This window comes from Hyla sarda, chromosome 8 (genome assembly GCF_029499605.1).
Source record: "Hyla sarda isolate aHylSar1 chromosome 8, aHylSar1.hap1, whole genome shotgun sequence".
NCBI lineage: Eukaryota > Metazoa > Chordata > Amphibia > Anura > Hylidae > Hyla > Hyla sarda.
Window position 1 is genome coordinate 96,471,108 of NC_079196.1, and position 576,716 is coordinate 97,047,823.

Genomic DNA, 576,716 nt, shown 5'->3' on the forward strand with positions numbered 1-576,716 from the left:
CTCCCTAGGGCGCGCGCGCGCCGGGTCTCTGCGATTTAAAGGGCCACTGCGCCGCTGATTGGCGCAGTGGTCCCAATTAGTGTGTTCACCTGTGCACTTCCCTATATCACCTCACTTCCCCTGCACTCCCTTGCCGGATCTTGTTGCCTTAGTGCCAGTGAAAGCGTTCCTTGTGTGTTCCTTGCCTGTGTTTCCAGACCTTCTGCCGTTGCCCCTGACTACGATCCTTGCTGCCTGCCCCGACCTTCTGCTACGTCCGACCTTGCTTTTGCCTACTCCCTTGTACCGCGCCCTTCAGCAGCCAGAGAGGTGAGCCGTTGCTAGTGGATACGACCTGGTCACTACCGCCGCAGCAAGACCATCCCGCTTTGCGGCGGGCTCTGGTGAAAACCAGTAGTGGCTTAGAACCGGTCCACTAGCACGGTCCACGCCAATCCCTCTCTGGCACAGAGGATCCACTACCTGCCAGCCGGCATCGTGACAGTAGATCCGGCCATGGATCCCGCTGAAGTTCCTCTGCCAGTTGTCGCTGACCTCACCACGGTGGTCGCCCAGCAGTCACAACAGATAGCGCAACAAGGCCAACAGCTGTCTCAACTGACCGTTATGCTACAACAGTTACTACCACAGCTTCAGCAGTCATCTCCTCCGCCAGCTCCTGCACCTCCTCCGCAGCGAGTGGCAGCTCCTGGGATACGCTTATCCTTGCCGGATAAATTTGATGGGGACTCTAAGTTTTGCCGTGGCTTTCTTTCCCAATGTTCCCTGCATCTGGAGATGATGTCGGACCTGTTTCCCACTGAAAGGTCTAAGGTGGCTTTCGTAGTCAGCCTTCTGTCCGGAAAAGCCCTGTCATGGGCCACACCGCTCTGGGACCGCAATGACCCCGTCACTGCCTCTGTACACTCCTTCTTCTCGGAAATCCGAAGTGTCTTTGAGGAACCTGCCCGAGCCTCTTCTGCTGAGACTGCCCTGTTGAACCTGGTCCAGGGTAATTCTTCCGTTGGCGAGTATGCCGTACAATTCCGTACTCTTGCTTCAGAATTGTCCTGGAATAATGAGGCCCTCTGCGCGACCTTCAAAAAAGGCCTATCCAGCAACATTAAAGATGTTCTGGCCGCACGAGAAATTCCTGCTAATCTACATGAACTTATTCACCTAGCCACTCGCATTGACATGCGTTTTTCCGAAAGGCGTCAGGAACTCCGCCAAGATATGGTCTCTGCTTCTCCACGTCTTACTGTGCCTGTGCGGATGTCTGCCTCTGCCTTCTCCTTCTCTACAGTGGCCTTCTTGGACTCAGGATCTGCAGGAAATTTTATTTTGGCCTCTCTCGTCAACAGGTTCAACATCCCGGTGACCAGTCTCGCCAGACCCCTCTACATCAATTGTGTAAATAATGAAAGATTGGACTGTACCATACGTTTCCGCACGGAGCCCCTTCTTATGAGCATCGGATCTCATCATGAGAGGATTGAACTTTTGGTCCTCCCCAATTGCACCTCGGAAATTCTCCTTGGACTTCCCTGGCTTCAACTTCATTCCCCTACCCTGGATTGGTCCACTGGGGAGATCAAGAGTTGGGGGTCCTCTTGTTCCAAGAACTGTCTAAAACCGGTTCCCAGTAACCCTTGCCGTAACTCTGTGGTTCCTCCAGTAACCGGTCTCCCTAAGGCCTATATGGACTTCGCGGATGTTTTCTGCAAAAAACAAGCTGAGACTCTACCTCCTCACAGGCCTTATGATTGCCCTATCGACCTCCTCCCGGGCACTACTCCACCCCGGGGCAGAATTTATCCTCTCTCTGCCCCAGAGACTCTTGCCATGTCCGAATACGTCCAGGAGAATCTAAAAAAGGGCTTTATCCGTAAATCCTCCTCTCCTGCCGGAGCCGGATTTTTCTTTGTGTCCAAAAAAGATGGCTCCCTACGTCCTTGCATTGACTACCGCGGTCTTAATAAAATCACGGTTAAGAACCGCTACCCCTTACCCCTCATCTCTGAACTCTTTGATCGCCTCCAAGGTGCCCACATCTTCACTAAATTGGACTTAAGAGGCGCCTATAACCTCATCCGCATCAGAGAGGGGGACGAGTGGAAAACGGCATTTAACACCAGAGATGGACACTTTGAGTATCTGGTCATGCCCTTTGGACTGTGCAACGCCCCTGCCGTCTTCCAAGACTTTGTCAATGAAATTTTTCGTGATTTGTTATACTCCTGTGTTGTTGTATATCTGGACGATATCCTAATTTTTTCTGCCAATCTAGAAGAACACCGCCAGCATGTCCGTATGGTTCTTCAGAGACTTCGTGACAACCAACTCTATGCCAAAATTGAGAAATGTCTGTTTGAATGCCAATCTCTTCCTTTTCTAGGATATTTGGTCTCTGGCCAGGGACTACAGATGGATCCAGACAAACTTTCTGCCGTCTTAGATTGGCCACGCCCCTCCGGACTCCGTGCTATCCAACGCTTTTTGGGGTTCGCCAATTATTACAGGCAATTTATTCCACATTTTTCTACCATTGTGGCTCCTATCGTGGCTTTAACCAAAAAAAATGCTGATCCCAAGTCCTGGCCTCCTCAAGCAGAAGACGCCTTTAAACGACTCAAGTCTGCCTTTTCTTCGGCTCCCGTCCTCTCCAGACCTGACCCTTCCAAACCCTTCCTATTGGAGGTTGATGCCTCCTCAGTGGGAGCTGGAGCTGTTCTTCTACAAAAAAATTCTTCCGGGCATGCTGTCACTTGTGGTTTTTTCTCTAGGACCTTTTCTCCAGCGGAGAGGAACTACTCCATCGGGGATCGAGAGCTTCTAGCCATCAAATTAGCACTTGAGGAATGGAGGCATCTGCTGGAGGGATCAAGTTCTCCTGTTATTATCTACACCGACCACAAGAACCTCTCCTACCTCCAGTCTGCCCAACGGCTGAATCCTCGCCAGGCCCGGTGGTCTCTGTTCTTTGCCCGATTTAATTTTGAGATTCACTTTCGTCCTGCCGATAAGAACATTAGGGCCGATGCTCTCTCTCGTTCCTCGGATGCCTCAGAAGTTGAACTCTCTCCGCAACACATCATTCCACCTGACTGCCTGATCTCCACTTCTCCTGCCTCCATCAGGCAGACTCCTCCAGGAAAGACCTTTGTTTCTCCTCGCCAACGCCTCGGAATCCTCAAATGGGGTCACTCCTCCCATCTCGCAGGTCATGCGGGTATCAAGAAATCTGTGCAACTCATCTCCCGCTTCTATTGGTGGCCGACTCTGGAGACGGATGTTGTGGACTTTGTGCGAGCCTGCACTATCTGTGCCCGGGATAAGACTCCTCGCCAGAAGCCCGCTGGTTTTCTTCATCCTCTGCCTGTCCCCGAACAGCCTTGGTCTCTGATTGGTATGGATTTTATTACTGATTTACCCCCTTCCCGTGGCAACACTGTTATTTGGGTGGTCGTTGATCGATTCTCCAAAATGGCACATTTCATCCCTCTTCCTGGTCTTCCTTCTGCGCCTCAGTTGGCTAAACAATTTTTTGTACACATTTTTCGTCTTCACGGGTTGCCTACGCAGATTGTCTCGGATAGAGGCGTCCAATTCGTGTCTAAATTCTGGAGGGCTCTCTGTAAACAACTCAAGATTAAATTAAATTTTTCTTCTGCATATCATCCCCAGTCCAATGGACAAGTAGAAAGGATTAACCAGATCTTGGGTGATTATTTGCGACATTTTGTTTCCTCCCGCCAGGATGACTGGGCAGATCTCCTCCCATGGGCCGAATTCTCGTATAACTTCAGGGTCTCTGAGTCTTCCTCCAAATCCCCATTTTTCGTGGTGTACGGCCGTCACCCTCTTCCCCCCCTCCCTACTCCCTTGCCCTCTGGTCTGCCCGCTGTGGATGAAATTTCTCGTGACCTTTCCATCATATGGAGAGAGACCCAAAATTCTCTCTTACAGGCTTCATCACGCATGAAGAAGTTCGCGGATAAGAAAAGAAGAGCTCCCCCCGTTTTTTCCCCTGGAGACAAGGTATGGCTCTCCGCTAAATATGTCCGCTTCCGTGTCCCTAGCTACAAGTTGGGACCACGCTATCTTGGTCCTTTCAAAATTTTGTGTCAAATTAATCCTGTCTCTTATAAACTTCTTCTTCCTCCCTCTCTTCGTATCCCTAATGCCTTTCACGTCTCTCTTCTCAAACCACTCATCCTCAACCGTTTTTCTCCCAAATCTGTTCCTCCCACTCCTGTTTCTGGCTCCTCGGACATCTTCTCGGTCAAAGAAATTTTAGCTGCCAAAAAGGTCAGAGGGAAAAATTTTTTTTTAGTGGACTGGGAGGGTTGTGGTCCTGAAGAGAGATCCTGGGAACCTGAGGACAACATCCTAGACAAAAGTCTGCTCCTCAGGTTCTCAGGCTCCAAGAAGAGGGGGAGACCCAAGGGGGGGGGTACTGTTACGCCGAGCGCTCCGGGTCCCCGCTCCTCCCCGGAGCGCTCGCTTCACTCTCCCCGCGGCAGCGCTCCGGTCACGTCCTCTGACCCGGGGCGCTGCGATTCCGCTGCCAGCCGGGATGCGATTCGCGATGCGGGTAGCGCCCGCTCGCGATGCGCACCCCGGCTCCCCTACCTGACTCGCTCTCCGTCTGTTCTGTCCCGGCGCGCGCGGCCCCGCTCCCTAGGGCGCGCGCGCGCCGGGTCTCTGCGATTTAAAGGGCCACTGCGCCGCTGATTGGCGCAGTGGTCCCAATTAGTGTGTTCACCTGTGCACTTCCCTATATCACCTCACTTCCCCTGCACTCCCTTGCCGGATCTTGTTGCCTTAGTGCCAGTGAAAGCGTTCCTTGTGTGTTCCTTGCCTGTGTTTCCAGACCTTCTGCCGTTGCCCCTGACTACGATCCTTGCTGCCTGCCCCGACCTTCTGCTACGTCCGACCTTGCTTTTGCCTACTCCCTTGTACCGCGCCCTTCAGCAGCCAGAGAGGTGAGCCGTTGCTAGTGGATACGACCTGGTCACTACCGCCGCAGCAAGACCATCCCGCTTTGCGGCGGGCTCTGGTGAAAACCAGTAGTGGCTTAGAACCGGTCCACTAGCACGGTCCACGCCAATCCCTCTCTGGCACAGAGGATCCACTACCTGCCAGCCGGCATCGTGACAGATAGAATGAACAGAAAAGGTGGTGGAGTCTGTCTGTATGTAAGAAGTGGTATGAAAGTCAGTGTGAACGATGCCATAGTGTGTGATGATTCTGAGGATGTGGAATCATTGTGGGTAGAATTACAAAAGGAGGGAAATACTGAAAAAATAATATTTGGTGTAATCTACAGACCCCCTAATATCACTGAAGAGATAGGTCGGCTGCATAAACAAATAGAGAGGGCCGCCCGGGCAGGTACAGTGGTAATAATGGGAGATTTTAACTATCCAGATATAGATTGGGGCCGGGGGCTGGCTAAAACTACAAAGGGGAGAAAATTCCTAAATTTATTGCAGGATAATTTTATGGGCCAGTTTGTGGAGGACCCAACAAGAAGTGATGCCTTGTTGGATCTGATCATTTCCAACAACGCAGAGCTGGTTGGTAATGTAACTGTGCGGGAAAACCTTGGTAATAGCGACCACAATATAGTTACTTTTGACTTAAAATGTAGAAAACAAAGACAGACGGGGAAGGCAAAAACATATAACTTTAAAAAGGCAAATTTCCCTGGGCTGAGGGCTGCACTACAGGACATAGACTGGGGGGGAGGTGTTCTCAAATACTGATACAGAAGGTAAATGGGACATCTTTAAATCAACTCTAAATAACTATACAGCTAAATATATACCAAAGGGGAACAAATATAAACGATTAAAACTAAATCCTACATGGCTGACACATGATGTTAAAAGAGCAATAAACAACAAAAAAATAGCCTTCAAAAAATACAAATCTGATGGGTCAGCGATAACATTTAAACAGTACAAAGAGCTTAATAAAATCTGTAAAAATGTAATAAAAACAGCAAAAATTCAAAACGAGAGACAGGTGGCCGAAGAAAGCAAAACTAATCCTAAATATTTTTTTAGATATATAAATGCAAAAAAACCAAGGACAGAGCATGTAGGACCCCTTAATAATGATAATGGGGAGGTTGTCACAGGCGATCAAGAGAAGGCGGAGCTACTGAATGGGTTCTTTAGTTCTGTATATACTAGGGAAGAAGGAGCTGACATTGGCCAGGTCAGTGCTGGCAACACATCATGTAATGTACTGTACTGGCTTAATGTAGAGATGGTACAAGGTAAGTTAAGTGATATAAATGTAAGCAAATCTCCAGGGCCGGATGGATTGCACCCAAGAGTTCTTAGAGAGGTAAGTTCAGTAATATCTGTACCCCTGTTCATGATATTTAGAGATTCTCTGGTGTCTGGTATTGTGCCAAGGGACTGGCGCAAGGCTAATATGGTGTCAATCTTCAAAAAGGGCTCTAGGTCTTCCCCAGGAAACTATAGACCGGTAAGTTTAACGTGCATTGTGGGTAAATTGTTTGAAGGACTTATGAGGGATTACATACAGGAATACATAGGGGATAATTGTATTATAAGTGATAGCCACGTGGGTTTACTAAGGATAGAAGTTGTCAAACCAATCTAATTTGCTTTTATGAAGAGGTGAGTAGAAGCCTTGACAGAGTAATGGCTGTGGATATAGTGTTTCTGGATTTTGCTAAAGCGTTTGATACTGTCCCTCATAGACGTCTGACAGGTAAGTTAAGGTCTTTGGGTTTGGAAATTTTAGTTTGTAACTGGATTGAACACTGGCTCATGGATCGTACCCAGAGAGTGGTGGTCAATGATTCGTAGTCTGATTGGTCCCCGGTTATTAGTGGTGTACCCCAAGGTTCAGTACTGGGACCGCTGTTGTTTAATTTATTTATCAATGATATAGAGGATGGTATTAACAGCTCTGTTTCTATCTTTGCAGATGACACCAAGCTTTGTAGCACAGTACAGTCTACAGAGGATGTGCATAAGTTACAAGATGACTTGGATAGACTAAGTGTCTGGGCATCCACTTGGCAAATGAGGTTCAATGTGGATAAATGTAAAGTTATGCATCTGGGTACTAATAACCTGCATGCATCGTATGTCTTAGGGGGGATTAAACTGTCAGAGTCACTGGTAGAGAAGGATCTGGGTGTACTTGTAGATCACAGACTACAGAATAGCATGCAATGTCAGGCTGCTGCTTCCAAAGCCGGCAGGATATTGTCATGTATAAAAAGAGGCATGGACTCAAGGGACAGGGACATAATACTCCCCCTTTATAAAGCATTGGTACGGCCTCACCTGGAATATGCTGTTCAGTTTTGGGCACCTGTCCATAAAAGGGACACTGCGGAGTTGGAAAGGGTGCAGAGACGCGCGACTAAACTAATATGGGGCATGGAACATCTTAGCTATGAGGAGCGATTAAAGGAGTTACAATTGTTTAGTCTTGAGAAGAGACGTTTAAGGGGGGATATGATAAACGTATATAAGTATATAAATGGCCCATACAAAAAATATGGAGAAAAACTGTTCCAGGTTAAACCCCCCCAAAGGACGAGGGGGCACTCCCTCCGTCTGGAGAAGAAAAGGTTTAGTCTAAAGGGGCGACACGCCTTCTTTACCGTGAGGACTGTAAATTTATGGAACGGACTACCTCAGGAACTGGTCACAGCAGGAACAATTAACAGCTTTAAAACAGGGTTAAATACATTCCTGGAACAAAATAACATTAATGCTTATGCAGAATTATAAAACTACATCCCTTTCCCTTATCCCCATACACCCTTCCCTTCAATTCCCTGGTTGGACTTGATGGACGTATGTCTTTTTTCAACCATACTAACTATGTAACTATGTAACCTGTGGGGTGGTAAGGCTCACTATACCCCTTGTTACATTCCATGAGGGGTGTAGTTTCCAAAATGGGGGGACATGTGGGTATTTATTTTTTTGCGTTTATGTCAGAACCGCTGTAAAATCAGTCACCCCTGTGCAAATCACAAATTTAGGCCTCAAAATGTACATGGTGCGCTCTCACTCCTGAGCCTTGTTGTGCGCCTGCAGAGCATTTAATGCCCATATAATGGGTATTTCCATACTCAGGAGAAATTGCGTTACAAATTTTGGGGGTCTTTTTTTACCTTTTACCGCTTGTGAAAATAAAAAGTATGGGGCAACACCAGCATGTTAGTGTAATTTTTTTTTGTTTTTTACACTAAAAGGCTGGTGTAGCCCCCAACTTTTCCTTTTCATAAGGGGTAAAAGGAGAAAAAGTCCCCCAAAATTTGTAGTGCAATTTCTCCCGAGTACGGAAATACCCCATATGTGGCCCTAAACTGTTTTCTTGAAATACGACAGGGCTCCGAAGTGAGAGAGCGCCATGCGCATTTGAGGACTAAATTAGGGATTACATAGAGGTGGACATAGGGGTATTCTACGCCAGTGATTCCCAAACAGGGTGCCTCCAGCTGTTGCTAAACTCCCAGCATGCCTGGACAGTCAGTGGCTGTCCAGAAATGCTGGGAGTTGTTGTTTTGCAACAGCTGGAGCCTCCGTTTTGGAAACACTGCCATACAATATGTTTTCCATTTTTATTGTGGGGGGGGACGGGACGGGACAGTGTAAGGGGGTGTATATGTAGTGTTTTACCCTTTATGATGTGTAGTGTAGTGTTTTTAGGGTACACTCGCACTGGCAGAGGTTTACAGTGAGTTTCCCGCTAGGAATTTGCAATGCAGCGAACTCACAACTGTTTCAAAACTACAACTCCCAGCATACACTGACAGACCGTGCTTGCTGGGAATTGTTGTACTTTTGCAACAGCTGTCGGCACACTGGAAGGTTCTGTCAGTAAGGTTCTGTTACCTAACTCAGTATTTTCCAACCAGTGTGCCTCCAGCTGATGCAAAACTACAACTCCCAGCATGTACTGAGCGCCGAAGGGCATGCTGGGAGATGTAGTTATGCAACAGCTGGATGTACGCAACTCCTAGCATGCCGAGACAGCTGTTTGGGCTTGCTGGCATTTGCAGTTTTGCAACATCTGCACAGTGATCTCCAAACTGTGGCCCTCCAGATGTTGCAAAACTACAAATCCCAGCATGCCCAGACAGCAAACAGCTGTGTGTGCATGCTAGGAGTTGTAGTTTTGGAAGATCTGGAGGGCTACAGTTTTGAGACCACTGTATAGTGGTCTCAAATTGTAGCCCTCCAGCTGTTGCAAAACTACAAATCCCAGCATGCCCAAACAGCTTTCTGGGCATGCTGAGAGTTGTAGTTTTGCAACATCTGGAGGGCTACAGTTTAGAGACTACTATATAGTGGTCTCAAACTGTAGCCCTCCAGATGTTGCTAGGCAACTCAAAGAAAGTTAACCCTCCCGCCCCCGATCTGCTATTGGTCGTCGCTTCTAGACGACCAATCGCAGGCATAGGAGGAGTGGCAGCCCTGCCACCTCACTCCTATCAATTCAGGGGTATTGTGGGTGTCTTGGACAACCCCGATCCCCTTTATTGTCCGGGTCACCATAGACCTGTATGACCCGAATCGCGCAAATCGCCGGTGTGAATTCACCGGCGATTTGCGAAGATCGCCGACATGGGGGGGTCTGATGACCCCCCTGGGCATTTGCGCGGGGTGCCTGCTGATCAATATCAGCAGTCACCCCGGTCCGATCCTGCCCGGCGACGCGTGCGCGTACGTCATGGGTCCTTAAGTACCAGGGTGTCATGACGTACGCGTACGTCAAGGGTCCTTAAAGGGGTACTCCGGTGGAAAACATTTTTTTTTTAATCAACTGGTGCCAGAAAGTTAAACAGATTTTTAATGACATCTATTAAAAAATCTTTACCCTTCCTGTACTTTTTAGCAGCTTTATGCTACAGAGGAAATTATTTTCTTTTTGAATATTTTTTTTTGTCTTGTCCACAGTGCTCTCTGCTGACACCTGATGCCCATATCAGGAACTGTCCAGAGCAGGAGAAAATTCCCATTGCAAACCTATGCTGCTCTGGACAGTTCCTGACATGGACAGAGGTGTCAGCAGAGAGCACTGTGGACAAGACAAAAAAGAAATTCAAAAAGAATTTCCTCTGTAGCATACAACTGCTACATGTTTTCCACTGGAGTACCCCTTTAAAGGGGTACTCCGGTGCTTAGACATCTTATCCCCTATCCAAAGGATAGGGGATAAGATGCCTGATCGAGGGAGTCCCGCTGCTGGGGACCCCCGGGATCTTGCACGCGGCACCCCGTTTGTAATCAGTTCCCGGAGCGTGTTCGCTCCGGGACTGATTACCGGCGACTACAGGGCGGGCGGCGTGTGACGTCACACCCCCGCCCCCGTGTGATGTCACGCTCCGCCCCTCAATGCAAGCCTATGGGAGGGGGCGTGACAGCTATCACGCCCCCTCCTGTAGGCTTGCATTGAGGGGCAGAGCGTGACATCACACGGGGGCGTGACGTCACACGCCGCCCGCCCTGTAGTCGCCGGTAATCAGTCCCGGAGCGAACACGCTCCGGGAACTGATTACAAACGGGGTGCCGTATTTTTTGGGGGAAATTACCTCTGCAGTTTATGAGCCAGAGCCAAAAGTGTATTCAAATGAAATGGGAAATATAAAAAAAGGACTTAGGATATGTTCACACAGCAGAATATCTGCAGGGATTTCCTATGGAAATCTGTATGGAAATTTTGCAGGTGTTTACAGCCCGATGAACTTCAATGGGATTCTGCAGTTCCATTCACACTGCAGAATTTCCTCATCAGTCTTTCTGCTGCAGAAATTCCGCATTGCTCAAAAAGAAAGGTCCTGTCCTAAATTTATCCAGAATTTGGATTTGGAAGCTCATTGAAGTGAATGAGGCTTTTCGAATTTTGTGTGGAATTTATGCAGAATTCATGCAGATTCCGCACAAAATTTAACAAAAGCGATGAATAAAAAGCACCTTTTTCCATGCACATCGAATTCATGCAGAATTTCTGTCACCCGCCCCCCGCATTCTGTCACAACTCCTAGCATGTCCTTACTGTAAGGGCATGCTGGCAGTGGTAGCCGTGCAGCAGGGGCAGGTGACAAGTTTGTCAACCACCCCCTCCCGCAGGACTACTCCTCCCAGCATGTCCTTATTGGGCATCCTGGGAGTTGTAGTCCTGCGGCGCAGGTGGGTGACAAGGAAGCCTGGGAAGCGGGCAGCTTGTGCTCCGCTCCCTGGCTTCCCAGCGGGGGAAATGAAATTAAGGCACTGTAACTTCATATTTCCCTCTGCCAGCTGAGATTGGCCAGGAGATCTGGACCAATCACAGGTCTGCCCAGAAAATATGAAATTACAGTGCTGTAATTTCATATTCCTGGTGGCCACCTCCGCTCCCTGACCAAGCTGTTGGGACTACAACTCCCAGTATGTCCTAACTGTAAGGGCATGCTGGGTTTTGTAGTTCTGCAACAGCTAGTGGGTGAGTGATAGATGCGGGCGGGTGGCCGGGGAGCGGAGCTGCGCAAAAAGTCACACAAAAATGCGCAGTTGCATTTACCACCCACCCGCTAGCTGTTACAGGACTACAACTCCCAGCATGCCCATGCAGTGAGAACATGCTAAGAGTTGTAGTCCAAACAGCTTACGGGCGGGTGGTAGATGGGATGGGTGGTAGAGCGGGTGCTGGGGAGCGGAGGTGCGCAAAAAGTCACATCTGCGACTTTTTGTGCGACTTTTTTAAAACTGCAGTCAAAAGAAAGTTTGAAAGCCAGGTGACCTGCAACTTTTTGAAAGGGGTTTGTGACTTTTTTTTTTTGCTTACTTGCGACTTTTGCAGTTGATGAATTCACGACCACTGCAAAGTGAAAACTGAAAATTGCTTAGGTAGGGCTGGCTGTTATATTTTGCTTACCCACAAAAGTCTTACAAAAAGTTGCTTACGCGCATGTGTGACTTATGCAAGCAAAAAAAAAACTCCCTTTATAAATCTCCTTCAATATGTCTGGAATTGCACATCTTTATGCAGAAATTCCAAGGTGTAAACATAGCTTTATACTACTTCCTGTTGGATCCACTTCTGACTTTGTGGCAGTGGCAGTTTTTCAAAAAACGCTAGAAAAAAAACTTACATTGTAATGGGCCTGCATGTACAGTGGGTGTACATACTGTATGTGGGTAATAAATATTGCAGATTGGTAAATTTCAGTTTAACAATTAAAGTGTTACTGTCACCTAGAATAGGCTTGACAAGCTGTACACATAGGAGGAGAATTATCAAAATCTGTTTTGATGACTTGCTCTTGCAGATAGGTGCGGTTGCAGTATAGAGGAAAGGAAACAGTACTTTTCAAATCAAAGTTCAATGTTTTATTCACACTTGGCACACAGCAAACAGTCTTTAAATGCAGAACAAAAGGAAAACGTAACAAAAGTCAACCTGTTATTTCCTTAGATGTTTGTTCACACCTGAGTCCTTGCAATGCGACATCAAGCAAGTCTTTTCCAAGCCTCCAGGCAGGCTGTTCACCAGCTTCCAACCTTAGAGCAAATGCAGGGACGAACTCCATATGCAGCTCTCTGTGAGCTGCCACTAGCAAATCCCCCCTCAGCTGGTGAAACAGGTTGCCTTTAACCCCTTAACGCACCAGGATGTACAGTTACGTCCTATACATAACCGCGAGCATCGGAGCGATGCTCGGGTCATGCACGGCAGGTCCCGGCTGCTGATAGCAGCCACGGACCCGCCGGTAATGGTGGACATCCGCGATCGCGCAGATGTCCGCCTTTAATCCCTCAAATGCCGTGATCAATACAGATCACAGCATCTGCAGCATCCCGGTCACTAAAATGGATTATCGGATCGCCCGCAGCGCTGCCGCGGCGATCCGATCATCCAGAACGGCAGACGGAGGTCCCCTCACCTGCCTCCTCTGCCTTCCAAGGGTCTTCTGCTCTGGTCTGCGATCGGGCAGACCAGAGCAGAAGATGACCGATAAAAGTGATCAGTGCTATACCCTATGCATAGCACTGAACAGTATTAGCAATCGAGTGATTGCTATAAATAGTCCCCACCAGGGACTATTAAAGTGTAAAAATAAAAGTAAAAATGTGAAAAAAAAACTCCACCAATAAAAACGTAAATTGTCCCATTTCCCCTATTTCACCCCCTAAAAGTGTCAAAATAAATATTTTATATACATATTTGGTATCCCCGCATGCAGAAATATCCGAACTATTAAAATAAAATGTTAATGATACCGTACAGTGTACGGCGTGAACGTAAAAAAAAAAAAAGCCAAAATATCTGCTTTTTTATAACATATTATTCCAAAAAAAATTATAAAAATTTTTATATAAGCAAATATGATATCAATAAACAGTACAGATCACGGCAAAAAAATTAGCCCTCATACCGCTGCTTATACGGAAGAATGAAAGAGTTATAGGTTTTCTAAACGTACTAATTTGGTTAAAAAGTCTGCAGTTTTTTTTTAAGCGCAACAGTAACAAAAGGGTATTAATTGTATTGACCCAAAGAATAAAGAACAAAGAAGATTTGATGGTAAAGTGAGTGATGGCATTACAACGGACAACTGGTCATGCAAAAAACAAGCCCTTATACTAGTCTGTGGATGAAAATATTTTTTTTGGGAAAAACGCCAAGAAAAATTCTGCCGCATGACGTTTTTTTCGGCCAAAAAACGCTGTGGCCAGATGTTAGCTGTAAATCAATGATAAATTGCAAAATTCTTATTCCACTTGGTGTTTTTCACTTTTTATCGTTTTTTTAATCCTTTTAGCGTTTTTTCACTCTTTTTTGGCGTTCTTCAGCTCCTTGGCGGTTTTTCCAAAATCGCACCATGTTGAGCCACTGGCGATTTTTTTAGTCAAAATTGTGGCGTTTCTCTCCCATAGAAGTCTATGGGAGTGAAAAAACGCCAAGAAAAACGAAATGTGGGTTTTAACTTTGGCGTTTTTGCAGGCGATTTTTATTCTTTTTTGGACTTTAGCGATCCAAAAAAGTGATGGAGATATCTTTTTTAATAAAATTTTGTACCATTAAAAAAAAAAAAACATACAGTAGTGAAGGAAAAAATAGTATCTAACGAAATTTTTCTTTTTTATAACAACATTTTTATTAAATTTTAAAACAGGGATCAATTTATGTGGGCAGGTGGGGACCTAAAAATGTAGCCGGAAATAATAAAAATGTAGTGTGTGTGCTTTTCACTTTTTTCTTTATTTTTTACATTTTTTTTTAGGTAGTACTACTACTCCCAGCATGGATCACACTGTTCCATGATGGGAGCAGTAGTACCTGTACTAATAGACAGATCGCCTGTTGTGATCCTCCTGTATAATGTATAGATGCGGCCAACCGCTCTTCTATGGTCCCCTGCACTGCCGTATATATACACCTATTCATATTTCCCGCAGAGAGCTGTGATTGGCCAGATGGTTCCAGCCAATCACAGCTCTCTGTGGGAAATCGGAATGTGTGTATATATGTCAGTGCAGAGGACCATAGAAGAGCGGCCGCATGTATACATTATAGAGGAGGATCACAGCGGGTGTCAGGAGTGACATCCACTGTGATCTTTCCTTAACTGCAAGCACTACTACTCCCAACATGGAGCAGAGCGTGCTCAATGCTGGGAGCTGTAGTACCTGCATTAATAGACAGATCGCAGCTGGTGTCAGAAGTTACACTTGCTGCGATCTGTCTATTAATGCAGATACTACAGCTCCCAGCATGGAGCAGAGTGTTCTCCATGTTGGAAGTAGTAGTACCTGCAGGTAAGAACAGATCACAGCGGGTATCACTACGTACACCCGATGCGATCGTCCTTTCTTTTGCAGAGATGCAGAGCGGCTGTATACAGCGCTTGCATCTCTGCACTATACTCCGGCCAGTGATGTGAATAGAACATCACTCATTCATATTTCCCTCAGAGCGGTGATTGGCTGCAACCATCCGGCCAATGACCACTCTGGGCGGGAAATATGAATGAGTGATGTTCTATTCACATCACTGGCTGGAGTACAGAGCAGAGATGTGAGCGCTGTATAGAGCCGCATCTCTGCTATATTATGGACTATCGTATCGGGTGTCATGACTGACACCCGGGGCGATATGTCTATTAGTACAGGTACTACTTCTTCCATGCCGGGAGTAGTAGTACTACCTAAAAAATTTACAAAATTGAGAAAAAAAATGAAACAAACACACTTTATTAAATAATAACTACAATTTTGTTATAAAATATATACATTTCGTTTAATAAAAATGTTCCCATCACTACTGCATCCTTTTTTTTTTTTTTTTGGTACCTTTTGGTACCCAACAAATTTTGGGTAAAAAATACCAAGGTGCAATTTCCACACAAATGCCGTTTTTTCATGCGTTGTTTTCAACCCAAAAAACACAGGATAAATAATAGTAGAAACTTAGCTTAAGCGGTTAAGGCCAGCAAAAGGCGGCCGGCTTCTTACATGACAATGGGCTCAGCCTATCATCGGCCGAGGTGGGACATCGCTGCGGCCGGTGATAGGCTGAAGGCTCTGTGACGTTCCCATCCCCAAGAAGCAGCAAGAACAGCAGAGGACAGTGATGCCGGTTCCTCACGGGGGAACGGAGGACGAAGGTAAGTTAAAGTTTGTTTTTTAATATTTGCAGCCCGGGCACAGGAATACAAAGTACAGCGCAGCGGCTGATAATTATATGGCAGGGGGAGAGAAGCAGCGCTCGCGGGTGACATACGATTATTCCCCCGATTTAGGGTGCAGCGCTGGGTTGATAAACTGACGGGGGGGGTCGTTAGGGGGCAGAGCTGCGCCCATCACATGATGATGATGGGGGGGGGGGTAAATACCGTTAAATACTGTGGAACCGCCATAATGTACAAAAATACTGTGATACACATTTTTGGTCATACCGCCCAGCCCTACTGCTGAACAGCCTGGAATCTTGCTTGACGCTGCATGACGTGAACCCAGATGTGAACGAACACCTAAGGATTACAGGTGGACTTTTGTTACGTTTTCCTTTGTTTTACGTTTAAAGACTGTGTGCTATGTGTGAATAAAACACTGAACTTTGATTTGGAAAACGCTGTCTCCTTGCCTCTATACTGCAACCGCACCTATTTGCAAGAACGAGTCATCACATTTGGTGGAGGATGCGGGCAACGCTGTGAGGACAGCGGTTGAATTGTAGTACGCTGTTGCCAAGAGCCACTGGAGCTGTTGCTAGGGGCAACGAACCTACCAACAAGTGACCGTCAGTCCGGCGGGTGTGTTTATCCAGTGTCTGCACTGATCCAGAGTCTGCAGTGTTGCCAAAATGGAGGCGGCTATAAAAGCACTCATGGAGGTCAACTTGCAACAGCTGGAGTCCACCAAGCAACAGCGAGAGACCAACAAGCTCCAGCAGGAGACCAACCAGCTGCTGTTACAGCACATAATGGCGCTTCAAGCTGCAACGACAACCCGGACCAACCCTGATGCCAGGAAGGCTGTGTGGATGGCGATGCCAAAGATGACCGCCGCGGATGACGTCGAGACCTACCTGGCGGTCTTTGAAAGAGTGGCCGTGAAGGAGGGGTTAATCCGGGACCAGTGGGCTGAGGTCATCGCTCCATTCCTGATGTCCAGGTCCCAGCAGGCCTATTTTGACTTACCTGGTCATCAGGTAAAAATACGGTTGAAACCGTGCCAGGTATCTGAGTCGTGGCAACAAGCCATTTCGGAAGAAGTGCAACAAATGTAAAAGTTGGATGTCATCGAAGAATGGAAAAGTGAGTGGGCTAGTCCAATAGTCTTAATACCCAAACCGGATGGTACGTTACGGTTCTGTAACGATTTCCGGAAACTGAATGAAGTTTCCAAGTTCGATGCGTATCCCATGCCCCGAGTTGATGTGCTTATTAAGAAGCTAGGACAGGCTCGGTATTTTTCTGTTTTGGACCTCACCAAAGGGTACTGGCAGGGGCCCTTGACGGAGGCTGCCAAAGAGAAAACAGCCTTTGTTACACCAGAAGGTTTGTTCCAGTACAAGGTTTTACCCTTTGGTTTACATGGTGCTCCCACTATGTTTCAAAGGCTAATGGATATTGTACTTCAGCCACATCGTCAGTATGCTTCAACCTATCTAGACGATATCATCATTTACAGTACAGACTGGGAAAGTCACCTACCAAAAGTGCAGGCCGTTGTAGACTCCCTTAGGAAAGCTGAGTTAACTGCTAACCCCAAAAAATGTGCAATTGGGTTAGAAGAGACCAAATATCTGGGGTATGTCATTGGGCGTGGAGTTGTCAATCCCCAGGTAATCAAAGTAGAGGCCATTCGGAATTGACCACGACCTGTCACTACTCGGCAAGGGAAGTCGTTCCTGGGGATGGTGGGTTACTATATGAGGTTTATCCCCCACTTAGCTACAGTAGCTGCACCCTTAACAGACCTCTTGAAGGGACGAAAGTCGGTAATGGTGGATTGGAATGAACAGGTGGAGCAGGCTTTCTCCACTTTGAAGTCGGCCCTATGCGGGTCTCAGGTTTTGGTAACACTCGACTTCAAAAAAGAGTTTGTAGTACAGTCAGATGCCTCTGAGGTAGGTCTCAGTGCTGTACTTTCACACAAAATCAACGGGGAGGAGCATCCCATTGTCTTTCTCAGCCGTAAACGTACCCCAGCCGAGACCAGGTATAGTATAGAGGAGAGAGAGTGCCTGGCCATTAAGTGGGCACTCGAGTCTCTCCGCTATTATTTGTTGTGGAGAAAGTTTTGTCTCGTAACGGGTCATTCCCCTCTCAAGTGGATGTGCCAGGCTAAGGACAAAAATGCCATGGTCACCTGGTGGTTTTTGTCCTTACAAAACTTTATGTTCAGGGTTGAACACAGGACTGGTCGGTTGCTAGGCAATGCCGATGCCCTGTCACGGGTCCACTGTTGTACACGTGTTCACCCCCTCAGGCTTGAACAAAGGGGGGGGGTTATGTGAGAAGGTGTAAGGTATGGTGGTTGATGGGTGATGTGTGTTACCAAGGTTCCTGGCTTTGGTGAGGTAAGGGCCGGTAATTTTCCAGTGTCGGTGCTGCGGTGCAGACTGATACTGTGGCCATAGTATGGCTGGAAGGCCAATCCGGAATGACTCTTACTGGGAATGACCAAGTGCAGGGGTCATTCCCACAATCCAGGCCGGCTTTTGTTGGCCTTAAAGCTAGGCTGCCTCACCAGCTGAAGTGGATTTTTGCTAGTTGCAGCACACAGTGCCAGAGAAAGCTGTATATGGAGTTCTTCCCTGTGGTTGCTCCAAGAGTGGAAGCTGCTGGACAGTCTAGCTGGAGGCCTGGAAAAGACTTGCTTGATGCCGCATGGCGTGAACCCAGGTGTGAACAAACACCTAAGGATTACATGTGGACTTTTGTTACATTTCCTTTGTTCTACGTTTAAAGACTGTGTGCCGTGTGTGAATAAAACACTGAACTTTGATTTGGAAAACGCTGTCTCCTTTCCTCTATACTGCAACCGCACCTATTTGCAAGAGCGATCATCACACCCCTTAAAATTAAATGCCAGACATAATACTGGAAAAGGTAAATTCTCCTTTACTTGTCACCTGTTCAACCCAGGAAGAAGTAATGTGCTATCTAACTTCTAAAAAAATTTAAATAGACAAATCATCAGGTCCAAATGGCATTCACCCCAACATTCTAAAGGAATTAAAGTCGTACTCTGCTGCTCAGCGTTTGGAACAAACTGTTCCGAGCGCTGGAGCCGGCGCCGGGAGCTCGTGACGTCATAGCCCGCGCCCCCTCATGATGTCACACCCCGCCCCCTCAATGCAAGTCTATGGGAGGGAGCGTGACGGCATGAGGGTGCGGGGCTATGACGTCACAAGCTCCTGGCTCCAGCATTCGGAACAGTTTGTTCCAAACGTTGAGTGGCGGAGTACCCCTTTAAGTAATGTAATAGACAGACTTCTATATCTAATATTTATAGGGAATCTGTCATCAATGTCACCCGGACTGACCTTTTTTTAATGGCAGATAGTGAGGATGACACTGATAATAACGAAACTTACCTCCCGTTTGTCTGTTATCTTCCTTACTCCAGAGGCAGGCTTGGTGCACGGCAGGAGCACGCGTATGTCACCGCTGCTGCTTCTCCGGTGGGTCCTGCTGCAAGAAGGCTTGGGGAGCAGCAGCGGTGATGTCAGTGTGCTCCTGTCATGCATCAAGCCTGCCGCCAAATTATTAAAGAAGATAACAGATGAAAGTGTCATAATGAAAGACAAACTCATTATAATATATTGTGTAATATTATAATACCTGACATGTGCATTATGTTATACTCTGTGTCTATCTTGCTGTTGGTGGGTCCAGAATTAGAATCATGGTGACCAATCTTTGCACTGCATTCTGGGTCATGGAAACTTATGCTCTGTGCTACGCTGTGATACTTTAGCAGGACAGATGAAGTATCCGTTATTTGTCTGTGATGTTGTCAGCATATAGTCAGTAGTCCTTGTTTAGTACAATAAAAATTGCTTCTTTTTGGGAGAGAAAATAATACATATGTTACAATTTTATTAGGATGTGCTATTTTCACAAAATTTTCTGCATTATTAATGATCATGTATAAATTAAGATTTATTGCTCTCTGTTGTCAGCTATTAGTTTGTATAGAGCCTTTTACTTTGGTGGTATGTGGTTGTCATCACTATGGTGTTCTAATATGTATGTTTCTTTTACAGATGTCAGGCCCTACTAGCAGAGCCTCTCTGTAAAAAATACATGGCTCTAAGCATAGGCGTGTCATATGGAGCAGCAAACTGCTTTCTGCATTCATTGACATTTGCATATTGTTTATTGTCCAGCACAAAATAATGGGACTGCTTAATGGGGTTATTATCCTTGTCTTTGCAGGCTGCAGGTCCTGGTCTCTGAGCAGCACAAGACCTCTTTAAAATGCATAAGAAACTCAACCTTGGGCTCCATTGTTTGATAGCTCAGGAGAAATAGAGCCCTGATTGAAAGATGACACTTAGAATTTTTCTACAATGTCATGTAATGGGCATGGCCCTCTTCTTGGTGCACGGGCCTGTTATCTGAGCCGCAGTGTGACGTATAGGGACCGAAATCAGGAAGAAGATTTGGTCTGGAAGATAGGAGACCAATATTGGCGGCATCAGGGGAGTGGTGGGAGGTAAAGTTTATTATTTTAATGGTGGCAGTCTGGACATATAGGTTAAAAAAAAAAATTGGCAGGAGTACCCCTTTAAGATCTTTGCAGTGCGCATATAAAACCTGTGTTCTTGAACAACACTAATTATTATCACTGAACAAAAACACAACACACATATTTCTTTAGGAGCATATGTTTTTACATGCGGTTTTCTAAAAGTTTTTTGTTGGGTTTAACCACCCAGCAAAACACTACATGTAATGGTGTACTATGAATTATATTGTATGTAGGCGGGGTATCTATATAGGTGTGGCTCCAACATAAGTGAGTGGCGCACGGGGGCCCCATGATTGTCTATTTCCGGGGACTCAATGAGTTGTCAGTCCGCCTTGGTTAGCAACAGCTGTGGATCAAGTTGGAGCCCACTGACCTGGATTATCATAATTGTGTTGTTTATGAAGTGTCATAATGCAACATCAGTTCAGAATATATACTAGATGGTCACTAGTTTATCATTTTAGCAAAGGATGGTATTTGGCCAGTGACTTGTTTAGCAGGGATACCAGTTCATTCATTTGTTGGCCATGGCGAGACTTTCCTGTTTGGCTAAGCAGGAAATGCTAATCAGTGGAAACTTGGCACTGTTAGGATTGCATTCACATCATGATTTGTCCCTCCATGCCATGGATACGATTTTTGAAGCTCAAAATTGGCTGCAATCAAATCTGTGCACGGATCATTACAAACTGCATTCAATCCTAAGACCCGAGCCTAATGACTACATTTGGGTCATTTTCCAAGCGTATCCGTCTTTTGGATTGGATTGTAAAATGCAGGAGACTTTTTTTTATCAAAAAGTTGAATATGCTTAGAAAATGACCCGAACGTATTCACTAGCCGACCATGCCTGGGTCATAGGATTGAATGGGGTATGTGCCAATTTGTGCACGGATATGATTGCAGACGATTTTGAGCTTCAGAAATCATATCCATGCCATTGAGACACAAATTGTGATGTGTAGAACAGCATCGCTGATACAAAAAAAATATTTATGTTGCCTTACCATTAAAAAGTGCCCTTTACCCCTTGGGGATGGAGCCCATTATAACCCTAAGGACCAGAGCATTTTTTGCAATTCTGACCACTGTCACTTTAAGCATTAATAACTCTGGGATGCTTTTACTTTTCATTCTGATTCCGAGAATGTTTTTTCGTGACATATTCTACTTTATGTTAGTGGTAAATTTTCGTCGATACATCATTTCTTGGTGAAAAATTACAAAATTTTATGAAAAAAGGGAAAATTTAGCATTTTTCTAACTTTGAAGCTCTCTGCTTGTAAGGAAAATAGAGATTCTAAATAAGTTATATATTGATTCACATATATAATATGTCTACTTTATCTTTGTATCATAAAGTTGACATGTTTTTACTTTTGTAAGACATCAGAGGGCTTCAAAGTTCAGCAATTTTCAAAATTTTCACAACATTTTCAAAATCGGAATTTTTCAGGGACCAGTTCAGTTTTGAAGTGGATTTGAGGCGCCATCATATTAGAATTACCATTCAGAAAGTTTGTTAACCCTTTAGGTGTTTCAAAGGAATAGCAGCAAATTGAAGGAGAAAATTCAAAATCTTCATTTTTTACACTCGCATGTTCTTGTAGACCCAGTTTTTGAATTTTTACAAGGGGTAATTTGGAGAAAAGCCCCCCAGAATTTGTAACCCAATTTCTCTCAACTAAGGAAATACGTCATATGTGTATATAAAGTGCTCGGTGAGCGCAGTAGAGGGCTCATAAGGGAAGGAGCGACAATGGGATTTTGGGGCATGTCACATTTAGAAAGCCCCTATGGTGCCACAACAGCAAAAAAAAAAACACATGGCATACAATTTTGAAAACTAAACCCCTCAAGGCACGTAACAAGGGGTCCAGTGAGCCTTAACACCCCACAGGTGTTTGCCGACTTTTCGCTAAAGTCGGATGTGTAAATGAAAAAATTATTATTTTCACTAAAGTGCAGTTTTCCCCCCAAATTTACCATTTTTTACAAAGGGTAATGGGAGAAAATGCCCCCCCCCAAAAAAATTTGTAACCTTATCTCTTCTGAGTATGGTAATACCCCATGTTAGGACTTAAAATGCTCTGCGGCGAACTACAATGCTCAGAAGAGAAGGAGTCACATTTGGCATTTGGAAAGCAAATTTTGCTGAAATGGTTTTTGGGGGGCATGTCGCATTTAGGAAGCCCATATGGTGCCAGAACAGCAAAAAAAAAAACACATGGCCTACTATTTTGGAAACTACACCCCTCAAGGAACATAACAAGGGGTACTTTTTGTTAAAATTGGATGTGTAAATGAAAAAAAAAATTTTTCACTAAAATGCTTGTTTTTCCCCAAATGTAACATTTTTACAAGGGGTAATAGGAGAAAATGCCCAACAAAATTTGTAACCCCTTTATTCTGAGTATGGAAATACCCCATGTATGGAGGTCAAGTGCTCTGCTGGCGCACTACAATGTTCATAAGAGAAGGACCTCCATTGGGCTTTTGGAGGCAGAATTTGTTTGGAATGGAAGTCAGGGGCCATGTGCGTTTACAAAGCCCCCGTGGTGCCAGAACAGTGAACCCCCCACGTGTGACCCCATTTTGGAAACTACACCCCTCACAGAATTTAATAAGTGGTGCAGTAAGTATTTACACCCCACTGGCGTTTGACAGATCTTTGGAACAGTGGGCTGTACAAATGAAAAATAACATTTTTCATTTTCACGGACCACTGTTCCAAAAATCTGTCAGACACCAGTGGGGTGTAAAAATTCTGCACCCCTTATGACATTCTGTGAGGGATGTAGTTTCCAAAATGGGGTCATATGTGGGGGGGTTCATTGTTCTGGCACTATGGGGGCTTTGTAAACACACGTGGCCTTCAATTCCTGACAAATTTTCTCTCCAAAATCCCAATGGCGCTCCCTCTCTTCTGAGCATTATAGTGCACCAGCAGAGCACGTTACATCCACACATGGGCTATTTTCTTACTCAGAAGAAATAGAGTTACAAATTTTGGGGGTGCTTTTCCCCCATTTTCCCTTGTGAAAATGAAAACTTTAGCGTAACACCATCATTTTAGTGAAACATTTTTTTTTCTTCATTCTCCCAGCCAACTTTAACGAAAATTTGTCAAACACCTGTGGGCTGTTAAGGCTCACTATACCCCTTTGTTACATTCCGTGAGGGGTGTAGTTTCCAAAATGGGGTCACATGTGGGTAGTTATTTTTTTGCGTTTATGTCAGAACCGCTGTAAAATCAGCCACCCCTGTGCAAATCACCAATTTAGGCCTCAACTGTACATAGTGCGGTCTCACTCCTGAGCCTTGTTGTGCATCCGCAGAGCATTTGACGTCCACATATGGGGTATTTCCGTACTCCGTAATTGTGTTACAAATTTTGGGGGTCTTTTTTTCCTTTTACCTCCTGTGAAAATAAAAAGTATGGGGCAACACCAGCATGTTAATGTAAATTTTTTTTTTTTTTTACACTAACAGGCTGGTGTAGACCCCAACTTTTCCTTTTCATATACGACAGGGCTCCGAAGTGAGAGAGTGCCATGCGTATTTGAGGAATAAATTAGGGATTGCATAGGGGTGGACATAGGGGTATTCTACGCCAGTGATTCCCAAACAGGGTGCCTCCAGCTGGTGCTGAACTCCCAGCATGCCTGGACAGTCAGTGGCTGTCCGGAAATGCTGGGAGTTGTTGTTTTGCAACAGCTGGAAGCTCCATTTTGGAAACACTGCCATATGATACGTTTTCATTTTTATTGGGGGGGGGGGGGTACAGTGTAAGGGGGTGTATAAGTAGTGTTTCACCCTTTATTATGTGTTAGTGTAGTGTGGTGTAGTGTTTTGAGGGTACATTCGCACTGGTGGCAGTTTACGCTGAGTTTCCCGCAAGGAGTTTGCGCTGTACATTCACATGGGGGGGGGGCAAACCTCCAGCTGTTTCAAAACTACAACTCCCAGCATGTACTGACAGACCATGCTTGCTGGGACTTGTACTTTTGCAACAGCTGGAGGCACACTGGTTGGAAAACCTTCAGTTAGGTTCTGTTACCTAACTCAGTATTTTCCAACCAGTGTGCCTCCAGCTGTTGCAAAACTACAACTCCCAGCTTGTACTGATTGCCAAAGGGCATGCTGGGAGATGTAGTTATGCAACAGCTGGAGGTACGCAACTACAACTCCCAGCATGCCGAGACAGCTGTTTAGGCATGCTCGGATTTTCAGTTTTGCAACATCTGGAGGGCTACAGTTTAGAGACCACTGCACAGTGATCTCCAAACTGTAGCCCTCCAGCTGTTGCAAAACTACAAATCCCAGCATGCCCACACAGCAAACAACTATATAGTGGTCTCCAACTGGAGCCCTCCAGATGTTGCTAGGCAACTCACTGGCTTCCGTAGGATCCAGGGAGCCACATCGCCGTCCTCTTCTGCCGCGATCCCTGCCGCTGATCTTCGCCTCCGCCGATGGGTAAGTGGATCTTCGGCGCCGGTCCCCTCCGGTTTCCCCGTTCTGCCCCGCCTATTGTGGGTGGGCAGAACGGGGAAACCGGAAGTTAAACCCCCCCCCCCCCCCCCCGCCCCTGATCTGCTATTGCTCGTCGCTTCTAGATGACCAATAGCAGGGATAGGAGGGGTGGCACCCCTGCCACCTCACTCCTATCCCTTCGGGGGGATCATGTGTCTTGGACAACCCCGATCCCCCTTATTTTCCAGGTCACCATAGACCCGGAATAGCCGCAAATCGCTGATGTGAATTCACCAGCGATTTGCGGCGATCGCCAACATGGGGGGGGGGTCTCAGGACCCCACTTGGCATTGGCACGGAATGCCTGCTGAATGATTTCAGCAGTCATCCCGGTCCGATCACCGCCCGGCGAACAGCGATGATCGTAAATGCGGAGGGCGTACAGGTACGCCCTCCGTCCTTAAGTGTCAGGACGCGAGGGCCTATCCATACACCCTCAGTCCCCAAGGAGTTAAAGTAACACTCAAGGTTATTTTTCTTCCTATATAAGGCACACTCACCATCACTAGTCTTACAGTGCTTTCAGTGCTTTTTTGTGAAATGCTATGATATAGATTCCATTTTTGTGTGTAATAAATTATTGACAAATCAATAGATTTTTATTTTTATCATCCTGCCTGAAACCAAAACCATCTCATTTTTTTCCAAAGCTGCCAATCACAACTCTCATTTTACCACAACTCAATAAATGGGCACTGTCACATCTAAAACCTTTTTATATGTTGTTACTAATTAAAACTAAAGACCTTTCGTAATATGGTTGTTAAAAAATGTTTGACTATTTAATAAAGAAAATGGCTCCTGAAAATCCAACCACTAAGGGTCCCCATACCTACTGGGACACTAACCAGTCCTGCATCAGCATCAGGCTTGTCCATGAGTCATGGAAAACAGATGACTAATGGACAAGGCTGCATGAGCAGATACACCAATAACCTCCCACCACCACAAGGGAGGGACAAGCCCCCTTCCCCTGAGAGGATATCTAACACTAAAAGAGAGATTTTTATAATAAATTTAGGTGATAGAGGCATAAAATTTAGATGTACATGGTCAGGATTAGGTAATAAGTAACATATTTTTTTTGTGGGATCTGACAAGTACACTTTACGATATTAAAGGGGTATTCCGGTGCTTAGACATCTTATCCCCTATCCAAAGGATAGGGGATAAGATGCCTGATAGCGGGAGTCCCGCAGCTGGGGACACCCGGGATCATGCATGGGGCACGCCCCCTCCCGTAGACTTGCATTGAGGGGCGGAGCGTGACATCACATGGGGGCGGAGGCGTGACATCACAAGCCGCCGGCCCTGCGGTCGCCGGTAATCAGACCCGGAGCGAACACGCTCCGGGGACTGATTACAAACGGGGTGCCCCGTGCATGATCACGGGCGTCCCCAGCTGCGGGACTCCCGCGATCAGGCATCTTATCCCCTATCCTTTGGATAGGGGATAAGATGTGTAAGCACCGGAGTACCCCTTTAAAGCTAAGCTGTGATTCATTGCTATGGACAAAACCAGACATTGTTGATTTCAGGTAGATTAATAAATCTGAGCCTATGTGTTAGAGAATGAAAAAGTATACAAGTAGTGTCCTCACTTTTTCACATGACTGTGCCTATATCCAAATGACACTGTAGGTTTTATTCTGGTATCAACTGATTCTATGGTAATAGTACTATTTGCTGTTCTGGTATAGGACTGTGTTGTTCACTAACATTGCATTAGTCTTCATGTTACCTGCTAGCAAGTGTAATTTGTGCAAAAGTAGAAAATTACACAAAAAAATCATCAAGCTCAATGTTACTTGTATTTTCACCATCATTAATTCATTGAATATTCGGACACATTATCAGTTCAGCATGCAATATTCAATACCATAGGAAAAAAAACATTCTAAATCATAGAAACATCATTAAATGGTTATTTGTAAATTTATAATTATTTTTTTCCAGGAATGGATTTCGTGCTCCCTTTCAGTCACCAGGCTATTACTTCAGTCAAGTACTGGGCACAATCTATGTCACACATCAATGGACCAGGGGATGAAAGATGCAGGGTCATCTTTTTCAATCTACAAAAAAATAAAGGAATAAAAGGAACTAGTAATGTTGACACCAGAAAGGACAATCCATTTAAACATAATTTTTTATTAAAAAATTTGAAGTAATAGTAAAGATTGGTAATGATCCGATTATCCATCATGGCAGCCAGAGGTGCAAAATAATCATCAAAATGGAGTAATTTTAAACATACTAATATTGTTAACCTCTTAAGGACCCAGCCATTTTACACCTTAGGACCCAGCCATTTTTTGCACATCTGACCACTGTCACTTTAAACATTAATAACTCTGGAATGCTTTTACTTATCATTCTGATTCTGAGATTGTTTTTTCGTGACATATTCTACTTTAACTTAATGGTAACATTTTGTCGATACTTGCATCCTTTCTTGGTGAAAAATCCCCAAATTTGATGAAAAATTTGAACATTTAGCATTTTTCTAACTTTGAAGCTCTCTGCTTGTAAGGAAAATGGATATTCCAAATAATTTTTTTTAAATTCACATATACAATATGTCCACCTTATGTTTGCATCTTAAAATTGACATGTTTTTACTTTTGGAAGACACCAGAGGGCTTCAAAGTTCAGCAGCAATTTTCCAATTTTTCACAAAATTTTCAAACTCACAATTTTTCAGGGACCAGTTCAGGTTTGAAGTTGATTTGAAGGGTCTTCATCTTAGAAATACCCCACAAATGAACCCATTATAAAAACTGCACCCCCCAAAGTATTTAAAATGACATTCAGTAAGTGTTTTAACCCTTTAGGTGTTTCACAGGAATAGCAGCAAAGTGAAGGAGAAAATTCACAATCTTAATTTTTTACACTCGCATGTTCTTGTAGACCCAATTTTTTTATTTTTACAAGGGGTAAAAGGCGAAAATTTTACTTTTACTATTTTACTTATATTTGTAGCACAATTTCACTCGAGTAAGCACATAACCCATATGTCTATGTAAAGTGTTCGGCGGGCGCAGTATAGGGCTCAGAAGCGAAGGAGCGACAAGGGGATTTTGGAGAGTACGTTTTTCTGAAATGGTTTTTGGGGGGCATGTTGCATTTAGAAAGCCTGAACAGCAAAAAAAAAAAAAAAAAACACATGGCATACCATTTTGGAAACCAGACCCCTTGAGGAACGTAACAAGGAATAAAGTGAGCCTTTATACCCCACAGGTGTTTCACGACTTTTGCATATGTAAAAAAAAAAAATTCACTAAAATGTGTGTTTCCCCCCAAAGTTCACATTTTTGCAAGGGTTAATAGCAGAAAATACCCCCCAAAATTTGTAACCCCATCTCTTCTGAGTATGGAGGTACCCCATAAGTTGACCTGAAGTGCACTACGGGCAAACTACAATGCTCAGAAGAGAAGGAGTCATATTTGGCTTTTTGAGAGCAAATTTTGCTCGGGGGCATGTCGCATTTAGGAAGCCCCTATGGTGCCAGGACAGCAAAAAATACCCACATGGCATACCATTTTGGAAACTAGACCCCTTGAGGAACGTAACAAGGGGTACAGTGAGCATTTTACATCTGTCAGATATTTGGAACAGTCGGCTGTAAGAAATTTTTAATTTGCACAGCCCACTGTTCCAAAGATCTGTCAGACACCAGTGGGGGGTAAATTCTCACTGCACCCCTCATTACATTCCGTGAGGGGTGTAGTTTCCGAAATGGGGTCACATGTGGGATTTTTTTTTTTTTTGCATTTGTCGCTGTAACAATCAGCCACCCCTGTGCAAATCACCTCAAATGTACATGGTGCACTCTCCCTTCTGGGCCTTGTTGAACACCCCCAGAGCACTTTGCGCCCACATCTGGGGTATTTCCGTAGTTGGGAGAAATTGCATTACAAATTTTGGGGGGCTTTTTTCCCTTTTACCTCTTGTCAAAATGAAAAGTAAAGGGCAACACCAGCATGTTAGTGTAAAAAAATGCATGCTTGGAGTTGTAGTTTTGCAACATCTGGAGGACTACAGTTTGCAGACCACCAATACAGTGGTTCCCAATCTGTGCCCTTCCAGATGTTGCAAAACTACAACTCCCAGTATGCCAAAACTGTCCAGGAATGCTGGTAGTTGTAGTTCTGCAACATCTGAAGGGCCAGATGTTACAGAACTACAACTCCCAGCATGCCTGGACAGTAAGGGTATGCTGAGGCTGTGTAGTTTTGCAACATCTGGAAGGGCACACTGGTCTCCAAACAGTGGACCTCCAGATGTTGCAAAACTGCAACTCCAAGCATGCCCAGACGCCAAGGGATGTCTGGGCATGCTGGGAGTTGTAGTGTAAGGGGACCAGATGGAGCAGTCCAGATCACTTTACGGCGATTTGGACTGCTGCAAAGGTCCCGCGCCGCCGCCGAAGATCCACTCACCTGTCGTCACCACCGCCGTCGCCGGGATCCAGGTCTTCAGGGACGAGGTAAGTACCGGGGCCAGGCCCCAGCACTCCCCCCTCCCCCACTGCGTCCTATGGTCTTCCTCCCGTTCTCTCCGGACTTCCAGGGCCGGGCAGGGCGGGAGGAAGTAACTGCCCCCCCCTGCGATTGGTCGGTTAGCTAACCGAGGAATCGCAGGGGATAGGTCCTGGGTCCTTAAAACCCAGGGTGCGGGGACGTCCCCATACGTCCTGGGTCCTTAAGGGGTTAAAGTTTGTGATTTTTTTTTTTTTAAACCAGTACAATAATAGATAAGTATCTAACCATGGGTATCATTTTAATCGCATTCACAGAATAAAGAAAGCATGTCATTTTAACTTTAAAGTGTACAGTGTAAAAACTGTTTGCAAAATTGTGGTGTTCTTTTTAATTTCCCCACACAAATAATATTTTTTTGTTGCGCCATACATTTTATGGTAAAATGAGTGATGTCATTACAGAGGACAATTGGTCGCGCACAAAATAAGCCCCTTATATTGGTCTGTGGATGAAAACATAAAAGAGTTATGATTTTTAGAAGGCGAGGAGGAAAAAATTAAAATGGGCTGTGTCCTTATGGGGTTAAACAACTTCCCTCCCTTTTCTAGTCTATGATTCCTATCATGTTTGTAAATCACTTAACAAAAAGAAATCCTTACCCCAGAAAAAACAGCTCAAAGATCTTGACAACTATGCCTCACTTTGCTGTTCACTACCAACATGGAACATGAGAAGGATGAGTAGGGATTAACTACTGCTATGTGCAGAAGATTGTGTGAAAGAGAGAGAAACTCAACTGTGTGACTGTGTAACTATGAGCCTGTCTGACTCCCACAGAGGATCCACACTGTGCCTAAAGGGAATTCAAGTCTACCCTCTCATCGTCAGCATTTCAGTGCTTAATGTAACCCTTTTTTTGCTGTGTTGTTGCTGCTATCTTAATTTATGCTCACATAGTGCCTTGCAAAGCCATTGCATCAGTAACCCCATCCCCTTCACCTTATGCCATCTGTAGTACAGTACTGTAAATCATCCCTCAGCATATACATAGTAAAAAAGACAAGAGTCCATTGAGTTCAACCTAAAACCCTACTATGTTGATCCAGAGGAAGGCAAAAAAAAAAAACATGAGACTGATGCCAATTGCCCATGACAGACGAAAAATTCCTTCCTGACCCCAATATGGTGATCAGAATAAATCCCTGGATCAACATTCTATTCACATAAATCTAGTATCCATAACTTGTAATATTATAAATTTCTAGAAAAACATCCAGGCCTTCCTTGAACTTGTTTATTGAGTCAGACATCACATCATGCGGCAGAGAGTTCCATTGTCTCACTGCTCTTACAGTAAAGAATCTCTGTCTGTGATGATGGTGAAACCTTCTTTCCTCTAGATGTAGAGGATGCCCCCTTGTCATGGTTACCGGCCTAGGTATAAAAAAAGATCACTAGAAGGATTTTTATACTGTCCATTCATATATTTATACATTGTGATCAGATCGCCCCTAAGACGTCTTTTCTCTAAACTAAACACCCCCAAGCTTGATGATCTGTTTTGGTACTGTAATCCTCCCATACCATTAATTATCTTTGTCACCCTCCTCTGCACCCTCTCCAGTTTGGCCATGTCCTTTCTATATACAGGTGCCTAAAACTATACACAACACTCCATATTGGGTCTGACTAGTGATTTTTACAGTGGAAAAACGATGTCCTTGTCGTGAGCCTCTATACCTCGCTTGATACATCTTATGACTTTGTTAGCCTTGGCAGCCGCTACCAGGCACTAATTGCTAAAGTCGAGTTTACTGTCCACCAGTACCAAGTCTTTACAGTAGAAGTTTGACCTGGTGTCTTATTATTTAGCACATAATTGTACATAACCTTACATTTCTCCACATTAAACTTAATTTGCCATGTCTGTGCCCAAGCCTCCAGCTTCCCCAGATCCCTCTGTAATATTATATTATGCTCTGTGGTGATCACCCTAACCAGTTTGGTGTCATCTGCAAATATAGAAATTATTCTTTGTAATCCCTCTACAAGGTCATTAATAAACATATTAAAAAGAAGTGGACCCAGTACTGACCCCTGTGGTACCCCACTAGTAACTGTCACTCACTCTCTGCTTCCTATCACTGAGCCTGTTGCTAACCCATTTACATATCTCTTCCCCCAGTCCCAGCATCCTCATTTTATGTACTAACCTTTTGTGTGGCACAGTATCAAATGCCTTAGAAAAGTGCAGATATATACCATCCACAGCTTCACCCCGGTCCAATCTATAACTGACCTTCTCAAAGAAGCTGGTCAGATTAGTCTGACAGGACCGATCCCGCATAAACCCATGTTGGTGCTCTGTTCGAAGGTTATTTTCATTAAGATATTCCAGAATAGCATCTCTCAGAAAACCCTCAAAAATCTTACACACTACAGATGTTACACTTACAGGCCTATAGATCCCAGGATCCCTTTTTGACCCCTTCTTGAATATTGGTACCACATTTGCTAAGCGCCAGTCCTGTGGAACAATCTCTGTCATTATAGAATCTTTAAATATAAGGAATAAGGGTCTGTCTAGCACTGTATTTAATTCTTGCAAAACCCTGGGAATGGATGCCATCTGGGCTCGGTGATTTGTGTGTTTTTATATTACTAAGGCAGTGCCTCACCTTTTCTTCTCTCTCTGTCTCAGGAACTGTCCCGAGCAGGATAGGTTTGCTATGGGAATTTGCTCCTGCTCTTGACAGTTCCTGAGACAGACAGAGGTGTCAGCAGAGAGCACTGTGGTCAGACAGAAAGGAAATTTTAAAAGAAAAGAACTTCATGTGGAGTATACAGCAGCTGATAAGTACTGAAAGTGTTAAGGCTTTTAAATAGAATTAATTTACAAATCTTGCACCAGTTGATTTTAAAAAAAGATTGCTTTTCACCGGAGTACCCCTTTTAGGGGCCAACATTTTCCACTTTAAATTTCTTATTATTTATGTAGGTGAATAATATTTTGGGGTTCTTTTTACTTTCTATGGCAATTCTTCTCTCTGCTGCAATTTTTGCTACTTTTATTTCTTTTTTACAGATTTTATTTCTCTCCTTATAATTCTTTAATGTTTCCCCACTAACTTCTTGTTTTAGTAGTCTCAATGCTTTGCTATTATCGTTTATCGCATCCTTAACTGTTTTGATTAGCCAAATTGGTTTTCTCCTATTTCTAGCCCTTTTATTCCCGTAGGGTATATGTCGTTTACAATATCTATTTAGTATGTTTTTAAAGGTATCCCATTTAGTTTGTGTACTTTTATTACTAAGGGCAAGGTCCCAATCTATGTCACTAAGGTCCACTCTCAGTTGTTGTAAAGGATAACTCCGGCATGTACAACTTATCCCCTATCCTAAGGATAGGGTTAAGTGTTAGATCGCGGGGGGTTCGACGTCTGGGGCCCCCAGCTATCTCCCGAATGGACCCCCGTCTCCCTGCATGAAATGAGCGTTTTTGACCACAGCACGAAGCTGCGGCCGACACACCCCCTCCATGCAGTTCAATGGCAAAGCTGGAGATTGCAGAAAGCAGTGCTCCGGCTCTCCCATAGAACTGCATGGAGGGGGCGTGTCGGGCGCCGCTTCCTGCGGTGGTCAAAAATGCCCGTTCCATGCAGGGAGCCAGGGTTTCGTTCGGGAGATCGTGGGGGGCCCCAGTGGTCGCCCCCCCCCCTCCCCGCAATCTAACACTTATCCCCTATCCTTAGAATAGGGGATAAGTTGTACATCACGGAGGTATCCTTTAATGTTTTTGTAGCCCCACTAGTAGACATCCCCTTATAGGATAAAGGAAAACTTATTATGTTATGGTCACTATTACCAAGATGACCCCCTACCTCTACCTCGGATACTTTGTCTGGCCTATTGGTTAGCATAAGATCCAGAAGCTCCCCATCTCTTGTTGGGTCCTGCATTAGTTGGGAAAGGTAATTGTCCTTTATTATTGCCGAAAATTTGTTACCCTTGCTGGACCCGCAGGTTTCACCTTCCCAGTTGATGTCAGGATAGTTAAAGTCCCCCCATAATAATGACCTCCCCCTTCTTTGCTGCCCGATCTATTTGTCCTATAAGTAGGTTTTCTGCTGTTTCTGTTATACTTGGTGTCTTATAACAAACCCCTATCAATAATTTCTTGTTCTTACCCTCTCCCCTTATTTCCACCCACAGAGACTCCATGATCATTTTCCTCACCAATGTCCTCAGGCAGAATGGGCCCTAGACAGGATTTTACATATAAGCAAACCCCTCCACCTTTCTTACTTGCACAGTCATTCCTGAACAGAATGTTTCCCAATACATTAACCGCCCAGTCGTAGCTTGCATTCAGCCATGTCTCACTTATCCCCACTATGTCATAGTCTTCCTCCAACATTAATAGTTCCAGTTCTGCCTTATTATTAAGGCTTCTGGCATTGGTATACATCCACTTCATGTTATCCTTCCTATTATCTTTCCTCTGATCACTTATGACTGTTCTAACCCTCCTCCCACTGCATCCCCACTGTTATTACCTATCCCCAGATCTCTATCTTCACTATGTTTCCCTCCCCCCAAGTCCCTAGTTTAAACACTCCTCCACCCTTCTGGCTATCTTCTCCCCGAGCACAGCTGCACACTCCTCATTGAGGTGCAACCCGTCCCTACAGTAGAGCCTGTAGCCGACAGCGAAGTCGGCCCAGTTCTCAATGACTCCAAACCCCTCTTTTCTACACCAGCTTTTGAGCCACTTGTTTACTTCCCTAATCTCCCACTGCCTCTCTGGTAGAAAATACTACCTTGGAAGTCCCTGAAATCATTTTTAAGGACACTTCGCCTACCTCTTACTTTGTCATTGGTGCCAATGTGTACCATGACTGCTGGGTCTTCTCCAGCCCCACCCAGCAACCTGTCAACCCGATCCGCGATGTGTCGAACTCGAGCACCAGGAAGACAACACACTGTTCGACGATCCCGGGTTTTGTGACAGATCGCCCTGTCTGTCCGCCTAATAAGCATAATGCAAGTCTTTTCAGTCCAGAGCACTTTCACCAGCACTATGTCATGCATAATAGTAAGGAGTAGGTGCTGTCCTGTGATTGGCAAGACAAGTAACATAGCAACATAGTTCATAAGGCTGAAAAAAGACCAGAGTCCATCAAGTTCAACATATAACCTTAATGAGTACCTACTGAGTTGATCCAGAGGAAGGCAAAAATAAATCCTCATACTCAAGGAAAAAATTCCTTCCTGACTCCAAATATGGCAATCAGAATAAATCCCTGGATCAACGTTCTGTCCCTATAGATCTAGAATCCATAACCTGTAATGTTATTACTCTCCAAAAATGCATCCAGACCCCTTTTAAATTCTTTTACCAGGTTAACCATGGCCACCTCCTCCGGGAGAGAATTCCACTCTCACTGCTCTTACAGTAAAGAACCCCCATCTGTGCTGGTGTAGAAACCTTCTTTCCTCTAGACGTAGAGGATGCCCCCTTGTTATAGATACAGTCCTGGGTACAAATAGATCATGGGAGAGATCTCTGTAAGGTCCCCTGATATATTTATACATAGTTATTAGGTCCCCCTAAGCTTTCCTTTTTCTAAACTAAATAACCCTAATTCTGATCACCTTTATGGGTACTGTAGTCCTCCCATTCCCCTTATTACCCTGGTTGCCCGTCTTTGAACCCTTTCCAGCTCCACTATATCTTTCTTGTACACTGATGCCCAGTACTGTACACAGTATTCCATGTGTGGTCTGACTAGTGATTTCTACAGCAGTAGAATTATTTCCTTGTCGTGGGCATCTATGCCCCTATTGATGCACCCCATGATTTTATTTGCCTTGGCAGCAGCTGCCTGACACTGGTCACTACAGCTAAATTTACTATTAACTAAGACTCCCACGTCCTTTTCCACGTCAGTCGTCCCGAGTGTTCTCCCATTTAATACATAATCCCAGCCTGGATTTTCTTCCCCCTGTGCATTACCTTACATTTATCAGTGTTGAACCTCATCTGCCACTTCCCAGCCCAAACCTCCAACCTATCCAGATCAATTTGTAACAGTGCACTGTCCTCTAAAGTGTTAACCACTTTACAGAGTTTAGTATCATTTGCAAAGATTGCTACTTTACTATTCAACCCCTCTACAAGGTCATTAATAAATATATTAAATAAAACAGGACCCAAGACTGACCCCTGTGGTACCCGAATGGTTGTGCTGTGTCAGTACAGCTGGCAAACAACTGAAATCTGGTCCCACCAACGTAAATGGAGAGAATAAGCAATAGCTGTACAGTATGGAGGGGCTCTCAGAAAAGGATTGCTAAAATGAGCTTTTCAGCATTTTGAAGGGTTAATCTAACAAAACCATGCAGTTAAAAAAACAACTTTTATATTGTAACAACTTTTAATAAAACAGCTGGAAAGTTTTTAAAATAAAATAGAAAAACATTTTCCCCCATAAATCTGCTTCATTAGTGGCTCCAGCCTGTCTTGCAGTAATGACATTTCATACATCATTCATGTGATGCTGCAGCCAATCAGTGGCCTTAGCGGTGATATTTGGATATACAGTGCAAGACTGCTGATGCCAGTGATTGGCTATAGCGTCAAATAAATTATGTACATGATGTTATTGATGCAGGACAGGCAGGAATCCCCAGAGTGACACTTTTAGTGGAGCAGAGGGGGATTTTATGAGTGAGTAATGGAAACAGACCAGGAGAATTTTCATTTTTGCACTTTAGTTTTTTTTCCGCCTTGCCTTTTAATAGCCATCTTTTTTATTTCTCATCTACACACCATTATACTTTATAATGACTTATTTTTTTTATTTTACCTTAAAAATGAATGCAATTTTGCAAATTATAAGGTGCTTCTTTTACAGTTATCTTGATTCTTCAGGTCGGTACAATTACAAAAATATTCAATTGATACAGTTCCTGTCATGTTCTACTACTTTTTAAACTTTTAGAACTAGACCTTTTCTAGAACTTTTTTTATTTGACATTTTTTGACCACTATATATTTTTCCATATACAGGCTATTTGTGGGCTAATTTTTTGCGCTATTTTTTTTAAATGATTTTTTATTCGAAAAACTGGAAAAGGGGAGTGATTTGGAATTTTATTATAGAAGGGGTTAATTTAAATAGAGGTTACCATTATTGGGTTCTTATTTATTTTTTGTTAAAAAGTGAGCTAACCAGTAAAGGTAGCTATACACATTATATGAACATCAGCCTAACCCCCCCCCCCCCCCCCCCAATTGTAATGGGACCAGCTGACCGTTTAAATTGTATGAAGGTGTCCTGACGTTCACCTAACAGCAGCTGTCGAGGTAAAGAAGGATCAGGTATGTTGGAGGTCATGATGTCTATTTCTTTTTATTTATTTTTTTACAGTAAATCGTCCACTAGGGGCTTCATTTAAGTAAAAATAAAATATTGAGTACTCACCATCTCAGTTAATTTGTCTTCACATGCAATACGTATCTTCTCTGGGGTTGCAGGACTGTTCAGTATAAAAGTATTAGACAAGCCTCTTTCCTTTCGAGCAGATAACAGAGCATCCTTTATAGCAAAATATACAACCGATCCCAGGAAGACGGCTGGCTCACCAATACCCTAGGGTAATACAAGTAAAGTATTCATAAAACAACCTCAAACTGTTGAATTTCCTTAGCAATAGTCATATTCTTAACTTTATACAGTTTTATGTTTTTTTTTATTTTTTATTATTGGTTATCGAACCATGTGTTAGTCTATGGGTTAAAGGGGTACTCCGCCCCTAGACATCTTATCTCCTATCCAAAGGATAGGGGATAAGATGTCAGATTGCCGCCGTCCTGCTGCTGGGGAGCCCTGCGATTCCCACTGCGGCACTGCGCTATCATTACAGCACAGAGCGAGTTCGTTCTGCACGTAATGACGGGCAATACAGGGGCCGGAGCATTGTTACGTCACGGCTCCGACCCTCGTGACAGATGGCCATCCCCTTTCAATACAAGTCTATGGGAGGGTACATGGCGGTTGTCACGCCCCTTCCCATAGACTTGCATTAAGGGAACGGGCCGTGATGTCACGAGGGGCGGAGCCATGACATCACACTGCTCCGTCCCCCGTATCGCCCGTCATTACGCACAGAGCAAACTCGCTCTGTGTTGTAATGATAGCAGGGGGCCGCAGCGGGGATCCCAGGGCTCCCCAGCAGCGGGACCGTGGTGATCTGACATCTTATCCCCTATCGTTTGGATAGGGGATAAGATGTCTAGGGGCGGAGTACCCCTTTAATATGCCATTCAAGTATATTGAATTCTAAATTAAAATGTAAATAAAAACAGTAACATGTATTGTACACTGCTCAAAAAAATAAAGGGAACCCTTAAACAACACAATGTAACTCCAAGTCAATCACACTTCTGTGAAATCACACTGTCCACTCAGGAAGCAACACTGATTGACAATCAAGTTCACATGCTGTTGTGCAAATGGAACAGACAACAGGTGGAAACTATAGGCAATTAGCAAGACACCCCCAATAAAGGAGTGGTTCTGCAGGTGGTGACCGCAGACCACTTCTCAGTTCCTATGCTTCCTGGCTGATGTTTTTTTCACTTTTGAATGCTGGCGGTGCTTTCACTCTAGTCGTAGCATGAGACGGAGTCTAAAACCCACACACATGGCCTCCAGCAGGCCACAAATGTGCATGTGTCCACTCAAATGGTCAGAAACAGACTCCATGAGGGTAGTATGAGGGCTGGACGTCCACAGGTGGGGGTTGTACTTACCGCCCCAAACAACAAACCCCAGGGGGTAACAGGGTAATAATCAATCAACAGCTTTAGAGGAAACCCCCAAAGGGGTACCCTAAACTAGAAACCCCCCAAAAATAAATTTAAAATGTAACTTTTATTAAATGTTGTTAAAATGAACTGATAAAGTGATAATGATGTGACAAAAGAGTATATATGGACCACACAGATTAAAATTACAGGGTCTAACAAGCACATATGTTGATGACTGATGAGAGAAATCTCTAGATAGTATATGCCACAATTGCTGGTATGGCCACTACTGAGATATTAGAAAGATTTGTGTGCTAGTGCTAGTAGAATCCCTGCGATTAAAATATTATACACAAGCCAGCATCCTGATGGTGTTTCGCTGCATAAGCAGCGTCATCAGAGGACTGGCGGCAAGTAAGACCCGGAAGTATAGCCCGTCCCTTTATAACTTAACCCTACGTCATCACTAATAGCCCTTTCCCCGTGCACGAAAGATCCTGCCAATAGCAAAGCCATTCCTAATCACATGTATAGGAATCACCACTGACACCTATTGCGTTGTTAAAGACAGACACCGTATGCCTCCAAAGATCGGCAAGAATGTCTGTCATGTGATGTAAACACTGTAGGCGTCATTGTGACGCGTTGCGCATGATCCCTGCTTTAAGGAACAGCCAGTGTTTACTGCGCATGACTGTCCGTGCACGCATGGCAGCGGACTTACATGTCAGGATGAAAAGAATACTGTCACTGCGCGTGCGTGAATTAACGCGCATGACAGGGAACTTAGTGTTTGACACGTACTGTGAATCGTAAGTACACTGGTGCCTACTAATATTTACATGTGCTACGGCCCTGGAGGAGAGCTCCCGGTGTCATAGCTGCATGAACTGGTGTGTATCGAACAGTGTGTGGAAAACAGTGTTCTATAATTAGCAGATTGCAGATTGCTTTTGAAGAATAATAGCAATCAGGAGTGGCCTGAATTTATATAAAACTACGGCAAATTGATGTATTAAAGGGATATGGTGCTAATGTTCACAGTCAATTTAAACCTTTAAGACAATAATTCCCACATCGGGTTACAGTGCATATACCACTAGGGTCATAGATAACTGTTTTGTTACTACCGCCTTGTATATTGTCATTGATATATTGTACTGAGTTTTGTCTCTTGGCGGAATAGTAAGTGCATGGTGATATTCATTAGGCTATCTAACACAGTTATAACGACCCGTATGACAAGTGTTCCATATTGATATAGAGGGTAACGGAAAAAAAGGGGGAGGGAAGAAAATAGGAGGGAGGGGAATTAATTTTGGGGTGGGTTGGGATGCGGTACCGGGAGTGTGGTACAATAATAGTGCAAAAAATATGGCGTTTTTTCACTCAAGAAAGGCGAAATAGGAGAAGCCTTCATTACGACCATTAGGGCTTCTTCTATTGAGGCGGTAAATCCACCCGGCTTCCTCACGTAACAGGAGTCCATCAATATTGCCCTTACGGGGTCCGATTTTCATCTGGTATACCCCCCAGAAAGATATTGTGTCAAATCTATTGTGATGGTATTGTCTCATATGTCTGGCCAGGGGAGTATCCTGATTTGTTCTAATTGTGCTTAAATGTTTGCTGATCCTACGGCAAAGTTATTGTATGGTTTTGCCGATATAAAGCTTGGGGCAAGGACATTGGGCAATGTAGATCACATTCTGGCTTCTACAGTTTACAAAGTCCAAGATCTTATATGTGCGTCCATCCACAGGATTAATACATTTTTTTGCTGTTTTCATGTATTTGCAGAATGAACAATGTCCACAGGAGAAGGAGCCCTGTGGGCGTGTCGGCAACCAAGTGGATACCCTCCTCTCGGGCATTTGGAGGTGACTGTGCACCAGTGGATCCCGGAGATTGGAACCCCTATGGTAGGTGTTATATGGTTTCACACCCAGTCTGTCTTTGAGATCTGTTTCGGAGGTCAAGATGTGCCAGTGCCATTGTAATATTTGCATCACCTGACTGGCATAGGCATCAAAGGTTCCTATGCACCTAATGATGTTATCAGTTTGCCCGTGAGGAGATGATGATGTATTAGATGACAAAAGGTCAGTGCAGTTGCTATTGTTTGCTCTAGAGATGGCAGTTCGTAGGTGTTTTTTGGGGTAGCCTCTCTGCACAAATTTTGTCATGAGTTGGTTACATTCTTTCCTATAGTTGTGGTTCTCTGAACAGTTCCTCCGAGCTCGGAGGTATTGGCCGATAGGTATGCTTTTTTTAAGGGAGCTAGCGTGACAGCTCTCCCAGTGGAGGAAACTGTTAGTCGCAGTTGGTTTACGATAGATGTTAGTTTGTATCCGATTGTGGTTATCAATATATATGGTCAAGTCCCGAAAATTGATAGATTTTCCTATTTCCGAGGTAAATTTCTTGCCAATCTGATTGGCGTTGAGTTTGACCACAAAATCCTGATACAGTGATAAATCCCCATCCCAAAAAATCAAAATGTCATCGATGTATCGTACCCAAAATAAAATGTGCTCCGTGTACAAAAAAATCATCATCACCAAAAACAAAATTGTGCTCCCACCACCCCAAAAACAGATTTGCATAAGACGGTGCACATGTGGTCCCCATGGCGGTGCCTCTAATTTGTCGATAGAGGTCACCCCCAAAGAGAAAAAAATTGTGAGTATAAAGTGTAAAAGTTTAATGACAAAAGAATTGTGGCAAGTGAAAATAGTACTTTTAGTGTTTAAAAAAAAAACTCATAATAGCCTTAATCCCTAGATCGTGCTCTATATTAGTGTATAGACTTTCTACATCCAAACTCATAAGTGAAGTAGTGTTAGTTACCGTGAGGTCAGTGATTTTCAGAACAGTTTCTTTAGTGTCCTTTAAAAAAGAAGGTAGGGACGATACAAAAGAAGTCAAGATGTGATCTATATACACACTGGCACCTTGTGTGAGATTGTTGTTGCCCGAAACAATTGGGCTTCCCTTCAAAGGACTGGTGCCTTTGTGCATTTTAGGAAGGATGTAAAAGGTAGAAATGGTGGGGTGTGGATTAAAGATGAATTTTTTCTCTTCCTCAGAAATCAGACCGTCCTGTTTAGCCTCATTCAGGCTAGCAATTGCAACTCAACAAGGAATTCCTTCGTTGGATCAGAAGACAAACGTAAGTATGTGCGTCTATCTTCTAGTAGTTTAAGAGCGGTTTCCACATATTGCACTCTGTCGAGAAGAACAATGTTACCGCCTTTATCAGATGGTTTAATAACCAGATTTTCGTTAGATTGTAGAGATTGTAAGGCTAATTGCAGACTCAGTCACGTCCTCATTTTCGCGTCCTCAAGTGGGGTGTACAGAGGATAATGGTTGGTTACATCATCCTTGGTTGTGAAGGCTGCAAACAGGTTGGGGCCGGTACAGATGTCGGAAAGTGGCCCAATTGGCCAGTGATGGAATTGACCATGTTGCCTTGATGGGAGAGATTGGGATTGTTTTGCATATGCTGACTACCCATGCCTAAAAAAGTCTGTTGTTGACCTGCTTGAGTACCTGCTCCATTCATGTTGGACCTCACTGGAAAGGAAAGGGCCATTGGTGCCATGATTGGCCCCAGGTTCTGTCCCCTAGTAGGGAGAGATATACTGGGGCCTGTAGTCTGGCCATGCATATTGGCACCCCAACCAGAGGAGGGTCCAGAGCCATAGTTGTAGCCCCATGGGTTTGATTTTATAGAACTATAGCGTGGATTACCTGATTTCTTGTATGGGGGTCTCTTAGGGCCCTTGTTCTGGTCTTCGTGTTTTCTTTTGTCCCTGTGGATGATTGGTTGCTGGAATCAGAATAATATTCTGTCCCTGATGTGTCGGACTCTACAGTCTGGTGGGCAGTTGGTTTTGTGGACCGATTCCTGTATTGTGTATTCCGCTCCTTGTATGAATAGATTTTGCCTGTCGCAAAGTCAGTGTAATCCCTGACGTATTTTTTATGTTTCCTCTCCTTGAGTTCTCCTTTATAGCTATCCAAATCCTTCTGGGGTCTACCTTCTAGAGTGGTGAACTCGGGGTGACCACTGAAGGATTGAATTTGATTAAGTTCCGAATTGTCCAGAGATTTTGGTGAGGAAACCCTTTTCGCATTCAAGGAGGTAATTAATCAGCCTAAGTGAATTCTCGGTTTGGAGGTTTTGCCAGCCACGAATGAAACCTTCGTCCTCTCTGTGAGAGTTAGGGACAGTATGGGATCTAAGACCCCTATATACCAATTGTTGTTGTGAATAGGTTTCAAGGCTGGAGACCGAATGTATGATTTGTATGTTTTATTCAATGTTCTGAATGCTTGCTGAATATCCACTTGCAGATTGGATACAGAAAATACGTGGGAAGCCTCTGTTGTTAAAATATCCGCATTAAGTGGTTGCGAAAGAAATCCGGTCATAGTGGAAAAGGGGGGTGGGGGGGAGAGGATATGAATCCTAATAAGTTGGAAACAACAAACCCCAGGGGGTAACAGGGTAATACTCAATTAATCAACAACTTTAGGGGAAACCCCCAAAGGGGTACCCTAAACTAGAAACCCCCCAAAAATAAATTTAAGGAATGGCTTTGCTATTGGCAGGATCTGCGTGCAGGGGGAAAGGGCTATTAGTGATGACGCAGGGTTAGGCTATAAAGGGATGGGCTATACTTCCGGGCCTCACTTGCCGCCAGTCCTCTGATGACGCTGCTTATGCAGCGAAACGCCGTCAGGACGCTGGCTTGTGTATAATATTTAATTGCAGGGATTCTACTAGCACTAGCACACAAATCTTTCTAATATCTCAGTAGTGGCCATACCAGCAATTGTGGCATATACTATCTAGAGATTGCTCTCATCAGTCATCAACATATGTGCTTGTTAGACCCTGTAATTTTAATCTGTGTGGTACATATCGTGCTTACCGCCCAACACCGTGCAGGATGTTTGGCATTTGCCAGAGAACACCAGGATTGGTAAATTCGCCACTGGCACCCTGTGCTCTTCACAGATGAAAGCAGGTTCACACTGAGCACATGTGACAGACGTGAGAGAGTCTGGGGATGCTGTGGAGAACATTCTGCTGCCTGCAACATCCTCCAGCATGACCGGTTTGGCATTGGATCAGTAATGGTGTCGGGTGGCATTTCTTTGGGGGGCTGCACAGCCCTCCATGTGCTCGCCAGAGGTAGCCTGACTGCCATTAGGTACCGAGATGAGATCCTCAGACCACTTGTGAGACCATATGCTGGTGCGGTTGGCCCTCGGCTCCTCCTAATGCAAGACAATGCTAGACCTTATGGGGCTGGAGTGTTTCTGCAGTTACTGCAAGAGGAAGGCATTGATGCTATGGACTGGCCCACCCGTACCCCAGACCTGAATCCGATTGAGCACATCTGGGACATCATGTCTCGCTCCATCCACAAACGCCACATTGCACCACAGACTGTCCAGGAGTTGGCGGATGCTTTAGTCCAGGTCTGGGAGGACGTCCCTCAGGAGACCATCCGCCACCTCATTAGGAGCATGCCCAGGCATTGTAGGGAGGTCTTACGGGCACGTGGAGGCCACACACAAGTAAGGACATTACATCAAAGTTGGATCAGCCTGTAGTGTGGTTTTTCACTTTGAGTGTGACTCCATATCCAGACCTCCATGGGTTGATAAATTTGATTTCCATTGATAATTTTTGTGTGATTCTGTTGTCAGCACATTCAACTATATAAAAACGAAAGTATTTCATACAATTCGTTCATTCATTCAGATTTAGGATGTGTTATCTTCGTGTTCCCTTTATTTTTTTTAAACAGTGTATATGTTAAGGTTTATATGAAATCAAAGGCATGGTATGTTGAAAAAAAAACATTTCATATACTATATCTATCTATCTATCGTGCATTCTGAATGTTTTTTGACCCTTTCATTTACAGTATTTAATATGTTATTAGGTTGCAACCTTATGCTAAAATAAAATAAAGTTATTTTTCTCCAGCATTCTGCACTCAATACCCTATAAGGAGAATATGAAAATAGAATTTAACACATTTTTGTGAATTTATTACAAGTAGAAAAAGTTAAATGATACTTGAATTTTAGCTCAGAGGGCCTCCCATTTCTCTTGATCATTTTGGTAAGATGATTGAGAGAAATGGGAGGTAACAGAGATGCCCAAAAACCCAGGGGTCTAAAGATCCAGTGCGTAGGAGAAACTTCCAATAGGTCAACCAACACTGCAGTACTCCACCAATCTGGGCTTTATGGCAGAATAAGCAGAAAAAAACACTCCTCAGTAAAAGACACATGAAATCCCTATAGTAAAGCATGGTAATGGCAGGATAATGCTATGGAGCTGTTATGTTGAAGGGACGCTCCTGTGCCCCAGCGTTCTAAACATTTTGTTTAGAAAGCTTGGAGCGAGCGTCCGTGATCATGACATCACAGCCATGCCCCCATGACATCACACCCGCCCCCCTACATTCATGTCTATGGGAAGGGACGTGACGGCTCCCATAGACATGAATGGAGGGGGCTAGGTGTGACATCACAAGGAACGTGGCCATGACGTCACGACCACTGCTGCCGTAACCCTGCGTTTGTTTAGAATGCCGGGTGCTGCAGGGGGCCCCAGCAGCAGAACCCCCACAATCAGACATCTTATCCCCTATCCTTTGAACAGGGTATAAGATGTCTAGCAGCGGAGTACCCGTTTAAGTTTACTGGGACAGAGAGACTGGTCAGGGTTTACAGAAAGCTGAAAGTACTGAAATATTCTTAATGATCCAGATCCAGAATGTTCTAGATTCATTTTTTTTATATAATAAAACTGTATTTTACAAAACGTTACTTTTTATTAGTGCCAGAAAAGGGCTTTGATTTGCAATCGTCTGATCACTCATTAGTGAAGTGCATTATTCTGTCAACAGAAAGTAAAAAAAATAACATTTCTGGCCATACCGGAGGCACAGGAAAATAGGTGTAAATACATGGCTACCTAGGGGCCTTCATTAAGCCCCCTGCTGCCACAGAAACCCAACCACCTCCCAGTGATTCTGTCGCCTAGGTGCCAATAGGGTGACAGATGCCCAGAAACCATTTAGATGCCATAATCACAATTTGGCCATAGCATCTAAGGGGTTAAACTACAAGGACTAGAAGTTTCTCTGCTCCTGGTAATTACAGCAGGAGCCCTACTGTCAAGCAACAGGTGAGCTCCTGCAATATTCAGCATAATCAATAAGTGCCAGGCTATTTCTGAACTGCCAACAAAAATCGTAATGTAGTAATTATGGAGTTTATAGGTGAGGTATTACTGTTGTTTGAATGTCTCATACCTTGGATGAATAAATAGCATAAGGGTTTTGTGAAGAAGGAAGTAGTGATACATTGAACTCTGTTGGAATATCATAAACAGATGGGATCTTGTATTCTCCTGGCCCCTTTGTTAGCAATTCACCCTCTGGAGAATATTTTAGCTCTTCTGTGGTATAAAGCCCAATACCTTGGACAAAAGCACCTTCAATCTGAGAACAAATACAGAGGAAAAAAAACATTTTAACTGGAATGCATAATGCTAGCTCCTGTCTATGTTAAGTTGTTCACAAAGCATACTTATATATGCTACATATGTTATTTAAAAGGTTACTCCGCTGCTCAGCATTTGGAACAAACTATTCTGAACGCTGGAGCCGGCACTGGGAGCTCGTAACGTCATAGCCCCCCCCCCCCCCCCATGAAAGCCATAACGCCCCCCTCCAATAGACTTGCATTGAGGGGGTGGGGCTATGACGTCACAAGCTCATGGTATCGGCTCCAGCATTCAGAACAGTTTGTTCCAAACGCTGAGCAGTGGAGTACCCCTTTAAAAGGAATCTGTCAGCTGCAATTCATGTTTCAAACTGCTGAGACTGACAGTTGTTAGGACAAAAAGATGTATGGTACTTTTCATACATCTGTCTGTGCTTCCATAATGTGGAAAAATGCTATTATTATATTATTATTCTCTGGTGCCACGTGACAAAGAGGCATTCCCAAGCCCTTGAAGTACTGAATGCTTGAACACCTTCTTGCTTTCCCTACTATCCCTGTCCCAGCTTGACTTGACATCAAGAAGCCAAGACCTGTTTTCAAATCTTCTTCCTGTGCTGTTCATACAAACTGGCCACAGGTCTAAGATTTGGAAACAGGGCTCAACTTCCAGCTCTCAATCAAGCAGGGACAGGTATGGGAGAGGGGCTTCTTTGACACTTGGTATCAGATAATAAAAGCATATTTCTGTGTTTTAAAAGCACAGACACATATATGACATATATATCTCACAATAAATGTTCAATATGCGAACTTAGCAATTCTTAAAAAAAGATTACCACAATCTAGTTTTAAGCTGAACATAAGAAAACAGTAATCATTTATAAAATGCAGTGTTAACTTACCGTAAAATGTGAGTTTCGCCCCACACTATATATATATATATATATATATATATATATAAAACTAGTTCTACCTAGGCTCCACATATTTGCAGCTCACTGGAGCACACCACAATGCAAAAGACAAAAAGTAGTACATACTCTGTTCAAAATTTAGTAGAGAGTACTTGAAACATACAGTACCTGTCCCACATCCACAGCTGGGTTAATGCTACAACCAGTATCCATGATGATGTCTGCCCTGATGTTCTGTCCATATAGAAAAAATTTGAGTTGAGAAAAAATAAATATATAGATTAATTCTCATCAGATGACAAACCATTTAAAGGTCCATTATGAAATTCTGAAGGTAAAGATGGTTTAGCAATACTATCCTTAAAGGGATTTCTGTTCTCACAATCATACACTTATTTCCTCCTTATGCCTCTTCAGGACAGGGCTCTGACTCTTCATGTATCCTGATTTATTTCTAAGGGAGTGCCGGAGATAGCCAAGTACAACACTCTGGCGCTCTCATACAAATGAATGGATGACAAAGCTTCTGCAGCTCCAGGATGTGCGGAAAGTTTTCTTTATTTTTGCAGTGGCAAGCAGGTGAGTCCCTCAACATATACCATTATCACTTTCCATCACAGATAGATTCCCATGGTAAAAACATATACAGTGCTGTGTGGTATATTATTTTTCATACAGGTTCCTGTTGTGTAGAATAGCATAGAGGTCCACACTATTCCATCTTGCATTTACATGGAAACCCTGACAGAAACTACCGGCACAAAAGCCAATATGGAACTTTTTTGACCTCCTTTAGGTCATTGTGGTCAAATGGATTCAAACATAATGTTAAAACAGCCCAATAAATTTACTACTGAAAAAAGTCTTAATCCCTTACTTTATAATCTCCAGTTAGACAGTCAACTTCCACCTCTGAACAGGCAGCCCCATAAACACAGTATTGGAATGGATGGCCTTCTCCTTTCTCCCAGTCCATGTAGGTGTCGTAACCTCTGAATATAACAAGAATATTACATCACACAACCCAACAAATGTTTCTGATTATGTGTGTAAAAGGATTACTTTATTTATTTCTATGTAAAGAAATACAGGATTGCTAGTTTTTATTGCTGATACCAGATGTCTTCTGGAGATAAAATCTCTAACCTAATATATTAATGTTTCACAGGGAATCCACCATTTGTTTCATGAAGCCCAAACCAGCATGAAACAGGCATAGGCTTCCTCAATATAGTGCAATATGACTTACTCTGAAACACTGCAGCTTTTCAGAGAAAAACTACTTTTGAAGATGAGCCAAGAACGGTCTATTAAGTCAAGGAGGTCAGCGCTCTGCTAGCTTTTTCCTGCCAACAGGGCTTGACTGACTGGTCTCTTCTTATACAGTCATTGGGAGAGACCTGTCAATCAGGCCTAGCAGAACAGAACTGTGCTTGATTGACAGGCCTTTCCCTGTACACACAAAAGGAGAGACCTGTCAGTTAAAGGGGTACTCCGGGGGTTAATTTTTTTGATTATATGGCATCTTCTTTGTAAGTTTAGTTTTTTTGCAATATACATGTGTTATATGTTTGGCAGCATGTGTGTGTTTTTCTTACCCGTTTGTTGGGCAGGAAGTTCTGTAGTTCAGAGGGTTTTCTTTTACTGTTGTCCACAGTTCTGAGTCTGTTGTGGACAAGATGTCACAGCTTTTTTTTTTCTTCTCTCTCTGTCTGCAAGAGAAAAATAAGCCACGCCCCCTTGTCTCAACCAGCTGAGTACACAGCTCCTCCCCTCCCCCTGCTCTGTATTCTAAGGACGCAGGTCTGCACAGGAGAAGGACCTCACAGAGAAGATAAGTGTTATCTGAAGGGGAGGATGAGAAGGTGCACAGGCTGGGGATGTATGGACTGCAGGGGAATAAATCTCATACTGGGAATGATCTCTATATGTGAAGGGGGAGGGGGGACTCCTGAATGACACATGCTGAGAGTTGTAGTCCCTGTTGTGTGTGTGTGTATGCTAGTGTTTACAAACCAGTGTGCCTCCAGCTGTTGCAAAACTACAACTCCCAGCATACCCTGACAGACTTTGGGCATGCTGGGAGTTGTAGATTTGCAACAGCTGGAGGCACACTGGTTGGGAAACACTGTTCTAGCCTATTCAGCATACACATCATGTTACACCAGTGTTTCCCAACCAGTGTGCCTCCAGCTGTTTCAAAACTACAACTCCTAGCATGCCCAAAGGCTGTCAGGGCATGCTGGGAGTCGTAGTTTTGCAACACCTGGAGGCACCCACACTGGTGTATGCCCTACAGAGGTGTGGTGAACTACAACCTCCAGGAGACTACAGAGGCAGCATGCTGGTGTTATACCACAGACTGAAGACTCCTGAATGACACATGCTGGGAGTTGTAGTCCCTTTTGTGTGTGTGTGTATGACAGTGTATCCCAACCAGGGCTGATTTATATTAGTGTGCTGTGTATAAGGGGGCTGACCCGGGAAAATAGTAGGGTGGGTAAAGGGCGGAACAAACAAACAAAAAAAAAGGAGCCGCCCCAAACCAGCAAGGCATGTGGCATGCTGGGATTTGTAGTTTTCAGCACAGCAAGAAACAGGAAATAGAAGCAAAGATAAGAAAACAAAGTGGGGGATAAAAAGACAACAAAGAACGGAAATAGAGTAGGCTAAACAACAAGAATAGAAATGAAACAAATAGGGTAAGTCAAAAACGGAAAAACACATTGACCACCGGAGTACCCCTTTAAGCCCAGCAGGGTGGGGAGGAGCTGGCCAAATCCAGTCTCCTTGATCTTGCTGGCTCACTGTTCCTCGCTCATCTTCAAAACTATGATTTCTCTGAAATGCAGTGTTTCAGGACAAATTATAGTGCATTGCAGTGAGGGAGCCTGTGCCTGTTATATGCTGTTGTGGTGTAGGCACATATATAAAACTGTATTATGTTTTACTACTTTTAAAAAATTTTACCTTAAAAAAAATTTAACTCAGCACATTCTTACCACTTAGACTTTTGTTTTGAGGCAAATTTTATGCACCATGATTTGTATCAGTACCATTCTGGGGTCGATGGGACTTTCTCAAGGTTTTTAATTACATTTTTGGGGGGATGTTATACAGTCATGGCCCTGAAATTTTTCAAGACAATGTATTTCTCACATTTCTCACTGTATTTCTCACAGAAAATGATTGCAGTAACATATGTTTTGCTATACACATGTTTGTTCCCTTTGTGTGTATTGGAACTAAACCAAAAAAGGGAGGAAAAAAAGCAAATTGGACATAATGTCACACCAAACTCCAAAAATGGGCTGGACAAAATTAATGGCCCCCTTTCAAATTTGTGGAAAAATAATATTGTTTCAAGCATGTGATGCTCCTTTAAATTCACCTGGGGCAAGTAACAGGTGTGGGTAATATAAAAATCACACCTGAAATCAGATAAAAAGGAGAGAAGTTCACTTAGTCTTTGCATTGTGTGTCTGTGTGTGCCACACTAAGCATGGACAACAGAAAGAGGAGAAGAGAACCGTCTGAGGACTTGAGAACCAAAATTGCAGAAAAATATCAACAATCTCAAGTTTACAAGTCCATCTGCAGAGATCTAGATTTGCCTTTGTCCACAGTGCACAACATTTTCAAGAAGTTTGCAACCCATGGCACTGTAGCTAATCTCTCTGGGTGTGGACGGAAGAGAAAAATTGATGAAAGTGTCAACACAGGAAAGTCCGGATGGTGGATAAGCAGCCCCAAAAAAGTTCCAAAGATATTCAAGATGTCCTGCAGGCTCAGGGAGCATCAGTGTCAGCGCGAACTATCCGTCGACATTTAAATGAAATTTAACGCTATGGCAGGAGACCCAGGAGGACCCCACTGCTGACAAAGAGACATAAAAAAGAAAGACTACAATTTGCCAAAATGAACTTCAGTAAGCCAAGATCCTTCTGGGAAAACGTCTTGTGGACAGATGAGACCAAGATAGAGCTTTTTGGTAAAGCACATCATTCTACTGTTTACCGAAAACAGAATGAGCCCTACATAGAAAAGAACACAGTACCTACAGTGAAATATGGTGGAGGTTCAATTATGTTTTGGGGTTGTTTTGCTGCCTCTGGCGCTGGATGCCTTGAATGTGTGCAAAGCGTCATGAAATCTGAGGATTACCAATGGATTTTGTGTTGCACTGTCCAGTGTCAGAAAGCTGGGTTTGCGTCCAAGATCTTGGGTCTTCCAGCAAGACAATGACCCAAACATACGTCAAAAAGTACCCAGAAATGGATGGCAACAAAGCACTGGAGAGTTCTGAAGTGGCAGCAATGAGTCCAGATCTAAATCCCATTGAACACCTGTGGAGATCTTAAAATTGCTGTTGGGAAAAGGCACCCTTCCAATAAGAGGGACCTGGAGCAGTTTGCAAAGGAAGAGTGGTCCAACATTCCGGCTGAGAGGTGTAAGAAGCTTATTGATGGTTATAGGAAGTGACTGATTTCAGTTATTTTTTTTCCAAAGGGTGTGCAACCAAATATTAAGTTAAGGGTGCCAATAATTTTGTCCAGACCATTTTTGGAGTTTGGTGTGACATTATGTCCAATTAGCTTTTTTTCCTCCCTTTTTTGGTTTAGTTCCAATACAGACAAAGGGAACAAACATGTATATAACAAAACATGTGTTACTGCAATCCTTTTCTGTGAGAAATATTTAATTTTATAGAAAAATTTCAGGGGTGCCAACATTTACGGCCATGACTGTATGACCAAAAATAAGAAATTTGTGCATTTGCTATATTTTTAGTTTACACTATTTACCATGTGGATTCAAAATATTTTAACAGTTCAGATCTTTCTGCATGGGGCAATATTGAATATGTTTCTTTTTTAAAAATTTTTATTTAGATTTGTCTATTTGGGGTGATTTAAAGTTTTTGGCACTTTTTGTATATGTCCTCTTACCTTCCCAGGTAGGGTGTTCGTGGTTGGAGCCCTTCAGAAGGGCTTTGGCTTCCACAGTAACAGATCGGCACTCTGCACTTGTGTCACGAGGGTGCCGATTGGACCTCTGACAGGTGCGGCACATTTCAAATCACCCTCTACATGCCATGACTGATATAATCGTGGTATGTAGATGGTTAAAATACTGGGATCGGACTGAAATCTGAAATCACGGTAGTTGCAGGGAGGTGTCGGCTGTACAAAACAGTCAGTAGTCGCTGTATATTGAGCGGGCTAAGTTCCTGTGCCTGCGGTATTTTCAGTTAGTTCTAAAGCTCTGCTAAAAGGTGTATTAGTGGTCATTAGTGGTCATTAAGGACTGATTACATTGCATGTAGTGAAGACTAACACTTTACAGCAGTGGCATAACAGTTTTTTTTTTTTGTTGGTTTTTTTTGCGTATCAGCACCAGAAAAAAAAAACAGGGCTTGTTACATCAGCATGAAAGTAGCAAGAGCAGTTATGGAAATGTCCGACCTGAAAAATCCAGTGGCTGAAAGGCTTATTCTTTGATAAAAAGCTTCTTGTACCTATAAAAGAAAAACCATTACTGCACAGAAAAATACAGCTGAAAGAAATCTATAAGTACAGTACTAAAAACCCAGAACATGGTACCGACACTAAATTGATTATACAGATAAAGAAGCAATGTGGAGTCGACAACTACTTGTTTACCGTGGAAGACTGTTAGTTAGATACAGATATACAGGCAGAAAAAAGGTTGCTAATCGGGGGTGCTCTGCTCTTAGTCTGAAGGTAAATATCCTAAGATCCTGGTTATGCAACATACAATAGAGAATAAGAATGAGCGGCCACTCACCTATTGTGATGCATAAAATCTTCAATGCTTTATTATCTTCATGTTAAAATTGTAGCCATGATGGCGTGGTGGGGAGAGGAAGGACGGGAGAGGACGGCTGTAGCTACTTCGCGCACACCTGGCACTTCATTAGGCTCACGAAGCGCCATCATGGCTACGATTTTAACATGAAGATAAAGCATTGAAGATTTTATGCATCACAATCGGTGAGTGGCCGCTCATTCCTATTCTTTATTGTATGTTGCATAAACAAGATTGATTATACCTGCAAATAGAAATAATCTATGGTATTCACCTTTCTTTTTCTTTATTGATGCTTCATAGCAGGTATTGACAGATACAGTAATAATGGCAACATTACTCCCACAACTGACAATACCTGCTTTGAAGCATCAATAGGGGAAAAGATGGATGTTAAAGGTAAGTTCACACATAACAGATATGCTGGACATTTTCTAAATGGATTTTATGTATAGAAAATCTGCAGCATTTACAGTTAACAGCAGAGTGGGTGAGAATTCGAAAAGCTCTTTCACACACTGCATAAGAAATCTGCAGCTAACAGGTACAATTTTGAGCAGATCCATCCAGATTTACTGTGCAGAAAATCTCTAGCATATCTGCTATATGTGGACATAGCAGATTTAGCAGATTATAAATTACTTAAAGCATACCTGCAGATCCCACAAAAGAAAAACTTAATATATTACTCAGTACATAATCCTTACCATGTGCATCTATTTTTTATGCTTCTAACACCTACATTTATTATAAAATACCTCTTTTCATTAGCTCAAAGTGATAGAAATCCTCTCAGGGGATGGGGGGGTGTCCCCCTTGTGGTGGTGGGAGGTTACTGGTGTGTGCTCATGTAGCCTGGTCTATCAGTCATCTCTTGTCCATGACTCATGGACACGCCTGATGCTGCTGCAGGACTGGTTAGTGTCCCAGTATATAAGGGGACCCCTAGTGGTTGGTTTTTCATAAGCTTTTAAATATTAAAAAAAAAAATTTAAACAACCATATTACAAAAGGTCTTTAATTTTCATCAGTAACAACATATAAAAGGTTTTGGATCTGGCAGTGGCCATTTAATTTTAGAGTTAGCAGTGTACTAAAATCATGAAAATTCATCTTACCCAGCTCTCCCAAGTGCCCTCTGGATTATTGCTGACAATAGGGTCAAGACGTTTCCGAAGTTTTTCACAAGCATTCTAGGCAGGAAGACAATAAAACTATTCAAACCTGTCTAAAGCACTATATTTTTTTTTTTGTAGAAGTAGTGAGTGGCAAAATTGTTACTTTTATCACAGTTGTAAAACTATCATTGCAGATAAAGACACTTCTTGTAACAGAACTTGAGATATGACATACCTTCACTGCCATCCCATTTACATCTGTTCCAACTGTGGCAGCTGTGGCAATGGTATTGGGCACTGAGCCAGTGCTTGTTTCACAAATGTGAATGTAGGACATTGGTATACCCAACTCTCGGCTGGCAATCTGTAGTTTAAATTAAGAGAACTTATGAGACTATTGTACACTTCATATCATTTTAAGCTTTATGGTTTGATACCAGACTATTTTTAATGGTTATACATTCAGAAGGTTATGCCAGGTACTTTTTCAAGAATATAATATGGCTGCCTTTCCTTCCATAAAAATAATGCAGTAATATATTATAGTAGCAATGCGTCAAGGTAGACTATCAATAATTCAATTTACCTGAATAATTTTGGTATGAATGCCTTGTCCCATTTCAGTACCACCATGCGACACTAGCACTGAGCCATCACAATAGATGTGAACCAGTGCAGCGGCCTAAATTGATTAACATGAAAAGAATCTTATGTTGGGATTGTAACCTTATACATCACCTTCACAAAACTAAAATCTCACTGTCATTTCAACAAACATTGCATAAATCTAGTACAAGCAAGTATAAGAAACTCTGTATTTATCTTATTACAGAAAAATGCTGTTTTCTCTACTGATCCGGCTGCTTTCCTGCTCCCCATTTTCTTGTGAACTAACCAGTTATTCTAAAAAAAAATAAAAAAAAAAATAAAAGCTAAAATCTGTCTAGAGAGACTCACTGAGGGATCAAGTTATATGCTTCATATAGAAGTTTAGGGAGGAGATATTAGCTGCAGAGTTAGGGGCAGAAAAAGATGTGCAAATAGGCTGCAGGAGCAAATAGTAAGTTTGTATCTCTACTTGTCTATAATGCACTCCATGTTTCTTCTGAACATGTGCTATAGAGTTATAGGGAGCAGGATCCTCTTTTCTGTGTTTGAAGTGTGTGGAAGATATCATAGTAAATAGTCTCCACCAACCGTCTCAAAGACAACTGAAAACTAGAAACGGAGAAAACTGGAGAAAATTTTTATTTACAAGTTATTTAAAGGGGCACTACAGTGAAAAACTTTATTTATTTTTTTTTAAATCAACTGGTGCCAGAAAGTTAAACAGATTTTTAAATCACTTCTATTAAAAAATCTTAATCCTTCCAGTACTTTTAAGAGGCTGTATAATAAAGAGAAATCCAAAAAGAAATGCATTTCCTGTGATGTCCTGACCACAGTGCTCTCTGCTGACCTCTGCTGTCCATTTTAGGAACTGTCCAGAGAAGCATATGTTTGCTAATAAGATTTTCTCCTGTTCCTAAAATGGACAGCTGAGGTCAGCAGAGAGCACTGTGGTCAGGACGTCACAGGAAATGCATTTCCTTTTTGGATTTCTCTTTAGTATACAGCCCCTAAAAAGTACTGGAAGGATTAAGATTTTTTAATAGAAGTGATTTACAAATCTGTTTAACTTTCTGGCACCAATTGATTTAAAAAAATAATAATTCCACGGTAGTACCCCTTTAATGGCCAGAAATAATGATAATCCTCATGTACACCGCTTCTTTAAAAGTTTGTAGAAATTTTAGTGACATTTAATAATTAAAGATGTTGTCCAGTGAAAATGATGAATGAATGGAGTGTGTGCTCATGGACATCACCTTTAACATAAAATAGTAACTATATGGATAATACTCACTTGATTCTGAAAAGCCACAATAAAGGTGACAGGGTATTTAAGGGGGATAAGTGCTATGCCCCTTTTCCTCCATTGGTTCCCTTTATTGAACTCTTGTACCGCTTTCATCCTGGCATTGTATGCAGAGCTTTCCATGCAATCTTCCCAGCATCTCCTCAGATTAGTTGTATCAAACTCCTGCTTGTAAGGGGTCATAATGATGTTTCTATACATGTTGATCTCTCGGACCTAAGGCATAAAGTGACAAATATATATAAATTTGACTGAATATGAGTAACTTTTCTTAACGACACCTATTCTCACAAAAGTGTACAATTTAGGGGAGTATTTTCGTTCATAATTGGCAAAAAATGCAACCCGTATTTTTTGGTGGCTGCAATTTTTGCAGATTATAGCTGAAATTCTGTGCATAACTTAAAATATTGAGAATGATTATTGTACATAATAATTTAAAAATAAACCACCATATACAAAACCAGTCCTCAAAGGGCAGTGAATAAGAGTGGGGGATAGAAGATAGATGAGGTACGGTAGATAGAAAGGATATTAATAATTTATTATATTATAAAATAAAATGTAGATAGATATGAATTAATTATAAATAGATATACATTATAACAATTTTAATAGTATAAAATAAAATTAAGTGTAAGACCTGAAGCAGAGATAAGTAAAATAAATAGACATTTATTAATACAAAATATGATGAAATAGCATAAAGTAACAAATCTGGGCAGGGCCCTTGCGTCAGATGTGAACTCAAAATTTTTAATAATGAATCAACCACCTATGTAAAAGCACAATTTAGCCTAAAAATTAGCAAACAAATATGCAGAGAAACAATTTGTGAAGAAAAAATAGTTGCTAAGTCCACAGTCCAATAGTTCTTATTAACTGGTAGGTCCGTGCATAAGTTCAATGAATGGTGTAGCCATATGTTCGAGTTGTCTGGTGACGGAGGTGTATATGGAGGAATTTAGTTATCGTTTTGTGCTATTCAATCTCTGGATGATCAATTATTCAGGATAAAATCAGCTTAAGAAAACTGATGGCAGTGGTGAGAGGTCATGTGACGCTTCTTGTGTGAATGAGGAAACAAGGCCTTCTGTTGTCAGCAGAGATTTCCTTGGCACTCTCACAGCTCTAAACCCTTTTAGAGACAACAGAATCCCCATAGGAAACCTATCCTGCTCTGGACAGTTACTGACATAGAGGTGTCAGCAGAGAGCACTGTGGTCTGAGAGAAAGGAAATTCAAAAAGAAAGGAACTTTCTGGCTGGACTTGATGGACGTATGTCTTTTTTCAACCATACTAACTATGTAACTATGTAACTTCCTGTGGAGCATATAGCAGCTGATAAGTACTGGAAGGATTAAGATTTTTTAATAGAAGTAATTTACAAATCTGTTTAACTTTCTGTCATCAGTTGATTTAATATTTTTTTTCCCAGTGGAGTACCCCTTTAACCCCTTAACGACGCAGGACATAAATGTACGACCTGGTGCAGTGATATACATTTATGTCCTGTACATGACCACAGCATCTTAGGCAGTGCGGTCCCTAAAATTAATTATCCGATCATCCAGCATTTTGGCCAAAGGTCCCCTCACCTGTCTCCGGCTGTCTCCAGGGGTCTTCTGCTCTGGTCTGAGATCGAGCAGAGCAGAAGGTGACTGATAACACTGACCAGTGCTATGCCCTATGCATAGCACTGAACAGTATTAGCAATAAAGTGAATGCTATAAATAGTCCCCTATGGGGACTATTAAAGTGTAAAAATAAAAGTTAAAAAAAGTATTAAAAATCTAAGTTAAAAAATTTGAAAAATCCCCTCCCCCAATCCCCAATAAAAATGTAAATTGTCCATTTATCACATTTTACCCCCAAAAAGTGTAAAAAAAAATTATAATTAATAAACATATTGGTATTGCCGCATGCGTAAATATCGGAACTATTAAAATATAATGTTAATGATCCCGTCCGGTGAACGGCGTGAAGTCAAAAATAGCTGCTTTTTTGTAACATTTTATTCCCCAATTTTTTTTTATAAAAAATGTATTAAAAGATTTATATATATGCAATTGTGGTATCAATAAAAAGTACATATCACTGCGCAAAAAATAAGTCCTCATACCGCCACTTACACTGAAAAATGAAAAAGTTATAGGTCAGCAAAATAGACGGATTATAAACGTAGTAATTTGGTTAAAAATTCTGCGATTTTTTTAAAGCGGTACAATAATAGAAAAGTATGTAGTCATGGGTATCATTTTTAATCGTATTGACCCACAGAATAAAGAAAACATGTCATTTTTACCATAAAATGTACAGCGTGAAAATGAATCCTTCCAAAATTTGCAACATCACAATTTTCTTTTCAATTTCCCTACACAAATAGTATTTTTTGGGTTGCGCCATACATTTTATGGTAAAATCAATGTCATTACAAAGGAAAACAGGTTGCGCAAAAAACAAGCCCTCATACTCACCTGTGGATGAAAATATAAAACAGATTTATAAAAAAATATAAATAAGATTTTTAGAAGGCGAAGAGGAAAAAAATTAAACGTTAAAATAAAATTTGCTGAGTCCTTATGTCATGTCTGTACTGGTCTGTGTTCACACACACAGCTATTGCAATGTGTGTGAACAGTTTTATCTTCCCTGGTGAGGGAAGAGTTAAAGCTTCCTGGTTGTTTTCAGCCCAGGCCTCTGTTAGCCAATAGATTATAAAATCCCATCCCTTCCCCAATATCGCGCCACACCCCTACCCCTTAATTCCCTGGTTGAACTTGATGGACATATGTCTTTTTTCGACCGTACTAACTATGTAACTATGTAACTATGCTAGGGTGTGTCTATTTATTGTCAGCCCAGGCTAGTCTCTGGTTGCTGGTGATTACAGATATCCTGACATTCTGCTAGCTTGCTACTGCCATGCTGCTATGGAGGCTGGGTGAAACTCTGTTTGTTTGTGCTTTTATCTACTATATATGTTTTAGCATGCACCTCTGTATTTTCAGATTTTAGTCATGTTTTGGCATGCTCTTAGTAGATTTTAAGCTGTGTTTCATTAGTCGGTTTTAGTATTTTATTATCCTTTCTGTTATGTGTCTGTTTACACTGTTTATTTTCTTGTATACGTTTATGTGAAGTTCTATGTTTTATATTTCTGTTTTCCTACTGGGCCAGCATCCTGACCACACTTTGGTGTGTGGGCCACTGGTCAGTAGTCTATTTGCATTTATTATTAACAGCTATTCCTATAGTGGAGTGGAGTGTCCAGTTTGTGTGTGCATGCTTAGGTTTGTTTGCTGTTAGCTGTGTGCCTCCAGCCTTTCCCGACCTCTTGTCAGTTTTGTAGTTTGTTGTTTTGACTTTTTGACTGTCCCTCACTTATTTAGCAAGGGACTGTCACCATGGTTATGGACCTATCGATTAGGGCAGGTACGTAAGTAGGTAGGGATAGGGGAGCGGGCGAGATTAGTGTCCACTCCTTCCCTGCCCATACGTGACACCTTAAGGCCAAAATGGGCTGAGTCCTTAAGGGGTTAACTTTCGTTCTCTTGAAGTTCCGGAACTGACAGTGCTGCTCGCCAATCACTGGCAAAGGTGGGGCATTGGGGCAGCCAGTGATTGATTAAATGGCGCAGTGGCGTCTACAGCTTTGGCTGGCTTAAGGAAGCAGACTGTTAGAGGTGACCGGCCAGAGACAGGAAGCCCTGATACTCAAGCTACAAGGAAGCAAAGGAAGTTAAATTAAAGTGTTTGTAATTTTATTAGGCAGGTTAGGGACAATCGAAAAATAATACCTTTTACTGGACATCCCCTTTCATGGGTACCAGGGTAGTGACTGACACAAGGAGGAAGAATATAGAATGGGGAAGGGAATATCTTGAGGAGGTGGAATGGTAGCAGTTGCTCCTGGGCCCAGGTGCCTGAAGACCCCTCTGCCACATAAGAACAAATTTTGCATTGGGGCCCAGAAGTCTTAAAGTGGTACTCTGCCCCGAGACATCTTATCCCCTATCCAAAGGATCGGGGATAAGATGTCTGATCGCGGGGGTCCCGCCGCTGGGGACCACCGCAATCTCTCCGGCAGCACCCACTTGTCATCAGCTGCAGGGAGCGAAGAACGCTCCATGTCTGATGAATCATGATACAAGGACTGGAGTATCTTGACGTCACGGCTCCGTCCCCTTGTGATTTCACACCCCGCCCCCTCAATGCAAGCCTGTGGGAGGGAGCCTGATGGCTGCCACGCCCCCTCCCATAGACTTGCATTGAGGGGGCGAGGCTGTGATGTCATGATACTTCGGCCCCTCTATCACGAGTCATCAGACATGGAGCGATCTTTGCTCCGTTAAACTGATGACAAGTGGGTGCTGCTGGAGAGATTGCAGGGGTCCCAAGCGGCATCTTATGTCCTATTCTTTGGATAGGGGATAAGATGTCTAGGGGCAGAGTACCCCTTTAAGTAATGCATGTGAGCATGGTAAATGTCAGATGATATGAGTTTTTCATGACAATAGTTGCTGCACAAAACAAAATGAAACTCCATGGATAATGTTATTGATTTCCTTCTCTAATGTTACCTATCAAGTAGACTACATTATCTCCAAGGACATACAGAAAGAACGATTATTGATCTCTCTTTTCAGTATCCAACCATAAAGTGTTCCTGTTATTTCAGAAAACCTTTTCACTTCAGATAACAAAAATGAAAAATAATGAGATATAAAATGTTCTGTTACGATTAACACAACAGGAAGATCTGGAGAAATGGGTTAGATATGACTAAACAGCAGGGTGCGGAACAATAATGAAGTATTTGGCAGATTCACTAATGTATGGAAGCTGCCTGTAGACATTTGATAGCTGTGGTTTGGCCGACAGCGATCAACTTCCACTCCCATTACAGTATTGACTTAGTAAAATGTATTTTTAATGGTGCAGAGAGATAAGTGGCTGTCAGATACCTCTAATGCTGCATATCATTGAGTAAAACAAAGCACTGGGCAGATGAATACCCAGCATTTGGAATTGTTGATTCCCCTTATTGCTCATCAGATATTGAGCTTTAAAGAAATTGGTGGTTTTGGCCAAAAATGTAACATACTGAATATTACTAGTTAAAATGTTTATGTTAACCAGAGGGTGTCATTTGCTGGGAGTCATACTGTATTAAATAGAGGAAAGAAAAAAGATGGAGGCGCTCCTTGTGGAGTAAAATCACTACAATGTAGGGGGAGGGTAGGGGGAAAAATCACCGCTCACCCGACATAGTTGTGTAGCCCATACACAACAATGGTGATCGCATAGAAATTGATCCGGGTCTGCAACCTTCCTAATATGAGACAATGGTGAACAGGGCGGGCTTCTAGTTCAGGAATTAATTGGCGCTGACCGGGAGAAGGACATCAGACAGGTAGGATACCTTGACAGAGGATTTTATTGTGGATAATGCTTTAGCATTATCTACAATAAAATCCTCAGTCAAGGTATCCTACCTGTCTGATGTCCTTCTCCCGGTCAGCGCCGATTAATTCCTGAACTAGTAGCCCACCCTGTTCACTAAAGAGAAAAAATAGGAACATGAATTAAATATCTAAAAGCATTACATACCGTATGAGGAGGCAAGTTACACTTAGCTGCTACTTCATCCATCCACACTTCTGTGATCAGTGAACTCTGAGGAAACCCAAAACCCCGAAATGATATGTTGGAGGGAAGATTTGTTTTGCAAACTCTTCCCCGACATCTTAGATTAGGGATGTGGTAAGCGGCATCTGTTTGCAGCACTGAAATCTCCATAATCTATCACAAGGAATAGGTTTTATTATTAAAACAACAACGTTATGGACAGATTATACTAATACATTTGTTATAACAAAGTCAAAGTTGTTGACTTTGTTATAAAAGGCAAAGTTAAAAACCTCAAGCTGAGAATGCTTTTTCTATAAATATGAAATATGCTCAGCTAAAAAAAAGAGCAAAATTGCCACAAGTACATCGTCTCTCAGCCTGACAGGAACAGTCTGTGTTCCCTTCTGCAAGGATAGATGGAAATGGACACTATCAGACAACAGCATTTCATAATACTACCATAATGTGTGCGGGATGGAGCTTCATCTCAATGTCATTAAGTGTTAGTCATCTCTCTTCCGACATTTGTCATACAAAACATAAAGTTTAGTTTATGTCTAGTCAGATACTATGTAGTTTGAACAGATTTATTATGTCATTTTTAAAGCATTTACAGATGCTTTATGTGAATAATTTTGTGCCTGATCATGAAGGCGCCCAAGTGCATATAAATATCCCCTGCTCCTGCATAGGTGCAGTGAAAGGAGTGACCTGTCAAGCAACTATAATGGAGGGAATATCCTGTCAAGCTAGTTGGCCTCCAGAGTCACTTTTTGCTCTGGCCACTCAGGTTGGGAGTCTACCCTGAAACTTTCGTATAGGGATCTGCTACTTATCCCCAGGTTGCATCTTCAGAGTAGCTGCTGTCTGGGGGGGGGGGGGGGGTGTCTGACAGGTAGGGGGAACACAAGTTAGCCAAAAGTTAGATAGGGTAACTCAATAAATAAAATGGCCAATCCAAAATCCAGCATCCAAACCAGGGAAAGGCAGGTCAAAGAGCACAATTTACAGAGACAGGCAATCCAAGGTCAATATCAGTAAGGCAAGATAGGGTTAATTCAGAGAATAGTAAGACAAAAGCCAGATCATAATTCAGATTTAGCAATTCCCAAGTACACCAGGTAGTACACAGCACTAAATAACAGGCGAGGAGGCAGCACTAACTGGTATGGACATGGAAAATGAAGCCTTTATGTTCTTTTGTGAGCATAATTTCCCATTAAGTAGACTTTTCCTGGCTTAGTGGCAGTCTCCAGCATTTAAAGGGCTAATTTGAAACAAAGAAGTTGCTTCTATAGTTAGCATGGCCCAAAGACAGTTTTTAAGTATTTCTTTCATGATCAGTGGCAGGTAATGGGAGGGAAGTAGGAGAATAGGCAACTAGGTTGGATATAGTGTATTTTAAAGTCAGGTCTTAGCTGGAGAGCTCTCTTCCATCTCTTCCATGCTGGGAGTTGTAGTATCTGCATTAATAGACAGATCGCAGCGAGTGTAATTTCTGACACCTGTTGCGATCTGTCTATTAATGCAAGTACTACAGCTCCCAGCATGGAGCAGAGTATACTCCATGTTGGGAGTATTAGTACTTGTAGTTAAGGAAAGATCACTGCGGGTATCACTCCTGACACCCACTGTGATCCTTCTGTATAAAGTATAGATGCAACGGCCGCTCTCCTATGGTCCCCTGCACTGACGTATATATACACATGTTCCTATTTACCACAGAGTTGTGATTGGCTGGAACCAACTGGCCAATCACAGCTCTCTGTGGGAAATATGAATATGTGTGTATATATACGACAGTGCAGGGGACCATAGAAGAGCGTCCGCCGCATCTATACATTATACAAGAGGATCGCAACGAACCCTGGCGATCTGTCAATAAGTACAGGTAACTACTACTCCCATCATGGAACAGTGTGTTCCATGCTGGGAGTAGTAGTACGACCTAAAAAAAAATACAAAAAAAGTGAAAAACACACACACACACAATACATTTTTATTATTGTCGGCTACATTTTTAGTGCTTTACCCGCCCACATAAATTGATCCCTGTTTATAAATTAATAAACATTTCGTAATAAAAAAAGATAGATTTCGTTAGATACAATTTTTTCCATCACTACTGTATCTTTTTTATAATTTTTTTTTATGGTACCCTACGAAATTTTAATAAAAAGGTATCTCCATAATTTTTTTGGATCGCTTAAGTCCAAAAAAGAATAAAAACCGCCTGCAAAAAACGCAAAATTTTATACCAATATGCCGTTTTTCTTGGCGTTTTTGCTCTCCCATAGACTTCTATGGGATGAAAATGCCACGATTTCAGGGCAAAAAATGCCAAACTAGGTTTTGTCGGGCGATTTGAAAATCCAGCCTTTGAGCCCGAAATTGCTGAAAAACGCCAAAAGGATAAAAAATAAATGCCAAACTGAAAAACGCCAAGTGAAGTTTACTATTGACTTGCAGCTAGAATCTGGCTGCAGCGTTTTTTCACTGAAAAAACGTCGTGCGGGAAAATTGGCATTTTTAATGGCGTTTTTGCAAAAAAAAACTCAGTGGAGTTCCAGCCTAAAGGTGAAAAAGGGCTGCGTCCTTAACCCCTTAAGGACCGGAGGTTTTTCCGTTTTTGCATTTTCGTTTTTTGCTCCTTGCCTTTAAAAAATCATAACTCTTTCAAATTTACACCTAAAAATCCATATGATGGCTTATTTTTTGCGCCACCAATTCTACTTTGTAATGACGTCAGTCATTTTGCCCAAAAATCTATGGTGAAGCGGGAAAAAAAATCATTGTGCGACAAAATTTAAAAAAAAACGCTGTTTTGTAACTTTTGGGGGCTTCCGTTTCTACGTAGTACATTTTTCGGTAAAAATGACACCTGATATGTATTCTGTAGGTCCATACGATTAAAATGATACCCTACTTATATAGGTTTGATTTTGTCGGACTTCTGGAAAAAATCATAACTACATGCAGGAAAATTAATACGTTTAAAATTGTCATCTTCTGACCCCTATAACTTTTTTATTTTTCCGTGTATGGGGCGGTATGAGGGCTCATTTTTTGCGCTGTGATCTGAAGTTTTTAACGGTACCATTTTTGCATTGATAGGACTTATTGATCGCTTTTTATTCATTTTTTCATGATATAAAAAGTGACCAAAAATGCACTATTTTGGACTTTGGAATTTTTTTGCGCGCACGCCATTGACCGTGCGGTTTAATTAACGATATATTTTTATAATTCGGACATTTCCGCACGCGGCGATACCATTTATGTTTATTTTTATTTTTATTTACACTGTGTTTTTTCTTTTATGGGAAAAGGGGGGTGATTCAAACTTTTAATAGGGAAGGGGTTAAATGATGTTTATTCACTTTTTTTTTGCACTTTTTTTTTGCAGTGTTATAGGTCCCATAGGGACCTATAACACTGCACACACTGATCTTTTACATTGATCACTGGTTTCTCATAAGAAACCAGTGATCGATGATTCTGCCGCATGACTGCTCATGCCTGGATCTCAGGCACTGAGCAGTCATTCGGCGATCGGACAGCGAGGAGGCAGGTAGGGGCCCTCCCGCTGTCCTGTCAGCTGTTCGGGATGCCGCGATTTCACCGCGGCTATCCCGAACAGCCCACTGAGCTAGCCGGCATGCTTTTGGTTTCACTTTAGACGCGGCGTTCAACTTTGAACGCCGCGTCTAAAGGGTTAATAGCGCGCGGCACAGCGATCAATGCCGCGCGCTATTAGCCACGGGTCCCGGCCGTTGTTAGAGGCCGGGCCCGAACCGCTATGACGCGGGGCCACGCCGTGGCCCCGCGTTATAGATCGGGAGTGGACACATGACGTTCCAGTACGTCATGTGTCCTTAAGGGGTTAAAGGGGTACTCCGGTGAAAACGTTTTTTCTTTTAAATCAACTGGTGGCAGAAAGTTAAACATATTTGTAAATTACTTCTATTAAAAAAATCTTAATCCTTCCTGTACTTATTAGCTGCTGAATACTACAGAGGAAATTCTTTTCTTTTTGGAATGCTCTCTGATGACATCACGAGCACAGTGCTCTCTGCTGACGTTATTATAATAATAATAATAATAATAATAAGTCCCCTCAATACTCTTCCTTCTCCTTTTTTATTTATTGTCCTTATTTTTTACTGTTATTTTCCTGTTGATATGATTTTTATATAACTGGTTCCCTTTGTTATGGAAATTAAAAAAATTGTGAAAATAAACAATTATTTAAAAAATAATAATAAGTCCTTATTTATTATTTGTTGTCCTTAGTGGGATTTGAACCCAAGTCCCTATCAGTGCAAGGCAGCAGTGCTAACCACTAAGCCACCATGCTGCCCTTAGCATACATCTGCTATGCATGGTTGCAAAAATGGACAGAGATGTCAGCAGAGAGCACTGTGCTCGTGATGTCATCAGTGTTCCAAAAAGAAAGGAATTTCCTGTGTAGTATTCAGCAGCTAATAAGTACTGGAAGGATTAAGATTTTTTTTATAGAAGTAATTTACAAATATGTTTAACTTTTTGCCACCAGTTGATTTGAAAGAAAAAAGGTTTTCACCGGAGTACCCCTTTTTTTCTAAATCAACTGGTACCAGAAAGTTAAACAGATTTGTAAATTACTTCTATAAAAAATCTTAATCCTTCCAGTACTTATTAGCTGCTGAATACTACAGAGGAAATTCTTTTCTTTTTGAAACACAGAGCTCTCTGTTGACATCACGAGCACATTGCTCTCTGCTGACACCTCTGTCCATTTTAAGAACTGTCCAGAGTAAAACATATGCTGCTCTGGACAGTTCCTAAAATGGACAGATGTCAGCAGAGAGTACTCTGTTCGAAAAAGAAAATAATTTCCTCTGTAGTATTCAGCAGCTAATAAGTACTGGAAGGATTAGGATATTTTAATAGAAGTAATTTACAAATCTGTTTAAATTTCTGGCACCAGTTGATTTAAAAAAAAAAAAAAAAAAAAGGTTTTCCACCGGAGTACCCCTTTAAACATTAATGGCTGTGTGTTAACTTATTTTGAGTAGGCCACAACATATACAGGCTGTGCACTCACTACTTGTAGTGAATGTAGCAGAGTGGTATTTCTTCTGCGCTGTTACATGAAAATATAAAATAAAATATTTACAAACGTGTGAGGGGTGTTCTCACTGTAGTTAGATACTGTATATACTATATACATGCTAGTCTGCTAAACGGAGGCCATGTACCATTGAATTGATATTTGTATGTATGCTTTTACTTTTTCTATAAATAAATGTTGTCATTAAACATTATTAATTGTGCTGATTTTAAAGTGATTAATATAGGGTGGGGTCAACTCCTAATGCATGATAGTCACTGCCAAAATATCTGGTACAATAAGTTTTACAGTTGTACAGAGGTTTTCAGTGTTTCAGGGTGTTCTGCAAATGCATTGGGTCCTATTAATTTGGCCTGTGCCTCCTGTTCCTCATGTTTGGCAGCCATCTTGGGACTCTAGCAATGGAACACATGGTTGGAGGCCATCTTTGCGCCTGTTATTGTGCACTTTCATCCACAAAACTCCATCAATTGAGTCAGCAAAATGACCACAACAAATGGCGTAGTCGGCAAGATTACACTACAACTCTAACTTAATAGCTGGTAAATCATTTTTTTTTTTTTTTTTTAACAAACTTCTGTACTCATGCCAACTGGCCCTTTAACCAGTAACACCAGCACAGCAGTTAATGGAAAAAGCTATAGAAACACAGGCAGGGGACATTATTACAATAGGTTTGTTAAACCAAATGTTTTAGACTGGAATAGACAGGCTAAAGGGTAGCCGGAAACATGCTTATGCGTACATCTGGTGATGGTTCCGGCAGCAGGATATCTGTTTAAAATTTGCACCAAGACTATCACGATTTGGAGACATCTTTGTCTGAAATTCCATGCAAGTTTATGGGACTTCCAGCAAATCTGTCTCCAGATTGGGATAGTCTTTGCAGGGCTGTAGCTCCCATAAGACGATTGAGGCAGTTGCCTCAGGTGCGCTGCTGCAAGGGGGCGCATTGGCCAGAGATGTCTGGCACACATTACACTGGGCAGTGATTCTAAATCAGGTTGCCCCGGCAGGCGTGCCGGGTCACTCCGGTGGTTAAAAATGACACACCATTTTCTACCGCACCAGGGGACACCAACCCTAGCATTGCCATGTACACCCCTCTGTTACCCCTGTACACCCCTCTGTCACCCATGTACATGCCTGTGTCACTCCTGTACACCTATACACTTCTGTAGACCTCTACAATCTTCTGTTCTCGCCTCGGGCACAAAAGGAGCTAGCTACAGCTCTGGTCTTAGGGCAAGTCTTGAACTCTGAAGTTGCTGCAAATTTACTGCTGGGACCACCATTGGATGTGTGCTTTAGGTTGTTGGACACAATAATGGACACAATGAAAATGCCACCATAAAGAATAATAAATTGCTCAGACTCCAGAGCTTTACAATCATGTGAGAACATTAAAATGATTATTATAAGACTTACAAACACAGATTCTATCACAGAATGTCCCCCATTGCTGTATAAATTGATATCCGCAGCTACAATTCTACCATCCTTCATGTAACCTACCTAGAAATACACAAAGCATATACTTAAGTTAGTCATGTCTATATTTTAGTGAATTACCAGGAATGGACCACTCTTATACAATGATACTCATTATGCCCTGTCTTAAGTTACTTTTACAATTTTTACTTCAATGGAGGAAGAAGATTGAAGGAAACATTAACAATTCACATACTTTTTAGTTGCACCGTTACAAAAAATGCATCTTGATGTTAGAATGTACCAGTTATACAGATATTACAGTTAACCACTGAATAACAGTGGGAAATGTAAGAAACTGTCCAAAAAAGTATATTGTATCATTATTAAGTACTGGAGTTCTACATTTCTTTAGGATGTTATACAAGAATGCTGTTCCCTAGTCATCTCTGGGGAGCCGGATACATGTATTTTCCACAGAACTCAATTCTATATACTGTTATTACACTGTTATTACTGTTTTATACAATTTTTGTTTTTACTTCTTTAGAACTTACTTTGTATTTTCCAAGATAGGGGTGTCTGCCACCCTTTATTAGCATGTCTTCATCTCGCTCTAAAACACAGCGAATTGGATGTTTTGTTCTAAATAATGACAATAAAAAATGGATTTACAAACACCATATAATGTGTTCTGTTTGTTAATATACATTATCTCATTGAGTCCACCCCTTACATTTTTGTAAATATTTTATTCCTTCTTTTTATGTGACAACACTGAAGAAACGACAGTCTAATACAATGTAAAGTAGTGAATACACAGCCTGTGTAACAGTGTTTAATGTTGTGTCCCCCTCAAAATTACTCAACATACAGCTATTAAAGGGGTATTCCATGAAAAAAAACTGTCTCCAGAAAGTTAAACAGATTTGCATATTACTTCTATTAAAAAATCTTAATCCTATTAGTACTTATCAGCTGCTGAAGTTGAGTTGTTCTTTTCTGTCTGACAACAGTGCTCTCTGCTAACACCTCTGTCTATCTCAGGAACTGTCCAGAGCAGTAGAGGTTTGCTATGGGGATTTGCTGCTACTCTGGACAGTTCCTGAGACAGACAGAGGTGTCAGCAGAGAGCACTGTTGTCAGACAGAAAAGAACAACTCAACTTCAGCAGCTGATAAGTACTGGTAGGATAAAGATTTTTTTAATAGAAGTAATTTACAAATCTGGTTATTTTTCTGGAGCCAGTTGATATATTAAAAAAAAAAAGTTTTTTCATGGAATATCCCTTTAATGTCTAAACCTTGGCAAAAAAGTGAGTACATTCCTTAGTGGAAATGTTCAAATTGGGCCCAAACTGCCAAAATTTTGTGTGGCCACCATTTTTTCCAGCACTGCCTTAAGCCCCCTGGCATGGAGTTCACCAGAGCGTCACAGGTTGTCACTGGAGTCCTCTTCTACTCCTCCATGATGACACAGAGCTGTGGATGGTAGAGACCTTGCACTCCTCACTTTCCATTTGAGGATGCCCCCTCAGATGCTCAAAAGGGTTTAGGTCTGGAGACATGCTTGACCAGTCCATCACCTTCACTCTTAGATTCTTTAGCAAGGCAGTGGTGGTCTTGGAGTGTTTGGGGTCATTCTAATGTTGGAATACTACCCGATGGCCCAGTCTTGTATCATGCTCTGCTTCAGTTTGTCACAGTACATGTTGGCATTCATGGTTCCCTCAATGAACTCCCTAGTGCCAGCAGCCCCAGACGATGACACTGCCACCACCATGCCTGATGGTAGGCAAGACACACTTGTCTTTGTACTCCTCACCTGGTTGCCACGACACACGCTTGACACCATCTAAACCAAATAAGTTTCATCGGACCAAAGGACATGGTTCCAGTACTCCATCTCCTTAAACTGCTTGTCTTCACTAAACTGCGGACTTTTTGTGCTTCATATTTAGAAGAGTATTTTTTCTAGGATGACAGTCATGCAGACCAATTCATTGCAGTGTGCAGCATATGGTCTTTGCACTGACAGGCTGACCCCCCACCCCTTCAACCTCTGAAGCAACGCTAGCAGCACTCATACGTCTGTTTTCAAAAGACAACCTCTGGATATGGCGCTGACCGCATGCACTTAACTTCTTTGGTTGACCATGGCTAGGCCTGTTCTTAGTGGAACCTGTCCTGGGAAACCAATGTATGGTCTTGCCCACTGCACTGTGGCTCAGTTTCAGTTTCTTGACAATCTCTTTATGTAGAGCAACAATTAGTTGTTTCAGATCCTCAGAAAGGTCTTTGCCATAAGGCGCCAAGTTGAATTTCAAGTAACCAGTATTAGAGAGTGTGAGAGCGACAATACCAAATTTAAGACACCTGCTCTCTATTCAGACCTGAGATCTTGTAACACTAACGAGTCACATGATTCGTTAGGGGAGGGAAAATGGCTAATTGGACCCAATTTGTACATTTTCACTTAAGTGTGGGCTTCTTTTTGTTGTCATGGATTAGACTAACCCAATATTTTAGCACAATACCCTTTTAAAATGTAGCTTTTATTAATATCATATTAAAATATACCAACACACCAATGTGCAATAGACAAGGGCTAGTATGCCACAAAAAGAAATGTATGGTGTCTACATATAGCTGTAAGTATATGTAATTTTGTGTTTGGCACTATATATTTTAACCTAATGAGATGTTCTAATGCATGTAAATACCACCGTAGGACAAAGTCATATTACACAAGCTCAATGTTAATAAACAAAGATATATCACAAAAATAACCACACAGAAAATTCTCAGTAGTACACTGAGAATACATATACATATACACCATATTGGGCAAAAAAAAAACTAAAGATACACTCACGGTTATTGGAGAGATGACATGCACCAACAGGGCGTCAGAATCGGCAGTATAGCACAATGATAACTACTGGTGGAGGAACAATAGGAGTAAGATATCCCATACCACAGTCCCTACTCACTTATTCCTATATTCACCCTGCCTGACAGTGGAGGATGAGCCCCCACTTCAATTGCCAGCTGTCCACTATATGGCCCTAGATCACCCTATTGAACATATGCCTTAATGATGATGCATCGCCATTTACAAATCTAATAGAAAAAGTGCAAACAATGTGCTCAAATTACATTCAAACGTGCAATAAAAACACAACTCCTCAACATGTTTCCCCCCCCCATTGAAGGTGATAATAGGGTTCCTCAGGAGGTAGTTAAAGATAGAATATTGTCTATTGCACATTGGTGAATGGGTATATTTTAATTTGATATTAATAAAAGCTACATTTTAAAAGAGTATTGTGGTAAAATATTTGGTTAGTTGTATTAACTCCGTACCCACACTGTTCAATATAATTTAGTTGGTAAATTTATTGATTTCGAATGTAATGGCTGGCTTTCTTACCGACCCTGTAGACACGAATAAGTGGCTTGCGATGCAAGGGATGTTTTTTTCTGAATCCCAACTAACTCTGACAGACTCCACCTCAAGTTTAAAATCCTTATTCTTGGGTCTCTATCGTGGTGGGAAATTCAATCCTTGGAGACGTATATAAAAAATAATATCGTCCCCAAAGGACTAAAAATTACTGTTGTGCCCGCCCAGAGATCCAGATCTGAACAACTGATGACAAGGTGAGAGAAGGAGTCTGTCAGTAGTTCTATTAGATTTATGACTATCCTCTTGGAAGAGGAGAAAACAGTCTTTGAACATTCCGCAACTAAACTCAAAGAAACCATTGAGCAGGCATTAAAGTTTAAATCTGACCCTGACTTCGCTAGTCAAACTTCAATAGAATGTTTCCAGACATCACTTAAAGACAGAAAACACAAACAGTACATAAAAGACGTGACAGATTTCATGAACGACAAGCCTTGTCTATTTTGGAATCAGACAAAAGTCTGATATTCAAAAATGCAGATAAAGGTGGTAATCTGGTCGTGATAAACCATTCCTGATATGTGCAAATGTATTTTGCCTTACTTGAGGATACATATGCCTATGGCCTCTTAAAGACTGACCTCACTGACCAATTTTTGAGCGAACTCGAGTCTCTTCTTATACCTGCTCTTAAGAACTCCATAATCTCCAAAGATTAATAAAATTTTCTATTATCTAAGCACCCCACAATTCCCACATTTTACTCCCTCCCCAAAATCCATGAGGGGCTGAGTCCCTTTAAAGGGCTAACTATAGTGTCAGGAGTGGGGCCCTCCCATCGTATATACATGACACCACTGATTTATTAAATAAACTAGAAGGTATTGTACTGGAGCCTGGCCCTTATAGTAGCATACCTCACAGTTTTGGTATACAAGGAGTAAGACACTTTCTTAGAGGGAGAGGTAATCAATGTAGGCCCCACAATGATTTCATCTTGGAGATGCTGAGATTCATTCCGACACACAACTGTTTTCTGTTTAACACCAAGTTCTTCCACCAGCTCAGGGGCACAGCCATGGGGAGCCCTTGCACCCCCACCTATGCCAACTTGCTCCTGGGCTAGTGGGAGGATATGATGGTGTTTCAGGATGAAGACTCTTGGTAGTGCCCCCAAATTATTTTCTGGGGGCGCTATATTGATGACATTCTGGTTCTCTGGTCAGGAAGTGAACAGTCATTTAGAGAATTTGTATCTGGTCTACATGGCAATCCGATTGGGCTAAGATTCACCTTTGAGATGAGAAAGCATGAACTTTCGTTCCTAGATGTTTCTATCTCAAAGAGACAACGGCTGGAATTTCAGAAGACAAGCCTCGGAACTAAGGGATTGGTTCATTGATAGGGGCTACATCATCAAGCCACTGAGTTTGGCTTACCAACATGCTATTTCCCAAGATAGAGTGTCTTTATTAACACCTAGATCCAGACCATTCGTCTAATAGGTACATTTGATGACCAAAACAATAAGCTTATGTCTATCTTGCATAAACATTGGGGGGATTTGCAAGCAGATCCAGATATCTCTGGTGTAATCACCAAACATGCCTCAGTGACATATAGGAGGGGTTCCATCTACCGCCTCCCCGCTCGAGTCCAAAAGGAATGACCGCATCAGTTTGGATCTGCTCGTCTACCGGGTGAGTGCTCCGTTCTTTCTGTTGTTATATATTCCATGGGACTGTATTTTCTATACGGGAGCACCACCTGTTATATCCATAGTTTTGATGTCTCCTCCCTTAAACCTCAGAGTGTCAGATCCATATAGCGTCATATCCATATATTTCATGCATATCTACAGTGCTGGCTTCTTTCCTTTACCTTGTTTGATCATCAGTCCATAGCATCAAAGCCTTCCTGTTGCAGGAACTGCTGACACACTCCTGCCACATGAGGTCTAGCATTGTCTTGCATTAGGAGGAACCCAGGGCCAACCGCACCAGCATATTGTCTCACAAGGGGTCTGAAGATCTCATCTGGGTACTTAATGGCAGTCAGGCAACCTCTGGCAAGCACATGGAGGGCTGTGCGGCCCCCCCCAAAGAAATGCCATCCCACACCATTACAGACCCACCGCCAAACCGTTCATGCTGGAGGATGTTGCAGGCAGCAGAACGCTTTCCACGGCGTCTCCAGACTCTGTCACATGTGCTCAGTGTGAATCTGCTTTCATATGTGAAGAGCACAGGGTGCCAGTGGCAAATTTGCCAATCTTGGTGTTCTCTGGCAAATGCCAAACCTCCTGCATGGTGTTAGGCTATAAGTACAACCCCCCACCTATGGACGTCGGGCCTTACCACCCTCATGGAGTCTGTTTCTGACTGTTTGAGTTGATACGTGCACATTTTTGGCCAGCTGGAGATCATTTTGCAGGGCTCTGGCAGTGCTCCTCCTGCTCTTCCTTGCACAAAGGCGGAGGTAGCAGTCCTGCTGCTGGGTTGATGCCCTCCTACAGCCTCCTTCACGTCTCCTGATGTTCTGGCCTGTCTCCTGATAGCACCTCCATGCGCTGGACACTACGCTGACAGACACAGCAAACCTTCTTGCTACAGCTCACATTGATGTGCCATCCTGGATGAGCTGCACTACCTTAGCCACTTGTGTGGGTTGTAGACTCCGTCTCATGCTACCACTCGAGTGAAAGCACCACCAGCATTCAAAAGTGACCAAAACATCAGCCAGGAAGCATAGGAACTGAGAAGTGGTCTGCGGTCACCACCTTCAGACCATTCCTTTATTGGGGGTGTCTTGCTAATAGCCTATTATCTCCACCTGTTGTCTGTTCCATTTGCACAACAGCATGTGAAATTGATTGTCAATCAGTGTTGCTTCTTGAGTGGACAGTGTGATTTCACAGAAGTGTGATTGACTCTGAGTTACATTGTGTTGTTTAAGTGTTCCCTTTATTATTTTGAGCAGTGTAGTATATATACTCTCTGTGCATGATCATATTATTATCGTAAAAGAACTATTGCTGCAATTTGCATTAGTCCTCTATATGTAGCTAGTGGCATACTAGTAGTGTGAGTCTGTGGATGAAGGGTTGGTTGGTCATGTGGACTCTTTGTTTATAAACAGAGCCCACGTGGGCATCTCCCGATACCAGCGCAGCTCTGATTCATACATGGCACATGACGTATGGGCTGGAAAAGGGGCAGTGTGCCATAACACTGTATCTGATTTGGTGCGCAGGTAAGTGCCTCTCATATGAGCCTCTGATTAACTACTGGGAGAGCGCATATGTCACTTCCAGTTTGTGCGTTCCACCTTGGAGCACAGTGGAGCACACACGTCATTTCCGGCGCGTCACAACAGATGCCGGAAGTGAACTCTGCGTCCCTACATGGAAACATGTGGGATCTAGGTCACCAATATGAAGCCTCCTTTACACCTGCTGGGGATGATATACAGGTATGTACCAATCAGGACCTTAATGTGGAACCCCACCCCTTTCTTTACCAGGACTATATAAAATGCATTGGGTGCGTTCAGAACTAGGGATGCACGGCATCTTTGTGCACCTCACCAGCAGGGAGGCATATCCTACATTAGACATGATGTGATCCATCTTCCCCTGCTTTATATATATTCTATCTTTAACTACCTCCTGAGGAACCCTCTTATCATATTCAATGGGGGGAAACGAGTTGAGGAGTTGTGTTTTTATTGCACATGCTTGTATATAATCTGAGCACATTGTTTGCACTTTTTCATTTTCTAATAGATTTATAAATGGTGATGCATCATCATTAGGGCCATATAGTGGACAGCCGGCGATCGAAGTGGGGGCTCATCCTCCACTGTCAGGCAGGGTGAATATAGGAATAAGTGAGTAGGGACTGTGGTATGTGATATCTTACTCCTATTGCTCCTCCACCAGTAGTTATCATTGTGCTATACTGCCGATTCTGACACCTTGTTGGTGCATGTCATCTCTCCAATAACCGTGAGTGTATCTTTAGTTTCCCTTTGCTCTATATGGTGTATATGTATATTTATTCTCTGTGTACTACTGAGAATTTTCTGTGTGGTTAATTTTGTGATATGTCTTTGTTCATTAACATTAACCTTGTGTAATGTGATTTTGTCCTAGTTTGGTATATACTCCATACATGGGAACATCTCATTAGGTTAAAATATATAGTGCCCCACACAAAATTACATATACTTACCCCTATATGCAGATATCATACATTTCTTTTTGTGGCATACTAGCCCTTGTCTATTGCACATTGGTGTATTGGTATATTTTAATATCATATTAAATCGTACTAACTCCGTACCAACACTGTTCAATATCATTTAGTTGGTAAATTTATTGATGTCAAGGATTAGACATTCAAGCCTTCTCTAGTGGCATGGAGGCTATCAGTGAACTGTCACTGTTTTAATCATCTGGGTGCAGAATCCTCTTTGTTACTACACCCAGCGCTAAAGCTGTCAATTAGGTGTATATGTTTCCCGGACTTTTACGACAACCCGGTGGTTTTACCTAATCAAATGTCTATATATAATGGAGTCAGTTCATGTTTTAAACTATGCATGTCTTGAAAAAGAGCTCAGTCCGAGCTCAAAACGTGTTGATTGTTGCTGCACACTGTTTGTATGGATGACAAAAAAATAAAGAATTTAACTTATTAAGCGCTAGGACTGTAAAATATTTTTTAGATCCCCATACCATTGCTGTCTGCCGAAATCCGAAAGAAATTAAGATTCCAGGGCTGCTGACCCGCTCATAAGTTACATGCTGTATTAGATGTTATGCTCTGAGCACAACCAACTTTGGTGAACATAACTGAACTTCACCCTGCACTAGAATTAAAGTATCCTTTGATAATGCACTAGGATCGCACCCCTACACTGTTTAATGTTTTTTAGTTGAATGTCTAATCCTTGACTTTACATTGTAGCAGAATGTCATTTCATCAGTGTTGTCACATGAAAATATATAATAAAATATTTACAAAAATGTGAGGGGTGGACTCACTTATTGGGACATACTGTACACAAAGCATGACTTGTCTTACCCGGCTTTATTTACAGCAAAAAGTTAACTGGTCTGACAGTAATGATTTCCCTCTAGGGCCTGGGTTCTCAACCTGGGGTACGCGTACCCCTAGGGGTATGCCAGGGGCTGTCAGGGGGTACACGAAAGCGCTGTCAAATACCGGCCATGCATTGGCCAGTATTTGTCAGCGCATAGCCGAGGCAGCTCACTGTACAGTAGCGCGGCCCGAGCTGCGGCCGCGGCTACTGTAAGTGAGCTGCGTGGTTGCTGGGGAGATGTGTGGCCTCCCCTGACATTGCACGGAGTTGCCGCACAGCGCAGAGGGACATCACACGTCAGTGCGGCCCCGCTGAACATCCCGTGAAGGAGCAGGCAACGGGACCGCAGGACGCCAGGTAAACAACTGTATGGGACGGAGTGGGGACTGTATGGCACGGAGGGGGACTGAATGGGATGGAGGGGGGACTGTATGGGACGGAGGGAGGACTGTATGGCACGGAGGGGGGACTGTATGAGAGGGATAATGGCGGAGGGGGGATGGGGAGTAATAAAGCACAAGGCATTAAAATTTAATGCCTTGTGCTTTATTACTCCCCCCCTCCACCATAATCCCTCTCCCCCTACATCTGAATCCCCTTGTGCTATTATTCCCCCTCCCTCCTATACCCTTTTGCCATATTGGATAATAATGGCACAAGAGGATTAATATGGAGGAGGAGGGGTTGATTATCCCTCCCTCCATCTTAATCCCCTTGTGCCAATATTCCCCCCTCCCTCTGATCCCCTTTTGCCATTTTTCCCCCCTCCAACTTAATCCCCTTGTGCTATTATTATCCGAAATGGCAAAAGGAGATCAGAGGGAGGGGGGAATTATCAACCCCCCCCCCCCTCCATATTAATCCCCTTGTGTCATTATTCCCCTCCTCCATATTAATCCCCTTGTGTCATTATTCCCCCTCCTCCATATTAATCCCCTTGTGTCATTATTCCCCCTCCTCCATATTAATCCCCTTGTGTCATTATTCCCCCTCCTCCATATTAATCCCCTTGTGTCATTATTCCCCCTCCTCCATATTAATCCCCTTGTGTCATTATTCCCCCTCCTCCATATTAATCCCCTTGTGTCATTATTCCCCCTCCTCCATATTAAACCCCTTGTGTCATTATTCCCCCTCCTCCATATTAATCTCCTTGTGTCATTATTCCCCCTCCTCCATATTAATCCCCTTTTGCCATTTTTCTCCCCTCCATCTTAATCCCCTTGTGCCATTATTATCAGAGAAGGGGGAATGGTGCAGGGGGATTAAGATGGAGGGGGGAATAATGGGACAAGGGGATAAAGATGGAGGTGGGAAAATGGCGCAAGAGGATCAGAGGGAGGGAGGAATAATGGCACAAGAGATTAAGATGGAGGTGGGGGGTTGGTTATCTCCCCCCCCCCTCCATTTTAATCCCCTTGTGCTATTATTCCCCCTCCATTTTAATCCCCTTTTGCCATTATTATCTCCCCCCCTCCATCTTAATCCCCTTGTGCTATTATTCCCCCTCCATTTTAATCCCCTTTTGCCATTATTCCCCCCTCCATCTTAATCCCCTTTTGCCATATTGGATAATAATGGCACAAGGGGATTAAAATGGAGGGGGAATAATGGCAAAAGGGGATCAGAGGGAGGTGGGAATAGTGGGACAGGGGGATTAAGACAGAGGGGGAATAATGGCAAAAGGGGATTCATATGGAGGGAGGATGCATTAGTATAAAGGTAAGAACACGCCTTTTGTCCGCGGGTACCCCTCGCGCGCAAGTTCCGCGTAAGGAGGTAACCTCGGACATACTTTCAGGCCTTGGGGGTACAGTCGCTGAAAAGGTTGAGAACCACTGCTCTAGGGTTCCCTCTCACATAACATTTTTTGCAATGCTATTTTTTCAACCCAAAAGCTTAAAGGGGTAGTCCAGTGGTGAAAAACGTATCCCTTATCCTTAAGGATAGGGGATAAGTTTGAGATTGCGGGGGGTCCGACCGCTGGGGCCCCTTGCGATATCTCTGTAAGGGATTGATATACAAGTGTACACTTTGCATAAACTGAAACCCTGACACACCTGCAGTGTGTGTCAGGGGAAAAAAATATAATGTATTGTGCTGTTGTTAAAAACACTATACAGTGCCCCTCCTAACATATTTCGTCACCTTAGTGACGTTTTCAGAGTTTATGGGGTAATGCTCCTATTATTAACAATACTATAAAAGTTACATTATACATTTATATACACCCCCACTTTGGGTCCATATTTTGAGCCGTAACAATTATACATAGCACAATGTAGTTCCATCTCTGAAGAGTTAAAAGTGACACTTACTTTTGAGCCGCCACAGCGGTAATTGCTGCGATATTGGCTGTCTTGACAATTTTGCCACCAAATGCCCCTCCAATTCTTTTCACGTGACAATTGATGCGGTTGCAGGGTATGCCAAGAGTTGATGCTACGAGACCCTTTTTTATAAGAAAAAAAAAAGGCAGGTATTAAAACCAGACAAAATATTGTATGACTATAAAAGTATAGTCATATAATTCTGAAAGTGTTAGCAATGTCTATTTTACAAATGGAAAAAGAGAAATACCTTTCCCAAGCAAATCATATATTATGGCATGTATATTTATTGTTTGTAGATTTATCAAATATAATAAAATGTCACTTTCCTAAATTTTGGGACAACGAATAGGACCTGTAGGACAATTTTTTATGCACCAATAATTTAGTCATGAATACTGAGCTGATCGCTGTATAAACACCCAGATTTACTGCTGCAAATGCTCCAGAATTTTGGCACAATATTGGCACTTTTTGAGCAAAGACTGTCTTACATGACTTCTTCCACATTTACTATAAGTTTTACAGATTTTTTTAAATATTTTTCCACCTGGTCCAACAAAAGGGCGTAGTGTCAATAAATGAGCATGGCTTGAGATTGACTGACAGCCTTCTCAGCCAATCATTGATAAAGGCAGGGCACTGTTGCAGCCAGGATTAATAGAGTGGGCAGTTCCTGCTAAGATGAGCTTGTCTTGGAATAAGGAATCATAATGACAAGTGGGGGGAACGAATGACATTATATCGAAAGCTACAGGGGAATAAGGTAGACATGTAGAATAAGGTAGATATGTCTTTTTATAATTATCCCATAACATTTTTTCTATGCCTGGATAACCCCTTTATGATGTTTATCACTAGTCACCAACATAACACAGATATGATATTCATGCAGTAATGTGAGTAATGGGTGTGACATCCTCTATTGACTTACCTGCATGTATGTTGGATCCTGTGTTGCTGCATAGATATCTATTTCCTGGCCTTCTTTGCTGGGGATGACACGGATGCTTTGGGTCTCCATGTAAAAATGTTCCTGTCCTCCAATGTGGAATTCTCCTATTTCATAAAGCATAACACCATGGATTACATAGATACGATTATGGTACTTTGTTCACAGTCCAATGTTTTACCATCTTAAGAACAGTCCCTACAATAAGTGTGATATATTTATACATGGCTTTAAATACTGTTTGTTCTGCCTTCATTATATTGTCTGTTACTGATGTATCTGTAGAAACTGTTGGTTCACAGAAGGGGTAAAAACATTTAAAACACAACGTTTAATTGTGCTATTTAAAACAACAGAATCCCCACTGACATACAAACAACGAAATAGGTCAAGGGGGCCCAGAGGCCACAACTAGCAATGATAGTCAGACAATTCAATGGCCTGAATAATGACACAGTGGGGTGACAGGGATAAGTATGGAGACCAGGTAGGATGGGGCTAAAGCTCTAATATACCCTGACAGGGGAGATGTCGTGCCCACTTACCCTGCTTGCTCAGGGAGCTGTCGGGGGCACTCGTCCTTGAAAGGATGACCCCTGCCCCAGTCTATCCCTTGGTCAGCCCCTATACTAGAACAGTTGCATGGCCCGCCCAACGCGTTTCCCCAAGTTAATGGGTTCATCAGGGGCTCCAGGGCAAACAAGAAATCAGGTCAGTAATGCGTTACCCAATGTAAACAATAATACATTAAGTGCAACGAGAAATGTAGAAATTGTTATTTGCACAAAATTTAGAAATGGAGTTCATTTAAAAGACCTGGCCAAGAGGTATAGCATACAAGTTTAACACCCTTTTTGTTGTTTGAAAAAAAAAAAAAAATAAGCTAATATATCGGACAGTTAGTTCTGTTTCTAAGGGTAAATAGGAACAGACACATTTACTGGTGTTGCATGAAACCTTTCTAAAAACAAACACCATATATATCCCTGATAAATTGGCTCTATATATTGCAAAGTTGTGAAACAGCTACTATCCCTGCCTCCCTCTATTAACATGCAAGTGTAGAACGGCCTAACAGGGCCTCTGACAACTTCATCATGAGCTAGAGAAGATCATTGTCATTGCATTTTCCCATTGTTCGTTGAATAGATACACTAAGGCATAATGAATAATACTGATTTTTTTTCTGTAAGGGCCACTGTTAAGGGGTAGGATGTATTTATTATTTAGCTAGTAAATAACCAGATCAAGTTAAAATAAAAAATTGGAAAGCATAAGGATGGCAAGGGCCAAACTGTGATAACTGAGCAGATGTTATTGATGCTTGTGGGGAGCTCATCCAGCCCATGTGGTCCAATCTCACAAAAAGCTACTGTAGCAGCAAAAATTGGTAATTTTTTTTTAATCGAACACATGTAGAAGAAGGAAAGTCGGCACTGCCGCACTCACGATTCTACCGGAGTAACTGGAACACTGCACCTACAAGTCCAGATGCCACAAGTCCGGTGCTCAGTCGCCATTAGCATAAGCATAGGAAACTTGAAAGAAGAGATCGCAGACGGCACTCACGGAATCAGCAAGAAGTTTTATTCGGGATCGCTGGTCCACGCAACAACAACGACAGGTAAGTCGACCGGTTTCGCGCTACACAGAGCGCTTACACGTGACCTAGTGAGGTCACGTGTAAGCGCTCTGTGTAGCGCGAAACCGGTCGACTTACCTGTCGTTGTTGTTGCGTGGACCAGCGATCCCGAATAAAACTTCTTGCTGATTCCGTGAGTGCCGTCTGCGATCTCTTCTTTCAAATTTTTTTTTAATGCTGGCTGTAATAGAGAGTGTGTATTTTAGTTTTATGTATGGGGCTGCACAGCCACAGACCAGTCATGTGGATCATGTGGACCTCTGGAAGCATGTGCCTTGCTTACATTCAGTAGGGATGTGATTAGGTTGCACTATGGGAAGAAGGCAAGCAACTGTAATGTTCTGGGCAATAATCTACCTGGAAACCTTGTGTCCTAGCATTCATATTATTGTTACATTGACATGTACCACCTACCTAAACATTGTTGCAGACCAACTACATGTCTTCATAGTGACAGTATTGCCTATTGGCAAAGAACTCTCTCAGACAGAAAATACATTTTGCTAAACTGCAAAAATGTTTCAGGAATGGGCCGAGAATAAGGACAAAAAGTCCAAGCTGATGACTTGGCCTCCAAAGTTGTCAGATCTGCTGCAAAGTTCTTGGTGGCAACAAGCACTAGACTAGAGTTTCAGCTGGTGTGGTGGCCTACAGGGTATTAGAAGGGCGGTTTTTAAAAGGGTACTCCGGTGGAATTTTTTTTTTTTTTTTTTATCAACTGGTGCCAGAAACTTAAACAGATTTGTAAATTACTTCTATTAAAACATCTTATTCCTTCCAGTACTTATTAGCTGCTGAATACTAGAGAGGAAATGCTTTTCTTTTTGGAACACAGAGCTCTGTGCTGACATCATGACCACAGTGCTGTCTGCTGACATCTCTGTCCATTTTAAGAACTGTCCATAGTAGGAGAAAATCCCCATAGAAAACATATGCTGCTCTGGACAGTTCCTAAAATGGACAGAGATGTCAGCAGAGAGCACTGTGGTCATGATGTCAGCAGAGAGCACTGTGTTCCAAAAAGAATAGAATTTCCTCTGCAGTATTCAGCAGCTAATAAGCACTGGAAGGATTAAGATTTTTTAATAGAAGTAATTTACAAGTCTGTTTAAAGGGGTATTCCAGGAATTTTTATTATTTGACTGTGCTACAGGGGCTGTAATGTTAGTGTAGTTCATAATATAGTGTCTGTACCTGTGTGTGACGGTTTTCTCACAATTCTTCTGTGATTTTCACTCCAATATTTATTTTTTACCAGCATACAAAATGACTGTTGTCTCAGATTTTTCCCATGTTGCAATGCGCCCGAGACCTGACTCACTAGTCAGCTGACGACAGGGAGCCTGTGTGCTTCAATGGGTGGAGGGATCAATCTGCAACTAATGCAACAGCTGGAGGCACCCTGATTGAAAACCACACTGATTTGAATGGAGCTCATTTATGTTTCAACGGGTGTGGTGGCTGATGTGTGGGAGGGAGGAAGATGGAATTGTGGGATTTGTAGTCAAAAAAGAAAAGTCAAACAGGAAATACTAGTTTACAAACAGCTAGCCACAGTGTTATGGTAATCTCACAACATATGCATTTAGCCCCATGACAAGCGCAGATCCTTCTTAAGCATGTCCATTACTGTCTGCCAGGTACATACTAAAATCACCTTATGCTGCATAACCCCTTTAACTTTGTGGCACCAGTTGATTTAAAAAAAAAAGTTTTCCACCGGAGTACCCCTTTAGTTTTTTTCGACAGGCCAAGTTGTAGAAGTAGTATGCAGTTCGTAAATCCTTGAATCTAGGTGGACACATGCATCCATATCACAGATTTCACAGTCCAGAGACGATAATTACAGTCATTTCTATTGAAATTACATTCTGGATTCATTCTGGAGAGTTCATTTTTTCCAGTAATAAAATCTAGACTGTCTAAGTATATTTACTGTACTCATAGACTGTTAGTTATTATGGGCAGTGCCCTCACTGCTCCTGTTTGAAATTTAGTGTGTCATATTGTTATGTCTGATACTTGTCTTTTTTTATGTCCCTTCAAAATTGTAAAGAGCTGTGGAATCTGTTGGCACTTAATAAATAAATATCATTATTATAATAATCAATATTATTATATGTTTAGTGTAATGTATAATGTATTGTATTCCTGAAGGCTGGCAGGCATCATCATGACTAAAGATGCAAAGATGTGATAAACTCCTACCTTCGAGTATATGGTCTGCTGCTATGAAAGCCTTGTCAACATCCCCATGGTTCAGTTTCTTATCCGGTTCAAAAAATGAATTGTGTTTTATTGCATCCTTTAATAAAGGGATAGGCACAAAAATGACAAATTCTGCACACACAATATAAGACATCAATGCAATTAACATTGTTGACATTTTTGCTGTCCAATAAGCAAAGAAAAACCACAACACTAAGATAAGTTGAAGACCCATACATATAGAATGTGGTAGTGAAACCTTACTTTTTAATAAAAGTCTATTACTTACGTGAAATGTAAATGGGCTTTAGTTGCTATTTATTAGCGCTACCTCTAGTACGTTACATGGACGATTCTACAGTGAACTTTTCTGCAGTTATTGTACACTCTTCCTCTAATCTGATCTAGTCCTTAAAGGTTAACTCTCATTGAAACTAATTTTTGCTATTGCACTCCTTATGGTAAATAAAAAATATTTCTCATATACTTTGTTTAAAAAAAATGAAGTTTTCTATGTTTTATTTGTGCTTAAAGGGGTATTCCGGGCAAGAACATTTCATCCCCTATCGAAAGGATAGGGGATAAGATGTCTGATCGTGGGGGGGGTGCGGCTACTGAGACCCCCCACGATCTCCCTGCAGCACCCACATTGTATGCGGGGACTGCGTCACTAGTTTCAGAAACCTCAGGCCATCACCCCCCCTCCCATAGACATGAAGGAGGTTTCCAAAACTGGAGTTTCAGCTACAGGGAGATCGCTGGGGGCCTCAGCAGCGGGCCCCCCGTGATCAGACACCTTATCCCCTATACTTTGGATAGGGGATCAAATATTTTTGCCCGGAATACCTATTTAAAAAAGCTCAAGAGCACATTTTCCCCCATCTTATATACAGACTTTGGACCGAAGTCCAAACACAGGAAGTGCAGTCTGGAGTGCAGAGTGGGGTGTGTCCAGCCTCATCCAATCATAGCTCCTCTCACACTTCACTGCCATATGCTGTAAATTGGACACCCCCCCCCCCCCCCCCCTCAGCACTCCTGGCTGCACTTCCCGTGTTTTTGGCGCTTTGGTCCAAAGTCTGTGTATGAGATGGGGGAAAATGTGCTCTTAAGCTTTTTTAAGCACAAATAAAACATAGAAAACTTCCTTTTTATTTTTTAAACAAAGTATATTAGAAATATTTTTTTTTTACCATAAGGAGTGCAATAGCAAAAATTAGTTTTAATGAGATTGCCCATTTAAGACTTTTACATCAGGATAATGAATGTAGCACTCACCTATAGACAAGCATACTATTATCATGTGTATGATAACATATATTATATATGAGGCCTCCAGTTTTACTGAGCGTTATCATGAAACTTGGTGTCTATGCATAAATATATCTCCTTTATGGACAAAGTATTTGTCCTTTTAAAAACAAATTCAAGGAAATTCAAGGAAAAGGTTAAACAAATTGAAAACTGGTGTGAAAAGGGTAGACAAAATGTACTCTAGAAAAAGGCAAACAGCCACAAATTATCCCTGCTTATCACTAGGTCACACCATAAGTCACGCTGGATCATTCATACTTTTTTCTACCTACTCTATTATCAGCCTCCTACTCTATTATACCCTGATGAAGAAGGTGATTGCTGTTAACCTTTGAAACGCGTCGCGAATTAAAGAACTATGAACATACCCGCTGGATCCTGTGGTTTATGAAACCAAGGAGCATCTATCTAAAGCTGTCCTGGAGGGGGGTCTGGTCTGAGGCATCTATTGCCACTTTCCAGTTTTTCCCCCCATGTGAAGTGAGTGCATTGTTTACATTGAACGTTTAAAAAAAAAAAAAAAGTTTTTTTCTTGTGATATCCACTGGTTTTCTCTGAGCGCTGTTTTTTTCTGTTTTCCTGTTGTTTATTTATTATCAGCCTCCATCCACTGAGAATAATTTAACAAAGTTTGCCAAATTTTATGACTGTTACTCAGTAAACCAGCAACATTTTGTCTAGGTATACTTGACTGGTTAGCCAACTTAAATAAAAATATAAAGTACAAAGCGGAGAGCACCCCTGTGTGTACAAGTCACTGGCAACTCGATCAGTGCACAATTTCAGAAATACAGAGTGATGTGCAAAGCGAGGCACAACTCTCACACAGCAGGATGGTATAGGTGGGGTCTCACAAACCATAGCAGCTGTTACCTTAAACTGATATGGTTTAGCATGGACCATAATATGAATCTTCTCCAAACAACCGCATACCAGGACTAGTCTTGGTATGTGACCAAATATCCCTAGAAGGTTGTTTGGAGAAGATTTGTAGCCAAATTAAATAATAGACTTACTGAAATCTAAGAGTAGGCGAATGTGTTCTTACAGCCAAAAGTATTTAATTTGTGAATTAAGAAATCTGAAGGATTAGATTATTCAATGGGTTATCACATGAAGACCACCACTTTCCTAATTACACCAATTATCACCGGCAGGATTTATGCAGTCATATTCTCCTGCAGAACTGGAAAATATAGTGCTTCACACCAAATAATAGACAGCCATCTCTTACCTCGATAGTGAGGATCACTGGTTCTATATTTTCATAGACAACTTTCACCTTTTTGGAAGCTTGTTTTGCGCACTCTGGTTTGTCAGCCACAACAGCACAGATAATTTGCCCAACACATAGCACCTTCACAAACCAAAACAAATGCGAAATGTAACTTTTCAGCGGACACTAGGTTACTATAAAAAGAAAGATACATGTTCACTTCTGGTACTTTTTAATGACTTTAATAATGAAGTTACATTCCACACAAAATGGATTATCATAGTTTTTGCAGGTTCTCGTTCTGCTCCCATGGTCCTACCCCTTGGCTTGCCATTTTTCCAGTTTATTCCTTGCTTCTTTGCTTTTCTTGACCTGTTGCATCATCCGACAATGCAGGAGTAGGTAACAAAGTAGCATTGTATTTGATATTGTTCAACTTTGACACTATGTTACTTCCATAAGCACTGTAAATGGTGTTCAAATGCAAACATTCACTTTAGGAAACTCAAAATATCATATGTAAGAGCCATTGGATACAGGTTCACACACCAATAACTTTGTCAGTTCTTTCAAAATAGTGAGGTATAAGGTATTGAGCGATATACACCTTTGTTTTTAAAGTTTCATTAAAGTCTATGGTTGGACTGTCAACATAACAGAGAAATGCACAGATCTCTGAGCTAAAAACAGTCTAATCTAATATATAACTTAATATATAGCAGCTGTATTGGGTGTGACACAATTTTCCAGAAACAGATATTACTTATGTTAATCTTCTTGTTAAAGACTTGCATTGAAGGGGGCGGGGCATGATGTCATGAGGGGTCATGAGGGGGCAGGGCTATGACGTTGCAAGCTCCTGGCGCCGTCTCCAGCGTTCGTAACAGTTTTCTCCAAATGCTGAGCAGCGGAGTACCCCTTTAAAGAGTAGATCGGAAAGGGAGGGGTAGAAACTTGGGAGGCCAGCTAACACAGGCTGGAGATGGAGAGGACAGCAGATACAAGGCAGTCTGCAGGGAATAATAATATACGCTGTGCACAAGTACAGAGAGAAAATAGAGTTCACATGGCAAGCTACAGCAACTGTAGAAACAAAGGTAAGCAAATTTTATTTTTATAAAAACCTATGTTTTCTATATCATAATAAGTACAAAGACAGAAAAAATGCCTTTCAAAGCCTTTCTTATGATATATTGGGCTTCATTTACTAAGCTGAAACCGACCAGTTTTTGTCTGGTTATTTTGTCTGAGTCATGTCTACGCCAGTGTGCGCCAGTGTGCTACAGTGTGCATCTGAAAAATCCAACAAACCCGAAAAATGGGCATGGTCTGTCCCAAAAGGGCGCGTGAGCGGCCAAAAAGGGGCGTGGTTTCACAACGCGACCGATTTACTATGGAATTCACAGAAAATCCTGTGGGTAAATGGCTGGAAATATCGACCTAGAAAAAGCTGGTCAGAAAATGTTCCCGACTTTTCCCAATAGTAAATAGAGAGGAATCCTGCATGTCTAAAACAACTTTTCCCACTAGTAAAAACCCGACACTCTTAGTAAATGAGGCCCATTATGTTGAAAGTCATGTATTATCATTGTATTGTTCAAATATGTCACTCATGCTATTTCATTTAATTCTTTTTTTTCACCTTAAATAATAATATATACAATTACAAAAACATATTAAAACCTTCCACTAATTTTTACAATATTTTAACCAGTTCCCAATTCCCATTTTTTACTTTTACTTATGTCTCTGAAACATACACTTTGTAACACTATGACTGTGTTAACCTGGCTAAGCAATCTTTTTATCTTTAATAAACTGAGAAATGTAATCGATTGATAACCACCCAGTGACGTTCTATGTGCCATATTCAACAAACTTCTCTGTTCTATGTATTGTTTTTCACAGAAAACCAACAAGTTCCTAGGTCTCTAGTTATACAAACCAACAATCTATGTTTTATAAAGAAAAACTCCAAAGAGTTATGGATTCGGATAGCAATAAGCTTTACCAGAAAAAAGATATGCATCAAAATTTGAAAAACCCAAACTCCTTTGTTGGTATTATTGTCAAACAAATGCAGTTATTATATAATAGTCCATTTTATTGTCCCGGGACACCTCTTCTTTTTTTTCCTTAAATATTTGGGACATAAGCTGTGTATCGTCCTTGATCCCAACCACATTATTATGGAAGTTAACCAAGAAGGGATATTTAGAATTGTGCCATAATGGTGTTTCTCTTAATACCCCATGTTTATTTTCTTAGCGTTTAGCCAGGGTTTGGATAGTGTCCGGCCAGCTGTCCACATTCAATTAGTCTAAAAATATCCTGAAATTATGTAGAATTGCAAAATCGCTTAATATAATAAAAAACCTATAATTTAGTCCACTCTCCAGTTATCAAGATATACCAACTGAAAGAACAAATTCGTAATCCAGCAATTTTTTTTTTAATAATTTACAGAATATGTAAAAATAGGATGATTTTTTTTTTTTTTTTTAATCAAGGTCAGCCTATGCACTAGAGGTATTGGAAAGCTTTTCCAATACCTACCTTCATTGCAGGGGTCCCAGCGGTCTGGCACTTGGATAGGGGATATAATATTCTAAGCTGGATAACCCTTTTAAAGGGGTACTTCGGTGCAAAACATGCACATTCATCTATCAAAAGTATAGGGGATAAGATGTTAGATTGCAGGGGTCCCACCACCAGGGACCCCCACTATCTCCGGTCTAGCCACAGCGGCATCCGGAACATGGAACGGTGGAGCTCCCGTGTTCGTGATGTCACGCCACACCCCTCCATTCATGTCTAAGGGAGGGGGTGTGACGGCTAGTACGTAGCCATCATGCCTCCTCCCATAGATGTAAATTAAGGGGGCGTGGCAGCTATAGTTGCCAGTCATCTGGCATGGAGCGGAGTCCCCTATCCTTTTGATAGGGGATAATATGTTTTGCGCCGGACTACCCCTTTAAGGTCTTGTATTTACAAATGCAAGTATTTACTAGTCTCATAGTGAAGTCTTACCACTTGGCTGCTAAAAATTTAATCTAGGACATAATAAACATAGGAATGGAATCATTTCTGATTCATGTGATCGTGATTTACACTCTATGACATACCTTGTTGTCAGCCATTAACTGGTCTGGCCAGTCATAATAAGAAAAATGATTTGTTCCAGGAACATCTTTGGCAGTAATAACATCATGTACTCCTGGCATGCTCAGTGCTTCTGTCACATCTAAAGATCTATGATAGACACATAGAAATATGGATGAGTCAAAACACATGGCTGTTCCCTTCTTTGACACTTGCTGACTTAATGTAAACTGTAGATTATAAGATTTGAATTAAAAACAAACAACTTTCTAGATTAAATTAAACATCCTTTTTGTATCCACATTTTTAACATATGCAAGTATTTATAGGAGTTGTTTCACTAAAAACATGCAGCAAGCAGCCTGGCAGAGACAAGAGTCGGGAAATGGAGGTGGGACCTCAGCACAGTGTATAGAGCTGAATATTCTGCTCCCTTTCCCTTCGAACTAAGCTAGACTGTAAAGCAATGTTTCCCAACAAGGGTGCCTTCAGCTGTTGCAAAACTACAACACGCAGCATGCCTGGACAGCCAAAGGCATGCTGGGAGTTGTAGTTCTGCAACAGCTGGAGGCACCCTGGTTGGGAAACACTGCTGTAGAGTCATGATGCCTTCAGTGCATAGTGCTGAAGTTTGTACTAAATATTTCAGCTTCCTTTTGCAGCTGCTGGGCAGAGCTGACACACTGTAAAGTTCAGTGAACGGAGCTGGGTGGTCTCACACACTGAACTACTCTGGACTGTTCATCAAGGTCATCAATATCAAGGTAGAAAACTAAAAAAATAATAAAAATAAAGGCAGGGTGTGGTTTAGCATGATGGGGGGAGTGAACTGGGAGGATTAAAAAAGGTATCATGATCATGACAGCTACTCTTTAATATCCAATCGGTGGAGAAGTGATCACTTTGACCACCACTAATTGTCTAAACAAAGTGAAAATGGTGTCAAGTTAAGCAGAGTGCCCTTGAGGCCATGTTGGCCTACATTGATTGAACTGTTGGAGATATTTTGTCATAGAATCTAAGAGGAGAACACCTCTGTAATATGACATGCCAAGAAGCATGCAACAAACAACAACACATTTCTGTATTGTATTATGCCAAGAAGCATGGTAAGAGGTTTTATTGAAATATTGTGCAGTATTAGAATTAGCTGTCATGCACATGGCAGAGCTGTTTACACACAGCCTGCACATAGAAATTCATTCAACAAAGCCTTATGCATTCTATGTTGTGCTATCATATGGTGCCATCTAAATGCAGGTATTATCTCCTAAAGGAAATGCCTATTCAAATAATTTTATCTCCAAGATATGACACTGAACAGACCACAATCCATATAAATACAAGGAGGGACAGAAAAAACCTCTGTATGTATTTGTCTGAAAATTGCAGGTAAACAGAGGTTCTGTGTACAGTATGGTCCCTCAGACTGGGGAAACAATTTCATAGAACTATTGGTAAAGGCTAACACGTCTGAAAGAACTGTTTCTTATAAGGAATACATGGATCGGTACCCTTAGAAAACCTGTGTCAGGCAGACAGTAGGGAAGATGTTAACTGGTGAGAGGTTGAATCTGACTGGTTAGCATTGGTAAACTACTCTACTTTTTCTGTGCTTAGCTTTGAGACATCTTATTCAAAACTATAGAAGCTAAACTAGTAGATTTGTATAAGAGGTATAGTGTTCTTATGGATAATAATGAACCAGCAGTTCACAATCCTAGCAACCTACAAGACTAAATACAATCTGAGTAGAGGGTACTGGAGCATTGTGATCAAAAGCTGTCTGCTCTTAGCTTGATGTGGTGATCACATGTGGCAGTTTTATACTTTATCTGTATTGTAATTTTAGTCGCCACAATTCCTTGGCAACAGAGTATTTATAGCAACTACATATGAAGCACAGATAAAGCGATTTTCATGTGCGATCTCTAGATGCGGTAACTACATCATGTACATCTACCCTGATGTCTTCAATGACTTAATTCTTCCTTCTTTCCATCTCTTATGATAGTTCCTGGGGGAAAGAACTTTGTTCTTCAGCAGTAACTTAATGACAGTTCTAGCTCATCTGTGTTCATTCTGTCATATGTATTATTTAGGCACATATTGCGAACATGTTCTGTGCATTGGGATAACCTCCAGTGTATATACTTATTTGTATTTCTTGTATATAATGCAGCAGATTTTGGATGTATAGCTCTGACTTATAGCTTTCATGTGATGAGAACAAAGCCATAGTTGCTCCTTCTAGATTTTCTGCATGTCTGTTGACTTAGCTCACTGGAATGGGCTTTTTAGTCATTCAATTTACCATAGTATGGGGAAAAAGTATATTACATGTTTACTATATCTTTATCACTGAAAGTAAACTATCTACTGTGTATAAAGATATGTGGCTACATCTAGCTTGCTATATAACTTCTCCTCTTAGTTAGGGTCAACATTTTGTCTTCAAAACCAACTATCTACACTATAATATAGCAAAAATAATCGAAGAACGGCATTACATTATCTAGACCATACTCACAGGATTTTTGCATGAGCCCTTGAGCTAGTAAGAAAAGCCAAAAACAACTCTCCCTCCAAGACTGACATGTCATCACAGTATATTGCTTCACCAGACACTTGCATCATGGCTGTATGGTGCATGATAGGACGTCCAACAGCATCCTGAATGGGTTGATGAGCTGTAATGTCCTGGGAATTACATAAGCAAATTATTTCTGGTCAGTTTATTGATATAAAATAAAACCATTCACATCATGATCAACATAAATATCCAAATTTGCAGCCATCAAGTTTATGATATTAGCAAATATCTTAAAGAGAACCTGTGGTCAGTCCAAAGAAATGTTATGGGTTATATCAACTGTAGCCTATATGTAGCTTTAGAGTCCAACAGTGTTTATACTTTCTTTCTACACTCCCTCGTTCCTGAGGCTGCTTTCACACTATAAAATGTATGCATTTTAAAGATCTGTTCAATTATAAAAAAAACTGAAAATCGGCCATTAAACGGACGATAAAAAATCCCATATAGCCGTTAAAAAATCCCATTATAGTCTATGGGATTTTTACATTATCCGTTTTAACCCGTTCTAGCCCGTTATTAATAACGGATGTTATTAATAACGTCCGTTATTAATAATGGGCTATAACAGGTTAAAACGGATAATGTAAAAATCCCATTGACTATAATGGGATTTTCTAACGGCCGTATGGGATTTTGTAATGGCCGTTTAATGACCGATTTTCAGGTTTTTTATAACGGAACATTGAACGGATCTTTAAAATGGATGCATTTTATAGTGTGAAAGCAGCCTGAGATGTAGAGTGTTAACTATTTAGTTGACTATATGTTCTTTATAGTGAACAGTCAGATGATTGGGAATAGAGTTGAGCAAACTTACAGTACATTGGCTCGTAATGAACCTCATGGCTCGGCCATAGATTTCTTTAGTTTGCATAAATTAGTTCCGCTTTCCAAGTGCTTCAGTGGCCTGGAAAAGGTAGATACAGTCCTAGGAGACCTAAGACTGTCATCCTGGACTTTTCCAGGCCCCTGGAACACTTGGAAAGCGGAACAAATTTATGCAAACTAAAGAAATTAACGACCAAACCGTGAGGTTTATTCCGAGCCAATGTACTGTAAGTTCGCCCAACTCTAGTTGGGAAGGTTGTAGCAAAATGGAGTGTGAATGCTAGGCTAAGGGGTCTTATGAGGAAGCTCTGGAGGTGTTTATTATTGTCAGGGGTGTGATTACAATCCTCCTAATTGCACCCCCATAGCCTAGAATTCACACTATTTTGCAATTAAGTTCCCACCCATCTGACTATTTGGTGAAAACTACACTTTTGACTGACTGTAGGTCCTCTTTAAACCAGATTTCCCTATTAAACAAGAGTTATTGCCTTTAGCTGTTTACAGGAATTGGACACTGCTGATGGTGAACTGTCTATAAACATAGAGGCCCAGATTTATGAAACCGTAGAGTGATTTTCCCACAGTAGCCTATCACAGCTCAGGCAACGAGCTGTGGTAAAGTGAAAGCTAAGATGTGATTGGTTGCCATGGGAAAACCACATTTTTTTCTCTCACACAGTTTGATAAATCTGGGCCAATGTGTTACCCTCCACACAAAACTTTGTCAATATTTTTTTTTTTTTTATCTCCGTCTGTAGACGTGATTCTATCTGCAGTACAGATTGCTGTAAATTAAAAGACAAAACTCTTCCTAAATGTAAATTTCCAATACATCAACAAATAAAAGTAAAATAATCTACATAACAACCGTTTCATACTCCGCTCTTTTTAGGACTAACACAGTTGTAATATATATATACAATATAGTTAACTGTTCTTTTGTGCTAGGCTACTGGAGATTACATTCTGCATACTATCCCACCACAAGTTTTATGGAAAAAATACACACTTTTTTTTTAAAACTTACCTGATATTTCTGCATACTTTTTAGTGTTACCGGTATATTTTGGACTACATTACTTTTAACACTGTTCCTTTGAGATATATGTGAAGGGTAGATGTGCCCATTCAAACTATACTAAAAGAAAATGTTAAAGAGAAAATATTAAAATGTGGAAAACAATAACTTACTTAATTACAAAAGTTCTTCCACTTTAAACGCACCTTTTACTAGGCAAGTTATCTCTGTAAGCAGCTAACTACAAATAGATTTGTATAGCTTTTAGGCTAGAATTCCATACAGGTTTTTTTTTTTTTTTTTTTAAACTGCCACTCCAGTTTTGGAGCAAAAGCCAGAAGGGTTTCCAAAAGGATTGGCAAATATAGAGGAAGGACTTATACTTCTCTACTTCTCCTTCCTACTGGATACATGGACCTACTGGATACATGTTAAATGTTTTGATTGGTCATGGACCTGGCTTCATCGACTTACAGTAAGTCCATATTATGTTACAAGTTAGGCAGAGCTGTGAGCTGGGGAGTGAAGCAATCAGCCACCCACGTCTCTAAGCTCCAGACCCTAACAGATCAAAACCTTTGACATTTCAAAGTTTGTTTGTTTTTTAAATGAGTGATGCTTTAATGGGGCAATGTGAGCTGTATAAATCAATATGCAGTTAATGGCTCCTAGTGTCAGATGTGGCTTTAAACAAACATGCTGACATTAAAACAAAAAACAAACAAACAGTACTTACCTCCTGTCACTCCCCTGGTGTCTCTGGTATCTTGCGCCTGGTACCTCCACTGTGATCTCTTCCTGCTTTTTGTGGTCGACACATCATACTGCTGCCCAGCTTATTTCCGGCCGCAGTGATGTACTACCTTGGCCAGTGGTAGGCAATGGGATGTATTAAGCCGTGGCACCAGTCTTCTTCATGGTGCCGGGGTCCAATATATCACATTGTAGCTCAGCGGGACATCGGTGCAGCCAGCGATCAGCAGGATACCGAAGTCATCGGGGGAGTGGCAGAAGGTGAGTACAGTTTTTTCTTTTATTGCCGATAGCTGGGAAGAATTTTTAATAAAAGTTTAAAGCCACATAACCCCTTTACCTCTTATTACTGAAATCAGGTAAGGTTGGAGGCCTGATTTAGAAAATGGAGCTATAGCCACTGTAAATTCCTTTTAGTGAATGAAGTAGTACTGTGAAATATACTACATCTACTTATTCCGATATTATGGCATCTCCAAGGCCTTTGATGTACTGGGTTATGGGAATATTCACTAAGCAGTGTATTTAGGTTCTAACTGTGGAATTTTGTTAAGTGATTATTAAAATTAGTTTTCCTTCAACTTTATTTAGTTGTACATTTTTTTTAGTAATGCTGTTAATACAATATCCCACCTCTGATTTCAGGACTTGTAACACTTCTAGGTAGAATTTAAAAAGAAAACTGACGGTCAAGGTTCTTCTGTATTCCACCTTCCCACCAGGATCAGAGGGTGTAAGGGAAATCTCATCCAAAACGAATCTACATGCTTCACCCAATGTCTCCTCATTCCATTTCCTGGTTAGATAAAAGGGCTAAATTAGAATCTATGGCACAATTATCTTATGCACATGGCAGTACAGCACATGACAATGTTGCCACAAACCTTCCAATGACTGCTTCCCTTGCCTTATTTGCTTGAACTGTGCTTGTGCCAACACCACTAAAGTAGATATTCATGTCTTCAATGATATCTGAATGCTCTCGAAATAGGACTCTCATTCCTGCCACCAGTATAGCCACAGAATTAACCTTTCTCTGTGCCTGTCTAAAGGCAGACACAACCTCCCACTGTGGACAAGTGAAAATTACTTTTATTAGTCTGCATAATGTTAATAACTAAGCAGCTTCTTTGCAGACATTAAAGGGGTATTCCCATCTGGGACATTTATGCCTCAATAGGGTCAGGCAATTAAAAATGTAAAATATCTGACTCTTCTTTCCACTGCCAAAAGAGTTGGAGAGTTGACTGGCCCCCATACACTTTAGGCAGTCAGCCAAACCCACTGAAGTAAGCAGGTTCACCCAAATTTTGTCTAAGGTTTATGGGTACCTTTACATATGCCATCAGGTAACAATGCACCCCCCCCCCCCCAATGCACATTAGATGGTCATCTGAACCCGCCAAAATTGTCAGGTTCAGAGGACCCATATCCAATGTGTATGCTGAGCTGAGCTATGTTACTGTGCAATAAATACCATGTTTGGAATAAGTCCAAGGATGCCTCAAGTCTATTTGTTCCCTGAAAAAAAAAAAAAAAGGAAAATGGTGCCCCCTTTCCTAAATTGAATGCATTGACAGGAAAATTTATATCTTCCAAAAATTCTCCAAAGTCAGAGATCTTTTTTCAAATAACCTAACAATACCAGTATTAGTTTAACCAGCCCTAGATAGCAAAAGAGGGGTAGATTAAGGGTATCCTGGGCCTCTGGCCAGTAAAAGTCATTGACCTCTTATCAACTATTACAACCATAATATACTTTGATCATGGTTGCATATGAGAGACCTTCAGACATGCATTGATTAATGGTATTTTTTCCAGGGTCTGATCTTAAAAAAGGGCTATAAATGACTGTGGGGCAGTAGGCCTTCAGATATGGCCCATCCCTGGTGGTAGCTGTTTGAAAAATACAAAATGTACAGCACCTTTTGAGTAAAAGGTATAAACACAGACACAAGAACTTCTTCTGACAGGAGACAGGATGAGGATTTGAAGAAGTCATCATTGCAAATGATCTGTCGAGTTTTTCCTGGAAAATACAAATGTTATATGGTCACATGCTGCTCCATAGGATGCCATGTTATTGATGGATGAGCTGTCTGGTTGAGACAGCAAAACAAGGGATTGGAGCCTCCTTGTTATGCAGAACAGGGCATCACTAAAATAAGGCACGACCAGTAAGTTATTTATCATTCACTTTACTTCGGGTTTAATAAAAATTGTTAGGAAGTGGCCAACCGCTTTAACTGGCACTACATTTTTTTAAATAAACAACAAAAATAGAGAAACACAGCCACACATCCACCATTTGTATTTTGATCTACTTGCTTCTCAGCATAATTTCACAAATTAACAGGTTGTTAGTAAAAATTTTGATCAAAAAGTACAAGCCCACTCGCCACATTAAGGCCACCTAGTCAGAGTGGGTCCCTAACCTAACACTGGCATAGCACCGGGCGACGACCACTGCCTCCGAGACACCAAGCCCAAAGGGGGAATGACCCAGTGGCCAGGCAGCCCCACTTCTGCCCAACCAAGCCCCCGGCTCTGGGCCACACCACCCCACAGACAAAGCATCACAGACACAATGGCTGCCAGAGCACAACACCAGTGTGAAACCTACCAGGTACTCCCTACCAAAGGGCTGGGAGAATGTTAGGAGGAAACCCTTATGCAGTCTCCTAATTAAAATTACTTTTTTTTTATTGTATTAGTTTTCTTAATCCAAAAAAAAATATATATATATACATTACAATAGATAACATTTCCCCAAACCAACCCCATCATTATATAACCCTATTGAGAGAGAGTGTCAAAAAAAAAAAAAGTTAATCACAAAGCTCTTAGCTGACTAACATAACTAGATATTTCCATAACATTTCTCCAGTTTTGGGTTCCCTCTTGCCAGGGTATATTCTTATTTTTTTATGTACCCCCCCATATGCAGCCATTCCACAACCAAAGGGGTTCTATCTGTTGTAGCAACACCCCTGAGGAAGTGACGGAACGCATGGGGTCCTGGCTGTCCTGTCCTGCACATGTATCTAGATGCTCCTCTGTCCGTGGTTTGCCATTTATATTGTTTAACACTTTGTCAATTATTTTACATGCACATTGGTACTTATTATCTTGGTTTATAATGTACCTGTATTGTTCTTTAATGTGCAAACTTGAAGTAGCAGGCTGATCTTTGTTACCTTTGCAGGACAGGGTGGGTAGAGGGTTCATGGCCCCTTCCCATGTTGTGGTTTGCTCATTTTTTGAGCCTTTTAAATGATTTTAGATGTCCTTGTTGTCTAATCTTATTCTATATTTGTGTTCTGTATACAATAAAGATTTTTGCATATTTAACATTATTCATTTTGGTGTGCACTTTATGCAGTGATCTCTTTTTCTCGTTGCGCTGTAACATGTTTTTATTCATATAAAGAGAATACAGACCTGTTTAAGCTCTCTTGATCCTTTTGTCATATTTCTATAAACTTATATAACTCATACTTACATATAAGTAATCATTATATCAGTTACCTTTCGATAGGACATTAAGTGTGACATTTCCACAGGCTAGTATGGGGTTCAGATCAGAGTTAGGGTTCCTGCTGATTATGTGTCCACCTAATGACTGCAAAAAAAGCTGTGTAAATTTACTGACTGAGATAAAGTTAGATCTTGTTATTGTTAAGTAGTAGTTTAATATGTTAAAAAAAAGGTGTAATCTTGAAAAAAGAGTTAGTCAACTGCACCATTTTCCAATAGCTTTTAGGGGGCTCTGACAAACGCTGCACTATATTCAGTACTGTCGCTTTATTTATAATTCATATGTATGGTAATGGATATTTTACTAACCCATTTATTATGCAGTTTTAATGGTTAATATTTTAATTGGTTAATATTTAATTACATTCACTATATTGCAATAATTTAATATTCATAGCTTGATAATTTAGGAATACAAAATTACATACAGCCACATTTCTGATCTGTTGTCCTGCCAGGGTTTTTAGCTGTTGTAAAAGAACACGAAAAATCTTAGTCTTCTCCTCTGAGAATTGGGACACCGCTTCCACCAAAGTATCCTTCAATATGGACAGAGTACATGCAGCACCTATAGATATCCCTGAATGGGTTAAAAATATAAGGTTTGTCGTTTATCTCTGTTCTAGCAGACTTATAGAGAATTTATAATCAGAGAATGAGCTATTACTTCAAGGGGTACTCTGGTATCAGAAAATTATATTTAATAAAACTCACTTATAATATAGTGCTATTACCTCCTCTGACCAGCTCCCTGACAGGAAGTTTTGTAGTCCTTTCATATTCAGTGTGGAGTTGTCTCTAGGTCCTCAACTCCTCCTTCCTGAGATAATGCATCATCCCCTGCTTTCTCAGGAGCTCTGGCTGGACCTTGTCTCTAAGCTCTAGCCCCCTTCCGCGGGTGATGTCACCACCTCTGACAAGTCTCCCCAGCATATATTACCTCCTCTGACCAGCTCCTTCAGTTTACATCACCTCTACCTCTTCCCAGCCCACAAAGCTCTGCCATATATACATACTGTTCGTTTTCACCTGTAGGTGGAAATTCTGAAACTCGAAAATTTACCTTTGAATAGGTATATTTCTGATCAATAGGATAATAGAAGAAATTTCGGCAACTTATCTGTCTTATATCAATTCCCCCTTAGGGTACACATGCTACCCAACTGTCTTGATTTGGTTCGGACAGTCCTGATTTTGACCCGCTCCTGCAGTACCATTTTTAATATCAACTGTCACGATTTTGCTGAGGCAGTCACAGGAAATCTAAATGTCCAGGACAAAACTGGACAGTGTAGTCTGCCCCATGCTCCTCCAGGCCAGCAGCCACCACAAAAATACTACAGGAGGACGAGACACTCACTGTGACTGTGAGGAGTGAGCCCCAAGAAGATAACGGCAACTGCAAGCACAGGGGGGACCAAGGCTAGTAGGAGCAAGTTACAGGGAGGCTCCTACCTACAGGGGGTCAATTATCTAGGATGTTTGCCTAGAGAGGACAACTATCTTGGGGGGTTCTCCCTACCTGGGACGACTATCTCCAGAGGGTCTTCCTACAGGGGGAACTATCTAGGTGGGTCTACTTACTCAGGGCATCTACCTAATGGGGGAAACATGAGGAAACCTGTCTACCTAATTTTCCCTATCTTACTTATCTACCTACTCTACTGTGTGGGACACCAAGGGGGGCATTATTACTATTTGGGGAATGATAGGTCTTGGAAAAATTCTGAGCTGAAAAGGTTTTTTTCTCTCAGGTGCTGTTGAGACGAGTCATAGCTAAAAGAAATCATCATGACGGTTTGAGCTAATTGAAGAAAAAAAGAAAGTGAACAACTCTGATCAGAAAAGTTGTCACCTGTGAGTCTCCAGGTGTAACTGCACTGTAATAATTTAAAGGGGTACTCTGGTGGAAAACTTTTCTTTTTTTTTTTTTTAATCAACTGGTGCCAGAAAGTTAAACAGATTTGTAAATTACTTCTATTAAAAAAGTTTAATCCTTTCAGTACTTATTAGCTGCTGAATACTACAGAGGAAATTCTTTTCTTTTTTTTAACACAGTGCTCTCTGAATCACGAGCACAGTGTTCTCTTCTGACATCTCTGTCCATTTTAGGAACTGTCCAGAGCAGCATATGTTTGCTATGGGGATTTTCTCCTCCTCTGGACAGTTCTTAAACTGGACAGAGATGTCAGCAGAGAGCACTGTGGTCATGTCAGCAGAGAGCTCGGTGTGAACATACCCAACTGTGTGCTCACAAGCAGTGAATCTTCTGAAAATCTGTTGCAAAAAGTTTTTAGTGTTTCTGCCTCAAAACAACCATGTGTAAAATCAGTTGTCGATTTGCTGCGGAAATAAGAAGGTATACTCAGAATCAAGATGAATTGCCCTATCAAGCCATGGACTTATTTACACCCCTGTTTTCATGCTGATAGGCCACTTGAAATTATATAAATTGGGTGATATATTTTGGCTAGCCTTCCACAAGGTTCTCACAGTAAGTTCTTAAAGTAATTTTGGCAGGTTTATAGGCAAACTTGCTCGCACTTACTTTCAATAGAATTCAGATCAGGCTTTGCGTAGGCCACTCCATTACTAGTGTTGCTCGCGAATATTCGCAATTCGAATTTTATTCGCGAATATCGCATATTCGCGAATTCGCGAATATTCGCGAATATAGCGCTATATATTCGTAATTACGAATATTGTTTTTTTTTATTTTTTTTTATATATATTTTTTTTTCACAGTACACATCACAGTGATCATCCCTCTGCTTCCAGCTTATGTGGTGTAAGAAGGCTCTAATACTACTGTGTGAGACTGGTGTGCAAATTTTCGCATATGCGAAAATCTGCATATGCTAATTTTCGCATATGCGAATTTTCGCATATGTTAATTTTGTATAAACAAATTTTCGCATATGTAAATCTTCGCAAGACTATTACGAATATGCGAATATGACGAATATTCGTCCATATATTCGCGAATTCGAATATGGCCTATGCCGCTCAACACTATCCATTACCACTTTGTTGTCCTAAAGCTACTTTTCCAGAACTTATCACTTCATAGCGGAGATGGTGTCCCTTGGCTTGCAAGCCTCCCATTTTCTCCTCCAAACATAACCATGGTCAATATAGTCAAACAGTTCTATGTTTATTTATTAGTACCAGAGGATATTTCTCAAAGAAATAGAACCTTTGTCCCCCTGTGCAGCTGCAGATTGGAACCTGGCATTTTTATGATGGTTTTGGAGCTTTATTGCTTTATTGAGTGGTCTTTCAGGTTATGTTGATATAAGACAAGTTATACTATTGATATAGACAATATTTTTACCTGTTTCCCCAAGCATTTTAACCTGTTTCACAAGATCATTTGTTGTTGTTCTTGGACTTATTAGTATTTTTCACATCAAAGTCTGGTCATCTCTAGGAAACAGAACACTTCTTCTTCCTCAATGGTAGAATCACTTAGTGGTCTCATGCTATTTATACTGTATGTATGAAAAAGATTATCAAAACAAGAGAAAATCCAGCCAAGCCAGGAGATGCTTCATGAATTCACCCACACTGGTGGTGTACATGCATTGCTGGAGTTAGGAACACCCTTAGTCATGACATCATTAAAGGAGATGTCCGGTGCTCACTTTTCTTATTTTATCCGTTCCGGGCTGAAAAAGAAAAGAAAACAAATTTTCTCTTACCTGCCTAGGCTCCCCCGGTGCTTCAGTACAGGTGTTCGGTCCCCGGGCTGTATTCTTCTTACTTCCTGTTAGCCCGGTACGTCACATGGAGCTTCAACCTATCACCGGCCGCAGCGATGTCCCGCCTCGGCTAGTGATAGGCTGAAGCTCCGTGTGACGTGCCGGGCTAACAGGAAGTAAGAAGAATACAGCCCGGGGACCGAACGCCTGTACCGGAGCACCGGGGGAGCCTAGGCAGGCAAGAGAAAACTTATTTTGTTTTTTTTTTTGCAGCCCAGAACGGATACAATAAGAAAAGTGAGCACCAGACATCTCCTTTAAGATCAGTAATTTCTTGACCATGACAAAAGGGCGTTCCTAACACCAAAAATGTGTTGACGTCACCAGTGTAAGTGAATTTGTGTTCTTACATGTAGAAAATAAAACACTCTATAAAGCATTTCCTGGCTTGCTGGATTATCTCTCATGGTCTTGATCCGTGCCGGAAGGTATGTGGCCCAGCTGATTGCACGCTTTCTGTGTATAAGTGTATGAGCAAAATTACGTAATCATGGAAATTAAATGTATGGCACTAAACTCCCTAAAATATTATTTGATTGGCAAGAAGTTTGGGTTAGAGACAAACCATGGTTGCAGCTGAACAAGGAGAGAAGATTAGATGGCTGTGGTTGTGCATAAGCCAGGGAAATTACGGGGTAATGCTGCTGCACTATGAAGAGTGCGTTCTCAGTGGCTGAAAGTGCCTAGCCTCCCGGTCTGTAAAAGCTGTGTGTGTGTGTAAATGTGTGGATGGTACAGTAATGGAGGGGATGTATGTTTTGAACAAGCTGTTAGGCTAATTAGACTATTAAAATCTAGGAAAGGGGACTTACTTATTAATGCTAGTCTACTGAGCCTCTTTCTTTAGTTTAAAAAGGGTGGCCTAGAATTTTATGAAATGGCAAATCGGTTTGAAGTGGGCCCTGACATTTCCTTTCACTCCATTACAGAGCTTCAGGGCTGGTGCAAGACTTTTTGCCCCCCTAGGCGAAAGCTATTTTGCCCCCCGTTGACCCCGCCCATTGGCTTCTCCTGACACACTGCAACAAACCTCCTTCTCCTGTAATTACTCTACTACTGGGGTGACACACTGTAACAAACCTCTGTCTCATGTTATCACCTACTAATGGGATGATACACTGTAACAAACCCCCTCCTCACGTGACAGTTGTTCAGATGCTGGCTGGTCACTAACTTTCTTGCAGCAGGCAGAGCAGCGCCCCCATCAAGAGGGCATTCTAGGCTGCTGCCTAGTTTGCCTATAAGCAGAACCGGCCCTGTAGAGCTTAAGTCCAGGTAAAACTCAGATCTTGTTGCTGGATTGTAAACAGAAGTCTGTGTAATGCCGACTGTTTGAGAAATAAAATCTAGTAGTCACAGAAAGCTACTGCAGTACAAACAGCTAAACTAAAGAGGCATGCTTTGCTTTACGACTGTTTGGAGTGGGAAAGCCTGTTTGGCTAGAGCCCAGACAAATATATAAATATATATATATATATATATATATATATATATATATATATATACCAAACGTACAAATCCAACAGCACACCCAAGGTTGTCCAGTGCAAAATAGCAGAGCTTTATTAGCCCATGTTCACAGTGCAACGTTTCGACGGTATCACACCGTCAAGCATGCTTGATAAAGACCATGTGATACCGTCGAAACGTTGCACTGTGAACATGGGCCAATAAAGCTCTGCTATTTTGCACTGGACAACCTTGGGTGTGCTGTTGGATTTGTACCTTTGGAATCTGTGTACGTGTTCTGGGACTGGGACTGTGTGTATTGCCACTTGCATCCCTCTGCTTGAGGATACTTCTGCGGTTGTGCTGCCTACCCTGTGGTTTATATATATATATATATATATATATATATCTATGAACCATGCACTCAATGTATATGTACATACCATCCTTAGCGTGTTTCACAATATTTAGATCTGGAATCCTTTCAATTGAAATTATAACTGGGTGAAAAACTCCTTTGAACTTTATCTCGGGCCCTGAGGGAAACAATAAAAGCTTTTGCAATTGGGCACAGGTAAGTTGGCACAAATACACATAGAAACTCACACACACATGCAAAAACCCAACACAAAACAAAATAACAGCAATGCATATAGGTTCTATGTTTACTGTTTCTGTTAATGAATTAAAGGGGTACTCCGGTGGAAAACTTTTTTTCTAATCAGTTGGTGCAAGAAAGTTAAAGGGGTAGTCCAGTGGTGAAAAACTTATCCCCTATCCTAAGGATAGGGGATAAGTTTGAGATCGCGGGGGGTCCGACCGCTGGGGCCCCCTGTGATCTCTCTGTACGGGGCCCCGGCTCTCCACCGAGATAGCGGGTGTCGACCCCCGCACGAGGCGGCGGCCGACACGCCCCCTCAATACATCTCTATGGCAGAGCCGGAGATTGCCGAAGGCAGCGCTTCGGCTCTGCCATAGAGTTGTATTGAGGGGGCGTGTCGGCCGCCGCCTCGTGCGGAGGTCGACACGCCCCCTTCCAGCGGGCTGTCGGGGCTCCGTACAGGAGATCGCAGGGGGCCCCAGCGGTCGGACCCCCCGCGATCTGCAACTTATCCCCTATCCTTAGGATAGGGGATAAGTTGCTCACCACTGAATCACCACTGGACTACTCCTTTAAACAGATTTGTAAATTACTTCTATATAAAAATCTTAATCCTTCCAGTACTTATCAGCTGCTGAATACTACAGAGGAAGTCGTATAGTTCTTTTCTGTCTAACCACAGTGCTCTTTGCTGACACCTATGTCTGTGTCAGGAAGTGTCCATAGCAGGAGAGGTTTGCTATGGGGATTTATTCCTGCTCTGGACAGTTCCTGACATAGACAGAGGTGTCAGCAGAGAGCACTGTTGTCAGACAGAAAAGAACAACTCAACTTCAGCAGCTGATAAGTACTGGTAGGATTAAGATTTTTTAACATAAGTCATTTACAAATCTGTTTAACTTTCTGGCATCAGTTAATTAAAAAAAAAATTGTTTTCCACCGAAGCACCCATTTAAAGGGGTTATCCAGGAAAAAACTTTTTTATATATGTATATACAGTATGGGGGAGATTTATCAAAACCTGTCCAGAGGAAAAGTTGCCTAGTTTCCCATAGCAACCAATCAGATCCCTTCTTTCATTCTTAACAAGACCTCTGCAAAATGAAAGAAGTGATCTGATTGGTTGCTATGGGCAACTGGGCAACTTTTCCTCCGGACAGGTTTTGATTGTGGCACATTAGTATATGTGAGGGGAGAAACTTTTCAAGATGGTGGTGACCATGGCGGCCATTTTGAAGTTGGCCATTTTGAATCCAACTTTTGTTTTTTCAATAGGAAAAGGGTCATGTGACACATCAAACATATTGGTAATTTCACAAGAAAAACAATGATGTGCTTGGTTTAAACGTAACTTTATTCTTTCATGAGCTATGTACAAGTTTCTGACCACTTATAAAATGTGTTTAATGTGCTGCCCATTGTGTTGGATTGTCAATCCAACCCTCTTCTCCCACTCTTCACACACTGATAGCAACACCGCAGGAGAAATGCTAGCACAGGCTTCCAGTATCCGTATACACTGCTATATACTACTATATACACCGCAGGAGAAATGCTAGCACAGGCTTCCAGTATCCGTAGTTTCAGGTGCTGCACATCTCGTATCTTCACAGCATAGACAATTGCCTTCAGATGACCCCAAAGATAAAAGTCTAAGGGGGTCAGATCAGGAGACCTTGGGGGCCATTCAACTGGCCCAAGACGACCAATCCACTTTCCAGGAAACTGTTCATCTAGGAATGCTCGGACCTGACACCCATAATGTGGTGGTGCACCATCTGGAAAAACTCAGGGAACGTGCCAGGTCCGAGCATTCCTAGATGAACAGTTTCCTGGAAAGTGGATTGGTCATCATGGGCCAGTTGAATGGCCCCCAAGGTCTCCTGATCTGACCCCCTTTAGACTTTTATCTTTGTGGTCATCTGAAGGCAATTGTCTATGCTGTGAAGATACGAGATGTGCAGCACTTGAAACTACAGATACTGGAAGCCTGTGCTAGCATTTCTCCTGCGGTGTTGCTATCAGTGTGTGGAGAGTGGGAGAAGAGGGTTGGATTGACAATCCAACACAATGGGCAGCACTTTGAACACATTTTATAAGTGGTCAGAAACTTGTACATAACTCATGAAAGAATAAAGTTACATTTAAACCAAGCACATCCTTGTTTTTCTTGTGAAATTCCCAATAAGTTTGATGTGTCACATGACCCTCTTCCTATTGAAAAAACAAATGTTAGATACAAAGTGGCCAACTTCAAAATGGCCCCATGGTCACCACCCATGAAAAGTTTCTCCCCTCACATATACTAGTGTGCCACAAACAGGGAGTTAATATCACCAACCATTCCCATTTTATTAAGGTGTTTCCATATAAATGGCCCACCCTGTATATCAACTGGCTCCAGAAAGTTAAACAGATTTGAAATTACTTCTATTAAAAAACCTTAATCCTTTCAATATGTATGAGCTGCTGAAGTTGAGTTGTTCTTTACTGTCTAAGTGCTCTCTGATGACACCTGTCTCGGGAACTGTCCAGAGTAGAAGCAAATCCCCATAGCAAAACTCTTCTACTCTGTACAGTTCCTGAGACAAGCAGAGATGTCAGCAGAGAGCACTGTTGCCAGACAGACAAGAACAACTCAACTTCAGCAGCTGATAATTATTGGAAGGATTAAGATTTTTTAATAGAACTAATTTACAAATCTGTTAAACTTTCTGGAGCCAGTTGATATATATATATATATATATATATATATATATATATATATATATATATATATATATTGTGGCAGTGTGGCAAGGAAAGGGTGTATTTCCCTTGCTATCTCTGCAGAATTCTCCACCTGTGGCATGATTAATGAGGTATCAGGAAGGGAAAGTGTGTTTAAAAGGAAAAGAAACAGAATAGTTGGGGCTCTCCCTGGGTAACAGCATGTCGCTGTAGGGGGAGACACACGGACCCTGTTGAGGGAACACACAGCGAACTGTGAGCGGTCCAAGAAGTGAAGAAGTGGTGTGAACTGTGAGTAACAGGTTGCAGGGGCACATGTTTTATGCTGGCTGAGGGTAGCTCACCAGATAGTAGTCAGGGCATGCTGATATGTGTAGTCAGTGACCAGACGGTCTAGGACTTTGGTTTGTTCCTGAGTTATGTTTTGTTTTACCTGCAACCTGTCTAAATAAAGCTGGCAAGGTGCCAGGCGTGCATGAATAACCGTTGTCTGCGGGTTTATTGAGTGGAAACTTGTCCCGTGGCAGTGTCCAGGATGATCCCGGAGCTAATCCCCAAGGAGGAATCCTTACAATTGGTGTTGGATGCGGGCAAACACGTTGCTAGGAGCAACCAGTGGTAGAGTTGCAGTGAAGTTGTTGCCAAGAGAAAATAATCGTACATGTTGCAAGTGGGAACTCTTTTTCTCAGAGAGCAGACAGTGGGACGAGCCCAGCTGTGGCGTACAAGAGCAGGACTGAGCCTGTGGTGAAGTTGTTGCTAAGGGCAACAGATCGCATCAAGCGAGTGGGCGCTCTTTCTCAAGTAAGGAGACAGGTGGACGGGCCACCTGCAGAGTGCAGATTACATTTGAGACTGTGTATAAAGGCGTTGCTAGGGGCAACGGAAAATTTTGTTGGCAAGCGGTTGACATTTCGGCAGAGGACTGTGCTGTGTTTGCAAGGTTTGAAGTGTTGCAAGATGGATGTCCTGATAAGTGCTTTGTTGCAGACGGCTGCAGCGCAAGAGGAAGCAACCTTTGCAGAGTTTGAAAAGATTGCTACGCATGAGGCATGGCCCAAGACAGACTGGGGAAACTTGGTGTTTGGATTCATTGGAGGAGATGCCCAAAAAGTTCATTGTGAACTGGATCCAAAGATCTTACGGGACTATGAGAAAGTCAAGACAGAGATCCTGACTAAAGTGGGAGTAAGCCAAGCTGCAAGACTACAGTGTGCACTGCAGCCTAACAGTGATGCTGAGTTTAAAGTTGCAGAGCTACTTAAAGAGCAAGGGGAGCGATGTTCTGCAGCAGAGAAGCTGGTGAGAGGTGTCCAGCGCCAGCCCTTAACCAAGTGGACGGCAAGAGATTCTGGTAAGACTGTTCCAGGGGTTATGGGGGCCATGTTTAGAGACTATGAGACTGTGCATAAGAATGATGGGACTGTGCATAAAAATGGTGGTGTTTCCCTAGTTGACTGTGTGAACAGTGTTCAAGGTGGTACCAACCTATGTCCAGTTGCAAAATCATGTGAGGGTGGGGAACCTCTCATGAAGACTGATGAGACTGTTCACACTGTGCAGATCGGATTGAAAAAATCTGGTGAACAGAAAATGTTAAATGCAGGACTGGGAGAAAATGTAACAAAACACACTTTGCCTGAGTTAGGTCCTAGTGCTATGAACTGTCCTGTAAATTTTGAACATGTGCAATCTGATAATGTTTTTGTTGAAAAACTTATGTTGTGTTCAGATGTAAAGAGAACTGCTGCCACCTCTGACAGGACAAAAGAAAACCTGTGTGAGCTGGCAATAGAAGGTAAAAAGATGACAGTTTTGTTAGACCCTAGATGTGTAATAAGTCTGGTAAAGTCCAGCAGGAGAAAGCCAGACCCCGCTATAATGTCTATGCAGGCTGGTATTTGGGGTTATAAAACGGTTAATGTCTGTATTTCTACTCCCTATGGTACTATAGGTCACAAGGTTGCAATAGAGCCCTCCTTGGAGTATGATGTAGGACCGGGGACGGATTTTCAATTTTTTTCAGCAATTATGGGAAGACTGTCAGGTGACTAGAGCAGGTACACCTGATAGGCCCACAACACTTGACTTGCACCACACACTAGTGGAGAGTTACTCAGCAGAGGCTGAGGACGGGGAGTGTCAGCAGTTACTAGATGTAGGTCAGATAGGGGTCTGCCAGACTGCTGGGGGAGCTGAAGACCAGACTGGGAGTCAAGTCCAAGAGGATCCAGCGACTCAAGTGACAAGTGTGCCTCTGACTGAAACAGAATCTTCAGTGAAACCAGAAACGGATCAGGTACAGGAACATGGGTTCCATCCGCCAGCTGAAGATGAGCGCAAGGTGGGGCTAGAGTTGTGCTGTCACCTGGAAGAAGTGAATGAGACTGGAAAAGAGGAAGCTATGCTGAACATTGTGAATAAAGATGAGCCAAAAGGGGAGTTGAAATTGCGCGGTCATCTGGAAGAGGTGACTGGAAAAGAAGCTACAGAGATGTCTGTGGATAATGCAGAAGTACTGAAGAGAGTACATGTGGAGGTGGGTGCTGCGCTTACTGTCACAGACAGTCCTGAGTGAAGGAGATGTGACGTCTGGACCAGAGATGGATCATGACCAGGAAGGTCGAACCACTGGACCAGATGTTGTTGCAGACCCAGGAGTCCTAGACCTTTCTGCTGGGCAGCAGAGAGACAGTGTTGAAGTGAAAGAGAAGTCTGCCAGTGAGCAGAGAGACAGTCCAGAGAGACTGTCCAGGAACTACCCTGAAGCCCAAGTGGCCAAGACCCTTGAAAAGGGGGAGACTACTCCTAAAGTTGGAGAAGAGTCTGAACAAGTTGGCTTGAAGGAAGAGACAGGCCAAGGACAGGTGACTGTCAGAGGACAAGAGAATGTCTCAAGGTCCAGCAGTGAGAGTAAGGAGACCACTGTAAGTAAGAGATCTCGGAAAAAACGCGCTGGTCTAGGTAAAAAAAAAAAAAGGGAGCAGATCCAGTACCTTGAAGAAACCTTACAGATGGTTTCTGCTAAATTGTCTCAAAAGGAAGAAGTGGTTCATCACCTGACAGAGGAGAAAGAAAAAATGCTTGGAGACTTGAATAAAGAGCAGGAAGCAACGCTTAAGCTGCAGAAAGATATGGAGCTCCACAAAAGTGAGTTTGCGGCTCTGCAGGAGGAACTGTCCCGCTCCCAGGGTCTTATGACCAGCAAGGAGAGAGAATTGGAGATTCTGGCCAAGCAGATCTCATTCAAGGATGAAGAAGTGAATGTCCTGTGTGGGGCATATCTGGCTCTACAAAGTGATCACAAGGCTAGGTTGGTAGTCATGGAAGAGCTGGAGAAGGAGAAAGTGGTAATGGCTCATAAGGTGCAGAGCCTGGAGGCGCAGAACAAAACGCATATTAAGTCTCGCGCAGCTGCCTTGGATTCACTGGGTACTCAGCTCTCTGAACAAGAGGCTCAGCTAAAAGTCTATGAGCAGAAAGTGTCCAAGATGGCGCAACTGAATAAAGACAATGTGCAGATGAGAGAACAACTGCTGTCCCTGGAGGATACTGTCAAAAACTTGACAGAATTGCTGGAAAGTGAGAAGAAGAACTCTGCTAAGCTCAAGAGTGAGCAGCAGAAATGTTTAAAGCTGGAAGGGGACATGAAGGTCCTAAAAGAAAGCAGTGACCAAGCTATAGTAGAAATGGCTAACGAGAGGTTAAAAGTGTCTCAGATGGAAACTGAGGCCAAAACCACAGCCGTCCGTGTAAAAGAAGAAAAACTGCTTGTGGGGGCAAAAGCTACTGGAGACAGGGATGCTTTCTCTAAAAAAGGCGGAGTCTGAACAATGGACGCAAGAAACAGTAGAGTCTGAAGACCATGAGAAGAAGCCATATGAAAGGTCCTCTGAAGCTGAGGTGAAACCATATGGGAAGTCCTCTGAAGCTGCAGAGATTCGTTAATTTCTAACGATAATTTGTTTTCCCTTAGTCCTAACAGTAGCACAGATGGGGTATTCCACCCCCCGCGAACTGGTAGGACAGATGGAAGTTTTATTGAACCTAATTAAACAATCAGTAAAGACACACCCACAACCCCCTGTATAAGTAAGAGGGTCATCCTCTGCCTCATTGTGTAGTAACAAGAAGAACTAAAGGTAAATAATAGAAGAAAATAACTTAACTAGGGAGGGAAAGTTGTGCTACTGTTAGGACTAAGGGAAAACAAATTATCGTTAGAAATTAACGATTCCCTTACGTCCTAACCAGTAGCACAGATGGGGAAATGGCAAGCAGAAACCCTATGAGGGAGGGCTCTCATGCCTGACGGCAGATAATACTGTCCGTCCAAATGAGGAAAAATCGGCCAATCTACTGTCAAGTCTGTAGTGGGTGATAAATGTGGAGAGTGAACTCCAGGAAGCAGCTTTGCATATATGTTCCAAGGGAACAAGACTCCTTTCCGCAAAGGAGGTAGATACAGACCTGGTGGAATGAGCTTTTACAAACTCAGGAGGCTCCTTACCTTGGGATACCATGGCAATACGAATGGCGTCCTTTACCCATCTACTGATGGAGGGCTTTGAAGCTTTAAGACCTCTCTTGGGTCCTGAAAAGAGAATTAGCAGATTTTCATCCTTCCGAAACTCCAAAGATCTTCTTATATAGATCTGGAGACATCTCGAGATATCTAGGCAATGAAGAGAAATATCTTCATTGGAGGATGGAGGAGGAGAAAATACTGGCAGGGATATAACTTGATTTATATTTTGGAATGATGGAACCTTAGGTATAAAGGATGGCATGAATCTGAGTAACACTCGATCCGGCAAAAATTTAGTATATGGTTCAAGTGCCGAGAGCGCTTGAAGTTCCCCAATCCTTTTGGCTGAAGTGATTGCCAGTAAAAAAGTTATTTTAATGGTAACAAACTTCATGTCCACCTCCTCCAAGGGCTCAAAGGGGGGAGATGCTAACCCCTTGAGCACCGTCGATAAGTCCCATGCTGGGACAGGTTGTATAATTGTAGGTTTTAACCTTGAGGATCCCCTCAAGAATATTTTGACTAGTGGGTCTTGAGACAATGGTTTATTGAGAAAGGCAGAGATGGCTGATACCTGAACTCTGAGTGTGGAAGGAGATAGATTCTTGTCTAATCCCTCCTGGAGAAAGTTGAGGATTGTGGCAACAGCTGGATTCTGTCCAGGTAGTTGTTTCTTGGAGCACCAAGACTGAAAAGTTGTCCAAATTCTTTTATAGGCTCTGTTAGTGGACTCCGCTCTGGAATGCGAGAGGGTATTCAAGACCGCACTAGAAAGCCCTTCTAGATGTGGAAGGGACTGGTCAACCTCCAGGCTGTCAGATTGAACATTTGAAGGTTTGAGCAGCTGTGAGTGTCCCCCGACACTAGTGCTTGCTCTGGGGGAAGCCTCCAGAATTGTCCCCGACTCATTTGCAAGAGTTGGGTAAACCAAGCTCTCTTGGGCCAAAATGGAATGATGGCTATGACAGAGGCTTGGTCCTGCCTGATTTTCATCAATACCCTTGGGATCAAGGAAATTGGAGGGAAGATGTAGGCCAGCCTGAACCTCCATGGGATTGAGAGAGCATCGATTGCTACTGGGTTGTCTTCCCTGTACAGGGAACAAAATCTCACCACTTTGGTGTTGAACCTTGTTGCCATAAGATCTATTTCTGGCATACCCCACCTGAGTATTATTTGTTTGAACATCTCTGGATGGAGAGACCATTCTCCAGTTGAAAGTCCTCTGCTCAGGCGGTCGGCGATCACATTGAGAGATCCCCGAATGTGAACTGCCGACAGGTGGGTTAGGTTCCTCTCTGCCCAATCCAAGATCAGACCCACCTCTCTGAGGAGGCTTTGTGATCGAGTGCCTCCCTGCTTGTTGATGTACAATACAGCCGTCATGCTGTCTGATTGGATCTTTACTGCTTTCCCTTGAAGAAGAGAAGCAAAGTGGAGGAGTGCTAATCTGATGGCTCGAATCTCGAGGAGATTGGAGGTTAACCCTCTCTCCTGAGGAGACCAAGATCCCCGCACTAACAGATCCAAGAGATGCGCTCCCCAACCTACAAGGGACGCGTCGGTAGTAAGTATGATCCAAGGGGGTTGGATCATTGCCGTCCTCGAGGTGAGACCACCATCTGAGAGAGGACCTGACTCGATAAGACAGGGAGTGGCACTTGTTTAGGCCCGAGGGCCTGAGATTCCAAGTGGCGAGCACCTCTGATTGAAGAGGGCGTAGATGCCAAAGAGCCCAAGGAACCGCATCCACGGTAGCGGACATAAGTCCCAACATCCGCATGAGAGTGCGAATGGAAACTCTCCGGGGTACAGAGAGAAAAAGGGCCAATTCCTGCACCCGAGATTTCCTCTCGGGAGAGAGGTAGAGTGTCATGGAGATTGAGTCGACTATGAAGCCGAGAAACCTCACTGAGGTAGTAGGGAGGAAATTGGATTTGGCCCAATTGACTATCCACCCTAACTGGTGAAGGAAGGATACTGCTAGTTGCAGATGTTGGGAAAGGATCGCAGAAGAAGGAGCTCTGAGGAGCCAATCGTCTAGGTAGGGAACGATGCTGAGCCCCTGGAGCCTTAGAGCAGCGACTACCGCTACCACCACTTTGGTAAATGTGTGTGGGGCCGAAGAAATTCCAAACGGGAGGGCTACAAACTGGAGGTGTTTTAGAACTCCCCCTACCTGAACTGCGATCCTAGATACTTTCTGGATACCGGATGAATAGGAATATGAAGGTAAGCATCCTTTAGATCCAGAGTAGCCAGGTAATCCCCTGGCGAGATGAGGTTGACCACAGATTGAATAGTTTCCATACGAAAGCGTTTGTGCTTCACATACTGATTGAGATATCTCAGATCTATAATCATCCGCCAGTCTCCTGTTACCTTGGGAACTAGGAAGACTGGAGAATAAATTCCTGACCCCCGTTCTGAAAGAGGAACTTCCTCTAAGGCATTCTTCTGGATGTATTCCAGAATGTAGGTTTCTAGCGCCCCCTGTTTGATTGGTGAAAAAACTCTTGTCTCCACATAATTGGATGGGGGAATTGATTCGAGGTCTAATCTCAGATTAATCTCAGGACCCAAGGATCCTGAATGTGGAGGGACCAGGCGCTTGAAAAGTGGTGAAGATGACCACCAACTGGAATCTGGGGGGCAGGATGGGAAACTGGAAAGGTCACCTCGGCAAGGAACCCACAGCTTCGTAGAAGCCCGCAGTCAGAGCTTTCTGTTGTCTTTGGAGCCACGGGAGCGTTTTCCGCCCCGGCGTTGATTACCCCATTCTCTCTGAGGCTTAGGCTGGGGGGCTGATCCGCTCCCAGAACGCCGGCCTCGACCACGAAAGGAGGAATAAGGAAGGGACTTGCCTTTCTTGTCAGAAAGTCCCTCCATAATGCGGTCCAGCTCAGCTCCGAAAAGAATGCCGGGTTCGTAAGGCATAGCACATAAGGTGTTCTTGGAAGAGTTGTCAACCTTCCAAGGTTTTAACCATAGAGGACGTCGTCCAGCGGAGGCCAGGGCCATAGACTTGGAGGCCAATTTAAGATGCTGGGTGGAAGCATCGCACAAAAAATCAACGGCCAGATTGGACGTCTTGAAGGATGAAAGAATTTCATCTCTAGGAACCCCCTGGTCCAAATCCGACTGGATGTTGGAAAGACGGGTCTTCAAAAAGTTTGCTACCTCAGAGCAAGCTATCGCCACTGATGCAGACGCAGAAGCAGTGGAGTAGGAGCGCCTCATGGCACAGTCAGCCTTCCGATCCATTGGATCCTGCAAGGAAGACCCATCCTCGGCAGGGACCACTGTCCTCTTGGACAGTTTGGCAACTGCCATGTCAACCTTAGGGACAGGGCCCCAGGAAGAAAGCTGAGATTCCTGTATAGGAAACATGGTCTTAAATCTTTTAGTTAAGACCGGACCCTTTTCTGGTTTTTTCCATTCCGTTCTAAGCACGGACAGAAGGGTATCATCCGCTTTAAAGACCCTAGGTCCCTTAGAGGCGGAGGTAGAGGCTTCCCCGGGATCAACATCCTGGTCCCCCGACCGGATGGATCTCAGAAGACGCTGGGTCTTTTCCAGCGGAAAAATAAGATGCAGTGACCTCCTCATCCGAAGAGGAGGACTTGGATTCTTCTCTCTCCTGATCCACAGACATCTCCATTCTGGGAAGAAGGTCTGGCGCGTTTCTGAGAGACAACGTGTTTCAGCTCCTCAATAGAGGCTTGCATAGCCGACATGTTAGAGGAGACCCACACATACATATCCTGGACTGTAGGTTCAGTCTGATGGGAAGGTAGAGACTTAGCCCTACAAGGAGGGCACCTGGAAAATTCATAATTATCCTCCAGGGGAGTATTGCAGTCATGGCAAGAGAGGTGCTTGCGCTTGGCGGATCTTTTTGCCAAGCCTTCACGATCCCCTGAGCCCTCGGTCGACATATCTAGGTAAATATGAGAGGAGTGATTAGATAATGTAGCGGCAAGAAAAAATTGCGGCTAGCTAAAATATAATAAAAATACCCAAGTTCTCAGCAAGAGACCAGGTAAGAGAGATAGGGAAACAGTAGTATCCGCAAGGATGCACTACTAAGACTCAAAAAGACAGGACTGTGGAAGTACCAACAGCTCTGCGCTCTAGGAGGCTGAATGGCAGCCTAGGGGGAGTTTAAATATCCTCCTGGCTGGCGCCAAAACAAGACTCCGCCCACAAGGCGGAGTTGCAGAAAGAGAAATCCTGTCTTACAAAAAAACAGGAGGAAAAGGAACCCTATTAGTTAGAGGGTTATAGAAGAGGCTCCTCGCTCGGTTTCGCCGCATTATTGGCAAAAACGGCGCAAAAAACCGAGCCGGGAGCGAAAGAGAGAAACAGGAAGTGACGTCAGACGCCGCTGACGCACTTCCGGCCGGGGCCGCGATTGGAGTCGCGGCTCCGAGGATAGGAGCAGATGGGCTCGCAAACTAAGCCCAGAACTGCAAGTAAGAGAAACCCCCCCCCTCCAACAGGAGTAAGGGGGTCACCATCTGTCCCACTGTCCGGGAGGACAGAAAAAAACACAATGAGGCAGAGGATGACCCTCTTACTTATACAGGGGGTTGTGGGTGTGTCTTTACTGATTGTTTAATTAGGTTCAATAAAACTTCCATCTGTCCTACCAGTTCGCGGGGGGTGGAATACCCCATCTGTGCTACTGGTTAGGACGTAAGGGAAATTGACATTGCATGGTGAAAATTCTGAGGCAGAGAAGTTCTCTGAGGTAGAAGTTAAACCAGAGATAACTGCAGAAGCTGCAAGTAAAGTCAGTGACACATCTGAAGGTGCAGGTGAAAAACTGGCTAAAGGAGCCAAGAGTTCTCAGCCTAAAAATGAGCCTGTGAAGGTCGGTGTCCCTAAAGAAAGGGCTAATAAGAAAGCAGAGTCCTTAAAAAGAGGTCACTGTGATAGAAGACTGGGTCGTGGTGGAAACCCTGAGAGGCACTGGATTAGTTCCAGAAAACACTGGAAGAAAGTCCGCAGAAGTAGAATTTGGAGAAGAGTCCGTCTCAAGGAGAAGATGGACAGGTGCATTAAAGGGAAGCCTCCTGAAATTGTGGAGGATGACTTAGAAGACCTGCAAATGGGTGATACAGGCTCGGTTGGCCACCAGCAAAGTTTGTGCAATGGTCATACCAGTGACAGAAGAAGACAATGGCCTAGAGCATCTGCCTTGTCCGCACCTAGTGTCCAGAGCACTGCACAGACTAAGATGAAGAACCTGGTGTTGGAAAGGTGTGACATGAAGGGAGCTTTTTACAAGGAATTTGTCAAAGATTACCAAAAGTCTTGTGCTTGGTGGCTGATGAAAGTGCGAATGAAAGAAGGGTGCACCATTGAAGTGGTGCAGATAAAATCTACTGATGAAGGAAGCCAAGTGCCTCAAAACCTGTTGGACGTAGTTGTTCAAGGAAAAGGAAAGGCAGTTGGACTCTGCCTTTTGAATACAAGTGCTCCTTCCCGGTGGTCTGAGCAGAGGGGGGGGGGGATATGTGGCAGTGTGACAAGGAAAGGGTGTATTTCCCTTGCTATCTCTGCAGAATTCTCCACCTGTGGCATGATTAATGAGGTATCAGGAAGGGAAAGTGTGTTTAAAAGGAAAAGAAACAGAATAGTTGGGGCTCTCCCTGGGTAACAGCATGTCGCTGTAGGGGGAGACACACGGACCCTGTTGAGGGAACACACAGCGAACTGTGAGCGGTCCAAGAAGTGAAGAAGTGGTGTGAACTGTGAGTAACAGGTTGCAGGGGCACATGTTTTATGCTGGCTGAGGGTAGCTCACCAGATAGTAGTCAGGGCATGCTGATATGTGTAGTCAGTGACCAGACGGTCTAGGACTTTGGTTTGTTCCTGAGTTATGTTTTGTTTTACCTGCAACCTGTCTAAATAAAGCTGGCAAGGTGCCAGGCTTGCATAAATAACCGTTGTCTGCGGGTTTATTGAGTGGAAACTTGTCCCGTGGCAGTGTCCAGGATGATCCCGGAGCTAATCCCCAAGGAGGAATCCTTACAATATATATATATATATATATATATATATATATATATATATATATATATATATATATATAATATATAAAGTTTTTTTCTTGGAATACTCCTTTCAGTCATAGCCTAAAAACAACCAATGTTCATATTTTCTAATGTGATATTTTTACAAATGTTATTTTCATTTTTATGTAACACAGTTGAAAAGTCCTGCAAAACTAAACATATACTTAAACTCCGATTATGCACTAGTGACAGGATATCTGTTTAAATCTCCTCACAACTTTGTAGCCCAAGATATGCCAGAAACTACATCGATCAGGATCCAGATTTGCCTGAAGTCCTATGCACTTCTATGGGATCGCCGTAGTCGCGGGCAAGTCTTGGGCTACGAAGATTTGAACAGACATCTTGCTGCCGGAACATGATTGGATTTTATGTGATCATATGCTGTGAATGCAATAATCTGAAATACAGTGAAGCATACCCAACCCGTAAGAGTCAGGGACACAAAGACTAGCATTTTACATGTTTTTTGTGGCATGTTTTCATCTGCACATTTCTCATTACAAGTAATGGGATTCTTTTATCATGATATTTCTATTGAAGAATGTGTAAAAAAATAAAAATAAAAAATAAAAAAAAAATCTATAAAACTGAAAAAATGCAAATACATATTTCCAATGGTCTTTTAGGTGTATTTTTTTTTACCTTTAATGGTCTATGGGAAAAAACACCACACACGTGATAAAAAAAATAACATAATTACAGTATGCTGTGTTTTTGAAAAACTGTCGCTGACCAAAAAAACACCACCACTCACTAAGAAAAAAATTACGCCTCAAACAAAAAAGCTTCGTAGTGATATTATTATATATTTCTCTTTTCACTCCCAGCTAACATTTAGGGTTTCGGCATAAAAAATGCCATATTTTAAACTGCCCTAATAACACCCTCATCAGTGACATGCGCAACAGCATTTTTAGGCTAAGTTTCACTTGTTTTATTTTTATTTTTAGCAAAAACACAAAGAAAAACTCCAAATCTGCCCCATGAAATTTTGTCAGTGAAAAAGATGTTAGCTGCAAGTCAATAGGAAAATGCAAAATGCCTTTTCCACTTTTCGTTTTTCAGTTTAGCGTTTTTTTAAATCCTTTTGGAGTTTTTAAGCTCCTTGGCAGTTTTTCAAAAACGCAGCATGTTGAGCCTATGGTGTTTTTTTTCACTGAAATCGTGGCATTTTTCTCCCATAGGAGTCTATGGAAAAAAAAAAGGCCTAGAAAAACCCCATGAGGCGGTTTTTATTCTTTTTTGGACTTTAGCGATCCATAAAAGGAATGGATATACCTTTTTTAATAAAATTTCGTAGGGTACCATTAAAAAATGTATTTTTTTTTTTAAAGATACAGTAGGGATGGAAAAAATTGTATTTAACAAAATTTATAATTTTTTAGAACAAATTTTTTATTAATTTTTAACCAGCGACCAATTTATGTGGGCGGGCAGGGACCTAAAAATGTAGCTGGCAATATAAAAAATTTAGATAGGGGCCATTATAATATATTTTTTATAATTAATTTTGTTAAACTTTTTATTTGTTATGTATTTTAATAATGTGTTTAATAAAGTGTGTGTACTTTACTTTTTTCACAGTTTTTTCTTTTTTTTTCTTTTACTGTTCCATGCTTTGAGTAGTAGTACCTATACTAATAGACAGATTTCCCTGGGTGTCACTTCTGACACCCGTTGCGATTCTCCTGTATAAGCTATAGAAGCGGATGGCATGGCTGCTTCTCCACTCCCCTGCACTGTATTCTGATTCATCCTGCTGAGAGTTGTGATGGTTCCATCCAATCACAACTCTCAGTGGCATATACGAATCTGTGATATGAAGAGAACTTCACATCACAGAAGGCAAGGGACAAATAAAGTGTGGCTGGCCGCTTCTATAGCTTGTCAGAAGTGTCATCTGCTGCGATCTGTCAATTAACCAATTAAGGACGCAGGGCGGGACCCATACACCCCCGTTCCTGAGTCCTGACCAGGATGCCTGCTGAAATCATTCAGCAGGCATCCCGGCATGTTGCCAAGGGGGGTCCTGAGACCACCCCATATCAGCGATCACCGTAGATCGCCAGTAAATACAAACCGGTGATCTGCGCGATTCCGGGTCATATGTAATATACACCACCAATCAATCTCCATACTGTACTGGGAGGTGGCAGTGTTTCCACCCCCCAGGAAAGCTGTGATTGGGCGGTCGTAATGGCTGCACCAATCACTGCAGTATGGGGAGGGGGGAGCAGGGTGAAGGAGCATGTTGCTCTGTTCTTCCCACCACGCATCTGTGAGCTGGTGAGCAGGACAGAGCCCTGTGCTGCCATCTTCCCCCCTCAGAGAAAAAGTGCTTTTCAGCGCTGTTTCTGTGCCATTGCTTCAGGGAGTACCACACTTCCATGGAGCACAATTTTTTTTATCCTTTTACCTAATTTTAATTCCCCAGAATTATACTCCAATGTACCAGTCCAAAGTACATTGTCTTCCAAAATTTAAAACCAAACAACCCCCCCCCCCCCCAAAAAAAAAAAAAAAAATGGTTCATGGGACACAGAGTCAACAGCATTGGGGGTTTGCAAGTAGCGCTCTCTCCCCACCTGAGCGGGGTGCGCATTTGAGGTAACAGAATAGGGCCGGCCACACACATCGCATTCTCAGAATGATGATTCAGAGTATAGGGTTTGGGGCGGGCATATTTTTACTTTTGGCTATACTCTGTCATCATTCTGAGAAGATAATTGGCATATCAGTACTAAAATTGCAATTTTCAGTTCCCCCCAAATTACACTTCATTAATTCCCGGAAAATAAATTTAGGGAACATCCGTCTGTTCCAAATCTCCACTTCACCCCTATACACCTTCCCTAAGGGGTGTAGTGTTTGTAATAGGTTCACATGTGGGTGTTCCTATCTTGTATTTTCCTCTGAATGTATGTAACTGTTAGGTCTGTAACAAACATCGGCCTCAAATCCGAAGAGTTCTTGCTCATGAGCTCTGTCGTATTTCCAGGCGACAATTCGGAGTCGCATGTTAGTTGTTCCCAGAAAGATGAAGCGGAGTATAGGTTGAAAATTGCTATTTTTAAAAGCTACCCTTCATCCATTCCTGGAAAATAAATTTAGGAAACACCCGTGCGTTCAAAATGTCCTCTTTACCCATTCCTCAGGGTGGGTACTTTCTGTAATGGAGCCACATGTGGGTGTTACATTTTTGTATTTTCCTCTGAATGTATGTAACCGTCAGCTACTGATAGGCCCTAGGCCACAAATACCTCTATGACTTCTGAGCCTTGTTGTGCGCCCGCCCAGAACATTACCCCATATGTGGATGTGTTTCCATAGTCAGGAGAAAAAAGCCCTCCAAAATTCGTAACTCAATTTCTTCCATTAGGCCTTGTGAATTTACGGCCCACTGTGAGGTGTAAGTACCCTTGTTTCCTTCCTTGAGGGGTGTAGTTTCAAAATTGTGGTCACTTGCCGTTTTTTTTTTTTTTTTAAGATTTTTTGCCAGAACCTCAACCATTGCAGTGCAAATCACCATTTAGACCTCAAATCTCATCAGTGCTGTCTCACTCCTAAGCCCTGTTTTGCACCCGCACAGTGTTTTACCGGCATATATGGAGTATTTCCTTATTCTGGAGAAAATGGGCTACAAATTTTGTTGAGCTTTTTTTTCTCTTACTACTTGTGAAACTAAAACATTTTTGGTTAATACCAGCATTTCAGTGTTAAAATTTTATTTTTTTAAATTTTATGGCTAAGTTTCTACTTGTTTTTTTTTGGGGGGGAAACACCAAGAAAAACGTCAATTCTGCCGCATGGCGTTTTTTCAGCCAAAAAACGCTGCGGCCAGATGTTAGCTGTAAATTAATGAGAAATCGCAAAATTATTTTTCCACTTGCCGTTTTTCAGTTTATTTTTAATCCTTTTGGCGTTTTATCACTCTTTTTTGGCGTTTTTCAGCTCCTTGGTGGTTTTGCAAAATCGCAGCATGTTGAGCCACTGGCGTTTTTTTCCTGAGATCGTGGCGTTTTTCTCCCATAGAAGTCTACGGGAGTAGAAAAACGCCAAGAAAAACGCCATGTGGGTTTTAACTTTGGCATTTTTTCCAGGCGGTTTTTATTCTCTTTTGGACTTTAGCGATCCAAAAAAATTATGGAGATACCTTTTTTAATAACATTTCGTAGGGTACTTTTAACCCCTTAAGGACCGGGGGTTTTTGCATTTTCGTTTTTTGCTCCTTGCATTTAAAAAATCATAACTCTTTCAATTTTGCACCTAAAAATCCATATGATTGCTTATTTTTTGCGCCACCAATTCTACTTTGTAATGACGTCAGTGATTTTACCCAAAAATCTAGGGTGAAACGGAATAAAAAATCATTGTGAGACAAAATTGAAAAGAAACCAAAATGCTGTTTTGTAACTTTTGGGGGCTTCCGTTTGTACGTAGTACATTTTTCGGTACCTGATATTTATTTTGTAGGTCCATACGGTTAAAATGATACCCTACTTATATAGGTTTGATTTTGTCGCGTGGCCCCGCGTTATAGATTGGGAGCGGACACATGACGTTCCAGTACGTCATGTGTCCTTAAGGGGTTAAAAAAAATTATAAAAAAGATACAGTAGTTATGGAAAAAATTGCATTTATGAAATTTATCTTTTTTATAACAAAATTTTTATAAATTTTTTAAACAGGGATCACTTTATGTGGGCGGGCATGGCACAAAAAATATAGCCGACAATAATAAACATGTAGTGTGTGTTTTTCACTTTTTATTCTTCATTTTTTAGGTGGTACTACTTCTCCCAGCATGGATCACACACTGCTCCATGATGGGAGTAGTAGTACCTGTACTAATTGACAGATCACCCGGGTCTGTTGCGATCCTCCTGTATAATTTATAGATACGGCTAGATGCTCTTCTATTGTCCCCTGCACTGCCATATATATACACCTATTCATATTTCCCGCAGAGAGCTGTGATTGGCCAGATGGTTCCAGCCAATCACAACTCTCTGTGGGAAATATTAATAGGTGTATGTATATATATATATATATATATATGTCAGTGCAGGGGACCATAGAAGAGTGGCCGGCCTATTCTATACATTATACAGGAGGATCACAGTGGGTGTCAGAAGTGACATCCACTGAGATCTTTCCTCAACTGTAGGTACTACAGCGCCCAACATGGAACAGAGTGTGATCCATGATGGGAGTAGTAGTACTTGCAGTTAAGCAAAGATCACAGTGGGTGTCACTCCTGACACCCGCTGTGATCGTCCTATCTATAGCAGAGATGTGGAGCTGCTCTATACAGCACTCACATCTCTGCACTATACTCCGGAGAGTGATGTGAATAGAACATCACTCATTCATATTTCCCGCTGAGAGCGGTGATTGGCTGTAACCATCCAACCAATCCCCACTCTGGGCGGAAAATATGAACGAGTGATGTGAATTTCTATTCACATCACTGGCCGGAGTACAGAGCAAAGATGCGAGCGCTGTATAGAGCTGCTCAGCCTCTCTGCTATATTATGGACGATCGCATCGGGCGATATGTCTATTAGTACAGGTACTACTACTCCCACCATGGAAACACACACTTAATTAAAAAATTTAATTTTGTAAGAAAAAAATATAAATTTCGTTACGTAAATCACTACTGCATCCTTTTTTTTTTTTTTTTTGGTACCCAACAAATTTTGGGTACAAAAAAAAAAAAACGCCAAAGGGGCCAAAAATGCAATTTCCACACAAACGAAAAAATGCCAGAAAAAACGCCAGATGCAGGAAATTGTTTTTTTCAGACCAAAAATTGCAGGACAAAAACTTAGCCTTATCACTGTTAAAAAAAAAAACAAAAAACCTGTGAAGTGTAAGTACTCACTATAACCCTTGTTACATTCCTTGAGTGGTTTAGTTTCCAAAATGGTGTCACATGTGGGGGTTTCTGCTGTTCTGACACAATGGGGGCTTTGTAAACGCACATGGCCCCCGACTTCAATTCCAACAAACTTTTCACTCCAAAAGCCCAATGGCGCTCCTTCTATTCTGAGCATTGCAGTGCACCCACAGAGCACTTTACATACACATATGGGGTATTTTCTTTCTCAGGCAAAATTGCACTACAAATTTTGGGGGACTTTTCCCCTATCACCCCAAGTGAAATTTAAACATTTGGGTTAACACTATCAACATAGTGTGAAAAATCACATTTTTCATTTTTACGGCCCACTGTTCAAAAAACCTGTGAGGTGTAAGAACTCACTGCAACCCATGTCACATTCCTTGGAGGGTGTAGTTTCCAAAATGGTGTCACATGTGGGGGGTTTGTAAATGTACATGGCCCCCGACTTCAATTCCAGCAAAATTCTCTCTCCAAAAGTCCAATGGCACTCCTTCAGTTCTGAGACCTGTAGCGCTCCAGCAGAGCACTTTAAATCCACATTTGGGGCATTTTCTTAATGGGGAGTAATTAGGCTTCAAATTTTGTGGTCCATTTCTTCCTATTACATCATGTGAAAATGAAAAGTTTGGAGCAACACCATAATTTTAGTGTTAAAAATCTAATTTTTCACTTTTCTGGCACAATGTTCAAAAAACCTGTGAGCTATAAGTACTCATTGTAACCCTTGTTATGTTCCTTGAGAGGTGTAGTTTCCAAAATGGTGTTACATGTGGGGGGTTTCTGCTGTTCTGGCACCATGGGAGGTTTGTAAATGCACATGGCCCCCGACTTCAATTCCAGCAAAATTCTCTCTCTAAAAGTCCAATGGTGCTCCTTCTGTTCTGAGACCTGTAGTGCGCGCCAGCAGAGCACTTTACATCCACATATGGGGCATTTTTTTAATCGGAAGAAATTGAACTTCAAATTTTGGGGTCCATTTTCTCCTATTACACCATGTGAAAATGAAAAATTTGGAATAACACCATCATGTTAGTGTTAAAAATCAAATTTTTCATTTTCTCATCCAAGTTCTACGCAAACCCGTCAAACACCTGTGAGGTGTGCCGTGTGTGTGTTTTTTTTTTTTTTTTTTTTTTTTTGCTATTCCGACCCTATGGGGGCTTCCTAAATGCAACATGGCCCCCAAAAACCATGACAGCAAAATTTGCTCTCCAAAATCCCACAGTTGCTCTTTCCCTCTTGAGCCATGTTGTGAGCCCGCAGAGCACTTTATGTCAACATATGAGGTATTTCCATACTCAAGAGAAATTGGGCTACAAATTTTGGGGGGCTTTTTCTCCTTATACCACTTTTAAAAATGAAAAAACATGGGCCTACAAGAACATGTTAATGTAAAAAATGCAGATTTAGATTTTTCTCCTCCACTTTGCTGCTATTCTTGTGAAACACCTAAAGGCTGAACAAACTTTCTGAATGTCATTTTGATTACTTTGAGGGGTGCAATTTCTATAATGGGGTCATTTATTTGGTATTTCTCACAGAAAGGCCCCTCAAATCCACTTTTCATGAAATTTGGGGATTTTTCACCAAGAAAGGATGCAAGTAACAATGAAAATTTACCACTATGTTAAAGGATAAAAAAGTCCTCATATTCACAGGGGCAGAGCTTAGTGACTACACCTCACTAGGATGTGGAGTTACAATGAATATGTCAATTGAGCCGATAAAGGCTGCCCCCTGCGAATTCGCGCCCCACTGCGCGATTCACTGAATTCAGCAGTGGATCTTCTGGGGGACATATCTCAGGACCTACTGGACATATTTAAGTAAGTGACCTCTCATTTGGATTCCTGTTCACTATAAGCCAGTGTATAAGGTTTAGTGGTAAACGGACTGACAGTTTTCCTTTGAGAGGTTAAAATATCTTTAATATTTACAGCATGTATTTTATATGTCTATTGTTTTAGTACTCACCTATAGTGGTATTTCCTACCAAAAGAGGGGCCTCTGGATATCTAACTTTTAAATCTAAAAGTTCTTCCAGATGAAATACTGTAATCCATTTCACTTTCTCCCCTTGAAAGACCAATGACCGGGAGCTCTGCTTTTGCGTCATCAGCTGGGTAGAAAAAAAAAAGATGCATATTTTACTTTGAAAGGGACATTTGATTTATATCTATCTGTTTTATATATTTATTTATTTATCTAGCACCAATGTAATGTCCCAGTACAGGATGTACAATAACTTTAGGCCCTGTCAGGTTGAGTCCCTCAGTGTCCTGGGGGCTCTCCTGGAGTCTTTCCCCTATAATGAAGTTGGTATTACTATGTCTAGCCAGTACAAGGTTATGTACTATATGTATAGTCAGTATGAAGTTATGTATTTTGTGTCTAAGGTGTTAAGGACCTTTGGAGGACTAATGTAATTTTCTAAAGGACCTTTGAGATGTTATAACATGTTACCCAGAGAGCACCAGTTCAACACATGACCTGCAGCTTGACCTTTGGGCTTCTAGTACAGCCCCCTTTATAAGGAAGGGATTTGCTGCAATCTCCCTCTTTTGCTCTTCTACCATCACTGTTACTGAGGACAGCAAAGCACAGACACCTCAGATCCAGCATCCAGTACACCTGGAGGCCACCATATGTACAGCCTGCATATGTCAATAAGTCCAGCCATCTATGTCTACTGTCTCTACCTACAAGCCTAAAGTCAAGTCAACTATAGTCAGCGTGACTGCATTAAAGTCTGATCCAAAAGTATTGCAACCACCAGCAAGCTGCAGGGCCCTTTCCGTGCTACTGGCTGACTCTCTGGGATTGTGGCCTAGCTGTAAAGACTGTAACTGTCTGACCTCAGTAAAGCCTCCGTTAAACCATAACCTGATCGTGGACTCTCATTTCACTGCCTAGCCATTGGGATAGCGGAGATATCGTTTGGGTGGTTCCCGATACTCAAAAGCCACTATGGCGTCACAAACATTAGGGGTTAATAACATCTTGCCCCTGGGGTTAATACCACCTGCCCCATCCACCTACACCGCTACACCCCGTGGTCCCGCCACACCAAAATATTCTGCAATATTGTACAGAGATAGCGGTTACTCCCTCTATCTCAGTGTTTTCCAAACAACGTGTCTTTAGCTGTTGGAAAACTACAATTTTGGCTGTCCTGGCATGCTGGGTGTTGCAGTTTTACAACAGCTGGGGACACACTGGAAAACTCTGCTCTACCTATTGGGGCTCATGATGTTAATGACACATTAACCTATTTGTAGTTTTTTCAGGAGTGAGGAAGGAAACTAATGCTCCAGGAAGCATACAAACACGTTGTTGATGTTGCTCTTGTTAAGATTTGGACACAGCGCTGCAAGGCCACAGCACTCCTCTTTACATTTTGCCATTTCATTACTAGTCAGTCAGCAAATATACGGAAGGTAAATATGCTAAATTACGGCCACGTAAACATGACATGGAATGTACTAGTTTTCATTTTAGTGGAGCCAGTCAGTGATCACACTGCATTTTTGTATCTGATTTCCTGTTTCTGTTAGGGTGGGTTCACACTACGTTTTTCAACTACGGTTCCCGCATACGTTTTCTATCAAAAATTGTATGGGAAAAAACGGATGGAACAGTATGGGAAAAAGTAAACCGTATGCGTTTTTTAAACAGTATACTGTTTTTAAAAGTGCATACACTTCCATCAGTTTTTATAGAAAAAAAAAAACCATACGTTTTTGAAAATTTTGTCCATTTTTATTGGGAGGGGTCTTGGGTGGGGACTTCAACCACGGTTTTGACTCCGGTTTAAAAACCATACTGCAACTGCATATGTTTTTTTTTTAACATGGACGTCAATGGGAAACGCACATGTATACGGTTCCATACGGGAAAAACGTATACGTTTTTACTTTGCACATGCGCATTTGCATCCTAAAGTCCCCACCCAAGACCCCTCCAATTAAAAATGGACAACATTTTCAAAAACATACGTTTTTTTTTTTAAACGGACGGAACAGTATGCACTTTTAAAAACAGTATACTGTTTAAAAACGCATACGGTTTACTTTTTCCCACACTGCTCCATCCGTTTTTTTCCCATACGATTTTTGATAGAAAACGTATGCGGGAACCGTAGTTGAAAAACGTAGTGTGAACCCGGCCTTACGATACTTTTAATTTTGCTGTATGCAGTCATGTAGTCAACTAAGCTATTGCGTATGCCGAAAAAAGTATACATTACATTTGCATTCAGCAGCATCTGTTTTTAGCATACATTAACATTATACATTTTTTCCTATAAAACGTATACATTGAATGGACAGCAATAACGTGGTGTTCACATTGGGGAATTTCCGCTCACATTGGGGAATTCCGCAAGGGAAGACTCCATCTGGCGGCCGCCGCGGAAGACCCATTCACACTGATGCTAATGTTTACAGGGCGTAATTCTATTCGTGGAATTCTGCTGGAATTAGGCAGGTGAACTGCCTAAGTAGTACAAAGCCATTTATTTATTTGAATAGCCACATCCAATTCTATACAGCAGTCACAGTACAAGAAAGCATATCTGGCCACATCTTCCCCTGGTAAAACTTGTTTTTCCTTGCAGAGACTACTAACTAGTGCAGATAGTCATATAGGCTTTTATTTTACTACAGCAATTTGAAAAATTAAACATGAGCTGTGATTGGTTGTTTTTGGCCAATCGGAAACATTTTGAAAACACCCTCGTACTTCCTCTGGGAGCGGCTGTTTGGTCAAGGGCCTTGAAAATTAAATCAGAGACTCAGAACCTGTGTAAAGGAAAAATTGCCCATAGCAACCAAATAGATTGGCTCTTTCATTTTTAAAAAGGCCTCTGAAAAATAAAAGAAGCGTTGTGATTGGTTACTATGGGCAACTGATCAACTTTTCCTCTGTACAAGATTCGATAAACCTTCCAGGAATAGAATGGTACCACTTCATACTGTATGGACTTTTTTTTTTAGTACTGTGTCCCAGTTTTAAGATTCTTATTTGGTCGGACTTAAAGTTATAGGACAGCTACACCAATAATTGTCACTAGGAACAGATTTTTTTCCCCAATTAAATTGTAAAGAAAAAATGAGATATGTGTAACGTACAATGAGTTCAGGAGGAAATATGAGTTCCTGTGATGTGTCCAATGGCAAAAACTCTTCTTTGGTGAAAAGTGATGTAGTTATCTGAGAAAAAAAAATGTTACAGAGCTGAGCAGATTAATACATAGTTTTGGGGGAAAAATTCTGGTATTACTTATCATGTAATTTTTTCTTTTAAATCTCTGCTTATTCTGGGCTAAGTAGTCAAGTGAGCGGTCTTACTCTGAATGACAGCTATCAGTGTATAAGTGTGCATATAGAGAGCTGTTAATCACTTATCCTTTTGTTCTATGACAGATTGCACGTCAGGTGACCTTTCAATATATTTAATATAGTAAGTAATTACTATAGTTACATATGTACAGTACAATTGTATAATTACTTCTAATTGTGCAGTAATGTAAGATGCTAGAGTGAGCATAACTATAGAAAATACAGAATGTAATGTGCATATAGCATCTGTATAACCTGAGCTTATTAGATATGGAGGTATATTATCTACAGATCTTAGCACACTTATAATCTTGCAGCACATCACAGCTGTGGAAGCAATGATTTTGTTCATTATATCATATACTATTGTAGACTGTAACAGAAGATCACAGTTGGATCTGTAATATAATGATGTACTATTATCTACATTTGCCAATGTTTTAATAAGACAGTAAGTGTGTTGCTATTGGGGCACTTACATTATTCTCTAGGTCATGCTCAGGTTGACCACTTTTTTGTTCAGCATTACAACAGTTTAGTTCCTGGATAGAAAACAAGACAAATAAACCAAGATGTGTTTCAATAATAATTATTTGCCCACATTTAATCAATCCTTTTAAAGGGTACCTCTTATCAAAAAAACTTTTGATATATTATAGATTAATGTATGCAGAATAACTTTACAATTGCATGTTATTAAAAAATATGCTTCTTTCTATTTAATTTCCACTTTGAAGAAATGACCACTAGGGGTCTCCCTACCAGTCCTGGCAGCAAGCATTTCAGACTCATGCTGGAGTCCTAAACACTACGAGCTGCCAGTCTGCTTTGTTCACAAAGGAGAACACTCAGAGCTGCCAGCCTGCTTTGTTCACAGCCTGTTTGGCTGTGAACAAAGCAGGCTGGCAGCTCTGAGTGTTTAGGACTCCAGCATGAGTCAGAAATGCTTGCTGACGGGACTGATTGGGAAAAATACAATAGAAAGAAGCATATTTTTCATTAACATGCTATTGGAAAGTTATTCAACATTCATTAATCTAAAACATATCAAAAGTTTATTTGATGAGAGGTACCCTTTAAGCCTTATATTACCAAATATGCAACAGGGTCTGAGGCACCACCAATTCACGGAAGAGACATACACCTTTCTCAAGCTGTCTAGGGCCTTTCTGCTTGAGGAATGATTGTATGCCAAAACATCTCTGTTTATATATTTATATGCTCCATAATAAAGCTTCCATTACTTCAATTGGCCGTGCTTTTTCCTTTTTTAATTAATGGGTGGGTTTAGGTCAAATTCACGTAAGTAAGCATGCCACTACCATCTCTGGTGTACGTATTATGCTTGTGGATACACTTTAATCATCATACAAGCATATTTAGTTTACATTTACAACCTTGTCAAAATGTCAGTTTTTTACAATAAATAACATATTTTCCAGATGTTTTAGATATTTAGGAGCTATATAGGTTTAAAAAAATAAAAGTTGTAAAAGGGCCCCAAATGCATTAAAACAACAAATGAGCAGACATCATGTGACTGCCACAGCAAATCAGCCACCTCAGTGGTCAAGTGCCATACTCCTGGAATCACCTGTCAAAGTCAGGCATATGACACTTGACTGCTAAGGCTGCTGATTGGCTACGGTGGTCACGTGACATCAGTTCCTAAATTGAATAATGGTTATTTAAGCAGACCATGCACTTGTTGAAAACTCTTTAAAGTAGTGATCTATAAATAGAAAAACAGAGCTAATTTCTTTCAAAAATGGTACCACACTTGTACTCAGGTTGTGTGCAGTATTACAACTTGGCTCCATTCACTTCAATAGAACTAAGCTGCAATACTACACATAACCTGCGGACAGGTGTGTTGCTGTTTTTTTAAGAAATCTGCTCTGCTTTTCTAATCCGCAATAACTCCTTTATTATTTACTACTACGTATGTGTGTTTAAGGAAACATAGTTCACCTTACAAAACGTCTTGCATCCATCAAGTATTGCTCTGTAACCTGTACATCGGCATAGATTTCCTAGTAAAATAACAAGATTGTCTGTTAAATATGGAATAAAATATGGAAGCTGCACCCTAACTGTTTGCTGTGAATAACAAATCTAGTTATCTGGTTCAGGAGTTATACAGTTGCCAGAATAAAAAAGTAAAACCTTTGGAATTTCCTGGCTTTCTGGATAAAAAATAAATGAGAGAGGATGTGTGGTCAACCCTCCAAAAATTAGATGCTACTATCATTAAAGGGGTACTCCGCCCCTGGCATCTTATCCCCTATCCAAAGGATAGGGGATAAGATGTCAGATCGCCGGGATCACTGCTGCAGCACCCCACTATCATTACTGTGCAGAGCGAGTTCGCTCTGTGCGTAATGACGGGCGATACAGGGGCCGGAGCAGCGTGACGTCATGGCTCCGCCCCTCATGAAATCACGGCCCGTCCGCTTAATGCAAGTCTATGGCAGGGGGCGTGGTGACCGCCACACCCCCTTCCCATAGACTTGTATTGACGGGGCGGGCCGTGACATCACGAGGGGCGGAGCCGTGACGTAACGATGCTCCGCCCCCTGTATTGCCCGTCATTACGTGCAGAGCGATCTCGCTCTGCGCAGTAATGATAGCGGGGTGCTGCAGCAGCCATCCCCGGGGTCCCCAGCAGCGGGACCCTGGCGATCTGACATCTTATCCCCTATCCTTTGGATAGGGGATAAGATGTCTAGGGGCAGAGTATCCCTTTAAATAGCTTAGGGAGCCCTGATTACATATATTTTTATTTACAGTCTCATGATACACCATCCTGTTCCTGAGATATGTATGTTTATAGTTTGTCTGACAATTCAGAGGATCAGCCAGATGGTGAACTTAATTAAAATAATGGGAGTTACATGTGACCATGTGATACATGGTCCTCATTGTAAAACATTCACAACTCCTGACAGTATAATTCCGCCCATCACCTGATATTCCCTACCATTAATAACTAGTGATGAGCAGCAGGGGCCATATTCAAATTCACGATATTTCACGAATATATTGAAGATTATTCGTTCTATGTTTGTGAAATCCGCATATTCGCTATGTTCATTCAGTTTTTTCCATGTGAAAATTTGCATAAAAATTTGCATGTGGAAAAAAAAACAAAAAAAAACGAACATTCGTCATTACGAATATGTAGCACTATATTCTAAATATTCATGAAATCGCAAATGGCTGATATTCGCGCTAAAATTTGCATTACGAATATTCATGCTCAACACTATTTATGACACGAAGTCCACACCCATCTGAATGATTCCTGGAACATTCACACCCCATGACAGTATAATTCCGCCCATCACCTGATATTCCCTACCATTAATAACTAGTAATTAGCAGTAAGGGCCATATTCAAATTTGTGATATTTCGGGAATATATTGACCATTATTCGTCCTATGTTCGTAAAATTTGCATATTCGCTATGTTCATTCACTTTTTCCATGCAAAAATTTGCATGGGAAATTTGCATAAAAATGTGCATTAAAAAAATCGCATGTGAAAAAAAAATTAAAAAAATTGCATGGAAAATTTGCATAAAATTAGCATAAAAATTTGTATGTGAAAAAAACAAAAAAACAAAATATTCGTCATTACAAATACATAGCGCTATATTCTAAATATTCGCAAAATCGCGAATTGCCGATATTCGCAATAAAAATTTGTGCTCAACACTATTACTGACACTAAGTTCATGCCCATCTCACTGATTCCAGGAACCAATTATAAACCCACATATCTTGAGAACGAGAGAGTTCATTAAAAAAAAATGTCAAAAGAGCCATAGTCAGGACAACCTATACTATTTAATAGTAAAATCTAATTTGTTTAAAAATGAGGCCTGATTACTATTAGTCACACTATGTTTTCAGGCTGTCTTTTGGCATCCCCAAAACGGGACTTTTTTTTTTTTTCAGCTGTAAAATTAAATGCCGAGGTTTTTTTTCAGCCATTTATGTGCCAGAATACAACCAAGTTGAGGCACGTATAGTGGCATATAATTTGAGACATTGTGGGCTGTAAATGTCCCAAAATACATAACAAATAAAAAAAAGATAATTTGGGCCATAGCTGCAATTTTACAGCAAAGAGCTCCCGAAAAGCAAATAAAATCAGTAAAGTTAAGATTTTTGCTTAAAAAAAATCCATGTATTTAAACTGTGTAAATATGGCCCAAAAATGTTACATAGCCTCACGGATACAGAAAATCACAATGTATCTTAATTAATAAAACACAAAGGATTGTACAGTGCAGGGAGAAAAGTGAGTTTAACATGTAGATCCTCATTTAGCTGAAATCACCTTCATCAAATGTTCTCTATAGCTGAAAATAAGAACTATTGGTATATGTCCTCATCATCTCCCACTTGAACTACTATGACATCCTCCTCTGTGGCCTTTTATCTAACACTCTTGCCCCTCTCTAACCCACCCTTAACTCTGCTGCCTGACCAATCCACCTCTCATCTCGCTTCTCCTTTACCTCTCCCCAATCCCTTCGCTGTCCAACAAATTCAGTTTAAACTGTTCACTAGGGATGAACGAATCGAATCTGAATAATCCAAATTCGTTACGAATTTCATGAAAAATTGGATCCGTAACGAATATGAATATCGCCGCGATTTGATGGAACGAATCGCTTCATTAAACTCTATTAAGTGCGGTCCAGGCTCCAGGGCATCTAAAATGGCGGCTCCACAAGTGAGGACATGGGGTAAGGAACTCTGGGAAGGTGGGATCACCCTGAATCACATGCAGCATGCAGTCTATCAGCAGCCAGCCACCTGTGATGTCACAGCTCTATATAATCGGTGGCCATCGCTGCAGCCAGCCATTTCTGCGTTTTATTGCAGAGAAAGAGAGAGCAGTGTGTGTGTGTGTGTGTGTTGCACAGAAAAACTGCTTTACAGCAGAGATTCACCACAAGCCCAAATCACTGCAGAAAAGCACTGACAGGGAAGGGAGAGAGAGAGAAAGTACACTTTTGGGTGTACTACACAGCAACTCTGTACTGTTGCACTGGGGTGTACAACAACTCTAAAGCTAACAGGGGCCAGTTAGGGTGAGTAGTGCACTTAAAGCCATAGTCACCTGCTTTTAGTGCCTAATACAGGTCGCGTAGCAGAGTGTATTGTCCTCTTATAAATGTAACCTGTGCGTACATAGGTGGTGTAGGATTTCTTTTCCTGCCAAAATAATATTGGCCTAGGTACTGTGAAAGGCCAGCCAAAGCTACACACTTGTTTTTGTAGCCTAATACAGTTTGTAGCGGAGCATATTGTCCTCCTCTCATAAATGAACTGTACGTACACCTACGTGGTGTATTTTTTTTTTTTCTGTTGAACTAATTTTGGCCTAGTACGGTGAAAGGCCAGCCAAAGCTACACACTTGTTTTTGTAGCCTAATAAATTTTTAAGCGTAGTGGAGTGTATTGTCCTCCCCTCATAAGTGTAAACTGTGCGTACACCTACGTGGTGTACGATTTTGTCATAATAGTCCTCCTCTCAAAAGAGTAACATATATACGCACTCAGCTGGTGTATACGTATGTCAGGCAGAGAAGTGCCAGGATGTGCACAGAGGAGTGGCAGAGGCCTAAATTAATCAGGTGCAGGCAGAGGTCGAGGCAGACTAGGGACGAGTGGCAGCAGGAGTCGCAGCGAGTATCAGCTAGCGGTCGTGTCTTAACCAGCAACCTATCTGCCATTATTGATTGGTTAACTCGGTCATCCACTTCATCACAAGTGACATCCGACACCCCCAGTCAACAATCGGTGGGTTCCTCAGACTCAACCCTTAGTTGGCATGGCCCGGGATCAGTCCCTGTCCTCCCATTGCATCTTTCCTATGCTGTTCCCTCCCCCAGAGAAGTATCTTATGCTGTGGGTTCAGCTCCACTATTTAGTGAGGACGATCTACTAGAGGACAGTCAGCAGCTACTGCCCAGCCAAGAAGTGGAGGAGACATCCACCGCTTCCTCCGCTAGGCGGGCAAGTAGTGATGAGGAGAGTGGCGTGGGAAGTGGTGTTGCGAGCATTCAGGCTCCTGCAGATGACACTGTTGAGGAACCTGAGGAGGACATCAGTGACATGCAGATACAACTCGAAGATGATGAAGCCGATTGCACTTGGGGGCCTGGTGCAGAAGGGAGAAGAGGGTTGCAGGTTGCTCGTGAGGCAGCAGCTGAGCCAGCAAGGTGGTAGCATGGTTGGGAGTCAGCATGGTGGCAGAAGTGGGAAGTCTGGAGCCAAATGTGCCCGGGGTAGACCACCTGCATTGCGGCAGCCTACCTTCCCGGAAGGTAGTGGAACAGGGGTTCCTAGAGTCGGTGGCAGTGCAGTAGAAGTCAGTCAGTGCAGACTGTTTGGGGGGAAAATCGGCTACTCGGCAGTGTGGCAGTTTTTCATCAAGCATCCGGAGAAGGTTAACATGGCCACATGTAAGATGTGTCGGCAGAAGGTGAAGCATGGCCAGGGTCCCAATGTTGGCACCACAGCCCTGCGTCAACGTATGCAGCGTCACCATAAAGCAGCCTGGAAGAACCGTGGCTCCGATACGGTGGTCCATCCAGCTGCATCACCCAGAGGCATGCCGCTCCCTGTTTCAGCGAGCCAAGGCTCCACCACCTCAGCTGAAGGGAGCTGTCTGTCAAACCCATCTTTTGTCGGTCCAAATACTCCTGCTCCTCCTACTTCAAGTCAGTCACTCAGTCAGCAATCCATCAGCGAAGCCATGTCCAAGAAACAGAAGTATGCGCCCACTCATCCAACGGCGCAGAAGCTGAATGTGCTCCTGTCCAAGTTGCTGGTGCTGCAGTCCCTCCCTTTTCAAGTGGTGTACTCTGCACCTTTCAGAGAACTGTTGGCTTGCGCCGAGCCGAGGTGGAGAGTCCCAAGCCGTCATTTCTTTGCAAAAAAGGCAGTACCAGCCCTGCGCAATTATGTGGAACAGATGGTGGGCCAGTCCTTGAGCCTGTCGGTGTGTACCAAAGTGCATGGCATCGCCGACATGTGGAGCTGTAACTATGGTCAGGGACAATACATGTCCTTTACAGCCCACTGTGTGAATGTGGCTCTGCACAGCCACAACAGCAACTTGGACAGGTAACACCGCTTCCGGATCCACGGTCCGAGGCAGTTGGTCCTGCGACAGTGTGCGACTCCGCCTCCTCATCCTCCACCGTGTCCTTAGCCTTCACTGCACGGACAATTCTCAGTTTCCCTCCAGGATACCATGTGTGCAGAGCACGGCGGTGTCACACTGTTCTTCACATGGTTTGCCTTGGCGAACGGAGTCACACAGGGGAGGAACTGCTAAAAGTGATTCATCAAGAAATCGAATCATAGCTTACTCCACGAAAAATGGAAATGGGAACCATGATGACCGAAAACAGGAAGAACGTCTTGTCTGCGCTGCGTCAAGGAAGCCTGAGCCATGCGCCCTGCATGGCACACATGTTCAATCTCTTTGTCAAGAGGTTCCTAAAGTGTTCCCCCCCATCTTCAAGACATCCTAACAATGGGAAGGAAACTTTGCATGCACTTCAGCCACATGTACACCGCAACGCACACAATCCTTGAGCTGCAGCGTCAGAATGGCATCCCACAACATAATCTGATATGCAACGTTTCCACCCTGCATATGTTGGACCGACTATACGAACAGAGAAAAGCTCCCCTGTGTAACTTCAATGTCAACCAGTGGCAGCTCATACGTGACACCTGCCGTTTGCTCAGGCCCTTCACACCCACATGAGCCCCGTGGAGGCTGAACTGGAGGAGGAGGGTGACAGTGGAGCACAGGCAAGGTTTTGTGAAATGAGTGGTTTTTATAGTAAGGAGCAGGAGCAGCCTGTAGAGCTACAGGGTGATGAGGAAGACGAGACAGAGGACCCAGACCGTGGCAGTATGCAGTGGAGATGGAGGCAGGTAGTCCCTCCGAGTCACTTGCACAAATGGCACGATGCATACTCACATGCTTGTGTAGTGACTGCCGAATTGTCACCATTTGGCAACAAGATGACTTCTGGCTCTCCACCTTGGATCTTTGCTACCAGCACAAAATGGGGGCCTTTTTTACACAAACTGACTTACTACAGAAACATCCTACGAAGTCAGTTAGCCGATGCCTATATGCGCCATCGTCCATCCTCTCGCAGGTATGACTCGAAGGGGCCCCTGTGCTCACCTTCCACTGCTATGGCTGCTGGGGAGGGGTGGGGTGGCAGGAGCAGTACCAGCTCCATCAGAAGCAGCCTGAGTCTACAGTAGCTGATGAGTGGCTTTCTTCACCCGCATAGTGAAGCAACTCATCAGCAGCAGGTAGACCTGGAACAGGACCTGAACCAGGAGGTGGTGACATACCATCTTGACTTGATCCTGCCAACACACTTTACAGATCCGCTGTACTTCTGGGCAGACAAACTTGATTTGTGGCCGCAACTAGCAGAGTTTGCCCTGCAATAGCGGTCCTGCCTGGCCAGTAGTTTGCCATCAGAGCGGGTGTTTAGTGTGTCGGAGGCCATAGTAACCCCAAGAAGAACTCGTCTGTCCACCAAAAATGTGGAGAGACTGACCTTTGTCAAGATGAATCAGGCTTGGATCAGCCAGGATTTCCACCCACCAATGCCTGATGCATCAGAGTAGATTAACCATGGTGCCACACCAACACTTCTCAAATCTGGATACAGCTAAAAATATTTAAGGTGCTGCTCCCCAGTTACAGAGATTTCTCTGCATCAGACCACAAGTAAGTATTGAGGATATGCATTAGCTAAAACTTAACTTTTCTTAGGATAAAATATAAGGACCCAATTTTTTTTTTTTAAATCTAACAAAAGGAAAGGTGTGCAAAAAACACCATGTGCCACCTACACCACCAAGTATTAATGTACTGCAAAGACCTCTAAAAGGTCAAAGGGAACAACATATGCTCCACTGTAACAGGTGGGGGTAAAAACTTCCTCTGTAAGGCCCTACTCTCACACTATTAATTTCCTTCTTGGCAAGTGTTACTCACCCTAAAAAGGGTGGCCCCACACAGGAACCTCTCCCTATTTCCACCTAAAAACACTGCCATTCCCAGGGAATTAATAGGGCGAGTGTAGGGCCTTACAGGGTAAGTTTTTACCCCGACCTGCATATGTTGATCCCTTCCACCTTTTGGAGGCAAGTGCTACTCGTCCTAAAAAGGGCGGCCCCACACAGGAACCTCTCCCTATTTCCAACTAAAAACCCTGGGAAATGGCAGTGTTTTTAAGTAAAAATAGGGAGAGGTTCCTGTGTGGGGCCGCCCTTTTATGGGCGAGTAACACTTGCCAAGAAGGGAATTAATAGTGCAAGAGTAGGGCCTTACAAGAGAAGTTTTTACCCCCACCTGTTACAATGGACCATACGTTGTTCCCTTCCACCTTTTAGAGGTCTTTGCATCACATTAATACTTGGTGGTGTAGGTTGCATATTGTGTTTTTTTGTACACCTTTCCTTTTGTTAGATTTAAAAAAAAAACATTTGGATCCATATATTTTATCCCAAGAATAATATTAAAAGTTACGTTTTACATAATGCCTATCCTCAATACTTACTTGTGCACACCAACACTTTGACAATTTAGACCGTTTTCTTCTGCAAGAGTATGGCCTTACAGAGGAAGTTTTTATCCCCACCTGTTACAATGGACCATACGTTGTTCCCTTCCACCTTTTAGAGGTCTTTGCATCACATTAATACTTGGTGGTGTAGGTTGCACATTGTGTTTTTTGTACACCTTTGCTTTTGTTAGATTTAAAAAAAAACAAAAAACATTTGGGTCCATATATTTTATCCCAAGAATAATATTAAAAGTTAAGTTTTACGTAATGCCTATCCTCAATACTTACTTGTGCACACCAACACTTCAGACCGTTTTCTTCTGCCTACCTGCCTCAGCTACTATTCTGATCCTGCCACCCGCCTGATGCCACACATCTTAGGCCAAGTGATCCTTCTTTCACCCACCTTCCTCACCTGGTACTAGTATTGCCACCCACTGCCCAACTCTGTCACCGGTCACTTTCCAGACTCCTGATGCTGATGATGCCACCTCCATGCTGTATCATTCTACCACCATATGTTCTTTTCATGCTGATGCCACCTCCAGGCTGTGTCATTTTGCCACCATATGTTCGGCAATGGGAAAAACCCGCTTCAGAAGTTGAATCCTCCTTCTTCAGATTAGCATGTGCATAAGGTGTTATATACAGTCTTATATAATGACAAAAATGGCGCCATTAGTGAGTGAGTGGGATTCTAGGGTCACTCACAGACACTCCCATCCATAGCATAAAACGTTCAATATCAGTAAAAACATATAGTGATCTATGAATTCATTCACATTTTATAAACTTCAATCAACAAGTATAAATCATAAATTAGCCAGTTAAGGACCCAGGGCACCCTGGTACTTAAGGACCCATGGCGTATCTGTACGCCCGTGGGAATTTCAGTCCCAGCCATGCGCCAGGTAGGGACCGGACCGGTGTGACTGCAAATGCCCAGAGGGGTCATCAGACGTAGGGTTTGCGGGGGGCCAGGTCGGCGATCGCCGAAATCGCTGGTGAATTCATACCGGCGATTTGCGGCGATTCCAGGTCATACGGGTCTCCGGTGACCCGGAAAATAAGAGGGATCTGGGTTGTCCAAGACACCCATGATCATCCTGAAGGGATAGGAGTGAGGTGTCAGGGGTGCCACCCCTCCTATCCTTTCTATTGGTCGATAAGTAGCGATGACCAATAGCAGATCGGGGGGCGGGGGAGTGACTTTTGGTACCCCCGTTGTGCCCACCCACAATAGGCTGGGCAGAACGGGGAAACCGAAGTCCACTTACCCATTAGCGGAGGCGGAGACAACGATCGGCGGCGGTGATAGGCGGCAGCAGAGGACGGCGATGTGACTCCCTGGATACTACGGAAGCCAGTGAGTTGCCTAGCAACATCTGGAGGGCTACAGTTTGGAGACCACTATACAGTGGTCTCTAAATTGTAGCCCTCCAGATGTTGCAAAACTACAACTCCCAGCATGCCCAGACAGCTGTTTGCTGTTTGGACATGCTGGGATTTGTAGTTTTGCAACATCTGGAGGGCCACAGTTTGGAGATCACTGTGCAGTGGTCTGTAAAATGTAGCCCTCCAGATGTTGCAAAACTGCTAATTTCAGCATGCCCAAACAGCAAACAGCTGTCTCGGCATGCTGGGAGTTGTAGTTGCGTACCTCCAGCCGTTGTATAACTACATCTTCCAGCATGCCCTTCGGCTATCAGTACATGCTGGGAGTTGTAGTTTTGCAACAGCTGGAGGCATACTGAGTTGGAAAATACTGAGTTAGGTAACAGAACCTAACTGAAGGTTTTCCAACCAGTGTGCCTCCAGCTGTTGCAAAAGTACAACTCCCAGCATGCACTCTCTGTCAGGTTCCCCCCCCCCCCATGTGAATGTACAGGGTACATTCACACGGGCGGGTTTACAGTAAGTTTCCTGTTTGAAGTTTGAGCTGCAGCACATTTTTCGCCGCAGCGCAAACTCCTAGCGGGAAACTCATCGTAAACCCGCCAGTGCGAATGTACCCTAAAAACACTACACTAACACTTAATAAAGGCTAAAACACTAAATATACACCTCCTTACACTGTCCCCCCAATAAAAATGAAAACCATATCATACTGCAGTGTTTCCAAAACGGAGCCTCCAACTGTTGCAAAATAACAACTCCCAGCATTTCCGTACAGACACTGACTGTCCAGGCATGCTGGGAGTTTAGCCACAGCTGGAGGCACCCTGTTTGGGAATCACTGGCGTAGAATACCCCTATGTCCACCCCTATGCAATCCCTAATTTAGTCCTCAAATGCGCATGGCGCTCTGTCACTTCAGAGCCCTGTCATATTTCAAGGAAACAGTTTAGGGCCACATTTGTGGTATTTGCATACTCGGGGAGAAATTGCACTACATATTTTGGGGGTCTTTTTCTCTTTTTACCCCTTTGAAAAGGAAAGGTTGGGGGCTAGCGTAAAAAAATAAAACATTTTACACTAACATGCTGTTGATGCCCCATACTTTTTATTTTCACAAGCGGTAAAAGGAAAAAAAGGAAAAGAGTACGTAAATACCCCATATGTGGGCGTAAATGGCTCTGCGGGCGCACAGCAAGGCTCAGGAGTGAGAGCGCACTAAATTAGTGATTTACACAGGGGTGGCTGATTTTACAGCGGTTCTGACATAAACGCTAAAAAATAAATACCCACATGTGACCCCATTTTGGAAACTACACTTCTCACAGAATGTAACAAGGGGTATAGCGAGCCTTAACACACCACAGGTGTTTGACGAATTTTCATTAAAGTTTGAAGGGAAAATTAAAAAAAAAAAATTTTCACTAAAATGCTAGTGTTACCCTACATTTTTCATTTTCACAAGGGAAAATAGGAAAAAAGCCCTCCAAAATTTGTAACCCCATTTCGTCTGAGTAAGAACATACCCCATATGTGGATGTAAAGTGTTCTGCAGGCGCACTACAATGCTCAGAAGAGAAGGAGCGCCATTGGGCTTTTGAAGAGAACATTTGTCCGGAATTAAAGGCTACGTGTGTTTACAAAGCCCCCATAATGCCAGAACAATGGACCCCCCCCCCCACATGTGACCCCATTTTAGAAACTAAACCCCTCATTTATGGGGTATTTCTAATAAGAAGGCCCTCCAAATCCACTTAAAAACTGAACTGGTCCCTGAAAAATTTCGATTTTGAAAGTTTTGTGAAAAGTTGGAAAATTGCTGCTATACTTTGAAGCCCTCTGATGTCTTCCAAAAGTAAAACATGTCAACTTCATGATGCAAACATAAAGTAGACATATTGTATATGTTAATCAATATATAATTTATTTGGAATATTGATTTTCCTTATAAGCAGAGAGCTTCAAAGTAAAAAAAAATGCACAATTTTGGAATTTTTGATGATGCAAGTATCGACAAAATTTTATCACTTACATAAAGTAGAATCAGAATGAAAAGTCAGAATGAAAAGTAAAAGCATCCCAGAGTTATTAATGCTTAAAGTGTCAGATGTGCAAAAAATGGCCAGGTCCTACAGTGAAAATTGGCTGGGGTTAAAATAGAATAAAATCAGGAGAAGAACTCTGGATCCGGTAACAGAGCGTTCGTGGAACACAGCGCGACCCGGCAGTACAAGTCAGAGAGAGGCTGACATGATGTAAACAGAGAGTAATCTGTTGGTGATGTGGAGCGCTGCTGCTTGCGTGTACAGAACATCGCTAAGGTGAGCTGGGATGCGTTGCTATGTCGGGGGTCACGTGCTCGTGTCCAGATCAATAGCAAGCGGGAGGGCGTGTCTTGGTTCATATCAATGAATGGATGGCTGGTATCGTACTGCCTACTGTGTGTGTAGCAGGGGTAGATGACATTTGGGACATTATTCGGAACACGGTTTACTGAAGGGCTATGGGGAAAAGAATAGATGTGTGAAAGTATATTGGATATATAGGTATTGAAAATGGAGGGACAGGATAAAGGGAACACATACGGCTGCAGGACTTATATTGTGCCAATGTATAAAGGCATATGAAAGATGGTGGTCATAATACAGCAGGAATACAATGATATCACGGAGGTGTTATAAAGGAATAAAATAAATAATCAAATAATGTGGTTATATAGGGGCATACAGAGGAATACAGTATTATGGTTATAGTGGGAGCATACATTAAACGCATAAAATTATGGTGAAAAAATGCAATAAGGTCATAATGGGGCGAGGAACATTAACAACCAAAATTACTTATTGCAGAAATTGACATGACTGCTGGTATGATTTGTTACATGAACTGATGCATTGTATAAATAAATATATATAGAGGAAGTGATTGGCCTGACATGTAAGTGGCAAATAATATGTATTGCATTATACATTATGATTGGCCTAACATGTAAGTGGCAAATAATATGTGTTGCATTATACATTTTCAAAGTATTCCTTCAAGCCAGTGGGAACTAATGTTTTGAGTTTGTGAATACAGAAATTCTCACATCTTTGTAGTGTCCCAAAACGTTGATTCCTGGTTTTTGGAATATGCTCAATGGGTGTTACTTTGAAATCAGAGAATTTGCATTCATGGCTGATCGCAGCATGGCGAGAAACACTGCAAGTTGAATCCTAGACCCACCCCCACTTAAAACAGGACTCAAAACTAAATTTACTTATTACCCCACACACCACCCAGGGAGCTTCCCAGAAACGTTTTCAGAAAGGGTTTCCCAAGATTTTGAAACTTTGTGTACACAGAAAAGTACACACATTCAAAACCGACCAACATTGCAGAAAAAAGCCATTCAAGATCTAGCTAATGACACACAAATTGTCATTAAGTCTGCCGATAAAGGGGGGGTGGGGGGATTGGATCGTGATCCTGGACCGAGTCGACTATATTACGGAAGCATTGAGGCTACTCTCCGATACTAAATTCTATAAAACCCTATCCTACAACCCCACTAAAAAATACCAAACAGAGCTCCTTACTCCGCTGGAAAAGAGCCACTCAGAATGAGTCCTAACAAAACAAAAATTCAAATACATATCTGTGACAGAACTCGACACACCTCTATTCTACTATCTACCCAAAATAATATATAAAAATCACCAATAAACCTCCAGGGAGACCCATCAGATCTGGAATTAATTCAATCACCTGCAATCTATCCCAGTACATCGACATTCTTCTGCAAAAATACGTAACCAACTTACCCTCATATACCAAAGACACACCAGATTTCATCAATTCCATTCTCCACATACCCTGGGGGATAATTACTGTTTCTCAACCATGGATGTAAGCTCATTGTACACAATCATTGACCACGATCTCAGCATAAAAGCAATATCACACTGTTACGTTATGCGCTCCGGCCGCACACGCTTGCCGTGAGCGCATGGTCCCCTTACCTGCTGTAGCCCCAGTCCGTCACTCTCCAAGTGTTTCTCCTGCCTCCGCCTCTACTTCTCAGCTCCAACGCACGTGTCCCCGTCCCCTAGGGCACGCGCGCCGGAGCTTTAAGATTTAGGGCCAGTACACTCATGTGTAATCCACCTGTGGCTCATTTCTCCACCCTCCTCAGTTTCCTGCCGGATCTTTGTTGCCTTGAGCCTGAGAGAAAGCATTCCTGTTATTGCCTTGCCATGTATCTGATCTCTTGCTTTGTGACTCGACCTTGCTCCTCTGCCGCCTGCCTACTGACCTCCTGCTACGTTTAGACTACGCTACTGTGCTGCCTGCCTTGACCTTCTGCTATCTAGAGTATGAGCTGCCTTATCCCTCCTGTGCCTCGCATCTCCTCAGCCGCCTGTGTGGTCGAGCCGTACCAGGGGTAGCGACCTGGGTGTCGCATGCAGCAGCAAGTCCATCCCGCTTTGCGGAGGGCTCCGGTGAAAACCAGCGGCACCATAGACTCCGCTCCCTGGTACGGTCCGAGTCATCTGCCATACAGGTCCAGCGGATCCACATCCACCGGGGTTCCTGTCTTTAGAAACGTTAGTGTTATACACACTTTCTAGAAGAAGATCCCCTGATGCCACCCGCTCAGTGCAATTTCATACTTGAAGCAATACATTTTATACTTAAACACAACTACTTCAAATTCAATGGCCAGATGTACATCCAGCAACGCGGAACCGCCTTTATGGGCCTTTATGAACACCTGTACATCTACTCCAACCCACTGTTCCACCATTGTGTAACGTATAGGAGGTATACAGATGATATATTAATCATATGGAATGGGAATGAAGTGTTTTGTGGACACTATCAACCATAACACCTGCTACCGCTGATACTAATGCAGAATTTCTAGATCTAGTAGTATTCCATAACTCCAACCATGAAATTAATACCAGAACATTCTTTAAAACCGTCGACAGCAACAGCTACCAGGACTTCAAAAGCCCCCACTATAACAAATGGTTAATTAACGTTCTATTTGGTCAGTTCAAAAGGATACGTAGAAATTGTACACAACAGGAAGATTTCCAGAACCAGAGCCAAATTCTAAAAAACAGATTTCTGGCTAAGGGATACCCAAAACCACTCATCCAAAGTAGCTTTCAGAAAGCCAACAATCTGGACCAAAAAAGCTGTTTACTACCCAAACCGGTTACAACTGACCATGTGAAAGAACCTCCATGAAACTTCATTACTACATACACCTCTGACAATAAAGCTATCAGAGCCATTTTCCAAAAACACTGGGAAAGCCTCCATTTGGTATCCTTCATACTAAACCTCTAATCACTTTCAGAAAGGGTCAATCTTAAAAAAATAATTTAGCCCCCAGCAGTCTTAACCCTCTAACAACCACCAATACAAAAACCTTTCTCCCCCACCAGTGATCGGAAGTTTCAAATGCAGCAGTACACAATGTAACTGCTGCTTATCCATCTCCCATGGCTGCAAAGAATTTAAGTGCAATATATCGCGGGGAAACATTCCAAATTAAATCCTTCCTTAATTGTGGCACAGACTTTGTGATATATTTACTAGAATGCACCTGCGGACTTCACTATATAGACTGCACCATTCAACACCTCCGGTGCAGGTTAAATAAACATAGAGCAAATGTGCTCAAAAGATTCAACTTGCACAGTGTTTCTCACCATGCCGTTATCAGCCACGAATGCAAATTCTCCGATTTCAAAGTGACACCCATTGAGCATATTCCAAAAAACCACAAATCAATGTTTTGGGACATTACAAAGACGTGAGAATTTCTGGATTCGCAAACTCAAAACATTACTTCCCACTGGCTTGAATGAATACATTGAAAATGTATAATGCAACACATATTATTTGCCACTTACATGTCAGACCAATCATAATGTATAATGCAACACATATTATTTGCCACTTACATGTCAGACCAATCATAATGTATAATGCGACACATATTATTTGCCACTTACATGTCAGACCAATCATAATGTATAATGCAATACATATTATTTGCCACTTACATGTCAGGCCAATCACTTCCTCTATATATATTTCTTTATATAATGCATCAGTTCATGTAACAAATCATACCAGCAGTCATGTCAATTTCTGCAATATGTAATTTTGGTTGTTAATTTTCCTCTCCACATTATTTTATTATTTTATTCCTTTATAACACACCGTAATATCATTGTATTCCTGCTGTATTATGACCACAATCTTTCCTATGCCTTTATACATTGGTACAGCATACGTCCTGCAGCCGTATGTGTTTCCTTTATCTTGTCCCTCCAATCTCAATACCTTTATATCCAATATACTTCCACACTCCACACCTCTATTCTTTTCCCCATAGCCCTTCAGTAAGCTGTGTTCCCCATAATATCCCACATGTCACCTTCCCCTGCTACACACACAGTAGGCAGTACGATAACAGCCGTCCATTCATTGATACAAACTAAGACACGCCCTCCTGCTTGCTGTTGGTCTGGACGCGAGCACCTGACCCTGGACATAGCAACGCGTCCTAGCTCACCCTAGCAATGTTCTGTACACGCAAGCAGCAGCGCTCCACATCACCAACAGATTACTCTCTGTTTATGTTTACATCATTTCAGACTCTATCTGACTTGTACTGCCGGGTCGCACCGTGTCCCGCAAACGTTCTGTTACAGGATCCAGAGTTCCTCTCCTGATTTTATTCTATTTTAATGTATAATTTATACTTACTGATTGAAGTTTATAAAATGTGAATGATTTTATAGATCACTATGGCCCAGATTTATCAAACTTTGGGAGAGAAAAAAATAGAGTGATTTTCCCATAGCAACCAATCACAGCTCAGCTTTCACTTTACCAAAGCTTGTTAGCTGAGCTGTGATTAGCTGCTATGGGAAAATTCCTCTATTTTTTCTCTCACACAGTTTGATAAATATGGGCCTATATGCTGTTACTGTTATTGAATGTTTTATGCTATGGATGGGAGTGTCCGTGAGTGACCCTAGAATCCCACTCACTCACTATTGGTGCCATTTTTGTCTGTATATAAGACTGTATGCAACACCTTATGCACATGCCAATCTGAAGAAGGGGGATTCAACTTCCGAAACGCGTTATTCCCATTTTATTGTTTTATTTAAGTATCAGTAAAAATTGATGCTTCACCAATACAGCTGAACTCTGCGTTCTGTATGTGACCACCAGGGATTCAGTGCCATCCAGTGCTTTTTTCCTAATTTCTTCATTCCTCTGACGGGTTCCTGCTTAGGATACCAGCACTCGCACTGAAGGGCTGCAGATCCACGCCTCTACAGTACCCCTTACAATAGGGGTGATATGCATGCACCCAATGGGGTTAGAAGGTGAGAGACAAACCTACACTGCTTTCTAAGTTACCCGTATCCACAGAGTTACATGAGGCACCATCCTCCTGCCTTTTTTCTTTTTCTACTTTACCTCCAGGCTGTGTCATTCTGCCACCATATGTTCTCCTTTTGCTGATGCCACCTCCAGGATATGTCATTCAGCCACTATATGGCCTCCTCATGCCTCCGCCACCTCCAGGCTGTGTCATTCTGCCACTATATGGTCTCCTATTGCTGCAGCCAACTCCAGGTTGTGTCATTCTGCCACATTATGGTCTCTTCATGCTTCTGCCACCTCCAGGCTGTGTCATTGTGCCCCCATGTGGTCTCATCATGCTGCTGGCACATTAAATAAAACTTTTTATGTTAATCTATTTAAAATCTTCAATTTAAATTTAAAAAAATATCTTTTATCTTTTCAATTGTTAGGCCTTATGGTCTCCTCAGGCTGCCGCCACCTCCAGGCTGTGCCATTCTGCCACAATATGGTCTCCTCTTGCTGCCACAAACTCCAGGCTGTGTCCTTCTGCCACATTATGGTCTCCTCATGCTGCTACCACCTCCAGGCTATGTCATTGTGCCGCCATGTGGTCTCCTCATGCTGCTGGCACATTGAATAAAACTTTTTATGTTAATCTATTTAAAATCTTCAATTTAAATTAAAAAAAAGTCTCTAATCTTTTGAATTGTGAGGCCCTATGGTCTCGTCAGGCTGCTGCCACCTCCAGGCTGGGTCATTCTGCCACTCTATTTTCTCCTCATGCTGCTGACACCTCCAGGCTGTGTCATTCTGCCACATTATGGTCTCCTCATGCTGCTGCCACCTCCAGGCTGTGTTATTATGCCGCTATGCCTCATGCTGTTGGCACATTAAATTCAACTTTTAAAATGTTAATCTATTTAAAATCTTCAATACATTTTTTTAAAGATATCTTTATTTTTTTCAATTGTGAGGCCCTATGGTCTTGTCAGGCTGCTGCCACCTCTAGGCTCTGTCATTGTGCCGCCATGTGGTCTCCTAGTTATATTGGGTTTTGTGGTCATACAGTATTAGTTCAAAGTAAACGCTTCGGGCACCTGGGACATTAAACTTGTGAATCTAATCAAAATCTTCAATTAAAATTTTTTAAAAATCTCTTCAACCTTTTCAATTGTGAGTCCCTATGGTCGTCATCATATATTACCTCTAGAATTACCCCAAGAATTCAATGAAACAGGTTGGAGCGATAACAATGAACCATAACTGATTAAATGAAACATTCACAGTTTCACAGTTGGGGGGGGGGGGCACTGAGAGGCAGAGTCTGAGGCAGGGTCTGGAACAGGTGGTAGCTCACCTTGCAGCGGACCGCCAGCTCGATTTTAAGATAAAAGTACAAGCTTTTTCACTGAAGCAACTTATAGCAGTATGCGCTCACTTATCCAATGGCACAGAAGCTGAATGTGCTTCTGTCCAAGTTGCTGGGGCTACAGTCCCTCCCTTTTGAAGTGGACACTCAGTTATGAGCATGGAGGTGGGCTGAGAGACAGGGGCTGGGATAGGCGGTAGCTGGCCTCGCGGCGGACCACCACTTCAATTTTAAGATACAAGTATGAGCTTTTTCACTGCATCAACTTATACACTGCATCAATAATACACTATTGGAGCTGGAATTACCACGGCTGCTGGCACCAGACTTGCCCTCCAATAGGTCCTCAGTAGAGATAAGTGAATCAAATAGGACAAATCAAATTTTTAAAAAATTCACACCTCTCTAGTTGTCATTATATATTACCTCTGGAAGTACCAGAAGAATCCAAAGGAACAGGTTGGAGAGATAACAAAGAACAATAACTGATTAAATTAAATATTTGCAGTTTCAATGTCAGGGTGGCGGGGTGGTGCTGAGAGGTGGGGGCTGGAACAGGTGCTTGCTTGCCTCGTGGCAGACAGCTTGCTCGATCCTCACCAGAATAGATCGTCAAAGAAGGATTTGAAAAAATTACAAAAAAAATGTGATTTAATTAAAATTAAATTAAGAAATCTTGTTAATCACTTCAAGGTCTCCCGACCCTGCTGCCACATCCAGACGCTCTGCGTCAGTGATTCTATTAGCAACACCTGTAATCTGCATGTCATACTGATAAACAGTATTATTTCACTGACCCAGCACACTCTCTATGCGTGTTACGGCAAGGCAAAGTCAACACCCCTATTGAGGCTCTCTGTAGCCTGGAAATAGACGTTTTTAATAGCGATTTGGAGCTCTGGTCCTAGCTCTGCCCATGCCCCAAGGACCTAATTTACATAAAAAGAAAAACTTTGATAACTGCGCAACGGCTGGGCCATTCAGGACATTGTAAGTATCATTTTGATCAGTATCACCCGCACTACAAGCCTGTATGACAGGTAAGTGCGGGTGATACTGATAACAGATTTCCTTTAACAGTGCTTTCCAAAGGCAGTTTTGTAAGCCAGGTCTGACCTAGCTTAGGTTTGCAACTTTTTGGATGGGTTTGCAACATTTTGTGCCACATGCAAAGTTAAAAATTTAAATGCCTTAAGAAAGTGAGTCCCCCCACAGTGTCCAAACCCTAAGGCAGCAAATCTGCCCTAAATCATGATGCTCCCTCAAACATACTGCACAGTTAAGATGAGATTTTGGTCAAGATGTGCAGTTTTTTTTCTCCTACCACATTTGTGCTAAAAAGTTCCACATTTGTTTCATCTCTCCATAGAACATTTTCTCAGTCAGAATCATTGTGATACATCTAGTTGGTCACTGACAAAAGTGAGATGGCACGCATTGTTTTTTTTGTTCCATCTTCCAATGAAGAGTCATCGGTCACTCTTTTGCTGTCATCCTTGGTTTCCTTCTGGGAGAGATAGTAACAAGTACCTATTGTAGGAAGAATAACTACAGTCCCAATTTATTGTTCCATTAGCAGAAAATTTGCATGAATACTTTTGTAACCTTTTTAGCTTCATGCATTTTATATCATCTTCTGAGTTCTTCTGTATTCACCAAGGCATGATTAACTTACCAATAGCCACGCTTCCATTTCTATTCTCATTTTCTTATTTGAAATACCTTTTGCCAATCAGTTGCTAACACAGAGGTTCACTTACTTTTTCTCCTTGCACTCTAGATGTTTACTCCGTGTGCTTAATAAATGAAGTGAACAGTACAGATATTTGTGCGTTGTTAGATTAGTTGGACTGTGATTGTCTATAATTGTGATTTCTTTCATAATGATCAGACCCCATTTTATAAATAATGAAAAAAAAACACATACTTTTATAGGGGTCCCTTATTATTTCTTTTTATGGTCAGTTATGTTTACAGAACATACCTCCAAGAGCTTCATATATCTGTTCCATTGTTGGTTCTGGATGATTTCTTAGCAAAGAATACATGGACATCACCATTCCAGGACTGCAGAAACCACACTGAGAACCATGAGCTTTTGCTATTCTTTCCTGTGTTTTCAAATATATATGTTATAGACAAAAACATGTTTACCACAGCCTACTGGAAACTGTACATAAGCTCCTCTTAATGGATAAACTCCTCTTAGGGGATATGTTTCAGAACGCTGGGGTCCGACAGCTGGGACCCCCGCAATCTCCCGTACGGGGCCCTGGCTCTCCAGCCAAATAGCATGTGTCCATCACCGCACAAAGCGGCGGCCGACATGCATCTCTATGGCAGAGCAAAAGATTGCCAACTGCAGTACTCCGGCTCTCCCATAGAGTTGTATTGAGGGGACGTGTCAGTTGCCCCTTTGTGCGGCGGTTTAACACGCCCACTTCCTGCGGACTCCTGGGGCCCCGTACGGGAGATTGCGGGGCGTAGCAGAGGTCGGACCCCTGCGTTCTGACACTTATCCCCTAGGGATACATTTTAATTTACCACAATACTCCTTTAACATAATACTGGAGCTCTACTCTACTCTTTTTCATTGGCTGAACAGAGAGTCACTAAGGAGAGGATATGGGGATAGCAGTTATGTATATGTTTCCCCCAGAAACTCAGCTCTTTGGGTGGTCATACTCATTTCTATACACTTTGAACACTAGGTGGCACCATACTATGTAAGATGTAACTATTTACCAGTTCATTTTTATCAGCATGTAAATAGAAGACCGTGTTAGTTATTATGTTAGTTATTATCTATACAATTATTATGTTTATTGATGGTACAACCTTTTTAAAGCTTTCTTAAATATATGTTACTATGCATTATTGGGGGAGATTTATCAAAACCTGTGCAGAAGAATAGTGATGCAGTTGCCCATGGTAACCAATCAGATTGTATAAAACAACACACATATAGCTAAAATTTCACCTTTATTAGATGTCATTAAAACCCAAAAGTGTCAAAATAATCAACAATTACTATAATTAAAAGACAATATATCAAGAATAACCCTAAGTATAATAAATCTCTTGATACACTTCTAACCCTCCCTTCCTAACACGTTTCCCTGTGTATCAAATACAATGATACGGTTCATCAGGGGATTACAGGTAGGGTAAAAGACAAGTAAGGGAAATACACATTAATAAATACAGATAATTTTCAGACAGATGTTAATACATATAAAGCAGCATGAATAATGTTAGTGCAGTTAGTGCTTCAGTTCTAATAGATCAAACATGTAGATTAAGCAAATAGCTTGAAGTCTCTCATTTGCAGATATTAAATATAGACCTAAACAGGAAAAAAAGAGAGAGACAACAAAAATAGGACATGCCACACACAAACAAAAAGACAAATGTAAGTAACAATAATCAAACCATAGGTATTAAATATATTAAATTAAACATACAGAAACAAGCACATGGAGTGAAAAATGGACATACACTCACATTTAGGCCAAATAGTGTCCAGAAAGATCTTAGAGTTTACCTTCAGTAATTAGTGGTTTGGTAAGAAGAGATGATGGAGAGAGGAATAGATATACCAGATGATGACCCATAAATTGAGCACAGTGATCAGCACAAGACGTATTTCATAGTCCATAAATCCAAAAATGGAAATAGAGACTAGACAGAAAAAAATAGATAATATAATTATACATGACCACCGACACATTATGCTAAGCCCCCTCCTCTTCATTTAGTTTATCATACCTCTATAGAAGGTCTCCAGATATCATTTATACCCCCCATGCATCTACCATCTCAAGATAAATCAATCACCTTCCAAATTCGATTCTATGAAAGACAAATATCTATATATATATATATATATATATATATATATATATACATACACACACAGGTATTCAAAATCCTGGAGTTATTCCTAAAAACACTATATTACAGAAGGTAAAAAGATAATATATACCTCATATTCCAGGATATTACTGGTTCTGTTGCTGATAGACAAATCTACTCATTAGGAGGAGACTATAAATATATCCCCTGCAATCAACAATAAGATGTCAACTCTCTCATGTTACCAGTCTCCTATATATTAATGATCCATATAAAAAAATACCTTTGTCTTTCCTCTGAAGCTATAAATTCAGATATAACTGTACGTATACGCAGCTCACTAGTACAAAGATATTCACAATAGCTGCTTTCGTTTTCATTCCAGGGCAAAATTCTAAACAGAGAAAAATATATAAATGGAGATGACACAACCATCTCTCCCATTGTAAGCACGCAAACAATAGCACATGCCAGCTCACATATGTGGATGAAACTCTTACCCCCATGTCTGTGTCCATAAAGATATCCAGAAATGCAGCTGCCGATCCACGCGGTAGATTGCTAATAACCCATCTCACTCTCCCTTAAGGCCCCGTTCAAACTGAGTAATTCGAGAGGAATTTACTCAGTAATTCCTCTTGAGTTCTCCGCTTCAAACTAATTCACATCTCCTCTGCCCATTGACTTTAATGTTTTTTCCGCTATCCTGTTCACACTGCGGAAATTCTGCTAGCGGAATTCCGTCGCTGAATTCCGTTCCACTTGAAGAATGAGCATGTTCATTCTTCAAGCGGAATCCGCTAGCAGAAATCAATAGAAGTCAATGGTGAAAGAAAATTCCACCCAACATCGTTTTTGAGCAGAATTCGCACGGAAATGGCTGAAAAAGCCTTCACTTCTTTCTCCCCCCATTTCCATGCGCAATTCCGCGCAAATTACGCACGAAAATAAAATAATTTTTTCCGCCCATAAATTTTTCGGCGAGAATTACTCTTGATTTACTCAGTGTGAACATACCCTAAGTATCCCTCACATCACTTCGAATTGCTCTCAGCTGGGAACGTCAAATGCGTCACTTCCGGCTGCAGTGCGATGACGTGTCCCATATAATGTGAGTGTGAAAACATCACATGATCTCGTATTGCCGCTTTATCTCCTAGGGCAGGAAGCGGTGGTAACCAACCTGGCAGATGCAGAATACTGACTGCATCCGCCCTTCCTATACCTCACTCTAACAAACCAAGCACATATTTGGTCACCATAGAGACCCGTCTCAGTGATAAAGAGAAAACATGAGGAGAGAAAGAAAAATAGAAATAAAGAAATGTAGGAAATACCGGGGAATTCACAGATCAGGATAAATACACGCATATATACAAACAAATAAATAACTAATCAAGGGTAATATAGAAAACAGATACTGTATTTATTGGGGTATACCACGCACCGGCCCATAACACGCACCCTAATTTTACCAAGGATATTTGGGTAAAAAAAGTTTTTTACCCAAATATCCATGGTAAAATGAGGGTGCGTGTGTGCGCGTGTATACCCCGATACACCCCCAGGAAAGGCAGGGGGAGAGAGGCCGTCGCTGCCCGCTTCTCTCCCCCTGCCTTTCCTGGGGTCTAGAGCCCTGCTGCCCTTCTCACCCCCTGGCTATCGGCGCCGCTGCCCATTCTGTCCCCCTGACTATCGGTGCCGGCGCCGATAGCCAGGGGGAGAGAAGGGGCAGCGGCACCCATTGCCGGCGCCGCTACCCCCGTTGCCTCCCCCCATCCCCGGTGGCATAATTACCTGGGTCGGGTCCGCGCTGCTGCAGGCCTCCGGCGCGCGTCCCCTGCGTCGTTGCTATGCGCGGCGCATGACCCGACCCAGGTAATTATGCCACCGGGGATGGGGGGAGGCAATGGGGCAGCGGCGCCGGCAATGGGTGCCGCTGCCCTTTCTCTCACCCTGGCTGTCGGCGCCGCTTCTCTCCCCCTGGCTATCGGCGCCGGAAATGGGGCGCTGGTACCGATAGTCAGGGGGACAGAACAGGCAGCGGCGCCGATAGCCAGGGGGAGAGAAGGGCCGGCAGCAGGGCTCTAGACCCCAGGAAAGGCAGGGGGAGAGAAGCGGGCAGTAACGGCCTCTCTCCCCCTGCCTTTCCTGGGGGTGTATCGGCGTATAACACGCACATAGACTTTAGGCTAAAAATTTTAGCCTAAAAAGTGCGTGTTATACGCCGATAAATACGGTACTTATGAAAATATGTGTCAATGGGACATCATATATGTAAAATGACCTATAACACTTGCTCATCCGATCCGATAATAATGGGGTTTTCTCGCATTCATAATAATATTAGGGTCAATGAAAAATATCACATCAGACATCGTGGTTTTAATTACCACGATGAGTGATGTTTTTTTTTTATTGAAAAAAAGGACTCAAGTAGGCAAAAAAACAGCAGATGATTGATGGTACAATAGAGGAAAAGCGCTAAAAAATGCTCAAAAACATGGGGGCTGACTCGGGGGGGAGAAAATACTAATAAGGGAATAAGGGCTGATTTAAATAAAGCAACCATAAGTGAGGCATTCATTTAGACCTAATGGTGCTACCGAACGCATCCTAAAGATCCATTCTGTTTCTTTCTCTAGAATGCAGCTATCCCAATCACCCCCCTAGGGGATTTATGAATCACCTCTATTCCACAAAATAGAATACATTTACTGTCTCCTCTATGTCTTTCCCAAATGTGTTGACACCGGTGTGTCCCTCTGATTCTGTATGTCACAGATATGCTCTCTAACTTGTTTCTTAAGGGCCATCTTTGTTTTCCCCACATATTGGAGGGTACAGATGCATGTGGCCAACTTTAAAACACCCTCTGTCTCACAATTTACAAAATCAGGGATCTTCTATTTCCTACCCGTGACAGTACTTGAGAAGGTCTTAGTTTGTTGAATGTTCGGACAGGCCCTACATCTGCCGCAATGAAACATCCCTATGGGTTTTCTATCTAGCCAGGTGCCCTCTCGTTTTGGGCCTTGAAAATGACCACAAATATAGAGAGATTACATTATCTCTACTAAGAGATCGTGAATCTTACAGAGTGATTTTAAAAGATCCTTTTATGGAATTTAAGGATAAATTAGAACGACTGTTAATTTGGGGTCTTGACCACAAAATTATTTCTCACCAAGAATATAAATTTATGTATCCTGTCCATCCCCAGATTCCCACCTTTTATGCACTCCCCAAAGTGCATAAAGGGGTATCCCCTTTAAAAGGGGCACTGCATCGTATCGGGAGTTGATTCGATTAAAAAAAATCTGGCCATATATTTAGATCAGGTGCTTAGGGAATATGTCTCCTCCTTATCGTCCTATATACGGAATACCAGTGATCTTCTGCAGAATGGTATTCAACTTGATAGTGGTATGCTCCTGGCATCAATAGATGTTGAGGCATTATATAGCTCTATTAGACATGAGGATAACTCAGGGCCGTTTCATATATTCTCCAGATGAGGGGAATACAGTTCCGGACACACAAAGTCATCCAACTACGTTTTCTATTGACCCACAATTATTTTATTTTTGACTACAGGACTACCACCAGGTCAGGGGGACTGCAATGGGGAGCCCAGTGGATCCCACAAATGCAAATTTAACCCTGGGCTAGTGGGAGAGGGCCATTGATTTTTGGGGAGGAGGAAAGTAGTTGGAACTCCCATATTATTTTTTGGGGCAGATACATAGATGTCGTGTTCGTTTTGTGGTCCAGAACTGAGTTCCTATTCAAAGAGTTTGTGGATGGCCTTAAACCAGAACACATTGGGCCTAAGATTCACATTCGAGATTAATAATAATGAATTACCGTTGTTGGATGTCCTCATCAGGAGGGTAGATTTGGGGTTCCTTGAAACTACAACCTTCAGAAAACCCACTGCAACCAATACCCTACTTAAATGGGATAGTTTTCATCCCCTACCCATTAGAAGGGGAATACCGACGGGACAATTTTTTCGTATTCGTCGAAATTGCTATTCCATGGAGGGTTTAAACAAACAAGCAAAAGATCAACGCAATAAGTTTTCGGAAAGGGGTTACCCGATGGAGACCCTTACAACTTCATATAAAAGAGCCCTGAGTTCAGAGAGAAAGACCCTTCCAACCCCTAAAAAGATTATTAAACAAGAAGAGAGTGTCAGCGTGATAGGCACTTTTGATAATCAGACAGAGAGGGTTAGGAATATACTGAGGAGACATTAGCCCATACTACTTGGAGATAAGGATCTTGTAGATCTAATACCTCCGTACTCAGCAATAATGTTCAGGAGGGGTAGGTCGATTAAAGATAGGCTGGTACATAGTCATTTTCAAGGGCCAAGACGAGAGGGCACCTGGCTAGATAGAAAACCCATAGGGATATTTCATTGCGGCAGATGTAGGGCCTGTCCCAACATACAACAAACTAAGACCTTCTCAAGTACTGTCAAGGGTAGGAAATAAAAGTTCTGTGATTTTGTAAATTGTGAGACAGAGGGTGTGGTATATTTGGCCACATGCAGCTGTACCTTCCAATATGTGGGGAAAACAATGAGGGCCCTTAAGAAACAAGTTAGAGAGCATATCTGTGACAAAGAATCGGAGGGACATTCCGGTGTCAACACATTTAGGAAAGATCCAAATCACAGAAACAAAAGTCCTTGTTGGCACTGCCACAGGAATCAATATGGATCTTGTGCACTTCGACACGGCTAATGACGGACCCCCGCTTGCTCCTGGTGCTCTTCCAGACAACAAGAGACCCAACATTTAGGAAAGACATGGAGGAGACAATAAATGTATTCTATTTTGTGCAATAGAGGTGATTCGTAAATCCCCTAGGGGAGGGGTGATTAGGATAGTTGCATTCTACAGAAAGAAACAGAATGGATCTTTAGGATGCGTTCGGTAGCACCATTAGACCTAAATGAATGCATCACTTATGGTTGCTTTATTTGAATCAGCCCTTATTCCTTATTAGTATTTTCTCCCCAGGGTCGACCCCCATGTTTTTGAGCATTTTGTTGCGCTTTCCTCTATTGTACCATCAATCATCTGCTGTTTTTGCCTACTTGAGTCCTTTTATATTTATTATAAATGTGGAAAAATCCCACTATTATCGGCTCAGATGTGCAAGCGTTATAGGTAATTTTACTTGTATGATGTCCCATTGACACATATTTTCATAATTATCTGTTTTCTATATTACCCTTGATTAGTTATTTATTTGTTTGTATATATGCGTGTATTTCTCCTGATCTGTGAATTCCCCGGTATTTCCTACATTTCTTTATTTAAATTTTTCCTTCTCTCCCCATGTTTTCTCTTTATCACTGAGACGGGTCTCTATGGTGACCAAATAGTGCTTGGTTGGTTACCGGAAGTGAGGTATAGGAAGGGCGGATGCAGTGAGTATTCTGCATCTGCCAGGTTGGTATCCACCGCTTCCTGCCCTAGGAATACGGCAATACGAGATCATGTGATGTTTCAACACTCACATGATATGGGACACGTGTTACGCCGAGCGCTCCGGGTTCCTGCTCCTCCCCGGAGCGCTCGCGGCGTTCCTCTCTCTGCAGCGCCCCGGTCAGACCCGCTGACCGGGAGCGCTGCACTGACTCTGCCGGCGGGGATGCGATTCGCATAGCGGGACGCGCCCACTCGCGAATCGCATCCCAAGTCACTCACCTGTCCCGGCCCCCGGCTGTCACGTCCTGGCGCGCGCGGCTCCGCTCCTTAGGGCGCGCGCGCGCCAGCTCTCTAAAGTTTAAAGGGCCTGTGCAACAGTGATTGGTGCCTGGCCCAATCAGTCTGATTAGCTTTCACCTGCTCCCCTGGACTTCCTTGCCGGATTTTGTTGCCCTTGTGCCAATGAAAGCCTTTCCTCGTGTGTTCCTAGCTTGTGTTCCAGACCTCCTGCCGTTGCCCCTGACTACGATCCTTGCTGCCTGCCCTGACCTTCTGCTACATCCGACCTTGCTCTTGCCTTATCCCTTGTACCACGCCTATCTCAGCAGTCAGAGAGGTTGAGCCGTTGCCGGTGGATACGACCTGGTTGCTACCGCCGCTGCAAGACCATCCCGCTTTGCGGCGGACTCTGGTGAAAACCAGTAGCAACTTAGAACCGGTCCACCGACACGGTCCACGCCAATTCCTCTCTGACACAGAGGATCCACCTCCAGCCTGCCGAATCCTAACAACACGTGATCGCACTGCAGCCGGAAGTGACGCATTTGGCGTCCCCAGCTGAGTGCAATTAGAAGTAATGTGAGGGATACTTAAGGTAGAGTGAGATGGGCTATTAGCCATCGACAACGTGGATCGGCAGCTGCATTTCTGGATATCTTTATGGATGCAGACATGGGGTAAGAATTTCATCCACATATGGGAGCTGGCATGTGCTATTGTGTGCGTGCTTACAATGGGAGAGATGGTTGTGTCATCTCCATTTATATATTTTGCTCTGTTTAGAATTTTGCCCTCCAGGATGTTGAATACCTGTGTATATATATGGATATTTGTCTTTCCTAGAATCAAATTTGGAAGGTTATTAATTTATTTTGAGATGGTAGATGCATTCCTGCTGTGGGGTATACATGATATCTGGAGACCTTCTATAAAGGTATGATAAACAAAATGAAGAGGAGGGGGCTTAGCATAATGTGTCGGTGGTCATGTATATTATCTATTTTTTCTGTCTAGTCTCTATTTCCATTTTTGCACCACTGTCATCATCTGGTATATCTATTCCTATCTCCATCATCTCTTACCAAACCACTAATTACTGAAGGTAAACTCTAAGATCTTTCTGAACACTATTTGGCCTAAATGTGAGTGTATGTCGATTTTTTCACTCCATGTACTTGTGCATGCTTCTGTATGTTTAATGTAATATATTTAATACCTATGCTTTGGTTATTGTTACTTACATTTGTCTTTTTGTTTGTGTGTGGCATGTCCTATTTTTGTTGTCTCTCTCCTTTTCCCTGTTTAGGTCTATATTTAATATCTGCAAATGAGAGACTTCAAGCAATTTGCTTAATCTACGTTTTTGATCTATGTGAAGCACTAATTGCACTCACATTATTCATGCTGCTTTATGTGTATTAATATATGTCTGAAAATCTGTAAGTATTAATGTGTATTTCCCTAACTTGTGTGTTTCCCTACCTGTAATCCCCTGATGAACCGTGTCATTGGGAAACGCGTTGGAAAGTGAGGGTTAGAAGTGTATCAGATTTATTATACTCAGGGTTATTTCTGGTATATTGTATTTTAATTATAGTAATTGTTGATTATATCGACACTTTTGGGTTTTAATGGCTAATAAATGTGAAATTTTTGCTATATGAGTTATTTTCTATGGTCAAGCTAGCTAATGTGACACGATGGTGTTGATTTTGTCAGTGATTATACAACCAATCAGATTCTTTCATTTTTTAAAGAGACCTGTGAAAATGAAATAAGCAATCTGCTTGGTTGCCATGAGCAACTTCACCACTCTTCCTCTACATAGGTTTTGATAAATCTCCCCCTTTGAATCTAAGCAAATATTGATAAAAAAGTAGACAGGTTAAAGTGTTGAATGTCTCACCTGTACTGGGTGTAATCTGTTGGTCGTGCTTCCAATCCCTTCAGCTGTGGTGACTGCTGCACCATATAGAGCACAGATGGGCAATAAACAGGCATTGGCTGAATAATGTCTAGAAGCGGTTAAAGATGTAAACAACTGAATAAGATCACATTTTATGTTATATTTGCATGACATAAGAATGTCTTTTGCACACAGTTTTTTTTAAAAGGACAACTGCAATGTAAGACACTTATCCCCTATCCACAGGATAGGGAATAAGTGTTTGATTGCGGGGGGTCTGACCGCTGGCACCCCCCGCGATCTCCTGAACGGGGCCCCAGCATTAGCGCTCAGTGAGAACGCCTAATACGCATAGCGTCGACCTAGAGAGGTCGACGGTACGCCCCCTCCCCACACAGTTCTATGGCTACATAGAGCTAGATGGAGGAGGCGTGTAGGCCTCAATATCACGCTGCAGCCGGCACGCCTCATGCATGGGAGAGCCACGGGAGAGCCGCAGGAGAACTGTGGCAGATCCGTGGCCCCGTGCAGGAGGTCCCAGAGTTCAGACCCCCGCGATCAAACACTTATCCCCTATCTGCAGATGGCCTTTAATACTACTTACCAGATAATACAGTATTGCTCTATTACCATATGATCCTGATTTACTTTCTTTAGCTGCAATGATTCTTATATGAGAAACTGTCATGTGCAAAGCAGTATTTTTCTTAATATTACCACTAGGTGTCTCCACCTTACTATATCAAGAGGAGATATGCTATATCTGTAGCTCATGAGCACTAATGTAGTTCGTACTATGGTCAACAGGATACATGATTTTCTTGGAAACAGGGTGGATTCGAGATACCATCACAGTACAGGAACCACAGCCTCCTTCTCCACATCCATATTTGGTACCTGTCAAGTTCACTGGAAAATAATTGTCAAGGAATAAACTCCATTTGGTTTTGCACAGAAAGAAATTATTGCTACTTTTTGCCAAAAGGATGTCCACATTTCATATATCACCGTACTAACTTATATCACTGTACTAACTTTGTTAGGTAGTGTTAGGGAGTCACATGTGGCTCTAGGGCCCTTAGTATAGAAATTCCAGCTTTTGGCAACTGCAGATACTTTTGAACATAAGTTACATTTAACAGCATTTTTGTTCTTTATTCCAGTTATTCGTGAGTTCCCTTTTTTTTCATATGGGGAGTATGATACCTAAGGGGCCGGTACACAGACATATTGTATTAGAATAAGCTGTATTAGAAAGTGGATCCAGTCTATGTATTATAGTGGACAGTCTAATCCAGGTTTTCAGTGTCTGCTTTTGACCCATAAACATTAAAGGGGATCTTCAGTACAATAAATGTTTCCCCTATCCACATGATAGGGGATAAGTCCACTGATCTCCTGCTGGTGCCCCAGTGTTCCAAACAATTATGTTTAAATTTCTGGATCTCCTAGCGTTCAGAGGGCCCGCGATCAACATGCTCCTCAATTTATCCTGTAGATAGGGGATGTCATGTACTGGAGTACCCCTTTGAGTATATTTGCAAGGAATATCCCATTTAATTATATTGTGTGTTCTACTGAGAAAGGGAGCCAGGGGGTCCCGAAATGCATGTAGCATCTGGATTGCTGTCGAAGAGCCAGTTTAGATACATTCAAAAGCTGATCACCAATATCTACATTATTTAATCCTAATAGTCACCAATAAATGGAACATTTAAGGAGGACATGAGCATGGTATATGGCATGATATGCTATCACTGTAAAATATATGTTTATACAGTGTCAATTAGCTATCATTGACCAAAAAACTATTCACAAAAATAGCTAGAAATATCACTTTATTATAAACCACATTAAAACCCTAATACACAATTGACCAAAAAAAAAAAAAGTTATAAAATCTACTGGTGATGATATCCTACTAAGTTAATACCGTTATCCTAATGTAAACACCCACAAAATCCCAACGTGTTTCCCCGTGTATCTGGTATCATATACCTGTTCATCAAGGGATCACAGAATAATAAACAGGAAGGGGAAATTCATATTAACATATGTGGTGTCCGAGTACCGCATTCTATACGGTACTTGTTAATTTATGGGTCCCCATAGCCAGAGTCCCTAGGACTTAGGGATCCCTCTTAGCCAGTCTACCCTTAGTCGCCTCTATTCTAGTGTATAAATCTATAATTTATCCATAGGTTAATGTAAATAGGATAGTATATGTAAATAAATGGTTAATTACTTGTTTCCATGGCGTCGCAAGGCCTTCGGATCATGTGATGCGTTCCAAGCTTCACTCTGGATGCGTTCCAGGCCTCACTTTGGTATTTCTAGCCTTGTTTTGGTTTTATTATGTGTATAGGACCTGTATAGGAAGTCAGATGATCACCCAGAAGCCTGTGTGACGGTGAGTGATAGCTGACCTTGGACCTATCAAATTAGGCTCCGCCACCTGTCCATATAAGGGACGCGGCAGCCATTTTAGTCCTCTTGTTCCTGGGTTGCTGAGCTAGCAACACCTCTCTTTGTTACTGGGTTGCCAAGCGAGCAACATCGCTCCATAGAACCTGTGCTGCTAAAAAACGTGAGTTAGGCCCAAGCCTCGCAGCAACAGCCGATCCTTAGCAAATATAGAGTGTATCAATCCCCAAACACTCTTCGGGACCACCGGACCTAATCTACCCCTAAATCTGTACGGATCCATGCACCAATTACCTTGATTCTATTAACCTGCAAAAGACGCAAGGTCCGCAGCAACTGTCAGTCACTGAAGTCTATAGAAGTGTATTGCAGAGACTGTAACTGTATTCTGAATGTACTGCAAGTTCAAGAGTAAAGTTTACGTCAGTTCAAGTTTAACTTCGTTGTGGACCTTCAGTCATTACCTGCATACGCCTATCGTTTCTGGGAAGGGCGGCGATAGGCCAAAGCTATACCTCAGTAATACCAGCCCTCACCCTGGCGTCATGAGTGACAAGGTTAATATTAACCCCTCATATACCGATACCATACCACCACCATACACCCCCCCCCCCCCAAGGGCTACCACACATACAATAAGGCATACATGTAATGAATATACAATTTCAGCAGGGGGTATATATATAGATTAGTCATAGGACTGATGTACACTTAGCACTTCACATAAATCACATTATAATGCTGGGCAGATTGCTTGTAGTTCCTTGATCCTATTAACAGATAAAGATCAGACAACACATACATCGCAGAGAGAGACAAATGTCAATAACAAGAATATGACAATGCAACACATTTAAGCAGAAGAGAATATTTGTGACAGAGAAATATAAACATAGCACAATAAAAAGCAACAATACATACAAATGCACTAATATTTCCTCTGGAGCCTACAGCAGCTTAGTACTGGAAGGATTAACAAATATGTTTAACTTTCTGGCACCAGTTGATATAAAAAAAAAAATTTTCACTGGAGTACCCCTTTAAGGATGTGAGTATTTCTACTCCAAAAGTTGTATAAAACTCTTCTATGTACAGCTTCTATATTGGACATATCACCCCATGACATCATTGATGTTATTGTGCAATATGTGCCGTAAGTCTGTTTTAAGAAACTATTTTTTAGTTGGACTAAGTCAACAAGTGTTTTGGGCATGTTTTATGATAAATCACTACAATTTTATGCATAGTATTTCGTTTTTATGACTCATTAGGTGTCTTGAGTGCCAATATTCTTTGTCCTGCAATTTATACTTTTGCAAATTTTTGACATGCAGAAAGAAAGGGTTGTTTGGGCAAAAGATTTTTTTTTTTTTTAAAGTGTCAGGGTGCTTTAACAATAAAAATAAAGAAAATTCCCTTGCTGATCACATACTCTTGCCATTCCAACTGTACTTGAGTCCCAGTTTCCTGGTCCCCATATTAAAACAAAGGAAATGCCCACTCAACCAATCACTGGCTGCAGCCAATCAGTGGCTGAGGTGGGTATCAGTGATTGGCTGAGTGGGCCTTTCCTGCAAGTTGAGACTTCACTTGGAAGCAATGAGCAGCAGGGACTTGGGCACTGTCGGAATGGCAGCTGCAGTGGATAGGAAAGGTGAGTATCTATTAATTTAATTTTAGGCACCCTGACCATCTTTTTAAAAAAGGCCCCTTTTCCTAGACAACCTCTTTAATGTGTAACCTTGCTGGTTTACAGACATATTGTTACAGCGAGCGCTCCGATCCCCGCCACCGGATCGGAGCGCCCGCTGCCTACCTCCGCTGCCCCCGGTCCCTGGCGTCTCCCGGTCAGAGTTGTCCTTTTGTCCTGGGGACGCGGCTCGTGTGGCGGCTGGCCACCGCTCACGCACCGCGTCCCCCTCCTTCTCACCTGCGCTCCGGCACGCTGCGGCCCCGTCCTAGTCATTCCGGCTCGCGCGGCCCCGCTCCCCAGGGCGCGCGCGCCGTCTATGGTAAATTTAAAGGGCCAGCGCACCAATAATTGATGCGCTGGTTCCTGATTTCCCCACTGTGTCCCTGCCTATTTAAGAGCTCCCTCCCTTCCTGCCCTTGCCGGATCTTTGTGCCTAGTGCCATTTTGAAAGCGTTCCCTACAGTTGTGTTTTGCCTTGCCCGTTGCCGTACCCGTTGCTATTGTCCTCTCGCCTGTGAACCTTGCCGCCTGCCCTGACCTTTGCTACGTCCGACCACGCTTCTCCTTTGTACTACGCCTGTCTCAGCAGTCAGTGAGGTTGAACCGCTACCGGAGGACACGACCTGGTTGCTAGCGCCGCAGCAAGACAATCCCGCTTTGCGGCGGGCTCTGGTGAAAACCAGTAGCGACTTAGAACCGATCCTCCAGTGCGGTCCACGCCAATCCCTCACTGACACAGAGGATCCACCACCAGCCTGCCGAATCCTGACACACATACGGCATTATATATGTCAGCACATACCTTTGCTGTCCAGTAAAGAAGGAGGTCTTCTGCATTACTAGAAAACATGTTTTATGCATGTTTGTGATCTATAATTTCCTATCACATTATTAAGTATATACTCTTTTGGCCTATAATGCCATTAAATACTGTATATCGTTACTGGAATTGAACACTTGGGTCTGAATAGTAAATCTGAAAGCAGTCACTGCACTATATAACTAAGGCATGGCACCTCTATAGGTAAGAGATTTAAAGGGGTTATCCAGGAATAGAAAAACAGAGCTACTTTCTATCAAATAACGCTCGCCGTCTGTCTCCCGGTTAGGTGTGTTTCTGCAGCTCTGTTCTATTAAAGCGAAGGGAGCCAAGTTGTAAAATCACACTCAACCTGGAGATAGACATGAAACTGTTTTTGATAGAATTTACCTGTGTTTTTCTGTTCCTAGATGACCCCTTTAAAACAGCTCTAACACCAAAGCCTGGCACATGAGCCATATATCTGGCAAATAATATTCAGCTAAAAAACTGGTCATTCGCACTTGTTCTTTTCTGTCTAAGTGCTCTCTAATGACACCTGCCTCGGGAACTGTCCAAAGTAGAAGCAAATCCCCATAGCAAACCTCTCCTACTCTGTGCAGTTCCCGAGACAAGCAGAGATGTCAGCACTGTTGCCAGACAGAAAAGAACTCAACTTCAGCAGCTGATAATTATTGGAAAGATTAAGATTTTTTAATAGAAGTAATTTACAAATCTGTTTAACTTTCTGGAGCCAGTTGATATAAAAAAAAAAAAAAAAAATTTTTTTTCCTGGAATACCCTTAAAACAACGGACATCACACTCAAACCTGATGAGCTATATTGTAGTTGTGTTGAATTTATTACTATTCAAGTGTTTCACTACAACTGCTATTACTATAATGAAGTTAAAATGTCAGTGAATTTGCTTTACTAAAACATAAAACTACAGTAAAACAGAAAGGGATTGAATCGTAATTACTGTACATGAACTGTGTGACTGCTGCATACCTTCTGACCGGGGGAAGTCAGCTGCATACTATATAGTAAAATTAAATAACATGTAATGACATTATGAAGTCATGTGCTTTCTTGGGTCTTTGGAAGCTTTTTGAATAACAATGTGAAAAGTTAAAAATAAATGCAGATTTGCTTCAAACTGTATGATAAGGGAAATTGTTTTTTCAAGTCACCCGCATCCATTTAATAATACTGAACACTTATACTGTAGTACGGTAGATGAAAATAAATTTGTAAACTGTGGGAGAATTCAAGTCTGCACTGCAGGTTGGCAGAAAGTCAACATTTTTGCACAAACGCCCAGTGTATTAGTAGCTCTGCCCGAATCTACTACATATTACCCAGGTTAAATGGTTCAACTATAGAACGGGGTGTGAAACGCCAGTCTTAGTAGATTCCCACTTGTGTGCTCCTAAAACATAGTGCAATTTGTTCCAATTAAAGGGTCTATTCACAAGGCCGAATTTCCGTATGTGGAATTCCGCACAGATTCCGCCTCAAATTAAAGCCCAATAGACTTCTATGGGATTCCGCACTCCCATTCACACTTCTGAATTTCCGCACAAAATCCGCATAAGCCAGAAACTACCCAGATGAATGCGGAAGCGGAATTGGTGCGGAAATTCTGCCCTAAGGCTGCGTTCACACTGCAGAATTTCTGGGCAGAATTTCTGCCGGAGATCGAGCCGGTGGCGCTAGGACCACGCGTACTGCATTGCTGCCCCCATAGACTGCAATGCACTTCTGGGTGGATCTTTTCGGAGATCTGCTCAGAAATGCATTGCCATCTATGGGAACGGCAATGTAGTCCACACGGTCCTAGTACCGCCGGCTCGATCTCCGGCAGAAATTCTGCCCAGAAATTCCACAGTGTGAACCCAGCCTAAGGGTCTATTCACAAAGCAGAATTTCCGCTTGCAGAATTCCACCTCAAATTAAAGCCCATAGACTTCTATGGGATTCCACACTACCATTCACACTTCTGAATTTCTGCTTGACTTTGCATGGAATCCATGGAGCTTTCGTCAGGTGTCAGTTCTGCTTGCAGTATTTTTTCCCGCTAAAGTCCTGTTATTTAGACGGACACAGTGATGGAGCTCCTCAGAACCGAGCACCACGCTGATGTGAACAAGGCCTTACATTATTTGCACATAATGTTTGATGTGTTTAAGACACTTTGGCACTTTACAAAGTTGGTATTGCTTGAATTAAAAAGAAACATGATTTACATTTTTGCTGCAAAAGTAAGCCAAAAATGGTCTAAACTTAGACTAGACAGTCTAAAGGCAAATTTTCAAACAACTTGAGCCATGGTAATAAATCTTTCACGTTATTAGACTGTCTTGTCTAAATTTATACTTTTTTATTTATCTGCCCAATTATGTCATGTATCTTGCATTTTAATATTTTCATGCAATTTTCAATGACTACATTGCAGACATGCAAAAGGATACATTTTCTTCTGAGGTACGGCAGCAGCATCTGTGCTGGATCTGCCTTCTCCTCAATTATCTATAGTGCAAAATAAAAGAAGAAGTTAAACGAATAAATAGAAGTCACACGAAAATCACCCATAGCCACCGATAATATTTTGTAACTTAAAGGTTCACAGACACAATACATGCAACATATAAGGGGAAACCAAAGTGTGCAAAACCAAGTATCCACGCCATATCCATAGATAGTAGACTGCATCATACTTTTAATGTAGCCACCTATTCAAATGTTACCATTTTATATGAAAATTTTCTTGTGAAGCTTATTTTTTTTATCATTTCCATGATAGTAAAACTACTGTTAAAATCCATCTTTTTCAGCAGTTCTTGGGTAAGGGTGAGCCTATATTTGCATTGCTTTCAATATTGTGTGGTTACGAAGTAGTTAGTTTAATAATGCCCTTTTCTCTTCTCTATGACTTTATTTGCCAGTAGGGTGTATGGATGTATGTAGGGTCCATGGAAATATATAATGATTATACAATAGTGCATGTAAAATAAATCTTTTGCGGAATATATGATGTTCTGAAATCGAGACACACAATGTAATATTTAGCATATATTGAGGTAATAAAGGTTTAGGCATGAACTTCTATAAGCAGTGAGACCCAGTCATCACCGTGACACAAAGATGGTTGTTAGGTCACATGGGATAATTACCATGGTGGTTGGCACAGAATCTCATATTGGACGCAACAACAATTTTCTTCTGACATAAGGTGCAATGGTTGATGGCTAGTGGAAGAGGATGTGTATTTGCCTTCTGTAGGGCAATATTTTAGCATCATGTGTATATTTCATCAGCACGTAAAATGATTCAATGTTTTTTCCTATGCTGTAAGGTCACAGATAGATGGTGTGCATTACTCCTGTACTGTGACATCACTGTTTAATTCTTATATATACAGTTATGTGTAGATGATCCTGTGACATCGCTCTACACATTATTTTTACCAATGTGACATCACTATGTGCATTATTTTAATTGTGTAACATTGGAGCTTAATGTACTGTGACATCATTGCAAGCATTATGTCAGTTTATGATTATCAGCTGGCACTGCCAACACCATTCTGAGAGTCACAGTGCCCAAGGCTGACACTCTGGGCTTGTCAGGTTTGCATGTATTATTGGGCCAGCATGCAATCACAATTAGGGACTTTTTCACTTGCTGTAATTTTTTTATGATCTATGCCATAATATGTAATTGTGGTCGGTATTACATCAGCAAAACAATCAGGCCACTATTTAAACGATTTGGGGAACATATGCACTCATCAATCATTCATGACTCATCAACCACATGCATGAGGCCCACGTGGTTAACAAGGGTTATATCTTTGAGCCGGGAACCTTTGATACGAGAGACAGACTTTATTCTGAGGACTAAAACCCTAGCCCTATTTATAGAAATCAATTGATACCTATTAATGTTCAGAAATTTGCTAAGGCATAGCACTGATTAGTGATATCAGCAATCTACTTGTATAGTCTGCAGGAATGGTCTGATCAGCTTGATTGCTCCCTTGATTGGTCCCTTGGTGCTAATAGCATTAGGGACCTGCAGTCTATGGAGTGAGGCAGCCAGTGCATACAGGTACATCCTGCATCCTCTAGGGGTTAACATTTCACTGACTTTTAGAGGAGCACTGCAGTCTTAGACAATTATACCCTATCCTGCGGATAGCGCATAAGTGTCTGATCGCTAAGGCCGCTGGGACCCCCCACAATCTCCTGTACGGGGATATGGCATAACTGCAGCTCTGTGTCAACAGACACGCCTCCCCATACTGCTCTATGGGGATAGCAGAGGATGGCTTCATCTTCGCCCCTCCCATAGAGATACATGGAGGGGGCATGTCGGCCACCACGTCGTGCTGTGGCTGACAAGCCTCCTGCACGGGAGAGCTGCATCTCCGTACGTGGGGGTCCCAGTGTTCGGACCCCCCGCGATCAGACACTTATGCCCTATTCTGCGTTTAGGGGATAAGTGTCTATGGATGCAGATCTCCTTAAGGGTAGGGTCACAAGTAACGGATCCACAGCGTATTTTACGCTGCAGATCCGCCAGTGACCTGACCCATAGTGTCCCTCCCCCCCCAACACCCAGCCCCCTGGCCTGCTAGCAATCTGCCGCTCCGAGCAGCCACACAGGGGTCACAGAGTGTACTCAGACATCACAGAGCAGCTGCGAGGTCTGAGTACAGAGACTCGCAGGCCCCGGTGTGGGTGCTCGGAGCAGCGGATTGCCGCTGCAAGCAGGCCAGGTGCTGGGTGAGGCAGGGCGGTGGGAGAGAGGGTCAGTGGTGGCAACAGCTGGAGGCACACTATGGGTCGGGTCACACTGTGGATCCGTTACATATGACCCTACCCTTAAGGTATATTCCGGCAGCCCCTGCATTTTTAAAGTTAACGCAGAAAGGTAATCGTTATCCATGTGTCCCGAAAAGATCTTTCGGAACACAGGGATGTCCTGGTTTTCCCCGCCTGGTGAATTATGGCCACGTGCCCACAGAGGGGGCTCGGCGTGCCACCTGTGGCATGCGTGACATAGGTTCTCCATCACTGCCCTACACTGTACTTCCAGTCAACTTTATTTCATAACATTACTGAATTGGCTGTAGGTTATACATTTTTAATTGATACATGGTTATAACTATAGTTGTAGCAGCTGATATGGGGCCAGAGGATAAGGGGGCGCTCTCTGGTCCTAGAACATTGTGGAGGGATAAATGTGTTGCAGTTCGGCTGTTGGCCATACCTTTATGAGGCTTTTTATCTCACCAGGATTTTTTTTTTCCACCTGGTGCAACGTCTAAAGCAGGGGTCAAGTCCTGGAAAAAAAAGTGTGGGAACTCACCCAAGATTTCTAATACAACCCCCCCTTGCGTTGTCACGTTAGTCCGTCACGCCCCCTCCCATAGACTTGCATTAAGGGGACGGGCCATGACATCACAAGGAACAAAGCTGTAAAGTCATGATACTCCGGCCCCTGTATCACGTCATTACGCACAGAGCAAATTTGGTCTGTGCAGTGATGACAGCGGGGTGCCACAGCCAAGATCGCAGGGACCCCCTCGATCAGACATCTTATCCCCAATCCTTTGGATAGAGGATAAGATGTCTAGGGGAGGAGTACCCCTTTAAGTACCAGGACACCAAGATGTATATTTACATCCAATGAGGGAGATTTATTAAAACCTGTGCAGAGGATAAGTTGACCAGTTGCCCATAGCAACCAATCAGATCACTGCTTTATTTTTATTTTTTTAAAAGGCCTCTGAAAATGAAAGCAGCGATCTGATTGGTTGCTATGGGCAACTGCTCCACTTTTCCTCTGCACAGGTCTTTATATATATCACCCCAATTTTCTCAAGGGGTTATCATTCTGATAATACACTGTAACAAAAACCTTCTTATGTCCCTATCATCGTGATAACACACTGTAACAAACCTCCTCATGTAATCTTCTTAGAACTGGGGTGATACACTGTAACAAACCTCCTCATGTAATCTACTTACTACTGGGGTGATACACTGTGACAAACCTCCTCCTCATGTAATCTCCTTACTACTGGGGTGACACACTGTAACAAACCCCCTCCTCATGTAATCTCCTTACTACTGGGGTGACACACTGTAACAAACCTTCTCCTCATGTAATCTCCTTACTACTGGGGTGATACAATGTAACAAACCTCCTCATGTAATCTCCTTACTACTGGGGTGACATACTGTAACAAACCTCCTCCTCTTGTAATCTCCTTACTACTGGGGTGACACACTGCAACAAACCTCCTCCTCATGTAATCTCCTTACTACTGGGGTGATACACTGTAACAAACCTCCTCCTCATGTAATCTCCTTACTGCTGGGGTGATACACTGTAACAAACCTCCTCCTCATGTAATCTCCTTACTACTTGGGTGACACACTGTAACAAACCTCCTCCTCATGTAATCTCCTTACTACTGGGGTGACACACTGTAACAAACCTCCTCCTCATGTAATCTCCTTACTACTAGGGTGACACACTGTAACAAACCTTCTCCTCATGTAAACTCCTTACTACTTGGGTGACACACTGTAACAAACCTTCTCCTCATGTAATCACCTTACTACTGGGGTGACACACTGTAACAAACCTCCTCCTCATGTAATCTCCTTACTACTGGGGTGATACACTGTAACAAACCTCCTCCTCATGTAATCTCCTTACTACTGGGGTGACACACTTTAACAAACCTTCTCCTCATGTAATCTCCTTACTACTGGGGTGATACACTGTAACAAACCTCCTCCTCATGTAATCTCCTTACTACTAGGGTGACACACTGTAACAAACCTTCTCCTCATGTAAACTCCTTACTACTAGGGTGACACACTATAACAAACCTCCTCCTCATGTAATCTCCTTACTACTTGGGTGACACACTGTAACAAACCTCCTCCTCATGTAATCTCCTTACTACTTGGGTGACACACTGTAACAAACCTTCTCCTCATGTAATCACCTTACTACTGGGGTGACACACTGTAACAATCCTGCTCCCCATGTAATCTCCTTACTACTGGGGTGACACACTGTACCAAACTCCCTCCTCATGTAATATCCTTACTACTGGGGTGACACACTGTAACAAACCTCCTCATGTAATCTCCTTACTACTGGGGTGACACACTGTAACAAACCTCCTCCTCATGTAATCTCCTTACTACTGGGGTGACACACTGTAACAAACCTTCTCCTCATGTAATTACCTTACTGGGGTCACATGTCTCCTCCAGCTCAGCCCCGCCTCCTCCACAGCATCACACAGGTCCTTCAGTCACGATCTCTCCTTTTCCTCCACAGCTAAGCTCCGCCCCCAACATGTGATGATGACATCATCACAGGTCCTACTTTTCCAGCATCCAGCAGTCCGGGCCAGGGGAGAAGACAGAGGGAGGGTAAGAACAGAGAGGTCGGTCCTGCAGGACTAGTGTAACAGGGACAGCGTTCCTCCTGTGGAACAAGCAAAGGAACGCCGTTCCTGTAGGACTCGAGCCCTGGTCTAAAGCCAGTTTTGTAAGCCATGTCTGGGCTGGTGTATGTTTATAGTGTAATTGAGGGCTATGCGCAAATCTGTAACTTTTTGAGAAAAGTCGCAGTTCATAAATCTTTTACCACTGCAAAGTGAAAAAGCAAAAGTGAGCACCAAAGCCATTTTAGTAAAAATCACTTCGGCAACATATGGCACTTTTTGCTCAAGTGCGACAAATCTGCAACAAATTTTCACAAAATGCAGTGTAAAAAGCTTGATTAATGTCCCCCATGTTTTTTTTTTTAATCTGGTTGGGTGAAAATTAAAAAAAATAGTGGGTTGGGTGTTAATTGGCACACATTGGAGATGTATCAAAACCTGTGCAGAGGAAGAGTGGTGCAGTTGCCCATAGCAACCAGATCACCTTTTTAAAGAGTTTCGCTCTGCTTGGTTGCTATGAGCAACTGCTCCACTCTTCCTCTACACAGGTTTGCTAAATTTTCCTCATAGTGTTGCAATGTGAACCAGGGGTGGACTGACAACTTATGGGGTCCCCGGGCAATAGAGGATCATGGGGGCCCCATGCATGTTGGCGACAGGAAGCTTAGCATCATCAACCAATGAGGAGGCTGATGCTGGCTGATGTCCTGCAGTAACCCTTTAGACACCGCAATCAAAGTCAATTGTGGCATCTAAAATAGTAAAAACCTCATGGCTAGCTCTGTGGGTTGATCGGGGCCCCCCGCAATAAAATTGCAGGGTGAAAGCTGAGCTGGGAGGAAGGTGGGAGGGCCCTTACCTACCTCCATCTGTCTCATCAGCGCTCCAATAGTGCAGGCAGCCTGTAATAATGCAGCGCCTACAACAGTGATCAATGCTGTTCTACCGCACAGCATTGTTCAGTGTTTGCAATCTGAAGGTCACATGGTCTCGTAATGGTCTCTTATGGAATAAAAAATAGTGAATAAAATGAAAAAAGAAAAAGTAATTAAATATGAATAAGCCCCTTATCTAATAAACTATTGAATCTCCCCCTTTTCAAAAATGAAATTATATAAAAAGAAAACAAACATATGTAGTATCACTGCGTGTGTAAATGTCTGAACTATAAAAATATGTTAATTAACCCCTTAACGACGCAGGACGTATATTTACGTCCTGCGCCGGCTCCCGCGATATGAAGCGGGATCGCGCCGCGATCCTGCATTATATCGCTTCGGTCCCGGCGCTCATCAACAGCCGGGACCCGCGGCTAATACCACACATCGCCGATCGCGGCGATGTGCGGTATTAACCCTTTAGAAGCGGCGGTCAAAGCTGACCACCGCTTCTAAAGTGAAACTGAAAGTATCCCGGCTGCTCAGTCGGGCTGTTCGGGACCGCCGCGGTGAAATCGCGGCGTCCCGAACAGCTGATCGGACACCGGGAGGGCCCTTACCTGCCTCCTCGTTGTCCGATCGACGAATGACTGCTCCGTGCCTGAGATCCAGGCAGGAGCAGTCAAGCGCCGATAATGCTGATCACAGGCGTGTTAATACACGCCTGTGATCAGGATGAGAGATCAGTGTGTGCAGTGTTATAGGTCCCTATGGGACCTATAACACTGCAAAAAAAATGTAAAAAAAAAGTGTTAATAAAGGTCATTTAACCCCTTCCCTAATAAAAGTTTGAATCACCCCCCTTTTCCCATAAAAAAAATAAAACAGTGTAAAAAAATAAATAAATAAACATATGTGGTATCGCCGCGTGCGTAAATGTCCGAAATATAAAAATATGTCATTAGTTAAACCGCACGGTCAATGGCGTACGCGCAAAAAAATTCCAAAGTTCAAAAAAGCGTATTTTGGTCACTTTTTATACCATTAAAAAATGAATAAAAAGTGATCAAAAAGTCCGATCAAGACAAAAATCATACCGATAAAAACTTCAGATCACGGCGCAAAAAATGAACCCTCATACCGCCCTGTACGTGGAAAAATAAAAAAGTTATAGGGGTCAGAAAATGACATTTTTAAACGTTTAAATTTTCCTGCATGTAGTTAGGATTTTTTCCAGAAGTGCGACAAAATCAAACCTATATAAGTAGGGTATCATTTTAACCGTATGGACCTACAGAATAATGATAAGATGTAATTTTTACCGAAATATGCACTGCGTAGAAACAGAAGCCCCCAAAAGTTACAAAATGGCGTTTTTTTTTCCGATTTTGTCGCACAATGATTTTTTTTTCCGTTTCGCCGTGCATTTTTGGGTAAAATGACTAATGTCACTGCAAAGTAGAATTGGCGACGCAAAAAATAAGCCATAATATGGATTTTTAGGTGGAAAATTGAAAGGGTTATGATTTTTAAAAGGTAAGGAGGAAAAAACGAAAGTGGAAAAACCCTGAGTCCTTAAGGGGTTAAAATGCATAGTCAATGGCGTAAACATTAAAAAAAATATATACTGAGAAAAAGAGCTTAGAATCAGCAAGTCCAGAATTGCTGTTTTTTGTCACTTCATATATCACATAAAAAATTAACAGAAAATAATCAAAAAGTCCAATGAAAACAAAAATGATAAAAATTACACATCACAGCACAAAAGATGAGCCTCACACATAGAGAAAATTTTAAGCACTTATTTTCATACAAGAAGTTCTTCTTAAAAGTAGTAAAATAAAATAAAACCTATAGTATTTTGGGTGTCATTGGAATCGTATTGACCATAAGAATAAAGATAATGGGGGAGATTTATCAAAACCTGTGCAGAGGAAAACTTGCCCAGTTGCCCATAGCAACCAATCAGATCGCTTCTTTCATTTTTATGAAGGCCTGTGGAAAATGAAAGAAGCGATCTGATTGGTTGCTATGGGCAACTGGGCAAGTTTTCCTCTGCACAGGTTTTGATAAATCTCCCCCAATGTGTCATTTATGCTGAAAAGTGCACTGTGTAGCAACGGAAGCACCCAAAATTAGCAAAATGGAATTTTTTTTCCAATTTTGCTCCACAAATATTTTTATTTTTTAGTTTGACAGTAGATTATGTGGTGAAATGAGTGATGTCACTAAAAACTTGTGGCGTATTTATGAGTTTCTCAACCAGGGTGCCTCCAGTTGTTGCAAAACTATAACTCCCAGCATGCCCAGACAGCCAAACTCTGTCAGGAAATGCTGGGTGTTGTAGATTTGAGACACACATACACATAGCTACAACCCTGCCCCCTCTCCTCTCCTCACATGCCTCCAGTGGTTGCAAAACTACAACTCCCAGTCCCAGCATGCCCAGACAGCCAAAATCTGTCTGGGCACGTTGGGAGTTGTAGTTTTGCAACAGTTGAAGACACACTGGTTGATCAACACAAATACAGTGGTCCCTCAAGTTACAATATTAATTGGTTCCAGGATGACCATTGTATGTTGAAACCATTGTATGTTGAGACCAGAACTATATGGACTCTGGTAATTGGTTCTGAAGCCCCAAAATGTCATCCAAAAATAGGAAAAAGTGAGGATTAAAGAAGAATAAGTAGATAACTAATATAGATAAAGCAAATCCTTATATATAAAAGAAAGAAAGATCTGCTGGGAGCTGTAATCACTGTCTATGTCAGATTTTTCCAACCAGGGTGCCTCCAGCTATTGCAAAACTACAACTCCCAGCATGCCCGGACAGCCGTTGGCTGTCCGGGCATGCTGGGAGTTGTAGTTTTGCAACAGCTGGAGGCACCCTGATTGAAAAACAATGGTTTATAGAGGACAGGAGCTTCTTCAGGGTCACACAGTGTCCCAAATGGAGCCGCCCTTACTTGGTTTCCAAAGGAGCAGCCAACCCTGGCACAGGTAAGGAGTAGTACAGAACTTGTAGTTCCTCCCTGTACTGTAGGGGGCGCTACCAGACAGCCAGTCAGTGCATGCACTTCAGTAATAGAGGGGATTTACCAGTAAAAGGCCAATTCTGATTGGTCAGTTCCTCCAGTAGTGACACGTTTCACAGATCTGGACTTTTATTGTATGTTGAGTCTGGTTTCAAGTTACAATGGTCCAGAAAAGACCATTGTATGTTGAAACTATTGTATGTTGAGCCCATTGTAAGTTGAGGGATCACTGTACACAGTGGCGTAGTAAGGGGGGGGGCGAGGGGGGCGGCCCGCCCCGGGGGCCGCTCACAAGGGGGGTGCCAGGGGCGGACTGATCCGCCGCCCCACCACGACTACTGAGGATCCTGGACACTCGTCCCAGATCCCCAGCAGTAAGCGCTACATTGTCCTGTATGCGCGATACACGCACATACAGGAGAAGGCGTACCCTCTGTGTCAGCCGCATCTGCAGCTACACAGAGGAGACGTGACCTCCGCCCCCACGCAGCACACAGTACAGGCGCCGATGACGTCACTCATCAGCGCCTGTACTGTGGAGGGGAGAAGATGCGGGCCCTGCAGCTGAGGAGATCGCTGCGTGGGATATCAGGTGAGCATCCTTTTTTTATTTATTTTTTCTCAACTCTGCCTGTACCTATGGGGAAGGGGGGGGGGGGGTTACTCTACATATACCTATAGGGGAGGAGGGGGGGAGGTTACTCTACATATATCTATGGGGAAGGGGTGGGGTTACTCTACATATATCTATGGGGAAGGGGTGGGGTTACTCTACATATACCTATGGGGAAGGGAGGGTTACTCTACATATACCTATGGGGGAGGGGGTGGGGTTACTCTACATATACATATAGGGGAGGAGGGGGGGGGTTAGTCTACATATACCTATAGGGGAGGGGGGGGGGTTACTCTACGTATACCTATGGGGGAGGCGGGTTACTCTACATATACCTATAGGGGAGGAGGGGGGGAGGTTACTCTACATATATCTATGGGGAAGGGGTGGGGTTACTCTACATATACCTATGGGGAAGGGGGGGTTACTCTACATATACCTATGGGGGAGGGGGTGGGGTTACTCTACATATACCTATAGGGGAGGAGGGGGGGGGGTTACTCTACATATACCTATAGGGGAGGGGGGGGGGGGTTACTCTACGTATACCTATGGGGGGGGAGGGGGTTTACTCTACATATACCTATGGGGGGGGGGGGGGTTATTCTACATATCTACCTATAGGGGAGGGGGGGTTACTCTACATATACCTATGGGGAAGGGGAGGGGGGGGGGGTTACTCTACATATATACCTATGGGGAGGGGGGGTTACTCTACATATATACCTATGGGGAGGGGGGGTTACTCTACATATACCTATAGGGGAGGGGGGGTTACTCTCTACATATACCTATGGGGAAGGGGGGGTTACGCTCTACATATACCTATGGGGAAGGGGAGGGGGGGTTACTCTACATATACCTATGGGGAAGGGGAGGGGGGGTTACTCTACATATACCTATGGGGAAGGGGAGGGGGGTTACTCTACATATACCTATGGGGAAGGGGAGGGGGGTTACTCTACATATACCTATGGGGAAGGGGAGGGGGGATTACTCTACATAAACCTATGGGGAAGGGGAGGGGGGTTACTCTACATATACCTATGGGGAAGGGGAGGGTGGGGTTACTCTACATATACCTATGGGAAAGGGGAGGGTGGGGTTACTCTACATATACCTATGGGGAAGGGGAGGGGGGGTTACTCTACATATACCTATGGGGAAGGGGGGGGGGTTACTCTACATATACCTATGGGGGAGGGGGTTACTCTACATATACCTATGGGGGAGGGGGTTACTCTACATATACCTATAGGGGGGGAAGGGGGTTACTCTACATATCTACCTATAGGGGAGGGGGGTTACTCTACATATACCTATGGGGAAGGGGAGGGGGGGTTACTCTACATATACCTATGGGGGGGGGGGGTTATTCTACATATCTACCTATAGGGGAGGGGGGGTTACTCTACATATACCTATGGGGAAGGGGAGGGGGGGGGGGTTACTCTACATATATACCTATGGGGAGGGGGGGTTACTCTACATATATACCTATGGGGAGGGGGGGTTACTCTACATATACCTATAGGGGAGGGGGGGTTACTCTCTACATATACCTATGGGGAAGGGGGGGTTTATTTTGTGTGGGATTTGGGTGGAATAGGAGCGTGGCAGAAGATTGACGAGCTGCAGAGCCTAGTAGGGGCCCTTGCCTTATTTTGGTCTGTGGGCCCTGAGTGTTGTCAGTCCGCTCCTGGGAGGGGGTGTAATTAAGGTAGGGGGTTAAATAAAGGGGGTGGGAGAGGGTGTGTAATTAAGGGGGGGTGCCAAAGGGGGGGGTGCCAAACAAAGGGTCCGCCCCGGGTGTCAAATGCTCTAGGTACGTCCCTGACTGTACAATCTCCTCTTCACATGCAGGGCTGTGTGTGAGAAGGCACTTACAGACAGATAACAGTCTTCAGTGCCGGTGATCTCAACTGACCTCGGAGACGGAAGGAAGGTAGGGAGGGGTCAGGGCACAGCAGAGCAGACGTCCCTAGCGTACGGGCGTATACTAAGGAATGTATTTTTTTCTTAAAGGGCCAAGATTCACAGAAGGAGCAGCAAAGCTCTATCTGTGTCGTAAGAGACACTGATACAGAAACTCTGCAGCTCCTTATAATATCTACAGGCCTGACCTAAAAGAAAAAAAAAAAGTGCTGGCAGTGTGGGCAAACCTCAGTGCCCGAGTGCCCGACCTGTCAGTCCGCCCTGATGTAAACACTATAGCCTATGTGCCAAAAATATGGCACATAACCAACCAACCCCCCCACCCCCCCAAAAAAAAAGTCAAATACAGTTTAATCTATTGCCCCCCAGTATCTTAGTGGTGCTACCTTTACTTTTTGCTGCTTATGCTGCTGCTTCCTGCATCTCATAGCTCTGTAATATTGTCATTTTGTTGTTTTAAATATTCGCAATATTTATTTTTACAATTCCTTTTCGCTCTGTATGAGGGTGCAAACTGTGAAAGGATATATAGCAAAAGGGAAAGGGGGTTGTAACAAAGGGCAATTGTAACGTGAATATTTGTGAAACATTCAGACCAGCTAGATCTATGGCTTAATCAATTACAGCCTTCTCAGCACAGAGTTCAACGTAAATCATTTGTGACATTTATGAAAAGCGTCTAGTGGGTGATCTACATCCTAAATTCAATTTGACTCGCATTCCATGCTAAAATACTCAGATGACTTCTATATAACAATCGCAGACTTAATTGCCCACATTTTTTTGGTCACTTGACCTAAAAGGGGTTGTCCCGTGATCAAAATTATTTTACAGATGTCTGGAAGGTGGTATCAAAATAAAAAATAAAGTATAATCATCTACTCCAATCCCCCGTGCTAAATCTCATGGTCTTCTTGGCTAGTTCCTGATTCCCAATGATGTGCCTTTCCCACAAGAACTGCTCTCCTTAGCCAATCACTGACTGAGGTGGGATCCCACAGTGACCAGTGATTGGCTGAATAGGGCAATTCCTGCAGGAAGATATGATATTTCATCTGGAATCACCAAGTAGCTAAGGGGACTAGGAGCATTGGTGCAAAAGCTGTATGAGATTGGGGAAGGTTAGTATACCTTCTTTTTATGTTTGCACCACCCTCTGATCCACAAACAACACCTTTAAGTGTGCTCAAGCCTTATTATTTAAAGATAAAGGGGGTGGAATTTTTCAAAACCTGTGTATAGAAATAGTAGTACAGTGTCCGATTTTTTGTATGCTTCTATATATGAATAAAGCAATCAGATTGGTTGCTTTTGACAACTGCACCACTCTTAGCAAAACCTCTACTCAAGTTTTGATAAATCTACCCCATGGTCTAGGAAAGGGCCCATTACAGTCATTTTATGAGGTTGCCCTTATCTGGGCATGTTCTCCACCTGAGTCATGTAAAAATTCGACATGGACTGGATATTTAGCACCTGGGTGTGTGCATGTACAGTATGTCAGATGCCCCCCTTAACTTGTAACAATAACTTATGCACAAACAAACATTTTATATATATATATTTTTTGTGGGTGGCCTTCTGAAAGGTTGCAATGGCTGCATTGTTCCTAGATGCCACAATCTCACTTGTTTAACATATCTGCAACTTCTTATCTCCAGACAGAGTGAACGACAGTGAAGAACTTTTGGATGATGCTCTATATAGTATCTGAATGATCTGTTGGTAACTTGTATTGATCCCTGGGATCGATACCCCCCCAATACCACATTGCAATAAAACAGTGCATCAGTAACCCCCTTCTTGCCCCACATGCCATTTATAGTAGTACTGTGTAAATCATCAGCCCAGCACAGATCAAGCAGTGTAAAGTGCACGTTCACCAGCCTTTATCATAGCACAGCACAGAAGTGTAGGTGATGTGATTGGCTAGAAAAGTAAGGAAGGAAGTAACTGTGTGTTTGTGTGTGTGTGTAATACTGACAAATAGCCCGGCTCTGGTACCATCCTATGAAATAGAGAGAGAAATAGTTGTACAACAAAGAGGGGCCTCTCAGAGGCTCAATATTAACCCGGGGTTTTTCTGTTTTTGCCTTTTCGTTTTTTGCTCCTTGCCTTGAAAAATCATAACTCTTTGAATTTTGCACCAAAAAATCCATATGATGGCTTATTATTTGCGCCACCAATTCTACTTTGTAATGACTTCAGTCATTTTGCCCAAAAATCAATGGTGAAAGGAAAAAAAAATCAAAAAATCATTGTAAGACAAAATTGAAAAAAAAAAACGCCATTTTGTAACTTTTGGGGGCTTCCGTTTCTACACAGTACATTTTTCAGTAAAAATTGCAACTTCCCTTTATTCTGTAAGTCCATCTGATTAAAATGATACCCTTTTTATATATATTTGACTTTGTCGTACTTCTGGAAAAAATCATAACTACATGTTGGATAATGTATAAGTTTAGCATTGTCATCTTCTGACCCCTATAACTCTTTATTTTTCCGCGTATGGGGCGGTATGAGGGCTCATTTTGATCAGAAGTTTTTAGCGGTACCATTTTTGTATTGATAGGGCGTATTGATCATTTTTTCATGATATAAAAAGTGACCAAAATGCACTATTTTGGACTGTGGAATTTTTTGCACGTACATCATTGACCGTGCGGTTTAATTAACGATATATTTTTATAATTCTGACATTTCCACACGTGGCGATACCACATTCTTTTTTTTTTTATTTACACTGGTTTTTTTTTTTTTAAATGGGAAAAGGGGGTGATTCAAACTTTTATTAGGGAAGGGGTTAAATGATCTTTATTCACTTTTTTTTTTTTGCAATATTATAGCTCCCATAGGGGGCTATAACACTGCACACACTGATCTTTTACATTAATCAATGGTTTCTCATAGGAAACCATTGATCAATGATTCTGCTGCTTGACTGCTCATGCCTGGATCTCAGGCACTGAGCAGTCATTCAGCGATCGGACACCAGGAGGGAAGGTAAGGGACCCTCCTGCTGTCTCACAGCTGTTCGGGATGTCACGATTTAGCCGCGGACATCCTGAACAGCCCCCTGAGCTAACCGGCAATGATTAATTTTCACTTTAGACGTGTCTAAAGGGTCAATAGCGCGCGGCACTGCAATCAGTGCCTCGAGCTATTAGCCACGGGTCCCGGTCCTGTTGTTAGAGTCCGGGCCCGACCCGCTGTGACATGGGGCAACGCCGTGGCCCCTGGTTATAGAACGTGAGTGGACTCATGACGTTCCGGTACATCATGGGTCCTTAAGGGGTTAACAGGGAGAACACTAAAATCACCTTGTTACCCATTCCCAAGTGTTAATCTACTAAAACCAATAAATCCATGGATGAACTTTTTTTTTTCTTTTTTAATCATATATATTATTTAAAAAATCTGTCATTGGGGTCACCCCTTCTAACTTGTTGGACAGGCTTCTAGTGCTTGAGGAAGCAGAAGCTGTGACGTCATCACCGAAAAAGGAGGTTAACGGGTGAATGGGGACATGGATTTGCCTGTGGTAAGTACCATTTTCTTTAGTGCCACCCGTACTACAAGCCTGTACCAAGAGGTTAGTTCAGGTGACATTGATGACTAATTTCCTTTAAAAGGTGCACATACAGGGGGTGATTTATCAAAACCTGTCCAGAGGAAAAGTAGCTAAGTTGCCCATAGCAACCAATCAGATCAATTTTTTCATTTTTCAAAGGCCTTTTCAAAAATGAAAGAAGCGATCTGATTGGTTGCCATATGCAACTCAGCAACTTTTCCTCTGAAAGGGGTTTTGATCAATCTCCCCCACCCTGTTAATATGAAATGTGTATTCATTATACTAACAAATGAAGTAGTGGTATAAAATGATTAAGGTTACTTGGCTGACAATTCCCATTCCTGGTAGGCTGCTCACAGGTTGCAGGCTGATTTACCCAGCATGTTTTTAGTGTGTTCGTTCAGTCAGGGATAGGCAGCCTAGATTATTATATCCTCTTCTTTTCCAACCTTCTAATCTCTATACATTTCTTCCTCCTATCCCCATGCTGTTAGTACCAAAATGTTACATAGAAGTCGCTGAATGGGAATTTGTTATATGTATTATTGTAACCACTGTGTACAAGTGTTTAATTCAAGCTGTTTCCCGGCTCCGAGTTTAATAAAACCCTGAAGAAGAAGGTTGAAGCCAGATGAGAATTTACTGCATTTATGCATATTTTATTACATCCAAATGATAAAATACCAACAAGAATTGATAATAAGTATGATCATGACACTTACGCAAAATATAATGTTTCTTATGTTATTATTAGGATAAATTTTGATTTAGCAAAAGCATTTGATAAATTTTCTCAACAAAGGCTCCTGCGCTAGTTACACTAAACAATTATTGTACCACATTGCAGGAGAACTAAGCTGCCGGTTCTCTGAACAGCCAATCAAATGTAATGTTACTAAAATGTATGAACCTTGGCTGCCTACAAATAAAAAAAATGGAACTTGTAGTAATACCAGAGCAAGCAAAGGATGAGTATTAGATAACAACAGAATAAGTTTCAATCAATGCTAAGAAACAACTTAATATTGGGTTTTGGGCACTTCACTATAGACTAGATATAGAAGAGCAGATTAAGGTTACTACTGTGTATGTGCAGCTAGATGAGGGAAAATGGATAGGAGGTCTCATAACATTAAAACATGCAAAAACATTTGTGACTAGCTTAGCTTGGAAAACCAATGTCTTAAAGGTGATCTTATTGACGTGCATAAATCTAGGATTAATTTAAATATTGTCAATATGAACTGCACACTAGACTACACAATGTTGATATAGCATCAAAGCATTCGTCTTTATCAATATAGGTAATTGAGTGCATAACATAAAATGAATGCCAATGCACCAACTAAGTGGGTTTTTATAGCCACTTACCTTTCTCCCATTTACAAAAAAGATAAGCTGATCCGATGTGGCACCTACAACCATGGTTTCAGAGACCAAGCTGAGTTACAGTCCGAGCAGATGTTTGACATTGGTACATGGTAAAAGTTCTACTTTTATTGAAAGTAATGAAAGGAGGAGTACAGAGGAGGAGGAGCCCATGAGTAGAAACACTTCCTATTGAGTTTTGGAGAAACAAATACCCTTGTATCCTTCCTACAGCTGAAAATCTGAGTATTTAGCTTTTAATTGTTAGAGTGTTGGAGCTCAGGTTTTACAGATTTGCACAGACACAGATAAGTCATAACATTAAAGAGTTATGAGAATTACAATGAATAGCTCTTTTACAATGGCAACTGTGAAGGGAAGATATATAAGCCATCAAGCTAACTGTTAAAGCAGTAAAAATAGCAGCCATAAGGACTTAGAGTGACTTAGATATGGGCCAAATAGTCATCAGAGGTGGCTCTAGCATAAGGCCATATAGGCCACCGCCTAAGGCCTCGCGCTAGTTGGGGGATTTGCTCAGGGCCCCGACTGGCGCAAGTTACTCCCCACTCTCCGGCCGACCACCGGGATTGAAGTTTAATAAATTGGTTCCGGTTCCTTCCTGCCTGCAGGCGGCGGGCCCCAGCGCTGCACCTGACCAGCCCCTGCTGCCCCTCTGCCACTTTAAGAGAATGGGCTGTTGGGGCTGGTCGCTTGCCACAGAAACGGCTGCTGGTTAGTTCCCTGACCGCCCATCCCCGCCTGCTCACCACAGAGACAGCAGACGGACACTGCCTCACAGCCTCTGCGGCTCTACTCCCCACCCGTAAGAGGAGCTCCAGTGTCCTCCTGTAACAGCACCGATCTCACACCGGCATCATTGTAAAAAGCAGCAGGTCAGGAGGAGGTCAGACCATCCTGAAGTGACTGTGGCGGGGCCTGGCAGCATGCATGATGAAATGCCAGTCTGTGCTGTGCCCTCTGACCTTTCTGGCCTATACTATATACAAAGTAGTATATGCAGTATGGGCCAGCCAGAGGGCACAGCACAGACATTGGTATACAGTGACATACTTCTAAGCTGCGTGATGTACCATATATATATATATATATATATATATATATATATATATATACGCATATATATAGCAGCCAGGGCAGTGGGTACCTCACACAGCTGATGTCTATAGCTCCGCAGTATTATGTCACTGTATACTAAAGTATGTGCTGTGCCCTCTGCCCTGCCTGGCCCATACTACATATGTAATATATGTAATATGGGGTAGCCAGTTCAGAGGACACAGCACAGACATTGGTATACAGTGACATACTTCTAAGCTGCGTGATGTACCATATATATATATATATATATATATATATATATATATATACGCATATATATAGCAGCCAGGGCAGTGGGTACCTCACACAGCTGATGTCTATAGCTCCGCAGTATTATGTCACTGTATACTAAAGTATGTGCTGTGCCCTCTGCCCTGCCTGGCCCATACTACATATGTAATATATGTAATATGGGGTAGCCAGTTCAGAGGACACAGCACAGACATTAGTATACAGTGGCATAATAATACTGTGGGGCTATATACATACTACCCTGGCTGCTATATATATGCATATGTATATTACAGCCAGGGCAGGGCAGCACAGCTGATGTAAATAGCCCCGCAGTATTATGTCACTGTATACCAATGTCTGTGCTGTGTCCTCTGAACTGGCTAGCCCATATTACACGATGTGGGCATGCTAAGAGTGAGCTAAATTAAAAGTGTAATAAAAAAATAAATAAAGGTGCTAGACACATAAAAATTAGATGTACATGGTGGATTAGGTACTGAGTGATACATTAAGAAAAAACATTTTTTGTTGGATCTGATGGGTACGCTTTAAGGGTGGAATACCCTTTTAAGAATGTTTCAAACAACTGATACTCTCTAATGGCAGTTACACTACACTGCAGTTGTTCAGGTATCCTTTTAGGAAAGTGACAAAGAGTTGAAAGCGTTAACTTGAGATGTGGGGAAATTGGATGCCATCTGTGGGATGTGCTGTAAAATGAAGTCCAGTCTATGGAGGCGTTGCCTCACAATTTCCAGGACCCAGAGGATCCTCTGCTAATGTCTTAAAATTTATGACAGGACCCCTTCATAAAATTTGTAGAGTCTTTGTCTTAAAATACCAGAGCTATTTTAGAGGCAAAAGAGAAACCTAGACAGTATTAGGCTAAGTTTCTACTTGTTTTTTTTTTTTTTGGGGGGGGGGGGGGGGGGGGGGGGGGGGACGCCAAGAAAAACGCCAATTCTGATGCATGGCGTTTTCTTCGGCCAAAAACGCTGCAGTCAGATGTTAGCTGTAAATCAATGAGAAATCGCAAAATTCTACACTTGGTGTTTTTCACTTTGGCGTTTTTTTTTTTTTTATCCTTTTGACGTTTTTTCACTCTTTTTTGGCGTTTTTCAGCTCCTTGGCTGTTTTCCAAAATGGCAGCATGTTGAGCCGCTGGCGATTTTTTAGTCAAAAGCCTATGGGAGTGAAAAAATGCCAAGAAAAACGATATGTGGGTTTTAACTTTGGCGTTTTTGCAGGCGGTTTTTATTCTTTTTTTGGACTTTAGCGATCCAAAAAAGTGATGGAGATACCTTTTTTAAATAACATTTTGTAGAGTACCATTAAAAAAATAAAATAAAAAAGATACAGTAGTGAAGGAAAAAATTGTATCTATTGAAATTTATCTTTTTTATAACAAAATTTGTATTAATTTTTAAACAGGGATCAATTTATGTGGGCGGGCAGGGACGTAAAAATGTAGCCGACAATAATAAAAATGTAGTGTGTGTGTTTTTCACTTTTTTTCTTTATTTTTTAAATTTTTTTAGGTAGTACTACTACTCTCAGCATAGAACACACTGTTCCATGATGGGAGTAGTAGTACATGTACTAATAGACAGATCGCCCATTGCGATCCTCCTGTATAATGTATAGATCCTATGGCCCCTGCACTGCTGTATATATACACCTATTCATATTTCCCGCAGAGAGCTGTGATTGGCCAGATGGTTCCAGCCAATCACAGCTCTCTGTGGGAAATAGGAATATGTGTATATATACGTCAGTGCAGGGGACCATAGAACAGCGTCCGCCCACATCTATACATTATAAAGGAGGATCACAGCGGGTATCAGTAGTGACATCCACTGTGATCTTTCTTTAACTGCAAGAGCGTGCTCAATGCTGGGAGCTGTAGTACCTGCATTAATAGACAGATCACAGCGAGTGTCAGAAGTTACTTTCGCTGAGATCTGTCTATTAATGCAGATACTACAGCTCCCAGCATGCAGCAGAGTGTGCTCCATGTTGGGAGTAGTAGTACCTGCAGGTAAGAACAGATGACAGCGGGTATCACTACTGACATTGATCGTCCTGTCTATTGCAGAGATGGAGCGGCTTTCTCCTGCGCTCGCATCACTGCTCTGTACTCCGGCCGGCCACTCACTCATATTTCCCTTAGAGAGTGGTGATTGGCTGCAACCATCCGGACAATCACCACTCTGGGCGGAAAATATGAATGAGTGATGTTCTATTCACATCACTGGCCGGAGTACAGAGCAGAGATGCGAGCGCTGTATAGAGCCATTCGCATCTCTGCTATATTATGGACGATCGCATCGGGTGTCACGACTGACACCCGGGGCGATATGTCTATTAGTACAATTACTACTACTCCCATCATGGAACAGTCTGTTCCATGCTGGGAGTAGTAGCACTACCTAAAAATGTAAAAAATGGAGAGAAAAAGTGACACACACACACACTTTATTAAAATCAAAATTTAGTTATAAAAAATATAAATTTCGTTAAATACATATTTTTTCCATCACTACTGCATCCTTTTTTTTTTTTTTGGTACCCAACTATTTTGGGTACGAAAAAAAAATGCCAAGGTGCAATTTCCAAACAAATGAAAAAACGCCATAAAGAACGCCAGACGCAGGAAATTGCACTGGGGTTTTTTCAGGCATTTTTTTCAACCCAAAAAACGCAGGACAAAAAAACTATTAGAAACTTAGCCTTAGGGAAGTGATCTAAAGAGGAACTTCCCTACTTTTAATTGTATCCCCTATCCACAAGATACCCGGGACCCCCACGATCTTCTGTATGGCACCCTGGCTCTCCTTGTGCATGGAGGGGGGGGGGGGTCGACACACCCCCTCCATGCATCTCAATAGGAGAACAGCACATGTGTATCTCTGGCTCACTCATGTAGGGGGCACGCCGACTCCTGCTCCATGCACAAGGGGAGCCGGGGAGCTGTAAAGGAGATTGGGGGGGGGGGGGGTCCCAGCGGTTGGACCCCTTGTATTCAGACACCTTCCCCCTGGATACTGGATAAGATTTAGAGTAGCCAAGTACACAATGAAAATTGTGGTTGAGTAGGACTAAGAAAATAACTTTACAAAGAATTGTGGTGGTGAAGGTGGACAGTCCTCTAGACAACATAAATTCCTTTATATTTTCTGCCAGTGCAGAAGAGAAAACATAATATATTGCAAGTAATAATATTATTCGTGTCTGATTCTTTATTAAGAAATTGTAAAAACCATATTAAATTGAGAAAAACTCTTTACTATTACTTAAAGTGAAACTTTTCTTGTTTATCTAGTAACATCAACAGACCAGGGGGCAAATGTTCCAGCCTTATCTCTTGGGATCTAAAAAACAAGAGTACAAAATGAATACCATGCGCTATAGTATATGATATTAACTCAAATAATATGTACATGTCATAAGTAACACTGGATCAGAGGAATAGCTTTGCACAAGAACACAAAATAGATTTTTTTTTTTTTTTAGATCAGGGAAGCTTACACAGGCCTATTGATTTAACAATGCATTTGTGGTTATTTGTACCAGTCTGTAGATATGCAATAGATGAACGTTCAGCTGTAGTTCTGCATTTGTTACATCATTATGATATATACAATACATTTGGAATGTCTTTAGATACTTTCACTTAGCTGCTTTTTGCTAAAATATAAAAAATAAATAGATTTCCTCTTATTAATCTGCACTCAGTATACCTTTATGAGAATGGGAAAAATGAAAAATAAAGAATTTAAAGGGGTATTCTGGTGGAATTTTTTTTTGTTTGACTATGCTACAGGGGCTGTAAAGTTAGTGTAGTTCATAATATAGTGTCTGTACCCGTGTGTCATGGGAGTTCAGATAATTCTTCTGTGATTTGTACCAATGTTTAATTTTAACAGCATACAAAATGAGTACTGTCTCAGGTTCTCCCAGGTTACAGTGCAGCCCGAGACATGACATCACTAGTCAGGTGATCAGAGGGAGCCTGTCCTTGGTTCAATGGGTGGAGCGACCGCTGGGTGGGAGGAAGATCATTCTGCAAGAATTGTAGTTTTGCAACAGCTGGAGGCACCCTGGACAGAAAGCACTCCTCTATTACATTGAAGAGATCACAGGTGTGTTTCAGTGAGTGGGGTGGTTGATGTGTGGAAGGGAGAAAAGTGACCTCACACTTACAAACAAGAAATCATGGGATTTGGAGTTTGAGGGAACAAACTCCAACAGGAAATACCCAGTTCACAAAAAGATAGCCTCAGCGTTATAGTAATCTCACAACATAGCTGTTAGGATTCGGCTAGCTGGATGTGGATCCTCTGTGTCAGCGAAAGGATTGGCGTGGACCGGTTCTAGGGTTGCTACTGGTTTTCACCAGAGCCCGCCGCAAAGCGGGATGGTCTTGCTGCGGCGGTAGCAACCAGGTCGTATCCACCGGCAACGGCTCAACCTCGCTGACTGCTGAGAAGGCGTGGGACAGAAGGACTAGGCAGAGGCAAGGTCAGACGTAGCAGAAGGTCGGGGCAGGCGGCAAGGTCAAAGAGGATAGCAGAAGATCTGGAACACAGGCTTTGGACAACACTAAACGCTTTCACTGGCACAAGGCAACAAGATCCGGCAAGGAAGTGCAGGGGAAGTGAGGTAATATAGACAGGGAGCAGGTGGAAGCTAATTAGGCTGATTGGGCCAGGCACCAATCATTGGTGGACTGGCCCTTTAAATCTTAGAGAGCTGGCGCACGCGCGCCCTAAGGAGCGGAGCCGCGCGCGCCAGGACGTGACAGCCGGGGACCGGGACAGATGAGAGACTTGGGATGCGATTCGCGAGCGGTCGCGTCCCGCTATGCGAATCGCATCCCCGCCGGCAATTTCAGTGCAGCGCTCCCGGTCAGCGGGTCTGACCGGGGCGCTGCAGAGAGAGGAACGCCGCGAGCGCTCTGGGGAGGAGCAGGGACCCGGAGCGCTCGGCGTAACAATAGCCATTTAGCTCCAACACAAATGCAGATCCTTCCTAAGCATGTCCATTACTGTCTGCCAGGTACATACTAAAATCACCTTATAGTGGATAACCCCCTTTAAAAAATGTCTGCCAATTTTATTTGACATCTGCTGGTAATAACTGACAGAGATCATGCCTATGCCCACGATTTTGCTGTCTAGATGCCACTGTCAATAAGGAACACTGCATCTGAACAGTTTTCAGATTCATTGGTGGAGCGTCATTGGGTCCGTTTCCGACTTTGTGCTGTATATTTATATATTTATTTAAATACATTTATTTTTGTTATTTTGTATATATCTGTATGTCCATATTGGTGTAGTTATTTAAGTCACAATGGGGGGATATTCAAAGAATAGCACAACTTTTTTTGCTTTAGCTGTGCCAGATTTGCATAAAATGTGGCACACTATTAATGCCATATATTCAGATATTTAGCACCTGATTTACCTCCCTCTTAGCCCATTTTTTCAAAAGGGGTGTGGCTAGGGCATGGTTAGGCTTTTTGTGCTATTAACACCCTATTTTCCCAGGTTTAGCACCACTTTCTGGTGCACAAAGTGTCGCAGCTAATACCAGTATGGTGTAAAATAATTTCCCATTTGCCCCAAATTTTCAATTGCCCAAACACTCTTCTGAAAATGAGGAGCATTTAACACTCTTTGAGGCACAAAATAAAGAGCCCTAATATCACAAGTCTTTGAATATTCCCCCAGTGTGTGTGTTTAAAAAAAAAAATCATTATGTCATCTTAACCAAGCCCACTTATTGCGTCACAGGATGGTTGGTGCATGTTTTGTCTTGTTTTAAGTGTCTAGTGTATATTCACACTGAAGAAGAGACTTGCATCTCAAAACATGTCTGCTATTGCATAGTACTGCGCATGCGCAGAATAAATCAACTTTGGGGGAGTAGCCGACTCCGGGCGGGGAGGCCGGCGCAGCCCGCAGTGACTCATGGGAGCGATGAGTCACCGGGCGAAGATGGCGGCGGATCAAGAAGAAATACAGGTCGAGCGTCATCAAAAGACCCAGCTTCCGGCCGGAGAGAAAAGCGAGGAGAAGAGCGGGAAGAAGACCATATGGAAAACGTTAGTATATTAGAATGTTATATAACTTTGCCTCATGCTCCAATTCCCCCATAAAAGGTTAGCTCCGGAGTACTCCTTTAAGGACTCAGCGTTATTCCGTTTTTGCATTTTCATTTTTTCCTCATCACCTTCTAAAAATCATAACGCTTTCAATTTTGCACCTAAAAATCCATATGATGGCTTATTTTTTGCGCCACCAATTCTACTTTGCAGTGACATAAGTAATTTTACAAAAAAATCCACAGCGAAACGGAAAAAAAAATTATTGTGCGACAAAATTGAAGAAAAAAATTAATTTTGTAAATTTTGGGGGCTTCCGTTTCTACGCAGTGCATTTTTCGGTAAAAATAACACCTTATCTTTATTCTGTAGGTCCATACGGTTTAAATGATACCCTACTTATATAGGTTGGATATTGTCGTTCTTCGGAAAAAAATCATAACTACATGCAGGAAAATGTATATGTTAAAAATTCTCATCTTCTAACCCCTATAACTTTTTTATTTTTCCGCGTACGGGCCGGTATGAGGACTCATTTTTTGCGCCGTGTTCTGAAGTTTTTATCATTACCATTTATATATTGATCTGACTTTTTGATCGCTTTTTATTCATTTTTTTATGAAATAAAAAGTGACCAAAAATACACAATTTTGGACTTTGGAATTTTTTGGCGTGCACGCCATTGACCATTCGCCATTTTTCTAGTTTGGACATTTTTTTCATGGGAAAAGGAGGGTGATTCAAACTTTTATTAGGGAAGGGGTTAAATGACCTTTGTTAATTTTTTTTCCACTTTTTTTTTGCAGTGCTATAGCTCCCATAGGGACCTATAACACTGCACACACTGATCTCCTATGCTGATCCCTGCAAAGCCATAGCTTTGCATGGATCAGTCAGATAGGGGCTCGATTGCTCAAGCCTGTAGCTCAGGCTTGGAGCAATCATTCGCCGATCGGATGCCGTGGAGACAGGTAAGGAGACCTCCGCCTGTGCCCCAGCTGATCGGAACATCACGATTTTATCGCGATGTCCCGATCAGCCCGACTGAGCTGCCAGGAAGCGTTTACTTTAGTTTTCAGATGCGGCGGTCAACTTTGATCGCCGCGCCTGAAGGGTTAACAGCGCGCGGCACAACGATCGATGCCGCACGCTGTTAGCCCAGGGTCCTGGCTATGATTAGCAGCCGGGACCGACCCTGTGTGATGCGGGGTCACGGTGTGACCCCGTTTTTCACACCGGGCTCAGGGCGTACAGGTACGCCCTGAGTCCTTAAGAGGTTAAGGTAGAGAAGTGACTGCAAGGTAGCTGTTGCATGTTAACAGAGCTGCCCTGTCCTCTTCTGTTATAGAATGAACAACTGTCTTACCCTTCTCATACAAGCTGAGTAGAGCAGCCTGCTGAACTATGAACAGAACTGGTGGCTACCAAGCAAATTGAAGCCCCCTGCAGTAAAGAAGAGACACTACCTGAGGCAGGATACACCTTATAGATAGTGTCTTGGACTCAGTGACTTTGGAGGGAGCACAAGGCACTGCCCAGTGATTCAGGTAGGCACAGCCATAACATCAGTTATATGGTGAACAACTACAACATGCCTATTGCTTTGCACTTCGTTTGCATTACGCCACATATATTGGGTGGCACAATTTTTTTTGCATGGTGAACTTCTTGCCCAAATCTTAAGCTTCAACACTGCAGAATCATACCATTTTTGTTAGGTGGTCTTCACAGGCCATTCGGATTTTCTCAGGAGTCACAGGGCTGTTAAGTGTGAAAATCTTAGGTAAGCCACGTTCTTCCCGAGCAGAGTCCACTGCGTCTTTTATGGCAAAGTATACAGAGCTCCCCAAAAACAAGGCAGTTTCCCCCAAACCCTAAGAAAGAAGCATATGGATAGTATTATTTTGGCCCGTAAGAACAAAATGTAGTTATGTGCTAAATAATAAGACATTATGTCGAACTTCTGCCAAAAAAGACTTGGAGGTACTGGTGGAAAGTAAACTCAACTTTAGCAATCAGTGCCAGGCAGCGGCTGCCAAGGCTAACAAAGTCATAAGTTGTATCAAGAGAGGTATAGAGGCTCACGACAAGGACATAGTTTTGCCACTGTATAAATCACTAGTCAGACCACATATGGAGTATTGTGTCACATTCTGGGAACCTGCATATAAAAAGGACATGGCCATACTGGAGATGGTGCAGAGGAGGGGGACAAATATAACTGATGGTATGGGAGGATTACAGGACCAAGACAGGCTATCAAGCTTGGGTTTATTTAGTTTAGAGAAAAGATCTGATCACAATGTACAAATATATGAATGGACAGTACAGAGATCTTTCTAGTGATCTTTTTATACCTTGGCCGGTAACCATGATAAGGGGGCATCCTCTACATCTAGAGGAAAGAAGGTATCATCATTACAGAAAGAGATTCTTTACTGTAAAAGCAGCGAGACTATGGAACTCTGCCACATGATGTTGTGAAGTCTGTGTGGTAACAGGGTGTGATGGGGGCGGATGTTGTTACCCTAGGGGCAGATGGCATTAACCCCTTGTATTCGTGATGCCAGGGCATGGTTTATCTACTAGCCGATTGTATACCGCTAGATCCTGGGCTAGGCACGGACAATTAAATGCAGGCCACGTTGACTGGACAGTTTCCGACAGGGACTGACTTGACTTGACTGACAAAGCTATGACTGTAGCTTACTTGCAATTGACTGTGGCTGCATACTTGACTTGAGGACTCTAATGACTCTGGACACACACTAGGACTCTACTTCACTGCACTGGACCTCAGCAACAAGAGCAGAGCTCAAAGAGGGTGAGCTAACTCCTCCCAGGGCTTATATGGGGGAGACTGGCAGGGAGCCCATAGGTCACCCCTGGGATCACCTGGTCACTGGTACCTCCTGGGTAACAATCACATGGTACATTTCTTAAAGCAACAACACATTATATATTATAGGTAAAAACGTGTATAGGTAGCTGCAACCAAACAATAGGGACCGTAGCATATGCTGCCAGACTAGTACTAATGTGAGAAAAAAGTTGTGTATCCCATATAACCTGCGAGCATATAAATAGTGGGGGTACACTTTCCTCAAACCTGGGCTTTATTTGAACTAGTGTAATGGGTAATTGTTATAAAATGTAAAATATGAAATAAAATATTGTATGTCCAGTAAATTGAATTAAAACTATTTATTTATACAACAATGATGCTTCCTGTGGTGTCCTTTGTAGGGTCCTTACATCGGACTCACCACAATAGGAATAGTATAGTGAAATTTATAGATTATTCATACAATAAAATCAGCATAAAATATACAATGGTGGGTTGTATAGTACCGGTATCCCAACTGGCTAATTGTATGTAGTGCTATAGGTGCATGCACAGAGTTCGTGCTGTGCTGGTAGAATATAATGTCTCACAATTTAAGCAACGATGTCTCTGTACGGATCGTATCTTATAAAGATACTGCGTGCAGCAACGTGCTAGGTAGAGCAATGCCTGTAGAATTAGTGCGCTCTGCGGCGCTAGAGACTCCTTGTGCGTGTCCCACTCTACCCTGGCGACGCAGGTATAGAGATTCGTGAGTGGGATAGTGGATAGTCTCTTAATTGTAATCTTCTGGATGTATGTGACTGCTACTATGCTATTCCTATTGTGGTGAGTCCAATGTAAGGGCCCTACAAAGGACACCACAGGGAGAATAATTATTGTTGTATAAATAAATTGTTTTAATTCAGTTTACTGGACATATAAAATGTAAAATAATATGAAATAAAATATTGTAACAATTACCCATTACACTAGTTCAAATTAAGCCCAGGCTTGAGGAAAGTGTACGCCCACTATTTCTACATTATATATTATAATACATAGCAATACATATATACAGGGGGGAAACAAGTACAAGGGGCCCAGGGGACACTGAAGGGAGGCTGCTGGACAGGGCAGCAAGGGTACAGGGTAACACCTTCCGTACTGGACAACCACATCTGACTCAATAAAACAAGTTCATGGGGGGGCGTGGATGTTTTTCTAGAGAGCAATAACATTACTGGTTATGGATAGTAGATTGATGGGGATAGAACGTTGATCCAATGATTTATTCTAATCACCATATTGGGGCTGGGAAGGAATATTTCCTCGGTCATGGGGCAATATGCATCAGCCTCATGTTTTTTTTTTTTGCCTCCCTCTAGATTAACACAGGAGGGTTTAGGTTAAACTCGATCAACTTTTTCAACCTTACAAACTATGTTACTATGTTACTACTTACTTATCTTCTAGATCAGTGTTTCCCAACCTTTTTCGGGTCGGGGCACAACTCGGAAATTTGGGCACCGCTACCGAGGTTGGCGAGTAAAAAAAAAAAAAAGGGAAAAACGGTAAAAAACGCAATGCACTATATCTATTTATCAGTGGCTATGTAGTTTAAAGTGCTGCTTTATACAGCAACTCACAAATGATGTCTTCTCTAATTTGCATCGTTTTCTTCCACACGCAATTCTTCACCGTTAAACCTGCAAAAAAAAACTATTAGGCTCCGCACTTTTTTTTTTACATGGGTGACAGAGGGGTGTAGAAGAGTGTACATGGGTGACAGAGTGGTGTAGAGGAGTGGACATGGGTAACAGAGGGGTGTACAGAGGGGTGTAGAGGAGTGTACAGAGGGGTGTAGAGGTGTGTACATGGTGACAGAGGGGTATAGAGGAGTGTACATGGGTGACAGATGGGTGTAGAGGTGTGTACATGGGTGACAGAGGGGTGTAGAGTAGTGTACATGGGTGACAGAGGGGTGTAAAGGAGTGTACATGGGTGACAGAGGGGTGTAGAGGAGTGGACAGAGGGGTGTAGAGGAGTGGACATGGGTGACAGATGGATGTACATGGGTGACAGATGGGTATAGTTTAGTGTACATGGGTGACAGATGGGTGTAGAGGAGTGTACATGGGTGACAGGGGTGTAGAAGAGTGTACATGGGTGACAAAGGGGTGTAGAGGAGTGTACATGGGTGACAAAGGGGTGTAGAGGAGTGTACATGGGTGATAGATGGGTGTATATGGGTGACATAGGGGTGTAGAGGAGTGTACAGAGGGGTGTAGGGAGGTGTACAAGGGTGACAGATGGGTGTAGAAGAGTGTACATGGGTGACAGGGATGTAGAGAAGTGTACATGGGTGACAGAGGGGTGTAGAGGATGTACATGGGTGACAGATGGGTGACAGAGGGGTGTAGAGTAGTTTACATGGGTGACAGAGGGGTGTAGAGGAGTGTACATGGGTGACAGACTGGTGTAGAGGGGTGTACATGGGTGACAGGGGTGTAGAGGAGTGTACATGAGTGACAGAGGGGTGTAGAGGAGTGTACATGAGTGACAGAGGGGTATAGAGGAGTGTACATGGGTGACAGAGGGGTGTAGAGGAGTGTACATGGGCGAAAGAGGGGTGTAGAGGAGTGTACATGGGTGACAGATGGGTGTACCTGGGTGACAGAGGGGTATAGAGCAGTGTACATGGGTCACAGAGGGGTGTAGAGGAGTGTACATGGGTTACAGAGGGGTATAGAGGAGTGTACATGGGTGACAGATGGGTGTACATGTGTGACAACAGAGGGAGGTGGACAAGGCGGACATGGATGACAGGGGGGGTGGACATGAGTGACAGGGGGGAAGAGGGTGGACCTGGGTGACGATGGGGGGGGGGGGGTTGGACAGGGTTGAGAAGGGGTAACAGAGGGGTGGAATGGGTACAGTACCTTAAGCAAGCCGGCCCGCACAGCTTGCAGTTCCACGGCAGGCACGGGAGTATGGCGCAGATGCAGCTTGTTCCGCCCCAGGGCACCATTTTTGGCTCACATCGCCGCAAGGGAGAGGGGGACGCAGGGGGAAGCTGTGTGCGCATGAAGACTTCCCTTCCCCCCTGCGCCATCAGGCCGGGGCGGGACATTTAAAAAAAAAAAAAAAAAATACAAAATGCGGCAAAATCCCACGGCACTGCGGTTGGGAATCACTGTTCTAGATGATAAATTTGCATAAATGTGTATCAATATGTACAGGCATAATGTATGAAAAAGTTTTCCATGGGCATAATTACCAAGGTAGCTGGCACAGCAGCTGCTACAGGCCCCAACAACCAAGGGCCATTTCCACTAAGACATAAGGTGAAGGAAGACTCATGATGTTAGTAAAACTTACAATGTTTTAGAAAGTTTTCAATCAATCTGTTCATTACACTTGTATATGACATCACTATTTATAATTTGTATGTTGTGATGTAAAAGTGGTACTCAAGATGTTATGCACATTAAATGCAATAACAGGCACCATTTAAAAAAAATTACATTTTGTCAGACATGTCAGAACTTAAAGAACTGCCTTAACCCCTTTACGTTTTCGTTTTTTCCTCCTCGCCTTCAAAAAATCATAACTCTTTTATATTTTCATCCACAGACTAGTATGAGGGCTTGTTTTTTGCGCGACCAGTTGTCCGTTGTAATGCCATAACTCACTTTACCATAAAATGTATGGCGCAACAAAAAAAAAAAAATACTATTTATGTGGGTAAATTAAAAAGAAAACCGCAATTTTGCTAATTTTGGAAGGTTTTGTTTTCACGCCGTACAATTTACGGTAAAAGTGACATGTGTTTTTTATTCTCTGGGTCAATACGATTAAAATGATACCCATGATAACATACTTTTCTATTACTGTTGCGCTTAAAAAAAATCACAAACTTTTTAACCAAATTAGTACGTTTAAAATACCCCTATTTTGAAGACCTATAACTTTTTAATTTTTCCGTATAATCGGCGGTATGAGGGCTCATTTTTTGCACCGTGATCTGTTCTTTTTATTAATACCATATTTGCTTATACAAAACCTTTATTACATTTTTTATCAATTTTTTGGGGGATAAAATGTTATAAAAAAGCAGCTATTTTGGACTTTTTTTTTTTTACGTTCACGCCGTTCACCGTACGGGATCATTTACATTTTATTTTAATAGTTTGGATATTTACGCATGCGGCAATACCAAATATGTATATAAATTTTTTTTTTTACACTTTTTGGGGGTAAAATAGGGAAAATGGGACAATTTACGTTTTTATTGGGGGAGGGGGTTTTTCACATTTTTTCTACTTTATTTTTTTACTTTTATTTTTCCACTCTTATAGTCCCCATAGGGGACTATTTATAGCAATCATTCGATTGCTAATCCTGTTCAGTGCTATGTATAGGACACAGCACTGATCAGTGTTATCGGTCATCTTCTGCTCTGGTCTGCGGGAAGGCAAATCAGAGCAGAAGACTCCCGGAAGACAGCGGAGGCAGGTGAGGGGACCTCCGTCTGCCGTGCAGGATGATCGTATCGCCGCGGCAGCGCTGCGGGCGATCCGATCATCCTGTTAAGTGACCGCGATGCTGCAGATGCCGTGATCTGTATTGATCACGGCATCTGAGGGGTTAATAGCGGACATCCGCGATCCACAGCCGGGACCTGCCGCGCATGATGCCAGCATCGCTCCGATGCCCGCGGTTATGCTCAGGATGTAAATGTACGTCCTGGTGCGTTAAGTACCACATCACCAGGACGTACATTTACGTCCTGCATCGTTAAGGGGTTAAAGGGATACTCCACTGGAAAAAAAATATTTTAAATAAACCGGTGCCAGAAAGTTAAACAGATTTGTAAATTATTCAAAGTAAATGGGGCTCAAAGGTCAAAGATATCTGGTTTAGAATAATTTGTATTTATTAATATAGAATATAAAATGAATTAAATAGGGAATGCACAGGGCCCTTGTACTCCCCTAATTAATTTAATACACAGTAAAATATATATATTAATCCCAATATAAAAATAGCAACTAAAAACTAAAATTCAATACAAACTAAAAATAACTGTAAAAATTATTCTGCTATTTGAGCCTGTGTGATCAATATAGCGATCGGCTAATCCTGTAGAGCAGCACAGTACAAATGTTCATTCCTGTTCACAGATACAATGTAGCAGCTGCAGATAACAATAAGTCAATTAGTATTGTATCTCTCCAGCCAGTGGCAACTAAATTCCACCGATATAATGATACAATATAGCGCTTTGTGGATAGTCGCTTGAGATCGATCTTTAAGTGTCTCTGTATATACCGCAAATTATCACATCAACCAGTTGGCAATAAAATCCAAAAAATGCTCACCGCTCCCGGGATACCATGGATCTCCCTTCGGTGTAGTCCTGTGGACCGGCTGTATGGTGTATTTCGCCCGGTGACTGGCCTCAGTCAGGGATCGTGCTGCTGGAGTCTCGGCCGACTCCTAAGGACGCAGCACTTGGTGGTGGGCACCGTTTGGGGGGACTGCAGCGCTGTCAAGCGGAGTCCCTTGATCGAACCAACTGGGAAAAAAGGCGGTCAGCAAACATCGAATCCTTGTTGTAGATAGCCCGGTTAGCTTTAAACTTGTAATTAAAGTAGCGGCTGGATGCGGTATACAGAGTGAGTGACCCGGCGGCGTTCCTCGTGCACAGGTCGCGCGCTCGGGAGATAGCACACTGTAATAAATGTCTTGGATCTGTCGGATGATCGCTAGTGCTGTTAGGCAGATGTTATATATTAGCAGGCTCAATATCGCATATTTAGAATCGCTGGACGCGTTTCAAAACCATCCTCGTTTTTTTCTTCAGCAGCGGAACGTGTGAACTTTTAGATGTTTTAGGGAGCATTTAGTAGAGCTGTAAAAAGATAGAGATCCCATTGACTTCACCCTCATACATCTAATCCTGTCAGGTGACCGCTCCACCAAGAATTGGGATTTTTTTAATAAAAGTAATTTACAAATCTGTCTATTTTTCTGGCACCAGTTGATTTAAAAGAAAATGTTTTCCAGCGGAGTAACCCTTTAAATACACTCAAGCTTCTTCTATAAATTGGACAAGAGAAATCTCAAACTTTACTACTTGCTTTCCATAATGATTATGCTATTCCATTGAGCAAACCTTTTAAATGCAGTTTAAAATCTGTGTGTCATCCCTATGTCTTATGTTTCTAAATGGGAAGCAGATCTGGGAGAACCATAAGGAGCAGTGTGTACAGATTTTGGTATCCACACACTGGATACATTTTATAACATTTTGTTAAATTAGTTGCCACCATAATCACTAGAGATGAGCGAATCGAAGCTGCCGAATTCATCATAAAAAAATTCGATTGGCAACGAGTGCGAATATCGTGGCGATTCTATCGCGCAAATTGCTTCATTAAACTCCATTTAGTGCGGTCCAGGCTCCAGGGCATCTAAAATGGCGGATCCACATGTGAGGACATGGGGCAAGGAACTCTGGGAAGGTGGTAACAACGGTAGTCGTGATGACCCTGAATCACATGCAAGATGCAGGGTATAAGCAGCCAGTCACCCCTGTGATGTCACAGCCCTATATAATCGGCAGCCATATTGCGGGCAGTCACTTTATTCATTACACTGCAGAGAGATAGGACGGACAGCCTGTGTGTGTTACACAGAAAAGCTTTTTCCAGCAGCGTTTCACCTCCTAGTCACATCCAGCGTTCTGGTGGACAGAGAGCAGTGCTTTTTTCCACTGAAAATAATTTTTACTGAAGCCAGTAACCTCCCAGTCACTTTCTACAGCATTGTATTACAGAGAAGGGCAGAGAGCTGTGTGCTGCCTCATACATTTCAGCAAGCTGCCTCAACTTCATAAACCTTAGCAGAGGAGGCAGGAATAATTTTTCTGCGCAATTCTGTGTCTTTGTTCCACAACAAATCAGTCCATTCCTAATAGTCTTTGACAGAGTGCAATTTTGGGTTTAGTACAGCGCTTTTGTGTGCTGCAGCACTTGTGTACTGCTGCTGTCGTGCAAAAATACATTTTTTAAGCGTACTGTAGCGCATTTTTTTGCCCTCATAAGTGCATACCACATACATACATTTAAGTATTGTACTTTGTTGTACCTGTTAATCTGTCAAGGGCCTAGATACTGTGAAAGGACAGCTGTGAAAGGATAGCCAAAAGTACACACCTGCTGCTGCTCTAGACAAATACTGCTTTAAGCGTATTGTACTCCCCTCATATATGCACTAAGCAGAGATCGCAGCAGACTAGGGGCGAGTGGCAGCAGGAGTCGCAGAGAGATGCCTGAGCTTCCGGTATCAGCTAGCGGTCGTGTCTCTACCAGCAACCCATCTGCCGTCATCGATTGGTTAACATGGTCATCCACTTCATCACAAGTGACCCCTGAGGGTTCCTCAGACACAACCCTCATTTGGCATGGATCGGGAGCAGTCCCTGTCCTCCCATTGCCTCTGTCCTATGCTATTCCCTCCCCTACAGAAGTATCTTATGCTGTGGGTTCAGCTCCACTGTTCACTGAGGATGATCTACTAGTGGACAGTCAGCAGCTACTGCCCAGCCAAGAAGGGAAGGAGACATCCGCTGCTTCCTCCGCTAGGCGGACAAGTATTGATGAGGAGAGTGACGTGGGAGGTGGTGTTGCCAGCGTTCAGGGTCCTTTAGCAGACACTGTTGAGGAACCTGAGGAGGACATCAGTGACGTGCAGACACTTGATGATGATGAAGCCGATCGCAATTGGGAGACGGGTGCAGAAGGGGCTTCATAATCAGGAGTAGAGGTTTGCAGGTTGCCAGTGAGGCAGCAGCTGAGCCAGCAAGGTGGTAGCATGGTTGGCAGTCAGCATGGTAACAGAAGTGGAAATTCTGGAGCCAAACGTGCCCGGGGGAGACCACCTGCTTTGTGGCAGCCTACCTTCCCGGGAGGTAGTGGAACAGGAGTTCCTGGAAACGACGGCAGTAGCAGTCAATTAGTGCGGACTGTTGGTGGGAAGATCAGCTACTTGGCGGTGTGGCAGTTTTTCATCAAGCATCCGGAGGAGGTTAACATAGCCAGATGCAAGATGTGTCGGCAGAAGGTGAAGTGTGGCCAGGGTCCCAATGTTGGCACCACGGCCCGGCGTCAACACATGCTTCGCCATCATAAAGCAGCCTGGGAGAACCGTGGCGCCGATGTAGTGGTCCAGCTTGCTGCATCATTCATTGGCACACCACTCCCTCTTTAAGCCAGCCAAGGCTCCACCACCTCAGCTGAAGGGAGCTGTGTGTCATACCCTCCTTCTGTTGCTCCAGATGCTCCTGTTCCTCCTAATTTTAGTCAGTCATTCTGTCAACAATCCATTGACGAAGCCATGTCCAAGAGACAACAGTATGCGCCCACTCATCCAACGGTGCAGAAGCTGAATGTACTCCTGTCTAAGTTGCTGGTGCTGCAGTCCCTTCCTTTTCAAGTGGTAGACTCTGCACCTTTCAGAGAACTGATGGCTTGTGCCGAGCGGATGTGGAGAGTGCAAAGCCGTCATTTCTTTGCAAAGAAAGCAGTACCAGCCCTGCACAATTTTGTGGAAGATAATGTGGGCCAGTCCTTGAGCCTGTCGGTGTGTACCAAAGTGCACGGCAGTGCTAACATCTGGAGCTGTAACTATGGTCAGGGACAGTACAAGTCCTTTACGACTCACTGGGTGAACGTGGTTTCTGCACAGCCACAACACCAACTTGGACAGGTCACGCCACTTACTCCTCCATGCTCTCAGGCTGCTGGTCCTGTGAAAGTGTGCGATTCTGCCTCCTCATCCTCCACCGTGTCCTCAGCCTCCACTGCCCAGACAAGTATCAGTATACCCTTCAGCATACCATGTGTGCAGGGCACGGCGGTGTCTTGCTGTTCTTCACATGGTTTGCCTTGGTGAACGGAGTCACACAGGGGAGGGACTGCTAAGTCATTTGTAAAAAAAAATCAGAGCATGGCTTACTCCACGAAAACTGGAAATGGGAACCATGGTGACTGACAACGGGAGGAACATCTTGTCTGCGCTGTGACTTGGAAGGCTAAGCCATGCGCCCTGCATGGCACACGTGCTCAATCTGGTTGTCAAGCGGTGCCTGAAGTGTTCCCTTCATTTTCAAGACATCCTAACAATGGGAAGGAAACTTTGAATGCACTTCAGCCACTCGTACACCACAAAGCACACCCTCCTTGAGCTGCAGCATCAGAACGGTATCCTCCAACATAGTCTGATTTGCAACGTTGCCACACATTGGAATTCCACCCTCCATATGCTGGACCGACTAAACGAACAGAGAAAAGCCATCACCGATTTCTTGATGATCCAAGCGGATAGGGGTACTCCCCTGTGTAACTTCAATGTCAACCAGTGGCAGCTCATACGTGACACCTGCCGTTTGCCCAGGCCCTTTGAGGAAGCCACATTATTAGTAAGTCCCCAGGATTACGGGATGAACTACGTCATTCCATTGTTTAGTTTCTTACAACACGTGTTGAAAATTATGACTGGTCAGGCCAATGGAGACATGGCGCCTACATCTCACGGCCACATGAGCCCTTTGGGGGCTGAACTGGAGGAGGAGGGGGAGGGGCACAGTGGAGCACAGTTTAGGTTTTGCCAAATGGGTGGTTTTTCTAGTAATCTGACAGGAGAGGAGGAGCAGGAGCAGACAGAGGAGCTAGAGGGTTATGAGGAAGGCGAGACAGAGGACCCAGACACACCGTGGCAGTATGCAGTTGAGATGGAGACAGGGAGTCCCTCAGAGTCACTTGCACAAATGATCTGATGCATGCTCATTTGCTTGCTTAGTGACAGCTGAATTGTCACCATTCGGCAGCGGGATGACTTCTGGCTCTCCACCTTATTGGACCCTCGCTACCAGCACAAAATGGGGGCCTTTTTCACACCCACTGAGAGGGAGGACAAACTGACCTATCGGCGCCATTGTCAATCCTCTCGCAGGTCTGACTCGGGGGGCCCACTGCCATGGCTGCTGGGGAGGGGCCGGAGCATTACCAGCTCCATCAGCAGCAGCCTAAGTCTACAGTCGCTGATGTGTACCTTTCTTCACCCGCATACTGTCACCGGGTCATTTTCAGGACTCCTGATGCTGCTGCCACCTCCAGGTTGTCTCATTCAGCCACTATATGGTCTCCTCATTCATCAGCCAACTCCAGGCTGTGCCATTCAGCCACTATATGGTCTCCTCATGCTTTAGCCACCTCCAGGCTGTGCCATTCAGCCACTTTATGGTCTCCTTATGCTTCAGCCAACTCCAGGCTTTGCCATTCAGACACTATATGGTCTCCTCATGCTGCTACAAACTGAAGGCTGTGCCATTCAGCCACTATATTTTCTACTCATGCTGCCGCTAACTCCAGGCAGTGCCATTCAGCCACTATATGGTACCACCTCCAGGCTCGGTCATTGTGCTGCCATGTGACTCCTTGTTAGATTTGGCCCTTTGTAACCACACACCGGGGCCCGGGACATTAAAACTTGGGAGTGTAATCTTAAATTTCAATTTCAAAATCTTCCATTTCAATTTTAAAATTCATCTTTTAATCTTAGAGATTGTGAAGCCCTATTGTCTACTCATGCTGCCGCCAGCTCCAGGCTGTGTCATTGTGCCACCACATGGTCTCCTTATGCTTTTGGCACCTTAAATTAAACTTTAACATTTTTAATATATCTAAAATCTTCTATTTAAAATATCCCTAATCTTCTCTATTGTGAGGCCCTATGGTCTTTTCAGGCCACCTCCAGACTGGGTCATTCTGCCAGATTATGGTCTCCTCATGCTGCTGCCACCTCTAGGCTCTGTCATTTTACCATCATGTGACTCCTTTTTAGATTGGGTTTTGTGGTCATACTGTATTAGTTCAAAGTAAAGACTGGGACATTAAACTTGGGAATCTAATATAAATCTTACATTTAAATTTAAAGAAATTGATGTACTCTTTTCAAGACTGATGCTCTATGGTTGTCTACGTCATATTACCTGTGGAATTATCACAAGAATCCAATGAAACAGCTTGGAGCGATAACAATGAACTATAACTGATTAAAAGAAACATTTGCACTTTCATAGTCAGGGGAGCGCTGAGAGGCAGGGGCTGGAGCTGGAGGACCGCCAGCTCGACGCTCACCAGAATGGGTACTCAAAATTTTTTAATAAATTCAAATTTCATTAAATTAAATTAATATTACAGAAAAATCTCATTATTCTCTTCAATTTTGACACCATATGGTCTCCCTGATGCCACATCAATGCTCTGCAGCAGTGATTCTAATAGCACTGCCTGTAATCTGCATGTCATACTGAATAACAGCATTATTTCACTAACACAGCACACTCCCTATGACAAGGCAAAGTGCTCTACTCTCTTATTAAGGTTCTCTTGTAGGACAGAAATAGCCATTGTCGATCGACCGAGTCCAAATTTTCAAAAGTTCGCTCATCTCTAATAATGACCCATGTAGTCTCAGGCCACTCTTTCAATGGTTCTGAGGTGCCAGGACACAAAAGATCTATTCCACATATTGTGGAATCGCCAAATTTCATATGGTTACAGATCAAATTTACAAAAATCCATGGAAGGCCCTCTGTAACAGAATAGAACATTGCTGACCCTACAACCCTGTCATGTCATTTGAAGTACATGTATGTCAATGAAGGGAATGGGCTCAGTCAGGAGCCAAGTCTGCTGTATACATTGTGGGTGCTCACTGTGTTATGCAGCTGGAACCCACCATCTGTGGCTGGGTCTATAGATAACTATAATCCTGAAAATGTACCTCCATAGATGTTTTGGTCAACAGTGACCTCAAAATCTAGGTGGTACCCCCACCATCTGGCAGCTACCATCTGTGGCTAGAAAGATTAATAACCCTAATACTGGAAATTAACCCCCTTAGATTCTGAGGTCACTATTGACCAACACATCTAGGTGGTTAGAGGGGGTGTCCTTCTCTGACACTTGATCACCACTCTGTGACATGATTGTGGTGTTCAGAGCAGAGAAGATTGTTAAGTAAAGTCCCTTGATGTGCCATCTTAGGACAACTAGCTGAAGAAACATTTTAAAAATACTGGAAGAATAGTATTTCAGAGCATTGTAAAAACAATTGATTGCACAATGAATAGAAATTGTCTAATTCCCCCCACACATCCTTAGAGTTACACAATAGAATTCTGGCTATCAAAAGTTGTCACTAGAGGAAGATAAGTACATAGTTATGTATGCAGGTTCTTATTACTTCAATAGACTTTGTATGCAGTAAATTCCCCCAGTGGCAGCTGCCCACAGACAGGCTTTAGAAGAGATCGCAGTTAGAGGGGAGTTTATGTTTTTTTCTTAAGGATAATCATTGTAGCTCACCTTAGATGAGTATATGGTATATGGATTCTTGGATGATGCCAAAAGAGAGACATTAAGCTCAATGGGAACATCACACACTGCAGGTATCTTATACTTGTCAGGTCCCAATGTATACATGTCACCTTGTGGAGAATAATAGAGTTCTTCTAATGTGAACAGACCAAGTCCCTGAGTAAAGGCGCCTTCAATCTAATAGAAAATATATAGGGAAAATATTGAAAAATATATAATAAAATAATTTTTATTTTGTAGTTTTATACAGTGAAATATTTACAGTTTTATTTTGTAGCTTATATATCCTTTAAATGTAGGGTCTCACATATGAGATATACTTGTTTAGAAGCAATATGTGAAGGACAATGCTTCTAATTTTGTATATGGGAATTGTTTCCTTTAGGAAGATATTGTTTTGAAACAGTAAAGTTCACACACCTGACCAATGTCTATGCCTGGGTTTATGCTTTCTCCAATATCCAGAACAATATCAGTGCGGAGATTCTGATTTATAAAATACAAATGAATGAAAAAAAAAGTTAGAGTAAGAGACAAAAAACAAGCAAACAAAATAAACCAACAGCACTGCTGTGCAAAACTGCTGAGGGGACATTTGTTCGTTTGTGTTAGGGATTTTTGAGAATGTTATGCTATTCTATTGATCTATAGATAATTTAAGCTATTCTGTTGATCAATTCTAGTGATCTATGATAACGTAATGAAATGGAAATCCCTCTTTAAGGCTGTCCATACAAGTTAGATAAGAGCAACCAATTTTTGTGGCATGAGTGTATGGTGCAATGTCTACTCATCCCTGATGGTAGATGTCAGGGGAAGGTATCCTGCATGTTGGATTACAACTGCACTATCCTGTAGCCAGCACATAAAATCCGGAGTATATTGATATCTCAATTATAAGTTCCATAGAAAGGCAGGTAGGGGAGTACATCAGGTAATATCACGTACAGTTACCAGCTTGAAGATGGGTCCCTTCATGCCAACACGTTTCGGGTCAAGGACCCTTAGTCATGGCATACATGTTCATCTGCCAAGTAACATTGGGAGGGACTTCCGAGAAGTTCAGAAAAAAACTTTATCACCTGTGTGCAAGTTAAAAGCCAAAGCAAACACAAAAAGTTGTAGAAACCCAAATGCAAAAACACAAAAAATTAGATAATATGTTCTGAGCTTAATAATGCAGGATAATATCAGTTCTGTTATTCATTCCGAGTGGTTGAATACTATTAAATAAAAAGTTGCACATGGTTTCTCTTTTGCAGAGGTGACGGATCAACTCTCCACCCCTAGTGTTTTGTGTGACTCTTTCTATGACGGAAATAATTATTAAACTGGAAGTGTTTCCTGACTGTTTAGTGGCAAAGTGTCTAGAAACATTTGAGATGTTATTTGTAATAGGACCAGTTGCATGTCTGACATGCTCCTGTATTTTTTTCAGTGATCGTTTGGTGCTTCCAATGTAATTTAAATTACAGTGTGTACAGGACATTTTGTAAATCACAAATTTACTGTTACAGTTGATAAAATTATTAATGGGATATTTTTTGTTGTCAACAAAAAATATCCCATTAATAATTTTATCAACTGTAACAGTAAATTTGTGATTTACAAAATGTCCTGTACACACTGTAATTTAAATTACATTGGAAGCACCAAACGATCACTGAAAAAAAGAATAGAGGAGCATGTCAGACATGCAACTGGTCCTATTACAAATAACATCTCAAATGTTTCTAGACACTTTGCCACTAAACATTCAGGAAACACTTCCAGTTTAATAATTATTTCCGTCATAGAAAGAGTCACACAAAACACTAGGGGTGGAGAGTTGATCCGTCACCTCTGCAAAAGAGAAACCATGTGCAACTTTTTACTTAATAGTATCCAACCACTCGGAATGAAGAACAAAACTGATATTATCCTGCATTATTAAGCTCAGAACATATTTTCTAATTTTTTGTGTTTTTGCATTTGGGTTTCTACAACTTTTTGTGTTTGCTTTTGCTTTTAACTTGCACACAGGTGATAGTTTTTCTGAACTTCTCGGAAGTTTCCCCCCCCCCCCCTCCCTCTGTTGGGGGGGGGGACCTTCCAGGTCAGTATAAAAATGTTAAATGGCAGATGACCATGTATGCCATGACTAAGGGTCCTTGACCCGAAACGTGTTGCATGAAGGGACCCATCTCCAAGCTGGTAACTGTACATGATATTGCCTGATGTACTCCCCTACCTGCCTTTCTATGGAACTTTTAATGAGATATCAATAAACTCCAGATTTTATGTGCTGGCTATATTGGTCTATTGTGCTGATTGTCTTGAGGATTGCCGTGCACTGGAGGCTCAGGTGAGCTGATCAACTCCTTTTCTACTAGATTTGTAAATTACTTCTATTAAAAAATCTTAATCCTTCCAGTACTTTTCAGCTGCTGTTATGATCCACAGGAAGTTCTTTTCTTTTTGAATTTCCTTTCTATCTGACCACAGTACTCTCTGCTGACACTTCTGGTCATTTTAGAAATTGTCCAGAGTAGGAGCAAATCCTTATAGAAAACCTATCCTGCTCTGGACAGTTCCTAAAATGGACAGAGGTGTCAGCAGAGAGCACTGTGGTCAGACAGAAAGGAAATTCAAAAAGAAAAGAACTTCCTGTGGATCATAACAGCAGCTGATAAGTAGTGGAAGGATAAAGATTTTTTAATAGAAGTCATTTACAAATCTGTTTAACTTTCTGGCACCAGTTGATTAAAAACATATGTTTTCCAGTGGAGTACCCCTTTAAAGGGGTTGGCAGAGAAGCAGGAAAGGTATTAACTCTTTTGTCACCACTTTCACCATGTATACATCATTTAAGCTTGATTCTTGCATTCTTTTGCAGAACTTCCATAGACATTACACTGTTTTTATGAGGCATGAACATTCTCTGAGCTTAAGACAATCTCAAAATTGATCCCATTTCCAGCTTTGCCCAAATGGAAGTTCTGCTGGTATTGGCTTGTAATGAGATCCATCTGTGTTTATTGAGGTTTCACTTATCCTGACCTCAACAATAATGCTGTATGATATACTACTAGTCTTGGTGTCAAGGGTATAAACACTTAAAGAGACTCCTTGTAGTAACGGGGAAAAAGCCTTAATAATGTAAATGTCAATACCCTTTCTGAAGGGATTTCCTTTAGCATCCCTCTTAGTTATGTTTTGTGTATACAAATATGTAATGGTTATATAAGAACGTACAAATCTATATTAGAAGCAATTATGAAAGCCTTTGTATACAAAATGGGAACTATGTCACTTATTTTATAATACATGTGGGAATGAGATACTTCCCCTTCCTTGAGACCAACCTTTATCATTAATTTTTACAAAGAACGCCTTTGTCTGCACATATGAGCAGATTCAATTACTGAATTTGGTTAACTAATTAAGTAGTGTGCAGCAGATACATCATGTGAGGTTCAGGAAATCTTTACATGAAGAAACACAAAGTACCCTTTACCTTATGCCCTCCTGTTAGACAGTCCAGCTCAATCTCAGAACACGCGGCCCCAAAGATGAAATATGGGGCAACATGACCTTCTCCCTTCTCCCAATCCATTTCTGTGTCATATCCCCTAAATTAAATGAACAGTTTAATAACAAATCTAAAGGGAGTCCTTAGCAAATCCAATTTTATAGTTTTAAGCTTGAGCCAGGGTTAAAGCTACAATACATCAAGTCACTCATATACATCTCATATCGGAATTACTTAGGACCAATCTTTATGTAGCAAAAAAGCAGTCCTATGAGTCTGTGGAAATGATTTACCTATACTGTACAGGGCTTAATAAATGTACACACCCACAAGACTAAATCATATTGTACTGTATATTAATGGGAATGGGAATTTGAAGAACTAAACTTTCCAAAGTCACATAGGAAAGGGTAGAATATTTACCTGTAGTGTCCAACAGCTGAAAGGCTCAGTCTCTCACTAAAAGCCCCCAAAACCTAGAAAACATATCACATCATTACACTTTACAGTGGACATATGTTCTTTGTACACTATAAGTACCGTATTTTTCGCCGTATAAGACGCACTTTTTCTTCCCCAAAACTGTTGGTGCGTCTTATATGGCGAATACACACCTATCGGGTTGGTCCCTGCGGCCATCAATGGCCGGGACCCGCGGCTAATACAGGACATCACTGATCGCGGTGATGCCCTGTATTAACCCTTCAGACGCGGCGATCAAAGCTGACTGCCGCGTCTGAAGTGAAAGTAACCTGGCTGCTCAGTCGGGCTGTTCGGGACCACCGCGGTGAAATCGTGGCATCCCAAACAGCTTACAGGACACCGGGAGGGACCTTATCTGACTCCTCGGGGTCTGCTCCGTGCCGGGATCCCCTGCATGGCGGCTCTCTCCTTCGACGTCATCACGTCGTCGCACACGCCGTCCCGTCATCCAATAGGAGCGACGTGCATAGCGACGTGATGACGTCGATGTGATGACGGCGACGGAGAGTGTGGATCCCGGGGAAGAAGACGTCCAGAGCGTCGGGGACACCCCGGGACGCGGCGACCGCGATGGAGCGACATCCAGGGCAGCGGTGACGGGTCCGGCGGGGACACATGAGTATTACCTCCTATACCAGTGGTCTTCAACCTGCGGACCTCCAGATGTTGGCTGTCCGGGCATGCTGGGAGTTGGTTTTGCAACATCTGGAGGTCCGCAGGTTGAAGACCACTGGTATAGATTCTGCACCCAACAGTGATCTTCAACCTGCGGACCTCCAGATGTTGCAAAACTACAACTCCCAGCATGGCTGGCTGTCCGGGCATAGCGTTGGCTGTCCGGGCATGCTGGGAGTTGTAGTTTTGCAACATCTGGAGGTCCGCAGGTTGAAGATCACTGTTGGGTGCAGAATCTTTTTTTCTAGATTTTGCACCTTTAAAATTGGGTGCGTCTTATATGCACCGTCCTATAGGACGAAAAATACGGTATGCAATTCAGTAGGTTAAAGTTTACTGACAGTCAGGAAGCAGTGCAAGTTAGCACTTGAAAACAGCCTATTTTAATCTTTATCTTGCTTTACATATTAAAGGGGTTATCCAGGATTGGAAAAACATGGCTGCTTTCTTCCAAAAACAGCCCCATACCTGTCCTTAGGTTGGGTGCGGTATTACAACTCTGTCCCATTCATTTTAATGATACTGAATTGCAATACCACATCCAAACTGAGGACTAGAGTGACGCTGTTGCTGATAAAAGCAGCTTCATGTTCCTAATCCTGGATAACCCCTTCGATTTACTTTTATTTCCACATTACTATTGGCTGGGAAAGGTCTGAAGTTGTATCATGTAGTCTAGTGGGTGTATGGCTGAAGTGTATTATCAGTCTGTAAAGTTAGAAAGTCTTCCAGGGCCATAGAGATTGTCAGGACAGGATGGGTGAGTAGAAGACTAGCCATGAATGTGATACAGATATAGCCAGCACATAAAGACATTAATGATATTCTGCATCCTCTGTTTCTGTAAAGGCGTTATGGAAATGTAGGCTGTATAAGGAAACCATATCAGAGGGGAATAGAAATCAAGATGGCAGACAACCCATGCTTACCACATCAACCTCTACTTTACCTCTACTCTACTTTGATATGTAATCATAGCCTATGGTACCCGATAAGAGAAAAATGTTAACATTTTATACATTGTTACAATGTATAAAGATTAGTGTGAATTTATAATGATGACATTAAATAAACTATGAGTATTGTTGTTTAATAAATATAAATAGATAAATAAACTATGAGTATTGTTGTTTAATAAATATAAATACCGTATTTTTCGTCCTATAGGACGCACCGGCGTATAAGACGTACCCAATTTTTAGGGGCAAAATCTTAAAAAATTTAGATTTTGAACCCAATAGTGGTCTTCAACCTGCGGACCTCCAGATGTTGCAAAACTACAACTCCCAGCATGCCCGGACAGCCGTTGGCTGTCCGGGCATGCTGGGAGTTGTAGTTTTGCAACATCTGGAGGTCCGCAGACTGAAGACCACTGCATAGGAGGTAATACTCACGTGTCCCCGCCGCTCCGGACCAATCACCTCTGCCCTGGATGTCGCTCCATCACTGTCGCCGTGTCCCCGTCGCTCTGGAACGTCTCTGCTGCCGGCCGGGTATCCTCGCTCTCCGTCGCCGCCATCACGTCATTACGCACGCCGACGCACGTACGCGACGACGTGATGACGAGGAAGGAGAGCGCCGGCCATACAGGGGATCCCTGAACGGAGAAGACATTGATGAGGCAGGTAAGGTCCCCCCCGGTTTCCTGTAAGCACTAACCCGGTTATTCAGTCGGGCTGTTCGGGACCGCCGCGGTGAAATTGCTGAACAGCCGGGTTAGTGTCACTTTCCCTTCAGACGCGGCGGTCAGCTTTGATCGCCGCATCTGAAGGGTTAATACAGGGCATCACCGCGATCGGTGATGTCCTGTGTTAGCCGCGGGTCCCGGCCGTTGATGGCCGCAGGGACCGCCGCGATAGGGGTGTATTCGCCGTATAAGACGCACCGACTTTTTCCCCCCAGTTTTGGGGAAGAAAAAGTGCGTCTTATACGGCGAAAAATACGGTAGATAAATAAACTATGAGTATTGTTGTTTAATAAATATAAATAGATAAATAAACTATGAGTATTGTTGTTTAATAAATATAAATAGATAAATAAACTATGAGTATTGTTGTTTAATAAATATAAATAGATAAATAAACTATGAGTATTGTTGTTCAATAAATATAAATAAACTCACCCAGTCCTCCCATTTACCACTTGGATTTTTTTTAGCAAAAGGTTTCAGTCTTCCCCAGAGCGTCTCACAGGCATACTTGAAGAAGAAAAAAAGAAAATGTTAAATTATTAAGCTTTTTTCACAGTCTTTATTACTTTATAACATCATTATTTAAGGGGCTCAGTATTTACAAAATAAGCTTTGAACCAATTATTCCCCATTCCCTGCCGTTATTCTGCTACCACTTTGCAGAATGATGTCTCATCCTTATTGGTGCATCTCATATGACCACACAGGACATCATGTCAGGATGGACAACACAACAATTTAACATGTTGGTGACGACAAAACATCTCACTCTTGTACTAAAATAACAGCAGCAGCCAAGTTTTCATCCTCAGAGAAAGGTTTATTTGCAATATATGGGTTTGCATGTGATAGCCACAAAGTAAACTTTGTAGTATGAGCGAATATCATCCAATTTGAATTACATATCGGATTATAGCAAAATCATATTGAAGAAGATTTTGGCTTTCCAGTCGCATATGTGAAAAAGGAAATAAAGGCATAGGTATGGTGCATGAGATAGAATAGAAAGAGACCGGAACTGATTTCTGTGGTCTATAAGCTATAGAAAGTCTTTCATAGGCTCTGGCAAACTTGAGCAAGTTGCCAAACACTCAGAGTAATAGCCAAGCAGTCCACTAACTGCGACCTCTCAAGGTGCTCGATCCTCCAGAGCAGAAAATGCAAAGTTCATACAAAAAAGAAGAATAAGAGGAGGCACTCACGATTTCAAAGTGCAGTAGTTTTCTTTTATTCATGGTGCATGCTTGGAGCAATACAGCATCCGCAGGACGCCAAGGTGGAAGCACAGGGGCAATGACAATTGTTTCACACCCCTTCTGGGGCGTGAAACAATTGTCACTGCACCTGTGCTTCCACCTTGGCGTCCTGCGGATGCTGTATTGCTCCAAGTATGCACCGTGAATAAAAGAAAACTACTGCACTTTGAAATCATGAGTGCCTCCTCTTATTCTTCTTTTTTGTATAGGTATGGTGCATATTGCATAATGTATATTACTTGTTGCATTTGTGACAGGGACCAAGTCCTGGGAAGATTGAAATGTCTGCTATAATCACGATACTTAAAGGACCTGTGATATGCCCCTCCTTTTCCAGAGATATTAGGTTTTTCTGCTTGTCTGATGACTGAATGTTCTGAGGATGCTGAGGGGTGTGATACGGTGGGCTTGGCACATCCATACAGTCCCAGCTGCAGCCATTAGAATCCATATGACAGATCCCACAGTTCTCATCATTTGCGACCCATATGACCTGCTGGGAAGCCCTATTCAGCGGGGATTCCCAGTGTGTGCCTATTAGAGGTGGCAGTATAGATTTACAATGTCTGCATGCAGAAAATATCCACTTAATAGGGTTACTTGACAGGAAGTGGGTAGCAATTGAAAATAACTGGGAGTTGACATTTGGATTTGTACAGAAGTGTGTCCAGAGTTGGGTATTTATTATGCACTATTCAGCACATGAGAGCCTTTCATGTAGTGTTCCCCCCATCATGCCTATACTTATATGCAGGATCTCGGAGAGGACATCTCACAATATCCTGCCAGTGCCTCCTACATGCCCCTTAAAGGGAACCTCTCACCAAGTTTTACTCCGTATAATGAGTAGCAACACATATTAGAGGTTAACATCATGTGCTCTACCATGCATGGATGTGTGCTGGTACATCTAAAAATGTAGAGAAAACAACTTTTATAAAATGTCACATAAAGTAAGTAAATGAGGCTCAAGCAGTCAGTTGGGCATGCGGCTGCTGAAATAGTCACGTTTCCCCGGGCTGTAATCCTATTCAGGCTCTAACACCTATCTAGGTATGATTGAGCAGCTCAGTCAGGGCCTGATGTAATTGCTCACAGCTAGGTTGTCAGTCATGTCTGGATAGGCATGTTTGGAGCCTGAATAGGTGCGATAACAGCTAGGGATGCCGTTACTATGTCAGCAAACTGCATGCCTGGTGACTACTTGAGCCTCATTTACATTCTGCATGTGACAATTATAACAGTTGTTTTCTCCACATTTCCAGTTTACAGACATGCCAGCAGACATCATAATCGGGGACAGGGGGATTCCCTACCTTTATCTGGGGGCATCTATCTAATGGGAGGAGGATTCCCTAACTACCTTCTGGGGGCTTCTAACTCGTAGGGGGGATTCCATACCTATCCACCTGCTGGGGGCTTCTACCTAATAGAGAAAGGGAAATTACCTAGCTACCTACTGGGCGTTTCTACCTCTTAGGGGTGAAATCACCTACCTACTCGGGGCTTCTACCTAATGGGAGCTACCCACCACTACCCCACAACACACTTGTACTATACAGAGCACCACGGGAGGCATTATTTGGGGCACTGAAGGTAGGGAAAGGAGGGGAACATGCTGAAAAATTGCAAAGCCTAATAAGGTGTTGTCTGGCAGATTCTGTGGAGTCGAGTCATGGCTGGAAGAAGACTTCATGGTAGTCTTTACGATCTGCAGGGCCTTTGTAGGTCTAAGATCACCACTATATGGGCACTGTACGGTGGATAGTGGTCTGTGGTCTGCTCTGTACGGGGGATATTAATCTGTGCATAGTGGTTTTAAATCAGTATCAGTATGGTAGTATTATCCAGTCATTATGTGGAAGTAATGATAGTGGTCAAGGTGTGGTGGAAATATATGTCCCATGTATGGTAAGGTTATTATTGATATTTGTCTCAGTATATTGTTATTGGTGATACTGTTATCTGTCATGCTGTTAGTTTGATCAATTGCTTTAATCACAATTTAATATGTGGATGTGTGGCCATGTCTTTCATCCTCTCTATACTTTGTGGTACATAAATACTGAGCAATATTAGTTACCTTAACAGCCAGGCCATAAATATCTGTGCCTATGGAACCACCAGAAGGAATAGAATTTGGGACAGATACTGTGCTGGTCCCAGAGATGTAAATGTATGACATTGGTATCTTGAGTTCTCTGCTTGCAATCTGGTATAGATAAAAGGTAAACATAGATTTGTCTTAGAAGAGACATCGCAATCATAATTGAAATGCTTCACTACAAAGGATAAAAATATATACTCAGTAAGACCTGCTCACATAATGCTTAACAATAGGGCTTGGGCATCAAGTATATCAGTAAGTGTATTTAAAGTTGGCTTAATCTAAACTCCAGCGAGAAATATCTTTCATGTGCTCTTGGTTTACTAAGTGGTTCCACATCATTAAGAGCATGTGGAGTCTCAAACGCATCATGTGGTTTCCCAATGTGGACATGCTAAAAGAGGCTGGATCAATTCTAAAGCTACTTTATATAGTAGTTTCTTAAATAGTATACATTTCTTCAATTTACTCTATTACAGGAAAATAATAAATCACTATTATATTATCTACACTGAAAGATATCAGTCCCCAGATTAGCAAGTTTTCTTGTAGTAAAGTGTATCTAAACATCAGAAGTGACCAAGAATAACTATGTACATATTGGGGGAAGGAGAACGGGGTGATTTATACATTTTGTAGGTTTTGGCAAACAAAAAAATTGTCGTAAATTGACCAATAGCTTATTTGCACAAAAAGGTCACCTCATTTTAAGAAACGAAATCTGCTATCTGTAAGACAAAAATTAGACACATTTTTGTCTTGGAAAGGTTGATAAATTTGGATTAATGTGTAAAACATTAGACATTTTGTAGCTTTATGTACCACAGGTGAACTTTTATATTGCTAACTATACCTGTATAATCTTTGTGTGGAGGCCTTGGCCCATTTCCACTCCACCATGACTGACTAGGACTTTTCCATCTCTGTAGATGTGAACCAGTGCTGAAGCCTAGGGATATTGGAGGTTGGGAAACAGGTTTTATGAATAAATCAGTTGTATATGAAATAAACAAACAATAAAATGCAGATGATATGATTGCAAAGGGACGTAATATATTACATTTCCTTAGATTTTCAACCTTTTCACGTCATGTTCTTGTTCAATTTCTGGCTCTAATGCGCTTGCAAATCTATTGCAAGCATGCCACAATAGACAGGATGTCAGGAAATGACTTCTCTTTAAAAATCTTAACCTGGGATGTCACGATACCATGAGTATGAGTACTGATACTTTAACTCTAGTACTCGCCGATATCAAGTATGAGTACTAGAGATGAGCGAATTTACAGTAAATTTGATTCGTCACAAACTTCTCGGCTCGGCAGTAGATTACTTATCCTGCGTAAATTAGTTCAGCTTTCAGGTGCTCTGGTGGTCTGGAAAAGGTGGATACAGTCCTAGGAAAGAGTCTCCTAGGACTGTATCCACCTTTTCCAGCCCACCGGAGCACCGGAAAACTGAACTCATTTATGCAGGATAAGCCATCAACTGCCGAGCCGAGAAGTTTGTGACTAATCGAATTTACTGTATATTCGCTCATCTCTAACGAGTACTTTTATTTTAAAGGGAATCTAACACCAGGGTGACCCTGTCTCTGGCGCTGCTTGCCGTGTTAATATGTGGGTTCCTTGTTATGTGCAATGGAGGCGGCTGCTGTAATATGAGCCAAAATTTCTCTCTTCTCCATTGGGCAGAACAAAAAATTTGCATTATGGGCGAAACCGATGATCACATGGTGAGCAGCGGTAGAAACCGGGTCACTTGCACTATCTACCTATAAATTCAAGTTAGTGCAGGTGACTCTGCTGTAAGATTGCCTTTTATATTAGGTAGTATCCTCTTGCAGACACTAGCAGCAGCCCCCTGTACACATTAGTAGCACGTAACTCCCCCTTGTAGAACGTAGCTCCCCCTTGTAGACAGCAGCCCCCCCCTTGTAGACAGCAGGCCCCCCCTTGTAGACAGCAGGCCCCCCCTTGTAGACAGCAGCCCCTCCCTTGTAGACAGCAGGACCCCCTTGTAGACAGTGCCCCCCTTGTAGACAGCAGCCCCCCTGCAGATGTTAGTAGCAGCCCTCCTGTAGACCGCAGCCCCCCTTGTAAACAGCAGGGCCCCCCCTTTAGACATTAGTAGCAGGCCCCCTGTAGACCGCAGCCCCCACCCTTGTAAACAGCTCACCTGCGGCTGTCCTTTGACGGGTGCTGCTGTCAAGTTCTCCCGTCCTCATAATAGCGTTCTATGGAGGAGCATGTGACATACATGTCACTCTGCTTCCTCTGTAGCGTTACGCTGGGCGCAGTGGAGGAGGTGGAGTGACGTGTGTGTCACATTCTCCTCCATGGAATGCCATTATGTGGACGGTAGGACGGAGAGCCGGGACCTCAACCGGAGACCAGCGCTCACTGACAAGGTACTTTATCTGAATACCTTAACACTAAATACCTTAACATTGCAATCTGTGACCCCGAATCCTACCTTACCGCTGCATAAATTACGAGACGGCCAAGTCTCCTGCAGCAGGCTCTCTGCCATAGGAGCCAGGATGGATACATGCATCAGTGCAAGGTCACTACAGACTTACTTGATATCCGATACAAACTATTACAGGCCTGATACATTTATTACAACCAGCACTGTTATCCTATACATTCGAAAAGGGAAAGCATATATTATCTAAAACACTCACCTGGATACTTGCATCAGTTATCTAATACTGTCGAAATAGCATAATCTCTGAACAAATCTTCATTTGCTATACAATGACCCCCCGACCTACGATGGCCCCGACATACGATAATTTCAACATACGATGGCCTCTCAGAGGCCATCGCGTGTTGAAGGTAGCATCAACATACGATTCTTTTGTATGTTGGGGCCATCGCATAAACGGCTATACGGCAGCGCAGACTACTTCAGCTGCTGCCGGATAGCCGTTTAAGGTGCCCCGTGTGGTCCGGTGATGATCACTCACCTGTCCCCGACGTTCCGTCGCTCTTCCTCTTCGGGATCCCCTGCATCGCCGTCGCTCTCTGTCGTCGTCATCACGTCGCCGCGCACGCCATCCCGTCCAATAGGAGCGGCGTGCGCAGCGACGTGATGACAGCGATGAAGAGCGATGATCCCAGGCAGCAGAGAAGGTCCGGAGCGGCGGGGACACCCCAGGGATGCGGCAACAGCGATGGAGGGTGACACCCAGGGCAGTGGTGACGGTCCAGAGCAGCAGGGACAGGTGAGTATAATTTCCTATTCTTTTCATTGCACGGATCCCTCAACATACGATGGTTTCAACAAATGATGGTTCATTTGGAATGAACTATGGTATGTTGAGGGACCACTGTATACCCATCCAGGCTGTACTTACCGCTAACTTGTGGTTATTTTTTTATCTAGATATAATTTTGCTATATTGTTTTATTATTGATTGACATATCTATTGTTTCATTTATTATATCATCTGTGGTTCTGTTGACCTACAAGGGCCCTGTGAGTCACAGACCACTACTATATTTATTGCGTATCATTTTTACCTAAATAAAAACTTTCCATCCAATATTCATTGACCCTGAGCCCCAATTTCTTTACCATTGCATTTATTGTTCGACACCGTGGGTGTAGGTGTTATTTGGGTAGCTTGGGTCACAGGTTGCTAGTTTGATAAGAGCCTCTCCAATCCTTTTTCTCTACCCAGATTTGTAAATTACTTATATTAAAAAATCCTAATCCTTCCAGTACTTATTAGCTGCTGAATACTACAGAGGAAATTTTTTTCTTTTTGGAACACCGTGCTCTCTGCTGACATCATGAGCACAGTGCTCTCTGCTGACACCTCTGTCCATTTTAAGAACTGACCCGATTAGGAGAAAATCTCCATCGCAAACATGAGCTGCTCTGGACAGTTCCTAAAATGAACAGAGATGTCAGCAGAGAGCACTGTGCTCATGATATCAGCAGAGAGCGCTGTATTCCAAAAAGAAAATAAGTTCCTCTGTAGTATTCAGCAGCTAATAAGTACTAGAAGGATTAAGATTTTTTTAATAGAAGTAATTTACAAATCTGTTTAACTTTCTGGCACCAGTTGATTTAAAAAAAAAAAAAAAAATACAGTTTTCCACCGGAGTACCCCTTTAAGCTGAGCGTATTGTCCAGCTCTAATAAGTGTAAACTGTAGGTACACCTACGTGGTATAAGTTTTTTTTTTTCCCTGAAAAACTAATTTGGGCCTAGTAACTGTGAAAGGTCAGTCAACTTGTGAATCTATTCAAAATCTTACATTTAAAAAAATTAGATGTAATCTTTTCAAGACTGAGGCCCTATGGTCGTTGATGTCATTTATTACCTGTGGCATTACCACAAGAATCCAATGAAACAGGTTGGAGCGATAACAATGAACCATTACTCATTAAATGAGACATTCGCACTTTCACAGTCGGGGGGGGGGGGGGGCTGAGAGGCCGGGGCTGGAACAGGAGGTAGCTTGCCTCACGGAGGACCGCCAGCTTGATTTTAAAGTGAGATGAAAAGAAGATAGCGGAGCACTCACCAGGTCAGTAGAAAGCTTCTTTATTGATCAAATGCAATCGATCAGTCGGGATACATGCAGGGGAGGATGGAACAAGATGTGGGGGTACAAGGAGCGGCGATGGACCGTTTACGCGCCGAGGCACTTCGTCAGGCCGGTGCTTGATACAGGAAGGAGAAGGGCGTGTTATATACCAGGTGATTTAAAGCGCATCTGTCATGGATATTATACCCCCCAGACTAATACCATGATAGTATAGATGATGACACTTATAATGCAGCTATACTTTTGGCTGCTCTTTATCACACTTCATCAGCAGGAAAATAGCTTTATTGTGCGGTCAGCAACAGTCAGATAGGCGTGGCTGAGGATCGTAATGCCCCATCTCCGCCACGCCTATCCCCTGTAAGTGAGCGCTGGGACCGCTGTGTGATTGACACACAGGTCCCCACCCCCGATGTTCATGATTTGCGGTCTGGCGTGACTCCACTGAGCCTATACATATTATGTGCACCTTTTATGATATATGATATACAGTGCCCGTACTCCTCTTATTTCTTCTCCTGGTGCCGGAGACGCACTGCTTCTGCTTTCACTAGAGGCAGAGAGAAAGTGCTCACTCCCATTGTCTGCCACCAGCTCAGTGCGCCTGTGCAGTGCTAGAGACAGGGGACGAGCTCTCTGCCTCTAGTGAAAGCAGAAGCAGCGCGTCTCCGGCACCAGGAGAAGAGGAGTACGGGCACTGTATATCATAAAGGTGCACATAATATGTATAGGCTCAGTGGAGTCATGCCGGACCGTACATCATGGACATCGATGGTGGGGACCTGTGTGTCAATCACACAGCGGTCCCAGTGCTCACTTACAGGAGATAGGCGTTGCGGAGGTGGGGCATTACGATCTCCAGCCACGCCTATCCGTCTGTTGCTGACCGCACAATAAAACTATTTTCCTGCTGATAAAGTGTGATAAAGAGCAGCCAAAGGTATAGCTGCATTACAAGTGTCATCATCTATACTATCATGTTATTAGTCTGGGGGGGTATAATATCAATGACAGTTGCGCTTTAAGAGCTTTTTCACTGCAGCCACTTCTAGCTTTATGCGCCCACTTATCCAAGGGCACAGAAGTGGAATGTGCTCCTGTCCAAGTTGCTGGTACTGCAGTCCCTTTTCGAGTGGACACTCAGAGCTTGGGGTTGTGTTGAGAGGCAGGGGCTGGGACAGGCAGTAGCTGGCCTTGCGGAGAACCGCCAGCTCGATTTTAAGATTCAACTAGGAGCTTTGCCATAATTTACACTGCATCAATTATACACTATTGGAGCTTGAATTACCACGTCTGCTGTCACCAAACTTGCCTTCCAATGGGTCCTTAAAAAAGGATTTAAAGTTTGCTCATTCCAATTACCAGGCTCTGTCATTGTGCCGCCATGTAAAAAAAAATCTATGTAATCTTTTCAAGACTGAGACCCTATGGTCGTCATCATATATTATCTCTGGAATTACCACAAGAATCCACTGAATTCACAGTTCCACACAGAGTAAGACAGTCGGGGGGGGGGGTGCTGAGAGGCAGGGGCTGGAACAGGCGGTATCTCACCTCGCGGAGGACCACCAGCTCGATGCTCACCAGAATGGGTCCTCAAAAGAGGATTTAAAGAAGATATCCCATGGAGCAAAAAAAAAATATACCTAGCCATTCCATAGTATATTCACCTACCACCTCTCTGACATGTTTGTGATTTTTTTCCAGCCCCCATTCACCGGCTATTCAGCTCATAAATTCCAGTTACTTCCTGGTTATGGTGGCTATCCCTGTGATCTCAAAGACTACATTTCCCTGCATGCACTGCTCACATTTCCTGCTCTCAGCTGCCTGAGCAGAGAGCTTGTTACCTCCCCTAACTTATGTTAGCCACTCCCACAGCTCTGCTAGCTCACTCCCACATAACACTGAGCTCCAATCATAGCCCTATACAGCAGGGTGGCCACGAGGAAACAAAATGTAATCTCAGTGCTCAGAGAGAGGGACCCTGGAGTTGAAGCTGCAGTTTTACACAGTAAAATCACTCCCTCCCCCTCCTGCTTCACAGTGGCACAATCACCTCCCCCTTCTCTGCCCTGCACTCCTCTCTCCCCAGTGCTCAGTGTGACAGCTCTACTCTTCCTCCCCTCCATTCTCAGTGTGACAGCTCTACGCTGGCAGCTCCCTCCCCTCCCCCCTCTCCTCCGTTATCAGTGTAAAAACATTAGCAAGGAGAGGGGAGAGAATCAGCCTGTTTGCTGGGGCTGCTATGATCTGTATCAGCCGGCATATAGGCAGTGCTGCTCAGCCAATCACTGCAGAACAGAGGGAGGACAGTGGGAATATTCATCAGATGGGAGGGGCTAAGGCCGAGCACAGGGAGCTCTCTGCAGCACAGGGGTTTTCTGGGTAATTGTCACGTCACGGCCCCCGGGATGCTGCTGATAACAGCCTGAATAGGGGGTCGAAAGTCATGAAAACCTGGAACAGCTGAATTTCCTGTCAGACAGAAGAATGCAGAAAAAGCTGGTTTCTAAGCAGCATTGGTAATGGAAGTGATTTACAAACCTGTATAACTTTACCTTCTGCACTAAAAGCTGAACAATTTTTTACTGTGAGACTTGTCCTTAAAAAAAATTAAAATAAATATAAATAAAATAAAAATTACATTAAAAAAAATCTCTTTAATCTCTTCAATTGTAATGCCATATGGTCTCCCTACTACCACATTCAGATGCTGTGTGGCATTGATTCTAATACCGATGCCTGTAATCTGCATGTCATACTGAATAACAGTATTATTTCATTAACACAACATACTCCGTATGCGTGTTACGACAAGGCAAAGTGTTCTACAACCTATTGAGGCTCTCTGTGGCCCAGAAATCACTACTAATGGCCATGCCTTTAATTCACCTGATCCTGCAGAATATAATTTAAGCAGTCATCCAAATCGCTCACTTTATAATCTGATAATAAGTCACGGAATCTCTGCGTACTGCTACGAGTGGGTGGACTACATATGGGCATAACTCCCTAATGTGGGAAGTACTTAACTGCTGTGGGAGACATACTTTAAGTGAAACTAATCTACCTAATGGGGGACCTTCGTGCCCCTACAGTAAAAGTTTGCAAGTATTATTACCATTTAGGAACTGTGATGGGAGTTTGTATAGAAGTGCAGAGGGTGTTGGAGCGATAAGTCTATGATCTTGTAGAATTTGCGGCACAAAGATCTGTTTGTGGAGGGGAAAGTCATCATGGTGGTTTGGCCCAGATAAAGAAAAGAGAATGACTCCAGATAGAAAAGACTGTGAATCATTGGATGAAACTGCACTGTCTTTTTACTACTGGTGTTCATCTGGGACCTTCACCTGACATTGAACCTAGCTAAGTGGACCTTTTCTAAAAGTAGATGAGTACCCCTGCCCTAGACTGAAGGTGCCAGACATGGTGCCACAGGACTCTACTTACCATCAGTGGAAACATAGTATATGGACAATGATTACATATTTTCAGTTACAGTCATGGTGGCATACTCTGCCTCTGCTTACAAAAAGCTGTACCGTGGTCCCTCAAGTTACAATATTAATCAGTTCCAGGATGGCCATTGTATGTTGAAACCATAACTCTATGGAAACCTGGTAATTGGTTCTGAAGCCACCAAAATCTCATCCCAAAATAGGAAAAAGTGAGGATTAAAGTGATATGTTACTCAGTACCTATTTTGTATGTATCTAGGACCTATATATCCCTAACAAATAGCATTTATATGTTTACTTGCTTTTTGTTCTTGCCTTATGGAGGGGACATGTCCATCTATCTCGCTCACTGTGGATGACTCCTCTGCTCTGAGTCTGGGAGCAGCCTGGCAGTCAGAAAATGTATGCAAATTACTGCACAGTAGTTTTTATGCAATCTGTTCCTAGTAAAGCTGGATGCTAATTAACATAGCTGTCACTGTGTATGTCATTCAGCTTTCACAGACTCCTGAATGTCTGATCAGACTTCTGGAGGTGATGGGATTCAGCGGCGCTGGTCAGGAGTAGACACGTCAGGTAGATAGACGAATGATTTTTATTTAAACAATGCAACGCGTTTCACCGCAGGGTTGGGTTTATATACAAGTGGGAATTAACCCTTCCCTGGGTTGCATCACTTTTTACATTAGTTTTAAAGATACAGGTTCAACAAAAACTGTACATAATATACTTGAACGTATGTAATAAAAAGTATAAAACATGAACAGAAAAATTCATAAAATAAGAAATGTATACACTCTAAGTGTATCATTTCCTGTACAAATATGTATAAATACACAGAAAATATATAAAATAAATCATAATCTATGGACCACAGCAGACATGTGTATGCACACACACACATGTATGCGTGATCACCTAAATACCTACAAGTATACCAACACAACATATACATAAAAGTATATTTTCTTATGTTGTGTTGGTATACTTGTAGGCATTTAGGTCACCACGCATACATGTGTGTGTGCATACACATTTTTATTGTTGTGTGTGGTACACATGTCTGCTGTGGTCCATAGATTATGATTTATATTTCAAGTATTGACTGTGTATTTATACATATTTGTACAGGAAATGATACACTTAGAGTGTATACATTTTCTTATTTTAGGAATTTTTATGTTCATGTTTTATACTTTTTATTACATACGTTCAAGTATATTATGTACAGTTTTTATGGAACCTGTATCTTTAAAACTAATGTAAAAAGTGATGCAACCCAGGGAAGGGTTAATTCCCACTTGTATATAAACCCAACTCCTCCTCTGCTTGTTATGCCTGATGAACCACACCTGCGGTGAAACGCGTTGCATTTTTTAAATAAAAATCATTCTTCTATCTACCTGACATGTCTACTCCTGACCAACGCCGCTCAATCCCATCACCTCCAGAAGTCTTGTTGCTGCCATTGTCTTGCTTGGATGGGAAGGCTGCAGGCCGGATCTTGTTCCTCACCCACGCTGACCATTGTTGTGTGTGAGTCCACACAACCGCATCTGGAAAGGGCATTCCCTATTTTATCCTCTGGACCCTGTACCTGCGGTATTACGCTATGGAGCGCTCTTCCTTGTCTTTCTAGTTGATCAGCTTCTTTGTAATTCAGGAGTCAAAGGAAGCTTTGGCTGTTCAAGCATGCTGGGAGTTGTAGTTTTGCATTGCAACAGCTGGAGCTGCAGTTTTAATAAAGCAATGTGTTAGAGCAGTTTTGCCTTTAGCTGTTGCAAAACTACAACTCCCAGCATGCCCACACATCCTTTGTAGTTTTGCAAGAGCTGGAGGCACACAGCTGGAGATTTTTTTTCAATAAATGTATATTTAAATATAATCTTATCAGTAGTACTAGAAAATATAAAAAGTTTTGCATAATGACAGTGCCTATAAACAAAAATAAGAAGATAACTAATACAGATAATGCAAGTCCTTACATATAAAGGAGCTGCTGGAAGCTGTATATCACTGTCTATGTAGAGGACAAGAGCTGCTTCAGGGTCCCGTACAGTACACGCAATGTCCTAAAAAAGTAACATGGAGCCGTCCTTTACCTGGGGTCCAAAGGAGCATCTAATCCTGGTACAGGTAAAGAGTAGAACAGAACATGTAGTACCACCCTATACTTTAGGGAGGTGCTACCAGACAGCCAGTCAGTGCATGCACTTCAGTAATACCAGTAAAATGCCCGTTCTGATTGATCGGTTCTTCACAGATCCGGACTGTCCGTAGCATTGTATGTTGAGTCTGGTTTCAAGTTACAATGGTCCAGAAAAGACCATTGTATGTTGAAACTATTGTGTGTTGAGGCCATTGTAAGTTGAGGGATCACTGTACTTCATTTACCCTCTAAAACTGACTGAGAGAGACTATATCTACTGATGATTTTATAATATTAACATGTAGGAGTACTAATCCACAACCAGTAAAGTTAAAGGGGTATTCCAGGATTTTTTTTATTTGACTATGCTACAGAGGCTGCAAAGTTAGTGTAGTTCATAATATATAGTGTCTGTACCTGTGTGTGACGGTTTTCTCACAATTCTTCTGTGATTTTCACCCCAATATTTATTTTTAACAGCATACAAAATGACTGCTGTCTCAGATTTTTCCCAGGTTGCAATGCGGCCGAGACCTGACTCACTAGTCAGCTGATGACAGGGAGCCTGTCTACTTCAATGGGTGGAGCGATCGCTTTGTGGGAGAGAGATCAATTTGCAACTAATGCAACAGCTGTAGGCACCCTGATTGAAAACCACAGGCCGTTTGAATGGATGCAGCTAATTTATGTTTTAATGGGTGGGGTGGCTGATGTGTGGGAGGGAAGAAAATGGAATTATGGGATTTGTAGGTAAAGAAGAAGACTCAAACAGGAAATACAGCTCACAAAAAGCTAGCCACAGTGTTATGGTAATCTCACAACATAGCCATTTAGCCCCAAGACAAGCGCAGATCCTTCCTAAGCATGTCCATTACTGTCTGGCAGGTATGTACTAAAATCACCTTATGGTGGATAACCCCTTTAAATTAAAGTGAAACTAACAGGATTTTCACCCGCACAAAACCCAATATACTAGGTTATAGTGCAGGTGAACAGCATAAAAAATTGGGGTCACTTCATTAAATTATTGAAGTATTGGCAGACTTATAGGTCTTTAGTCTTCTAGTTGTATTGCTCAGCTTTGTGCAATGAAGGTGGGGAACCAGCTCCCCGCCCTTCCCTGCCTCCTCCATGTCCCCGCTCTGGTTCGCCATGGTAATTTAATATTCAATGGTATTCACTTTCACATCACAAGCAAGTGAGAACCTGCACATTTATAATGCATTCATGTGCATTTATAAAGCCCCCAAAAGCAAAAATAAACCCACATGTGACACCATTTTAGAAACTACACCCCTCAATGAACGTAACAAGGGGTACAGTGGGAAATAACACCTCACAGGTTTTTTGAAAAGTGGGCCATAAATTGGAAAATTAGATTTTTTTACACTAAAATGCTGGGGTTACCCAATTTTTAACATTTTCACAAGGGGTAATATGAGGAATTGGGTTACAAATTTTGGAGGGCTTTTTCCCCTGACTATAAAAATACATCCACATATGGGGTAACATGCTGGGCGGGCGCACAACAAGGCTCAGAAGTCATAGAGGTCATTTTGTATTTGTGGCCTATGGCATATCAGTAGCTGACGGTTACATACATTCCGAGGAAAATACAAAAAGGAAGCACCCACATGTGACACCATTACAGAAAGTACCTACCCCGAGGAATGGGTATAGGGGTAAAGAGGACATTTTGAAAGCACAGGTGTTTCCTAAATTTATTTTCCAGGAATAGATGAAGGGTAGCTTTTGAAAATTGCAATTTTCAACCTATGCTCTGCTTCATTTTTCTGGGAACAACTAACATGTGACTCCGAATTGTCGCCTGGAAATACGACAGAGCTCAGCGAGAACTCTTCGCATTTGAGGCGGATGTTTGTTACGGACCTAACGGAATTATTTTCCCAGAATGATGACCCAGAGTACAGCCAAAAGTAAAAATGATGCCCGCCCCAAACCCTATACTCTGAATCATGATTCTGGAAAGGGGATGTGTGGGGCCGTCCCTATTCTGTTACCTCAAATGCGCAACCCGCTCAGGGAGGGAGAAAGTGTTGCGCATTTGAGGCAACTGCAAACCTCCAATGCTGTTGACTCTGTGTTCCATGACCCATTTTTTGAGGGGACAAAGATATTATGAGGGGCATTGGGAAAGAGGTTTTGGGTTTGATTTTTTGGGGGTAGGGTATTTTGGTATAAAATTGTAAAGACAATGTACCCTGGACTGGTACATTGGAGCCGAATTCTGGAGAATTAAAATCAGGGAAAAGGATAAAAAATGTAGTACTCCATGGAAGTGTGATACTCCCTGAAGCAGTTTTTAACGTAGAGGCCCAGATGATCGGGGCAAGTGTCACACTGAGTGGTGGTGTCCTTCCGAATCCCCCTCTTGTGACACACTATGCATTTTTTCTGAGATCATCCCTTCTTTCCAGTGTGGGGGACCTCACCTGGAAAGTGTTGGCTGGGGACGATCCGGGGCACTGAAGTTCCAGAGGTGCTCTGACCCGCTCTTTGGCGGTCACCAAAGATGAGGGCCCTTAGAACTACCTCTTGAAACTCCAGGTATGTCCCTGTGTTGCCAGCGTACTTGTACAGTATAAAAGAGTTGTACATGGCAACCTATACCATGTAGGCCACAACCTTTTTATACCATACACGTGTTTTCCGCATGGCATTATATGGTTTGAGGACTTGATCAGAAAGATCAATTCCCCCCATATACCGATTGTAGTCCAAAATACAATCGGGCTTGAGGACCGGTCCCGCGGTACCTCGCACAGGGACAGGGGTGCTGCCATTCCCATGAATAGTGGTGAGCATAAGGACATCTCTCTTGTTCTTATACCGGACCAACAACAGGTTCTCATGGGAAAAGGCACGGGACTCACCCCGGGGGATAGGAGCATGTAGGGGATGGGGCGGAAGGCCTCTTTGATTCTTCCGGACTGTCCCACAAGCGACCGTGGATCTGGCGGCGAGGGATGTGAAGAGAGGGATACTAGTATAAAAGTTATCCACGTAAAGATGGTAACCTTTATCTAGCAATGGTTGCAAAAGGCCCCAAACGATTTTCCTGCTAACACCCAGAGTGGGGGGACATTCTGGGGGTTCAAAACAGGAATCTCGTCCCTCATACACTATAAACTTGCAAGTGTAGCCGGAGGTACTCTCGCAAAGTTTATACATCTTCAAGCCATACCGCACTCGCTTGGTCGGGATGTATTGCCGGAAGCTGAGTCTCCCCTTGAAGCTGATGAGCGACTCATCAATAGCGACCGGGACATAGGCCTCCCAAAATCTGGCCCCGAAGTGATTGATGACTGGCCTGATTTTATACAGGCGGTCATGCACGGGATCAGTTCAGGGGGGACATGCCGCATTATCAGCATGGTGCAAACATCTCCGAATGGCCTCGAACCGGGAACGTGCCATGGCCATACTGTAGAGGGGTGTCTGGTAGAGGACGTCCCCACTCCAATATTGCCTGACACTGGGTTTTTAACTAGACCCATATGCAGCACGAGTCCCCAAAAGGTCCTCCTTTCGGCTGCATCGACTGGAGTCCAGCCTCCGGGTCTAGCTAAAAATGAGCCCGGGTTAGCGGCGACGAACTGTTGGGCGTACAGATTCGTCTGTGTAACCATCAAAATAACAAAGTCGTCACTGAAAAAATGACCGAAAAAGTCCTTTTCAGTGAACCCGGCAATGTTAATTTTGATTCCTGAGTCGCCAACAAACTCAGGAATCACGGGCTCGTGGTCCGCTGGCTGAGTCCAGACAAGTTCTCCGGTACGATGTACCAGTGATCTTGGCTGGGGGGCTTCACTAGTATGAGCGCCAGGGGGACTCATACTAGCATGGGGCACCGGGTCAAGAGCAGAGGAGGTTTGCGGCGCCGCACGGCGGCGAGTTCGACGCCTTGGTGGCTTATCATCTGAACTAGATGATAAGGAGGACGGTGAAATAAGGAAGGTGGGGTCTTCATCGTCCTCTGAGCCGCTCTCGGTGTCGGAGGCAATTATGGCATATGCCTCCTCCGCCGAAAACGCTCTGCGGGCTATTTCCCTACTCTAATGGGGATACGGGTGTGTGTGTATGGGGGGGAAAACTTTATTGGTGTGTGTGCTTTGTGTGGTGTGGTGCGAGACTACCTCCCTAACCCGCCCTAACCTAACTAAACTAACCCGCCCTAACAGAAAAAAATATAAAATAAAAAGGGGACTTTTTTTTTTTTTTTTTAAAAAGGGACTTCTAGTGCAAAAAAAGCCCTGCGCCAAAAAAAAGTGTTTATCTAATCAGTGGTGTGCGCACTGATTAGCGCTTGTGGTGGCAGGGGGTGCAGAAGTCAGTGGGGGGTCCGGCCACTCAGCCCAGAACAGTGGCTGGTGGCTTGTTCACAGACCCCCACACAAAAAAAAAAACGAAAAATTTAATAAAAAAACGCTTTACCCTGAAAAAAAATGCACCCACCTGAACCCAAAAAAAATGCTGAACAGTGATAAATCACTGATAACGGTGGGACAGACTGAAAAAAGCGCCGGCACCACAAAAAAAACCCGCTGATCAGTACTACGGGACTGATTAGCGGCGGGTGGACTTTAACAAACAGTGGCGGACCTCTCTTTTATAACTAAGAGGGTCCGCACACACGCTTAGGGGGAAAAAAAAAAAAAAGAAAGATCTGCGCCAAAAAAAACTCTGGCGGCAGACCGCAGCGACCCAGCAGGGCCAGGGTCATGCAGCTAAAGGTGCTACGGACCCCGGACACCCACTGATGTACGCTGAAAAAAAAAATACTTTTTAACCCTAACCTGTCTACCTGATCTAAAGCTAACCCAGGGGGATTTCTGTGCCAAGGGGCCACAGAAAGGGGGCAAGGGGCACTTTTTTCAACTGAGGGGATGGTGGGCAGCACGGGGCTCCGTCCTGCTCACCAGATCTCTGTGGAATGGCTGGCAGAACGGAGCAACAAGCTCCTAGCCCCCACCATCCCTTCCCATTACACTGTGATTGGTTTGGCCACTTTGGCCACCCAATCACAACTGTACTGAGGGGGGTGGCCACAATGCCAGCCCCCAGTACAGTACGGATGGTGATTGGTGGTGTATACTACACCACCAGTCACCATCTATATCCGGGTCACAGGGTCACACGTGACCCTGATGACCCGGAACCGCTGCAGAACGCCGGTAACTACTGCAGCGATCGCCGGTATAGGAGGTCCTCCGGCACACTGCCAGGATGTCTGCTGATTGAAATCAGCAGACATCCGGCTCCGATCCCCGCCCGGCAAGCGGCGGGGAACGGAATCGCAGCACATCGCTCGTCTGAATTGACGAGCGATGCTCTGCGATCGCCGACATGGGGGGGTCATCATGACCCCCCTGGGCGATATGCCGGGATGCCTGCTGAACGATATCAGCAGGCATCCGGCACCGGCTCCCCTCCGGCTAGCGGCGGGGGCCGGGAATGCGCAGGGCGTATCCATAAGCCCTGTGTCCTTAAGGACTTGGAAACGGGGGCGTATGGATACGCCCTGTGTCCTTAAGGGGTTAAACCAATCTTCAACTTAAGGTAATTTTCCTGAGACCCATATCCTCAAAATATGTACCTTGGCACACAAAATAACAGTTTTAGTAGAAGTACTTTATCTTTAATGTTATCTACGAATCCTCTTAATGTTACTTGAGTATATGTAAATTCCGATAACATTCAAATAAGAAATTATCTCCCACCAGTAGGAGACAATGGGAGAGCAGTCCCAAATTATATGTGAGAAATTGGCTTCATCCTGATGGCATCTAGAACATAGAGCGCTACCAGTATATCCAAAAGTTTTCATTAAAGGGGTATTCCAGGAAAAACTTTTTTTTATATATATCAACAGGCTCCAGAAAGTTAAACAGATTTGTAAATTACTTCTATTAAAAAATCTTAATCCTTTCAGTACTTATGAGCTTCTGAAGTTAAGGTTGTTCTTTTCGGTCTAAGTGCTCTCTTAGACAGAAGAGAGCTTTACTATGGGGATTTGCTTCTAAACTGGGCGTTTCCCAAGACACGTGTCATCAGAGAGCACTTAGACAGAAAATAACAACCTTAACTTCAGAAGCTCAAAAGTACTGAAAGGATTAAGATTTTTTAATAGAAGTCATTTACAAATCTGTTTAATTTTCTGGAACCAGTTGATATATAAAAAAAAAGTTTTTTTCCTGGATAACCCCTTTAAGTTAGGAGATAAATAAACTAGCATTCTTGTTAACAGAAAACAATGTTGTCAACTACTTCCCCCCTCCCCCCCCCCCCCAAATCCATATCTGTCAAACTGAGCCAGGCAGCTTAACTAAACCCAAATTGTGACTTCTCTCTATAATGTATTAAAGTTTATTTTTTCAAAGTGGCAGTGCCCATTTAAAGGGGTACTGCACTGGAAAACATTTTCTTTTAAATCAACTGGTGCCGGATAATTAAACAGATTTGTGAATTGTTTCTATTAAAAATTCTTAATCCCTCCAGTACTTATCAGCTGTTGTATACTACAGAGGAAGTTCTTTTCTTTTTGAATTTCCTTTCTGTCTGACCACAGTGCTCTCTGCTGACACCTCTGTCCATGTCAGGAACTGTTCAGAGCAGGAGAGGTTTGCTATGGGGATTTGCTCCTACTCTGAACACGTCCTGACATGGACAGAGGTGTCAGCAGAGAGCACTGGCAGAAAGTAATTACAAAAAGAAAAGAACTTACTCTGTAGTATACAGCAGCCGATAAGTACTGGAAGGATTAAGATTTTTTTTTATAGAAGTAATTTACAAATCTGTTTAACTTTCTGGCACCAGTTGATTTAAAAGAAAATGTTTTCAAGTGGAGTACCCCTTTAACTTTAGAATGCAAACTTTCCTTTACCCACCCTTTTTGGACTAATTATGATCTCTGATGTCAAGTCATTTAACTGAGTATTTCTTACAGAATAGAAATTTCGTAATCCTTTGATTTTTATTATGGGCAATTCTAAGAGTATCCATTCACATACAGTGCTGAATATTACTAAAAGCTGAATATCATGGCGATAAAGAAATGAAAGAAAGATGGAAAGGAGAGAAGCAAGAAAAAATTAGTTTTACGCCATCCTTCCTTACATACTTTGATGTGCCATTACAGACTTTTTATAAGGGCACTGTGATGGTAAAGCTTTCAATATGGTCCTAAAAACAGTCTAAATCTGAACAGACTACAACCATTCGTTAGAATAAGTAGGTAGAAGTACATTCTCTCCCAGCCCTATGCACGTGACCAACATGGATGTCTAATGGAAGTCTGTGGGACCATTTTGTGTCAGCTTTAAACAAGCCACCACCTTCTAGATATACTAACCTGGTGATAGAGCTTTTCAACAAAGCCAACTGTAAATTTTAGGGGTATTATGGCAAGTCCTCTCTTCTTCCAGTAGCTTTCTTTGTTGAATTTTTGGATCTGGGTTCTCCTCTTGGTATAAGATGACTTCTCCAAACACTCATTCCAACAACGCATCAGATTGGTGGAGTCAAACTCCTGCTTGTAATGTGTCTGTCCAATATCTTTATACATGTTCTTCTGCCGAACCTGAAAACATCATAAACTTTTACATAAATACCTCCTGCAAAAGTTACTGGCCTGTTAAGTTGCTTATGGATTATATTTGTACCATGCCTTTGATAACTACTGCTGAAGCCTTACAGAAGGGGCCTATACACATTAAGCTAATTTTGTCTGAAGTTGGTGGGCCATCTATTGTGCATGAACTGCATGGATGATATATGTTGAGCAGGTGTTTCGTAAGGAAAAGGATCAGGCATGAATATTACAGTGCCCAATCCTTTGTTCTCAAGGAAGAGAAACTGCGACCCTGGATGTCTGGCAGAGACTAACTCCCCTGTCCATTGAGAACCAAGAGCTAAACTGGGAACGCAAATGGTTGGATGATCAGTAGGAATAACCTGGGCATTCAGCCAACAGCTATTCAAGGGGATTTGTTTTTATATTTTATTTATTATTTGTTAGCTTTTTAAGCATAGTAAGGATAGACTTTCATATATAGAATTTCATGTATATTCTTATTGCTTAAAGGGGTACTCCATTCCTAGACATCTTATCCCCCATCCAAAGGATAGGGGACAAGATGTCTGATCACGGGGGTCCTGCCGCTGAGGACCCCTGCGATCTCTCCTGCAGCCCCCCAGTCATCAGCTGCACAGGCTGATGACTCACGATACAGGGGCCGGAGGATCGTGATGTCATGGCCCCGCCCCATCATGATGTCACACCCCACCCACTCAATGCAAGTCTATGGGAGGGGGCAGGGGAGATCGCTGGGTTCCCAGCGGCTGGACCCCCGCGATCAATCATCTTATCCCCTATCCTTTGGATAGGGGATAAGATGTCTAGGGGAATAGTACCCCTTTAAAGTGTACCTGCCATTTGCAAAAACTTTTCTTGTCCCGCTCACCCTTCCTGAATTTTGTCAAGACACACAGGCAATAGCTGCAGGGACAAAACAGCTTTTTGTTTATCCCAAAAATATGCACATTTTTTAATCAATGAATATTACAAATTTACATATAATGTTATTATCTACAGTATATAAAAGGTTTTTGCAAATGACAGGTACACTTTAATTTTATATAGATTCCTTTCACTGTTGTATTTTATGTTTTTTTGTTTTCATTTTTTTAAATGTGGCAATCTTATGGTTAAAGGGGTATTCCAGGCCAAAACTTTTTTTTATACATCAACTGGCTCCGGAAAGTTAAACAGATTTGTAAATTACTTCTATTAAAAATCTTAATCCTTCCAATAGTTATTAGCTTCTGAATTTGAGTTGTTGTTTTCTGTCTAACTGCTCTCTGATGACTCACATCCCGGGAGCTGTGCAGTTCCTATGGGGATATTCTCCCATCATGCACAGCTCCAGGGACGTGACACCATCATTGAGCAGTTAGACAGAAAACTTCAGAAGCTAATAACTATTGGAAGGATTGAGATTTTTTAATAGAAGTAATTTACAAATCTGTTTAACTTTCCAGAGCCAGTTGATATATATAAAAAAAGGTTTTGCCTGGAATACCCCTTTAAGTTTGTGATGCTAGAAAAAGTATGTAGTGGTCACCAAGAGTATTTAGTAGTGATAGTGAGGGTTGATCATGAAGGTAGTAGTCCCAGAGATGTCATGTGGCTTGAGTGGTGCAACCCTTGTGTTCCTCTGTAGATCCCAACATTAAAAGGGGTACTCAGGTGGAAAGCTTTTTTTATTTTTTAAATCAACTGATGCCAGAAAGTTAAACAGATTTGTAAATTCCTTCTATTAAAAAATCTTAATCCTTCCAGTACTTATTAGCGGCTGTATACTACAGAGGAAATTCTTTTCTTATTGGATTTCTTTTCTGTCACGACCACAGTGCTCTCTGCTGACACCTCTGTCCGTGTCAGGAACTGTCCAGAGCAGGAGAAAATTTATGTTGCTCTGGATAGTTCCTAAAATGGACAGAGGTGTAAGCAGAGAGCACTGTGGTCAGACAGAAAAGAAAATAATTTCCTCTCCGCTAATAAGTACTGGAAGGATTAAGAATTTTTCAACTGGCTCCAGAAAGTTAAACAGATCAGCTGCTGTATACTACAGAGAAAGTTCTTTTCTTTTTGAACTTACTTTCTACTGATGTAGACAGAGGTGTCAGCAGAGAGCACTGTTGTCAGACAGAAAAGAACAACTCCACTTCAGTAGCTGATAACTACTGGAAGGATAAAGATTTTTTAATAGAAGTAATTTACAAATCTGTTTAATTTTCTGGAGCCAGTTGATTTGAATAATTTTTTTTTCACCAGAGTACCCCTTTAGGGATCTATACGGGGGTGAACAGTGGTAATCATGCAGAATTTCCCTCCACTTACTTCCATTGAGACATGTCTCCTTTGGCCTATCTAGGAGGAACTCCCAGACTTGGTGGTTGCTACTGGACTAAGAGGCAGTCAACGTCCAGTTTTCTTGTGCGTACGTGCGTCGGCGTGCCTAACGACATGATGGCAGCGACGGAGAGCGAGGATACCCGGCCGGCAGCAGAGACGTATCGGAGCGACGGGGACACGGCGACAGCGATGGAGCGACATCCAGGGTAGCGGTGACGGGTCCGGAGTGGCGGGGACACGTGAGTATTACCTCCTATGCAGTGGTCTTCAATCTGCGGACCTCCAGATGTTGCAAAACTACAACTCCCAGCATGCCCGGACAGCCAACAGCTGTCCGGGCATGCTGGGAGTTGTAGTTTTGCAACATCTGGAGGTCCGCAGGTGGAAGACCATTATTGGGTTCAAAATCTTTATTTTTTTAGATTTTGCACCTATAAATTGGGTGCGTCTTATACGCCGGTGCGTCCTATAGGGCGAAAAATACGGTAAATGGTTGAATAAATCAGTTGTCTGCCCTAACAAATGACAATAACCAAGTTTACCTGGTCCGGAGGCAACCCACATTTTGTAGCCACTGCATCCATTATGGTCTCTGTGATCATGCCAGTTTGGGGAAAGCCAAATCCCCGGAAAGCAGTATTAGAAGGCAGATTTGTCTTGCAAGCCTTTCCCCGGCAGTTAAGATTGGGGAAGCTATATGCACTGTCCATCTTAAGCAGAGCCACTATTATCACCTGAAATGGGAATAAAAAAAATAAAAATAAAAAAAAATTACAAATTGCCACATATAATGATATACTAATATTCCTCCCTTACAAGAAAGCATTCAGATTTAGATAATTATTTGACATATTATCTAATGCGGTTTAGCAAAATATTGTTCTGGCTGTTTTTTTCTATTCAAGTGTAAAGAATTTAAAGGGGTACTTAGGGGGAAAACAATTTATTTTAAATCAACTGATGCCAGAAAGTTAAACAGATTTGTAAATTATGTCTATTAAAAATCTTAATCCTTCCAGTACTTATCAGCTGCTGTTTACTACAAAAGTGTTTTTCTTTTCTGTCTGTCAACAGTGCTCTCCGCTGACACATCTGTCCATGTCAGGAACTGTCCAGAGCAGGAGAAGTTTGCTGTGGGGATTTGCTCCTGCTCTGCACAGTTCCTGACATGGACAGAGGTGTCAGCAGAGAGCACTGTGGTCAGACAGAAAATAAAAGAAAAAAGAAAAGAACTTTCTCTGTAGTATAGAGCAGCTGAAAAGTACTGGAAGGATTCAGATTTTTTAAGAGAAGTAATTTACAAATCTGTATAACTTTCTGGCACCCGTTGATTTCAAAAATAGTTTTTCACCGGAGTACCCCTTTAAGACCTTTCTTCTTATGCCACCAAAGAACAATACCACTTCAACAGAAAGTTTATTTCAACATTCTAATTCTTCATGCATTCCAATAACATCCCATAGGAAAGAGGAAATTTGATCTTACCTATGTGTACAGTATATGTTTGTTTTCATACTAGTTGGACTATGTAAGCAATACAGCATTATTTATTACATAATATAATGAAAGACAATCTGTCATCAGTGTTACTGTCACGATTCGGCTTACAGGTAGTGGATCCTCTGTGTCAGCGAGGGATTGGCGTGGACCGTGCCGGTGGACCGGTTCTAAGAGGCTACTGGTGTTCACCAGAGCCCGCCGCAAAGCGGGATGGTCTTGCTGCGGCAGTAGCAACCAGGTCGTATCCACTAGCAACGGCTCAACCTCGCTGACTGCTGAGAAGGCGGACAGAAGGACTAGGCAGAGGCAAGGTCAGACGTAGCAGAAGGTCGGGGCAGGCGGCAAGGTTCGTAGTCAAGATGGATAGCAGGAGTTCAGGTAACACAGGCTTTGGACAACACTAAACGCTTTCACTGGCACAAGGCAACAAGATCCGGCAAGGGAGTGCAGGGGAAGTGATGTGATATAGCCAGGGAGCAGGTGGAAGCCAATTAAGCTAATTGGGCCAGGCACCAATCATTGGTGCACTGGCCCTTTAAGTCTTAGAGAGCTGGCGCGCGCGCCCTAGAGAGCGGAGCCGCGCGCGCCAGCACATGACAGCAGGGGACCGGGACGGGTAAGTGACTTGGGATGCGATTCGCGAGCGGGCGCGTCCCGCTGTGCGAATCGCATCCCCGAAGGCCATATCAGTGCAGCGCTCCCGGTCAGCGGGACCGACCGGGGCGCTGCAGGGAGAGAGACGCCGTGAGCGCTCCGGGGAGGAGCAGGGACCCGGAGCGCTCGGCGTAACAGTACCCCCCCCCTTAGGTCTCCCCCTTTTTTTGTCCGACAACTGCTTTACCTGGGACGAGGACACCGGGAAAGAATGGAGGGTTTCCTCAACGGCAGGCAGTACAGCAGGAGTGGGAATGGGGAGGGAGGGCAGAGGGTGAAGCTTGGCACGGGACAGTGTGTCACCAGGACGGGGGCCATGAGGAGGCACTGAGGCTTGCCTGACGGGACTGGGAGGGGGGGAGAGGCATTTCTTGTGGCAAGCAGAGTCCCAGTTCTTGATCTCCCCGGTGGTCCAGTCAAGGGTGGGAGAATGAAGCTGGAGCCATGGCAGACCGAGGAGGACCTCAGAGGTGCAGTTGGGGAGGACGAAAAATTCAATCCTTTCGTGGTGGGGTCCAATGCACATTAAGAGGGGTTTTGTGCGGTAACGCACGGTGCAATCCAATCTAACTCCGTTGACCGCGGAAATGTAGAGCGGCTTGACGAGACGAGTCACCGGGATGCAGAACTTATTCACCAAAGACTCCAAAATGAAATTCCCAGAGGCACCAGAGTCCAAGCAGGCCACGGCTGAGAGGGAGGAATTGGCTGAAGGAGAAATCCGCACGGGCACCGTGAGACGTGGAGAAGCAGACTTTGAACCAAGAGACGCCACACCCACGTGAGCTGGGTGCGTGCGTGCGTTTCCCAGACGTGGAGGACGAATAGGGCAATCCACCAAGAAATGCTCGGTACTGGCACAGTACAGACAAAGATTTTCTTCCCTACGGCGATTCCTCTCTTCCTGGGTCAGGCGAGACCGATCCACTTGCATGGCCTCCTCGGCGGGAGGCCCAGGCGTAGATTGCAAAGGATACTGTGGGAGAGGTGCCCAGAGATCTAAGTATTTTTCCTGGCGGAGCTCCTGATGTCTCTCAGAAAAACGCATGTCAATGCGGGTGGCCAAATGGATAAGTTCTTGCAGGTTGGCAGGAATCTCTCGTGCGGCCAGCACATCCTTGATGCTACTGGATAGGCCTTTTTTAAAGGTCGCGCAGAGAGCCTCGTTATTCCATGATAATTCGGAAGCAAGAGTACGAAATTGGATGGCGTACTCGCCCACTGAAGAATTACCCTGGACCAGGTTCAGCAGGGCAGTCTCGGCAGAAGAAGCTCGGGCTGGTTCCTTCGAAGACACTACGGACTTCAGCGAAGAAGGACTGGACTGTGGCTGTGGCAGGATCATTGCGGTCCCAGAGCGGTGTGGCCCAAGACAAGGCCTTTCCTGAAAGAAGGCTCACTACGAACGCCACCTTAGACCGTTCTGTAGGAAACAAGTCCGACAACATCTCCATATGCAGGGAACATTGAGACAGAAATCCACGGCAGAGTCTAGAGTCCCCATCAAATTTGTCCGGCAGGGACAAGCGGAGGCTAGGAGCGGCCACTCGCTGCGGAGGAGGTGCAGGAGCTGGCAGAGGAGATGGTTGCTGCTGTAGCAGAGGCAGAAGTTGCTGTAACGTGGCGGTCAACTGCGACAGCTGCTGTCCTTGTTGGGCAATTTGCTGCGATTGCTGAGCGACCACCGTGGTAAGGTCAGCGAGACTTGGCAGCGGCACCTCAGCGGGATCCGTGCCGGATCTACTGTCACAATTCGGCTTACAGGTAGTGGATCCTCTGTGTCAGCGAGGGATTGGCGTGGACCGTGCTGGTGGACCGGTTCTAAGAGGCTACTGGTGTTCACCAGAGCCCGCCGCAAAGCGGGATGGTCTTGCTGCGGCAGTAGCAACCAGGTCGTATCCACTAGCAACGGCTCAACCTCGCTGACTGCTGAGAAGGCGTGGGACAGAAGGACTAGGCAGAGGCAAGGTCAGACGTAGCAGAAGGTCGGGGCAGGCGGCAAGGTTCGTAGTCAAGATGGATAGCAGGAGTTCAGGTAACACAGGCTTTGGACAACACTAAACGCTTTCACTGGCACAAGGCAACAAGATCCGGCAAGGGAGTGCAGGGGAAGTGATGTGATATAGCCAGGGAGCAAGTGGAAGCCAATTAAGCTAATTGGGCCAGGCACCAATCATTGGTGCACTGGCCCTTTAAGTCTCAGAGAGCTGGCGCGCGCGCGCCCTAGAGAGCGGAGCCGCGCGCGCCAACACATAACAGCAGGGGACCGGGACGGGTAAGTGACTTGGAATGCGATTCGCGAGCGGGCGCGTCCCGCTGTGCGAATCGCATCCCCGAAGGCCATATCAGTGCAGCGCTCCCGGTCAGCGGGACCGACCGGGGCGCTGCAGGGAGAGAGACGCCGTGAGCGCTCCGGGGAGGAGCAGGGACCCGGAGCGCTCGGCGTAACAGTTACCTGCACTAATCTGTTGGTACAGACACGTAGTGCAGGTGACACTAATGATAACAATACTTACCTGTCCCCGATCCATGGTCTGGTTTATCTGTTATCTTATTCAGGTGACAGGCTTAGTGCACAGCTGAAACATGCTAACATTCACCGATGCTGCTTCTTCATAGGGCCCCACTAGGAGCAGGCTTGGGGAAGCAGCAGCAGTGATGTTAGCATCCTCCTGCCGTGCACCAAGCCTGCCACCAGAATAAGAAAGATAACAGACAAACGAGAGCATGAATTGGGGATAGGCAAGTATTGTTATTATTAGTAACACCTACACTACCTGCATGTACCAACAGGTTAGTGTGGTTGACATGGATGACAGATTCACTTTAATAGAATAAAAAAATTGTATACATATGGCAAGAACAGAATTAAAAAGGCCCATTAACTTCCCCACCCCCCCCCTCCCCCAAAAGCCGGTTTAGCAATTGCAAATAGGGGTTATACAAAATGCACAACTGCACATTGTGCTGAGCAAAGCAAGGTTTTAGAACTAATCAGGATTATTATTTTTTTATTTATTTATTTTTTTACTAAGGAAAAGACAAGAATTGGAGCAAAAGTCTGAAAACTTTAATTCCCATCACTTTTGGTAAAAGTGCTGAGAGAGAGACAAGCCGCTGGCTGACCTCAGCTACAGGGCGCAATGATTTATTTGAGCTTTTCGTTAAATATCTATATTTGAGTTACTATCTGTACTTCTAATAATAAGGATTGTCCTAACTGAAGCACCGGTTTATACAATATACATGATATGGTTACCAGAATAGATTCATCAGGGCTGCATCCAGCATTGGCATAGAAAGATACATCAGCACCTACAATTTTTCCATCATTCATAAATCCAACCTGCAAAAGAAAAAAAAAAATACAATAAAACAACAAAAGAATTAGACATGCAACAAACATTATGTGGATACATTTAGATGGCCACACAGGGACATATATGGTTCATTATATGAACATTTCAATTTTAAGTAAATTTCTTTATGCCTGAATGCTATTTAATTTGATTATTATTGGAGATAAAAATGTTAATATCAAAATTGTACCAGATGATTGAATAATATGCAAGTTGGGGTCTAATATGCAGTTATGCACCAGATAGACACTTGCTGGAGCAACATAGAAAATGTATTAAGGCAAATCTATTTCCTAGGATAAGAAGGACATTTAAATGGGTACTGCCATATCCAAAAATGTTTTATATGTTGTAACTGATGAAAATTGAAGACCTTTTGTAATATGGTTGTTTAAAAACATGTGAATATTTAATAAGAAAAAGGCTCCTGAAAGTCCCACCACTAGGGGTCCCCATACCTACTGGGACACTAACCCATGGTTCATGGAGATGACTTTTGAACAAGGTTGCATGAGCAGATGCACCAATCACCTCCCGCCACTACAAAGAAGGGACACGACCCCTTCCCCTGAGAGGATTTCGAACACTGTGAGCTAATAAGATATTTTTTGAATAAATATAGTTTATAGAGGCATATAAATGTACATGGTCAGGATTAGGTACTGAGCAACATTTTTTATTATTTTTTGTGTGGGATCTGACAGGTATGCTTTAACCTGTTGGGGACAGAGGGCGTACCTGTACACCCTTCGCCCACTCCCTTTCTATAACCTTTCTATAAGCATCATAGCGGGTCAGGCCCGGCCACTAACAACGGCCAGGACCCACCAGATCGCGGTGCCGCGCGCAATTAACCCTTTAGACGTGGCGTTCAAAGTTGAATGCCGCATCTAAATTGAAAGTAAAATGTTGCCGGTTATCTCATGGGGCTGTTCGGGATTGCCATGGCGAAATTGCGGTATCCCGAACAGCTGTGGGACAGCAGGAGGGTCCCCTTACTTACCTCCTGTTTTCCGATCGCCGAATGACTGCTCAGTGCCTGAGATCCAGGGATGAGCAGTCAAGCGCTTTCCTATGAGAAACCATTGATCAATGTAAAAGATCAGTGTGTGCAGTGTTATAGCCCCCTATAGGAGCTATAATATTGCAAAAAAAAGTGAAAAAAGAAAGTTAATAAAGATCATTTAACCCCTTCCCATTTAAAAAAAAAGTGTAAATAAAAATAAATATATGTGATATCGCCGCATGCGGAAATGTCCGAATTAAAGAAATATATAGTTAATTATTCCGCACGGTCAATGACGTACTCCCCCAAAAATTCAAAAGTCCAAAATAGCGTATTTTTGGTCACTTTTTATATCATGAAAAATTTAATAAAAAGCGTTCAAAAAGTCAGATCAATACAATGGTACTGCTAAAAACTTCAGATCACAGCGCCAAAAATGAGCCCTCATACCGCCCCGTACGTGGAAAAATAAAAAAGTTATAGGGGTCAGAAGATAACAATTTTAAACATATCAATTTTCCTGCATGTAGTTCTGATTTTTTCCAGAAGTACGACAAAATCAAACTTATATAAGTAGGGTATCATTATAATCTTATGGACCTACAGAATAAAGAGAAGGTGTCATTTTATTTTTAAAAATGTACTGCGTAGAAATGAAAGCCCACAAAAGTTACAAAATTGTGTTTTATCTTCAATTTTGTCGCACAATGATATTTTTTTCATGTTTCGTCATAGATTTTTGGGTAAAATGACTGATGTCATTACAAAGTAGAATTGGTGGCGCAAAAATTAAGCCATCATATGGATTTTTAAGTGCAAAATTGAAAGAGTTATGATTTTTTTTAAAGGTAAGGAGGAAAAAATTAGTGCAAAAAACAGAAAAACCCCTGGTCCTTAAGGAGTTAAAGGAGCAAAGAGGGAGAGAGGTACTTAAGTTAAAAGTAGAAACTGTCCTTTTGAAAAAGGGACTTCAGTGGTATGTATATGGTCAATAGGTGTCTTTGAAATTTTATGTTTCTTTGCACTGTAGCTTACCTTGTATATTCCTTTAAAAGGATGGCGACCAGCAGTCATTAACATATCTTCATTACGCTCCAGAACACACCTAATGGGTCTCTTTGTTCTGAAACAGATAGAAAAATGGAAGCTAAATATTACATTGAAAGGCCTAGGCTGATACTGTATGTGATGTAAAAAGCATTGGTTGTGGGGGACCAGGCTCACCTTGGCCTGTGCCTGTAGGCATTCTTGGGAAAAGGGCATCTCATAAAGGGAACATACATATGAATACAAATAAATACATTGAACTATATTTATATATAATACAAAGTGTATATGTGAAGGTGGTACAGCGCTGGGTGACTAAAGGCCCTTTAGACAGCCAATAGGCATAAGGTTTGATCAGTGGCCCTACATTTCCTTGTTGCTGGCTGCACACAATCATTATTGGCTATACAAAAGATCCGTTTGATGAAGGAGTGTTTTCTTGCTTGTCATTTTACAGCTGATATTCAACCCATTAATCTCCAATCCCCTTCAGGAGGGAAACCCCCCCTTTTCCGGGGAACAATGCCCTAACTTATAACCCAATTAAAATGTAACTTTTATTATTATTTATTAAAATGTCCATAGAAAACGTGAAAATTAAATGTGGTGATTTTAAAACGTTCAGGAAATACAGGGTGTCTTGTAGTAATTGCCCACTAGGTGATGCTACAACGTAAGTTGTGCAGCTGTCCTATTTCCCACTATGCCGGTTCTCTACCGCTGCATAGGCACTCCACACTTAGACACAGCCTGTATTCCTGTCTAAAGAGTGTATAGATTGCTCTAACGTTTCGTTTGCAACCAAACTTCTTCAGAGAGCTGCCTAATCTGGCGTTCAGAGTGCTTGCATTGTCTTTTATAATCTTACATCTGCGCATCACTTCTGATGCGCCGGTGAAGGGTCTTGATCCAATCAGGATGTGGTTGGCGTTCCGTTATTTCCGGCTGCCAACCATGCACATGCCCATTAGTGTCATAGTAACGGGCCTCTCTGTCTGTCTACTGCGCACGCTCCTACACTCGCACCTGCGCTGTATACAGTCCTCTTCTTCGTGGAACGCAAGCTTCATCTGTTGGAGCGCAGTGTCTCTTCCTCATCATTGTGCGTGTGCGTACCTCCCTGGATCTCCTATTCTCGGTACCTGTATATACTTCTTTTATACATCAGCTTATTGCCTTTTTATTCCCTATTATAGATCTTCTCCTCCTGTTCCAGTTAGTCTGTTCTTTTCTCGATATTATCTTAAGTGTTTTTTTTTTTATATTATTATATTATTATATATATATATATATATATATATAGTATATTTCATATTATATGCTTGATGTTTCACATTTGATACTATTTTTACATTTTATTTGATATTTATTTTATTATCATTGATCTATTTTACTTCTGGATTTTATACATATATATATATCTTGCTTGTCATCTTACCCCATTCCCTATTCCTTACCCCACTCCCCCTCACTTCCAAATTACCATTTGCCCCAATGCATTATTAGATCCCTGATTGTATTCATATATTATTTCAATTTATGATTAGTTTATTCGTTGTTTTATTCTCAACATCTATGTATGTACATATGAATTTATTTCGATTTTAATCCTTCTATTGTCCTTCTTCTGTAATATCGTGTATTTTCCTTCTTTATTTTCAGGTCTCATTACTCTCTTGTCCCTACAGTATTCCTCTTCATCCACCACCGTCCATGGTAAGTATATATCCCCTGATTATTCTTAAGTTGTGGGTTTAGATGAGTGGGATGGAGAAAATTTGGAGGGGTAGGGGGGGAGGAGGGGAAAGGGGAGGGCGGTTAAGGAAGGGAAGGCGGGGAGTGGGAGGGGGAGAGAGGAGGGGGGATGGGCAAGGCATATGACTAGTCATATGCCTTGCCCCTCCCCCCCTCCTCTCTCCCCCTCCCCACCTTCCCTTCCTTAAACCCCCCCCTACCCACTAATCCCCCCCCTTTCTCCTTCACCCCCCCCTTCCCCCCTACCCCTCCAAATTTTCTCCATCCCTCTCATCTAAACCCACAACTTAAGAATAATCAGGGGATATATACTTACCATGCAGTGGTAGAGAATCGGCATAGTGGGAAATAGGACCGCTCCACAACTTATGTTGTAGCACCACCTAGTGGGCAATTACTACAACACCCTGTATTTCCTGAACGTTTTAAAATCACCACATTTAATTTTCACGTTTTCTATGGACATTTTAATAAATAATAATAAAAGTTCAATTTTAATTGGGTTATAAGTTAGGGCATTGTTCCTCGGAAAATGTTTTTTTTTCCCTCCTGAAGGGGATTGGAGATTAATTCAGTAGAGCCCATAACCCAGTGGGACTTTTTTGTTGGATTTCATATTCAACCCATGTCAAAGGGCCTTTAGAGGAGGGCACCCAAAAAGAAACAAAGGGAAAAGTTGCAAAGAGATCCCCCTATTTTTTATTTATCCATTTATCCATTTTAAAATCAGCTGCCTGTAGGGCACAAATATAAGAAGGTGGGGTAGCATCTCCTGGGAGCATATAGCTCTCGCTGCCTGTATCATGCTGTGTGCGATGACATTTGATTTCAGCATACACTGGGCAGGGCATAATGCAAGTTCTAGTTTTGCAACCACTGTAGAGCCACAGGTTGTGGAATGCTACTGGCCATAAATGTGCGCCATAGAATTAAAGCAGATCCCAATGCAATAGTCTGTTGCTATGGGCAGACTTTTTCTCTTTTTTTCTTTTTACTTCACAGTAAAGTGCCTTATCTCATCCCCCCACATTCAAGCAGCATATCCCCCCCCCCACAGTCAAGCCAGCCCCTTCACCTCTCCCCAACCACCACAGTCAAGCCCTTATCCTCTTCCCCAACAGTGAAGCCCCTTATTCTTCCCCACAGTGGAGCCTCTTGTTCCCCCCAACAGTAAAGTTCCTTATCCCTCCTCACAATGAAGCCCCTTATCCCCCCCACAGTGAAGCCCCTTATTTTCTTCCCACAGAAAAGCACCTTTTTCCACCACAGTGAAGCCCCTTATTATACCCCACTATGAAGCTCCTTAACCCCCCCCCCCCCACTAAGGTCCCTTATTCCCTCCCACAGTAAAGCCCCCTATCCCCCCATACAAGTAAAGTCCCTTATTCTCCTTCACAGTAAGGCTTCTTATCCACCCATAGTGTTGCCCCATAAAAAATCGATAGCTGCAGATTACATTTTATCACAGAGCTCCACAGCTAAAATTACTCATCATAATCTGCAGCATATTTGTATGATTCACCGATGTATGATCCAAAATAGTGGATATGGGACATTTTTGTGGGTGTGATTTTCATGTGGTTGGGGCAGCATTTCATTTTTTGACCCAGGCAGCGCAATGTCTTCTGCCAGCCTTGCATCTAGATGTTCTGTTTAATAGAATTTATAGACCCTGCTCAAAAAAATAAAGGGACCACTAAGATAACACATCCTAGATCTGAATGAATGAACTAATCGTATGAAATACTTTCGTCTTTACATAGTTGAATGTGCTGACAACAAAATCACACAAAAATTATCAATGGAAATCAAATTTATCAACCCATGGAGGTCTGGATATGGAGTCACACTCAAAATCAAAGTGGAAAACCACTCTACAAGTTGATCCTACTTTGATGTAATGTCCTTAAAACCAGTCAAAATGAGGCTCAGTAGTTTGTGTTGCCTCTACGTGCCCGTATGACCTCCCTACAATGCCTGGGCATATTCCTGATGAGGTGGCGGATGGTCTCCTGAGGGATGTCCTCCCAGACCTGGCCTAAAGCATCTGCCAACTTCGGGACAGTCTGTGGTGCAATGTGGTGTTTGTGGATCGAGCGAGACATGATGTCCCAGATCAATCAATCTGATTCAGTTCTGGGGTACGGGTGGGCCAGTCTATAGCATCAATGCCTTCCTCTTGCAGGAACTGCTAACACGCTCCAGCCACATCAGGTCTAGCATTGTCTTGCATTAGGACGAACCCAGGGCCAACCACACCAGCATATGGTCTCACAATGGGTCTGAGGATCTCATCTCAGTACCTAATGGCAATAAGGCTACCTCTGGCAAGCACATGGAGGGCTGTGCGGCCCCCAAAAGAAATGCCACCCCACACCATAACTGACCAACTGCCAAAACGGTCATGCTGGAGGATGTTGCAGGCAGCAGAACATTCTCCACAGCATCTCCAGCTCTGTCACATGTGCTCAGTGTAAACCTGCTTTCATCTGTGAAGAGCACAGGGCGCCAGTGGCGAATTTGCCAATCTTGGTGTTCTCTGGCAAATGCCAAACATCCTGCACGGTGTTGGGCTGTAAGCACAACTCCCACCTGTGGATGTCGGGCCCTCATACCACCCTCATGGAGTCTGTTTCTGACAGTTTGAGTGGACACATGCACATTTGTGGCCTGCTGGAGGTCATTTTGGAGGGCTCTGGCAGTGCTCCTCCTGCTGACAAAAGTGGGGGGGGGGGCAATTTTAAAGTGTGTGTGTGTGTATATATATATATATATATATATATATATATCATAAATAAATACACACACACTGTGCAGAACATGTTTAATAAAAAAAAAAAAATGTAAAAAAAATGTAATTTTAAATCTTCATACATTCTTGTCGCACAATGATTTTTTATTTTTCGTTTTTGCCATAGATTTTTGGGTAAAATGACTGATGTCACTACAAAGTAGAATTGGTGGAGCAAAAAATAAGCCATCATATGGATTTTTAGGTGCAAAATTGAAAGGGTTATGATTTTTAAAAGGTGAGGAGGAAAAAACAAAGTGCAAAAACAGAAAAACGCTATGTCCTTAACCCCTTAACGACGCAGGACGTATATTTATGTCCTGCGCCGGCTCCCGCGATATGAAGCAGGATCGCGCCGCGATCCCGCATCATATCGCGTCGGTCCCGCATGGTCAATGGCGTACGCGCAAAAAAATTCCAAAGTCAAAAAAGGCACATTTTTGGTCACTTTTTATACCATTAAAAAATGAATAAAAAGTGATCAAAAAGACCGATCAAAACAAAAATCATGCCAATAAAAACTTCAGATCACGGAGCAAAAAATGAATCCTCATACTGCCCTGTACGTGGAAAAATAAAAAAGTTATAGGGGTCAGAAGATGACATTTTTAAACGTATACATTTTCCTGCATGTAGTTATGATTTTTTCCAGAAGTGCGACAAAATCAAACCTATATAAGTAGGGTATCATTTTAACCGTATGGACCTACAGAATAATTATAAGGTGTAATTTTTACCGAAATATGCACTGCGTAGAAACGGAAGCCCCCAAAAGTTACAAAATTGCGTTTTTTCTTCGATTTTGTCGCACAATTATTTTTTTTTCCGTTTCGCCGTGCATTTTTGGGTAAAATGACTAATGTCACTGCAAAGTAGAATTGGCGACGCAACAAATAAGCCATAATATGGATTTTTAGGTGGATAATTGAAAGGGTTATGATTTTTAAAAGGTAAGGAGGAAAAAACGAAAGTGCAAAAACGGAAAAACCCTGAGTCCTTAAGGGGTTAAGGCGTTAACACTTTTGGACACTACCATCAACTTTAATAGCGGCATCTAAAGTGTTAATGTCGGACATCAGCCTGATTGGTGATGTCTGGCATTAGCCGAGGGTTCTAGCTAATGATTTATACAACACAGTGGGAGCAGGCACTGTGCGTACACATACACCTTGTGTCCTTAGGTCTCATTTACACGGATGGATCCCCAGCATATTTTACGCTGCGGATCCCCCGACAATGGACCCTACAGTGCTGCCTCCATCTGTGCCTGCTCATAACGGCAATTCTCCGCTACGAGCAGACACGCTTTGATGTGTATACTCGCACACATCGCGGCTGCTCTCGGCCTAGCTCAGAGAGCAGGAGGAGCAGCCATGATGTGGGCGAGTATACACATCAAAGCGTGTCTGCTAGTAGCGGAGGATTGCTGTTATGAGCAGGCACAGATGGAGGCAGCACTGTAGGGTACACTGTGGATCCACCCCTGAATGAGCCCTTAGGGTACGTTCACACATACAGGATCTGCTGTATATTTTCGGCAGCTGATTTTGCTACCTATTGAAGATAATGGGTTGCAAAATCAGCTGCACAAAATATGCAGCAAAAATATGCAGCTGATCCTGTACATGTGAATGTACCCTTAAGGGGTTAATGATAAACTAGCAGTGTGTTCACATGTTGTCCTTCCAGAGGTCCACAGGTCACCAACAGGTCACAGTACCAGAAAAATTTATGGAAAAATCACGGCAAAAATTGCGCGGCTTTACCGCGATTAACGAAAACTTGCAGTAAAAATGCGCAATTTTGCCGCAATTTTTCCCAAAAATTGGTCTGATAATGTGACCTGTGGACAGTGACACTGAAGGAGGGAAAGTGACCCCACTAGACTGCTACCACACACATGACCCAGCCCCAGCATATACTGCTGATCAGGGGGGAGAGAGGGAGGACACGGGACATCACTCACCTCACATGAAGCTGCTCTGTGTTCAGAGGCCTGTCAGCTCTCGGCCCCGCCCTCTCCAGTGCTGGGGGCGGAGCCATCATCAGGTACCTTCATCCTTGCAGCGGGCTCTTTACCCAGCTGGTCAGTCCGCCCCTGGCCCGGATACTTGTATCGGGACATCCCTATTTATTTAAATTGGGGGGGGGGGGGCATGGCCTGATCTAGGGGGGGCCATGGCCCCCCTCCCTAGCGACGCCACTGCTCCTGGTAGCGCCTCCATGCTTTCGACACTACGCTGACATACACAGCAAACCTTCTTGCCACAGCTGGCATTAATGTGCCATCCTGGATGAGCTGCACTACCTGAGCCACTTGTGTGGCGGTTGTAGACTCCGTCTCATGCTACCACTAGACTGAAAGCACCATCAGCATTCAAAAGTGACCAAAACATCAGCCAGTGGACAGTGTGATTTCACAGAAATGTGATTGACTTGGAGTTACATTGTGTTGTTGAAATGTTCCCTTTTATTTATTTTTTAGCAGTGTTTCTATTTAAGGCAAAGTTTCCCAACCAAGGAGCATCAAGCTATTGCAAAACTACACTCCAAGCATGCTTGAAGTTATAGTTTGGCAACAGCTTGAGACGCCCTGGTTGCTAAACACTGGTTTAAGGTGTGACCTGATAGATAATGTCTAAGGTGCCAGTTAATTTGTGCCTACAGTATCTTGTGTAAACCTGGTACCAGCTAAAGGATTGCTTTATTTACAGTAACCCCTTGGTGACAGCTGCATAAACTCATGGAGCCACAGCTATACATGTAACACTCAGGGCATGTAAATGTAACATCCCATAAAATGTAAAAGTTAATACTACCATACAAGGTAACGTGAAAAAAAATACAAAAAAACACAATTGGTGGAATTGCCATAAAATATAACTTGTCACACAAAAAAGAGCCTCACACAGGTAGAAAAGCGGAAAAGTGTAAATGCTTCTTTAATAGCTATGTATTCATAGCATTAAAGAGGACCTTAGGTCAACCAAACAAAATTAAGATTTTATTGCCATTAAATAGCTTAGTGAGCCCTGATCACGCACCTTTTTACAGTTTCTTGAAATGCCTTTCTGTTTTCGAGATATGAGGGTTTATAATTTGCCTGAGAATTCAAGGAATCAGTCAGATGGGCGTGAACTTAATTTTAACAATATCAGGTGATGGGTAGGATTACAAAGTCAGGGGGTGTGAATGTTGCACATTGAGGGGTATGTATGCCCAATACACATTCCCGACTGCATAATCCCACCCATCACCGGATCACCCCGTCACTCATTATTAAAATTAAGTCCTGCCCATCTGACTAATTTCCTGAATTGTCAGACAAAATATAAACTGTCATATCTTAGAAACAGAAGGACATATAAAAAATCTGTACAAAAGGTGTGTGATCAGGGTACCCCTAAACTATTTAATAATGCAATCTCATTTATGGCCACAACTTGGAGTTGGCCATAGGTCCTCTTAACATAAAAAAATTGCAAACATTTTCTTAAACTCACAGAGTAAGATTCATCAAAATCTGTGCAGAGGAAAAGTTGCCCATAGTAACCAATCAGATTACTTCTTTGATTGGTTGATATGGGCAAATTTTCCTCTGCGCAGGTTTTGATAAATCTTCCCCACAGGCCAGGGGAACATTGTTGTCTATCACAGGAGTTTCGGGGAAGGAATGTGACAAATTTCCCTCACTTTGGTTTCATTATCTAGACTGGAGGCACGTTCCTGGCTATGGTTCAGATAAGGCAGAATCAGTTGATTTTAGCAAAAATGGCGGAGGTTAGCTGCACACAGAAACAGCCAGGAAGCTTTGCCATTCTTTTGTAGGGTATGTTTGCACATATTAAATAGCTGAAATCCGCAGCATCCGCAGTGGATTTCAGGAAAAGTTCCGTCCAGAAGTATTTTGATGCCCGGGTTGCCAGTATCTAAAACCACAAACTGTGCTCACCTGCTGCCGCTCCTTCGATGCCCAGATATCGCTGCTCCAGTCATCCACTGCTGTCTTCTTCCTTGTGGCCTGTGGTCAACCCGTCACACTGCCGCTCAACTAGTCACTGACCAAGGCGGGATATTGCTGCGGCCTGCAATTTGCTGATAAGCAGTGTGATGCATTAACCATGAGCAACTAGGAAGAAGACAGCAGCGGGGGACTGGAGTGGCGATACCGGGGCACCAAGGGAGCAGAAGCAAGTGAGTGCAGTTTGTTGTTTTAGATGCTGGCAGCCCAGACATAACTGTACAGAAAACTTCTGGAGGGGAATTCTCCTTTAAGCATGTGTGAACATACCGATAAAAACAGAACCATTTCTGATATATATCCAACAATGCTTACTTTTGAGCAGCCACAGCCGCAGCGCATGCAAAAATGCCTGGTTTGGTAATCTTGCCTCCAAACGCTCCACCAACTCTCTTTACATGAGACATGATCCTGTTAGAGGGAACATCAAGGATGGTGGCCACCGAAAGCTGCAAAAAAGGTCAAGACATTGAACCTAAGTGACTACTTATTATTTAAATGTACATGTCCAAAAACAGATTATGAATGTGCAGACATTCTCTTCCCTAAATGAAGAATGTCTCTCCCTTTGCCAGATCATGCTCATCCTTTCATTACATGGTCCGCATGTAAAATTTCTAAAGACAGACCTGTGGGGGACCAGCTGATTCTTAGACAGTTTTCAATTTAGAAAATGGTCTTGCTAAGATGTCCGAGGAGTTGTCCACTCACAAATCCCTTTTGTGTGAGGAGTATCCTCTGATATTTTCAGTTATTGATAGGAAAATCGAGGGCTAGACACTTTTTTTCAGTGTTTTAAATGTGTTTTCAAGGTTATTCATACTTTTTTTTTAAACAAGCACCTCTGATTATTTTTCCTGGGTTTTCTCCTTCCTGAAAAAAATGACCATCGACTGTTTTTGACCAAAAAAAAAAAAAAAACATTTTTGACTAAACAAATGCAGAAAGTGCTTCAATACACTGTTAAGGGTGCGTTCCCACAGGGCGTATACGCAGCGTATTTGACGCTGCGCAAATTTTACGGCAGCAGCGGGAAATACGCTGTGTATCCCTTGCTCACTATACACACAGGGCTTTCCGCCGGAAAGCCCTGTGTGTATAGTGAGCAAGGGATACACAGCGTATTTCCCGCTGCTGCCGTAAAATTTGCGCAGCGTCAAATACGCTGCGTATACGCCCTGTGGGAACGCACCCTAAACCAGCATTACACAATGTAATAAAATCAATGTATTGTATCATATAATCAGTGTAAAATGTATATAATGCACAGAAAAGCTGTATCTTCCAGAAGAGCTGCTCATTGTAGGACATTTTTCCCTCACTATTTGAAACTTCCTATTGTAACTAGAAAGGTGAGTATTTAGTCCTGGTCAAAAGGTAATGAAGCAGGTTCAGTGCATAAAACAGCTGGAGTCTGCTGGCTAGCATCTGTTTCAGAGGTGTAGCATGGGGGGTGCAGGGGGGGCCGCCGCACCGGGCGCAACATCTGGGGGGGGGGCGCGCTCTCAGGGATAGGAATACTTCTTTTTATGTGCCCGGGCCGGCTCCCGTGTGTGGCTGCAGGCGGGGGCCGGCCAGAGCATATAAAAACTAATACTGTATACTAAAAACCAGGGGGCCTCCAGCTGTTGTGAAACTACAACTCCCAGCACGGCAAAGGCTGTCCGGGCATGCTGGGAGTTGTAGTTTCACAACAGCTGGAGGCCCCCTGGTTTTTAGTATACAGTATTAGTTTTTATATGCTCTGGTCGGCCCCCACCTGCAGCCACACACGGGAGCAGGCCCGGGCACATAAAAAGAAGTATTCCTATCCCGGACATCCCTGTGTCCCCAAAAATCTTTTCGGGACATAAGGATGTCCGCCGGTCACTCACCATTCCCCGGCGTCCTCCTGCGATTCTCCTTCGGTCCTTCGCTTCTCCGCCTCTATGGTCGTACGCACGGGACGTCACTGACGTCCCGTGCGTACAACCATAGAGACGCAGGAGGACCGCAGGATCATTGCAGGAGGACGCGCGCTGGCCGGGGCCTGGTAAGTGACCGCGTCATCTTCTTCAGTGTTCCGGTCACCGCTGAGACTCGAGTGCTAAAATCCACGGGTTAGGGGGCGCAAATTACTTGCCCCGGGTGCTGACAACCCACGCTACGCCACTGGTCTGTGTCTGTTGTTCTGCACATTTTGGATAAATAAACAGTTCTGGAAGCATATATGAAGAGTGAGTGCCATTTTTCATTCTACTTACAGGTGGATTGCACACTACAGTGGTCCCTCAACATACGATGATAATCCATTCCAAACGGACCATCGTTTGTTGAAACCATCGTATGTTGAGGGATCCGTGCAATGTAAAGTATAGGACAGTGTTCTACAACCTGCGGACCTCCAGATGTTGCAAAACTACAACACCCAGCATGCCCGGACAGCCCATGGCTGTCCGGGCATGCTGGGTGTTGTAGTTTTGCAACATCTGGAGGTCCGCAGGTTGTAGACCACTGTTAGAGAAAGTTGTATTCACCTGTCCCCGCCGCTCCGGACTGTCACCGCTCGTCACCGCTGCCCGGGATGTCGCCAGCCATCGCAGTCACCGCGTCCCCGAGGTGTCCCCGACGCTCCGGCAAGGGCTCCTATTGGATGATGGGATGGCGTGCGCAGCGAGGTGATGACGTCGATGGAGAGCGCCGACGATGCAGAGGATCCCGAAGAGGACGCACCGGAGCCCCGAGGACAGGTAAGTGACCATCACGGGAGCTCACGGGGCACCGTAACCGGCAGCTGAAGCAGTCTGCGTTGCCGGATAGCCGTTTATGCGATGGCCCCGACATAAAAAAAGCATTGTATGTTGATGCTGCCTTCAACATGCGATGGCCTCTGAGAGGCCATCGCATGTTGAAATTATCATATGTCGGGGCCATCGTAGATCGAGGGGTCACTGTGTTAGAATTTTTTTCAGAATAAGTAGAGCACCACCTATTTCATCTTTGTATGACTGGACTGTAATAACCCCAGATATGCTGACTGCATCCTTTCCGTTGTGTGAATGGACATATAAAATTTTTTTTTTAAATCACTCACCTGCGCAGTGGTTGGATCCTGAGTAGAGATGTATATATCAAACTCATTATCCTCTCCTTTTGGCACAACAAGAACAGAATTTGTTTCCATATAAAATTGTTCCTGTCCTCCAATATGAACTTCCCCTAGAAATGATTAAAGAATAATAATAAATGTTATAATGTTATAATAATGTATATTGCTGATTTTATTATTTTATTGATATAATACCTCCTCAGCAGCCACTAGGTGATGCTGAGGAGGTAACTGAACACTGTTGTGTATTTTAGCTGAATGTGTTTTTAATATGTAGTAAGCTCCACCTAATGTTAACCCCTGAAAATGTTTCCATTTAAACACCATACTGCAGATTTACTAAGACTGGAGATTTATATGTTAGTCCCCGTATACGTTTTCAATGTGAAAATGGTATGGAACCGTATTGAAAGCCGTATGCATTGACTCTCTATTGAAAACTGTATGCCAAAAGATGCATCCGGTTGTGCCCGTTTTGCATCTAGTTCGGTTTTTTCAGTTTTTTTACCCGTACCCAAAACCGTAGTCTACCACGGTTTTTGATCCAGGTGAAAAACTGTATGGAAACCGTATTATTTTTTTTAACAGGGGAGTCAATGGGAACAGTACAGAACCGTATGTGCCTACAGTTCAATACGGTTTTTGACACAAAGTTTTTTTTCTTGGAATTTCAATCAAACAAGTGAAACTTTATTCATAATGGAGTGAAAAGTTAAAACGTATACTTTTTTTCTTAAGAACGGACGCAACCGAACATCATTTTTTCAGACCATATAGAGTTTTCAACCGTATACAGGTTACAATTTGTACACATTTTGACACAGTTTAGAAGGGTTTTGAGGAATCAGTTTTTTCTTCAAAAACCTGAGACGGGAACTGTATTGCAAAAATGTGATGTGAACCCAGCATAAAAGAGGTTTTCCCAAGCTGCAACATTATCTCCTATCCACAAGATGGGGGATAACAATCTAATCACAGGGAACCTACTACTGGGGTCCCCCCTTTCACACAATTTTTAGCCCGACCAAAGTCTCCCGTTAAAATGGAGTAGCAGTCAGCCACCACTCTATTTTCTATGGGAGACAGCCGAACACTGTACTAGATAATGGAGCAGCAGCACATTTCTCTCTGGATGGGGATAACTTTTAATCTGAGATATGATGGAGTAAAATGCACTATTTTTATTAAGAGGTCCATTTGTCTTTACACATTTGGCACATATTGGACGGTCTTTAAAGAGGTACTCCACCCCTAGATATCTTATCGCCTACCCCCGCGATATCTGCTGTGGCACCCCAAACATGACCCCGTGATCAGACATCTTATCCCCTATCCTTTGTATAGGAGATAAGATGTCTAGGGGCGGAGTACCCCTTTAAGCTAAATATTTTGCATTAATTTATGCCTGTTATAAGCAGCCATAGCTGTGCACCACATAATTTTCTGGCTAACATTTAACAAATTCACATGCCATGCCCTTCTATCAAACACTGCCCACTTTTTATGGCACTTTTCAAAGCCAATAATAAATTCCTCCTATGTCTATGTAAGCGATTTAGTGCTCAGTCTCAGAAAAACAGCACTCCAACCAGGATAGAATGTGTAATATACCTTAAAGCGATGAAAGAATGTAGACATTACCATTTAGCAGCTGAATGCCTTTCAAGGAGCTGACACAGCAATTTCATTTTTAAAATGCATTAAATATACCGTATAATTTACTAAAGGAACATTCCAATTTTATGATATGTCACTTCGGTAGACCTCTTACCTTCAAGGATCTGGTCAGCCGTTTTAAAAGCTTCCTCTACATTCCCATGCCATATTTGTTTTGATGGTTCAAAGAATGAATTGTGTTTGATGGCATCCTATAAATGAACAATTGACAATGTCACAACAACAAGCAGAGCTCTGTCATATACATCTCAAACAGAAGAGAATGGGCAGACTGGATAAAAATTACAGAAAGGTAACAGTTACTTAAAAAAACACAATCAAAGTATTCAAAATACCATCTCTAAAAACTTAACACAGTGAACCATGAAGCAGATGGGCTACAGCAGCAAGAGACCACACCAGGTGTCAGTCACTCTTGTCAGCTAAGTACCAAAAACTAAGGCTACAAATCACACAGGCTCAACAATGGAAGACTGGAAGAACATTGCCAGGTCTGAGAAGTCTCGATTCCAGCTGCAACATACAGATGGCAGAGTCAAAATTTTGTGAAAACAACATGAAAGCATAGATCCATCCTGCCCTGTAGATACGGTTCAGCCTGGAGCTGATGTAATGATGTGGGGGACATTTTCTTTGCACACTTTGGACTCTGTTAGTACCCACTGAGACATGGCATCCCACCTGAGTATTGTTGCTGACCATGTCCATCCCTTTAGGACCACAGTGTACCCATCTTCTAATAGCTACTTCCAGTAGGATAATGCACCATGTTACAAAGCTTACATTAGCTCAAACTGTTATCTTGAACATGACAATGTGTTCACTGTACTCCAATGGCCTCCATAGTCACCAGATCTCAATCCAATACATTAACTTTGTGGTGTGGTGTAATGGGAGATTTTCATCATGGATGTGCAGCTGACTCTTCTGGAGCAACTGTGTGATGTAATCATGTCCATATGGACCAAAATCTCTGAGGAATGATTTCAGCACCTTCTAGAAAGTATGGAGGGCAGGATAAGTTTGCTATATGGAAATGCTCCTACTTTGGATAGTTCCTCACATGAACAGAGGTGTCAGCAGAGAGCACTGTGGTCAGACTGGAAAGAACTAGAAAACTTCCTCTGTAGTATACAGCAGCTGATAAGTAGTGGAAGGATTTTTTTTTTCAACTGTAAATTTTTTATTAATGTTTTACAAAAAACGAATCAGACAATGATTCCAGAAACATAATAAGGGTTACAGGGTAACAGATTAGGGTCCTTATGTGGGCATAGCAACAATGTAAATGTAAACGACCCTTAGCAAGCCTCAAATATAAGATTTTTATTTAGAAGTAAATTTATAAATCTGTTTAACTTTCTGGTACCCCTTTAAGATCCTAGTAATGCAACTGTAGATGTTCCAGGACTCGTGAAGATGCTGCACAAGCAGCAGCTATGAAGTTATAATTCACAATTGTTTCATTATTATTTACATGTACAGTATATGGCTGCATTGCATATGGACCCTGATTCAATGCAGCCATATGCTGTACATATAAATATGTCAATGCTGTAGAAGAATGTGATATGAAGTTATGGAACCAGAAATTACTATATCCAATGCAAGATAAAGAAGCGTTTAAATCTAGTACATGCAGCAGCACAATACAGTACCTCCACTGTTAGAATGAGTGGTTCCAGATCTTTATAGCTGATCTTTATTTCTGCCGCTGCTCTCCGTGCATGTTCAGGAGTATCAGCAACTACTGCACATATAATTTGTCCAACACACACAACCTAAAATCAACATATATTGTGAGTAGCATTTTTAACATTAAATGTATATACAATAGATACAGGTTTAAAATAATAATGGACAAGACAAAACCCTAAAGCCAAATGTTCCTCTGAAAAAAAAATTGCGTGACCATGGTAACAGACTACAAACAAATCATGTGTCAAAGAGTACCTGCCCTTTAGTAATTTCACACCCCATATTGATTTCCCTCATCCTGATAAAAAGTAAGGCAGGGGAAGGGGTTATTATTTCAGTGTTTTCTACTTTTATTTTCCCCTCTGTCTTCTGCTGAGCTCTGGCTCTCCTGGAGGGGGCGTTCCTTGGCAGGCACAACTGCATCTAAAGCCCTGCTGGGAGAACTACCACCCTCTCTCTTTTATGCTGCACTCACACTAGGGAGGGCAGCATATAAGAGGCAGACAATCACGGCAGGTATAATGCATGTATAATGTATAATGCAGAGAGGAGGGAGCTCGGAGTGGACCTGCCTGGCTACTGCACACAGCACTCACACAGGCAGAGAGCGAGCACTGTGCAGAGCTGAGCAAACCATCAGCGCGAGGAGGTAATGCGGGCCGAACTGCACGGGAGACCCCTAGTGGCCGGAATTTCACAGCCCAAAAAAACAGGAACAGGATATATATTATAAAGTTTACAAAGTTTATTAATTATTACAAGGAGGAACACAATATCAAAAAATAAAGTTTAATGACAGGGCCCATTGAACAGATCCTGCAGTCACACTCTCTTTCATCTGTCAACTTCTTGCTAACCTACCAAGAGATAGATATATATATATATATATATATATATATAGATATATATATATAAATAGATATATATTAGTGAGAAGTAGAAACTGCATGAAAGGGATTATAATTGCAGATTACACAGTTACACTTTGAAGGGAAGTTACGATAAATAATTGAAGTCATGTGATGAACATTATTTTACCACTATAACAGTTGCTTTGTAATTAGAAATAGGGAATCATTGAGGAATATAGTCTAGTACATTTAAACTATTTTAAAGAACACCACCCCAAATTGCATTGAAAAGTGGTCTTGTATAGGGGTGGTATTCTCAAAGAAAGTAACCACTATGCATAATGCATCTGAAAATCTGTCATATGGAATCTGATCTGATCTGATAAAGTAGACTTCTCAAAGAGGTTGAAGAGGTTCCACAGTTTTTAGTAACACCTTTTTATGTTAGGCAATAGGCAAATAGGAATTTTAAGCACTAAGGGTATACCAAGAACACTAAGCACTAAATATGTACCAAGAGGTACCATGTGGTTACGCCCACAGCTAAAAGGAGTCATGATTGCAGAATTTGGCTATTTGTCTAATGTGCATAGCCATCTTACACTTGATAACTTGGAGATGAAAGACAACTCTCTAAATGACGCTGAAAGTTTTACATAATTCAATTTTTGCAGCTATTATTTACCTCTTCCTCTGAAAATAAGGGACCTTGTCCTGAGATATCATTGGTCCCAGGGACATCTTTTGCTCTTATTACATCAACCACACCAGGACTTTTGAAGGCACCAGTATCATCTATGGACCTAAAAGTGAGACAAAAATTTTAACATCAAATCTCCAGGGCCAGATGGATTGCACCCAAGAGTTCTTAGAGAGGTAAGTTCAGTAATATCTGTACCCCTGTTCATGATATTTAGAGATTCTCTGGTGTCTGGTATTGTGCCAAGGGACTGGCGCAAGGCGAATGTGGTGCCACTCTTCAAAAAGGGCTCTAGGTCTTCCCCAGGAAACTATAGACCGGTAAGTTTAACGTGCATTGTGGGTAAATTGTTTGAAGGACTTATAAGGGATTACATACAGGAATACATAGGGGATAATAGTATTATAAGTGATAGCCAGCATGGGTTTACTAAGGATAGAAGTTGTCAAACCATTCTAATTTGCTTTTATGAAGAGGTGAGTAGAAGCCTTGACGGAGGAATGGCTGTGGATATAGTGTTTCTGGATTTTGCTAAAGCATTTGATACTGTCCCTCATAGACGTCTAACAGGTAAGTTAAGGTCTTTGGGTTTGGAAATTTTAGTTTGTAACTGGATTGAACACTGGCTCATGGATCGTACCCAGAGAGTGGTGGTAAATGATTCGTACTCTGATTGGTCCCCGGTTATTAGTGGTGTACCCCAAGGTTCAGTACTGGGACCGCTGTTGTTTAATTTATTTATCAATGATATAGAGGATGGTATTAACAGCTCTGTTTCTATCTTTGCAGATGACACCAAGCTTTGTAGCACAGTACAGTCTATAGAGGATGTGCATAAGTTACAAGATGACTTGGATAGACTAAGTGTCTGGGCATCCACTTGGCAAATGAGGTTCAATGTGGATAAATGTAAAGTTATGCATCTGGGTACTAATAACCTGCATGCGTCGTATGTCTTAGGGGGGATTAAACTGGCAGAGTCACTGGTAGAGAAGCATCTGGGTGTACTTGTAGATCACAGACTACAGAATAGCATGCAATGTCAGGCTGCTGCTTCCAAAGCCGGCAGGATATTGTCATGTATCAAAAGAGGCATGGACTCAAGGGACAGGGACATAATACTCCCCCTTTATAAAGCATTGGTACGGCCTCACCTGGATTATGCTGTTCAGTTTTGGGCACCAGTCCATAAAAGGGACACTGTGGAGCTGGAAAGGGTGCAGAGACGCGCGACTAAACTAATATGGGGCATGGATCATCTTAGCTATGAGGAGCGATTAAAGGAGTTACAATTGTTTAGTCTTGAGAAGAGACGTTTAAGGGGGGATATGATAAACGTATATAAGTATATTAATGGCCCATACAAAAAATATGGAGAAAAACTGTTCCAGGTTAAACCCCCCCAAAGGACGAGGGGGCACTCCCTCCGTCTGGAGAAGAAAAAGTTTAGTCTCAAGGGGCGACACGCCTTCTTTACCGTGAGGACTGTGAATTTATGGAACGGTCTACCTCAGGAACTGGTCACAGCAGGAACAATTAACAGCTTTAAAACAGGATTAGATACATTCCTGGAACAAAATAACATTAATGCTTATGAAGAAATATAAAATCCCATCCCTTCGCCAATATCGCGCCACACCCCTACCCCTTAATTCCCTGGTTGAACTTGATGGACATATGTCTTTTTTCGACCGTACTAACTATGTAGCTATGTATGTAACATGAACAGACACCTCTAAAATGTGTGTGACAGTATGTAGACACTTAGTTTTGCCCTGTGTTTTCCATAACTCTGCACTTCTGTGCCTCTATCCTCCCAGCAATATTGATTTCCGAATCCCTTTTACTTACAACTTTGCTCAGAAGGTATTATGTACTAAATTACACAACCCCTGTCAAAAATTATGGAATCACCAAACTAAGGTTATGGATCAACTCAACTCGGTAGGAACTCATTAGGGTTATAGGTTGAACGTGATTGACTCTGGTCTTTTTTCAACCTTATGAACTATGTTACAATGTTATACAGGGGACAATACCCTGTACAATACACAGCAGAGGGTGACCTTGGCCTCCTGAAGTATATTTTGACACCTTGGACTGAATTTTCAGTTGTGGTCATGGATGTTAACTAGTCCCATTCCGTGGGGCTATTGGATGTCATGCATCTCCAAGGCGTATTCTCATACAAGCACAAGCATGTGACATGTCACTTATTCTGATGTATTTAAAATGTAGATTTAAAGTAGGGTATGTGCAGTTCACAATGCCGGAGATCGAGGTAAACTTATGAATAGCACAAATAATCAATGTGTCTGACAAGGAAAAACTAGTAAAGATTAAGATAGGTAGTAACTACCCAATCCTGTGGATGGGAGATTAATTTTTCATGAGGAGAATACTTCTTTAAAACAATAACAACAACAGTTTTAGAAATGTGTAACTCCATTTCTATGATATGGAAATGCCTCATATGTGGATGTAAAGTGCCCTGCGGGTGAACTACAATGCTTAGAAGAGAAGGAGCGCCATTGGGCTTTTGGAGAGAGAATTTGGTTGGAATTGAAGTCAGGGGCCATGTGCGTTTACAAAGCCCCCGTGGTACACCCCCCCCCCCGCCCCCCCACAAGTGACATTTTTGAAACTACACCCCTCACAGAATTTAATAAATGGTGCAGTGAGCATTTACACCCCACTGGCGTCTGACATTTCTTTGGCACAGTGGGCTGTGCAAATGATTTTTTTCTTTTTCATTTTTACGGACGACTGTTCAAAAAAACTGTCAGACACCTGTGGGGTGTAAATGCTCAATGCACCCCTTGTTACATTCCGTGAGGGGTGTAGTTTCCAAAATTGGGTCACAGGTGGGGGGGGCACTGTTCTGGCACTATGGGGTCTTTGTAAACGCACATGGCCTTCAATTCCAGCCAAATTCTCTCTCCAAGAGCCCAATGGCACTCCTCTTCTGAACCCTGTAGATTGCCAGCAGAGCACTTTACATCCACATATGGGGTATTTCCCTACACATTTTGGGAGACTATTTTCCTATTCCTCCTTGTGAAAATGAAAAATTTGGGTTAACACCAGCATTTTAGGGAAATTTTTTTTTTATTTTCACGTCCAACTTTAATGAAAAATTTTCAAAGACCCGTGGGTGTTAAGGCTCACTATACCCCTTGTTACGTTCCCTGCAGGGTACAGTTTCCAAATAGTGTTGAGCGGCATAGGCCATATTCAAATTTGCGATATTTCGCGAATATATGGACAAATATTCGTCATATATTCGCTAAATTTGCATATTCGTGATATTCGGGTTATTTTTTGCGTATGCGAAAATTTGCATATACGAAAATTCTAATATGCGACAATTTGCAGATGCGAAAATTTGCATATACAAAAATTATCATATGCGAAAATTCGAATATGCGAAAATTTGCTTATGCAAATTTTTGCATATGCAAAAATGTGCACGCCAGTCTCACACAGTAGTATTAGAGCCTTCTTTACACAACACAAGCTGGAAGCAGAGAGGGGTGATCACTGTGATGTGTTATGTGGAAAAAAAAATTATTCGGAATTGCGAATATATAGTGCTATATTCGCTAATATTCGCAAATTCGCGAATATGCGATATTCACAAATAAAATTAGAATTGCGAATATCCGCGAGCAACACTATTTCCAAAATGGGGTCGCATGTGTTTTTTTTTTGCGTTTATGTGAGAACCGCTGTAACTATCAGCTACCCCTGTGCAAATCACCAATTTATGCCTCAATTTACATAGTAACATAGTAACATAGTTCGTAAGGTTGAAAAAAGACCAGAGTCCATCTAGTTCCACCTATATCCCTAATGATTCCCTACTGAGTTGATCCAGAGGAAGGCAAAAAACCCTCATACTAGAGGTTAAAATTCCTTCCTGACTCCAATTATGGCAGTCACAATAAATCTCTGGATTAACATGCTGTCCCTAAATATCTAGTCTACATAACCATCAATGTTATTATTCTCCAAAAAAGCATCCAGACCCCTTTTGAACTCTTCTTTCCTCTAAACGTAGAGGATGCCCCCTTGTTATAGATACAGTCCTGGGTATAAATAGATCATGGGAGAGATCTCTGTACTGTCCCCTGATATACTTATACATAGTTATTAGGTCTCCCCTAAGCCTTCTTTTTTCTAAACTAAATAACCCCAATTCTGATAATCTTTCTGGGTACTGTAGTCCTCCCATTCCCTGTATTACTCTGGTTGCCCATCTTTGAACCCTCTCCAGCTCCACTATATCTTTCTTGTACACTGGTGCCCAGTACTGTACACAGTATTCCATGTGTGGTCTGGCTAGTGATTTGTTCAGCGGTAGAATTATTTCCTTGTCGTGGGCATCTATGCCCCTATTGATGCACCCCATGATTTTATTTGCCTTGGCAGCAGCTGCCTGACACTGGTCACTACAGATAAGTTTACTATTGACTAAGACCCCTAAGTCCTTTTCCATGCCAGTCATCCCAAGTGTGCTCCCATTTAATATATAACCCTGTCCCAGATTTTTCCTCCCCATGTGCATTACCTTACATTTATCAGTGTTGAACCTCATCTGCCACTTCTCAGCCCAAACCCCCAAACTATCCAGGTCCATTTGTAACAGTGCACTGTCCTCTATTGTGTTTACCGCTTTACAGAGTTTAGAATCATCTGCAAAGATTGCTACTTTACTATTCAACCCCTCTACAAGGTCATTAATAAATATATTAAATAGAACAGGACCCAAGACTGACCCCTGTGGTACCCCACTAGTAACAGTCACCCAATCAGAATAAGTACCATTAATAACCACCCTCTGTTTCCTATCGCTGAGCCAGTTATTTACCCACTTACACACATTGTCCCCCAGCCCGTTCCTTCTCATTTTATGCACCAATTATTTATGTGGCACCGTATCAAATGCTTTGGAAAAATCCAAATATACGACATCCAGCGATTGCCCTTGGTCCAGTCTGGGGCTCACCTCCTCATAAAAGCTGATCAGGTTAGTGTGACAGGACCGATCCCTCATAAAGCCATGCTGATATGGAGTCATACATTTATTTTTATCAATGAACTCCAAAATAGCATCACTTAGAAAACCCTCAAACAAGTTACATACAACGGAGGTTAAACTAACAGGTCTGTAATTTTCAGGGTCACCTTTTGTCCCCTTTTTAAATATTGGCACCACATTTGCCTAACTCCTGAGTGCGCTCTAACTCCTGAGCCCTGTTGTGCGCCCGCAGAGCATTTTACATCCACATATGAGGAATTTCCATACTCAAAAGGAGAAAAAGGCCCACAAAATTTGTAATGCAATTTCTCCTGAGTATGGAAATACTCCATATGTGGACCTAAACTGTTGCGCCATGTGCATTTGAGGACTAAATTAGGAATTTGCAATAGGAGCGGAACTGGATACAAGGATGGGGCTCGCCTCCAGCTGTTGCAAAACTCCCAGCCTGCCAGGACAGTCAATGTCTGTCTGGCAATACTGGGAGATGTTGCTTTGCAACATCTGGAGGCTCTGTTTGGGAAACACTGCCGTATGAGACATTTTTCATTTGCAAAACTACAACTCCCAGCATAGCCAGATAGCCTTTGGCTGTCTGGGCATGCTGGGAGTTGTAGTTTTGCAACTTTTAGAAGGCCACAGGAAAGATCACTTACCAGTGATCTTCACTGCAGCCTCCTCCACCGCCGCACTTTCCGGCATACCTCCTCCTGCTGCCACCGCCGCCACCTGGCGGTAAGCCTTTGGCCATGTCGCCCCAACACCCCACCCCCCGATCTGCCCGGACTTCAATCGGTGAGCAGAGCGGGGGAAGTCAACTTTAACCCCCCCCACCCCCAACTGCCATTGGTCAGTCCTGATTGACCAATGGCAGGGGATAGGAGGAGGTGGCACCCCTGCCACCTTGCTCCTATCCTTTAGGATGGTCGGAACTGTCTCTGATCACTCTTATTTTCCAGGCCCGGAATCGCTGCAAATCGCCGTCCGGTTGCCGACATGGGGGGGGGGGGGGGGGTCAGGACCCCCTGGCATTTGCACTGGATGCCTGCTGATAGATATCACCATTCATCCCAGTCCGATCACCGCCCGGCAAGCGGTGGTGATCGAAAATACGCCGTACCAGGACCATCCTGAACAGGTTAATGTTACACTTTGGTTTGCTGTGACCTGGTTCTAAAATTTTACATATAATTTACTTACACAATTTTTGCATGGGCTTTTTTGCTGATAGCAAAGGCTATAAAAAGTTCTTGATCCACAGTTGGCATGTCATCCACATATACAGCTTCTCCTGTGGCCTGCTTAATGCCAGATTGGTGTACTACTGGATGGCCCACAGGATCTTCCACTGGCTGCCTGGCGTTAACTTCCTATGCAACACAGAAATGTGTGATAGCGGCAACAAAGTAATGAACAGTGATGCAACCTGAAATCTCATGTTTAAGAAAAGATAACTTCAATTATATGTATGAAGATATGTTTTTTTGTAGTCTAAAAACTTTATTTGGTAGTCACAGGGTATAAGGTGTAATTGTCAGTCCATGACGCCAGAGCACCATTAACCTGCACGGTCTGAGCTTTAGAGCTTCACCTGAGTCAGGTGCAGGGTAATGAACACACTGATGCAAGGTTACAGATAACTACTTTGGCTGAAAGTAGCAGCTATAAACAAAACAGTCTCTTGTGCAGAGGGATGGGCAGAGTGGAACCCGGGAGCCTGTTGCATTGCTGTAAGTTGCTGTTGAATGCAGCTTTAAGATTATTAACAGCACACGCTGACTTGAAAGACTTTAACCCCTTAAGGACGCAGGACATAAATGTACGTCCTGGTGAGGTGGTACTTAATGCACCAGGACGTACATTTACGTCCTGTGCATAACCGCGGGCATCGGAGCGATGCCCGTGTCATGCGCGGCTGATCCCGGCTGCTGATCGCAGCCAGGGACCCGCCGGCAATGGCCGACGCCCGCGATCTCGCGGCCGTCCGCCATTAACCCCTCAGGTGCCGGGATCAATACAGATCCCGGCATCTGCGGCAGTGCGCAGTTTGAATGAATGATCATTCATAACGCCGCACGGAGGTCCCCTCTCCTTCCTCCGTCCGGCTCCCGGCGTCTCCTGCTCTGGTCTGTGATCGAGCAGACCAGAGCAGAAGATCGCCGATAATACTGATCTGTTCTATGTCCTATACATAGAACAGATCAGTATTAGCAATCATGGTATTGCTATGAATAGTCCCCTATGGGGACTATTCAAGTGTAAAAAAAAATGTAAAAGTAAAAAAAAAGTGAAAAAATCCCCTCCCCCAATAAAAAAGTAAAACGTCCGTTTTTTCCTATTTTACCCCCAAAAAGCGTAAAAAAATTTTTTAGAGACATATTTGGTATCGCCGCGTGCGTAAATGTCCGAACTATTAAAATAAAATGTTAATGATCCCGTACGGTGAACGGCGTGAACGAAAAAAAAAAAAAAGTCCAAAATTCCTACTTTTTTAATACATTTTATTAAAAAAATTATAAAAAATGTATTAACATTTTTTATATGCAAATGTGGTATAAAAAAAAAGTACAGATCATGGCGCAAAAAATGAGAACCCATACCGCCGCTTATACGGAAAAATAAAAAAGTTAGAGGTCATCAAAATATAGGGATTATAAACGTACTAATTTGGTTAAAAAGTTTGTGATTTTTTTTAAGCACAACAATAATATAAAAGTATGTAATAATGGATATCATTTTAATGGTATTGACCCTCAGAATAAAGAACACATGTCATTTTTACCATAAATTGTACGGCGTGAAAACAAAACCTTCCAAAATTAGCATTTTTCGTTTTAATTTCCCCACAAAAATAGTGTTTTTTGGTTGCGCCATACATTTTATGATATAATGAGTGATGTAATTACAAAGGACAACTGGTCGCGCAAAAAACAAGCCCTCATACTAGTCTGTGGATGAAAATATAAAAGAGTTATGATTAGAAGGCGAGGAGGAAAAAATGAAAACGTAAAAATTAAATTGTCTGAGTCCTTAAGGCCAAAATGGGCTGAGTCCTTAAGGGGTTAATTAACTTGACTGACTGACTGAAGTAGAGATTTTCCACAAGAGCTTTGTTTACCGCCAGTCTTTGACAATTTACCTGGTCGCCGGGGTCTTTTCCTGAGATTTGGCATGGCTGTGGAATTTAGTACACTTCTCCTTAGGCTTCTCCGCACGATACTTCAGCTTACTAGCTGGAACGCACTCTCCTTTCACACCAAACTCCCTCTCTCAACTGATCCCTCCTCCCTCAACTGAACTCTCCTGCCCCCTTACACTACAAAAGGGCTATGTTTGCAGGTCCCCCATTGGGGCATTAGGGTCACCTGGTCATTCTGCCACAATCCCTTAAAAAGGTACAGTGTATAAATTAACACATAACATGACAACAATATTTCACCTAATAACAGGCCAAACAATGGAGCAGTGGGCCCAACACATAGACAGCAGTGATGACTGAGGCAATCTTTAGCCCACAGGACAGCCTTTTGGGTCCCGGGACAACACACTAATAGACTAAAATACACTACAATATTACCTGGAAAATCTGTAATGTTTTTGGCACTTTTGTCTCAAAACCTTGGATTGCACTGAGATATTCAGAATCCTTGACAGAAGATGTGACCTACAAACATTAAAAAAAAAATAAAATCAAAAATGACAAATACATATATTATACATGCAACACGGACTTTAATTTTCAACTATGTCAAACTGAATAGTATAAAAATGATTAGTAACATTGAATTATTTATTTTCATAAAATGCATTTTAACAGGTGAAATCTACTAGTCAGCATAGTGGAATCATGAGGTTTCCAAAGTGTTTTCACTATGGGGGACATTTATCAATGTTTTGCTTATGTATTCCTTTTTTTAGTTATTTTTTTCTTACTATTTTTTTTGCTTATGTGCGACTTATTTATCAATTGCTTTCAGCCTGTTGATAAGTTTCGTTCACTTAAGCAATTTTTCATTTTTTGCTTTGGTAGTGGCTTTTTCTGCTCCATGTCTGAGCTGGAGTAAATTTAGTAGTTTTTTTCATGCAATGCGACTTTTTTGAGACTTTTGCACTTGATAAATCTCTGACCACTGCAAGTCAAAAATCACTTTTTGCTTTGGTAAGCAAGATTTTTATTTTTTGCTTAGGACACTGAACATACAAAAAGTCGCAGAAAAAAAGAGCGTAGTCGCACGTGTGACTTTTTTGCAACAATTTTAAGCAAAGTTTGAAGGTGTGTTTGAATTGGATATACTAGGTTATGCCTAGTGCAAGGGTTTAAATGGGCACTCAAAACTGATTTTTGCTATTGCACTCCTTATGGTAAAATCTTTCTAATGTACTTTGTTTAAAAAAAAAAAAAAAAAAAAAAAAGAAAAGTTTTCTATGTTTTATTTGTGTTAAAAAAAAGCTGCCACTAGGTGTCTCCTTACTTGTCCAGAGCACATTTCCTTCCATCTCTTGCACAGACTTTTGACTCCTGCTGGCCTGGCAGAAGTCCAAAATCAGGAAATGCAGTCTGGAATACTAAGGGGTGTGTGTGCAGCCTTAGCCAATCATAGCTCATCTCACACTCTAAACTGCTTTGGGCTATGTGTAACAGAGTGAGAGAGGAATTTTTCCAATGCATGGCTTTAGATGATGTCACGCCTGCTGGTGAATGCTCATTCCCAGTCAGACAGACTGAGCAGAAAATCCAGAGCAATATCAAGGTAGAAAACATAAAATATAAAAAATAAATAAAAATAAAGGCAGGGGATGGTTTATCATGATGGGGCAGTGAACTGGAAGGATTATAAAATTTAACAAGATCATGAAAGGTACTCTTTAAGGGGTGGCACATAACAGTGATCGATGAAGACTATCAGTTTTGTTTGGCATATTTATTGTACCCTTGGCCAAAACGGATACACTTATGCCAAGTGTAAAGTCTAAGAGCGCTATTACAAGACAAGTCTTGATTGGGCAAGCCAAAATAGTAAATGAGCAACCAATGAGTGATGGCAGCAAAGGGGACCAAATTTTTTGGCAAGCCTACCCACCCAATACCCAATGCCTTGTAATTGGCTCTGCAAACCAGCGCTGATGTCGGATATTGGCGTTTGTTTACAGCGAGCATCGGGTCATCAAATAGGGCCCTATGTGCTCTTTTAGGGTACATTCACACATACAGGATCCTTAAAAGATTTGATGCGCAGGATTTGTAACTGCAGATAAGAAGCTGTGCTCAGTCATTTAGTTTACATGTAGCAGAAATTCCTTTGCATCAAATCTTGTGCATCAAATCTGCGTACGTGTGAATGTACCCTTAAAGGCTATTTATGTTGAAATACTACATAGTCCAGCTCAGTATCAGTTCCCTTGTTACATAAAATACAATGGTGTTCTACCTTACTGTTACAGTTTTAAAACATAGGGACTCCTTAACATGTTCCCCCCCCCATCTTTTACGACATTATTAGGGTACGTTCACACTGTGGAATTCCCGCGGAATTCTGTGAGTAGAATTCCGCGCAGTGAACAGTACCATCAGTTCCGAGACCCATTCACACTGCGGAATTTCAGCGGCGGAATTGTTCCGTGCAAAGAGAGAACATGTTCATTCTTTTCAGAGAATTCAGTGAATACTGCATAGCCATCAATGGTGACGGCGCAGTGCCCCGCGGTCCTACCACTGAAGTATTTTTGGTGATGGCCGCCTGATGGAATCTGCAATGTGAATGTACCCTTAGAATGTCCCATAAAGGTTGCTAAATTTGTATCAAACAACACAGCACATAATAAATCTGATGTTATACACTATAATTTTTCAGCATTAATAGATCTCAGTCTGCACAAATCCCTAAAAATATTTTGCCACACAAACCACACTCACTTCAGGCATAGAAAAACAAATAAAAAAAATAAAGATAAGTGCAAAATATGAAACAATGCATACACTTGATAAATGTGCCTGGCAAAAAAATATGCATAATAAAATAAGAAAAAAGGCACAATGCACTTGATATGTGCAGAGAAGAGATCTATAGATTAGCTTGAGACTCCACAGTTGTTATTTTTTAATTATTATTTTTTATTTATACCAAATGGGGCTGTTGAGATTTTGTTTACTCCTGGCATAGCAAAACTTCTGAGAGGTAAGATGCATTATAAATTCAACAGAGTAGGAATAATATGTATAACGCATACTGGGCTAACACAGAACCTAGACCAGATTTAGGATATAGCAGATAAGCAACACTGACATCTAGTGGCAGCTCTGTCAAGAAGCAGATGTTTTGAAGGTCAGAAGACTTCTCAGTTGTTCAGAAATACTGAAAAGCAAAAGAATCAGTCTATAGATCACTCATCAGGGCTTAGACACATTTGGGGGAGATTTCTCAAAAACTTTGTAGAGGAAGAGTGGTGCAGTTGCCCATGGCAACCAATGAGATCGCTTCTTTCCTTTTTAAAGAAACCTGTGAAAAATGAAAGAAGCAATTTGGTTGCCATGGGCAACTGCACCACTCTTCTTCTAGAAAGGTTTTGATAAATCTCCCCCATTTATGCAGGCTACATAAAATTAGGCTATCCAGCTCGAGTTCCTTTTGTACAGTATATTTATTGCATTTTTTTAATAATAAAAACCTACATTAGAGGAGATCTCCCACACTGACAGTGATTGCTGTGTTTAGAATCATTCCCCACTCTTGCTACTATTTCTTGTCTTTGTCTAACCTTTTCATCATCAGACACCGATATTACAGTTGTGTTTTATACACTTTTATTACCGTCTGATCTTTACAGTTATAGGCATAATACAACTTACAGGTTTATCCAGGTTCTGCTGAACTTGAAGGTAGAATTTGAAGAGAAAGCTGACGGTCAGAGATCGCCTGTATTCTACTTTTCCCTCTGGAGAACTAGGAGCTATAGATATCTCATTTAGGACCTGTCTGCTGGCTTCAGAGAGCATCTCATCATCCCAGTGCCTGCCAAGTACAATACAGCCCAGTATTAGGTTATACATTTTGTGTTTTACTTTGTTACCAATGTATTCAAATTCATTTAAAAAAACTAACTAAACTGTGCTAATTGTGTAAACAATATAGATCATACTCACCTCTATTTCAGTTCCTGTGTGAACCTCCCCTGAGGAGTCTCCCTGCTCTCCTGATAATAGGCTACAATCTATGTAGGACATCAGCAGAGCTTTTTTTTTTATTTATTTTTTGTCTGTGTGTGTGTTTGTAAATAAACATAACCCCAAGGCCATGTTACCACATCCAAAATTTCCGTGCGGAATTTTGAATTAGAAATCCACCGGATATTCTGTATTCAATGGGATTTTGCAGCGCCGTGCAAGTGGCGGAAATTCCGTTTTCTGTGTACGCAGAAAGTAAGGCTATGTTCACACTTCTGGAATGTCCACGCGGAAAATGTATCATATCTCATAGACTGCTATTAATTCTGTGCGGAGTCCGCATAAAGAATGAACAGGCTTATTCTTTCTGCGGACACGGAAATCTGAATTTCCATGCCTGAAAAATCTCTTCCGGAAATTCCGCCGCGTGCACAGCCCAGCAGAATCCCATTGAATACAACTGGACTCTGCTGCTCTGATATCTCCAGTGGAATTCCAATGCAGAATTTTGCATGGGAATTACAGACATGTTAATATGGCCTAAAGGTGAATTATTTAAAAAAAAAAATTTATCTTCAATTTATGCCATTTGTTTTATAAAGGAACATACAGTTAACCTCAATAGCATAAAACTCCAAAATTATCAGTGTCCAGAATTAAAAACTAGTTAAAATCATAGAAGTGTAGAAGCTGACACCTTACTTGCGCTGATTCATATCATCAGTATATAGAGTACCTATAGAAAGGATGTTCCCTTGGAGAATTCAATGACTGTGATTAAAGGGGAACTACAGTGGAGGAAAAAGGTTTTCAAATCAACTGTTGCCAGAAAGTTAAACAGATTTGTAAATCACTTCTATTTAAAAATCTTAACCCTTCCAGTACTTATCAGCTGCTGTATACTACAGATATGTTACAGAGAAATTTGTGAAGTTCTTTCCAGTCTGACACAAGTGCTCTCTGCTGACACCTCTGTCCGTGTCAGGAACTGTCCAGAGCAGGAGAGGTTTTCTAATGGGATTTGCTTCTAATCTGGACAGTTCCTGATAGACAGAGGTGTCAGCAGAGAGCACTGTTGTCAGACAGAAAAGAACTACACAATTTTCTTTGTAGTATACAACAGCTGATAAGTACTGGAAGGCTTCAGATTTTGAAATAAAAGTCATTTACAAATCTGTTTAACTTTCTGGCACTAGTTGATTTGAAAATATGTGTTTGCCACTTATTTCCACCGGAGTTCCCCTTTAATGTGGCTACACCAACATGAAATCTAAAGAGGGGCTTTATGTCCGATTCCACATGTGATCCATATGCTTCCTGAGAATCACAGGAATACACCAAGGGCAGTATATATCTAAGCTAGCAATGTCTATGCATTTTCATCCTCTTAAAAGATCAATATATTTTGATATACTGTATATACTGAACGGATCATACCTGCCTATAAGAGCCTGGCAGGTTTTCTTTGCAGAAACAGTAGAAGGACCAATACCACCATAGAAAAGGTCCATTTCTTTAATCACATCTGTGCCCTTATTAAACTGTACTTGCATTCCAGCATTGACAATGGCAAAAGCATTTTCTTCCCGCTGGGCTTGTCTGAATGCATATACAAACTGCTCCTGGGTAAAATCACAAGAAGTACAGTTACAGTCAATAAAAAAAATCCTGTACACAACAGATAAAGCAAGAGAACATATTAAGATTATATATATATATATATATATATATATATATATACATATATATATATATATATATATATATATATATATATATATACATATATATATCCAAATAAAAGCAGTGGCACTCCTTTTATTTGGATATGTAGTTTGGATCCCTGACCCAGATCAACTATAGGAGGCACCCATGCACCTTTTCTAGTGGAGTGCTGCTCTCTTCCTTCAAGTATCCAGCTATATATATGTTGTAGAAAAACAGCGGCACTCGAATGCGGTGAAATAAAATAAATATAACATTTTTTTTCACCGCATCGGAGTGCCACTGTTTTTCTACAACCTTTATAGTATGAGCTCGTAACCTGGACCTTATACAGTGTGCACCCGCATACATTTAGCTTTTTTGAAGTGCTGCTCTCCTGTAAAAATAGTAGTACTAATTCAGTGATGTCAATAGCATCTGTTGTGCCCCAGGCCATACAATTGATCTGGCAATGCTTACCAGAATGTAAGTATGAACGTAGCCTTAAATTTATACATTTATTTATTTGTACATTTACCATAGCTGAATGAAGTTATTCCAACTACAGAACACTAACTCTAAGGCCCAAATTTATCATACTGTGTTCTTTTAGGGTACGGGCACACGAGCGGATTTTTGCAGCATATTTAGCTGCGGAACCGCCGCTGAAGGACCCTCTGTATCCTGCCTTCACATGTGCCTGCTCGTAGCGACAATACACCGCTACGAGCAGACACAGTGCGCTGTGCGAGTCCCCGTGCACATGCACAGTATACTCGCACATCGTGGCAGCTCTCGGCCTGGCTCATTGAGCAGGGGAAGCGGCCGCCATGTGTGCGAGTACACCACGCATGCGCAGTGACTCGCACATCGTTTCAGTGTGTCTGCACGTAGCGGCGTATTGCCGCTACAAGCAGGCACATGTGAAGGCAGAATACAGAGGGTCCTTCAGCGGCAGATCTGCAGCGTAAAGTACGCTGTGAATCCACTTGTGTGAACGTACCCTTAGAACGTCGGGTGCATCATGAAGTCACGGCCATGCCCCTCATTAAGTCATGGCCACGCCCCCCTCAATGCAAGTCTATGGGAGCTGTCACGCCCCCTCCCATAGACTTGCATTGAGGGTGCATGGCCGGGATGTCACGAGGATGCATGGCCGGGACTTCACGAGCCTCCGGCCCCGCATCCTCAGTCATCCAGCACGGAGTGAAGTTTGTGTCCACGATCAGACATCTTATCCCCTATCCTTTGGATGCCACTATGAGCGACGATTACATTTAACTATTTTGGCATGAAAAGATGCAGCTCTTGCTGGGAAGTCAGGTTGTGGAGGCAACCATGTAATGCCCTACATGTTCCATGCACAGACCTTATTCTAATCAATAGAGCCTGTGCACGGATCTCGCTGGGTATTGCATGGTTTTCTCAGCAACCTGACTGCCTGGTGTGAACTGTGTATTCTCATGCCGAAATGTAAAGAGTGCACAGAACGCTTATCACTGGACTGGCAGGTACAGAATACCTGCAATAAAAGGACAGCTTAGATACATATGTTACATGTCTTTTTCTTTTTCTAATACAGTGTTTCCCAACCAGGGCACCTCCAACTGATGCAAAACTAGATGTAGTTTTGCAACAGCTGGAGGCGCCCTGGTTGGAAAATACTGCTCTGAGGCTAAGTTTCCACTTGGTTTGTTGTCCTGCATTTTTTTTGTGTGAAAAAACACCAGAAAAAACATCAGTTTTTGGCGTTTTTTATGGCGTTTTTTCATTTGTGTGGAAATTGCATTTTTGGCACCATGGCAGTTTTTCCAGCCTTTCTTGGGAACCGCCCCTTTTTTTCACAAGTGAAAAAACACACACACAAAAAAAAAAAATAAAAAATACGACAAATGCAAAACCTACATGGCTTTTTGAATTGCATTTTTTCACTCCCATAAACTTTTATGGGAGAAAAAAGCCAAGAATTTGACTAAAAAAACACCATAGGCTCAACATGCTGCGATTTTGCAAAACTGCCAAGTATCTGAAAAACACCCAAAAAAAAAAAGAGTGCAAAAATGCCAAAAGGATGAAAAAAAAAACCCTAAACTGAAAATACGCCAAGTAAAAAAAGAATTTTGCGATTTCTTATTTATTTACAGCTAACATCTGGCCGCATGATGTTTTTTTGGTCAAAAAACGCTGCGTATATTTGGCGTTTTTCTTGGCAAAAAAATAAACAAGCGGAAACTTAGCCTAATGGTTGGCCAATAAAAAAAAATAAAAAAAACAACCTTTCCAGAATAAGGGATAAGAACTGAGAGCAAGACTTCTCCAGGCTTTAGAGCAGATGAACCTGCGAAATACGCATCATTCAATGGAATTGTCCTCATACTTCCTATATGTAGTAAGAAAAAAAGAAAAAAACACTATTAGAAACCTAAAAAAGTTTGGGAACTTTATCCAAGTAGAGAGACCTGTCTCTTTATTGATATCTTTTATATTTCAGAAATAGCAAGATTTAATTTAATTTATTTATTGCACAACTTTAATTCAAACTTCAATTAAAATAACAGTTGTAAAAAATAAGGATAAAATTGGCTGTAAGTACTAAGAGCTACTGCAATATCTCTTTCATATTCTGTATATTAACGCTTTCCTAGGAAGAAGCAATTGATATATTGGCACATCCTGACAAACGATGAGAAGTGAAATTCAGCATTGTCCAGATTAAAGTTTTTCTTTTGTTTATCCCTAGAAGTATCCATTGCACTTTTAATGTTGTTATTCATCGGAATGGTGTTTTTCCAAAGTCTTCTGGCTTTATGTAAATAAACTAGCTGTTTAATATACTTTGGGGGGCATTTATCATTGTAGGTGTAGGTGAAGCATTTTTTTTACACCTGTTTTCTTTGTGTGCTGGTACTGTGTAGGCGTAGGTGCACCATAAATTATTAAATGGATGGAGAGCATTTGATAAATTTAGTGCAGATACACATTTCCGGAAATTTCTCTGGTTTATTCGTTGCACAAAATTTTACGACTTTTTTATCCTGTTGCACCAAAATTTGTGACTTTTCTACACATACACAAAGACGCTAAGCCAGGTCAGGGCTGGTGTATATTTGAGACTTTTTGGAAGTGTTTGTGCAATAAATTTGTTACTTTTCACAAAAGTGGCAGTTGATAAATACATGACCACTGCATAGTGAAAAGGAGAAATGGTCTACTGCAAGGCCACCATTGTGAAGAATGTACAGGGTGGGCCATTTATATGGATACACCTTAATAAAATGGGAATGGTTGGTGATATTAACTTCCTGTTTGTGGCACATTAGTATATGTGAGGGGGGAAACTTTTCAAGATGGGTGGTGACCATGGCGGCCATTTTAAAGTTGGCCATTTTGAATCCAATTTTTGTTTTTTCAATAGGAAGAGGGTCATGTCACACATCAAACTTTCACAAGAAAAACAATGATGTGCTTGGTTTTAACGTAACTTTATTCTTTCATGAGTTATTTACAAGTTCCTGACCACTTTTAAAATGTGTTCAATGTGCTGCCCATTGTGTTGGATTGTCAATCCAACCCTCTTCTCCCACTCTTCACACACTGATAGCAACACCGCAGGAGAAATGCTAGCACAGATTCCGGTATCCGTAGTTTCATGTGCTGCACATCTCGTATCTTCACAGTATAGGCAATTGCCTTCAGATGACTCCAAAGATAAAAGTCTAAGGGGGTCAGATCGGGAGACCTTGGGGGCCATTCAACTGGCCCACGATGACCAATCCACTTTCCAGGAAACTGTTCATCTAGGAATGCTCGGACCTGACACCCATAATGTGGTGGTGCACCATCTTGCTGGAAAAACTCAGGGAACGTGCCAGCTTCAGTGCAAAGAGGGAAACACATCGTCATGTAGCAATTTCGCATATTCAGTGGCCTTGAGGTTTCCATTGATGAAGAATGGCCCCACTATCTTTGTACCCCATATACCACACCATACCATCAATTTTTGTGTTCCAACAGTCTTGGAGGGATCTATCTAATGTGGATTAGTGTCAGACCAATAGCAGTGTATTTTTTTTTTTTTTTGTTAACTTCACCATTCACATAAAAGTTTGCCTCATCACTGAACAAAATCTTCTGTGTAAACTGAGGGTCCTGTTCCAAGTTTTGTTTTGCCCATTCTGCAGCACCTGAAACTACAGATACTGGAAGCCTGTGCTAGCATTTCTCCTGCGGTGTTGCTATCAGTGTGTGAAGAGTGGGAGAAGAGGGTTGCATTGACAATCCAACACAATGGGCAGCACATTGAACACATTTTATAAGTGGTCAGAAACTTGTAAATAACTCACGAAAGAATAAAGTTACGTTAAAACCAAGCACATCATTGTTTTTCTTGTGAAATTCCCAATACGTTTGACGTGTCACATGACCCTCTTCCTATTGAAAAAACAAAAGTTGGATTCAAAATGGCCAACTTCAAAATGGCCACCATGGTCACCACCCATCTTGAAAAGTTTCCCCCCTCACATATACTAATGTGCCACAAACAGGAAGTTAATATCACCAACCATTCCCATTTTATTAAGGTGTATCCATATAAATGGCCCACCCTGTATATTTCAAAAGTCGCTAAAAAGTTGCAAAAAAAAAAAAAAAAAAACACTGCGCCTAAACTGTGCCAACAAAACAGCTCTAAATGCAATGATAAGTGTCCCCCCCTTTGTGTTTCAATTTCCTACCATGTCATGATCTTGCAGACATAACTTGCATCCAGAGGCTAAAAACCTGTGTTGTCTGCATAAAGGCATGGCTTACATACAATACGCAGCTCTGATATCCCTAAGGCTAGATTTCCACACAGGTTTTTTTCTAGCGTTTTTTTGTCAATGCAGCTTTGAGCCAAAGCCAGAAGTGGATCCAGAAGGAAGGAGAAGTATATTTCCCAATCCTTTTGAATACACTTCTGGCTTTGGTTTAAAAACTGCATTGACAAAAAACGTCAGAAAAAAACCTGTCTGGAAACCTAGCCTTAAGAGGACCCGTGGCCAACCCCTAAAAATGACACTACAATAACATTAAATAGATTATGGAGCCCTGATCACATTTACAGTTCTTTGTTACCCTCTTCTGTTCCTGAGATATGATGGTTTAGAATTTATCTGACAATTCAGGAAAACAGTCAGATAAATTTTAATATTGAACTTCATTTTAATATTGAGAGTGATTATTAGTGTTTATGGGCGGGATGCAAACTCAAGGGGTGGGTGTAAGCATACCTGTCCCTCAATGTACAACATTTATACCCCCTGACTGTATAAATGCACCTATCACATGATATTCACTCCCATTATTAAAAGAGAGTCCCGCCCATCTGACTGATTCCCTGAATTTTCAGACCCTTATATCTCAGGAACAGAAGGCTTTTCAAGAAATTGTGAAAAGGTCTTTGATGAGGATACCCCCAACCCTTTAAATGGCAGTAATCTTAATGTTGGGGGGTTGGCCATAGGTCCTCTGTAAAACACCCATGTACATCTGTCAGTAAGTTTTGGCCTGGATAGGTTTTGAGTTTCTGGATGGAAATGAAAAGAAAGTATGCATGTACGGAATGCGGTACCGGACATGAAAATGCTGAAAAGTATCTGCACAAAGTACATTGTTAATGTTGTTTTCATATCACAGGTAGAAAAATAATTTTAAGGGACGGTTCACTCTACCTTTTTAACCCCTTAAAGGAAAACTGTCACCCTGATCACCCACACTAAACCCAATACACTGGGGTATAGCGTGGGTGACTATCAGTCCAAAGAGGGGTCACTTACTAAATTCAGCAAAGTTGTTCCTCAGATATGGCCTTCAGAAGTTCCGCTGCTAAGTTGAATAAATTGCACGCAGGAGGCGGGGCTCTGCTGGCCGGCCGCCCCTGCCTCTGACTGGTGGGTCGTATGTCGAGTCGTAGGTCAAGTCGTATGTCGAGTCGAATGTCATAGAAGCGCTCTGCTCTGTAGCTGGAGCGCATGCGCCAATGAAATACAGAGCTTTCATGTCTTAATTATGTGAAAGCTTTACTTTCAGACAGCTCTCTGCTAATCTAGCAGTGCGCATGCGCTCCAGCTCCACTTTATTAGCCCCTTAGAGGACTTTTATGAGGAATCATTAGATTCCTCATACAGATCAATGCAGTTCTTTTGAAATGCATCTGTGCCATCTACGCTCCATTTGTAGATCCTGCTCCAGGCGGACTCTATCAATTACAGGGCCGTGGCTGAGACAAAAGCAGAGATATGCTCACTGGCAGTGGCTACCTCTAAAGTGGATTGCCCCCTAGCAATCGCTCTTAGGGGAGGGGGGGTGATTTGATGAGCAACCCCTCTAGATCACCAGGGTGGGTTTAAAGGTCCCTTTAGACCCCACTGTTAGCTTTGAGAGCAGTGATATAAAATGGTTAATAGCATCCTGTGGCGATCGCTGCATGTCAGCTATTAGAGGCGGCCCCCAGCTACTGGAATCAGCTGGGGGTTGTAGAGTATGGAGTACACCCTGAGTGGCACCATGACCGACACGTTCCATCATGTGTCACAAAGAGGTTAAAAAATATAAATCTTTAAAAGAATTCTACTTATGTTTATGTATTTGTGGTGGCCCAGTACAGGAGTTGTCCTCCTATACACCTGTCCGTCCTGTGTGGATTCCCTGTCAGTTTCCCCCTGGATCCACGCTCCTCTCATGGACTGTCAAGTGTTAATAATGTCTTATGTTATATGCTGGTTATTCCTTTGAGGCATGTGTGCCTTTAAATATTGTTGTAAAGCCCTGTGTAACCAGGGAGGGTGCAAGGTGACCAGGTGATTTGTTGGTGACCTATGGGACCCCTCCAAATTGCTCCCTTTTATAGCAGGGAGGAGCTAGCCAGTTCAGTCTTAGCTGAGGTACAGTCAAGTGAAGACCTGAGAGTGTCTGGTGTTCCTGAGGGAGACCAAGGCCTAGTCACGCAGCCACTACCAGTGGAACCCCCTGCAGGTGATTTAGTCCAAGTCCACTACAAGTCCTAGCGAGCCAACAAGCCTCCTGAAGTACACTGAGCATCTCCTCAGCCTGAACTGAGCTGTAAAGACTTTAACATCTGTCTGCCTCAGTAAAGTGTAGTTGTTTTGTAACCTTGCATCAGAGTGATTATTTGCCCCTTGCCTGGCCCAGGAACCAGCGGCCATACCTCGGGTGGTGTAGAGGATAACCATGCCCTGGCGTCACGGACACTAAGGGTTAATACCATCTGCCCTAAGGGTAACAACATCTGACTTTCCAACACCCTCTCCACATATTTACCTTTAGATGCCAAGTTTAGCATGGCGCCCCCTGCAGCAAGAACAGGATTTAGGTCACTTGTTGCACCTTTGCTGATGACATGTCCTCCTAGAGACTAAACACACATTATTGCATTTTTTATATTCAGCTACATATAAGTGTTAGGTTTACCATTATTTTTAAGATATCTGTTTACTTGCAGTTAAAGAAATGAAATTTATGTTCTGTTTCATCTTTTTTTCCGTATATCATGTTCACCCCTGGTGTCAGGTATTTATCTGAACCCTGGCCTCAAAGGCTTTAAAAACAGTTTAACACATTTTGCCCAACATGGCAGAATAATTTAAAGCAATTAAATAAATGATGCAATAGTATGAAACTTAAAGTGGTACTCTGGAGGAAAATATAATTTTCAAATAAACTGGTGCCAGAAGGTTATACAGATTCGTAATTTACTTCTATTAAAAATATCAATCCTTCCAGTACTTATGAGCTGCTGTATGCTACAGAGGAAGTTGTGTAGTCTGACCACAGTGCTCCCTGCTGACAACTCTGTGTCAGGTGGTGTCCAGAGTAGGAGCAAATCCCCATAGCAAACTTCTCCTGCTCTGGACAATTCCTGACAGTGTCAGCAGAGAGCACTGTGGTCAGAAAGAAAGGAAATTCAAAAAGAAAAGAACTTCCTCTGATAAATACTGGAAGGATTAAGACTTTTAAATAGAAGTCATTTACAAATCTGTTTAACTTTCTGGCACCGGCTGATTAGGAAACATTTTTTTCTCTCTCCAGAGGACCCCTTTAAAGGGAAAGTCACTTATACTCTCTTATAGTAATAAAATGCTTGCGGCCTGTTATTACTATTAGGGGAACTTTAAATGGGTTGTGTAAACGATATTGCTTATTCCCCATCAACAGGAGGGTGGAGGAAGGGGAGGGGGGTGGTTTTCTGACTGCTAGAACACTCAATTTTTCTGGTGCAAAGTTAGCAATTTTAAAAATATATCTTGAAAAAAAAAGTCATCAAATTTAAGATAAAAAATGTAAAATTCTGCTTAGAGTTGTAGGTACATTTAGTACATATGTAGTTAGTATCTATTATCAGGTTAAACTCATTGCATTTTCCTTACCACAAGGTAAAAAAAGAAAAAGAAGACTATTATGATAAAATAGTCACTATACATACCGCCATGCTTCTGATCTGCTCTCCAGCCAATGTGCTTAGCTGTTGTATTACTGCTTGAAATATCTTGGTTTTGTCTTGTGGTAACTTAGAGACATTCTCCAGTAAGATCTGTTTTACTTGAGACAAGGTAACCGCTCCTCCAATCACCAGTCCTGCAACAAATGTCTATTTATGTAACTCACAAATAGTGCAGCTATGTTTCTGTCTTTCTATTTGTGACAAATGTTACAAATGTCTATTTTGGTTACTTTTTAAATGGACCCCTATCACCAACAAGAATCACATCTCCTCCTTCATAAAGAGATAAGCTTTCCTGACTAAATATTTTTAGGACATACTTTTTATGGAAAAATACTTTTTATTTTTATACACTTAAAATTGTAATAGACCAACTCAAAAATGAAAAAAATTTAACAGCAATTGGATCTAGTGGTGAAAAAAACTCTACATATTTTATGATATAATTGTGGCTGCAGTCCCCACAGAAATTGCAGAATACACTAAGTTCTTTAAAACACTGTGTGGGGGGCACAATCATGTACCTCAAGACTGTGTTTTATACGATTTCATTTTTTTGTGCAATTCATTTTTGGTTATATGTCTGGACAATATGCCAAACATTTATAAAAAGGAGAGCTTTAAAGGGAACCAAGCATTAGATATTACCATATATATCACTTGGCAACATGGTAAAATCTTTATCTTCACCATCCTCAGGGGAGATTCCTGCCCCAGGGATGGTGAGGATATGAAGTTTTCTAAGTCTCCCCTATACTTACCTAGTCCCATCGCTGCGGCCGTAGTGACGAACCCCTCTCTCCGGCCCGTAGTGATGTGATTGAAAGCTCGTGTCACCGCTCTGCTCCAGGCAAATATATGTTATCAGTGGGTTCTGTCTGGTATTGCTTTTACTTGAATGGACATGAGCTAAACATGCCAAACAATAAAAGAGTGATGCTATTTTGGAGGATGTGGGGGGGGGGGAGGTCATGAAACAGATCTAATTCATAATCTAACTAGCTTAGTATCTGGCGCTGCCCGGTTTTTCCTACCTAATCGTTGTGGGGTAGGAAAAGCAACAAAGGTGGAAGCTTTTGTCCTCATATCCCGTCCTCAAATCCCGACCCCATATCCCCTCCTCATATCCCGACCCCAAATCCCCTCCTCATATTCCGACCTCATATCCCGTCCTCATATTTTGTCCTCATATGCCGACCTCATATCCCGTCCTCATATTTTGTCCTCATATGCCGACCTCATATCCTGTCCTCATATTTTGTCCTCATATGCCGACCTCATATCCCGTCCTCATATTTTGTCCTCATATGCCAACCTCATATCCTGTCCTCATATTTTGTCCTCATATCCCCGACCTCTTATCCTGTCCCTGTATCCCATCCCCGTATCCAGACCTCATATCCCGACCTCAAATCCTTATGCCATATCCCCTCATATCCTGACCCTAAACCTCCTCCTCCTATTCAGACCTCATATCCTGTCCTCATATTTTGTCCTCGTATCACGATCCTGTATCCCGTCCTCAAATCTCCTCCTCATATCCCATCCTCATATTTTGTCCTCTTATCCCGTCCCCGTACCTGTACCCCATCCCCATCCCCCATCCCCATACCCTGTCCCCATACCCCGTCCCCAGGTGGGGCTGAGTTGTGATGAAGATATTGTAATCTAAGGCATGAAATGCGGGGAGGGTGTGGCTCCTCACCAGAAGATGCAGATTGGAGCTTGTGATGTAAGGTACGAGAAGTCCTATATACTTGCATGGGACTTGAAACAAAAACCCCATCCTTCACATATGGGAGTAGGTTAGGGGTTGATTTAACTATTGTGTATTTTTTTTTTTGCCATATAAGTAACATGTGACCAAGTTTTATCGAAATATCTACACCCATACAAAAGTTATGCTGGAACATACATCTCCCATAGATTTGCATCGACTTTAAACAAAAACCCGACCCTTGCAAATGAGGGTGGGTAAGGGTTAAATTAACTATCCTATATTTTCAGTGGACATATGAGTAACATCTGACCAAGTATTATCGAAATATCTCCAGCCGTTTGGAAGTTATGCGGTAACATATTTCCCATAGACTTGTATGGGACATTAAGCAAAAAAAAACCGACCATGGCACATCAGGGTGGGCAAGGGTTAAATCACCTATCCTATGTTTGTTGTTGACATAAGTAACATGTGTGCCAAGTTTCATGTTAATATCTTTAGCTGTCTGGGAGTGATGCTGGAACTTATATACACACACCCGCATTTTAAAAAAAAATAGTAAATAGTAAAAAAAAAAAATAATAGTAATACATTTTTTTTTTACCTTTATCATTAGATGCAACATTATATAATTCTGTGATCCTCAGAGGTGAGATGATAACAGGGTGAATAACACCTTCAAACTTCATCTGTATACCTAGAGAAACAAGAGAATACCGGTATGTAATATATGAAGTTTTAACACCAACTTAAAGAGGGCCTGTGGCCAACCCGAAAAACTTAGATTCCATTTTCATCTAAAGGGGTATTCCAGTAAAAAACTTTTTTATTTTTTTCATATTAACTGGGTCCAAAAAGTTAAACAGATTTGTACATCACTTCTATTAAAAAATCTTAATCCTTCCAGTACTTAGTTGCTGAAGTTGAGTTGTTCTTGGAACAACAGTGCTCTCTGCTGACATCTCTATCTGTCTCAGAAACTGTTCAGAGTAGGAGCAAATCCCCATAGCAAACCTCTACTGCTCTGGACAGTTCCCAAGACAGACCGAGGTGTTAGCAGAAAGCACTGTTGTCAGACAGAAAAGAACAACTCAACTTCAGCAGCTGATAAGTACTAGAAGGATTAATATTTTTCAATAGAATTAATTTACAAATCTGTAAATGCAATGCAGTGAATGCACATTATCTATTATTGATCTAGCTCGGTGATACTAATTTACAAATCTGTTTAACTTTCTGTTAAATGGGAAAAAAAGTTTTTTTTACTGGAACACCCCTTTAACAGCTTTGGGTACCCTGATCACACACACCTTTTTGAAGTTTCTTGATATGCCCTTCCATTCCCAAAATATGAGTGATTACAGTTTGTCTAACAATTCAGAGAATCAGTCAGATGGGTGGGATTATACAGTCAGGGGGTGAATATCAGGCATACAGGCCCTTTATTGTACAACATTCACACCCCCTGACTGTATGATTCCACCCATCACCTAATATTCACTCCCATTATTAAAATTAAGTTCATGCCCCCCTGGCTCATTCCCTTTTGGTCACAGCTGGAGGCGCACTAAGGTCAGGTCGAGTAGTCTGCGGATCCGCAATGTAAAATACGCTGAGGATCCGTTATGTCTGACCCTACCCTAAAACTGACAGTAACATAATCTCTGCATTAGACATCAGTGCCACATGTTAAACGGAAATATTGAAACTATACTAGTTTATTAATAGTTAGAGAAAATATATACTTTGTACTGAAATCCATTATGAATGTTACTATTCGTTTGATCCATGAATTATACTTTTTGCATCGTTATGTGTGAATTAAGCAATTATTAAATTATTAATGCTGGTTACATTTTAATTTCCATTGTACAGTATGTGCAACAAATACACTGGCCCTCATTTACTTAGAAAATCGGGTTGTAAGTCTATGTTGCTTTCTTATCCGACTGCTTTTTTCCCCTGGTATTTATTATTATGTCGCACCCTGTTTGTCGCACGTGGGTTTTGTTGGTTTTGGTTTCCAACTCCTCTGAGTTGTCGGGAGAAAATCCACAACAATTCAACAAATTCGGATTGGAAACCTTTGTAAATACGTTGGAAAGCTCAGAAATGTCGGGTTGCGCCCCTTTTTCGTGTTTGGGAGAATCCACATCGGGTCCGTCGGGAAAAAATGGTGCATCATGTCGCAGACTGGCGCACGATGTCTGCGACATGGCGCAGACAAAGATGCGCCAAAAAAACCTGACAAAACAAGTTGGGTTTAGAATAGTAAATGAGGGCCAGTATGTATAAAGTTAGCCTTTCAAGACAGCCTCCAACCACTCAGGGATTTCGATGGCGCAACAGGTGTATAGCGGCAAGTAGCAAAGGGATACTCAGGCAGTATCAAGATAATATAAAGTGCAGATTTATTCCGAACAAGTTCGGAATAAATCTGCACTTTATATTATCTCGATACTGCCTGAGTATCCCTTTGCTACTTGCCGCTATACACCGGTTGCGCCATCGAAATCCCTGAGTGGTTGGAGGCTGTCTTGTTTGGTATTTTGACACCAAATCTTTGGTGGTGGGATCGGCTGCATGGTGAAACTATAACTACATGCTGACATCAGTGTTGTGCCTGACTGATAGCACAACCCACGGGGTGAGCAATTTTCATTCATTAATTTGGTGAAATTTTTGCACCCTAATTTATTGCACCATGGAGCGCTCTGTGTGTCTTTTTGTTTCATGTAAAGTTAGCCTTTGTGATGGCGGATCAAATAGTCACCATGTTCTTCATCACAAAAACAAGTCAAGAATTTTTTGCAATTATACAGCTTGCGACTGTAACGTTGTAATATGATTATAAGCACATAAAGCTTTTCAATGAAAAAAAATTAAAAACAAAATTCTCCTTCACGTTCTGCTTACCTACAGTGGTGTTACCAACTACAAGAGGAGCTTTAGGAAATTTGCGCTTCAATTCAAGAAGTTCTTCAAGGGTGGAAGGTGAATACCATTGGATTCTCTCTCCATAGAAGGTCTTCATTTCCTTTGGATCTTTGAGCATTAACTAATTAAAATATAATAAATAAAAAAAAAACCATTTCTGATGTAACCTTTTTTTGCAGAAGAGAAACAAAGGGGGCAGAGCTTGGTTATTGTGATTTAAAGGAAATCGTTCACATAAAGTGCAGTAGAGTTATAGGTATTATGCTACTGAGGAGGAGCAGAGCAGATTGAGAATCTCTGCTTATTCTGAGCTTTTAGTCAAGAGGGCAGTCAGGGATTGACAGTAGAGATGAGCGAATTTACAGTAAATTCGATTCGTCGCAAACTTCTCGGATCGACAGTTAATGACTTATCCTGCGTAAATTAGTTCAGCTTTCAGGTCTTCAGGTGGGCTGGAAAAGGTGGATACAGTCCTAGGAAAGAGTCTCCTAGGACTGTATCCACCTTTTCCAGCCCACGGGAGCACCTGAAAGCTGAACTAATTTATGCAGGATAAGTCATCAACTGCCGAGCCGAGAAGTTCGTGACGAATCAAATTTACTGTAAATTCGCTCATCTCTAATTGACAGCTCTCTATATGTACACTTTTATACAGACAGCTGGTAATTACTAAGCAGGACAGCCCACTTGACTACTATAAGGATCACAGACTACATGAATAAGTAATACTCGATATTTTCAAACAAAACTTTTTCAATCTGCTCAACTCCTCCTACTCTATAACAGGATGCATACAAAGTGGTCTACATTTTTAACATGACAGGTTCCCTTCAAAAAAGAAAAAATATTGAGAAGCCTTTCTTCACACAGCCACCACTGTATATTGGTTTATACAACTAGTAGTGCATTTTGAGGCAGTTTAAACCAGGCTAGACCTCCAGGGCTATTGGATACTAACTCATAACCACTCTAAGCTGCTATAAATTATTGATATTAAAGTCATTTTCTTGGAGAGAATATCCGACAGACTGTCAGATCTGGAAATGGTCGCTTCGGCCAAAGCTTACAGGATAGAACAAGAGTCCCAGATCCTCAAATAACATCATGCCCATCCTTCAATCCGTCAAAAGAGTATCTCAAGTGACGAGTCTGAAAAGGGCACCTAGGCACCTATTGACAGGAAAATCTCTCTTAAAGGGGTACTCCAGTGGAAAACAAATGTTTTCAAATCAACCGGTGCCAGAAAGTTACAGATTTGTAAAATATTTATATTTCAAAATATTAATCCTTGCAGTACTTATCAGCTGTTGTATGCTCCAGAGGAAGTTCAGTTCTTTTTTAGTCTGACCTCAGTGCACTCTGCTGACACCTCTGTCCATGTCAGGAACTGTCCAGAGCAGGAGAGGTTTGCTTTGGGGACTTGTTTCTACTCTGGACAGTTCCTGACATGGACAGAGATTTCAGCAGAGAGCACTGTGGTCAGGCTGAAAAGAACTTTACAACTTCCTCTGTAGCATAACAGCTGATAAGTACTGGAAGGCTAAAGATTTTTAACCTGTTAAGGACCTATGACATACCGGTACGACATGAGACCCTGGTAGTTAAGGACCCTTGACGGGGGTGACTGCTGATATTGATCAGCAGGCACCCCACGCAAATGCCCAGGGGGGTCATCAGACCCCCCCATGTTGGTGATCACCGCAAATCGCCGGTGAATTCACACCGGTGATTTGCAGCAATTCCGGGTCATACGGGTCTCCGGTAACCGGGAAATAAGGGGGATAGGGGTTGTCCAAGACACCCACAATCCCCCTGAAGCGATAGGAATGAGGGGGCAGGGGGGCCACCCCTCCTATCCCTGCTATTGGTCGTCTAGAAACGACAACCAATAACAGATCGGGGGCAGGGGGTTATTAAAGGGGTCATCCAGGAAAAAAACTTTTTTTTATATATATATATCAACTGGCTCCAGAAAGTTAAATAGATTTGAAAATTACTTCTATTAAAAAAATCTTAATCCTTTCAGTACTTATGAGTTTCTGAAGTTGAGTTGTTCTTTTCTGTTTAAGTCCTCTCTGATGACACGTGTCTCGAGAACCACCCGGTTTAGAAGCAAATCCCCATAGCAAACCTCTTCTGCTCTGTGCAGTTCCAGAGACAGACAGAGATGTCAGCAGAGAGTACTGTTGCCAGACAGAAAACAACAACTTAACTTCAGCAGCTGATAATTATTGAAAGGATTAAGATTTTTAAATAGAAATAATTTACAAATCTGTTTAATTTTCTGTAGCCAATTGATATAAAAAAATAAGTTTTTCCTGGAATACCCCTTTAACTTTTGGTTTCCCCGTTCTGCCCACCCACAGTAGGCCAGGCACAACGGGGAAACAGACGAGGACGGGTACCGAAGGTCCACTTACCTAACGGCGGCAGCAGCAGGCGGCAATAGGTGGCCTTGATCGACTGCAGCAGAGGGCAGCGATGCGGTCCCCTGGATCCTACAGCTGTCTCGGCATGCTGGGAGTTGTAGTTGCGTACCTCCTGCTGTTGTATAACTACATCTCCCAGCATGCCCTACGGCGATCAGTACATGCTGGGAGTTGTAGTTTCGCAACAACTGAAGGCACACTGGTTGGAAAATACTGAGTTAGGTAACAGCACCTAACTGAAGGTTTTCCAACCAGTGTGCCTCCAGCTGTTGCAAAAGTTCAACTCCCAGCATGCACGGTCTGTCAGTACATGCTGGGAGTTGTAGTTTTGAAACAGCTGGAGGTTTGCCCCCCCCCATGTGAATGTACAGGGTACATTCACATGGGCGGGTTTACAGTAAGTTTCCTGCTTGAAGTTTGAGCTGCGGCAAATTTTTTGCCGCAATGCAAACTCCTAGCGGGAAACTCACTGTAAACCTGCCATTGCAAATGTACCCTAAAAACACTACACTACACTAACACATAATAAAGGGTAAAACACTACATATACACCCCCTTACACTGTTCCCCCCCCCCCCCCAATAAAAATGAAAAAGTATTGTACGGCAGTGTTTCCAAAACGGAGCCTCCAGCTGTTGTAAAATAACAACTCCCAGCATTTTTGGACAGCCTGTCCAGGCATGCTGGGAGTTTAGCAACAGCTTGAGGCACCCTGTTTGAGAATCACTGGCGTAGAATACCCCTATGTCCCCCCCTATAATATCCCTAATTTAGTTCTCAAATGCACATGGTGCTCTCTCACTTTGGAGCCCTGTCGTATTTCAAGGAAACAGTTTAGGGCCATATATAGGGTATTTCCGTACTGCAGTAATTGCACTACAAATTGTGGGGGTCATTTTCTCCTTTTACCCCTTATGAAAAGAAAAAGTTGGGGTCTATACCATTTAACATTTTACACTAACATGCTGGGGTTGCCTTATACTTTTTATTTTCACAAGCTGTAAAAGGAAAAAAAGACCCACAAACTTTGTAACGCAATTTCTCCTGAGTACGGAAATACCCCATATGTCGGTGTAAAATGCTCTAAGGACGCACAACAAGGCTCAGGAGTGAGAGTGCACTATGTACATTTGAGGCCTAAATTGGTGATTTGCACAGGGGTGGCTGATTTTACAGCAGTTCTGACATAAGCGCAAAAAAATAAATACCCACATGTCCCCCCATTTTGAAAACTACACCCCTCATGGAATGTAACAAGGGATATAGTGAGTCTTAACACCCCACAGGTGTTTGACAAATTTTCATTGAAGTTGAGTGGGGGAAAAAAAAAATTTCACTAAAATGTGTTACCCAAAATTTTTCATTTTCACAAGGAAAAATAGGAAAAAAGCCCCCCAAAATTTGTAACCCCATTTCTTTAGAGTAAGAACATACCCCATATGTGGATGTAAAGTGCTCTGCTGGCGCACTACAATGCTCAGAAAAGAAGGAGCGCCATTGGACTTTTGAAGAGAAAATTTGTCTGGAATTGAAGGCCACGTGTGTTTACACAGCCCCCATAGTGCCAGAACAATGGACCCCCCCCCACATGTGACCCCATTTTGGAAACTACACCCCTCATGTAATAAGAGGTACAGTGAGCATTTACACCCCACAGGTGTCTGACAGATTTTAGGAACAGTGGTCCGTGAAAATGAAAAATTTAATTTTTCATTTGCACAGCCCACTGTTCCAAAGATCTGTCAAATGCCAGTAGGGTGTAAATACTCACTGCAACCCTTATTAAATTCTGTGAGGGGGGTAGTTTCCAAAATGGGGTCACATGTGGAGGGGGGGGGTCAACTTTTCTGGCACCACGGGGGGCTTTGTAAAAGCACATGGCCCCTGACTTCCATTCCAAACAAATTTTCTTTCCAAAAGCTCAATGGCGCTCCTCCTTTTCTGAACATTGTAGTGCAACAGCAGAGCACTTGACGTCCACACTTGGGGTATTTCGGTACTCAGAAGAAATGGGGTTACAAATTTTGGGGGTCATGTTCTCCTATTACCCCTTGTAAAAATTAAAAATTTAGGGAAAAACCAACATTTTTGTGAAATTTTTTTCTTCTCATTTACACATCCAACTTTAACAAAAAGTCGTCAAATACCTGTGAGGTGAAAAGGCTCACTGTATCCCTTGTTACGTTCCATGAGGGATGTAGTTTCCAAAATAGTATGCCATGTGGGTTTTTTGTTGCTGTTCTGGCACCATAGGGACTTCCTAAATGCGACGTGCACCCCAAAAAACATTTCAGCAAAATTTGCTTTCCAAAAGCCAAATGTGATCCCTTCCGTTCTCAGCATTGTAGTGTGCCAGCAGAGCACTTGACGTCCACATATGGGGTATTTCCATACTCAGAAGAGATGGGGTTACAAATTTTGGGGGGCATTTTGTCCTATTACCCCTTGTAACTGTAAAAATTAAAAATTTGGGGGAAAACTAGCATTTTAGTGAAAAAAATGTAATAATAATTTACACATCCAACTTTAACGAAAAATCGTCAGACACCTGTGGGGTGTTAAGGCTCACTGTACCACTTGTTACGTTCCTTGAGGGGTGTAATTTCCAAAATAGTATGCCATGTTGGGGTTTTTTGCTGATCTGGCACCATAGGGGCTTCTTAAATGTGACATGCCCCCCCCAAAACCTTTTCAGGAAAACTCGCTTTCCAAAATCCCACTGTTGCTCCTTCCCTTCTGAGCCCTCTAGTGCACCCACAGAGCACTTGACATACACATATGAGGTATTTCCTTACTCAAGAGAAATTGGGTTACACATTTTAGGAAGATTTCTCTCATTTTACCCCTTGTAAAAATTCAAAAACTGGGTCTACAAGAACATGCCAGTGTAAAAAATGAAGATTTTAATTTTCTCCTTCAATTTGCTGCTATTCCTGTTAAACACCTAAAGGGTTAACAAACCTTTTGAATGTCATTTTGAATACTTTGAGGGGTACAGTTTTTATAATGGGGTCATTTATGGGGTATTTCTGAAAAGAAGGCCCTTCAAATCCACTTCAAAACTGAACTGGTCCCTGAAAAATTTTGATTTTGTTGCTATATTTTGAAAATTGTTGCTATATTTTGAAGCCCTCTGATGTCTTCCAAACGTAAAAACTTGTCAACTTTATGATGCCAACATAAAGTAGACATATTGTATATGTGAATCAATATATCATTTATAATTCATTTTCCTTATAAGCTGAGAGCTTGAAAGTTAAAAAGGAAATTATGCAAGTATCGACAAAATTTTACCACTAACATAAAGTAGAATGTGTCACGAAAAAACTGTCTCGGAATCAGAATGAAAGGTAAAAGCATCCCAGAGTTATTAATGCTTAAAGTGACAGTGGTCAGATGTGCAAAAAATGGCCGGGTCCTACAGTGAAAATTGTCTGGGTCCTTAAGGGGTTAAATAGAAGTAATTTTCAAATCTGTTTAACCTTCTGGCACCAGTTGATTTAAAAACCATTTGGTTTTCCACCAGAGTATCCCTTTAAGGCTACTCCTCATTACAGATATCTCAGGTTGAGGTGCCTATGTAGAGGCTCACTGAACGTAGAAAACATGTCTAATCAGTTGTATCCAATGGAAATTAGGGCTATAAAGTTAGCCCTCCTTCACTTTCTTCCTTTTCTCCATCATCAGGAAGTTCACATAGAACAATCTCGCCTGTTTATTATAAAAAAAAGTAGGAGGGACGAAAGTCCTTCCTCTACATATTATATCCTTGGTGGATATCATCATCAGAGGTGTTTAGAATCCCAGAGTGCACTGTCTCAGTCATAATTTTCTCTGTCCAATACAATAGAGTTTAGACCACAAAATCCATCAGATAAAACGGCATATGGATCCCAAAACTTATATTGTGTTGTCCACAAGGCAGAAGATGACTGTAAGATTCTGCTTCCTCCACAATTCCAACCATCCAGAGTCTCTAGGTTGTCGATCAGCTAAAAGGGAATCTGTATTTAGGTCCTTCCCCTCATCCCCTAATTCATAACCATGTGGTTAAACCCATTAAACAACAAGTGAAAGCCATTGCTGGCCTCCCATTCTGACCCTGAAGGGTCTGTTTTTTTTTTTAACAGCCATCAAGCAGCAGGTTCCAGAAGCTTCCAGTTGCAAAAATGTCCTTGGTTAGAAGACGCTACATCCCAATCCTTCCAGCGGAAAAATTTGAGTTTTTCGGAAGAACTTATTCTAAATTTGTGGCTACAAAACAAACATTTGTTCCACATTGTGTAAATCCAATAACAAGTCTTCAGATTCTTTTTGTGCCATTAAGAAAGTTTTCAGAAACTTCTTTATGGAAGTTAATGGATTTCTAGAAAATGTTACTTCTAGTTTGACACTATTTTCATAGCCTAGTACCTTTGTTAGATTTGTCTATAGTACTCAGCCCATTGCATTTTTTAAGTATAACCACTGTGGAAGGCCAAAGAGTAATTCATAGTGTCCTGTAATCACGATGCCTGCGCCAGTTTTATGCTGCCAGCTGTTTGCCTTCAACACATTGTTTAAAATTTAATTGTGTCAACAAAGGTTTACCCATTGCCATGGATATCATCTCTGTGCAGTACAAACCTGACGTTTTTCACTGATACTTGTGCCCTTAAACTAGCATTTAGCTCTGCAGAGGGGTTATATTTTTTAGTTTTTATGGCTATAATTAAATGAATTCCCTGTCATCAAGTTTTGTCTTTTGACCACAGCTACTTCTGTAATGTTGTCAGCCTTTGCATACTGAGATGTGATCAAGGAAACAGTAGACCTGCATCAGCTCGGGTTACAGACACCCCTATCAGATGTTCAGCAACAATCATTATCCTTTTGTACTCTGAAAGGTCTGACATAAAACACCTGTTAAAAAAAGTAATAAACTACACTGCTCAAAAAAATTAAAGGAAAAACTTAAACAACACAATGTAACTCCAAGTCAATCACACTTCTGTGAAATCACACTGTTCACTCAGGAAGCAACACTGATTGACAATCAATGTCACATGCTGCTGCAAATGGAACAGACAACAGGTGGAAATTATAGGCAATTATTAAGACACCCCTAATAAAAGGAGTGGTTCTGCAGGTGGTGACCACAGACCACTTCTCTGTTCCCATGCTTCCTGGCTGATGTTTTGGTCAAACAACCCAGCAGCAGGACCGCTACCTCCGCCTTTGTGCAAGGAGGAGCACTGCTTGAGCCCTGCAAAATGACCTCCAGCAGGCCACAAATGTGCATGTGCCCACTCAAACGGTCAGAAACAGACTCCATGAGGGTGGTATGAGGACCCAACGTCTACAGGTGGGGGTTGTGCTTACAGCCCAACACCGGGCAGGATGTTTGGCATTTGTCAGAGAACACCAAGATTGTCAAATTCGCCAATGGTGCCCTGTGCTCTTCACAGATGAAAGCAGGTTCACACTGAGCACATGTGACAGACGTGGCAGAGTCTGGAGATGCCTTGAAGAATGTTCTGCTGCCTGCAACATCCTCTAGCATGACCGGTTTGGCGGTGGGTCAGTAATGGTGTGGGGTAGCATTTCTTTGGGGGGCTGCACAGCCCTCCATGTGCTTGCCAGAGGTAGCCTGACTGCAATTAGGTACAGAGATGAGATCCTCAGACCCCTTATGAGACCATATGCTGGTGCGGTTGGCAATGGGTTCCTCCTAATGCAAGACAATGTTAGACCTCATGTGGCTGGAGTGTGTCAGCAGTTCCTGCAAGAGGAAGGCATTGATGCTATGGACTGGCCCGCCTGTTCCCGAGACCTGAATCCGATTAAGCACATCTGGGACATCATGTCTCGCTCCATCTATCAATGCCACGTTGCACCACAGACTGTCCAGGAGTTAGCATATGCTTTAGTCCAGGTCTGGGAGGACATCCATCAGGAGACCATCCGTTACCTCATCAGGAACATGCCCAGGCATTGTAGGGAGGTCATACGGGCACGTGGAGGCCACACACACCACTGAGCCTCATTTTGACTTGTTTTAAGGACATTAGATCAAAGTTGGATCAGGCTGTATTGTGGTTTTCCATTTTGATTTTGAGTGTGACTCCATATCCAGACCTCCATGGGTTGATAAATTGGATTTCCATTGATAATTTTTGTGTGATTTTGTTGTCAGCACATTCAGCTATGTAAAGATGAAAGTATTTCATACGATTTAGTTCATTCATTCAGATCTAGGATGTGTTATCTTAGTGTTCCCTTTATTTTTTTGAGCAGTGTATTACTTGTGCTCTTCTAGAAATCAGTTTACCAACAATGATAGAAGTTACACGAGTGTTAGAGTTATTGTGTCCAATCCCTTTAATTACCTACATTTTACAATTCATAGAAAATGCTGCTTAAGCATTCATATTAGCATTCTGAGTTATGGATGGATCACATATTTCTTCATTCATATCTAGTCTTCCAATTTGTTGTTAAAAACCTTGTCCATCTGCCAAGGAAAATTTGGCAACCTGATTTCTTTATTGTAGAAAAAACACGTTCTGTGCCCTTCTGAATGTTACTGGAATTGGATTGTGTTTCATCAGATAAAAACAGCTAATTAAAATATACTGTATGTTTTGGAAATATTCTCAGTGCAAACAATACCTGCTCAGACTGAAAGAGGATTTACTCTGGAACCACAGAACTAGCAAAAGGACTTCAAGGCATCTTTACAGATGACAAATATTATGCAGCATTATGGTTTCCTCTTTCCTATTTCTTTCTTGCAGGGAAAAGACACACAAGACAGACTTTTTTTTTTTAAATCTTATGTTTTACTCTTAGATGAAATATATATCTATAGACAAAAAGAAGCAGAGCTCCTCATAGAGCAATACATCTGGTGAATTGTGAAATATAAGGGGTCTCTAAGGGGTCTGCTCATCTTGTTTGGTTATGTAACAGACACAACCGCTATGCAGGCAAGAGTAAAGGGTGGTGCAGCCTTCTGGTTGTTGGCACAAAACACACAACTGCCAAATGGTACAGTTGTCCAGTGGAGGGAAGGAAAACCGACTATACAGCGCAATCAACCACTTAGGCAGTTTGACTGCTGGATTGCCAGATAGGTGAATTGCGCCGTATAGCCGGTTTTATTTCCCTCCACCGGACAACCTTACTTTTAGATGTGGCTTTGGGGTTATCAGGAAGAGAAGCCACTAAATGCTTCAGCCTCTTTGGAAACACCATGCAAGTCAAGACAAACATAGGTTAATGATAGTAAAAAAGGATAGCCAGTCGACACTGCAATACTATGCAAACCCCTTATGTGGCTTCCACTGACCAGGATATACACTTAGGACAGAACGGTGGTGCTCACTTCCATAGAAAGTAGTTCAATTTTAAATCCACACAGTAGTAAGAAGTAAAAATCCTCCCTGTTGAAGCGCAATCTTGCGAGAAACAATTGTCACCTTTCAAGCATACACACTGGCGTCCGCACCATGCCGGGTGAAACGTTGAATGTATACTTGCACTTATTGATGTAATAAAGACAAGAAAACGTATGATGGTGAGTGCCATTTTATTCTTCTTACTACTGAACAGGCAAACATAGTTTAGATAGGGAAAAAATCTGTTATTATTGCTTGTTTTCTCACTGAAGATCTATATTGCTTAAAGCGTATTTGTCATCACTGAGCCAAAAAAAAAACAAAAAACACTGCAGTCATAGTTGGTAAGTCTCTGATCATTTCCAGCCTATTCTTTTTTGTTTTGGTCTGCCCTGTTGCTCTGAGCACCCATTATCTCCTGTATATGCTTCTGCTGTTATCCTGAACTCTGTGGGAATTCCCAGGCAGTGATGATGCTTGCCCTCACTGTTGTGAACTTCCTTTCCCTTAGTTGCTAAGTTGACAGCAGAAACCAATCAGCTGCCGTCTCCTCTCTGTTCACCTTGGCAGTAGCTACAGAGAGGAGGGAAGTATAGAAAATCAATACACACACATCTCAGCCATAGACACTCACCTCTGATACACACAGCTCAGCCATATACACTCACCTCTGCTACACACGACTCAGCCCTATACACACACAACATCTGCGCTCCGGCCAGACACATTGGCCGTGAGCGCTCTCTTGTCATGTCCCCGCATGCGAATCCCAGCCCATCACTCATCTCCCTGGTTTTCCTGTCCTCGCAGCCCCCAGTGTGCGTGCCCCGCCTCCTATGGCGCGCATGCGCGCCGGAACTCTTACATTTAAAGGGCTAGTACTCAATTAATTAAGTGTCTACACCTGCACCCTGTCTTTAAGTATCAGCTCCTCCCTTTGTTCCCTGCCGGATCTTTGTTGCCTTTGTACCCTAGAGAAAGCTACTGTGTCTCTGTGTTCCTGATATCTGTGTACCTGATCCTAGTACCGTTTCCTGACCCTGCACCTGTGCCACCTGCCCTGACCTACTGCTACCTTAACTTCGCCTTGCCAGTGTCCTTTGGTGTCATGCCACATCCCAGCTACATGTGTGGCCGAGTTGTGCCAGGGGTAGTGACCTGGGTGCCGCCTGCCGCAGCAAGACCATCCTGCTTTGCGGCGTGCTCTGGTGAAAACCAGTGGCACCTTAGACTCCGCTCCCTGGCTTATGTCATCATCCACACAGGCCCAGAGGATCCACCACCTGCCATGACCTGTTACAGTAAGATCCGGCCATGGATCCCACTGAGATGCCTTTGCCAGATGTCTCGGATCTTTCCACCGTCGTGGCTCAACAGTCGCAGCAGTTAGCCCGTCAGGCCCAACAACTGAATCAACTCTTCATCAATGCCATGGATGGTGCAACAGCTTCTTGCCACTCAGCAGCAACAACAGCAACAGCAGAAGCCACCTGTTCCTGAGCCTCCCCCTGCGTCTGCAGCTTCTTCTGGGACCAAACTTCCTTTGTCCTTGCCTTCTAAGTATGACAGAGATCCCAAGCTGTGTAGAGGCTTTGTGACACAGTGTTCTATCAGTCTAGAACTCATGGCGGATCTGTTCCCGACGGAGCATGCTAAAGTGGCGTTTGTGGTCAGTTTGCTGTCATGAAAAGCTTTAGCCTGGACTACTCCTCTCTGGGATCGTAGACATCCGGTCTCCTTGAACCTGTCTGCCTTCCTTGCAGAATTCCGCAATGCATTTAAAGAACCCGCGCGAGCCTCCTCTGCCGAGACGGCTCTTCTGAACCTCTGCCAAGGAAACTCCTCCGTTGGCGACTATGCGGTTCAGTTCCGCACTCTTGCCTCTGAACTTGCTTGGAATGACGAGACCTTGTGTGCTACCATTAAAAAAGGATTTTCCTCTAGAATCATGGATGCAGGAAGAACTTCCTTTGGAAAAAGAACCTGCCCGAAGTTGGCGATTACCACGTCTGGCACCGTGTGCCAATATCGACCTCTAATGTCTTCTTTGCCTCCTGCCGTATAGGCTATGGAAGTGGACCATTTTCGCTTAATGCAGCAGGAAAGATCCTGTCGACGCAATGAGAATTTGCGCATATATTTTGCCAGTCCGGAGCACTTTCTCAAAAACTGTTCAGTATGTCCTCCGCATCCGGGAGAACGCGCTCATCTTGGACAAGTTGGAGTGGCATCCCTTGATGTGAATATTACCTCTCCTCGCTTGACCACCCCGGTTCAAGTGTTTAGCTCTGCCAAGACTTCTTTCATCGCTTCTGCTATTTTTGACTCCGGTTCCGCTGGCAACTTCATTGGTGCCTCCCAGGTCCATAAACACAGTCTTCCAGTGACGCGTCTTGTCAAACCCTTCTACATTTCTTTTGTTAATAGACAAAATCTGAACTGTAAGGTGCAATTCTACACTCGTGCCCTAGAGAAAGCTACTGTGTTTCTGTGTTCCTGATATCTGTGTACCTGATCCTAGTTCCGTTTCTTGACCCTGCACCTGTGCCACCTGCCCTGACCTACTGCTACCTGGACCTCGGCTAGCCAGTGTCCTTTGGTGCCACGCCACATCCCAGCTACCTGTGTGGACGAGTCATGCCAGGGGTAGTGACCTGGGTGCCACCTGCCGTAGCAAGACCATCCTGCTTTGTGGCGGGCTCTGGTGAAAACCAGCGGCACCTTAGACTCCGCTTCCTGGCACGACTCATGTCATCATCCACACAGGCCCAGAAGATCCACAACCTGCTGTGACCAGTTACACACACTCATCTCTGCTACACAGAGCTCATCCATTTACACACTCATCTCTGCTACATACAGCTAAGCCATATACACACTCATCTCTGCTACACACAGCTCAGCTATATACACACTCATCTCTGCCACACACAGTGCATCCATTTACACACTCATCCCTGCTACACACAGCTCAGCCATATACACACATCTTTGCTACACACAGCTCAGCCATATACAAACTCATCACTACTACACACCCATCTTAGCTATACACACAGCTCTGCTACACATATCTCAGCAATATACACACTCAGATTTCCTTCACACTCAGCTAAGTCATATACACACTCAGCTATAATACACACACATCTCAAAGCCATTCACACAGCACTGCTACACAGAGCTCAGCCATATATTGCACATGCACACACAGCTTTAGTACATTGCTTCTATCCTTTCCCAACCTCCACCATGTACTGTATTTACCAGTTATGAAGAGAGGCTGCAGGGTTGTCTGTGTACATGGCAGACACTGCTGTCAGCCTCTGCCTCTTGGTCTGCTCTCCCCTCTGTCAGTAAAAACATGGCTTCTGCTCTCACACGGTGCTGTGCTCTGCACAATGATTGGCAGGCCAGGAGTATACGGAAAAGTGGTAAGCCCACCCTCACTGTTCCTGTGTTCAGCACTGTTGCCACAGTCGGTTAGGACATAGAGACAGGTGGACAACAGCAATGTACATGGTATGGGGACCCCCAGTAGACAGAACTTTTTCCCATAAAAAAAAGTGTTATATTTTTAATTCAAACAAATTGCTAAATTACCTAATTTGATATAAATCTTTAAAAAAATAAAAAGTTTATTAGAGGCTTCCTGTCTACAGGAAGCCTCTAATCCCATTCTAGAAGATAATAACTCCCCTCTAAATAGTGGTGTTCTTAGGAAGCAGAATACTTAAAGTTCCAGTTTCCATATTTAGATTTTCAGGCACAAAAAGTGGGAAAAGGCACAGATCAGATTATAGTTCATGCAGTTGCAATCTATTATACAAATGTTACCCCCACTCAAAGTTGTATGATGGGATTTGGCGGCCATACCTTGTACAGTAAAAAGAAATAAATAAATAAAAAATTTGGACAAATTCTCCTATTGCATGAAAACTAACAGTAATGAAAAAAATGACTTGGTATAGTCATGACCATAACACCCTTTGAAATGTATAAGTTATAAACATAACTTATAAAATAATAAACCAATAGGAGCTGAGTTGCAGTAAGCATGACCATTACACAATGCAGGGAGCTGTATACCAGCTGAATACTGGGGGTGCCAGGTGCTGGCACCCCATTAATCAGAGGATACACAGACAACAAAACAGTCCCTTTAAAGGGTAGCTCCCACCATCCTATTTTTTTTTTTGCTAGCCCGTTCCCTCCCGCTACGGCACTAGCCCGTTCCCTCCTCTCCCCCCCTTCCGCCCCGCATACCCCGTTCTCTCATTACACTTGCAGTCCCTGGTCACACAAACACACTGGAGGTGATTTATCAAGACTTGTGCAGAGGAAAGTTGACCAGTTGCCCATAGCAACCAATCAACTCGCTTCTTCAATTTTCAAAAAGGCTTCTGAAAAAAATATTAAAGAAGTAATCTGATTGGTTGCTATGGGCAATTGGTCAGCTTTTCCTCTGCACAGGTTTGGATGAACACCCCCTACTAACTCCAGGATTCCTCAGGAGGAGCGAATCCATGAGCACTGTGTGTTCTCTTAGACATTTCCTTTATTATCAGAGCAAGCTAGAAATCTGCAGTATTACATTATTACACTTACTATCAGCTCAGGTGGAAATATAAGTTCTTGTGTTGGATCCAATGGTAAACAATCCTGTTCATTGAATAGTTTGGGTGTCTGTAATACAGAATGCTAATTATTACTATATTATAATGTATATTATTGTAAATATAATGGTATGTATTTTAGTAGTTTGTTTAGTAGTGTGTTTATTCTACTATATAACAATTAATATTATTGTACAGTGATCCCTCAACTTACAATGGCCTCAACATACAATAGTTTCAACATACAATGGTCTTTTCTGGACCATCGTAAGTTGAAACCAAACTCAACATACAATTCTACAGACAGTCCAGATCTGTGAAACGTGTCAATGGCTGGAAGAATCGACCAATTAGAATGGGCATTCACTGGTAAAACCCCTGTATTACTGAAGTGTATGCACTGACTGGTGTCTGATAGCGCCCCCTACAGTACAGGGAGGTATTACATGTTCTGTACTCCTTACCTGTGCCAGGGTTAGCTGCTCCTTTGGACACCAGGTGAGGGCGACTCCATTACTTTTTTAGGACATTGCATGTACTGTACAGGACCCTGAAGAAGCTCCTGTCCTCTACATAGACCAGTGTTTCCCAAGCAGGGTGCCCCCAGCTGTTGCAAAACTACAACTCCCAGCATGCCCGGACAGCCTTTGGCTGTCCGGGCATGCTGGGAGTTGTAGTTTTGCAACAGCTGGAGGCTCCCTGCTTGGGAAATACTGACATAGTGATTACAGCTCCCAGCATATATTTCCTACTTTTATATGTAAGGATTTGCTTTATCTATATTAGTTATCTACTTATTTTTCTTTAATTCTCACTTTTTCCTATTTTTGGATGACATTTTGGGGCTTCAGAACCAATTACCAGGTTTCCATAGAGTTCTGGTCTCAACATACAATGGTTTCAACATACAGTGGTTGTCCTGAAACCAATTAATATTGTAACTTGAGGGTCCACTGTATATATGATAATGGTATGTATTTTAGTAGTATATTATATAGTAGTATAAACACACTACTAAACAATGTATATTATTGTATATATATAAAAATGGTATGTATTTTAGTAGTGTGTTTATTAGTAGTTGCACATTCTTATTTTATGTGCCCCTAATAAAGAAAAATATATATCACACAATGGTTTTCACCCTAAAAACATATGTGCACAAGCTGTTTTGGGGAAATCTACACAAAAACACTATACATATTATTTAGACATAGGTTGATTATTGAACAACCATTAAACAAACATGACTGTGTTACGCATTTTAGTCCCATTGGCTTGTGCAGTTGTTCAAGCTGTAAAAATTGCTGTAAATTTTTTTTCCCTAAAGATCTTGTGTGAATAAAAGATCTTTCCCGAATAAAAGATCTTTCGTCTTACTATATAACAAAAACTTAAAACACAGCTTACTACTATCCAGAGGATAGCAGACTGTTGCCTTAAAGGGTACCTCTCATCAAATAAACTTTTGATATATTTTAGATTAATGAATGTTGAATAACTTTCCAATAGCATGTTAATGAAAAATATGCCTCTTTCTATTGTATTTTTCCCGATCAGTCCTGTCAGCAAGCATTTCTGACTCATGCTGGAGTCCTAAACACTCAGAGCTGCCAGCCTGCTTTGTTCACAGCCAAACAGGCTGTGAACAAAGCAGGCTGGCAGCTCTGAGTGTTCTCCTTTGTGAACAAAGCAGACTGGCAGCTCGTAGTGTTTAGGACTCCAGCATGAGTCTGAAATGCTTGCTGCCAGGACTGGTAGGGAGACCCCTAGTGGTCATTTCTTCAAAGTGGAAAATTAAATAGAAAGCATATTTTTTAATAACATGCAATTGTAAAGTTATTCTGCATACATTAATCTATAATATATCAAAAGTTTTTTTTTGATGAGAGGTACTCTTTAAAAGATTATCCAGAGTTAAAGCAGACCTGTCAGTAAGTTTTAGGATATAAAATAATGCTACAAAATGGACCCAAGGTTAGTAAGGGGCCAAAACTACAAAAATCCAAACCCCAGGGCCGAATCCCGGGGTGAAAATCCTCTTTATACACACCCCTAAAATATAACTTTTAATGATGTAACTAAGACTTCCCCAAAGTGAAAGTTAAAACTGACACATGACAGGGTAATGTGCTATCAACTATGAATACAGAGAACAATTCTCTTAGTAATGATAATTTGCAGTGCTGCAGTCTACCGCAATTAGCACCTGTCTATGTGTTTAAAATGTACACGACAGCAATACACCTCTTGAGAATGCCATTGTAATGGTGAAACATGTAGAGGTAGGCATGTTGTGTAAATTTTAAACACACATAGACAGGTGCTAATTGTGATAGACCACAGCACCGCAAATTATCATTACTTAGAGAATTGTTCTCAGTATTCATAGTTGATAGCATATTACCCTGTCATGTGTCAGTATTAATTTTCACCTTGGGGAAGTTTTAGTTACATCAGCAAAAGTTATATTTTAGGGGTGTGCATTAAGGGTTTTTTTACCCTGGGCTTCTGGTCTGGGGTTTGTATTTTTGTAGGATATAAAGTAAAGGCATAGCTGTATATGGCTTTTGACCCTTTTTTTTTATCATTCGTTAACTGACCACTCCAGCGCCATGATATAATGCAAAGAGAAAATAAAAGGAAAGAGAGAATGGCGCCTCTTGTAACTCTGCGAATATAGAGGGAGATGATAGCCTAAAGATGGACTCTCACCTGTTACACCTCTTGGTTTTTAAACATATTGCCCCATATAGCGGGGTACCAGGGAACTGCCAGCCAGAGGAGTGGTTGCTGGACACCGAGTGATCGGGTCCAGAATTAGGCAAATTCAGAAAAAGAAAATAGAACTCCAACTCGGCGCTGTTCCAATGAGGCAACGTTTCCGTTCTTAATCAAGTAAAACCATATTTATTTGATAAATTAGTTTTACAGGCACATCAGAGGCAAGACGCGTTTCGGGTCACTACGTACCCTTTCTCAATTGAGGATGTACATCCGCAATTGAGAAAGGGTACGGAGTGACCCGAAACGCGTCTTGCCTCTGATGTGCCTGTAAAACTAATTTATCAAATAAATATGGTTTTACTTGATTAAGAACGGAAACGTTGCCTCATTGGAACAGCGCCGAGTTGGAGTTCATTTTTCTTTTTCTGAATATGATATAATGCAAGTTAGTCTTTGGAGCCCACTGGGCGTTCCTCTCAGCTTCTAGATTAGAGGGGAAAAACAGAGATTACAGTAGCGCCTAGTGGCTATCAATCAGGGGGTTGAGGAGGAGACCAGAATACAGAAGGGAGTCACTAACTGGTGAAGGGGACGAACTGCTGGGCTATAGCAGCTGAGGGGAACGCCCATTGGACTCTAAAGCCTAATTTGCATATCCATTCCTTTACTTTATACCCTTAAAACTCGTTGATAGGTCAGAGTTAAATGTCACCTTAAAAAGATTAAAATTGTATGTTTTTATTAATTTTAATCTAATGTGTATGTGTTCCTTAACTGATATTCTCTGTCGCTAAAGGGTGGAAAAGAAGATGGGGAAAAAAAACAACAACAACAAAGAATAATATGAAAGAATAATTAATAAAATTGAATGATAACATTAAATAACATTGAATAATTAAGATGATCACATGACCAATGTAGCTTTGAAAAGGGTACTTTGCAAATCAAAATGAGGGAAGAAAAAGCTGTATACTATACCTTCATTTCACTCAGTTTATTTTCATTATCAGTTTTATTTAAACAGCAACTCTAAAGGAAAAATGTCAAAATCAATTTAGGAGGGATATATGGGTACTGCAAATAAACGTAATGAATAAATAAATAAAAATAAATGTTATTCTACTAACCTTATCAAATGTTTTAAAACCATCCAAAATGGGCCTGTAACCTGTGCATCTGCAGAGGTTTCCTAATGCATAAAAGATTATAAACCATAATTCAATGTTCATGTGACATTATTAGATGAAGAGTAGTATAAATAATAATATTAGAAGAAATAGCACAAAGGGCAGTTACAGTCAGCCCACTGGCACTACATATTAAAGGGGTACTCCGGTGAAAAATATATTTTATATATATATATTTATTTATTTATTTATTTTATCAACTGGTGCAAGAACGTTAAACAGATTTGTAAATTACTTCAATTTAAAAATCTTAGTCCTTGCAGTACTTTTCAGCTGCTGTATGCTCCACAGGAAGTTCTTTTCTTTCTACATTTCTTTTCTGTCTGATCACAGTTCTCTCTGCTGACACCTCTGTCGGTCTCAGGAACTGTCCAGAGCAGGAGAAGTTTGCTATGGGGATTTGCTCCTGTTCTTGACAGTTCCTGAGACAGACAGAGGTGTCAGCAGAGAACACTGTAGTCAGACAGAAAAGAAATTCAAAAAGAAAAGAACTTCCTGTGGAGCATACTACAGCTGATAAGTGCTGAAAGGGTTAAGATTTTTAAATAGAAGTAATTTACAAATCTGTTTAACATTCTGGCACCAGTTGATTTAAATAATTTTTTTTTACTGGAGTACTCCTTTAAGACAAACCACCAAGGAAGGATTTTAACAAGCCTATTACTTTGTCCCTGCTGAAGATAAGCCAAGTATTTCCTATTACCACAGCATTCTGTAGAGATGATGCATGGTAAGAGTATACCTCTATACGTTAGATACAGTTATTACCTACCAGATAAGTAGGCCATAATCTCTTGAATGTTGGGCTCTGGGTTATTTCTTAGTAGCGAGTACATGGACATCACCATTCCAGGACTACAGAACCCACACTGTGAACCATGAGCTTTAGCTAATCTCTCCTAAACAGTGAACATAAATAACAGGTATTAGTAGCAGCAATAGCAGACAATACAATGGACTATTATTAACAACAATAGAAAACAGGAGCCGCTTAGCCTTTAAGTTAAAAGCTTGTAAATTATCAGCCTCATCTTTAAAGTGGTCCCACATATGCCTAAAAGACATTTATGGCTTGTGTTGGGGGAATGGGGACTACTCTGTATATTCCCCCATGTAGATTCATAATAGCAGGTATTGGAAGAAAATGTGGACAAATTTTGGCGCTGGAACTCTGGACATTAAGAAAATCAGAAACACATCCGCATTCCTTTCAGAGGCTTTATTGTGAATACATAAGCTACGCATTTCTGGTCCGAACCGGACCCTTCGTCAGGAAAGGATACCTTGCCTGACGAAGGGTCCGGTTCGGACCAGAAACGCGTAGCTTATGTATTCACAATAAAGCCTCTGAAAGGAATGGGGATGTGTTTCTGATTTTCTTAATGTCCAGAGTTCCAGCACCAAAATTCGTCCACATTTTCTTCCAATACCTGCTATTACCTTACACTGGGACAGCGTGCCTGCTACCTGAGGACTGAGGCTACGGACCTGGGAATTGTTACCATACCACACTTGTTAGGTGTTGTGCCCTGAATTTTTAAACATTCTTCACTAGAGGCGCAATTTCCCTCTTTCTTTTTTCCTCTCTCTTTATGTCCCATGTAGATTCAGACAGTGGGCCATCCATATAAAATTCTGTACTAACATAACGTCAGCAGTTATAATGCGCTGCGTTTATAAAGAATTTATTATGGCCCTCTATTAACTTCTCCAATAAGAAGCCAGAGTTTTCTAGCCATAGCCTTATTGACAACTTGGTTTTACCATTCCCCTTGTCAATGGGATGTGTCACTACACAGTCTGATACTCCCAGCAATGAATGTACTCCAGAAATTTATGGGAAATACACATATATATCGGTCATGACCATGTGATCAATTCATTTTGCACTCCACTTTGGTTTTCCTTATCTTGATGGTGTAGTTTATATGTTTAAGGGACTGACAAGGGGTGCTGCTTTCAGTTTTTTGACCACCCCTGTCCACTGAAAACAGACAGGAGAAGCCAGAATTGAGGAAATAGGACAACCAGTAAGTAATATACTTACTTGTAAGATAGGACAATCCAGTAAGTTTAACAGATTTGTAAATTACTTTTTTTTTTATTTAAATATTTTTTATTCAAACATTAATATTATGCAATCAATATAAATATATTCAATACAACACAGTGCGCATTATATACCCTTTTATCCCCCCCCTTAATACCAAAAAATAAAAATTTCCCCACTCTACCATATTAATTAATTTCTATAATCTCTTTTTACCATTTCTATCATTCCCTCTAGCACAGAACAACATTCTATGTAGTTGCTTCCTCTTTTCTCTACTTAAAGGGGTACTCCGGTGAAAAACTTTTTTTTTTTTTTTTTAAATCAACTGGTGCCAGAAAGTTGAACAGATTTGTAAATTACTTCTATTAAAAAATCTTAATCCTTCCTGTACTTATTAGCTGCTAAATACTACAGCAGAAATTATTTTCTTTTTGAAACACAGAGCTTTCTGCTGACATCATGAGCACAGTGCTCTCTGCTGACATCTCTGTCCATTTTAAGAACTGTCCAGAACAGCATATGTTTGCTAAGGGGATTTTAACCATGTCTACAACCTTATCCCCTAGCATTCACCCCGTTGAATGCTTTAATTGTGTCTAAAGACCGGATGGAATGGGAGCCCCCCTCCTTAACATTAACCAATTGGATGTTAGACAGAACCATATGAATATTATGTTTAGCCATCCTCCCTGGGATAAAGCCACACTGATCTTTTCCCATTAAACCCGTTATCACTCCTTTTAGCCTATTGGCCATTGCTTTTGCTATGATCTTAAAGGGGTACTCCGGGGGAATTTTTATTATTTTTTATAAATCAACTGGTGCCAGAAAGATAAACAGATTTGTAAATTACCTCTATTAAAAAAATCTTAATCCTTCCAGTACTTGTTAGCTGCTGAATACTACAGAGGAAATTATTTTCTTTTCGGAACACAGAGCTCTCTGCTAAATCATGAGCACAGTGCTCTCTACTGACATCTCTGTCCATTTTAAAAACAGCTCAGAGTAGGAGAAAATCCGCCTTGGCAAACTGGACAGTTTGCTGCTCTGGACAGTTCCTAAAATGGACAGAGATGTCAGCAGAGAGCACTGTGGTCATGATGTCAGCAGAGAGCACTGTGTTCCAAAAAGAAAATAATTTCCTCTGTAGCATTCAGCAGCTAATAAGTACTGGAAGGATTACGATTTTTTAAAAGAAGTAATTTACAAATCTGTTTAACTTTCTGGCACCAGTTGATTAAAAATAAAATAATAGTTTTCCCCCGGAGTACCCCTTTAACATCAGTATTTAATAATGATATGGGTCTACACGACCTCATATCTTCGTTCTCTTTGTTTGGTTTTAATATTAAAATGATTGTGGCTTCACACATTGACCCAGTAAATTGACCCTTTTCCAGTCCTGTATTAAAAACTCTTTCCAAAGCTGGAATAAGAACTTGACCGAACTTGCGATATATCACAAACGGGAAACCATCCCCCCGGGCGACGTGTTACCTTTTATTGATCTCAATGTTAACTCCAGTTCCCCGTTAAAGGCGCTTCCATTTTTTCTCTCTGTTCATTATTTATTCTGGGGAAATCAATATTATCCAAATATTTTTCTAGTTCAACGTAACTTTTATTAAATTCTGATCTATAGAGCCCTGCATAGTAAAATGTCCCCAGTATTTTACCCCTTTCTGTACACCATTGTCCCTGTTCATCCTTTATACCTGTTATATTTTGATTGGCTTATTGATTTTGAGCTATCGCGATCAAATATTTATTAGGCTTCCCTGCCTGTACAAATCATTGTTGTCCTATGAATAGATATTTATTTCTGTTTTTCCCCATGTATATTTTCATTTAACTTGTCCTGTTTTTCCTGCCAATTCTCGCTATTCTCTTCAGAGGGATCCTCTACAATTTTATTTTATGCTTCTCTAGTTGCTCTTTTCAATCACTCTTCCTTTTTTTTTTTTTTTTTTTTTTAACTCTTTTTCTTCTTATAAATTGCTCTAGTTATTTCCCCTCTCAGGAAGGCCTTACTCCGAGCCCCAATTCATCTCAAAAACTGTACTAAATTATTTTTAATCCTATCAATATCTATGAGGTTTAACCAATGGGGATTCATTTTCTTGGTACACAGTCTCCCCTCTCAGTATCAATTATAATTTCTACAACAGAATGATCAGATAAGCATCTTGTTAAATAATTTATCTTACTAACTTTATCTAAACGAGTGTATTTACCAGACACATATCTATCCGAGACATGGTCTGGCAGGTTCTATTCAAACATGAAAACACTTTTTTTGTGGATATTGCATCCTATCTCTCTACTTAATTTCGCCAACGGTGTTTGACCCCGACTTTTACCAATCTCTTTGAACCTTAACCTATCCGACTCCTCATTCATCACACAGTTCATATCGCCCTGAACCAACACCGGTCATGCATCTTTAGATATGCAAAATTCAAATAATAGAGTGTCGGATGAATACGGAGGGGGAATGTACACAAATGCTAAAATGCATATCAAATTATATAGCCTACCATATAAAAAAACAAATCTACCCTCCCAATCCAATAATTTATCTTTTAATTCCCCATCTTACTTTTTTGTGAAATAAAACTGTAACCCCCTTGAACAGGAAGTAAAAAAACGAGTGATAATGTGCCCACCAACTTCTTTTAACCAAATGTGCATTATCCTTTGTTAAATGGGTTTCCAATAACCCAACAATCCCAGGGGCATGATTTTTCAGAACACCCATGATTGCCATATGCTTTATACCATCCCTCATTCCCTTTATGTTCCATACTATTACCTTAGTACTCATCAGTCACTCTTTACATATAAATATATAAATTTAGGTCACCATTCCATTGTAAGAGTAATACCCACAAGTAAGTGGAAGAAAAAAAAAAAAAAGCCCACTCCCTTCCCCCCCTACCCCCTCTGCCAGAGTGTTCCCATCTAAACAAGCCTCTATTCTTGCACAATATAACCCCCCTTAATGCCAGCAACCCCTATTCAATATTTTTCACCCCCGTGGCGCCCATCCAATCTGTTACTTCCTTTGAATTGTCGAAGAAAAAAAGTTCCCATTATATATTATCCTAATCCTAGCCAGAAACATCAAAGAAAACTTAAAGGGGTATTCCAGGCAAAAACTTTTTTTTATATATCAACTGACTCCGGAAAGTTAAACAGATTTGTAAATTACTTCTATTAAAAAATCTTAATCCTTCCAATAGTTATTAGCTTCTGAAGTTTTCTGTCTAGCTGCTCATTGATGATGTCACGTCCCGGGAGCTGTGCATGATGGGAAAATATCCCCATAGGTACTGCACAGCTCCCGGGACGTGAGTCATCAGAGAGCAGTTAGACAGAAAACAACAACTCAACTTCAGAAGCTAATAACTATTGGAAGGATTAAGATTTTTTAATCAAAGTAATTTACAAATCTGTTTAACTTTCCGGAGCCAGTTGATATATAAAAAAAAGTTTTGTCCTGGAATACCCCTTTAACCCTGTTCTGGTATAACCTTTTTTTTTTACATTTTTAAACCTAATCCGCTTCCTCTTGGTTTCCATTGCATAGTCAGGAAAAATTGCAATTTTATTATTGCTAATCAAGTTCTTTTTTCCCATCCTGCTCTTACCACACTCTCTCGATCCTGTGAATTTACACATCTTTATTAACATAGTTATTGGATTACTGCCAGGAGAAAGAGGTGTTGATGGGATCCTACTTTCTATTCTTTTCTCATGTAGCTCTTTAGTCGGGATCAATGTTGTATTAATCCATCCTTTCACAAATTTTATGGTATCTCTACCCTCAACTCCCTCCGGGACCCCTATTACGCTCATATTATATCTCCTGGAGCGATCCTCTAAATCAATCACCTTTTTTTTTCCAAAAATTGATTTGTGTCTAACACTTTCCTAATTTTCTCTTCAACTTCAACCATTTTATCCTCTAGTGTTGACACTCTCCCCTCTACTTCTGTACATCTTTCCCTTATTCCTTTAAAGGAGTAGTCCAGTGGTGATTCAGTGGTGAGCAACTTATCCCCTATCCTAAGGATAGGGGATAAGTTGCAGATCGCGGGGGGTCCGACCGCTGGGGCCCCCTGCGATCTCCTGTATGGAGCCCCGACAGCCCGCGGGAAGGGGGCGTGTCGACCTCCGCACGAGGCGGCGGCCGACACGCCCCCTCAATACAACTCTATGGCAGAGCCGAAGCGCTGCCTTCGGCAATCTCCGGCTCTGCCATAGAGATGTATTGAGGGGGCGTGTCGGCCGCCGCCTCGTGCGGGGGTCGACACCCGCTATCTCGGCGGAGAGCCGGGGCCCCGTACAGAGAGATCGCAGGGGGCCCCAGCGGTCGGACCCCCCGCGATCTCAAACTTATCCCCTATCCTTAGGATAGGGGATAAGTTTTTCACCACTGGACTACCCCTTTAAGAGCCTCTCTAATCAATGATATCTCACCTCCAATTGCACTCACTTGTGCTGTTAATGAATCTATTGCGTTATTGCATTTTCCCACCACCTCCAAGACAATTTTTAAAGCTAAGGGGTCTACTCCCCCGCTGGTCCCCTCTTTCGAATGTGGTTCCACATTTTTTCCCTGGTTTCTGTTTCTCCCTGTATTAACCGACCCTGGGGATGCCAGAAATGTATACATTTTTCCCGCATGTTTTGATTTCTTTTCTTTTACTGGACTTACTGATTCCCTTTTTTTCTGGGGCATGATTAGTGATATGATCTCTACTTTTCTTCCCCAATTCACTGCTTCAAACTTCACCCTCTATCCTGTCAAAATACTACTGGACGTATGTGGTTAATTATATATTAGATGTAATAGTTCAATCTAATGTGCATCAATCTTTCCAAGTGGTGCTGGTTCCTCACCAAACACCTTAAATCGGATACATTGGACAGTTATTGATACGATATAGGCAAGTTATTACTACACCCTCTGAAGATACAACCGCCAATCCAATTGACCAGTTCTTCAACCGTTGCTCCCACAGATCTTCTGAAGAAACAGTCTCTTACTCAAAATTAAGCAGCAACAAAAAGAACAGTAGAATTAACCCTGGTATGAAAGAATTATCATCAATAGTCCAATAACAGAATCTTCAATTGTTAATACAGAATTCAGCAACAGGGTCAACACCAAAGTAAGTTATATAATCATTAACAACAGGATTTATTAGTCATTTAACAAATCCCCAATCTGGGTCTCCTGCCGTCTAACCCCTAAAAATGTGATTAAAAAAAGGGGTTAAGCGGCAGGGTTCGCAGTGAGATCAATTATATGATGATTAAATCCCCACATTAGGTATCCCAATGTTGTTGTAGCGTTCCTATTAACAATCATTCCCTCAAGGCATATTAAATCACATATCAGGATTAAACAGAAAAGTTAGTCAAATTGTTAGCAAAAACTCAGATCTAATCTCCTGTTATTCATACAACATATCTATAGATGAGCAAATCGAAGCTGACGAACCAGAATTCATTACGAATTTCATGAAATATTCGATTTGCAACGAATGCGAATATCGCAGCGCTTTTATCGTGCAAATCGCTGCATTAAACTCCATTTCCTGCGGTCCAGGCAGCCATTTTGTGGCTTGTCATATAATTCATTACACTGCATACAGATAGGACGGACATCGCTGTGTGTGTGTTACACAGAAAAGCTCATTCCAGCAGCGTTTCACATCCTAGTCACATCAGCTTTCTCGTGGACAGAGAGCAATTTTTTTTTTCACTGAAAAGGATTTTTACTGCAGCCATTAAAGGAGATGTCCGGTGCAGACTTTTCTATTCCATCCTGCCCGGGCTGCAAAAGAAGACATAACAAACTTTCACTTACCTTCCTACATTCTCCCGGAACTCAACAACAGCTGCTCAGTCGGCCGGGCTGTTTACTTCCTACTTCCCTTAGCCCAATACGTCACACGGCGCATCAGCCTATCACTGGCCGAGGCAGGACATCGCTGCGGCCGGTGATAGTGTGAAGCGCCGTGTGATGTACCGGGCTAAGGGAAGTAGTAAGTAGACCGCCCAGCCGAACGATCAGCTGTTGCGGAGCTCCGGGGGAACGTTGGAAGGTAAGTGAAAATTTGTTTCATCTTTTTTTGCAGCCCGGACAGGATGGAATAGAAAAAGTCTGCACCGGACATATCCTTTAACCTCCCAGTTACTTTCTTCAGCATTGTATTACACAGAGGGGCAGATAGCTGTGTGTGTTGCCTCATACATTTCAACAAGCTGCCTCAACTTCATAAACCTTAGCAAAGGAGGCAGGAATAATTCAGCGCAATTCTGTGTCTTTGTTCCACAACAACTCATCTGCTGGTTATAATAGTCCGTAGATGGTATAATACCCAGCAGTCCGCTACTATTTTGTATCTGTTAATCTGTCAAGGGCATACATACTGTGAAAGGACAGCCAAAAGTAATCACTGGCTGGGGTTTTACTCCAATACATTTATTAAGTGTAGAGTAGCACATTTTTCTGCCCTCATAAGTGCATACCACATACTTACATCTAAGTAGTGTACTATTTTGTAGCCAACAGTACACACCTTCTGCTGTTCTAGACAAATATTGTTTTAAGTGTAGTGAAGCGTATTGTACTCCCCTGATAAGTATGTCAGGCAGAGTAGTGCCAGGATTTGCACAGAGGAGTGGCAGAGGCCTATATTCATCAGGTGCAGAGAGAGGTCACAGCAGAGTAGGGGTGTGTGGCAGCCGGAGTCGCAGCGAGAGGTCTGAGCTCCCGGTGTCAGCTAACAGTCGTGTCGCGACCAGCAGCCGTGATTGATCGGTTCACTTGGTCATCCACTTCATCCCAAGTGACATCTGACACCCCCAGTCAACAGTCGGTGGGTTCCTCAGACTCAACCCTCAGTTGGCATGGCCTTCATGCTGCTGCTGCCACCTCCAGGCTCTGTCATTGTGCTGCTCTATGGTCTCCTCATGCTAATGCTACCACCTCAAGGCTCTGTCATTGTGCTGCTCTATGGTCTCCTCATGCTGATTCTGCCACCTCCAGGCTCTCTCATTGTGCTGATATGAATACTGCAAAACATAATTAAGGTGCTGGTCCCCAGTTTTAGAAATTCTTTGCATTAGGGTCACTTTCAGAACTCCTGATACCACCTCCAGGCTGTGCCATTCAGCCACTATATGGTCTCCTCATGCTCCAGCCACCTCCAGCCTGTGCCATTCAGACACTATATGCTCTCCTCATGCTTCAGTCACCCCCAGGCTGTGGCATTCAGCCACTATATGGTCTCCTCATGCTTCAGCCACCCCAGGCTGTGCCAGACACTATATGGTCTCCCTATGCTGCCATAAACTCCAGGAAGTCATTCAGCCACTATATGGTCTCCTCATACTGATGCCACTTCCAGGCTCTGTCATTGTGCTGACATGTGACTCATTGTTAGATTTGGCCCTTTGTACCCACACTACACTAAACACTAAAACTTGGGAGTTAAAAGTTCAATTTCAAAATCTTAAATTTAAAATTCTTAAAATTTCAATGGTCTCCTCATGCTTCTGCCAACTCCAGGCTGTGCTATTCAGACACTATATGGTATCCTCATGCTTCAGCCACCTCCAGGCTTTGCCATTCATCCAATAGATGTTTTACTGATGCTTCAGCCACCTCCAGTCTGTGTCATTCAGCAACTACATGGTTTATTGATACTGCTGGGCCTATTACCTATATATGTTTATGGTAGCACTAGGTACCATACATCTTCAATGGAAATTTCAAAATTCATCTTTTAATCTTAGGGATTGTGAAGCCCTAGTGTCTACTCATGCTGCTGCCAACACCTCCAGGCTGTGCCATTCAGACACTTTATGGTCTCCTCGTGCTGCCAACACCTCCACGCTGTGTCATTCAGCCACTATATGGTCTCCTCATGCCGCCAATACCTCCACACTGTGTCATTCAGCCACTATATGGTCTCCTCATGCTGTCAACACCTCCATGCTGAGCCATTCAGCCACTATATGGTCTCCCATATACGAAAATTTGTATGCCAGTCTCACACAGTAGTATTAGAGCCTTCTTTAGACCACACAAGCTGGAAGCAGAGAGGGATGATCACTGTGATGTGTACTGTGAAAAAAAAAAAATATTCGTAATTACGAATATATAGTGCTATATTCGCGAATTCGCGAATATGCGACATTCGCGAATAAAATTTGCATTGCGAATATTCGCGAGCAACACTACTCGCAAGTCAGGATCTCTCCATGTCCCCTGGACAATATTAAGCAACAAATTTAGCAGTGAAGACAATTAGTTGTTAGCAGAAGTTCAACTCAGGCAGTGTTAGTAACCAGCTCCCCCCAGGAATGCGTACACTCCTCACCCGCGGAGCATGCTATGTCCCGACTCAACGACTCCAGCTGCTCCCCACGGCAATGATGCTGCGCTCCGCTCACTGCTCTCCTTCCGCGGCGGTCTCCCTCAAGCATGCTACAGGGCTGTTACGGCCTCACTCCTTCTCCGCCCGGACTGAGACCCAAGGAGTAGCCCCAAACAGTCACAGGATCCCCGGCAAGGGACACACAGGTACCGGGCGCCAGGGTTAACCATGTGGAGGATGCAGGATCATACCTGAGGTGGGGAGGGGTGGGGGGGGGACTGCCTCAGCTTCCTCCCATCATGCACCACCTATTAAAAAATCTTATTCCTTCCAGTACTTATCAGCTGCTGTATGCTACAGAGGAAGTTGAGTGGTTCTTTTCTGTCTGACTACAGTCCTCTCTGCTGACACCTCTGTCTGTGTCAGTAACTGTCCAGAGTAGGACCAAATCCCCAAAGCAAACCTCTCCTGCTCTGGGCAGTTCCTGACATGGACAGAGGTGTCAGCAGAGAGCACTGTGGTCAGACTGGAAAGAACTACACAACTTCTTCTGTAGTATACAACAGCTGATAAGTACTGGAAGTATTAAAAAAATGTTTATAGAATTAATTTGCAAATTTGTTAAACTTTCTTGCACCAGTTGGTTTAAAAAAATTGTTTTCTATTGGAGTACCCCTTTAATCCTTCCAGTACTTAGCTTCTGTATGCTCCACAGGCACTGTGACCCAACTGAAAAGAACTACACAACTTCCTGAGCAGCAGCTGATAAGTACTGGAAGGATTAATATTTTCAAATATAAATCTGTATCTGTATAACTTTCTGGCACCTGTTAATAAAAAAATAAAAAATAAAAGATTTCCACTGAGTACCCCTTTAAGCTTCAATCACGGTGCATATGTAACAAAAGCATGAAATAACACAGATGGCAGGGGCGTTCGGATGACCGCTTTGTACATCTGTGCGTACTTCCTCTTGCATGGTTAGCCATCTGTGTTAGTCCTCATCTTCAATCACAGTACATACATAAAAAAAGCAGGGGGTATCATTGGTTTTGGTGAGTCACTTTTCTATCTTTGCACCATACGTGCCATGTTGCTATTTGGAGCTGAGTACCGCCAATATAATGGGATATAGGTGCGGTCTTGTCCAGTTATCGTGACTGGGTGTGAATAGCAATGTGTTTGGTAGTGATGGAGCTTTCTCGCTATCTGTGCTGACTTGATGCATTTAGGTAGATGACTAGAGGATTTGCCCTTGGCTATACCAAATTTAGTGTCCTATTGTTATTATAACATTATGTACATCACATTATCAACAATAATCAAGTTTACCTGGACTGGGTGCAGCCTTGTGGCTGAATTTCCTATTCCTTCTGTTGTGGTGACTGCCATTCCATACAGGGAACAAATAGGAAGCAGGCATGCAGTAGCTGGGTAGTGTCTACCAGTTAGTAAAGGATTACGGAAAGAACAACATTTTTTTCTAAATAAAAGCTAAAAGAGATGTAAGCTAGGAAGCTATGTACACTGTATGATGTATTGTATTTTTCGCCATATAAGACGCTCCGGCATATAAGACGCACCTAATTTTATAGGATAAAAATCGAGAAAATAAAGATTCTGAACCAAATACAATGTAAATTATAGGACAGTGATCTTCAACCTGCGGACCTTCAGATGTTGTAAAACTACAACTCCCAGCATGCCCGGACAGCCGTTGGCTGTCCGGGCATGCTGGGAGTTGTAGTTTTGCAACATCTGGAGGTCCGCAGGTTGAAGACCACTGGTATAGGACGTGATGGCGACGAAGGAGAGCGGTGGCCATGCAGGGGATCCCGGGATGAAGCAGACACCGAGGAGGCAGGTAAGATCCCTCCCGGTGTCCTGTAAGCTGTTCGGGATTTCACCGCGGCGGTCCCGAACAGCCCAACTGAACTTCCGGGTTAGTGTTATTTTCGCTTCAGACGCGGCGGTCAGCTTTGATCGGCACGTCTGAATGGTTAATACAGGGCATCACCGTGATCGGTGATGTCCTATATTAGCCACGGGTCCCGGCCGTTGATGGCCACAGGGACTGCCGCGATAGGTGTGTATTCGCCTTATAAGACGCACCAACTTTCCCCCCCCCCCCAGTTTTGGGGAAGAAAAAGTGCATCTTATACGGCGAAAAATACAGTAACTTGTATTTTGGATTCAACTTTACTTTTCTAGAATTGTCAAACAAAAAAGGCATGGCAAATGATGTGTAAACATAGCATGCCAACCTTGATCATGCAAGATACGCAGACTGCCTTTGGGGTACGCAAATGGGACTTTTGGTTGTTGTTTCTTCCAACAACTGCAAAAAGAGGGAACAGTTTTGAACTCATTGGCAAAATCTTAATCAGCTGCCAATGTATCTGTGCTTGGATTGGCACGGGTCCCACTCAATTAGTTGACCTGAACATACTCAGCTAAACCGATTTTCTAATGTGAAGTAAAATTTGTCAAATATGTTTGGACTCAGTTGTCTTGGAGCATTGGGTTGCTAGTTCAGCATCAGCACGAATGGAGCCTGAATATTCTCCCCATGTTTGTGTGGGGTTCTAAAGAGTATTCTAGTTTAATCTACCACCACCCCCAAAAAATTTACTGAAACTCTTTAAAGTTGCAAATAGTCCATAGAGTTTATCTAAGAGAAAGGAAATGTTGACAGGTATAGGTGAATTGTTGAAAGGAGGGCTGATCTTGGATGGTTGGATGGTGTTCTGTGCAAGACTCATGTTATCTTCAACTTTTAGGGTGTATCCCCTACATTTTCATAAAGATTTTTCACAATAAAATAAAAAATAAATAAAAAAGACAGCCAGAGAGTCAGTATAAGAGCAAGTATACATGGGAAACATGGGGATCTTCGGCACTGAAACGAAGCGACATGACTTTTTAAAATCTTGTTTACGTCACTTCCATTAGGCCATTAGAGCAGTTTTTTAGCAGTGACACTGTGTTGTTTGGATGAGGTAATGTTTTTTTTTTATTTTTTTTAATCCTCATGTGAACATATCCATAGGGATGTGCTGCACTCTCTTGGCATATTCTGTCAAATTGGAGAATATGTCTAAGCTATTATCAGCAAGAGGAAGAAGTATAAGGGTAGCTTGACCACTGCAATAGTCTTGAGTGTGGTCAAGTGTATACAGCTAAATGCTGTTGATCAGCACCTGCAGCATGAAAACACAGCAAACTGCTTTGCCACACATTAAGAGATCTTATCAGTTTTCAGATAAAAAGGATATTTATGTAGAAAACACAATGCATTGTTTGTTTGGCTTTCTGCATTGTGCCCTTTAGTTTTGGGGACATTCCAACATTGAAATGTTGCGTTAAAGGAACCAAGTGGTGTTGTAGATCAGATCAAGGTGGTCAATGGCAAATTGGCTGTTACTACACAAATAAGGTAAACAGATGGGCATAATTTCCGTGGCCATTAAAGGGGTTCTCTGGCAATAGCATGTTTTTCTTTTTTTTGTTATTTATTTTTGTAAGATGCCCAGGCAGTCCCTCATAAAAATAAATAAACCTTTACTCACCTCACACGCTCCCCTGGTATCACTGTTGCAGTCTCCAGTGCTATCCTCTTCCTGGTGCTGGCAGTCAATCACAGTGCTGCTCAGCAAATCGCTGCCCATAGCAATGTCCTGCCTTGGCCCAGGCCCAGGAAGATGATTTAATTGGGGACTGCAGCAGCAATACCGGTGGAGAGCAGGGTGCAAATAAAGCTAAGCTTCCACTTGTTTTTTCCCCTACCAGCAAAAACACCCGAAAAAAAGTCAGAAAAACTGTTTTTTTTCTGCGCTTTGGCAGTTTTTCTGGCATTTTTGCTGGTCTGTGGAAACAGCCCATTTTTTACCATGTCACAGTTTTTCACTTTCTTTAGGGTATCACTCTGTGGGTTGGATGCAGAGCGCCTGGCCTACGAAGTATAAGGAGGTAAGTAGTGATGAATAGCATGTACCCATGTATACTGTACACTATACAGGAGCTGGGAATCTCATCACTATACGGATGGGACTACCTGCTCTTATAGCCCCGTTGGGGGCTAATCAGTATAGCCAGCCATTTATAGATGGCTTTATATTCAGAAGCAGCCTTTCACTTATCCCATCCTGGCTTCTTCTCCAGCCTGGTCCATGGAGCTTCGCCCCCTAGTAATGGTGCCATTAGAGCCAGAGCTACAGCCAGGAGTGGGAAGTGTAAGGCTCTGTTCACATTGTACATTTTGCATAATGTGAACAGACCCTTTTGGCAGACAGGGAGACTCCAACTGTTGCTAAACTACAACTCCTAGCATGCCCGGACAGCCAAAGCACCCCATTTTTAGTTCTTTTCTTCTCATTTCTGATCCGTGTATGCAAAGGACTATGTTGGGTTCTGTGACTACGTCAATGACCAGAATTTTTCTTTCTCTTTCAATAAAATGGCTAACAAGGGTTGTGGGGTAGTGGTATTTTAAATCCTTTTTATTTTAATTAAATTTTCAGGCTTTGTAGTGGAAGCTGTATTATAGATGGAATTCAACTAAATGCAACTAACCCGGGGCTTAGCAGTAGCCCCAAAAACAGCTAGCGCCAATCCCCAAATATTACCTCAGTAACCACCGCCACAGGAGTGCTGGGAAGAGCCAGTACCAACAGGCCTGGAGCATCAGATATAGCAATCCCTGGCCTAGGCTGTAACAGGCTGGCATTATTTAAGCTGGGGAAGGCCTGCAACAATGGTCCTTTCCCACCATTTTTTTTAGTTATTTAGTTATTAAATATGGTACTACGTTGGAAAAAAAAAAATTTTCTTCAAATCAACTGGTGCCAGAAAGTTATACAGATTAGTAAATTACTTAGCTGCTGTATGCTCCACAGGAAGTGATTTTCTTTTAGAATTTTTTTCTGTCTGACCCCAGTGCTCTTTGCTGACACCTCTGTCCATGTCAGGAACTCTCTGGAGCAGGAGAGGTTTTCTCTGGGGATTTGCTCCTACTCTGCACAGTTCCTGACATGGACAGAGGTGTCAGCAGAGAGCACTGTGGTCAGACAGAAAAGAACTATACAACTTCCTCTGGAGCATACAGCAGCTGATAAGTACACGAATGATTAAGATTTTTTTAGTAGAAGTAATTTACAAATCTAATTAACCTACTGGAACCAGTTGATTTGATTTTTTTTTTTTCCCACTGAAGTACCCCCCATCATTTGTTCTCAGCCACAATGCAACTTCAGGCCTGGCCGGAACTGAAGCTAGGATGGAGTAAGTGAAGCTTGGCTTCTGTATACAGTCTATACAGCCATCTATAGATGGCAGGATATACTGTATAGACCCCAAACCGTAAATCCACACTGCTCTGCAGTGCTGGTTAACTCTTTCCTTGCTGGGCTGATACATAGCACTCAGCCCAGCAAGGAGTTAAAGTGAACCAGCAATGCATACACATCACAGGTTGACTGAAAATTCTTGCTGGGCAGAAGAAATATGACGTATATCTACTGATCAGCATCAGCTGTGCTCCCTTTGTATGGTCACAGGCACAGCTGAGTCCAGATCTCTGTAGGGAGATTCCTGAGCTGCACTATGTTGAATGCAGAAGGAAGTAGTGATGCTATGCATCACTACCTCCCTCCAAGGATGCTTAAACTGACATTTTTGCTTACAAAAACGCCACAGTGTCCACATGCTGCGATTTGGCAAATCTAAAACTCCTGAGAAAATATAGATAATTGGTTTTCTCAACCCAAAAAATGATAAAGATATCCCTTGGTGAGAGTAAATAGTATATAGCATAAGCGAAAGATCACCAATAAGGCTTAGATATCAAATCTTAATTTAATTAGTTAATAAAATTGTTATCAAAAAGTGTTAACTAATAATGGGAAGGGGGTGAGGGTACAGGTGAGTGCCTACACTCAGAGCCCTACCTATCTAGGGGGGGCTCCTAAACTAAGTGTGGATAGGAATAGGGAGCATAGAGACAATACATACAGATAAGTTAGCCTCTTCTACCAACGCGTTTCGCCTAATGTAGATACATAGGCTCATCAGGGGACAAGAGGACAACAAATATATACAACGATAATAAAATATTAGTACATTAAAGCATTAGTGGGTTAACACTTAGATAATGAACGATTAACATAGGCCAGATACATTCAGATAGGTAGAGATAGGTAAAAATTGGTCTCAGTGGTCAGGGACAGTCAAACTTGAATAGATGTCATGATAGCGTCAGTATCTAAATGTCAAGGTATAGATGAACAGAGACATTTAGAAATGGGATATAAGACAAAGAATCAGACATAAACGATGTGTAAAAATGTCATATACAGGTTAAAGTGATAGTAAAGAAATAATCTTCAGAGTATTTCTAGGTTCACTCCATGTAATATTTCATGCACAGTTGTTAATATGTGGTGGGCGCCATGATCAATAGAAAATGGTGATAGACCAAAGAGCAACGTTAGGTCCTGATACGGAGACCTGTGCATGTTAGATATCCCATATAGACCAGATTCGATTGGTTCCAGATCTAAATTGATGACTGTCCACAGCCAATAGATAGAGTCAGCGTGTAAATAGATAGAGTCAGGCCCATCAGCCCGAGGTGAATCCCAGGTAGCTTATTAGATGAAGGTATGATGTCTGCTACCGAGGATGGAGCACCAGCACCAGTCCCTGACCACTGAGACCAATTTTTACCTATCTCTACCTATCTGAATGTATCTGGCCTATGTTAATCGTTCATTATCTAAGTGTTAACCCACTAATGCTTTAATGTACTAATATCTTATTATCGTTGTATATATTTGTTGTCCTCTTGTCCCCTGATGAGCCTATGTATCTACATTAGGCGAAACGCGTTGGTAGAAGAGGCTAACTTATCTGTATGTATTGTAGGGCTCTGAGTGTAGGCACTCACCTGTACCCTCACCCCCTTCCCATTATTAGTTAACACTTTTTGATAACAATTTTATTAACTAATTAAATTAAGATTTGATATCTAAGCCTTATTGGTGATCTTTCGATTTGGCAAATCTGCCAGATCGCAGCAAAACGCCAAGGTCGGGGGAAAAGAAGGCCAAACCTAAAAATGCTTAGGGAGTTTAATGTTTTGCATTTCCCTATTGGACTCCCTGCTAACATCTGACAGCTGCATTTATTTTTTTTTTTGCCATTTAAAGCATAAAAGATAAGAATAAAACAAACAATTTTGCCATGCCACAAGTTTTGATTGGTTGCGGTCTGGGTGTTCAGACTATCTACTGAACGCTAAATAGAACCAAGATAAGCACGTGGCTGACCATTTCACCAAATTTTATGTTCTCATCCATTGTAAGTCTATGGAGTGTGGCTCCTGCAACAAGACAGAGCATGAAGAAGGAGTAAAGCTATGATCTCAAAGGGGTACTCCGGGGGAATTTTTATTATTATTTTTTAAATCAACTGGTGCCAGAAAGTTAAAACAGATTTGTAAATTACTTCTATTAAAAAATCTTAATCCTTCCAGTATTTATCAGCTGCTGTATGTTCCAAGTTCTTTTCTTTTTGAAATTCAAAAAGAAAATAACTTCCTCTGGAACATACAGCAGGTGATGGAAAGGATTAAGATTTTTAAATAGAAGTAATTTACAAATCTCTGTAACTTTCTGGCACCAGTTGATGTAAAAAAAAAAAATATATGTTTTCCAGTGGAGTACCCCTTTAAAGTGTCCCGGTTTAAAAAAAAAAAAAAGATGTTGATGAACTTGTCAAAAATGTTAAAAGTTTTGATCAAACAGGGTCTCCGTACTGAGATCTCGACAATCATTAGAATGGGTGGGGAAAGCATGCGGTAGTGCACTTCACTCTCCGGCTTGTAGCAATCTATATACTGCCCTATTATAAGTCCATCTGATCAAAACTTTTGGCACGTCTCTAAAACGACAAAAATTATTATTTTTTTTTGCAATGAATTTACTTTGCATGAAAAACAAAAATAATTTTTGTTTGAGCTACAATCCTATACTTTGTTTATCTTTAAGGTAATGGAATTAAATGTCACTTACTTTATAAATGTCATAGTTGTCTCATGAGGTTATAGAAGGATACAGGATTCTCTTAGACACTGGATGAACGGTTGACACCATGACTGTGCATGCACCACAGCCACCACCTCCGCAGCCATATTTCGTACCAGTAAGCCGCACTGATTTTGACAAAGTTAAGGCAAACATATAAATTTAAGGCATCGTATTAACCAATATGTTAACAGCATGTGGTCATATTTCATGAAAATTTAAGCAAGCCATAGAAAGTATAATAGAACTAGTACAATACAGAGATGAAGATAAATTCTCTATAGATATTCAGTAAAACCAAGACTCTTATGTGATCTGCTAAACCATTTTCTCTTGTTCTTAAACTGCCCACAGGGATTACATAGCAGTTAGCCAAAATATCTTGCTGACCAAAATAAAGGAGGATTTCTATGGTTTGCAGCTCTTCCTCAAGTTTTGAGGGGTTTGTCAACTTATTAGTCTTATTGGGCAGACTGAAAACGGCAAGATTCCAGGATTTTAAAATATGCCATAAATAGTAATGTCAAAATAGAAATATCACCAAAAATATGTTTAGCAAACACTATAATTAAAGAATAGATTATTTTCTTAAAGCGGTTCTCCCTTGTTTATACTGTTTTTTGTTATTATGTTTGTGTGTCATGTGTGTATAAGTATGTTTTTTTTTTTATGTGTGTTGAGATTATGTATATATGTTTTTTCTTACCTTTTGTGAAGATCCGGAAGCTGGTCCCTTTTTCTTCCAGTGGCTTGCTGCCTCCGCCATGTTGTGTTCGGTATGTGGGATGTCGGGGGGTGTGTTCTTGCTTCTGTCCTTCCTATCTTCTGATGTCCGAGGCGAATCTTTTCTTCCTGTTTCTTCCGTGGCTCAGCGATGAATCCTCGGCCTCTTCCAGCGCATGCGCAGGTAGTTTGTTTGTTTTGTTTACCAATAAAGTTTTTTTGTCTAATTGACAAACTGTCTGCGCATGTGCCGGAAGAGGCCGCAGATTCGTCGCTGAGCCACGGCAGATGTCCAGCATTAACTCTTTAGATGCGGCGATCAAAGTTGATCGCTACGTCTAAAGTGAAAGTAAAAGCTTCCCGGCAGCTCAGTTGGGCTGATCGGGACCATTGCAGTAAAATGGTGATGTCCCGATAAGCTAGAATGCAGCAGGAGGGAGCCTTACCTTCCTCCTGTGTGTCCGGTCGACAATTGATTGCTCCAAGCCTGAAATCCAGGCTTGAGCAATCAACCGCAGATCACACTGATCAATGCAATGCAATGGCATTGATCAGTGTATTGAATCAATGTACTGTATATTATAGTCCCCTATGGAGGCTATAGCATTGCAAAAAAAGTGAAAAAAAATTATAAAAGATGATTTAACCCATTCCCTAAGAAAAGGTTTAATCACTCCCCTTTTCCCATAAAAAAATTAATAAAAATAAACAGTGTAAACAAAAATAAAAACAAACATATATATGGTATCGCCGCGTGTGTAAATGTCCAAACTATAAAAATATATAGTTAATTAAACCACACGGTCAATGACGTACGCGCAAAAAAATCCCAAAGTCTAAAACAGCGTATTTTTTGGTCACTTTTTATATAATAAAAAAATTTATAAAAAGCGATCAAAAAGTCAGATCAAAACCAAACTAGTACCGATTAAAACTTCAGATCACAGCGCAAAAAATGAGCCCTCATACCGCCACATACATGGAAAATTAAAAAAGTTATAGGGGTCAGAAGATGACAATTTAAAACATATAAATTTTCCTGCATGTAGTCATGATTTTTTCCAGAACTAATACAAAATCAAACCTATATAAGTAGGGTATCATTTTAATCGTACAGACCTACAGAATAAAGATAAGATTTCATTTTTACCGAAAAATGTACTGCGTAGAAACAGAAGCCCGTTTCACTGTAGATTTTTTGGTAAAATGACTGATGTCATTACAAAGTAGAATTGGTGGTGCAAAAAAAATAAGCCATCATATGGATTTTTAGGTGCAAAATTGAAAGGGATATGATTTTTAAAAGGTAAGGAGGAAAAAATGAAAATGGAAAAAACGCTATGTCCTTAAGGGGTTAAAGACACCTAGAAAAATTATTGTTTAAAATAACACATTAAGAGGATAGACCTTATTTCATGCGTTTTTAAGTGTCACTATAATGCATGCTTTAGTGACATTGTTACTTGCAATAGAATTGGATTCAATCCAATACATGATTATATTTAAGTGACAATGTAACTTGGACTGTATCCACCTTTTCCAGCCCACCAGAGTGCCTGAAAGCTGAACTAATTTATGCAGGCGAAAGTCAGCAACCACCGAGCCGTGAGGTTCGTGACGAATCGAATTACTGTAACTTCGCTCATCTCTAAATGCCACCACACACATAATCCTCTATTATATGCTTTTGTGTTGTATTTAAGACATTGCTGGTTTAAGCCACACAATATAAAAAGGTCTTGTAACTTACTAATGGCCCCATTCACACATCATTTTTGTTGTACATTGCTAGTATATGTCAGGATACTGGCAAAAAGGTATGCCGAATTCCCACCATACCTGTCAGGATCCGGACTGGTATGCAGCGAGGACACTGGTGGTGGATGCTCTGTGTCAGTGAGGGATTGGCGTGGACCGTACCGGAGGACCGGTTCTAAGTTGCTACTGGTTTTCACCAGAGCCCGCCGCAAAGCGGGATGGTCTTGCTGTGGCGGTAGCAACCAGGTCGTGTCCACCGGTAGCGGCTCAACCTCACTGACTGCTGAGACTGGCGTGGTACAGGAGGACTAGACAGAGGCAAGGTCAGACGTAGCAGAAGGTCAGGGGAGGCGGCAAAGGTTCGTAGTCAAGGGCAACGGCAGAAGGTCTGGAAACACTGGTAATGGACACACACAAGAACGCTTTCACTAGGCACAAGGCAACAAGATCCGGCCAGGACAGGAAGGGGAAGTGGGTTTAAATAGGCAAGGTACAGGGGCAGGTACTGATTGGGCCAGGCGCCAATCAATGGCGCACTGGCCCTTTAAATCTCAGAGAGCCGGCGCGCGCCCTAGAGAGCGGGGCCGCGCGCGCCGGGACTGAGCAGACAGAGGACGGGGCAGGTGAGGAGATTGGGGTGCGACCCGCTACGCAGATCGCATCACCGCCGGCAGTGACAGTGCAGTGCTGCTGGTCAGCGGGTCTGACCGGGGCGTTGCAGAGAGGAGAACGCCGTGAGCGCTCCGGGGAGGAGAAGGGACCCGGAGCGCTCGGTGTAACAATACCCCTTCTCTTCAGTCCCTTGAATGAACTTGATGGGCATATGTCTTTTTTCAACCATACTAACTATGTAACTGTGAATTATCATGGCATTCTTGCAGCAGGCCTTTTGAGTTTGAGGCATACCTGTCAGATCCCACAAAAAAAAAAAAAAATAAATTAACCTTATCCGGACCATGTGCATCTCATTTGTATGCCTCAATCACCTATATTTATTTTAAAAATCCCTATTTTCATTAGCTCACAGTGTTAGAAATCCTCTCAGGGGAAGGGGGAGGTCCCTCCCTTGTGGTAATGGGAGGTGATTGGTGCATCTGCTCATGCAGCCTTCTCCATAAATATATTAAAATATAAAGGGGTTTCTCCAAGCCACACACAACATACCGTATATACTCGAGTATTAGCGATTCCGAATATAAGCCGAGGCCCCTAATTTCACCCCAAAAACCTAGGAAAACTTATTGACTTGAGTATAAGCCTAGGGTGGGAAATACATCATCCCCCCTGTCATCATCCCCTCTCCCCTGTCATCATCCATCATCCTCCCACTCCTGTAATCATCCAGACCCCCTGTCCATATCACCCCCTGTCTATAGCACCCCCTGTCAATATCCCCTGTCATCATCCAGACCCCCTGTTAATATCCCCCCTGTCCATATCACCCCCTGTCATCATCCAGACCCCCCTTTCATTTTCTTCTCACCTCCCCAGTTGTTGCTCTAGTAGCTGCAGGGACTGTCCAGTGAGGGTGAGCCGGGCCGTCCATCTTCATTGCAGGGACCGTCCGCATTCTGGTGGGAGGGTGAGCCGGTATGGGCCATCCATCTTCACCGGGAGGCCTTCTTCTCTGCTCCGGGCCATCCTCGGACTAGTGACGCTGCATTGACGCCACCACGCAGGGATGTCCGTGCGCAGCAGACGTCTGTGTGCAGGGACGCCCCTGACGTCATATGTCTGCCCAGCATGGACATCCTTGCGAGGCAGCGTCAATGCAGCATCACTAGTCTGGGGACGGTCTGGAGCGGAGAAGAGTGCCTCCCGGTTAAGATGGATGGCACGGACCAGCTCACCCTTCCCACCGGAATGCAGATGGTCCCTGCAGTGAAGATGGACGGCCCGGAGCGTAGAAGAGTGCCTCCCGGTTAAGATGGACGGCCTGGACCAGCTCACCCTCCCCACCAGAATACGGATGGTTCCTGCAGTGAAGATGGACAGCCCGGACCACCCCACCCCCCACCAGTATGCCTCAAAAAATAAAGATTTTCCTTTGTAGCAAACAGATGCTAAAAAGTACTAAAAGGATTAAGATTTTTTAATAGAAGTAATTTACAAATCTGTTTAACTTTCTGGCACCAGTTCATTTAAAAGAAAAAAAATCATTTTTGGAATAAAGCCATGCGTCATGGTGATTTGGCACAATTCCTGCTTTGCCTCTGAGTTATTGAGGAATTAGAGAGAGTGACAGTAGCATTGATTCCCATAGCACAAACACATGCTTGTATATATAATTTATACTCTTGAATACATACATAGACAGACATGCACACATAAATACCAATATGGTCAAATATTTAAAAACTTATCAACAACATTTTTTAATTGAACATTTAGTAATATGAACATTTTACGTTTTTAAATGTTTAAAAAAAAAATAAAAACACATCTGAGTGACACAGGTCACCTTTACCCCTAATCCATTCTGTGAGAGATCTACCAGAGGTAAGGTTAATATAAACACTTTCCTCCGTACCCCCCATATAGTAGTAGACCCCTCACACTGCCCCCTTATAGTATAAGGCACCCTCAGATGTCTTATGATAAAAAGTCAGAATTTTTTTAATATTTGAAAAGCTTTTAGTAGGAGTATGACATTTTTTACATATAACAGACTGAATATCGATGGCTTGGTTTATTATTATTTTATGCAATGATCTAAGGCGCTTATTATAAAAGAACTCATAATATGAGAAAAATCATTCAGGCTTCCTTAAAGGGGGTTATCCAGGAATAGGAAAATAACAAATTTCTTTCAAATACTGCTCCCTGTCTGTCTCCAGGTTAGGTGTGGTTCTGTAGGTCAGTTCAGAGGAAAAAAATATATATATACGGAATTAAAACCCACAAAGAAAACTACTCCACTCTTTGTAAATCAGGGCCATTGTTGTTCTGCAATTATTTTTGATCAGGTGTGATTCTTTCTTAATGTGAGTCAAGGATTTCTATTAAGAAATTAGGGGGGGGGGGGGGAATGGCAGAACAAACACCCACATATGTTTTATTTTCCAATGGATCTCTCTGAAAGGAACAAAAAAAATAACAATTTTCATTTAAAAAGTTGTTCCTCCTCTTTGCCTTTTAATAGCCATAAACTTTTTTATCCCCCCCTTCTAAAAATGTATGTTAATCACAATGCTGTCTAACTGACATGTTATCTTAATTCTTAAGGCCATTATGATTATGATACCTAATTTTTTTTTTATCAGTATTCAATTGCCATGGATTGGAATTTGTGATCACTTTTTATTCAATGTTTTCTAGGATTAAAAAAAATAATAATAATTCCAGAATTTGGAGTTTTTCAAAAAATGAAACTAAGATTTTTAAATAAATATTTTAAAAGCATTTAAAAAAAAAATGTCATACTTTTAGTCCCCCTTCTCTTGTATGAGAAAGTTTTGGCGCTGCATTGATCCATTCAATAAGGGATCTGCTAATGCACCTATGGCAGACTGTTGAAAGAGATCAATTACAGCAAGCATTGAGGACAAAGGATTCAATCCAAACTCGGAATCACCAGTGACGTGCACTAAATGCTATTTAAATTCCAAGGTCAGCTTTGACAGCGGCATTTAAACAGTTATTAGCTGACAAGAAGGAGGGCGGCCTGGGCTCTGACCAACACATTTTGTGACAGGCCTGATCTTATGTTATCTACATAATAGTGACAACTTTATTGTAATTCTGCCTGTAATGACGAGGATACTGCTGGAAAGTGATCTGTACAGAGCAGGAACTGGTGCCAGAAAGTTTAGCAGATTTGTAAATTACTTCTATCACAAAATCTTAATCCTTCCAGCAGAGACGTGCACAGACATTTTGGAGGGCAGGGGCTCAAATAAAAAAGGCACTATAAAAAATAGCATATTTTTTATAATAACATTTTTTTTTATAAAAAGCGGTCAAAACAAAAATGATACCGATAAAAACTTCAGATCACAGCGCAAAAAATGAGCCCTCATACCGCCCTATGTGCCGAAAAATAAAAAAACTTATAGGGGTCAGAAGATGACAATTTTAAACACGAATTTTGGTGCATGTAGATATAATTCTTTTAAAGTAGAAAAATAAAACCTATATAAATTAGGTATCCTTGTAACCGTATTGACCTACAGAATAAAGATAGTGTCATTTTTACCGAAAAGTGCACTGTGTAGAATCAGAAGCCCCCAAAAGTTACAAAATTGCTGTTTTGTTTTTACTTTTGCCCCACAAATATTTTTCTGGTTTTGCCATAGAGTTTGTGGTGAAATGATTGAAGTCATTACAAAGTACGATTTCTGATGCAAAAAACAAGCCCTTATATGGGTATATAGGTGGAAAATGGAAAACGTCATGATTTTTAGAATGTGAAGAGGAAAAGACGAACGTGAAAAAAAAATTACTTCTGTAGTTCTATTCTTCTTTTATTTTGTTCTAGGAATGTTTGATTCAGAGTTTCCCAACCAGGGTGTCTTCGGCTGTTGCAAGTTTTGCAACAGCTGGAGACACCCTGGTTGGGAAACACTGGTTTGGTTATAGGCCATTATATGCTTGATCTCCTCAAAATCATACACCCCCCCCCCGCCTCCTCCCAAACATAGCTCAACTACAACCACCAGTATGTAAAGGAACATAGCTCTACTTCAACCACCAGTATGTAAAGGAACATAGCTCTACTACAACCACCAGTAGTGTGTCCCTGGTGTAGGGTGATAGGAGTCCCACATCCCTGAATATAAATATGTGTGTGTGTGTGTGTGTGTGTGTGCGTTTCCCAACCAGAGTGATTTCAGCAGTTGCAACAGCTGGAGGCACTCTGGTTGTGAGACATTGATAAATACACACACATGCATAAATCAGTGTTTCACTACCAGGGTGACTCTAGCTGTTGCAAAACTACAACTCCCAGCATGGCCAGACAGTCAATACAGCTGTTTGGGAAACACTGATTACAGACAAATATAAAAACTTATATACACAAACATTAGTGTACTTCAGGGGCGCCATGCGATTTGTGACCAACACTGCAATAAGTGCTGCATCAATCCTGGGCCTTGTTGGCCTAGTGACAGATACAGCACTGCATATAACATACATAAAATACTATATATATACACACTTACATACACATACTCACACATATACCATACATGTGTATATACATGCAGTACATACACACCACACTATACACAAAGGCTTCACAGACATGTTCACACAATACATCTGCACACTATATATGAATACACTCACTTTTATAGGAAGCTGGCTGGGTGCAGGGAATACTTCAGTAACTGGATGTTCAGCAGGACTCTGTGCTTTCTGGTCCCTGCAGACTCAGCCGACAGGAAGATCGTTCAGCAACGAGATCGTTCAGCAACAGAACAGGAGGGGGGGGGGGGGGCGGCTTGTTAAAGGAGCCGAGCATCTCCCTGCCAGTGCCAGCGCTATACAAGTGACCCCTGCAGAGAGGTAGCACCTCTATAGAGTGAGCAGACTCACTTTGTCTACCAGTTTTGCAAAAATAAAAAAAGGGCATTAAAGAAACAATGGCGAAAAGCGGCAGGGGCTGAAGCCCCCTTTGAACCCTATGTGTGCATGTCCCTGCCTTCCAGTATTTATCAGCTGCTATATGCTCAACAGGAAGTTTTTTTCTTTCTGAATTTCCTTTTTGTCTGACCACAGTGCTGACATCTCTGTCCATTTTAGGAACAGTCAGCAGCAGGATAGGTTTGCTATGGGGATTTGCTCCTACTCTGGACAGTTCCTAAAATGGCCAGAGGTGTCAGCAGAGAGCACTGTGGTCAGAAAGGAAATTCAAAAAGAAAAGAACTTCCTCTGTAGCATACAAAAGCTGATAAGTACTGGAAGGATTAAGATTTTTAAATAGAAGTAATTTACAAATCTGTTAAACTTTCTGGCACCAGTTTATAAAAAAAATAAAAAAAGGGGGGGGGGGGTTTAATATAAGTCCTAGTGGCCATAGTGAATCTGCATGATTTTAAAGTGGACAAATAGTAAAGACATCCCCAAAAATTCTTGAGTACCTATTGTATCCCCCCCAAAAAATAAAAAACACAAATGTGATGTTACTCAGTAGCTAATCCAGATCATATATGTATAATTTTTGTGTCTAGAGCCTATTTCACTCTTAAATACTTTATTTCTGTTGCTCATTTGGTTTGTCATTCTGTAATTGGAGGGGACATGCCCTCATTCTGACTCACCTTCCTCCCTTAGAATTCTGTGCTGTGTCGGATCTCTTCATCCAATTACTGCAGGCTACCCTGTAACCCCCTCTTTGTTTTCATGCTGCTGTCTGATAGAACAGAAGTGAATAGAGATGAGCGAAGTTACAGCGATTTGATTCGTCACAAACTTCTCGGCAGTTGCTGACTTTAGCCTGCATAAATTAGTTCAGCTTTCAGGTGCTCCAGTGAGACTCTCTCCTAGGACTGTATCCACCTTTTCCAGCCCAACAGAGCACCTGAAAGCTGAACTAATTTATGCAGGCTAAAGTCAGCAACTGCCGAGCCGAGAAGTTCGTGATGAATCGAATCACTGTAACGTCGCTCTAGAAGTGAGCACAGAGGAATGCTAGTCCAGCCCCCACTTACTGGACTTTGCTGTGCTTCAGCTTGGTCAAAGATGATGCCGCAGCCAGATAGGATTATGTTCTGGAGGGTATGGGAACCCCTAGTGGCCATGATTAATATTAAAAAGGAAATCAAATTTTCTTATAAACGTATACTATAAGGGTTAATGTTTTGCCAAGATGTATAACATAAAATCTTTTAAAGTCTGACAGTGCCCATTTAAAGAGAATGAATCATCAAAAAAATAAAGTAAAAAATCAAGTAAAAAAAAACAAAAAAAATCTGATACTTTAGTACTGTTATAATCGAATCATAAAGTTGTACAAAAGGATACAATTCTTCCTCAAGTATGGAAGCAACAGAACTTCAGGATCTGCATTTTTTTCTACTATCTAAAAACAGAAAATACATAAAATGATTTATTAACAAAGTGAAGTTACCAAAGTTATACAGAAAGTGTAGCACATGGAAGCAGCAAACGGAGTCAATTCAAGATATACTGTATAAACTGCTTCTATATATGTTTATTCAGTGTATTTTTTTTTTTGCTTTAGTTTTTTTCTGCTTTTGCTGTTTGACCATAATCTTAGAGCTCCTTCACACTCCATCTCAATACCTAGTGGAAAGAAGGTTTCTGCACCAGCACAGACGGGGGTTCTTTACTGTAAGAGCAGTGAGACTGTGGAATTCTCTGCCTGAGGAGGTGGTCATGGGGAACTCTGTAAAAGAATTTAAAAGGGGTCTGGATGCATTTTTTGGAAATAATAACATTTCTGGTTATGTATACTAGATTTATAGGGACAGAAGGTTGATCCAGGGATTTATTCTGATGCCATATTTGGAGTCAGGAAGGAATTTTTACCTCGAGTATGAGGGTTTTTTTTTGCCTTCTTCCGGATCAACTCAGTTAAGACTCAAGTTCTCAGTTAAGGCTAAGTTTCCACTTGTTTTTTTTCTGGCAATTTTTGGAATACTGCCACTGGAGTTTTTGAGCCAAAGCTAGAAATGTATTGAAAGGGAATAGGACATATAAAGGAAGGACTTATACTTCTCCCTTATGGATCCACTTCTGACTTTAGCTCAAAAACTCCAGTGGCAGTTTTCTAAAAACTGCCAGGTAAAAACCAAGTGGAAACTTAGCCTTAGGGTTATAGGTTGAACTTGATGGACTCTAGTCTTTTTTCAACCTTATGAACTATGTTACTTGTAAAAAAATACCATGGGGGGGGGGCGGGGGGGGGTTGCAAATTTTTTTTTTTTTGGTAGTATGTCTTTTTTCTTGCATGTTGAAGTCCTATAGAGAAGTCTTTCGAAAAAGCACAAGGAAGAGGGGAAACAAACAAACAAAACACACTACACTCCAGCATTTTTCCAGGATATCTTTTACTTGCACCACCAGACTTACGTTTCCCCAAGTCACACATTCCTTTAGCTCAAGGGTCTGGTTTAATTGTGGGGCTGAGCTTGAAAGGGTTAATTAATGATAGAAAAACAGTCTGTGGTATTGCAGCTCAGTTCCAAAGAAGTTGATGGAGCCAAGTTGTAATACCACACATAACCTGAGGACAGGGGTGGTGCTGTTTTTGGAAGAAATTAGCTCTGATTTGCTATCCCTGCCTAACCCCTTTAGGCTAGGTTTCCATTATTCTTATTTTTTTGTAAGACACGCCAATAAAAACGCCAAATCTGCTGTGGCAGATATTAGCTGTAAATCAATAGGAAATCGCAAAATGTATTTTCCATTCGACTTTTTTCTTCTTGCCATTTTTTTTCACTCCTTTTTGGTGTTTTCCTGCTCCTTGGCAGTTTTTCAAAATTGCAGCATGTTGAGACTCTGGCGCTTTTTCACAAAAATCTTGGTGTTTTTCTCCCATAGAAGTCTGTCTGCAGGTGTTTTTTATTCTTTTTTAAACTTTAGCGATAAAAAAAAAAAGGTATCGACATAGCTTTCTTGATAAAATTTCGTAGGTTCGCGTAAAAAAAAAAAAGCAAATGATACAGTAGGGATGGGAAAATTCATAGGGAACAAATGTTGTGTTTTTTTCATTTTCCATCAAGGAACCATTGATATGAGCATGCAGGGTCAAGAAAATGCACCTGAAAACATTAAAACTAACTAAGGGGTCCTTGTGATTTTTTAATAAAAAAAAATGTCTTCCATTTTTTACTTACCGTATTTATCGGCGTATAACACGCATTTTTTAGGCTAAAATTTTTAGCCTAAAGTATACCTGCGTGTTATATGCCGATAAGCAGCTGCAGTTCAATGATTTAAAGCGGGCGCTTTAAATCAATGAACTGCAGCAGATTTTTCAGGTGCAGAGACCGCCACCGCTGCCGGCTTCTCTGCCCCTGCCTGTCCTGGGGTCCCTGCTGCCGCCGCTTCTCTCCCCTGCTATCGGCTGCCCCTTCTCTCCCCCTGTCTATCGGTGCCACTGCCCCTTCTCTCCCCCTGCTATCGGCGCCGCTGCACCTTCTCTCCCCCTGTCTATCGGTGCAGCTGCCCCATTGCTGGCGCCGATAGCCAGGGGGAGAGAAGCGGCGCTGGCAATGGGGCAGCGGCGCCAACAGACAGGGGGAGAGAAGGGGAAGAGGCACCCATTGCCTGCACCGCTGCCCCGTTGCCTCCCCCATCCCCGGTTGTATAATTACCTGTTTCCGGGGTCGGGTCTGCGCTGCTTCAGGCCTCCGGTGTGCGTCCCCTGCGTCGTTGCTATGCGCTGAACGGCACGGCGCAATGACGAGTGACGTCACTCATCATTGCGTCTCGCAGCGCATAGCAACGACGCAGGGGACGCCACACCGGAGGCCTGAAGCAGCGCGGACCCGACCCCGGCAACAGGTAATTATACAACCGGAGATGGGGGAGGCAACAGAGCAGCGGCGCCTGCAATGGGTGCCGCTGCCCCTTCTCTCCCCCTGTCTGTCGGCGCCGGCAATGGGGCAGCGACACCGATAGACAGGGGGAGAGAAGGGGCAGCGGCGCAGATAGCCAGGGGGAGAGAAGCGGCGGCAGCAGGGCTCTAGACCCCAGGAATGGCAGGGGGAGAGAAGCGGGCAGCGACGGCCTCTCTCCCCCTGCCTTTCCTGGGGGCTTCTGCGGGGTAAGAAACAGTGTATCGGGGTATACACACGCACCCTCATTTTACCAAGGATATTTGGGTAAAAAACTTTTTTTACCCAAATATCCTTGGTAAAATGAGGGTGCGTGTTATAGGCCGGTGCAGGCCCCGATAAATACGGTACATTTTTTATTAATAATGTATTTGAAGCCTTTCATTCATTTTATTATAATATGCTTGTGCAATTATATTTCTGCACATTATTGTGGTAGTGCTACTCCAAGCATGGAACAGAGTGTGTTCCATGTTGGGAGCAGTAGTACCTGCACTAAGGGACAGATTGCCCCAGGTCTCACTCTTGAGACCCGTTGCAATCAGAATTTATAATCCTGAGAAGTGGGCGGCACCACACTGCTTCCCTCCCCTGCTCTGTACTCCAGCTGGCCAGTGATGTGAATAGAACTTCACATCACTGATTCATATTTGCCTCTGAGAGTCGTGATTGGCCGGCACACTCTGTACCATGCTGGGAGTAGTAGTACCACAATAAAGTGGAGAAATATAGTTGAAAAAGCATATTACACTATTGATTTTAAATAAAATTAATAAAAGGCTTCAAATACAATGATAATAAAAATGTAACTAAAAAATAGAAGAAAAAATTTAAAAAATGTATAAATCACATGGACCCCTTAGCCATTTCTAATAATGTCAAGTGCATTTTCTTGTCCCTGCCGACTCACATAAATAGCTCCTTGATTGAAAATTGTAAAACATTTTGAAAAAAATAAAATAAAATTATTTGTTCCCTACTGTCTTTTAATTTTTTTGGGTATCCAACAAAATTTGAAGAAAAAAAAAACGCCACCGGGAAACTGGCAAAGGGCCAAAAATTCAATTTCCATACAAAGGTAAAAACGCCAGAAAAAACGGAAAAACACAGGAAAATATTAGATGCAAATGGTCAGGATTATCTAGTGAGCAATATATATATATTTTTTTTTCATTTTGTGTAATCTGACAGGTTCCCTTTAACCCCTTAAGGACCGGAGGTTTTTCCGTTTTTGCATTTTCGTTTTTTGCTCCTTGCCTTTAAAAAATCATAACTCTTTCAAATTTACACCTATAAATCCATATGATGGCTTATTTTTTGCGCCACCAATTATACTTTGTAATGACGTCAGTAATTTTGCCCAAAAATCTATGGTGAAGCGGGAAAAAAAATCATTGTGCGACAAAATTGAAAAAAAAACGCTGTTTTGTAACTTTTGGGGGCTTCCGTTTCTACGTAGTACATTTTTCGGTAAAAATGACACCTGATATGTATTCTGTAGGTCCATACAATTAAAATGATACCCTACTTATATAGGTTTGATTTTGTCGGACTTCTGGAAAAAATCATAACTACATGCAGGAAAATTAATACGTTTAAAATTGTCATCTTCTGACCCCTATAACTTTTTTATTTTTCCGTGTATGGGGCGGTATGAGGGCTAATTTTTTGCGCCGTGATCTGAAGTTTTTAACGGTACCATTTTTGCATTGATAGGACTTATTGATCACTTTTTATTCATTTTTAAATGATATAAAAAGTGACCAAAAATGCACTATTTTGGACTTTGGAATTTTTTTGCGCGCACGCCATTGACCGAGCGGTTTAATTAATGATATATTTTTATAATTCGGACATTTCCGCACGCGGTGATACCACATATGTTTATTTTTATTTTTATTTACACTGTGTTTGGAAAAGGGGGTGATTCAAACTTTTAATAGGGGAGGAGTTAAATGATATTTATTCACTTTTTTTTTTTACTTTTTTTTTGCAGTGTTATAGGTCCCATAGGGACCTATAACACTGCACACACTGATCTTCTATGTTGATCACTGGTTTCTCATAAGAAACCAGTGATCAACGATTCTGCCGCATGACTGCTCATGCCTGGATCTCAGGCACTGAGCAGTCATTCGGCGATCGGACAGCGAGGAGGCAGGTAGGGGCCCTCCCGCTGTCCTGTCAGCTATTCGGGATGCCGCGATTAGCCGCGGCTATCCCGAACAGCCCGACTGAGCTAGTCGGGAACTTTCACTTTCACTTTTAGCCGCGCGGCTCAGCTCTGAGCGCGCGGCTAAAGGGTTAATAGCGCGCGGCGCCGCGATCGGCGCAGCGCGCTATTAGAGGCGGGTCCCGGCTTCACTATGACGCCGGGCCCGCCATGATATGACGCGGGGTTACTGTGTAACCCCGCGTTATATCAGAAGAGCAGGACCAAGGACGTACCGGTACGTCCTTGGTCCTTAAGGGGTTAAGGTTATTCAGCTTTATAAACATACATACTTTGCAATCTGCACATGCATTAATGGGATTTACACATATGACCAGTAGTAGTTAATTTACAGCCTTTTTTGAAAACAAGCATAATGCTAAGTTTCCACTTGGTTTTTTTCTGGCAGTTTTTGGAGATCTGCCACTGCAGTTTTTGAGCCAAAGCCAGAAATGTATTCAAAGAGAATAGGACATATAAAGGAAGGACTTACACTTCCCCTCCCTTATGGATCCACTTCTGACTTTAGCTCAAAAACTGCCAGAAAAAAACCCAAGTGGAAACTTAGCCGAAACCAACCTTGGTGGTGCTTTGTAGGTTCCGGAGTGTGTACTGTAGTTTTCTCTAAGCATCTATCCAACAATTGTTTTTTTTGCTGATATCATTTGAGAAAGCTTTGTCTGCTGACATGCAAGTAAAATATTCAGTAACTTTATGTTAAAGAAAATCGGATATCATTTATCTCACTGTGCAGGTATGACATGCTATCATGTTTTTATATGGCTAACACGTTCATCTGAAAAACCAGAATTATGAAAAATTATGCACTTTCTAAGACAAAAAAAATGAACTGCAAACACATTACAATGGAGAAAACAAAATGACCTACGACCCATCACAGTATAAACATACCTTTTTCCCATTTACAAAGAAAATCAGATCTGAAGGCTGTTGAGAAGACATCTGCAAGCCTGTCGAGTCCTACAAAGAAGTGTTTACCTATTTGCAACATCAGCTAGGTGTATTATAGATACAGGATACAGATGTAGCCTGGGGCTGTCAGAGAGAATTGTTTTTTTCAGCTTCTAAACTCGCCAAACAGGTCATCACATTACAAGATTCAACTATGTGTAAGAAGCCCTTGTCTTCGCTTTATGTGGAACTTATTATGATAGTTTATTCGGTGTAAAGAGGTCAAAATGTTTTACGTATTTTAACTGGGGTGATATACCTCTAAGGTGGGGGGGGGGGGGGGGTGGCTCACACAGAGCTTTTAGTGGCTTTTTTTTGGTAGTTGAAACCATAAGTGGATGCAGCAGGTAGGAGAAATATAAATCCTTCCTTCATGTTTCTTACTGCTTTGGAATCAATTACCGTTTAAAACTGCTGCATAATGCTCTGTGTGAAACCTCCTTAAAGGGGTACTCCGGCCCTGAGACATCTTATCCCCTATCCAAAGGATAGGGGAGAAGATGTCTCACCGTGGGGGTCCCGCCGCTGGGGACCCCCGCAATCTTGTGCTCGCCACCCACCTGTTGCCGTCATGCCCCCTCCCATAGACTTGCATAGCAGGGGGTAACATCACACGGAGTCGTGACGTCACCATACTCCGGCCACATGCAGCTCAAACAGGTGGGTGGTGAGCACAAGATTGCGAGGGTCCCCAGCGGCGGGACCCCTGCGGGGAGACATCTGATCCCCTATCCTTTGGAAAGGGGATAAGATGTCTCCGGGCCGGAGTACCCCCTTAAGGGTAGGGTCACACGGGAGCGCATCCGCAGCGTATTTGATGCTGTGGATGCACTGCTGGCAGTCTCAGAGCCACAGCAGAGCAACCACCATGCTACTGCCATAGTTCTGGGTGTCTTCCTATCTGCGGATTTCCTGCCAGCATTCATGAGAGGAAATGCAGAGCTACGGCAGCAGCAGGGAACTCGCTCTTCCATGGCTCTGTGACTGCCAGCAGCGCATTCGCTGCATCGAATATGCTGCGGATGTGCTCCTTTGTAACTCTACCCTTAGCGCTCGTTCACAGGAGCAGATTTTTTTGTGGACTTTCTGCAACTGATCTGCTGCTTTCTATTTTCTGCTGCTTATTTTCTCATTGCCTTACCAGCTGAAAATAAGCACCTGAAAATCCACAGCAAAATCCACTCTTGTGAACGAGCCCCAAGGCTAGGTTTCCACACAGGTTTTTCCATGTGTTTTTTGGGGGGGAAAAGTTCTTCTGCAGTTTGTGAACCCAAACCAAAAGTAGATCAGGAAGGAGAAGTATAAATCCTTCTTTTTATATTTCCCAAACTTTTTGAATATATTTCTGGCTCAAAAACTGCAGCGCTAGTTTTCCAAAAAACTGGACTGATCTGCAGCGTATTTTACGCTGCGGATCTGCCGATGATGGACCCTACCGTGTATCTGCGCAGTGTCCTCGCACACATCGCAGCTGCTCCTCCTTCTCCCTGAGCCAGGCTGAGAGCAGCCATGATGTGGGGGAGTATTCTGCTCATGTGCAAGTTAACTCACACATCGCAGCGTGCCTGCTCAGCAGACACAGCTGGAGGCACAATGTAGGGTCAATTGTCGGCGGATCCACTGCGGATCTGACTGTAATCGTGCTCTTATGGTGATTCAATTGTAGTTATATAAGGTTTCATCTTTACAGCTCCAAAAGAAACACAGGACAACCATGTGTTAAAGGGTGTGTACAGCTTTTCAACTGATTTTGTATTGCTTAATTTATAAAAAAAAAAAAAGTGTTTCACAGAACGTCTGTACAGTCTGCAGGGAACAAAACCACCCTTTACCTTTAGGCAAGTATAATAAAACAGATTGAATACCTAGACACAGTACACCAGCACAGACCTTTTGGAGGGTGGGGCGTCAGCCACAGCTTTTATAAACCATATTACAGTGTAACAATCAATGACAGATTCAGACAATGGTGTTATATACCTGTAACTGGACATCTGACGACACATATCACCTGGCCAATTTAACCCCTTAAGGACCGCAGATTTTAAAAAAACTTTTTTTATTTTTTACATGTTTTTTTTTTATTGTTGCACTTTTGTTTTTTCCACCTTACCTTCTAAAAGTCATAACACTTTAAATTTTCCACCTGCAGACCCATACGAGGGCTTGTTTTTTGTGCCATAAATTTTACTTTGTAATGACATCAATCATTTTACCACAAAATCTACAAGGAAAAAAAAAGGGGGGCAAAATTGAAAAATTAATAATTTATCACACTATTTTGTAACTTTTGAGGGCTTCCGATTCTACACAGTGCACTTTTTTGATAAAAATTATAGTTTATCTTTATTTTGTAGGTCCATACAATTAAAAATGATCCCCAACTTACAGGTTTTATTTTTTTTTACTGTTTAAAAATTATAACTTTTTGTACGAAAATTAGCATGTTTAAAAATGTCCCCTTCTGGCCCCAATAATTTTTAGTATTTTTCCATATATTGGGATGTGTGAGTGCTCATTTATTGCACTGTGATCTGTAGTCTTTATCATTATATTTTTGTTTTGATGGGACTTTTTGATCACTTTGTATATATATTTTTTTAGGGTATTGAAAGTGACCACAAAAAAACAATTCTGAACTTTGGTATTTTTTTACGTGTGCGCCATCTACCGTGTGGTTAAGGACCCAGGGCGTACCTGTACGTCCTGAGTCCGCTCCCGTTCTATAACGGGGGGGGGCACGACCCGTGGCTAATAGCGCGCGGCATTGATCGCAGTACCGCGCGCTATTACCCCTTTACAACTTTGAACGCCGTGTCTAAAATGAAAGTGAAACCATGTCGGTTAGCTAAGGGAGCTGTTCGGGATCGCCGCGGCGCAATCACGGCATCCCGAAAACCTTACATGACAGCCGGAGGATCCCTACCTGCCTCCTTGCTGTCCGATCGCCGAATGACTGCTCAGTGCCTGAGATCCAGGCATGAGCAGTCAAGCGGCAGAATCATCGATCAGTGGTTTCTTATGAGAAACCAGTGATCAATGTAAAAGATCAGTGTGTGCAGTGTTATAGGTCCCTATGGGAGCTATAATACGGCAAAAAAAAGTGAAAAAAAAAGTGAATAAAGATCATTTTCCCATTAAAAAAACTGTGTAAATAAAAATAACCATATGTGGTGTCGCCGGAAATGTCCGATTATAAAAACTATATTGTTAATTAAACCACACGGTCAATGGTGTACGTGCAAAAAAATTCCAAGTCCAAAATAGTGCATTTTTGGTCACTTTTTATATCATAATCAATAAGTCCTATCAATGCAAAAATGGTACCGCTAAAAACTTCAGATCACGGCGCAAAAAATGAGCCCTCATACCGTCGCATATGCAGAAAAATAAAAAAGGTATAGGGGTCAGAAGATGACAATTTTAAACGTATAAATTTCCCTGCATGTAGTTATGATTTTTTCCAGAAGTACGACAAAATCAAACCTACATAAGTAGGGCATCATTTTAATCGTATAAACCTACAGAATAAAGAAAAGGTGTAATTTTTACCGAAAAATGTACTGTGTAGAAACGGAAGCCCCCAAAATTTACAAAATGGCGTTTTTTTTAAAAATTTTGTCTCACAATGATTTTTTTTCCGTTTCGCTGTAGGTTTCGCTGCAAAGTAGAATTGGTGGTGCAAAAAATGCCATCATATGGATTTTTAGGTGAAAAATGTAAAAATGTATGATTTTTTAAAGGTAAGGAGGAAAAAACAAAAATGCAAAAAAAGGAAAAAACCTGGGTCCTTAAGGGGTTAACTAATGTTATATTTTTATAGTTCAGACATTTACGCACGCGGCAGTACCAGGGGTTTAAACTTCTTAGGGAAGGGGGTTAAATGACATTAATTAACTATTTATTACTTTTTTTTTTACACTATTACACGCAATCATTAAATTGCATACACTGTCCAATGCTATGCCATATCATAACCAGTGTGTTTTCGGTGCTCGACTTCTCCTGGCTGACTGGAGCCTTGGAGAACTGATTGGACTGCGAGGAAGCAGGTAAGGGCCCTTCTGCCGTCCTCTCAGCTGTTCGGGATGCCGCGATTTCATCATGGAGCTACCTGGAATAACATTTTGCTTGTTTTAGATGCCGTGATCAACTTTCATTGCGGCGTCCAAAGGGTTAATATCGGCCATCATCCGCGGGTCCTGATTGCAACCAGGACCCACCAGGTATGAAGGGCGCTAAGCTCCTCAGCGCGCCTCATATAACGGGAGCGGCCAATTAATGTAAATATATATGTCCATTGGGGGAGATTTATCAAACCTGTGCAGTGGAAAAGCTGCTGAGTTGCCCATAGCAACCAATCAGATTGCCTCTTTTATTTTCCAGAGGACATTTCAAAAGCGAAAGAAGCGATCTGATTGGTTGCTGTAGCAACTTTTTCTCTGGACAGGTTTTGATAAATCTCCCCCATTGTCTTAAGGGCAATGAGAGCTGTGACTTAAATGGGCACTGTCACCAACTTTATTTTTTGATATGTTGTAGTACTTATGTACTACAACATATCTCTAATATACTTTTATTATTATTTTTTTTCATTAAAAAGGTTTAATTTACATTTAAAAACCGGCTAATGAAAAAGGACTGATTTTGGAGTGGCAATCAGTCCTTTTTCAGTTAGGCTGCACTCGCTCCCAGCCTGTCAATCAGACAGGCAGGAGGGAGCGCATTGGCTCCCCGGCCACTGGCTGGGAGGCCACTCCTCCCGCACATCGCCGCCGCCTCGTTGCCACCGCTGTCCCTGCACGCCCGCTGCCAGACTCTGCAGTAACTGCAAGTGTAATGAGGGAATGGGGTATGCGGGGTGGGGGGGGGGGGGAGGAGGGAACGGGCTAGTGCCGTAGCGCGCGCGGGGGGGGGGGGGGGGGGAACGGGCTAGCAAAAAAAAAAATAGGATGGTGGGAGCTACCCTTTAAAATATTATACAATTTTAAGAAATAAATATAAAATAAAAAAGGTAAATCCAGATCTCTAGGACAGGCCAGGAAAGGGGAAGGCAGGAAACAGGGAAAGAGAATCTATATAAAAACAACAAGGGAGGATGACATTTATCCAAATGTTTGCATTGGAACGGTGGAGTAGTTGCCCATAGCAACCAGATTCCAGTTTTCCAATTTTCCATGCGGACATTCCAAAGTGTAAACATAGCCTTATCTCTGTCTATTACTTTTCTATAACATACTTTTCTACACAAAGTCTGTTTTATTATCAAAATTTGTGACTATAAAGGTTCATATGCATGATGGAAGTTGCAGATAAAAAGTACAATGCAGTACAAGATAGTTTTCAAAGTTTCTTCATTTTTTAATTATAGATGTATTGGAACAAAAATGGTTGCAAAGGAGTACAAAAACTTTTAGGCCATTTTCACACATTGGAATTTCCGCGCCGGATTCCGCATTAAAATTTGGCATGGGGATTCCGCTGCAGCAGAGTCCTGTTGATATCAACAGATTTCTGCTTCTCCGTGCACACAGCAGAATTTCCGGGCCAGATGTTTCCAGCACGTAAATTCCATTTTCCGTGTTTGCAGAAAGAATGAACACATTATTCTTTCTGTGGATTCCACACGGAATGCATAGCTGTCTATGAGATGGCGCATTCCTGTGCAGTCCTAGCTCCGGCATATTGCGTATAGTCCACACAGATATTTTCTGTGTGGACATTCTGTAGTGTTCACACGTGCATATTTTCTGCTGCAGCTGTTCAGATTTGCTTAAACAGATTTTGCTACCCATTGAAGTTAACGGGCAGCAAAATTTTCAGCAAAAAAAACGCAGCATCTAGATGTTAGCTGCAAGTCAATAGTAAACTGCAAAATGCCAGATCCACCTGGCGTTTTTCAGTTTGGCGATTGTTTAAGCAATTTTGGGCTCAGAGGCTGGTTTTCCAAAACGCCCAACAAAACCTAGTTTGGTGTTTTTTTTGCACAGAAATCATGGCGTTTTCCTCCCATAGGAGAGGAGAGCAAAAACACCAAGAAAAACACCATGTTGGTTTTAACTTTGGCGTTTTTGCCGGTGGTTTTTATTCTTTTTTGGACTTTAGCGAACCAAAAAAGTGATTGAGATACCTTTTTTTTTTTAAATAAAATTTTGTAGGATAATAATTAAAAAGATACAGTAGTGATGGAAAAAATAGTATTTAACTAAATGGATCTTTTTTAGAACAAAATTGTTATTAATTTTTAAACAGGGATCAATTTATGTGGGCGGGCTGGGACCTAAAAATGTAGCCGACAATAATACAAATGTAGTATGTGTGTGTGTTTTTAACAATTTATTTTTTATTTTTTAGGTAGTACTACTACTCACAGCATGAAACACACTGTTCCATGATGGGAGTAGTAGTACCTGTATTAATTGACAGATCGCCCCTTTGCGATCCTCCTGTATAATGTATAAATGCGGCGAGCCTATTCACCTATTCATATTTCCCGCAGAACTGTGATTGGCCAGATGGTTCCAGCCAATCACAGCTCTCTGCAGGAAATAGGAGGAGTGACACTTGCTGTGTTCTGTCTAGTAATGCAGGTACTGCTGCTCCCAGCATGGAACAGAGTGCTCTCCATGTTGGGAGCAGTAGTACCTGAAGTAAGGTACAGATCAAAGCGGATGTCACTCTTCCTGATACCCGCTGTGATCCTCCTGATGTGAATGTCGGTATCAGCTGTACCCACGGTTACAGAGCCAGGAGAACAGCTGATAATGAGTAGTAGATATACATTATATTTCTACTGCCCAGCAAGAACTTGAGCCTGCAATGTATATACAGTATACACATTGCTGGCTCACTTGACCCCTTGCTGAGCTGTGCGCTATGTGCAAGCCCGACAAGGAAATAATTAACTTACACTGCTGGACAGTGTAGGTTAACCCTTTGAGTGGTATACAATATCATGGGTCATTGTAGCTCCGCCCCCTAGTGATGATGTTATTAGGGGCGGAGCTTCAGACGGGAGCCAGGCTGGTTAATCTAAGGCTCTGTTCACATTGACCGTTTTGCATAATGTGAACAGACCCTTCTGGCAGTGTCTACCCAGACAGGGAGACTCCAGCTGTTGCTAAACTACAACTCCCAGCATGCCCAGACAGCCAAAGGCTATCTGGGCATGCTGGGAGTTGTAGTTTTGCACTAATTGGAAACTCCCTATTTGGGTAGACATTGCATTATGGGCGCTCTCCCCAGCGGACAGCACTAAAAATGTCCTAACCATATTTTTGTGATTTTTTTTCTTTCTCATTACAGATCCGTGTATGCAGAGGATTACGGCGGATTCCATGGATTACAGCAGATGAACTGTTTTTTTTTTTCTTTTAATAAAATGGTTAACGAGGGCTGTGGGGGAGTATTTTAAAATAATTTTTCCACTGTGTTTTGTTTTTTTTATTGAATTTTCAGGCTTAGTAGTGGAAGCTGGTCTCATTGACAGAATCCATTACTAAACCAGGGCTTAGCATTAGCCCCCAAAACAGCTAGCGCTAACCCCCAATTATTACCCCGGTACCCACCGCAATAGGGGTTCCAGGAAGAGCTGGCACCAACAGGTTTTTATAAAAAAAAAAAACGCATAGGGTTCCCCGTATTTTCATTCTCAGCACAATACCAACCAAACAGCAACAGCCTGACATTACCAGGGTGGGCGAGGACCGTTGTTACTGGCCCTCCCCAGCCTAAATAATGCCAGCCTGTTATCGACTAGGCCCAGGAGCGCCATTTTTGATGCTCCGGGCCTGTTGGTACTGGCTCTTCCCGGCACAACTGTGGTGGTGGGTACCAGGGTAATAATTGGGGTTTAGCGCTAGCTGTTTTTGGGGCTAATGCTAAGCCCTGGCTTAGTAATGGATTCCGTCAATAAGACCGGCTTGCACTACTAAGCCTGAAAATTCAATTTAAAAAAAAACAACACATTGGAAAAATTATTTTCTTTTAAAAAACACTCCCCCACAGCCATCGCTAACCATTTTATTAAAAGAAAAAAACAGTTCATTTGGCGTAATCCATCGAATCCGCTGTAATCCTCTGCAGACACGGATCTGAAATGAGAAGAAAAAAACCCACTAAAATATTGGTTAGGACATTTTTGCCACTCTCCACTGGGGACAGTGCCCACAATGCAATGTCTACCCAAACAGGACAATATAGAAAGACGAGTAGTCGGCACTGCTGTGCACTTGTATGGCAGTAATAACCTCTCTCAGCGTATAACTCCAGCCCAGCAATATTCCTGCTTCGTGGGGCTCAATCTACCCAAACAGGGAGCCTCCAATTGGGGCAAAACTATAACTACCAGCATGCCCAGACAGCCTTTTGCTGTCTGGGCATGCTGGGAGTTGTAGTTTAGCAACAGCTGGAGTTTCTCTATCTGGGTAGACACTGCCAGAAGGGTCTGTTCACATTATACAAAACAGACAATGTGAACAGAGCTTCAGACCATTACTAGCCTGGATCCCGTCTGTAGCTCGGCCCCCTAATGATGTCATCACTAGGGGCGGGGCGACAAGGACCCGGCGGGGACAGGGAGTGAGGAAGGTAAGTGGACCTAGTATTCTGTATACAATATATACAGCTATCTATAGATAGCTGTATATAGTGTATACCGCCCAAAGGGCTATAGGAGCAGGGAGTCCTGTAAGTCTGGTGACAGGATTCCTGGCTCCTGTATAGTATACACAGGTACACTATGCCCCCTTGTATACTATACACCCGGGGGAGATGAGTAGTGATGCTGTACATCACTCCTCATCTCCTTACACTCTTCCTTACACCCACAGAGTGGTACCTGAAGACAGTGAGAAAACTGCCATAGACCAGAAAAAACACCAGAAAAAATGTCAGAAAAGCTGTCAAAATGCAAGGAAGATCTGTGGCAGATTTCCTGGCAGTTGTTGCTGGCGTTTTTGCTGGTGAGAAAAAACCTCTGTGGAATTCTAGCCTTAGGCAAAAAAAAATTTTTTCCTTCGGCATTTTTCTCCTGCGTTTTTATCATGACAAGTCATGTGACTCAAGAAATTCTATTAAAGTGGGGAGAAAAAAAAAAAACAATGTCAAGCCTGGCATCTTTTGCTCCAGTAGACTTATATAGGAGAAAAGGGAAAAGATTTTGTCCAAACGCCATAGTCTCAACATGCTGTGATTTTAAAAACTGCCACTGAGCCCAAAACCTCCGAAAATTTGTCAAAGAAACACCAAGTGGGTTTGACTTCTTATAAATCCCTAGTTAACCTAAAAAAACATGCTGGAAAACATACAAAAGACTTGAACAATAGCTCTTCAATAAAAAATGTGAATCCTGGTAGAAAAAACAGACATGGCCGCACATCCACAATTTTGTATTATGATCTAATTGCTTCTCAGCATAATTTCAAAAACTAACAGGTTGTTAGTATACGTTTTGATCAAAAGGTACAAAGCCCACTCGCCACGTCAGGTTTTACCATGTGTCTGCACTCTGCCCCACCCCCTCAGCCCAACCCTATATAAGTAGTAGTTAGCTACACAAGGGCCATTTCTTTCCTAACAGCCTCCCAGTCTGACTGTTAGCACATGGTAAGTGAGCTTTTACACCCTGTTCACACTGGTGTGGTGCTGTGCGGCGTCTGTTGCTGCCGTGGCGCCGTGTCTGTGGGGAGGTGCGACCCATGGACTGGTTTGAGTTGCATTGGGGCCGCTCTGTCAGTGGGTCGTTCCCTCTGTGGGCACTGGTGTCGCAGCGGTGGTGGTCGCCGCCAAATTATTTTAGGGATGTGAGGGACCCACTCTAATTAGGTGGCCTTGACGTGGTGAGTGGGCTTGTACTTTTTGATCAAAATGTATACTAACAACCTGTTAGTTTTTGAATTTATGCTGAGAAGCAATTAGATCAAATTACAATATGTAGATGTGCGACCATGTCTGTTTCTTCTACCTGAATCTTCAATAAATAAATTGATTTCATTTTCTAAACACATTTCAGGCTGTAATATACATTGTAATTGTCACATACATGTATTTTATTTAGGTGTCCCCAACTCTATAGTTTAAGGTCTTATCGCTCACTTTCATCAAATACTGTGTGTATATCTACTCACCTCCCCTTCAATATCGTGGGTCACTACACTACTGCTTTATTTCAACAGGAAACTCAGCCCCCCCTCTCATGAGCTTATATATATTAAATGTAGCAGGTAACATTGATTGAAAGCACCTAGACCAGATGGGAGGAATAATGAGCCAGACTGAAGAGGGTCTCCACCTACAAAACACAGTTTTGCTGGTGCTGAGACACAGAGTAGGAGGCGGCAGCGGAGCATGGTGAGTGACGGGCTGGGATTCGCATACGGGCATGTCCCGCAATGCGAATCCCAGCCCCGCCGGCAGACGGGGACACAGACTCACGGTGCTTGCGGCCGGAGCACAGAATGTAACAGTACCAACCCCCCCTTTGGTCTCCACCTCTTTTGAAGAACTTCTGGATTAGGCCACGGCCTAGAATATTATCTTGTGGCTCAGGCACAGACCGGACAGATAAGCCAACGACGTCTTGTATTAAAGATGGCCACCAATACTGTCGGGATATGAGTTGTAAGGATTTACGGATACCGGCATGACCGGCCAACAATGAGGAATGACCCAATTTCAAGACTCGAAGTCTGAGACGGGGAGTTACGAAAGTCTTTCCAAGAGGCAGGTGCTGAAGAGTTGCTCGTGCTGCAGAAATGAGATGATTAGGAGGCATAATATGTTGAGGATGGAATTCTTGGTCTTGTACATTGGAGGATCTAGACAGAGCATCCGCCCAAAGATTCTTCTCTGCTGGACAGAAGTGAATAAAAAAGTCAAATCTGGAGAAGAACAGAGACCAGCAAGCCTGACGAGGGTTGAGACGATGAGCAGTCTTTAGATAGAGCAAGTTCTTGTGATCTGTATAAATAGTAATTGGGTATACAGAGCCCTCCAAGAGATGACGCCATTCTTCCAAGGCCAACTTTATAGCCAAGAGCTCGCGATCTCCTATGGTATAATTTCTCTCCGCAGAGAAAAAAACTCAAGTTACAGTTCTATCTTTGGAGGACTTTTGTGGCAAAACTGCACCTGCACCAACTGAAGATGCATCCACTTTCAGAAAAAATGGCTTGCCTGGATCGGGTCTTGATAACACAGGAGCAGAAGGGAAGGCGGACTTTAATTGTTTGAAAGCTTCTTCAGCCTCAGGAGTCCAGACTTTTGGATTAGTAGTCTTCTTGGTAAGCAAAACAATGGGAGCTACCAGAGGGGAGTAGTGAGGAATGAATTGTAGGAGTAGTGAGGAACGATAGTAATTGGCAAAGCTGAGGAAGCGCTGAATCGCTTTCAGACCAGTAGTTGTGGCCAGTCCAGAATTGCAAATAACTTGTTGTTATCCATTTGAAGACCTTGACTGGTAACAATATAGCCCAGAAAAGGGAGGCTAGTCTTTTCAAATGTACATTTCTCCAGTTCAGCATAGAGATGATTTTCACTGTGAGACGCTGTAACACTTGGCGGAGGTGAGAGCAATGAGACTGGACTTTGGGCGAGTAGATGAGTATGTCATTCAAATAGACAACGACACAGGAGTACAGGTGGTCACAGAAAATATCATTGACAAACTCCTGGAAAACTGCTGGAGCATTACAGAGTCCAAATGGCATCACAAGATATTCCAAATGTCCGTCACGAGTATTCGTCCCCTTCACGTATACAAATCAAAATATGGGCTCCACGAAGGTCTAGTTTAAAGAAAATCCTGGCACCTCGCAGATGATCAAATAACTCAGAGATTAAAGGAAGTGGATAGCGGTTCTTTACTGTAATTTTATTCAAGCCTCGGTAGTCAATGCATGCTCGCAAAGACCCGTCTTTTTTTTCCAGAACGCGGCTCCGGCAGGGGAAGAGGACTTCCTGATAAACCCCTTCTGAAGGTTCTCCTGGATATAATTAGACATGGCCAGAGTTTCAGGGACTGACAAAGGCTAAATTCTGCCCCTGGGAGGGGTGGTGCGGGGCAGTAAGTCAATAGGACAATCGTGGGGACGATGTGGAGGCAAAACTTCAGCTTGTTTTTCACTGAAGACACCAGCAAAGTCCTGGAGGAACGAAGGCAAACCGTACAGAGGACAAGAAGATGATGGTTCCAACTTAGACAAACGTATATGAATACAGTGGCTGTTGCTATGGGGACTCCAGCAAAGAACTTCTCCAGTTTTCCAATCCAGCTGTGGGGCATGGAGCTGCAACCACGGTAGGCCAAGCAAGAGAGGAGAAGTACAATGAGGTAGTACATAGAAGGACAAGTTCTCCTTATGCAAGAGTCCGACCTGTATAGACAACGGTTCTGTGCGATATAGAACGGTACAGTCCAGTTTTTATCCGTTGACCGTAGAGATGTACAGAGGCTTTAACATGCGGGGCACAGGCAGATGATACCTATGTACTAGGGAGGCATCAATAAAGTTTCCCACTGAGCCAGAGTCCAGAAAGGCAAGAATGGAGATAATCTTTTTGAAGGGTAGAAAAAGCTGGACCGTCAAATTTAAGCGTGGAGAGGTGGTATTTATACCTAGGGAGGCCTCTCCCACAAACCGTAGGTGCGAGCGTTTCCCTGTGACTGTGGACGCAGAGGACAATCTTTGAGGAAGTTATCTGCACTGGCGAAGTATAGGCATGGATTCTCATTTTGTCAGCGAGTTCTTTCCTGCAGGGTCAGGCGAGAACGATCCACATGCACAGCCTCCACTGCAGGAGGCAACGTAGAAGTTTGAAGTGGTTGCTGGAAGATATGACTTGATAATCCTCTCTTGAAGGTACCGCAAAGAGCTTCATTATTCCATGACAACTCCGATGCCAGAGTACGAAATTGTATGGCATACTCGCCCACAGAGGAGTTGCCCTAAGATAGATTCAGCAATGCCGACTCAGCTGAGGAAGCTTGGGCTGGTTCTTCGAAGACACCTCGAAATTCCGACAAGAATGCCTGGAGATTAGTAGTGAGAGCATCACTGCGATCCCAGAGCGATGTTGCCCAGGCCAAATCCCTTCCAATTAAGAGACTGATTATGAAGGCCACCTTTGCTCGTTCCGTATGGGAACTGTTCCGCCATGAGTTCTATGTGCACGGAGCACTGAGTCAACCAAGACAGGACTTGGGATCCCCCTCATATTTCTCCGGAAGAGACAAGCTGAGTTTTGATCCGGAGACAACTGCAGGAGCAGGAGGCAAGACCAGAGCAGAAGGAGGCTGTGGGGTTGTTGATTAGCAGTGAGTAACTGCTGCTTCATGGTGGACAACTGGCTCAACTGCTGTGCCTGCTGGGCCAACTGCTGTGACTGGAGCGCCACGATGGAAGTGAGATCCGGATTGTCTGGCAGAGGAACCCCAGCGGGATCCATGGCTGGATCTTGCTGTTACAGAGCTGGATGTGGATCCTCTAACCTGTGTGGCTGATTACTCAGACCGTATCGGGGAGCGGAGTCTAAAGTGCCGCTGGTCTTCACCAGAGCCCGCCGCAAGGCAGGATAGGCTTGCTGCGGCAGGCAACACCCTGGTCGCTACCCCCAACACAGCTCGACCACACAGGTAGCTGGGCAAGGCGAGGTACCGAAGGATAAGGCAGTAGCGTAGTCAAACATAGCAGAAGGTGAAGGCAGGCGGCAAATGTGCAAAGTCAAATAATGTAGCGGGAAGGTCTGGATACACGGATAAGGCAAACAGGCAATATGGAACACTTAATTTCCGGCTAGGGGCACTGAAGATCCTGAAGGGAAGTGGGGGAGGAGCAGGAACTTTATAATGTAGTGACAGGTGTAACAGTAATTATGGGCGGTCCTTTAAATTTCTGAGCTTCAGCGCGCGCCCTGGGAGAAGGGTATGCGCGCGCCGGAGCCTGAGACACAGAGGAGGAGGCGGCAGCGGAGTATGGTGAGTGACGGTCTGGGATTCGCATACGCCCCGCTAGCAGAAGGGGACACAGAGACTCTGCGCTCATGGCCGGTGCTTGCGGCCGGAGTGCAGAGTGTAACAATTTGTTGTCATATTTTTATGTGCATGTTTTCTTCTGTGAAAAAATGTTAAACTGTGTGTACCTGGACTTAAACTGAGTTAGTTTGAGGTAAAAATGTGCAACATTTATTAAAAAGTACTGTCTTCAAGATCTATCAAAAACTGTGTAGGGGGAAAAGTGATACAGTTGCAACCAATCAGTTTTCTTATTTTATTTTTAGTGTAGAGTCACAATGGGCGGATACGCAGTGTATTTGACGCTGGAAGAAATCTGCCGAGAAGCAGGAAATATGCTGTTTATATGCCATGAGTAGACACAGGGCTTTCCCCGCCACAGCCCTGTGTCTGCAATAAGGTTCTGAACCTGGCCGCGTGTCAAAGTTACGCTGGTGCATGTGGCCGGCCTCCAAACCTTATTGCAGACACAGGGTTGTGGTGGGAAAAGCCCTGTGTCTACTCATGGCACATAAACAGCATATTTCCTTCTTCTTGGAAGATTTCAGGCAGGGAATTTTATGAAAAAAATGCCTTCAAAAATACCATACTAACTGCTGGGTAGTGCTCTGGGTATGGCATATTTTTCAAGACAATGTGACAATTTTTCCTTCCATTGATTTCTAAAAGTAGAAAAAAAAACACAAAAAATGGATATGGGTGTTTTCCCCCAAACGTTCAATCAAAATCCTTGAGTCACATGATAATGATAAGAATCATAAGAATCATATGACTAGTAATGAAGAAAACAAAGTGAATAAAATGTCAAAGAAAAAAATGCCTATACTAATAAACACTGAGGGAAATTTATTAAAACCTGTGCAGATGAAAAGTGGAGTGGTTACCCATAGCAACCAATCAGATTTCTTCTTTCAATTTTCAGAGGCCTTTTCAAAAATGAAAGAAGCGATATGATTGATTGCTATGAGCATTGAAAGTCAACTTTCATTACTTAGCCTTAACCCCTTCCCAACCCATGACATACATGTACGTCATGGGTTGGGTATGCCAAAAAATTCCAAACGACAAAATTGCAGATTTTTTGTGAAATCACATCCCAGAAAAAACTTGATGAAAAGTAATTAAAAAGTCACATATAGGCAAAAGTGGTATTGTTAAAAAATTACAGATCATGGTGCAAAAATAGAGGTCAGAAAATGGCATTGAATAAACTTTTTTTTTTCTCAAGTTTTCTTCTTTTTGTTTTGTTTTTTTACCATAAAACAAAAAAAAAGATCCATTGGAATCGTACTGACCTATAGAATAAAGTCAGATTTACCATATTGTGAGCTACGAAAAAAATTATTGCCCCACAAAATTGCGCAATTCCATATTCTTTCCAAATTTGTCCTACATATATATATATATATATATATATATATATATATATATATCTTTTTTTTTTTTTTTTTTTTTTTCCTTTGGCTCTGTATTACATTATATGATAAAATAAAGTGTGCCAATAAAAAGTACAACTTGCCTCACAAAAAATAAGCCCTAATATAACTTTATCTTTGGAAAAATAAGGGCTTAAAGTTATTTTAAAGACAATCAAACATTTCAACCATCATTAACCGTTTTCTTAAAAAAAAACAGAAACAAAATGCTGGCAGGGCCAGATTAAGGCTGCTTGGAGGACGGAGCACTTTAGTATGATGGGGCCCCCCTTCCCCGAAAATAAACCAATACCGACACAGGCACATCACTAAACCTCAACCACCCTGTGCATGTTTTCAGTGATGACAATTAACAAGCCTTTACATAGGCATGGGCACTTCAGATTATGCAGCCCATTTTTTGGTGGGGTCCATCTGCTGGGACCCCCATCAATTACCTCAGTTCCAGTGGCTTTCCAACTACTGAAAATCTACAACTCCCATAATGGTCCTCATTTACTATTGCAAACTTGACATGTTTTGTCAGGTCGTGCGCCATTTTTGGGCGCATTGCGCCTGAAATTCTGTCTGCACCAGAATTTGCGCCAGAAATTCTGTGTGCGCCTGATTTTGCGCCTGAAATTGCACCTGAAATGAAAAAACCCAACTAACTCTCCATTTTGCTAAGCAAACCTGAAAAGGGGGCGTGGTCATCTGGGAAAGGGGGCGTGGTCACAGAAAAGGGGCGTGTTCCCGACTTTCACAAAATCCCTACATATTTAATAAATTTTCCACAGAAAATGTGGTGGATTTCAGCTGAGGAAAACCCAACAGGTCAGAGCATGTGTAAAAAAAAAGCAAAATGTAGGGAAAGTGGGAACTGTAGGGAAAGCTTAGTAAATACCGTGGAAAATAAATTGTAGGGAATTAAAGCCCACAAAGAAACCTACACTACAGTTTCACTCATGATCACCTAATCAGAAAGAATACACAATGGTATAATGGCTCACAGGTGATGTCTTCTCTATTGTCTACCATTTTCTCCTTAAACCGGTCCAGATGGAGTGGCCGCTTCCAGCTACATCTTCCTCTGCAGAGTGTGATGCCCAGACATTATTGGTTCCTCACTTTGTCAGAAGATCCTTATCCTGTATATGAGAAAATAATCAATATGAAGCCTGTTAGTGGGATCAGATGTCATTCTTTCATATTTCGTAGTGTCTGATCGAAGCGCCATAACCATATCCACATATGCTCCCTTATCCATAATAACGACATTGCTGCCCTTTTCACTGGGCTTAATCACGATACCATCGTTATTTTTAAGTGAGACCAGTGCAATCTGTTCATCTATATTTAGATTGGAACTCACCAATTCTCTTCTAGGGCGGATAATTCTTAGTTCTTGTGTAACAATGGCGACAAAAATCTCACTATTGGGATACTGAGAAAAGGATGGAACCACTTTAGACTTAGGTTTCATATCTGTGTATGGAGCCTCAAATCTAACCTCCAAACCTTCGCTTTCTAAAAGTAGATCATATAGTGTATCTACAGTTCTTTCATCTCTTAGTAATTGGGCTCGTGAGTCACTGTCTTTCAAAGTATGCCACTTATGTAGCACTAACTTGCGCGCAAATAAATGTATATCTTTGACCCATGTGAAGAGATCGAAATTGGGTACTGGTGTAAAAGAGAGACCCTTTCTTAACAGTGAGGTTTCGGCTGCATTCAATGTGTGCTGTGATAGGCTAAAGATTTGAAGTGAATCAGATCTATTATCCACATACCTTTCCCTGTTGACTAAGGTCAAAACATCGTCGGGGGTGGGAATGGTAATTGGGGAACCCCTAAAAAAGAGGGTTGTGTCACCGTGGAGATTGTTTGCACTTGAGACATATTCATATTGGATGGCTGAATAGGAAATGCAGTAGCTTGTGCTGATATTCCCTGTGTGGGGAGATTAATTGTTGTAACTGGTGTCTGTGTGGTAGTGGTAGAGACCCCATTGATGCACCAGTCATGCATAAAGGATGATCTGCCCACAGTTAAAGGCTGTGGGCCCAATGTGCCGCTTCCATTTGTTTGTGGACATGTTGTAGAGGGACCAACAAAAGGATGTGCTCTTTGTGAAGTATACCGTTTGGCTTGTGATGTTTTGGACCTGTGAGTTTTGTTCTTCCTCTTATTATTGGGACGTTGACTGGTGGATGTGTCCGAAAGGAACCCCTCAGCTCCTGATGTTTCTGATTCGGACACATCCGATTTACTATAATTAGACTGTGCAGGATAGTAGGGCTTGGATGGCCCACTATAAATGTTTTCCCCCCTGTATGTGTATACTAGATGACTAGCGAAATCAGTGTAATCTCTAATATATTTCTTATGTTTCTTTTCTTTGATTTCGTTCTTGAACTGTTCAAGATGTACTTGCAGTTTAGATTCAAGAGTAGTGAACTCTGGGTGTGAGGAAAAATTTTGTATCTCTTCAGATGGTTCTCCACTTCCTGTCCTGCACCAATTAGATGCTTTTTCTCATAGTCCAAAAGATAATTGATAATTTGTAAAGAATTTTCAGTAAGGAGTTGTTCCTAACCTTTAATGAATGTAGAGTCTTCCCTATGAGAGTTGGAAGTAATAGGGATACGTAATCCTCTAAAGACACTGCACTGTTGTGCATATGCATCAAGACTCCTCACCTCCCACCAGGATCTAATATATTTTTTATATGTTTTGGATAAGCTTCTAAAGGCTTGTTGTATATTTAGTTGGTTATAGGCCTAGGTATAAAAAGATCACTAGAAAGATCTCTGTAATGTCCATTCATATATTTGTACATTGTGATCAGATCAACCCTAAGATGTATTTTCTCTAAACTAAATACCCCCAAGCTTGATAACCTGTCCTAATACTGTAAACCTGCCATACTATTAATGATCTTTGTAATGATCTCTGCACAGGCAGAGCTTAGTGATGTCACCGCTGCTGCTCTCTGCTGGGTCCTGCTGCTAGCAAACAGCAGCAGTGACATCACTAGAGCAGGAGAGGTTTGCTATGAAGATTTGCTCCTACTCTGGACAATTCCTAAAATGGACAGAGGTGTCAGCAGAGAGCACTGTGGTCAGACAGAAAGGAAATTCAAAAAGAAAAGAACTTCCTCTGTAATATACATCAGCTGATGAGTACTGGAAGGATTAAGATTTTTAAATAGAAGTAATTTAGAAATCCGTTTAACTTTCTAACACCACTTACCAAATTTTTCTGGTCTTTGTACCATTTTGATTTTCCAAAAAAACTATGTTATTAAAGTAAATGTATGGCCTAGATTTCTATTTTTATTGATCAGAGAAGGATACTGAAAAAAGCTTTATCTGTTCTGTTTCTACTTTCGGATTTCAGATTTTTTAAATTTTTTTGTATATTATTATGGGAGGGGGGGGGGGACTTATTTGCCCGAGTTTAATGCATAAGATATTGAGATATTATTTATCAAAATGGACAAAGAAAACAATTTTCTAAAGCTGGCACATTGAATTCTGTGTGGGACTTTTCTAGGCACGCCCGGTGATGTGTGCCGAGGTCCTTATGCAGAGAGGAGCGCCGTCTGACCATTGCCTATTATCTGAGCTCTGACCATTACCTATTATGAATGACATGATCCTATGTTATCTACATACTGGTGTCACCTATCATTGTAATCCTGCCGGTGATGATGAAAAGGAAACTGCAAGGTTTTATCTACAGAAAATATATAAAGAACACATGCATACTCTTAAATATTAAATCCACTATTGTTATTGTATACACACAAGCCATATTATCTGTAAGGATAATTACAAAAGAAAAAAAAATCATCAGTTCCCAAATCTGCTTATATTTACATTATGGCTGTATTGGGGTAAGGCCCTCTAATGTCAATACCATGGATCCCTGGGGAAATCTTGTGCACCAAAAATTACTGATATTGCTCACAATAAAAAAAACTTGAATTTATATGCCAGAATGGAAAAAAGAAGGAGGGCTAAGTTATTGGGAGGCTGTACAGGCAAGTTTCTAGAACTACAGGACAATGTGCTAGGAAAATACTGAATGGTATTGTTGTTAGTACTACATTTGTAATAATGTATAGTTCTGATTGCTGTAAAAATTTTATTATGTAATTATATATGCATGCACTTTTTCACCACCCCATTAAAGTATATGGTAACAGCTTTTCTACCGTGAAATTGTGGTACAATAAAAATACTACTACTGTTTTGAAGATGGAATCTAGAGCTTTGGTGTTTTATTATTCTCTGCATGCCTGATGAAGGGCATATGAGGAAGGACCAACATGTGTTTTAGAAATAAAGCACCTTTGAAGTTTCTCCCTGGTACAAAGGAAAGGTACAATAAAATGTGCTATGTATTCCAATGTATATAAAGTTGAAATGCAGTTGCAGGGACAAATATGTGCCCATCTTATCACACCCCTGACATTTGAGAGATGTAAGAAGGCAGTTTTTTTTCAGTATTTGTCCTGACTAGAGTTTGGATATGTGAATATTGGAGATGGAATCTGGTGCCACAGATGCTAAATGGGGCTTTTTGAGTCCAGCAATAACCCTTTTTTGTACAGTACCTGAGTTTGTTACTCATTGCCATCACCTCTGGATCATGGGCATCCCTTCTTCAATTTGTGGCAGTGTGGCAAGGAAAGGGTGTAATCCTCCACCTGTGGCCTGATTAATGAGGTATCAGGAAGGGGAAGTGTGTTTAAAAGAAAGGAAACAGAATAGTTGGGGCTCTCCCTGGGAAACAGCATGTCGCTGTAGGGGGAGACACTTGGGCCCTGTTGAGGAAGCACACAGCTGGAATCTGTGAGTGGCCCTAAGTGACAGTGTAAACTGTGAGTAAACAGGTTGCAGGGGCACATGTTTTATGCTGGCTGAGGGTAGCTCACCAGTTAGTAGTCAGGGCATGCTTACATGTGTAGTCAGTGACCAGACGGTCTAGGACTTTGGTTTGTTCCTGAGTTATGTTTTGTTTTACCTGCAACCTGTGTAAATAAAGCTGGTGAGGTGCCAGACTTGTATGCAGAAAGGTTGTCTGGCGAGTTATTGCGAGGAAACGTGTCCTGTGGCAAGTGACCAGGACGATCCCAGAGCTAATCCCCGAGATGGAATGTCACAATTTCCACAGGTATTGATTCTAGGTATACTATAAGAGATGGCATGATGACCACCATTCGCTGTGGTCATCATGTACAACAGGTCTACAAAAATCACGTTTATCAACATTTATTAGGGGCCAGGAAACTCTCAATAATGTAGAACTAGAGAAGGCTGCAAATGGTAATAACATTTAACATCTATCTTAATGACAGTTACATAAGTTTTTTTTTTTATGAATTGACATTATATTGGTCCTATACATTTTATCAACATGACCCCTAATGCAAAACATAAAGAACGGGACAGACATTTCACATATGATGCAGAAGTGGTATATCAAGTCTTAAGTCTTGCTTTCGGGAAGTGTCTCTGTAAATTGTCCAGAAAAACTAAACATTACAAAACCTACTAGCCATCTGAATTATGTTTAATTTCCGCTGATGTATTATCCTTCACCTCTTCTATAAAAGGTTAGTCCATGAATCCACCACCCATCGCAATGTTTGTGTACAGTCCTTAAAAGCCTAGTATTAGTATCATATCCAGGCCTTTCGGTGGGGTCTTCTAATCAATCCCACTACTGTTGGTGTTTCCAAATATGTGGTCATCCAAAGTCATTTCTTGTGTATCTGAAGTCAGTTTTGCATCTATCAGGTGGTTGCCACAAGCTATTCGAATATCTTGAGGCCTGGCTGGCACAGGGAGTAGGACAGTTCCAGGTAAACCAATGTGTTGTCGGGCAGCCAAAACAGCATCTTTTATGGCAAAGAACACAGAGGAACCTAAAAAGGCTGACACCTCTTCCATGGCCTAGAATACAAAAAATAAGTTGAGTACTATCAAATTTACATATTATGCACAAATTGTTTTCACACTTTTTTCTTGCAGTCACACTATATCTATTTTGTTGACAGACAAATAGTATCAGGACCGAGTGGAGGAGACAGGGAGAGTGAGCCCTATACTGACTCTAAAAACACTCTCCCTGCATACTTGCCCATCCATCCTAACCAATGGATCGACAACTGGGCACCGGTCCCTCCCTGCGCGTAAGTGCAGTGGCGTAAACACACATAAAAATACACAGTCGGTCATAAACATTACAGGAACATAGAACACTATAAATACTGGACTCAGGTAACTAACATAAACAGATAAAGTTCAGAGGACACAGATCAGTGAGTAAGCAGAGGACACTATAGACCAGTGGTAAAGCACAGAGGAAACACTAATTCAGTGATCATGAACTCTATGATCAGTGCATGTACCAACAAACTCTAAAGATCAGATCAACCAAACAGGATATAAATATAGAACACTGTTCACACTGGACACAGATAACTAACAAACAGATTAGATCCAGAACACAAGACTGGGAAACAGATGAGTCAGCATTGTCTCCAGGAACAAACAGGAATAAAACTCAACCCACAGAAAACCTCCAGTAACACGGAAATGTCTTGATACTAGAACTCAATCTCCCAGAGTCCATCATGGAGCACGGAGATATCTTTTACTAATTCTCAATTCCCCAGAGTCCCATGAAAAGGTAACATGGATGTCTTGTTACAAAAACAGATACAAGAAAAAACACAGTGTGAACAGCTACTTAGCAGAAAGCACATACTAATCCTAAAAACTGACTAATCAAACACAGATTAACATCTAATATGAGCATGCTATATAACCATGGCTAAAAACCCAGAACATCTAAAAGATAAATACAAAGTGCATGCTAAGGCAGAAATAGTAGCACAAACAGACTAGGAGTGTTGCACAAACAACTTCATAGCAACATGTCAATCACCAGCTCAGAACCTAGACTGGAGCTGGAGATATCTAGACACACCCACACAGCCATTGGGTGAAAGGATAAAAGCATTAACTATTCCTTAACCAAGAAACATCAAACTGTTCAGACACAACCTAAATCCAATGGCCGTGTCTGAACATAACCAAGACAGACATTACAAATAGAGTACAAGATAAGTCCTCCTTTTTGTTGTGTCAAGATATCCCAGGATGACTGGCACAAGTTGGCAGATATGACTCCCAACAGAAATTCAAATTAATTTGTTTTACTGCTGTCATCTTAGGCCACTCATCCCAAGATATCCCAAGAGCGGGAAATGATGACTTACACATATAAAAATAAAATGTATTTTGCCTGTGTTGCTCTGCCTAATAGAAAATATAATGTGACCTACAATGTGAACAATTCTATTGAAAAACAAACTGAAATCTTTGAGAGGGAAAGAAAAAAAATATATGACACATAATACTCTCATTGCATAAGTGTGCGATGTGGCTTTCTTCAGAATTAAAAAAACAATCACATTCAAACTAATGTTAAAATTCATTACACACCTGCCATCATTTAAAGTGACTCTAAATAATCACAAATAAAGTTCAGCAGTTCTAGTAGGATTTTCCTGACATTTGCTTAGTTGCATCTCAGTGCAAAAGCCATGGCCCACAGAGAACTTACAAATTATTAGGGGGAATCTTATTGTTATAAGATATCAGACAAAAGACTGCTACAAAATAATTTCTAAAGTAACAGATATACCGTATATACTCGAGTATAAGCCGACCCGAATATAAGCCGAGGCCCCTAATTTCACCCCAAAATCACAGGAAAAGTTATTGACTCGAGTATAAGCCTAGGGTGAGAAATACATCATCCCCCCCTGTCATCATCCAGACCCCCGTCATTAACACCCTCATCATCATCACCCTGTCATCGCCCCCCCTTCATCATCACCCTGTCATCATCCCCCCCTTCATCATTACCCTGTCATCATCACCCTGTCATCATCCCCCCTTCATCATCACCGCCTTTCATCATCACCCTGTCATCATCCCCCCCTGTCATCATCCCCCCTTCATCATCACCCTGTCATCATCCCCCCTTCATCATCCCCTTGTCATCATCCCCACCCCCCTTCATCATCTCCTTGTCATCATCCCACACCCCCCCTTCATCATCCCCTTGTCATCATCCCACACCCCCCTTCATCATCCCCTTGTCATCATCCCACACCCTCCTTCATCATCCCCTTGTCATCATCCCACCCCCCCCCTTCATCATCCCCTTGTCCTCATCCCCACCCCCTTCATCATCCCCTTGTCATCATCCCCACCCCCTTCATCATCCCCTTGTCATCATCCTCTTGTCATCATCCCACACCCCCCCTTCATCATCCCCTTGTCATCATCCCACCCCCCCCCCTTCATCATCCCCCTGTCATCATCCCACACCCCCCCTTCATCATCCCCTTGTCATCATCACCACATGTCATCATCATCACCGCTTGTCAATGTCTGATACAGTGGTCTTCAACCTGCGGACCTCCAGATGTTTCAAAACTACAACTCCCAGCAAGCTCCCAGCCCCCCTCACCCCCTTTAGTTCTGTACTCACCTCCGCACGGCGCTGGTCCGGTGCTGCAGGACTGTCCGGTGGGGAGGTCGTCCGGTGGGATAGTGGTTCCGGGCTGCCATCTTCACCGGGGGGCCTCTTCTCCGCGCTTCGGGCCCGGAATAGAGACGATGCCTTGACGATGACGCAGAGGGACGTTGGTAATGAACGTACCTCTGCGTCGTCGTCAAGGCAACGTGACTATTCCGGGGCCGGACCCGAAGCGCGGAGAAGAGGCCCCCCCGGTGAAGATGGCAGCCCAGAACTACTATCCCACCGGACGACCTCCCCACCGGACAGTCCTGCGGCACCGGACCAGCGCCGAGCGGAGGTGAGTACAGAACTAAAGGGGGTGAGAGGGGGCTGGATGATGTCGAAGGCCGCAGTGGTCTTCAACCTGCGGACCTCCAGAGGTTTCAAAACTACAACTCCCAGCAAGCCCGGACAGCCGATGGCTGCCCGGGCTTGCAGGGAGTTGTAGTTTTGAAACCTCTGGAGGTCCACAGGTTGAAGACCACTGAGGGCGGAGAGTTCACTCGAGTATAAGCCGAGGGGGGTGTTTTCAGCACGAAAAATCGTGCTGAAAAACTCGGCTTATACTCGAGTATATACGGTACCATGAAACACAGAGAAAATTGAGGAAAAGACGAGAGAAAACTGTTCAGGGAGGCTTCCTAGAGGCCCAGCATAAAAGGATTATAATAGGCTATAGGGTAGGGTGAAAAGAGGGAAGCTTCTCTTACCATGAAAAACATCCAATCCCAGCTAAAGCTTGCAAAAACAAACATCAAGTCCCCCAAAAGCACATGGGAAAATGTGTTATGGTCTGATGAAACCAAGGCTAAACTTTTTGGCCATAATTTTAAAATATATATTTGACTCAAACACAACACTGCACATCAACCATAGAACACCATACCCACAGTGAAGTATGTTTTTCTTCAGGTGGAACCAGGATGGAGTGAATTACGAAAAGTTCCAAATATCAGGCAATTTTCACACAAAACCTTAAAAGGGTGCTCCACTGGAAAACATTTTTTTTTTTTTTTTTTTTTTTAAATCAACTAGTGCCAGAAAGTTAAACAGATTTATAAATTAGTCCAAAAAACTAAATCATATACAGTCCTACTAGGTTGAAGGATATGACAGAAAAAAGGTGGATAAAACTATAAGAAAAGATGAAAAGAATATAGAAATATAAAAATAATCACTATTTATTAATTAATAATTATGTTATGGTGTCCTCTGCATAGACTAATATAGATAGAACAATGTAAAATAATAGAATAATACCATATACTCATAAAATCATATAGAAGTATGAAAATAATACAAAGTCCCCAACGGACAAGCTGGATGTAGATGGAAAAATACTAATTATGACTGGCAATGTCTCACTTTTAAAACTGGCAATGTCTCATTTGTAAAACATATGCAGTGCAGCAGGTACACACTTCAGTACTACTCCAAGATGTAGTCCTGCGGCACATTGGAGTGGTACTGAAGTGTGTACCTGCAGCAGTGGAGTAAATCTGACACATTTTGACACTTAGGGTAGTGTGTATCACAGTATCCTCGGTAGGGATTTTTTCATGATCTATGTAGAGCTCCCATAACTATTTTGCTTTCAGATTTACAAATGACTTCTGTTTAAAAATCCTAATCCTTCCAGTACGTATCAGCTGCTATATGCGCCACAGGAAGTTCTTTTCTTTTTAAATTTCCTTTCTGTCTGACCACAGTGCTCTCTGCTGACACCTCTGTCTATTTTAGGAACTATCAAGAGTAGGAGCAAATCCACATAGCAAACCTATACTGCTCTAGACAGTTCCTGACATGGACAGAGGTTTCTGCAGAGAGCACTGTGGTCAGACAGAAAGGAAATTCAGAAAGATAAGAATTTCCTGTGGACCGTACAGCAGATGATAAGTACTGGAAGGATTAAGATTTTTTAATAGAAGTAAATTATAAATCTGTTTAACTTTCTGGCACCAGTTGATTAAAAAAAAGTGTTTTCCAGTGGAGTACCCCTTTAATGCGTCTGTTAGAAAGCAGAAGATGAAGAGGAGGTTCCCCTTTCAGCATGACAACAACCTAACATACACATTCAAATCCACAAATGCAAGACTTCACCAGAAGATTTACATTTTGGAATATCCAAGCCAGAGCCCAGACCTTCAATTTAACTTCTGTGGAGTGCAGAGGGCTGGGAACAGGAGATGTCCTTACAATCTGACAGATTTGGATTGTTAGGAAGATTGGACAAATATTGCCACATCATGATGTGCCATACTAATAGAATTGTACCCAGAGTGTAATAAAATCAAAAGGTGCTTAAAAAAGTATTTGTTTAAGGGCATGAACACTTATCCAACCAAGTTATAGTGTGTTATTTAGTTTTTTCATTCAGTTTGCTCTGCAATTGAATTGTTCAAGTCACATTAAAGGTAGAGAAAGTTCTGACATTATTTATTTTTGTCTCAAAAACCTGGCATTTTAAAAAGATGTGTAGACTTTTTATATTTACTATAGGTCCTTCAGCTTACCTCAGGAGAACATCCGATATATGGATTTGAAGATGATGGGAGCAGAGTTACATTGATCTCTTCTGGCTCCTTTCCATTGGTCACAGTGTCGACTTTGTTGGGGTGGGCACCATTCATGGTTGGTTGAGGACTGTATTTAAAATCATCATTTGTGTACAATTCAAGGCCTTGATTAAATGCATTTTTAATCTGTACCAGACAAAATAAAAATATTTTGTAATGAAAGCAGTGATTTTTGAAGAGCAGCAGAGGTATATCACAGCAAGCATAGGTATATAGCACCCCTGATGATGTATTTATTGTTTTCTTTTTTATTTACATTACATTTACAAATAGATATGTCCTAACATATATTAGAGATATTGGCCCAGATTTATTAATGTGCCTGAGACTAAAACTGTCTGGTTTTGCCCATAGCAACCAATCACAGCTCAGCTTTCATTTCAGCTTTCAAGCTCATTTCAGCTTTCAAGCTCTTTAAAATATGAAAGCTGTACTGTGATTGGTTGTTATGGGCAAACCAGACAGTTTTGGTTTAAGGTACAATAATAATTCGGGCCCAGTGGTGTAACTACAGGGGTCACTAAATCGCAACTGCCACTGGGCCCCATAGCCCAGTGGCACGCTGTATCCCTAGCCGCTAAATCATTAGATTTTTTTGTTTGTTGGGGGAAGCATTTCAGCGATGCACTCAAAAAGCATGGGAAGAGAGCGTGTAATATTACTGTGATGTCCGAACTGTCCCGGATCCAGCAGGACATTCCTGATTTTGGGGTGATGTCACACTGTTCCGAGATGATGTCAATGTGTCCCACTTGTTACAGAACATTCAAGCTTGGGGTTGTAAAGTACACTGCTCAAAAAAAAATAAAAGGAACACTAAGATAACACAGTCTAGATCTGAATGAATGAACTATAGTTGAATGGGCTGACAACAAAATCACACATAAATTATCAATGGAAATCAAATTTATCAACCCATGGAGGTCTGGATATGGAGTCACACTCAAAATCAAAGTGGAAAACCACACTACAGGCTGATCCAACTTTGATGTAATATCCTTAAAACAAGTCAAAATGAGGCTCAGTAGTGTGAGTGGCCTCCACGTGCCCGTATGACCTCCCTACAATGCCTGGGCATGCTCCTGATAAGGTGGCGGATGGTATCCTGAGGGATGTCCTCCCAGACCTGGACTAAAGCATCCTCCTGAACAGTCTGTGGTGCAACGTGGCATTGGTGGAGGAGGCGAGAGATGATGTCCCAGATGTGCTCAATCGGAGGCAGGCCAGTCCATAGCATCAATGCCTTACTCTTGCAGGAACTGCTGACACACTCCAGCCACATGAGGTCTAGCATTGTTTTGCATTAGGAGGAACCCAGGGACAACCGCACCAGCATATGGTCTCACAAGGGGTCTGAGGATCTCATCTTGGTTCCGGCTGTGCGGCCCCCCAAAGAAATGTCACCCCACACCATTACTGATCCACCGCCAAACCGGTCATGCTGGAGGATGTTGCAGGCAGCAGAACGATATCCACGGCATCTCCAGACTCTGTCAAGTCTGTCACATGTGCTCAGTGTGAACCTGCTTTCATCTGTGAAGAGCACAGGGCACCAGTGGCGAATTTGCCAATCTTGGTGTTCTCTGGCAAATGCCAAACATCTTGCACGGTGTTGGGCTGTAAGAACAACCCCCACTTGTGGATGTTGGGCCCTCATACCACCATCATGCAGTCTGTTTCTGACCGTTTGAGTGGACACATGCACATTTGTGGCCTTCTGGAGGTCATTTTGCAGGGCTCTGGCAGTGCTCCTCCTTCTCCTCCTTGCACAAAGGCGAAGGTAGTGGTCCTGCTGCTGGGTTGTTGCCCTCCTACGGCCTCCTCCTTGTCTCCTGATGAACTGGCCTGTCTCCTGGTAGCGCCTCCATGCTCTGAACACTACACTGACAGACACAGCAAACCTTCTTGCCACAGCTCGCATTGATGTGCCATCCTGTTATCTGCACTACCTGAGTGACTTGTGTGGGTTGTAGACTCCGTCTCATACTACAACTAGAGTGAAAGCACCGCCCGCATTCAAAAGTGACCAAAACATTAGCCAGGAAGTATAGGAACTGAGAAGTGGTCTGTGGTCACCACCTGCAGAACCACTCCTTTATTGATGGTGTCTTGCTAACTGCCTATAATTTCTGCCTGTTGTCTGTTCCATTTGCACAACAGCATGTGAAATTGATTGTCAATCAGTGTTGCTTCCTGAGTGGACAGTGGGATTTCACAGAAGTGTGATTGACTTGGAGTTACATTGTGTTGTTTTACCCTGCCTTTGTTATTGCTGCGCTGAGTCAGGATGTTCACTACATTTAGTTGTCACCTGATTCGGCACAGTGTGGGGGGATGCCGGAGAGGCCCCTGGAGCTGAGAGCAGCAGATGGAGGATGCAGCAGGAGCATTATTCTGTGCAGCCTCTTCCTTCTAAGCCCCTCCCCCTGTCCCATGCATGACTTTGTTTCTCTCCTGTTTTGTGCAGCAGTCAGGTCACTGAGGAGAGGGAAAAGGAGGACTGACAGCATATGGAGAGAAAACTGAGATGTGTCCTCCGCCTGCTCTTTATGACCTACAACTGCTATCTGTGCTGCTAACCATCTTCACCCCCAACTGCTGCCCTGGTGGATTGTGATGGCATCTGAGGAAACCTACCTACCTGTGTGAGTGTGTTCATATACTGTATGTGCATATGATGTAAGTATGCATATACTGTGTGTGCATATGTTGTGAGTGTGCATATATACTGTGAGTGTGCGTATACTGTGAATGTGTATATACTGTGTGTTGTGTGCATATCGTGTGAGTGTATAACTCATCATATGTGCGCAGCGTTGGTCAACCGCCCGTACTGCAAAGATTGGTGCAGAGAGACGCAGCTCACACTGGGCAGTTGTTGGGGCAACCGTACGACATCCCATGAGTTTTATGCAAGAGATCTTTTCTGATGAACTGGACTTGAGCACTGAACAATCTGGTGTTGTACAGCGTATTCACAGATACTATGATGAAGAGTAAACTACCTAAATTTCAGCCATTTTACCTACCATCTCATTGTTTACATCCTGGCTGCTACTGGAGCCAATATGAAGTACAACATCTGTTCTTATAGCCTGTGGAAAAATATTTAAAAAATGTGGTAAATAATCCAATTGATAACTAAAAAAAAATTATAAACTGCTAAAAAGTATAAAAGAGCTAACATTTTTCTACAATATTTTTTTTCTTGACTTCCTGCATCATATTTCTCTGAGCTTTCTGAGCTTTCTCTCCCTTTAACCAAAACACTAGTTAGAAAGCATGCTAACCAAAATGTATGACATTGGGAAATGCAAAAGCGTCCTGCAACAGCCTTAGGCTGGGTTCACACTACATTTTGTCCATACGGGGACCGGATCCGGCTGGGGCATGGGAAAACCGTGCACTCCCATATCCCAGCCGGACCCGGACCCCATCTCATTCATTTGAATGAGCCGACCGGAGTCAGAAAGTGACTCCAGTCAGCTCACTTTTGCCCCGTATCCGGTTTTCTGGCCGGACTGAAAACCGCAGCATACCGTGGTTTTCATTCCGGTCACAAAACTCAGGCACATTGATAAATCTGGCCTAATATCTCTCGGTTTGCACATTTCCCAGCCGGATCCGGTCCCCGTATGACATAAACGTAGTGTGAATGTGGGCTTATTCTTGTCCATGGGTTATGTGTTGTAGTACAGCTCAGCCCAACACATTGGCCCTGAGTGGAGTGGAGTTTTCTTTGTGGGTTTTAATTCCCTACAAGTATTTTTCCACTGTAATTACTAAGGTTCCCCTATGTTTTGCACTTTTCCCTACATTTTGCTTTTTTTTTTTTTTACACATGCCCTGATCTGTAGGGTTTTCCTCAGCTCAAATCCACCACATTTTCTGTGGAAAACTGAGTAAATGTGTTGGGATTTTTTTTAAGGGACACGCCCCTTTTCTACGACCACACCCCTTTCCCCGACAGCCATGCCCCTTTTTGGGTTTTCTCAGTAAAATGGGGAGTTTGTCGTTTTTTTTTTCCCATTCTGGCGCAAATTCTGGCGCAGGCAGAATTTCTGGCACACAACCTGACAAAACATGTTGGGTTTATAATAGTAAATCAGGGCCATTATGTGTTTTTACATTGTCACGAACCGACACAAGCGGGTGATAGGGTTATCTATAAAATCACCTTTTTGTCTGCACTAGAACGGAAATAATAATTTAAAAAATCCCTCTTACACCACCCAATTTAAAGGTATTGCTTCCAACACCTGTCAATTTCAAGCCAATAGGAAGCTACCAATCCAATCTGGATATCCTACAATTCCCAAATATAATCTACTATCCCCAGTATTTTAGTAAACAGGAAAAAGACTAATCCAAATCTATAATGTAGCCGAACAGGTAAGTATATTTAAGACTATACCCAGCTCTCTTCAAGGACAACATGTTTTCCAGAAATAAGGAGGGACTTAATAAATGAATGATTTATTATGAAAGAAAAAATATTCACAGTACATATAAAAACAGATTTTAACAAGACAATGTTTCACTACACAGAAGAAAATAAATGGGAAAAAATAATAGCCCTTTATTTTCAGAATACAGAGTTCTATTCTATGGGGTAGAAAATGGCTTCTGCCATCCAAAATTAGATCTTGTCCCTAATGCAAGCGCACCCTAGCTCCCCTAGGTCTGAAGTTTTATACCTTCCTGTGGACAGGTGACACCCCTAGGTTAAGCCCCTGGGCTGAACTAGGTCCACTCCCTTTTCAAGTCATACCTTTATGTCCAAGCGATAGAAAAAATACCTCCATCTTCCATCATGGTCCAGGCACCCACATATTTTTCTTATATTTGGATTTTCCATCAAATCCTATTCCTAGGGGTACCAGACAATACCTGCTTATTGTGTAAGATTTACCCAGCGGTTACAGTTCGGGCAGGGATCCATACATAAGGGTCATGTGAGGATTCATTTTAAAGGTATTATGATGAAGAATCCAACCGTATAACATATGGGTTGCGAACAAACCTCCCTGACCCCATATTTAATAATTTGAAGATATGGCATTTTCACGGGGGGCTACTTCCCATACCTCTCTTTCATCTATTGCCACCAGATACTGAAGATTGTGTGTCTGGTGAAGGTGTCACATTTACCATCCATTGCTGCTACACGCCGGGTATGGACGCAGAGTGTGCAGCCAGGATACCATACTTAAACTCCTGTGACTCCACTGAGCTGTACTAAGGGGAGAACCGTGAGTACTGGGCTCTGGCATTGACCAGCCAGAACCCAGTGGGGCATTGTGTTTTCAGCTGAATATCTGTGCAATAATCATAGAGTGCAATACAATATAAGTGCAATACCTAAACTGGTGCAATGTAATTGCGGATTATGTGCAATATTTGAAATGTGCAATACTTAATGGTGTAACACCTAATTGTTTACTTTGGGTTTGTGCAATAGCTGAGAACTGTGTGTTGTGTTTACATTCCCCTTCCCCTTAGGTATCTATTCAGATCACCTAAACTTGGTGTTCTGTTCCAATGAGCCTACTATAATTCTTGTGGGCAACCTAAACTCTCCTGAGGATGCTGGTTACAACTCACCAGCAGAAACGCGTTATTATCATTTTAGGAGCACACTTTTCAATTTTTGGAGAAGGGATCACCCTTGATTTATGTTATTGGTGGATTTTAACCTGACCCCAATAAAAATTACTGATTTTAGGCACTTCTAATTCTTTTTTTCTGTATATTTATTTGCCGAGAAGTCTGTGGATCTGGGCATTCCGCTTGATATTGCCTATGCATATTTTCACATTTACCATCCAGGCAGACAGTGTCCATTGATTGGCACAGTTATGTTAATTGCCCCCAACTGGCCTCTGTATGCAATAGCTCAGACTGTCGTCTCCTGGTATTTTGATCAACAGGGATGGATTCTTTTCAAATGCTAAACTCAAACATATAAGGGTAATGTAATTTACAATTACATTTACAGGACAGAAATCACAAGTAATGACAAACAATCACAATGCAACATGGATAGATATTTTAGCCATTGTATGTGACAAACATCATTGCTGTTCAAGTCAAAGTGTAAAAAGATCCGTTTTTCTTGGTACCTTGTAGTTTCCTGTTCGACAGTCTAGCTCCACTTCAGTGCATGCTGCTCCAAATATAAAATCTGGTGTTTCTACACCCTGTTCTGGGCCCCAGCTGGAGACTGGATCGGGAATCCTATACCAAAAGACAGTAACAATTTGAGTAACTACTTCTATTGAGTGGTTTATTATTTCTCACAAAGATCTGTTCAATCCTAATGAATAGAAGTTGTGTGTCAGGCATGTATCAAACTATATAAACTCATAAAAAAATATACAAGAACTTTGTTTTATTATTCTGTCCTCACATTGTTTCAGCAATGTTCATATTAATGGTAATATTTTTTATTTACAGTATATAGCACTATTATATTTTACAACACATGACACCAAAAGGGTACATGTTTCTTTCCATTTTAAACCACTAGCATAATATATTTTAAGGTGCCCATAAACTTTAGACTAAAGTCTGCTGAACCCGCCACCATCAGCAGGTTCGGCTTATTGTGTAAGATTGCCTTAGATGGGTTGGGCGTGTTGGATTTTCACCATTGACCCTATTGTCAGAGGTGTAAGTTGTAACTTTTGGGCCCCGATGCAAAATCTGCAATTGGGCCCCATGGGCCATTTATTACACTGGACTTTTATGGGCCACATATGCTTTGAGGCCCCCTTCGGCACCAGGGCCCCGATGTAACTGCTACTTCTGCTTCTTCTATAGCTACGCCCCTGCCTATCGTTTTGAGAGAGATAACCTGGCACCAGAGCTACCTGACTCTGACTTATCCCTCCACATAGAGGAAACATAAATCATGTGTATGGGGAGGTCAGGAGAGAGAATTGTCATCTAAACCAACAGTTGAAAGTGTACAGTCACCTTCACTTCTTAGCTGTTGCCTGTGATCTTTTGGTTTGAAAAGTGAAGCTTTATCAAAAAGATAAGCTCTACAAGCATGACACCGATATCCAACACATAGTATGCTAAACAAGGCAAATCAAATCACAGGGAACAATATAAGAAAAATAAAAGGCACAATCCTAGAAATATCCAGATGAGAAGAAACTACAGACTTCAAATGAGACAGCACTTGCTGAGCACAAAAGGTTTGGGTTGGAGGAAGAGTAGCAGTAGTGTGAAAGTACTCCATAGTAGGGAGACCATTACACACTAAAGAATCTCAGAGTTTAGTAAAATGATAAGTTCGCCAAAGAAAAGGAAACAGGTCCAGGCCAGTTTTTGAAAGCAGGTTAGTGAAAAATAAGTATTAGGAGGGAAGCAAAAGACTGAAGATAAAACTTAAAGCAAAGCAGGAAGGTAACAAAGAGTGACTTGAGCAGAGGGGCAACCAGATCAGAGACCGGAGAAAAAGCTCACATTAAAGGGGTACTCCACTGGCCAGCGTTAGGAAGTAAATGTTCCGAATGCTGTTTTTGCGTTGCGGGGTCGCCCCTCGTAATGTAATGACCATGTCCCCTCAATGCAAGTCTATGGGAGGGGGCGTGACGGCCACCACACCCCCTCCTATAGGCTTGTGTTGAGGGGGCATGGCCGTGACGACCCCCGCAGCTCGAAAACAGAGTTCGGAACATTTACTTCCCAACGCTGGCCAGTGGAGTATCCCTTTAACGTATGAGGAGCATAGGGAGCTACCTGGCTGGACTCAACAGTAATCTAGAGAGGAGCCAAAGCACTCGCATTCACAAGAAGAAGCTGGGCAATATGCGCCACATAAAAGTACCAAGTGAGGTACAGAAAGTGCCCCTAGAAGCTTGTGATAATGCATAATGGATTTAGTAATAAGAGGGCGCTTACCACACCAAACAAACACAAAAATATATTTCTGCAAAGAATGGAGGTCTCTCATAATAAGAGGGATTGGTAAGGTATTGAATAAATATATCAAACACGGAAAAACTACCATTTTATTACATTAATTCTACCAACCCAAGAAATATGTCACAAATCTCAAAGATACGACCTGTTGGCTCGATAAAGAGGGGGAAAATTAGTTTTATAGAGAGATTTCTCCACAAATAAATGAAGTTTATCAAGGACAAAATAAAGGAGATGAAGGACGTTCTCAAAGGAGCCAGAGAATCGCATATGCAATAGTAATTTAGAGATATAGGACAGACACACAATCAAAGGCCTCTTCAATATCTTGGGCCAAGGCCAGCATAGGAATAGAGAAAGTTTTGGACCACTGAATGAGATTAAGGACAATGAATATTATCAGGCACTTGACTACCAGGGTTAAAACCCCCTTTGTCAGAATGGACCAAGAAGGGAGAAAATATTTTTTTTTAAAATGAGTCAGAATAAAAGTGGGAAGCTTAGTATGTAAAATAATAAGGGATATGGGCCTGTAGCAGTTTGGAGAGGATCCCTTAAATGGTCTCTCTCATTAAAAAATGTTTTGCTATTGCACTCCTTATGGTAAATAAAAAATATTTCTAATATACTTTTTTTTTAAATAATTAAGTTATCTATGTTTTATTTGTGCTTAAAAAAGCTCAAACGTTTTTCGCCATCTCATACACAAACTTTGGACCAAAGCCCAAACACAGGAAGTGCAGCCTAGAGTGCTGAGGGGTGTGTGTCCAGCCTCATCCAATCATAGCTCCTCTCACACTAAACTGTCATATGCTGTTGGTTGGACCCCCCCCCCCCCCTCAGCACTCCAGGCTGCACTTCCTATGTTTGGGCTTCGGTCCAAAGTCTGTGTATGAGCACAATAAAAACATAGTTTTCCTCATCACCTTCTAAAAATCATAAAGCTTTAAATTTTGCACATACAATTCATATGATGGCTTATTTTTTTGTGCCACCAGTTCTACTTTTCAGTGACATTAGTCATTTTACCAAAAAATCGACAAAGCGAAATGTAAAAAAAATTCATTGTGTGACAAAATTTTTAAAAAAATGCAATTTTGTAACTTTTGGGGGCTTCCGTTTCTACGCAGTATATTTTTAAACCTTATCTTTATTCCTTATTTATTAATCTGCTCTAGTGGGCCCAAGAAGCATTGGTCTGGTTTAGTGTTTTTATTTCTTAGCTCTGTATGGTGTTTGCTATTTTGAATTGTGCCCTAATGCTTTGCATGTGTTCCATTGTGACCTTGACAGTTTCTGTATTTATTCCTTTACTAAGTTCATTTGCCATTTTATCTCTTGGCTATGTTTGTTGTTATTGTGATGCTGTTACAATAGCAAGGTCACAATGGCCTTCAAGAGCTTCCAAAGGATTCTCTGTTGTGTCCAGCCTCTGAGGCAAGAATTATCCTCAATGGTTCAACAAATTATACCCCCATTATTCCTGATACTCCTACATCTGATTTTATATGGCTTCTGACCTTACCAATGCTAACCTGCTCACTGCTATTTTTTACTATTCCTTGACCCGATCTTGATCTCCAGTCTGGTTTCTACCTATAATATGCCTATTATATTTTGTGGTGTTCACACCTGTTCCTGTAATGCTGCTGTGGTAAAGAATAATAGTTTGAAAGTCTGGGGGCCAGGGTAGTACCACGAAACTTATAGTTTTATGGGAAACGGGTGGGGTCTAATATGGTCATTATACCTGATCAACCAGTCTGTCCGGGAAGAACATAATATATGTTTCAAAAAGTGTGCAGGTGTCTACACATACTAATTATTTGTATATAAGAATTTAGTACTAACCACTACCCGCCAAACAATGAATGAAAGTCTTACCTGTAATGACCAGCTGCTGAAAGACAGATCCTTAACTTGAAAGCTTCTTCTATCTAAATAAAACAAGTAGAAGCTCAGAAGGTTGATTGTAAATTTTCTAATAACGAAAATAAATGTTAAACATTTATTATAATTTATTTTAAAGCTCCATTTAAAGGGCGTTGAAAGGGAATCTGTTGGATAGTTTCACATGGTGTGACCAATCATAGAACCAGGTAGGGGTAAAAAGCAATATCAGATGTGTAATTAATAAAGGCCAATTAAAAGCCTGATATGGACCCCACAAACAACTTAGAACATAAATGTAGAAAATATATAAAGGAGTGTCTTTAAAATATAACATTTATTCATACAGGAATATAAAAGCCACCAGATGGAACAGTGCAGTTACCCAAAGGTGCTATAGAGACAGAGAAAAAGGAGATCCTCAATACTCCAATATTCCGGAGTTGGCATAATGAGGATATTGAAAGAATAAAGAACTATTACTATATACTCCTGACAGATATATGGTGTTCATTTATTCTGGAGGGCACTATAGAATTTTTTTTACAAAATCAATTGCACGTGTACCCGACGCGTTTCTGCCCACATGATATAATGCAAGGCGCATGGGGATATCCTCAGGGAAACCTGGCACAGCCAAAATAATAGTTCAATAATAGTACTTGAAACAGGGGTGCATTTATATAGTTTAAAATGTGCACTCCTTAAATGTGGATACAATAACATCGCACTGATCATCCACGCAGGAACATCCCAATGCCAGTAAGAATAACCCATAGTTTGCATGGGGAACCAATTTACAGCACTTGAGCAAGGTATGTGATGCAATCCCGCAGTGACAGGATGCACATCTAGTGCAGGCATATCTGTCAGGAGTGTATAGTTATAGTTCTTTATTCTTACAATATCCTCATTGCCCCAACTCCGGAATATTGGAGTATTGAGGATCTCCTTTTTCTCTGTCTCTATAGCACCTTTAGGTAACTATACTGTTCCATCTGGTGGCTTTTATATTCCTGTATGAATAAATGCTATATTTTAACAACATCCCTTTATATAGTTTCTACATTTATGTTCTAAGGGATTAAAAGCACCTTCATAGGCCTAGCTTAAGATCTGTGAACCGAGCTCAGGGAGGACAGAAACCTCACGTGGAACAGAAGGGGCCAACCAACTTAAAGGGGTACTCCAGTGAAAAACATTTTTTTTTCAAATCAGCTGGTGCCAGAAAGTTAAACAGATTTGTAAATTACTTCTATTAAAAAAAATCCTAATACTCCCAGCACTTATCAATTGCTGTATGCTTCAGAGGAAGTGAAGTAGTTTTTTCTAATCTGACCACAGTGCTCTCTGCTGTCTGAAGCAGGAGAGGTTTGCTATGGGGGATTTGCTCCTACTCTGGACAGTTCCTGACACAGACAGAGCTGTTAGCAGAGAGCACTGTGGTCAGACAGAAAATTACAAATCAACTTCCTCTGTAGTATACATCAGCTGATAAGTACTGGAAGGATTAAGATTTTTAACATAAGTAATTTCCAAATCTGTTTCTCTTTCTGGAGCCAGGAGATATAAAAAAAAAAAAATATATATATATATGTTTTCCACCGGAGTACCCCTTTAAGTGTCCAGCATTTCCACCTCTACAGCACACAGCCTGTCAATAAAAAGTAGATGGAGAAGAAGGCAAGAATGCTGGGCACTTGAGGTGATTGTCTCTACCGTTTGGGCACTTACTGCTTATATGAAAAAGAACACAAATTTCTCATGTCAAAACAGAAGTTCACAAAGCTAAGGTAAGACTGTGAAGGTGTTTTGACCTCTACCTGGGGCACTATGATCAGTTACACTATGTGAAACCATCTGACAGTTTTCTTTAAAGTACTGTGCATAGACTGTGAACACTATATAAAACCAATCAAATTCAATAGATGAGATGAGCTTACAGAGTAAGGCTAGGTTCCCACCATGTTTTTGCAATACAGTTCCCGTATACATTTTAAATTTGAAAACCGTACGGAACCGTATTGAAAACCGTATACTTGAATCTCGATTGAAAACCGTATGCCAAAGGATGCATCCAGTTGTGTCCGTTTTGCAACCTGTACGGTTTTGTCAGTTTTTTCCCGTACCCAAAACCGTAGCCTACCAGTTTTTGGTCCGGGTGAAAAACCGTATTGAAATGTATACTTTTTTTTTTTTAAACATGGGAGTCAATGGTAACCATACAGAACTGTATGTGTGCATGGTTCCAAACGGTTTTCACTGTAGGGGTTTTGGCTTTGCATAGTTTTTTTCTTGGAATTTCAATCAAACAAGTGAAACTTTATTCACAATGGAGTGGAAAGTTAAAAACATCAAAGTTTTTTCTAAAAAAAAACTAATGCAACCAGATATCATTTTTCAAACCGTATACGAATTAAAATTTGTACACATGTTTTGATACAGTTTAGTCAGGTTTTTAGGAATCCGTTTTTTTTATCAAAAACCTGATAAGGGAACTGTATTGCAAAAAGGTGGTGTGAACCCAGCCCAAAAGACTGGTACAGCGGGTGAGAAGGCCTCATCATCAGAGCTTAAAATCTAACTCAGTGATTGAAGGATACAGTAGGTAATTGTAATTTCTGCTTATATGGTGGTTGGATAGTAGAGACAGGGTTATAGCAAGTTGTAAACTTTTCTGGAGGTGAGTTTTTATATATTGTGTATATAATGACACAGTGTTTGAAAAAAAAACTTACATATTCAGTCCAAGTGGCTTCAGGATTCAGACTGATGAGTGTTTGTAGACGCTGGAGAAGTATGTGACATGCTTCCTATCAAAAGACATTATTAAGAGATAATATTTGTAAAAAACTCAAATTCGCATACAGGGCATGCTTTTTACCCTTCCTATGGCTATCCTATATTGGATCATGATATTTTTGTGTTTAAATACTTTGGAAATGCACTTATTCGAGATAATTTATTGATCTATGATGTTAATCCGATTCAAATGGTGTTTCATACTTATTTTAAAGTTGTAAAAATTTTCTTTCTTCTATCTTCACAGTTCTTAGCTTTGTGTCAATTCATCCTGGAGCTGAATACCTGGTTGCTCTAGATGTACTTAGCTGCTTAGGTTTCCTATCCGTGCCCATCAGTGTGTCTCAAAACATGAATTACATTAATTTCTGGTAGAGATGAGCAAATTTTTGAAAAATTCGATTTGGCCGATTTTTCCCCCCAAAAATTGTTTCAGTCTGAATTTAATTGCGGCAAATTGTTATTAAAAACGGCTATTTCTGGCCTACAGAGAGCCTCAATAGGGGTCCTAACACGCATAGGGAGTGTGCTGTGTTAGTGAAATAATACTGTTACTCAGTATGACATGCAGATTACAGGTATCGCTATTAGAATCACTGCCGCAGAGCATCTGGATGTGGCAGCAGGGAGACCATATGGCGTCAAAATTGAAGAGAATAAAAAGATTTTATTATGTCATTTTTATTTAATCTAATTTGAATTTATAAATTTTTTTTGTGTACCCATTCTGGTGAGCATCGAGCTGGCAGTCCGCCGTGAGGCGAGCTACCACCTGTTCCAGCCCCTGCCTCTCAGCACCCCCCTGACTGTGAAAGTGGGAATGTTTCATTTAATCAGTTATGGTTGATTTTTATCGCTCTAACCTGTTTCATTGGATTCTTGTGGTAATTCCACAGGTAATATATGACGTCGACGGCCATAGGGCCTTAGTCTTGAAAAGATGACATTGATTTATTTAAATTTAAGATTTATATTAGATTCCAAAATTTAATGTCCCAGCATTTTCTTTGAACTAATACTGTATGACTACAAAACCCAATCTAACAAGGAGTCACATGGCGGCACAATGACAGAGCCTAGAGGTTGCCGCAGCCCGACGAGACCATAGGGCCTCACAATAGAAAAGATTAAAAGATACATTTTCAAATTTAAATTGAAGATTTATGGTATCTAGTGCTAACATAAACTTTTTTAGGTAATGTCCCAGCAGCATGATGAGACCATAGGTCCTTACAATTCCTCCGATTAAAAGATACATTTTCAAATTTTAATGAGGAGACCACATGGCGGCAAAATGACACAGCCTGGAGATGGCACCAGCATGAAAAGACCAAAATGTGACAGAATTACCAAGCTTGGAGGTGGCAGCAGCAAGAGTAGATCAGATGGTGACAGAATGACACAGCCTGGAGGTGGTGGCAGCCTTACCAGACCAAAGGGCCTCACAATTTAAAAGATATTTTTTTAATATTGCATGTGGCCATTTTAAAATCCCCTGGATACTTGATGAAAAACTGCCACACCACAGAGTAGCTGATTGTCATTATCTGCTATGGTACTGCTTGATAATGACTAGAGGAGTCTAGTCGAAACGTCGCAACTTGCTGTGAACTCACCCTGTTTTTTATGGAATAAACCACTAAGGATTTTTTCACCTAATCTCGTGTGCTGCAGTATATCTTTCTTTTTGCTAGATAGATAGATAGATATGAGATAGATAGATATTTAGATAGATATGGGATAGAAAGATAGATAGATAAACAGATAGATCAGTGTTTCCCAACCAGAGTGCCTCCAGCTGTTGCAAAACTACATCTCCCAGTATGCCCACAAGGCCAAACACATGCTGGGATGTCACGATTCGGCTGGCTGGAGGTGGATCCTCTGTGCCAGAGAGGGATTGGCGTGGACCGTGTTGGTGGACCGGTTCTAAGTTGCTACTGGTATTCACCAGAGCCCGCTGCAAAGCGGGATGGTCTTGCAGCGGCGGTAGCAACCAGGTCGTATCCACCAGCAACGGCTCAACCTCTCTGACTGCTGAAGATAAGCGCGGTACAAGGGAGTAGACAAGAGCAAGGTCGGACGTAGCAGAAGGTCAGGGCAGGCAGCAAGGATCGTAGTCAGGGGCAATAGCAGGAGGTCTGGAACACAGGCTAGGAACACACAAGGAAACGCTTTCACTGGCACAATGGCAACAAGATCCGGCGAGGGAGTGCAGGGGAAGTGAGGTATAAGTAGGGAGTGCACAGGTGAACATACTGATTAAGCCTGCTGCGCCAATCAGTGGCGCAGTGGCCCTTTAAATTGCAGAGACCCGGCGCACGCGCGCCCTAAGGAGCGGGGCCGCGCGTGCCGGGACAAGACAGACGGGGAACGGGTCAGGTACGGGAGCCGGGATGCGCATCGCGAGCGGGCGCCTCCCGCATCGCGAATCGCATCCCGGCTGGGAGTGATATTGCAGCGCACCCGGTCAGCAGGTCTGACCGGGGCGCTGCGAATGAGAGGATGCTGCGAGCGCTCCGGGGAGGAGCGGGGACCCGGAGCGCTCAGCGTAACATGGGAGTTGTAGTTTTGCATCGGTTGGAGGCCCTCTGGTTGGGAAAACACTGAGATAGTTCCCATTTACCTCCCACTGTCTCTCAAACAGCAACCTGCCCTACCCCCCCCCCCAAAAATAGTTACTTACTAAAAAGGGCAGCATCAGCGGTGAGCAGGGTAAGTCTTTCTATTAATGGCAGCATGGGTGGGTGTCCAGGTCTATGGTGGAGCAGGAAACACAGAACACGCCTGCTCCACCAATAGGTCAGCACAGAGGGGAGTGAGAAAGGGGGAAGAGTTTCCCTCTCTGCTGTTAAAAGTAGCTCAGGCAAGAGAGCTGCTTCATAATAATATACAAAAAATAATAATTAAATGAAATTTTTTTTTTACCAGAAAATAGAAACAGATTGCAAAAAAATAATATGTTTCATCTGTCTCTCATCAGGAAAAAGGGAAACATCCCCTAAATTGTTGTTTAATAAATAATGACACAGTGGAATCGGTTGTTGTTCATTTGAGGTTGTATTTAACTTTGTTTATAACCTTCTAAGGGGATATTTTTTAAATTATGTTCTGAAATGAAAAATCCTAGAATTTAAAAAGAGGGCATACTTTCTTTTTTTCTCATGACTGTATGTTGGTTTATTCCTGTGTATACATATTTTAATATATAATAACTTTGCATTATAATACATTAAAACCAGTCTGTTTTATATTTTGCGTTTTGTATGCTAGCCAAAAATATTATAATGTAACATAGTAACATAGTTCTGAAGGTTGAAAAAAGACCAGAGTCCATCAAGTTCAACCTGTAACCCTAATGAGTCCCTACTGAGTTGATCCAGAGGAAGGCAAAAACCCTCATACTAGAGGTAAAAATTCCTTCCCGAGATAAATCCCTGGATCAACGTTCTGTCCCTATAAATCTAGCATACATAACTGGTGATGTTATTATTCTCCAAAAATGCATCCAGCCCCTTTTAAACTCTTTTACAGAGTTCACCATGACCACCTCCTTTGGCAGAGAGGTAATGTATTACCCTCTGAATTGTTGCGCAGAGAAAAACTGTGGGGCAGTTTACCAATGTCTGTGCTCCATGACATGGTACAAAATGCAACACAATTTGATTGATCTTTGTGCATTTTCATTTAAGACACTGTCGTGACAATGGTGGCTTTAAATGCAGTAAAATGTGTCAAGATGTACCAAAATGTAAGCACAAATTTTTAAACCAACCTTTAGTTTGCCAAGTTTACAAATGTGCCAAATTTAGCAAACCAGTTCAGCTGATGTTGAAAATCTGGCATATCCTTAGGCTGCCTACTTGCTAATCTTGTGACTGCATAGAGACAAATACAACAGGTTACCTTTACTGCCATTGTGTACACTATTGATCCTGTAGATGGCATTTTACCATCGTCTGTAAGTGACGTGCTAATTTCACTAACATAGACATCTGGCACTGGTATCCGCAACTCTCGGCTGGCAACCTGTACCAAACAAAAGTATAGCACTAGTCAGCAGCTGTGAATGTTAAAAGCAGATCTTTAGCTCACATCATGGAAGATTTCAGATAAAAAATATGACTTCAGTTGTTGTTTTTATACTATATGCTACATATCATATAACTTTGCAGACCCTAGTCACTCGTTAGGCACAGACTAGTTCCCATATTCGATACTATACATGAAATGGCACGTAGCTATTGATAATCCAACATAATTATTCTAAAAATCCAGTGAAGACTATAATGATGATGCCATAATCCTAAACCTTACTGCTTTATTGAGGGATTACACACAGATTTAAGTATACTTGGGTTTTCCATAATGAAGGGGCAGAGATGTGTTTTACTGTAAGTCCTCAATAAAACTTCACTTGTATATTTTAAATGAGTAACCCTATTTCCGTTTATTAAAGGTACCACCTAAGTTATGGAAATGTTAAAGCAAGCCATTGAAGATGTAATGAAGTGTATACACTGATTAGTTTCGTTGGTTAGCCATGACTTCTCTGCTGAAATTTCCACCAAGATGTCTTCGGCTCACTAACTTATTTCCAACCTTTTACACAAATTTCCTAGCCTGCTGCCTACATCCTTCTGCTTCTGCATAGGGCCATCATAACTATAGTTACCTCCCAAAAACAGTCCCCTAGATGGTAATAGTGTCCTACATACTAAGGGCCAACTACGGACATTATTCCAAAAATTTTCCTAGCCGAATTCCGTTTGAATAAGCTTTGAGCATTAAGCACCTTTCCTTTCACTAAAATGGAGTTACAGGAGGATTTTGGCGAAAGTATGAGCATGATTTGCTACTGAGCTTCCAAAGTGTGCATAGGGCAGCAGAATCCCCATTGAAAACAAGGAGAGGCTGCTGCAAACGGAATTCTGTTCGGAATGGGCCCTAACAGAGCCTCCTTTGTGCCTCACTCAGTAATAGTTTTATTATTGCTCCCTCAGTGGTATCAACACAGTTACAGTGCCCCCTTTGTGCCCCCAACACAAAAACATCCCCCCTTTGTGTACATCACACTGAAAAAAAGCTTGCTCTTGATGCAGTACATGTGCCCTCTATAACAGTCTTCACAGTAATAGCAGTATGATTCTCACAGTAATGATGTCCTTAGTGTCACTTAGTGCCCCATACATGGATAATGTGCCTCCTAGGTTTCTTCACACATTCATAAAGTGGCCAGAAAAAAAAAAACATACCTAGCCCTGCTCTAATAACAGATCAGCTTAGGCTACAGGCCTCTACTGGCTTACGGCTTGTGCTTTTCACAACACAATGCAGACTGTTGACACAATGACGCCACTGCATCATGCCAGTCTGCATCAAATTCCTGGTGCCAATGACTCTCTGCTCCATCCAATTATTTTTAAGTGTGTGTCGTTGAAATTGGTACATTGGTTTTAACTGTGTAATCCCCACCTTACATATGCCCCTAAATGTGTAGATGCTTAAAAACTATCCAGACATGTGAAATATGTAAGCAATGACTCAATGGTACAAGGTATTATTTAAAGGCAGTCTTACCTGCATCATTGTGGTTAGAGTCTCTGCATCCATGTAATTCCCAGCAGGTGTCACTAGCACCCATCCATCTTTATTTATATGAACAAGCACAGAAGCCTACAGTAAGATAATATCACTTGTTAAATAAACCCTTTTATTGGTCAACAAGTATTGGCTTACATAAGGACCTAAGCTACATACTGTATTGTCATGTAGCTACATTAATTATATATGTTAAATAAACCATCCACCATTCCTACCATTATCTTACTTGTTGCCCCCAGATCACAGGGCACATGCCCATCAGTCCCCATCACTCTCCAGCTGCTTCCCTAGAATAAATCAAGAGGTCTACAAACCTGATTGATAAAGTCTCCAATAAATCCAATAGGGAACATGACAGGGATGACAGAGAAGCCTCTCTTCTTCCAGGAGAACTGTTTGTTGCTTTCCCTTCCTGCAATTCTCCTCTGATGGTAAGAAGACGTCTCCAGACACTCATCCCAGCACTCCAATAAGTTAGATGCATTAAAGTCCTGCTTAAATGATGTCTCACTGTTTTCTCGGTGTAGATTCAAGTGCCGTACCTAGAAATTGTTTTTTTTATAATGTATCATTTAAAAACCTACAAATTTCATTACAATTTTATGTTAATAGTTATACATGGATGACGGTAAAATCATGGTACATGAAACATATCAGCTGCTACTTGATAAGGCTGAACCATTACTTACAGGTAAATAAGTATAAACTTTCTAACAATATTGAGTACTTTCACGGACACTGGAGTAAACCACAATACTGACTGCTGAAATAATCATATTCCTAGTCTAAAATATAATAAGATCACATAACAAGACGTTGTCTAACGCAGATCATCCATTGAAGAACAAAGGGGGCAGTTTAAAGCTGATACAGCAAGCCTAACATTTCATTTTATTGAGAGATTTGTAGCTCATTGAAACACACTCCTTGTTGGTAAAGAAGAAATATATTTTACTAATAAATTTTAAAAAATTGTCTGCCTATACACTGGAAAACTATTTAAAAACTGAACCTAGCAATAAAACAGTATGTAGTAGGCACCCTCTATTGTGCTTGCACGGAGACACAATTTTAATATTTAAAGAGAATGTGTCTTCAGAAAATTACCTATTGTTTAAATTAAGCGTTCATGTTAAACCTATTTTTAAAGAATTTGTGCCAATTTTTCTTCCAATTGTTCCATTTTGTAATCTATATTTTACAACAATCCTGATATGCTGCAGTTTTCTGTTTGGCCATTAGGTCTTATAATAGGCTGTCCTGTAGAGAACACAAAGAATCTCTCTAAATAGTGTTAACAGAACAGAAGCTCAGGCAATATTTCTGCTGCTGCAAGTGTCGAGGAAGGAAGTTGTGTCCAATGAAAAATGAAGCAAATATTAAATACATGGAAATCCACAGTTTGTATCCTGTGCTAGAACATGCCATGAGAAAGTATTTTATAGATTTCAGTGTGCTATATAGAACCCATGTTACCTTTTCTGGTGATATACCGCATCTGTCAGCAACTGCATCTATCCAAATCTCTGCAAGCATAGCTGCCTGTGCAAATCCATATCCAGCACAGAACAACTTAGCTGGCATGTTTGTCCTGCATGCTGCAACACTGCATCGGGTGTTGGGGATGTTGTATGCATTCTGTGCACTCAGTAGGGACATAGTAAGAACCTGCAGTTAACAAATCCATAAAACAAACAGTCACAAAATAAACAAATAAATGAAAATATCATTTGACTTTCTTTTGAAATTGAAATAGCTCCTCGCTCTGTCAAAACAGCTTAGCATCACATTTAACTACAGGCGCGTCATTAAAGGGGTATTCCAGGCAAAAACATTTTATCCCCTGCGATCTCCTTGCAGCACCCGCATTCTATGCGGGTGCTGAGTCTCCAGTTTCGGAAACCTCCGGGTTTCCGGGACTGGGGACCTGATGTCACGCCACGTCCCCTCCATTCATGTCTCAAGAGGTAGGGCAATTCAACACATTTGAAAGCTTTTAGGGCCTACTTTTAGAGGAGTCCGGAGGGATTTGTAGACTCAGAAATAGATGACGGATATTTATAGACGTGGACCACGTGGGAATAAGTCCTGTCTGATCTGTGTGAATAACAGATGTTATAACATTATTTAGACAGGAGGCTAATACCTTCGCCAGCAATTTAACATCGCGACATAGCAGCGAAATAGGTCCATACAAATAAAATAGATGGGGGTCCTTCCTTGTTTTAGGTATCCCTACTATGATTGCTTCTTGCATAGAGGGAGGAAGCATCTCATCCTCTAAATCGCTAGTAAACAAATCAAGTAGTTGGGGTAAAAGTACATCTCCAAATCTCTTAAAAATTTCTGATGGTAGTCCATCTGCCCCTGGCACTTTATTCTTTGGTATACTGGAAACAGCGTTTTCCAGTTACTCTACAGTCAAGGGTCTCTCTTAATAATCACAATCCTCTTTAGATAATATTGATAAATTAGTACCTTGTAAAAAATCATTAATTTCCCCCAGCATTGATGTACCCCTTGTTTAACTGTATATAGAGAAACATATAATTGTTCTAACATATTTAGAATTTCCAAGTTAGATTCAACCATCCTCCCATCCTCCTCTATCAATGAAGATATCACATTTGAGCCTTTCTGCACCTTGGAGGTGTTAGATAACATATGTCCTGCTGATTGGCCTTCTGCGAAAAAAGCTTGTCTACTGGACATCACCCTATTATTTGAGGCATCCAAAAGATACCGTCTGAGGATAACATATGTCCTGCTGATTCGCCTTCTGCGAAAAAAGCTTGTCTACTCGACATCACCCTATTATTTGAGGCATCCAAAAGATACCGTCTGAGGGCAGTTTTTGCCCGCTCATAGGGTTCATTTACAAATGCTTCAGACCAGCTATACTCTATATGGGGAACAAGTCATGTAATGGGATAGACCCGACTGCTGAGTCCAGAACTCTTAAAGAAAGAAAGTCATTATCCAAGTCAAGTCTCTTCTGTCTGTCAGTGACACTTTAATGGCAACCTCTCCTCTGCATGCACTAGAAACCCTTGCAGCGTTTAAAGTCTGGGAGTTGTTGCTGTTTGACATCTGAAGTTTTCTAAGTAAAATTACGTTGCACCCTCTCCTCGATTCCTTGTGTCTGGTTATCTGCACCTACAAACAACAAGGGCATCCAAACCACCTTCACCAGCACACAGTACACTGGGACATGCACCGAGGGTTCCCACCATTGTACCAACACGTGCAAGCACTCCATTGACAAAAGCTGTGAGCACTTACAAGGGTTACATCGGATTGTCAAAATATTTGCAGCACTACAGGTCCCAGTGTACACCTTCCTGGGTCGCATATCGAGTGGATAACCTTCCCCACCAAAAAAAGAGCTTTTACTCTGATTAAATAAGTTTGGCTGCCCTGATTACACACTTTTTGAAAATATTAGTGACAGTAAAATGTTGGCCCATTCTCTTTGGGCCAAAAACTCTGCTGCCAGATGTTAGCTGGGAGTCAATAGAAAATATTAAATGCTATACCCACATGGTGTTTTGTTTTGGGGTATTTTGCTGTCTTTTTCACCCATTTTTAGGCTATGGGGTACTTTACAAAAATTGCAACATGCTCTGGGTATGGCATTTCTTTTAAGAAACTGTGGCGTTTTTCCTCCTATAAACCTCTATGGGTTGAAAAAGAAAAAAGCCATGTGTACATGTGTATTGGTGTTGTTTCTGGTGTTTCCCCCCAATCCTTCAATAGAAATCCTTAAGTCACATGATTAAAGAATCACATGACTTTTAAGAAAAAAAAAGTGTAATAAAAAGGCAAATAAAAAGTGCCTAAACTAACACACTATTTTTGAGGAAAAAAAACTGCAAAAGATAACAAAAACTGCATTACAGAGAAGGGACAAATACAGGGACAGTTTTTGCAGCATTTTTTTTCAAGCCAAACAAAGGTCAAACAAAAATGTCAGTTCGTAGCCTATGACTGGGTTCATACTACGGAATTTCCGACTGGGATTCTGCTTCTGAATTTTGGTCGTAAATTCCGCTGCCTTAGGGTAAAATGCCAGTGGAAGTGTTAACCCATTCACACTGCAGAATTTTCTGGTGGAATTTCTGTCCGAGAATTCTGATCTAAAAATTCCATCAGAAAGCTGAACTTGGTCAATGTTTTGGCAGAATTCGTGTCCCAGACATTGCTGTCTATTGGTAATATCTTTGCGGTCCCAGCACCGACTGATTCAGTCAACACTGGTCGCACTCGAAATCTCAAAAGAGAAGCAGCTCTCTTAGTCCTGTAACAATATATAATGTAATAACAACAAATAAAACAACAAAACAATCCATATATCCATTCTGTTTAACAACACGTTTATATAGTAATATACATCATGTTAGGTATACCTTGAAAGATTCATCTGGCCTGTGACCTGCATTGCAGTAGTAGGTGACATCCAATGCTATAATTCTTCCATCATCCATATATCCCACCTACAATAAAAGGATATATTCAACACACAAATAGTAATAATTTTTTATGTACATTATAAAAAATATTAATTCATTGCAGAAGAATAAAGCTATTGAATCACATTAAAATGTACTAATACATGATAAAGGGGTTTGCCAGATTTTACATTGATGGCACAAAAGCATTCATGCATGTCAGTGTGTGCTCGGTGCTGCGGCTCAGCACATTGACTAAATCACGTTGATATAGACATCACTGCTGGGTACTCCATGGCTCCAGCACACTCAATTTCTTTGAGTGATCATTCAGGCTCCTGGGGACAGAACCCCACATATTATATAGGGTAATATCTTTGAAAACTCCTTTAGAAGGAACCTGACACAATAAAGATTCAATGTAATCAGCTAATTTGCAACGAGTTGTCTCGAGCCGCACAGTAATGACAGTAATGCTTATTGCAGAAGAATGCAGTTCAGGGGGCATTAAAATACAAAAAACACAATCCACCCCTGACAGGTAATACAAGTAAAATGTTGTATGATTTCCTTGTGTTACTGCTAATAAGTCCAACTATTCTGCTCCTGAGGATATCTGAGTTCCAGGTGTTATTCCTTGTTCTGCAATTTAGTGACCTGTCAGTCTTATTATAAATCCTGACAGCTGTCTTGCTGTCCCTTTTCCTGCCCAATTGACTCTCAAAGTTCTCAACATATTGGTGAAACATACAGAACAATAAATGTATAACAACATACATTTCTCTTCCTGATGACTGCACACCAGGTGGGTAAGATGTCACAGAAAATAGTGCCACTTCAGTCACACAATACAAGTGAGTGCATTTCTGTCATTCCACAGAACCAACCTTGTATTTGCCAAAGAATGGAGGCTGAGGTCTTAAAACTGGCAATTTAACTCTTCGCTCAATGACTGAAGTAACTGCTTGACCCGTTCTGAAATGTAAAAAAAATCTAAGTAAACTTTTTGGCTGCTTAATTCATCAGGATCAAAGTACATATAAGACACTCAAACTATGTTCTATTTCAGCTGACAACAGTGCTATAACTATAAATATGTTTGGTCTAGCTCTAGACATCTTCAACAGTCTAGTTTTATAAACTACAATGATTGTAATAAAATACAAGCTATTTAAGTCTAAGTATCAATGCTATACATAGAATATTATAACAGTGCTTGCAGCATTTACGTGTAACCGTCAATTTTTAACATGAACTGTTCTGTCTGCATACATGAGTAGATGCACAATTTCTTGCCATTATATCCTGTATATCTTTTTCAACCTTACAAACTAAGCACAGGCTTGCAGATAAAAATGGCACTCCAGGGCAAGTGCCCAGAATTCCTGGTGCTAGTGTTCGGTAGCAATTGTGCTCCCCAGACCAGTTAGGTGGTGGCGCTCTTAGTGGGTGCCTACCCTGCCAACCCTTTGTCCCAGCTCTGATTATATTTAATCAGAGAGAGCTTTAATTACACAACCCTTACTGCTGGTCACAAGGGGATTTGAGTCTTCAGGAAAGATCACCCAAAAAATAATAGTACTGCCTACTGTTTACTATTAAAAATCCGCTCAAGGGTCTGACATATGTATGAGATGCTCAATAAAAGGGATATAGCTCTCAGTAACCTAGCTCTGTAGTAACAAAGTTCATAAGGTTGAACAAAGACCAGAGTCCATCAAGTTCAACCAATATTAATAATGAGTCCCTACTGAGTTGATCCAGAGGAAGGCAAAAAACCCTCATACTAGAGGTAAAAATTTCTTCCCGACTCCAAATATGACAATTAGAATAATAAATCCCTGGATCGACGTTCTGTCCCTATAAGTCTATTATCCATAACCTATAATGTTATAATTCTCCAAAAATGCACCCAGGCCCCTTTTGAACTCTTTTACTGAGTTCACCATGACCACCTCCTCCTGGAGAGAGTTCCATTGTCTCACTCCTCTTACAGTAAAGAACCCCCATGTGTGTTAGTGTAGAAACCTTCTTTCCTCTAAACGAAAAGGATGCCCCCTTGCTATGCTTAGTGTGTTCCCCACATGAAGGGTAGGTCAGTAGAACCTTGAGCACTGAAGTACCTCATGCAATATGTATTTGAGCTGCAACAGGGTCAGCATTAGGGCGGGGAAAACCAGGCAATTGCCTAGGGCCCCCATCCCCCAGGGGGCCCCCTGCCGGCTTCTCAGTAGCGGATCAGCAGCCGGCGGGTCCAGACACTTCTCCTGCTTTTTCAATTTTTTCATAGTTCCTTACCTGGCCACGCTCGGCAGGCTCAGGTATTGTGGCGGGTCATGTGGGCTGTTTGGATAATATGACGAGTGACGTCATCTGCCGGCTTCTCTGCGTAGCGTCAGTGACATCACTCCTCATTCCCTGCAGTGCCGGCTGCTTGAGTTTAGCAGTCCAGCCAAGGCTGCAGGAAATGATGAGTGAAGCCCCTGATGCCCCGCAGAGGAGCCGGCAGAGGACATCACGCGTCATATTATCCACACAGCCCACAAGACCCGCCGCATTACCTGAGCCTGCCGAGCACGGCCAGGTAAGGAAATATGAAAAAATAGAAAAAGCAGGGGGAGAGGGGGGACCTAATGTGGGGGAACTATACTGCCAACCTAATGTGGGGGAACTATACTGCCAACCTAATGTGGGGAACTATACTGCACCTAATTTGGGGAACTATACTGCACCTTATGTGGGGAGCTATACTGCACCTAATGTGGGGAAACTATACTGCACCTAATGTTGGGGAACTATACTGCATCTAATGTTGGGGAACTATACTGCACCTAATGTGGAGAGCTATACTGCACCTAATGTGGGGGAACTATACTGCACCTAATGTGGGGGAACTATACTGCACCTAATGTGGGGGAATTATACTGCACCTAATTGGGGGAACTACACTGCACCTAATGTTGGGGAACTATACTGAAAACCTAATGTGGGGGAACTATACTGCCAACCTAATGTGTGGGGGACTATACAGCCAAACTAATGTGGGATAACTATACTGCCTACCTAATGTGGGGGAACTACAACCTAATGTGTGGGGGAATTATATTGCCTACCTAATGTGGGGGGACTATACAGCCAACCTAATGTGGGGAAACTATACTGCCTAACTTATGTGAGGGAGCTACAACCTAATGTGGGGGAACTATACTGCCTACCTAATGTGGGGGAACATACTGCCTACCTAATGTGGGGGAACTACAACCTAATGTGGGGGGAACTATACTGCCAACCTAATGTGGGGGAACTATGCTGCCAACCTAATGTGGGGGAACTACAACCTAATGTGGGGGGAACTATACTGCCAACCTAATGTGGGGGAACTACAACCTAATGTGGGGGAACAATACTGCTAACCTAACCTTGGGAAGCTATACTGGCAACCTAATGTGGGGGAACTATACTGCCTACCTAATGTGGGGGATACTATACTGCCTACCTAATGTGGGGGAACTACAATCTAATGTGGGGGAACTATACTGCCAACCTAATGTGGTGGAACTATACAAAAATATAAAATTGTACTATTCTGATCCCTATAACTCTTTTATTTTTCTGTATATGGGGATGTATGAGGGTCATTTTTTGTGCTTTGGTTTGTAATTTTTATTGGTACCATTTTTGTTTTGATGGGACTTTTCAATTGCTTTTTAGATATTTTTTATGGTATTTGAAGTGACCAAAACCTGGTTAGTGCACTATTACGACTTTTGGGGCCCCTCATTTGATTTTGCCTAGGGCCACACTAAGCCCAAAACCGGCCCTGAACTGCAATACCAGACAAAGGCACCCTTACACCACTAATTAAACAGTGACAAGCCAAAGAGTGTCCATAATTATCTGTTTATAGCAAATGCCAGTGGCCTCGACCACTAATAGTGCGGCTGTTTCTGTTTCCTTTTTTTCCTATTCTCATACAATCTTTGTTTAAGTTTACAATGTTTATGCTTATGTAATGTCCCAGTACAGGACATGGTCCTGCACTACCCTTAGGCCCTGTCAGGTTGAGACCCTTAGTGACTTGGGCGCTCCCCTGCAAGGTCTCCCCCTGTTGTTCCCTGAATGGAGTGTATATCACTTTAATGCCTAGACAGCATCCTTATGTATAGGTAGTACAAAGAACCTGTGGGAGGTCTCAAGGAACTGTAAGTCTGTCACATGTTATGTTATGCAGTCACATGATTTGTTGTCACATGTTCTCCCAGAGAGCACCAGCTTAACCTATGACTCGCAGCTTGACCAATGGGCTTTAGTCCAGGCCCCACTATATAAAGGAGCAGCCATTACAATTCAGTCTCTTAGCTCTTATGCTACCTTACTGAGCACAGCAACCACCAGAGATCTCAGTGCAAGTGATCAGCATCTGGAAGGCCACAAAAGCAACAGTCATTCCAGTAAGTCTATGTCTGCTGTCACTGAAACTAGTCAAGTCCTGCATATAGTCAAGTCCAATCTCGAGTCAAGTTAATTACAAGTATATTGGTCCAGCAAGCTGCAAGGTCCTTCTGGGTCCTGGCCACCTCTCTGGGAAATCTGGCCTTAGCTGTGAAGATAATTCCATCTGTCTTATACTCAGTAAAGCCTCCGTTTGACCATAACTGGTTGTGGACTCTCATTTAACTACTAGCAACTGGGATATCAGAGGAACCGGATGTGTTGTGTTCCGGAACCCTAAAACCATACTGGCGTCACGAACACTAGGGTTGATAACATCTTGCCTCCGGGATTAATACCATCTGATCCCACCACTCACACCGCTCCACCTGTGGTCCTGCCATACACCCGTGGGTCACCATACTTAAGTAAAAGGCTATATATGTATATCATTATATATTGTGTAGCTCTATCCACTATATTGTGTATTATGTAATATATGCATTTATTTTAATTACTTTTTTAACTACTGAAAATAATTACAAAGGTTATGAACTGTGTGAGAATCTAAGCTCTACACATTTTATTGCCACTTACAAAATTATATGTACACAGATGGTAATATCCATAATTAGCAGTGTCTTCCCAGCCCACCAGGCCCTAACTTCCAACTATAAGAGGTGAACGAGCCAAACCCACAATAAAATGCTCCTACTGACTATGTTTGTGCAAGTACTACTTTTGTTAGCTCTTCTTACGCTAATGCAGTGTCTCCTCCCTAGAACTAATTAACTTAACCGTGGACATGTATTCAGTATTGTAGCCGGTTTACATCATGGTGGGAATAGGTTTTTAACCTATCCCTGTACCAGTAACCAGTGACTATGGCCTTTTTTCTGTGAATTTAAGTGTTTATTTTCACAAAAAAATGCAGCTTTATGGGCAGTGCAAGTGTCAAGGAGGTGTGTCCTAGGGTCAGTTTTGCCCTTGGCCCACAACACCTCTGTGCACCAAATCTACATCGTCTTGCATATTTATTGGCAGGGCCCACCTTTTAGCTGAGAGTCCCGGTACAATCCCACGCATGTGGCAAAGGCGTAGTGAGCGACTGAAATCTCAGCCTCACTTATCACACTTAAAGGGGTACTCTGGGGGAAAACATTTTTTTTAAATCAACTGGTGCCAAAAAGTTAAACAGATTTGTAAATTACTTCTTTTAAAACATATTTGTCCTTCCAGTACTTATTAGCAGCTATATGCTACAGAGGAAATTCTTTTCTTTTTGAATTTCTTTTTTGTCTTGTCCACAGTGCTCTCTGCTGACACCTGATGCCCGTATCAGAAACTGTCCAGAGCAGGAGAAAATCCCCATAGCAAACCTATGCTGCTCTGGACAGTTCCTGACACGGACAGAGGTGTCAGCAGAGAGCACTGCACTGTGGACAAGACAAAAAATGAATTCAAAAAGAAAAGAATTTCCTCTGTAGCATACAGCTGCTAATAAGTACTGGAAGGATTAAGATTTTTAAATAGAAGTAATGAAGTAATTTACAATTCTGTTTAACTTTCTGGCACCAATTCATAAAAAAAAAATAAAAGTCTTCCACCGGAGTACCCCTTTAACATGCCTGTGTTGGCAGAGAGGCAGCAGCACATCCCTCTCTGTCATTTTGGCAGCACATGTGTGGTGAGAGAGAAAATCCAAGGCTTCAATCGGTCATTGCACCTGCGCCACAATCAAATGCAATGGTACACACTTACATATTTGTAAGTTAGCATTCATAATATCGTTTGGCTGATCTGTGGATGGCTACTCTAATGCAGTTTACGCACAAATCAATGAATACAGATTGTCCCTTACTTAATACTCACTTGTGTGCAGCCACTGCTGTAATAGCAGCTTGAGATGCAGCATGCGAGTGCACTAAGCCTTGACTTTTCTCCACACAGCACAAGACGTGATCAGAGGGAACATTCAGGGCTGATGCCACCGCAGCCTGCCAATAGAACCAACAAAATGAGATGTGCTGCTCCAGTGTAAAGTGTTAAAAAGATAAGAAGTTTAAAAGCCCAGCATGTCTATAACAACCACTCAGTTTACTGAAAATGTTTAAGATTTTGTGGACCAAAATAGAAATGACTTTTACAGGAATGTAAAAATTAACCATAGGTGCTCATAGCAAAAATTGCCATGAAACCCCATGAGCACAGAAAATGGTTAGACTTTTCGGGCTTCCACTGTCCTCCCAGCTCTCTTCTTTATACTGCCTGTCCTCCTGAACACTTCTCCTCCTTCCTTCACACCATGGAATGTGCACATGGAATTCTGCCAAAAAATTCCGCACAGACATTCCGCTAATTTTATTGCACATTTATTTCAAAGGGGATTTTACTGTCCTATTCACACAGTGGAAATTCCTCTTTCCGGATTCCACAAAATTATAAGACATGTCTGATTGGGTGACTGTTACTAGTGGGGTACCACAGGGGTGAGTTTTGCATCCTATTCTATTTAATATATTTATTAATTACCTTGTTGAGGGGTTGTATAGTAAAGTAACAATCTTTGCAGATGATACTAAACTCTGTAAAGTGGTTAACACAGTAGAGGACAGTGCACTGTTACAAATGGATCTGGATAGGCTTGAGGTTTGGGCTGAGAAGTGGCAGATGAGGTTCAACACTGATAAATGTAAGGTAATGCACATGGGGAGAAAAATACAGGCTGGGAATATATATTGAATGGGAGAACACTTGGGATGACTGACCTGGAAAAGGACTTGGGAGTCTTAGTTAACAGTAAATTTAGCTGTAGTGACCAGTGTCGGGCAGCTGCTGCCAAGGCAAATAAAATCAAGGGGTGCATCAAAAGGGGCATAGATGCCCCCGACAAGGTATTAATTCTACCGCTGTACAAAAGAAAAGAAAAAAGAAGGCTTAGGGACGACCTAATAACTATGTATAAATATATGAGGGCAGTACAGAGATCTCTCCCATGACCTATTTATACCTAGAACTGTATCTATAACAAGGGGGCATCCTCTACGTTTAGAGGAAAGAAGGATTCTACACCAGCATAGATGGGGATTCTTTACTGTAAGAGCAGTGAGACTGTGTAACTCTCTCCTGGAGGGGTGGTCATGATGAACTCAGTAAGTTCAAAAGGGGCCTGGATGCATTTCTGGAGAGTAATAACATTACAGGTTATGGTTAGAAAATGAAATAGAAGTCCAGCGCGGTATTCCAGAGCAATTCGTGCAATTTATTGCAAAAAGCATACACAGGTATGAGTAAGGCCAGGTACTACTGGCCAAAACGCATCACCACCATGCATTCTTGTTGTACTGCAAGCTTTATGTAATCAATTGCATGAATTGCTCTGGAATACCGTGCTGGATTTCTATTTATTTTTCTAACCATATTTCTGGTGATGTCCACACCTGTCCGTGCTGCGGTGGGTTGTACTGAGTGAGCTGAAAACAACGCTCTTTCTACTATTACAGGTTATGTATACTAGATTTATAGGGACAGAAGGTTGATCCAGGGATCTATTCTGATGCCATATTTAGAGTTGGGAAGACATTTTTACCTCTAATATGAGGGTTTTTTGGCTTCCTCTGGATCAACTCAGCAGGAACTCATTAAGGATATAAGTTGAACTTGATGGACTCTGGTCTTTTCAACCTTATCAAATATGTTACTTTACCTGTATGGATGCTGGATCCTTTGTAGATATAAACACCTCCGTTTCATTTTCTTCTAATCTGGGTATGACACGTACAGTCTGTGATTCCAGGTAAAGATTGTCCAGTCCTCCTATATAGTCTTCACCTGTTCTTTGAAAAGTATAACAAATTCAGCACTCCAGACACATACTTATCCCTTATAATGTGGTGACCATCATTTTTATTATATTATCAATTTCAAGGTATAGTTACCTTCTAATATATGATCCACACTTTCAAAAGCTTCTTCTACATTCCCATACTCTATTGTTCTCACTGGCTCAAAAAATGAATTGTGCTTTATAGAATCCTAAAAACCACAGATACAAAAGTGTATATCCAAATAATTGTTGAGCATAAGCTTAGTGGTATAGCAGTGGCAAGTTACTTGGCAGCTAAGAAAATAAGGACTGTAACAAACAATTTTTTTTGTATATCTATAATGTAGAGGCATATGGAGTTTTTCTATCCCTTGTATGGGAGGCTATCTTCAAACATTCACCGCAGAGTCGGCACAGAAGCAAATGAAGGCGGTGCGGCTCCGTACTGTGGAACCATGGGTCTACCTATATAACTCTCTTGAGTCATACTGCCGGTCTCTGCTGTGGGCAGGTTCTAAAGTGTCCTATGTGATAGAGCCTGGCCCTGCTCTCCTGCCATGTAAGAGCTCTAGCAACAAGGAGAAAGGGAGACTGAAGCTCTACCTCATGTGATACTCTAGACCAGAGTATAAATGGGAGGATGTCTGATCTATCAATTTCTCCACTTCTCCACTTTGACTCTGTATTTGGAAAAGACATCAACCCTTATATTATCAGCTTCTAATAATAGCATATTCTACACTATATAAGCAAAAACTCAATATTTATGGACTGCTTCTTTACTATAAAAGGTTTTCTTTTCAACATATTTTAGTAGGAGATTACTTTGTAATTTGTCTCCAACATTTACTTTATTAAATTACACTTTATTATGATATATAATGTTAAACATAATGGAAAAACATTTTAGAAGCGGATGCTAAAGACACACTACGAATGAATCTCCAAATTTCTGCCTACTGTCAGTCAGGCCTTTGTGCATCACATCCTTTCTTGGAATACTAACATTTCTACCCAGGACACAGGCTGTGACTATAATGAGCATTACTTTTCTTTTTTGGCTTGCCCCAATTTAAATCAATGGAGCAACAGACATACAGAATTGTCAAATGGGAGTCATAGGAGCTATCTTCTCTTATTGGTTAGTCCCAGACAGAAAGCCCATACTTTTCATCATCCTATGCGTGTGTAATATTTCATGTTAAAATGCCTATTCTGATGTTTTAGAAAGCATGACACAGATATTGCACAATATTTTTACCTGAATGGATAGAATACCAGGCTCCAGGTCCTCATATTGTACTCTTACTCTTGATGCTGCCTGATTGGCATGGTTCTGGGTGTTTGCTACTACGGCACATATAGCTTGTCCAATGTATCTTACCTAAAGACAAGTGTGTGTTCATATTCATATAATAGAAAATTATGTACAATAAAATGGCTCAGTCATTTTTCAGCTATACCTCATGTTCTGCAAGCAACTCAGAGGTGCTTAGTCCTGGGACATCTTCCATGGTTATTATATCAATTACTCCAGGTACCTTAAGCGCATTTTCTGTATTTATGGATCTGACAACACAGTAATAAATAAATAGATCAAAATACAAATGTGGATGTGCGGCTATGTTTCTGTTTCACTATTTTTGTTTTACAGTAATAAATATACAGCATGCATAAAGTACTGGCAGTGATGTTAACACCAGAACAGAAACAGATCTTAAAGGGGATGTCTAGATTAGAAAGCCTATTCTATAAACTGTATTAGGAAATACTTCTGCGCAGAATCCTCATCTCTTGGGCAGAATGGAGATCAGGTACAATGAGGGTCTCTTGCTCTGGAGAACATGTCCAGTCCTATATTACAAATAAAGCTCATTGATTTGAATGTGCAATTTGTAAGGCTTCATTTTCCCTGTGGTGGCGCTGATAAGCATATAAAGATAATCCCTCCTGCTCAGGACCTTCAACCATGTATAACATGGTCATGTGATGGTCAGCAAGCTTGTTAAAGGGGTACTCCGGTGGAAAACTTTACATTTTTTTTTTTTTTTTTTTTATGAACTGGTGCCAGAAAGTTAAACAGATTGGTAAATTAATACTATTAAAAAATCTTTACGCTTCCTGTACTTTTTAGCAGCTGTATGCTACAGAGGAAATTCTGTTCTTTTTCAATTTCTTTTTTGTCTTGTCCACAGTGCTCTCTGTTGTCCAAAAAAAAAAAGAACAGAATTTCCACAGTAGCATACAGCCGCTAAAAAGTACAGGAAAGGGTAACGATTATTTAATAGAAGTAACAAATCTGTTTAACTTTCTGGCACCAGTTGACTTCTAAAGACCTATAAAAAAAATATGTTTTCCACTGGAGTACCCCTTTAAGCTGGAAACAATTTTTAAAACTAACCTTCGGAGATGTTTATACAAAGCATGAAAAATATGCCACTGGAAAATCTGTTAGCTTTAATAAAGGTGTGCATAAAGGAAATACAGAAAAATTTTGTTTTTTGAAGGCTTCCTGGTAATATGTTTGTGCTTTCTAAATATAAATATGATACGCACTGAAGACATTAGAAAATATCTGCATCACCGCAAAGTCAAGGGACTAGAAGCTCCTATCTGGAACAAACCGGAGGACCGGGACTGCAGTGAGTAGACACTCAGAAAGGACCACCAGTAATTTCACGCAAGGTGCGAAACAAGGCTGAATGAAGCGCACCTTGCACGAAAGTACCGGTGATCGCCTCTGAGCGTCTACTCATCACTGCAGTCCCAGTCCTCTGGATTGTTCCAGATAGGAGCTTCTCGTCCCTTGCCTTGCGGTGAGTGCAGGTATTCTCTATTGTCTTAAGTGCTTATCATGTTCTAAGGCTATCCTTTATCTACATTCTAGCACCCCCGGGGACAATATTGTGGTTTGTCTTTATCTGCTGTGTTGCTATTCCACTTCAGCTCAGAAGTTAATTCCCACCTAGCCAGAGACAAGCGGTGCCTTCCCCACCTCTTTGCACACACCTAAATACAAATATGACTAATAGAAAAAATTGCATTAAAATAGAACAATATTTACTTTTTTTTTTGAAGAAAAAAAATCATCAATTTGAATGTCCATAGCCTGTATACATTTTAATAACACAGAAACTTACATGATTTTAGCATAGTGTCTGCTGCTGGTTACTAATGCTAGAAAAAGTTCTCCATCTACAGCTGATGTGTCTTCATCATCAAACTCTTCCTCTACTATGGTCTGAAGGGCATGAGGTTTGTATGGTACTGACTGGCCATTTTCATGTCCATTTACAAGACTGGAATCTTCACTCTGGGATAACGACATAGAATAAGATGCCATCATTTGTTTCAGCTTCAGGATACTAAAGGATTATTGTACCATGATGATGAATCATGGGGCTGTGCTCGCACTTTGTGTACAAGTTAGACCTTGGGAGAGCTGGCGGGTCACTGGTCCCTGTCAGGGTCACTGAGAGCTTAAAAGTATGGTTTGCTGGAGGCCAGCTTGCAGGAGGAGTCTTACACTCATGGATTAGTTTGTGTTAAAGTACTCATAATTGGTAGGATGTAGCAGAATGGTCTATAAAAGCCAGGGTTTTGGTGTTAGTAAGGCAGATTTTAATGTCATGGGGTACATTAATAGAGTAAGTACAGAAAATAGAAATTAAGGATTGCGGACAAGTATGCATCCAAGCTTGGACACATCCAAAGATGTGAAGAAGATCAGCAGGTGCCTGAGAATATCGAGGACACACAAAGCTCCCTCTGATGCCTACTATATGGAGAAACACTGGGGTTCTTTAAATCTTCTGTAGCAGGTACAGTTGAGATACCCAACCACCTTCTCCTAAACATTGACTCTAAAATAGATATTCATTACCCATGCATAATCGGACTGACATCACACTGCCATTTAGAAAGGGGGTAAGAGAAAGGGGATAAGAGTCCATAAATTGCTTATTACAGAAGTTGCTGATAAAGACAAGAAATAAAATCAGATGAACAACGGGTCAGAACTACAGCATCCAGGTGCACACTCTCTTCAGATTACACACTTATATATTACACATTTATACATTACACATTTCAACACCCAGGACCAAGCATATGCTCACTTGCAGACACCCAGGGCCAGGTTCTCATGACTACACAACCATTGCCACATGCATCCTCACTCAGTCAATGCTAAGCTTATATGCACTGATACCAAGAATCAGATTTGCACATTAATCCATTCTGCTGCTAATGTTTGTGGTTGACAAACTCATCTTATATAATGTATAAATTATATAAGAAAAAATTAAAACCCATATACATACATGATCAACATGGAAGCCATTCGAACCATTCATTGTCCTCTGCTGGAAAGCTTTCAAAGAATTCTTGTTGTCCGAGGCATAAAAGGTGAATTGATTTTCCTGTGCAATGGAAAAATAGTCAAGGCTTATCGAAAAAACAGGAATAGATTTCACAACGTGAATGGAGATGGAATGTATTAATAAAAACTGCAAATACAGACAACTTTTATTAGTTCTTCATCAGATTATTTCATTGAATGACTAAAGTCATATCATGATAGAGCAAGTCTACAGTCAGGAGACGGGGATGACAAAACTTTAGTCACTGAAACAAAACAGAAACTTTATTACTCACATTGACACCATTATGTGAAAAGTGCTTTGTGTTCTCTAGTTCCCTGGACACTTGAAGGTAGAACTTGAATAAAGAGCTGATGACCAGCATTTTCTCATTCTCTGTCATCCCATGTAGGGCTAATTCCTGAACTGGTACCTCCTCCAGGAATAATTTACAGGCTTCATCGAGCATTGCTTCGTTCCAGCGCCTGTGGTAGAAAAGGGGTTCATCAACTGGAACATATCAGTACTGCTGCAGGTGCTATTACATACTATTACACCTGAATAACCTGGTGTTATGTAGCCAAGCTGTTTCCTGTATGTAAGGTATGTATGGTAGAAAATACTTTTCTTTTTTTATGAACCCACCCCATCAGCATGCCTCCATTTTCCAAAGCATTAAAACAAGCTTAATATGATTCACTTCAATACTTTTGTTAAAAAAAATTGAGATATTAGAGTGAGGAAAAAAATAATCAAAATGTTACCCTTAGATAAGCACATGCAGTTTGCTATTCTCACTGGATAGGGAATAGTTAATGCTCTGACCCTATGAGAATTCAGGTGGGGTTATTTAAAAGCTCTCCTGCTTTCTATGCTGGTAATTTCTGCTATGCACTTCCATGTCTGCTTGAGCATGCACCTTGTATTTATCTTGTGATATTATCTGAGTTTTAGCCATGGTTTAATAGTTTTGTTTATTGTAGATTTTAGTCTATTTTACATTTGTCAATTTTTAGGATTATGTATGTCCGTTCTGCTTAGTCTGTGTTCGCATTTTGTTAGTCTTGCTTGTTACCTCTGTATGTTATAATTCCTGTTTGGTATCCTGGAGTCTATTCAGACTCATCCAGTTCTAGTCTTGTGTTCTATGTTTTATATATTTGTTTCCTACTAGGTCAGCATCCTGATTTCCTGATCACATGGTGGAGTGTGCCCATTGGCTAGCAGTCAATTTGGCTTTATTGTGCTGTCTACTCCTTTTGTGGAGTGGGGTATCCAGTTTGTTTCTGTTCTGTGTCCCAGTGTGAACAGTGTCCAATTTTCCTGATCAGTTGAATGTTTTTCATTCAGTTCTTCCGTCAGTCCTACCTGTTCCATACCTAGTCTTAGTACACTATATTCTTCCCTGTTTGTATAATAATATTATGTCTGGTTTTTGGTAGTTATTCCATTTCTGTTTCTGGCCTGTGATCGACTATGTACTATTTGTTTTTACGCCCACTGCACTTTAGAGCAGGGAGAGACCGGCTCCAATTTCCTGATCCACCATTGGGGTGGATGGACAAGTAGGCAGGTAGAGTGTATATAGTGACAGCTTAGGGCTAACTCTCCCTGTCCTCCCCCGGTCCTACACTGACAGTAAGAAGCAACAGTCAATAGCAGACAGATTGCAATATATTCTAAAATTTGCAGAGGACATGCCTAGATTTATTAATTTTAACCAGATGCTGTGGATCCAATCTGAACAATGCTAGTCCAATACTATGGATTTTTGGGTCATTATGATACTGTAAGTCCTAAACAGTGTGGAGATACATACCTACCAACAAGTAAGTCACTGACACGTTTTGCAAAAATACAGGCTGATTCTGTTCCTCCATAATAAATATTCATGGATATTATTAAGTCTGTTCCTTCTTTTAATATGACCTTTATGGCTGCAATGTCAACCGGAGCTGAACTTCCCCACTTCTGTACCTGCCTGAATGCAGACACAAATTCCCCCTGCAAACACACAAATACAATAGTTAAAATAAAAGATGTTTGAGGTCTCTATTAGTATTGCATTCATTGTCAACAATAAGAAAAGAAATCTTACAAATGACAAAGGGATGAAACACAAAGTATAATTTGCGCCGCATTAAATTTTCCCACCCCAATAAGCAAATAAACCAGTTGCCAATCCAGCTTAGCTCTGCTTTATACCATAGTACAGCAAGAAATTACATCTCCTAGTATGACCTGAACAATGGAAAGAGTATGCAGCGAGAGAACTGTTGTTTCACAAACCAGAATGAACCTATCATTACTGCAGACAAAACAGGAGACTAAAATACTGATCGACACCCTTTGCATAAGAAATATTTTCTGTATGGTTGTGCACAGTGGACTTTAGTAAAGTTAACGCCTGTTTTGCAAGTTATTCATGTATCTGGGGGGAAAGGAGGCATGTAGTATTTGTGGTCATGGCTTCCCATTGGGACATGTAGTGAGTAACCTACCACCATCCTACAGCAGTCTGAGTTGTGCCATAACGGCTTGAGATGAGGGCACGCCTATAGAGGGCATACCCTGTGTATGATGAAAAGAAAGAGGGAGGGCTGGGTGGGGATAACGCCGCACCCGCCCTGAGTGAGTGATGGCCGATGCTTAAATAGTGTCCAGCCCCTTCCACAAATACAGCCCTGCGGGCTTTAAACTTGTGGTCATGGCTTCCCACTGGGACATGTAGTGAGTAACCTACCACCATCCTACAGCAGTCTGAGTTGTGCCATAACCGCTTGAGGTGAGGGCACGCCTATAAAGGGCAAAAGACAAGCCACTTAGTTTGAGCAAAATGTACTTTATTGATCACAAGTCTAATAACTTAAGCACGTCAGCCATTTCGTTATCCGGTTTCGGGATATAACGTGCATAACAAGAAGATTGCCATCTACCCAGCCTTTTGATAATATGTGCGGGTAACTTGTGTTTTGAGGCCGCCGATGCCGCCCCTATTCGGAAAGAGTGGCCAGAAAAATTCATAGCATCTAGACCTAGTATGTTAAGCAGTGAGCGAATGGACTAGTAAAGAGAGTAGTCAACAGAGGTGAAGACCCTGCCAACAACAACTGCATGCCAGGACCCGACCCACACGTGTTAGCCATGAAGTGATCCAACACCGCAACTGAACACCATTTATGACCTGTGGGAAAATACGTGACCAGCACCTGCGTTTTGGACATCTTGATACCCAGGAGAGACAGCACGTATATATCTCCGACACGAGACAACTGCTGTCTCAGTACCGGTTTAGCTTTACCGGATGAGTAACTGACTTCCCCTGGCCTGAGAAAACCGTAAAAAAACAAATACATAGTCGCTTTTATCAATTGGTTACGCTGAAAACCCAACGGCGCTGTGTCTAACAGGTCAGATAAGCTTCTGAATATGTCACCCGAAATGGGCCATCGGACCCTACTACTAACCGTGGGGGTGCTACGGATCCCGCGTAGCACAGAATTGACCGCATGGCCCGAAATGAGTGAAGGCCAACTAGGACATTCCATGGACTGGAAGTGTTGTATACCAGCCAAGTAAAGCTTGATGGTATTATATGACAATATTTTGGTGTGATGACAGAATGTGATAAAACAAACTACATTTGATACGTTATTTTCAGAAGGACTGAAAAAGTCAGCTAAAAATGTATTGTACACCCCCCATGCTAACTTATACGAATGAGCAGTACTGGGAGCTAATGCCTTCATTATCAGCTCACGTGCCAGTTGTTTGTACTGTACTAGTCCATGTTGAGTACATGGAACTGTGGCACTGGATTACCGTGCGTATCCGCCCCCGGCATTACCTGAAAGAAAAGGTCAAATTTTAGCCTGGATAAGGCATCAGCTGGTACATTCTTGACCCCTTCAATATGTTGAGCCATGAAATGAAAATTACACTGTAAGGCCACCCAAACTAACTTACCCAAAAATTTCCCAAAAATTTCATGATTTGTACGGATTTAGACCTTCCTTTGTTTAGGATATCCACCGTGGCAGAATTATCGCACATGAACACCACTGACCTATTGCGCCAGCAATCCCCCCATACTACTGCAGAAGCGACTATGGGGATGATCTCAAAGGTTGCGGAGCTGTCCCACAAACCTGGTATGTCGTGGACCACCATGCCCCGTAAATAGCTGCAAAGCCAATGCTGGACGAGGCATCTGTATATATGCGGGGAGATTCGGTGGAGACAATTGGCACGAATAAGGAGACCCCGTTCCAACTATCCAGAAATCGCTGCCACATGAGCAGATCTGCCATTGCCAATTGTCCCAACCGGACCGTGCTGTCCTGGAGAGGAGCTGATGCTAGCAACTCCAGTAGCCTCGAGATGAAGGCCCTACCCTGAGGGATAACCCTCATCGCAAATGCCAACATCCCTAAAAGGCTTTGCAGTTCGGCTTTGTTGGTAACCCGGGACCTAGCAAACTTATGCTAGATTCCTTGGATGCGTTCCAGCTTCTCAGCAGGTAACCGGGCCTCCATCTTTTGAGCATCTAAGACTATGCCAAGAAACGTTAAAGACTTTGGTCGTCCCCTCTACCTTATAGGGGGATACCGGTACTCCCAATAGTCTGAACGTTTCTAATGCTCGCTGCAACTGCCAAGGTGCTTGCTGGGGGAGCTCTACTAACAGAAAATCATCCAGGTAATGGATCACATTCTGGCACCCTACTGAGTGCTGTAGTATCCACTACAACGCACAAGCGAGTTGATCAAACAACCAGGGACTGGACTTGGAGCTGAAGGTTAACTTAACCACAAAATAATATTGCTGCTGCCACCTGACCCTGTACCATTGCCATAGTTCCTTTTTTACTGGAAGAAGCTTGAAGGCGTCCATGATACCGATTTTGGACAACCAGGCACCTGCCCCCAAGCCTAGGAACATCTGGACTGCTTGGTCTACTGAGGAGTACTTCATGGAGAATTCACAAGACGGAATTAAAGGGGTCCTCCGCCCCTAGACATCTAATCCCCGCTACGGCACCTCACTATCATTACAGCACAGAGCGAGTTCGCTCTGCACGTAATGACGGGCAATACAGGGGCCGGAACATCGTTACGTCACGGCTCCGCCCCTCGTGACGTCACAGCCCACCCCTTTCAATACAAGTCTATGGGAGGGGGCGTGGCGGTCGTCACGCCCCCTGCCATAGACTTGCATTAAGGGGACGGGCCGTGATGTCACGAAGGGCGGAGCCATGACATCACGCTGCTCCGTCCCCTGTATCGCCTTTCATTACGCACAGAGCGAACTCACTCTGTGCTGTAATGATAGCGGGGTGCCTCAGCAGGGATACCGGGGGTCCCCAGCAGTGGGACCGCGGCGATCTGACATCTTATCCCCTATCCTTTGGATAGGGGATAAGATGTCTAGGGGCAGAGTACCCCTTTAATGAATTAATGCTCGGTATGGCCGACCCATGGGGTGCCGATAAGTCAAAAATCAACTGTTTCTTGTTGCTAAATTTGCCTAAGACAATGCCGACATGGCTCACCCTCCACGCCTGGAAAGGAGGTACTGTGAAAGACCCAATCATGTAAACCTTGTCAACCTCCATCACTGTCATGGGGTCTTTGGCTGCAGATAGTAAGTTCCTACATTCATACGTGGACTGTGGCAAAGCCACTAACCCAGTGTGGAATCCACTGCTGAAACCATCCAGCAGCCAACGCACCCATTCCACCTCGGGGTGAGACTCAAGAAGTGCCTTCAAAACATGCATCTGCATGACACCTAGATAGGACGTACCAGTTTTTATCGTACACAGAGATCGGGGATGAGCCCGGAAACATTTGAAACAAACGTGTAATAGCCTACACTGGTTATAATTGCAAGTGGCTAGGTTGTAGTTGTTACAAATTTGGGTCTTGCCTAAAAATTTCACTGGTCTACCCAACTTGTCTACTCCGTCTACACCCTTGCAACCCGTCTGTGCAGCACTAGGTTTGCCTGCTGAAGACTCATCCTGTGCCAAGTTGCACCAAGCTGTGATGTGCGAAATTGACTGACAAGAGGCACATGACAGGGCCCTGAGACCCGCGAAATGCCTGCAGAACAACTCGGTGTCGAGTTTGGACCAGTCATAACAATAGCCATGTTGTTCGAACGCTGCTGCCGCCTTTGCGGAAATCGACTTGTGGTAGTCGTAAAAGTAAGTACTGCCATGCTTATTGCACAGCTCCGCTATGTTGAACAATTATGTGTCCAAATCCCCCCTCCTGTATGGTTTAGCTGAATAGATGATGTCTCTGAGCATACTAAACGTGACTACAAATTCGGACAGGGATAACTTCCTACCCAGTCTGGTGTCCTTGCTTGTCAGCCCCACTGATAATTGCCCGCATGCCACGGTTCTGGCGTCTACCATGTCGTGGGTGACAATCAGCAAGTAAACCAAATTAACATCCCTGCTACTGTCTAAAGGGGGCCCCTGCTGCTGTCTAAAGGGTGGCCCCTGCTGCTGCCTAAAGGGGGGCCCTGCTGCTGTCTAAACGGGGGGGGGGGGGTCTTTGCACACACTGGTAGGGACAAAATAGGCTGGAGCAACCCTCGATGGCAGGGACCCCCTACCTGAGTCTGAGCAAGCTCCTGGAACTGGTGCCGTAGGTTGCATGCCAGTAGCAGGTAGAGCAGACATCACCGAGGGTATGAGAGCAGTTGATGCTGACCCTTGAGAGGCACTGCCCTCCAGACTATCCACTCTAGCCTGTATACTAGAAAGTGAGTCCATCATGGTAGCCATCATGGCGTGTAATTGCCCCAGAGAAGCTGCTACAGGGTCCTGCTGCTGGCTTGTCCCAGGCATTGGTTCAGCCATCAACAATTTATACAGTTCATGTTTGCGTGCCATAGCAGCAAACGGGACCCCGCGCTTCCTGAGCTCTTCCATCAACTTGGGGATGGCCATGTCTGGTACGCGACACCACCGCTTCTCTCAGATGCCCTGGCTGGGGTACCTAATAAGGACAATGAATCCTCTATGTCCGAACCCTGTGACATGCTTGAGGAGGTATCTGTCCAGGCCAATAAGGTACCGGTGGAAAAGGAAACAAGTAAATAAAACCCACTCCAGCATGTGTCATGGACTATATTATTTTTTATTTTGTTTTTCATTACCCACCCAGGGTGTACCGGTATACAATTGACACAACGACCAACTCCGGACCTGCAACAACTAGCGGCAAAAATGATTGTAAAATACATGCTCCCAAACGTGAAAGTGACCATACAACGTTGAGATTGGGAGAGAGCTGACGAGCTCTTCTAACTACGTACCCACGTGCAATCAGTTGCTCTGAAGAAGAGTTAGCAACAACCGAAGATCAACCCCAGAGCCTGAAGGAATGAGTCAGGTGACCAGGTATTGAATAGAATCTACACCGCTAATGACGAACACTAGGGATGTCCTGATACCGATACTGGTATCGGTATCGGGGCCGATACTTGCCATTTGCATGGTATTGGGGACTCGTTTAACCCCTTAAGGACTCAGGGTTTTTCCGTTTTTGCACTTTCGTTTTTTCCTCCTTACCTTTTAAAAATCATAACCCTTTCAATTTTCCACCTAAAAATCCATATTATGGCTTATTTTTTGCGTCGCCAATTCTACTTTGCAGTGACATTAGTCATTTTACCCAAAAATGCACGGCGAAATGGAAAAAAAAATCATTGTGCGACAAAATCGAAAAAAAACGCAATTTTTTAAATTTGGGGGCTTCCGTTTCTACGCAGTGCATATTTCGGTAAAAATTACACCTTATCATTATTCTGTAGGTCCATACGGTTAAAATGATACCCTACTTATATAGGTTTGATTTTGTCGCAAAAAAAAAATCATAAAAATCATAAAAAATCATAACTACATGCAGGAAAATTTATACGTTTAAAAATGTCATTTTCTGACCCCTATAACTTTTTTATTTTTCCACTTACAGGGCGGTATGAGGACTCATTTTTTGCACCGTGATCTGAAGTTTTTATCGGTATGATTTTTGTTTTTATCAGACTTTTTGATCACTTTTTATTCATTTTTTAATGGTATAAAAAGTGACCAAAATACGCTTTTTTGGACTTTGGAATTTTTTTGCGCGAACGCCATTGACCATACGGTTTAATTAATGATATATTTTTATAGTTCGGACATTTACGCACGCGGCGATACCACATATGTTTATTTATTTATTTTTTTACACTGTTTTATTTTTTTATGGGAAAAGGGGGTGATTCAAACTTTTATTAGGGAAGGGGTTAAATGACCTTTATTAACACTTTTTTTTAAAAAATTTTTTGCAGTGTTATAGGTCCCATAGGGACCTTTAACACTGCACACACTGATCTTTTACACAGATCACAGGCGTGTTTTAACACGCCTGTGATCAGTGTTATCGGCGCTTGACTGCTCCTGCCTGGATCTCAGGCACGGAGCAGTCATTCGCCGATCGGACACCGAGGAGGCAGGCAAGGGCCCTCCCGGTGTCCGGTCAGCTGTTCGGGATGCCGCGGCGATCCCGAACAGCCCGACTGAGCAGCCGGGTCACTTTCACTTTCACTTTAGAAGCGGCGGTCAGCTTTGACCGCCGCTTCTAAAGGGTTAATACCGCACATCGCTGCGATCGGCGATGTGTGGTATTAGCTGCGGGTCCCGGCCATTGATGAGCGCCAGGACCGACGCGATATGATGCGGGATCGCGGTGCGATCCCGCTTCATATCGTGGGAGCCGCCGCAGGACGTAAATATACGTCCTGCGTCATTAAGGGGTTAATGTTCCCGATACCATGCCCAATACCTGCTGCCGCTCCACTGCCCCGTTCTCCCGTCCTCCGGGCCGCATCATGTCGTCCTGTGGAGGAGCATGTAACATATACCTCACTCCGCCTCCTCCCCTGCGCCCAGCGTAACGCTACGGAGGAAGCAGAGTGACGTATATGTCACATGCTCCTCCATAGGACGACATGATGCGGACCGGAGGACGGGAGAACAGGGCAGTGGAGTGGCAGCACCCAACAGAGGAGGTGAGCTGCCTGCAAGGAGGGGGCTGCTACTAATGTCTACCGGCGGGCCCTGCGGCTGTTTAAAGGGGGGCCTGCTGCTGTTTAAATGGAAGGGCCCCTGCTACTGTCTAAAGGGGGCCCCTGCTGCTGTCTAAAGGGTGGGCCCTGTTGCTGTCTAAAGGGGGAGCCCTGCTGCTGTCTAAAGGGGGGGCCCTGCTGTAGTTTAAAGGAGGGGGGGGCCTGCTACTGTCTTAAGGGGGGGTGCTGCTGTCTAGGGGGGGGGGGCTGCTGCTGTATAAAGGGGGGCCCTGCTGCTGTCTAAAGGGGGGCCCTGCAGCTGTTTAAATGGGGGCCCACTGTCTAAAGGGGGGCTGTTGTCTACAGGGGGCTGCTACTTATATCTACAGGGGGGCTGCTGTCTACAAGGGGGCTGCTGCTAATGTCTGCAAGGGGATACTACCTACTATTAAAGACAATCTTACAGCAGAGTCACCTGCACTAACTGGAATTTATAGGTAGATAGTGCAGGTGACCCGGTTTCTGCCGCTGCTCACCATGTGGTCATTGTTCTCTCCACCAATGCAAATTCCCTGTTCTGTCCAATGAAGAAGAGAGAAATCTTTGCGTATACTACAGCAGCCGCCTCCATTGTACACAACAAGGACCCACATATCATACGGTAAGCAGCGCCAGAAACCGGGTCACCATGCTGTCAGATTCCCTTTAAAATAGAAGTACTCGTACTTGGTATCAGCGAATACTAGAATTAAAGTATCAGTACTCGTACTCGGTCTTAAAAAAATGGTATCGGGACATCCCTAGCGAACACCCATTGAACATGCACCCGTGCCGCGTGCAGAGTAGTGGGATGTGTATACTGCTGCTAACTGGTACCTTGATCGTGCAATACAACAGAGGAGGTTGTATATGACCTGAAACATGTCAGGACAAGAACAATGATGAATGGAATTGCTCTGAAAATTAGCCAGGAGCAACAGACATTGACCCCTTAACCTGAAGAGTCAGGCAATTGGGTAGCATCCTAGCAACCTGTGTAAATCTGGTTTGCTACTCTGAACCGTGAGAGTAACAAGAGGATACCACAAGCAGTAAACATACCCCAACTTGAGCGATGTTGACCCATCAACAACATTTTCCACTCTAATGAAGTGCCAGTAAGCAGGAGACCAACGTAACTGTATGTGGGTGTACGTAATGAAAAATAATCAACTTACATGCTTGACAAGCAAATAAGCGTGTGCTCTGAAGAATGTGTCAGTACCAGACCATGAGCAAGGTAGGCTTTCCTGTGCTTAGTGAGACAAACTACCCCGTGTATGGGAACGCCCCCCTACAGCTCTGAAGAAGAGACAGTAGCAAGCTCTAACTGGAGAGTCAGAGAACCGTGAGACATCCTAACCAAACTGTGTGCAGCAAGCGTGTTGGTTAACGTGTCAGTAACAACAGTGGATATGAGAACTCATACACATACCCCAATTTGCTGTAGCCTGCTCAATCAACGATGACTTCACTTTGATAAATCGGCAGTAACCCGGAGACCAACGCAACTGTATGTACATATAATGAGTTAAACAACAGACCTATACACACTACAATGCCAATAAAGCGATTGAACTGAAGAACGTGTCAGTCACAACCGCGAGCCAGGTAGGCCTCACCTAGTAAAGTGAGCTGGTGTGATGTTCTAACCCTGTGGCGTAAGTACGAGAAATTGCTCTGAAGACGAGTCAGTAGCAACCGTGATTACCCCTTAACCTGAGGAGGAGTCAGGCAACTGGTAACAAGCTAAGAAATTGTATGAAACTGGAGTGTAGCTCTGAAAATGTGTCAGTAACAAGAGTGGACAGCATAACTAATAAACCTACCCTGTTAGCTGTTGCTTGAGCGACCAGTGATGATAAAAAATTATTTACGAAGCAGGAGCCCACGTAACTACCTGTAGGTACACATATGAGTTAGATAATATAAACATGCAATGAAGAATAGTGCTGAAATGATGTGTCAGTAACAATCTTGCGCAAGGTAAGGGACACCCCCTCAGAGCTATGGTGTGATAATTGCCCCTATGAAATCACATGACTAAAATGATCTGAAAAAGAGACAGTAGCACCCGAGAACCTCATTAACCTGAAGCAGAGTCAGGCAACTGGGTAACACTGTGAGCACCGCTAACCCATATAAGCCTAGTGTGAAGCTGCGAAGCATGCGGGTAACAAGCAGAGCCCTTTATAAAACCACACAAAAGAACCTACCCCAGGTAACCATTGCTGACCAATCAACTTAGAATCCAACCTCAGCGTGTCAGCAATGCCCTGGCCGGGAAGCTGTGTACGTACACATGACAAGCTAATGGTTAACTTATACATATACAACGACATGTGAGCTTGCCTAGAGGAACGTGCCAGTAACAAGCAACACACCTCTTGCCCCATTTTTTTTTCTTCAACATAGCAGACACCTGCTGAAACTGCAGAATCAATGCTAGGAACTGCCCAAATATATGACGACTTTCCAAAAGAACACCTAATTTCCGACTTCTGCAGTAAATACCCAAAACATAAAAGCAATCACCCCACTCTTTTTTTTAATTATTAACCTCCCTGCTGCCACATGAACGAATTGACAGTGGCACTGAAGCCAGGGTCATGCCTGTCGTCCCTGAACACCAACCTATACCTACAACACTATATCCCTCATGTTTCTATGCCAGCCGCTCACGTTGGAGCTGAACCCAGCGCAGACACATCGTACCTGTACTGGCTCTCCCAGGATCGTACGGGCCTCTGTAACTACCCTACCCTCCCTCTCCTAAACCCTACTGAACCCCCCCCCCCCCTTTTGTAATTTGTGAGGCTAAGCCATTATTGCCACCTCTACTGTGTTGGAGAGCCGTGTATGTCCGCTGCCGGAAACACTGATTGCTGCTGACCGCTGCAGAGTGTGGCGCAGCGACGAGGCAGCCCGGGACCACAGAGTGGGGGCGGGCGGCGGGCCCCGGCCCCGAATCTCCAGTAAATGAAAACTGAAACAAAGACGCCGGTAAGCCGGCACTTACCTACCGCACTCCTGTGCCTCTGAACGAGTAAGCAGACATGCTCTGTGCGACAGGACCAAAACAGGAGTCAGGATGAGTGAGCTCACTTGCAGCCAGGAAACTAACTGTAATAACGCCGCACCTGCCCTGAGTGAGTGACGGGCCAAGGCTTAAATAGTGTCCAGCCCCTCCAACAAATACAGCCCTGCGGGCTTTATACATATCTGGGCCACCAGGGACTTACACAAACCTGACAGGAATTTTCAGAACGGTCATCGTATGCCACATTTATCTAGCCCCAACCCAAGCCAGTCCCAACATTATCAAAAGCCTTTTCTCTGTCAAACACGAGTGACAGCTGTGACTCAAACCAGAATGGTAGAACCTATCATCACTGTAGACCAGTGTGTGGTGTCCTGGTACCGTATTGCATCCAGTACCTAGTGTAGAGGTTCCCAAAGTCAGAGTAACTACGTTCAGGTAGGGTTCCTCAGGTGGGACAGCCCCTTGTCGCCTCTCCTTAAGTTTAACTTGTATATTAATAAATGTATATATTAGTAATTCTATCTGTATTTTATAGGAATGTATAGTATTTACCTTGTTCAGCGTCGCAGGACCTTCGGTCATGTGACCAAGTTAGTAACCTCTATGGTATGTTGCAGGACCTTAGGAGGTCCTTGGGTCACGTGTTACCCAGCATTCTCTGTAATGGTGATTGACATCCGTATGGACCAATTAGCTTTAGTCCAGCCCCTGCCCATATAAGGGAGCTGCGTCCAATTATCGCTCTCTTGGGTTGCTGCTCTCGTGGATGCCGGACTAACAGGACAGTGTGCTACGGAACTTTCAATGACACGCTAGGCCTCAAAACCTACGGCCTCAGCAGAACCAAAAGAGTCTTATACTAATTCCTGCTAATACTAGCCTGACTACTGGACCGCAACTAATTCTCTAAATCCAGTGGAGCAGCGCAATAGTCTAGAGACTCTTAAAGCTAAAGTCCCAACCATTGTCAATCTCCAAAAGGAAGCTGTATTGATGAGAGACTGTTATGTTGATGAAGTGTACAGAAAATCTTCAGTAAAGTTAACGCTGTTTACAGAAGCTTTCCGGTTGTGGACAATCCATTATTACTACCGTATTTATCGGCGTATAACACGCACTTTTTAGGCTAAAATTTTTAGCCTAAAGTCTGTGTGCGTGTTATACGCCGATACACCCCCAGGAAAGGCAGGGGGAGAGAGGCCGTCGCTGCCCGCTTCTCTCCCCCTGCCTTTCCTGGGGTCTAGAGTGCTGCTGTCGGCCCTTTTCACCCCCTGGTTATCGGCGCCGCTGCCAGTTCTGTCCCCCTGACTATCGGTGCCGGCACCGATAGCCAGGGAGAGAGAAGCGGCGCCGACAGCCAGGGGGAGAGAAGGGGCAGCGGCACCCATTGCCGGCGCCGCTGCCCCGTTGTCTCCCCCCCATCCCCGGTGGCATAATTACCTGAGTCGGGTCCGCGCTGCTCCAGGCCTCCGTCGTGCGTCCCCGGCGTCATTGCTATGCGCTGAACGGCGCGGCGCATGACGTCAGAGCGCCGCGCCGTGCATAGCAACGACGCTGGGGATGCACGACGGAGGCCTGGAGCAGCGCGGACCCGACTCAGGTAATTATGCCACCGGGGATGGGGGGAGGCAACAGGGCAGCGGCATCGGCAATGGGTGCCGCTGCCCCTTCTCTCCCCCTGGCTGTCCGCGCCGCTTCTCTCCCCCTGGCTATCGGCGCCGGCAATGGGGCACGGGCACCGATAGTCAGGGAGACAGAACGGGCAGCGGCGCCGATAACCAGGGGGTGAGAAGGGCCGACAGCAGCGCTCTAGACCCCAGGAAAGGCAGGGGGAGAGAAGCGGGCAGCGACGGCTTCTCTCCCCCTGCCTTTCCTGGGGGTATATCGGGGTATACACGCGCACACACGCACCCTGATTTTATCATGGATATTTGGGCAAAAAACTTTTTTTACCCAAATATCCTTGGTAAAATGAGGGTGCGTGTTATAGGCCGGTGCGTGGTATACCCCGATAAATACGGTATCTACTTAAACTCAGTATCATCTACCTCCCTATTGATACTGGGAAGGGCGGCGGTAGGAAAAGCTATGTTGAGGAGCCCCTCACCCTGGCGTCACAAATAGCAAGGGTTAACAAACACCCTTTATTACCTGCACAGCTACACTCCCCATACCCTACACCCCCCAAGCTACCACAAGTGTTTCTCAAGAGCAGTTTTCAAACCCCAACAGGTCATGTTTTCATGATTTCCTTAGTCTTTAACAGATGATATAACTGTGCTGATGCCTGATTCACTGACCATAATAATATCATCTGTGAAAGACTAAGGAAATCCAGAAAATATGACCTGTTAGGCAGTCTTGAGGACCGTGCTTGAGAAATACAGCTGTAGACAATACAAGAGACTAATGTACTGATCATAAGCAGTCACAGTCAAAATAAACATTTATATTCAGTGACTCACAGGTGACATCTTTCCTGACGGTAGTTTTCTTTTTCCTGCTTTTTTCATTCAGTCCAAACTAGCCCAGAATTTTTCCAGCTACATCTTGCCTCTGCAAATTGTTGTCGAGATTTCTTTGGATCCTTTCCTATGCATCAGATATTCACTCTCTATATTAAGATAAACTCCTCGTATTTCCACATACTGCACTCTTGAATTTATTACTGCCATACCCTGTTTCCAATACAACCCCCTCTATAAGACAAAGGAAGACAAAGGAAGGCAAAGGAAGGCTCCTTCAACAAGGGAAGATTCTCACACTATTAACATATTGCATGGCAAGACATTTATTTCAATGGCTGACATGCAATACCACATTTCTTGTAATTTCCTCTGTATGCAGGGGGCTTCAGATGCCAAGGTGATCAGAACAATCAGTTGAATAAGGAGTTTTCATAAAGAGCCATATTTACACAAGTGCAGTGACCTGTTATCCATGCCATGGCTGCTTTAGTGTAAGGTTGTCATGTGGTAAAATAATCTATTTCCAAACAACTAAATCTGACTGGGTATCAGAAATCTAACCTGTCATATTGTCTGTCAGCGGCGCTCTCCTCTAGGTGCTCAGGGGCTATTTGGCAAATAACCGGCAGAAGACGGACTTGGTAAATAAAAATAACAAAATATTTATTTTCTAGATGCATGCAAATGAACAGCGCGTTTCGAGGGGCAGGATCCCCTCTTCGTCAGGTTTTCAAGAGGGGGTCCCGCCACTCGAAACTCATTGTTAGTTTGCATGCATCTAGGAAATAAATATTTTGTTATTTTTATTTACCAAGTCTGTCAAATAGCCCCTGAGCACCTAGAGGAGAGCGCCGCTGACAGCACTACCTTCTTGGGGGGGATTCATCCCTTCCTTTCTCTACATTGTACAGACTGTCTTCCACCAGCTGGATGCGGGCAGGCTGCACACCTCTGACATACCACTTTCTGTGGAATCAAGCCATTCACGGTGTTGTGCTCATAGTACAACACCCCAAGGTGAGCAAACCTTCATTTCTACTCACATTGTATTTTTCCTAAGAGGATAATTGCACTTAGATGCACATTGGTCTATTCTGCTCTTTTTCTTTTCACAAAGTGCTGTCATATTGTCTGTCACACTGCTATTTCAGCATACACTGTAGTATTAGGAGTTGCAAGGGTAAATATTGCTTTGTACTGCCACCTATGGTCAATCATATGTAAAAGATGCATGGCACTTTGGTCACATAACCTTCCCTCAGACTAACTTCTGCTAGAAGCAGCTTAAAGGATCTGAAGAAGGAGCTTCTTAAGTCCAACTCTCTCTCCAGAGGGTTGGACCCAAACCAGTCAAGCTGTGTCTGTCTCCTGTTAGGTCATGTGAGGAGAGGAAGTTTAGCAAGAAAACTTAGCCTTGTGAATTTATATTTAGTTCCAGTTGATAAAGTTTAACCTGATTCAGCTCTGGGCTGATTGCGGTGATCATAGCACCATGTGTCGTTTCAAATGGTTTACCCAAGACTGTCAATGCTGAGAGGGCATTTATCTTTACTATCCTGTTCCTGGAGGGAGAATTGTATAGCCAGAAGAGAGGACTAATGAAGTGTGAAAAATTTTAAAACATTTAACCCCTGATAAATTAACCCCTTCCATATTAACCCCTTAAGGACCAGGGGTTTTTCCATTTTTGCACTTTCATATTTTCCTCCTTACCTTTAAAAAATCATAACTCTCTCACTTTTGCACCTAAAAATCCATATGATGGCTTATTTTTTGCGCCACCAATTCTACTTTGTAATGACATCAGTCATTTTACCCAAACATCTACGGCAAAATGGAAAAAAATCATTGTGAGACAAAATTGAAATAAAAAACGCCATTTTGTAACTTTTGGGGGCTTCTGGTTCTACGCAGTACATTTTTCGGTAGAAATGACACATTCTCTTTATTCTGTAGGTCCATACTAGAGATGAGCGAACTTACAGTAAATTTGATTCGTCACAAACTTCTCGGCTCGGCAGTTGATGACTTTTCCTGCATAAATTAGTTCAGCCTTCAGGTGCTCTGGTGGGCTGGAAAAGGTGGATACAGTCCTAGGAGACACTTTCCTAGGACTGTATCCACCTTTGATGATACCCTAGTTATATAGGTTTAATTTTATCGTACTTCTGAAAAAAAATCATAACTACATGCAGGAAAATGTATACGTTTAAAATTGTCATATTCTGACACCTATAACTTTTTTAATTTACCGCGTATGGGGCGGTATGAGGGCTTGTTGATCGCTTTTTCTTCATTTTTTCATGATATAAAAAGTGACCAAACATATACTATTTTGGACTTTGGAATTTTTTTGCGCGTACGCCATTGACTGTGCGGTTTAATTAATTATATATTTTTATAATTCGGACATTTCCGCATGCTGCGATAGCACATATGTTTATTTTTATTTACACTGGTTTTTTTTTTAAATGGGAAAAGGGGGGTGGTTCAAACTTTTATTAGGGGAGGGGTTGAATTATCTTTATTCACTTATTTTTTTTGCATTTTTTTTTGCAGTGTTATAGCTCCCATAGGGGGCTATAACACTGCATACACTGAACTTTTACATTGATCACTGGTTTCTCATAGGAAACCAGTGATCAATGATTCTGCCGCTTGACTGCTCATGCCTGGATCTCAGGCACTGAGCAGTCATTCGGCGATCGGACACCAGGAGGCAAGGTAGGAGACCCTCCCTTGTGACCCAGAGCTGTTCAGGATGCTGCGATTTCGCCGCCGACATCCCGAACAGCCCCCTGAGCTAACCGGCAGTGATTTACTTTCACTTTAGACGCGGCGTTCAACTTTGAACGCTGCGTCTAAAGGGTTAATAGCGTGCAGCACCGCGATCATTGCCGTGTGCTATTAGCCACGGGTCCCGGCCATTGTTAGAGGCTGGGCCCGACCCGCTATGGCCCCGCGTTATAGAAAGGACTCAGGACGTACCGGTACGTCCTTGGTCCTTAAGAGGTTAAAGGGGTATTCTCATCTGGCTGATTACCTCTCTGCTACTGCTGTCTGTTCACACTTCCAGGATTGCAGATCATTTTCTTCTGTGTCTGACAGCTTCCAGGCTATAGTACTATGTCTGCAGCTGTCAGCTGATGAATGGGCTGAAACAAGCCAGAGCAGGGAGCCTAATGTATGCTCAGGAGATCCTCAGGCCACTAAGGGAGTGTTGTCACCACTGACACAGAGCTGGTGGAAGGGATCCCAGGCAATAAGTTGTAAACATGAGGGAGAAATAAGAAGAGATATCTACAGAATCATGCAAGCTTACTAAATGAAGCCAATGACAAACTTGTTTATGCTGCAATTCTCTACACATAGCGATCTGATTAAGGAGATGGGAATACCCCTTTAAAAGTTTATATTAACCCTCTATTCCCATTTTCAAAATGAAAATAAACAGTGTGTGCAGAATTTTCCAAACTATTAAAATATTAATAATATTACTGAAACCACACGGTGAATGGCGTTAACAAAAAAAAAAACAATACAAAATGGCAAAATTGTGGTCATTTGGTCACATAACATCCCAGCAAAAATAGATCCCCAAAAAAGGTAATTTTATTTCGGCTTTTCATACAAAAGCCATTTCTTATTCACTATCTTGGGACAACAATCCTGTTGAAAATCCATTTTGTCTTCACTTGCCAGATTCAAAACCTGTTGCTACTCACAAAAAAGAGAGACATTTTGGAACGCTTCAAAAAAGCCATTGCATCTTCCGATACCTCCGTGTGCATTGGCATCTGACAACTAAAAGGTATTCTGTATGTACCTTTTTTTAAGTGTTAAAAAGCATAAAAAATCTATTCAGTGAGTTTTTACCCCCTTAAAGACAATAGACATAAATGTACGTCCAGATGCTCTGGTACTTCGCACACCAGGACGTACATTTACGTTCTGTACATGACGTGAGCACCAGAGAGGCAGGGACCCACCAGTAATGGTGGACATCAGCGATCATGCATTTTTTTTTGTCTGACTTTTGGGTCAGAAAGACCTGTGTAACTTTAGAAGAACTACACTCTAAGTTTTCAATAAGTAACAAAGACTTTTACAAATACCTTCAAGTCCGCCATGCCCTAGATTTAAAATCTCAACACATTGGTAATAGTTCTGAGCTAATAAATTGGCTTTTCCGATCTTCATCTCCGAGCAAAGGAATCACTTAGAGCTATGCATTCCGAATCAATTCTTCATCTCCTAATCCCGATCCAAATGTAACTAAATGGGAACTTGAACTTCAGACCCACTTTATGGACCACCAGTGTGAACATGCTCATTTAGTAGTAAGCACACTCCCCAAGTGCGCCAGCCATTTAGAGACTTCTTAAAAGCTCTTCTTCCATTGGTATCTCACCCCTTCTAGGTTAGCTCATTTCTCTGACTCACCTGACAAATGCTGGCATTGCCCTAATACTGGCACATTCCTCCATATTTGAGTGCCCTAAATTACTCTCTTTTTTTTATAAAATTGGGCCAATTTCTTTCACATTTATGTGGATTTCCAATAATCCTTAACCCTGCTCTAGCCCTATTAAACATAGATCTGCACATCTATTCCCACTTCCATAGAACCATTATTATGCACTCTTTGATAGCGGCCATACATAATATAACAAAAAATTGAAGATCTGAAAGGGTGCCTATGATTGCGGAGATTAGGAGGGAGGTTAATTCCAATTGTTGGCACGAATATAAGGTCTTGTGTGCCCTGAATACAGACCTGGATTTTCTCGCTAGATGGGATCTATGGCTTCACAGCCCTTTCAACACAGTCCAACTGTAATTGATGATGGTATCCAAAATAACCTACATTACTCAACATACCTGTAACGATGCTGGATTTGGATCCTCTGACCTGTGTGGCAGATGACATGGGCCGTATCGAGGAGCAGAGCCTAAGGTGCCGCTGGTCTTCACCAGAGCCAGCCGCAAGGCAGGATGGGCTTGTTGCGGCAGGCGACACCCAGGTCGCTACCCCCGATACGACCACACAAGTAGCTGGGCAAGACAAGGTACAGATTGATGAGGCAGAGACGTAGTCGGACTTAGCAGAAGGTCAAGGTAGGCGGCAAAGGTGCGTAGTCAAATAACGTAGCGGAAGGGCCAAATATATGGGTAAGGCAAACAGACAATAGGGAACACCTAATCTCAGGCTAGGGGCACTGAAGATCCGGCAGGGAAGAGGGGGAGGAGCTGGCTTAAATAACATATGGGAAGGACCAGGCACCAATTAGTGGTGCGCTAGCCCTTTAAATCTGGAGAAGCTGGGCAGCAGCAGGTAACAAACGGGCCGCGATTCGCATGCGGGTGCGTTCCACAATGCGAATCGTTGTCCCGCCATGGGAAGGAGGCGGCGAGCGCTCAAAGTCAGAGCGCCGGACCGGAGCGCTCGCCGAGACAATACCTATATGACTATTGACCCTTTTCCTCTCTTTTCTTGCTGAGACCTCATTTTCTTTTGATCTTTACCCACATACACTATTGTATCATACCACTTTTTTGCTTCTTTTGGATATTTTGAAAACAATAAAAACATTGTTATATAAATAAAAAAAACAGAACATTGCATCTGCGGCAATGCGGCACTTCTAAGTGGGGATCCACGGGAATCAGATCCGCCAAGATAGCCAAGCCTTTGCATAGCACTGAACAGTATTAGCAATCTAATGATTGCTATTAATATTCCCCTATGGGGACATAAAAAGTGTAACATTTTTCCACATTTTACAAAAAAAAAAAAAAAAAAAAAAGCGTAAAAAATTTATAAACACATCAAAATCTAATGTTAAAGGGATTATCCAGGAAAAAACTGTTTTTCTTATCAACTGGCTCCAGAAAGTTAAACAGATTTGTAAATTGCTTCTTGAGTTGTTCTTTTCTGTCTAAGTGCTCTCTGATGACAAGTGTCTCGGGAACCGCCCAGTTTAGAAGCAAATCTCCATAGCAAACTTCTTCTACTCTGTGCAGTTCCCGAGACAAGCAGAGATGTCAGCAGAGAGCACATTTTATGGTAAAATAAAAAGGAGTTATTACAAAGTACAATTGGTCACGCTAAAAACAAGCCCTCATATGGGTCTGTGGATGGAAAAAAAAAGTTATGAATTTTAGAAGGCGAGGAGAAAAAAAAAACGCAATATTGAAATTGGCTTTGTCCTTAAGGCCAAAAGGGTCTGTGTGTGTCCTTAAGGGATTAAACACTCTGTTAGTTACCATGGGTTACCGCATGTCACCATAAGTTTGACATTAACTTAGCCTTGAAACCACTTTAAGGCCGCGTTCACCCACCACAGATGGACCCCCTACATTTGCCTCCACCTGTGCTTGCTCATAACGGCAAACCGCTGCTACTAGAAGACACGCTGCGTTGTGCGAGCCACCGCACGCATGCGCAGCATACTCACACACATTGTGGGTGCTCTCGGCCTAGCTCAGGGAGCAGGGGGAGCGGCCGCGATGTGTGCGAGTATACTGAGCATGAGCGCGGCGACTCGCACATCGCAGCGTGTTTGCTCGTAGCGTCGGATTGCCACTATGAGCAGGCACAGATGGAGCGGTGGTGGCCCAGTATGGGAGGTGTTACCCTGTGCCCTTGCTGCCCTCTCTGGCAGCCTCCCTTCAGTGTCCCCTGGGCCCCTTGTACTTGTTTCCCCCCTGTATATAGTGTTGTTGCTTTAAGAAATATACCATGTGACCAGGTGATCCAATCTATCAGTCCCGGACCTCTTGATAAAGCCACGGACGTGCCGAAACTGTCGAGGGGGACCTGAGCTTTTCAAGTTTTAAATAGCAGGATAGCCAGGCATGTCCTAGCGTACTGCAGACGCTGGGTTTGCACATTTAAGAAACAAATATACCGCACAGATTGGCGGCTTGTACAACATATACTTGATACATACTTATGACAATGTAGGGCTATTCCTGTGTTTTTAAGTCACTTGGTGTGTGAGTTATCAATAAAGTATGCAATTTTTAGTGGTGTGGGAATCTAAAAGGGTATTTTTGGACCACCTTGTTAATTGGTCTATGAGCAAAATAAAATAAGAAATTAAATTAACCCTCCACACACTGGTCTCGCTGGTGTGTAAGGGGTGACCTATGGGCTCCCTGCTAGTCTCCCCCATATAAGCCCTGGGAGAAGCTAGCTCGCCCTCTTTGAGCCCTGCTCTTGTTGCTGAGGTCCAGTCCAGTGAAGTTGACTCCTAGTGTGTGTCTCCAGAGTCATTGGAGGCCTCAAAGTCAAGTCTGCAGCCACAGTCAATTTCAAGTAAGTTACAGGTCTCTGAGTCACTGGTCCCCTCCTTGGGCCCTGGCTGAACTGTATAGACTTTACAATCTGTCTATCCTCAGTAAAGCTACCTTTATCCATAACTTGGCATCAGAGTCATTATTGCCCCCGTGCCTAGCACAGGATCTAGTGGTATACCTTCGGGTGGTATCGATCGAGGATAAACCACGCCCTGGCGTCACGAATAAAAGGGGTTAATGCCATCTGCCCCTAGGGTAATAACATCTGCCCTCATCACACCCCGTTACCACAGAGGCATAATGTAGGGGACCATCATCAGCGGATCTGCAGAAAAATGTGCTGCGGATCCATCCGTGTGAACATGGACTAAGGGTGCTTTTTACACATGCATATTTTTGCTGCTGATTTTACTGCTCATTGAATAAAATGGGCAGCAAAAAATGCTGAAGGAGGGGGGGTTATTACTTACACAATCATTTTGCTACTGTGATATATATTTACATAATTCTCAGTGTTTATTGAGTAACTATATGGAAAAAAACACAAATATTTATAAATATACAATACACAAAATGTAAACACATATAGAAATATACCTTCTTGGAGAAGGGAATATTAATTGATATAAGAATCTCTTCTGTCGTGAGAGCTGCTGTTCCTGATTCATCGTACAACAATTGTTTCAAGGTTACTTGACGTCTCTTGTCTGCAGCAACAAAAAAAACAAGACCAATTTAAGCATTTAAAAATCTGTTAAAACAATTAGAGGGGTTATCCAACATAAGGTGACTCCTATTGGAGTTCTCTCCTCTAACTTCAAGTCTCAGAATCCCTTGTATGTAAGTGTGAGGTCACTTTTCTCCCTCCCATACATCACTCACCCCACCTACTGCAGTACAGCTGAGCTGCTTTGCATGCTGTACAGTGCTTGAAACTACAATTCCCTGCAGCCCTGTGGAGAATGATCTCCCTCTAACACAGCAGTCGCTCCACCCATTGAAGCACATACATGCTCCCTTTCAACGCCTGACTAGTGATGCAATGTCTCAAGCTGCACTGCAACTTGTGAAAAACCAGAGACAACATTTTATATGCTGCTAAAAATGAACAATTTAGCACCAAAGATCACATAAGAATTGCGATACCAGCCATTAAACACAGGTACAGACACTATATTAAGAACTACACTAACTTTACAGCCCCTGTAGCATAGTCAAATAAAAAAATCCTGGAATACCCCTTTAAAGAAGATCAATGTGATTTATTTTTCAGGAAGCTTTTTTTGTGTTTGTATTTATGATTATTCAAGAAAACAATATACATGAAACACAGTACAATTTATGTAAAATTGAAATCTGATCTTCATTTTGTTACTAGTCCTAATGTCATCCTCAAGGGGTACTCTGCCGGAATTTTTTTTTTTTTTAACCAACTGATGCCAGAAATGTAAACAGGTTTGTAAATCTTAATCCTTCCAGTACTTATCAGCTGCTGTATACTACAGAGGAAGTTGAGTTGTTATTTTCTGTCTGACGACAGTGCTCTCTGCTGACACCTATATCCATGTCAGGAACTGTCCAGAGCAGAAGCAAATCCCCATAGCAAACCTCTCCTACTCTGGACAGTTCCTAACATGGACAGAGGTGTCAGCAGAGAGCACTGGGGTCAGACAGAAAGGAAATTCAAAAAGAAAAGAACTTCCTCTGGAGCATACAGCAGCTGATAAGTACTAAAATTTTAAATAGAAGTAATTTATAAATCTGTTTAACTTTTGGCACCAGTTGATTTAAAAAAAATTCCACTGGAGTACCCCTTTAAAGGCTATAAAACGAATACTCGTGTTCTTACATGTGAATGGTGTGGAGCAGAATATGAAGTAGAAAAAAATAGTGAAAAACAGTCACATACAATGTAAGTAATGTAAGAGATAGAATAGAAAACTGCATCCTGCAGTATAGGATGGGTGATTCTCAAACAAATATGTCCAACAAATACCTCTCATGCCACTTATTGACATTTGTCATACATAGGCTCCAAAATGTTAAGAAATGTAATATTTTTTATACTGGATGTCTTACTGTAAAATAGTATATTCTGCACTATTCTTCATAGAAAATTGTAAACCGACTACTTGCCCATGCTGTCACACTGCTTTGTGTCCAGCTCTACAGCTCCTGCCCCCTCTGCCACAATCCTGTTGTCACTTCACTTCTTGATATTGTGATGTCCCAGTACGGGATATGGTCCCATACAGTTCTGGGTTGTCTGCTTTCCTGAAGGCCGGTCCGCAACCTCATGGGAAATCCGTTTAAATCCCAACATTGTACTTTCCAATGTCCAGATTTGTTGCAGTAGGTACAAAAGTTCCTTTGGGTCCCTGGGGGCTTATTAGGCGGATTATTGCGGGGATTACCATGATGGGGGACAGAAGTAGCTGTTACGTTATGTGCTCTTGCCGCACACTCTGGCCGTGAGCGCATGGTCCCTTTACCTGCTGCTGCTGGTGGGGCTGGGACTCGCAACGCGGGACGCGTCCGCATGCGAGCCCCAGTCCGTCACTCACATGGTGCTTCTCCTGCCCCCGCCTCTGCCTCTCTGCTCTGGCACGGGTGTCCCCGTCCCTTAGGGCGTGCACCGGATCTTTCCGATTTAATGGGCCAGTGCGCTCATTAGTGTAATTCACCTGTGGCTCATTGAGAGAATGAGCCACAGGTGCCTTGAGCCTGAGAGAAAGCATTCCTGTTATTGCCTTGCTGTGTTTCTGATCCTTTGGTTCCTGACCTGACCTTGCTCCTTGCCGCCTGCCTACTGACCATTTGCTACGTTCTTGACTATGCTACTGTGCCGCCTGCCCGGACCTGCTATCCTTACTATGAGCTGTCTTATCCCTCCTGTGCTTCGCATCTCCTCAGCCGCCTGTGTGGTCGAGCCGTGCCAGGAGTAACGACCTGAGTGCCTCCTGCCGCAGCAAGTCCATCCCGCTTTGCGGTGGGCTATGGTGAAAACCAGCGGCACCTTAGACTCCGCTCCCTGGTATGGTTCGAGTCATCTGCCACACACGTCCAGCGGATCCACATCCACCGGGGTTCCTGCCTTCTGAAACGTGAGTGTTACAGCAGCTACAGGTCTCCTAGGTAGGGGAGGCTCACGGTTGGCCGGAACTGCCCAAATGGCAAGATCCTTCACAGTCTGAGTCAATTGTTCAATGTTCTGTTTAACACTCTGAAACTCTGAGGCTGTGGAGGCTGGTAGGGTATTGGACACTGGGGCGGGAGCCGGTGATGGTGGCAATGGGTCAGCTGCCACACCCAGGGGCTCTAGCATGGGGGCACAACTTTCTTCAGACTCAGTCCCGGGCTCTATGACCTGAACAGCCAGTCTCTTAAAAGCAGGGAAGGACAAATTGGGGTTTTGTTCTGCTAACATCCTCAACTGAGCTTTGTCCCATTTATTGTGAGCCCCATCAATAAACCTGTCCATCAATAACTTTGTTACACTGATCGGAAGTGATACCCTCTAGCTTTTGAACAGTCTCTAGGGCATTTTGTAAAGCTACTGCATAAGCTCTCAAGAGTCTCACCTGGCTTCTGCCTTCTCTCATACAACCAGAGGCGTACCTCTGACAGAGCTGTGTCAATTCCATGCCTGCATGAAACTCTGGACAACTGCTTATCACACTCAAGGGAACGGGCTCTGTGAGTGCATTAATCAAGTCTTCATCCACATGCTGCGAGCAGTGTCTGTGTCCAAATATGAAGAGTGGCCACTGTTCTACTGGATACACTTCATTCTACCTGGTGATGGGTCGACACAGCCAGCTGCCAAAGGACTGGACGTTTGGACTCCAAGCTCCTTTTAACAACTCTCCACAAGCTTCTATGGAGTGGGTCTTCAACCACCAAAGAAGGATCCAGGAAGCAAAAGAGATTGTCAACAAAAAGATGGGCAAGGCTCAACAAAGGCATCAGCAAGACTACAACCGTCATGCATCTGCCAAACCTCTCCAGATAGGCGACAAAGTCTGGCTGCGGAGGTTCCCGAGGACCCACAAACTGGACTCCATCTGGGAAACGGAGCCTTACACCGTGACGGCCCTACCCAGACTCAGATGTGTATGCAATCCAGAAGTCAGGGTACGAGCTGCAAGTCATCCATCGTAACAGAATCAAGCTATGTCACAAAGAAAACCTGCCTGTGCTCCCCGTACCTTCACCAAGGTATTCCTGTTACTTACAAAAGCACATAATAAAAGTCAAAGGTAACAGAATTTTATACAAAAAGTCTAGCATAAGAAAATGTCTAGCATAAAAATAACTAGTGTACGAGGGAGAAGTGTGTAATGCCAAGGGACCCCAGTAGCCAAGGCATTGGGCAGAGAGCCTCCGGCAACCCAATTCGCCAGTGTCATGTCTAGTCTTGTATAAAATATTGTTATGCATAGTCAAATGTCATTATATGCATAGTAAACTGTCATAGTATAGATAGTCATAGTCCATAAGTCGTGTTATACCATAGTCCTAGGTATATTATTATTATTCTACCATATATGGACATTTATACAGAGACTATATTGCATTATTAGTTTTCTCTAAACCACAGCCTGGAAATGGGTGTTGGGTTACAATGCCCCAGGACTGCATTCGGCCCCAAGGCCGCTTTGTGACTCCAAGCCCGACAGGACTGTTGTCGAGTGCGACTTCTGTTAAGTAGGGGGGTTTGTCATGTTCCAGTACGGGATATGGTCCCCTACAGTACTTGGGCCTTGTCGGGTTGAGTCCCTCTGTGTCCTAGGGGCTCTCCTGCAGTGTCTCCCCCAAAGTAATATATATATATATATATATATATATATATAGTGTATGGTGTTATGTGTGTTATGTATTAAGGACCTTTAAGTTAGTCGCATGATAATGTGTTCACATGATGTGTTTGTTACCCAGAGAGCACCAGCTAACCAGGTGACCTGCAGCTTGACCTATGGGCTTTGGCTCAGCCCCCCTTTATAAGAGGGGCAGCCATTACATGCTGTTATCAAGACATGATTGTGGCATGTAACAGAACTGAAGGGATCTTCTACCTGATCTGCAAGATCGCTGGGTGAAGACCGGTCTCCATGACAGATGCGGTCTTATGAAGGCCTGCCATGGATAAGCCTGTATACAGCTGTGCCAAAGTCATGGCTGTATAGATTGCCTATCCGCATAATGCATAGTACACTGCACTACAGTGCCCCCCAAATAAAAATGCATACATTCACCAAATAAAATACATCTTAATATAAATCATAAAATAATAGGAAAATGGCAGTATTTTGGCAATCTGCCTCCCCAAAAAATTATACAAAAAAGTGATAAGAAGCTGTATGTACCTGAAAATGATACAAATGAAAATGACAAGTTTTTCCACAAAAAACAAGCCCCCAACCAGCTCCATCAAGAAAAAGAAAAATCTATGGGTCTTGAAACGAGGCAATATTAATTTTTTCTCTTTTAAAGGGAAACTGACAGGTAGCTCAAAATACAGGTAGATGCTGATTCAAATGCATTTTACCGGGTGAAAATCGCTGCAGCTGTTCAGGACTCATCTTGTTACTAATATTATTTTTACTTCTAAACTGCACTAGTGGCGGCTGCTGCTGTATGTGCAAATCTTTCTCCTGCCCACTCGAGCCAATAATACTGCCCCTTCATAAATGTTCATCACTTTTCCTTAGCAAGTCTGTTAAGGAGCAGAGTTATCAAATAAAGGGGGCAGGGTTATCCCTGGAGTGTGTGGGAGAAACCTTTGCACATACAGCAGCAGCCACCTCAATCGCAGTTTAGAAGAATTGATCATATTAGCAACAAAATGAATATATCCTGAACGGCTGCACCGATTTTCAACTGGTAAAAGGCATCAGCAACAGGGTCATCCACACTATCTGCCAGTATATTCAGGTGTAGGTGATCCCACTGTCAGTTTCCCTTTAATAAAAATATTATAATAACATTTTATAAAGATTTACTCTTAAGAAATAAGATTTTATAAAATAATTCAAAAGTTACAGCTATGATGATGAAAAAAATGGTTTGAGCAGTAAGGCCCAAATTGACATAATCACTAAGGGGATAGAGGCCAAAATGACACTGATTTACTTTATACACCAGAACCACAGAAAATTTCCTTTGTTATTTGAGACCCAAAGTCCTGTTCCAGATTTATGTATAGGAGAATGTATAGTAACATATAAAATGCTAACATCACGATTTAGAGCAACAAATTAGAGCAAGGTAAATCAGAACCTTATGTAGACCTTATATACAAAATGTATTGTTTGCCTTTCTTGTAAACTTACCTTTTGATGCAAGATTTAAGGTGCAGTTTCCAACAACCAGGATAGGGTTCAGTTCCCAGGAAGAGCTTCCACTTAGAATGCTTCCCCCAAGGGACTATGACAAGAAAAATGTACTAAGCATGCATAGTTTGTAACTGTACAATATATATATATATATATATATATATATATATATATATATATATATATATATATATACACACTCTTAGAATTATAGTTTGTTGCAAATTAAATATTTATAGTACATTAGTTATATCTAATAAATGTCTTAAATAGTATATTAGTTATGTGGACCTATTGGCTTAGATAAATTATACAATATATCCAAAGCAGGCAATCTACAGTATTTATTGTGGCCTTGCCCAAAGCTACATTGGTTCTGGGAGGAGGCATTAAAGGGGTACTCCGGGGAACTAAACCCATAGCCCATCCTTTCCCTCTCACTAATTTATGAATTTGTCTAAATATAATTAATTAGCTATATAGAGCAGTTTCCCTCTTTCATCTGTCTTTTACATGCAGGGAGTGAGAGAAAGCCTTTATATTCAGATCCTGCTTGTCATTGTGTAAACCTCTCGCTGAGAGTAGCCCCCACCCTCCCCCAAGACAAACACCATGTGATTTCTGGCTTCACAGCCACACATCCCCTCCCTGTGTGAGGAGCCTGCCAGTAGGAGAAGCCCAGTGAAGATTTTCAGTCACAACTCAGCACACAAGCTGCTCTTTTCCTGCTGTAGATCTTATCACTGACTGCTGCCATTCAGAGCATAGCATGATTTATTGCTAGGGGGAAGTATAGTTTAAAAGAAAAGACTTATAAACAGTCAGCAGCACACACTGTACAAAAACACAGCATGCACACAGATAATAAAAGCAATTGGCTGGCAACCATTACACAGAGCTGCACTGACTGCTAGGAGTTGTAGTCTGGGCAGCAAGCAAAGAAAAATAAAATTTAGGAGACAACGGGGCTCGTAGGAGCTGGCAAAATCACAGGGATAACTAAGGGGACACAGAACAGGTATTGTGGTGTCTTTGGGGCTTCTTATTTTTCTTAACTTCCCCGGTGCACCCCTTTAAATGATTTGAACCCCATATTGTATATTATTCCCCCCCCCCCGACCATTTGCACTATATGCTTACATTTGAATAGATAATATTCTCGCAAAGTGTTGCCTAGTGAATAAGCAATAATAAGGATAATATCTCACTGTTGGATGTCAGATGGACACCCCAGGTCTATAATTGCAAAGCTCTAATGACTAAAATTGTTTGGTAATTTTCCTGTGGAGAATGTCTTCCTGGATCAAGAAAACTGTGATAGGTCACTTGTAATTTCGGAACATGAATCTGCCCTGTTTTGGTGGCATATCATGCCTCATTGTTTGAAAAGCATTATTCTAATCCAGTTCTTCTCAAAAAATGTGACATGGTTCTCACTAGTAAGGCTCCCCCTTGTTGTAGGGGAGGCTCAGCTGGGAAGGAAGTTTGCAAAAGTGACTTTAAGCTGCACAGTCCTTTCCGTGTATTTATTACATATTTAAACGAATCATAGTTTAGGTCACAAATGAAGGGTACACTGATCAAGATTTCCACCAAAGATGGTAAGGCCCAGGCATCAATATGGTCTTTGGGTGAGGCTTCAGAAGAAAAAAGTTTTAGAAGCTCTGCTCTAAAGAACTGTTTTAGGCTGTATTCATGGTACCGCTACAATTTCACCTCTATTTTCTGAAATCAGTCAAAATGTTGCAATGCTACCATAAGGCAAATTGCAGTAAAATTTTTATCGTTTTACAGCAATTTCACAAAATTGTGGTAACATTGTGGCAGTACTAATAATAGTTTGCTCAGGAGGATACCGAGTGAACTTTAAGACTGTGCTTTGTCTCATCTTACAACATGCATGTCTCCTAAAAACCTACCAGTGTGATGATACTAAATGACTAAACAACTTATGCAATGCTGAAATACACTAATAAAGATGAACAAACATTACTAAAGACATTTATAAAAACAGTAGCTTATTGCATTTAATCACCACTAAATACAGCATGAACCTTGAACACTGGATCCATTGTATCAATAATAATAATGTTACTTTTTCCAGTTATGGTTATTTAAATGGTGTATTGAAGTAGGATGAGCAGTCAGTCTAGGTTTAGTAACCAAAAACTAAGTGTGGGCAACAAGTATTTTTTTTAAGTATTTAAAAAGAAGCTCCATGCTAGAGACATCTGACATGAATGACCCGAGTTGCTTCAGGATGGAAAGAGATCTCATGTGTCATATGTAAATAATGTGATATGTCTCTACAATGGAGCGCCATTATATTATTCCAAACAAACATCTTACCGCTTCATATCTTATCTGCTTTCCTGACAGCTGCTGGAGAATGACCCGGAAGATCTTGTTCTTCTCCTCTGGTAATTGAGATACAGCCTCCGACAAAATAGATCGAACCATTGCCAGACTGCATGCTGCTCCGATGGTTATACCTGATGGATGCAGATGTTTTCCCTTTAATTTTTATTTAAAAAAAAAAGGTATAGCAAAATTGTGTATAACAATCTAAGAAATTACAAACAAGACATGTAAGGTTGGGGCTACACTGAATAATATTAGAAAGTTTTTTTTAAATGATTATATAACCTGTTATTCATGTGACCACCTATTGCCTTAAAGGGGTACTCTGGTGGAAAACGTTATTTTTTTTTTTTTTTTTAATCAACTGGTGCCAGAAAGTTAAACAGATTTGTAAATTACTTCCATTAAAAAATCTTAATCCTTCTAATACTTATTAGCTGCTGAATACTACAGAGCAAATTGTTTTCATTTTGGAACACAGTGTTCACTGCTGACATCATGACCACAGTGCTTTCTGCTGACATCTCTGTCCATTTTAAGAACTGTCCAGAGTAGGAGAAAATCCCCATAGCAAACATATGCTGCTCTGGACAGTTCCTAAAATGGACAGAGATGTCAGCAGAGAGCACTGTGGTCATGATGTCAGCAGAGAGCTCTATGTTCCAAAAAGAAAATAATTTCCTCTGTAGTATTCAGCAGCTAATAAGTACTGGAAGGATTAAGATTTTTTTAATAGAAGTAATTTACAAATCTGTCTAACTTACTGGCACCAGTTGATTAAAAAAAAAAGTTTTCCACTGGAGTACCCCTTTAAGTGCTACAAGAACTTTTGCTTCTTCAAGTTGTGTCAGTCAAAGATAAAGATATATATATATATATATATATATATATATAATGTTGCAGAATCATACAATGTTGCAGAATCTTATAATACCTTTTTTGAAAATTCTGTATGAATTTATAGCCAATTCATTTCAATGGAATTCCTGCAGCAGACATTCTCCTGTGTGAATGGGACAGCGGAATCCCATTGAAGTGTATCGGCAGTAAATGCATGGCAAATTTTCATGCAGAATTCCATGCACACATTCTGGCGTGTGAACATAGCCTTAGGCTGCTTTCACACGACCGAAATTTCGTGCGGAATTCCATGTGAATTTACTTCCCATTAACTTTAATTTACTTCCCATTAACTTCCCATTAACTGTCATTCACACAGAATTTCTGAATGTAGAATTCCACTGCTAAAATTCGGTTATTGGCAGTCTGGAAAAATATAAGTCTTGTCTGAAGTCTGGACTTCAGCTGCGGAATCCTATTGAGGTCAATGGGGCTGATTTTTCTGTCGAATTTGTGCGGAATTTGCTCGGTATGCATGCAGAATCCACACAAACTATCATTGCTTAGTTTACTAAAATCTATTTTTTTCCCACAGACCCCTGCAGCTGGGGGTAATGCTACTCCCATCATGGACCAGACTTGTTTCCATAATGGGAGTAGTAGTTCCCTGGCTGCGAGAGTCTGCGGGTGGCTGGAGAGACTACTGCAGCACTGTTACTCCCATCATGGGACAGAGTATTTTCCATGTTGGGGGTAGTAGTACAGGGGCTGAGGGATTGATCGCATCAGGTCTCAGTTATGCCAGCCGCACCACTCCCCAGCGATGTACATTTCATCTTCATAATTTGAAATTCAAATATCACCAAGTGGTTATTCAGGGCTCCTGGCAGGGTTTTTTAAATTCTATCCTGGGGATTCTATATTTTTATAGAGATGGCTGGCAGGGGATCACAGCACAATGTCGCTCGCATTCCCCAGCAGGAGCCGTCTCTCCTACTACAGCTCCCATCATGGAACAGACACTGTCCATGATGGGAGCTGTAGTAGGAGAGACGCTCCTGTCGGACCTGTCTTTTCTGTCTGACCACAGAGCTCTCTGCTGCCACCTGCCATCTGTCCATGTCAGGAACTGTCCAGAGTAGAGTAGGAGCCAATCCCTATAGCGAACATCTCCTGCTTCAGACAGTTCCTGACATGGACAGAAGTGTCAGCAGAGAGCACTGTGGTCAGACTGAAAAGAACTACACAACTTCTCTGTAGCATACAGTAGCCGATAAGTACTGGAAGTATTAAGATTTTTTAATAGAAGTAATTTACAAATCTGTTTAACTTTCTGGCACCAGTTAATTTGAAAAAAAATAATTCAACGGGAGGGTCACACATGGCATATTTTGCTGTGTATTTGCTGCCACATATTTTCCTACCCATTGAAGTCAATGGGTAGGAAAATCAGTTGCAGAAAATACACAGCAAATTATGCATAAAAATTCAGCATGTTAAATTCTTCCCACCAAACCACAGTAGAATACCTCTCTATATTATAAAACTGCCACCTATATAGTGGCAAATAGTTAGCCTTCTTTTTCTTTATTTGATGTCTGTTGCTTTACAATGTTTATTTTGTTCTGCAATAAAAAAGAATGTTATTTGTTCCAACTGACTTCATTTGCGACATCTCTATTATCACGTCATACTGCAAATTTGAGGTTCAAGACATATGATGGACTCTGACTACCATAAAGCTCTATCTAGAGTTTATTTACCACAATGTATATTCGTATTCCTTCTTCTATTTTATGATCCACTGTAATACTGTATTAGAGTTCTTTGTTATATGATATTAACCCCTTCATGACCCAGCCCATTTTCACCTTCATGACCTGGGCATTTTTTGAAAATCTGACCACTGTCACTTTAAACATTAATAACTTTGGAATGATTTTACTTATCATTCTGATTCCGAGACTGTTTTTTCGTGACATATTCTACTTTATGTTATTGGTAAAATTTCACTGATATTTGTATCTTTTCTTGGTAAAAAATCTAAAAATTTCATTAAAATTTTGAAAATTTAGCATTTTTCTAACTTTGAAAGTCTCTGCTTGAAAGGAAAATGGATATTCCAAATAAATTACATATTGATTCACATATACAATATGTCTACTTTGTGTTTGCATAAAAAAATTGACAAGTTTTTACTTTTGGAAGACACCAGAGGGCTTCAAAGTTCCGCAGCAATTTTCCAATTTTTCTCAAGATTTTCAAAATCTTAATTTTTCAGGGCCCAGTTCAGGTTGGAAGTGGATTTTAAGGGTCTTCATATTAGAAATACCCCATAAATGACCCCATTATAAAAACTGCACCCCCCAAAGTATTCAAAATGACATTCAGTAAGTGTTTTAACCCTTTAGGTGTTTCACAGGAATAGCAGCAAAGTGAAGGAGAAAATTCTAAATCTTCATTTTTTACACTCGCATTTTCTTGTAGACCCAATTTTTGAATTTTTACAAGTGGTAAAAGGAGAGAAATCACCCTAAAATTTGTAACCCAATTTCTCTCGAGTAAGGAAATACCTCATATGCGTATGTAAAGTGTTCGGCGGGCGCAGTAGAGGGCTCAGAAGGGAAGGAGCGACAATGGGATTTTGGAGAGTGAGTTTTTCTGAAAGGGTTTTTGGGGGGCATGTCCCATTTAGGAAGCCCCTATGGTGCCAGAACAGTGGATCCCCCACATGTGACCCCATTTTGGAAACTATACTCCTCATGGAATTTAATAAGGGGTGCAGTGAGCATTTACACCCCACTGGCGTTTGACAGATATTTGAAACAGTGGACTGTGCAAATCAAAAATTTTATTTTTCATTTTCACAGACCACTGTTCCAAAAATCTGTCATACACCAGTGGGGTGTAAATGCTCACTGCACCCCTTATTAAATTCCATGAGGGGTGTAGTTTCCAAAATGGGGTCACATATGGATAATTATTGTTTTGCGTTTGTCAGAACTGCTGTAACAATCAGCCACCCCTGTGCAAATCGCCTCAAATGTACATGGCGCACTCTCCCTTCTGGGCCTTGTTGTGCGCCCCCAGAGCACTTTGTGCCCACATATGGGGTATCTCCGTAGTCAGGAGAAATTGTGTTACAAATTTTGGGGGTCTTTTTTCCCTTTTACCTCTTGTGAAAATGAAAAGTATAGGGCAACACCAGCATGTCAGTGTAAAAAATAAATTTTTTCACACTAACATGCTGGTGTAGACCCCAAATTCACCTTTTCATAAGGGGTTAAAGAAGAAAAAGCCCCCCAAAATTTGTAAGGCAATTTCTCTCGAGTACGGCGATACCCCATATGTGTCCCAAAACTGTTGCCCTGAAATACGACAGGGCTCCAAAGTGAGAGAGCGCCATGCGCATTTGAGGCCTGAATTAGGGATTTGCATAGAGGTATTCTATGCCAATGATTCCCAAACAGGGTGCCTCCAGCTGTTGCAAAACTCCCAGCATGCCTGGACAGTCAATGGCTGTCCGGCAATACTGGGAGTTATTATTTTGCAACAGCTGGAGGCTCCGTTTTGGAAACAGTAGCGTACCAGACGTTTTTCAATTTTTGGGGGGAGGGGGGCTGTGTAGGGGTATGTGTATATGTAGTGTTTTTTACTTTTTATTTTAGGTTAGTGTTAGTGTAGTGTAGTGTTTTTAGGGTACAGTCACATGGGCAGAGGTTCACAGCAAGTTTGCCGCTGGAAGTTTGAGCTGCAGCGCAAAATTTGCGCCATCTCAAACTTGCAGCACTCACTGTAAACCTCCGCCCATGTGAGTGTACCCTGTACATTCACATTGGGGGGGGGGGGGCAAACATCCAGCTGTTGCAAACTCCGAGCATGCCCTTTGGCTGTCCGTGCATGCTGGGAGTTGTAGTTTTGCAACAGCTGGAGGAACGCTGGTTTGGAAACACTAAGTTAAGTAATAAACTTTCAAGTGTTTTGCAACCAAACTAAGGCTGGGTCCACACTACGTTTTGTCCCATACGGGAGCGCATACGGCAGGAGGGAGCTAAAACCCCGCGCTCCCGTATGTGACCGTATGCGCTCCCGTATGCCATTCACTTCAATGAGCCGACCGGAGTGAAACGTTCGGTCCGGTCGGCTCATTTTTGCGCCGTATGCGCTTTTACAACCGGACCTAAAACCGTGGTTGACCACAGTTTTAGGTCCGGTTGTAAAAGCGCATACGGCGCAAAAATGAGCCGACCGGACCGAACGTTTCACTCCGGTCGGCTCATTGAAGTGAATGGCATACGGGAGCGCATATGGTCACATACGGGAGCGCGAGGTTTTAGCTCCCTCCTGCCGTATGCGCTCCCGTATGGGACAAAACGTAGTGTGGACCCAGCCTTAGTGTTTCCAAACCAGTGTGCCTCCAGCTGTTGCAAAACTACAACTCCCAGCATGCATGGTCTGTCAGTGCATGCTGGGAGTTATAGTTTTGCAACAATTGCAACAGCTGGAGGCACTGAGGTAGGAAACGGACAATGTTTCCCAACTAGTGTGCCTCCAGTTGTTGCAAAACTACAAATCCCAGCATGCCCAGACTGCCCAGGCATGCTGGAAGTTGTAGTTCGGCAATATCTGAAGGATCAGATGTTGCCGAACTACAACTTCCAGCATGCTTGGGCAGTCTGGGCATGCTGGGAGTTGTAGTTTTGCAACATCTGGAGGTCCACAGTTTGGAGACCACTGTATAATGGTCTCCAATCTGTGCTCTTCCAGATGTTAGAGAACTACAACTCCCAGCATGCCTGGACAGACTGAGCATGCTGAGATTTGTAGTTTTGCAACATCTGGAAGAGCACAGATTGGAGACCATTATACAGTGGTCTCCAAACTGAAGACCTCCAGTTGTTGCAAAACTACAACTCCCAGCATGCCCAGAAAGCCAAAGGCTGTCTGGGCATTCTGGGAGTTGCAGTTTTGAAACTCTCAGAGGCAGCAGTGAGATCGCTTTACGGCGATCTCACTGCTGCCAATGAAGATGCCGCACTTCTGCCGGAAACTCACCTCCGGGACGCAGCGCAGCCAGGACCGCATGGAGGACGCCGGGACCGCTCGGGACACCGCTCGGACGGGTAAGTGACGCCGGGGGACGGGTCAGGGACACTTAGCAGAGCGGTGTGTGTCCCGATCCCCGTGATCGGGACTCACACACCGCGCTGCTAAGTATTCTGATAGCGAAACGCTGCTATCAGCTAGTCAGATTTGACCAGCTGATAGCAGCGATCGCTGGGGGGGTGGGGGATGAAACCCCCCGTGGTCGCACGGTAAGATGGCTGGCTATCAGTGATAGCCACCATCTTTCCGGGCGCTGCGGGGTGCCGCGAGTAGCGGCAGTAATGTTCATGACGTACCTGTATGTCATGGGTCGGGAACACCTTGCCACCCATGACGTACAGGTATGTCATAGGTCGGGAAGGGGTTAAATTGGGCTTGTTAATGTGCCTGTTGCTCTGTTTTGTTTTATTTGCTAAAATTAATAAAAATGCAACATGTGTGACCCTTATTTGCTTTTAGTCCAAAATTAACTATTTTGTGGCCAGTGACATACAGATGGGGTGCCTTGGGGGGGTGTATGGCAGTTGGGGTGTTGTGAGGTATATCACAGTTATAATTAACTCTTGTCAGTCGTGACGCCAGGGTGAGGGTTAAATGCTGTATGGCTTGGCCCTTCCCAAGAGCGATAGGTAGATGCAGAATAAAGTACTGTCCACAACCAGAGCTTTGCTGAAAACTTGCGTAAACTTTACTGAAGATTTTCTGTAACATGCGAATACAGAAACAGGAGTAGGAATAGGAGTCTATATACAGCTTAGCTGAGATTGACGTATGGTTGGGATTTTAGTAAGTTCTTTAGATTAGTAGGATTTAGTATGCGCAGATCCGCTGGATTTAGGGTTATGTTTAGGTCCAGGTTCCTTACTAGAAGTAGCGGGGAAGATTATAAGAGCTCACCGTTTCCTTTCAGGCCGAGGCTGGCAGGCTGTAGCCTAGTATTTGTCATTGTAAGTTGCGCAGATCTTGACTCTCCAATGATCCGGAACCCAAGAGAGTGTCTATTGGCTGCAGCTCCTTTATATGGGCAGGGGCTGGCCGTTTTAGGATTGGTCCACACCATCTGTCAATCAGCTTTATAAGGCATTGTGGGTAATCACCTGACCCATGAACCTCCAAAGGTCCTTTTACCTACCATAGGGACTAAACCACAGTCACATGACCCGCAGGCCCTGCGACGCTATGCAAGGTTTTTACATTTAATTTAGCGATATATTAACTATATTAGGGGTGACTAGGGGATGACTAAAGAAGCGGAACCCCACAGTTACTAGGAACTCTGAATTAGGGGACCCCTAACCAAGGTACGGTATGCAATACGGTACCGGGACACCACACAGACATGCTCCCTTTTTATTACACTATTAGTTAACTTATCTAACGAGGCCATCTGGGTATCTGTGTCTCATGATGCTGCCAAGTCCACTACCTACACTGGACCTGGATGAACAGGTCTCTTACTAGGCCTCAGGCCAACAGCTTACTCACTCTCTTGAACTTGTATTTACATGCCTCTGACTAGGCCTCAGGCCAGACAACCTCTTACTGTGCAATTAAATCTATACTCTAGGCAGGTGCATTCACACTCCACACTGACCCAGCAATGGCTCTTGCAGTCTCTCTGTGTATCAGTTCCACCAGCTTACATCTTAATGGTCTGTTCTGTTAACTTTGAAATATATATAGATCATATTTATGTGTATATTTTTTTATTTGTGGGAGTGGGGAAACAAACATATCTTTATTCCCTGGGGCTTGTATGAGTCAAGTTATACTCATGTAAAGGACCAATAATAACAATATACCATAGAGGACAACAAACCAAACACATGGGGGTGTAACACGGTGTACTGTCCCACTATGTGAAGGAATTAGTCTACAGTTAGCCAAGATTTAAGGGGCAGATTGGTCATTGGCTCTACCAGGAGATATCCTGGTAGGCCGGTCAGAATACAATTTCATGTCAGATACTGTCAACTGTACCTGACCATACCATAGTGAGTACTATGGTCGACTAGTGATGTTCTACCATTGACATTTATGTTGGCAGCTCAGCTCAACAAATGAGAGGAAAAGAAAGAAAGAGTCCAGACAGGGGAAAGCAAAGCCTGGAAGCCTGCAGTGTGTGACAGTGGCAAGAAGAGATGAGTAGGTGTTAGCCCCACCTGTTGCCAACTTGGAGCCATTTACAACATTAGACCACTTGTAGGGTGCTCCATAGATTTTGTTTCCAGGGCTATTTTAAGTTCATAATCCCCCTGCCCATTGGCATGTATAATGCCTGCCCCTCATATTTTCACCACCTGCTGCAATTTGATTATGGTGTCCCGGTACAGAACATGGTTCTGTACAGTCCTTAATTCCCCTCAGGTAGAGTCCCTCAGGACCAGAGGGCTCTCCTGAAGGGGTCCCCCCTAAATCATATGGTATTCTATTGTATAATAAGTATGTACCTGTAATGTAAGTATTGTACAGTGAATGTAAACTGTATATAAAGGTTGTTAGGATATTTACCCTGTATAGGACCTTCCTAAGGTCATGTGATATGTCATGTGCTGTGTAATCACATGATATACCCAGAGTTCCATGGCCACAGGTAACCACAGGAAACAAGCAACCAATGGGCTTTAGTCCAGCCCCCCTGATATATAAGGGGCTGTAGTCTCCACATTCACTCTCTTATCTCCTGGACCCAAAAGCAAGCACAAGTCCTGTACAAGTCAAGTCCAGCATATCTAGGCCAAAGCCTATAAACCTGCAGCCACATCAAATCTGTGAGTACAATTCAAATCCCTACTGTCCCTACAAAGTGATAACAGTTGTATAGTGGCCTCCATCAGCATTATAATAAGTCCAAGCAAGCCTGAGAGGTTCCCTGTGTCCCGGTCACCTCTGTGGAAGTTGGCTGTTTGTAAAGACTGTTATTCTGTCTTCTCAAAGTTCAAGTTGCATCAAATCTCTGCTTTGGACTCTCATTCATCACATGCCATTTTTGGGCTTGTTGTCGGCGGTGTCCTACACCAAACAACCACATACTGGCATCACGAACACTAGGGGTTAACAACATCTTGCACCAGGGGTTAATACCATCCGACCCCACCACTCACTGCAACACGAAGTGGTTACCACATGATCATCGTGGAACTCATTGTAAATCATGTGTCATGTGATTAAAGGGCACAAGGTTAGTTTGTTTAGTGCAACAGAAGGGCAGATGTTATCCAGTGAACATTTTCGATTGATATTTGCTATTTATCTCCTACATCTTTCTGTTTAACATTATCTACAAATCTCAGCACTAAAAACCCTATGCAAAAATGCTGCTGAGGTTCTTACCAAGCCTGAGGCTAAACTTGTGGGGAAAACTGTTTAATAAGAAAAATTTCAAGAAGCAAAGCTGTCAAACATAATAAATTTAGGACTTCACCAAGGTGTCATTTATTATGTAATTGTAAGATGACTGTGGAATAGAGAGCCTTCTGTCTATTGTAAAGACAACATACAGCATCACAATATATAGATTTATTTAGTACAATCCTATACTTTGGTAAATGAAAGATCCAAGGACAGGGCACATTGCGCTTGAATGGAAGATCAGAGTCACTGAAAAAAATCCAAGAATAAAGAACTACACAATTGTTTTTATTATACCAAACCTATTCATTTACCTTTCTCTGCTAAACTCACAATGCTCAGTTCTGGGACCCTCGCGGGGGAAATGATCACGGGATAAAATGATCCAATTAGATTGACCGGGGGACCTATAAGAAAATTATGATACATAAGAAAACAAAGACATAGAATTCATGAATTTGTCATTTAAGTCTTAGTTGTTGCAATACAGTTCTAATGCAGTTTCCCTATAGTTTCTGAATCAGCTTCTTATGTTTTCCAATTTTTATCCAAACCATACTTTTACTAAAATACAAACAATTTATTTTGTGCGGATTAGTAAATCAGTGAAAAGCATTATCCAGTCATGATAATAAAGATACTAGTGAGCCCTTCCCCCCCCCCCTTCCCCTCGAAAAGAAGGAGAACATCTGCAAAAAGGCTGTTATGTAAGACTACTGTAACTGCCACAACTGGTTTAAGGGGTACAGGAGCCAGAACCACAGCAGTCAGCTTATCAATGAGGAGCTGATTTAGTAATATACTTATTTACTTATATTTACTAAGTTCGCATACCAATAAATGTGTTCCCCACTACCAAAGGAGCCAGTGGATAGCGAGATTTCAATTGGAGGAGTTCAGTCAGACATGATGGAGTGATCCATGTGCTCTTATCACCTTGCAGAACCAGAGTCCTCCGTCTTTGGTCATCCATTATCTAGACAGAGACAGTAAGTGAATTAAAAAAAATTTAAAAACCAAATATAACAGAGAACTCCTTTAAGTAGCATGCCGTTCTACAATATTCTATTATCAGTAAATGTAGCTGTAGGAACTCTGCTTGATTTTTACATGCACCTGCAATCTGCAGACCATAAAGTACTTAGTGAATTATTACAAGTCTGGATTCCTACAACAATAACGTTCTTGATTTTACAGGTGCATTTTACAAGTAATGTGCGGTTTGATAATGGACCCAGTGGAACACAGAGCAGTCATCAAGTTCCTTTACTTGAAAGGCCGCACACCAAAGGAGACATCGATGAGATGAAAGAGGATTATGGTGATGATTCCCCATCATATGATGTAGCCAAGAACTGGCATCGTTAATTCAAATGTGGTCAGACTTCGGTGCAAACAGCTCCAATTCCAGGGCGACCACACTCTGCTATTGATAAACACACCATCCAGCAAGTGGAGGTCGCCATTTTAGAAAATAGCCGCGTAACCATTCGCTACCGAGCCCAAAAGGTCAAGGTCATATTCACATGCATAAGGTATCCGCTCGCTGGAATACCCGGCTGCTCCCACCTTTCCAGAAGCAGGAACGAGTCGAATGCTCTTAGGCTTTATTGACGATGTGCCATGGAAATCAGGAGGACTTTTTCAACAGACTGATCGCACAGCTGGGTCCATCACTATGATCCTGAGACTAAAGTCCAGTCGATGCAATGGAATTATCATGAGTCATCGCCTCCAAAGAAGGCATGTGCCCAACTCTCGGCAGGCAAGGTCATGCTCACAGTATTTTGGGACCAGCACGGAGTAGTATTGATGGCTTTCCCAGGGTCACTGAGGCATACTATGCTTCACTGCTGTGGAAATTGTGTGAAGCTATCAAAACCAAGAGATGTGACATGCTTACCAAATGTATATGCCTTCTGCAAGACAATGCATCAGTTCACAACTCACATGTTTCCCAAATGAAAGCATTCTACTGCATCCCCCTTATCCAAACCTCGCACCATCGGACTTTCACCTCTTTCCAACAAGGAAGTTATTTTTGAATGGAAAGCATTTTCCAGATGCTGAGACTCTGATTTCCGAAGTCACAACGTGGCTTTTGGAGCAACCTGTCGACTTCTACCAGCAAGGTGTTTACAGTTGCTTAAAGAGATGGGACACATGTATGTCACTAGGTGGCACCTATGTAGAAAAGGACTAATAACTGTGCCAAGTTACTTTGCTCTCAGTCCACAGAAAGTGGGTCAGGGGAAATCTTTAATGAACGCCCCTCATAAATGGTGGAACAATACACCCTTTATAGAAAGGATAAAGGGTGGTCTTTTCAAAGAGGTGGTGTTTTGGAAAGGTTTCATTCTATACAGTATATGGTTTAATACTTTAGTAGAAATCCTCTTATAGCAATTATTTTAAACAAGGTAATTCACCAGACCTTTGATTTTGCATAAATCAATAATGCAACACGTTTTACTGGTTTTGTGTATTTATGAAAAGCTGAAATGACATTTAGCTCAGACCTTTGTAGTGCTATTCGCTGTCATTATGTGTGGAATGATATATGACTCTATAACACTGTAGAATGCAAATTGTCCTTCAGGCCATCTCTTGTTGTGAGTGTGAATGCTCTGCATGTTTCCCATACAGAATATGAACATTTTTTTTTTCAGGGTTTCAAAATCAATATTTAAAGGGGTATTTCAGCCCCTAAAGCCATATCGGCACTCCCATAGACAATTTGCAGAGGTCTGACACCTATCCTTGATTATGTGGATAGGGAATACGTTTTTAGGTAGTGGAATACCCCTTTAATAATAATGCAGTACCCACATATAGTTCATAAGGTTGAAAAAAGACCAGAGTCCATCAAGTTCAACCTATATCCCTAATGAGTCCCTGCTGAGTTGATCAAAAGGAAGGCAAAAAACCCTCATACTAGAGGTAAAAATTCCTTCCCAACTCCAAATATGGCAGTCAGAATAAATCCTTGGATCATGGTTCTGTCCCTATAAATCTAGTATACATAACCAGTAATATTATTACTCTCCAAAAATGCATCCAGACCCCTTTTGAACCCTTTTACTGAGTTCACCATGATCACCTCCTCCAGGAGAGAGTTTGACAGTCTCACTGCTCTTACAGTAAAGAACCCCCGTCTGTGCTGGTGTAGAAACCTTCTTTCCTCTAGACGTAGAGGATGCCCCCTTGTTATAGATACAGTCCTGGGTATAAATAGATCATGGGAGAGATCTCTGTACTGCCCCCTGATATATTTATACATAGTTATTAGGTCTCCCCTAAGCCTTCTTTTTTCTAAACTAAATAACCCTAATTCTGATCATCTTTCTGGGTACTGTAGTCCTCCCATTCCCCTTATTAGTCTGGTTGCCCGTCTTTGAACCCTCTCCAGCTCCACTATATGTTTCTTGTACACTGGTGCCCAGTACTGTACACAGAATTCCATGTGTGGTCTGACTACTGATTTGTACAGTGGTAGAATTATTTCCTTGTCATGGGCATCTATGCCTCTATTGATGCCCCATGATTTTATTTGCCTTGGCAGCAGCTGCCCGACACTGGTCACTACAGCTTAATTTACTGTTAATTAAGTCCTTTTCCACATCAGTATTTTCACATTTAATACATAATCCCAGCACGGATTTTTCCTCCTCATGTGCATTACCTTACATTTATCAATGGTGAACCTCATCTGCCACTTCCAAGCCCAAACCTCCAGCCTGGATATTCAGATCCATCTGTGCACTGTCCTCTATTGTGACCTCTACTAGGTCATTAATAAATATATTAAATAGGACAGGACCCAAGACTGACCCCTGTGGTACCCCACTAGTAACAGTCACCCAATGAGAATAAGTACCATGAATAACCATCCTCTGTTTCCTATCAATGAGCCAGTTACTTACCCACTTGCACACATTCTCCCCTAGCCCAAGCATTCTCATTTTAAGTACCAATCTTTTATGTGGCACAGTATCAAATGCTTTGGAAAAATCCAGATATACGACATCCAGTGTTTGCCCCTGGTCCAGTCTGGAGCTCACCTCCTCATAAAAGCTGATCAGGTTAGTTTGACAGGACCGATCCCTCATAAAGCCATGCTGATATTGGGTCATTCATTTATTTTTATCAAGATATTCCAAAATAGCATCCCTTAGAAAGCCATACATACATTTTACATACAACGGAGGTTAAACTAGCAGGCTATAATTCCTGGGGTCACTTTTTGACCCCTTTTTAAATATTGGCACCACATTTGCTATGCGCCAGTCCTGGGGAACAGTCCCTGTTACTATAGAGTCTTTGAATATTAGAAATAAGGGTCTGCCTATTACTTTACTAAACTACATTAGAACATGAGGGTGTTTACCTGGCATTTCCATTTCCTCTGTGAATACAGTGGAGAAGGATGTGTTTAATATATTAGCTTTTTCCTAATCCCTGTCTATAATTTCTTCCTCATCACTTTTTAACCCCTTAACGATGCCGACGTAAATGTTCGTCCTGGTGAGCTGGTACTTAATGCACCAGGACGCACATTTACATCCTATGCATAACTGCGAGCATCGGAGCGATGCTCGGGTCATGCGCGGCAGGTCCCGGCTGCTGATAGCAGCCAGGGACCCGCTGGTAACGGCGGACATCCGCGATCGCGCGGATGTCCGTCATTAACCCTTCAGATGCTGTGATCATCCAGAACGGCAGACAGAGGTCTCCTCACCTGCCTCCGCTGCCTTCCATGGGTCTTCTGCTCTGCTCTGCGATCGAGCAGACCAGAGCAGAAGATAGCCGATAACACTGATCGGTGCTATGTCCTATGCATAGCCCTGAACAGTATTAGCAATCAAATTATTTCTATAAATAGTCTCCTATGGGGACTATTAAAGTGTAAAAATAAAAGGAAAAAAAGTATTTAAAAAACATTACATTTTTACTGTAAATTGTATGGCGTGAAAACGAAACCTTCCAAAATTTGCTAAATTGCGGTTTTCATTTTAATTTCCCCACACAAACAGTATTTTTTTGGTTGCACCATACATTTTATGGTAAAGTGAGTGATGGTATTACAACGGACAACTGGTCGAACAAAAAACAAGCCCACATACTAGTCTGTGGATGAAAATATAAAAGAGTTATGATTTTTTGAAGGCGAGGAGGAAAAAACAAAAGCGTAAAAATAAAATTGTCCTTAAGGCCCAAATGGGCTTAAGGGTTAAAGGACCAATATTTTCTTTTTTAAACTTTTTTCTTTTTATATAATTAAAGAACATTTTTGAGTTAGTTTTACTCTCCTTGGCAATGAGTCATTCTGTCTCCACTTTTCCAGCTCTTATCTGTTTTTACATATTCTACATATTTCTCTATAGCTTTTTAATGCTTCCTCACTGCCATCCTGTTTTAGTAGCTTAACTGCTTTATTTTTTGTCATTTATTGCCCTCTTAACATTTTTATTAATCCACATTGGTTTTCTCCTATTTCTGACCTATTTATTCCCATAAGGTATGTACGTCTTACAGTTGAAATTCTAAATATTTTTAAAAGTCTCCCATTTAGTGTCAGTATTCTTGTATTTGAGGACATTATCCCATTTTATATTGTTAAGGGCTTCTCTGAGTTGATCAAACTTTGCCTTCCTGAGGTTTATCGTTTTTGTGGCCCCTCGAGAGGTTCCCTTATTGAAGAACAAGTTATAACTTATTATATTATGATCACCATTTCCTAGGTGTCCTTCTACCTGCACATTAGATACTCAGTCAGGTTTGTTGGTTAATATTAACCTGTTCAGGACCCCGGGCGTACCAGTACGTTCTGACACCCTGGTCTTAAGGACCCAGGACGTACATGGACCAGGGTGACTACTGATATTGATCAGCAGGAACCCCGCGCAAATGCCCAGGGGGGTCATCAGACCCCCAATGTTGGCGATCGGCGCAAATCGCAAGTGAATTCACACTTGCGATTTGCGCCTATTCCGGGTCATATGGATCTATGGTGACCCGGTGACCCGGAATATAAGGGGGATCGCGGTTGTCCATGACACCTACGATCCCCCTGAAGGGATAGGAGTGGGGTGGCAGAGGTGCTACCCCTCTTATCCCTGCTATTGGTCATCAAAAGCGACGACCAATAGCAGATCGGGGGCGGCGGGGTTAACTTTTGTTTTCCCCGTTCTGCCCACCCACAATAGGTGAGGCAGGATGGGGAAATCGAAGGGGACCGGGCGCCAAAGATCACTTACCTATCGGTGGAGGCTGCGGGACGCGATCGGCTGCGGTAATCGGCGCGGGCGGCATGTCGTGTGGCAGATGAGGACGGCTCCCTGGATCCTACCCTGGATCCTACTATACAGTGGTCTCTGCACTGTAGACCTCCAGATGTTGCAAAACTACAACTCCCAGCATGCCCAGACAGCTGTTTGGGCATGCTGAGATTCGCAATTTTGCAACAGCTGGAGATCTACAGTTTAGAGACCACTGCACAGTGATCTCTATACTGTAGCACTCTAGATCTTGCAAAACTACAACTCCTAGCATGCCCACACAGCTGTTTGCTGTCTGGGGATGGTGGGATTTGTAGTTTTGCAACATCTGGAGGGCCACAGTTTGGAGATGTGCAGTGGTCTCTATCTGTAGCCCTCCAGATGTTGCAAAACTGAAAATCCCAGCATGCCAAACAGCAAACAGCTGTCTCGGCATACTGGGAGTTGTAGTTGCGTTCCTCCAGCTGTTGCATAACTACATCTCCCAGCATCAGTACATGCTGGGAGTTGTAGTTTTGCAACAGCTAGAGACACACTGGTTGGAAAATACTGAGTTAGGTAACAGAACCTAACTGAAGGTTTTCCAACCAGTGAGCCTCCAGCTGTTGCAAAAGTACAACTCCCAGCATGCACGTCAGTCTGTCAGTGCATGCTAGGAGTTGTAGTTTTGAAACAGCTAGTAGGTTTGCCCCCCTCCATGTGAATGTACAGGGTACATTCACACAGGCAGGTTTACAGTAAGTTTCCTGTTTCAAGTATGAGCTGCAGCAAATTTTTCGCCGCTGCGCAAATTTCTAGCGGGAAGCTCACTGTAAACCTCTACCAGTGCAAATGTAACCTAAAAACACTACACCACACTACACTAACACATAAAAGGGTAAAACACTGCAAATACACCCCCTTACACTGCCCCCCCCCCCCCCCAATAAAAATGAAAAATGTATTGTACGGCAGTGTTTCCAAAACGGAGACTCCAGCTGTTGCAAAACAACGACTCCCAGCATTTCCGGACAGCCACTGACTGTCCAGGCATGCTGGGAGTTAAGCAACAGCTGGAGGCACCCTGTTTGGGAATCACTGGCGTAGAATACCCCTATGTCCACCCCTATGCAATCCCTAATTTAGTCCTCAAATGCGCATGGCACTCTCACTTCAGAGCCCTGTCGTATTTCAAGGAAACAGTTTAGGGCCACATAGGGCCGCTAGTCCTGAACTGGCACACCCCAACAAGTTTGCCCGCTTGGCAGATGAGGGGGATGCCATTACAGAGCTAGCAGAACTGCAGCAGGATACCGCCTCTGACCGCCAGGGGGGTGTCTGCTCCAGTAAGGAGGGAGGGAGGAGTACAGGGCAGGCCAGACAGGTACTAGTGGTGGGGGACTCAATTATTAGGGGGACAGACAGGGCAATCTGTCACAAAGACCGGGATCGCCGAACAGTGTGTTGTCTGCCTGGCGCACGAGTTCGGCACATCGCGGATCGGGTTGACAGGTTGTTGGGCGGGGCTGGAGAGGACCCAGCAGTCATGGTACATATTGGCACCAATGACAAAGTAAGAGGTAGGTGGAGTGTCCTTAAAAATGATTTCAGGGACTTAGGCCGCAAGCTTAAGGCAAGGACCTCCAAGGTAGTCTTTTCTGAAATATTACCTGTACCACGAGCCGCACCAGAGAGGCAGCGGGAGATCAGGGAGGTAAACAAGTGGCTCAGAAGCTGGTGTAGGAAGGAAGGGTTTGGGTTCATGGAGAACTGGGCTGACTTCGCTGTCGGTTACCGGCTCTACCGTAGGGACGGGCTGCACCTCAATGGGGAGGGTGCAGCTTTGCTTGGGGAGAAGATGGCTAGAAGGGTGGAGGAGTGTTTAAACTAGGGACTTGGGGGGAGGGAACCTACAGCAAAGAGGGGGAAGATAGTGTAGATAGAGAGGTGGGAATTATAAATGTATCTGGGGGTGGAGCGGAGGGAGGGGTTAGAATAGTTAATAGGAATAAGCTTCATAGGAAAATAAAACTTACACCCTTGAATCCCATTAACCCCAATAACATAAAGGATGGAAATGTAAAGTGTATGTTCACAAATGCCAGAAGCCTAGCAAATAAAATGGGGGAGCTTGAGGCCTTGATACTGGAGGAACATATTGATATAGTTGGGGTCACTGAGACATGGCTGGACTCCTCACATGACTGGGCTGTCAATCTGCAGGGGTTTACATTGTTTCGCAAGGATAGAATGAACAGAAAAGGTGGTGGAGTCTGTCTGTATGTAAGAAGTGGTATGAAAGTCAGTGTGAACGATGCCATAGTGTGTGATGATTCTGAGGATGTGGAATCATTGTGGGTAGAATTACAAAAGGAGGGAAATACTGAAAAAATAGTATTTGGTGTAATCTACAGACCCCCTAATATCACTGAAGAGATAGGTCGGCTGCATAAACAAATAGAGAGGGCCGCCCGGGCAGGTACAGTGGTAATAATGGGAGATTTTAACTATCCAGATATAGATTGGGGTCCGGGGTTGGCTAAAACTACAAAGGGGCGACAATTTCTAAATTTATTGCAGGATCATTTTATGGGCCAGTTTGTGGAGGACCCAACAAGAAGTGATGCCTTGTTGGATCTGATCATTTCCAACAACGCAGAGCTGGTTGGTAATGTAACTGTGCGGGAAAACCTTGGTAATAGCGACCACAATATAGTTACTTTTGACTTAAAATGTAGAAAACAAAGACAGGCGGGGAAGGCAAAAACATATAACTTTAAAAAGGCAAATTTCCCTGGGCTGAGGGCTGCACTACAGGACATAGACTGGGGGGAGGTGTTGTCAAATACTGATACAGAAGGTAAATGGGACATCTTTAAATCAACTCTAAATAACTATACAGCTAAATATATACCAAAGGGGAACAAATATAAACGATTAAAACTAAATCCTACATGGCTGACACATGATGTTAAAAGAGCAATAAACAACAAAAAAATAGCCTTCAAAAAATACAAATCTGATGGGTCAGCTATAACATTTAAACAGTACAAGGAGCTTAATAAAATCTGTAAAAATGTAATAAAAACAGCAAAAATTCAAAATGAGAGACAGGTGGCCAAAGAAAGCAAAACTAATCCTAAATATTTTTTTAGATATATAAATGCAAAAAAACCTAGGACAGAGCATGTAGGACCCCTTAATAATGATAATTGGGAGGTTGTCACGGGCGATCAAGAGAAGGCGGAGCTACTGAATGGGTTCTTTAGTTCTGTATACACTATGGAAGAAGGAGCTGACATTGGCCAGGTCAGTGCTGGTAACACATCATGTAATGTACTGAACTGGCTTAATGTAGAGATGGTACAAGGTAAGTTAAGTGATATAAATGTAAGCAAATCTCCAGGGCCAGATGGACTACACCCAAGAGTTCTTAGAGAGGTAAGTTCAGTAATATCTGTACCCCTGTTCATGATATTTAGAGATTCTCTGGTGTCTGGTATTGTGCCAAGGGACTGGCGCAAGGCGAATGTGGTGCCAATCTTCAAAAAGGGCTCTAGGTCTTCCCCAGGAAACTATAGACCGGTAAGTTTAACGTGCATTGTGGGTAAATTGTTTGAAGGACTTATAAGGGATTACATACAGGAATACATAGGGGATAATTGTATTATAAGTGATAACCAGCATGGGTTTACTAAGGATAGAAGTTGTCAAACCAATCTAATTTGCTTTTATGAAGAGGTGAGTAGAAGCCTTGACAGAGGAATGGCTGTGGATATAGTGTTTGTGGATTTTGCTAAAGCGTTTGATACTGTCCCTCAAAGACGTCTGACAGGTAAGTTAAGGTCTTTGGGTTTGGAAATTTTAGTTTGTAACTGGATTGAACACTGGCTCATGGATCGTACCCAGAGAGTGGTGGTCAATGATTCGTACTCTGATTGGTCCCCGGTTATTAGTGGTGTACCCCAAGGTTCAGTACTGGGACCGCTGTTGTTTAATTTATTTATCAATGATATAGAGGATGGTATTAACAGCTCTGTTTCTATCTTTGCAGATGACACCAAGCTTTGTAGCACAGTACAGTCTATAGAGGATGTGCATAAGTTACAAGATGATGTGGATAGACTAAGTGTCTGGGCATCCACTTGGCAAATGAGGTTCAATGTGGATAAATGTAAAGTTATGCATCTGGGTACTAATAACCTGCATGCATCGTATGTCTTAGGGGGGATTAAACTGTCAGAGTCACTGGTAGAGAAGGATCTGGGTGTACTTGTAGATCACAGACTACAGAATAGCATGCAATGTCAGGCTGCTGCTTCCAAAGCCGGCAGGATATTGTCATGTATCAAAAGAGGCATGGACTCAAGGGACAGGGACATAATACTCCCCCTTTATAAAGCATTGGTACGGCCTCACCTGGAATATGCTGTTCAGTTTTGGGCACCTGTCCATAAAAGGGACACTGCGGAGTTGAAAAGGGTGCAGAGACGCGCGACTAAACTAATATGGGGCATGGAACATCTTAGCTATGAGGAGCGATTAAAGGAGTTACAATTGTTTAGTCTTGAGAAGAGACGTTTAAGGGGGGATATGATAAACGTATATAAGTATATTAATGGCCCATACAAAAAATATGGAGAAAAACTGTTCCAGGTTAAACCCCCCCAAAGGACGAGGGGGCACTCCCTCCGTCTGGAGAAGAAAAAGTTTAGTCTCAAGGGGCGACACACCTTCTTTACCGTGAGGACTGTGAATTTATGGAACGGTCTACCTCAGGAACTGGTCACAGCTGGAACAATTTACAGCTTTAAAACAGGATTAGATACATTCCTGGAACAAAATAACATTAATGCTTATGAAGAAATATAAAATCTCATCCCTTCCCAATATCGCGCCACACCCCTACCCCTTAATTCCCTGGTTGAACTTGATGGACGTATGTCTTTTTTCGACCGTACTAACTATGTAACTATGGGGTATTTCCGTACTCAGGAGAAATTGCACTACAAATTTTGGGGGGCTTTTCTCCTTTTACCCCTTATGAAAAGGAAAAGTTGGGGGCTACACCAGCATGTTAGTGTAAAAAAAAAATACCCCATATGTATGGAAATACCCCATATGTCAGCGTAAAATGCTCTGTGGGCGCACAACAAGGCTTAGGAGTGAGAGCGCACTATGTACATTTGAGGCCTAAATTGGTGATTTGCACAGCGGTGGCTGATTTTACAGCGGTTCTGACATTAACGTAAAAAAAGAAATACCCACATGTGACCCCATTTTGGAAACTACACCCCTCACGGAATGTATCAAGGGGTATAGTGAGCCTTAACACCCCACATGTGTTTAATGAAAATTCTTAAAATTTGGATGGAAAAATGAAAAAAAATATTTTTTTCACTAAAATGGTGTTACCCTAAATTTTTCATTTTCACAAGGGAAAATAGGAAAAAAAGCCCTCCAAAAGTTGTAACCCCATTTCTTCTGAGTAAGAGCATACCCCATATGTGGATGTAAAGTACTCTGCTGGCGCACTACAATGCTCAGAAGAGAAGGAGCGCCATTGGGCTTTTGAAGAGAAAATTTGTCCAGAATTGAAGGCAACGTGTGTTTACAAAGCCCCCATAGTGCCAGAACAATGGACCCCCGCCCCACATGCGACCCCAATTTGGAAACTACACCCCTCATGTAATGTAATAAGGGGTACAGTGAGCATTTACGCCCCACAGGTGTCTGACAGATTTTTGAAACAGTGGTCCGTGAAAATGAAAAATGTAATTTTTCATTTGCACAGCCCACTGTTCCAAAGATCTGTCAAATGCCAGTGGGGTGTAAATACTCACTGCACCCCTTATTAAATTCTGTGAGGAGTGTAGTTTCCAAAATGGGGTAACATGTGGGGGGGTCCACTGTTCTGGCACCACAGGGGGCTTTGTAAACGCACATGGCCCCCGACTTCTATTCCAACCAAATTCTGTCTCCAAAAGCTCAATGGCGCTCCTCCTCTTCTGAGCAGTGTAGTGCGCCCGCAGAGCACTTGACGTCCACACATTGGCTATTTCCATACTCAGAAGAAATGGGGTTATACATTTTGGGGGTCATTTTCTCCTATTACCCCTTGTAAAAATGTAAAATTTGGGGAAAAAACTGCATTTTAGTGAAAATTTTTTTTCATTTAAACATCCGATATTAACAAAAAGTCGTCAAACACCTGTGGGGTGTTAAGGCTCACTGTACCCCCGTTGCATTCCTTGAGGGGTGTAGTTTCCAAAATAGTATGCCATGTGGGGGGGGGGGGTTGCTTTTCTGGCAGCATAGGGGCTTCCTAAATGCGACATCCCCTCCAAAAACCATTTTAGCAAAATTTGCTTTTCAAAAGCCAAATGTGACTCCTCTTCTGTGCATTGTAGTTCGCCAGTAGAGCACTTGACGTCCACACATGGGGTATTTCCATACTCAGAAGAGATGGGGTTACAAATTTTGGGGGGCATTTTGTCCTATTCTCCCTTGTAAAAAATTTTTATTTGAGGGAAAACCAGCATTTTATTGGAAAAAAAAAAAATCATTTACACATCCAACTTTAACGAAAAGTCGGCACAAACACCTGTGGGGTGTTAAGGCTCAATGGTCCCCTTGTTACATGCCTTGAGGGATGTAGTTTCCAAAATAGTATGCCACGTGGGTTTTTTTTTTTTTTTTTTTTTTTTTTGCTGTTCTGGTACCATAGGAGCTTCCTAAATGGAACATGCCCCCCAAAAACCATTTCAGAAAAACTCACTCTCCAAAATCCCACTGTCGCTCCTTCCCTTCTGAGCCCTCTACTGTGCCCGCCGAACACTTGACATACACATATGAGGTATTTCCTTACTCTAGAGAAATTGGGTTACACATTTTAGGAAGATTTCTCTCCTTTTTTGTAAAGATTCAATAACTGGGTCTACAAGAACATGCCAGCGTAAAAAAACGAATATTTTGAATTTTCTCCTTCAATTTGCTGCTATTCCTGTGAAACACCTAAACAAACCTTTTGCATGTCATTTTGAGTACTTTGAAGGGTGCAGTTTTTATAATGGGGTCATTTATGGGGTATTTCTAATATAAAAGCCCTTCAAATCGACTTCAAAACTGAACTGAAAAATTTAGATTTTGAAAATTTTGTGAAAAATTGGAAAATTGATGCTGAACTTTGAAGCCCTCTGATGTCTTCCAAAAGTAAAAACACGTCAAGTTTATGATACAAACATATAGTAGACATATTGTATATGTGATATAATTTATTTGGAATATTCATTTTCATATCAGCAGAGAGCTTAAAAGTAAAAAAAAAAATTCATCAAATTTTTCAATTTTTCATAAGAAATTATGCAAGTATTGACAAAATGTTACCACTAACATAAAGTAGAATATGTCACAAAAATACTATTTCGGAATCAGAATGAAAGGTAAAAGCATCTCAGAGTTATTAAAGGGGTATTCCAGGCAAAAACTTTTTTATATATATCAACTGGCTCTGGAAAGTTAAACAGATTTGTAAATTACTTTAATTAAAAAAATCTTAATCCTTCCAATAGTTATTAGCTTCTGAAGTTGAGTTGTTGTTTTCTGTCTAACTGCTCAATGATGACTCACGTCCCGGGAGCTGTGCAGTTCCTATGGGGAAATTTTCCCATCATGCACAGCTCCCGGGACGTGACATCATCATAGAGCAGTTAGACAGAAAACTTCAGAAGCTAATAACTATTAGAAGGATTAAGATTTTTTAATAGAAGTAATTTACAAATCTGTTTAGCTTTCCGGAGCCAGTTGATATATATAAAAAAGCTTTTGCCTGGAATACCCATTTAAAGCTTAAAGTGACAGTGGTCAGATGTGCAAAAAATGGCAGAGTCCTACAGTGAAAATTGGCTGGGTCCTTAACCCCTTAAGGACCCGGACTTTTTCAATTTTTTCATTTTCAATTTTTCCTCCTTAACTTTAAAAAATCATAACTCTTTAAAATTTTCACCTAAAATTCTATATGATGGCTTATTTTTTGCGTCACTAATTCTACTTTGTAATGACATTAGTCATTTTACCCAAAAATCTACGATGAAACGGGAAAAAAAATCAATGTGCAACAAAATTGATGAAAAAACACTATTTTATAAGTTTTGGGGGGCTTCCGTTTTCACGCAGTACATTTTTCGGCAAAAATGATACCATATCTTTATTCTGTAGGTCAATACGGTTAAAATGATATTTGTATAGGTTTGATTTTGTATCACTTCAGAAAAAAATCATGAATAAATGCAGGAAAATGTATACGTTTAAAATGGTCATCTTCTGACCCCTATAACTTTTTTATTTTTCTGTGTTCAGGGCGCTATGAGGGCTCATTTTTTGCGCCGTGATCTGAAGTTTTTAGTGGTACCATTTTTGTTCTGATCAGACTTTTTGATCACTTTTTATGAACTTTTTTGTGGTATAAAAAGTGATCAAAAATGCGCTATTTTGGACTTTGGAATTTTTTTGCGCGTACGCCATTGAACGTGCGGTTTAAAAAGCAGTATATTTTTATAATTCGGACATTTCCGCATGTGGCTATACCACATATGGATCTCAGGCTTGAAGCATTCAATCGGCGATCGGACTGCAGGAAGGAAGGTAAGAGACCTTCCTCCTGAAGTACAGCTGTTCGGGATGCCGCGATTATACCGCGGCGATCCCGAACAGCTCCCTGAGCTAACCGGCACTTTTTACTTTCACTTTTAGCCACGTGGCTCAGCTATTAGAGGCGGGTCCCGGCTTCACTATGACGCTGGGCCCGCCGTGATATGATGCGGGGTCACCGTGTGACCCCGCGTTATATCGCAGGACCGGGACCCAGGAAGTACTCATATGTCCTGGGTCCTTAAGAGGTTAAGGGGTTAAAGGGGTACTCCACTAGAATTTTTTTTTTTTTTAAATCAGCTGGTGCCAGAAAGTTAAACAGATTTGTAAATTACTTCTATATAAAAATCTTAACCCTTCATGGAATTATCAGCTGCCTTATGTTCCACAGGAGGTTCTTTTCTTTTGGAATTTCCTTTCTGTCTGACCAAAGTGCTCTCTGCTTACACCTCTGTCCATTTTTGGAACTGTCCAGAGCAGGAGATGCTTGCTATGGGGATTTGCTCCTGCTTTGGAAAGTTCCTAAAATGGGCAGAGGTGTCAGCAGAGAGCACTGTAGTCAGACCGAAAGGAAATTAAAAATGGAGATATTTAAATAGAAGTAATTTACAAATCTGTTTAACTTTCCAGCACCAGTTGATTTAAAAGAAAATGTTTTCCAGGGGAGTACACCTTTAAGTCCAGTAGGGCGCCCCCTCTGCTCGGGCCCTGCACCATTTGGGACAGATAATTGTCTTTAGCTATAGTCAGAAACCTGTTTCCTTTATGAGATTCACAGATCTCAGTCTCCCAGTTTATATCAGGATAGTTAAAGTTCCCCATTATTATCACCTCATTCTGATTTGCTGCCTTGTTTATTTGCCTCAGTAATGGATCTTCTGCCTCTTCCATTATATTTAGCCACTTATAGCTAACCCCCATCAGTATGTAATAATTTTTATCTCCGTATATTTCTACCCATAATGACTCCACATTATCGTTTCCCTCCCATGTATCCTCCCGCAGTGCGGCCTTCAGACTAGACTTTACATAAAAGCAAACTCCTCCTCCTTTCCGTTTTGTCCGATCCTTCCTGAATAGACTACAACCCTGTATGTTAACAGCCCAGTCACAGCTATCGTCCAACCAAGTCTCTGTTATACCCACTATGTCATAATTTTTCTCAGACATTATATACTCCAGTTTGTCAGTTTTATTGGTCACCCTTCTGGCATTAGTGAACATGCAAATCAAAGGTGTATGTTTTTTTTTTTCCTTTGAAGTCTATCCCTATTAACTATTCTAACCCCTCCCTCTGCTTCATCCCCAGGTACAATAAAAAGTCCCAGCTGTCTATATACACTATCTTCCCCCTCTATGTTGTAGGTTCCTTCCCCCCAGTCCCTAGTTTAAACACTCCTCAAACCTTTTGGCCATCTTCTCCCCAAGCACAGCTGCAACCTCTCCATTGAGGTGCAGCCCGTCCCTACAGTACAGCCGGTATCTGACAGAGAAGTCGGCCCAGTTCTCAATGAACCCAAACCCCTCCTTCTTACACCAGCTTCTGAGCCACTTGTTTACTTCCCTAATCTCCCGCTGCCCCTCTGGTGTGGCTCGTGGTACAGGTAATTTTTCAGAAAATATTACCTTGGAGGTCCTTGCCTTAAGCTTGCGGCCTAAGTCCCTGAAATAATTTTTAAGGACACTCCACCTACCTCTTACTTTCTCATTGGTGCCAATGTGTACCATGACTGCTGGGTCTTCTCCAGCCCCACCCAACAACTTGTCAACCCGATCTGCGATGTGCCGAACTAGAGTGCCAGGAAGACAACCACCAAGACCTGTCTGGCCTGCCCTGCACACCTCCCTCCCTCCTTACTGGAGCAGTCACCCCCCTGGCAGTCAGAGGCAGTGTCTTGCAAGAGTAATGCTAGCTCTGAAATTGCATCCCCCTCATCTGCCAACCGGGCAAACTTGTTGGGATGTGCCAGTTCAGGACCTGGGCTTCCAAGTGAACAACTCGCACACCATGCACCCTCGAACTGCTGTAAAAGGATTGCATACATCATGCAAGATGTACACTGGACTGCATTTTCCAACATATAGGCCATTTTACTTATGGGGATTGCACAGATTCCCTGAATTTAAAGTCCCTTAATTTTATGTCTCCTCCACTTTTATACTCACACCCACTTGTATGATTCACACAGACCAAAAATCATCTCTCTCTTGTACTACTTGGAAGTGAATGCATATAATAATATGGCGATGCAGAAGTTGGAACAAAAGATGTCACCTTTATGAAAGGTGAAAAACAGATGAGTAGATTAAAAAAAAGGACACGTGAGCTCTTAATCTTAGTAAAATAGCAATTCTAGAACACTTCTGACAAAGGGAATGGCAATTCCCACTCTTCAGTCTATTAATATACTGTATTTCTATGAGTAATATTCATGCATGGCATTTATGTTACATACATATCTGAATATTACAGAATGCAGAATCCTAAAAGGTAATCTAGCATTGTTATTTCATGGATTTAGTGGTTCACCTTATATCTTTCACTTAGTAAAAAGAATATGGCTACATCACAGCTGAAAAAATGGTTGACAATGGACAATGTTGTGTAAACAGCTGCCTATGATGAATTTTGTTTTTCAAACCTTTCCTCTTACATAAATTTGTCAAGATTTAGCTTGAAGCCACAGAAGCAGAAGACATCAAAGAGGCATAAGAGCTCCAAATGTCTATACCTGAAAACTATTATGTTGTGGGAGAAAAACCTGAAAATCAAGTTGATATTTGCGGGAAACTAAAACTTGTGTTTTTGATTTACGTCTACTATACTTGTTATGTGTGTTGCAGTTCCAGATAATAAAAATAGAAATCCTCAAATATGTCTTAAAAATTAGATAATAATCTTTCAGGGCAAGTCCACAGTAAATGAAAATTTTCTGTGTGGACATTTCACCATCTGAACATCTGAGCCTTAGAATGAGCATGGGCTGTCTATATGGCATGTACCCAGGGATTTATTTTAGTAATTGAAATTCTTTATGTTTGATGATCTGGTAATGAAGCAGTTAAAATGTTGTTTTCAAAAAGGGATGATCCTCCATGTTTTTAGGTTACAGCTCTGGGGAGAATGTAAGAAAGTACAAGCAGAGACAGGAGGTCATGTTCCCACAGCTTCTTAATCTGTCGACTCCCAACAAGAATGTAACTGCAGTAAATGCAAACTCACTGTAAAATATATGTCACCAAAGATACAGGTATATGGCCCATGTCCTTAATGTCTAATTGTTTCAAATGTAAAAGTAGTTTTTAATAATTATTCTAGTTATTTCAGTTAAAAGTTATCAAACACCTATATCACCAAAGGTAAAAATTAATAATAATTACCCCCAGGTTGTGCCAGGTTTTTCATCAACAACAACAAATGCTTCTTATAATTGGAGATCATTCTTTCATATCACTATAGAGGACTTTTGGTCTACTGCACTTACATACTTACTTTACTCCAGCCATGTTTGATGGTTTTGGAGCATAACTTGCCTATATAAGCACTTCAAGCATCTAAGTGTTTTCCAGATCAATGCTTAACCACTCCAGAACCTAATTCAGTTTATTTTAAGCAATTCAGTGTAATGTCCGTTTTTGTGTTTGAAGAGTTTCTGTGCTAATTCTCCCTGGTTTGGGAAGAGTTAACCCTCCAGCCATGGGAGTGTATAAAAGGCCTCTCCAGGTGCTATTGGGGAATGGTAATTGAGCTTTACTCTGACCATGTCTGGTTTATTATGCACTTTGGCTATGTTTTGTCTGTTTTAGTAAATTTCTTAAGTTTTTACCATGGTTACCTGTCCTGTTTGAGATATAGATTTTATCCTGCTTGGTTTTAGTACATTTGTCGGGTTTTAGTATTTTGTATGTTCGTTCTGCATTCATCTTTATATATCCTAGTCTGTGTTCAAACTGTGCATTATATCAGTCATTTACCCATGTTTACTTGTATTTAGCAATTCTGTTTCCTTCTAGGCCAGTATCCTGATCACTCGGAGGAGAGTGCCTGCTGGCTAGGAGTCTATTTTTCTTTGGTATTGATGTCCCTCCATGTTTGGAGTGAGGAGTCTAGTGTGTTCATGATTACTTATCCTTAGAGTTTTTATTTTATGATCACTGATCTATAGTGTCCTCTGTACATCACCATTGGTCTATAGTGTCCTCTTTACTTTAACACAGGTCCGTGTCCTCTGAACTTGTATCTATTTGTAGTCTAGTGTGTGCTTTGTTCTGAGTCCAGTGTGAAGAGTGCTCTTGATTTCCTTACCTGTTTTGTTAGTATACTATATCCTGCCTTGTTTGTTTTTAGATATCTGTTCTGGTTATTGTATTACCGTTTTCCCCGACTATGTAGAGTTCCGTTTCTTTTGTTGACCTTGACGCCAGTGCACTTTAGTGAAGGAAGGGACCGGCTACTGGTTGTCATTCACTGCTAGGCTGTCTGGGCAAGTAGGCAGGAAGAGTGCTTCTAGGGACAGCTTAGGGCTCACTTCTCCCTGCCCCCTGTTCATGACATTCAGAGGTGGACATTACCCATATAGCTTTGACGGATGCCACTATGGACACCCATGTTAAAAAAAACTGTGCATTATACTTTTTCTGGATACTGCTCTATGGAATAATTCAGAAGTTTGTGCTATTCTATCCAGAAAATGAACATAAATTCTGATGGAAGCCCCTAAAACAGAGGCCAAAATGATATTCTTCCTGTGACTACCTACTCTAGCGCACGTAATGTTTGGCCAGTAAAGATATTTTTGATATTTACACGACTTTTTGACTGGTGGATCGCGCCATAGACGTTTTCTTCTTATCTCTGCCGACTCTTTCTGTTTCTGTCAGGTAATAGCAGTTTATAGATATGTTTTCTATATGTGCCAGAAGATTTCCTGCATCATATAGCTAATGTTCGTAATATAATTGCAGAAATACCCTTATATTTGTTTATAGGAAGCGTGAGGTAGGTAAATCAGTTTCCTACTGCATACCTATCAGCCCGAATGCAAATTGTCTTATGATAATCAGTAGAATGTCCAATTTACAGCCAATGAACAGCACATTGTATTCTGATGAAGAACTTAAAGTGTACCTTTTTATATAATATAGAAAATAACATTATATGTTTAATTGTAATATATATTGATTGAAATAAATGTGCATATTTTTGGGAGGAAAAAAACCTGTCTTGTCTCTGCAGCTATTGTCTGTGTGTCTCTGTGCAGATACCAAATACAGGAGCTGTGGGCAAGCAGGACTCTGTGCAGTGAGGATGAGCAGGGCTCTGTGCAGTGAGGACAAGCAGGGCTCTGTGCAGTGAGGACAAGCAGGGCTCTGTATACTGAGGACAAGCAGGGCTCTGTATACTGAGGACAAGCAGGGCTCTGTGCAGTGAGGACAAGCTGGGCTCTGTGCAGTGAGGGCAAGTAGGGCTCTGTACACTGAGGGCATGCAGGGCTCTGTGCAGTGAGGGCAAGCAGGGCTCTGTGCAGCTCACACATCAGGATGATTGACAATCCAGGAGCCTGCACAGAGCCCTGCTTGTCCCCCCAACACTTGTATTTTGTCTTTGCACAGAGACAAACAGGCAATAACTGCAGGGACAAGACAGCATTTTTTCACCCAAAAATATACAAATTTTTTGACCAATGTACATTACAAATATACATGTATTGTTATTATCTACATTATATAAAAAGTTTTTGCAAATGACAGGCACACTTTAAAGGACTATGTCAGATAATTTAGATTTGTTGTAGCTTGACAGATTAACACCCCTCCGCCCGGTCCCGGTGTTTAAAACAGGGTCACGCCGTGACCCCACATCACACCGGGTCGGTCCCGGCTGCTAATCATAGCCGGGACCCTGGGCTAACAGGGCGCAGCATCGATTGTTGTGCCGCGCGCCGTTAACCCTTCAGACGCGACGATCAAAGTTGACCGCCGCGTCTGAAAACAAAAGTAAACGCTTCCCGACAGCTCAGTCGGGCTGATCGGGACATCGCTATAAAATGTTCCGATCAGCTGGGACGCAGGCGGAGGTCTCCTTACCTGACTCCGCGGTGTCTGATCGTCGATTGATTTCTCCAAGCCTGAGCTACAGACTTGAGCAATCAAGCCCCTATCTGACTGATCCGTGCAAAGCTATGGCTTTGCAGGGATCAGCATAGGAGATCAGTGTGTGCAGTGTTATAGGTCCCTATGGGAGCTATAGCACTGCAAAAAAAAAAAAGTTAACAAAGGTCATTTAACCCCTTCCCTAATAAAAGTTTGAATCACCCCCCTTTTCCCATAAAAAAACAGTGTAAATAAAAATAAACATATGTTGTATCGCCGCATGCAAAAATGTCCGAACTATAAAAATATATCATTAATTAAATCGCACGGTCAATAGCGTGCCCGCAAAAAAATTCCAAAGTCCAAAATAGTGTTTTTTTGGTCACTTTTTATATCATGAAAAAATGAATAAAAAGCGATCAAAAAGTCCGATCAATACAAAAATGGTATCGATAAAAACTTCAGAACACGGTACAAAAAATGAGCCCTCATACTGGCCCATACGCAGAAAAATAAAAAGTTATAGGGGTTAGAAGATGAGAATTTTTAACATATACATTTTCCTGCATGTAGTTATGATTTTTTTCCGAAGTACGACAATATCCAACCTATATAAGTAGGGTATAATTTAACCGTATGGACCTACAGAATAAAGATAAGGTGTTATTTTTACCGAAAAGTGCACTGCGTAGAAACGGAAGCCCCCAAAAGTTACAAAATGAAATTTTTTCTTCAATTTTGTCGCACAATTAATTTTTTTTTCATTTTGCCGTGGATTTTTGGGTAAAATAACTAATGTCACTGCAAATTAGAATTGGTGGCGCAAAAAATAAGCCATCATATGGAATTTTATGTGCAAAATTGAAAGCGTTATGATATTTAGAAGGTTATGAGGAAAAAATTAAAATGCAAAAACGGAAAAGCCCTGCGTCCTTAAGGGGTTAAAGGAGATATACATGATATAGGCTGAGTGCACTGTCATGTAAGGAGCCAGACAGAGCTCATTCTGCCAAAAACATATGGGGAAAAATAACGCCTGAACTAAAAAAGGTAGGTAGTTATGGACATGCTTTTCAGGTTTCTAAGGTGAATATACAATATATAATATTCTTCTATTATCAGAACTGCACCTTAGGAGTGAAGTAATATGATTCTTTAGAAGTATACAGACTCTCTAAGCTACTATTCTGCCTGAAGACTGATAAGTAGATGAGAAAATATGAACTCTGTGACCTTTCTGCTCCTTTGTTTGAACTTCTCACATTTAAAAATGCAGCAAATCTGTAAATAAAATACATAGGAAATAATAATACCAAATATTTGTGTACGCAAAACTCTAGTATGGAGGAGCTGAATCTGCTTCATGCCCTGTCAGTGCTGGCTGATATCAGCAGCCAACACTCACCATCAATGACCAGCATCCAAAATCAGTACAATTCCAGTCATTTCACTCTCCTGATGCTGTGATAAACAACAATCATGGCATTTGGTGAGTTTTTTTGACAGATGCCACATCAACCAGTCATGCAATCTGTAACGCTGGCAGTTGGCAGACGCCAGCATGCACCACATCCAGCTGCCTACCTCGGCCAAGTTGTTCGCTCAGCTATGCTTCTCTGCTGCAGTCTCTACACCTCCTCTGTTTCCCCACAGCCTTGTGCACCATTTTTCTCAATTTCACCCCGCAAGTACCTTTTTTATTTTATATACCAATACATTTAAATAGTAATATAAAGGATGCAAATAAAATGTACTTGTCCTATAAAAAATAACCATTATAACCCTCATACAACGCTGTCACTGGAAACATAAAAATGTTATGGATTTGGGAAGGTGAGGAGGAATAAAGCGTAAGGAAGAAAGCTAAATCCATCAGGTCAGCAAGCAGTGTGCATAACTTATCTTCCAAAAAAAAAAAAAAAAAAAATATATATATATATATATATATATATATATATATATATATATATATACACACATTTTCCCTATGCACTAAACATGCAGTAATTTCCTGCCTCTCTGATAACATATTTAACCAAGGACTTCTGTTAGACTTATAGATCTCTGATAATCCATTATGGCCAGTGAGTCACGATGGCCATACAATATCCCTAGTGTTCTCAAGTATTTGTGTTTAACCACATAGGTCTAATAGGAAAATAAAACAGAGCAGAATCATTGTGACAATGACAGGTGATAATCTGAATACAATTCAGCTTCTCTGCTTTGCTCCCTTACATAACCGTGGTTTCTGATAATCTCTGGTAATAAATAGGAGCAATCTTCTGTTGCCCCTCCTTAATTGCTTTAGGACACTGCCTACTTTGCCCTTCAGGACACAAGGAATTTTTTTTTTGTCTTTTCATGGCTGACTTATAAGAGGTAGATGTTTTTTACATTCATGTATGCTTGATTCTGTGAGCTGTATTTTTAATGGCATCATTTAATACATACATAAAACCTTAAAGGGGTACTTCGGTGGGAAAAATGTTTTTTTAATCAACTGGTGTCAGAAAGTTAAACAGATTTGTAAATTACTTCTAATAAAGGGTACCTATCATTTAAAAAAAGTTTTTATATGTTAAAGAGAAAGTTATTTCTAATAACTTTCTGAAGATATGTTATACATTTTTTTTTTTTTTTTATGTTTATTTTGGGAAAACCCACCACTAGGGGGCTCCCTACATGTCCTGGCCGCTAGATTTCGGACTCATGCTGCTGACCTGGCATGAGTCCGAAATCTGACTGCAGCCGGGACATGTGATCAGCACAGCGCAGAAGCAAGCGCTGTGCCCGCAGCAGCAGCTGACATGGCCAGCAGGCCGGCTGGAGACAGGTGACAGCTATGGAAGAAGTTCTCTCCTTCTCCCAGTCGGCCTGCAGCTTCTCCGCTGCTTCTCCCCTTGCTCCGGACACCAGCGGGAACCAGGGAAGCACTCCCCCCCCCAGCAGGCTTCCGTGACGTCACGCCTGCTGGGGCATGCCCATATAGTCCTGCCGGTAGCTCACTGTGAGCAAGGAAATAGGTAACATACAGAGCTTTTTAAAGATGAGGTGTAGTTAGGAAGCATAGCCTAAGTTAGTTTTGGATAGTTGATTTAGTGATAGGTACTAAATCTTAATCCATCCAGAACTTATCAGCTGCTGTATAACACAGAGGAAGTTATTATTTTATTTTTTTTCTTTTATGTATGACTACAGTGCTCTCTGCTGACACCTCTGTCCATGTCAGGAACTGTCCGGAGCAGAAGAGGTTTGCAATGGGGATTTGTTCCTGCTCTGGACAGTTCCTGACATGGACAGATGTGTCAGCAGAGAGCACTGTGGTCAGACAGAAAGGAAATTCAACAAGAAATTAACTCCCTCTGTAATTTACAGCAGCTAAGTACTGGAAGGATTAAGATTTTTTTAATAGAAGTATTTTACAAATCTGTTTAACTTTCTGGCACCAGTTGATTTAAAATAAAATGTTTTCCAAGGAGTACCCCTTTAAGGGTGTCATTTATTAACATGAGCGACTTTAGGGGGATTTTTTTGCTCGTGTGGCACACTAGTGAGTTCTGCATTGATAAATGCCAGGCGTGACTTGGAGCTAACGTGGAGTAATCGGCAGAGCTGCCTGTGCCTGGTCTTGGCTGGAGTGGCCATTATGCGAAACTGTGCGACTTTTGCAAAAGTTGCATGTCAAAAATCAGTGCATAAACTGTGCAATGGGGAAACCACACCCAAACCTTGCCCACAAATGGTCACTGGATTAGCCAGCGCAGAAAGCCATACAATTCAAATCATAAATGTAGCGCACACTGTGTACCGCAACTTTGCAAATATATATATATATATATATATATATATATATATAGCAAAGCAGGTTGGAGGCAAGGAATACCTCTGGAAAATTGGGACATCAAACGGGCGCAGACTTCTCAGATGAGGTGTAGATAAAAAGGTAATTTTTTCCAATAAAACATGCAACGCAACAGTACAAGCATTTCAAGCCTGGACAGGGCTTTTCGTCAGGCGTATGGACACTGTGGGTTATAGACCGTATTAAAAGCCCACTGGAAATTGCTTCTGGGAATCCAAATGACCAGAACCAGTAAAAATATGAACAAAAAACATCTTAGTAAAACACTCAAAAAATATATAAAACATAATAAATACAGTCATCGTTTAGAATAAAAAATAAAATAACAATGATGTATGAGAATATATATGTATGCAAATAATAATGAAGTACCATGGTTACGTTCGGGGCGGGGCATGTGTCAAATGCCTCTAGATGGAGTGGTTGCAGGATGATGCGTAAAAAAAGGAGACAGTGATACGCATATGTATTGAGAGACCTGCGCAGTGGAGATGATGTAATACGATGGATGGGTCCAAGGAATAGAACAGCCTATCGAGGTTCTGGATTGCGGGAGACATTTATAATCGACATGCTGTGAAATAGGAAAAAGAGTGATCCTGTATACAGGTGTATAGAATCAATAGAATGATTAGCAGCGGGAAGCCGTATTGTATTGGAAAACTATGGCAATTGTGAATGATAGTGTTCATGAGATGATTTCTCACATCTCATTAAGACCATGTAGAGAAAATGTATGCATCTTGTACATCCAGAACATTTCGAGTCTCTTCAGCTGTTCGATTCTGTTATTAGTTGATGCTGGTACTTGATCAATAGGTGTAATTGAAATGGACTTAGTACTATTTGGATGGGATAAAGTGACATTTTAAGAAACTACATGGAGTAAAAACAATCTTTTATAGATTTTGTCGATGCTGATTCAATCTGAGATGGAGCGGACGGGTGGTGCGTCCTATATACTGCAATGGGCAATCGGGACACTGGATCATGTAAATGACATGGTCAGATTGACAAATAAGGTGAAATTTTATCGAAAAACTCTAGCCTGTCGGTGAGGAAATTTAATTTTCTAACCCATTGGAAATCTGCCGACAGCACAGGCAACAACCTTTCTTTTGCATTTATAGCTCCCTTTTTTCCATGGTCTGCCTAGGAGATCCGTATGTTTGATGTCTTTATTCTGCTGTCTCCTAATCTGGCTGGGGGCAAGAATAGTCTTCAGTGATGCCAATCTTCTGTACGTAAACCAAGGCTGTTGTGGGATAAATTTAGAGAGGTAAGGATCTGTTTGTAATATATGCCAATGCCGTGTGACTATTTTTTTAATGAGGTGGGCATCATTGCTGTAGGTCGTAATGAAATTAGATGAAAATTTGTTTTTGTCTTGGTGTTCATCTTTCTGCTTGGTGTTGGTTACCCAACAATCTTTCTGCGTAAGTGTTTTGATACGGTTGTAAGGATTGCTTTAGCCGGATAGTGTTTCTCTTTAAAAAGTTTTTAAAGACAGTTTTTTGAAGGTTGCATGATTGGTACAATTTTTGTGTATCCTTTTATACTGACTAAACAGTATGTTTAATAACCATTTTTTTATTTTTTTAACTGTGAGCTATGGAAATCCAGATAACTATTGGCATGAAAAAGGTGGATGTGATGAATGATTGTTCATTATGTGAAATACAGATGTCCAGAAAATTGATGCTGTCTTTGCTGGATTCAATGGTAAATGTTAGACCCCAGGAATTATCATTGAGGTATTGGAGGAACATGGGGATGTCTTCCTCAGGTCCCTTCCAGACAAAGAACAAGTCATCAATATAACGGTAATATACCACTATAATCTCCATAATCAATGAGTTACCCCAAATATATTTGGACTCAAAGGCCCCCATAAAGATGTTTGCGTACACAGGTGCGACCTTTGAGCCCATGGCAGTTCCAAGTTTCTGATGGTATATGGTTCCATTGTACGTAAAATAATTGTTGTGGAGAATATAGGAAAGCGCTTCCATGAGAAAATTGCAGTGTGATGGCGAGAATGGATCATTGTCTAGGACATCCTTGACACAGCGGAGACCTAGTTCATGTTGGATATTAGAATATAATGATGATACATCACAGGTCACAAGAATGAAATTGGACTCCCAACTCAAAGGTGGAGACGTTCTATTAATTGTGAGGAATCCCTCAAGTAGCTGGCAAGGCTGGTATGCATACACCTGGAGGTAAAGATACAAGTAATGCGCTAAGTTGCTTAGTGTAGCATTAGTGGTGGAGATAATTGGTCGCCCCGGCGGTTGTTCAATGGATTTGTGGACCTTAGGTAATTGGTAAAAACATGGTTTGTTATTGTTAGTGTGCATAATAAATTCCTGTTCATCCTTAGTCAAGATGCTAACTCCAATGCTTTCGTGGTCATCTGAAAGAGACCTTGTATTATCCTCTCAAAGGGATCTGTTTTGATGATGGTATAATAATTGATATCTGACAGAATCCGCAAGGATTCGGAATGGTACTGCTCATAGTCCAGCAGGACAAGGTCCACGCCTTTATCCGCCAGACGGATTACGATATCTGTGTTGGAACGGAGAATCTTCATTGCCCTGCATTCAGATGCAATGAGATTATTTTTTTTATGGTGATTTTGTTTGGACAATCGGCTGTTCAGGTCATCGCTGACTAACTGCGAAAAAATCACAATGAGTGAACCCTGGGATTGAGTTGGATAAAACCGTGATGGTGGTTTTAGCGGTTGGTGTTTGATATTGTTGATCATAATAGTTGAATCACTGGGAGCAGAAGTTGGGGATGGACAATTTGTACCAGATGTATTGGGGTGTTTATTTTTTATGATTTCAAAATGATGCTGGAGAGTCAATTTCTGGATGAATTTTTGAAAATCCAAAAATAATTCAAATTTATTGCTGCTTGATTGTGGACAAAATGACAACCCTTTTTGTAGTAGACTGGTTTCGGCCGCTGTAAGTTTATGCTTTGATATGTTAAAAATATAAACCGTGTCTTTTATGGATTGATCTTTTTGCTGAGGATCACTGTGTTTCGATCTTGAGTCCTTCCTTTTTTGGCCACCACGGCTTCCCCTCTTTCCTCTTCTTTTTTCCTTTTTCCACTCAGAGGGGCGAAGAAGTCCAGAATCTTCAAGATCTTGACGGACTTAGTTCTAAAAAATAATTCTGATGGCTACTGGATGATGATGGAGGTGGCAACTCGGACGGACTCGATCACAATGTAGTGGGTCGGCTGTTGCAACATGAATGATCGTCCAATGAGATAAATGGGCTAGGACAGGAGGTAGATGTATCAGTGATCGGTCACACAGAAGAATGGTGTCCTCATTGACAGAAAAATCAAACGGTGCGGGAGTCAGATGTATAGATAGAGAGGATAAATCTAACTCAATGTTGTTGTCATTAGACTGGCAAAGTGTGTTGCCCTTAGAAACACTCCGAGATGGTGAAATGGCACTGTGGAGAGAATGGGAGGACTTGTTGCCAAAGCTTAAATGTTTCTTGTGTTCCAATGTTGAACAACTGCCGGGGAGACCAATTATCTCCACCACTAATGCTACACTTGGCAACTTAGCGCATTACTTGGATCTTTACCTCCAGGTGCATGCCACCAGCCTTGCCAGTTACTTGAGGGCTTCCTCACAATTAATAGAATGTCTCCTACCTTTGAGTTGGGAGTCCAATTTAATTCTTGTGACCTGTGATGTCTCATCATTATATTCTAAAATCCAACATGAACTAGGTCTCCGCTGTGTCAAGGATGCCCTAGACAAGGATCCATTCAGCACGCCATCACACTGCAATTTTCTCATGGAAGCACTTTCCTATATTCTCCACAACAATTATTTTATGTACAATGGGACCATATACAATCAGAAACTTGGAACTGCGATGGGCTGAAAGGTTGCACCTGTGTACGCAAACATCTTCATGGGGGCCTTTGAGTCCAAATATATTTGGGGTAACCCATTGATTACAGAGAATATAGTGGTATATTACCGTTATATTGATGACTTGTTCTTTGTCTGGAAGGGACCTGAGGAAGACATCCCCATGTTCCTCCAATACCTCAATGATAATTCCTGGGGTCTAACATTTACCATCGAATCCAGCAAAGACAACATCAATTTTCTGGACATCTGTATTTCACATAATGAACAATCATTCATAACATCCACTAGAGATGCGTGAACTTACAGTAAATTCGATTTGTCACAAACTTCTCGGCTCGGCAGTTGATGACTTATCCTGTATAAATTAGTTCAGCTTTCAGGTGCTCCCGTGGGCTGGAAAATGTGGATACAGTCCTAGGAGACTGAACTAATTTATGCAGGATAAGTCATCAACTGCCGAGCCGAGAAGTTCGTGACGAATCGAATTTACTGTAAGTTCGCTCATCTCTAACATCCACCTTTTTCAAAAAGTTGGATGCCAATAGTTATCTGGATTTTCATAGCTCGCATTTCAAAAAATGGTTATTAAACATACTGTTCAGTCAGAATAAAAGGATACATAAAAATTGTACCAATCATGCAACCTTCAAAAAACAGTCTTTAAATTTTACAAAAACTTTTTAAAGAGAAACACTATCCGGCTAAAATATTAAGCAATCCTTACAAAACACTTACGCAGAAAGATTGTTTGATAACCAACACCAAGCAGAAAGATGAACACCAAGAAAAAAAACTAATTTTCATCTAATTTCATTACGTTGCTGCCGTGGCGCCATGTCTGCGGGTGGGTGCGGCCCAGAGACTGGTTTGAGTGGCATTGGGGCCGCTTTGCCGGTGGGTCGTTCCCCCCTGTGGGCATTGGTGTCGCGGCGGTGGTGGTCGCCGCCCGGTGCTGCGCCATTTTATGCTAGGGACTTTAGGGACCCACTCTAAATAGGTGGCCTTGACGTGGCGAGTGGGCTTGTACTTTTTGATCAAAAATGTATACTAACAACCTGTTAGTTTATAATATTATGCTGAGAAGCAATCAGATCATTATACAAGATTGTAGATGTGCACCATGTCTGTTTTTGTACCCGAATTCACACTGTGATTTCTATCCCCTCTTTTTTTTTGAACATGTGCTGCACTCTTCCCCACCCCCTCAGCCCAACCCTATATAAGTAGTAGTTAGCTACACATGGGTCATTTCTTTCCTAGCAGCTTCCCAGTTTGACTTGGAGAGCATGGTAAGTGAGCCATTACACCTTGTTCACACTGGTGTGGTGCTGTGTGGTGTCCGTTGCTGCCGTGGCGCCGTGTCTGCGGGGGGGTGCGGCCCATAGACTGGTTTGAGTGGCATTGGGGCCGCTTTGCCGGTGGGTCGTTCCCCCCTGTGGGCATTGGTGTGGCGGCGGTGGTGGTCGCCGCCCGGTGCTGTGCCATTTTATGCTAGGGACGTTAGGGACCCACTCTAAATAGGTGGCCTTGACGTGGCGAGTGGGCTTGTACTTTTTGATCAAAAATGTATACTAACAACCTGTTAGTTTTTGATATTATGCTGAGAAGCAATCAGATCATTATACAAGATTGTAGATGTGCACCATGTCTGTTTTTCTACCCGAATTCCTACAGCAATGATGCCCACCTCATTAAAAGAATAGTCACACGGCATTGGCATATATTACAAACAGATCCTTAAGTCTCTAAAGTTATCCCACAACAGCCCCGGTTTACGTACAGAAGATCGGCATCACTGAAGACTATTCTTGCCCCCAGCCAGATTAGGAGATAGCAGAATAAAGACATCACACATACAGATCTCCTAGGCAGACCATGGGAAAAAGGGAGCTATAAATGCAAGAAAGGCTGTTGCCTGTGCTGTCGGCAGATTTCCAATGGGTTAGAAAATGTAATTTCCTCATCAACAGGCGAGAGTTTACCAACAAATATTTCACCTTACTTGTCAATCTGACCATGTCATTTACATGATCCAGTGTCCCGATTGCCCATTGCAGTATATAGGACGCACCACCCGCTGCTAATCATTCTATTGATTCTATACACCTGGATACAGGATCACTCTTTTTCCTATTTCACAGCATGTCGATTATACATGTCTCCCACAATCCAGAACCTCGATAGGCTGTTCTATTCCTTGGACCCATCCACCGTATTACATCATCTCCACTGCACAGGTCTCTCAATACATATGCACATTACTGTCTCCTTTTTTACGCATCATCCTGCAACCACTCCATCTAGAGGCGTTTGACACATGCCCCGCCCCGAACTTAACCATGGTACTTCATTATTATTTGCACACATTATTTTTTATTCTAAACGATGACTGTATTTATTATGTTTTATATATTTTTTGAGTGTTTTACTAAGATGTTCTTTGTTCATACTTTTATTGGTTCCGGTTCTTTCATTCATTTGGATACCCGGAAGCAATTTCCAGTTGGCTTTTAATACTGTCTGTAACCCGCAGTGTCCATATGCCTGACGAAGAGCCCAGTCCGGGCTTGAAACGCTTATACTGTTGCGGTGTATGTTTTATTGGAATAAATTACCTTTTTATCTACACCTCATCTGAGAAGTCTGTGCCCATTTGATGTCCCAATTTTACAGAGGTATTTCGCGCCTCCAACCTGCTTTGCCATTGATTGCCGGTCTTCACGCTTGGATCACCAGAGGGTCCACGAGGCTGCGACTGGTCTATTACATGCTCACTCAGCATAACTCTGCCAGGTAAGGGACCACTTTTTTGGCCCCATTCAATTCTACCCATCCACCGGGTAATCTGCACGAGGTGCGCACCTTTTTCTTTTTCTCTTGTCTATAATACTGATTTGGGCCTTGCTAAATGACCTCTTTAATATTTTCTTTATTTTTGTGGAGGAAAAAAAAAAGGGAGCAATGTTGAAGGTTTTGCTTTCTTAGTTTTGGTTTTATAGCCTCCACTGCGCAATATAAATGGCAAGTTTACTTCAGTACCTTTACGAGAGTACCAGTTTTTGTTACCCCGAGCGCTCCGGGTCCCCGCTCCTCCCCGGAGCGCTCGCAGCATCCTCTCATTCGCAGCGCCCCGGTCAGACCTGCTGACCGGGTGCGCTGCAATATCACTCCCAGCCGGGATGCGATTCGCGATGCGGGAGGCGCCCGCTCGCGATGCGCCTCCCGGCTCCCGTACCTGACCCGTTCCCCGTCTGTCTTGTCCCGGCGCGCGCGGCCCCGCTCCTTAGGGCGCGCGCACGCCGGGTCTCTGCATTTTAAAGGGCCACTGCGCCACTGATTGGCGCAGCAGGCTTAATCAGTATGTTCACCTGTGCACTCCCTACTTATACCTCACTTCCCCTGCACTCCCTCGCCGGATCTTGTTGCCATTGTGCCAGTGAAAGCGTTTCCTTGTATGTTCCTAGCCTGTGTTCCAGACCTCCTGCCGTTGCCCCTGACTACGATCCTTGCTGCCTGCCCTGACCTTCTGCTACGTCCGACCTTGCTCTTGTCTACTCCCTTGTACCGCGCTTATCTTCAGCAGTCAGAGAGGTTGAGCCATTGCTGGTGGATACGACCTGGTTGCTACCGCCGCTGCAAGACCATCCCGCTTTGCGGCGGGCTCTGGTGAATACCAGTAGCAACTTAGAACCGGTCCACCAACACGGTCCACGCCAATCCCTCTCTGGCACAGAGGATCCACCTCCTGCCAGCCGAATCGTGACAGTAGATCCGGCCATGGATCCCGCTGAAGTCCCACTGCCAGTTGTCGCCGACCTCACCACGGTGGTCGCCCAGCAGTCGCAACAGATAGCGCAACAAGGCCACCAGCTGTCTCAACTGACCGTGATGCTACAGCAGCTATTACCACAGCTTCAGCAACAATCTCCTCCGCCAGCTCCTGCACCTCCTCCGCAGCGAGTGGCCGCTTCCGGCCTACGATTATCCTTGCCGGATAAATTTGATGGGGACTCTAAGTTTTGCCGTGGCTTTCTTTCGCAATGTTCCCTGCACTTGGAGATGATGTCAGACCAGTTTCCTACTGAAAGGTCTAAGGTGGCTTTCGTAGTCAGCCTTCTGTCTGGGAAAGCTCTGTCATGGGCCACACCGCTCTGGGACCGCAATGACCCTGTCACTGCCTCTGTACACTCCTTCTTCACTGAGATTCGAAGTGTCTTTGAGGAACCTGCCCGAGCCTCTTCTGCTGAGACTGCCCTGCTGAACCTGGTCCAGGGTAATTCTTCTGTTGGCGAGTACGCTATCCAATTCCGTACTCTTGCCCCCGAATTATCCTGGAATAATGAGGCCCTCTGCGCGACCTTTAAAAAAGGCCTATCCAGCAACATTAAAGATGTGCTGGCCGCACGAGAAATTTCTGCTAACCTGCATAAACTTATTCATCTTGCCACCCGCAGTGACATGCGTTTTTACGAAAGGCGTCAGGAGCTCCGCCAGGATATGGACTTTGTTCGCACGAGGCGGTTTCTCTCCCCGGCTCCTCTCTCCTCTGGTCCTCTGCAATCCGTTCCTGTGCCTCCCGCCGTGGAGGCTATGCAAGTTGACCCGTCTCGCTTGACACCTCAAGAGAGGACACGACGCCGCATGAAGAATCTCTGCCTGTACTGTGCCGGTACCGAACACTTCTTAAAGGATTGTCCTATCCGTCCTCCCCGCCTGGAAAGACGTACGCTGACTCCGCACAAAGGTGAGACAGTTCTTGATGTGAACTCTGCTTCTCCACGCCTTACTGTGCCGGTGTGGATGTCTTCTTCTACCTTCTCCTTCTCTGCTATGGCCTTCTTGGATTCCGGATCTGCAGGAAATTTTATTTTGGCCTCTCTCATCAACAGGTTCAACATCCCGGTGACCAGTCTCGCCAGACCCCTCTACATCAATTCTGTGAACAATGAAAGATTGGACTGTACCGTGCGTTACCGCACGGAACCTCTCCTAATGTGCATCGGACCCCATCACGAAAAAATTGAATTTTTGGTCCTCTCCAACTGCACTTCAGAAATTCTTCTTGGATTACCGTGGCTTCAACGCCATTCCCCAACCCTTGATTGGTCCACAGGAGAGATCAAGAACTGGGGTACTTCTTGTCACAGGGACTGTCTTAAACCGGTTCCCAGTACTCCCTGTCGTGACCCTGTGGTTCCCCCGGTATCCGGTCTTCCTAAGGCTTATATGGACTCTGCTGATGTTTTTTGCAAAAAGCAAGCAGAGACTTTACCTCCTCACAGGCCTTATGACTGTCCTATTGACCTCCTCCTGGGTACTACTCCACCCCGGGGCAGAATCTATCCTCTGTCTGCTCCAGAGACTCTAGCCATGTCGGAGTACATCCAGGAGAATTTAAAAAAGGGGTTTATCCGCAAGTCCTCCTCTCCTGCCGGAGCTGGATTTTTTTTTGTGTCCAAAAAAGATGGCTCCCTACGCCCTTGCATTGATTACCGCGGACTTAATAAAATCACGGTAAAAAAAGGCTACCCCTTACCTCTTATCTCGGAACTCTTTGATCGCCTACAAGGCGCCCACATCTTTACCAAACTGGACTTAAGAGGTGCTTATAATCTCATCCGCATCAGGGAGGGGGACGAATGGAAGACTGCATTTAACACCAGAGATGGACACTTTGAGTATCTGGTCATGCCCTTTGGCCTGGGCAACGCCCCTGCCGTCTTCCAAGACTTTGTTAATGAAATTTTTCGTGATATCCTATATTCCTGTGTTGTGGTTTATCTGGACGATATTCTGATTTTTTCTGCCAACTTAGAAGAACACCGCCAGCATGTCCGCATGGTTCTTCAGAGACTTCGGGACAATCAAATTTATGCCAAAATGGAGAAATGTCTCTTTGAATGTCAATCTCTTCCTTTCCTAGGATACTTGGTCTCTGGCCAGGGACTACAAATGGACCCAGATAAACTTTCTGCCGTCTTATATTGGCCACGCCCCTCAGGACTCCGTGCTATCCAACGTTTTTTTGGGTTCGCCAATTATTACAGACAATTCATTCCACACTTCTCCACTATTGTGGCCCCTATCGTGGCTTTAACCAAGAAAAATGCCAATCCTAAGTCCTGGTCTCCCCAAGCGGAAGACGCATTTAAACATCTCAAGTCTGCCTTTTCTTCTGCTCCCGTGCTCTCCAGACCTGACCCATCTAAACCCTTTCTATTGGAGGTAGATGCCTCCTCTGTGGGAGCTGGAGCTGTCCTTCTACAAAAAAATTCTTCCGGGCATGCTGTTACTTGTGGTTTTTTTTCTAGGACCTTCTCTCTGGCGGAGAGAAACTACTCCATTGGTGATCGAGAACTACTGGCCATTAAATTGGCGCTTGAGGAATGGAGGCACCTGCTGGAGGGATAAAAATTTCCAGTTATCATATACACTGATCACAAGAATCTGCCCAACGACTGAACCCTCGCCAGGCTAGGTGGTCGTTGTTCTTTGCCCGTTTTAACTTTGAAATCCATTTTCGCCCTGCTGACAAGAACATTAGGGCCGATACCCTCTCTCGTTCTTCTGATGCCTCTGAAGTAGAGGTCTCTCCGCAACATATCATTCCTCCGGACTGTCTGATCTCCACTTCTCCAGCTTCCATCAGGCAAACTCCTCCAGGGAAGACCTTCGTTTCTCCACGCCAGCGTCTCGGGATTCTCAAATGGGGACACTCCTCCCACCTCGCAGGCCATGCGGCCATCAAAAAATCCTTGCAACTCATCTCTCGATTTTATTGGTGGCCGACTCTGGAGACTGATGTTGTTGATTTCGTGCGGGCCTGTACTGTCTGTGCCCGGGATAAGACTCCTCGCCAGAAGCCTGCTGGTCTCCTTCTGTTCCTGAACAGCCTTGGTCACAGATTGGTATGGACTTTATTACGGACTTGCACTCATCCCGTGGCAACACAGTTGTTTGGGTGGTCGTTGATCGATTTTCCAAGATGGCACATTTTATTCCTCTTCCTGGTCTTCCTTCAGCGCCTCAGTTGGCAAAGCAATTTTTTGTACACATTTTTCGCCTTCACGGTTTGCCCACGCATATCGTCTCGGATAGAGGCGTCCAATTCGTGTCTAAATTCTGGAGGGCCCTCTGTAAACAGCTCAAGATCAAATTAAACTTCTCTTCTTCTTATCATCCCCAATCCAATGGGCAAGTAGAAAGAATTAATCAGGTCCTGGGTGACTATTTACGGCATTTTGTTTCCTCCCGCCAGGATGACTGGGCAGATCTTCTACCATGGGCCGAATTCTCATACAACTTCAGAGTCTCCAAATCTTCTGCTAAATCCCCATTTTTCGTGGTGTACGGCCGTCACCCTCTTCCTCCCCTCCCTACTCCCTTGCCCTCTGGTTTGCCGCTGTGGATTAAGTGACTCGTGATCTTTCCACCATATGGAAAGAAACCCAAAATTCTCTTTTACAGGCTTCATCCCGGATGAAAAGATTTGCTGATAAAAAAATAAGAACTCCCCCCATTTTTGCTCCCGGAGACAAGGTATGGCTCTCCGCTAAATATGTCCGCTTTCGTGTCCCCAGTTACAAACTGGGACCACGCTATCTCTGTCCTTTCAAAATCTTGTGCCAGATTAACCCTGTCTCTTACAAACTCCTTCTTCCTCCTTCTCTTCGTATTCCCAATGCCTTCCATGTCTCTCTCCTTAAACCACTCATCCTTAACCGCTTCTCTCCCAAAGTTGTTTCTCCCACTCCTGTTTCCGGTTCATCTGACGTCTTCTCTGTGAAGGAGATTCTGGCCTCCAAGACTGTCAGAGGTAAAAGATTTTTTTTGGTGGATTGGGAAAACTGTGGGTCAGATGAGAGATCCTGGGAACCTGAGGACAACATCCTAGACAAAAGTCTTATCCTCAGGTTCTCAGGCTACAAGATGGGGAGACCCAAGGGGGGGGCTACTGTTACGCCGAGCGCTCCGGGTCCCCGCTCCTCCCCGGAGCGCTCGCAGCATCCTCTCATTCGCAGCGCTGCAATATCACTCTCAGCCGGGATGCGATTTGCGATTCGGGAGGCGCCCGCTCGCGATGCGCATCCCGGCTCCCGTACCTGACCCGTTCCCCGTCTGTCTTGTCGCACGCACACCGAGTCTCTGCATTTTAAAGGGCCACTGCGCCACTGATTGGCGCAGCAGGCTTAATCAGTATGTTCACCTTTGCACTCCCTACTTATACCTCACTTCCCCTGCACTCCCTCGCCAGATTTTGTTGCCATTGTGCCAGTGAAAGCGTTTCCTTGTATGTTCCTAGCCTGTGTTCCAGACCTCCTGCCGTTGCCCCTGACTACGATCCTTGCTGCCTGCCCTGACCTTCTGCTACGTCCGACCTTGCTCTTGTCTACTCCCTTGTACCGCGCTTATCTTCAGCAGTCAGAGAGGTTGAGCCATTGCTGGTGGATACGACCTGGTTGCTACCGCCGCTGCAAGACCATCCCGCTTTGCGGCGGGCTCTGGTGAATACCAGTAGCAACTTAGAACCGGTCCACCAACACGGTCCACGCCAATCCCTCTCTGGCACAGAGGATCCACCTCCTGCCAGCCGAATCGTGACAGTTTTCTATTATATTTATATGCTTAATACATTTGCAAACTGAAAATCATTTGGTTTTGTTGCCATAACATTTTCTACTTATTTTTTGCTAAACCAGTTGACATTTTCATTGGTACCATTTTGGGGAACATTCATCTTTTTGATCACATTTTATTCTGTTTGTAGGAGGCAGGTAGCAAAAACAGCAATTCTTGACATTATGTTTTTTCTGATAAAGCCCCCTTCAGGTTGCAAGAATGATTGTTCGGAGAAAAAAAGGGGAGCACTACCAACAAGTGTCATACCAACAATACAGCATCCAAAAACCATTCATGTGTGGGGTTCTTTGTCACCCAAGGGAGTCGTCTCACTCATAATTTTTCCTAAGAACACTTCCATGAAAAAGTATGAATGCTGCAGTTTGGATTTTATATTTGCATTAGAGCACTTTATAGCAATAGATATATAGACTTGGACAAAATATTTATTAATTGTTATTGTTTTGGGCTATATCCATTGGTTATTCTTTTTGAATAGATATTACAGTATATTGAATGTGTATATTATGCTTATCGATTGATTTTTCATTTTTCAGATTTTTTTTATGACAGAAGCAATCCGATTGGTTGCTATGGGCAACTCAGCAACTTTTCCTCTGGACAAGTTTTAAATGTACCCATTTTTGGCCTAACACAAATGATGATTGTGTATGAGAACAAAAAATGGTTGCATTCTAAATGTACAAGTATAAGAGAGGCTCTCTCACTAACACACAACAAAAAAATTGCTTACCAATCTGACAGCTATACTCTAAGTGTCGTAATGGGATTCATAATGGACCAATATATATATATATATATATATATATATATATATATAGTGTATATATATATATATATATATATATATATATATATATATATATATATATTTTGCACCAATTTATGTATTGTTCCATTTTAAATTTAAAATGTGTTAGCCATATGGAGGTAACTCTATATGCTGCTTATGGGCCTTTTCAAAGACATCTATCCCTTTCAAGAAGAAGAACAAAAGTTTATGTATTTTAATATTTAATCTTTCAATATTAATTTCATTTTTCTTAACTGTTTATATTTGTGTTGCCCACTAAAATAGTTAAACCCTATGATACTCAATTGGATTCACATATTGGAGTCATATAATGTTATTTATTTATTTATTCTTTTTAGAACTTTTTGCTAAATCGTGGTAAAATAATATTGGTTTTCTAGGATTTCGTACAAAGAAGCTCAATTTTAACCCAGCCTAACCTTTTCCTTTCCCTCCTAAAACTTTAAAGACAAGTGATGAATGTAAGAAACCAATGAGAGGTGTGGTAGTTGTTATACATTAGTCATCCACTTAAACACATGGGGAATCAGCTGAGACAATTTTCATCATTCTGCCTGTTCATGTTTTATTACAGTATGGGTGTGTTTCCCCCTGGTATTTCACGATTATTTGCATTTTTCATTACAAGGAGATGTATCTTAAATATACTGCATCAAAGGCAACCTTTGAGAAAAAATAAATAAACATCAATGGGTGGCTGTTGGCATTGGTCATGCAGTCACCTTTATCTATACATTGTATCTAAAGACCTATCACCGTCAGATGTAAAAAAAAGACTAATACTGTATGTGTACCAGGGCCAGATTGGGAATAAAGCCAAGCCCTGGCTGATAAATGTACGTAAACACACACTATGTCAAGCATACACACATATTTACTACATATACATATGTGGTGCCTTGGGGGGGGTGTATGGCAGTTGGGGTGTTACTGTGCAGTATATCAAGGGTACAATTAACTCTTGTCAGTCGTGACGCCAGGGTGAGGGTTAATACTGTGTTGCTTGGCCTATCGCCACCCTTCCCAAAAGCAATAGGGAGATGTAGAATAAATGCAATGTCCACAACCAGAGCTTTGCTGAAAACTCTCGGAAACTTTACTGAAGATTTTCTGTAACATGGGATAACCGGAACCGTCTTTATAACAAAGTCTATGTACAGCGCAGCTGAGATTGACGTATGGTTGGGACTTTTGTAAGTTCTTGAGATTAATAGGATTTTGCAAGCATAGATCCACTGGATTTAGGGGTATGTTTATGTCCAGAGGTCTCGCTAGCATAAGCGGGGAAGTTGTAAGAACTCACTGTTTCTGGCCGAGGCCGGCAGGCTGTGGCCTAGTAGCAGTCGTTGTAAGTTGCGGAGGTCTGTCCTCATGAACTGTCAGAAACCTAAGAGAGCGTCTATTGGCTGAAACTCCCTTATATGGGCAGGGACTGGCCGTTTTAGGATTGGTCCACACCATCTGTCAATCAGCTTTACAAAGTATTATGGGTAATCACATGACCCATAAACCTCCAAAAGGTCCTTTTACCTACCATAGAGTACCAACCCGAATCACATTACCTAACATCCTGCGACGCTATGAAGGTAAGCATACATATAATTTACTAGAATATTAACTATTTGAGGAGTGACTAGGGGATGACTAAAGAAGCGGACCCCCACAGTTACTAGGAACTCTGACTTTGGGGACTCCTAACCAAGGTACTGTATGCAATACGGTACCGGGACACCACACATATTCGCATACAAACTATATACAAGCAAACCTGCACACTCATTACATACATGTGTCAAGAGCAAACTTATTACATATGTGGTGTCCCAGCACCAATACCTGTCCTGTGGCTTTGAACTGTCTCGGGCAGCTAGATAGCGTACAGTGTTGGGCCCACTCAAGGGACTTACTCTTTTATTATGTTCACATTATAATGTCAGATAATATATTTTCCTAAATTAATTCTACTATTGTTATATGTATATATGTTTTTCTATGTGACTGTACCTTTAATTGAGAGCAGTGACCCTGCCTGCCAATGGGAACCCTTAAAGTCTTCCCTGTATAGTGTAGTGGGGGGGGGGGGGAGTTTGTCAGTTCACCCTAGTGTGGCTCCTGAGCAACAGCTTAGCTCAGGTGTGCTGTGTGTCGTGTGCTCTGAGGAGAGGCCTACTTCAAATCTAATCTCTCAACTGGTCATCCTGCAAGGATTACTCGCAAGGAGGAAGTTCATGCACCTGCAGAAAAGTCTTCAGTACCTTGACAGGACCCTAGTTACCAGGATTTATCCTTCCAACTCACAAGTCAGTGTAAATCTGTTTGGTATAAGCACCACAAGTCCCAGCAAGGCAACAGGGTTACCAAGGAGTTACACTACACTCTCTCACCTAAAGCCAGCTGTATGTGTATTACCATCTGCACCAGCTCAGTAAAAACAGTTATCTGTAACCTGACGTTGGTGTATTAATTTACTCCCCATGTCTGGCCCAGGAAAAGCTGTCTCCAACCTCGGACCATGTATAGGATAATGGTGCCCTGGCGTCACAAAGTGATCAGGCATTCTTACTAACACCCCATGGACACCACATCTGTTTTGGCGTCATGAACAGGATAATCCCTCGTCGTGCGTTGACACCACATATTTTGGCGTGCACTAACAGGGTTTGGGTGTGTGCCAACAATAGTCTGAACTGTGTCCTAGAAGCTGCATGGAGCATGCAACAGTTTATGCGCCAGAAGTACTGTATGGGACTTTGCTTTTATGCTAAGGAAATAGAGGGGGAGCACTTTGTTCAAGGCCATACAGTGTGTGAAGATTGTAAAAGGCTGCGTAATTCAAGTTTCCCTGTATGTGCAAGCAGCATAACGAATTCATGCTGCACCACAGAATCCAGTGCGCCCCAGCAGGGGTTAATGCAAAGAGCACAAAGTGCGCAAAGAATTCCCACCAGACTAAATGTCCTGCATGGATGATGTACTTCCGGCTGGTGGCCATTTTAGGGAAGCCTGCTATAAAGCCAGTAGCAGGACTCCACCCAGCAATCATGCCTTGTGTGATCGGAGGAAAGGCGGACAGCACCTCACCTGAGAACACAAAGATGGCGGCCACCACTTCATTGAAGACTAACAGCGAAATCGCAGAACTGGCGCAACTACTTGCAGAACAACTGGCTCTCCTGTCCCCGGAAGCCAAACTCTCTTCTGACCAATCAGCCGCTGGATCCAGTAAGCGATCCAAGTCACCTCTGCTGCCACGGTGGGTGTTTGGCTATAAGCTAGCAGTCATCCGAGCCATGCTCAAATTCCTGATACCTCTACCTAGGCTTGCTGTACTACCGCCTAAGCTCCACCAGAAGTAAAAGATAAAGGAGATGCTGCTGCAGAACCTCCCACCCAAGCGGCGCCAGCTGCCTTTGTACAGATGTGGTTACTATCAGTCCAACAGTTTCACATTCAAATCTTTCTAAAGTGTCCTGGACCAACACAATTAACCCGCCAGAGAGTTCACAGAGAAAAGCTGCAAGATTCCTGTCCCAGCCAAGAAGAGGTGGTGACTGCTGTCACTGGGATGGCAAGTATTCTACTTATTGAAAAGCCTGCAATGGTGGAGGAGGTGAGCCACAACAATGCTTACCCTTCATGTACCACTACTGTTTTTCCTGCTGTGGTGGCCCAGTACGGGGGAGATGCTGCCCCATACCCTTGCTGCCCTGTCAGGCAGCCTCCTTCAGTGTCCCCAGGGCCCCTTGCACCTGTCTCCCCCTGTACATATGTTCTGAAGTGTATTGTATTATAAAATGTGTTGTATCTTTAAGAGTTATGTCATGTGATTGTTACCCAGCAGGTATCAGTGATCAGGGGATCCCAAGAGTGACCTATGAGCTCCCTGCTAGTCTTCCCCATATAAGCTCTGGGTAGAGCTAGCTTATCTCTCTTGGAGCTTAGAGCTCTTGCTTTCTCCTGAGGTCCAGTACAGTCCTGCCTAGTGTGTATGTCTAGAGTGTTGGAGACCTCAAAGTCAAGTCCTGCAGCCACCATCATACCTTCGGGTGGTTTTAGGCCAAACCATGCCTTGGCGTCACTAATACAAGGGGTTAATGCCATCTGCCCCTAGGGTAACAACATCTGCCCTCATCACACCCCACTACCACATTGCATTCAACTATTTATCTGAAAACCCTCTACCAGCCTGTGCAGGACATGCCCCAGGACTGATACTAGTTCTGTACCCTATACCAGCCTGTGCAGGACACTAGTCCTGGGACTGCTACATGTTTCTGTTTACAAGTTACGCAACGGTTTCAAAAATGTGCCTGGCCTTGGTCCAAGAAGTAACCAAAAATACTTGTGTGCCCGGCTCAGCTAAGAATATACATATTCTTCTACCTTCCTAGTTGGTTGCCAAAATGCTAACTGTGCCTTAAAAATGTTTTGCTTAGCCAGGATTGTCTAGTGCAGTAAACATGTATATCCTAGATAGTCTTAAAATGTTCTTATGTCAGCCTTATATTATCTTATCTTGCTTTCTTTGTATTACTGTCGTGATCAATCCATATAGCCAGACAATAGGGAGAAAAAATCAATTCTTATCTAGTCCAGTTAGGATATGTATATTTTTCTCTCTTTGTTTTATGTTATATGTCTTAAGGAGGTACCTTGGCGGAAATGTAGTCGTGGAAGGAGGTGTCTGTCTGTATCCTTGTTTGTCCCTGGGTGTGGCCAAGGAGGAGGTTAGTGTTAACCCTTAAAGATCAAGCCCATTTTGACCTTAAGGACATGAGCATTTTTGCACATCTGACCACTGTCACTTTAGGCATTAATAATGGGATGCTTTTACATTATGAATTTGATTCCGAGATTATTTTTTTGTGACATATTCTACTTTATTAGCATAGTGGTACATTTTTGTCGATACTTGCATCATTTCTTGGTGAAAAATTCCCAAATTTCATGAAAAAATTAGAAAATGTTGCATTTTTCTAAACTTGAAGCTTTCTACTTAAAAAATAGACAATACCAAATAAATTATATATTGATTCACATATACAATATGTCTACTTTATGTTTGCATCATAAAGTTGACTTGTTTTTACTTTTGGAAGACATCAGAGGGCTTCAAAGTTCAGCAGCAATTCAATCAGAATTTTTCAGGGACCATGTCAGTTTTTAAGTGGATTTGAGGGGTCTTCATATTAGAAATTCCCCATAAATTACCCCATTATAAAAACTGCACCCCTTAAAGTATTAAAAATGATATTCAGAATGTTTGTTAACCTTTTAGGTGTTTCACAGGAATAGCAAGAAAGTGAAGGAGAAAATTCTAAATCTCCATTTTTTTACACTAACATGTTCTTGTAGACCCAGTTTTTGAATTTTTACAAGGGGTAAAAGGAGAAAATTCCCCCCAAAATGTGCAAACCAATTTTTCTCGAGTAAGAAAATACTTCACATGTGAACGTAAAGTGCTCTGTGGGTGCACTAGATGCCTCAGAAGTGAAGGAGCGACAATGGGATTTTGGAGAGTGAATTTTGCTGAAATGGTTTTTAGGGGGCATGTCGCATATAGGAAGCCCCCTTATTTTGGAAACTACACCCCTCAAGGCATGTAACAAGGGGTGCACTAAGCCTTAACACCCACAGGTGTTTGACAACTTTTCATTCGGATGTGTAAATAAAAATAAAAAACATTTCACTAAAAATGCTGTTTTTTTTTCTTCCAAATTTACCATTTTTACAAGATTTTAATTTAAATTTTCTCTTCCAACCTTAACAAAAATTCTTCAAACACCTGTGGGGTGTTAAGGCTCACTATACCTCATGTTATGTCCCTTAAGGGGTTTAGTTTCCAAAATGGGGCCACATGTGGGTGTTTTTTTTTTTTGGGGGGGGGGGGGGGTTCCTTTTACTTCTTGTGAAAATGAAAAGTATGGGGCAACACCAGCATTTACAGTGATCTCACTTCACTGCTGCCTCTGATGCCGACGTCGACGCTGCCTCCTCCACTCGCCTGCCACCGGTCCCTGGTCCCCGCTGCCTTCTAGGGGTGGGAAGAGTGGGGGATCTGAACTTTCACCCCCCCCCCCCCAGTCAGCTGAGACACTGTGATCGCTGACCAGGACCATTCACAGATGGTCCTGGGGTGGCTTGCAGAAGTTGTCTCCCACCAGTAACAGCGGGACTTCTGCTTGTTAACCCGTGCGATGCCGCGATAACTGATTTTACTTCTATAAAGGTCAGGTTATGCAGTCATTCTGCAAGAAGGGGTTAAAGATTTTAAACAATGGTTTCTCTTAATAATAACCTAACATAGTACAATACACATCCAGTAGTACAGCACAATAGAGAGCTGATAAGCTCCAGCTGGGAAGGTGTGAGAGACCTCCCTAGTGGGTAGGTGTGAGAGACCACCCACTGATAATAAAAGTACATATTGGATGTGTATGTGAAAGGGATAAGAGTTAAAGGGGTTATCCACCATAAAGTAATTTTAGTACGTACCTGGCAAACAGTAATGGACATGCTTAGGAAGGATCTGCGCTTATCTTGGGGCTAAATGGATATGTTGTGAGATTACCATAACACTGTGGCTATCTTTTTGTGAACTGGTATTTCCTGTTTTTCTTTTCCTCCCTCCCAAACATCAGCCACCCCACCCATTGAAACATAAATGAGCTGCATCCATTCAAAAAGACCTGTGGTTTTCAATCAGGGTGCCTACAGCCAGGGCCGGATCATCATTGGCGCTCATGGAGCGCCTGCTCCGGCCCCGCGGGGGGCCCCCGTCACATTCGGGACATCCCTGTGTCGCGAAAAATCTTTTCAGGCAGTTACCTCTCTGTGGCAGCCCCCGCGTTAACTTTAAAAACGCAGGGTCCCGCCGGGAGATGGTGCACGCAGGGACGTCACTGACATCCCGTGCGTGCACCCATAGATGAAAAGCAGAGCGGAGCATCGAGGAGGATGCGCGCGCATGGTAAGTGACCAGCGGCACGTCGTCTTCAGTGTTCCGACCCCCCGCTCACCTTATGTGGGGGAACTATACTGCACCTAATGTGGGGGAACTATACTGCACCTAATTTGGGGGAACTATACTGCACCTAATGTGGGGGAACTATACTGCACCTAATGGGGGGAACTATACTGCACCTAAGGGGGGGACTATACTGCACCTAAGGGGGGGAACTATACTGCACCTAATGTGGGGGAACTATACTGCACCTAATGTGGGGGGAACTATACTGCACCTAATGTGGGGGAACTATACTGCACCTAATGTGGGGGAACTGTACTGCACCTAATGTGGGGGAACTGTACTGCACCTAATGTGGGGAACTGTACTGCACCTAATGTGGGGGAACTGTACTGCACCTAATGTGGGAACTGTACTGCACCTAATGTGGGGAACTGTAATGCACCTAATGTGGGGAACTGTACTGCACCTAATGTGGGGGAACTGTCAGGGGGGGGGGCATCATAATGAAGTGCTCTGTCTTCCAGGCAGCCTTAATCTGGCCCTGCCTACAGCTGTTGCGTTAGTTACAGATTGATCTCTCTCCCACCAAGTGATCGCTCCACCCATTGAAGCAGACAGGCTCCCTGTCATCAGCTGACTAGTGAGTCAGGTCTCGGCCGCATTGTAACCTGGGAAAATTCTGAGACAACAGTAATTTTGTATGCTGGTAAAAATAAATATTGGGGTGAAAATCACAGAAGAATTGTGTATAAGATAATGCTGGCCTGGCGTCACAACGTGATAAGGTATTCTTACTAACACCCACGTGGACACCACATCTGTTTTGGCATCACGAACAGTATAATCCCTCATCGTGCACCGATGCGTACATGCAGTACGTACATGCATGGACACATACACAAACACTGCACACTATATACACACACTGCTTTTCCATTTTAAATATGAAAATATGTGTAATATAAAGGGATCCTCTACTATTTGGGCCCATTGACACTACGGAATCTCCACCCAGAGATATTCGCCACCATAGTCCATCGGCACTAGGATAGTGCAGACATGTGCCCTCACCATTGACAGCAAAGCGGTTCATGTAGAATTATGGAGTATACATGGTGTGTCAGGTGAGCCGCTGTAACATACAAGTGGTATTCTGAATATCACTTCATGAGTCAACCCCTTTAACCTCATCAGTTGTTTACACAGTATGCACAACGATATATATATTTTTTTAAGTGAAGACATCAGTGGATGTTGTAGCTTTAAGACAGATAGTTTGAGCAGATAGCGTAGGGGTCTTGGGCAGGATCTCACAGTCAATGGCAGATTTATGTCCCTTTATCTGTTCTTTAAGCATATTTATTAACTTTATAAACTTCTGAAATCCATACTCAAGTTGCAGAAGCATCCCCATTCTGATGTAGGGAACTCATTTTACGAATGGAAGAAATTCTGCAATTAATCTACCACATGGGAACATGATATAAACAGTCAATTTTCCAGCTGTTCCCACCAAAAAGGCAACTAGTGTAATTTGCCTTGTTACAGAAACTTAAAGGGGTATTCTGGAGGGAAAAAGGTTTTCAAACCAACTGGTACCAGAAAGGTATGCAGATGCTACACAGGAAGTTATTTTCTTTTTGAATTTCTTTTCTGTCTGACCACAGTGCTCCCTGCTGCCACCTCTGCCTGTGTCAGGAACTGTCTGGAGCAGTAGTTCAGTAGTTTCTGACAAGGACAGAGGTGGTAGCAGAGAGCACTGCGGTCAGAACAACACAACTTCCCTTGGAGCATACAGCAGTTGATAAGTACTGTAAGGCTTAAGAATTTTAAATAGAAGTAATTTACAAATATGTATACCGTATTTTTCGCCGTATAAGACGCACTTTTTCTTCCCCAATACTGGGGGGGAAAAGTTGGTGCGTCTTATATGGAAAATACACATTTAAAACCCTGTCCTATCGCGGCGGTCTCTGCGGCCATCAACGGCCGGGACCCGCGGCTAATACAGGACATGACCGATCGCGGTGATGCCCTGTATTAACCCTTCAGATGCAGCGATCAAAGCTGACCGCTGAAGCGAAGTGACACTAACCCGGCTGCTCAGTCGGGCTGTTCGGGATCGCCGCGGTGAAATCGCGGTGTCCCGAACAGCTTACAGGACACCGGGAGGGACCTTACCTGCCTCCTCGGTGTCTGCTCCGTGCTGGGATCCCCTGCATGGCCGGCGTTCTCCTTCATCGTCATCACATCGTCGCGCACGCCGTCCCGTCATCCAATAGGAGCAGCGTGCGTAGCGGCGACAGAGAGCGAGGATACCGGGCAGCAGAAACGTTCAGGCAGCAGAGCGATGGAGGGCGACATCCAGGACAGCGGTGATGAGCGGTGATGGGTCCGGAGCAGCGGGGACACGTGAGTACTACCTCCTATTCCAGTGGTCTTCAACCTGCGGACCTCCAGATGTTGCAAAACTACAACTCCCAGCATGCCCGGACAGCCAACGGCTGTCCGGGCATGCAGGGAATTGTAGTTTTGCAACATCTGAAGGTCCGCAGGTTGAAGATCACTGTCCTATACTTTACATTGTATTTGGTTCAGAATCTTTATTTTCTGGATTTTTATCCTTTAAAATTGGATGCGTCTTATATGCCGGAGCGTCTTATATGACGAAAAATACGGTAACTTTCTGGCACCAGTTGATATAAAGATAGACTACATAGCCTAGAATGTGAACTCTTAAAGGGGTTTTCTAGGTTGTAATCCTCAGAGTAGGCCATCCATTGCTCATCGGCAGTGTACTGGCACCGCTCCTATCAGCTCTTCGATGCTCTACACTATGCAGTGAATGGGACCAGAAGCCGTGCTATGTTCATTGTGGAGTGGTGTTGTTGGGTAGCTGCAGCTTAACTGTCATTGTGTACAATGGGAGCCGAGCTGCAGTAACCTAGCACAACCATATTTCATGCATACTGCTTTCTTGGTTATATGGTGTGGATATTTCCTGCTGTGGATCTGAAATGCCGACTGCATAACAAAAATAAGTGTTATGTCATTTTCTGAGAGTATGCCTCAAATATCTACAGCAAATCCACAACAGATTTTTACATTAGAAAAACTGTGACTACAGCTTGCCTATTGCACTTCTGTACAGGGAGTGGAGTAAACAAAGGGGTCAACAAATTTTACAAGAACCCTCTGCCATGTGCCCTCCTTACAAAATAGGATGTCAACGCTAAGCCCACTAGAAACTGACAACTGCTGAAAAGAGGTTGTATTGTAGACTTTGATATATTGTGCACTGTACTGTATTTACAGTAACTGTGTTCATAAGTTGTTGCTTGCTGCGGTATCTGTCAGTTTGGCAACATGGTGGCAGGGAAGTTCCTCCTTTGGTGCCAGAGGGCTTTTAGTAGTTTGCAGGTACTAACATTTGGATAGAGAATAACTAAAGAAAATCTCCAGGTCACCTCTGCATTGCGTGCCTGGATCTTCACTTGGCTGAACACAGCAAATGGTAATAAGAAAATTCTACCCAGCACTGCTAAAACATCCATGCTTATTAGAAATCCTTAAAGGGGTACTCCACTGGAAACAGCTTATCCCCTATGCTGCTGGCCAGGAGATTGTGGGGGTCCCCAGCGGCGGGACCTCCGCAATCTAACATCTTAACCCTCTATCCTTTGGATAGGGGATAAGATGTTTCCAATGGAGTACCCCTTTAAAATGACATGTAATGAAGCTGACACACTGCTACACACTGCTAAGTCTGAATGAATTCAGTCAGTCATTCAGACCGAGCAGTGTGTATTACGGTGGGGTGTCGTCTTCATTACGTGTCATTTTAAGGAATTCTAATAAACATGGATGTTTTATCAGTGTTGGGTAGAATTTTCTTATTCCCTTTTAGGGTACATTCCCACACGACGTATTTGCTGCTGCGTATTTTATTTTCTCTGTTGAAGTCAATGGGTAGGAAAATACGCAGCACCAAATACGCAGGAAATATACGCTAAAAAATACGCCGTGTGGGAACGTACTCTTACTAGCATTTGTAGCCTGCTGTCTGACTGAGAATGGTGAGATTGTTACAGCCGACCATTCTTTCCAGAAATGGAATTTCTACCTGACTTATCCTGGTGTGCATTAGAAGTGTTGAGAACTGGTTGCAGTGTCCTGACCTGCAGAGGTGGCCTGTGTGTTACAAGCATACAGTAGAGATGAGCGAACTTACAGTAAATTCGATTTGTCACAAACTTCTCGGCTCGGCAGTTGATTACTTTTCCTGCGTAAACTAGTTCAGCCTTCAGGTGCTCCGGTGGGCTGGAAAAGGTGGATACATTCCTAGGAAAGAGTCTCCTAGGACTGTATCCACCTTTTCCAGCCCACCGGAGAACCTGAAAGCTGAACTAATTTATGCAGGAAAAGTCATCAACTGCCGAGCCGAGAAGTTCGTGACGAATCATATTTACTGTAAGTTCGCTCATCTCTAGCATACAGCTTTGTAGAGCTAGGCTGACAGTGAAGTGATAAAGCTGAGGCCACAGGAATTGAGTCCTGACCTGGGAGACAACTGTTTAGGCTGTGAGAGGAAAGTATACCACAAGATTCCCATCAGTGACAGAGAGGAGAGTGGTAGTGATAACACCTACTAGAGTAAAGTGAGGGGGCTAGAGAGACAGCTGGGGCCATAGGGCTCCTGGGGCAGGACAAGTGAGACATCAAGCATAGAAACATAGAATGTGTCGGCAGATAAGAACCATTTTGCCCATCTAGTCTGCCCAATAATCTGAATACTATGAATAGTCCCTGGCCCTATCTTATATGAAGGATAGCCTAATGCTTATCCCATGCATGTTTAAACTCCTTCACTGTATTTGCAGCGACCACTTCTGCAGGAAGGCTATTCCATGCATCCACTACTCTCTCAGTATAGTAATACTTCCTGATATTAATTTTAAACCTTTGCCCCTCTAATTTAAAACTATGTCCTCTTGTGGTAGTTTTTCTTCTTTTAAATATGCTCTCCTCCTTTACCGTGTTGATTCCCTTTATGTATTTAAAAGTCTCTATCATATCCCCTCGGTCTCTTCTTTCTTCCAAGCTATACATGTTAACGTCCTTTAACCTTTCCTGGTAAGTTTTATCCTGCAGTCCATGTACTAGTTTAGTAGCTCTTCTCTGAACTCTCTCTAGAGTATCTATATCCTTCTGGAGATACGGCCTCCAGTACTACGCACAATACTCCAAATGAGGTCTCACCAGTGTTCTGTACAGCGACATGAGCACTTCTCTCTTTCTACTGCTTATACCTCTCCCTATACATCCAAGCATTCTGCTAGCGTTTCCTGCTGCTCTATTACATTGTCTTCCTACCTTTAAGTCTTCTGAAATAATTACTCCTAAATCCCTCTCCTCAGATACTATCAATTTACTGCTATGCCATAACACCAATTAGGGGGATACCGCTGGACCCCTTGACACATGACCAGCAGCCTACCAACATCTTCATCACACGGTGGGGTTAACCTCGAGGCCACAACTGCACAAGTTCCATTACCCCGGTTGACGCAATACCCACCCTGGTACACACAGGGTGCGTCTGAGCTAGGCTGAAATTATCATTGGTTCAGGCTGATGATCCATATAGTGGATTTGCCTCTGATTTATCAAGCTGTGTGAGAGAAAAAAATTGAGTGATTTTCCCACAGCAACCAATCACAGCTCGGCTAACAAGCTCTGGTAAAGTGAAAGCTGAGCTGTGATTGGTTGCTGTGGGAAAATCCCTCTATTTGATAAATCTGGGTTAAGGTCTTCACATGAAAGTCAGTGCATGGAGAAAAAGATTACTAGGCAAATGCCACAACCATTCAAAAGTGTACAAGGCCAATTCATTTAATATCTGGTGAAAACTCTTTGTAGGTCAGTGAGGGCTCCAATTCAGGTCAATATTTCCTATTGTGGTTATTGCCTAAATAATGACAGGGCTAGAACATGCTGTGATCTAATAAAATCATGTGCTGTAATAACTACATCAATTACTAAACCGGTATATAAATGGGCGTTCCCATTCAATTACACTTAACAGTGGTTTCCTGCAGTTAGAAAACCAAAAGGCTCCACCAAGCCCAACAGCTATGATAGTGTAATACAGTGACTCCCCCCCCGACCTACGATGGCCCCAACATACGATAATTTCAACATGCAATGGCCTCTCAGAGGCCATCGCATGTTGAAGGCAGCATCAACATATGATGCTTTTTTTATGTCAGGGCCATCGTATAAATAGCTATCCGGCAGCGCAGACTGCTTCAAGTGCCACCCGATAGCCGGTTACGGTGCCCCATGTGGTCCGGTGATGGTCTCTTACCTGTCCTCGGGGCTCCGGCGCGTCCTCTTTGGGATCCCCTGCATCGTCGGCGCTCTCCATCCTCGTCATCACGTCGCTGCGCACGCCATCCCGTCATCCAATAGGAGCGGCGTGCGTAGCGACGTGATGGTGGCGACGGAGCGCGCGTATGTCGGGGAAGCAGAGGCCTTGCCGGAGCACCTGGGACACCTCGGGGACGCGGCGACAGCGATGGAGGGTGACATCCCGGGCAACGGTGAGAGTCCGGAGCGGCGGGGACAGGTGAGTACAACTTCCTATACCAGTGGTCTTCAACCTGCGGACCTCCAGATGTTGCAAATCTACAACACCCAGCATGCCCGGACAGCCGTTGGCTGTCCAGGCATGCTGGGTGTTGTAGTTTTGCAACATCTGGAGGTCCGCAGGTTGTAGACCACTGTCCTAAACTTTACATTGCACGGATCCCTCAACATGCGATGGTTTCAACAAACGATGGTCCATTTGGAACGGATTACCATCGTATGTTGAGGGACCACTGTATCTGAATTACTATTCATACAGCCCAGGTAAAAACTAACTTGCAGAAAGTGTTGCCAATAACCCTATTATACGCAAGGATTTCATATGGAAGCCCCGCATATGCCAAATAAATATTTTTCTCCTATCAGCTGCATTTACATAGATACTTTACAGCGTATATACAGCGTAAGTGTCATATAGGAGCAAGCATTCTGTAATCTGTCACAAATATACAATATGCACAAAGTTATCTTTCCAGTATCAATTCACTGATCTGTAATTTAAATTGATGATAAACGGAATGAATATGTGCATAACCCCCACTGAATGGGGGAGATTTATCAAAACCTGTGCAGAGGAAGAGTGGTGCAGTTGCCCATAGCAACCAATTAGATCGCTTCTTTCATTTTCCACAGGCCTCTAAAGAGGCCTGTGGAAAATGAAAGAAGCAATCTGATTGGTTGCTATGGGCAACTGCACCACTCTTCCTCTGCACAGGTTTTGATAAATCTCCCCCAAGGAGTCTATTTTTATCTACCCATAGTATAGGTGACGGATCTTTACCCTGTTTTTAGACACTGTCTTATATATTATACAAGAATGTCTTATTACTTCTAACAATACTGTAAAGGAGAACTCTCACCACTCATCTCCAAGACAAATGCTGAGTATTTGGTCTGTGGGAGTCCAACTTCTGGGTTCCCAACCAGTAAATGGAGGAGCACTGTACTCAGTTATCCTTGTTGGTCCCATAGAGATGAATGGAGTACCTGTACACTTTGCCCACCACTGCTGCATTTAAAGGGGTTATCCAGGAAAAAACTTTTTTTTATATAGATATCAACTGGCTCCAGAAAGTTAAACAGAATTGTAAATTACTTCTATTAAAAAATCTTAATCCTTTCAGTACTTATGAGCTTCTGAAGTTTAGGTTGCTCTTTTCTGTCTAAGTAATCTCTGATGACACGTGTCTCGGGAACCGCCCAGTTTAGAAGAGGTTTGCTATGGGAATTTGCTTCTAAACTGGGCGTTTCCCGAGACAGGTGTCATCAGAGATTACTTAGACAGAAAAGAACAACCTTAACTTCAGAAGCTCATAAGTACTGAAAGGATTAAGATTTTTTAATAGAAGTAATTTACAAATCTGTTTAACTTTCTGGAACCAGTTGATATATAAAAAAAAAAAGTTTTTTCCTGGAATATCCCTTTAAGGAGGGGGATTGTTTTCTTGACTGGCGGGGGTACCAGAAGTCAGACTCCCACCGATCCTACAACCAATTCCTGTATTCCAACAGCTGATACCTCAGCTCCTATTGATGGAGCTTCCCAAAAGTAACATTTATCAGCTATCCATATAGGAGAGGCGCTAAAAGATAAATCGCCAGGGGTCATTTTTGCATTAAAGAGCAGTTTGCATGGTGCAGTAGGAGCTTCTCATGCAGCCATTTGTGTCAAAACATCTATAAAGGGGTATTCCAGGAAAAACCTTTTTTTTATATAAACTGGCTCCAGAAAGTTAAACAGATTTGTAAATTACTTCTTGTAAAAAAAAAGCTTAATCCTTCCAGTAGTTATCAACTGCTGAAGTTGAGTTGTTCTTTTCTGTCTGACAACAGTGCTCTCTGCTGACACCTCTGCTTGTCTCAGGAACTGTCCAGAGCAGGAGAGGTTTGCTATGGAGATTTGCTCCTACTCTGGTCAGTTCCTGAGACAAGTAGAGGGGTCAGCAGAGAGCACTGTTGTCAGACAGAAAAGAACAACTCAACTTCAGCAGCTGATAACTACCGGAAGCATTAAGATTTTAGAAGTAGAAGTAATAGAAGTAATTTACATATCCGTTTAACTTTCTGGAGCCAGTTAATATAAACAAAACATTTTTTTTTCCTGGAATACCCCTTTAATCCACAAAGAAAGCAAAATCAAATGCCTGTCAATGCTGGGTTAACATCTTTGTGTTTCCCTATTTGGTGTAAATACCAGGAAAAGCAGGCAATATCTATCAGCCATATGTTAATATAGGTAACAAAATGAGAGTACGTTCAGCTCACTCCCCAAGCCCGCAGCGCCCAGACTGGCGTGGGCAGCGCCTAAGGGGAGGAATATGGAACAGACGAATGTCTAGCGCAGGTCAGTGGAAACGGGATGCTTTGTTAGGTTACTTCAGCACGTGGAAGACAAAGATACAGATGACGCGTTTCGGCCCTGGAGTTGGGTCATATAGTATGACTAAGGCCCAACTCCAGGGCCAAAACGCATCACCTGTATCTTTGTCTTCCACGTGCTGAAGTAACCTAATAAAGCATCCCGTTTCCACTGACCTGCGCTGGACATTCGTCTGTTCCATATGTTAATATAGGACCCATTTTATTTACAATCTATTCTACATACATAATCTAAGAAATCACAAAACCACAACAAACAGCACATTGTAAGACTTGACACGGAGCGTTGCTGTGCTTCCCCCTGGAATCTCAGCAAGACAATTCCATTCTTATTCCTTATGTAAACTTGTATAGACAAGGATAGACACATGCACAAAACTTGTTGCCATTCAGCCATGACAACAATTGCAATTCCTATATAGGCTTAGAAACTCAAACAATCTGTCTTACATTTCGGTAGTAGAGAACTTGATGGTCGTGTTGTTGTAGCACTAGAAGTCTCAGCCTGCCCTTTCAGCAATGTAGAGGCTAGACAGTTTTTGTGATCTTCTAGTTCCACTACAGCTAGGTGTCCATCAGTCTGATTATATTAACTAAATACTACAAAGTACAGTAAATTCTTCTACACCTTTGCACAGTATGTATGGTATAGGGCAGTGGTCTTCAACCTGCGGACCTCCAGATATTGCAAAACTACAACTCCCAGCATGCCCGGACAGCCTCATTCCGGCCCGTACGCAGAAAAATTTAAAAAGTTATAGATTTCAGAAGATGACAATTTTAAACGTATAAATTTTCCTGCATGTAGTTCTATATCAAACCTATATAAGTAGGGTGTCCTTGTAACCGTATGGAGCTACAGAATAAAGATAAGGTGTCATTTTTACTGAACAATGCTCTGCATAGAAACGGAAGCCCCCAAAAGTTACAAAATGACATTTTTTCTTCAATTTTGTCACACAATGATTTTTTTTTCTGTTTCCCCGTGCATTTTTTGGTAAAATGACTAATGTCCCTGCAAAGTAGAATTGGTGGCACAAAATATAAGCCATCATATGGAATTTTATGTGCAAAATTGAAAATGATATGATTTTTAGAAGATGATGAGGAAAAAATGAAAATGCAAAAATGGAAAAACGCTGAGTCCTTAAGGGGTTAAAGAGTCCCAGTGTGTTCAGGGGCATGCACAGTTTCCTTACAGATTGATCTTGTGATCTGGGGTAATCTAGCAGGCTGTATTACACTAGTTTTGTGTTATTATTATGCCTCTAATTTAAAACAATATTCTCCCTGGAAGATTAACTCTATGCTGACCATAGACGTGCAGAAGGATGTTGGGTAATGCTTATAACCGGGTAAGAATACAGCACAAGTAAAGTGTCTAATACCCCCTTGGACATTAGTTTACTGGATCCTGAGTGTTCATGTCCAGCTAGTCTCTTACATACTCCCCCCCCCCCCCCACATCCAGCACGTATCTTAGCCTATTGGAGGATTAGCGTATTTTTCGTCCTATAGGACGCATCGGTGTATAAGACGCACCCAATTTATAGGTGCAAAATCTAAAAAAATTAAGATTTTGAACCCAATAGTGGTCTTCAACCTGCGGACCTCCAGATGTTGCAAAACTACAACTCCCAGCATGCCCGGACAGCCGTTGGCTGTCCGGGCATGCTAGGAGTTGTAGTTTTGCAACATCTGGAGGTCCGCAGATTGAAGACCACTGCATAGGAGGTAATACTCATGTGTCCCCGCCGCTCCGGACCCGTCACCGCTGCCCTGGATGTCGCTCCATCGCTGTCGCCGCATCCCCGTCGCTCCGGAACGTCTCTGCTGCCGGCCGGGTATCCTCGTTCTCCGTTGCCGCCATCACGTCGTTACGCCGGCCATACAGGGGAGCCCTGAAGACACCGAGGAGACAGGTAAGGTCCCTCCCAGTGTCCTGTAAGCACTAACCCGGCTATTCAGTCGGGCTGTTCGGGACCGCCGCGGTGAAATCTTTAGTGTCACTTTCCCTTCAGACGCGGCGGTCAGCTTTGATCGCCGTGTCTGAAGGGTTAATACAGGGCATCACCGCGATCGGTGATGTCATGTATTAGCCGCGGGTCCCGGCCGTTGATGGCCGCAGGGACCACCGCGATAGGGGTGTATTCGCCGTATAAGACGCACCGACTTTTCCCCCCCAGTTTTGGGGAAGAAAAAGTGCGTCTTATACGGCGAAAAATACGGTACATATGCCAAGTACCAATTTACCCTTTTTAAGGAATCCTATAGAACCCCTCACGTCTGCAGTCTAATGTAGGCCAGCTCCAGCTGGAAGCAGAGGCAGGTACACTGTAAGTGTTGACAGTCATACCCGACAGGTATGATACGTTGGTGTTCATGGATTCCTACTTACCTGATATTGTAGGTAGAGGACACTAGGTGAGGGAGTTCTCTAGAGTACAGCCAGTCACATTAGCCCGGCAGCTTCCGTCACTTTTCTTAGGCGTCTGTCACACTTGTCTCTGTCTTGTTTCATAGGCGGCCTGGCTCCTGTGAAGGTAGTCAGACTCGCACTTCCACACCTATGCAGGTAATGTGTTAGAAGCCCCTCCCTTGTCATCACTCTGCACGGCTTGTACACATCCTGGCTGGGCTGTCATATCCCAAGGGCTGGGCACGCATTTCTTGGCCTTGTCATTCAGCCCTCAAACCAGTTTTTCCAATTGGTAAAGCCACCTCTTCTGTATGGGAATAATGTGGGAAGTAGGCTGTAGATGTGATGTAACGTGTAGTTCAAAGGCATGAACTCCTATTGTACTTCTATTGTATTTATTTTTTTCATTTCTAGTGTTCAGCGGCATAGGCCATATTCGAATTCACGATATTTTGCGAATATATGGACGAATATTCGTCATATATTCACTAAATTCGCATATTCGTAATATTCAAGTTTTTTTTTTCGCACAGGCGAAAATTCGCATATGTGAAAATGTATGAACTTTATAGCAAGTATACCAGTGTAACTTGATAGAAGCAGTAGAAGTACAAGTCATACAAGTATCATCTATCAGTGAAGGAATCATCATCAGTGTAAGTATTTTCAAATTACTTTTGTAGTTGTATCTTGTGAATTTATTTTTGATATATTCACACATGAGAAAAACTTACTAAACTACAACTCCCAGCATGCCCAGACAGCAAACAGCTGTCTGGGCATGCTGGGAGTTGTAGTTTTGCAACATACTGAGGGCCACAGTTTGGAGAAACTGTAGCCCTCCAACTGTTGCAAAACTGCAAATCCCAGCATGCCCAAACAGAAAACAACATCTCGGCATGCTGGAAGTTGTAGTAGCATACCTCCAGCTGTTGCATAACTACATCTCCCAGTACATGCTGGGAGTTTTAGTTTTGCAACAGCTGGAGGCACACTGGTTGGAAAATACTGAGTCAGGTAACAGAACCTAACTGAAGGTTTTCCAACCAGTGTGCCTCCAGCTGTTGCAAAACTACAGGGAGTTGTAGTTTTGCAACAGCTGTAGGCACACTGGTGGGGAACCACTGAGTTAGGAAACAGACTCTAGCTCATTGATTCCAACCCGAATGCTTCCAGCTGTTGCAAAACTACAACTTTCAGCATGCACTGACTGCCTGGGCATGCTGGGAATTGTAGTTGTGCAACATCTGGAGGGCTACAGTTTGGAGACCACTGTATAATCGACCACGGTTTTAGGTCCGGTTGGAAAAGCGCATACGGGGCAAAAATGAACCGACCGGAGCGAACGTTTCACTCCGGTCAGCTCATTAAAATGAATTACCAAAAGGCGTATGGGAAAAAACGTGGTGTGAACCCACCCATAGCGAAGAGGTGGGATACTTTCCTATTGGTTGCTGGGTATGTTGCTAATCTCTGACAACTGTATTTGCATCATTCTCATTGGCCCACAAACTAAAAGAAGGGAGGGATCAATATTCACGAATATTCGCATATGCGAATATTCGCCCGGCCGTCTCACACAATAGTATTAGAGCCTTGTTTACACCACACAAGCTGGAAGCAGAGAGGGATGATCACTGTGATGTGTACTGTGAAAAAAAAAAAAGCGAATATTCGTAATTTCAAATATATAGTGCTATATTCGCGAATATTCTCAAATATAGCACTATATATTCGAAATTACGAATATTCACTTTTTTTTTCACAGTACACATGCGATATTTGTGAATAAAATTCGAATTGCGCATATTCGCGGTCAACATTATTCATTTCCAGGAGATTCCTCTGCTTGAGAGAATAAATGATGGAATATTCAGCAAGCCATACATATTTTATGTCCGTTCTATCGTAAAGGATGAATAGGTTATACCCCATAGTGTATGGATCATATACATTCACCAGCTCCTTGTTACTGATATTCATGTAGAAGCTGTACTAAATGTAAGCTGGAGCCATCCCTGTCTAGATAAGAAAGCTATTTTACTGCTGTACTGTAATAAATGTCACTGTGTACGGAAGAATATATGGCTGGATTCATAGGCTCGTGGTCAGCAGGATTGCACTTCCTTATGTTTGACTCCAGTATCCAGGAATCCATTACAGGTAAGACATTTGGACCCTGAGCCTGTGCACTGTAATTGACTGAGGCTAAAGTTCACACTAGCATTGCAATAATGTACAGTATATTAAGACTTGTATGAACAAGACCTTAGTTAAACAAATAAAAATAAGTGTTAACTGCTGATGTCCTCATTACACCCAATAGAACAACAGTGCGGGTAATTGTGATCTTAATATGAATTATCTGTGTAAGCGATCATGCACATGGCAATATTATAGCTCTGTACAACCATAACCATACGAAATCTATGGGGCCCCTACTGTAACTTTATATGCCATCCACATTCTCCACTGAAGGGTAGTTTGCTACAATGCATCAGAGTAAGCAACATAATCTATACATAGTGGCAATGCAGTTGACATTGTGCCCAAAGAGTGGTCCATTGTTTTTTCAGTCAGTTGTGAGAAGCAAGTTCTGTAATAACGCTGCACTGCGAGATCTAGCTCTGGATGGGTTGATTTTTGATAAAGTGAACTCTGTATGAAGATCTGTGGATGTAGGTAAAATGTATCAGCTAGGAGTCCACACTGTTTAGGTCGGACTTTAAATCTTCGGAGATATTTATATGTGTATATATATATATATATATATATATATATATATATATATATACAGTGGGGCAAAAAAGTATTTAGTCAGCCACCAATTGTGCAAGTTATCCCACTTAAAAAGATGAGAGGCCTGTCATTTTCATCATATGAGAGACATAATGAGAAAAAAAATCCATGAAATCACATTGTCTGATTTTTTTTTTATTCAAACAATATTTTATTTTTATCCAATAACAGAAAAGGCATCAATACAATAGGCATGCTGAATACATCTCAGACATTGTCTGATTTTTTAAGTATTTGGTCAATAACAAAAGTTCATCTGAATACTTTGTTATATACCCTTTGTTGGGAATGACAGAGGTCAAACATTTTCTGTAAGTCTTCACAAGGTTTTCACACACTGTTGCTGGTATTTTGGCCCATTGGTCCATGCAGATCTCCTCTAGAGCAGTGATGTTTTGGGGATGTCACTGGGCAACATGGACTTTCAACTCCCTCCAAAGGTTTTCTATGAGGTTCTTTGGATGCAACTCAGCATTCTTTCTCCTCCAAACACGAGTTGAGTTTTTACCAAAAAGTTCTACTTTGGTTTCATCTGACCATATGACATTCTCCCAATCCTCTTCTGGATCATCCAAATACTCTCTAGCAAACTTCAGATGGGCCTGGACATGTACTGGCTTAAGCAGGGGGACACATCTGGCACTGCATGATTTGAGTCCCTGGCGGCGTAGTGTGTTACTGATGGTGGCCTTTGATACTTTGGTCCCAGCTCTCTGCAGGTCATTCACTAGGTCCCCCCGTGTGGTTCTGGGATTTTTGCTCACCGTTCTTGTGATCATTTTGACACCACTGGGTGAGATCTTGTGTGGAGCCCCAGATCGAGGGAGATTGTCAGTGGTCTTGTATGTCTTCCATTATCTAATAATTGCTCCCACAGTTGATGCTTGCCTATTGCAGATTCAGTCTTCCTAGCCTGGTGCGGGTCTACAATTTTGTTTCTGGTGTCCTTCGACAACTCTTTGGTCTTGGCCATAGTGGAGTTTAGAGTGTGACTGTTTGAGGTTGTGGACAGGTGTCTTTTATACTGATAACAAGTTCAAACAGGTACCATTAATACAGGTAACAAGTGGAGGACAGAGGAGACTCTTAAAGAAGAAATTACAGGTCTGTGAGAGACAGAAATCTTGCTTTTTTGTAGGTGACCAAATACTTATTTTCCACCATTATTTGCAAATAAATTCTTTAAAAATCAGACAATGTGATTTTATGGATTTTTTTTCTCATTCTGTCTCTCATAGTTGAGGTATACCTATGATGAAAATTACAGGCCTCTCTCATCTTTTTAAGAGGGAGAACTTGCACAATTGGTGGCTGACTAAATACTTTTTTGCCCCACTGTATGTATGAACGTAACTCTTCCATTACCTAATTAACTGTTCACCAGAGCATTTTTTTTGTTTGTTTGTTATTGTTTGCAGTCTACTATTGGGGCATCTCTCATGACATTCCAACACTAGTCTGCAAACATAGACAAGCTTCACCTGCCCTGATACCTTCTTGTCATTACTAAAATGTCTTGATGGAAGCGCTCTCTGTGTTTATTACTCAAAGTGCCACAATTGCTTGGAAAGAATTCAAGATGAGAGTGCAAAAAGTGGATCTTCAGTGACATATTGCAACCTAATTCTTGGTAAACATAGATGGGGAGATTTATCAAAACCTGTCCAGAGGAAAAGTTGCTGAGTTGCCCATAGCAACCAATCAGATCGCTTCTTTCATTTTGCAGAAGCCTTGTTGAAAATGAAGGAAGCGATCTGATTGGTTGCTATGGCAACTCAGCAACTTTTCCTCTGGACAGGTTTTTATAAATCCCCTCCAGAATGTGTCGGCAGACAAGAACCATTCGGCCCATCTAGTCTGCCCAATATTTTGGATACTATGCATAGTCCCTGGCCCTATCTTATATAAAGGATAGCCTTATGCCTATCCCATGCATGCTTAAAGGGGTACTCCGCCCCTAGACATCTTATCCCCTATCCAAAGGATAGGGGATAAGATGTCAGATCACCGCGGTCCCGCTGCTGGCGACCCCCGGAATCGCTGCTGCGGCACCGCGCTATCATTACTGCACAGAGCTAGTTCGCTCTGCACGTAATGACAGGCAATACAGGGGCCGGAGCATCGTTACATCATGGCTCCGCCTCTCGTGATGTCACGGCCCGCCCCTTTCAATACAAGTATATGGGAGGGGGCATGGCGGTCGTCACGCACCCTGCCATAGACTTTCATTAAGGGGACGGGCCGTGATGTCACGAGGGGCGGAGCCACGCTGCTCCGTCCCCTGTATCGCCCGTCATTACGCACAGAACGAACTCGAGCGAACAAATACAGCAATTCACAGTAAAATAAGAGCAGATAGGTTTCCGTAAGTACAACTAATCAAGTTTATATACACAAAATGGCTTCTCTAGGGACATAATAGTCAGTTTGCCAACCTGTATTTGTAACAAAACTACAAATTACCAACTTTTTAATATTTCTCTAATCATAAAAATTAGTAAAATGAAATCCTCTATTTCAAGAGAATGAGAGCTAACTAAAAACTTTAACCCCTTAGGGACTCATACCATTTTCACCTTAACTCCTTGGGGACGGAGCCCATTATAACCCTAAGGACAGGAGCATTTTTTGCAATTCTGACCACTGTCACTTTAAGCATTAATAACTCTGGGATGCTTTTACTTTTCATTCTGATTCCGAGATTGTTTTTTCGTGACATATTCTACTTTATGTTAGTGGTAAATTTTTGTCGATACTTTCATCATTTCTTGGTGAAAAATTCCAAAATTTTATGAAAAAATTTAGCATTTTTCTAACTTTGAAACTCTCTGCTTATAAGGAAAACAGACATTCCAAATAAATTATATATTGATTTACAAATACAATATGTCTACTTTATGTTTGCATCATAAAGGTGACATGTTTTTACTTTTGGAAAACATCAGAGGGCTTAAAAGTTCAGAATCAATTTTCCAATTTTTCAAAAAATTTTCAAAATCGGAATTTTTCAGGGGCCAGTTCAGTTTTGAAGTGGATTTGAAGGGCCTTCATATTAGAAATACCCCATAAATTACCCCATTATAAAAACTGCACCCCCCAAAGTATTCAAAATGACATTCAGTAAGTTTGTTAACCCTTTAGGTGTTTCACAGGAATAGCAGCAAAGTGAAGGAGAAAATTCTAAATCTTCATTTTTTACACTCGCATGTTCTTGTAGACCCAGTTTTTGAAATTTTACAAGGGCTAATAGAAGAAAAAGCCCCCCAAAATTTGTAACCCAATTTCTCTTGAGTATGGAAATACCTCATATGTGTATGTCAAGTGTTCGGCGGGCGCAGTAGAGGGCTCAGAAGGGAAGGAGCGACAATGGGATTTTGGAGAGTGAATTTTTCTGAAATGGTTTTTAGGGGCATGTCACATTTAGGAAGCCCCTATGGTGCCAGAACAGCAAAAAAAAAAAAAAAAAACACATGGCACACTATTTTGGAAACTACACCCCTCAAGGCACGTAACAAGGGGTCCTGTGAGCCTTAACATCCCACAGGTGTTTGACGACTTTTCGTTAAATTCAGATGTGTAAATGAAAAAAAAAATGTTTTCACTAAAGTGCAGTTTTTTCCCACAAATGTACCATTTCTACAAAGGGTAATGGGAGAAAAATCCCCCCAAAATTTGTAACGCAATTTCTCCCGAGTACGGAGATACCCCATATGTGGCCCTAAACTGTTGCTTTGAAATACGACAGGGCTCTGAAGTGAGAGAGCGCCATGCGCATTTGAGGCCTGAATAAGGAATTTGCAGTAGGGGTGGACCCGGTTACAAGGACAGGGCTTGTCTCCACCAAAACCCTACAGCAGTGTTTCCCAAACAGGGTGCCTCCAGCTGTTGCAAGACTCCCAGACTGTCAGGACAGTCTATGGCTGTCCAGCAACACTGGGAGTTGTGGTTTTGCAACAGCTGGAGGCGCCGTTTAGGAAACACTGCCGTATGAGATGTTTTTCATTTTTATTGGGGGGGGGGGGGGGGGCGACGTGTAAGGGGGTGTATGTGTAGTGTTTTACTTTTTATTATTTGTTAGTGTAGTGTTTTTAGGGTACATTCACACAGGCAGGGGTTCGCAGTAAGTTTCCTTGAAGGAAACCCACTGTAAACCCGCGCCCCGAACCTTCAGCTGTTGCAAAATGACAATTCCCAGAATGCACTGACAGATCGTACATGCTGGGAGTTTTACAACAGCTGTAGGCACACTGGTGGGGAACCACTGAGTTAGAAAACAGACTCTAGCTCAGTGATTCCAACCCATGTGCCTCCAACTGTTGCAAGACTACAACTCCCAGCATATACGGTCTGTCAGTGCACTCTGGGAGTTGTAGTTTTGCAACAGCTGGAGGCACACGGGTTGGAATCACTGAGTTAGGAAACAGACTCTAGCTCAGTGTTTCCCAACCAGTGTGCCAACAGCTGTTGCAAAACTACAATTCCCAGCACGGCCAGACAGTCAGGGATGCTGGGCGTGTAGTTCTGCAATATCTGGCCCTTGTAGTTATGCAACAACTGGGGAAGAACAGTTTGGAGACCACAAAGTAGTGACCTCCAAACTGTAGCCCTCCAGTTGTTGCAAAACTACAACTCCAAGCATGCCCAGACTGTCCAGGCATGCTGGGAGTTGTAGTTCTGCAACATCTGAAGGGCCAGATGTTGCAAAACTACAACTTTCAGCATCCCTGACTGTCTGGGCATGCTGGGAGTTGTAGTTTTGCAACATCTGGAGGGCTACAGTTTGGAGACCACCATATAGTGGTCTCCAAACTGTGCCACTTCAGATGTTGCAAAACTACAACTCCCAGCATGCCCAGACAGTCAGTGCATGCTGAAAGTTGTAGTTTTACAACATCTGGAGGACCACAGTTTAGAGACCACTACACAGTGGTCTCCAAACTGTGACCCTCCAGATGTTGCAAAACTACAACTCCCAGCATGCCCAGACAGCCTTTGGCTGTGTTGGCATGCTGGGAGTTGTAGTTTTGCAGCTTTTAGAAGGCCACAGTGAAGATCACTTATCGCGATCTTCACTGCAGCCTTCTCAGCCGCACTTTCCGGCCGCCGCTCTTCCTGCTTGCGCCGCTGCTCCGTGGATGCCACCTCCAAAGGTCCGGGTAAGCCAGGCCATGCTCCCCCCTCTCCGCCCGTGTTCCCCCGCTCTGTATCGACTTCCGATCAGTGGCCAGAGCGGGGGAAATGAACTCTAACCCCCCCCCCCCCCCCCCGCCTGCCATTGGTGGTCAGCCTGACCGACCAATGGCAGGGGATAGGAGGGGGTGGCAACACTGCCACCTCGCTCCTATCCTTTAGGCTGGTCGGAGCTGGCTCTGACAGCTCCGATCAGTCTTATTTTTTGGGAGATTGGGTCACCAGTGACCCGATTTGCCCGGATGGCGGCAAATCGCAGGTCTGAATTGACCTGCGATTTGCTGCGATCGCCGATATGGGGGGGTCTCAGGACCCCCCTAGGCATTTCCACGGGAGTCCTGCTGATAGATATCAGCAGTCATCCCGGTCCGATCACCGCCCGGCGAGCGGCAGTGATCGGAAATGCCGAGGGCGTATGGATACGCCCTCCGTCCTTAAGTGACGGGACGCGAGGGCGTATGCATGCGCCCTTCATCCCCAAGGAGTTAAGGACTCAGCTCTTTTTTGCAATTCTGACCACTGTGACGTTATGCATTAATAAATCGGAGATGCTTTTACCCTTTATTCTGATTCCGAGTTTTTTCGTGACATATTCTACTTTAACATAGTGGTAAATTTTTGTCATCCTTTCTTGAGGGAAAAATCCCCAAATTTCATGAAAATGTTAAAAATTTAGCATTTTTCTAACTTTCTGCTTGTAAGGAAGATGGACATTCCAAATAAATTATATATTGAGTCACAAATACAATGGGGGATATTTATCAAAGTTGTCTATGTCCCGCATCAATATAGACCAAACTACAGAGGGTTAGGCCGGTCTATTGTGCGCCTAATTTATCAAAAGGTGCACGGCTCTTGATAAATTCTGCACACAGACTTCTGGATCTATGCTTTAGACTGTATTTAAACCTGCTCCAACATGGTCTGACATTTCGGCCTACTTTCAGCCGATGCGACTTGTCGCTGAAAAGTCGCTTTTGATAAATTCAACACCAATGCATTTTCCAATGCATTTCCGTCTAAGGCTGGGTTCCCATTACGTTTTCCCCCATATGGGAGCGCATACGGCAGGGGAGAGCTAAAAACTTGTGCTCCCGTATGCCTTTCTATGCGCTCCCGTATGTAATTCAGTTCAATGAGCCAACCACAGTGAAACATTCGGTCCGGTCGGCTCATTTTTGCCCCCTTTGCGCTTTTTCCCTGCACCTTAAACCGTGGTCCGGTCTACTCTAAGGAAATCCCACAGGCATACAGTTAAGCCCTGGGTCCTTAAGTCCCAGGATGTCAGGGCATACCTGTATGCCCTGTGTCCTTAAGGGGTTAAATACTGTAGAAGAATGAAAACTGCTTCAGTTTAACATATTATTCCTGTCAGTACTTTTCGTGAACAGTGTAGTTATGAACCTGCCATCTTGTTTTTCAATTTCTATATGCAGAAATTGGATCACATTAGGATCATATATTAATGTAAATTTTCTGCTATTGTGAGCTCTATTCAGATAAGCCACAAATTTGAGTAACGTTTGAGAACATCTTCTTGCTATGGACCGGGTATGAGCAAAAGTTACTCGAATTTGTGGCTAATCTGAATAGAGCTCACAATAGCAGAAAATTTATATTAACATATGATCCTAATTGTGATCCAAGTTTTGGATGTAGAAATTAAAAAACAAGATGGCACAATGATTAAATATTTAGTTTTTCAGTTTAACTCATGGATGGCATTGTGTCTCAGGGCTCTTTTGATCACTGTAACCAATCTCGGCTTAAAGGGTAGCTCCCACGATCATGTTTTTTTTTTTGTCCCTGCCTATCGGCCTTCTATCCCTAACACCCTCCCTGCCTTTATTTTTATTTTTTTACTATTTTAAAAATGGTATTTAGTCTGCATGGTAGTGTGCTCACTACCAGGCAGACTTCTGCAGCAGGCACCACGTCACTGATGCCTGCTGGGGGGGCCAACTTCTGCCCTTAGTTCTCCTAACAGGGTGCCTCCAGCTGTTTCACCACTACAACTCCCAGCATGCCCTGACATCTATTGGCTGTCAGGGCATGCTGGGAGTTGTAGTGGTAAAACAACTGGAGGCACCCATGACAGGAGCTTCATGGGGGAAGGAGTGAGCCGGGAGCCGATGCGGGAGGGACGGGTGCAGGGGAGCCTCTTCCTGCCGCTCGGTGAGTAACACCCATTACCATTACATAGCAGCAAACAGATATTTGAAGCTGCTGGTGCCTCTGGAGTCTCACGGACATCAAGGTGTAGAGTCCTCCAGAGTCTTGCAGCTGTGCATAAACCTTGTATTCAGCCACCACTAACCAGTGCTCACAAGCAGAAACAGCTGCAATGGGCAGAAAAATACACGAAGACTAATTTTCAATCAGTCCTGTTCACTGATGAGTGCCGTGCAACCCTGGATGGTCCAGATGGATGGAGGAGTGGATGGTTGGTGGACGGCCATACTGTTCCAACAAGGCTGCGACGTGAGCAAGGCGGTGGTAGAGTCATGTTTTGGGCCAGAATCATGGGAAGAGAGCTGGGGTCCCCGAAGGTGTAAAGATGACCTCTGCAAAGTATGTGGAGTTCCAGACTGCCCACTTTCTTCCCTGGTACAGAAGGAAGAACTATGCTTTCCGTAATAAAAATCATCTTCATGCATGACAATGCACCATCTCATGCTGCAAAAAATACCTCTACATCAATGGCTGCTATGGGGTTAAAAGGAGAAAAAGTCATGGTGTGGCCTCCATCTTCCCCTGACCTCAATGATATTGAGAACCTTTGGAGCATCCTCAACAAAAGATCTATGAGGGTGGGAGGCAGTTTACATCCAAACAGCAGCTCTGGGAGGCTATTCTGACATCTTGCAAACAAATTCAAGCAGAAACTGTCCAAAAACTCACAAGTTCAATAGATGCAAGACTTGTGAAGCTGCTATCAATTAAGGGGTCCTATGTTAAAATGTAACGTGACCTGTTAAAATGTTTAAGAAGTTAAAATGTTAAAAGTTTGATTGCAATAGCTTTTGATTTCAGTAAATATGCTGCAAACACAACAAACGACAATTTTCAGTTCTTTACAACCTATAAAGTGTTTTGAAATTTACTGTGCATAATGATTTGGAACAGCGCATTGTAAGTTTTTTATGTTTAAAAAAATACTGTTATCATTAGGAGGTTTGTTCACTAAAATTAGAATTGTACTCTTAATAGTTGATAACATGAGAATTATGCTGCCTGTTATTTACATCAATTATTTAGGTAAATGAGAAAAAATATCATTTGCATGATAATTTGGAACGGTGTAACTGTAAGTTTGATTTGCTTGAAAAATGCTTCTCTGAATAATGCTTTAAAGGGGTACTTCACTCCCCAGACATCTTATCCCCTATCCAAAGGATAGAGGATAAGATGTCTGATTGCAGGGATCCCACCACTGGGAACCCCCACAGTCTCTCCTGCAGCACCCCCTGTCATCTGGTGCATGGAGCGAGCTTCGCTCCATGCCTGGCGACTGGCAATGCAGGGGCCGGAGGCTCGTGACATCATGGCCCTGCCCCCTCGTCATGTCACACCCACCCCTCAATGCAAGTCTATGGGAGGGGGCATGGTGGCTGTCACGCCCCCTCCTCTAGACTTGCATTGAGGGGCGGGGCATGACATCATGAGGGGGCAGGCCCATGATGTAATGATCCTCTAGCCTCTGCATCGCTAGTCATCAGGCACAGAGTGAAGCTCGCTTCGTGCACAAGATGATAGGGGGTGCTGCAGGAGAGATCGCGGGGGTTCCCAGCTGCAGGGCCCCGCGATCAGACATCTTATCCCCTATTCTTTGGATTAGGATAGGGGAAAAGATGTCTAGGGGCGGGGTACCCCTTTAAAGATATCAGTCTGTTAAAATCAGCACATACCTATCTCTAGGTTTAAAAGAGAAGTCACTATACAGAGGTTGATAGACCTCTGTCCAAGAGTGGATAAAGTTCTTCCTAGAATCAGGAAAGAACTATGAGCACACATTATTTAAATACATACAGTAAATACATCATCCCAAATTGCCACTATTGGATAGCTGTTAAGACATAAAGGCAAACTGTACTTGGAGTTGATGGAGGTTTCTTGAGCAGATGGTTGTTGCCAAATTTAAAAAATTGGCAAGCTGTGGCACTAGAACAGCTTTTATCCGTCACCTTGGCACTTGACTGAGAAATAAAAGGGTCATTTTATAAAGTTTGGCAACCACCACAAGCCCCAGGAAAAGTACAGTTAGCTTTTTACACTCTAACAATTATGTAACTTTGTGTGCAGCTCTTAGCAGCAAATAGACAGATTCCATTGGAGATATGTAGGTCTACTCCTTGGTTTGGAAGACTGAGCTGCATAATAAACTTGTATTATATGAGATACCTCTAAATTTGGAGAAATTAATAATAATTCAGACTGTGCAATATAAATCCACATCTCTTAGTAAATATAAGTATGTTATCTTTTAGTAGGTGCCCAGATCAGCTCATTAATGTGTATGATGGCAATCATACCCCAATCTGCAGATGTCAGGGGATAGAAGGATGTGGGATTTCAACATGCCTAATTCTTTTTTCCTGAGGTAGATACATTTCTGGTAACTGCTTATTCTCCTTTTACCATGAAAGTGCATGCATGCTTTGCTAAGCCAAGTATGCCCTTATACCGTGAGCCAGCTTAGGTAGTGTTTTTAAAGGAGCATGAATGTATAACATTTGCAGGGCCCACAAGAATTCTGAGAAACACTACATGGCCACATTATGACATCTAGTAGGCCATCACATTCCCCTGTGTTCAGATGGCCCAGGCAATATGTCTGTAGAACACGTGCTGCCATTGGCAGTCTATATTTTGTTGACGGAGCGCAGCACACAGACCATTCCTGCTATTGGAGAAGAAAAAGGTCCCAGCACTCACCAAATGATGCAATAAATCAAATTTATTTGTTGTAGTTCATCTTAACAGGACGCGTTTCGGCAATGTATGCCTTCCTCTGCTGTCAGCAGAGGAAGGCATACATTGCTGAAACGCGTCCTGTTAAGATGAACTACAACAATTCAATTTGATTTATTGCATCATTTGGTGAGTGCTGGGACCTTTTTCTTCTCCACCTGGTTACCTTATCCCAGTGCACCACCCGTTGACGAAGTGCCGACAACCATCTACACCATTCCTGCTATTGAGCATTTATATTGTCTGTGGCATCTTTTCTCTTTTATGGAATTGCCATTGATTATAAAGGAAGTGATTGTGATAATTTATATGTGTTAGGGAATTGCTGGAAGATAACAGTGCACTTGCCGAGATTTATACAATATGTATAAGGCTTATTAACCCACATTTCAAGTCATTTAAAGCTAATCTATTCCTATCACTGGTTTTGATTCAATATTCCAGTTAAGGAAATGTTACTGATATTAATTTGGACCAAACCCATTTTAATCTTTTCATGCCCCTAAATTTGCATTAACATTCATGTGAATATGCTTCAACAACTGATAACAAAAGAAGACACTAACTATCAGCATGGCTTCTTGGCAACAGCTTGAATTATTCATTTACCTGCATGCTCCCTGTGTCTATTTATGCAATGGTGGTGTAATTACAGGTTATGCATCCTACGTGATGTTTCTCAATTATGATTTATTGCATATTTTTTGTTTGATTTTCTTTCTGTCAATGCAATACAACCTAGTAAATTTCAAGAGAAGGCAGGATTTCACATATAAGTTTTGACCCATGCCAAAATAAAAAAAAAGAAATGTATAGTACGCATAAACTATAACTAATATATGCCCTTTATAGCATAATAAAATAAGTGCATGGTGCAGTGATTCCCAGCCGGGGTGCCGCAGGATTTTGCTGTCAAATTTTTATTTTTTTAAATTTCCCACCCCGGCCTGCGTGCCTGTGACTCACCGCAGGGGGGAAAGGGAAGCATGTGCGTGCGCACTGCGCACACAGCGTCCCCCTTCCCACCTGTGGCGCAGTGAACGAGTCCGAAAATGGTGCCCTGCCGGAGAGGAGAAGAACTGGCCATGGAAGCTGTGCCGGATTCCCGTGCTGGCTTGCAGGTACTGTACCCTTTCCAGCCCTCTGTTATCACCCATGTGTGTCCCCCGCCATCCATGTTCACCCCCCCCCCCGTCACCCATGTCCAACCCCCTTTCCATCCCTGTCACCCATGTTCACCCCCCCCAGTCTACCCCGTCACCCATGTTCGTCCACCCCCCAGTCTACCCCCTGTCACCCATGTCGACCCCCCCTATTCACCCCTCTTTTATCCCCTTGTCATCCTTGTCCACCCCCCTGTCACCCCTGTTCACCCCTCCCTGTCTCTTGTATCCACCCTCCTGACATCCATGTCCATCCCCCTGTTACCCATGTCCCCCCCCCCGTCCACCCCTCTGACCACCCCCCAGTCTACCCCTCTGTCACCTATGCCTACCCCCTATTCATCCCTCTGTCCCTTTGTTACCCCTGTCCACCCCTCTCTGTCACTCCTGTCCAGCCCTCTTTTACCCCTGTCCACCCCTCTGACACCATCACCCCTGTTCACCCCTCTGTCACTCTTATCCACCCCTCTTTTACCCCCTTTTCACCCATCCACCTCTCTGACCCCCTGTAACCCCAGTCCACCCCTCTTTGTCACTCCTGTCCACCCCTCTTTTACCCCCTTGTCCACCCCTCTGACCCCCTGTCTCTTATGTCCACCCTCCTGTCATCCATGTCCACCCCCTATCCACTCCTCTGTTACCAATGTACACTCCTCTACACTCCTGTCACCCATGTACACCCGTCTATCACCCCCTACATCCCTCTGTCACCTATGTACACCCCTGCCACCCCTCTGACACCCATGTACAGTCCTCTACACCCCTCTGTCACCCATGTACACTCCTCTACACCCCTCTGCCACCCATGTACAGTCCTCTACACCCCTCTGTCATCCATATACACCCGTCACCCATGTACACTCCTCTACACCCCTCGGTCACCCATGGACACTCTTCTACACCCATCTGTCACCCCTCTGTCACCCCTGTGCACACCCTACACCCCTGTCATCTATGTACACTGTACACTATTCTACACTCCTGTCACCCATGAACACCTATCTATCACCCATGTACACTCCTATCCACCCCACTGCCACCCAAGTACACTCCTCTACACCCCTCTGTCACCCATGTACACTCCTCTACACCCTTCTATCCCCCATGTACACTCCACTACTCTCCTCTACACCCCCAACACCGCTCTGTCACCCATGTACACTCTTCTACAACCCTCTGTCACCCATGTACACCCATCTATCACCCATGCACACTCCTCTACACCCCTCTGCCACCCATGTACACTCCTCACGCCCCTCTGCCACCCATGTACACTTCTCTACACATCTGTCACCCATGTACACCTTTCTACACCCCTCTGTTACCCCTTTACACCTATATGCCCCAGTTGAATCTGAAGGCTGATGCTGGAAAACTGCGGAGCCTAATAGGTTTGTTTTGCAGGTTTAAAGGGGTTCTCCGGTGCTTAGACATCTTATCCCCTATCCAAAGGATAGGGGATAAGATGCCTGATCGCGGGAGTCCCGCAGCTGGGGACGCCCATGATCATGCACGCGGCACCCCGTTAGTAATCAGTCCCCGGAGCGTGTTCGCTCCGGGTCTGATTATGCTCGATCGCAGGGCCGGTGTGAGGTGGTTTTCTCCGCCCCCATAGATCCATGCGTCCGCTCCTCCCCCAGCTCTCTGAACATTTCCGAAGCTAGAGCTGGGGGAGGGCAGAGCAAGGGGAGGGAGGAGGTTCACGCCCCCTCCCTCATCTCGGCTGGACGCAGATCTCTACGGCACGCCCCCTCCCTGAGGACATAGATCTCCACGGCAAGTCCCCTCCCTCATCTCCCCGAGCTGAGGACGTAAATCTCCACGGCAGGTCCCGTCCCTCATCTCCCCGAGCTGAGGTCGTAGAGCAGTGCTCCCAATGAGCTCTATGTGTAAAGGGGGATATACTGTATGGGCTAAAGGGGGACATAATGTTCAGGCTGACATACTGTTCAGGCTAAATGTCCCCCTTTAGCCCGTATGTCCCCCCTTTACACATAGAGCTCATTGGGAGCACTGCTCTACATCGGAAATGTTCGGAGAGCTGGGGGAGGAGCGGACGCATGGATCTACGGGGGCGCAAAAACCACCTCACACCGGCAGTGTGTGAAGTCACGCCTCCGCGTGACGTCCTGCTCTGCCCCTCAATGCAAGCCTACGGGAGGGGGCGTGATAGCTATCACGCCCCCTCCCGTAGGCTTGCATTGAGGGGCGGAGCGTGACGTCACACGGGGGCGGAGGCGTGACTTCACACACCACCGGCCCTGCGGTCGAGCATAATCAGACCCGGAGCGAACACGCTCCGGGGACTGATTACTAACGGGGTGCCGCGTGCATGATCACGGGCGTCCACAGCTGCGGGACTCCCGCGATCAGGCATCTTATCCCCTATCCTTTGCATAGGGGATAAGATGTCTAAGCACCGGAGAACCCCTTTAACAGTGAAATGGTGAAGAATTGTGGCTGGAAGAAATCGTCATGATGGCTCGGACCAGATGGAGAAGAAAAGGGAACAACGCTGATTAGAGAAGACGTCATTTGTGAGTTGCGTTTTTTTTTTGCTCGTCAACTTCGTACCATGTACACCCCTGTTACCCATGTACACCCCTCTGCCACCCATGTACACTCCTCTATGCCCCTCTGTCACCCATGTACACTCCTCTACACCCCTCTGTCACCAATGTACACTCCTCTACACCCATGTACATTCCTCTAGACCCCTCTGTCACCCATGTATACCCCTGTTATCCATGTGCACTCCTCTAGACTGATCTGTCACCCACGTACACCCCTCTATCACCCCCTATCACCCATGTACACTCTTCCTACACCCCTCTCCCACCCATGCACACCCCTCTACACCCCTCTGTCACCCCTACGACCCCCTGTCACCCATGTACACTCCTCTGCCACCCATGTGCACTCCTCTACAACCCTGTCACCCATGTACATTCCTCTACACCCCTCTGTCACCCATGTACTCTTCTACACCCATCTGTCACTCCTCTACACTCCTCTGTCACCCATGGACACCCTTCTATCATCCCCTACACCCCTCTGTCCCCCCTATGCCCCCTTTCACCTATGTACACCCAGCTATCCCCATTGTACACTCCTCTACACCCCTCTGCCACCCATGTATACTCTTCTACACCCATGTACACCCGTTACCCATGTACACTTCTGTCACCCTTGTACACTCCTCAACACCCGTCTGTCACCCATGTACACTCCTCTACGCCCCCAACACTGCTCTGTCACCCATGTACACTCTTCTACACCTCCCTGTCACACATGTACACTCCTCTACACCCCTCTGCCACCCATATACACTAGTCTACACACCTGTCACCCATGCAGGGTTGGTTTTAGGCTTAGCGTGGCCCTAGGCAAAATCAAAAGAGGGGCCCCAAAAGCACTGACCAGATTTTGTACATTTTTGGTCACTTCAAATACCATAAAAAATATCTAAAAAGCTATTGAAAAGTCCCATCAAAACAAAAATGGTACAGATAAAAACTACAAATCAAAGCGCACAGATTGACCCTACTACAACCCCATATACAGTAAAATAAAAGAGTTATAGGGATCAGAATAGTACAATTTTATATTTTTGTATAGTTCCCCCACATTAGGTTGGCAGTATAGTTCCCCCACATTAGGTTGGCAGTACAGTTCCCCCCACATTAGGTGCAACTCAGAGCTATACTGCACCTAATGTGGAAAACTATACTGCACCTAATGTAGGGAGCTATTAGCTCCCCACATTAGGTACAGTATAGTTCCCCACATTAGGTGCAGTATAGTTCCCCCACAGACATACAGACATACAGCCTTCAGCCACGGGACGTCCCTGCATGCGCTACCTCCCGGCGGCCCCTGCATTACAGAGACATCCTTGCGTCCCGAAAAGATCTTTTGGGACACAGGGATGTCCAGAATGAGACGGGGGCCCACTGTGGGCTGCTCAGTGGTGGCCGCGGATCCCCCCCTGGGCTTTATTAGGGTGTGCACACCGTGCCCACGCCTATGCTGAGCAGCCAGATGTTTATAGATAAGCATTCAAAGGGGTTATCCAGTAATAGAAAAACAGAGCTAATTTCTTGCGAAAACAGTTAATTCCGTTCACTTCCATTAAACTGATCTGCAAAACTACACCCAACATGCAGATACAGTAAATGTGGCGGGTTTATTTATTTTATTTTTTTTTAAAGAAATCAGCTTTGTTTATTCATCTCTGATGTTGGATAAAGAGCACTTGCCCCTACTAAAGGTGACCTCTAGATATTCACCAATAAGTCATAACATTAAAAAGGTGACTTGTATAACATTGATTGATTATCTTGTGACAATATATATTAGTTGTTTTGTCATTTTTCTTTCATCTTCATTTTGTTCTTATTTTGGTTGATATTTCGGGGACTTCGGAGCCAATAATTAGTTTTCCATAGAGTTATGGTCTCAGGATACAATGGTGTCATCTTACAATGTTCGTCCTAAAACCAGTTAAGGGAGTATTCAGGGATTTTTTTTTTATTTGACTTTCCTACAGGGGCTGTAAAGTTAGTGTCTGTGCCTGTGCTTGATGGCTGGTTTCGCACATCCTATTTTATTTTTGCCCCAATGTTCATTTTTAGCAGCATACAAACTGAGTGTTGTCTCTGGCTTTTACCAGGTTGCAGTGCAGCCCAAGTCATTGCATCACTAGTCAGGTGTTGACAGGGAACATGACAGTGCTTCAATGGGTGGAGCGCCTGCTAGGTTGGAGGGAGATCACTCTCCACAGGGAATTGTAGTTTCAAGTACAGAACAGCATGGAAGGAAGCTCATCTATGCTGTGATGGGTGGGGTGAGAAGAGTGACCTCACACTTCCAGACAAGGGATCTTGGGACTTGTAGTTGGAGGGAGGGAACTTCAACAGGAAATAGCCATTTCAGCATTATGGTGGACTAACAACACAGCCATTTAGCCCCAAGACAAGCACGGATCCTTCATAAGCATGTCCATTACTGTCTGGCAGGAAAGTTCTAAAATATCTCTATGTTGTATAACCACTTACAAATTTTTATTTGAGGGATCACTGTTTACCTAGTAAAGCTGGGTGACAACCAATATTGGTATTATAGTATGAGAGGATTATGGTTTCCACATGGTTGCCATACAACTTTCTTTTCCATGCTACTACTAAATTGAAAACCTGCCTCTTAAAAGGGGTGGAAAACAAATATTTTCAAATCAAGAGGTGCCAGAAAGTTATACAGAATTGTAAATTACTTCTATATAAGAATCATAATCATTCCAGTACTTATCAGCTGCCAAATGCGCCAGTGGAAGTGGTGTAGTTCTTTCCAGTCTGACCACAGTTCTCTCTGCTGCCACCTCTGTCTGTGTCAGAGCAGGAGATGTTTTGCTATGGGGATTTGCTCCTATTCTGGACAATAACACAACTTCCTCTGTAGCATACAGCAGCTGATACATCCTGGAAAGCTTAAGATTTTTAAATAGAAGTAATTTACAAATCAGTATAACTTTCTGGCACCAGTTGTTAAAAAATATATTTTCCACCAGAGTACCCCTTTAAGTTAATAATGCAGTAACTGTATAACCAGTAATATTAGCCCTTTGGTACTTCTGGAGAACTATTGGCCATCATTGTGGAAAGAATACTATATCAGATGTTATTCAGTTTTCTCAGTGCAGATACAACTAAAGAAAAACTAAACTTAATTTGTCCAGGGTTCACAAAACAACTAAGAATTTATATTCATTAGTCATATTTACAAACTTTAAGACAAAAGAACCGAACATAATAAGATCATACAAAATGTGTAAGTGAAACTTTTAATAACCCATTGTAAAAGAAGCATTACATATTAATACGCATTGCTTTATGTGTGCCAACAGTGTGTCCAGGAAATTGACAGCTGCAGACTGCTGGTTATACCCAAAATAAATCATAGGAGGCAATTATTTCTATCCTATAATGCTGAAAAATATCTAATTTGTGGCAATGTAAACAAATGGTTTTGGATCCACACAAGATAATACTCTGCATGGACTTTTCTCTACAGTAAAAGGAGGTGAATTGTAAAAGCATCTGCATACTTCACATGTACAGCGCCACATGATGTTTGTGTAGTTCATTGCACTTTTCTCTTAATTTAGAGTAACTGCAGATCCACGTGGCATTGCTTTAGTGTTATTAGGTTGAGATAAAAATGGTATAAATATAAGACTAAGAGCTCATATACCTATGTTCTGAGCTATAAAATGACACCCATAGCCATCTATGGAACTATGGCATTCATATGCGGACACAGTGGAACAGTCCACCTCTTTAAGAATACAACCCCATTATCTAGATCAGATTTCGTGTGATGGATTTTCAGGTCACTATACATTATGCATAGTGACCACCCTCAATGTAGACCACTCTCTAGTGCAATTGTGGTTAGTCTTCTTAAAGAGGTTTCACTATACAGGGTTAAATTCTATATAAATCATATTACAGAACTGTTCTCCACCAAATGAATCATGGAGGGACCATACAGCTTAATCAGATTTTTCTTCTTTAAATGGAGATGCCCCTTACAGAATCGGGTATTTGTGAATCACATACAACAACATCAGGTTTTAGCAGCTTAACAAATGATATGTTATGATTGAATGATTAATTTATTAGCACCATAACATTTCCAAAATTTATTACTGTAATAGCTTTTTCCCTCTTACAGATTTGGATATTAGAAAGACCTGGAGATAAGAAGGGAAACCCTGAAATACGATTACCGGTAATGGCTAAATAGAGTTCATGAGGGAAGGATCTTTAAAAGAGGCCAAACTCAAGAACCATGGGCAACAGTCTGGGGTTAGTTGGGGGAAGAGCAGAATCAATGAGAGAAAATATTATTACTGAAAAAGTAGTAGATGCTTGGAACATACTTCCAGCAGATGTGGTTGGTAAATCCACAGTAAGTGAATGTAAGCATGCCTGGGATATACATATATCTATCATATGATTTAGCATCTGCATCACTGGACTAATACGGCAACTCAAATTTATCATATCTCTAGCCTAAGATAACAAAATAGAAAGGAAACAATATAGGGACAGACTAGATAGACCATGGGATCTTTTTCTGCTGCCAATCTTCTATGGGTCTATGACTTGGTATCCACTCATGGCCTATTTAAATAATCTGTTTTTAGGATAGGGTCACATTTAGCGTATATGCAGCATATTTCACGCTGTAAAAAATCTGCTGCATATTCTCTTATGAGCAGACCCACAGGGCTAGCCGGCAGCAACCCTGTGTGCACAGTGAGGTTTGGAGGCGGGCCTGTGCACCCACATGACTGTGACGCACCGCCTCCACACCTCAGTGCGCACATAGGGCTGCCTTGGATAGCCCTGTGTCTGCTCACTGAAGAAGACACAGCATATTTCACACTGTGCAGCAGATTTTGCCCACCATGAAAGACGCTGTGTATACGCTACCTGTGATATTACCCTTACAGTGTTTAGATTCATGAGGTCTTACTGGAAAATACTCTTTCCATGAAGTAAAACAGTCAAGCAAGAGAAAGTTCTCCTACAACTTAAAGGAGAAGTCCAATGCAAGATAACTTATCCCTATCCGTAGAATAGGGGATAAGTGTCTGATCGCGGAGGGTCTGACCACTGGGAGCCCCTGCAATCTCCCATACAAGATCCCAGCTCTGCTCTGCTAAGGTGACTTTCGCACCCATCACTGACCTAGTGAGAAACACACCCCCTCCATTAATTTCTATGGGAGGGGCGGAGACATTCATTTCTATGAGAGGAGGTGTGTTTCGACCAGTGAGAGTGCTTGGTGCAAAACCTCATTTCTGTAAGCAGAGCCGTGGTCCTGTACAGGAGATTGCATGGGTCCCAACACTGGGACCCCCCGCGATCAGACACTTATGCCTTATCCGCAGGATAGCCAGTGTCTTACACTGGCTTTCTTCTTTCATCACATTTATTGTAGTAGATAATGTAAATGTCATCACTTTAGCAAAGTTTATTGTTCCCATTGTTTACTGCTCATTCCCTAGGTTTCTGACTACCACCCTGCTCTGGAAGTGGTGGCTACCCTGTCCGGCCACCTTCTATGTGCGACAAGCTCATCACAGAGTGCTTCAGGCACAGTATCATCCACATTGAGATGGTTACCATTCACGCACACTTGCTTAACCACACGAAAAGCAACGTTCTTGATAGCCGGGCTCTACGTACCCCACAGCACTAACTTCCAACACAATATTAAGGTGCATTAATCAGCAGACAGGTAGGATATATTGAAACATCTTCTCACACCAGTCAGTAGGAGACCACTCAGATATATTCTTTTTTATTCTTTAAACTTCATATTTCACATTTCATGGTGTAGGATATAGATAATTTGATATAGCAAGATGAATAAAGCACATACCTTGGTCAGATGGAGAGACACGAGTACAAACCTGTTGCGCTACGTTTCAGGGGGCGTGTCCCTGAAACGTAGCGCGGCAGGTTTGTACTCGTGTCTCCCTCCATCTGACTGAGGTATGTGCTTTATTCATCTTTCTATATGGAATTATCTATATCCTACACCATGAAATGTGAAATATGTGTGGTATATGGTGTGATGCAAAGGGCAGATGGAATTACCCTAGGGGCAGATGGCATTAACCCCTTGTATTCGTGATGCCAGGGCGTGGTTTATCTTCAATACCACCCGAAGGTATACCGCTGGATCCTGGGCTAGGCACGGGGGACAATAATGACTCAGACGCCAAGTTACGGACAACGGTAGCTTTACTGAGGTTAGACAAGTGGAAGAGTCTATACAATTCAGCCAGGGCCCACGGAGGTGACCAGTGATTTAGGGACCTTACGGGCTTGCTGGAACTTGTAGTAGATGGGGTCAATTAAATGCAGGCCACGTTGACTTGACAAGTGATGACTGTGACTGACTTGACTGATGACTGACAATACTGAGACTGTACTTACTTGTAGCTGCAGACTGGACTTGGACACACACCTAGACTCATAGGAATAGGGAGAAAAATTGGGATGAGATCCGGCGCCTCCTCCGATGTAATAAAGATATAACAAAACTGCCTATATTTAAAAAAGGCTGTTTTATTGGAGCACCCTCCAATAAAACAGCCTTTTTTAAATATAGGCAGTTTTGTTATATCTTTATTACATCGGAGGAGGCGCCGGATCTCATCCCAATTTTTCTCCCTATTCCTATACGTTAGAACCGGACTTGCCAGTCACGGTTAGGGATGCAGAGGCAGCCACCTACCTAACGCCACCGTACGCTTGGATCTCGGACCAGGGATACCAACGGCTTCTTGCTATCTGAAGGCTTACAAAGGTGTTGTGCCCGCAGCACAACTAACCACGGTAAGGTGCATCTAACTCGCATGTACCCGTTTCTGCCTCAAACAGTATCACACTAGGAGCGCGCCTCTCCTTTTTCCTTTTATTTTCAACACACCTAGACTCGACTGCACTGGACAACCACTTAGCAGAAAGAGAATGAGCTAGCTCCTCCCAGGGCTTATATGGAAGAGACTAGCAGGGAGCCCATAGGCCACCCTTGGGTCATCTGGTCACTGATACCTCCTGGGTAACAATCACATGACAACCTTCTTAAAATTATAACACCTCTTTACAAATTTTATAATACAATAATTGGTGAAACATATGTACAAGGGGGAACAAGTGCAAGGGAGGCCAAGGGGACAAGAGTGGTCTCCTACTGACTGGTGTGAGAAGATTTTTCAATATACCCTACATGTCTGCTGATTAATGCACCTTGATATGGTGTTGGAAGGCTCAGGCACCGTACACCAGCCCTAGAGCCCTCTGATTGATGAAAATTGCTCGAAGCATTCAAAACTGCAGAATCCTGGTAAGGGCTCCCATAGTGCGCCAGCTCAGTGTTACTGTTATCTTAGTTTTTATATACATGTACAAAGATTACAGTGTACACTGTTTTACTCTCCCATTCTCGCTAATTTTAATGTTCCAGCCTGTACCCAAACCAAGAAGTGAGAGAATTATGCAGGGAACTGAAACAATGAGGTGGGCAAACACTTTTAGGAAATATAAACACAGAAACATAAAAATTACAAAAATATGAGAAAAACAACATGTATTGCATTACAGCAAATCTCTTTAAACATTGATAGCCCAAGGGACATAGGTGCCAGGTGCATTTCTTGGTATCTGCAACGAAGAAGGGATAAAAAGCTCAATAATAAAAAAGGACAGTGTAACAAAACATAGGGCATATATATATATATATATATATATATATATATATATATATATATATATATATCAGGGAATATATACGGAAATAGATGACAGACCCAGGACATGTATGTAGACACTTTGCTACAGTTGTACACAAGAGACTGTGTTGCAGTGTTTTTTACAATAATAGCTGATCTAGGTTTCAGGTCTCCATTGACCCCATCAGCTAATACAGTGGTCCCTCAAGTTACAATATTAATTGGTTCCAGGACGACCATTGTATGTTGAGACCAGAACTCTATGGAAACCTGGTAATTGGTTCTGAAGCCCCAAAATGTCATCCAAAAATAGGAAAAAGTGAGGATTAAAGAAAAATAAGTAGATAACTAATATAGATAAAGCAAATCCTTACATATAAAAGTAAGAAAGATCCGCTGGGAGCTGTAAATCACTGTCTATGTCAGTGTTTCCCAAGCAGGGTGCCTCCAGTTGTTCCAAAACTACAACTCCCAGCATGCCCGGACAGCCAAAGGCTGTCCGGGCATACTGCGAGTTGTAGTTTTGCAACAGCTGAGGCCACCCTATTTGGAAAACACTGGTCTATGTAGAGGACAGGAGCTTCTTCAGGGTCCAGTACAGAACACGCAATGTCCTAAAAAAAAAAAAAAAAAGGAAAATGGAGCCGCCCTCACCTGATGTCCAAAGGAGCAGCTAACCCTGGCAGAAGTAAAGAGTACAGAACATGTAATACCTCCCTGTACTGTAGGGGCGCTACCAGACGCCAGTCAGTGCATGCACTTTAGGAATACAGGGGTTTTACCAGAGAATGCCCATTCTGATAGGTCGGTTCTTCCAGCCATTGACACGTTTCACAGATTCCATAGCATTGTATGTTGAGTCTGGTTTCAAGTTACAATGGTCCAGAAAAGACTATTGTATGTTGAAACTATTGTATGTTGAGGCCATTGTAAGTTGAGGGATCACTGTATAATACTGAGATATAAGTGTCCCTGATCTGTGCTCTACAACCTGTTACATACCATATTGGTGAACTGGTCTCCACAGGCCATTCTTATCTTCTCTGGGGTAGCAGGACTGTTCAAAGTGAAGAGCTCTGACATCCCTCTCTCTTTTCGTGCATATGTTATAGCATCTTTTATAGCAAAATATATAGATGAACCCAAGAACAAAGCTGGTTCTCCAACACCCTGTAAAATAACGGCCAAGAAATAAATATATATATTTATTTCTTAATACACACAAAAACTGGTTTTAATGGATCTAAAAAATAATTTGAAGGCATGCCCATTTAGCCCTCCTGTCGCTAGGTCACATATCGCAGCTGAAAAACACAACAATTTACTTTTTATTAAATATCAGCCAACAAAGCCCTTTGTTCTTTACCAATCCTCAGACACTAAATCTGGCATCACCTTAGGCAAAAGAGAAGCTTTTTACTTAGTGTCATTCTGTACATGCATTTTGCCAGGTAGCTTTAAAAGGGTTTTCTGGCCTCTACATGATGCACAGAGCTGTCTGGTTTCTGCTCGGTTTCATTGTGAATGCCAACAATTCTGTTTTCTGAGTTATACCTCATCACATATATCCAAGAACTGAGAGGTGCAGTAATATTATTTCCCTACTATGGTCTCAGTGGCAACCCATCATAAAACTAATGGCTTGCCTTATGGAGGGTATGCTCTTCATTTTATATATATCTGGCCCATCCAATATTTTTACACATATCTACATTTAACAAACCTGCACCTTATATGACCCAAGTGCACTACCCATCCAAGAGTGGGGTATTATTCTTCAAGTTGTGTCCAAGCCTATATGGTCAGATCATTTTTGTGACACACACTCACACACACACACACACACACACACACACACACACACAGACAAGGGCCTAATGTTGTACAGTGTACTCTCAGGAATATAACACTTTGTTGCTTTGTGGACTTACTGTAATAATAAAAGTGATTACATATGTCCCTCTAAGCAATTTATAGAACTTTTTTTTCTGGCAATCTGCTGTTGTGTGCCAGAACAGAACATGGTTCTGTACAGTCCTTAAAGGGTAGCTCCCACCATCCATTTTTTTTTCTTTCTGTCCCTGCCTATTGCCCATCTATCCCCTCCCCCTCCCTGCCTTTACATTTTTTATTTTACTATATTAAAATGGCTTTTTGTCTGCCTGGTAGTGTGCTCACTACCAGGCAGACTTCCCCAGCAGGCGTGACGTCACTGATGCCTGCTGGGGCCGACACTTCCGCCCTTAGTTCACTATACAGGGTGCCTCCATCTGTTTCACCACTACAACTCCCAGATTGCCCTGACATCTACTGGCTATCAGGGCATTCTGGGAGTTGTAGTGGTGAAACAGCTGGAGGCACCCTGTGGTGAAAACAATAACTTTGTTAGCGCAGCAGTGCTACTCCGCTCCCGCTACAACCCCCCCACCCACCCCGCCGCCTCTAGTGCTGTGCAGCGGCGGCGCTCCCCGATCCCCGCTTCCCCCACCCCATTCCTCTAGTGCAGAGAGCAGATTTACCTATCCGGAGGATCAGCGCAGCAATGAGTGTGCGCGCTGCCTCCGGACAGGGTAACGGGGGCGGGGAGTGGAGCTGGCCAATGCGAGCAGCCCCAGCTATCAGCGTGCTCACTCTAGCCTGTTTGATTGAAGGCGGGAGTGAGCAACGCAGTGCCTGAATTTCGACTCATTGCCAGGCTTAAATGAGTCGAAATTCAGTAGTGACGTCACTGCCGAATGCATTCGGCCACTAGGAGGGCGACCCCTAGTGGCCGAATTTAAAAGTGATTTTAAACTGGTTTAAAATCACTTTTTGTAATTAAAGTATATTAGAGATATGTTGTAGTACTTAAGTACTACAACATATCAATTTTTTTACTTCAGGACAGTGCCCATTTAAGTCCCCTCAGGTAGGTCCATAGGGTTCTCCTGCAGGGTTCCCCCCTAAATCATATGGTATTATATTGTATTCTGTTGTATATAAGGTATGTAGATTTATTATAAGTATTGTACAGTGAATGTAAACTGTATATAAAGGTTGTTAGGATATCTACCCTGTATAGGACCTTCCTAAGGTCATGGGATATGTTATGTGCTGTGTAATCACATGATAAACCCAAAGTTCCATAGGAACAGGTAACCACAGGTAGGGAGCAGGCTGCATGTCGACCTAGTGCTGCTGTAATTGCCCACTGGCCCCTGGTTTTTGCTTATTACGCACAGGTAGGTTAGCGTTAGGTCCCGTGCCATCTGAGAAACCTTGGCGTTGGTGTGCGGGCTCTGGTGTGTCCTTTATATAAGGATACACTGGCGAATGTCTCAATTTTAACATCAGTGTTGAGGGATAGCCAATGTCATTGTATACATCTACCACAGTAGTGCACCTAAATTTCTGTATTGTATTATTCTAATTGTTACACATCCACACCGTTTATCTGGTGTAGGATTCTATTGTGGCACTTGTAGTCCGCTGCAGGCATCCTCCATTGTATGCATTTTTATGCTGGGGATCTTCCTTTTTGGCGGTGTCCATTGTGGTGCAATCATACCTTGAGGGCATTTGTTTGTTTGTTCACATGTACTTTGCTTGCTGTGGATTTCATGCATGGAAATCAGCCGGTAGTTTTCGGGTCTGAAATCCACAGTGATTCCGTGGGGTTTTTCTGAATGAAATCTACAGCAAGTAAATCACGTGTGAATGAACCCTTAAAATGCCATAAAGCTGTGTTTATCAAAACTGCACTCTGTTGGAAACCAGCCTTAAAACGTGTTGTGGGCTATAACATTAATAGCCTACACGTAATATAGACAATTGGAGGGTGTTCCACCACAATTAACAGAACAAAGTAATTTAAAGCCTTTGCTGGAGCATTAAACCCCATTAAATTGAAGCGGTGACTGGTAATACAGATCAGTATCATTTCCCTGAAAAAGGACGAAAGAGTCTCACAGAGGAGTTTACTGAGGACAACATACCTTAGAAGAGTATATGGCATGAGGGTTTGGGACATTGGTGAGCAGGGAAACGTAGAACTGTTCTGGGATGTCACAAACAGAAGGAATCTTATATTGAGCTGGGCCTCTGGTGTACAGTATGCCTTGAGGAGAGAATTTAAGCTCTTCAATCGTGAAAAGTCCAAGGCCTTGAACAAAAGCACCTTCAATCTGAAAATATATAGCACCACAAAAGCACACATATCAGAATAAATTGGCAGAGGAATAGGAATGGAAATTGGCGTCTGCTCCCCCTTGGATGGCTTCATTTAGATTTCTTTTTTCCCCCAATAACAACTGTCAATAGAACAAAACCTGATGGAAAGGGACTAACAGAAAAGTGAACACAGCCTATATGTATCACGTAGGAATAAAAATCATAACTGTGTAAAATGAAACATTTCTATAATAAAGAAAGTCAATATAGAAAAAGCAGGAAGCCTGGCACCAGTAGTATAGGACTCAATGGGTATGTATATATTCCTTATATGTAGGATCAGCATAGGAAGTAATACGCCTGCTAAGGGTGGTGCTCACACAATGCGGTATAGTCCATATAATGTAGATGAAAGAAGAGGAATAAATGGGAGCAACTCACCCAAGACCCAAGAGGAGGTGGCAAAGTCTTTACTTTATTGCATATCGTGCAGACATAGGTGCAAACCACGGGGGGGGGCAGATGTCACGGTGGGGGAGTAGCAGACAGTGGCGGGTCCGTATCGTGCTTTCAAAGCACTTCGTCAGGCCCCTCAAGGGGCCTGACGAAGTGCTTTCAAAGCACGATACGATGTGATATGATGTGATATGACAATATGATGTCACGCCCCTCCATTCATGTCTATGGGAGGGGGCGTGGCGGTCGTCACGCCCCCTCCCATGGACATGAATGGAGGGGGCGTGGCGTGACTTCACGTCCCCAGTCCCAGAAACCTGGAGGTTTCTAAAACTGGAGATTAAGCACCCGCATAGAATGAAGGTGCTGCAAGGAGATCGTGGGGGGTCTCAGCAGTGGGCCCCCCACGATCAGACAACTTATCCCCTATTCAAAATGTTTTTGCCCAGAATACCCCTTTAACTTTGTTCCTCCTGGCTGAGAGCTAACTTATTTACCTTTTTCCCAAGGAGACAAATTACCAGCAATACCTATATCAGAAGCCTCTCACACCGCAAACCTGCTCTCTAGTGATAAAGGGCAAAAAGCTGCCTACAGATGGCTCCTATTTTGTAATTGTCCTTAAAGGGGTACTCTGCTGCTCAGCGTTTGGAACAAACTGTTCGGAACGCTGGAGCCGGGTGCTTGTGACGTCATAGTCCCTCCCCCTCATGACAGCACGCACCCGCCCCCAAGGGGCCTGACGAAGTGCTTTGAAAGCACGATACGGACCGTGGCCCGCCGCTGTCTGCTACTCCCCCACCGTGACATCTGCCCCCTGTGGTTTGCACCTATGTCTGCACGATATGCAATAACGTAAAGACTTTGCCACCTCCTCTTGGGTCTTGGGTGAGTTGCTCCCATTTCTTCCTCTTCTTTCATCTACATTTCTATAATAAACTTACCTGTCCTATGTCCACAGCTGGGTTGATACTGGTTCCAATATCCATAACAATGTCTGTGCGGAGATTCTAGTAAAGAAACAATCATATACAAAATCTTAAACTCATATTTTCACTTCCTAATAGTCACCTTGTTTCTTATGTTGGTAAATGCTCAGAAGGTTTATGGTTTTATCCCTTTATTTCGTTTTTTTTTATTGAAAAGGTGACAGAGAAGGCATCTTAAAAGGGGTACTCCGCTGGAAAACGTTTTTTTTTTTTTTAATCAACTGGTGCCAGAAAGTTAAACAGATTTGTAAACGACTTCTATTTAAAAATCTTAATCCTTCCAGTACTTATCAGCTGCAGTACGATCCACACAAAGTTCTTTTCTTTTTGAATTTCCTTTCTGTCTGACCACAGTGCTCTCTGCTGACACCTCTTTCCATTTTAGGAACTGTCCAAAGTAGTAGAAAATTCCCATAGCAAACCTCTCCTGCTCTGGACAGTTCCTAAAATAGACAGAGAGAGCACTGTGGTCAGACAGAAAGGAAATTCAAAAAAAAAAATAACTTCCTCTGGAGCATACTGCAGCTGATAAGTACTGGAAGGATTAAGCTTTTTAAATAGAAGTCATTTAGAAATATGTTTAACTTACTGACACCAGTTGATAAAAAAAAAAAAAAAGAAAAAAACTTTAAACTTTAAACATTGTCTGAATTCAGCTAGTAACACCATGGAAAGCTCTCAAGAAGTTTTTATTTCTAAGTGTATCCAACAAGCAACTTGTTTCTTATAGTTTCAGAATTACTATTCATGTTTGACACATAACTCAGTAAAGTCAGGAAGAACTCTGCTAAACAGGTTTACTGGGTGAATGTTCTAAATAAATGTTACACATTGTATAATAAATGATATACTATTAAATGTATGTATTTCTATAGGCAGTCACAAATAGTCCCAATTTAGAAAGGCAATGAAATTATCTGTGACTACAGTGATCCCTCAACATACAATAGTTTCAACATACAATGGTCTTTTCTGGACCATTGTTACTTGAAACCAGACTCAACATACAATGCTACGGAAAGTCCAGATCTGTGAAACATTCCACAACTGGAGGAACTGACCAATCAGAATGGGCATTTTACTGGTAAATCCCCTCTATTACTGAAGTGCATGCACTGACTGGCTGTCTGGTAGCGCCCCCTACAGTACAGGGAGGAACTACAAGTTCTGTACTACTCCTTACCTGTGCCAGGGTTAGCTGCTCCTTTGGACACCAAGTAAGGGCGGCTCCATTTGGGACATTGTGTGTTCTGTATAGGACCCTGAAGAAGCTCCTGTCCTCTACTTAAACCATTGTTTCCCAACCAGGGTGCCTCCAGCTGTTGCAAAACTACAACTCCCAGCATGCCCGGACAGCCAACGGCTGTCCGGGCATGCTGGGAGTTGTAGTTTTGCAACAGCTGGAGGCACCCTGGTTGGGAAACACTGACATAGACAGTGATTTACAGCTCCCAGCAGATCTTTCTTTCTTTTATATGTAAGGATTTGCTTTATCTATATTAGTTTTCTACTTATTTTTCTTTAATCCTCACTTTTTCCTATTTTTGGGATGACATTTTGGGGGCTTCAGAACCAATTACCAGGTTTCCATAGAGTTACGGTCTCAACATACAATGGTTTCAACATACAATGGTCGTCCTGGAACCAATTAATATTGTAACTTGAGGGACCAAGACTTGCAATAAATAATCTCAGTATCAGCATAAAGACTGGTGTCAAATGTTCACCATAGATTTCCATAAGTAATGAAAGGTATAAAGGACGCATGGTTCCACGTGGCCTCTTTACCTTGTGATCTCCGGTCAGGCAGTCTATTTCAACCTCAGAACAAGCAGCTCCAAATACAAAGTAGTGAGCTGGGTTACCTTCTCCTTTTTCCCAGTCCATTTCTCTACCAAATCCCCTGTAGAAATCAAACGAATAGTAAAGCAGATCATAGATGATGGACACTTCTATATCTGACACCTGAGTCACTGGTCAAACATCTAGGGGGGGAGATTTATTAAAACCTGTGCAGAGGAAAATTTGCCCAGTTGCCCATAGCAACCAATCAGATCGCTTCTTTCATTTTGCAGAAGCCTTGTTAAAAAATGAAAGAAGTGAGCTGATTGGTTGCTATGGGCAACTGGGCACCTAATGTGTATAATGATCATATGTTGTCAATGAAGAGACGGTCCTGACATGTGTCGTTGGGGAATAGAGGGCATGGTGGATTTCAACTGTACAGATCTCGTTCTCAGGGTAATAAGCAGAGGTGTCTGGCAGCAGCCCTCTCCCTCTGTTTATTATTGAGAACACCTGCCTTCTCAGCTGGGGAGTGGGGGGGGGGGGGGATCAAGAGAGATAGTTGTCAGCTGAAAGACCATTTAGCCAACAGCTATCTCATCAGTATGGCCAGCTTTAGAGTGAGAGTTAAAGGGGTATTTCGGGCAAAAAACATTTTATGTCTGATCGCGGGGGGCCACCTGCTGAGACCCCCCACGATCTCCTTGCAGCACCCGCATTCTATGCGGGTGATGAATCTCCAGTTTTGGAAACCTCTGGGTTTCCGGGACTGGGGACGTGATGTCACACCCCTCCATTCATGTCTATGGGAGGGGGCGTGGCGGTCATCACGCCCCCTCCCATAGACATGAATGGAGGGGGCGTGACGTCACGTCCCCAGTCCCAGAAAGCTGGAGGTTTCTAAAACTGGAGATTCAGCACCCGCATAGAATGCGGGTGCTGCAAGGAGATCGTGGGGGGTCTCAGCAGTGGGCCCCCCGCGATCAGACAACTTATCCCCTATTCAAAATGTTTTTGCCCGGAATACCCCTTTAACTTTGTTCCTCCTGTCTGAGAGCTAACTTATTTACCTTTTTCCCAAGGAGACAAATTACCAGCAATACCTATATCAGAAGCCTCTCACACCGCAAACTTGCCCTCTAGTGATAAAGGGCAAAAAGCTGCCTACAGATGGCTCCTATTTTGTAATTGTCCTTAAAGGGGTACTCTGCTGCTCAGCGTTTGGAACAAACTGTTCCGAACGCTGGAGCCGGGAGCTTGTGATGTCATAGCCCCTCCCCCTCATGACAGCACGCACCCGCCCCCTCAATGCAAGTCTATGGGAGGGGGCGTGATGGCTCATAGGCTTGCATTGAGGGGGCGGGGTGTGACATCATGAGGGGGCGGGGCTATGACATCATGAGCTCCCAGCGCCTGCTCCAGCGTTCGGAGCAGTTTGTTCCAAACACTTGGCAGAGGAGTACCCCTTTAAAGTAAAGGACAATTTCTGTAAAGTTTTCTGCAATTTATAGCATGAATTCCTTACAGAAGCCGCTGCCCAACTTGCTATCATGAGGCGGTTTAGCCATACCTTCTCACCGGGAGAGAAATTTTAATCCATTGCTATGGCAGCAGTGAAAGGAGACAAACCTTGCCTACTCGCAGATGTCTGCTTTACTGATTGGCTGTTCTATTTCACCCTGTCGCCAGCATCAGGGGAAACTTCAGAGGTCCTGTTCTAGCAGTGTGCAAAGTCAATGTCAGACACATTAACAAGTCTTGCAAGATGACCAGGAATATTAGCCCTGCTGGGCGCCCATCTGTAGACAGTGGTTTTGATGTACTTGCCCCCATTAGTACAAAGTATGGTAATGGATAGAAGGGTATAACTCAACAAAGAGGGCAATTGTCATGCTGTAGGTTACGGTCACTCTTTTTTCACCTCAGGTCCTCTTTAAAGGGGTACTCCGTGGAAAACTAATTTATTTTTTAAGATCAACTGGTGCCAGAAAGTTAAACAGATTTATAAATGACTTCTATTTAAAAATCTTAATCCTTCCAGTACTTATCAGCTGCTGTATACTACAGAGGAAGTTCTTTTCTTTTTGAATTTTCTTTCTTCTCTGACCACAGTGCTCTCTGCTGACACCTCTGCCCATGTCAGGAACTGTCCAGAGCAGGAGAGGTTTGCTATGGGGATTTTCTTTTACTCTGGACAGTTCATAAAATAGACAGAGGTGTTAGCATAGGGCACTGTGGTCAGACAGAAAAGAAATTCAAAAAGAAAAGAACTTCCTCTGTAGTATACAGCAGTTGATAAGTACTGGAAGGGTTAAGATTTTTATATAGAAGTCATTTACAAATCTGTTTAACTTTCTGAAACCAGTGGATTTAAATAAATAAAACATGTTTTCCAGCGGAGTACCCCTTTGAGTAGAGGTGGGTATGGCTAAAAGGTAGAAATCTACTGTAGCAGGCAGTGCGCAATGCTATTTTCCTACAATAAAAGAGGGACCATGTTTTAGTCCCAGTCTATTCCTACAAGTACTCATGGATAAAACTTCATTTTTATTGTGTTACTAACATGTCATGTGATGTGAGGACACTGCAAGATTTTATAGTATATAAGTTCTTAGTTACTTTTATATTTGTGTTAACATAATGTAATTCTATATTAGTATATTATTTTTGTCAGCTGGCATGGCATGTTATTTGAAAATCTTTTAAATATTACAAAGTTGTCCAAAATACATCATATTTACCTGAAGTAGCCTGTAGCAGAGAGGCTTATCGACTGCAAAAATGCTTCATTCACCTGAGATCAGGAAAAAGCACTATTCAACTTTCCAGGTACTCTGATGCGGTTTAATATAACTATGTAGCATCTTTAGCAATGTTGCATGACATGTACAATTACCTGAATGTAACCTATTGATTTTTTAAATGTAACCTATTGAACATTATCTTTTAACCCAGTTAACGCTGTAACATTGAATCATGGCCTCACCTGTAATGTACAGAAATGTAAACACCATGTGAAGACAGTCAAGAGTATTTTCATTAGAGATGAGCGAACTTACAGTAAATTCGATTCGTCACGAACTTCTCGGCTCGGCAGTTGATGAATATCCTGCGTAAATTAGTTCAGCCTTCAGGTGCTCCGGTGGGCTGGAAAAGGTGGATACATTCCTAGGAAAGAGTCTCCTAGGACTGTTTCCAACTTTTCCAGCCCATCGGAGCACCTGAAAGCTGAACTAATTTATGCAGGAAAAGTTATCAACTGCCGAGCCGAGAAGTTTGTGACGAATCAAATTTACTGTAAGTTCGCTCATCTCTAATTTTCATACTACAGAATCTCTGCACAGAATTCTGCTCAGGAATTCCACTGCGCAAATCTAACATTAGTGTGAATGGGTTATCCATTGACCCATTCACACTGTGGGATTTCAGCAGTACATGGGAAAATGTGATGTTACTTTCCTTTCTGTTGAAATAAGCTCCCATTCTGCAACATTTCTGCTCTATTTACCATGGAGCATAAAGATGCATGTCCCAAGAGGAATTCCTTGCTTAATCTTTTAGTGTGAACATACCCTAATGCCATGTTACAGAATTTTCTCCAGTGCCCAGGAGCTTCAGCTACACCTCTGATTTCCTTAGTAAGGAAGGCGCACCTACAGTATGTGTATATAGTAGTTCTGCAGTTTTCTGGCACACCCTAGTGGTTATGTCATATTAATACGGCTTAAGAAGAAGAAGATTTTTTAGAAGAGTTAAAGGGGTACGCCGGTGGAAACCTTTTTTCTTTTAAATCAACTGGTGGCAGAAAGTTAAACAGATTTGTAAATTACTTCTATTAAAAAATCTTAATCCTTCCTGTACTTATTAGCTGCTGAATACTACAGAGGAAATTCTTTATTTTTTTTTTATTCTCTCTGATGACATCATGAGCACAGTGCTCTTTGCTGAAGTCATAATAATAATAATAATAATAATAATAATAACTCTTTATTTATTGTTGTCCTTAGGGGTATTTGAACCCAAAGCCCCAGCACTGCAAGGCAGCAGTGCTAACCACTGAGCCACCATGCTGCCCTTAGCATACATCTGCTATGCACGGTTGCTAAAATGGACAGAGATGTCAGCAGAGAGCACTGTGCTTGTGATGTCATCAGTGTTCCTCTGTAGCATTCAGCAGCTAATAAGTACTGGAAGGATTAAGATTTTTTAACAGAAGTAATTTGGAAATATGTTTAACTTTCTGGCACCAGTTGATTTAAAAGAAAAAAGGTTTTCACCGGAGTACCCCTTTAATCTCATTTTAAACAATGCCAGACATGTAAAATGTTGAGAACACACTTGGTCTTAATTCTGAGACCTGCTGTATTTAGGAGTTAGAAGCCAATGAAGGGCATAGCAGCATGACCTTTTCACTGACTTATGCAGAGAAAAGGTCAGATATGATTTACAGCCGCACACCTCACCCAGCTTTAACTTGCGATCGCAGCAGGTCTCAGGAGTGATACATATTGCGATCTCAACTTTTGATGTGTCTAGGTAACATGTCAAAAGTTGCTTAAAATGACAGTAAGGTCACACCTCAGAATTCTTTTAATTCATCAGGATTCTGCTGTGCTGTGCACACAGCAGAATTTCTGTGCCAGATGTTTCCGGCAAGGAAAATCCGAATTCCGTGTCCGCAGAAAGAATAAAACTGTTCATTCTTTCTGCGGACTCCGCACAGAATGCATAACCGTCTAGGAGATGGCACATTCCTGTGCGGTCCTAGCGCCAGTATATTGACCCGGCGCCCACAGGCTGTGGTAAGTCTGCATGGAGATTTTCCGTGCGGACATTCCAACATGTGAACATAGCCTAATTCTTTAAGTATTTTGTTGGGGGAACTATAGAAGTGGCCTTTGAATACATGGTCAATATTTTCCAACAAAAATTCTGTCACCTTTCAAATTCCATCTAAAATTTACAAAATTAAATATTCTACTGATAAACTGTATGAAATATCTACCTTCCAAGTCAGTCACTGCCATTGTTCCGCATGATCACATGACAAATGGCATTTTGCATTTGTAACTGCATGTGTCAGTTACTGCTACCTATTAATGACTACCTAAAAAGTATCACGTACTGAAAACTCTGCCTTTTTTTTACTGGCTAACAGGGTAAAATATTTTTAGCAGTCTAAGGTTGTTTTTTTTAGATAATTTTTGTAGAAAAAAAAATCACTTCTTACCCAGTCCTTCCATGAACCTTTAGGGTTTGCCTCTTTAATGGGTTCCAGACGTTGCATGAGTTTTTGGCATGCACTCTGTAACAACAAAGTCAATGATATAATGATACACATTACTACTACATATGACCACAAAATTATAATACAAGTATAGTACAATTTTGTAACATCTATAAAAGTATGATTCAGAGGCAATAAGCAAAAGGTTTATCCTTAGAAAAATACTACAATACGTAACATCACCTGCACTGCCATGCCATTCACATCAGTCCCTAAGGATCCTCCAGACACCAATGTATTGGGAACAGAAGCTGTGTTGGTTTCAACCACATGCACATTTGATATTGGGATCTGAAGTTCGCGACTTGCAATCTGAAGAAAGCAAAACAAAAATAAAATACAGGTTCATTTTACTTTTATTACAAACAGTTATTGAAAAAATACTGTGAAAAAGAGGTTCTTCTTCATGGATTTTAATATCATGTCTGCCATATAGATTCAATATGTGAGATATATAAATGGAAGGAGTACCTGTGTAATCTTTGTGTGGACACCTTGTCCCAGTTCTACACCACCATGACTGACCAGAACCGATCCATCCAAGTAGACATGGACAAGAGCAGCCGCCTACAACCAAGGACAGTATATGTTACACAAAATAGTCAGCATTTAGGTCATGTTTGGGTAATACAAAAGTTCTCAAAAATCTTGCTTTTCATTGTTACATTCTGGATCTATATGTTTTAATAATATATAAGTATACAGATGAATACAATGATGCTTTTATTTAGATACCATGAGAATCATGACACATTGGAACAAATTTTGCACTGTGGAGAACACATTAGCATCTTCCTGCTGAGGGAGACCGCTTCCATTAGGGAATACTGTTGCTGTAAAGTGGTTTACTTGGTCTGCAATAACCTTAAATTGTCAATCTCATTAAAACTAATTTTTGCTATTGCACTCCTTATGGTAAATTAAAAACATTTCTAATGTACTTTGTTTAAAAAATATTTAGTTTTCCATGTTATATTTGTGTTTAAAAAAGCTGCCACTAGGTGTCTCCCTACTTGTCCAGAGCACATTCCCGCCCCCATCTTTTGCAAAGACTTTGGACTCCTGCTGGCCTGGCAGAAGTCCAAAAAACAGGAAATGCTGAGGGGTGTTGTTACGCCGAGCGCTCCGGGTTCCCGCTCCTCCCCGGAGCGCTCGCTTCACCTCCTCCGCTGCAGCGCCCCGGTCACGTCCTCTGACCCGGGGCGCTGCGATCCTGCTGCTAGCCGGGATGCGATTCGCGATGCGGGTAGCGCCCGCTCGCGATGCGCACCCCGGCTCTCCTACCTGACTCGCTCCCCGTCTGTTCTGTCCCGGCGCGCGCGGCCCCGCTCCCTAGGGCGCGCGCGCGCCGGGTCTCTGCGATTTAAAGGGCCACTGCGCCGCTGATTGGCGCAGTGGTTCCAATTAGAGTTATCACCTGTGCACTCCCTATATTACCTCACTTCCCTTGCACTCCCTTGCCGGATCTTGTTGCCTTAGTGCCAGTGAAAGCGTTCCTTGTGTGTCCCTTGCCAGTGTTTCCAGACCTTCTGCCGTTGCCCCTGACTACGATCCTTGCTGCCTGCCCCGACCTTCTGCTACGTCCGACCTTGCTTCTGCCTACTCCCTTGTACCGCGCCTATCTTCAGCAGCCAGAGAGGTGAGCCGTTGCTAGTGGATACGACCTGGTCACTACCGCCGCAGCAAGACCATCCCGCTTTGCGGCGGGCTCTGGTGAAAACCAGTAGTGGCTTAGAACCGGTCCACTAGCACGGTCCACGCCAATCCCTCTCTGGCACAGAGGGTCCACTACCTGCCAGCCGGCATCGTGACAGTAGATCCGGCACTGGATCCCGCTGAAGTTCCTCTGCCAGTTGTCGCTGACCTCACCACGGTGGTCGCCCAGCAGTCACAACAGATTGCGCAACAAGGCCAACAGCTGTCTCAACTGACCGTTATGCTACTACAGTTGCTACCACAGCTTCAGCAGTCATCTCCTCCGCCAGCTCCTGCACCTCCTCCGCAGCGAGTGGCCGCTCCTGGGATACGCTTATCCTTGCCGGATAAGTTTGATGGGGACTCTAAGTTTTGCCGTGGCTTCCTTTCCCAATGTTCCCTGCATCTGGAGATGATGTCGGACCTGTTTCCCACTGAAAGGTCTAAGGTGGCTTTCGTAGTCAGTCTTCTGTCCGGAAAAGCCCTGTCATGGGCCACACCGCTCTGGGACCGCAATGACCCCGTCACTGCCTCAGTACACTCCTTCTTCTCGGAAATCCGAAGTGTCTTTGAGGAACCTGCCCGAGCCTCTTCTGCTGAGACTGCCCTGTTGAACCTGGTCCAGGGTAATTCTTCCGTTGGCGAGTATGCCGTACAATTCCGTACACTTGCTTCAGAATTGTCCTGGAATAATGAGGCCCTCTGCGCGACCTTCAAAAAAGGCCTATCCAGCAACATTAAAGATGTTCTGGCCGCACGAGAAATTCCTGCTAATCTACATGAACTTATTCACCTAGCCACTCGCATTGACATGCGTTTTTCTGAAAGGCGTCAGGAACTCCGCCAAGATATGGACTCTGTTCGCACGAGGCGTTTCGTCTCCTCGGCTCCTCTCTCCTCTGGTCCCCTGCAATCTGTTCCTGTGCCTCCCGCCGTGGAGGCTATGCAGGTCGACCGGTCTCGCCTGACACCTCAAGAGAGGACACGACGCCGTATGGAGAACCTCTGCCTGTACTGTGCTAGTACCGAACACTTCCTGAGGGATTGTCCTATCCGTCCTCCCCGCCTGGAAAGACGTACGCTGACTCCGCACAAAGGTGAGACAGTCCTTGATGTCTACTCTGCTTCTCCACGTCTTACTGTGCCGGTGCGGATGTCTGCTTCTGCCTTCTCCTTCTCTACAGTGGCCTTCTTGGACTCTGGTTCTGCAGGAAATTTTATTTTGGCCTCTCTCGTCAACAGGTTCAACATCCCAGTGACCAGTCTCGCCAGACCCCTCTACATCAATTGTGTAAATAATGAAAGATTGGACTGTACCATACGTTTCCGCACGGAGCCCCTTCTTATGAGCATCGGATCTCATCATGAGAGGATTGAACTTTTGGTCCTCCCCAATTGCACCTCGGAGATTCTCCTTGGACTTCCCTGGCTTCAACTTCATTCCCCAACCCTGGATTGGTCCACTGGGGAGATCAAGAGTTGGGGGTCCTCTTGTTCCAAGAACTGTCTAAAACCGGTTCCCAGTAACCCTTGCCGTAACTCTGTGGTTCCTCCAGTAACCGGTCTCCCCAAGGCCTATATGGACTTCGCGGATGTTTTCTGCAAAAAACAAGCTGAGACTCTACCTCCTCACAGGCCTTATGATTGCCCTATCGACCTCCTCCCGGGTACTACTCCACCCCGGGGCAGAATTTATCCTCTCTCTGCCCCAGAGACTCTTGCCATGTCCGAATACGTCCAGGAGAATCTAAAAAGGGGCTTTATCCGTAAATCCTCCTCTCCTGCCGGAGCCGGATTTTTCTTTGTCTCCAAAAAAGATGGCTCCCTACGTCCTTGCATTGACTACCGCGGTCTTAATAAAATCACGGTTAAGAACCGCTACCCCTTACCCCTCATCTCTGAACTCTTTGATCGCCTCCAAGGTGCCCACATCTTCACTAAATTGGACTTAAGAGGCGCCTATAACCTCATCCGCATCAGAGAGGGGGACGAGTGGAAAACGGCATTTAACACCAGAGATGGACACTTTGAGTATCTGGTCATGCCCTTTGGACTGTGCAATGCCCCTGCCGTCTTCCAAGACTTTGTCAATGAAATTTTTCGTGATCTATTATACTCCTGTGTTGTGGTATATCTGGACGATATCCTAATTTTTTCTGCCAATCTAGAGGAACACCGCCGGCATGTCCGTATGGTTCTTCAGAGACTTCGTGACAACCAACTCTATGCCAAAATTGAGAAATGTCTGTTTGAATGCCAATCTCTTCCTTTTCTAGGATATTTGGTCTCTGGCCAGGGACTACAGATGGATCCAGACAAACTCTCTGCCGTCTTAAATTGGCCACGCCCCTCCGGACTCCGTGCTATCCAACGCTTTTTGGGGTTCGCCAATTATTACAGGCAATTTATTCCACATTTTTCTACCATTGTGGCTCCTATCGTGGCTTTAACCAAGAAAAATGCTGATCCCAAGTCCTGGCCTCCTCAAGCAGAAGACTCCTTTAAACAACTCAAGTCTGCCTTTTCTTCGGCTCCCGTGCTCTCCAGACCTGACCCTTCCAAACCCTTCCTATTGGAGGTTGATGCCTCCTCAGTAGGAGCTGGAGCTGTTCTTCTACAAAAAAATCCTTCCGGGCATGCTGTCACTTGTGGTTTTTTCTCTAGGACCTTCTCTCCAGCGGAGAGGAACTACTCCATCGGGGATCGAGAACTTCTAGCCATTAAATTAGCACTTGAGGAATGGAGGCATCTGCTGGAGGGATCAAGATTTCCTGTTATTATCTACACCGACCACAAGAACCTCTCCTACCTCCAGTCGGCCCAACGGCTGAATCCTCGCCAGGCCCGGTGGTCTCTGTTCTTTGCCCGATTTAATTTTGAGATTCACTTTCGTCCTGCCGATAAGAACATTAGAGCCGATGCTCTCTCTCGTTCCTCGGATGCCTCAGAAGTTGATCTCCCTCCGCAACACATCATTCCACCTGACTGCCTGATCTCCACTTCTCCTGCCTCCATCAGACAGACTCCTCCAGGAAAGACCTTTGTTTCTCCACGCCAACGCCTCGGAATCCTCAAATGGGGTCACTCCTCCCATCTCGCAGGTCATGCGGGCATCAAGAAATCTGTGCAACTCATCTCCCGCTTCTATTGGTGGCCAACTCTGGAGACGGATGTTGGGGACTTTGTGCGAGCCTGCACTATCTGTGCCCGGGATAAGACTCCTCGCCAGAAGCCCGCTGGTTTTCTTCATCCTCTGCCTGTCCCCGAACAGCCTTGGTCTCTGATTGGTATGGATTTTATTACTGATTTACCCCCTTCCCGTGGCAACACCGTTATTTGGGTGGTCGTTGATCGATTCTCCAAAATGGCACATTTCATTCCTCTTCCTGGTCTTCCTTCTGCGCCTCAGTTGGCTAAACAATTTTTTGTACACATTTTTCGTCTTCACGGGTTGCCTACGCAGATTGTCTCGGATAGAGGGGTCCAATTCGTGTCTAAATTCTGGAGAGCTCTCTGTAAACAACTCAAGATTAAATTAAATTTTTCCTCTGCATATCATCCCCAGTCCAATGGACAAGTAGAAAGAATTAACCAGATCCTGGGTGATTATTTGCGACATTTTGTTTCCTCCCGCCAGGATGACTGGGCAGATCTCCTTCCATGGGCCGAATTCTCGTATAACTTCAGGGTCTCTGAATCTTCCTCCAAATCCCCATTTTTCGTGGTGTACGGCCGTCACCCTCTTCCCCCCCTCCCTACCCCCTTGCCCTCTGGTCTGCCCGCTGTGGATGAAATTTCTCGTGACCTTTCCATTATATGGAGAGAGACCCAAAATTCTCTCTTACAGGCTTCTTCACGCATGAAGAGGTTCGCGGATAAGAAAAGAAGAGCTCCCCCCGTTTTTTCCCCTGGAGACAAGGTATGGCTCTCCGCTAAATATGTCCGCTTCCGTGTCCCTAGCTACAAGTTGGGACCACGCTATCTTGGTCCTTTCAAAATTCTGTGTCAAATTAATCCTGTCTCTTATAAACTTCTTCTTCCTCCTTCTCTTCGTATCCCTAATGCCTTTCACGTCTCTCTTCTCAAACCACTCATCCTCAACCGTTTTTCTCCCAAATCTGTTCCTCCCACTCCTGTTTCCGGCTCCTCGGACGTCTTCTCGGTCAAGGAGATTTTGGCTGCCAAAAAGGTCAGAGGAAAAAATTTTTTTTTAGTAGACTGGGAGGGTTGTGGTCCTGAAGAGAGATCCTGGGAACCTGAGGACAACATCCTTGACAAAAGTCTGCTCCTCAGGTTCTCAGGCTCCAAGAAGAGGGGGAGACCCAAGGGGGGGGGTACTGTTACGCCGAGCGCTCCGGGTTCCCGCTCCTCCCCGGAGCGCTCGCTTCACCTCCTCCGCTGCAGCGCCCCGGTCACGTCCTCTGACCCGGGGCGCTGCGATCCTGCTGCTAGCCGGGATGCGATTCGCGATGCGGGTAGCGCCCGCTCGCGATGCGCACCCCGGCTCTCCTACCTGACTCGCTCCCCGTCTGTTCTGTCCCGGCGCGCGCGGCCCCGCTCCCTAGGGCGCGCGCGCGCCGGGTCTCTGCGATTTAAAGGGCCACTGCGCCGCTGATTGGCGCAGTGGTTCCAATTAGAGTTATCACCTGTGCACTCCCTATATTACCTCACTTCCCTTGCACTCCCTTGCCGGATCTTGTTGCCTTAGTGCCAGTGAAAGCGTTCCTTGTGTGTCCCTTGCCAGTGTTTCCAGACCTTCTGCCGTTGCCCCTGACTACGATCCTTGCTGCCTGCCCCGACCTTCTGCTACGTCCGACCTTGCTTCTGCCTACTCCCTTGTACCGCGCCTATCTTCAGCAGCCAGAGAGGTGAGCCGTTGCTAGTGGATACGACCTGGTCACTACCGCCGCAGCAAGACCATCCCGCTTTGCGGCGGGCTCTGGTGAAAACCAGTAGTGGCTTAGAACCGGTCCACTAGCACGGTCCACGCCAATCCCTCTCTGGCACAGAGGGTCCACTACCTGCCAGCCGGCATCGTGACAGGTGTGTGTGCAGCCTTATCCAATCGAAGCTCACCTCCCACACTGAACTGCTCTGGGCTGTGTGTAGCAGATTGAGGGAGGAAGTTTTCCCCTGCATGGCTTCAGATGATGTCACGCCTGCTGGGAATCTGACTGATCAGAAAATACAGAGCAGTATCAAGGTAGAAAACAAAACAAAAAAATTGTCAGGGGGTGGTTTATCATTATGGGGGCAGTGAACTGGAAGGATTTTAAAATTTAACAAGATCATGAAAGGTATTCTTTAAGTATGTGGTGAGCATTAATATATGTGATGTATAAGAAATGTTATTCATTAGACCTCTCCAGCTTTCTTTATTGCTCCATGGTCCAGTTCTGATGCTCTAATGCCCATTGCAGGTGCTCTCGGTGGTGGACAGAGGTCAGCATGGCTGCTGAGACAGGTCTGTGGCTAGCTGTTCTGTGAGATCAGACGAGTTTGCCTTCACGCCTCATACACACCATTGAGCCTTGGGTGCCCATGTTCTTCTTTCTGCCACGTTTAGTAAATACAGTACTAAGCATAGCATACTAGGAACACCCCAATAGAACTGCCATTTTGGAGGTTCTCTGACCCAGTAGTTTAGCCATAACAAATTGGCCCCTCAGATCCTTGTTCTTGCCCATTTTTCTCTGCTTCCAACACATCTACCGTACTTCAAGAATTTATTTTCCAGTTGCTGTCTGATATATCCCACCACTGTGGGGGCACCATTGTAATGAGATATCAAAGTATTCCTTTTGATCTTATGGTAAGTCAGTGTTTATTTATCACATATATTTTGACAACAGTGATAAATTGTGTGAAATAAAGATGATATGAGTGATATGCAATTTATGCAATTAAACCTAAATAAAGACCTGCAGCTATTCTTTCTACATAATGGAACTTCTTTGCAAAGGTTACAATGATGGAAGAAGTACGTCTCCAGTGGTTTTCATTTAGAGGCGGTCTAGAATTAAATCTATCATAATTCTTATACCATGTTACGGAGAATAATAGATTTTATGAAAAATACTGTCACCTATATAACTTCTAATGATCTCCAAGACTTGTTATGTTTACTTACAGCCATAATACATCCTGTATGTGCAGTATCCCTGTTAGGCTTCTTTCACACTGCCATTAGAACACAGCAGTGTGACGGCCATCGGGGAGCCCTGGGGGAATAGCAATAGTAAAAATACTGCTTGCATCGTCTTTTTCTCCAGCTACAAAATAACGGCGCCTGAAGGACCCTATTTTAGTAAATAGGATCCATCGGGACCAGTTATTGCCCGTTTTGCCTCATCCCAATAATAGCCGTTAAAGGCTGGGGAAAAAAGAAAAGAGCCTAACGGCCGTTTAAGGGCGGGCCACAACAGCAATGTGAAAGTAGCCTTAGTGGCCAGAAATCTCATCACATGGCCACTAATGTTAATAGGTCTGGCATGGTAGAAAGTGGTACAGTGCCAGATCTTTACAGATAAAGCTGCCAAATAAAGTCACATGACTTCTTCATGAAACTGTTTTCCATACTAAGTACAGGCAAAGGGGGAGTAAGGATTTTTTTTTTTTTTATCAAAATAAGAATGCTTAACCCCATAAGTCGTTTTTGCCCTTCCTACCTTTTAAAAATCATAACCCTTTCAATTTTGCACCTAAAAATCCATATAATGGCTTATTTTTTACGCCATCAATTCTACTTTGTAATGACTTCAGTCATTTTACCCAAAAATCTACGGCGAAACAAAAAAAAAAATCACTGTGACAAAATTGAAGAAAAAACACCATTTTGTAACTTTTGGGGGCTTCTGTTTCTAGGCAGTAAATTTTTTGGTAAAAATGACACCTTAACTTTATTCTGTAGGTCCATATAATTAAAATGATACCCTACTTATATCGGTTGGATTTTGTCGTACTTCTGGAAAAAATCATAACTACATGCAGGAAAATTTATACGTTTAAAAATGTCCTCTTCTGACCCCTATAACTTTTTTATTTTTCTGTGTATTTTTCTTTTCTTGCACCGTGATCTGAAGTTTTTAGTGGTACCATTTTTGTATTGACCAGACTTATTGATATCTTTTTATTCATTTTTTCATGATATAAAAAGTGACCAAAAATAAGCTATTTTGGATTTTTTTTTGCATGTACGCCATTGACAATTCAGTTTAATTAACAATATATTTTTATAATGCGGACATATCCGCACGCAACGATACCACATATGTTTATTTTTATTTACACTTTTTTTTTTTTTTTATGGGAAAATGGGGGGTGATTCAAACTTTTATTAGGGAAGGGGTTAAATGATCTTTATTCACTTATTCCCATAGGGGGCTATAACACTGCACACACACTGATCTTTTACACTGATCAATGGTTTCTCATAGGAAACCATTGATCAATGATTCTGCCGCTTGACTGCTAATACCTGGATCTCAGGCACTGAGCAGTCATTCGGCGATCGGACAGCGAGGAGGAAGGTAAGGGATTCTCCTGCTGTCCTACAGCTGTTCGGCATGCCGCGATTTTGCTGCGGCGATCCCGAACAGCCCACTGAGCTAACCGGCAGCAGTTTACTTTCATTTTAGATGTGGCGTTCAACTTTGAATGCCTCGTCTAAAGGGTTAAATGAGCAGTGTCGTGCGCTATTAGCCACGGGTCCCAGGCGTTGCTAGGTGCCGGGCCCGCTATGACGCGGGGCAAGGCCATGGCCCCTGTGTTATAGTAAAGAAGAGGACTCAGGACGTACCAGTACATCCTTCGTCCTTAAGAGTTAAAATTGCCCTATTATGACCCCTTTAACTTTTTTGTTTATTTTATTTTTCCATTTACAGGGCTGTATGAGGGCTTGTTTTTGTGTAATGTGATTTATAGATTTTATCAGTGCCCTGTCACGTATGAGCAGGGAAGGAATGCAATACTGATCTCACCCACTCCCTCTATCCCTGCCTACTTGCCTATCCACCCTAAAATGTGGAGTGACAACCATGGTGAATATGTGATGGAAGTCACTGTCAACAAAACAAACTATAATACAGGCAAAGTCAGGATACTGTAAGGGAGCACACAGACTAAAAGAAGTAATATCTAAACACACACACTATAAGTAACAGTCCACAAGCCTAGTCAGTACCAAGAGGTTACTGAAATGTCAAGTCGCAGAAACAGGAGAATGGTCAGAGAGTGGAGCCAATGGGTCAGATATGCCAGAAATACAAGATACAATATACACGCTAGCTAGGAGTTGAAGCTCTTTCGCAGGCGGGGTCAGAAAGGACATTGCAGGTTTAAATAGGCAACACACAGGTGAACTAAAAGGTCAGCTGACCAGCCCAGAGCTAGGCGTCACCACAGCAACCAGGCAAACAAACACTCAGGGATGTTTAACCCTTTGGGTTCTTACATGCCCTTTTTGTTTTGATAGGATTTTTATTTTCACTATTTCATTTTTTCTGAACAATTCTGAAGTTACTGTAAGTATTTTTTCAAATTTGTGGAAAAACAAATGTATCTACTGTTCTCTAGTGTAATCCAGGGTTGTGTGTTGTTCTAATGATATAAAGGATCAATATGTCCAGTCCAGGTGGAAACAATTACATCTTATTTATTAGTAATGAAAAAAAAACTGAAGTAAAAGGAGTAAAAAAAATAAAAATAAATATATATATATATATATATATATATATATATATATATATATAAAAATCAAAGATAAAAAATATTTGAAAAAACTATATATGTATTTGTAATGCATGGCACTTGCAGCCAAAACCACACACAGAAAATTATGAAATTATTAGCTGCACCTTAATGAAATAGCATGCTTAATAATACCTATTTATAGAGATCTGTATAATATTCATAATTTTCTGTGTGGGGTTTTGGCTGCAGGGGCCCTGCAGCTATATAGCCCCACATTACAAATACATAAAATAAATAAATTATATAAATATAATTTAATTTTTTTTATGTTTTTGTAAAATATTTTTTATCTTTTTAATTTTTTTTTCTTTTACTAATTTTACTTATCTGTATTTTTCATTACTAATAAATAAAATGTTATTCTTTCCATCAGGACTGGACATATTGATCCTATATATCATTAGAACACACAACCCTGGCTTACACTAGAGGACAGTATATACAGTTTTTTTCCACATATATTTAAGGTTGTATAGGGTACGCAACCTCAGCATTATACCAGTTCTCGTGCCTTTTTCTATTCTTCACTATTGTAGAGCTACCTATTCTGTTTTTTTCTTTTTTCTAAATTTACGCCATTCACCATGTGGGATCATTAACACTATACTTTAATGGTTTAGACAATTCCGCACCTGGCAATACCAAATATTTGTTTTGTGGGGTTATTTAAATTTTTTTTTATTTATAAAATGGTAACGGAGAGTGATTTATATTAGGGAGTGAAATTTATATTAGGGGAAAGGCAGACTGTATCAGAAGAGGAATGATCTGCAGCACCAGGCAGTCAGGGCATATATGTCAATTGTCATCTAGGGGTGAACTGAAATTTTTTTTAACATGCCCACTTTGATAGATTAAAGGGGTATTCCATGAAAACATTTTTTTTATATATAAACTGGCTCCAGAAAGAACAACTCAAATTCAGCAGCTCATAAGTACTGAAAGGGTTACGATTTTAAATCTGTTTAACTTTCTAGAGCTAGCTGAATTTTTGTTTTTCCTTGATAACCCCTTTAAAACAAAAAAACTATTTGTGGGGTTGTTCTGTTTCTTACTGTTAGGTGCTGCAATATTCAAAAATTTTGGTGTGCCAAAATTGTGTTGCAAAAGTAGACACTAAACTGTCGGTATAGGAATAGTAAATATTTTTTCTCCTACAATATCAACATAACCCACACCAAAATTTGCAGCAGCAAATCTACAACAAATCTCTAATTATGGTGTAGATTTCTGCTGCAAATTTTGCTGCAGAAATGCTGCAGATTTTCTTCTGCACACAATCTTCAGCATCTCTGTTCTGTGTGAACATTTAATCATTATTGAATGAATGGAAGACTTTAGTTCACATGCTTGAACGCTCTGAGGGATATCAGGTAACCATTTTCCTAGGCTAAGGACATAATATGGCATAAGCAATATTAATCTGTCAGTTATGCACATAACACTTAGCACTACCAGTGCTGACACTGTTTTTCCTTCATAAAACGACTTCCTACAAATGGTGCGTAATACAGAAATAATATTTGGTGTCTGTTCATACATGTGAGTATGTAGAACTAAGGCAATATCAAAGATAGTGCATGCATGTTTATATCCAAATATAAAAAGAGCACTATAGGTAACATTCTACCTGTCCAAAAAATTTTGCAATGGATCCAATGGGAAACTTCATAGGGATGATGGCCAAGCCCTTTTTCTTCCAGTAGTTCTGTTTATTGAACTCCTCAATGGCCAGTCTTCTGTTGTGGTAAGAAGACTTCTCAATGCACTCATTCCAGCACATGATCAAAGTTCTGGCATCGATCTCCTGTTTCAAGTGGGTCTGGCCGATTCCCCTGTGCAGATTTATCTCTCTGACCTGAAATACACAGATGACAAGACACTAGCAATATTAAAACTGTAATATACAAATGCATTAGCATTGTGAACTACAGTACATAAACATTAAAATGTGATACACCTGAACACTGGAGAAAGATACCTCCCTGGTCATAAAACCATCAGAAAAAAGGTGGCAATATAGTGGTTATGACCAGGGAAGCATATCACACAATGTGCATGACCATACTCAGTGATCAAGAATGTTATAAAAAGGTTGCTTGATAGATGACAAAGACTTTCAGTATTTGAAACCAGACTCACCAAAGATAGCATCCTTTTATAGCATACCCAAGGTCCATAAAGGGTTACAACCCCTGAGGGGACACCTGATCATCTTGGGTATTGACAACTTAACCCAAGGCCCCAGTCAGTATGTCGAGAGTGTATTGCGTCCATTCGTATATGCACTGCAGTCATACGTCAGAGATACCACCGATGTACTGAGTCGTCTGGAGGGCCTCCACGGCGAGAAAGGGAGCTTCTTGGCTTCTCTGGAGGTGGAGGCCCTGTACTTGTCAATCCCACATGGACTGGGATGTGAAGCAGTGCAGTCCTTCTTGAGTACGAGAGATGTACAGTTTGCAACTCACAAAGCATTCGTGATGGAACTCCTACAGTTTGTTCTCACAAAAAAACTTCTTTCTTTTTGAGGGTGTGTCCTTCCACCAGCACCGAGGTAGAGCCATAGGCAGACAAACATTCTCGCTGTACTTCACCTGGCATTTCATTTTCCTCGGTGAATACATTGGAGAAGAATTTGTTTAATATATTTGCTTTTTCCTGATTCCCGTTTATAATTTCTTCCTCATCATTTTTTAAAGGGGCCCACACTTTCATTTTTGACCTTTTTGCTATTTATGTACCGTAGTTAAAACATTTTGGGGTTAGTTTTACTCTCTTTGGCAATGAGTCTTTCTGTCTCTATTTTTGCGGCTTTTATCTGTTTTTTTACATATTTTAAATTTTTCTCTATAGCTTTTTAATGCTTTTTCACTGCCATTCTGTTTTAGTAGTTGAAATGCTTTATTTTTGTCATTTATTGACCCCTTAACGTTTTTATTCTCCATATTGGTTTTCTTTTATTTCTGACCATTTTATTCCCATAAATTTTATTCCCATAAATTCCCATAAATTCTCTTACAGTGAGAATTTAAATGGGCACTGTCACCAAATTAATTTTTTGATATGTTGTAGTACTTATGTACTACAACCTATCTGTAATATATTTTCATTATTTATTTTTTCATTTTGAGGGTGAATTTTACGTTTGAAAACAGGCCACTAGGGGTCTCCCTCCTAGGGGCCGGCTGCAGCACGGCGTGACATCACGCCTGAATTCGGACTGATTACAGCCGGGCAATTAGTCCTTATTCATTTACACTGCGCTCTCTCCCTGCCTGTCAATCAGACAGGCGGGAGCAAGCAGATTGGCTCCCCGGCCACTGGATGGGAGGCCACTTCTCCTGCACATGTCGTCGCCGCCACTGCCCCTGCACACCCGCTGCCAGACTCTGCAGTATCAGTAAGCATTAGAAGGAGGGGGGGGTGTTTGTGACAGGGGGAACAGGGTATGCGGGGGGGGGGGGGGGGGGGTGACAGAGGGAACGGGGTATGTGGCGGGCGTAGCGCCGCATGGCACTATGTTATAGTTCATCTACACAGGGTGCCTCCAGCTGTTTCACTACTGCAACTCCCAGCATGTAAAAAGGGCTCTAGGTCTCCCCCAGGAAACTATAGACCGGTAAGTTTAACGTGCATTGTGGATAAATTGTTTGAAGGACTTATAACGGATTACATACAGGAATATATAGGGGATAATAGTATTATAAGTGATAGCCAGCATGGGTTTACTAAGGATAGAAGTTGTCAAACCAATCTAATTTGCTTTTATGAAGAGGTGAGTAGAAGCCTTGACAGAGGAATGGCTGTGGATATAGTGTTTCTGGATTTTGCTAAAGCGTTTGATACTGTCCCTCATAGACGTCTGACAGGTAAGTTAAGGTCTTTGGGTTTGGAAACTTTAGTTTGTAACTGGATTGAACACTGGCTCATGGATCGTACCCAGAGAGTGGTGGTCAATGATTCGTACTCTGATTGGTCCCCGGTAATTAGTGGTGTACCCCAAGGTTCAGTACTGGGCCCGCTGTTGTTTAATTTATTTATCAATGATATAGAGGATGGTATTAACAGCTCTGTTTCTATCTTTGCAGATGACACCAAGCTTTGTAGCACAGTACAGTCTACAGAGGATGTGCATAAGTTACAAGATGACTTGCATAGACTAAGTGTCTGGGCATCCACTTGGCAAATGAGGTTCAATGTGGATAAATGTAAAGTTATGCATCTGGGTACTAATAACCTGCAAGCATTGTATGTCTTAGGGGGGATTAAACTGGCAGAGTCACTGGTAGAGAAGGATCTGGGTGTACTTGTAGATCACAGACTACAGAATAGCATGCAATGTCAGGCTGCTGCTTCCAAAGCTGGCAGGATATTGTCATGTATAAAAAGAGGCATGGACTCAAGGGACAGGGACATAATACTCCCCCTTTATAAATCATTGGTACGGCCTCACCTGGAATATGCTGTTCAGTTTTGGTCGCCTGTTCATAGGAGGGACACTGTGGAGTTGGAAAGGGTGCAGAGACGCGCGACTAAACTAATATGGGGCATGGAACATCTTAGCTATGAGGAGCGATTAAAGGAGTTACAATTGTTTAGTCTTGAGAAGAGATGTTTAAGGGGGGAAATGATAAACGTATATAAGTATATTAATGGCCCATACAAAAAATATGGAGAAAAACTGTTCCAGGTTAAACCCCCCCAAAGGACGAGGGGGCACTCCCTCCGTCTGGAGAAGAAAAGGTTTAGTCTAAAGGGGCGACACGCCTTCTTTACCGTGAGGACTGTGAATTTATGGAACGGTCTACCTCAGGAACTGGTCACAGCAGGAACAATTAACAGCTTTAAAACAGGGTTAGATACATTCCTGGAACAAAATAACATTAATGCTTATGCAGAATTATAAAACTACATCCCTTTCCCTTATCCCCTTACACCCTTCCCTTCAATTTCCTGGTTGGACTCGATGAACGTATGTCTTTTTTCAACCATACTAACTATGTAACTATGTAACTATGTAGATGAACTAAGGGCAGAAGTCCGCCCCAGCAGGCATCAGTGACGTGGTGCCTGCTGGGGAAGTCTGCCTGGTAGTGAGAACACTACCAGGCAGACAAAAAGTTATTTTTAATATAGTAAAAAAAATAATTAAAAGCAGGGAGGGGGTTAGGGATAGATGTGCAATGGGCAGGGACAGAAAAAAATTATATAGGATGGTGGGAGCTACTCTTTAAGATATTTTTAAAAGGCTCCCATTTAGTGTTAGTATTCTTGTTTTTGAGGACATTATCCCAATTTATATTATTAAGGGCTTCTCTGAGTTGGTCATATTTTACCTTCCTAAAGTTTATTGTTTTTGTGGCCCCTCGAGAGATTCCCTTATTGAAGAACAAGATATAATGTATTATATTATGATCACTATTTCCTAGGTGTCCTTCTACTTGCACATTAATTACTCTATCAGGTCTGTTGCTTAATATTAAGTCTAGTAGGGCGCCCCCTCTGCTCGGGCTCTGCACCATTTGGGACAGATAATTGTCTTTAGCTATAGTCAGAAACCTGTTTCCTTTATGAGATTCACAGGTCTCAGTCTCCCAGTTTATATCAGGATAGTTAAAGTCCGCCATTATTATCACAGCATTTAGATCAAAACTGTGGACCTCCAGCTGTTGCAAAACTACAACTCCCAGCATGCCCAGACAGCCAACGGCTGTTTGGTCATGCTGGAAATTGTAGTTTTGCAACATCTGGAGGGCCACAGTTTGAAGACCACTGATGTAATGTATAATGTGTGTATGATGTCTAAGTGTGATGTGTGTATGTATGTAATGTATGATGTGTGGGGGGGCAGCGGCGGGTGTATGTATGATGTGTGCATATGTATGGTGTGAGTGTATGTGTGATGTGTGTATGATGTCTGTATGTGTGATGTGTGTATGTAATGTATGATGGGGGGGCAGCGGCGGGTGTATGTATGATGTGTGCATATGTATGGTGTATATGTATGGTGTGAGTGTATGTAATGTATGATGTGTGGGGGGGGCAGCGGCGGGTGTATGTATGATGTGTGCATATGTATGGTGTGAGTGTATGTGTGATGTGTGTATGATGTCTGTATGTGTGATGTGTGTATGTAATGTATGATGGGGGGGCAGCGGCGGGTGTATGTATGATGTGTGCATATGTATGGTGTATATGTATGGTGTGAGTGTATGTAATGTATGATGTATCTGTGATGTGTGTATGTAATGTATGATGTGGGGGGGGGGGCAGTGGCGGGTGTTTGTGTGTATGTATGATATGGAGGCAGTGGCTGGTGCATGTATGATATGTGTATGCATGAATGTTTTGTATAGGAGCGGACTGTCACTGCCGCCGCCGCCAGTTGTTCCATCTAATTTTTGCCTAAGCTATATAATTACACTAGGTTAATGAGATGGGAATACCCTTAAACATAATACACTGTGTTATGTATACACATGACCCTCCAAATCTACTCAACTCACCTTCTCAGGTGGTAATCCAGTCTTAATAACTATCTCACTCATCCAGGTTTCTGTTACAAAAGCAGCTTGTGGGTACCCGAATCCTCGGAAGGCAGTGTTTGAAGGCAGGTTAGTCTTGCAGGCACTTCCTTTGCATCTCAAATTGGGTATCTTGTAGGCATTGTCCATGTTCATCATCCCTACCTCTACCACCTGAAAAGTAAAGTTATATCTAGAATTAGTTACTGATTTGTAGGTAGGACTGATGGTCAAGAAACATAAATCTTTAAAGTAAAACTGTCACCAAGTTCACCCACACTAAACCCAATACACTGGGTTATAGTGTGGGTGAACAGGAATCCAATGAGGGGTCATTTACTTTTCTCCCTCCAATTGCAGCTGACTTGTGCCCTGGTAAAGTTCTGTTGTTTGTCCCCAGCATCGCGCTTCAAGACACGTCCTAAGCCTGCCCCCTTACCATAATCATTGCCTTCAATTCCACGTCATAGTGATGTGGAGTCACCGTATGGAGAGAGCTCTGGCCATTGTTACTGCGCATGCACCGTTAGAAAATTGCTGCATTTTTGTTGCTCTGTGCAAGGCACAGACTCTGATAAATTTCCTCTATAGTATCAAAAGGGATGAAAACCAAAGTAATATCTATTGAGTTATATATGTCTCAGTTTTGTGATTCTTAAAAGTCTAATAGCCTATGCTTCTCAGTATGGTTGATACCTGGCCGGATTGGTTTAGGTATCACAGACTGCAGGGACATGGGTCAATGTGGGCAGCAAAGGAGTTAATGGCCAGACCCAGGAGAAAAGTCGCCCCCCTTCCCCCCTCTTCTGCATTTGCTGTCATATAAGGGGCTGGTGGGCTTTATTCTCAGTCTTTCTGGGTAGCAGCTACCTCCTTTGTGGGTGGCACCTAAAAGAGTTTGTCACTCCCAAATTCTTTATAGACTTCGCACCCACTCTGTTTTCCCACCCACACACATACCGACACTTGTAGTAGGAAGTTGCCTACCTGCCCACCCTTTTTTCTTTTATGAGGGTGTGCTATTTTATTTTACGATCCCTTAGTACTTTTGAATTTTGTAATTATATTTGTTACACCCTTACTAAAATAAATAAAATATATACAAATATAATATAAAAAAATAAAAATAAACGCATTTGCACATTTTGCTGAGAATAACCCCACGGCCAGGTTGTGGTGTGTTTTTTGTTATTGCTAAGAGAATGGTGGTCATTGGTGGCCATCTTTTTCTTATTATAGGGCAGTATAAGCTTCCTTTTATGTCCCAATTGGAGGAAGAGAGTAAAATAAGAGCGGAAGGCTGAAGGTAAACTTGCCAGTGGGGAATGTTGGCTACAGGCATATTGCATTGTCCACCATTTTGTGTTACTTAAGAGTTCCACCTGTCAAGTTGGTTGATAATAAATAAAAACATTTAAAAGAATTTTGATAGATGGTAAATAAAAGCTATGACTGTCCCCCAGTCATGCAAAAGAATTGAGGTTGTCCATGTCTTTTATACAGTGGGTAAGGAAGGGCAAAGATGTTCCACCACTACTCTTCATGCTACATTATGTTCCATGCAGTTCTGTAAAAAATATTTCTAAATACAGTATAAACCTGTAAGACAAGAAGAACATTCTTTTTTTCCATGTGTCGGTGCTGTAGAAACTTCAGGATACTGTACAGTACAAGTCTGTATTTTTTATGACATTTCCTGACATGCTTTTTCACATATTTGTGACAATAAGATGTGTTGCGTAAAAAATCATATGAATACTCACAAGGACGGAGTCGTCTGAAGTCGATCCAGCATTATTATAATAAGAAACATCTAAAGCAGTCACACGGCCATCATTCATGAACCCCACCTGAAAGACAAATTTTGGTAACAGTAAAAATATACATAGATCTATACCATTCTAGTGAATCAAATGGATAAAGATAAAAAAATCTAAAGAAAAAATAAAACAAAGAACTGAAAAAGTAGTAAAGCATGCTATGGCACTTACTGCTATACAGATACAAAAATTAATCTTTAGTCCTTGGGGATTTACAATGAAGTGATGAATGGGAGGGATATATTAACCCCTTAAAGACGCTGGACATATATTTACGTCCTGTGCCGGCTCCCGCCATATGAAGCGGGATCGCGCCGCGATCCTGCATCATTTCGCGTCGGTCCCGGCGCTCATCAACGGCCGGGACCCGCGGCTAATACCACACATCGCCGATCGCGGCGATGTGCGGTATTAACCCTTTAGAAGCGGTGGTCAAAGCTGACCGCCGCTTCTAAAGTGAAACTGAAAGTGACCCGGCTGCTCAGTCGGGCTGTTCGGGACCGCCGCTGTGAAATCACGGCGTCCCGAACAGCTGACCGGACACCGGGAGGGCCCTTACCTGCCTCCTAGGTGTCCGATCGACGAATGACTGCTCCATGCCTGAGATCCAGGCAGGAGCAGTAAAGCGCCGATAATGCTGATCACAGGCCTGTTAATACACGCCAGTGATCAGCATAGGAGATCAGTGTGTGCAGTGTTATAGGTCCCTATGGGACCTATAACACTGCAAATTTTTTTTTTTTAAAGTGTTAATAAAGGTCATTTAACCCCTTCCCTAATAAAAGTTTGAATCACCCCCCTTTTCCCATAAAAAAAAAGTGTAAAAAAAATAAATAAATAAACATGTGTGGTATCGCCGCGTGCGTAAATGTCCGAACTATAAAAATATATAATTAATTAAACCGCACGGTCAATGGCGTACGCGCAAAAAAATTCCAAAGTCCAAAAAAGCGTATTTTGGTCACTTTTTATACCATTAAAAAAATGAATAAAAAGTGATCAAAAAGTCCGATCAAAACAAAAATCATACCGATAAAAACTTCAGATCACGGCGCAAAAAATTAACCCTCATACCGCCCTGTACATGGACAAAATCAAACCTATATAAGTAGGGTATCATTTTAACCGTATGGACCTACAGAATAATGAAAAGGTGTAATTTTTACCGAAATATGCACTGCGTAGAAACGGAAGCCCCCAAAAGTTACAAAATGGCGTTTTTTTTTCCGATTTTGTCGCACAATGATTTTTTTCTCCCGTTTCGCCGTGCATTTTTGGGTAAAATTACTAATGTCACTGCGAAGTAGAATTGGCGACGCAAAAAATACGCCATAATATGGATTTTTAGGTGGAAAATTGAAAGGGTTATGATTTTTAAATGGTAAGGCTGAAAAAACGAAAGTGCAAAAACGGAAAAACCCTGAGTTCTTAAGGGGTTAATAGTGTCAGGTTCTTTTTTACTATTATGGCGTGTGTAATTTTGGGACAGTGCACTTATCATCTAGAAATCATTCCCGGGACTTCTGACTCCCAACAGGGTCTTGTGAGGGAAAATAGAGAAGAGTTTTCCTCATGGTAAAGCAAAGATACCTTCAGAACAAAGAAATCATGTTATAAGATGCCAAGAAACATATGAGCATTATCAAAAATAGCCAAAGGCTAAGTTTCCACTTGTTTTTTTCTGGCAGTTTTTGGAATACTGCCACTGCAGTTTTTGAGCCAAAGTCAGAAGTGGATCCATAAGGAAGGAGAAGTGTAAGTCCTTCCTTTATATGTCCTATTCCTTTTGAATACATTTCTGACACGCCCCATTTTGATTAATACAATTGCAAAACGTAGGTTAAGGCAAGTCAGAAGTGGCTCCATGAAGAAGTAGTATAAGTCCTTCATTTATATTTCATATTCCTTTTAAAAACACTTCCGGCTTTCGCTCAAAAACTGCTGTGGTAGTTTTCTCAAAAATGCAAGATAAAAACCTGTGTAACAACCTAGCCTAAAGGTTTTGGGGCATTTGTGTTAATATGAGATGACATTTTAAAGGGTACCTCTCATCAAATAAACTTTTGATATATTTTAGATTAATGAATGTTGAATAACTTTCCAATAGCATGTTAATGAAAAATATGCTTCTTTCTATTGTATTTTTCCCGATCAGTCCTGTCAGCAACCATTTCTGACTCATACTGGAGTCCTAAACACTCAGAGCTGCCAGCCTGCTTTGTTCACAGCCAAACAGGCTGTGAACAAAGCAGGCTGGCAGCTCTGAGTGTTCTCCTTTGTGAACAAAGCAGACTGGCAGCTCGTAGTGTTTAGGATTCCAGCATGAGTCTGAAATGCTTGCTGCCAGGACTGGTAGGGAGACCCCTAGTGGTCATTTCTTCAAAGTGGAAAATTAAATAGAAAGAAGCATATTTTTTAATAACATGCAATTGTAAAGTTATTCTGCATGCATTAATCTATAATATATCAAAAGTTTTTTTGATGAGAGGTACCCTTTAAAGCATCAACTATGTAACAAAAATTTGGAACCCAAGCCAAAAAAAAACAACAAAAAAAAAACCACGTTGTTTCATTTTAGTTAATCAGGTCCGATGTGGATTAAGATCCCACTGCCAAATCTTAAAGAGTTATAAGGCTGGGTCCACACTACGTTTTGTCCCATACGGGAGCGCATACGGCAGGGGGGAGCTAAAAGCTCACGCTCCCGTATGTGACCGTATGCGCTCCCGTATGCCATTCACTTCAATGAGCCGACCGGAGTGAAACGTTCGGTCCGGTCGGCTCATTTTTGCGCCGTATGCGCTTTTACAACCGGACCTAAAACTGTGGTCAACCACGGTTTTAGGTCCGGTTGTAAAAGCGCATACGGCGCAAAAATGAGCCGACCGGACCGAACGTTTCACTCCGGTCGGCTCATTGAAGTGAATGGCATACGGGAGCGCATACGGTCACATACGGGAGCGCGAGCTTTTAGCTCCCCCCTGCCGTATGCGCTCCCGTATGGGACAAAACGTAGTGTGGATCCAGCCTAAGTGTTTGTACAACGTTAAATAGGCTTGTTTTAATTGAATAGCAAAGGAATACCATAATGTAGCATTCGAAGAATCTAGAATATCTATGGGAATTTAAGTATTTACTTGCTAGGAGAGCTGACAAATCCTTTTTAGGTTTAGATTCCAGCAAAACTCATTTAGTGAAGCGTGCCATATTGTTAGGAGCATAATCTGTTCTATTCATATAATAGCAAGTTCCCTCCACCACAATCCTAAAATCTTAATTAAATGGCTTCATCTTCAAGCAGAATATGACAAAAAAAAGGGAGGATGTAGTCCAGGAATGGATCATTGATCGGTAATCAATTCTACAATGTCTGTCCTCTGCTTGTCTATGGATCAGGAGGTAGTCAATTGTAACTTACTTTATACTTCCCAAGATATGGATGTCGTCCTCCTGTAATTAACATGTCATCACCACGTTCCAGAACACAGCGGACCGCACGCTTAGTCCTGAATGGAAAACCATTACAAATAAAACATGAAAAGGAAAAAATAGGGGTGAAAAGGGGGTTCATTTTTATGGGTACAAATGAATGTTATTGCATGATGGGAAGGAATGTGCTCCAGGTGATGGACATTCTCTATGTATTATTATTATAAAAGAAATAATGAATAAAGTGTACTATTTTTTATACTTTAAAGGGGTATTCCAGGCAAAACCTTTTTATATATATATCAACTGGCTCCGGAAAGTTAAACAGATTTGTAAATTACTTCTATTAAAAAATCTTAATCCTTCCAATAGTTATTAGCTTCTGAAGTTTTCTGTCTAACTGCTCAATGATGATGTCACGTCCCGGGAGCTGTGCATGATGGGAGAATATCCCCATAGGAACTGCACAGCTCCCGGGACGTGAGTCATCAGAGAGCAGTTAGACAGAAAACAACAACAACTCAACTCCAGAAGCTAATAACTATTGGAAGGATTAAGATTTTTTAATAGAAGTAATTTACAAATCTGTTTAACTTTCCGGAGCCAGTTGATATATAAAAAAAAGTTTTGGCCAGGAATACCCCTTTAAGGCTAGGTTTCCACTTGTTTTTTTTTCTGGCAGTTTTTGGAAAACTGCCACTGCAGTTTTTGAGCCAAATTCAAAAATGGATCCATAAGGGAGGGAAGTATAAGTCCTTCCTTTATATTTCCTATTCCTTTTGAATACATTCATGGCTTTGGCTCAAAAACTGCAGTGTCTGTTTTCCAAAAACTGCCAGAAAAAAAACCAAGTGGAAACCTAGCCTAACTGTGCTATGCCTATTAAGTCTGAGAAGCAGTGCGCCACATGACACAAAGATTTAAAGGGAAACTGACAGCTGGTTCACACGCACTAAACCCAAAACAAATGGTTACAGTGCAGGTTAACCAGATAAAAATGCCATAAAACTCACCTGGATCGGTGCTGGAGATAAAGAAGGCATTAGTCTGCATTGCCAGAATGGAAATGAACCCCTCTTGCACAATAGAGGCAGGGCCCGGCATAACAGGCATCCTACCTCTGCTCCCATATGCACACCCACCTCGCACTCAAATAAGCGAAGGGTCCTTATGATTATTCACAAGTTGGGCAGGCATATGGCACAGAAGCAGGATGCTGGGTATGCCAGGCTAACAATGCAGGTTAATACCAGCTGTATCTCCGGAATGGTGGCACCAATCCAGGTACATTTTACGTCCTTTTAATCGACTTCAGCCACACTATAACCCTGTGTAATTGGGTTTAGTGAGGGTAAACCCGCTATTAGTTTTCCTTTAACCTCCCTGGCGGTATGATTCTGTCTGGAAATTTGTACCAAAAGCGGTACAATTTTTTGCACTGAATTTCACATCTCCCCCCCGCCCATTCCTAATCTCCCCCGTCACATTCCCCCTCCCTTGTCACATTCCCCCTCTCCCTTGTCACATCCCCCCGTCACATTCTCCCCCCTCCTTGTCACATTCTTCCCCCCTTTTCACATTCCCCCCCGTCACATTCTCCCCCTTCATGTTACATTCCCCTCCCCCTGTCACATCCCCCTCCTTGTCACATCCCCCCCCTTCATGTCACATTCCCCTCCCCCCCTGTCACATCCCCATCACATTCCCCCCCATCACATCCCCCCCCGTCACATTCCCCCCCCCCTCTGTCACATTCCCCCCCCCTCTGTCACATTCCCCCCCTCTGTCACATTTCCCCCCCCCCCCCCCCCCCCCCTTGTCACCTTGTCCTGCAGCAGAATACACTAGGTTTGCCGGGCAAATACAAATACAAATACAAATACACTAGATTTGCTGCAGAACAAGTCCTTTCCCCTTCAGCCAATCACAGGCTTTACACCACTGCGGCCTGTGATTGACTGAAAAGTGAAAGGTCCTGTAAGATGAATAGTGAAGAGAGCAGGGACCAGAGCGCACGGAGGGGAACGACATCTTCATGGACAGGGATTAGGTGAGCAAAAGTTTTTTTTATTTTACTTCTTTTTCCTTTTACACTTAGCTCAGTGTTTTTCTAGCAGGGTACCTCCAGCTGTTGTGAAACTACTACTCCCAGCATGCCCGGACAGCCTTTGGCTGTTCTGGCATGCAGAGAGTTGTAGTTTTGCAACAGCTGGAGGCCCCCTGATAGGGAAACACTGACTTTTAGTATTTTTCTTTACCTGCTCTGGCCGGCCCCCGCATTGCTTTTGCGATATATCGTGCAGCCCGGCCGGGAACTCTGCAATTCTACCCCGAGCGTGACTCGGGGTTACCGATCCTGGCAGGGAAAATTAACCCCGAATCACGCTCGGGAATACTGCTCAGGAGGTTAAAAAGCACCAGAATGAGAATCCAGGTATCAGGCAATGCCCCCTCAGGCCCTTCACAATTTACATCATATCATTGCAGAATGATGAACAAACCTAACAATATATGATAGAAAACTAAACATTGTGTGTCTTTTATCTCAGATGAACACATCTCTTAAAGGGCAACTATATATAGAAAAGAGAGGGGTTAAAACTGGAGACTGGTCAGTACCAAATTATTGCATGAACAATCACTTACTTGTGGGCAGCAACTGCAGTGATTGCTGCAAGATATCCTGTTTTTGTAACTTTTCCCCCGAAAGCCCCTCCAACTCTCTTCACATGGCATGCAATCCTGTTAGCTGGTATGTTCAATACTGCACTTAAAAGACCCTACAGAATAAATGGAATAATTATTAATTACTTTGAGGAGAGTCTGATAAGAGGAGAAAGAAGCATTTTATTTTGACAAGTTATTTTACAAAGCATCTTATACTCTTATAAACAATTGATTTATGCAAAGTTCTGATCAAATCACAGTGGCCGTTTATTTTTGTAAGATTAATATACCGTATTTTTCGCCCTATAGGACGCACCGGCGTATAAGACGCACCCAATTTATAGGTGCAAAATAAAAATTAAAAATAAAGATTTTGAACCCAATAGTGGTCTTCAACCTGCGGACCTCGAGATGTTGCAAAACTACAACTCCCAGTATGCCCGGACAGCCGTTGGCTGTCCAGGCATGCTGGGAGTTGTAGTTTTGCAACATCTGGAAGTCCGCAGATTGAAGACCACTGCATAGGAGGTAATACTCACGTGTCCCCGCCGCTCTGGACCCGTCACCGCTGCCCTGGATGTCGCTCCATCGCTGTCGCCGTGTCCCCGTCGCTCCGGAATGTCTCTGCTGCCGGCCGGGAATCCTCGCTCTCCGACGCCGCCGTCACGTCGTTACGCACGCCGACGCACTTACACGACAACGAGGAAGGAGAGCGCCGGCCATACAGGGGATCCCTGAACGGAGAAGACACCGAGGAGGCAGGTAAGGTCCCTCCCGGTGTCCTGTAAGCACTAACCCGGCTATTCAGTCGGGCTGTTTAGGACCACCGCGGTGAAATCAGCCCGACTGAACAGCCGGGTTAGTGTCACCTTCCCTTCAGACGCGTTGATCGCCTCGTCTGAAGGGTTAATACAGTGCATCACCGCGATCGGTGATGTCCTGTATTAGCCACGGGTCCCGGCCGTTGATGGCCGCAGGGACCACCGCGATAGGTGTGTATTCGCCGTATAAGACGCACCGACTTTTCCCCCCCAGTTTTGGGGAAGAAAAAGTGCATCTTATACGGGCGAAAAATACGGTACATGTTTTTTTAGATCATGTCATCATTCATTCTTTTTTGACTTTCCTTAGATCTGTAAAAATATTTTATATATGTGTTTAGATAGATTAGACGTAAAGATGAGCGAGTTGAGCCCAGCGAACCCTGTCTCGCTCAGAACTTTGGGGGAAAGAATTTTAGAACTTGTCAAGCTTGGCTCGTGCTAGCCTTGCAACGGCGCTATTATAGGAGAAGGGATGAGGAAGTCAAGGCGTTTTTCACCATGTCACCTTGGGATGAGGAGATAGGAACCAAGAGATAATGTCAGGGTAGCCTAGCAAACTTTGCAGCAAATAGCAAATCACATGACTGCAGACTAGACAATTATTGCTTTCATACAGCTCTTAGGTCAATCAGGAGACAGCATAGGGATGGGTTTGACAGACTGATAAATCCCGATACAGTCTTGGAAAAAGCTGAGCAGTAAGCACATGCAGAAGAACTCACTGCGGAACTACTGATCTCAGAAAGTTTTTCCATTGCTTTTCCCATACAAAGCAATTTAATTTGGGTCTTTAGTGTACTTGAACTATGCTCCTTGTAAAGTCCCTTCTGAAGGAACTGATGGGCATCAACACACTCTTTGATATAATAGAGTTTTTATCTCTGAGACCATGGCTTCTTGTTTTATGGAATCTGCCACAACCCCAGTAGGAAATAATTTATCCGGAGGAATGGAATAGAATTCCAAAATGAGACCACTACCCCTGCTGTCTTCTACAACTATCACTGGGCCACCCACCACTGCTTGCTGTCCGTTGGTTACAACAATCACTAGTCCACCACTGCCTGCTGTCTGTTGGCTACTACAACTATCACTAGTTTACTCACCACTGTGTACTGTCCACTGGCTACAACTATCAATAGTCCACCACAGCCTGTAGTCTGCCGGCTATAACTACTACCAGTAAACCACCCTTGCTGTTGCTACCACCAGCCAGGCCTACACAACCCATGATCCCACAAAAGGGGTATTTTTTTTTTTTTTCATACAAAAGCTATTTCGTCACAACTATTTTGGGGCACCAATCCTGTTGCAACTCCCAAAAGGGAGAATTTTGGGAACGCTTGGAAAAATCAATTTCTTCTTCACTTGCCAGCCTTTAAACCTGTTGCTACTCCCAAAAAAGGAGAATGCTTGGAAAAAGCCATTGAGTCTTCTGATACTTCTGTGTCCATTCTAACAAAAGAAGGCATCTCCCAACAAAATGGGATACTTTATGCACCTTTATTTTAATGTTAAAAATCATCCAAAATACAGTAGTGCAGTGTGTTGTTAAACAAGCTGTTAGTTAGCATGGAATACCACATTTTATCATAAGTTTGACATTAACTTATTCTTAAAACTAATTTATTACTACTTGAATAAATTCCAAGGTGACCCTAGCATAAAGGGCATTATATACATGTTTTTGTCAGTATTGCTGGCTTGCGTAGAATTTGTCCACTGTGAATGAAACTTTTTCAAAAAGTTCTGCTGGCCCGATGACCTAAACTTTTGAAAAGCTCGCTAAGCTCTAGTTACAAATATGATTCCTTTAGTTGGTTCATTATACTCGGTAGGGTGGTATTGTGGTTTGGTGCACAACACAGGGTTATTTTCGAATTAATTAAAGGAAGAATACATAATGGGCCTATTTATTAATTAGATACAGATCTTATTCTAAAATGCTATAATTTCATTGATTGCAATACACATCACATCTACACATGGCTAAGCTAGGTAAGCCAGTTTAAGGCCACTTTACCTGTGTATGAGTTGGATCTTGGGTACTTAAATACACATCCATTTCTCCATCTTCTCCTTTAGGGACAACGCGGATACTCTGGGTCTCCATGTAGAAATGTTCCTGTCCACCTAAAGAGACTTCACCTGCAATGGTCACATGAAGAAGAAAACCATTAACCCCTTAAGGACCGAGCCCTTTTTCACCTTAAGGACCGGAGCGTTTTTTGCAATTATGACCACTGTCACTTTAAACATTAATAACTCTGGAATGCTTTTAGTTATCATTCTGATTCAGAGAATGTTTTTTCGTGACATATTCTGCTTTAACTTAGTGGTAAAATTTTATGGTAACTTGCATCCTTTCTTGGTGAATCACCAAATTTGATGAAAAAAATGAAAATTTAGCATTTTTCTAACTTTGAAGCTCTCTGCTTGTAAGGAAAATGGATATTCAAAATATTTTTTTTTGGGTTCACATATATAATATGTCTACTTTATGTTTGCATCATAAAATTTATGAGTTTTTACTTTTGGAAGACACCAGAGGGCTTCAAAGTTCAGCAGCAATTTTGAAATTTTTCACAAAATTTTCAAACTCGCTATTTTTCATGGACCAGTTCACGTTTGAAGTGGATTTGAAGGGTCTTCATATTAGAAATACCCCATAAATTACCCCATTATAAAAACTACACCCCCCAAAGTATTCAAAATGACATTCAGTAAGTGTATTAACCCTTTAGGTGTTTCACAGGAATAGCAGCAAAGTGAAGGAGAAAATTCAAAATCTTCATTTTTTACACTCGCATGTTCTTGTAGACCCAATTTTTGAATTTTTGTAAGGGGTAAAAAGGAGAAAATTTTACTTTTATTTGAAACCCAATTTCTCTCGAGTAAGCACATACCTCATATGTCTATGTTAATTGTTCAGCGGGCGCAGTAGAGGGCTCAGAAGGGAAGGAGCGTCAAATGGTTTTTGGGGGGCATGTCACCTTTAGGAAGCCCCTATGGTGCCAGAACAGCAAAAAAACACACATGGCATACCATTTTGGAAACTAGACCCCTCAGGGAACGTAACAAGGGGTAATGTGAACCTTAATACCCTACAGGTGTTTCACGACTTTTGCATATGTAAAAAAAAAAAAAAAAAAAAAATTTTACCTAAAATGCTTGGTTTCCCAAAAATTTTACATTTTTAAAAAGTGTAATAGCAGAAAATACCCCCCAAAATTTGAAACCCAATTTCTCCCGATTCAGAAAACACCCCATATGGGGGTGAAAATTGCTCTGCTGGCGCACAACAGGTCTCAGAAGAGAAGGAGTCACATTTGGCTTTTTGAAAGCAAATTTTGCTCTGGGGGCATGCCGCATTTAGGAAGCCCCTATGGTGCCAGGACAGCAAAAAAAAAAACACATGGCATACCATTTTGGAAACTAGACCCCCTCGGGGAACGTAACAAGGGGTTAAGTGAACCTTTATACCCCACAGGTGTTTCATGACTTTTGTATATGTAAAAAAAAAATTTTTTTTTTACCTAAAATGCTTGTTTTCCCAAAAATTTTACATTTTTAAAAAGGGTAATAGCAGAAAATACCCCACAAAATTTGAAGCCCAATTTCTCCCGAGTACGGCGATACCCCATATGTGGCCCTAAACTGTTGCCTTGAAATACGACAGGGCTCCAAAGTGAGAGTGCCATGCGCATTTGAGGCCTAAATTAGGGATTGCATAGGGGTGGACATAGGGGTATTCTACGCCAGTGATTCCCAAACAGGGGGCCTCCAGCTGTTGTAAAACTCCCAGCATGCCTGGACAGTCAGTGGCTATCTGGCAATACTGGGAGTTGTTTTGCAACAGCTGGAGGCTCCGTTCTGGAAACAGTGGCGTACCAGACGTTTTTCATTTTTATTGGGGAGGGGAGGGGAGGGGGGCTGTGTAGGGGTATGTGTATATGTAGTGTTTTTTACTTTTTATTTTATTTTGTGGTAGTGTAGTGTAGTGTTTTTAGGGTACAGTCACACGGGCGGGGGTTCACAGTAGTTTCTCGCTGGCAGTTTGAGCTGCGGCAGAAAATTTGACGCAGCTCAAACTTGCAGCCGGATACTTACTGTAATCCTCCGCCCATGTGAGTGTACCCTGTACGTTCACATTGGGGGGGGGGGACATCCAGCTGTTGCAAAACTACAACTCCCAGCATGTACGGTCTATCAGTGCATGCTGGGAGTTGTAGTTTTGCAACCGCTGGAGGCTCCGTTTTGGAAACAGTGACGTACCAGACGTTTTTCATTTTTATTGGGGAGGGGGGTTGTATAGGGGTATGTGTATATGTAGTGTTTTTTACTTTTTATTTTATTGTGTGTTAGTGTAGTATAGTGTTTTTAGGGTACAGTCGCATGGGCGGGGGTTCACAGTAGTTTCTCGCTGGCAGTTTGAGCTGCGACAGAAAATTTGCCGCAGCTCAAACTTGCAGCCGGATACTTACTGTAATCCTCCGCCCATGTGAGTGTACCCTGTACGTTCACATTGGGGGGGGGGGGGGGAGAAACATCCAGCTGTTGCAAAACTACAACTCCAAGCATGTACGGTCTATCAGTGCATGCTGGGAGTTGTAGTTTTGCAACAGCTGGAGACACACAGGTTGTGAAACACCGAGTTTGGTAACAAACTCAGTGTTTTGCAACCAGTGTGCCTTCAGCTGTTGCAAAAGCTACAACCCCCAGCATGTACGGACAGCGGAAGGGCATGCTGGGTCTTGTAGTTATGCAACAGCCGGAGGCATACTACATTGGCTGGGGATGCTGGGGATTGTAGTTACACAACAGCTGAAGGTACACTTTTACATAGAAAGAATGTGCCTTCAGCTGTTGCAAAACTACAAGTCCCAGCATGCCCATAAGGGCATGCTGGGAGTTGTGGTGGTCTGCCTCCTGCTGTTGCATAACTACAGCTCCCAGCATGCCCTTGTTGCATGCTGGGAGCTGTTGCTAAGCAACAGCAGGAGGCTGTCACTCACCTCCAACGATCCAGCCGCACAGGTCAGTCCCTCGTCGTCTCCGCCGCCGCCGCTGCTCCTGGGGCCCCGATCCCAACAGGGACGCCGGGGATCGGGGTCCCCAGCACCGGGGGTCGTCTTCCCGCACCCGCTCACGTCCTCCGGAAGAGGGGCGGAGCGGGTTGAGGGAGTGACACCCGCAGCAGGCGCCCTGATTGGTCGGCCGGTAATCCGCCCGTCGAATCAGGGCGATCGTGAGGTGGCACCAGTGCCACCTCACCCCTGCTGGCAATGGCTGTTCGGGGCCGTCTCTGACGGCCCCGATCAGCCAGTAATTCCGGGTCATCGGGTCACTGGAGACCCATTGACCCGGAATCCACCGCAGATCGCTGGACTGAATTGTCCAGCGATCTGCGGCAATCGCCGACATGGGGGGACATAATGACCCCCCTGGGCGATATGCCGGGATGCCTGCTGAACGATTTCAGCAGGCATCCGGCTCCCCTCCGGCTAGCGGTGGGGGCCGGAAATGCTCAGGGCGTATCCATACGCCCTCGGTCCTTAAGGACTTGGAAACGGGGGCATATGGATACGCCCTATGTCCTTAAGGGGTTAAAGGGGAAGACTCATTAAGACAATGCCTTATAAAATTAAAGCCCTTTGATCACCTGAGGCTGTATATCGGACTTTAGAAAACATATTGAAATATCGTATTGCATGTGCATGCTGGGCATTTATATGGTTAGCCATAGAAAAAAGATTTATGGTTCAGATCTAGTAGATTGCGAAAAAATGTTTTGTTAGCTGTTCTTCAGTCTGTCCCATAGAGGGTGTCCAAATAGACTCTTCTATGTCTAATAAAACGTAATTGCCATGTACACATTTAAATGCATTTTTTATTTTATTATTGCCTTGTACTGACCATGGCAAAAAATTTAACTAGGTCATTGATTAAACCATTTCTTAGTTTCTCTATTGCTGCCGGCATGTTTTTTCACATGTAGTGAAGAAGCCTTGTTTCATTCAGATTGAAATCTGTCAGAGGAGTTGCCTCTGTTTACAGCCATACCTACTTTTGTGAATGATCTTCTAAGCCGATTTTTGCATTTAATGTTTTTTTTTTTTTTTTTTTAAAGAAATTGGTAATTATTCAAAAGTCTAATATATTCTTTATTTATGGAAGAATATATCTAGTTTTGTATCTAAATGTATGGACAGCTCAACAACAAAAATTGTATGAGGCTAACAGGTGTGTTAAATAATGGAATATAAAAGAGAATCAGAGTCCCAGTCCTCTAAGGCTGGGTTCACACTGTGGAATTTTTGGGCAGAATTTCTGCCGGAGATTGAGCCGGCGGCACTAGGATCTACATTGCCGTTTCCATAGATGGCAATGCATTTCTGAGCAGATCTCCCAAAAGACTCCAGAAATGCATTGCAGTCTATGGGGGCAGCAATGCAGTCTGCTCGGTCCTAGCGCCGCCAGTTCGATCTCTGGCAGAAATTCTGCCCAGAAATTCTGCAGTGTGAACCTAGCCTAATACCTCAACCAAAAAGGGATGTACAATGGATATTTAATAAAAATTAGAATTTAATAATTTATTAAAAAGTTCACATATAACCAGTCACAGGGCCCTTATGATATACAAATACCCAATATTACAATAATAATTAAAGAATTCCTGCAAAGTAAAAAACACACAGATAAAATGTCCCAAAAATAATAATAAAATAATGCAGATCTTAATGATGTGGTATAATGAATACTGTGGTAATAAAAAATGCTGAAAAATATATATGGATTGGTGTAAAGATAATTAGATAGCAAGTTCTTGATGAGATATGACCTAGAACGATCTATCACAGAGTCATAATAATCACATATGGTGTGGTTAATATACCACTCACCAAATAGTGTGCAGATCTGGGTTAATGGCACGTTGTATCACTTGTAGCATGCAAATCCCGGTCATCAGCTCCGCTCTTGTTATCCGGTTCACTGCAGTGGCTCCCCGCACTGAGTACAAACAGCCCCAATCAAGCCTCAGTGTGAACCACTTCTAGTCTCACTGATCCAGAGCTTGGCAAGAGTGAGAACAGTGAGTCTCGGTGGAGTTGGAGTCTAACGTCAGGGGTCAGCTGGTCAATCCCCAGCTGGTATGGTGAGGCGCTGATGTAATAAAACGCTGATGTAATGAAACGATTATGGGAGAGTTCTAGTATTAAAATTGCGAAGATTGCAGAACGCTGATATTGCAGGTCACTGATGTCTCCAAATGCATGCAATGTGCCGTACAATGTGAATCATGATCCTGGGGGGGGGGGGGGGGGGGAGAAAAAAAAACGGTTCTTTGCACCTTAATATGAATAGTGCTCAATAAAGAATGATAAAACATCCAGATAAAAAGCTAAATGAGTTTCAGGGTGTGGACAGGTATGTTCTAACCCCTTCCTCCGTGGCTGACAATGATAGCTTCATGTAGCAAGTGTCATATAGGTGTGGTGGCCCAGTATGGGATGGTGTTAACATGTTCCTCTTCTGCCCTGTCAGGCAAAGTCCCTCCATGTCCCCAGGGCCCCATTTACGTGCTATCCCCTATTGTATATATCTTTGTATTACTAATGTACTGTTGCTTTAAATATTATACCATATGATTGTTACCCAGGAGGCACTAGTGACCAGGTGACCCCCCAAGTGACCTGTGGGCTCCTTGCTAAGCTCCCCTATAAAACCAGTGATGGAGCTACAATCTCTCTCTTGTTCCTGAGTGCGTCCAGAGCATTGGAGGCCTCAAGCCTAAAGTCTACAGCCACAAAGTCAGCTTAAGTACGCTAAAGGCATCTAATTGTCAGTCACAAAGTCAGTCAAGTCAGGTCTACTGTTTAGTCACCGTGGCCTGCACTAAAGTGTCTCTACCTACTGCAAGTCCCAGCAAGCCTGCGAGGTCGCCCTGTGTCACTGGTCACCACCTTGGGATTATGGCTGTACTGCATACACTGTCATCTGACTAACCCCAGTAAAGCTACAGTTTGTCCGTAACTTGGCGTCCGTGTCTTCATTGCCCCCAGGACCAGCAGTATTACCTTCCGGTGGTTAAGGCTAAACCATGCCCTGGTGTCATGACAAGAAGGGGTTAATAACATCTGCCCCTTGGGTTATAACATCTACCCTGCATTGCACCCCGCTGACACCCCATAGGGATATCACTAATTATCCAGCTGGGCATGCTGGAAGATATATAGAGGAATTGTGGGAATGAAAGCTCAGTAAGTCAGTTACAAAATCTGAAAGTGACGCAAACAATGATGGAATATAAGGACAATTCATACCTGAGTTTCTACTGTCTTCATCTATTATTTTTATTCAATTTTTTCAATTCCTAGTTGATCTGACTTCTTTATTTAATTATTTTTGCTAGAATGCATTTTTATGCAAAAACGCATTTTCATGCAAAAACACATGGAAAACGCAATTTGGGTATGAATTGTGTCCTTATATTTTGCTAGCGTTCTTTTTTTAATTGCTGACCAAATCTATTTTTTTATTTTGTAATTGGCTCACGAAGCCTCTTCTCTATATTCCTATTATCTCCATCTAGTATTGTTTCTAATTATTATTCCTTTTATTATTTTTCATCTATTTATTCTATTATATTTTGTGGTTATTCCTATCTAAACTGATTTGGGGAATACAATGTATTTTCATGCAAAAATGCACAGATAACGTAACGCAGGTATGAATTGTGTCCTTATATTCTACTAAGCATTTTTTTCCATCACTGTTTGAGTCCATTTCTAATTTAACGACTTACTGAGCTTTTCTTTCCCACAATTCCTCTGTATATCTTCCAGCATGCCAAGCTGGTTAATTAAGGATATCCCTATATAAAAGAGACTTGCTACATCAAGCTATCATTGTCAGCCACTTAGAATATACCTGTCAACACCTCGAAATGCATTTAGCTTTTTACCTTGATGTTTTTATCATTCTCTATTGAGCACTATTCATATTAAGCTGCTAAGAAACGTTTTTTTTATATATATATATATATTTTTTTTTTTTTTTCTTCCCCTATAACCATGTTCTGGACTGTTATTTATTTTACTGCTCTCTATTGGAGCCAGAATCCACTGGAGTTGATTCACATTGTATGGCACATTGCATGGATTTGGAGACATCAGTGACCTGCAATATCAGCATTCTGCAATCTCTGCAGCTTCGCAATTTGTAATACTATAACGCTCCCTTCATCGTTCCATTACATCATCGTTTTATTATATCATCGCCTCACCATACCAGCTGGGGGAGTGATCAGCTGACCCGTGACGTCAGACGCCAACTCCGCCGAGACTCACTGTTTACACTCTTGCCAAGCGATGGATCGGTAAGACTAGATGTGGTCCACACTGAGGCTCGATTGGGGCCGTTTGTATTTAGTGTGGGGAGCCACTGCATCTAAATATCTTTACAGCAATCCATATATTTTTCAGCATTTTTTATTACCACAGTATTCATACCACATTAAGATCTGCATTATTTTATTATATTTTTTGGGACATTTTATTTGTCTGTTTTTTTTACATTGCAGGATTTCTTCTTTATTATTGTAATATTGATTATTTGTACATCACAAGGGCCCTGTGACTGTTTATATGTGACCTTTTTAATGAATTATTAAATTCTAATTTTTAACAAATATTCATTGCACATACATTTTTGGTTAAGGTATTAGAGGACTGGGACTCTGATTCTCTTTATATCTAGTGTTGTAGGTATTGTTACGTTATGCGCTCCGGCTGCACACGCTGGCCGTGAGGGCATGGTCCCGTTATCTGCTGCTGCCACCGGCGGGGCTGGGACTCGCATCGTGGGACGCGCCTGCATGCGAGCCCTAGTCCGTCACTCACCTGATGCTTCTCCTGCCCCAGCCTCTGCCTCTCTGCTCCGGCGTGTGTGTCCCCGTCCCCTAGGGTGCGCACGCCAGAGCTTTAAGATTTAAAGGGCCAGTGCACTCATTAGTGTAATTCACCTGTAGCTCATTGATAAATTCTTCCACCCTCCTCACTTACCTGCTGGATCTTTGTTGCCTTGTGCCTGAGAGAAACCATTCCTGAGAGATGCCTTACTGTGTATCTGATCCTTTGCTCTGTGACTTGACCTTGCTCCTCTGCCGCCTGCCTACTGACCTCCTGCTACATTCTGACTACGCTGCTTTGCCGCCTGCCTTGACATTCTGCTATCCTGACTATGAGCTGCCTTATCCCTCCTGTGCCTCACATCTCCTCAGCCGTCTGTGTGGTCAAGCCATGCCACGGGAAGCGACCTGGGTGCCACCTGCCGCAGCAAGTCCATCCCGCTTTGCGGCGGGCTCGGGTGAAAATCAGCGGCACCTTTGACTCCGCTCCCTGGTACGGTCCGAGTCATCTGCCACACAGGTACAGCAGATCCACATCCACCAGAGTTCCTGTCTTCTGAAACGTGAGTGTCACAGCTATATTAGTAGTAGTAGTAGTACCTTCATGCACTTGATCAGCAGCCTGAAACGCTTCTTCCACACTTCCCACTTCCAGTTTTCTTTGTGGTTTGTAGAATGAATTATTATTAATGGCTTCCTATAGTGCAAAACATAGGAAAACACACCACTATGTATTAAAGGGGTACTCCGGTGGGAAAAAAAAAGAAAAAAAGTTAAACAGATTTGTTAATTAGTTAAAAATAAATGGGAGCTCAACATAAAACATGATTGCCCAAGCTGAAGATACTGTGATGAACAAAAAACCCAATGTGCCAAAAAATGCAAGTGGAGACAAAAAATGGGTAACAGTCCTACTAGGCTAGGGGTGAGAGATAAGAGAAAGAACAGAAGAAAAATGCAAAGAGTAATAAAATAAATAAAAAAGAAAAGAGAATGAGAGAAAGAGTTTCCAAATTAAAATAGCATTTATTTAAATAAACTTAATGGAGTGAGGTCCTTAGCAGGGCCCTTGCTTTGGACTATTCACGAGATATAAAATATAATATATAGATATACTATAAAAACTGTACTGAAGGTATATATAAAAACAACACTGGATAATAATACCCCTATTAAATATAATTATAACTGGACACGGAAATAGGTAAGTCGTTGCGCTATATTAGGCGCTACAAGTTCTGCAAACATGGATATTTCCTCCGCAACTGGAGATGGATTGTGTATAGTCAATAGCTTGGCAGGGACGGCACCGTGCCGATATAAGTTAGATAGCAGTAGATAATATTTCGTCATAGCGTTTGGCAGCGCTAGATGCCCCCTGTTTGGAGCCCACTCTACCCTGACTGCCCAGGGCTACAGTATGAGTGGCTTCAAACTCAGCGGGGGTTGTAGCTGATTGTCTACAGTTATTGTAATCCTCCACTTCGGGACCTCGCTATCACCCGGCGGCATGGCGCAATGCGAGTTTGGCACTGTTTACCTCTTACTGGCTATGCCGATCATGGGCTGGATGCAGTCGTCCTAGCTGCGGCTGGCCAGCGGAGCCGAAAGAGCTCCTGATGGAGCGTGTTTCTCTAATCAGAGGCTCCTAGGGTATAAGTTCTTCCGTGTGTCCACAGTGGGGGTGATGGTAGGTGACTTCTCGGGCTAGACACGTTTCGGGGAGCCACGTCTCCTTTTTCGATCTCACTGCTATCAAAAAAGGGGACGTGGCTCCCCGAAACGCATCTAGCCCGAGAAGTCACCTACCATCACCCCCACTGTGCTCCTATACCCTAGGAGCCTCTGATTAGAGAAACACGCTCAATCAGGAACTCTTTCTGCTCTTCTGGCCAGCCGCAGCTAGGACGACTGCATCCAGCCCACGATCGGCATAGCCGGTAAGAGGCGCACAGTGCCGGAGCCTCGCATACCTGTCCCCGCGCTGCCAGGTGATAGCAAGGTCCCGAAGGTCCCGAAGCGAAGGATTACAATAACTGTAGACAATCAGCTACAACCTCCGCTGAGTTTGAAGCCACTCATACTGTAGCCCTGGGCAGTCAGGGTAGAGTGGGCTCCAAACAGGGGGCATCTACGATGAAATATTATCTACTGCTAACTAACTTATTTCAGCACGGTGCCGTCCCTGCCAAGCTATTGACTACACACAATCCATCTCCAGTTGCAGAGGAAATATCCATGTTTGCAGCACTAGTAGCTCCTAATATAGTGCAAAGACTTTCCTATTTCAGTGTCCTGTTCTAATTATATTTAATAGGGGTATTATTATCCAGTGTTGTTTTTATATATACCTTCAGTACAGTTTTCAAAGTATATCTATATTATATTTTATATCTTGTGAATAGTCAGAAGCAAGGGCCCTGCTAAGGAACTCACTCCACTAAATTTATTTAAATAAATGCTATTTTAATTTGGACACTCTCATTTTCTTTTTTATTTATTTTATTACTCTTTGCATTTTTTTCTTCCAGATTTGTAGATTACTTCCATTAAAAAATCTTAATCCTTCCAGTACTTATCAGCTGCTGTATACGCCAAAGGAAGTTGAACTGTTCTTTTCTGTCTGCCCAAAGTGCTCTCTGCTGACACCTCTGTCCATGTCAGGAACTGTCCAGAGCAGGAGAGGTTTGCTGTGGGGATTCGCTCCTGCTCCGGACAGTTCCTGACAAGGACAGGAGGTGTCAGCAGAAAGCACTTTGGTCAGACAGAAAACAACAACTCAACTTCCTCTGGAACATACAGCAGCTGACAAGTACTGGAAGGATTAAGATTATTTTATAGAAGTAATTTAAAAAATCTTTAACTTTCTGGAACCAGTTGAATTAATAATAAAATTTTTTTTTTTTAATCCACCGGAGTTCCCCTTTAAAAACTCATGCTCAATTTGTTACCTTCTTTGATATAAGAGAGATGATCTGACTTTGCTTGACCATACTATATACAATAATTGAGACCTTCTTATTAATGAGACCTTATAATTATAAACCTTAGTTCTCTGCAGTTCCTGGTCCAGTGACTTCCATTCCCCCGCTAGTTTTTGCTCATTCTTAAGTCAGAGAGGAGGAGTCTCAGCAGTACCCGCCTGCTCAGCCAATCACTGGCAACTGTCAGTGATTGGCTGTGTAGGCAAGTCCCACTGAGACATCTCATCTTGGAAGTAGAAACGAGTGGAGATTAGTTGGGGACCAGAAGAAGCCGTACCAGAAGCTGCAGAGGATGGGGTAGGTATGCATCATTTATTTTCCAGCCCCCTCAAAAAATATTACAAAAAATTTGGATCTAAGAATACTCCTTTAAGTTTAAAGCTTCTGTGAAAAGTGCAATCTATACATGCAGAAGGTGAATATACAGCGCACAAACTGTCATCATTTCCAAGCCTTGTGAACAATCCTATCTTATATAGTTGACTAATTATTGTATTCCTATAAAAGTTTGCTTTGTTCTTGCTCTTTACTCTAACACAGGTTTGGCTCATGTTGACCTCAGCTGAATACAGCAGAAGGGAACTGAAGAGACTTGGTACAGTACACAGTAACAAAACGCCTTTGATCTAACATTTACATTCAAAGGTCACAGATCCCCAACCATAAGAAAATGTTAGAAACTGTATTATAAGTGTAACACTCTGCAATATACTCTTTGTGGCAACATTGGAGAATCTTCAGAAAATGATGACATAATAATACAGTATATTTTAATCTATGACAGTTTCCATTTGTACTTTTCGATCCCTGAATGACTTTTACCTCATACCTCAATTGTCAGAATAACTGGTTCCAAATTCTCATAAACAATATTGACTTTGGCAGCGGCTTTCTTTGCCTGATCTGATGTGTTTGCCAATACTGCGCAGATAGTCTGACCCACGCACAGTACCTACAAAGTAGAAAAAAATCAGGGTAAAAGTGATGGCCTCTGTTTATTTGTAGATCTTAAATAGCTCCCACAAATCCCTTTTTAAAATGCTAATAAAATTAAGTTGACAAATCCTTTTTTATTTTATTTCTTTACACTTAATCAGTTAATTAGATAAGTTGTGAACAAAGAATACAGAGTTATGGTAATAGAATGCCTGCCACTAGTAGCTCCTTTAAGGCTTGTTTTTTTCTGGCAGTTTTTGGAGATCTGCCACTGCAGTTTTTGAGACAAAGCCAGAAGTGTATTCAAAAGGAATGGGAAATATAAAGGAACAACTTAGGCTAGGTTCACACTACGGAATTTCCACCTGCAATTCCGCTTTGAAATTGCAGGCGGAAATTCTGCTTTCTAAAATGTATAGTGTAGTGAATGGGCTTCCGTTAACAAATTCACAAATTCACAGCGGAATTTGTGAACGGAAAATCCGCCTGGAAATTTCCCCCTGAAGAATGGCGTTGCTCATTCTTCAGGCAGAAATACTCGCGGAACACATTGCAGTCTATTGGAGACTGCAGTGTCCGCACGGTCCTAGCGCCAACTGATTCAGTCGGCGTTGGCCGCACTCGGAATCTCCGGGCCTTAGCTTTATACTTCTCCTCCCTTATGGATCCACTTCTGATTTTGGCTCAAAAACTGCAGTGGCAGTTTTCCAAAAAAGGAAAAAAAAAACACCTGTGTAAAAAACCTAGACTAAGGATGGTTTCATACAGTGTTTTTTTTAGTTTTTTTTTTTTTTTTTTTGGGGGGGGGGGGGGGAGGGGTAAAAAAAGGCCACTGCTTTATTTTCTTTTACCTTTCCATGTGCCAGTATTGGGACTGTTCCATCATCAACTGTACACTCGTTTGTGCCAGGAAAATCCTCTGCTGTTATTATATCAACTACACCTGGTTGGGCTAGAGCCTCTGTAAAGTTCATAGATCTGCAAGTCAAAAAAATATAACATGTTCAGCTGCAGCTTTTTGGAGCAGGTATAGACCCGAAACTTCAAAATCTATGGGAGATGCATGACGGCCGACACGTCCCTGCCTCGATGCCCGGGGCTGCATCAAGATCACGGGGGTCCCCAGTGGCGGGATCCCTGTGATCATATATCTTATCCCCTATCTTTTGGATAAGGGATAAGATTTCTATATCCCCCTTATGTAGCACTGATGAATAGTGAGATTTTTTAAAACTTCACCTTTATTTTTATAGTGAAAAAAGTAGTATATATATATTATATATATATATATATATACACACACACAAAAAATTTGCCTATAATATCAGGCCGCCAATATTAGTGCTGATATAAAATGCATATTACGGCATTATCCAAGTTCATTTCCAGGCTGAGCAATTTATTTATGAATGCTGTGTGACAAGAGCGCTCCCGTTTATGCCACAATTCATTCACTGCATGTTGTTCAGTTAGTCTATTCCTATGCGCATGGATAGTCACTGTTTATGGAAATATCCAGCAAATTATTGTGATGTCCCAGTACAGGATATGCTCCTACAGTCCTGTCAGGTTGAGTCCCTGTATGTCCTCAGGGCTCTCCTGTAGTGTTCCCCCATAAATTGAATAGGTTGTACAGAATATCAAGTCAATTGTAGTCAGCGAGGCCTGCACCCATAGTCTCTCAAGTCACTGCAAGTCCCAACAAGCTGCGAGGTCCCCTGTGTTACTGGTCACCTCTCTGGGATCCTGGCCAAACTGTATAGACTGTACCATCTGTCTACCTCAGTAAAAGCTACTGTTAGGCTAAGTTTCCACTTGTTTTTTTTTCTGGCAGTTTTTGGAAAACTGCCACTGCAGTTTTTGAGCCAAAGCCAGAATTGTATTCAAAAGGAATAGGACATATAAAGGAAGAACTTGCACTTCTCCTCCCTTATGGATCTACTTCTGACTTTGGCCCAAAAACTGCCCGAAAAAAAAACTTAGTCTAAAAGGGGTATTCAAGGATTTTTTATTTGACTATACTACAGGGGCTGTAAAGTTAGTGTAGTTCATAATATAGTGTCTGTACCTGTGTGTAATGGTTTTCTCACAATTCTTGTGTGATTTTCACCCCAATATATATTTTTAACAGCTTACATAATGACTTTTGTCTCAGATTTTTCCCAGGTTGCAATGCGGTCGAGACCTGACTCATTAGTCAGCTGATGACAGGGAGCCTGTCTGCTTCAATGGATAGAGGGATCGCTTGGTGGGAGAGAGATCAATCTGCAACTATTGCAACAGCTGTAGGCACCCTGATTGAAAACCACAGGTCTTTTGAATGGATGCAGCTCATTTATGTTTCAATGGGTGAGGTGGAGGATGTGTGGGAGGGAGGAAAATAGAATTATGGGATTTGTAGGCAAAGAAAACTCATACAGGAAATACCAGTTCACAAAAAGCTAGCCACAGTGTTATGGTAATCTCACAACATAGCCATTTAGCCCCAAGACAAGTGCAGATCCTTCCTAAGCATGTCCATTACTGTCTGCCAGGTACATACTAAAAACATCTTATAGTGGATAACCCCTTTAACCTAGGACTAGTGATACTACCTTCAAGTGGCTACATAGGCCAACCACACCCTGGAGTCACAAACACAAAGGGGTTAATACCATCTACCCCTGGGCAACCCCATCTGCCCCCTACACCTCAC

The 576,716-nt window shown here is 42.6% G+C and overlaps 4 protein-coding genes and 1 long non-coding RNA gene across 26 annotated transcripts in view; 1 reads left to right on the top strand and 4 right to left on the bottom strand.

Moving 5' to 3' along the window:
• Window positions 1–26,575: 26,575 nt before the first annotated feature.
• On the bottom strand, window positions 26,576–174,481 carry LOC130285070 (aldehyde oxidase-like). Of its 9 annotated transcripts, XM_056536217.1 has the most exons (37): window positions 171,454–171,541; window positions 169,454–169,526; window positions 166,651–166,708; window positions 160,073–160,169; window positions 159,261–159,369; window positions 149,758–149,884; window positions 129,963–130,024; window positions 128,471–128,533; window positions 127,782–127,862; window positions 124,627–124,771; window positions 103,243–103,335; window positions 98,018–98,169; window positions 97,581–97,674; window positions 95,978–96,081; window positions 94,937–95,121; window positions 94,686–94,848; window positions 93,309–93,419; window positions 91,385–91,554; window positions 88,878–89,004; window positions 85,771–85,893; window positions 83,223–83,319; window positions 79,355–79,479; window positions 78,409–78,542; window positions 68,134–68,221; window positions 67,574–67,660; window positions 61,012–61,203; window positions 55,386–55,613; window positions 54,066–54,161; window positions 53,715–53,843; window positions 53,480–53,554; window positions 51,998–52,050; window positions 48,131–48,244; window positions 47,410–47,524; window positions 46,701–46,766; window positions 45,423–45,611; window positions 36,746–36,913; window positions 26,576–26,848 (listed from the first exon to the last, which is right to left on the bottom strand). In XM_056536217.1, the coding sequence occupies exons 3-37, from the start codon at window positions 166,676–166,678 to the stop codon at window positions 26,798–26,800; spliced, it is 4,041 nt and encodes a 1,346-aa protein (XP_056392192.1). In that variant the 5' UTR covers window positions 166,679–166,708; window positions 169,454–169,526; window positions 171,454–171,541; the 3' UTR covers window positions 26,576–26,797. The 9 variants fall into 9 exon arrangements, with proteins under 9 accessions (XP_056392192.1, XP_056392195.1, XP_056392190.1 ...); XM_056536220.1 differs by lacking the exons at window positions 169,454–169,526; window positions 171,454–171,541 and adding an exon at window positions 174,459–174,481; XM_056536215.1 differs by lacking the exon at window positions 169,454–169,526 and having other exon boundaries at window positions 171,454–171,535.
• LOC130285073 (uncharacterized) lies at window positions 171,558–286,970 on the top strand. Of its 3 annotated transcripts, XR_008847240.1 has the most exons (5): window positions 171,558–171,642; window positions 191,876–192,074; window positions 235,656–235,875; window positions 284,527–284,629; window positions 286,833–286,970. It is a non-coding gene; the product is annotated as an uncharacterized LOC130285073 (long non-coding RNA). The 3 variants fall into 3 exon arrangements; XR_008847238.1 differs by lacking the exon at window positions 235,656–235,875; XR_008847239.1 differs by lacking the exons at window positions 171,558–171,642; window positions 235,656–235,875 and adding an exon at window positions 190,349–190,527.
• LOC130285071 (aldehyde oxidase 1-like) lies at window positions 187,647–343,250 on the bottom strand. Of its 3 annotated transcripts, XM_056536227.1 has the most exons (36): window positions 343,022–343,185; window positions 333,445–333,547; window positions 333,163–333,220; window positions 323,747–323,843; window positions 316,967–317,075; window positions 305,958–306,084; window positions 305,126–305,187; window positions 304,977–305,027; window positions 301,264–301,341; window positions 286,827–286,968; window positions 284,515–284,607; window positions 282,173–282,324; window positions 281,011–281,104; window positions 275,967–276,070; window positions 273,424–273,608; window positions 271,672–271,834; window positions 268,402–268,488; window positions 266,025–266,194; window positions 259,769–259,886; window positions 258,193–258,315; window positions 256,629–256,725; window positions 254,843–254,967; window positions 252,085–252,218; window positions 243,191–243,278; window positions 241,050–241,136; window positions 236,179–236,370; window positions 233,072–233,299; window positions 216,379–216,474; window positions 215,502–215,630; window positions 212,595–212,669; window positions 209,738–209,790; window positions 209,300–209,414; window positions 206,224–206,289; window positions 205,792–205,980; window positions 192,234–192,401; window positions 187,647–187,789 (listed from the first exon to the last, which is right to left on the bottom strand). In XM_056536227.1, exons 4-36 carry the CDS (start codon window positions 323,782–323,784, stop codon window positions 187,733–187,735), a joined length of 3,795 nt encoding a protein of 1,264 aa, XP_056392202.1. In that variant the 5' UTR covers window positions 323,785–323,843; window positions 333,163–333,220; window positions 333,445–333,547; window positions 343,022–343,185; the 3' UTR covers window positions 187,647–187,732. The 3 variants fall into 3 exon arrangements, with proteins under 3 accessions (XP_056392202.1, XP_056392201.1, XP_056392200.1); XM_056536226.1 differs by lacking the exons at window positions 333,445–333,547; window positions 343,022–343,185 and adding an exon at window positions 343,228–343,250; XM_056536225.1 differs by lacking the exons at window positions 333,445–333,547; window positions 343,022–343,185 and adding an exon at window positions 338,848–338,908.
• Window positions 343,251–359,603: 16,353 nt separating this feature from the next.
• On the bottom strand, window positions 359,604–493,575 carry LOC130285072 (aldehyde oxidase 2-like). 6 transcript variants are annotated; one of them, XM_056536230.1, is made up of 27 exons: window positions 493,443–493,575; window positions 441,559–441,700; window positions 441,039–441,131; window positions 431,416–431,558; window positions 429,064–429,157; window positions 423,329–423,438; window positions 402,633–402,817; window positions 401,109–401,298; window positions 400,775–400,873; window positions 399,593–399,765; window positions 397,916–398,021; window positions 397,714–397,836; window positions 396,565–396,661; window positions 396,333–396,457; window positions 394,499–394,623; window positions 389,083–389,170; window positions 388,154–388,240; window positions 385,224–385,415; window positions 384,062–384,289; window positions 383,724–383,819; window positions 382,050–382,172; window positions 378,080–378,154; window positions 375,336–375,388; window positions 371,639–371,753; window positions 368,546–368,611; window positions 365,454–365,642; window positions 359,604–360,296 (listed from the first exon to the last, which is right to left on the bottom strand). In XM_056536230.1, exons 2-27 carry the CDS (start codon window positions 441,695–441,697, stop codon window positions 360,051–360,053), a joined length of 3,360 nt encoding a protein of 1,119 aa, XP_056392205.1. In that variant the 5' UTR covers window positions 441,698–441,700; window positions 493,443–493,575; the 3' UTR covers window positions 359,604–360,050. The 6 variants fall into 6 exon arrangements, with proteins under 6 accessions (XP_056392205.1, XP_056392204.1, XP_056392203.1 ...); XM_056536229.1 differs by lacking the exon at window positions 493,443–493,575 and adding an exon at window positions 491,513–491,591; XM_056536228.1 differs by lacking the exon at window positions 493,443–493,575 and adding an exon at window positions 463,129–463,261.
• A 27,141-nt stretch (window positions 493,576–520,716) lies between these two features.
• LOC130285220 (aldehyde oxidase-like) overlaps window positions 520,717–576,716 on the bottom strand; it is a 113,561-nt gene continuing 57,561 nt past the window's right edge. For all 5 annotated transcript variants that reach the window (XM_056536549.1, XM_056536550.1, XM_056536551.1 and 2 more), the window contains 18 exons: window positions 574,873–574,999; window positions 573,915–574,037; window positions 570,702–570,798; window positions 562,215–562,339; window positions 559,347–559,480; window positions 556,690–556,777; window positions 553,215–553,301; window positions 551,434–551,625; window positions 546,555–546,782; window positions 534,950–535,045; window positions 534,662–534,790; window positions 534,422–534,496; window positions 531,933–531,985; window positions 529,195–529,309; window positions 527,362–527,427; window positions 525,787–525,975; window positions 522,815–522,982; window positions 520,717–521,744 (listed from right to left, as the gene is read on the bottom strand). In XM_056536549.1, coding sequence (XP_056392524.1) covers window positions 521,694–521,744; window positions 522,815–522,982; window positions 525,787–525,975; window positions 527,362–527,427; window positions 529,195–529,309; window positions 531,933–531,985; window positions 534,422–534,496; window positions 534,662–534,790; window positions 534,950–535,045; window positions 546,555–546,782; window positions 551,434–551,625; window positions 553,215–553,301; window positions 556,690–556,777; window positions 559,347–559,480; window positions 562,215–562,339; window positions 570,702–570,798; window positions 573,915–574,037; window positions 574,873–574,999 — 2,143 coding nt within the window. In that variant the 3' untranslated portion in view covers window positions 520,717–521,693. The remainder of the gene's footprint in view (window positions 521,745–522,814; window positions 522,983–525,786; window positions 525,976–527,361; window positions 527,428–529,194; window positions 529,310–531,932; window positions 531,986–534,421; window positions 534,497–534,661; window positions 534,791–534,949; window positions 535,046–546,554; window positions 546,783–551,433; window positions 551,626–553,214; window positions 553,302–556,689; window positions 556,778–559,346; window positions 559,481–562,214; window positions 562,340–570,701; window positions 570,799–573,914; window positions 574,038–574,872; window positions 575,000–576,716) is intronic.

Coding starts and splice junctions, on each gene's coding strand:
- LOC130285070 (XM_056536220.1), bottom strand. CDS start 166,678: ATGCTGCTGCCGTACCTCAGAAGAAAAT. Junction 54,162..55,385: donor TTGTGGCTTTTCAGAATCAA/GTGAGTATTATC, acceptor TAATCAATTTAG/GCCGCTGCACTGGTTCACAT. Junction 53,555..53,714: donor TAAATGGGATGGCAGTGAAG/GTATGTCATATC, acceptor CTTCCTGCCTAG/AATGCTTGTGAAAAACTTCG.
- LOC130285071 (XM_056536225.1), bottom strand. CDS start 338,898: ATGTCTTCTCAACAGCCTTCAGATCTGATTTTCTTTGTAAATGGGAAA. Junction 276,071..281,010: donor GCTAAACTTGGCATCTAAAG/GTAAATATGTGG, acceptor TACTACATATAG/GAAGTATGAGGACAATTCCA. Junction 273,609..275,966: donor TTATCCCTTATTCTGGAAAG/GTTGTTTTTTTT, acceptor GATTTTACCCAG/GAGCAGTTTGTATATGCATT.
- LOC130285072 (XM_056536228.1), bottom strand. Junction 401,299..402,632: donor AGTGACTTACTTGTTGGTAG/GTATGTATCTCC, acceptor TTTCTACCACAG/GCGCTGGAACGAAGCAATGC. Junction 382,173..383,723: donor CTCTAACCACAATGATGCAG/GTAAGACTGCCT, acceptor TGTTTGGTACAG/GTTGCCAGCCGAGAGTTGCG.